General features: G+C 40.0%; 8 protein-coding genes and 3 long non-coding RNA genes across 52 annotated transcripts; 7 read left to right on the plus strand and 4 right to left on the minus strand.

The window, feature by feature from the left end:
- Positions 1–13,479: 13,479 nt before the first annotated feature.
- LOC114011335 (uncharacterized) lies at positions 13,480–16,314 on the minus strand. Of its 6 annotated transcripts, none has more exons than XR_008746869.1 (3): positions 16,179–16,314; positions 14,927–14,995; positions 13,480–14,030 (listed from the first exon to the last, which is right to left on the minus strand). XR_008746869.1 is itself a non-coding variant. In XM_055802316.1 (3 exons), the coding sequence occupies exons 1-3, from the start codon at positions 16,079–16,081 to the stop codon at positions 14,025–14,027; spliced, it is 249 nt and encodes an 82-aa protein (XP_055658291.1). In that variant the 5' UTR covers positions 16,082–16,164; the 3' UTR covers positions 13,480–14,024. The 6 variants fall into 6 exon arrangements, 2 of the variants coding, with proteins under 2 accessions (XP_055658291.1, XP_055658290.1); XR_008746868.1 differs by having other exon boundaries at positions 13,480–14,661; XM_055802316.1 differs by lacking the exon at positions 16,179–16,314 and adding an exon at positions 15,908–16,164.
- Positions 16,254–122,577, plus strand: USP9X (ubiquitin specific peptidase 9 X-linked). 2 transcript variants are annotated; one of them, XM_055802311.1, is made up of 45 exons: positions 16,254–16,763; positions 42,969–43,222; positions 44,726–44,871; positions 45,184–45,263; positions 52,109–52,221; positions 52,995–53,213; positions 54,321–54,436; positions 54,675–54,926; positions 55,004–55,142; positions 56,776–56,928; positions 60,854–60,958; positions 62,471–62,677; positions 63,630–63,766; positions 69,285–69,418; positions 73,838–73,925; positions 75,411–75,753; positions 77,118–77,213; positions 78,993–79,204; positions 80,901–81,141; positions 81,351–81,500; positions 81,594–81,714; positions 82,173–82,303; positions 82,567–82,845; positions 85,401–85,526; positions 87,999–88,124; positions 91,373–91,539; positions 96,569–96,677; positions 97,259–97,405; positions 97,527–97,673; positions 98,495–98,717; positions 101,051–101,271; positions 101,616–101,806; positions 102,250–102,423; positions 104,624–104,765; positions 104,942–105,692; positions 106,220–106,343; positions 107,733–107,958; positions 109,026–109,155; positions 112,352–112,537; positions 114,205–114,425; positions 115,506–115,594; positions 118,178–118,334; positions 118,786–118,998; positions 119,441–119,536; positions 120,978–122,577. In XM_055802311.1, exons 2-45 carry the CDS (start codon positions 43,127–43,129, stop codon positions 121,110–121,112), a joined length of 7,659 nt encoding a protein of 2,552 aa, XP_055658286.1. In that variant the 5' UTR covers positions 16,254–16,763; positions 42,969–43,126; the 3' UTR covers positions 121,113–122,577. The 2 variants fall into 2 exon arrangements, with proteins under 2 accessions (XP_055658286.1, XP_055658287.1); XM_055802312.1 differs by having other exon boundaries at positions 98,495–98,702.
- A 10,182-nt stretch (positions 122,578–132,759) lies between these two features.
- RPL8 (ribosomal protein L8) lies at positions 132,760–137,012 on the minus strand. Its single transcript, XM_055802313.1, has 6 exons — positions 136,907–137,012; positions 136,511–136,654; positions 135,017–135,158; positions 134,369–134,587; positions 133,246–133,361; positions 132,760–132,959 (listed from the first exon to the last, which is right to left on the minus strand). The coding sequence occupies exons 2-6, from the start codon at positions 136,646–136,648 to the stop codon at positions 132,801–132,803; spliced, it is 774 nt and encodes a 257-aa protein (XP_055658288.1). The 5' UTR covers positions 136,649–136,654; positions 136,907–137,012; the 3' UTR covers positions 132,760–132,800.
- Positions 137,013–166,259: 29,247 nt separating this feature from the next.
- DDX3X (DEAD-box helicase 3 X-linked) lies at positions 166,260–185,148 on the plus strand. Of its 2 annotated transcripts, none has more exons than XM_013296872.3 (17): positions 166,260–166,834; positions 169,425–169,482; positions 170,515–170,565; positions 175,555–175,678; positions 176,837–176,977; positions 177,061–177,160; positions 177,692–177,827; positions 178,242–178,327; positions 178,986–179,084; positions 179,164–179,324; positions 179,524–179,668; positions 179,792–179,936; positions 180,226–180,407; positions 180,498–180,615; positions 181,061–181,217; positions 182,163–182,290; positions 182,628–185,148. In XM_013296872.3, the coding sequence occupies exons 1-17, from the start codon at positions 166,790–166,792 to the stop codon at positions 182,708–182,710; spliced, it is 1,959 nt and encodes a 652-aa protein (XP_013152326.1). In that variant the 5' UTR covers positions 166,260–166,789; the 3' UTR covers positions 182,711–185,148. The 2 variants fall into 2 exon arrangements, with proteins under 2 accessions (XP_013152326.1, XP_005234540.1); XM_005234483.4 differs by having other exon boundaries at positions 166,665–166,834; positions 182,166–182,290.
- Positions 185,149–192,667: 7,519 nt separating this feature from the next.
- On the plus strand, positions 192,668–218,526 carry NYX (nyctalopin). Of its 13 annotated transcripts, none has more exons than XM_055801119.1 (4): positions 192,668–195,141; positions 204,621–204,691; positions 212,059–212,382; positions 215,732–218,526. In XM_055801119.1, exons 3-4 carry the CDS (start codon positions 212,286–212,288, stop codon positions 217,129–217,131), a joined length of 1,497 nt encoding a protein of 498 aa, XP_055657094.1. In that variant the 5' UTR covers positions 192,668–195,141; positions 204,621–204,691; positions 212,059–212,285; the 3' UTR covers positions 217,132–218,526. The 13 variants fall into 13 exon arrangements, with proteins under 13 accessions (XP_055657094.1, XP_055657092.1, XP_055657103.1 ...); XM_055801117.1 differs by lacking the exon at positions 192,668–195,141 and adding an exon at positions 200,365–204,345; XM_055801128.1 differs by lacking the exon at positions 192,668–195,141 and adding an exon at positions 200,369–204,345 and having other exon boundaries at positions 212,332–212,382.
- Positions 218,527–231,834: 13,308 nt separating this feature from the next.
- LOC129784374 (uncharacterized) lies at positions 231,835–233,391 on the plus strand. Its single transcript, XR_008747037.1, has 2 exons — positions 231,835–231,891; positions 232,518–233,391. It is a non-coding gene; the product is annotated as an uncharacterized LOC129784374 (long non-coding RNA).
- CASK (calcium/calmodulin dependent serine protein kinase) lies at positions 232,650–458,821 on the minus strand. Of its 23 annotated transcripts, none has more exons than XM_055803008.1 (28): positions 458,513–458,821; positions 402,112–402,224; positions 369,433–369,538; positions 357,545–357,622; positions 356,209–356,281; positions 330,870–330,972; positions 318,214–318,389; positions 315,947–316,069; positions 313,404–313,487; positions 311,723–311,822; positions 306,578–306,595; positions 297,988–298,109; positions 278,883–278,960; positions 277,450–277,530; positions 270,417–270,605; positions 269,816–269,894; positions 264,998–265,083; positions 263,168–263,236; positions 257,694–257,762; positions 256,302–256,337; positions 253,361–253,557; positions 252,020–252,135; positions 246,839–246,904; positions 246,667–246,747; positions 242,531–242,733; positions 240,252–240,335; positions 237,925–237,951; positions 232,650–234,076 (listed from the first exon to the last, which is right to left on the minus strand). In XM_055803008.1, exons 1-28 carry the CDS (start codon positions 458,569–458,571, stop codon positions 233,900–233,902), a joined length of 2,793 nt encoding a protein of 930 aa, XP_055658983.1. In that variant the 5' UTR covers positions 458,572–458,821; the 3' UTR covers positions 232,650–233,899. The 23 variants fall into 23 exon arrangements, with proteins under 23 accessions (XP_055658983.1, XP_055658982.1, XP_055658984.1 ...); XM_055803007.1 differs by having other exon boundaries at positions 246,839–246,919; positions 458,513–458,818; XM_055803009.1 differs by lacking the exon at positions 306,578–306,595 and having other exon boundaries at positions 246,839–246,919; positions 458,513–458,818.
- On the plus strand, positions 332,678–336,195 carry GPR34 (G protein-coupled receptor 34). Its single transcript, XM_005234488.3, has 2 exons — positions 332,678–332,818; positions 334,631–336,195. The coding sequence occupies exon 2, from the start codon at positions 334,653–334,655 to the stop codon at positions 335,793–335,795; it is 1,143 nt and encodes a 380-aa protein (XP_005234545.2). The 5' UTR covers positions 332,678–332,818; positions 334,631–334,652; the 3' UTR covers positions 335,796–336,195.
- On the minus strand, positions 338,351–345,410 carry LOC129784373 (uncharacterized). The gene is made up of 2 exons (XR_008747036.1): positions 344,967–345,410; positions 338,351–343,767 (listed from the first exon to the last, which is right to left on the minus strand). It is a non-coding gene; the product is annotated as an uncharacterized LOC129784373 (long non-coding RNA).
- On the plus strand, positions 345,568–352,832 carry GPR82 (G protein-coupled receptor 82). Its single transcript, XM_027782548.2, has 2 exons — positions 345,568–345,895; positions 347,105–352,832. The coding sequence occupies exon 2, from the start codon at positions 347,138–347,140 to the stop codon at positions 348,170–348,172; it is 1,035 nt and encodes a 344-aa protein (XP_027638349.1). The 5' UTR covers positions 345,568–345,895; positions 347,105–347,137; the 3' UTR covers positions 348,173–352,832.
- Positions 458,822–508,854: 50,033 nt separating the features above from the next.
- On the plus strand, positions 508,855–516,722 carry LOC114011337 (uncharacterized). The gene is made up of 3 exons (XR_008747035.1): positions 508,855–509,122; positions 510,827–510,866; positions 515,722–516,722. It is a non-coding gene; the product is annotated as an uncharacterized LOC114011337 (long non-coding RNA).
- Positions 516,723–576,716: the final 59,994 nt, after the last annotated feature.

Genomic DNA, 576,716 nt, shown 5'->3' on the forward strand with positions numbered 1-576,716 from the left:
TTAAAAAGAAGTCAATTCTAAGAATTGGGATGTAAGAAATATAAGGCTGAAATTTTCCACCCTAATTTATCTGTACTGGAGAAAGTTCACTACCATAATGACAGCCTGTAAAGCAACACAATCGCACTATATTTATCATTCCTTTAAATCGCATTAGATTAACAACAGTTTAGGAATCATTCACCACTTGTCATCTAATAATAAGGGGTGTAGGTTATATGAAAAAGAGGAGAAATATCACCAACATCATCCACATGACATATTCTTTATGTCATCAGCTCTCCATTATCCAGGACAATCTGAGCCTGAGAGACACCATGGACAGGAAAACCTGGTGGCAGTACTGTTGCAGACCCAAGATTCACTCTGGCATCTCTGTACCACATTCCAGCTTCTGCAAATGCTCATTAGTTGAGCTGGCTTTTCACAGATAAGATATGGAAATATGGCTGTACCAGTGACAGTCTACTCATGGCTGAATAATCTTCCCACAGGCTTTGGGGAGTGAATGATCTTAGAAGTTAGACTCTCAGAAACTTAAAAAAAAGATTTTTTAAGTCTTAGTCAATGCTCTTGATACAGTGTCCTCCTTGTTAACAGAGAAAAAAGAAGCGAACCCTTTATTTTCTAATATTTTTATTTATTTTGCTGCTTTTCCCAATGTTACACTTTAAACTAGCTTTTAAGTTAAGGATGAGAAAGAGCTGCATGTATGTAACAGCCATCCTAGAGGCAATTAATGAATCCAGTGTGTGATTTTTACAATTTTAATTATTGTTTGATTCTTATTTTCATGATCTGTTTTTTGTATATTTGTTGAGGATCATTTAAATTATTGTTTGAGCTGGAAGGCACTCCTAACATGGCATAAAAACCTAAACATTTATATTTTCATACCGTAATACAATTCTCCTTTCCAAGCCAGATCCCATCAGTTAAGACAACTTAGATTTTTCTAATATACATCCACTGTCAAACCAGGATAACTGGAGACTGCTAGCCCTACCCCAGCACGAAGAGGCAATCAGCAGTTGTCTTCATGTTTTAGCATGCAATTTGTACAATAACTGGGGGAATTTATGTATTTTGATTTCCTGGGTGTTTGTGGTCTTCATCTTTAGATCCTCTACTTCACTGAGATAACCTCAGGCAGGTAGTCCTTTGGTCTCCTAAAGGGACCCCCAGGGATGCCTGCCTGGTGCCACCTGCCTGCCCTGAAGGACAGTCCTCTCCAGCATGGCCATCTCCCCACCACATAGCACTCAGATAATAAGAGGGTTGCCATGAACACCCAGAGCAATGCTTTTGTAAAATTACATCAAAAGTACACACTGTGCACCCTGAGTAAGGTCTGCTTGGATAGTGTTGGATGGTTACATGGGACTGCAGGGGCTCAGCCTGGTAGGCTCTCACTCCTCCTGCCAGAGTGCACAGCTGCTGAAACAAACTGCCCCCAAGCCCTACAGAGGTTTTCTGCTGCAGGAAGCTAGTTGTTCACCCCAGAAAGAGAGCTCCAGAGTGGACTAAGATACGTGCCACACAGGGCAGCTGTGGGAGCAGAGCCCAGGAGCATCTGTGGAGCTGCACAGCTGGATAATGCAAATGTAGCCCGTGGTCCTCACCATCACACACTCACCTCTCCCCACCACCACCAGCCCACTGCTTCACCCTAAAAAATCTGCCACTCTCCCTGGCTGCTGGCTGAGCAAGAGGAAGCCTGCAGCAGGCCTGGGTGCTAGCCATCATCAGCAACCATCTGGGCCAGGTGTGACAACCTGCTCCCCTCTCCCAGCAGGATGCTGAGCTGGTCACTTCCTTCTACCTAATCATTCATGATATCTGCAGGAACAAGATATCTTCCTGGCCTCTTTGGGCCATGGGTTTCAAACACATCTGAGGGAGCTGAGGACTAACAAAGCAATTGCGTGTACCTGAGTTCCTTAAAAAAGTCAAATAAAATTAAGCCAAAAAAGGAGGAAATCAACTTTGTGACCCTGATGTCCTAAACAAGAAAAATACAGGGCCCCCCAACTGTCTTGAAGTGCCCCTTCTCACAAAATAAAATAACACCTTAATGAAAATCTTAATAACTCATTCTTTTCTTTCTTCTAGCTTTTCCTGTGTTAGTGAGAGTCAAGGAAGTTTTACAACAAATTACTTCTTTTTTGTTTGCTTGTTTGTTATTCAGGTCCTTCCTAGTACCCTACATTTTTGATCTTTCATATTTTAAGTGAGGTAATTTTGTCATCTGCAAGTTCATCACATTAAGGCTTACATTAATAAAAAGGCAAAAGCTGACACATTTCATTTTATGGTTTTGGGGTGAATTCTCCAGGACAAAGAAACCAGCTTCTTGCTGGTTGCATTAGCAATATTTACCCTTTGCATTTGTCATTTATTATAACTTTTTCTCCTGCATTATCTCATTTCTTATTAGAAATGTGTACTTTTTTCATGTTAGATATTGTTTCTCATCACTGTGTTTTATCATGGCAAAAATACAGTGGAAGTGCAGCTGGTGGAATTTAGGGGTTTTTAAGCAAATCCTATGTTTTTCTTTCATCTTTATGTGGAAATAGCTCTTTAAAGTAATAAGCATTATCTTGAAGAGGCACTGAAGCACTGTGTGGGGAGTTCCCTTTGGTGATACACTTCTGACTGTTGCATGCCATTCTCGCCTTGTAATCTATGCAGAAAATCATTAATCCTTACATTCCATACAGGAGAAGATTTTATGTGGGAAGATGGACAGAGCTGTCCATCCTAGCCTCCATACCATTCTCCGTATGGTCTAAAGTATACCAATCATGTCTAGACTGCATCTAATCAAACAATGTAAATCTCAGCAACTCCTGTCCATCACAACTGCAGAGGAAATACCAGCTACAGCAGAATAATCCTGGATCCTATCCCTGAGTGTCCAGGAATGTAATACAGTTCATCCAGTGCATGATAGCAAGGAAAGGAAAGTAAATAACCATTGTGCCCCAGTAAAAATTCACACAAAACACCTATTGAGGAAGAAACATCTACTTGCTAGTGGGTGACTGTTTCTCGCAAAAGGGCCATTTTATCCAAATCCTTCAGTTCTGACCCTCAGGAGAAACCTCCTGAAGAAGAGCCTGGGAACTGTGAGCTCATTTATAACTGTGCACAATCTCAGAAGCCAGAGACTTGACAAAGATAAATGTCTGACTATATAAACTCTCTTCTCCACTGTTAACCTCTCTGTGCTCTACAGGTTATATAGCATGAGTGTCTCTTTTTTTACCCCAGGAGGTAGCAAACCTGAAATTTCTCCATCTCTCATGCATTTTCTCCTCTCCTACAGTATGCCACATACTTCACAGGTACCAGTCACCTTTATTTTTAAGTGATAATCTAGTTGGTGTACGACCAGCTAAACTCTGAGTTATCATTCATATTTATCTTACATACTCATGGAATCATGGAATGGTTTGGGATGGAAGGGACCTTTGAAGATCATCCAGTCAAACCCCCAGATCTTTGAAATCTGATGCTTTTATTTCAGCTTGAAGAATGGGTTTGTATGTCTGAAAGCTCTGAATTCTTCAACTGTAACAGTTGTCATGTTAAAAAAATATTTCCTCTTCCTGCAAGCCCCATAGCTGCAGCAAAATATTCTATCATCCTTATCTGATATTCCATAATCAATATATCTATGCCCTGTTAAGGTGCTAGAAAAGCCACACTGTATAATTATTTCTTAGTTTATAATTAAGCACACACAGTATGTAATCTGTTAACAATACACTACATACACATGTATGACAGGGAAGGACTTAAGACTATGTATTTTCTCTTCACATTTACTCCTGTGTGAACAGATGTGTAGTTGTACCATTGCATTATACATGTTTATATATTTATTTAATACTTCTAATAAAATTGACACTAATAACACATGTTTTGATTGCCATGGGATAGATCTTTAAACTATAATTTGCTTATGTTAAATATGTTAAATACATATATGTATTTAATAAATAATAACATAAATAAAATCATAATAAATACTTATGTTAAATGCATCATGCATTTTTACTGTACAAAATAACAGAATTTATAGATTATTTCATCTTGCAGTGCTAGGGATATCTATGAAGTCAGAGAAAGTTCTCTGTATACCCGGAAGGAATAGCAAGTCAAAGCTAATTAGTATGGTAAGAGTCTGGAAGGAGGATTTGCTTACTGTTTTTTGAAATTTTCCACATCTTGGATGAGCCGATCAAGCTGCAAGGCTGATCATAGACTTTTGTATTTGTTTTAAATGATATTTCCTTGTTGATATGCAGTAGTTTCCTAAGTGAATATGTAGTGCTTACTTAGGCAGAAATAATACTTCTTTTCCCTAGTTTTCAAGACAGTTGGTTCTAAATCTTTACATTCATAGTAACGTGCTCAAGTCTAAGTAACTTTTTGCCTGTTTGCTCTACAGTAGATTTTAGTGGGAGAAACTCCCTTAAGAGATATGTGCCACTACAAAGGAAAATGTGCTGGTGTACTACAGCTTTGTGGTAAACAGATCGATAGGTAATTGTAATGTTTATTAAACTTAAGCTTTTATAAAAACTAAAACTCTTAGCTTGTGTTTTTCTTTAATCAAATAAAGAAATGAGGGATTTAGCAAGAGTAAGAGAGCTTTCTAGCATGTTCAACATTCAGCATGTTGTGTTCTGGTGTACCAAATTGGAATGTGGGATGAGAGAACCCAAGCAACATTAATCGAAAATAGGCAACTTATTCTTCCTTTATATTTTTTGTATCCAGCCAATATGACAGTTAACATTATCAATAAGAAATTAAGGTGGTCTTTCATGAACAGATGAAAGAAAAATTAGAAAGGCAACAGTACATTTCCTGTTGTTTCTTTGCTTCTGTTGCTGTTCATCTGTATAATATGAAGACAGTGTGAAGGCTGTAAATGTGCTCTAAGTTAAATTCAGTAGTGTTACAATAGTAATCTTCAATTTCTGAGCTTTTTGGTCTTTAACTAGGAGATTATAGAGTTAGCAAACAATATTCCTTCCAGAAAATGAAGAAACAGAGTTTGAGAAAACCCTTTTCTAGATGGTTTTGAATTAATCAGGTACTTATCCCAGGTAGTCAGAAGTGCTAATATGACTTAAAATACTTGACACTAAATATTGCCATTGAGGGCATCTCTATGTCTTTCAAGGATGACCTTTGCTCATCATTAAAAGTAAGTGAACAAAAAAGAATCAGCCACATGTAGAAATTGAAAAAACCCCAAATATAATCTTGATGAATTCTTCACATGTACGTGACTGAGCTGGTCTGTCACATATTGGTTCTTGCAAGTACCATTGCATCTAAATTCAGCACCCTTAAGGCAACTTCAAGATGTTACACCTGAAAAATGTGTGCAGCATCATGAGCCCCACATTCCCTGAGCCCAGTTTACAACTTTAAAACAATCCTTTGAAGAACAAATTCATTTGTGACTCTCAAGAACAATTTGGACCCAAAAGTTTCAATCTACACATGAAACATTGGTCATCTTGTAATTTCAGCTCCCTGATACAATGAATTAAGCCTTTCAAGGAGGGAAACAAGGAATAATGTTTGACTGAAGTTAAATAGTGAGTATCTTCATGTGCAGGACACATACTCACTTAGAAGATCAGCCGTTTCCTGAACATCTGACCAAAACTCAAATCATACAGACGTCCACGAACACTAAGCAAAGGGCATAAACATGGTTGAAACAAACAGCTGTTTGCTATTAGAGCAAGTGTTCTGAAGTACTATGTAGGTAATATTTGGACAGTGTACCCCATTGTTCAGGAGAAGTTAAAGAAACTGTTCTCTGGAAAGAATTGTTTCTGCTCAGACTCCCATTATCACATCTCCTTTCTCACCCTATCTTTCTCTCTCATTAGCTGCTGTGGCACCTCATATATGTCTGGTAAAACAGATAAGTGGTTGTCATCAACCCCACTACATGAATTACACATTATATCTGCTCTCTGAACACTTCAGATGCTTTGAGCAGCACATTTCTCTTCCTCTGGCCCAGGCAGTTTGTAATCTACTTGCTGTCTGAGTGCTGACTAAGGGAAACTGTGGTGGGTTGATGCTGGCTGGAGGCCAGGTGCCCACCGAAGCCACTGTATCACTCCCCTCCTCAGCTGGACAGGGGAGAGAAAATATAGCAAAAGGCTCATGGGTCGAGGTAAGGACAGGGAGATCACTCAGCAATTACCATCATGGGCAAAATAGTCTCAGCTTGGGGAAATTAGTTTAATATATTACCAATCAAATCAGAGTAGGGTAATGAGAAAATAAACCCAAATCTTACAAACACCCTCTCCCCACCCCTCCCTTCGTCCCAGGCTCAACTTCACTCCTGATTTCTCTGCCTCCTCCCCCCGGGCAGCGCAGGGCCATGGGGAATGGGGGCTGCGGTCAGTCCATCACACGCTGTCCCTGCTGCTCCTTCCTCCGCAGGGGGAGGACTCCTCTCAGTCTTCCCCTGCTCCACCGTGGGGTCCCTCCTGCGGGAGCCAGGTCTCCATGAAATTCTCCAATGTGAGTCCTTCCCATGGGCTGCAGTTTTACACTAACTGCTGCAGTGTGGGTCCCTCCCGCAGGGTGCAGTCCTTCAGGACAGACTGCTCCAGCCTGGGTCACCCAGGGGGCCACAAGTCCTGCCAGCAAACCTGCTCCAACACGGGCTCCTCTCTCTATGGGGCCCCAGGGCCATAAGTCCTGCCAGGAGCCTGCTCCAGTGCAGGTTTCCCCCAAGGTCACAGCCTCCTTTGGGCATCCGCCTGCTCCAGCATGGGATCCTCCACGGGCTGCAGGTGGGTATCTGCTCCACCGCTAACCTCCACGGGCTGCAGGGGGACAGCCTGCCTCACCATGGGCTTCACCACAGGCTGCAGGGGAATCTCTGCCCTGGCACCTGGAGCACCTCCTGCTTCTCCTTCACTGACCTGGGTGTCTGCAGAGCTGTTGCTCTCACATATTCACTCCTCCCTCTGGTTGCAAATGCTGGTTTCTTTTCCCCCTTCTTAAATATGTTATCCCAGAGGTGCTACCGCTGTCGCTGACGGGCTCAGCCTTGGCCAGCGGGGGGTCTGTCTTGGAGCCAGCTGGCACTGGCTCCACTAGGCTTAGGGGAAGCTTCCAGCAGCTGTAGCCCCCCTGCTACCAAAACCTTGCCATGCAAACCCAATACAAGGTTCTTCCTGGCCCTGACCACAGGTGCTTGCTTGTTAGAGAGCTCCTTAGTCAGCTTGCTTGCAGCTGCAAAACTTGCTTCTGGGCAGACACTCCCGTTGTTGAGAACCCAAATTTCATATCACCTAACATTGGCAGGCTGAAAGTAACGTAGCCATGCACACTTCCTCCACGGCAACGGGAGGAAGGAAAACAGCTCTGAAGGGCAATGGTGGAGTGGGGAGAGCTATGCTCAGGGAGCGCCTGCCCTTCCTCATGGACTGCCCAGGGATGCGAGGCAGCCACATCCAACAAGCTGCCCCATTTGTAGGTGGTTACAACCCGGTGAGATGTACCCAGCTGAAACAACTATTGTTTAACATGCTAGGAGCCTCATTCTGCTTTGAAATAGAGACATACTTATGATGGATTTAGCCCACTAAGCAGGGGCTAGATCTGTGCTAAACTGCAACTGGCCGCAGTCTTTCAGCCATATGTTTTTGATACTTGTAACATTTCTTGAATTAAGGTTAAAGGAAAACTTCAAAGTCTCCTATTACTCAGTGAAATGAATACTACTAATGGCATTAATCCATGGAGTTTGGTTGGACTCTCCATCTGAGAAGAGTAAGGAATTAGTCTTTTGTAATGATGTATAGTCACTAATTAAAACCCTTAAGAACGGCTGGCATTTTGGTTCATCTACTAAAAATCTTATTCAAGGAAAAAACACATGGATGATTTAAGATTTTTTCTGTCATTTCAGAAAATAAATGAGTAACTTCTTTGTCTCTGAGAAGTTAAAATATATAATTTTGTTCATTTTTGTTTCATTTTGCATTTTCTGTTAAAAGATTTTAAGATTTTCTGTTAAAGATTTAAAAATATAGAAGTATGCCTAAACATATATTACTACATGTACATGTAAAAGTACAAACACAAGGAAAGGCAAATAATTAAAGGGACATTATGATCTGAAATTTGACTCTCATTTTAACTTAGGAAATAACTGGTAATAAGTTTAAAAGTAGAACATCTACAGAATTCTAGTAGTCAAAATTTCAAAAAGTAACTTGTTGGTATGAGATTTGTCCATTTGGTCTCAATTCGTAACTGAGAGCAATGAAAATGTGGAAGTAGTAACAGGTCAATTGGACTTTTAAAGTGTGTTTTGCTTAATATTCAAAAAAAGGCAACACACAGAAATAAACTTTTGTTTATGGCATAAACTTCAGCTTTTGTCCCTTGATGTCATTTTCATATATCTAGATCCTAAATTATATTTACCTTTCCAAAATAATGGGATAAAAATAAACAAAAAAGAATGTGTGCTGAGAAAAAGCAGATTGCCTCTGGATGATAAAGGATCTACTTATATATTGTTTCAATAGACCAACTGATATGTCTAGTAAAAACAGAAAAGCTTTGATGCATACAACCATGTTTTCAGATCTAATAAAAGATACTACCTCTCCTTACAAGTTCTGGCTTGCTTATTGCCTTATACTATTCTAGCTACAAAGACCGTGCTATTGCTCAAACATTATTACTACTACTAACCTCCCAGCTAAAATAACAGTACTACTACAAAAGTCCTGGTATGACTGACTTTGTGTTTATCAAACATATTTTTAATGTATGTAATCTCTCAGAAAGGCTATAGTGCTACAATAAAATTCAAAATGGCATGAAGTTATTCTGCATTAAGTTCTGAAGTGACCTGTCACAGTGAGATAGTGGAATAGCAATATAATTACAGTCAAAACTCAGTCCTTACAAGTCAGCAATGCAAACTGACATTTGCTTACTATACTGCCTTGTGAAAAGAGGAATAATGATTTTTTAGAGAAGTTTTTGACAATGGAGTTATTTTTGCAGGTAACGGTAACAAAAATACAGATAGCCAAGAAAAACTTCTGGCAAAAAGAAAAGAATGAAGTGACAAACATGTAACTAAACGTTCCAAAATCCTACTACTCTTCATGCTGTACTGTTAAATCCCTCTTTAGACTGAAAAAAATTTCTTCAATCCCAAGAAGGAAAAAGAAAATTGGCTTTACAAAACAACCACCTTCCTTACTGTACTTATTTTTTAATTTAAGCCTTTCTGACAAGCTCAGATAAAACTACTGACACAAGATCTGAACTGGATCTATGCTTTTGTTCAAATCATGTTAGCATGCTTGTTTCAAATTTTGTGGTTTACTCCTAAATAATATTTCTCTATTGTTTCTTTCTCTCTGATTCACCTCTTTTTTTTTCGATTCCAGAACTGCAGTGGTCGCCTTTCTCCTATCAGACTACACTGTTTTAAAACTTTTCATGGTTTCTTAATGATACTGGTTTCACATGATCCTGTTGTCGAGCTGTCCCTCTGCCTATCAGTTCCCCCTTGAGCCTTTCAGCCAATTTCAATAAACTTTGAACAAGGGATAAGGGCTTCCCAAAGAGACATTAATTCCTACAAATTTTAGGAAGACTGTTAGCAAGAGAAGGAAGAAAAGCCGAAGAAGTGACCACTGTTGGAAAGACAAGTACAATTTAGTTATTACTTCCTGCTTGCTATTAGCTAATTAAGCTTCTGACTAGTCCAGCATATTTAACACAAACCAGGCACTTTAGCACATGAGGGATGTAATTCAGGGTTGGAGGGAGATCAGTGTTGGAAGGGAACAAGATGCTCAGCCACAGGAAAACAAGCTTCTTTAGTTCTACTGTGCACATAGCAACTCTTGTTTAGAAACGCTATATAAGTGAAAATGATCACCACATAGTATGTAATGGATATAATTTTGTGAACAACAGTCTGCTTCAAGTTTATACTGGTGCAATGACAAATGCTCTCTGTGCAGAAATGCATTCAGAACAACTGAGGAAATGGCAGTAGTTCATTAATCTACAGAATTTCTTGCAGTTTTTTGACAACATTCTTGTCTAGCACACTTAGAAATAACATCAACAAGTTTTAAGAACAGTTCCCTTCTTCCCTCACTCTACTCCTAAGGCTGGAAGGAAGTCAGACATTGTAAAGGTTCATGTGGATGAAGAGGACCATATGGTTGTCAAATCAATTTATTGAACTCTGTCCAACTCCTATGAGATGGATGCTTTTCACATGGACACCACATGGTTTATCTGAGGACAGTTTGGCTAGGAACAAACCAGACAGGAAAAATAAAGTATTTAGAATTGCGTTGTCTCCAAAAGATGTACGAGATACACTTTTGGGCCCGTAAACAGACATTTTCACTACCAGCCTCTATGATATCTTCCAAGCATCTGGTCGACATATAGAGAATTTCTGCTTATGCTGTTCATTTAATCCTTACTTGAACAACTAAATAAGTAACAGGAAAATACCACACCATATTTTTCTTATTGTAAGATTTGTTCCTAACCAGACATTGTTCTTTCTTCAACATAAGAGACCACAAAATCCTTTTCTTATCAAATTTCTATGATTTCTGCCCAAGCATGCATTATTTTGTACCTGTAAGTATGGAGCATAAATTTGGTTTAACTGCTTCTGAGTCTTTTGAGAGTGACGTTATGCTCACTCCAACATCACTGTTAACATCTCCTACAACCAGAAATCAAAAGTGGAAAGAGAAGTCTTACACTGATGTGAGGAACGAGTAAAGCAGCTGTCTCATTCTAAACTAAACAAACTAAACTAAAGAAACTAAAGTGAAATGACCATACTCGACCTTCATTTGTAAGCAGCATCACTCCTGAACAGTTTTTGCAACTTCTTGATATTTTATTTCTATGGGAATTTTTTTTCCTGAATTTTGAATGTTATTTCAGTACAGTAAATTCTGTCTGATACCTTAGGGTCACACCTGCCCCTCCTCTCCCTGAGTTTATTAAAATCAGGATAGTATGGAAGGTAAAGATTACACCTGAGTTTTGAAATATATACACAATATCTAAATTTACTGCTTTTGGATTCTGGCTTTATTCCATATAGAAAAGACTAAAGATACAGCGTCTAAATACTACAATTATCTGCTAAACATTTTAAACCTGTAGAGGAATGAAGCTGGGTTAATTAGCATTGATAATACACAACTGTGGGTTGGCTTCAGGTGCGGTGGGTTGGCTTCAGGTGCGGTGGGTTGGTCGATGTAGATAAAGTGCAGCTGTGGCTGGTTCTGTTAAGTGGTTGAGAGCTAATGAAGCAGCCGAGGAAGAAGCAAGGGAAGAGAGAGAGTGGGCCCTGGGTGAGTTGAGACGAGGAGAAGGCAGCAGAGGGACTGGTCTGAAGAGTGTGTTGGTATATGATGGTAAAAGACCTTGTTGCAGCTTAATAGTTTGGAGAGTGCTGTGACATAAACCCATCCTAATTATTTGTTATTAGAATAACTTTATTGTGTTTTGCTTATCAACTTCAGGGATACAGAGGGCAAAGTTCTCACTGAGCTGCTTGGCATTTTCCTGTCAGATATGCTTATCACCTGCCATGTAAGCTAGAAAATACAGATGCATTTTCAGTAACATACACTAACAGCCCCCCTTGGCAGCCTTCCCTTGGGGCCTTCCTGCACCCTTGCCCAGGACCCCATTTCAGCCCAGCCAAGCATGGAGGTACCCACTGCCCAGGACTGGGGCTGCCACGGTGGTCCCGGCCACTCCTGGCTGGGGTGGTGGGGCCAGCCTCGGCTGCTAGGGCCTGCTTGGATGCCCTGGGAAGCCCCCAGTGCTCCCAGACCCCAGGGAAAAGTTGGTCCCTGGGGTGCCCTGACAAAACCCATTTCCTTTGGGGAACATCTATGCATATCTCTGGAATCATCTTTCATTTTTGTTATGCCTTACCCAACCAATAAAATATGTCTGAAAATATCAGACACTTGCACGTTGTATTCAGGACTCATTATTCCCAGTATGAAAATATCATTTAATCATCTGTGTAATGTTCTGTGACCACTACGATATAATTACTTTACATTAGGAATGACCATTGTGAAAAATAGGACTTGTTTTCTGAAAGGGATGACATCCTGCAATTCAATAACGTACAAAATGACGTATAGATGCACATCATTACCGCCAAAATACTATCCAAAATATATGCTGCATAAACTAGACTCGGGCAAGTGCAAAGTACTCTTTTCCTTACTGGCACTCACATGCAGACTTTAAGTCAACAAAAAATTATGTAAACCAAGAGCACTACTCATGTGCTTAAGTGATTCACTGGATTGGGCCCAAAAATAAGGAAAATGTTGCAAGACTGATCCTTGATGTGATCCCTTAGAACAAATCTTAACGTTCAGGCAGTAGGTCCTTCGATTTTCAAGCAGTAATTTATTTTCTTTTTAAAGGAGACTTTCCTTATCTGCTACGCTGCCTATTTTGTTTTCTGAGAGTTGGTAGATACTTTATAACTCAGCGTCTAAGGGACTGAACTGGGAGGGAAAAAAGGATCTTTCATGGGTCTGTGGTAAAATTCTGCTTGCTTTCTTCTTACTGCTCTTTTATGCAACCCAGTTGCAAAGCTCCATATCCTTACTCTGCATCACCAACATTCTAAGTTTCACTCTTGTCTCTGGAGCAGCATGGCATCAATTGAAGAACTGGGGATAAATGCATCTATTAACACAGAGATTTTTCTAAATTCTGAATTATTCCCTCCCCAGAATGTTTCATTTTTCATTTCTTTTGGTTTAGGCAATGAAAAACATAACCACTTAGTTCAGTTTGCAACCGGTTTCACTTTTTGTTTGATAGGCTGACTGCAATGCGTGAGCTGGGAAGCCTGCAGGGAAAGACTTCCATTCCCCACATTTTCACACTGAATTAAAAATGTTGCAAAAGCATTTCTAATCATACCAACAGTTGTGTACTGAGGGCAATTAACCAGAATGACTACTGAGGAATAAATTGTTCTGCCATAGATCTCTCGGTTAACACTTACTTCAGAACAATTAGTGAGTTTTCTAAGTGCCTACTGACTTCTGTCTTCATACCAGGGATACTCCTTTAATCAGTGATCTATCTCACTCATACCCTTTTGTTTCCATAGTTGCTGCACAAAGATAAACTGGTAACATTTATTTGCAGTATTGGAGGGGGGGGGAGGGAAGCATCAATCTATCCTAAAAGCAAAGCAGCGTTACACAAGATGAGCCAGGGCAATACCCCCAGAGAACTCTGGAAGCCTGAGCAAAGAGGGATGGCCATAGATTTTTGCTTGGGGGGGAACAGGAAGAATTCCCCAGTTAGGAGTCTGGCGTGCAGTTTGCTTGTTCAGTAACCACAAAGTGCCATTGCTGTCCCAATATTGTCTTTTATTTGGTGCCATAAATAGCTGTCTACTTCAGCCCATCGTGACCTTTGATTAGCATGGCTATAAGCAAGTGCTGGTCTGTCAAAGCACTTCACAACATACTTTTAAAACAGGAACAAGGTCAAATATAAAAGTAAGAGAATAAACATGAAGTATCTTTTTCTCCCATACAAGTGCAAAATTCCTCTAATATCTCATTATGCTTCTGCAAACTGTACATAAAGTAGAATCCAAAATCAGAAAAATACCACCAAAGGTCCTGGAAAGCTGAAGAGGAATCAGTTCTTAGTTTGTTCCAAACCTAAGGCTTCAATTGAATTAATCAGAGCTTCTACTCTTTCTCTTGGCTGAAGGAATCCTTCTTCACAAGAGGAAATACTTGCTACAAGTTGTACCAGTATTGTTTCCGTAAGTATTGTTCAGTTTTGGTTGTTGGGTTTTTGGGTTTTTTTGACTTTTATGTGAACTGACAGTCAATTTCTCAGTGGACAATTGCCCACATTATAAAAATCCACTGATGTGTCACTGTTCAGCTCTGCCAAAAAAGCCAAAGCAGTTAGAAGGAACACAGTATTTGTCCTGTCATTAAAACAGTGGTCTACTTAATAATAAAAAGAAATGACCATCATTAAACACACAGTTTATTTTTAAGGATAAGAAGCGTCAGAAAACATAAAACTACAACTGAAGTGCTGTTGTGCCTCTCTGAGTCACCATAAACAGTGCAGATCTCAAGGGAGAATACTTAGGCAGGCAAGTAAAGTTCAATGCATTATAGGTGCAGTAATTTTAAATGCTTTGCCAGGAAAACAAACTGGATAAATTGGAAATAGCAGGGAAAGCCCAAAGTAATTCATAAGGGACAAAAGGAAAAAGGAGGCCACAATGACATGCTCAGAGGCATGAAAAATCACTAAAATAAAAGGGCTGCTCTTTCTATGATTGCACATATTTCTAACCTGAGCATGAACAGACTTACATTTACACAGATTTTCACCATGGGTATGGCTTGTTTTTATTGTTGATGAAGAAAATGCATGTAAACCTATTCTTTCAGTAAATAAACTGTTGCATTTGTACAGTGATGAAGCAGCTGCATCCTTTGTTTTGTTCGCTGAGTGGTTAACACAGACATATACTTCAGATTTCCTTCTCACATGATACAACTAGTGATTAGGAAAAAAAAAAAAAAGACTAACCCTTAACTTGGTTAAAATAGAAAATAGCAGCAGACATCAGCACTTGGTTTTGAGCTCTAGCTTTTTACAGAAAAACACCCACCCACAGCTCCTGCAATGAGCAAGCAGTATTTTAGTCTTTGTCACTGCATGGTCCAAAAGATAAACATTTTGCACAGGAGTTAAGGCTGTTAGCCCTAGCCTCTTGAGCAAATTCCAACCCATGCAAGCTAAATTCCTCCTGCGTTTTCACCTGGATACTGTACTTTTCACTTCCTGCTCTGAAGTTCTTGAATGATGATGTTGAAACAAGACTTTGACCCTGGAATACAGACAAACAAAATGAAACATTAAGCTCCATTTCAGGTACTCTCTTGATCAAGTTCCCCATGTCTGCCAAACTTCTGTCCTTCCACAAGATGCGCTTTGCCATTTTTCCAGATTTTAAATCCAGGTTTAATGTCTCCCAGATTGCTACATAGAGTACCTACTCAGACTAGGGCTCTACTATGATTCATAGTCACATATGTACGTAAGGAACAAGAGCAATAAAAGACCCAAGTGGCTTTTTAAGTGCCGGTGTCCCCTAAGCAGTCTCCGTTCTGCCGGAGGCAGCGCTGCGGCGAGGCACGAAGCCCTGTCCCTGTGCCCGTCCATGCCAGCTCCCAGGCCCTGCCCAAAGCCCGCTGTCCGCCGGCGGGCCCGAGGCCTACGGGGGGCCGGGGCCCGGGGAACGGCCCGGCCGCAGCAGCGCCGCCCGGTGCAACCGCCGCACGCGCGGCGGGCAACCCCGCCCCTCCCCCTGCTTGCCCAGGGCCCTGCAGACCCCGGGCCCGTCCCGGGCCGCGAGGGCGCCTCTGCCCTCCTCCCCCCGGCTTTGTCCGCCGGGCCTCCCGCACGGCAACCCGAGGGCGGCGCGGCGCCGCTCGCCACCGCTTAAAGGCCGCCGCCGGGCCCAAGGGGACGCGCCAGCGGAGCGACCCCAGCACGCCGCCCCCACCCCCACGGGGCCCAGCGCGGCGGCGGCGGAGCGGAGGGGAGGGCCGGGCCAGGCCGGACCGGGCCCAGAAGGCAGCAGCCGCGCTGACGTCATTATCCGGGCTCTCCGCGCGGTTCGCCCGGCGGGTCACAATGGAACCCGCTCGAGCCTAACCGACGTGAAACGGCCGCGCGCGCGCACACGCGCCACCATCCCCCTTCCCCCCCCCCCCCCCCCCAACCTTCCTCGCCGCACATATAGGGGTGGGGGCAGGCGGGCCGCGGCCTTGCCGCTGCGGCGTGAGTGACAGCCCGGGGGGACGGGGGCGGGGAGCGCGTCACGCCGTTCGGGTGGCGGAGCCGCCGCCGCTGCGCGAGGTCGGGGCCTGCGGCGCGGGCCGTGCGCGGAAGGCTCTGCCGAGGCCGCCATCTTGCCCAGGGCCCCGCCAGACGGAGGTGCGCCGCCGCCGCCGCGTCTCGCCTCGCTCCCTCCCCCCTCCCCCGCCCTCCCTTCCCCCCACACGCACAGAGCCGTCAGCGCAGAGCGCTCCAGCCTCCCGGGCCGGCCCCGCCGCTGCCACCTTCCTGCCCGCCTGCCCCCGCGCGCAGCGGCCGTTTCTCCCCAGCCGAGCCCCGGGCCCTGGCTAGAGGCGCGGGGTGCCGCTGCGCCCCCTCCCCCGCGTGCGTCCGGTCCCCGGACGGGGCGGAGCGGAGCGCGCAGGCCCCGGCCAAGCCCCAGCCGGAGCTGAAGCCCAGGGCCGCCGGGCAGGAGCTGGTGACGCAGGAAAAACGCCCCGGCGCTGCCGCCGGCGTCGGAGAGAGCGGAGCGGTCGGAGCCGGGATCTGAAGCGCGGGCAGCAGCGGCAGCTTCATCTTCCCTGTTCCCGTCGCGGTACACGGAGCCCGCCCGGGGCGGGGGGGGGGAACCGGGGAAGCGGGGCCGCCCCCTCAGTCAGCCGGCTGCACGCCCGGGATCGCGGGGCCTGGCATGAGACTCTGCCCTGCTGGCTGCCTGGGATGAGGCAGTCCCCGGCCGCGCTCCTTCGGCAGCACCCAGGAGGGCACCGGGCCGTCGCAGCAGCCGCCGCGGGACAAGAGGAAGGCGTGTGGGGGTGAGTGCCGGAGCACCGTGCCCGGGCGGGGCCGGGGGCTGGAGCTGAGGCCGGGGCCGGGACGCGGCGAGGTGAAGCGGCTACGCGGGGGCCACTGTTTGTGCTGCAGGCGGCCGCCGCCGTGCGGAGCGGAGGGCGGCTGTCCCCGGGGATGGGGCTCCCGGGGTCGGGGTGCGGGACGGCGGGGTGCGGCGGGGAGGAGGGGGCGAGCCGGGCCCCGTGAGGCGGGGAGCGGGGGTGGGGGGTTGGGGATAACGAGCGGCGGGTGGCGGCAGCGCCTCCCTCGCAGCCCCCGGCGTGTGGCCCTGCATCGCTGGTGTTTTGGAGGGCAAGGGAAAATGGCTGACGGCTCCTCATCCTCTCCCCGGCTGCCGGCGGGTGGAAGTGCTCCGCGCCCCTCGGGGGGCTCTGCCAGCCGCCGGGCGGCCCCTCCCGCCGTGCCTCTCCGGTGCCGCCGGGCGAGCAGGGCCCGGTGGCTTCCCACAGGGCTGCACCCAGCTTTGCTTCCCCTGGCTCTCGCTTCCCTTCGCACCGAACGCCATTACTGAGGTGGAGTGATTGGAGCCGTGTAGGCCAGGGCGACGCCTGGAAATAAGGCCCTGCCGAGGCGCTTTTCCTACAGTCTCAATGAAAACCACCAGCACCAGCTCGTTCACGCCCGCTGTAAACATTATTAACACGTAGGCCACTCCTCTAGCCTCGGCTTCCAGCAACCCTTTTTCGATGCACAAAAAACGTTTGTGGCTTTTAACATCTTCTCGCTGTAGTTCACCCACTCACTTCTCCTCGAAGTTATGTCTTAGGGCTTGTCTGTTGCGATTTATTTTAGGCAATATGCAGTGTGACAGGGGTAGTTGTGTATGGTTTGGCCACGATTATTCTTTCTTATTGTCCTCAAGAAGACAGAGGATTTCACCAGCTGGATGAGTTGTTGGGTGGTTGGGTTTTTTTGGTCGGTTGGCAACCACTATGTTAACAATTTGTGCACCATTGTTTGTATACAGAGAGACTGGCCTTTGAAAATTACTTAATTTGCTCTCGTAGGAGCATCCAAAAATGTTGAGATGGTTTTTAAGATGCCATATTTCATTTTCAGCTTGCTCCCTCAGAAGTCCGGTTAAGTATCTTGAAGATGTACAATAACACACAACACAACTGTACAGGAAAAAGATTGTTCTAAATAAATGTTCATGTTCAGAGGACTCCTGGTCTCACTGTAGACATACTGCATCTGTCTCGGCTGTCTTCATGTTGCCTGTACAACTTGATTTATATTCATAGTTCTGCAGTTGTATTCATATCACTGGACTTTTGTATCAGGCCAAAGACCCTCTCAAGTCGCAGGCTTAAAGCTAGCACAAGGCCCATTTGCTGACCTAGTTGCAGAACTGGGGCCTGTATTTTTAAAAAGCTGTTGAATCTAGATATATTAATATGCAGTGTTAAGTATACTAGTGGCAACACTTCTTATGATTGAAAGACTAGGTAATCTGTGTTTTTCAGCAGGCTTCTCAAATGCCTAACAAGTGAATATTGCTATGTTTAGGAAGGGACTGTTGATGGGTGTTTGGAGGATTGACCTTTATCAGTTGTGGAATTGAAATGGTGTCTTTAGTAAGAAAGGTTTAGGGATGACTGAAATCTATAGGCAGCTAACTTTATTGTGCATATTTTAAAGTTTAACTTCAAGAAATTGGTAGAACTCCCCACCATAAATGTTCTTGGTCAGGTAACTTGTAATTTCAGCAAAAATTAAGTCATACATGAGGGTTTGGGGGGGGTTGTTGGTTGTTTGCTTGTTTTGTTTATTTTTAATAATGCTTCTGATTCTTTGAGTTGAAGTAATATTTCTTCTTTGTATCAAAAAAGTACGGTTGCTCATACCAAGAATTTTGGGGAAGTATATAAAATACATGTATTGATTATTCTGTTGCCATACCCTGGACAATGGTGATGCTTAATAATGGCCTTGAATGAAAAACACAAACATAATCATAAAGCTGCAGTGGAAGAAACTGAAGTATTAGCATGTTTTGGGTAGGGGGGAATCTAGCAAAAAACAAATTTAAGGTTGTATCATAGTTAACTTTTTCCTCTCTCTCCAATATCTTTTGTACTTTTGTTTTGTGTAGTTTTTCTTACTGGTACTTCTTTTAGGTAGCCTCTGTCTTTCCATACCGCTACTTCACGTTTTGCAAAATCTGCCCTTGTGGTGATGCTTCTGTCCATTGAATTGACAGAAAGACTACATCTGGAGGTGGTAATCGATAAGGGTAGTGGTAGCAAAACTGTTTACTCTTCCTGTATCTGTGGAACACTGTCACCCTTACATAAACATTTTGGTTCCCACATTGTGGTGCATTTGCACTCAGAAATAGACCAGTGTGACTGCATTCTGTTATAAATCCATACTTTATGCATTTTATTAATATTCTGGAATTCTTAAAAGTGAGACTCAGGATAAACAAATATAGTGGATTGCTGTCTATTCAACAAAATTAAGCAGACTTAAGACAGTAAAGGTACTAGTAATATCTTTGTTCCGAACAGTCTTACATTTAAGATTGAAATTGGTTTATCCAGTATCAATAGAGCTTTGGGTAGAAATGGAATAGAAATTTGGTTACTTACTAGTTGAAGCAGATAACTTTTAAATGGCTTTTAAGTTACGTTTCTGTCAGGTGTTATTGAAAATAGAATTTTTTCCCATGGAATTTAATGTGTTTGTCCTGCTCCGGTTTAGAAATAAGTTCTGAACTCGTTTCAGGTATTTGAATGGCAGGCACTTTTGTGTTAGGCAGTACTCTTGAGTGTGCATGTGTATATATTCTACTTTTTTTCTCTCCAGAAATACTGTTTTATATATCCTAAGAGGTCTAAAAACTAGGTATATTTTGAAAACATCCCGAGCAGGATGGCCTTATTTGTGAATTAAATGAACAAAGATGTCCTTTACTGTTTTTCACTTAAAGCATTATTTATTTATTTATTTTTTTTAAAAACAAGCCAAACCCACAAAACCCCAAAAACTATTACACTTACTTTTATTCTTTTCCTCGTACTCACAAACACTGTTTAATCTAACCAGTAGTCTTGCTTATCCAGCACTTGCAGACCAAGACCGGTGTGAAGTGGTTGTCTGAAGATGTAAGAAACTTTGCTGTGTGTTCTATTCACTTGAAAGTGCATGTGAAGGCTTTTGTGTCCTTCAGCAAATGGTTTCCTGGATGTTAGCATTAGTATTAATTTGAACATGTGGACATGGTTTCTCTTGTACAGGTATTGTAAGTTTTTCTTATAACATGAATGTGTCTCCTTTTGAAACTCTGTAGGTTCATCCACTTTTATTATCCATATCACCGCCCTTGTTTAAAGTAGAGTCCAAAATCTAAAGCTCTACTCGAGGGTATGTTTTAGGAACACAGACAGCTTGTTAAGGTGTATCTCTTGTAGTACCTTGCCTTTGGCAAAGCTAGTGTTGCTGTAGACTTGTCTTATCCACGATGTTTGTGCTATATAAATGTACAACTTCTTTTCCCACCCATAACTGAGCTTTGTTATGCATGTTGTCTTCCTGACACAAACCTAATTAAAAAGTGAGCTATAATGCTATACCGGCCTTTTACCATCAATGTAGAACACTTACTACAATCTTCTATTTTGTTGTGTTTTTCTGAAGAGGTTCTTATTGTACAGTATCCAGTAGTGATGAATGTCAGTTGCTTAGCAGTCTTGCCAAGCAGTTAGTTACATTTAGGAAAAGCAGTTTGGTAAACCTTTGTATTGCAGAAATGCAGTTAAAAGGAACAGTCTTTCCAGAGCAGAGGCAAGGGATGGAAAGAAAGTCTTTCATAAGCATATGCTTGCATACAGTGAGACTTGTAGCTTTCTACCTGGGAAGTTTGAGCTACTTTGGATTAATGTGTTAGAAAAATGCAGTGACATTTTTCATATATTAAATGTAGTGGTGTTCTCTGATTAATATAGGAACATCCTGAAGTTCTCACACTGTTACAATGAATTGCAGTTTCGTAATGAATAGAGATCTTTTAAAAACAGTTATGTTGTATTGGCTGTCTCTGTTATACTTCAGGCTGTAGCATGACTTGAGAATATGGTTAACAGAAGTTCCCTTTGCACTTCATGATAGAACCATGTTTTGACTTTGATCTTCTTGTTTAGGATCTTGAATAAATAGACAGTGGCAGAAAGCCATTCTGTCGTGACTTTGCACCCTCAAAATGTCAGCTACTGCATTTCTGAGACATTACAGTGTCCACTTGAGCCCATTGGTGCTTTGAGCACTTTCTGTAGAACTGGTTTGGTAAAATCATTTAAAATACTGAGTGTTGGTAGGGTTAAAGGAGAGCTGTTAATAACTTCCTACAGTAGAGGAGGAAAGAAAGTAAGATCTTAAAGTAGCCAGGTGTGACTTAGCGTAAAATCTTTTTGCCTTTTTTTTCTTTTTTTTTCTTAAGGGAGCTTACAAGCACAGCCAGTTTCTTTTGCATTTTCTGTTTTGAGTTTTCTGATACTTGCTTCATTTTTTAAAGAAGCTGTTAGTTACTCCTTTAACTTCAGAGTTGAATTAAATCTGCTTGATTCAAAGGTTTTTGGTTGCCAGCTGTTGACGTGTTCTCAACTAAAAATTAAAGTGCTGGGAATAAAAACTATTTGGCTACATGTATGTTCACAGGCTTGCTTTCCAAAGGAAACATTACTGATGTATGGTTTTTGAAAGTTAATATTAACTGTGAGAATGATTACTTGCTTTTGGTTAACTTCTCTGTTTTAGTACACCTACAAAAGAGTTCCATGGGATGTAGGTTTAAAATCTAGTCGTGTTTTGAATGCTAGTATTTCAGCTTTTTTAATTTACTTGAAATGAAGACTGCTTATGGAAGTAACGGATAGTGATCAGGAACCTTACCATGGGAAACTTTTATTTGTAGCATCCTTGATTTGCTTACAAAACCAGTATGTAACCTTTTTTGTGATTTAGTTTTCCTTACACATGTAACTGCCCACAGAAAAATGTGATATTTTTTTTTTTCTGGCATATAGGTCTTTGCATGACATCTTGGCAATTCATAATATTTGGTAGTTAGTGTTTAGCCATGAATTCACTCATTGGAGGGGAATTCCACATTGCATCATTCCTTAAAGATGCACATCTGTGAATGGAGAGTTCTCACAGAAGAAAATTTTTTTCTAAATATGTTTTTTTACCCTGAGATTAAAGTGTATGTTGAAGGCAAGACACAAACATGTTACTCTTTAATGTTTGCTCATACTGTCTCCTCTCTGCTCTAAACTGTAGAAGACTTCCGTAGAATTTTCTTTAATGGAAGTGTTGTTCAAATGAGTGCTGCAAAATAATGAAAAGTACATGGAGGAAATTTTGGCACTAACTTTTCATAAAGCTTTCATGCAAAATACCCAAAATTCAAGTAGTAGAAAACTGTCCTTAGAAGAGCATTTGTTTATGACAGGTAACACTTTTGTGTAACAGCTGAATGGCAACACAGAATGACACAAAAACATATGTGATAAATTCCATAGGTGTCAATCCTTAAAAGTCATGTAATTGCTGCTTAACCTTTTCTCTAGATTCAGCAGGACTAGGTGTGGGAAGAGGCAATGGTATAGCTTTGTGTTAGGGTGATCTTACCTATAGTGCTCTGAAATAATGAAAGAAGAAAAAGAAGAGACAGAAATCTCTTCAGTAAAGAAGAAACAGCAGTTGTGTGTGCCAGGTAGGATTGACAGGCTTTTTTGGTTGGAGGGGAGTGTTCTTGATAGTTCTGTGGTGTGGGATAGTGGTGACAGGCCAGTACTGGCTGTGGGTGGAACTTCAGTTTTCTTGTCCGGAAATGAAAATTGACAGTGAGGGGAAGAAAAGTCTCTTATTGTTGTAATACAAGGTGAGAATGAATGATGTTGTCAAAATATACTGGCATCTCAATAAATGAACCTTGCATCTTCTGCCGTTTAATTCTTCTGCTGTCTTAGCAATGAAGTACTTAAGTGTGATTCTGAATGTATCAACAGAACGAGTCCATGATTTTGTAAGTTAAATAAGAAAGGTGGATCTCCCTAGCTTAATTTTTAGGTGAATTTGTTGGTGAAAGATCAAAACTTTGATAAACTGAAAGCTTACATTATTATTTAACCTGTATTTTACATTAGACTTTGTATATTTCTAAATTAGAAACAAAAAGTGAATTGTTTGGTGATTTCTGATGTTTCTTTTTAATGCATTTTCCTCAATCTTTAGCAGTGAGGACTTCCATTATTTCTTTTAAATTGTGACATAAATTCTCTGGAGCTTGAAGGTGAAAATTCCAGTGACTTGTCCTGCAGTTTCAGGCTCCAGTTTTGCACAGCCCTCCGTAATACGCCTTGACCTGTCTTTCAGACAGTGCTTTATTAATCACAATGGGACCTTAAAATCCCGGGTGCTTTTCCTGACTGCTTTTAAGTGTGTGTGTGTGTACGCACACACGCACGCAATAGGACTTACTCTTTTTTTAAGATGATGTACCAGCTTTTCCTAGGCAAGGCAATAATGTCACATTTCTTAAGTGGTTTATAGCTCTCTCACAGTGTCAGAGTTTCTTCATGATAGTTCTGGTAATCAGACAGGAAGATAACCTCCGGATTGCCTGAAAATTCTTACTGTTCTTATTCTTGCAGCACTTTAGACAGGTTGCTGTGGTTGACAGTTTGTAATGTGTCTAGTGAAGATGCAACTTGAAACATGAATTTCTTTATGGCATTCAAGAAGTCATTAATTTCTTTTCCTTTCCTTCCATGTGTTAGGAGGGGGAAACCAGATATTTTTCTTTTCTTTTTCTTTTTTTATATTTTCCATAAAATGAAAAGCTTTTAAGTGAAACGAAAAGCTTCATTTTCATCTGTGGCAACTGTTGTGGTAAGGTTAGCATAGCGGTAGTGGGACCTTGCTGTAAGCTAAAGTGTCTTCAGCCTTGGAATAAAAAAACATCCATGTGATCAGTATCAGCCTCTGGTTAGCAGGTGTGTGTGTCCCTGAAGTTTTTTCACTTACCTGCACTGTCCTAAGATTTTTGATCAGATGAAGGATCTGTGCACCCTGACATGAATTTTCCTTTTTGTTTGTATCACTTTCCTTATAATGGAATGAGTATGTAGAACAACTCTGGATATGGCGCCTGGAGGCAGCTGGATGAGGATAGTGAATGACCAACATGTTAGTTCAGTTTCATTGCTGGCAGGTAGTAGCCAAAATGAGTTTGATTTGGAGATTTGAATGTACTATGTTGATTGATCCTTCGTTGGTACTTCAGGAGATTCTTTTTCTAAAATTGAAATTGTACTTGATACTTGATGTGCTGTTTGTTTATATGTTTTATATTTCCTTAGGTGTGAGGATCACACAGGAAGATTGGGATGTTGTAAAAGTTGTATACGTTATTTAGACCAGCAGCAAGTAACTGACAGTTGAGAGCAGAGTAAAAATCTGTCCTGTGAGAGCTGCTTGATGCTTTTAAGGATGTGCTTATACTATACTACACCTAAAATATGTTTGAGGGGTTTTCAGTGTTGATAAGCCACTGTGGTTCTTCATGGCTCTGAAAAATATGATAAATAATAGTAGTTCACACTTAAAATGAAGACTAACCCATTAATTCTACTTCTGATTATTTGAACAGCAAAATTTTGCTTTAAAAGGAAGTTTATCGTATGTCATATAACTTCTAAACGACAGTTGTCCACTAGAATTCTTTATTCTGTATCTTCAACATAATCAGCTGCTTTAGTGTATTTGACAAACTTAAGTTCTTTTCTCAGAGCTTCTGTGCCAGAAATGATGGGGGGAGGGGGGGAAGCCTTAACAACTGTGTTGATGTTTAAATGTTGAGCTGCAATAGATGTTGCATCTGTAGGAATTAGGAAGACGTTATTTTTGGGGTGTATTTCTGTAGGTGTAAAAAACTTTGCTTCTTTCACCAGCTCTGGAAATCTTTGTTTTCTCTTAAGATACTTTCTCATGATTTTTAAGATGCTTTATCTCAATTAAAAAAACGAGGGTTTTTTGTTTAAATTTTTGTGGTTTGTTCCTACTTGCCTGCTTGGTCTGGTGTTCTTGGTCTGCTTTAAAGAAATTCTATGGTGAGACTTTACTGAACTGGTAAAATTAGTGTCTATGCATTAACCCTTTTCTTTTCCTTCCTGCATATATTCTGCTTAATGCATGCTGTGTTTTCTCATGCCATTTTTCCATGAGAATGTTACCTAAGAATTCAGAGTGCCCGATTGTTTCAGTGGATGTCTTCCTTTGGACGACTTTTTCTTCTTTTTTCCTCTCATACTTCCGGGTAGCTAATGCTTCTGGATAACTAATGTTTTCTTTCACCAAAATTGGTGAGGTTAGGTGTATACTTTGGAGAGACTTTCTTGCTGGGAAGGAGACACTTTTTTTCCCAGCAAGAACTTGTCATAGAATACACATCATCAGTTAGAAATTCAGCAAAGAAAAAAACTAAGTGTGAAGTTGATGTTAGAGGTACCTTGGTTTAGCTCAGATGCTTGATAAATGCAAGTGAAAAATTTGTTTTTCCCCAGGTATAGAACATATTTCATCAAGATTTGGGGTTTGTAGTATTTCAGAGCAGATTCCTCATCAGAACTAAAAGCTTGATTTTTAAAGTACTTCCATTCATTTTTCAGTTGTATTATGAGTTGGCTCAGTGAAGTTACCTAAAAATTGTGTGCGGTGAAAAAGTGATGCAAAGAGCCTTGGAAAAAATGCACAAGTCTTGATCTATGTAAGCATTTTGCCATTTAAGGGGGATGTTTTCACTTGAGCCATAGGTAATTTAAGAAGATACCTCTCAGTTTACATAAAAGTGGAAAATGGGGAAATAGAAGAATGAAACTTGTCATTAAACTAGTGGGTTTTGCCTCCACCTAATTATGAACTCTTTCTCCCATTGGATCCTTGAGTCTGGAAGATGGGTTGAATTGGATTGTCATTCAGCGTTTTATCTATGGAATTTATTCTGCAAATGCATGTGTTACATCACTCTAAATCCCATACTAAGTAGAATTACTACTCTTAATAAACTTGATAAGTGCTTTTCACTTTCAGCCTATATGTTTCCCAAACATTAACGTATTATTTCTCATATCGCTCTGTAAATTAAAAAGCTTGTGTTGTCTTTTGAATTGAGGCAGAGAAGGTGTAAACTTCAGAAGTACTTACTCATAACTTTTCAGCAGGTTTTTATTAGATGTTCAGGTGTTACAGACACAGTTTGTGCTGGCATAAGTTGCTGTTGTGCTCCCTTGCTCTTCCTCAGTTTTCCTTTATCTCAGTATCCAGAAAAATGAGAGGAGGGTGAAGAGGTTAATCTGAAAAAATCTGTGATTTCTGCGAGTTTTACATAGCTGCCTCATAACCCGGAGTTTGCCCTTTGACTTCTGCAGTTCTGTTTCTTTTCTTGTAAAACATCATTTAACTGTTCTGCAATGAATAAGGTATGGACAGTTTGACAGTTTTTCTTCCTGCTGCCTCAGTTGCTTACTGTTTACCCAGGGGACTTAATTTGATAGAAATTAACTTTAGTTTGATGGAAATGAAAGTACAGTGGAAACCAGATTATTCGGGAAAATCCCGAATTATGTAGGAGAAAAATGACAAGTTGAGCTTTTGACAAATTTAGAGAGTATGTTCTGTGTCTCTCACAGACACAAAATGTTATTTCTTCTATATTCTTCTATATTCAAGAAAATGAAAATTTCTTCTGCAAAATAGTAGTAAGATGTTGACTGTCATAGTGGATACACCTGTTGTACTCAGTTACTTATACTCTGAGTTCCCTTTTTTTGACCTGAATTCCCAGATAATATTTGAATTGTGCAGTCTTATTTACAGTTTCATAGCCCTGACTTTTTTTTGTCAGCAGAACTAAAATTTTTGTCAGCTTCTGTGTTTTACATCATCTGCATTACCTGCTGTAGCTTTGTCACCGATTTATGTACTTGTGGTCAGATTATTCAAAGTGTTACTGCTAAATTAATTTTCCTGACTCATTCTGATCTGTTAAGCATTCCACTGGCTTTATCATAATTTCCAGGGCAAAGACAGTTTTTTGCCTTGACCTTGTTAAACTTCTCGCGCTTAGCCTTATTTGCTCTGACTACTTAATATTTCTTTCATGACTGAACTTGTGCTGTTCGTGAACTGACACTCCTTGCATTTATTATATACTAAACAGCTTTCTCTGTGCATTTTCCTGTGATATCCATATGTTTGAGAAAAAATTTGGTTTTTATTATGATACTTCTGTGTTGTCAAGACTCATCTCTGCTCTAATGTATGTGAACCTCGGTTGTTGTTGTAGCTAAATATGTGCTGATATCCTTATACTGTTTCTTTCCTTTTTCTTCCTCTTCCAGGGTGTATTTCATGATAGATTGCACTGATGCTAAAAGAGTTGGTTCTTTCCATGGTTATGTATTCTTACTGTTTCTCCTGCTGTTCTTAGTGTTCGTAGGGCATGTGATGCAGCCAAAAATTGAAAAGTTTTTCATTTCTTTCCCCCAGTTACCTTTCAGCCAGATTGGCAGCTTGATCAGGCTGATTGTGTGGTGATGTGAGGGTTAATACTAGTGGTTAGAAGGTGGTTAGGATGAAAGTGAGCAAGATTGCCCTCCTTGTCTTGTGACAGTGGAGGCTGACCTGGTTTTGAACAGATTGTGAAGCTGTATGTTCAGCCAAGGTTTGTCCACATGTAGAAATACTATTAACTTCGGTTCCAAAATTTATCAGGATATAATACTCCTGCTGGTCAATAAGATTACTGTTTCTCACTGAGATTGCAACAGTGGAAACAGAGAAGATCCCTGTGCACACACTTGTGGTGGCAGAACCATCTTATGAGAGTTCTGGCATTGTCACGTTGTGGTAGTTCAAGCGCTGTCCCTAAAAAGAACAGTTATGACACTCCTGGTCTCTTTTGGCCTGTTGGTGGATTTAGCTGAAAAGTGGTATCTTTATAGTCTGGTTTTGGTGGAAGGAAGGTGTTCTTTAGCAAGGGGATTTATGGGATTTAGCAGTTAACCATTTTCAGTGGAGGGAGATTAGTAGTAATGTGTGCTTTGGCTATTTTGTTTCTTTTGTTTGTTTTTTGTGGTGGGTGTTTTTTTAATGACTCTTTGGTTTTCAGACAGAGTTGCAACTGAGCTTTTAAACCCATCCTCAATCCTCAGGATGTGGTAGTAGTTGATTATTATATCCTGCATTTCTCAGTAAAGAAGGTTATGACATGCTTTTTGATAGATTTTATAGATATAGGAATATTAAGTTTCTGGGACAGTGGAGTAACTTTTCTGGTTTTGTGGGCGAGTGGATATAGTGGAAATAATTCTCCTCTTACCCAGTCCTGCTTTGTTCTTAATATACTTTCTAAGGGCTTCCTTACTTGTTCCTATCCAACTTCCTCTACTATTTACCTTTTTTGCATTTGTATCAAACTACAGCCTTTGTTGTGTTGGCAAAAGGAGCATTAAAACAGGAGACTGTTGGGACTTCTTATTTCCCTGAAGAGAGGCCAGGATTTGTAAGGGGAGTTGTTATACAAGTTCTCTGGAGCAGGTAGATCGAATGCTCAAGAAATCACAAAAAAGTCTGCTTAGGCAGATGGCTTGTATGAATTTAGTTGGAATGGAGCACACTTAAGGCAGTCTTAAAAAAAAATAGCTTTGAGCTTATAACATCTCTAGTGAGCTTGTGCAAGCTTAATTTTTCAGGTTAAGTATCTTCTGACTGAAATGGTTGTAAGGCAACAGGAAATGGCAAAATACTTGCTTGCAGTTAGCTAGCATGGAACTGTAGAAAAATCTCCAGGCAGATTTAGGCAGTTGGTACATTGAAAACTAATTGGAAGTTTGGCCAAGTTTGTTAAGAAGTTATGAAGAAGCTTACAGAAATGTGAATTTTAATGCAAATACAGAATTTCTTCTGTATTTGAGACATTTTAAATTATGTATGATGATGGTTAGTGTTTGAGTTCCTGTGCTTAGTTTGTGCTTTCTGATTGAACATTACATGAAAAGCAGAGTTTTTTTTTTTTATAAAAGGTGAAATTAAAGCTTGTACAGTAGTGGGGGTGCTTAGATTACATGTATTTAAAGCAACCTAGGTATTCCACAAAGTTATTTTTGTCATGATTCAAGAACGTAAAATGCTTCCAACTTAATACTGGGTTAGATGGTGTACCATGCTTTAATTATTTGCAGTTAACCAAGCAATAAGTTGTGTTAATTTTATACTTTGAGGGAAAATGTCTATAATATATTGGTAATGTCACAGGATATTATGAATATAGACTAATAATTATTAGTTAATCAAACAATTATTTTCTTTAATGTAATATTTAACATAGTTTAGAGAAGCCCTTAAATTCTCGATAGAAAACATGAAGGGAGTCAGAAGGGGTTAGCCTGGTTTTTGCGGGCTAACTTTTAAACTTCATTTGTCTTAACAGAAGCTTTATGGTGTAACTGTGGTAGTGGCATTTGGTACTGCACACTATGGTGATACATCAGGTGCTGTGTATGATTTAACAAAGAATAGCACAGAAGTAAAATGTAGAAATAACATAGTAGTAATACCCATAATTCATTGGCTGGATGGTTCTAGGCAGCATTTCAAGTATTTATAGTGCTGAGTTTTGCAAAGCCTGAAGTGCAGTATACTATAAATAATTTGATGTTTTAAAGCCACGAGTGGAATGAACCTGGAAGATGCCATTATGCTTCCCTTCAAATACTTGACAAAGAATGAATGTAGCGAAAGCCATTCAGCACCGGCCAGTAGACTGGTAGAATGTACGAACCTCATCAGAAATAACAGAAGCCGTGATATATTTATGTATCTCGGGGGAAACCAAGACTAGAGATGCCACTGAATGTAAGCAATGATAATGTGGACATTTGTATGGTTTGGTGGGATCTTCCAGGGATGGGATGTTGAAGTGTTGCTTCCTTGTGAGCTGTGTTCCCCAGGAAGAATTTAAGTTATGGATAGTATTACATTGTTCTAGTATAGCAGATCAAAGGGAGCATTTTGATTTAAACTTTTTTTCATTGTATTTAATTTTTTTCTGCATTTAATATTATCTGTAATCCTTAGGCAGTTGGACTAGGTAATTCTACTCTGTTCATTGGAGGAGGAGGTGGATACTTTATAGTTTCAGCTCCGTCAATCCTGCCTACAAAATTGTGCTAAAAACTCGGATTTCTTTGTAAGCATTGCAGCACAAGAAGAGCACAACTTCCAAGGAAGTTTCAAAGGTCAGCTGAGCTAGGGTGTAAAGGTTCTTAACAGCTGTAAGGTTTTGAGCCCAGTTCCTGTCAAGAAGTGAGGTATTTTGTGAATGCATTTTGGAATTTACAAAACTCATGTTCTCTACTTAAGGGACCTGATTTAGAAGTTACAGAATCTAACGCAACCTAAAACAATGCTAATAACTTCCTGTATAAGTTGCGGAACTAAAGTTCTGTATGTGTATCAATGGTCAGATAAAAAATGCAAAGTTTTTATGAAGTTAAGAGTCCAAGGTTTTGATCATGAAAGAAGAAAGGAATATCCATTCCTAAAGACAGAATTGAAAGAGCTTCTGAAGTGGTCAAGAAACGGGAGTTTGCAGTTTGGAGGTAAAATCTGTGTAGGTACATCAACATTTTGTTTGTTTTTTGTCTGTGTGATGTGAATATTGCTGACTTCTTATGGCAAATCTGAATAAAAATGGAAAAACCCCACAGTCTTTGCTGTGAAACAAGGTAATATCGAAACACAAAATCAGGTAGGCTTAAGCTGTTGGGTAGTATTGATGATGCTTGTCTCAAAAAAATGAAACAAAAGAGACTGACAGTTTTTTATGAACAAAATTTTTGGCCTTGTTTTAATTTGCTTTAGTACTTTAAACATGGGTACTGCTCAACACAGAAATATAAATGTAACAGAGCTTATGTTAGCAGAGTTGTGTAAAAAGTTGTGTGTTAACAAAATCAGATTTGATTTGTTGGATTTAACATTACCTTGTAGAAGCTAGTAGACTTTTTGGACTGTGTGAATTGACTTTCTTGCTGAGTTCTTGGTTTCAAGAAAACTAGACTTTGGTAAAAAGTGTTTACTGCGCTTTCTCTGGTGTGATAGAACAACCTTTAAGAGCCTTTTACCTGATAGGCTTTTTTGGCTTTGTTTTTTAATACTGAAGACTTACTGGTACTTTCCTGTGCATAGCTGGTAGTAATTTTTTTACACCCTAGTATTACTGATTCTGTTTCAAACCTATTAATCCTGGACCTTCCTCTCCATTTAGTTCTGTATTTTTCCTGTATATTGTATCTGCTGTCTGCTTTAATTTCCAGTGCAAAACTATAACAGTGTCATGGTACTTAGTTCTGCATATGTTGGAAGGTAAAATTCCTAATGCCTTTCAGTGGGAGAATTGCAGTGGATGGAAGTACTACATTTTTACCTGGTGTTCTGGGAATGCATTCAGCATCCTCCCTTCTCACTTGGTACGAAGAACAGTGTTACTGAATATATTACTCTTTATCATTTATGCTTTAAAAGTTCTGTTTTAAGATAGTTTTTGTGTATGGACATAATTTGTAATTGAAAGTGTAGCTATATATAGTTAATGGTATCAGCTGGTTGTCTTAGCTCTGTGTGCTATTTCAAACAGCCAATAAATGTTTTCTTGCATGGCTAGCCAAAGATTTGCAGAACACACATTTTAGATATATTGGTTCTATTCCTGAAGTCTACAACTTAAAAGCTCTTAGCATGAAATTATATCTTACTGTATTTATAACTTTGCATTTCAGAACTGAAAAGGAAATGCTGTGTAGTGTAGAAAATTGTGTACCTCTTTTCAAAAGTTGTTGGGAAAAGGCAGGTCCTCAGTGCTCTTTCTGATTTTGTTGATGTCCTTAATGGGCAATTATTCCTTTATTTCTTTTTTGAAAAGAAAATGTCACTTAATGTAGTTCATATAGTACTTGCTGGCTGGCTTCTTGGTTCGTTCTTTCCTTTGATAGGCCCAAAAGCTGAAGGAAGTAGAAATAGCAGTCTTAAAAGGACATCTTTATTCCCTTATTGCAAGGGAGTAAGATAAATAATGGTTGGAAACCCCAGAGCAACTACGCTGCCTTGGAAGTGGATGGTCTCTGGTGTTCTGTCCTGTGGCCAGTCTTGTAATGGGTTCAGGCACTTGAGTCAGCGTGTTGCACTTGCATTGTGCTGGGGCATCTAATGGGTGTGGAGGGTATCTTTGTCGCTACTTTTTTTTTCTCCTAGATGTAAAAGGCTGTGCTTTACAAGTTTCTTATCAGTTCTTTCACCAAAATGACATGCTTCTGTTAAAAAGATAACAGTCCTGAGATTTACTCTTGCTATAAGCATGTAGTTGTGGTGTACACATGTAGTTGCTTTTCTAGAATAACCATGCTTCTAGCAGTGTTTCCCAATATCTACAGTTTTCTGTATGTCATTTTTTTCTAGGTGAATGACCTGACACTTGGCTATGTTAGTGTGCGTTTTATTGTGCCAAGCTTGTCAGATGATCCATATTACTCTTAACACGTTCTCACTGTTCATCACCCCATTAGTTTGTGTGCCATGCAAAATTTATTAGTAGTTGTATAGTTTTATCTATGTAGTCGGTAATATTGAATAGTACAGGATTGAGAATTGATACGTGAAGGGCTTGGCTAGGAATGTTGTCCCTGTTAAAATTGTGTTAATAATTCTGGTTTCAGTCAGTGGAGATAATATTGTTAAAAACTGTTTTGTTTACTGTTTAATTAGACGAGCATGTAAAAATGCACTACAGAAATTCAGATAATCTAACATCTTTCACATTTATGATAAAGTATTAAATTTATCTTAGTTATTAGACTGTAGGAAGTTGTATTAGTGGCTGTGAGTTTCACTAAACAGGCTTATGTCCAGAGATGATTTCTTCTCTCCATTCTCCCTACTCCTCCCCTGCTTCCTTTCTGTGCTATTTTCAACTATATCCTGTTTTTCAAGATCTAGTAGATGTTATGTTGTAGATTTCTTGGGATTCTTGTTCATGTTGTAAAGTTACAGTGTAACGGTGGGTTTTAAAGTATATAGTATAGTTTTTCCAATGTAAGTATTGGAAACTTGAGTTTTCTGTGTTGACACTGATGCATCTTTTATGTTTAGCTTCAAAGCAGAAATACTACATAATGTCATGGCAGAAGAGTCTGAGATGTTTAACATTTATTTAATGATTTATGTGGTTGTTGCTGGGATATTTTAAATGTATTAATTATGAATGATAATCATGTGTGTACTAGGAAATGCATATTAGCTAAACAATAAGGATAATCAATTAGAATAAATTTGGAGACCATGTATTAAATGAGTTGCATGAAGAAAAAAAATATTTTGGGATACATCATTCTGTTTTGTTAATATATTGCAATATGTTTATCCAAAACAAAATTTTAAGTGCAAGAAAAATGAGGTGGTGTTTTCTACTTGCATTAGTATACAAACGCATATGTTCTCCTGAAATAGCTTTAGAGTCATTCTGCTACGAAATTGAACCTGTTGCTATCACTGTCCACTTGTTTTCTGATCCACTGATAGATATTGTTATAACCAAAAAGAAAACTTTCAGTGCCAGAACAGCAATATGGTTCATGTCTGTCTGCTCTTAGAAAAAATATTGACAAGAATTGTAGGCTGTGTTGTGTGCATCCTCATGCAAAGAAAACATGGAGATGAGTACTGCTGAGTACAAGCTTAGGTGTCTGATCTGTTGTCTCTTCAGACTTTGTAATACATCCCATTCTGTACATTCCCGAAGCTTTTCATTCCCCTTTTATAGTGTGCTTCAGCAGATAGTGCAAGCCATTGATACTCACTATTTCTTCCCTAGTTTTTTGCTATAAAATCCGTGTCTTGCTGAGAAGAGCCTTCATTACTTAAGTGAAATTAAGCCTGTATTTTTTGCTACCCTTAATACTGAGAATGTGTTTCAGTTTTTCCCATTGACTTTTGGGCATTCAATAATAATGCTCTTTGTAGCAAAAGGGCAGAGCAGTCAAGTTGAATATGAAGTAACATTAAAAGTTACTTAGTGCTTTTTAAAATGACGTAAGATTAAATCTTTTAAAGAAGATTAACTTAAAAAAATAGTGTAACATCTTGCAATCACTAGCATTTGGATTAATGCTTTAAGGAACAAACTTTAAGGGTTCTTAAAGTGTTCTGGACAGTGAACCTTGCTATATAGCTTGGAGAGGTATACTTACTAACATCCATTTTTAGAACTGAGTGAACAGCCTGAAGTGTTTGATATGGCTGTGACCAAACTACAGATTTAATAATCAGAAATAAGGAACTAAGAGTGTTTAATCAGTCTGCGGTGCAAACTTTAGACATTCTGTTTTCTTGAAGTAGTGATGAGTAGACATGATCTAATAGTAGAGTATCAACTGCAAATGTATGTATTCCTTTTAATCTAGAACATTATTTACATGTAAACATTAAACCATGATTTATTCTTCTTATAGTGTTCTACAGCTGCATGTAAAGGACTAAGGTTGCAGTTGACCCTGTAATACCGACTCAGTCCTAATTGGCTGTATTGTCAAGAACGCATTCTTTGGGTTGTAGAAGGGCAGCCTCCTGTATAAACAAACTGTAGTGTAATTGGAAAAAGGTATAGCATTGTGTCGCTTAGCAGCATGAGATTGAATCTAACTGTCTGAAACTAATGTGTACATACTAAAGTTCTAAGATCTGATTTAAAAATTTATTTTAATTTTGAGGTTGTTTCCTGTTGTAGCTTGTTCTTTTAATACAAGTGGAAAGGAAGTCTTGCCTGCTTCTTTGCATGTTCATTGGGAATTCAAGAAAAGGGCTGCATAGTAAGTGGAAGTCATACTTCAGAACATTTAAGGAATTTTTAAAACAGATGTTAACATTTTCCAGATTGTCTTAGGTTGTAGTGGATGCATTTACCAGTGCTTTTTTATTTTATTCACTTGTATTCATTCTGTTCTTGGAAACTCTGGTATGTTTTACTGTCAGGACAAAAATTCTCAACTCCTAGCATAAACCCCCATATTATCTAGCTGCTTACCAGTGCCTTGAATGTAGTTTCTTAATCGCTGAGAAATGTTTAAAGCAAGAATTTAAATAGTAGAATTGCAGAGACTGTAAATCTTTTGTCTCTCCTCCTTCTGTCATTGAGATATATGGAATACCATTGAGGATACAGTTTCATGCCAGTTGGGCCAGTGTTAACTCTCACTCAGAGCTCCTGAAGTGAAGGAATGGTCATACTGGGTGAGAAGCCCCGTCTTGCTGAGTGCTCTGTCCATGGCAGTGGCCTGAAATGTATGCCTACAGAAAAGCATGGCAGCAAGGCCACAGCTTACTGGAGGGGATGTGTTTAATTGTTTTAACATTTGCTGTGGTTTTGTGTAAGGCATTGACTGCGTGCTTTCTTGGTGCCATATCTTGGCATTCTTCACTATTTACTGTCACATGAGCAAAACACTTCTCCTTTAGAGCAGGAACTGAAATTGACTTTTCTGGCTACCAAAAAGAACCAAGTGTATGACCTGAAGACCTGATCTCTTGTTACGTTATCTGGGAAAAAGCATCGTGTACCACTGGTTACTTAAGGTACATTACCTAACCGTGCAATGCTCCAAGAATTATTTGCATGTGAGTGACTTTTAGAGAAAGGCAGTTGTTGCTGCTGTCCAGTTCCCTTTCAGGGCCTGACTTTCGTAGATCATTGCCTTGAAGTAAGATAGGCCTTTGAGTAATATAAAGGTTTTCCTGTTTCTTTTGTGGTTTTTTTTTTTTTTAAGTGTTTTGGAAAGTTATTCCATGTGGAAGCATCTCTGCTATGAAGACAGGCTGAAAGAGTTGGGGTTGTTCAGCCTGGAGAAGAGAGGGCTCCAGGGACACCTCACAGCAGCCTCCCAGTGCCTGAAGGGGCTACAGGAAAGCTGGGGAGGGACTTTGTACAAGGGCATGTAGTGACAGGACAAGGGGAGGTGGCTTTAAACTGGAAGAGGGTAGATTTAGATCTTTAGCCGGAGAAGCTAGAGGAGAGACTTTACTTGTAATCACCTGAAAACAGAATGTGAGAACCATAAGCTTAGGCTGCCTGTTACACCTGAAACAGTCAAATGCAGTCAGATTCTGCTCTTCATTAGTATGTCTCAAGTCCAGTTACATGAGAAACCAGTACCATTGTCCAGTATTCTGTTTGGAATCTCGTTCATATTAAGGCTTCAATCTTTGATTGTTCTCAGGATTTTAATTTTCAACCAGACCTCTGCATAAGCTCCCCAGCGCTCTAAAATATGAGCGGAAGACAATAGGGTTGGGGTGTCATACCTTGTAAGTCTATAATACAGATAACATTCATGTTTGTTGCTCAAGGAAGAGGAAACATCATTGCTTAAAACTGTCATTTTCTGCAACATTCCTCTACGGTCACTTCAGCATAGAATGCTGTATAGGTGGTACTTGAAGCTCTGAATACATTTAGAGACTCCTTTGAGACTATATTTATGGGGTTAAGAGTTGTGGTCTTTCTGCTTTGCCCTTGACCCGCTAATAAGTGGTGATGCTTTCTTTTGGAAGTTCACTTTCTGTGCTTTCACTGCTTGCTTAAATTCACGTGAATGGTAGGTGTGGGTGTATCTTGTACAAAGTGAAGTTGCATACTGTTAAATGGATGTAGCTTAGCTACACTTAGTCTCAACACTTAAGCTTTGAAGTTCAAATTAGAAAAATAAAACCTGAAAGAATGGAAGTATGTTTTAGGACATACATCTCTATTTTGTCATGTGATACTGAGGGCAAATAGAATTAAATGTTTGCATGGATGTTCCCAATGTTCCAGAAACTTACACTGCCAACTATCTTAATTTCAGATGTATGATGTGGGAGGATGAGAGAAAAAGGTTACTTGAATTAATCTGTTTTTTAGTGAGAATAGTTTTAGTTCATAACCTTTATAGTTACTCAAAATCTGTCTTTTGCTGTATCACTTAAAAATTTATTGCTTTGAAATAATGTGTTGGAGCCTGATGCAGTTGACTAAGTCCCATGTTACACTCACTTCTTTATGAGGAGAAGGAATCTAAACTAATTGTCTTTGTAATAGAAACTATTTGAAATAACCTTTTCTCTGTTCCTTATCGGGTATTTTTTAAACATTGACAGACACTTCTTGCTCTACTGAATAGTAGCTTAGTGACAAGTATTTCATTAATCATTGAATACATTTCGATTTTAGTGCATATTATTGTTAATGAGAAAATTGCTGGGACCACCAGTTTTCTATTCTGGTTATTTATGTAATTTCCTTCTTCCTGAAAGACATCTTCCTGCAGCATAGCACAGAGAAGAAAGAAAATGAGAGATATGTGTGGGTGTGTATAGATTGTAGCTACTGAATTAGGTTAGTGTTACGGTTTGGGGGAGGTGTTTCTAGATGAGAAGGTGTTGTGATTGAAATAAAGGAATAGGTTAGAAGATTAGATTCCTAAGTCTAGAATTTTTAGACTAGAATCACAACCTTTCTGGTGAGTCAGTATTTGTTAGGACTTTAAGGCGGCAGTTCTCAGAATCCTATATGAAACAAATTTGTGATATCTTTCAACCTACAATTTGTATTGCTGTGGTTAAGCTTTTTTGCAGTAGAGCACTTATGATGAAAAACTACATCTTCTGTGAGGTCCCATTAAGATAGGAACATCATTCAATGTAGAAAAAATACTTTATTTTTTCTTAGTATAGTTGTATGGTTTTTAGAATGCTCTGTTGTTACATGTTGAGTAGACTAGTATCCTGACATACATTGTTGCCATACCAGAAGGTAGATTTTTGTGGCATATAGCCTCACTTGTAGATAACCAGAAAACTTAAATAAAGGAAAAATAGGTCTGTGTTGCTAGATAGGGTTTAGATAATGCATATGAATAATGAATTGTCTTTTGAGGTCTGCTACTGTCATCTGGCACTTCTAATTTGCTTTTTTCCTGAGACTCTAAGTAGCTAATTTAGGAGAAAAGGCTGTATATATTGGGGTATTTTAGTTACTTTTGAGATGACCGAGAAACTCAGATGAAAGCTGTTCTAGAGTTCAACTCTATTAAAAATTATATATGTTCCTGGATGCAGGCCGTTTAAATTGTTGCTGTTGCGCTGCCTTTTTATACTCAAAACCAAGGTGTCACAGCATCAGTTCACATTTGTTTATAAATGAATTAATTATAAATAGGTGTAAAGGCTGTTCTTGAGCTACGCCAAAACTGTGTCTTGGTGAGTTTTAACTCTAAAAAAATTAGAAATTGAATAGTCTGAATTAAAGAAGTGATGATGAATTTGAAAATTCATGGTTAGTCAGTTATACAGAGATTAAAGCAGTAGTGTGTTCTTTATGGGCATGCAGTTTGTTTTCTCTGAAACAAATGGTTACAGCAGTGGCTGAAAACAGGACTGGTAAACTACTCCCTTCTAGTACCGTGTAAAATGCATCAATTGGATGATGATTTGTGCTTACAAAAACATGCTTGTATACTCTGTAATTAAAAGGAAAACACCTGAACAAGGGTATTCTTGCTATTTAGAATATGCAGATACTACAAGAAGCAATCAAACTGTTTGAGATGGACTGTTTTTAGTTAGCTGCAACGTAACTGTAAATTACTACTTTTTTTTGTATCTCTGAGGATGTCACACAAATTAGTGGAGAAGTGCTGAACTCACTCTAGAAGTTGGCCTTGTCTTGTTCATCCAGCTTGGCCATGTGCATGTCTCTGGAGTCCCTGAAATAGACTTTTCTGGGAATGTAATTTAAGTAATGTACATTGAGTATCGTGATTAGGTTCTTAAGTGAGCAGCCATAAAATAAGAGGAAGAAAAAGATATGTTAAGTCTTTTATGGAAGTGTTCTGAATTTGCTAGTGTCTACTAAGTTCTGTAGATTTTTGTTACACAGATTTTGTTCTACTCTGTGAGTTTACAAGTTTTTGAATGTTGATTATTTCAGTAGCAGTTTTCTTGTATCTCCTAGTTAAATTATGTCACTTGCCTTAAGAAGAAACCGATTTACAAAAATGCTTTGCCCAGACCCTTGAACTAAGCACAGAGGCAAAATTTGAGTGTAAATCTGCACTAGTGTAAGTCAGTCTCACAGGAGAGCTGCAGTTTTGTCTTGGCCTCCCTGGTTGGCGTTAGGACGAGTGTTCTCTGGCCTTGCAGTATACCAGGTAGTTTTAAGAACTGAAAAATAATCAGTCTTTGTAAGTTTGGGTGTGTTTTTGTTGTTGTTTCTTTTAGTACTCTGAACTGGCTCATTTCATGATAGTTCAGCCAAAAGCATTACAATAAGAAAAGTATGAGATTAGAATCATAGAATCATTTAGGTTGGAAAAGTCCTTTGAAATCATCAAGTCCAGCTGTTAACCCAAAACTGCCAAGTCCACCACTAAACCACATCTACGTGGTTTTCTTAAACACTTCCAGGGATTGTGATTCCACCACATCCCTGGGCAGCCTGTTCTACTGCTTGACCACCCTTTCAGTGAAGAAATTTTTCCTAATATCCAATCTAAACCTCCCCTGGCGAAACTTGAGGCAGTTTCCTCTTGTCCTATTGCTTGTTATCTGGGAGAAGAGACTGACACCCACCTGTCTAAAACCTCCTTTCAGGTAGTTGTAGAGAGTGAGAAGGTCGTCCCCCCCCAGGTTTTCTCTCCAGGCAAAACCACCCCAGTTCCCACAGCCGCTCTTCATAAGACTTGTGCTTTAGACCTTTCACCAGCTTTGTTGCCCTTCAGTTTGCTTCAGCACCTCAATGTCTGTCTTGCAGTGGAGGAGTCCAAAACTAAAGGCAGTATTTGAGGTGTAGCCTCATCGGTGCTGAGTGCAGGGGGACCATCACTCCCCTAGTCCTGCTGGCCACACTGTTTCTGATACAAGCCAGGATGCTATTGACCATCTTGGCCACCGGGGCACACTGCCAGCTCATACTGAGGTGGCTGTTGACCAACACCCTAAGTCCTTATCCACCAGGCAGTTTTCCAGCCACTCTTCCCCGGGCTTGTAGCATTGTGTGGGGTTGTTGCGACCCAAGTGCAGACCTGGCACTTCTCCTTGTTGAACCACATAAATTTGCCTCAGCACATTGGTCCATCCTGTCCACATCCCTCTGCAGAGCCTTCCTACCCTAATGCAGATCAGCATGCTCCCCCAGCTTGGTGTCATCTGCAAACTTACTGAGGGTGCACTCAATCCCCTTGTCCAGACCATTGAAAAGACATTAAACAGGATTGGCCTCAGTACTGAGCCCTAGGGAGCACCACTTGTTACTGGCTGCCAGCTGGATGTAACTCCATTTACTATCACTCTTTGGGTTTGGCCATTGAGGCTGCTTTTTATCCAATATAGAGTACACCTGTCCAAGCCATGAGTAGCCAGTTTCTCCAGGAGAATGCTTTGGGAGACTGTCAAAGGCTTTACTAAGGTCCAGGATGACAACAGCTACAGCCTTTCCCATGTCCACTCAGCAGGTCAGCTTGTAGAAGGAGATCAGATTAGTCAGGCCAAGTTATGTGTCATAAACCTGTGTTCTCTGGGCCTGATCCCCTGATTGTTCTGTATGTGCTGTGTGATGGCACTCAGGATGACCTGCTCCATAACCTTCCACAGCATCAAGGTCAGGCTGACAGGCCTGTAGTTTCCTGGGTGGTCCTTCCTGCCCTTCTTGTAGATGGGTGTCACACTGGCTAACCTCCAATCAACTGGGACCTCCCCAGTTAGCCAGGACTGCTGATAAATGATGGAGAGTGGTTTGGCAAGCTTTTCCGTGGGCTCCCTCAGTACCCTTGAGTGGATCCCATCCGGCCCCATAGACTTGTATGTGTCTAAGTGGAGCAACAGGTCACTAAACCATTTCCTCCTGGACTATGGGGATTTCATTCTGCTTCTAGTCCCAGTCTTCCGGTTTAGAGGGCTGATTACCCTGAGGGTATCTGGTCTTGCTATTAAAGACTGAAGCAAAGAAGGCATTAAGTACCTAAGCCTTTTTCTCATCCTTTGTGGCAGTGTCCCCCCCGTGCCCTGCCCACGTCCAATACAGGATGGTATTATCCTTGGCTTTGTTTTGTTTCTAATGTGTTTGTTGCAGTTTGTGTTTGATGATTGAAGCAGCTTGTGTTTGATGTAAGCTATTGTAGAACCACAGCTGCCAGTGGTCACTTCTTTCTGCAGGTTAAGCTAACCTAGATGAGGATTGCTGCTGAAAGGAGCTGTTTCACCCTTTTCCTGCTTCTTTGCTCTCTCAGTCCTTCTAGCACAAGTTTTTGTGTGTGGCCATATTGTGAATCAGACCTGTTAAGGAAGAATGAGAGTGGTTAGGGAAGGTTCATTGTGGTGGTAGTTAGTTTAGGGCTGTTGAAAAGTACAGTGTTAGTTGGCAGAATCTTGATTTATTTAGTTTATGCAAGTACCTAGACCTCTCAGTCAGGTAGTGCAGGGGAACTGACTGCATTGAACTGCAGTAGACTGCAGTGTGTGTATGTATGTGTGTAGATACGTGTGTGTGTGTGTGTGTGTGTATATATGTGTATGGCAAGAGACTTAGTCTTGCTAATACTTTCTGCCTGGTGATCTTTCTAAACATCAATAGAAAACAACTAAATACTCAGGAGGGCATTTAAAAAAGAGCACCAATCAAAATGAGTTAATTTAAAAAAACTGATTTAAAAAATCAGTTTTTTCGTAAAGAAAATTTGGGTTGGTAATGACTTTGTTCTAAACTTAGCAGGCTTACTAAACCCTATGAATATGAATTTGAAGGGTGGGCATGGATGACATTTGGCTGTATTCAAAGAATACAGTTTTGTTCAAAAGTGAACGTTATTTTATTGACAATATTAAGAGATCTCTACCTGTGGTGGTGGTGTTAATATTGGAGACGGGGCAGGAGAGGAATAGTGTATGCAGTCCAGATTTTTATTGTATGTGTAATGGCTTGCAAATTTGCACAATTTAGGAAAGGATTTTGAAGTGCCTTGGAGAAAGATAGCAGCACTGAAAATTAATTTAAGACGAGATGTCATAATAAAACACAAATATGCATAGTGTTACAGCAGAAATTTCACACTAACTTGACGCTTTTGCTGATTGCAGTGCTAAGCTCCTGATTCAAATGAATCTTGCTGAAAGCTCATACAATTCTTTTTACCACCCTAATTGGCTTTTGAAATTTGAGTACTGTTGTTGGTTTATGTGACACTTGGAAGTCTGAGTTGCTCTGGAAAATTACCTTTCATCTTCCCATGGTTATATGTTACCCTGTGGTATAGAGTGGAATTGCTGTTAGAACTTAATGCAACTTTTTATTTAACACAGTGAAGCTAAAACACATAGGGATTATTGAATTGTTGGTATATCATGATTACATGATCAACAAATCTGATGTCAAAATGTTCTTCATAGAATCCTCTAAAATACTTGGTGAGGATGTGGTGGGCTTTGTAGTAGGCTCGAAAGGCCAGTGAACCTAGGCTTTCATAGGCACCTGCTGGAAGAGGGGAATATAGGTCAAATGCCGTGGGTAAAACCTGATGTACTTATAGAAGAGGTTTGCCTGCAGGGTTGCTGTTAGTCTTAGCTGAGGTAGAATTGGTCTTTTAACTCCCTCTGAGGCGTCTGTAGTTAGACAGTATCAGGAGAAGAGTATTGGAAAAGATGACAGATTTGGCTGTTTATGCCCATAACCAAGGTCCATGTAGAAATGACCTGATCAGCACCCTGGATTTAGATTGAAAGTCTACTGTAGCAATTCAGGCACCGCAAAGTCGCAGTAAACAGCTGCATTTTGGATGTGTGTCAGTTTCTTAGTGGTATAGAGGTAATTATCAGTGTTTTTGCATAGAATATTAAAATCGTGTTAAATATTTCAGATATAACCTGCTTCTGATGTCAGTTGTACTCAAGAAATCTAAGTTTAAAATAAAAGATTCTTTATAGCAGTGTATTTTTTTGTAGTGTTCTTTTCCAGATATGGGTTCTTTTGATGTGCGTGTGTCAGTGTAGCATATTGTCTTTTGTCTTTTTTCTCCCCCCCCCAGGTTATGCAATGGTCTCTGCAAGATGGCATGTTCTTGAGTTGGAGCTTTTTAAGGGAAGCATATGCTGGTACTTCAACTTTACTAAGTGGACTATAATTTCTTCTCTCACAACAACTACATAAGCAGACAAAATTGCAAAGATCTGCCCTGTGTCGAGTATGACAGCCACGACTCGTGGCTCTCCAGTAGGAGGGAATGATAGCCAGGGCCAGGCTCCTGATGGACAGTCCCAGCCTCCCCTCCAGCAGAATCAGGTATGATATTAACACTCAAGTTGCTTAAAAATAAAGGGGTTAGTTCTTTAGAAATAGTGCTTCTGAATTGAGTTTGTATATTCCTAGAGATGTCTACTTGGCTTTTGTGTGTGTGTCTGCAAGTACAAAAAGATTTTGAGGGATGAAGGCAGTGATGTTGACAAAGAAGGTAACATTAGGGAGCATTGCATTGCAAGAGAGGATCCCTTTTTAGGCAGTGTCAAGCATACGTATTTTGGATAAGAAGCCTTCTTGGAGTAATACCTGAAGCTTCCTTACAACCGCATTGTAGAGTTACCTGCCACAGATTGGTGAAACTACTCTCTGTGGGTTTGGTTTATGCTCAGTTCTGCAAAAGCACTTTTTGGATAAAGTTACGTGCCAGTATCAGTTCTTAAAGGCCAGCTTCATCTAGGTCTCGGTTCATTGTACTAGACTTCCAGAACAACTTAGCATGTTTCTCTTGAACAGGTTATCCTGCTTTCAAAAGACAAGCAAAAACATCATAATGTGATGATTATTTGTTGGGGGGGGGGGGGGGGGGGACCAGAAAAGATGCTTTTAAACAGTGCAGCCAAACCCATTTAAAAGAAAAGCCACAATTTGCCATTGAATTCAGTATGAGGCTGTTGTTTGTTTAATACCGTAAGGTTTAATGGTTTTACTTCCTGAGAATGAATTATTCTTTGGAACATATGTGGTGGGTTAACCCTGGATGCTAGGTAGGTCTCCACCCCCTTGCTCGCTAGTATTCAGCCACAAAGCACTGATGTATTACCAATACCTGTTTGGCCACAAATCCAAAACTCAGCAACATACGTGGTGCTGTGAAGAAAATTAACTCCATGCCAACCAGACGTGGTACAACATGTGAGTAATGTTCTTGAAGTTTTGGTCCTCCCTTGTCCTCCTAAACCTTGCTGTTCTGATTTGAGTCTTCATTACTGTCAGTTCATACTATTTCTATATACAAATAAATGTGCATCTACAAAACACATTGTATTTTGCATGATCCACCAAAATGGGCTCAACTAAGAATGTTCTTGGAGATTCGTTAGTAGCCAGCTGTAGTACTGTTACTCATTTTTAGCAAACGTTTTCAGAAAATGTTTTTTGTGATCATTTTTTGTCCGTGCTGTTGCTGAAGTTTTCTCCTTCTAAAATAATCATCTTTTGTGCAGAAGATTTGTAAAAACTGAATATTTTTATGGTCTTTATTTTCATATTCTAGATACGTGGTCTGCTGAAAATAAAAGTATGTTACAAAGAAAACCACTTCCCTCACTGGGAAAGTAGCTTAATTTTTAAACTGTTGAGATAGAAAGTGTATAGCACATTTTTGCTCAATTTTCTTATTAAAAAATCTGAAATCAAATCATTTTGTTATATTTTATGATGACGGGTACTTAAAGTGATTTTTGAAACTTACTATGAGGGAGAATGCCAAAATAAGTGGCATGCAAGTACAGGCAATATTTAAAGTACTTTCCATACCAATTTTAGACTTCTTCACCTGATTCTTCCAATGAGAACTCCCCAGCTACCCCGCCTGATGAGCAGGGCCAAGGAGATGCTCCACCCCAGCTTGAAGATGAGGAGCCTGCGTTTCCACATACAGACCTGGCAAAGTTGGATGACATGATCAACAGGTATTTTCAGTTTTTTCAGAGGGTATAGATTTATTTGTGCAAATATCTTGATAGTGGAATCGGGATTCTTGCATCTTTGTTTCACTGTTTTCTGTAATACTTTCTGGGTTAGAGTTGCAAAGAGAAAGAGGTTCAGATTAGAGGGTTGTGGGGTTTTGCGTGGGTTTTTTGTTTTGTTTTTAAATGGAATGCTCATCAGGGCCTTTAAAAATGCATATTCCTACCCTTTATGAAGGGGCAATTATTCTTGATTCTTTTTAAGAAGCACAACTGAAATACAGGTGGGGGGGGATGTTTTGTTTTTGCATATAGGCCTCGATGGGTTGTTCCTGTATTGCCGAAGGGGGAATTAGAAGTTCTTCTAGAAGCTGCTATCGACCTAAGTAAAAAAGGTAAGCTGAAAAGGTAATTAATGATTATTGGGCCAGTGTGTAAAATCTTTTCCTGTTTTTTTGAACCCCTTGTGGAGGCTGAAAAGTTCTTAATCATTTTTGTTTAAATGTTGGTCCTGAAGACTGTGTCAGAGCAGTATGCAGAACCTTCATAGATCAGAATTTTAGAAAGCCATCAGTGTAGTTGGAGATTAGGTGCCTTAGCATGAGTAGGGAAGTTCAGTAAGCTCACAGCAATAAAAATCTTGTCACTCCTGTCTTGCATGTTTTCTGTATCACTTTGGTATCAGACCTACTGGGCTTGGTCTTTGTAACAGATACTAAAATTCAGTTCTATGTTTTTAAAAATAAGTTACTAATCTAGCTTTCCAAATGTCTTGCCATAATTTTTTGTTCAAATTTAGCACATGCACACTTGTTGAGAATATTGGAGAAAAGTTAGAATTTTGAAGAGACTTAGACTTACAATTCTGACATATTGCTTGCTGTGTCTGTCTTGCTTGGAAGTAGCAGGGTTCTGTATCAGGACTGTGTTGTATGCCTTTGCTAAATTGTACTAGTCAGATTGACAAGTTTGTTGTGTTCTGGGAAGTTCTGTTCTCCTGGAAAGTCGCTTTGGTTTCCTGTTCTGGTCAGTATTTGTTGCCCCAGTGTTTGAGTAGTACCAGAAGTTTAGATCAAAATTTTTTTCTGGAATTTCTATGCTTACCAGCTAGTTGTGTTTTAAATACAGTGACCTGTTCCTTGATTTTGCATAGCTGGACCAGGGCAACTTAAATTCCCTGTTAATAAAGGCCATTCTTAGGCAGTTGTAAGAATAAAAAGCTAGTTGTGGTCGTGATATTCTGGGTTATCTTGATAGTTTTCTGTAAGTCTTTTTTGCTTGGAGCACTCTCTGGAGAAACACAAGTTAAGGTGCACCCTTGTGATCCAGAATAGGGTAATGATGTGTTGTTACCAACACTGACCTATCAGCCATAGTTGCAATTCGAATTGGCTGCTTTGCATGTAGCTAGGTCTGGCAGGAATCCTAAGGTGAGTAGGATTTTCAAGTGATTGCATCTGTTCAGGAGCAAAACACATGCCAACTTACAGAAAGAAAATGCAGCCATCTGTCTGTCTGGGCTATTGGAATAGTGCAGTAAAAAAGAAATTCTCTGCTTGTGATTTGTGAGACAGGACATGTATGTACTGCCAGCTGTTAAGTAATTTTTTGGAGAAAAAAAACCCCAAACCCCAAACAACCCAAAAAGCTGTCACCTCAATGAAGTAATAAGAGCAGAACGAGATTTTTTTTGGCTGCTCTTAACATCAGTGTACTTCTCCAAAGCTTCAGACTTAGTTGAAAGTTCCCAGACACAGTCTTCTCTTTTTTTTCCTCTTGAAATTGTGAAAACCAGTGGAAATGTATTTGTATGCTTTATGCACTTCAATTTTTATTAAGTTCTTAAAGGCCATTTTCAGAATTGAACGTCGTGTTGCTATTTAATTACTCTTCCCCTTGCCCTCTAGATGAATTCCTAGGTGTGCATATGCAAGGATTATTGGCTAAGGAGAAAACAAGGAAAGCTGATAAAGTAGTTGTTTAACTACTTTTAATGTTATCTTTACCATTAATCCTAGATGATTTTCTTTCCTTGCTACTTGTAGTTAGACGATTACTAAGATGGTTCTTTTTTAAATAACTTTCAGTGCTCAAAGAATACGATAGGGTGCTCACTTGGTGTAACTGACACTGGTTTGGTAGCTCAAGACTTGGCAGACACTGTTGAAGAGTTGTGTATATATAGAGAAGTAATATAAATGGTTCTGTTGTGTATCTTTCTTTAACAGGTTAAAAATGTGTTCCATTATCTCAGTAACAGCTAAGGCTGGACGATTTTCAACCTGTCTATGGGCATTTTTCTTAATCTTAGGAGTTGGTTCAAAAGAGAACAACTGAAAGGAGAAATAGAAAAATAACCAGCTGTTGAATTACATAAAATTTATATTGCACTGTATAAATAATTTAGATTGTGAAGCAACCTAAAAAGAACCCACTAAATTTTTTTTTACCAAGCACCATTTTCTAGTGGTTGGGATTCTTAAGTAGCTTTAATTCCTTGCATTGACAGTGGTCATTGGCATTCTGGAGTGAATCTGTACTAACTGCTGTTTGTGCTGTTTGTGTCTATAAAATCAGAGTGGTTTACATCCTCTTTAAATCTTTTCAGGAATTGAAATTGAATGGGACATAATTGAACAGAATTGAAAGTACTCATAAGAATTAAATGTCATCATTACCACCTTCAAGTGCAAGGAGCAAATTTGACAGAGTAGTATGAATCCTGTCTAGACTGTGATTTGCATTAGTCCTGGCAGATGCATTTATTTATGGGAGATAATCTTTTTATGTGTAGGCATCAATGTATTAGTCTTCATTAAGCAAGCCGTGAGACTATCATTTGATAGTCTGGAGTTACTTGCTAATGAAAGAAAACCTATTTGGAAAGTAGTGTTTAATAGCAAGACTGATGTTCATCTTCACAATAATTATGGAATATTTATAAAGTGTTTTGAGTAATGAGATTTGCTCCAGAAATAAATGTCAGTGAGTTGGATGCTATAAATTTAAAAGTAAAAAAAATTGTTTATTTTAAGGTTTTGGTTTTTTATAGGCCAGAATATTCTCCACTCATTCTCTCAAAATCCTCTCAACAACTCTGCACTGTTCTGTCTTTATTGTGGATTTTATTGCTTCTAATGTTTATGTTCCATTTTTAACATGCTGCCAAAGCTTCCCAATGTGACACATGTAAGGAAGGCAACTTTTACAATTTTTTGCTTATTTAAAGTGAAATGAGATTTCACTGAACAACTTAAACTTTCAACCTTGATCTCAAATCTTTAGTTTTGATGAATTACAAAGGCTTACACAATGGGAAAGAGAGGCAGGCCCTAGAGCCTCGAAAAAAAACCCACAAAAATTTGTGTGTGCAAGCACATGTGCATCCAAAAGCTAGGCAGCCCAATAATGGAAGTTGTTTCCAACATCTTCTTAAGACCATCTCTCTCTGGATGATCCATCTGCATTTCTGTGGGACCACTCTTGAGTTCCTTTCTGAAGCTGTATCTTATGCAGTTCCTTGAAATGGTTATTTTTGCCATCTGTCTAAAGCGAAAACAGCAGATTCGTGTCCTCATGTTCCAAACTTTCTTAGCCAGATATTTGGACTAGAACCAATTCAGTGAAGTGAACTACAGCAGGATCAGTGTAGTGTCTTGGTATAGAACAGGGGTCCTCAGACTTTTTAAAGAGGGGGCCGGTGTGCGGATGCAGTGGCAGGCAGTCATCTGCGGCTGCTTGGTTCCCTGCCCCAACCCCCGGCTGGGGGGGGGGGGGCGGGGGGTGTCTGTAAATACCGGGGGCCGGATTGAGGACTCTGGGGGGCTGTATCCAGCCCCTGGGCCATAGTTTGAGGACCCCGGGTATAGAAGGACTACTGATGATTAAGAGTTACTGAAAGTCTGCCAGAGTCTGAGTGCCATGTGTAACCATTGTGCCCATGGGCGAGTGTGGGTTTCCCCACAGCTTATTACCTGCAGATCACTCTCTGTTCTGCAGGGTTTGAGCCAGCCCTTGCCAAGACGCTGAAAGTTTTCTGTGCTGCAGTTCTTGAGCCTCCAGGTCTGGGGTGGCTTCACTGGCAGAGACCTACACTATGCCAGTGTGTGGAGGCAGCTCAGCTCTGTGCTCGCAGCTTCCAAGTTGTGCAATCCAAAGTCCTGCAGAAGAGGAGCTAGGCGATTTTTTTTTGCTTGGAGCCGTGGTGTTCCAGTCCTATGCTGTTGAATACCCCTTAGACGTATCAGAGTTTGTTCATATACAGTTGCATCTGGACTGACAAGTTCTGTGGACCCAGAGTGTTTCTGCTCTTGTAGCAGGATAAGCCATGCAGAGTGCATTAATCTGGCATGTTGAGTGCTTTGAAGCACAGGTGCAGAAATCAAATGGCCCTCTGTTCTTTCTCCAGTCCCTGATTTGCAACTGCCATATACTGTATGTTGCACATCACCTTTTCCTCTCATATTCACTTTTTTCTCACTGCATAATCAGTTTCTCCAACTTTTCTCTATAAATACTTAGCTCAGGGCCGCATGCACATCTCTTGTGTTCTTCCTTATTCTTCTCTGCCCTCAGAATTTGGACAACAGGGAGAAAGATGTCTGCTTGGGGTCTCAGCTGACAGTTCATGATACTGAATCTGATGCAGGCAGTAGATGTCAGATGTCTAGTAATTGCTGTTCTTCTTACTGTCTTTGGATTACTCTTGCTTCCTCTCCCAACTTGCTGTCTTCTAGGACTTCTGTACCTTGCTTCTATGATACTCTGGGCCTTGTAGTCATCTAGCCTTGGTTCCTTCCATAGGTACCATCTGTTGTTCTAGCAGTATACAACACTGTGGGAGAAGGTAGAAAGTGATTGTATATCCAGGAGTCACACAGTTATCTTCTAAGGTTCTGTCTTCCCTCTCTGTACTTCACTGAACTTGGAAAGAAAGGACAACAATGTATTTTGAAACATACTCTGTTTTGGTATTCCTGAACTTGGTTTGAAATGTCTTGCTGACTGGAGCTGGCCAACTAACTGTTGTGGGTAAGATGGTTCAATAAGTACTTGGACGTTTGAGAGATATTTCAATGCAATATACTGATACTCCAAGGAATGTTTAAATCACTTGAGCACCTGCTTTGAGTTTGTATTGAAGAAATAAATTTACTGTTAAATTTGGCTTCAGAAAGGAACTTTTGCCCTAGGTCAAGTTTTCCACGTTGGATGCCTTCCCTGTTGCCTGTTTTTTGTAGGGTGAAGTTGTCAGCTTTACCTCCTTGAGGAGTTAATGTCCTTCGTTTATTGCAAATGCCTAAGTTTTAGGCAGTATCCACCATCTCTCATATCTTGTCATGTTGTCATTGCTGTAGCTTCTGGCCTTTTGTTACCGGTCTTAGCATTTACTGTATAGTGTAGGGATGTCTGTTATCCAGATGGCAAACTACATAGGGAGATAATGTGGACTTATACTTGGTCACATAGTGTATATCATGTGCCTCGTAGTGATAAAAAGAGGGAACACTGGACTAGTTCAGAAGGAGTTGCTTGAGAGCTGTACCCACTATAAGAGTATAGGCTAGCAAGCCCTGTTACAGTAGCTCAGAAAACCTTTGTGGTATGTGCTAATGTAGGGCAGGTGTTCTGTGACCATTTTGAAAGGAACCTCTGTTGCACAGGTGTTTATGACTATGAGGAACTTTAATTTGATAGTCCAAATAAGTCCTTCCCAAACCAGTGGAAGTTCTTGTCAGGATGTCTCATTAAGGAGTTTGCAGGGGGGTGGGGGTAATAATTTTTGTGAATCTGGATGCTGTAGAATTGTTGAATGCTAAGATTCCCTGACTGAAAATTAAAGTTGTTCTGTAAAGAAATGGTGCAAGCGGGTCATGCTTTTCGTTGTATGTGCCCAATGGCTTACATTGTTTCCAGTGTGTACTGATACATATTCAATACATTTTTCTGTTGACTTTTAGCCCTGTTTAGATTTTTTTAGCTGAACTTTTGAAGGGGAGATACAGATTTCTTGAAATACTGGGTCACTCCAGCGCTTTAAAATAGCTAAAAGAAAAATATGGAGCACTGTTCTTTAAAATTAAACTTGATGTATGGTGGCTGCTAAGTTTTACAGTAGTGTTGGGTCCTGGCAGCAGGATTACAAGAAACTGTACTTCAAATGAAGGTGAGAGACAGAAGGATTTGTGTTTATTTTTGCAGGTTAATTGTGTCTGGGAAGCTGAGCAGCTCTCACAGTTTTTCCTCTTCACTCACTGAGTTTTACTGCTAGAAACTAAATACAAGTTTATATAAATGCGTATATACCAGAAGAATGGAAAATAAAGATTGTACTTGGTGGTTGTTTTTGCTGCTATATCTTCCAAGTGTTACAGGCGTGGGAAAAAAAACCAACCCACCCTATCACATGTTTTTAAAATAAATTATCTAAATATGCATTTTTCGAGGTGGCTTTAGTAGAACATTAATCCGTCAGGTTTTTGTCCATTGAAGGTTATGTAGGTTTGTCTTCATCCAAGGCTTCTTTTTAAAATAATTCTGAGACTTTAAACACCAAATCTTTGTCCACGTCAGGGTTAACCACAGCTGGCAGATAAGCACCAAGCAGCCACTCACTCACTCCTCTCCCCAGTGGAGTGGGGGAGAGAATCAGAATGGTAGAAGTGAGAAACTTGTGGGTGGAGGTGAAGACAGTTTAATAGGTAAAGCAGAAGTCACTCATGCAAGCAAAGCAAACAAGGAATTCATTCACCAGTTCCCTTTGGCAGCCAGGTGTTCAGCCATCCCCGGGAAAGCAGGGCTCCATTGCGCTCCATAACAGTTACTTGGGAAGACAAATGCTGTAACTCTGAATATCCCTGCCTTCCTCCTCCTTCCCACAGCTTTATATACTGAGCATAATGTCACATGGTATGGGATATCCCTTTGGTCAGCTGTCCGGTTGTGTCCCTCCTGGTGCTTTGTGCATGCAGAGTACTTGCCGGTGGGGTGGAAAAGCAGAGAAGGCCTTGACAGTGTGCACATGCTGCTCAGCATTAGCTAAAACATCCTTGTGTTATCAATACTGTTTTCAGCACAAATGCAAAACATAGCCCCATAGTGGGTACTGTGAAGAAAATTAATTCTACACTGGCCAAAACCAGCCCACCAAATCACTGCTTTCAACATTTAAAAGTCCATGTAACAACTAATGAAATTGCATGTCTAATAGTTTATTTTTTTCTTTTCTGTTTTAAAATAGGCCTTGATGTCAAAAGCGAAGCATGCCAGCGATTTTTTCGAGATGGGTTAACAATATCTTTCACAAAAATCCTTACAGATGAGGCAGTGAGTGGCTGGAAGTTTGAGATTCATGTGAGTTTTTAAAGTTGTGTTTCTGAAAAAAAGTAATTCAAATGAGGAAGGAGACTGCCTTTGTGACTGAGGAGACTGCAGAGACTGAATCTCACTTTTGAAATTCATCTCAATAGAGAACTGGGGGAACTCTTGTATGCATGGCTAGGGGGTGGAGGGCAATTGTCCTTCTATGATTGTTGTATCTTACTGCTTCTGGTGTTTTTGGAAGGAGATAAAACATGAAAGATGGTATGGGGGGGGGAACGGAACTTTGTATGTTCAGAAGTGTAGCTCTTGTTAGGCAGGCTGTCTTTGGCCAGATGCCTAGAGACCCGCTTATTTTTATGTGCATGCTAGGACATGAAAACTTGCTTTTTTTAGTAAAAGCTTTTAGCAGCTTGCTGATTTCTGAATGTTTGCAGCAACTGCTTGGATTTAAAAACTACCTGTTGGGCAGCTAGTCACAGGCCAAATGAGAAACTGTAAAGATCTTAAGCAAATTACAATCTGTGAGATAAATGGGAGAAAGAAGGAAAAGTTAATGGTTCAGTAGTGATTCATCAGTGTCTCAACCAAAAATATTTGTGTTATTTTCGTAAATTTAATTTTTAGCTGAAAACAGGTAGTTTAAAGTTTGTTTTAAACCCTTTCTTGGAGGAAGTACAACTTAAAATACAATATTGTAAAACTCTTACGCAACTCTGCATGCTAGGTACAATTGGTTCAGAGTTTATAGTTCATATTTATTGTTAAGTCACCTGCCATATTCTTGGCTGTTGTTTTCTTAATAGAGATGTATTATTAACAACACTCATCGACTAGTGGAACTCTGTGTGGCTAAGCTGTCCCAAGATTGGTTTCCCCTTCTTGAACTTCTTGCCATGGCCTTAAATCCTCACTGCAAATTCCATTTATACAATGGTACTCGTCCCTCAGAAACAGTTCCTGCAGGAGTCCAGCTCGCTGAAGATGAACTTCATGCCCGTCCTCCTGACCCACGATCACCAAAGGTACAAGAGTTTTCAGACCTGTATTCCTGATTTCATGCAGTGTTACCTAATAACACAGTAGCCATAAATAAGTGTTTTTAGAAGGGGGAAAAAAACCCCAACCCTTCATTCTCTGTACCACTAAGATGTTCTGCTGCTTTTGACTCTTAACTGGTAATGATGTAATGTACATTTCCCCTTCTCACTCTTTCAGTCTTTGGTTCACGGTCAAACTGTGTCATGTTCTATGGTAAGGTGGCACAACTATTGAAATGTCATTCCTACTGTGTTAATTGGCTTGCTTGTATTTGCCAGCTGAGGGATTTACCTTCTCACTCAAAATGATTTTGTAGGCAACATATTCTGAGGCGATGAGTATGTGCTAAAGTAGGAATTTTCTCTCCTTTTTTCTTATAGTTCCCAGTGATGGGAGAAATCTTTTTAATCGGATGTGGGATACTAGTGTCAGTATGGTTTTAGGTTTTGGGTATTTTGTTTGGTTTTTTTGTTTTATGTGTTCCGGTTCTTGGATCTGAATTTTTCGCGATTGTACTCCAAATGGCATTGGTACAATGTCAGGAGCTAACTAAACTATTTTTTTGTTGCTTTCTTCCTTTTTTTCTTTTTATAGGAACTGTTAGCTATTGATGTGTAAGAACCAAAGATAAAGAACTCAATGTCCTTGGCTTTCCTTGTGTTCATTGCTAACAGTGTTTAGAAGAATATTATTTTGCATTCTTACTGCTTTTATATGCAGCACTATCACATCCAGGACCAGAAAAAAAACCACCAAATTGTCATGCTGCTTGTAGTAACTAGGCAGCCAAAGTTGAACCTGAAGCATAGTCCTTTTTATTACTATGTACTTGATCAATTTCTTTGAATAGCTAATATATAGCATCTGTTCTTTGATGTGATAATTGGAATGATCTTGTTGCCTATTTTAAGCACTTCCTTAAAACTGAGTATTTTAACTATATAGGCAGGTTCACTGTCCATTCTGCTACCTTCTAACAGTTTATTTTGTAAGGACTTTTTGTAAGCAAATTTTGTTACTGACGGGTATGTGGAAGTATTTCTAGATGATAATTTGTAAATGTCAGAAAGTAACTATTTATTATATTGCAGGGTTGGTTAGTAGATCTTATCAACAAGTTTGGCACATTAAATGGATTTCAGATCTTGCATGATCGCTTCATGAGTGGATCAGCATTGAATGTTCAGATAATTGCAGCTCTCATCAAGTGAGTTTTTTTAGAAATAATAATCTACATATTTGGAAAAGTTGGACTAAGAGCGCGAAACTTAGTCTTTTCTTGAAACACTTGCTCTCAATCATGTCTCTTAACTAGTTGTGTTTACCTTCAACATTCCATGTGCTTGTAAATAGACTTGAATTGCCTTGCATGAATTGCTCCTGCTATCCTAATATTGCACAGCTACATATTATGGCATTTTGATCACTTTTTCCTTTATTTTTAGGCCATTTGGACAATGTTACGAATTTCTCACATTACATACAGTGAAGAAATATTTCCTTCCAATTATAGAAATGGTTCCACAATTTTTAGAAAATTTAACAGATGATGAACTGAAAAAAGAAGCAAAGAATGAAGCCAAAAATGATGCTCTGTCAATGATAATCAAATCTCTAAAGAACTTAGCTTCCAGAGTTCCAGGACAAGAAGAAACTGTAAAAAACTTAGAAATATTTAGGTTAAAAATGATACTTAGGTAAGATGCTACTCCTAATATGATATGCTACTGCAGACATTTTTTTTCACACATCTTACATTTATTTTCTCTTACAGGTTGTTACAAATTTCTTCTTTCAATGGTAAAATGAATGCACTAAATGAAGTTAACAAAGTAATATCCAGTGTGTCATATTATACTCATCGGCATGGTAATCCTGAAGAGGAAGAGTGGCTTACAGCTGAAAGGATGGCAGTAAGTTCTTCACTGCACCGAAATTCTTTGAATAAGTTGCTTCCTCCTTACTACTTTAACGGTAGGAGTAGCTGTATATTGTGGATCCTGCACATGCCACTAATTTTCATATCTGGTGTTGTAAACATTAGGTATCACATCATGGTAGTAAGTCATTTTAATAGTAGTCTTTCTGTGAAAAAATGCTGTATTTGTTTCAAAGCTGCTGTTGAGAATTATTTTCAGTGCTGCCAAAAATGTGCTTTAAAAAGGGATCCTTGAATAGTATGGGTTTTATATAATGTTTAAAAAACCCCAACAAGATGAAATAAAACAACGTAAACCCTAGATAAAACAGGTGTGATTCATTTGAAACTTCAGTGCCACTGTACCTAAAAATTGAATGTTCATTTAAATAAGGATATGGTCTGGGTTCTATGCTTCAGGTAGTTTTTTTCTCATCAGAGTTCTAAGTGAATACTCTGCTTTCCACTTTTCAGAAGCTGGATTCTTTGGTACAGAAAGTTCTGCATACCACTTTCTTATTTATATAATATTTACATATTTTTGAATACTGTTTCATGCTTGAGTGCATGTGTAGGGAACTGTTAAAATGAGCATTTATAAAGTTAAAATAAGGACAATTTTCTCTTCACTTTTGTGAAATTTAATTGTGTTAAGTGATTTTTGCACTGTTCTGCCTCATCTTTGTGACTGGCTACCTGTTGTGAGGTTTATAATCTGCAAAAGGACTGCTGACAAAAAAAGAACGGCTGCAGTTTGACTTTTTAAAGCAGTAGGAGGAAATAGGTCTGTCTTTTTACATACTCCCTATAGTTTGGCATCTCAGATCAGACCTCTGTTTTTAAATGAAAACTTCTAGATTTAAGTATTTCACGAGACTAGCTTGAATATTCTAAGTCTAATCAAGGACACTCTTGGAAGGTATGATGCTGTGTTATGTTTGTTTTCTTCTTCCGTGCTGAGAGCACACAGTGCTTTGTTTCAGTTGAAAAAAAAATTACATGATGCTAATCTGACTGTCAGTAACACCACTGTAAAATGCATCTTCCTAAATATGACTTGAATATTTGCCTCTAATTTGATTAGAAGTATGAAAAAAAAAAAACCCCGATAAGTAGCAATACCTCAGTAATCTAGCCTGCTTATTTTTCAGTCCTTGCTTATGCCCTTTTTATGTGATAGGCTGTAGGTCTACCGGTAAAACTTAGAAGTGTCTTAAAACAGTTTGGTTCTGATATTTAATGATTGTGAATTGGAAGAAAAAAATTTTCTTCCTTGAATAGAAGAGTTAACTGTTCTTCCCGTTGGCTTTTTATGTTTGAGTTGTTTGAACATTTTTATGCTTTGAGTTCATGACTTTAATATGCTTGAAAAAATACTTCCTCTTAAGATATCCCAGTGACTAGTATATTGGATTATTTAAAATGCTGGGTGTTTTTTTTTAAAGAATAAATTAAATTTAGAGATAAATGTCTTCCTCTTGTGCGGCATCTTTCTCACTTCACTCAATTAAAACATTATATATAAAGTTATTAGTCTGTAACAGAGTTGAAATTTTTCTTTTTGGCTTTAATATCAGTGACAGCACTTCCAGTAATTTGAGATGGCACTACTTTCTTTTTATATTAAGGAGTGGATCCAGCAGAATAATATTTTATCAATTGTATTGAGAGATAGTCTTCATCAACCTCAGTATGTAGAGAAGTTAGAGAAGATTCTCCGTTTTGTCATCAAAGAGAAAGCCCTCACTTTGCAGGATCTCGACAACATTTGGGCTGCACAGGTAAAGAATTCAACTGCTTGTCTGCTGCTGCACAGGAGGGATCTTGTTGTATGTTATGTATTGAGAAGACAACTTGTGGTTCTTTTGCTTGGTGTTAGACAAAACTAAAGAAAAATTTGAAATCAAATGGCGTTCTTTTTTGGGGTCCTGGATTTCAGAATTGCCTTCTCAGATGTCTTCAGCAGAAGTGGTCTGCTACACATGTATGCAGAGTCTAAAGGGACAACTTGGAACATGGTGTAAAGATTATCCTTTCTAAGTAGTAATGAACCCTCAACATTGAGCAAAGTCTAGATTATGAAGGCATACGATACATGATGACTTAATATTTTAAAATGCACTAAGAATTTGTATTGCTAGTCCCAGTTCACCAGGGTTGTATAAATTTTTCCTGGGCAGAGCACTGTTATTAATAGCGGTTATAATAGTTGTTGTTCTAGAAGTTGTTTAACAGCAGATTCTTCCCTTTGTAATGATTGTTTTTGAAAAATTACAAGTTTTGTGATACTGGCTTGTTTACTTAAATGATCAGTGAAGCTGGGCTTCCTAGCTCTGGGTTGCTGAAGAGACAAAATAATTGTTAATTATTGAATAGACAGAAAAGAAGAGGTTGTTTTAGGATAGAACCAAGCAGGAGTACATATATCCTTGTTCATAAGGAACAGGTAGTGAAACTCGTAATTGTGCAAGTAAGCCCTCAGGGCAGTCTTTCAAGTGTGGGAATGCTAAATGTTATTTCCAAGATAGAGGGCTGTACTGGTTTTGGCAGGGATAGAGTTAAATTTCTTCATAGTAAGTTCTGTGGGGCTATGTAAGTAGCACAGAAGATTTACCTGTTAAACTCTTTATCTTAACCTGTGAGTTTTCGCACTCCTACCCTTCTGATTCTCTCCTCCATTCCACTGTGGGGTGGAGAGAGAGAGCGAGCGAGCGCAAGCAGCTGTGTGGTGCTGAGTTGCTAGCTGGGGATGTATACTACAACAAGGGCAAATACAGGAATTGGGTAGTATTATATCTCTAGTTTATGTTTATGTTCTTATGAAACTCTTAACAGTTTGGCTTAAGTGGACTTATACAGGTGTCCCTATTTTTGGCCATGGTATTTTCAGGTTACATTTGAGACACTTGAGACTGCAGGTGATGTAGTGGATGGTTGACTTGAGATCTCTGGTGTTTCAACTAACTTCATAATCCCTGCACTTCAATTTCAGAATGATAGTAACTGCAGGCTGAAACTCAAGAAAGTCTTAATTTTCTCATGATCCTTAAGTCCTGTTTAGAAAATTAAACTATGTATCAGAGCAGTACACAGACTACTTGAATTAAGGTCTGTGATCGTACTGTTAGGTCTACAGACCACAAGCTGAAAACTTTCCAGACTGTAAGAAGTCTGTGGGGCAAAAAAGACTTTGAGAAGTTAGCTTGCTGGTGGTAGGCCTCTATTAGCTATATTAGAGCCTCACTTTTTATAAAAAAAAAATAAATAAAAAAAATAATCTGAAATTTGGAGAAAAGTCTTCCAAGCAATTATATGACTTGCCTGGAAATGGGACATACAGATCAGCTAGTTTAAGCCAAACTTTTTTTGGTCTTCTAGAAAAGTGTGAGCAAGTGGTGCAACCCTTAAAAGATAGGGATAGTCCACCCCAACAGCTGAAATAAAAAATTGAAAATTTTTTTTGGGAATAAATCTCCCATGCCCTCAAATACCCAGGTTACTCTGCTCGCTTCTTACACTTTCAATTAGGTAGCTGCGGTGTGAACTTGGTGTAGTTTTGCCCTGTTTGGTGAGGGGTGGGGTGGGGTGTGTGTGAGTGAAAGTTGAATTCAGTAAGTCTTATTCAGGTGCATGGTTTCACTGTGGCTTTGGCCATGGAAGTAAAATGGACTAAAAGGTAGGAATACCAAAATCTGCTAATACAGAATAATTTTTACCAACTTCACTGCTTCCTGTGTTCAGTAGCTTTTAGAAGTTCTTATTACATGACTACTTCTAAGAGCAGCTGGAGCATGAAATTCAGTAGCAAGGAGTTGATTTACTGTGTGGCTTTATATAACAGGCAGGCTATTTTAGCTCTGGCTCAGTGCAGCAACAGTGTGGTTTTGCTTTCAGGTTAGTGCCGTTGTTGCCTGGGTTTACAGGGTGAGCATGCACAAATTTACAGTTGACAGTGTAGAAGTCCCCTGAGAATCTCAGTATACAAATAGAATAAAATTAAGATTATGAAAAGTAGTATAGACAGCTGCTTTTGCCTTTAGAAGGCAACATAAGTTTTATTGATGTGTTTTTATGTCTTATAAAGCCAGCACTTACAATATCAAAGTATATTTGATTCAGGGAATAATGTTGCAAGTCTCTAAATGGAAGCATTAAGTTGCAGCTTGTTGAGTTCCAGGGAAAGATGCAGCTGGACAAGAAATCAAGTTGCAGAGGCTAGTGTTGGAGTCTCATTACTTATGTTCTGGAGCATTTAACTAGAATTTTACAGGCTCTTCCCTGTTTCTGCAGAGCGAGCTGACAGGTCACACACCAGGTTTCTTACCTCCTCCTACTGTCTTGTACAGCTTCCTCATGTCTCTTAAAAACCTCCAACAACAGGATAGTTATGTGCCTTATTCTTACTGTTCTTGCCCTGCTCCCCCAACCCCCACGCAGCTGTGCATACTGCTTTTATTTGTTGTATGCTAGATGCTCTTTTTGCCTTTGATGCTGCCAGGTTTTTTTCTGTCCAGAAAATGGTCTGGTAAGAGAAAAAAGTTAGTTGATGAGAATCAAGTGGAATAAGTGGTTTAGTAATTCTGTGTCATAATCTGACCCGTAACATGAAAATGAATGTTACTACTTAAATTCACTTTTTTTAAAAGAAAAATTTATGGCATGCTATAAAGAATTTACAGCACAGCATGTAACAGAGCTGTTAATCTCTTTTTTTGTTTTTAAGTGAACTACCAATGCAAGCTTTTAGAAGGAAATGAATTTCAAAAACTGCTCATGTATGCATTTTAATACTGTACAAGATTAATTACATCAGAGTTTGTTTTCTAGGTATTTGTTTAGCATTTTTTATTTTACAATTACAGGAAATTTTTCTACAGTAAATCGGCTATTGATTCACATAGTCCAGAATTGGTTTTGAATGCAGATTTAAAATATAGTATGCATTTTCCAGCCAGGGCATGTAGGAAGGAAACTTTCTTTTCATCCAGAGTTAAAATTGAGAGAGCTGTTTTTTCCTTAGTCGTCTTCCTTAAGTGTCAAAATTGTGATATAGACCAAACTCTCACTTAAAATCATGCCTAGTATATAAATCAACATCTTGCCATTAGTTGTTTGATTGTTAGACTTCATAAATTCATAAGCTGCTGGACTTTAAACTGTTGTCTGTCAACAAGTTGTTTTAATAGAAAGCTTTCATTGTCCATGGATCTACTAGCACGAAGGAAGTACTTCAGCCTGAGAAACTATGTGGAAATACTAAAAACTGTTTTACAGCTTAAAACACCTCAATGAATTTCATCGAAGAAGTGGATTTCAAGCCCTTTCTTTAAAAAAACCAAAAACCTACATTAACTTAAAATACTGATTTGTAAGTTAAAATACCCTTTTAGACTTTATCTGCTGTCCCAGCATGATTTGTTAAAAAAATAAATACTGTGACACTGCAGAGTTTATATGTTCTAAATAAATTCTTGTGTGCACACACACAGAGAGCACGCTTAAATACTTAGATGTAGTAGAAGGGAGATCTAAATACTGTGACTTCCCAGTGAAGTAAGTATTCAGTTTGCCATGTTGCTCCCTCAGCATCAGCTTTTCTTGCTGGCCACCTCAAACTGTCTTATAAAAATGATGTAGGATGTCTTGCTGCTTGACTTAATATGGATTACTACGAAAGTTGGTGGATTCTTTCTCTCTCCTTGACAGGCAGGAAAACATGAAGCCATTGTAAAAAATGTACATGATCTCCTTGCAAAATTAGCTTGGGATTTCTCTCCTGAACAGCTGGATCACCTGTTTGATTGTTTTAAGGTAACTATGCATGTTTTGACTATTCAGGAAATAGATTATGAAGTTGGGAAACAGACTTGTGACTCTTTCAGCATCTACTCTCCTTATTTTAGATACAGTTTACCTGTGTTAAGACTTCTTCCTGTGTAGCAGCAGTCTGTAATACTTAATATTAGAAATGCTAGAATGTGCTATTGTTTAAAGCATTCATTGTGAGATATTTTATTTACTTCCTGTCTAAAGCAAAGGCTAGTTACGTTGGTTTAATTGACAGTTCTGTTTTCTGATTTAAATGCTTCTCAGTAATCAGTGTCTGTTGAGGTCTGTAGTACTAAAGGGACATTTGGCAATCCTACAAATTCTGAATTTTTCTAATAAAATAAGTCATTTATCTTAAATACCTCTTTGCATTTGTTCCAATGTACCAACTGTTTGTGATTTAGCAAATAATGTTTTTTTTCCTAGCATTAGAAAAGTTTTCATCAAGTTTACTGGCCATTGCTACTTTTGATCTTTAAGTAGAGGACATCAAGGATCAAGGACTACTGTTCCCTGCTCCCCCAGCCTTCTCTTCATCATGTTGTAATTTCACTCTGGTTAACATAGATACAGAATGAAACAGTCTCAGGAAGATAAAGTTGAATGTTTATAAACATATCATGATATAACTGAAATCACAAACCAAATTTGTTTCTGAAAGTTTGTTATTCACTGGCTTTGAAGTGCGCTAACATTAACATTTGTAGCTTCCAGTAGTGGTGCTGTCTGACTTGTTTTACTGTTTCACTTTTAGGAGATGATCTGCTGTACTAGAAAATGCAAGCCAGCTTCGTAGACTCTGTTTTCTGTTTCTAGATAAATGTGTTATAGTCACATATTGTGTTACATGCAATTTGTGCTCTGATTAATGGTTGTCCTCTGGTTTGAATATGGGTCTAATGTTCTGTAATCCAGATAACTGAACTAAATGCTGAAAAATTCTGTGTGAACTGTCTCAAGCTGTGTCTGACTTTGAGAGGTGGATATGAAGTAATGTTATATTAGAAGTGTACTCAGAAAAAGGTTAACTTAATGCAGAGGACATTTGTTTCAGTTAGATTCAGAAGCACAAGTGATATTAAAATTTTATTCATTGAGTGATTATAAGCTATTTAAGAAGCCTTTTAAGTATAAGCACAGGAGTTTTAAGGAAGCATTTGCAAGAAACAGCTGAGTCCACTATTTTGACTGTTGGTGATCTTCCCAATGGTAATGTTAACTTTTGCAAGCACATCTGTGATCTTTATTTAAATAAAGATCCTTTTTTTTCCTTTAAGTCTCAAGTTGAATACACCTTAGTTGTGAACTCTAGAAGAGTTATTCAATTGTCTACCTTCTGTAATGATCAAATGTGCTGTCTATTTTTAATGAAAGAAATTAATGTGAAAGGTCTTTATATAGATGCATTCCTTTATTGTTCCATCATTCATTAATGGCGCAGGTTATGTGTGGAATTAAGAAAAATGGTTTTCATATCAAACAAAATTTTTTTAGGCAAGTTGGACAAATGCAAGCAAGAAACAGCGTGAGAAACTACTTGAGTTGATTCGTCGTCTTGCAGAGGATGACAAGGACGGTGTGATGGCACACAAAGTGCTGAACCTTTTGTGGAATTTGGCTCATAGTGATGATGTACCAGTTGATATCATGGACCAGGCTCTTAGTGCCCATATTAAAATCTTAGATTATAGCTGTTCACAGGTGAGTAATCTGGTATGTTCCATTGTGAAGTCAGTCTCTTGAGAGTTTCCTTCCATCCCCTGTGAAAAATTGAAGGGATTTGGTAATTTTAACAAAGGTGTTCCTTACCATAGATTTTTATTACTTTTGTCAACATCCAGGTACTTTAAAAATGTATGGGACATAGTTAAAATAACACAGTTCATGCTTTAATTAGAGTGAAATACATCAGTTTGCTTGTCTTGTTGCAGTTGGTGACATACTGTAATGATCACATTGGAGGAATTGGAAAAGAACCCTACCAAAGTGAATAGGGAGAAAGGAGAAGCAGCCCCTCTCCTCACTTCGCTTTTTTGTGAACTTGATTATGCTAATTTGTTTGTGTGGGGTTTTGTTGTTTGGGTGTTTTTTTCCCTAGTAAGTCCTCATAAGTCTTGTATAATATTAGAAAGGACCTAGCAAAGGACAGAGAAAACTATTACATGTTCTCCTTCCCCAACCAAATTTCTTTGGAAGTCTGCCAGAATAATAATTCATTATGGTTAGAAATGAATCCGTTTTCTGTCTTGACAGCCACCAGCAGGTTTTGTTTGTTAGTTGTTAAGAAACAGTTTCTCATTGTTTCTTGATATTTTATGGCAGTTTACTCTTGAGTACAAGTGAGCAGAAATAGATGAAAGAAGGGAAAGAGCAAATTATTTACACTGATTCTGTCTAGCTAGAGGTTTTCTTAAGTACCTTCTGAATTGCTTGAGTGCTTGAAGGCAGAGAAATTGTAACATACCGATAGCTTCTGCCAACACATAGTGCTGCTCAGATACTTTTACTATGCTTGTATGCTTCAGAACTCAATTGATCTAGTATTTATGTGGCTTTGTGTGTTCTGTTCTGTCTTGGAAGCAGGTAAAGTTAAGGGAATAATAATAGTTTCAGCAATACACTTGATCTTGATTATAAACACTTGTTCTTTAAGGATCGAGATACACAAAAGATCCAGTGGATAGATCGTTTTATAGAAGAGCTTCGCACAAATGACAAATGGGTAATTCCTGCACTGAAACAAATTAGAGAAATTTGCAGTTTGTTTGGTGAAGCACCACAAAACTTGAGGTAAGAATGGAATAAAAAAAAAAAAAAAGCTGGATGGGTTAGAATGAGGCAAATTTAATTTTTTTTTTTTTACAAAAGACAGGGAAAGCTTAGGTAAAATCATAACCTGTGTTTGAAGATGTTCTTGAGTTTGTTCTAATGTGTATAAATCACCTTTAAAAATTCAGACACCTGGATCAGTAAGAGAGCATTGACTCTTTCCTCAAGTTTTTATTAATTTTTGTAGTAGTACTCTGATCTGTGGAAAGTTTGGGTTTGTTTTTCTATTATCTGTGGACTTAGCTTACAAAGTATAAATATTTTACGTGCATATATATAGATGTATGCACACACATACAGACACATAAACATACCCACCCATCCCTATTCTTTGATGTTAAATTTATACAGGTTGTCTAGTTTATATACTTAAAATCAAAGGTGACTTTTTTGTCTGGGAAAAATACTGATTCTGTCTTCCGAATGGAAGAGATTAAAAATGTCTTGGGTTTGTTTTGTTTTTTAAAGGAAGAAGAGAAGAAAAGCAATTGTCTGTTTGGCGTTGTTAAAATATACGTACTTGGCTTTATTATTTTAAATGTCTTTTCACTACAGAAATATCTGAGGTTCTGTGCCCCTAACAGTTTTTGTATCCACATCAGAATTTTTACAAACTCCAGAACAGTGTTGTTTCCATATTGGTGTCGCATACATTTTATTTCTGTTTTAATTCTTGTAAGCAGGCGAAGTATGCAAATCAATGTTGTTATTACAGTCTGCTTACAAGAAGGATGAAGGCTGGGAATGCTGAAGAAAACAAGCCTTCAGTTTTACACAATGCTGTCTCCTTATTGTGACACCGTTTTAAGGAGCTGTGATAATATTGCATTCCTGGCTTTTGGAGGTTTCTTTTATTCATTCAATTTGCAACATCTTTCTCAATTTTCATGTCATGTTAATCCTTTACAGTTTCATGTAAATAATTGAGGTTTTTCCAACAGTGTCAAAGTTACCTGTTTATTAGCAGTCAAGTCTGGTTTCTGTGTCTTGGAGTCCTTAACCTTTTTATATGCTGTAAGATCTAGGTGACCGTAGCTACCTGGTTTTCATGGTATTTGTTCAGATTGAATGCTTTTTAGTCCAATGCCTTAACAAAGAGGCTTTGCTTAAAGTAATTTTTGAAGCAGAGCTCATTGAAGGCACTGGTTAGGTTTCTGCTCTGAATTAATCTTGGGAGGAACCTAAATTCTTTTGACTGTGGAAATTGAGGTTCCCTGTATGGTATACATACAGTTAGGTGGCTTGAATATCTCTCCTTTTCTTTTTTTCTTTTTTTGTCAGACAGTCTCTTCCATTCCTCAGATTTCAAGGAAGTCTATATTGCAGTATGTAGTAATATCTTGGTTTCATGCAGAATTTGAAAACACAGGTGGCAGGAAAGTAGAATTTGAATTAACGGTTTTAATCAAGAGGCTTACAAAGACCTCTTCTGGTGGAGATGCCTTTGTTTGCAAAATAGTCTTGAGTGTGCTTTTTTAGTCAGGTAGTATTACTGCCAAGGTGACTGGGAAACGTAGTTAGTGAAAAGATTAAGTTTGAAGTAATAGGTGACTTCCCAGTCCTCTGGTTTTCTGATAACTCTTGACATTAATACAGTTTGGAAATCGTAATGCATGTGTCTAATACCTGTTCTATCAGTTTACCGTATCTGATGTAAAACTTGAATGTGTAATATCCTTCTAGAATGTGGATCAAAACTGGATCAAAACCAGATCAAAACAGATGTTTGTGACAGTGGCCTCAAAAACATTTCACAGAGCTTTCTATGTGCAACATTAATCCCATAATCTACATACTGCTATTTTTGAGGTGGTCCAGTTGATTTGCAGTGGCAATCAGAAGTTGGGTGCAGAACAACTAAGGCTGCTGATTCTTGGCAAAACAAGTATAAATTCTCTTACGCAACTGGCACTGTGGAGATCTTTCTGAGGAGAAGGTTTTAATTGTTGCTAGTTTTTCCTGCAGTTGAGCAAAGTTGTGAATTGTTTGTACAGTTTCTTTGGCAAAATTCTACTTTCTGACCACAAAGTGATGTTAAAAGCTTTGGGAAGTTTAGCTTAATCAGAATTGTAACAGAATAAGAGAATAATTCTTATTTAGGTGCACGGAATCTTACAGGTACAAGGATACTTACAATATTAAGGAACAGTCAATTTTTATTACTCAACGTTCAGTGTACAGGTAATTAATAATCTTATTTTTCCTCTGTGTTCGCTGATGGAGGTAGAGCCTCCTGTAGACCAGTTTCAAGCACTTCAGTTTGACTTGTATCAAGCAGTAGCAGATTGGTCTCCTAAATTACTTGCCCAGAACTGAGAAGACCTGTAAGTGTTTAGGGTGTTGTTAGTGCTTTAAGGCAGCAACGATGCTAGCTTCAAGTAACTTTTTAGCCTAAATAGTAGAATTTCATAAAATCATAGAATGGTTTGAGTTTGAAGGGACCTTAATGATCATCTAGTTCCACCCCCCTGCCATGGGCAGGGACACCTTCCACCAGACCAGGTTGCTGACAGCCCCATCCAGCCTGGCCTTGAGCACTGCCAGGGATGGGGCACCCACAGCTTCTCCAAGGCACCTGTTTCAATGCCTCACCACCTTCACAGTAAAGAATTTTTTCCTAATATTTAATCTAAACCTACCCTCTTTTAATTTAAAACCCCTTGTCCTGTCACTACATGCCCTTGTACAAAGTCCCTCCCCAGCTTTCCTGTAGCCCCTTCAGGCACTGGGAGGCTGCTGTGAGGTGTCCCCGGAGCCCTCTCTTCTCCAGGCTGAACAACCCCACCTCTCTCAGCCTGCTGAATTTGCTGAATTTTTGTCACTGCTACTTGGACCTTTAATGTCTGTAGTAACGTATGTAGCATTTGTTTCTCTAGTACAACTCTTAACTTCAAAAGCTGTTATATGTGCAGTATTACATTGGGTAAGTTATATGTGCAGATAAATAATCTTTTAAAATGCATTTAAATTAAGCTGTTTAGGCATTTGCCTTTGTCACTTTGCCCTAGCAAATCAGCATACATTCTAACTATGAAATGTCCTTTGTAGTATTTTGAGAGTACTTCAGCATCCATCTCAAAATGCTAATTTTTCTTTTTATACATTGGCTTTCGATACCCATTTAGTAGAAACACAATGAAAAGATGAATTTTGCTGTTAGCTTCAAATTTTCACACTTCTCAGTTATTACTGAAGGAATATGTCCCAATGGCATCATCATCATATACCCTAACCTCAGACACTTAAGGAATAATTCTGTAGCTGCATGTGGAGTTTGCTTTAATTCCAGAAAGGATGCTGGAAAGTCTTGTCAGATAAGCTTTTTTGTGTGCTCAAAGACAGTCCTCCTTGCCTTTGACTCCATGGTAGCAGATGATGAAAATAACATCTTAAATGTTGCTCACAAATACTGTGTAACAGCTCACAACTCAGGGCTCCTAACTTGAGTTATTACAATGACTGAACTTGTAGAAGTAGTTGCTAACCAATACGAACCCATGTGTCCAAAAATACTGTTTGTGCATGTGGTTGAGAAAGGAGAAAAATAAAAAAATGTCTAATGCAGAAGATTTCAGTCTTCTGCCAATAAATCTTTTTTTGCTATACTTTGTGAGATTGATGCAAATACATATTACAAATATTTAACTATACACTCCAATAGCTTGATTCTGCAAAATACCCTGTCTTGCTTCAGCTTGTTCCTTTTAGTTGTTCTGTCGTATGTATTTCCCAAATAGTCAGATGTTCTTATTTACTGTTATCCATTGTAAATGCATCTGCCAGTCTAGAGGTAACATCTTGGATAGCCACTGAAATAGAAACATCCAGTCTTTTGCTGGTTTTGCTGCTGGTTTATGTTGAACAAGGAGGGTTGGCGGAGATGGAAGGAAGTGTAATTGGAAAATTTCTCAAAACGTAAACAGAGGATGTTCTTTCAGGGTATATGAAGCCCTATGTTTTCTTCCTTCATGCTTCCATTCATCTTGTTTTCTCTCTGACAAATGTCTGGGTCTTTTTTAAACGTAATTTGTGTTTGAAGTGCCTCTTTCAAGCTGTTTTGGAAAGCTCTGCATATTATGAAACTCATTCTCCTGAAGACTTAGGTACTTAGCAGGCTGAAATCTGTTGGTTGCAGCTAATGATATTATTGGAAGGGTGTTGATGACTTCTGTCTTTCAAACCCAGATTGGCAGTCATCTTTGGCCCAGTAAATCAAGTTACCTGTTGTTGTTACATCTACAGTGAAATGTGGTTATCACCTGCAAGATCCTTATCAGCTGTTGCTGGAACTGGGATTTCTTGCTTTTCCTACTGTTCTTAAAAAAATGTGGCAATGTTTGGAGTGTTTAGGTCATGTAGTATGGAGACCATGATTCCTAGGAAGGATTAGAATGTCTACCTGCAATCTGTTCAGCTAAATCTGTGGTCTACTTTCTGAAGTGTTGAAGGAAAGAACAGTTCTGAAATGGCAGTTAAGTTTCTTCAGGGCAGCAGGCTATAGTGGCAATACAACGAGGAACACCTCTGGACGCATGCGCACCTGCACCCACAGGTGCACCCACATGGAGGAGCAGTGCAAGTTTGCATTGTTTATGCAGCAGAGATCAGTGCTCTGATCTACAGAAGTTGATGAGTTTTGAGACTATTTTGGGGACTAATAATCTCTGCAGATTCTATAATTTGATAGTGCTCATGTGGGTTTTGGACCCAAAATCTGTGGTTTGTTTTGCAGTTTACCTTTGTAATCTAAGTTTGTCTAGTATTGTTTAAGAGTAGCATTTTTGGTCAGATCTTGAGAATAGACTTAAATTATAATTAATTATGTATTTGAGGTATTTCTTCTGTGAAATTTTCTGGTTTTTCTTAGACCATCTGCTTGGCGTAACTATAATTTTTCATGTTTGTACCATTTTTTCGGATAGATAGTGTTAGAAAAAACAGACAATGCAGACTTACGCAGGTTTAAGTATTAAAAAAATTGTCATGATTACTGGCTGGTGTTCTTTCACTTGTTTTAATACCATGGGCTTCTGTTTTGAAAATTGACCTAGTTTTATGTAGTATTTTCATATTAAATTTAGAAAAGAATATCAGATGAATGTGGAATAAACTGTTATGTGTATTATAGTTATACTACAGTTGAGGGTCTCTGCCTTCACTATGTGATTTGTGGGCAGATATTTCTGTTGTTGTCTTGCTGCAGACACTCTCTCTGCAGCATACTGGGCTGCTCAGATTGCTTTGATATTTTTCATACGTACTGTAACCAAATAATACTAATAAATTAACTGGTAAGAACTGTCAATGTGTCAGAAGAAAAAAGAAAAAATACTGTCAGAGACTTAATATGCTTTCTGTTAGAGATCTTTTAAGAGAATTTGGAATTTGCATCAAAGTAGAGTGAGTTTCTTAAATTGATTTCTGAACTGTTCAGTGCAAGATTTCTGTTTTTCTTCTAATACTTGTATTTTAATTCCAGTCAAACTCAACGAAGTCCCCATGTGTTTTACCGACATGACTTAATCAATCAACTTCAGCACAATCATGCCCTAGTTACATTGGTTGCAGAAAATCTCTCTGCCTATATGGAAAGTATGAGGCAGTATGCTAAAGGTAAGTTTTGAAATAAAAATTGCCTCCTAAATAGAGTGTATAAAAACTCCAGTTGAAAAGAGAGTTTAAAGCAAATTCTCATTATGAAATGACTGCTGAATCTATTTGTTTAATTGTTGAGCATCTGTGGAGTTGATAGTCTTTGTGACGTCTGTCTGGGCAAGAAAAGCTGTAAACATTTTGTTTCATAATTGAAAATGACTTGTTTTACAGCAGAATATGGGGAGGTGGTGGCTTTTGTTTCTGTGGATTGATAAAAATCATCTTGCCCTACTTAGGCTAGGGTGGTTATTTTTGTGGAAAGTCCTAATAATAATCTTGGATTTTTGACCCACTTCTAGTTTTGAGTTTTGTTAGATTCCTTTGAGAAGTTTTAAAATCTTACCTATTTGAAGCCAGTGTTTGGAATTTCTCTGTGAGAAAGACTTTAAACCACAGGGATAGTTTCTTTTTACCATGCAACTCCCATTGCTGTTCAGTTGCTTGCTTTCTGCATTTACCAGCAACATTTTGGCAGCCCATCATGTTAGTATTTATGTATTTCAAGCTAAACTCAACTTTTGTTGATGAGTTTACACTTATTCTGGATTAGCTTTCTATCTACTGAGGTAGAAGTAGGGCAGTGAAGGAGAATGATCACCAGGAAACTCCTTGTTACACTGGACCACAGCACTTTATGTATTGAATTAAGCCAACAGAAGTGAGAGGAGGAGATTTACACCCCCACCACTCCATCTGCTTCACTGACTGGCACTAGGGGTGGTTCTACCCAGCATCATAACATCCTACTAACCTTTCAGTTACCTCTCAAAAATGTTATCTTTTGTAAGAGTTCAGTGTAGATTGTTCAGAGAGGGCAGAATTTGCACATTGTAAAGTGTGTGTGTGTGTGTCTTCTAATACTTGGGTGAGTTGCCTAGAGAGTTTTAATTTTGGAGTATTTTATAAGATACCCAAAACATGTCCTTGAAGACTTGCTTGAATAGTGATACCATGTGAAGATGATAGCTTCAGCCAGGTACGGCTCAATGAGAATGACATTTAAGCTATGTCTGCATACTGCAGGTGTACTTTTCTATTCAGGAATATGTGAGAGGGGGTTACCCTGATTTAAGTTCCCTAATGTTAGCATTGCACTAATTAATGTTAAAACAATACTAAATGTTTTGTTCTGTTCTCAAGCCATACTGTCTTCAGCTTAGTCTTCTTCAGGAAGGTAGAATAGAAAACTATTTTTTCATGTAACTTGGTAAGTTGTTGGAATGGTCTTTAACTTTGCTGAAGTGATGCAAAAATACAATTGAATTTATAACAAACTTTGCATCTTAACTATATGGATAGCTTAGAATCTATGGTTCTGTGATTCTCTGTTTCAGTTGGACTTTGGCCAGCTATGAAATCGGGGGTTTGGCCTCAGGGTTAGGAAGGAGATATAATCAACAGCTATATTCTAATGCAGTGTTGTCTTTGTCCAAAAGTAGCCTACAAATACTACTAATATAAATGATCATTCATTAATTTCAATTATTTTTGAACTTTGAAGCCAAAAGGTCAGTTTTTGACAATATTGTTTATGTATTAAATTGTTGATGACTTTGGCAGAAAAATTAGGCTGATGTCTTGCATGATTAATTCTTTTCTTGTGTCAGAAAATAGATCCTGTTGCCCTGCCCCTCTCCAATTATGACAACTCAGTAAAGCTGTAATATAAACATCTTCAGTGCAGTAGGAATTACAAGTGTGCAAAGAGTTTAAATTGAAACTAATTACGAAGCAATTAAATTGTGCTGTCTTGAGAGGAAGCTGCTGTAGAACTTCTTTTCAACAGAGCACAAAACCACATGAACAATAGTGTGGATTTTTTTTTTTGGATGCTCTATTAAATGATTAAGGGCAACCAGAAAATATCTCCTAATATTCCAGATACTGTAATACACAGTTCCTGTGCAGCTTCTCTTTCAGTTTCAGTTTTGTATACTCAGTAGATCAAAACATAGAAAAAGCATTGTGAAGTTTGCCTTGCATACCTTCCTGGAGGAGGAGAGGAGATGTCAGGGGCAAGGAAGGGAATAAGTGAAAGAAGGAAGATTATGATGATAGGAACAGAAAGAAAAAACTGGACAGCTGTAGAATTAAGCCTAGCTGGAGAAGGTAAATGAGACAGAGGGAGAAAATTCAAGGCAAACATCCAGACAGCTCAGGTCAAGCAAATGCCGTGGCAAAAAAAAAAAAAGTTACCCACAGATCTTATTGGCAGTTCATGCCGCAATTACTGTGTAATTTGTGATTATTTTTTTGAAATAAAATGTTGAATCTGCCATATCTTTATTTTCCTTGAAGGCCTCCATAGTTGTGTTCTGTGATGGAGAACAGTGTCCGTATTCTCCTGTTATTTACTAATGCATATTCTTTTCTGTCATACTCCCTTCTGTATGTTTGCCTTTTTAAGGTTAAAAAAGCGCCTAATTTGTTTCAGATTTTTTTCTGTAATCTATGACTTTTTTTTTTCTACTGAACTCACCCTTTCCTCCTAACTCTTGGTAGCCAGTTCTCCTTTATCCACTGAAGTAATAAAAAAGAAGTACATAGTGTCGATGAAATTAATTATTTGTAGAAATTGTGCCAAATGATCTGCTATCTTCTATGTGTGTTTATTACTAAGTTTTCAGCCAGCCATTTTTTGATCTATAATTTCTCTGTTCATTCTTCTCTTGTATGTAGAATTTTTAAGGAGATCACACTTGGACTTACTGTGGGATGCACAGTATAGAAAATAAATCGGGTAAATGTAGAAGGAAGCTGAGGTGGAGAATATTTAGGGAGACTGAATTTTTTTGTATATACATATTTTCTTTAATACTTTAATTGTTCTATCATTGCAACTGTTGACATTTGTGTCGGTGAATTAATCTCTATTCCCAGATAGTCCCCATAGTGAAAATAAAGAACACCCCCACCCCCAAAACCAAACAAAAAAAACAACCCAACCCATTCACTCAACAGCTAAAATAATCAGTTTTATCATTTCTTCTGCTAAACCCACAGCATATTTTTCACGTTTTCTACTTATATTACTTAGATAATATTTTTTCTGCTACTTTTTTTCTTCAGAATTTTTTTCACATTCCTTGTTTTGGTAATTGCTCATTTATGCTAATTTCATTAAGCTTAAATTTTTGAAATATATCTGATGAATATAATGTAATATAATGAGGTCTCCTGTTCTGTAGACCTCATTAACTACTAGTCTTCTGTTTTCTGTTTTTTATAAGCTAATGTACCATTTGCACTTGTATGCAGAGAGCAGTATTTATGACAATTATTTTTTCTCTTAATTTTGAAACACTGATGGTGCACTTCAGCTGTTAGACAGTTGTTTTGGTGTGGGGTTTTTCCCCTCTGATATAATAGGAGATACAGATTTTCAGTTCTGAAGGTAAATTTCACTAAGAGTCTGGATTTTGTCATGATAGTCTCCGACAACTGGGTCATCTTAGTTAAATGCAATCTGTTTACCTTTTCAAATAAGAAATACAGCATTAATTAGTTTATGCTGGAGCTGTCATAATGAACATGTGTCATGATGAAATATTACTAGTACAGTTCAAGGTAGTGTTAGTACAGATCTAGATTGTATCTCTTCAATACAAAAAGCAAAGCAAACACCAAACCAACCCACACCAAGTTCCTGTGACGCAAACAGCTGCTTGTTAAGCAAAATATGCTGAAACTTGATAAAATGCAGGTAAAAGTAAAAAGAAAGACTTCTTGACTGACTTTCACATTACCTTACTACTATTTCCAGCTTGTCAGTATTACGGGCATTTGTTTTTTGTACTTGGAAACTTGCAGTAAATAAAGTTGTCTTATGCTTTCCTCATCTAAGTGATGTCACGTATGCATCTACTTAGAAAAGTGTTACAGAACTAGAGTCGTGATTTCCTCTGGAGAGGAAAAAAGGGAAACTGAAATTCTGGAAAAGATACTCTGTAACAAAACTAAAGCATCCTCAGAAAAAACACTGGATAATCTGATTCATATGCTTGACATACTTTTATCCCAACTAACTTAAAACTGACAACTTTAAGGAAAAACTGATTCAAATAAGTAGGATGTTGGTTCTTAATTGTTCTGTAATGCTTTCATTGTACTGAATGATGAGCACATATATCTGCACGTGATTGTTGATTTGATGATACACCTCCAGTAGTCTTTGCCTATACCTGTTTTAATGTAGGATGAAATATTACCTGGTAGCAGGCTGCTGATAATTACTTTCATATACCTTACTGAAAATTTATTGGTCTTTGAATAGTTTTAATGATATTCAGGCTACCAAGTCTTCAAACATGTCCTGTCCTTTGGATTCAGAATGTCTTTTCTGACTCTGTTGGCTAACAAAACTTTTTATAATTACAGAGCATGGTGAATATGATCCTCAAACTGTAAGACCAGGAAGCAGATACAGCCATGTGCAGGAAGTACAGGAGAGACTTAACTTCTTACGGTTAGTTTTAACTTGGTCATTTGTTTGAATTCTGTGAGAATACTTTAAATACTCCAAACAAACAAACAAGTCCCCGGTCTCTTTGTTACCTACATAGCTTTAAGTTGCTGTGTGAACTTTTCAAAGCTCAGATGCAAAATACACTGAGTGTTTTCATCTGTTTTATCATCTGCAACCCCACCCCCACCCCCCAGGGTCTTCTATGCTAGTGTTTGAAAATTCAAATAAATTTTTCAGGATCTTTGCAATCCAAGGCTCTGATTCTACACTGATTTGTATGGGCTTTTTCTGTCTGCGTGCCAAACGCTATTAACTTGAATGCAATACGCATGTGGATAGTTATATACATATTGGGGTAACGTAGCTGAAAACTTAAAATATTCCACGTAGGGACATGTTCATGTGTTCTTATTTGTTGTATCACACCAGATTTAAATCCATGATCATACACTGATACTTCTGTCAGGCACTGATTAGGTTGTCAGCAGCTGAGCCTTAAAAATGAGGTTAGAGTAAAAAAAAGTTTTTGTATTACTTTTTGATCAGCAGCTATTTGAGTAAAATAAAAAAACAAAGGATCTCTGCTCATCACAGAGCTGCAGTATGTTGATGCTTTTTAGACTATGTCTCTCAACTTTTTCTTAAGTGTTTTTAACCTTTTTTAGACAAGTAAAAATACATGAAGTGTCAAGTTCTGAATTATTTTTTTACTCATTTTCTAAGGGAGATTTTTTTACTTTTTAAAATTTTACCACAATTTTTAATGAATTAAATTGGAAGTGTTAAACAACTATTTAATGAAATTATACGGTAGCATATGGACAGCAGACTTAATTTATCACTCCTGCATGTTCAAAATTGTAACTTCCCTAAATTTAAGTTCACTTGTATTCTGAAGGACTTTGATTACCATTTGTTCTTCCTGGAACATTCTTAGTGTTAGCTCTCAGAATTGAGATTCTTGCTAAGTCTTTAATAATAATTTAACACAAATGAAAAACTTATTTCAATAAAAGGAAAAAATCCCAGTTCACGGACTTCTGCTTCTGACTGTTACATAGAATTGATAGGTATTTTGTGATTTTGCTAATGTGAGTGCTAAAACATAGTGACTTATTGCAGAAGTAATTTAATGTCTTATGTTGTGACCTGACTTTTAAACCAAATAGTTTACGTTAGATGTGCATTTGCTTGCTTGTGTAATATGTAAAGAATGCTTGGTGGTGTTGTGTAAAAGATTCTTTTGGCAAGTTTTATTCCTTATTTTATTTGGACTGTGAGGTTTTTATCCAGTCAAACTTACTAAGAAATCATGGGGCTAATTGAGTGGACTGATGATGTAAATAAAGTTTTCAAAGTCATCCTTATAATGTATACTTGTATAATATGCATTTTCACTTTTTTGCCTGTACTTTTTACTGAACTGTAACTCTAGGTGTCTATTACCTGTAAAGTGCTGTTAATTGTCTCTTTGTTTTGCTCAAGATTTTTATTGAAGGATGGTCAGCTGTGGCTCTGTGCCCCTCAGGCGAAGCAAATATGGAAGTGTTTAGCTGAAAATGCGGTTTATCTTTGTGATCGTGAAGCCTGTTTTAAATGGTATTCCAAACTAATGGGGGATGAACCAGACTTAGACCCTGACATTAATAAGGACTTCTTTGAAAATAACGTGCTTCAGCTGGATCCTTCCCTATTAACAGAAAATGGAATGAAATGTTTTGAACGTTTCTTCAAAGCTGTGAACTGTCGAGAAGGAAAGCTAGTAGCAAAGAGAAGAGCCTATATGATGGATGATCTGGAATTAATAGGATTAGACTACCTTTGGAGGGTGAGTTTATTGGAGGAAACATCTGAAAGATTAACTGCTAAGTCTTTCTCAGTCTCATATTTTTAGGAATGTGTAATTCATTGGTTACAGACTGAAATTACAAAATACTGCTTTTTCAATTGGAATGTATGGATGTTGGACTCCACTGTCTTCCCCACAAGTATGCAAGTTGGTAACTTTGCAGACTAATGTTTAATGGAAGGTTATTTGAATTATCAAGTATATTTGTGTATGCACATGAGATTAAAAATTTGCCTGTACTGTTGAAGAAAAAATTCAGCTGGAATAATCCTTATCTGTAGGTTTCACACACACATTAGAATTAAACTTTGTTTTGTGCACTTTATAAGTTTGTTCTTACCTTTCATTCTAGCAGGGTGATTCTAGTGGAGTGATTTGAGATTAGACCAAGCGATCGCTTGTCTAATTCTTCATCTTAATTTCACAAATGTTTGTCTATATGGTTATAGTTTTTTCAATAGGTAGACTGTAGCTTTCTGAAGCTTGCCAAACCTGTTTGTGACAAACATCAGTATCTTAGTTGAATCTTAATTTTTTTCAGAGTATTTCTAGTTTTAAAGAGCTGCATTAGAACCCACAGTAGTGCACTGTGGCATGATTGTCATGTATAAAGTGGCAATCTTCAGTAATTTTGGCTGTGGCTTGTTGAAGGGTTAGGTTGTTTCAATTATGGTGATAATAGTTAAAACCAAAGTAGGTCACAGGTTTTATACAAATAAGTTTTCATAGTGTTTCTCTACAAAGTGCCCATGTAATGCTAGCATGTTTTAGTTGTGGGAATCAACTTACTTGGATCTGCCCTGCTGTTTGGCAGCATGACAGAACTCGTGAAGCTTCAGCTCAGTGTCCTGCAGGGATTGTCTGTAAGGGCTGTTTTCAGACCTGGTGGCTAGTAATTAAAATTTAAGTTGTTATATTAGAAACAGAACTCATTTGCCTGTTACCCTTCCACCCACTCACAGCCATTTAAATACTTTAAAATTCTGGGTTTAAGTCTTTGGTGTTCAAGCATCTGAAAAAATAGCCTTATTCTCTGAAACTAGTGTAAATGGAAATGTAATGTGAAGATGAATATATAAACACTACTTTTATTCTGTTTATAAAACATGGGCTTTTTTTGCTAATTCTGAAGTTTAAACTAGTTAATTCTTAATTTTGAGTCATAATGAACTTTAGTGTAAGTTGTGTTGGTTGTGTTTTGTAACTAAGCATTTCAGTCACTTTCACCGCATAAAATAATTAGACATACTATTACATAAAGATACTTATGTAGTTGTTTGGGGTTTTTAATTTTATACCAGAAAGTTTTAAGATGTTCTAATGCTTTTTTTTTTAAATGACAGGTTGTGATTCAGGGAAATGATGACATCGCAAACAGAGCAATAGATCTTCTTAAAGAAATCTATACCAATCTTGGCCCAAGATTACAAGTTAATCAGGTAAAAAAAAAAAAAGGCAACAAGATAACTGGAATACAGTATGATAGAAGAACAGTGACAAAATTCAATTTGGTTATATGTTTATATTAGAAAGCTTTGAAAACATGTTTTCATGTTTTGTGCTTTGGGAGAGTATACTCCTGAGTCCAGCCATCAGGTTCTGATCACATGCAGAATCAAGAATGTTTTCTGGTGTTTGCAGACTGAACTCTGATATATTTTTCCTATTAAATTGATCTGTTGTTTGCTCTTTCTACTTAAAAACCAGGTCATATGTACTTAGGTAGCTTTTTGCAGAACTTCCAATTGTGATAATTAGTTGTATTAGCATGTTCACTGGGTGGGTCTGTTGAGTGTTGTCACAAGCTAAGCTAAACTCTGGTGCTTATAACTAATTTAATTAGGACAATCAAGCCTGGAATTTGCTTTGCTTAAGTGAATGAAAATTTTGCTGTTGACTTAAAAGGAGCAAGATAAAATTTTAATTGAGAAACACTGTGTCTTGCTCATTATAAGAAACTGTGATGCTGAAAGTCATCTTTTTTTATGTCATGTCCCTTACAAAGGGTCACAGAGTTTCCATGTAACGGTCAAACTGAGCTCTGGCAAATCAGATATTACCTCCCTACGTTAATATTTGTTGGGAGCAGCATTTTGGTGGACATAGAGAAGAGGGAGTTTCTGAAAGGTCAGAGGAAGTGAACTGTTGGGATTTCACAAATTGGGGGTGGGTTGGGGTGGGAACAAACATTGTCCTCCAGACAATCTCCAATTGGTAGCTTGCCAGTCGTATTTCTTAAAATTCCCGTTTTCTTACTTGTCCTCAAAAACATTTTTCATAGTCTTTAGGACTGCGAGATGCAGCGCAGCAGCTCTGGTGGTGCATTTACCACCATTGAAGCTATATCTTACTGTACTGTTAGATGGGCTGTATGCTTCTTTCTTGCTATAGGTCTGGTCTTACTAAGCATGCATAGATCTGTCCATCTGCATATGGTTAGATCTGACACTTCCAGGAAGCGCTGGATTTACTTAACAGTCACACACAAAGTACTTTGTTTTATTGTGCTGGTAACTCCTCTGATCTTGAGCTACCTCTAAGAAAAGTGGCTGCTGAATTGCAGTTTACTGCCATAGCTATGACTGTTAATGTTTCTATTGCAGACTGCTCCCTGGAGACACTGCAGACTTTTTGCAGTGACACTATAGGTTATGTCTCAGTCTAGGTCAGGAGCAAGGAGATGTTAGATTTTGGGCAGAAGAAAGAAATTTGTTGCAGCTGCCACTATATACTGAATCTAGCTCAAGATCTATCTCTGAGTTTATGCAGGAAAAGGGTGTATCTGGAGTCGGGTTATTGGGGGGGGGGGGGGGGGGGAAGAATAGTTGTTCTGGTGGTCTGTAAATGTTCTGGTTTCACTCTTAAGTGTAAGTTAAGCTAACCTGTACTAGATTGTTAAAGAATCTCTAGCTGACGTAGCCTGAGGAGAGAAGACCAAGTCCAATTTAGTATTCTCGGTGCAGACTTTCACTTTTCCTATTTAAGTGCAAGTTTGCACTGTACAGTTAGAGCTACTGATGACGTGCAAGATTTTTGAAGCGCATACTAAATTAGAGCTATTTATTGATGGCAGTTTATTGTAAAGTGGAATAAAACAGCTTCATAGAGTAGCTTAGCTGGTTTAGTTTTGTTTTTTTACTTCTACCATTGGATTATCCTGCTGAAAAGATGTGTTTTAATATTTCTTCTAATTGCACTGGGTTTTTTAATGTAATTAGGTAGTGATTCATGAAGACTTCATTCAGTCCTGTTTTGATCGTCTAAAAGCCTCGTATGATACATTATGTGTGTTGGATGGAGATAAAGACAGCATCAATTGTGCAAGACAAGAAGCAATACGAATGGTGAGAGTGTTGACTGTTTTAAGAGAGTATATAAATGAATGTGACAGTGATTACCATGAAGAGAGAACTATTCTACCTATGTCAAGGTATGTGTGAAGATGCAATACTGTGATTTTTATTTCTGTTAGCTAAAATACTATCTTTATGATTTTTACATTCTAAAGGTTTTCTATTCAGGGAATGTATTTATAGTTACAAAATTCCATTTTCTGTGCTAATATGTGAAAATCTGATCTGTAGTAAAAAAAAAAGAATCATTTGAAACATCAGGCAGATACAGGCATATATGGAAAGAACAACAGACCTGTGAATAAATTAGTTTCTGGTGTTTTGTTCTATAACTAGCACAATTTACCTTGTGGCGAGATTGTTCTGGACATGTTTGGGGTTTTTAAGATAATTATTTACAAGCAATACCATTCTTTAAGTTAGCATGGGCAAAGTTTTTTTGTTTTTATAGTCTTGTCATACAGAAAACATGTTCATGTATAACTTCGTCTTTCAGAGTTGTTTACAGAGATGCTAATCTTACTTTGCAAGTTTAAATTTAGGTTTATCTCTAAGTGAAATATTCTGTGTAAATTCCTTATAAAAAGAGGAAGAAAAGAACAGCATTTTGCAGTATATTTATTTTCTTGTATACCTTTGCTCTTGTCCTTGAGTAAAAACTTAGCTTAAACTAAGTTTAAGCTGCTGCTTCCTTTTTCTGTGTACCAAAGAGAGTTAAAGAAGGGCTTAAATCCAGTGTTGGGTAGATGTTTTCACAAACAAAATACTTTATTTCCTGAGAGAGGAAAGCAGAACAGAAAACTGTTTAAATGTTCCAGTGTTAGTAGCTGGTTTCTGTGGGAAGGAAGTCTCAAAAATGCCCAAGAAATAGACTAAAATAGCTGCATCATAAATCCATAGCAAACATAATTTTAGATATGGTGGGGGTTTGTTGTCCCCTTATATTAAATGTCCTTTTTGTGAAGAAAATCGAAGAGACTGCTATTTCTTTATGATACATCAGTAATTTGCAGTGCTCCTGTAGCATTTCTATTGCATATATTGATTGATTAGTTACAAGTAAGTTCTCTTGTTGATTGCAAATGCATCTTTTTTGATACAGGCTCCTTATTTGATTAGACTAACTTTTTTCACAGGTCTTGTTAGCAAGGAGCTATTTTTGCCGCCTTTTGTTGCATGGGATTACTTAGGCTTATCTGGGCATGTCTCCTAATGTGTTTCTGTCATTGCGTGAAATATGGTAACTGCTAGTGTGAAAACGTTTCTTCTTTCTTTGGCCTTTTTAAATTTTTGAAAAGCATTCTGATTTTCTAATATAAAACTTTTAACAGCTTTTGAGAGAAGGCATTAAGACTTGGTGACCTGATGCTTTCTCTGATCTTGGTGTATTTGAAACAGAGTTGTTTGGCTAAGAGAGCAAAACAGAGTTGCCAGTCTGATCTCTATTTGCACATTTTCATCAGAAAATTTACAAGCCAGAGAAAAGATCTAAAACTTCATAAGATACTTATTAAAATTCTGTCAATGTCCCTAACCTGACTGTAAAATGGACCATATGTTTAATGCACTTGTGCAGAGTGTGGCGGCTTAGAAGTTTCTTTATGAAAAAGTGTTCTCTATTGTATTTGCATAATTGCTGGGGCTTTCACAAAATCTGATGTTATCACCATATGTAAAGACTTGATGTTGAAATACCTGCAATATAAAATACAGCAGGAAAAACAATTTATTTCATGAGGACAAAATAACTTTACCTGGTTTATTTACTTTCAGAGCTTTCCGTGGTAAACATATCACACTGGTAGTTCGTTTTCCAAACCAAGGCCGACAGGTGGAAGACTTGGATATTTGGTCTCATACAAATGACACAATTGGCCAAGTACGGCGTTGTATTCTCAATCGTATTAAAGCAAATAGTGCACACACAAAAGTAGAACTTTTCATTGGTGGTGAGCTGGTGGACCCTGCAGATGATAGAAAATTAATTGGGCAGTTGAATCTCAAAGATAAAACGGTAAGTGTTGCAGGTTGATTATTATTGTCAATTCAGATGTTGCTTCCCTTTTATAAATGCTTGAAAAATACCATGCATGGGATAACTTATTCTTGTGAAATAGTTCCAGTCCTCCTCCTTGTATTATGTCTTTAACATTAAATCAGAAGATTATTTAGTAAAGAATCTTAATTTTTGCATAATAGTAGAACTGTGGTTGTGTTTTTCAGCTAATTACGGCTAAGCTTACACAGATAAATTCTAATATGCCCTCAAGTCCAGATAGTTCTTCTGACTCCTCAACTGGTTCTCCGGGCAACCATGGCAATCACTACAGTGATGGTCCAAATCCAGAAGTTGAAAGCTGTTTGCCTGGAGTGGTAAGCATATTCTGAAATGAACAGTTTAAAAGCATTTTTTCCCTACACTTGGTTTTTAACTAATGGGATTTTTTTTAATTTGCTTATTTTAAGATAATGTCACTGCATCCTCGATACATCTCTTTTCTTTGGCAAGTTGCAGACTTGGGCAGTAGCCTAAATATGCCACCTCTTAGAGATGGAGCGCGTGTTCTTATGAAGCTCATGCCACCAGGTAAAACTTACTTTTATCTGGTTTATCTTGTAATATCCTGTATAATAAGTTACCACCTGTTACATAAGAATGAAGATATGGGAATATTTTCTACTTTCTGTTAATTTATTGATAGTAATTGTAATTGTAAATGTATTTCCCAATGTATTTCCCAAGTAGTTAGTTCTTCTCTGTCAACAAAGTTGTGTAGATTGCAGTTGGTGCTGGAGTTTGGTGCCACAGTGCAGTGAAAATGGAGAGGATGGTATTGTGAAGTAGTTTTGTAGCATTGCTTTAATAGGATGACTTCAGTACTGACAGAAGTAGCCATTGCAAAACACTTGATAGTCTGATCTTGTCTGTCAGTTAACACTTTCTGCAACCTTTCTGATACACTTAATTTTTCAGATTTATAATTGTAAATGCTACTGACTTGTTCTGGAGTAGTTTTGTTACAAAATGTTGTGTTTTCATTGCAGATAACACTACGGTTGAGAAACTAAGAGCTATTTGTTTAGATCACGCAAAGCTTGGGGAAAGCAGCCTTAGTCCATCCCTTGATTCTCTGTTCTTTGGTCCTTCTGCCTCACAAGTGCTGTATCTAACAGAGGTTTGTGATGCTTTGCCTCTTCTTTAAAAATCTTCAATTCTTTCTTCAGAATCCTTTCTGTAACATTATGGAAGCCTAAGATTAAATTCTTAGGTTAAATTGAAATTAAATTGTTAAGTATTTTCAGTTGTTACTGGTAAACTGGTGTATGGCCAGTGCTGTCAAAGCATTGCTTAAGTAGTATTCCAGCATAGTCTCATGTTAAGTCATCTGTAGTCAAGCTAGTGCATTCCTGTTAGTTAACTCTGTGTTCTGTTCTACAGGTAGTTTATGCCTTGTTAATGCCTGCCAGCGCACCTCTGGGAGAAGATGCCAGTGACTTCCAATACAACTTCTTAAAAAGTGGTGGTTTGCCTCTTGTGTTGAGCATGCTGACTAGAAATAACTTCCTGCCAAATGCAGACATGGAAACTCGAAGGGGTGCCTACCTTAACGCTCTAAAAATAGCCAAATTATTGCTAACAGCAATTGGATATGGCCATGTTCGAGCTGTGGCAGAAGCTTGTCAGCCAGTTGTGGAAGGCACAAGTACAATTTCACCGGTAATACAAATCATCTTTGCTGCAAAATAGCATTATACTGGGTTTTATATTGTCCACAGCAACATCTTGCTACCCTCCATTGACAGTCTCTTTGAGTGACTTGCATGTCAAGAACTCATGGTACTTTCAGATAATGTTGTCTGATTCTGAAAAAATATCAACTCACTAAACAAATCCTGTTTCTTTCTGGCTGTAGAAGAGTTGGTGTGAGATCTACTTGCTCCTATATATGATTTTTAATGGTTTGCATGATTGTCAGTATTTTCCGTTTTCTTTTAACTTTTCCGTTTTCAAGTACATCTATCCCAGAAGGATGTGAATTCTGGTTGTTCTGAGCTGTTGAGTCTATGGAAGGATGTGCTTTGAATTTTATATATCTCCTATTTATGATTAGAGCATAAAACAACAGAACTGATGTTGAGTCATGCCAGCCCTTTTTCTACACAAAAATAAGTCCTTGGCTTGCTAGATACCTAATTCTGTCCGTTGCTTGTATGACATTCTTGCAGAGAAATTAAGTGTTGATAGTTGAAAGGTGTCCTACGCTAAGATTTCTCAGAGTTGAGAAGGGAAGGTGTAACACAGGTGTTCTGAACTGTGATCTCATATGACTATAGTTGTAGGTTTCATGTATGTTGTGAGTAAAGATTTTATTCCTGCCCTCTTACAGTAGGCATATAGCATAGAGCCCTGAAACGGAAATTTACTGCTGTCCTTCTTGGACATTTACTTCCAGGTATTCCCATGTTTTTTGTTTTTTCCTTCGTGAGGTTCCATCTCAAATAGGGCTTGAGCTATCAACCTATACTCAAGAATAGAGGGCCCCGTTTCAGAGCACTTTCTTCCAGAATGGTTACTCAGATTCATCTCTGAAGCAGAGAACTACATTCCTCTTATGTCTGAAAAATAAATACCTGTTCTGGTTAGCTACATCTGTTGGCAGATACCAGATTCATTCTTTTTCAAGTAAATCAAAACTCTTGATGAAGAGGTGAAGATTCCTTTTCATGTCTCGTGTTAGAATATAATAGAAACATCTTAAAGCAAGCATGTTTTCCACCCTATCCATCTGTTTAAAATTAGTAAATTTTACTGCCCTGTTTTCTTCTGATGATTATTCAAAAGGCAATTTGGAAACAGATAACGTAACAGTCTTGAAGTACCGTTTGAAACAGATTTGTGCTGACCACTTAGGATGCATTAATGTTTGTCCATGCCTGCTGATATACCCTGTTTAATGTTGCAAACATATAACTTTATTTTAACCAATTTGTTGGAAAAAAACAGTTATACTTGCTGTCGTCCTCATCCTATTTGAAGGACTTCGGTCTTGATGATTTTGTTGCTGCAGCACCAATAAGTTTACACCTTGGGATGGATGTGTGACTTGTAAATACCTTTCTATCTAAAGAATAAGTACGACAGCATAATTTTCTGTCTTGGCTTTCTATCAGTACGTAAGAGAATGAGGTAACCAAGGTGATGTGACTGCAGTCTTCCAGTTACCAGTCTGCTGCTGTCACTAGGACCTTTCAAATTTTTATTTTCTTCCTTGCTTTCATAGAAAGTTGAATCAGTAATGTTGTTAAATATAGTGTTCTGGTACATAAATGCTGACTTGCCCCCATACATACTGTGCTTGATCATTTACAGTCTGCTTCCGATAGCTAATTGACTGTGTAAGCTCTATTAGTCTTCAATGGGAGTTCTGTAATTTTGCTCCCCAAATCAAGTCTGTTAGTGAGGCTGACAAAGCAAAGGGATGTGACCAGTGCCAGGTTTTACAGAACAACTTCACAGTGTGTCTTTTGAGTAGTGTTTGAGACAGGTTTTTTGAATGAAATGATACTAGAAAATGAAGAAACTTCACATTTAAGAAGTTTTAATTTGTAACTGCAGCACAAAATCTTTTCAAGCAAGTTGGAGTATGAGAAGGAAACAAGCTTTTTAGATTTCAGCTGTCGAATCTAGGAAGCTCTGTGAGTCCAAGAAGGAACTCGATGCTCAAACCAATACAGAAAAGATAAAAACTAGTCTTCCTGCTGTTTCTGTTGTGAAAGCATGAGAAAGAACAGGAGGAATTAATTCAGAACAGAATTCTTCAAGAGTGCTCCAAATCAAATGTTTAAAGTGGACTTTACTATAATGAATACTGCAGCCATGTTCTGTCTGGACACTGTTAGCTATCCAGAGGGAGACCCATTATTTTGGCAAACCCTTTCTTTCCTGCCTCAATAGACAGGGTAATTCTAAACATTCTGTTAACCTGAAATAATTGATCGAAAAACAAACCCCCAAACCTAAGTAGTCTTAAGCAAGTGCCTCTGCTCTTAACTACTTGTGCTCTGTGATTGTACACTGTAGTATACAGTGTCTTCAGATGCAGTGGTGTCTATTTGAAAATGAGGGGTCTTTCTTATTTTTCTTGGTGTTTGCAGTTTCCTTCCAGGATCTTGACTACTTCTACCAAACCTTTCCAAGTAACTTTAGATTTTCGTATCTTCTTGCTTTCCTTTTTCCATGTAAAAATAAGTATAAGAAATACTTTCTTCCAGATAAACCAGGCTACGCATGACCAGGCAGTGGTGCTACAAAATGCCCTACAAAACATTCCTAATCCAACTTCAGAATGCATGCTAAGAAATGTAGCAATACGTCTTGCACAGCAAATATCTGATGAGGTTAGTGAACTCGTCTCTGTATGACCTTTATTCCTGTAGTATCTTTTTTTTTCTTTTTAAATCCTTTGTAAGACATGAATTTTCTTTCTAAAATGTCATGAAACATTTTAGGTAATGTTCATATGGTTCGTAGGCTGTTATCTAATTAGAAGTATTCAATTAATTGTTTCCATATGCAATTATGAAATTCAGTGTCTAATAGCATAAAGGGACTTAAGTGAATTAGGCAGGTTCTGTATACAAGCTCTTTAATGGGTTGTGAATATTGCTACATATACTTAAATCAGAACTTTAGAAATCTGATGTTTCTATAGAATTAATAGATTTAAAGAAATTAATGGGTATTTTGAAAACATTTTTGTGATGCTTCTTTTTTTGCTCTTTTATGTTTTGGTTTCTGAGTAGCATTCTCTTCCTGAAGAGGAACACAGAAAAGGAGAGGGAGTTCTTAAATTTTGGCTGTGATTTTTAAGTGCTGAAAGATAAAACTCAGATCATTGCCAGTGTATCTTTATATATTGAAAATGCATTAATGGTACAAGTGAAAAATTGGATTGTGGAGCTCAGTAGGGTTAAACAGCGTGCATTGCAAATATGATAGTCTTATCTGTATGGTATGAGCAAACCCCATTTGGATTTGTCAGTCATGTTAGTGAATACATCGGTGAATTCAGCAGAAGCTAAAATCTGGACTACTGCAACTTCATCTTCTATAGTGAATTGGGATCCCTTAGTTTCCAGTGCGGAAGCAGTGAATACTATCTTTCTACGCTCTGCAAAGCTATCTCCAAAACGTTTCTGAGCTATTTAAATAAAAGTAGTCTTGTATTATCATCTTAAACATTGAAAAGTAAACTATTTCTTCTGATGATAGATCAGTGTCCAAAGAAGGCACAATGTATGAGACTGCAAGACTTGACCCATCTGCCTTCCATTAGTGGTGGCATTGCATCCATAGGTGATTGTATGTGTAAAATCAGCAAGTTGAACTCTTGATTCAGTTAAATTCCTTACACAGAAGAAATGTCTTTTGAGGTGAGGTATGAAGAAAGGGTTTTAATTGTGCCTTTGTCCTTTTTGGAGGACTTCTAATAAAATAAATTCTTTCACCAGGCACATCAAAGCAAACAAAATCTGAATTTCTTCAAAAGTATTGCTATTGAAACTATTGTCTGTAATCTTCTGAAGTAGTGAAAACTGCTGTGTATCTAAATTTCACATGAATTGTAGTTTGCCTTTGAAAGATATTTTTTTCTTTTGATGGGGAAAGGCTCTTTTCAACTGACCTCACAATTTTAAAGACAATAAATCTCACACAGTTTTCCATAGGCCAGACAGAAGACTACACCACAGAAAGAAATTTCTCACCTTTTTTAAAAAAGCTTAGTACTTCAGGGTTTGAAAAAAAGGTTATTTTTCTGTGTGACTGATTTTCCTTGTGGTGCTGTTACTGTATGTAAAGTTGCTTTGCTTGTGACAAAGGTGAAATACCTATTTTTCTTGTAACTACTGTTAATATACATATCAGTAGCAAGAATGCGTATCATTCAGCTTTCCTGATACAGCTAGCTTGTAAGTTAAGCTTCTTAGAGTCTCTTTTTTTATTGTCTAAGCATTAGCAAAATGAAGTGTGAAATTTTTGGGAACTGTTTACCATCTGTTTTAAGATTGCCTGTTTTCTGGACAGTTCTACTTTGAATATGGATTCCAGATAGGTTTGGGGTTTTTTTGAAATTGATATATTAACTATAAGTAATGACAGTTGTAGTATGTTTTGAAATGTATGTGTATCAGGAGAAACTACTGTGTGTTAATTGAGACCATGCCCAAAACACTGAAATGAGTCTGCATTCATAAGATACGTGATCTGTGCTACTAATTCTAAACCCTATATAACCGGAGTATAGAACAATCCCTTTATGTATTAATTGCCTACTTGATAAGTGTCAGTTTGTCTAACAAGCTGTCAGCTAGCACAATAAATATCAGGGTGGGGACAAACCCTAAAATAACTTCAACTTTCTGCATTCCTTAAGAGGCTGTCTGCCTTCCAGATGCATGCTTGGTGGTTTATTGTTTTTTCCCTAAAAATCAAGAATGTTTTAGCACTGAAGTTGGTAGATTCTGCTAAATACTACTCAGAATCAAAGAGTTGCTGGTTATTTATCAAAAATGCTCACTTCAATGTAATTCCTGGTTCTTGTAGCATTAAGATTTAAGGTTCTGTGATATATCTAACATATATGCTACTTTCTATTAAAAAATGAGATGTTATGTAAGTGAAGTACAAATGCTTTTTCAAGATAACAAATTTTTTTTCTGTTTAATGAAAAATTAATTGTAAATTTAATTGTAAATCTTAAACTTTCCATGAAAATAGATTTCTAGGAGTTTAGAATCCATTGTATTGTAATTTGCAACTGCATTTTAATGTTGCTTTGGTTATTTATTTTTTCTTCCTTTTTTTTTCAGGCTTCAAAATACATCCCCGATATCTGTGTTATTAGGGCAGTACAAAAAATTGTTTGGGCATCAGGTTGTGGGTCAGTTCAGTTGGTTTTCAGCTCGAATGAAGAAATCAGTAAAATCTATGAAAAGGTAAGGATTCCTAAGCAACTTCTGTTCTGTATAAACTGTTCCATTGTTTACAAAAGGTACATTGTCAGCCAGGTCAGGCTTAAAGTGCTATGAGCTTTTTCAGTAGGTGTCTTGGTGATGGTGTATTTGGAAGTCTAGTACCTGTAAATTGTCGTACCACAGTTTAATTTTCTATTCCAAATTCCTTTTCTCAGTAACTATTTGTAACTTGAATCTGGTGTCAGTTCAAAAATGCACCAGTTCTTTAAGCTGCTGTAGTATGTTTTCAGCCCATTTAGATTCTGTATCTAAATAAGGAAGAAGCATTTCTTGCAGTGCCAATTTTTCTTACCTTTAAACTTAAAAGGTCTATTATACACAAGTTTATTTAAAGCTTATGTGCAGTCTAGAATGAGAAACAAGAGCTAATTGGTCTGAAATTAGCACTGAAGCACTGGTAAAAGAAAATAATAGCTAATCCTGTATAGTTTATTTCCTTTTATTATGTAGATATGTAAAACATCCTCATGGTTTCACATATAGTTTACGCAAGTAGTTTGAAGTCGGGATTATATATTACTATGTTACTACACACTTTGTGTTTAACAAATGTTGCTTACAGTTACACGAAATAGCATGTATTTTGGCAGTGATTTAGAAAAATACTTTTTTTGTTCTCTAAGCATCTTCTCTTGTTCATCTTACAAAATCAAGTTTAGTACTCCATCAATACTTGCCTGAGAGTGAAAGGGAAAGGATTATATAGGGAGGCTTTGTTCTTGTGTATTAGCTATTGTGCTTAAATGATCCATGAGAGGAAGAATATTTACTTTGGCAAAATGCAACACCTTTCAATTTAGTTTACATAGTGACATCTGCTTCTGTTGCTGTGAGAGTGACTTCTTAGTGGAATAAGTTGGGGGTTGGTTGGTTGGGGTTTTTTGAGGTGATAAATTGCATATAATAGGTGGTTTAGGTAGCATGTCAGTCCAAGCCCGTGAAGATACGCTCATATATACATTAGATGTTTTAAGAGCAGCGGTGCACTAGAGAAAATACACCTAAAGGAAGATATACCTAAATGATGTTCTCTGACTTCTTTTCTGGGTGAAAATCATATAGTTAAGTTCTGTAAAAATACTTTCAAACTGCTGAAGTTTTAAAACAGGTGAAATTTAAGCTGTGCATTATCAGTCATGCTTCAAAGGGGTTTTTTGGGTGTTTTTTTAATACTGACACTTAGACATTTGTAATAAGTGGCAGCTGCATTTTGCTTATGGTATGCAAAAGAGAAATAAATTGAAGTGGAAAAATAGAAATAAGAAAGAGGAAGAAATTGTGGAAGTACTAAGACATGGGAATAAAAGTACACTTACTTTCCTCTCCTTTAACGTTATTTCAAGAATCACAGAAATAGAGGAATATGATGCAAGAAAACACATGCACTGAAACTAGGAGAATTGTGTTTGATTATAGATGAGAGGAAGAAATTCTTACGGCAGTTAGGAGGATGAGTGTACCAGTGTCCGGCAAACACTTGGCTTAGAGGACAAAGGATTTTGAGAAAAATGTTTTCAATTTTCTAAGTTGACCACTAAACCTTAGACTTTTAACTCATAGGTCATAGGAGCGTTCTGGTAAGTCTGTAGGGTAGAGATTTATCATTAAATGTTACCTTAAGAACAAAAGCACACTGATTCTTGTGGAATGAGGAATGACATGTCAGGGCTCCTAAAAACATCAAAGGCAGCTATGGTAAATGATCTTAAGAGGCATTTCAGAGTAGTCCCATCAAGTATGACTTCTGAAAGAATGTTGTGGGCACTTTTAAGAAGCTTCTGGTAAATTCAATCAAACTTTAAAGTCAAGATAAGTTATTTTGAGAGCATAACTTTCATGGAGTCTCTTCTGCCTCCTGCCTCAAAACGTTCTGGTATTGAAGTCCTGTCAGTGGTTGAAAACATGGCAACTTTCAGTGGTGTCAAACAGCCATTTCCTTATTAGCTCAGAGAAGGCCCATACCCACCTAGAAAACTGCAAGTATGCTGCTTGTACAGACCCCATCAGCTCTTGGTGCCCGAGCATAGGGAAATACTTCACAAAGTATAAAATGCACTTTGCGTTTCTGTTAGATCCCTGCACCCATGCAGGAATAACTTTCTTTTCTAAAAAGGGCTTCAGTGCAGAGCAGGTGCAGTCCTGAACTTCTTGAAATTATTCTGCTTTTACTTTCGTATCTTAGATGTGTCAGAATTGCCACATCCTCCTGTTGCAGTGGTAGTGACTGTCTCTGATTTTTAGCTGTTGTGCAAGACAATACTGCGTCAGTTACAAGATTGAGATACACTTCGTCCTTTTCTGCTGCTGTTCACAATTAGTTATCTCTTCTGCATAGTAATCCCTTCTTTCTGCCTACTTAACCTTGATATCTCTTCATATATAAAACAAATACTTGCTTTATGCCTCTAGTTAATGTTATTAGCCTGCAGCCATGATTACCGATGAATTAAAATTGAAACCTGCTCACCTTCAGTTTCTTCAGAACTTCAAGCTAATTAATTTTACTTGGATGGAGGAGGGGGCTTGCTTTTTATTGTCAAAGTATTTATTTTGGAAAAAATGTACCAAAATCAACTCACTTGATTCGAGTGTTTAATTGAAAGAGTAACCTATATACCAATTAAATATTCTTTCCTATTTCAAAAATCACCATGGTAACTATGTTTGAAATCTGGTTTAGCTGTTACATGTTTCTGAAAAAGTGTAGTGCTGAATAAATTCTAGCATTATTAAGAAGCTTTTGGTAACAAAGATTTGTAAAACTGGATTTCTTGATGAATTATACAGCACTGTGGCTTTTCTCTGTTTAAGTAGTAACTGTTTCCAAAGCTTTAAACTCCAGGTTCTGAGTAGTAAAGGAAAATACCTTATTTAAAAAGCAAAAATGAAATCCAACAAAAAAAAAACCCAACAGCAGTACTAACTGATAAAACTTTTGCCTACAAGCTTCCTATTTAACTTCTGGATCCTTAAGTTCATGCTTGGAATCCTCCTTTGAGAAACAGTACTGGAAGTTCAGGCCATCCCACATAGTGCTTTGAATCACATCTGAGTGGAGTACATAAAATGCTTGGCACTGATGGTATATACACATTTGGTATATAAATCTGTGGTTTGTGTTTGTATTTGGTGTGTATACCTTGGAGCCAGTTGGGTTTCTCAGGTTTTTTTTCTATACCCACTTTATGCTCTTTTGTTTATTTTCACAGACAAATGCAGGAAATGAACCAGACATAGAAGATGAACAAGTTTGCTGTGAAGCATTGGAGGTGATGACCTTGTGTTTTGCTTTGATTCCAACGGCACTGGATGCACTCAGTAAAGAAAAGGCATGGCAGATGTTTATCATTGATTTGCTATTGCACTGTCACAGCAAGTAAGTTTTGGTGGTGGATTTTTGGGATTTTTTATCACGTTATTTTACAATTCAAAATAAATATGAAGTCTAAACAGCGCAGTAACTTGGTATTTAAATGATCTTTCTCTGCACTTGTCTTAATTTATTGTTTAGCAATATAAATCTGTAATTTGGGTACCTATCCTGAAGTGATAGCTCTGTTAGTCCCATCTTCTTTGTACTCGTAAGGGGGATATTATCAAGCCAGATGGATGCCTGATAATGTGCTACTTATATAGAATGAAATAATAGGTACTTCATGTTTTTTCAGAAATTATGTGAATACTCACTACATTAGAATATTTAAAGTGATGTAGGTGTAGAACAACTTTCTTATACTTTTTCTGATGACTAAAGACAAGATACAGTACGAGAAATTTGAGGAGAGGGGGCAGTCAAGATTTATTCCTTTGGTTTTCTTGAATTGGCATCGTATGCTTGTGAGTCCTCATGTGACTCGTGTTTCACATAGCGCCGTCACCTAGTTCAGTAGTAGCATCTTGGAGGAACCATTAGCAGTGGGGACAGACAGACAGGGAAAGCCAGTGGGAGCTGCCAAGAGCGATGCAGTTCAGGCTGCCCTGCAGTCCTGCCATAGAGTACAGGGATCTCTTTGTTATCTCCAAGCTATTCCTGCAGATCTCCTTAGACAGCATCTGCACAATACAGCATTTGTATGACACTGTCCTGTGACTTTTAGCCCATCTGAAACTGGAATGTGAAGTATTGGGCTGGGGGGGGGGGTGGGGTGTTTTTAGACCACTGTTTTCTACCGCTATCCAGGTGGAAAGTTTTTGTATGTTATTATTAAACCTAGTTAACAGTACTTTGAACTGTTACTAAAGATTTGTTTTGTAAGATCTGTCTGCGTTAGTTCCATGAATATTTGAAGTTTGCAAAATGGCAGAGATCAGAAATTAGTGACGTTGTCTAAGCCTTTCAGTACATCTTAATGGAGTCAGATTGTGGCACTCTCAGGTGAATGGGGTCAGAATTTCAGCACCATGTTTTGGGGTTTTTTACTTTTCTGGGTAAAACAGGTTGAAAAGTCTTATGTTCAGGAATATGCACCATAACAAAAGGATCAATAGCATCATCAGAGTATCACTTCACAATCAACTATCTGCACACATTGGTGAAACTGTGGTGTGGTATTATTGGAATCCCACAAACATTATTAGTTTGCAACTTGTGGTATAGGATGTTAAATTTTCAGCTTCACTGAAGCTTGTTATCACTTAGAGAAGTATAACAAAACATGCTGACAAATGTATGTTGTAGTTTTACAAACAAGCTGTCTTTCACTAGTTTCAGTAACTTTCAAGGCTGATGACTAAGAAATCACTAAATTTTATTTTTAAAACTGTCAGCAGTTGATATAGAGTTCCTTTTTTGACAGTAAGTGTATGTTGGTTATACGTCAGATTTGGAGTACCAGCACAGCTGAATAGCATGGGCAAGTGTCAGTGCTGCCCCATCCTTTGATATTTTTTTTAATGTGTGTCCAAAGATATTAGATTTGTTTTTTACATGTGAGGTTTTTTACTATGATATAAGTAACGGGTGATAATTTTTTAATATTAAATTTCACTCCAGCTATCAGACTTTCGGGCATTGTATTTGGAATTTAATTGACAATTCAAGTGTCAACCAGCATTTCTGTGTATTTCAGTTAGTGTTTGGTATCAACACTTGTTACACTCTTTCAGTCTGAAAACTGCAGATGCTCTTTGTGAGGATTTCTCTGTTCTGGTCATATTTCCTTAAGGAAGTGAACTGTTGGTTCAAATGGGGAACTTCTAAATCTGTAAATCTTAAACAGTTTAGACTCTGAATTTCATTGTGCAAGTTCTGCCAGCGCAGTTTGTGGTGGAGGTAGAATGTCTTTTTAGCAAAACCTACAGTCTTGATTTACAGGTGGGAATATTTGTCATGGTTTTGCCAGTCTCTTCTTTTCTTGCCGATTTCAGCTTTGTTGTCTGAACATTTGGATCCCAATGATATCATATTATTATGCCTAGTCAATAGTTAACGGTTGTACTTTTCTTCATAAAATATTAGAAGAAACAAGATATGTCCCCAGGCTGGGGCTTTTCTTTCCAAATTTTGTTGGCATGTCAGTCCAAGTCGGAACAGCAGTGTATTGATTCCGCATGTATGTTAGGTTTTTGCCCTTTAAAATAAAGAATAGCATTAATGGATAGGGTGTTTATGTGGGTTTTTTTGTCAGAGGGGATAAAATTTTTAAGGGCTTCTCTTACCCAAGGGAACTGCTGCTCAGCTCCTTATCTCTGCTTTATTACTCCACCAGAATGGGAAATGAGCTGAATTTATTGTATGGGAAAACAGTTCATACTGTCAGTACAGGAGCTCTCTCTCATGCTTATAAAACTTCTGATATATAGGATAATCTCACTTAGAATGCAACTGTTCATTATTACATGATGAACATGTTCTCATTCTAATATGATGAGCATGTTAGAATAGCATAAATATGAGTAGAAAAGGAAGACCATTTTGAAAATTAAGGCAGTGAAGTTGAAGTAAGCTAAAAAGAAAGTTCTTCTTCTGAATGAGTGTGGAAACAGATTAGTGTTTGCAGTGCAGAGAGTTTAGCAAATACCAGCCAAAATTCTGAATATCCTCAATTTTCAGCTATTGTTTTCTAATCGCCTATCCTCAATCAGAGAACAATGTGAGCAAAAATATGCAAGTGAGAAAATGTTTTTGGTGCACCATAAAAGTCAATGATGATCAAGATCTGATCTTATAAATATGATCTTTCTGGAAGAGATCAGATGTTTTTTGGGGTTTTTTTGTTTCTTTCAGTGGTTGAGATTGTATGGGACTTCTGCTGTTTTCTCATAGCAGAACTATGCTACGTATAACGTATAAATGGAAAAACAGAATGCAAAATGCTTAATACTAAATACTAGAGCAGTTCTTACTCTCCAAGCTAATTGATTTTATAGTGGTGACTCCTGAATACAGGACTGGTTAGTCAATAGTAGATAGCTGAACAGTTAATCCAAAATGATCCTGGAACCCAGAAGTATTCTGCTGATGGCTGCAAAGTGTTTGGTAATCACACGTATGTGGCCCAAATAAATAAAAGTTCTTACTGCCTGCGTAAAGCAGTGGCACTTAGGCCCATTGAAGAGTCTGACTTCTGTTAACTAAACAGAAATCTGTATCCCGGAGCTATCAGTAGGATGGGATTCAGGTTGCCTTGCCTTAGTTGGAGGCCAGATGCCTCCGTTTCACCAGACGAGTGGGAGTTCATCGTGCCATTTGTATCCTATCTGACCGCTTTATGCTATTGTCATGGTGTCTAACATGGCACCTAAATGCCTGCATTTAGGCAGCTGCATCCCTGCCATGGTTCCTCAAGAGCTCTTAGATTGTTACAGCCTCATGAAAATATAGTACTTGTGTTCAAATACTGCATACTCCTTAGAGACATAACAGTATGAAGTATGTGGTTCTTCGGTCATTTCTCACTTTCGGAAAACACCATCTTTATTTCATTCTGCCTTTAACTGCATGGACCTGAGGAGTGTGTATGTGATGTTGAAGGGTTGCATCTTAAAAGAAATTTCTATGAGAAGTTTTAGGAAACATCAGCTCAGCAATTGGGTCCCATAAAATGTCAAGTGTTACTAAGAACAAAACAGACCCTCTCCACCCTATGGTCTTCTGTAACTCAAAGCAACTTGCAAAGATCAGAGAAGGGTGATGAGGGAGATCAGAGCTCTGAAATGACTTCCATCTGAGGAACAGCTGAATAGCTTGGGGCACTTCATATTGGAGAAGAGATAGATGGTGGGAGGAGAATACCACAGAGACCTTTAAAATCAGTAGCGAAGGGAGAACAACTAGAGAATAGTGTTCCTTTGTATAAGAATTTCTTGAGCATAACATTTAAGCAGTGTAAACGTTCAGTTTCAAAATAGTTTGAGGGGTTCTTTCATGAATTTGTCCAGTGAGGGCTATGAAATACTGATTTTGGTAGTCTTTCTGAACCACAAATTCATAGAAGCTGAGAGAATATTCTGGAGCAGTGTTACTGCATGCTTCCAGTCTTGTGCAGTTTTCAAGGTGTATCCCAGAGACAGGGTGCTCAGCTAGGTGTGTCTTGGCTCTGACCTCATGGTCATTCTTGCAAGTGTTTGAAGCACAGTTAACTGCACATGAAAGAACTCTGAAGGAAATAGGGTTCTTTCATGAGCTTTCCACAGTGACTTCTTGGGCAGAAAATGATGACAGCTGCACCAAAAATATACTGTAAATCTCAGGGTTTTATATGTTGAGATGCTTTCATAAAGTTCAATATTGATTTGTACTCTCTCCCCACCCAAGTGGAATTGTTTGTAACAGTTTTTTACAAGATACAAAGCTCAGACCATTTTACAAATTGAATTAATAAGGTTTGCCTTAAGTATTTTTTTCCTCTTCAGCTTATCCATTCCCACATTATTCCAGTGGTTAGATTAAGTTCTTAGATGAAAAATTTCCTTTAATTCTAGCCACTTGAATTGTCAGAGGGTCATCTTTTCTCATTTCTAGTTACTAGTGATAAATTTTGATCACAGATGCTTACAAAACTGCTGTAGCGATACATAAGAGCAGTTTTACTAGGGTGGCTCTATTTTGTCTTTCAGACACAGCTAGTGCTTGATTAGAAAAAATGTAGGGTTGCACACTGCTTGTGTTATGCAATATTTGCTGGCAGTTGCAAAGGTTTAGTGGCTGTGTGCTGATAAGTTTCTTTTGCCTTTAAATATTTGATGTGTGGAATGGGTTTTGTAATAGTGGCTCGTGTCTTAAAATTTCACTGCAAGGAGAAACAATATGATAAGTAGCGAATAATTAAAAGTATTCTCATTCCTTATATTATGTCCAGTTTCAGAAGATGGCATTGAGCAGATAAGCACAAATTTAATTGTTTTTTTAATGCCCTGTTTGGATAAGGAGATTGAATTTAATGTTTCTATTAAATGATTTCCAGAACTGTTCGTCAGATGGCACAGGAGCAATTCTTTTTAATGGCTACCAGGTGTTGCATGGGACAGAGACCTCTCCTTTTCTTCATTACCCTGCTGTTTACTGTTCTAGGGGTAAGTTTTTAGAGGTAAAGGCTTCAGCACAAAATGAATTTCTGTAAAAAGTATTAAGACAAAATACTGCAAGAAAAGATGAATCGCTGTTAACAAGTCATTAAAGTATAGGCTCCTTTTTGAACCTACAGGCAAGCAGCACAGTCAGTTTCCATTTGAGTTAGGTGAGGGGGAAAGGGACTTCTGCATTTTCTGATAAGAACATGAACAATAAGCTTTCGTTTATGCAATTGATCTCCAGTGAATTCTAACCTTCAAGTAAAAATCATTAGCAGATTAGATAGATGCTTAGTGCCACCTATTACTGGGCCTGCCAGGGCTTTTCAATTCTGTGTGCTTGTGTTTCTTGAACATTTGATTACTTCTCTGTTCGTTTCCCATTCATGTATAGAAATTTCTACTAAAATAGTTCAGAAGTCATTCATTAACAGTTAGATATGACTGTAAACTTACAAAAAGTTAAAAATTGCCTTACACTTCTTTTCTTTTGTATTTACATCCAGCTTTAGGGAAAATGTTAGTATTGCATTATAAGTAGAATCGTGTATGAATTCTATATCATTTGTTTTTGGTTTACATAGAGTACTGCAAGAGAGAGAGCTAAGCATTCTGGAGACTACTTCACTCTCTTACGACACCTTCTTAATTATGCTTACAACAGCAATATTAACGTACCCAATGCTGAAGTTCTTCTCAATAATGAAATTGACTGGCTTAAGAGAATTAGGGTAAGTTTTAGGATCAATTTATTTCTTACAATCAGCTTTTTGCTGCTTTGTTTTTAAGTCCAGTTCTAAGCTTGGTAAATATATATTATTTCAAGTATCCTAATTTTCTTCTAAATGGCAGGATGAAGTAAAAAGAACAGGGGAAACAGGTGTCGAAGAAACTATTTTAGAGGGTCATCTTGGAGTAACAAAAGAGTTGTTAGCATTCCAGACACCTGAGAAGAAATACCATATTGGTTGTGAAAAAGGAGGTGCTAATCTCATTAAAGTAAGTTCCAGTTTTTGACATGTGCAGTTTTTTAAACTTTAAAATATTTTACTATACATAGTTAAAAGAAGCTTTGCATCTTGTGGATTGTGGACACTGTAAAAGGTCCCAATTTAACTGTTTGACATGGGCTTCTAATTGAAGTTTAATGTTTCCTTTAAAATAATTTTTTAAGAAACCACATACTTCATTTGTAAGAGTGTTGAACTTGTTCTTCGGAACCACTGCATATGGAGTTACTGTGACCTCGTGAGCTGTTATTCCAAGACTCAGCAAACATCACACAAGGATAGTAAGCTAGATACAGGATAGTCCTGTACAGGACTGTTTTCTTACGTTACCTGTGTGTAGTGGTTTTTCCATGTGTTCTTAATTAGTGCTATTAATGTTTATGGCAGGTTTGAACAAATGTATGAACATCTGAGTGTCTCTTTAATCAGATGTGTTTTCTTTGTACTTCTGATGTTATACAGCAGGAATGTTGGGGTTTTTCAGCACAAACTGATAAAAGAACTTTGTAGATGGTAGTGGTTTGGTAAAAGAAAACTTTACCTATCAATGATAATACAGAATTATTTTTAACTTGCAGCGAGGGAGGGGGTAGGCTTGCAGGGAACCACTATAAAGTGGAGTTACTCCATTTTAAATTTAAAAGCTCTTTATGGTACTGGTCTCAGTTTTTACTTTTTTCTTTTTTTAAGTAATCCTCTGGTTCTGGGACATTCATTTGTGTAATAACTCTTATTCTGTTATAAAATAGTGTGTGTGTTTCAATGGTAACAGGTGATTTATTTTCTTCTTTCTTGTTTTCCACCCCCCAGGAGTTGATAGATGATTTCATCTTTCCAGCATCCAATGTTTATCTACAATACATGAGAAATGGAGAATTGCCTGCTGAGCAGGCCATACCAGTCTGTAGTTCACCAGCTACTATTAATGCTGGCTTTGAGCTACTGGTTGCACTAGCAGTTGGATGTGTGCGAAATCTCAAACAGATAGTAGACACGTTGACTGAAATGTATTACATAGGTACAGCAATCACTAGTATGTAATATTTTTAATTATCTATTTTCTACTTTTTAATGTATATAATATGTATAGGTTTTGTTTATATTATCAACTGAACTAGATGCTGAGTTTCTTGGTTTGTGGCTGCTTTTAATGCTGCAAAATCAGGCTGTCAAAATCTAGGAAAGTTTGGCAGTGTAGCCTTTATTTGTTCCTCTTTATGCAGTAAATCTTGCATTATATTGTTACATCCAAGTTCCAGCCCCAGTCACTTACATGGTTTTGACCCTTCCTCTCTGCTTTCTGGCTACTCCCCTTTGTCCATACCAGCTCCCAGGAACCTCATTCTGTCTGTATCTTCTATTTTTGTCTCATTGTTTCAGGCTCTGCCTAACCAATCCCAGAACCTCATCAGGTATCTTCGACTTAGTTCTAGTGCCAGTCTCTTGGTTGCTCACCTAATTTTTCATTGTTGTCCACACACAGACACAGGTCCACTGTCCTGTTTCTCTTTTTAGTTCTGTACTCATTCTGTGCTTGTCATAGTCCTTTCTCAAATGGTTGTTCTCTCCGTTTTGGCCTTGTCTCAGCACAAATCTGCACTTAAATAACTTTTTCCTTCACACTGGAGAAAGATCATAGCAATTGCAGTGTGAAAAAACAAAAAAACAAAACCAACAAATAAAAAAAACCCAAACCAGCCACCTTGCAAATGTTAATATTTCAAAAGTTGGTGAAACTTGGGCTAACTTTCACAAGAATGGCAAAAGGCTCATATTTAATATAAATGTTGTTATCAATAAAAAACTTGTTAAGACTTTCTTAAAAATGAACAAACAGGACCATATTTTCTGCAGCCCTAAATGGGATAGCTAAACCATTTTGGCTGTAACATTAACAGGGAAAGGAGGGTGGGGGAGAAAAAACAACCACCAAACCGAGTAAACCCAATCTTGTATGGGAAGAAAGGCTGGGAAGTTGTTCAGCCTGGTGGTGTCTGGGAAGGGCCTTATTTGTGGCCTTTCATGCTTAAAGGGGGCTTACAGGAAAGATGGGGAGGGACTTTTTATCAGGGCCCGTAGTGACAGGACAAGGGGCAATAACTTTAAACTGAAAGAGGGTAGATTTACATTCAACACAAGGAAGAAATTCTTCACTCTGAGGGTGGTGAGACAGGGGCACAGGTTGCCCAGAGCAGCTGTGGGTGCCCCATCCCTGGCAGTGCTCAAGGCCAGGCTGGATGGGGCTGTCAGCAACCTGGTCTGGTGGAAAGTGTCCCTGCCCATGGCAGGGGGGTGGACTAGATGGTCTTTAAAGGTCCTTTTTTAGCCCAAACCATTCTGTGATTTAACAGAACGTTTAAACTTGTAGACTTCCGCAAAACTGTAAGCAACTAGAAATAGTATCCTGTAGTAGGAATTGTCCACTGTCTTGGAATGGCAGTGCTACTTGCCCAGTGGTGGTATCAGTGAGTCATTTGACATTTTTCAATCTCTTCCTGTTTGGTTCCATCTCAGTAGAACAAATGAAAAGGGCAGCTTTATGGTTCCCCTCCTGCACCATCCTTTTTTCTTCACCCTTTTCTATTGGGAAGTAGTGTGTTTCTTACCACCTCACAATAAGAAGGATTTCATGACATTTCCTTCCACTCAAGTATTTGATAAGCACAATAGAACACTGGATCTCCATGGTGTTTCAGATAGAAGAGAGAACACGTGTATGAACTGTGCATGCTGTGTGTTTCATATACCAAGTAAAACTTGCTTGTAAACATGCATGCTTTCTTACTTCCTTTTACATCAGAATTTTTTGCGTTAAAGCCACAGAACAGCAGGTTAGTGTAGGAAGCCTGTGATTGTAAATGTACTCTGAAGAGATGAAAGATCTGAGGGAGAAGACTTGGGAGAAGAAAAAAATCTGTCACAAGTCATATAGATATCATTATCTAAAACTGTTTCCCATCATGCTAAGGAAAAGTGAGGCACAAGTGAAATCCTGTAGTTTTAAAAGGACTGGAAATGCGTGAAAGGCTTGTAAATTGGCTATATGTTCTAGGTTCATTCAGCTGATTTCTTAAATTAAGAAACTTGCTGGTATTGAGGGAAGACTTTTGTTTGATACATAGACTGAATTTTCAGGCCACCTCTTTAGCTATGCAGTAGAAGAAAATGGTGCAATGTTAAAATATCATTCATAGAAGTTGTGTTCATTTTAGCAGTTAGGTTTTCTGGTGGAACATTTGTTTTACTAAACTGCAGTGTGATACAGACTAATACTAATTCTATGCAACTGCCCTTCATGCTGCACTGATGGTGTAATTCTTTTATAACAAAATAATTTCCTAATCACATTCTGCTATTTTCTTTTAGCTTGTGAAGCGCTTACAGAATGGGAATATCTGCCACCTGTTGGGCCTCGGCCGCCAAAGGGATTTGTAGGACTAAAAAATGCTGGTGCCACTTGTTACATGAATTCTGTCATTCAGCAGCTGTACATGATTCCAGCCATCAGGAATGGGATTCTTGCAATTGAAGGCACAGGCAGTGATGTAGATGATGACATGTCTGGGGATGAAAAGCAGGACAATGAGGTAAACTTAATTGTGTAGAACTTCTTTAATAAAAAAGGCTTGTACTTTAAAGATAAAAGGCTTATAACAATTTTAGGTTGCCAATCACGTCACTTTCTACTGTGAACAGTGGGGACAATAACGTAATGTTTCTTAATTGACTGTTTTGTTAACTTCCCTCTACGTGGTTTTGTGCTTGAAAGCACTGTATACCACTTCTGCCACCAGAACTGCGTTAATGCACACAAAGACATTTCCTACTTCAGATGAGAATATGAAACGCCTTAGATTGTTAAACATGGGATACAGCTAGCTATGAGGCTGCACGATATCCAAGTTAATTGCACAAATTTTCTTTTTTTCAGAGCAATGTTGACCCACGAGATGATGTGTTTGGCTATCCACACCAGTATGAAGACAAACCAGCACTGAGTAAAACAGAAGATAGAAAAGAATACAATATTGGTGTTCTGAGGCATCTCCAAGTAATTTTTGGTCATTTAGCAGCTTCCAGGCTACAGTACTATGTACCAAGAGGGTTTTGGAAACAATTTAGGTAAATAGGAAATTTAGTATTGATGTCTGTTCACTGGGCCATTGTGATAGGCAACAAAACTAATCATAGTAGAAGAAATTATACTGAAGTTAAGTGTAAATTAGCAGAAGTTCTGTAGCATTGTATCCATTATCTTACCTTTTCACCATTCTGTAGAAATCTGCTAATAAACCAAAGTTTACAGCATAATGGTTATTTTGAATTCTAGCAGTTCTTGACCTTGATATTGAGACTTTGAATTAAGTATGAATTTATACACAAAATTTGTTTTTACTCACCAGTAAGTGTCAGGGAAAGAGTAACAGGTGGTATATTATATCACAAAGCAACGAATAGTTTTGGTCAGTAAGAAAGGGATTAATAGCTTGAATAATATTTTTTTAGAGAAGAAATCATTAGAGAACAAACCAAAACATTTGACAAGAATGTGCTTTTGTTTTCAGACTTTGGGGTGAACCTGTAAATCTACGTGAGCAACATGATGCTTTAGAATTTTTTAATTCCTTGGTGGACAGTTTAGATGAAGCTTTAAAAGCTTTGGGCCATCCAGCAATGTTAAGTAAAGTTCTAGGAGGGTCCTTTGCTGATCAGAAGATTTGTCAAGGATGCCCACATCGGTGAGTGTTTTAAGGTTCTTCTTTCTTCCAGAAAACCCACCTGTGTTTGTATCTTTATAAAAGTAACTAAAGATTCAGAGTGGGGTTTTGTGTGGTTTTGGTGAGGGGCAGTTTAAAGCTAATGGAATTTGCTACCTTATCTTTTCTACAGTCTACTCTTAATATTAATTCATCTTCAGGTGCCTTGAAATGCTTGAGTATTATTATTTCTGCTTAGCAGATTGTATGTGAAGCATCATGTATTGATCAGGGGAGGAAAAGATACAGCTTTTTCATGTTAAAATAAGAACAACTTGGGGACCAAATGCAATGTATAAAATCTTAATACATGGCCAACATGTGTTGCTGTCTTCTGTCTTTCATGGTGTGTGGACACAGCTGACAGAAGTATGAATCTTTTAATTCCCACGAGCAAAACTCCATTCATACTCACTATGTAAGCTGTAATAAAGGGGAATGGTGTAGAAAGTTTATATTTTTCTTAAGATTTCTGCATATTTAATTAACTTAAAATGTGAATATTGAAGTTCAGCTTCATATAGGGTATGTAAAAAAATCCCCACCCACACCAAATCAGACTGAAAGTCTGTAACCCACTGGTCTTGATGGTGGTGTTCAATGACAAATGCTTAGTGAAGGAATAGAACTAGACATTATACAGTTGTACTTCTCTAGACTTTTTCTTTTATATCTCTTTTGAGGTGGATGATTAAAATTGTGTGCAAGATTCAAGATGACCTAATGATGGACTTTGTTCTTCTTCAACAATTGGCATTTTTATTATCATGTTAAATTTTATATGACTAACAGTTGGCCTTCTTACTGTTCACTACATCTTTCAGATCATGTGCAATTCTTAAACAATATAGATTTTTCTGCACATTAAAATTGCAAATTATCTTTATTGTGAAAGTTGACCATTTACTGTTACCCTTCTGTTAGCAATTAAAATACAGGGAAAAACACTGATACAAACTTGATTGTGGTAATCTTTCAACTTCAGTTGAGCTCATGTGTGAATTAGAAGAACTTGTAAGTGGAACATCATAAGTTTCATGGGTTAAAATGTATGACCAGAAGTAAGTTGAAATAGTGCAAGATAAAAGGAAAGCACTGGTTTTATTTGATATGCAATGGGTAATTAAATGGATGATACAGATGTGAAGCAATGTGAGTTAACTTTCATTCCTGATATTATGTACTATCCTGAAGTATCACCTGTCTCTTTGGAACTCTACTGGATTTGCATAATGTACTTAATAAAAATGTTACTCTGATTATAGTTTAGAGAGGAGAAAACTGATGATAAACTATTGGATTGGGGTGTGACAGATTAACAGCCTTTCTAAATTTGTAAGTTACATAATAGATGAATGAATATTACTGTCTTGGTTGAAGTGTTTCTAAATATTAATTTATTCACTTTTATAAAACCCTTTGTATGCTTGATTGCATATCAGAGAAACAAACCCTGCAGGGTTATGTGGGAATAGATGCAACTTTTTAAATTTATTCATTACTTTATCTTTTAAAAAAAAAAAAAAAATTGTTTCCAAGATGTCTTAACTGGTTGTTTCTTCAGCATTGCTGGTTCATTGCTAGGAATTTGTTTGAAGGTTATACCAGAACACAGTAAGTCAGTCAGTCATAAATATGCAAAGTGATTTTATGAAGACAGCTATTCAGATTTTTTTAGACAGAAAAATAAAAAGGCTTTTGTGGTTTTTTTTTTTTAGTTGGAATGTTTTGAACTGTTGTCTTTAGGTATGATACAATATTTGTGTTTCAGTCTAATACCTGACAATAAAGGAAAAAGTACACTCACTACTCTGCTATCTGTGCTTCTCTACCAGCTTGAGTTAGCCAAGTCTGTTAGCTGCTTTAAAAACAAGATGTGCTAAAAGATTCAACTTCCACGATCTTTTCAGTGAACTTGAGACATACAAGTCGTTTCTATGATCTTCATAAAATAACTATAGTTAGTGCAGATCAAAAAATACAGTATGCTGACACTGTAACGTAATTGTAGGAAGACTGCAATATAAAAGAGTTCAGTTCTTTTTTTTACTGCTTAAGCCCTTTTGCCAGAAGTTGACATGAAATGCTGAGTAAAACTTTTGCCGTAGGGTGCTATGTAGCACCTGTGAAAAAAGTTAAATATGTTCCTACCTTTCTTTTACATCTGTCTGTTCATTGGTAGGTACGAATGCGAGGAATCCTTCACAACTCTGAATGTAGATATAAGAAATCACCAAAACCTCCTTGATTCTTTGGAACAGTATGTCAAAGGAGACTTATTGGAAGGTGCAAATGCATATCATTGTGAAAAATGCAACAAAAAGGTAATGATTCCTTATATATTAAATTTGTGTACAACTGTGATGTTATAGCCGTATTAAGTTCAGTCTTAGTTCATGTTCAGGGAGGGAAGTTACTCTTTTAATTACTGAATATGCTTTTTGGTAGGAGTGCATGAATGGAAACTGAATAGCTGATGACTGTTCATGTCTTCTTTCAGGTTGATACAGTGAAACGCTTGTTGATAAAGAAGTTGCCTCCAGTTCTTGCAATCCAGTTGAAACGATTTGACTATGACTGGGAAAGGGAATGTGCAATCAAGTTCAATGATTATTTTGAATTTCCACGAGAGCTGGACATGGAACCATACACGGTGGCAGGTGTAGCTAAATTGGAAGGAGATGATGTAAATCCGGAAAATCAGATAATACAAAATGAACAGTCTGAAAACGAACACTCTGGGAGCACAAAATACAGGCTTGTTGGTGTACTTGTACACAGTGGCCAGGCCAGTGGTGGACACTATTACTCTTATATTATCCAGAGGAATGGTGGAGATGGTGAGAAGAATCGATGGTACAAATTTGATGATGGGGATGTGACAGAGTGTAAAATGGATGATGATGAAGAAATGAAAAATCAGTGTTTTGGTGGAGAATACATGGGAGAAGTATTTGATCACATGATGAAGCGTATGTCCTACAGGCGCCAGAAGAGGTGGTGGAATGCCTATATTCTTTTTTATGAACGTATGGACACAATAGACAAAGATAATGAACTAATAAAATATATTTCAGAACTTGCTATCACCACTAAACCCCATCAGATTAAAATGCCATCAGCCATTGAACGAAGCGTACGGAAGCAGAACGTGCAGTTCATGCATAATCGTATGCAGTACAGCCTAGAATATTTCCAGTTCATAAAGAAGTTGCTTACTTGTAATAGTGTCTACTTAAATCCTCCTCCAGGTTAGTATGTTACTAAAATAATTACGGATTAGTTTCTTGCAAGAAGAGCTCTGATTTGTCTTGTCAAGTATTTGTCTAGCCAGTGAAAATTATGTGTACTCTGCTTTGAATACTCTTGTCTTTCTGGAATTCTGCGGTTAAACATCTCTTGTTGAGTTGTTCAGCAGTGATAACATGCCAGAATATTTGGCAAAAAATACTTTGATAATCAAATTATCAACGGTTATTCAACATATGTACTAAGTCATATTAAAATACTGAAGTTTGTGGGTTGTTCTGCTGAAGACAGTTCACAAAGGTAAGATGCTATATTTCTAAAAATCAAACATACGTTAGTCTCAGTGTACCTGTCTTAAAGCTTATATTTTTGAATGACACGTTGTAGAAGCTAGAGGCTGTTTTGATCAAGTTTCTTGTTAAAATTGGAACACAATGTCAAGACAAAACAGTAATCTGGAATAAGTTAAATTTTTGAAAGTAAATTGCTTTTACTTTGTCTACATATGAGTATTTTGATTTTTCTTTAGGACAAGATCATCTGTTGCCTGAAGCAGAAGAAATAACTATGATTAGTATTCAGCTTGCTGCTAGATTTCTCTTCACCACAGGATTTCATACAAAGAAAATAGTCCGTGGCCCTGCTAGTGATTGGTATCTTGTCTTTTATCAACAGTTACAGTTTTGGAAGTTTGTCTGTCAAAAGATCCCAGTTATATACATATGACAGTAAAAGGTGGTAGTGGTCTGTCCTTTTTTTCCTCCTTCCTCCAAATACGTGGTCAAGGCGCACATGAAAGCGGGGGGAAATTTGAACAGAAAATACTGGGAAGAAACTGAGCCTTAAAATAAGCTAGTGAGCTGAACAGCTTCAAAGTTCATTTTCAAACAGACCTTAAATCTACCTTTTGTCTGTCTTTTAAAAAGAACAAAGGAGTAGAATCTATTGCTAGTGCAAAACTAATATGTTATGTATTACAAGTAATTCAGAATGGTTTGTTCGTGGTTTGAGTAGTTTTAAACAAAGGTTCTTTCAACCTGTTTTTGCAGCTTATATTTGTATTCTGTTTCTGAAATACATATATATAGTCTTCTAGACTCTTAGCAGAGCTTTATGTACATTGCTGTGAGGCCTGTAATTCAAATCTGTAGTATAACAACAATACAATCTTACTCATAGCACCACAGCATTTTAGTCTTTAAGCTAGGTTATTCTGTTTTGGGGAGGGGAGTGTGGGTACCTGCTGGTAGAACTAGAGAGAAAATACAGCATTCATGATGACCAGTAGTTTACCAGCTACTTGTGAGTAGTTGTGTAATACATGGCAGGTACGTACAAGTTTTTCTCCAACAGCAGCTTTCAGAGTAGCCAAGTTACTCCTGTTATTTTAAGAGATCAAGAGGAGTTCAAATATTGCTGTGGGAAGGAGGACAGAGTCACATAGGACCCTCTCTGGAACAGATATTTTACTGTTTGGATGGTTGGTTTGTGGATTATTTTTTTTAGATCTGTAAGTGGGAATGTAAATTCCTGATAGGTTACATACTTAGTTACTTGTCTTAGACACAGCTCGTGAAATCCACCTCACTGCTCCACTCCCCCCAAGTCCCAGTACAAAGGGAATGATAGCTGCCACTTTAGGACCTGCTTTGGGTAGTAAGTTTGAGAATTAGGGGATGTAATCCTGTCTTAGTTCTTACAGGTGATAGAAGTAAAAAGCTACAGTTAAATGTTAAATTTTAAATCAAAGTATCTTTTTTATATGTGATTGCTAGTAACAGAGAGTATTGCTCTAGAAACTGCCCACGGTAGAGGGGTTGGAACTTGATGATCTTTAAGGCCCCTTCAAATGCTAACCACTCTGTGATTCTACTGTGTAACTACACTTTATCTGATTTGTAAGCATTTTATGAGCAAAAATGTTTGGGGGGATCACCTTTAACATGTATTTTCTTCAAATTCTGTAAAAGAATGTGTCTGCCAGAATTCATTAATGTCTGCATTTGGTCATAATTTCTCAGCTGTATCATTTTCTGTTTCAGGTATGATGCATTATGCATCCTTCTTCGTCACAGCAAGAATGTACGCTTTTGGTTTGCACACAATGTCCTTTTTAACGTTTCAAACCGTTTCTCTGAATATCTTTTGGAATGCCCTAGTGCAGAAGTGAGGGGTGCATTTGCAAAACTTATAGTATTTATTGCACATTTTTCATTGCAAGATGGACCATGTCCTTCACCTTTTGCCTCTCCTGGACCTTCCAGTCAGGTATTTAATTTTCTAACAAAATCCTTTTGAAACTTATTCTTACTTATTCATTGTAAGTATTTAATGTAAAGTAAATTCTGGAGTAGGTGCATCAGTGTTGACAGGAAAGCTGTACAGTTCATTTTGCGCTACATAACATGATGTAACTCAACCAGTTTTTGTGAGGAGTTAGTGGTTCGGTTTCCCCTCGCTTCTAAGTCTTTGTGAAGACTGAGTTGAGCTGTGAGTGAGATCTGCAAAATAAAAGCAGTGGCTTATTATAAAGTAACTGTGTAGGGGAATGGGACCCTTGGTTTTCCATTTGGAATTTAAAAAATAGACAAAAAGCCATACAAAAAGCATGAAAGCATGCAAGAGTTACCCGTGGTTTCTTCCCCTATATCCTGCAACATTGATGTTGTCAAAAATGTAACTTTTGCACAGAAGTACACAATGAATTGCCTAGTTTTATACACCTAGAACTGACAAACAAAAAAGGCAAAATCTTAATGTCATATTTATCATAACAAACGTGGGTTTGGACTGTATTAAAATTTAAAAGATCAACTTTTTTGAACCTTTGCTTTGTCATGTTTTTAATGTCTGCAGTAAGATACTTTTAGTTTGTATGGTTTCACTTCTCAGAATCTTTTCACTACTGTATCCAGTCAAAGAACTTGTATTTAGTTAGTTACATATGTTTTGACAGTGTATTTTTCATGAGGTGTTTGAGATACACCTGTAGAGGTGATTTGGTTGTCTGTCTTAGTCTATGAAGCTCACAGCAGAACTGCATGTGCTTTTCTGAGCATTTAAGCCTAGCCGCTGTTGGAGAAAAAATAGAGTTAAAAACTTCTAGATTTGCATAATTTCTTGTACTTGCGTGGTATTTAGTGATGGGAGGCTTACTCCCTGCATGTCTGTCTGTGTCTTTCTGTGAGATACAGAAGACTAACCAGCTGCTGGTATTTTGAAGCTTGTATGAATCCTATACCTTTTAACTAGTTCTGTTTTCTGCCATAGTAGAAAGTATAAACTAAATAAAGATTTGATAGTTCAACCACTAATATTAGAACTTTTTTTTATAGGCTTATGATAACTTAAGTTTAAGTGATCACTTGCTGAGAGCGGTACTAAATCTTCTAAGAAGGGAAGTATCTGAACATGGACGCCATTTGCAGCAGTATTTCAATCTGTTTGTGATGTATGCTAATCTAGGTAAGAAAATTACACTTTTACTGGTGACACTAATGAACTGGGTTTTAACAGCTGTCCAGTTACACAGGTAACCGTAGGAGAATCCCGGTTTTTAGCCTTAGACAGATTATTATCATTAAATATATAAATGCTCTATAGAGCATCTGTATTCCTTCAGTTCGGAGTCTGAGGCTTTAGTCTTCCATCCTTGGAAGATCAACACAAGGAGCTTGAAGCAGTAAGACTGTGTCCTTCTGGGAGGCTGTGGGGGTGGAAAAATGGCAAGAGAGATGATGCTTTGTTCAGGGCTCATTTGCAGGGAGGTCATGAGACCAAAGAAGCATGTGGGGTTGTTAACTGGTTTGAGCCTGAAAAAGTTGATGAAGATAAAAGTTCAAAAATGAGAGAGGTGCATGATTTTCCTTTATGGAAATGTTGATATAGTTGTGCTTTGTCTGTATAGTCTGACTATGCGCTTTCAGTATTAATTTCTCTTTAGTTCACTTTTGAAGTTCATAGCTATGAATGCAAAACACTGGTTCTGTATCTGTCTTCCCTTGAAAGACTCTGCGAGGCTGAGGAAATAGCTCAGTCTGTATGTATTCTGAGACATCACTGCTTGCCAGAGTGCTTTCACCATAGACATCATATGAGGTAAAAAGAATGCAAGAATTTGGAAATTAGACTATAAATTTAATCAGATGTTGTAGTTCCTCCAAGATAAACAGGCAAAAAAGCCAGTGTTTTTGCAGTATAGGAAGGCTTAAGTAAAGTTATCCCAGGTTTGAGACGGCGATTCTTGTCATAAAGATCGGTCCCCTAAATTTTCTGATGAAAGATTAAATTAGAGATTGTGATCACAAATGAATGTTTATTTTTAGCATCCTACTAGTCTTGCATTCAACATCTACGTGTATTTGCAGGTGTTATGCTTAAGACACATTATACGTATGCTATAATGTAAGATTGAGGTGGTGGTGGACATGAAATACTGGCTGTGGCACTTCCAGCATCACCACTTTCTCTTCAGCATCTTATTTGTATTCAGCATTTTGAAAATAGAAATAAGTATAGATTTATAAAAATCTATATAATCTATATAAAAACTTGTATTAAATTCTGGATTATGTATCTCTCCATAGAAGGTCACTAGCCTGTATACTAAGAATAGAATAAAACAGTGCTAATAGTATCTGAAGCAAGTATTCCAAACAAAAATCGTTTTTGCAATTAATGGGAACAGGACTGATCTCAGGTTCAAATGAACAGCTGTAATCATGCTTTCTCTTAATATTACCAGCATGTTGAAAATCAATTGATGATTGATTGAATAAACTGTTTCTCAGGTAGGTTAATCCATTGCTGCTTTATATATTTGCCCTGGGGAAGAGCAATTAAGAGTAATAAAATGCAAGACAAGTGAATAAAGGTTTATTTTTACACTCTCAGATTGATGAGGGTAGTCACAGGTCTGTATCTAGTTTGTATCTACATTTTTACAGTTATTAGGGTCATCTTCTTCTGTTGGGGGACCATTTCTATTTCACATGTGGTAGCCTACGTGACAAAGCATCTATCTCTACAGCAAGTTCTAAACCAGATACAATATTCTTCCGTAGTGGTAGTCTATTACACTCTCCCTTTTACTGTAATACAAGATATTTTCATCCTTTTATGTAAAGTAGTGTTAAGTTAGGAGATCCAGTTCCCTTGGAATTTTTACAAAATGCCCATAATACCGAGCAGCTCAGTGATAGCTGGTTATCAGCTCATGCAGGCAAGTTATAAATGTGAGCTTCTGTTAAGGTCTTTGTGGCTAAAATGTTAAGCAAACGTATCAGTCCAAATGGAGTTATTTCACTATTTCCACATAGAACACACACACAGAGTTCTGGAAGCTTTCATGTGGGTAGGCAGTTTTAAAGGAATGTAATGTCCTATCTGTAAAACTAATTTAGGCAGTTGTGTTAATTTAATTTCACCTGTAACGTATGTTGCTTTCATGTACTTTGTCTATGAAATCATTATCTGTCAGGCAGGGTTCTGTCATGACCCCCAGAGTGGACTTAATTTCATTATAGAGAGATGCAATTCTCCTGCTCTAACTTACCTCTTCTTCTTTACTACCTTTTTGTAGTCAGTCAGTGCAGTTGAAGCCTCTGACTAGGAAAGCACTCAGAAGTCAGATGGGAAAGCGTAACTAAAGTTTATTTGTGGGTCTGACCATTACCAGTCTACCCTGCAAAGATAAACATGGAAATATTAAGCAGTTGTGCTTGTCGTTGCTGTTACCTGAAGGCTTCTGCATGCATGTAGTCATTCAGCAAAAGCCACAGTACGTCATTCCTGCAGCACCCCAAGTTCTGTGAGAAAGATTAAACTGTCTGATATTTTGAGAAATCATATTGTTCGCATCAAAGCAAGTGAGAAATCAGTTCTACAAAGGATGTAACTACAAAACTATCTGATATAATGAGAAAGATACTATAAAGAGCTCTAATAAGGTGCTATCTGGATTCCACCTTATCAGGACGATGGTAGGTAAGGTCCAGTTTGTATTTCCAAATCAGAAAAAACTTAGAAATAAATGAAAAATCATGACTTTTAACCAAACTGAGAAGAAGAGTAGAAGATCAAAAGGGGCATACCAAATTTTTACTGGTAAGTACTTGTACAGTATTTGCAAGGTATTCTTGCAGTGAAACTAGCTGTGTGTTTGGATTTTTTGTTTGGGTTTGGAGACTTTCTCATTTTGCTTGTTGGGGTTTTTTTTAATTGATTTTATCACTCTTACTAAGCTTATTTCATAGTATGGCACCGTTGGAAATGTCTTAAATTTGTAATTTGTATATCTAGGATGTAGTGGAAAAAAAATGAAATACACTGTGGGGGTGTTCATCCTGTCCTGGGCATGACAATGAAAAGATTAATTCTTTGTCCAAAAGACTTCTCTGAGGCTTTGCTGTTAACACAGATGTTAGTTACTTAAGTGCTAATGAGCGCTGTTAAGAAATTGTAGTCATTTATAACTCCGCTTCAATGTGATTTTTCAACTGAACATAATTTTCTTCTGCATCGTTACTGATTTGATTATTCTTTTTCCTCAGAAAGTATAAATGAGGGTTTTAATAAAACCCAGCAACTGAAAAGTTATCAATCATGTAAACAGTAGTTATTTTTCTTTTTTTTTTTCCTTCCTGCCCTGCCACCCATGAAGGTGTAGCAGAGAAGACACAACTTCTGAAACTAAATGTTCCTGCAACCTTCATGCTTGTGGCTCTGGATGAGGGTCCAGGTCCTCCAATTAAATACCAGTATGCTGAACTGGGGAAGCTATACACTGTTGTGTCGCAACTGATCCGTTGTTGCAATGTGTCATCGCGGATGCAGTCTTCTATCAATGGTATCGTGAATTTTAAGTTTTCCTTTGGTTGGTTGAATATACCAGTAAATGTCTCTTGTGCATATTTAGCTTTATGTGTGAAATGGATTAGCTGGAAAAATGTTTCTTTTATGTTTAGCAGCTCCTTTTGTTTAAAAGACGGAAATCTTGGTCATAAGCAAAGTTGGTTTGCTATACTGAAAAGCACCAGACAGAAATCTGTTCTGTATTTTATGTGTCTTGGCTTATTCCTTAAAACAACTGAGTAGTAAAGTAGTAGTTTGTTGATCACAGAATAGTAATGATTTTGGAAAGTCTAAAGCTCATTGTAAAGAGTTGCATAAAGATCTTTTGATTCAGAGTAGGCAATAAAAGATTACTTTCATGTTACAAGTACAGAAGTAATCTGTACAGGAAACAATAGCAGGCTTTGAAATAGCTAATACTGCTTATCAGTAAAGAGGTCTTGCATTGTTGTGGATAGCTCTTGAAAATGATTTGGTGCTTGTTCACAGTCAGGATGACAAACAGAAGCCAGCACTTTATAAAAGAACCAGTTAGAAATCGGTGAACCACAGAGTAAATAATTAATATCTCCAGTAGTTCAATACAGTGCAGTTATTTTTGAGAAATAGTGTCAGAATATTGGGCTACATGGACTTCGTAGCCTGTATATGTACGCGTTCTGTTAAGCGTATTTTAGCACACCTAATCGGGAATCTGTAGAGAAGCTATTTAATGGCAGACTCACTACAGCTTGATGATATAGCCAGGCTATAAAGTCAATAGGCTAAATGTGCTATAGTAAGATTAATGAACTGAAAATTTTACTGTGCTGTAATAAGCTTCAGAACCATTTGGCCATTTTGATTTTGTTTTGTTTCCAGCGCATTATTACATGCTTAGACTGACAATTTTTTCTGCCTATGAAAAATAATTGTATATTCACTGCATTCATAATGTACTAAAAAAAAATTACTGTGTACAAACATTACTCTTGACTACTAATTATGATTACTGTTTGCAGAGTAAAGTTGTTTCTTGCTTTAGCATATTAAACTAGGAAGGTTGTCCCTTGGACTTCTGGGCATCTTCAGACAACTCAAAACACTGCTAAATTTAGAAACATCAGGAGAAAATCAACAATCTTTCCATATACAAAATGAAGCTTAATAAATAAGAGACATTAGTTTTTATTCTTTCAAGAGTTACTTCTGTCTGCACTCTAGAGGTTCAGACATGATTGTTCTGACATAGTTATTCCTCTGAACCCTTTCCAGTTGCCTGGTGAAGTAAATAGACCTTGTGTCCCAAAACATTATATAGATTTGGGCTGTGTTATGCAAGCAGTGAAGCAGACAGATTCAGGAGATGAAGAGGATTTCACTGAATAAACTCTCAGTAATTTCTTTTCTTGCATATGAATGTGTCTCCAGCTGTTCAGCGTTGATTGTCACTGCATCATCTGAGAGGGAGAAGTAGCTCTCTCAGGCAACCAACCGTCAGGCTTCATACAACTTCAGAAAGCTTAGTTATTTCATACCATAGTGTTTTTCAAAGAAAATCAGCTCTTGGGGTTGGGTTTTTCTCCATCTAGTGTTTCTTGATGTTACACCAATTTATGTTTTGTTCTGTCTGCACTGAAAGTACTTCAGTACCTTTTCATCTGTAATAACTGTTTGTTCTAGGTAATCCCCCGCTTGCCAACCCTTATGGTGATCCTAATCTATCTCAGCCTATAATGGCACTTCAGCAGAACGTAGCAGACATTTTGTTTGTGAGAACTAGTTATGTGAAGAAAATTATTGAAGATTGCAGCAACTCTGAAGAGACCATCAAGTTGCTTCGTTTCTGCTGCTGGGAGAATCCTCAGTTTTCTTCCACTGTCCTCAGTGAACTTCTTTGGCAGGTAAAAATAAAAAGTGAGGAGAAAGATGGGAATATAAATGTGTATGATGTAAGATTATATATGTATATATAGGAATGTTGTATTAAATACTGAACAGGTGTCTGATAGACTTTCCTTAAGATGGCATTCTCTGTCAGTATTTATGTTCACAGGTCTATACATCGTGTTGAGTACTATGAGAAGTCCTTTTATGAGTTTAGGAAAGCAGTCAACCTTTTATGAGTTAGAAACAGTATGTTAAGGATGGAAAATAAGACTGAGGTGGTCTTTATGTATTGCAGGAGCATTCCTAAAGCTTTTCTGTCATTATCCATAAAAGAGCTGCTTGTGTTGCATGGAAGGCTAGAATCATTTCCCAGGATCTCCCCTGTATTTCTTTTGAATATGTTCATAAGGTTCTTTTTTACAAGTCTGCAGAACGTACTTGGCTTCAGGCTCAGGAAAGAATCTTTGGGACTGTCTTGTTTTTCCTTTCTAATTTCTGTAAGGTTAGTCTAATTTCTGTAAGGTTTTTCCAGTCCAAATAATTTTTTTTACTTCCATTATCTCATCTTTATATTCACCCTTTTGGGTATTTTTCCATGTAAACATAACATATTTCTGTGTCCTTTTGTTTGGCGCTTGAAAGAGAATCATAATAAAAATCACTTTAGCCGTGTATTTTACACTTAAGGATAACCTTTGAAAATAAACTTTGAACATATTGCCTAAAAGTAGCAATATCAGTGAAAAATATCATTTTGTAGTTTTGCTTTTCTAAACACATTTTTTAAGGTAGCTTCTTTAGCATCTCATGCTTATGGCTTCAGATGAGTTGTGTTAGAAAATCATGAGGAGACACTTTGCCCTTTACAAAATCTACTATATTTAAAAATAAAACAAAAACCCAAAAAACCCACACACACCCCAAAAACCCTGAGACAATCAGCTTGTTTGTTTTAAAGTATGCATTTTATCTTGAAATATCCTAGAAATTACAGTAAACTTCGCTTCAGATGAATTGTGTTCTTGCACTGCACCATCTAATCTGCATGCTTCAAGGAATGCTTTCTTACATTCTCTGCTTTTTTACTTTTTAAGGTTGCTTATTCATACACGTATGAGCTTCGACCTTATTTGGATCTGCTTCTGCAGATCCTGTTAATTGAGGACTCTTGGCAAACTCACAGGTTAGTATTTACCTGTCTTTTTATAATTCAAGATTATTGTGCTTTGTACAGCTTGTTTCTGCAGTGGATCTGTTGCTAATCCTTTCAAGAGGTTTGTTTTAAATATATATTAAATCAAAATACAGAAATAAAGCCCTTCCCCCCCCCCCCCCCCCTTATCTCAATTTTTGTGATAAATTAAAATTTCTTCACCTTGAATTTCCTTTTTATGGAGAAATTTGTTACTTAGTCCTAAACCCCAAAGGTATTTCACATAGAAGAGAATGTGCCATTTAGCTAAACTCATTGATACTTGTTGTGAGATGCATTCATTCTTGGAAACATCTCATTCAAGAGGGTCCAGCAATAGTCTGGTCTTACTAAAAGCATGTCAGTCATAGTGATGCCAAGACATGCATGAAGTGTAAACTTGGGAGAAAAACATACTTCATACATAAATACTCTCTACATCTTCACATTTGAAGATAATTTTAACTTTAATATATTAAAACATTAAGTTTCAAACCTAATTTTGGTATGTCTAAAGAATAAGGCTTTTGAAGCAGAGATTAAAAAAATGTAATTATTGCAATTACTGTTTGCAAGAATAGTCAATCTTTCAGAAGTTTTGTATAGAAGTAGTAGTAGGTGAGGTAACAGAAAGGTTGTCAGCGTGCTACCTGTCAGTATTTCAAAATCTCAGTTTCATAAGTGAATATAGGTAGTATCAGATTTACTAAAAAATTTGTGACCATGTGTCATACAACATTGAAAATACTTTCAGTAAGAGCACAGTTGCCATGTGCAGCAAAGGTATTGGAGTGAACTCGTGTACTTAACCTGTAGAAGTAGACTGCGCTCTTAGGATTTTATCAGTTGGCTAGCCTTACTTTAGAAGATGACTCTTAAAAGAAGATGGTGGTTTGGCTTAACTGTGCTGCAAAACACGAAGACTGAGTTGGAGGGATTTCTTCATTTTCTTTACAGAAATTACAGCTTAGGTAAGGGACGAGAATACCCTTTATACATAGGCTTTTCGGTTTTGCATATATATGTATATGTAACGCACATGTAATGCAGTTTGTTTGTATTTTCTTCCTGATAAACAAATACTTCCAGAAGATGTCTTTAAGTCCACAGAACACTGGAGGATGGGCATACATTACTAGATGTAAAGTAATAAGTTTTAGGGTGGAAGCGCAGGTGAGACATAATAGAAGTGGTTGTTTGCGATGGTGCTATGTTGGGAAAAATGGGTGTGAAGGAGGCTGAATGTTGTAGTATGGCTTTCACTGTAACTGGAGACGTACATCACTGCATATTCAAGATTGCAGTCTCAGGAATAGCAGTGTTTGTTGGAGTTGTGTTGGGCTTCAACAGAAGGGTATTAAGTAGCAGCTGTCATCCGCTGATTTCTTGCTGCCAGTTCCGGCAGTAGCTTGAAGTACTGGTCTCTGTCCTGTTCTTGTTTGCTGTGATAAACATAAGAGGTTTAGTGATCTTTGTTGTCTCGTTCAAAAAAACCCACCGAAAAAACCAAACCAAACAAAAAAAGAAAACAACAAATAACGTAACTGTCCATAGTAAATGATATTATCTTCTAACTCTTAGAAAACAAACACCTGGTCTTAGGCAGCATGCATCCTTCAGTGCTCCTTGTATTCTTGTACTGTGAGATGGCTGCTGCTGTTCCTTGACATCAGACCTGCTCTCAGAAACGTCTCTTGATTTGACAAGTTCCAATGCCAAGTTTGGGATAATAGTGTACAAGTACTATTAAGTTAAATCAGCTGAAGTAAAAGCTCATCATCACTTTACAGATGGAGTCTAGGTTGCTGGTGGCCTGGAGTCTATTCACTGACCGTTGCCAGGGCTATGAGGAAAGAGGGCAGCTGCTTTTCTTACAGCGAGTGTAGCTCTTCAAGTGTAGGTTCTGGGCTGCCCTCTGACTTTTTTTCAAAGCCAAAAGTATGTCAGTTCTCAATCCTTGCACAGTTTCAGGGTGACAGTTAATTCCTCTACTCCTTGTTCAAGAGCAGAAGGCACAGAAAGTAGGCTTAGTTCCAGGGAGTGCCCAAGTCCCTTAGGCCCATGCACAAATACGTACTATTTGTGCCTCTTCAGAGGAACTGCATCTAAAAGACCCTATCTTTGAGAAGCATAACTGTAACGTAAGTAACCCTTCTGCTGAGGATTTAACTGTTATGGTTCTGTAAGGACCTGTTGGGCTAACAGGTCTGTTTTGTAAATGCAGCTGATTTTTAAAAATCAGTAACAAAAATTGACCAGTTGAAGTTGATTGCTGTGATTAGAATAATCATACTTGTATGTTATGTATCTTATTCAGAGTTTAAATATTACCAATGTTTAAATATTTTAACGTTAATACTTAAATACTTACAATATTTAAATGTTATATATGTGATGTGTAAAGTTAGCTTTGTGATTTTAAAAAACCCTCTTTACTAAAACCAGAAGTCAGAATATGAGCTATCCCTTTTATAATTACATTGTAAGTGAAGCCCTAATTCAAATACTAAAACTTGTAACACAGAGTTTTGGGTTGTGTGTTTTTTGGGGTTTGTTTGTTTGTTTGTTTTTTAGGATTCACAATGCACTTAAGGGAATCCCGGATGACAGGGATGGACTTTTTGACACCATTCAGCGCTCTAAGAATCATTATCAGAAGAGAGCTTACCAGTGTATAAAGTGCATGGTAGCTCTCTTCAGCAACTGTCCTGTAGCCTACCAGATCCTTCAGGTGATAATGTTAATTCTGTTTCTTGTTGCTTTTTTACCCAGTTCTGTGTTGCAAAACCAAAACAAAACCACAACACAAAAAACCAAAACACACAAAAAAACCCACAACACAAAAGACCCCACACCTTTATTCAGTTTTCGTCATCTAGATGAAATTACAGCTTCCACATACAACTCATTTGAACCTTCCTTTATCAGAAGGTCAGTGTATGGGACTGAGAGAGCAATTTGGTTAAACTTGTACTCATGATTCTGTGATACAGCTGCAAATCCACAGACTTAATTTCAAATCTGAAGTTTTATTTCTGCAAAAAAGGATATGTTGTAGAGTCTTTTAAGCATCAGCATGTGTTATTGTTTGTTCACTGATAGCTGATGCATAGGAAGGGTAAAGTATTTCTATTTTGAAGAATAAAGAAAATAATTTTGAATTGTTAATTTTCCATCTGCAGAGCAATGGAGATTTGAAAAGAAAATGGACCTGGGCAGTAGAATGGCTTGGAGATGAGCTTGAGCGTAGACCATACACTGGCAATCCCCAGTACACCTATAATAATTGGTCTCCACCAATACAAAGCAATGAAACATCAAATGGCTACTTCCTAGAGAGATCACACAGTGCTAGAATGACTCTTGCAAAAGCTTGTGAACTCTGCCCAGAGGAGGTACAGTATTAATACGTATGGTAAAAAAATGGAGTAAAGTGCTTCTGTAATTAACCTTAGCAATAGTCTCTGGTCATTATAGAGGTAACACATTTTGTAAGTATTTTATAAATACAGATTTCTATTTTTGTTGGCTTCAGTTACATACTCCTGTGCATTTTTCCACTTTATTACTGTTTCTGTAGACATCTCTCACTGAAAGAATTAGCAGTATAGAATTGAAACTGACCATTTAAAGTAGATTATGAATGGGTCTGCTTTTCCAGTAATACGTTGATAGTGGGAATTTTTATGTAGTACAGTACAAGCTGTGGGTGACATGATGGGGTGGGATTTTTCTCCAAGCATGTCTGAAACAATCACTTGCATGTGGGATTGGTTCTAGATAGAATCATCATAATATGTTTTACCTAAGTAAATTAAATGTTTTTTCAAACTTCAGGAACCAGATGATCCTGATGCCCCAGATGAGCACGAGTCTTCTCCACCTGAAGATGCTCCACTATATCCCCATTCGCCTGGTTCCCAGTACCAACAGGTAAAAGCTTAGAGATGAACCGATTATTCAGGTTAGCTTTTGGGCTTTTTAGCATTTATGGTAACTTAAATTATAGGCATTTAGCCAGAAGCATGTTACTATCAAATATCATACTTGGAGGAATAAAGGTAAACCTGCATTTTGCCAGGAACAGTTTCACCATCCGTTTCAGGTGAGAATTTTAATGTTTCCAGATCAGGAATTAATCATCCACAGAAAGAGTAGGGGACAGATGTCATCAGTCTAGTGCATACTGAATTTGATTCTGTCATATTTGTTGACATTGATAATATTTTTTTGGATTTCTAGTTTTTAAATAGAGAATCAAGCCTCGAGGCCTGGATTTTAGTCTGAGTAACTGGAAGGTTTTCAGAAAAACACAGATAGCTTTGTTACATCTGATTTGTGCTATGAACACTTACCTTTAAAGCTGAAGTATATGTAAAATCTAAATCTGTTTTTATGTTATGTGGCCGCTTTGGAAATATTTTTCAGTGGAAAAGCCATTTCTGAAAGAAATCATAACCAGTTTTTTTATTGAATTGAGTAAATTAGTAGATCCCCCACTTAGTTGCCATTTTTTGTTCCAATTAATTTTATATATTCCAAATCGGCTAATTTAATTTCCTTTCCTGCCCAAACCCATTTTCCCCTCCATTTTGCTTTCCTTACTTGCCGTTCTCAGCAGAGCAGTTGGTAAGTCATGCAGATTTTCCCACTCCTTTCTGAGCTCCTGAGTTCAGACACATACTGTAACCTCACCGTTATCCGTGTGATGTGTTCACTTTCTTGCAAGAGATGGCATTTCTCACTAATACACACAATCGTCATATTCCTAGTTTCTCCACAGTTGGTTAAGCTCTGCAAAACTACAGCTAAATGAGATGTTTTCATTTGCCAGGTGACTTTTTAAATAGGGGCAGAGCACCTGCAGAAAACTACTGGTCTAGATTTCATTCAGTTCTGTAATATTAAAGTTTTCTCTCTTAAAAATTGAAGTATGCTTCATTAATACAGATATGCTTTTTACATCATCTTGGGGAAAAAAAATTCATGCTAGTTGAATCTTGACAGTAACGTGCACAGTTTAATGTCCGCAGCACACAGGCAGCCTCTTTTGTCTCCTTTTTTTCTTTCTTGCTGCTTTTGCTTTGCATGTAACTGTTTTTCTAAAGCTGAGATTACGATTTCGTCTAATCCTTTTATCCTTACAACTTGAAAGTTTATTTACCTTCTGTTTAAATTAAAAAGGTAAGTGCAAGATTTGATTCGGAGGAATGAAGAAACTGTGATGTGTGTTCATATGGATGTTACTACACGAGAGGTTCACTGTACTTGAGGATGCTTTTTTCGATAGTCTGAATGTAAAGGAGGGGGAAAACAAGTCAGGAAACAGCCCCCAGGTTTAACGTCCCTGTAAAATGTTTATGCTTTATTACAGAATAACCACGTGCATGGACAGCCATATACAGGCCCAGCAGCACATCATATGAACAACCCTCAGCGAACTGGCCAACGAGCACAAGAAAATTATGAAGGCAGTGAAGAAGTTTCCCCGCCTCAGACAAAAGATTAGTGAAATGCACATAATCAATTAACTTGCTCCATCAAGACTGTGCACCCAGGCCTTACAGTCCAACCTTTCTCTGTGTCTGGCTAATATTTAAAACTAGAAAAACTATTCCTAATCAACATGGAGTGGAGAGTCTATTCACTGTCTTATCTGCAGAAAATTGCTGTCAATATATAACCCGCCTGCAGTGGAAAGTGTATAGTGTTTTGTAATAAATGGCCTGATGCTAATGTGTAAATGGCAAAGGTGTATATAGTATATTAATGTTTGACTGTTAATTCTTGAGCAAGAAACATTTTTTTTGTCTTGATGAGACTCACAGATCTACAAAAACAAAAAAATAATTTCTTGATATATCTGCTGCGCTCTGCAACCAGTGTTGCCTGCCTCATGGCAGTCGGATCAACTCCTTGATGAAAAAGCCTGTCCATGTCAACCACAAAAATAGTTTCATGTTAATTCTTTGCCACTGGAGTCGATTTTACTATGAGCAACGTAATGGCTGGTAACCTTTTAATTATTTGGTTGATGTGGAAAATTGGTGATGTAACATTGTTTCTAGATCTTTTTTCATTGCCTTTTTCATTCTGGTATTAGGTTAATCACTTTGAAGCTATAGTTATGCTGTAACATTTAGCATGGCTTCACACCAAGTTAGTGTAGCCAATGAGGGGGAAAAAAAAACCACCAACAACCAAGGTAACAGCAGTTGTCCCAATGTGACAACTGTCTTGCTCAGAACTTTTTCTTCTTACACCTAGACTATAAAATGGGGAGGGAAAATGTGACAAACAAGTGGGTTTCAGTTTCACATATGTTCCTCACTTCTGATGTTTGACAGTTCTGTCTCTGGGTGGGGTAAAGAACACTTAGTTTTCAGTAATAGGAATTAAAAAGATTTAAAACAAATATGCAAAAATTTGCTATGCCAGGATGCCTGGAGCATAATAGACTGTATTTGGTGTGCTTGTTTTGTTTCTTTGGTAGAGCTTATTAGATAAACTTCTAACACTTTCCTTCTACTGCATCCCAGTGAAGTGGAAGTCAACAAAATCACAGAGTACTTGTGAGTGCCACTGCACCAAGTTAACTTGCTGGTTTTCTGCTCGTTCACAGTTCTACTTGAAAGCGAGAATTGTCTTAGCTCTTTATCCATTATACAGGAAATCTTAACATTAGAAGCAGGGTTTAATTATAAAAGAAACTACTGGTTAGTCAAATACAATTCTGAGGTATCTCTATTCCAGAATAAACATTTGTTTAAAGACTTAAAGAAACGCATCAGTAAATACTGTATTTAAATGAAAATTGGTAACTTGAATGTGTGTAATTTTTTTGGAACCTGTTTAAAAACCAAATACCCCTGCAAAACAGATACAGCCCACCCTATACTATTTAAATATTTTGCTGTTTTATTTTATAGAAATTATTTTGCTGAATTCACAAATAGAATTTGATTTAAGAAGAATGTTTTGTCCTGTGGTGTGTGTTGTTTTTTGGTTTTTTTTGTTTTTGTTTTTTGGTGGTTTTTTTTTTTTAACGGACTGCACAGAAAGGTGAATGCTGTGCAGTGGCACTATGCTGAATTCTGGAACAACAGTCACATTGAGATTCTGTGCACAAAAAAATTTGGCCCTTAAGAATAAAATAATCAGGACAATTACACTGTAAAAGTTTCTTAATGTGATTTATCTTGTACTTTTTGTATGTTTTTATATATATATATTTAATGAGCACAAGCTTGATGGTGTTTTTTACAAATGAGTTGATAGAAACAAAGCTGCTTATCAAAGGTCTGTAATTTTGAAATTAACAAAGGAAAATTTGGTCATAAATGCATTCTTACTCATTTCGTGTATTAAGGAAGGGACGCAGAAGATTTTTGAATATGCTGTGTAGTAGTGATCAACTTCTATGCTTCCACATTTTCCCTAGTGCTCAAGTTCAATTCAGACTTTTTCATATTTTTTTAGTAATACCATTTTACCTGGACTTAGTAATTTTGGATAAAGTGTTCCCATTTACGTTTGGGAATGCCTGTTGGCGGTTTTAACTCAAAAGGTCTATCCTGAGTAGTGAAGTTGAAATACTTCTTATTTGGACCAGTAATTGATAAACAAGCTATCTCAGAGGCGATTATTACATATTTTTTACTCTATAGGTAAAATATACGATGTGCTAGTTCAGCCTTGCCAAATGTGTTTGCTTTTCATTGTGCAATGATTGTAGAGACATGTCAAACCTGTGACACTTAGGGCTGTGACCCTTCAGTCATGCACACCCGTATCCCTGAGCTGAGAATGGCTGCAGTGGCGGCGGTTTTTCAGGTGGCAGGTTGAGAATATTGTGCATCTTTGTGACTTTGGAGAAGGGCAGCCTCTATTGTGTGTTGCAGCTGCTGCTTTTAAACGAATAGCTACCATAAAAGGTGCAATGCTTTCTTCACTCTGGGCAAAACATTTTTGAATTGTACTTAAATATGGTACAAGCAAGAAGTTTAATACGCATGTTGCAGTCACAGCATTTTGGCAGTGGTCGTTTTCAGGCGATACACAGTACCTCATTGTTGATGGCACACTTTAAAATAGTAGTTCTCAAAGTGCCTAAAGATTTATTTCCCCCATCACTAACTTCAGTCCTGTTTTCTGTTCAGAAGTTACTAGGGAATCTCTGGTCTTCCGTAAAATGAGCTAATAAATAGTAAAGCAATTACTCGTGTTCCTGAGAACATCAGGATCTAATGTCAAATAGAAACTGGAAATTCACAGGTGATGTTACAGGGTGGTTAATGTGCAGTTTGACCTAGGGGGAAATCCATAACCTTGCTACACAATTTCCCCCATTGTACATTTGGATTGTGGTTGTTTAGTGACTAAAATAAGTTTTTTAACACTTGCTACTGTTAGTGTTAAAAAAATCAGTACAGCCATATATAAAAGGAATTCAGTTACTACTTGTACCGGTAAATGTACTAAGTTGCAGTCACAGAGTTGTCAGAGTTGGTCGCCATTGACAACAATGGGATTGCACAGGGTTCAGTCCGAGCTTGCTTGCCATGCAGCACCTGATTTTGTGGGGATGCACAAGCAGAAAAGGACTCTGCTTGATTGGAATTTTTCACATTATTTTTCTGCTGCTAACTACCAGATGTAAAAATTGAAGTTTCCTATTTTTAAAGCTAGTCTATCTTGCTGAAATTGAGCCAGAAAGAAATGAAATTCCACAATGACATTTCACTTTTTTTTTTCTTTGAGAGTGAAACTTTATTTTAGACATCATGAGAAAATTGTGTTATGGTAATTGCTATTATGCCTTCTCAGCCACTTTGTTGTGCCTAGCTTGTGTGTTGTAGCGTACGTATAATGAAGAACTTACGTATAGGAAGTTTTGGAACTGTTTCCCAAGTTCCAGAAGAGAATGAGATTAGCCATTCCGCCAAAGCTAAAATGGGCAAAAGATGGCTGCAGTAGCAATTTACTTCATTTTTGGTTTCACTGCATTTTGTCTACCTCTGAGTCTTTTGCCAGAAACGAATAGGCTGATAAACTATGTCAAGGAAAAGCGGCTCAGTGTTTTTGTTGGCCCGTGTTCCAGTTACTAGGCATTGGGGTGAGGCTTTCAGTGCAATTAATTGAGCTTCAAATGAAAGTTAAAGACTAACTATATAAATTTGAGGAAGAAGTGGCATGTTAGGAAATCTGTGGAGTAACCAATTAAATGCTTAAATATCTTAGTTAAACCTTGTTAATCCACACTTGCAAATTCAGACTGAAAGCAAATTCACCCCTGTGATGGAAGACACGCATCTTAATTTTTGGGAGGGTTTGATGCTGATGCTGACCTCACATTTCTTAAGACAGGTATGGGAGTTTCCCCGTTTGTGGCCCTGCTCCAGCACAGTGTAATCAAGACAACAGTAATTTTGGCTCCCTGTCATCACGTCCCGTATCGTGTTCGTGACACCACTTTCCTCACAGCCCATGAGGTTATGGGGGTAAAGTCTAAACCTGCCTTCTCTCTAGAGCAAGACAGAAGAGGCTCTCTGGGGGAGAAGTAGGGACAGTCTGGTAAATCATGCTGCACAGTGGTACTAAATAAACATAAAGCAAGGGGAAAGAAACCCAGCTACATCCTTCTGCATGATTTCTCTTACTCTTGCAAGTGGCCTCATGAGCAAGACGACAGCAAACAGCTCTGTAAAGCTCAGTACGTTTTCTTCTTCGGCGTTGAAGTTGGTGATGTGTTGCAGGGATGAAACCCAATGAGTCAGTGAGTGGCACGAAAGGCAGCGATCATACTTGCTTCATTTACACTTCTTTGCTGACAATGAAATCAAAACAAGCACAGGGGAAACAGTTTCCGAAGGAGAAAAACACTCTCCTAAGTAAGGGCTATTTTTAATCAGATTTTAAATACCCAACTCTGTTTTTTAGCTTTAGAATTCCTTAAAACCACTTTTTGATGATAAAACTGACCTACAAGCTCTTTCCTTGGAAGTATCTTAATTTCGCCTTAATTACATCAGCACAATTCTGAAATGACATCATTCTGCAATGGTCAAAATAATGTGCAAATGTCTTACAGGTTTTTAATGATGAGATAACCTTGAATAATGAAAATAGGAGAAAAAAGGAAAACGGGTTCTATGAATTCATTCAAAATATAACCACAGAAAAGCTTCCAGTGCAGAAAAATAAGATCATTCCCTTCTCTTCTGCCTCTATGCTATTTAAAATGTCTGATAAATTTTTAATTTACGACTGCTATTCTGGTAACTTGGTTTATATTGCCCTAAGCCGTGTCAGCTGCATAGTATGCAGCTTCCTGATGCATTTGCAGTTATGTCCCCTTTAGTCCTTACCAGAGCAAAACCTTTAAATGTTTGTTTTCCCGTATGAGCCAGCTCCCTAATCCACATTTCCACTTTCAGCGTTGTGGTGTGCTGTTCCTGTTTTCATACAATGACCAGGACTGGACGAGTGCTTTTCAAGTGTGGTTTCACCTGAGCCATTAAGTGAGCAGTTACATTCCTTTTCTGTAATGATACTTCTGGGCATGCATCTTTTAAAGGTATTGGCCGATTTTGTAGCTTTATTTATGGAAATGCTGCTCAGTTCCTGCCCATCATTCCTGAATTCCCATCTGTCATTTCCTAGGATTTCTTTCTTACCAAGTTTCTCACTCTAGATTGCCAGTATCATTTTCTATTTAATATTTTTGTGGTTTCTGCACTTGCCATGATGTTTTTTACCTCCTTGTCTGCCTACACCTGCTGTTTTGCTGTTAGCTGCTACACGTAGTAGCAGCAACCACAGCCTTGACCAGGTGGGCTTTGTCATCTCCAAAATCTTGTCAGAATTTATGTGGGATATGAAAGCTTCATACTACTGATGGCAGTCTTTAATTCAGATGGCTTATTGGGTGGTGTTTGGTTTTGGGGGGGGGTGTTCCTTCGGTTCGTATTTTTTTCTTTGTTTCCTATCTCAAACAGTTAGTTTACAGATGAATAAAAATGGTAGGTTCACTGGAATCTACTTTGGAAGAGAATGCTGATGGAAAACTTGGACACTCTTTAATATTCTTAATAGTATTTAAGTATCGGGCAGGTGCTTCAGAGTCCTTAGTCTTCTGGAAGCAAATTCAAAAGCTTAGAACCATGAAGACTAGGTCATCAAGATCTAATGATGCTCACAGATCCTACCTGCCTGTCCTGCTGCATGATTGAGGACAGGTGAATTAGTAGAAATGGAAACCCTTCACTGAAGGGAGAGAGGTCACGCCATGTGAAATCCCTCGGGAACTGGAATCGCTGAGCGCGCTTTGTCTGGGCTCACGCACTCGGCTGGGACCAGCGGGTGTGAACTCCCCTAAACCACAAGCTTCCCCGAGCACTGAAGAATTGCTTTCTAGCAGAAAGTTAAGTAGCACACAAAGCATTTTCTATTACTTTTCTTAGCTCTAAGATCTGTACAGGGTTGAAACCTCTGAGCAAATAATGAAGGGAGCGAGCTGAGCGAGAGGCTTTGCAAGGTGGTTCTGTTAATACTTTCTACCTCTTGACACGCGTGGCCGAGCCGCTGCGGGCTGCTGTGTGGGTAAGTGGCTTGAGCAGCACGAGTTCCCTCTGGGTCAGGCCAGCGTGGGCACAGAGATGCCCGGGCAGGGGCAGGCAGAGGGCAGCCCCTGTCCCTTGGGGGTGTACAAAGTCATTCGCAATGTGACTCCCAGCAGTCGTAGGTATGTTTGCATCAAAATGAAGGAACGGGCATTTTTCAAGTGGCACCACTTGGACTCACAAACGCTTCTACTCAGTCTCTCATGCTGCCTCTACTCAGTCTCTCATGCTGCCTCTACCCATGTGAAGTAGCATAAAACCCTTTTGCAACTAACACTGTTCAAATAACACAATCGCGGGAAGGTGTGTGGGTTGCCAGCTATGTCGGCGCGGTGGGGGTTTAGAAAGGGAGAGATGCCGGAATGTGAAAAGCCAGAATTCTGTAGATCAACCCAGGTGTTCATCTAGAAAGAAATGTTTCCGATTGCTACCGTGGTTGTGTGTGAGACCGAAATGCTGAAAGAGAACTGTGCAACCCTCCCACTGCGAGCCTGAGAGAGACCTGGCACTGGCTTTCTGAACGCTTCTGCAAACCGAACCAAAAAACTGCTGCGGGAATGCAGACTTACCATGTAGCTGTGGAAGAAAACTTCAATCGTGTCACTTCTCTCTGTCTTCAGAGCAGTCAACGTGATTTTGATGTAGGTTTTAGATCATGTGTATATAAGTCTGATTGAAGTACCAACAGCAAACCGTAAATAAAATGTGGACTTAACTGAAGAATGGGCTAGTGGAGGACTTTTGTGTTGGGTTTATTAAAATGCCATATAATGAAGCTGTTGATGGAAGACTTGCTGTGATGAAGACAGGGCAATAAAGCTGGGGTTCCCTCAACTCGGGGGAAGTAGCCAGGTTCGCTCTTGCCTTTGAATCTATTATAGCACGTAAGGACTGACTCGATTGCGCTGTAGTCACTGGAGAAGAACTGGCTGCATAGGAACGTTCCTGGGGACCACTCCAAAGGCTTCTGTGAACTGCGCTTGCCTCTCCTTGGTGCCGAGTGGTTATTCCAGGGACAGGCGTCCTTTCACACCCCAGGCTGTCAAAAGCCAGCGCAGGCTGCTGGATAGCTGCCCTTACCCGTGTTTCCCTGATGTGCCAATTACCCAGCTGCTTTGCTCAACCAGAGCGAGGGCCATCATGTAAAAGGAATTTGGAGTGGGTGTAACGGAGAGCTAATGGAAACCACTGGTTTACTGTGTTTGCTCTTGGCACTGGCTTTGAAGACATGTAAATGACAATACGAAACAATGGCAAATTACTGGAAATTTGTAGTACTAACATTAAATAAAAAAAACCAATTTAAACAAGACATCTGTGAAAGCAGGTAACACCTGACCGAGTTTATCATAGATCTGTTCACTTGATGCAACCTATCTGAGTGGTTGTGCACGTGAGTTCTCCGGACATTGATGTGTTAGCAAAAATAAGAATTCTTAAGGTAAATTTTGGATGTATCCCAGTAGATCATTACCAGTTTGGGGGGTTGGGTGTGTGTGTGTGCACGTGCACTGTAAACTGGGGGAAGAAAGCTTTTGATGAAAACGGCAAAAATGAAGTGACTCCCACGAATGTGTTCTGTTCTCACGTTTCTCTGAGAATTTGTTAATGCCACAGGACAAAAAAAGTCAATTTTTAATTTAACTTACAGAGACTGTGAAATACACAATGATTTATCAATCGCCTGATTCCACCTGACTCCCTGAAACCTTTTAGAGTTTGGGCTCCTGGGGGTTTTTACATTAGCTGAAAATGTGGCCCAGTCTGTCTCTTGGTTTTGATATGCATTTACCCAGTAACTTCAACATAACAGTCAGCATTATAATTGTGTTGCTGAAACTTGTTTCCCGCTCTTCTTTTTGCAAAAATTCTCTGGGTGGATCTGCTCTGACCTTTTTCTACCTTACATGGGTTACTTGCATCTCCCTTTGTATTTCCTCCCTCCCCGCACTGGTGTGTAGCAGGCTCTGGATCCTCCAGGAATGCCACCTCTCTTCTGACTTGGCGATGGCAGGCTGGTGGTTTGTGGGCATCCTGGCAGGACAGGGAGGTGGTGCTGTGGAAAGCCCTGGAGAGGTGAGCCTTGCCCATCTCTAGGTGAAGTCTTGCTTTTGCTGTGCTTCAGCACAAATCCTGTGCAACAGCCATCAGGCTGCTGAGATACTGGTGGGACAGTAGATTGGAAGGGGATAATAACGTTGATGAGGGTGTCCTATTAAGATGAAAGAATTTGTGATGCATGTCAGTGCTTAGGTAGGACTTGGTGTTTCTCAATACACCCTCAAGAAAGTATAAAGCAAGTGCTGTTCGGTCTTTCGGTGAGTGGAAATTTGAAGCCCATCTAAAGGAAGACTTTCGTGTTTCACTGGTATGGTCTTGGGTTTTGTTTTCTTTTAGCAAACAAAACCTTATACTGCAAAAGTAACCACTGAAATTCCTGCATGAACACTTAACATCTTTCTTTAAAAGAATGTTGGCTTCATTTCAAGATTTCTGGTGTCCTTGTAACCGTGCAAATCTTTACAGGAGGTGATTTCTTTTATTATTATTTTAATAATAAATATGGCTGTTGTTTCTGAAGTTTGACTATCTGTATAATAGCTCGTGTCCTCTGTGCAGTATTAGGGCTGGGAACTGAGACTCTCACCTATTTTGCTAACTTGCATTCAAAGTGGTTTTGTATTAAAGCTTCTTCGGGTAAATCTAGGAGCTCAGAAGTCCGTCCACTTCACCATCACCAGGTTGGTAGTTCTCTTTCCTGCTGTCTGTGGTCAGCAACTTCTCAACAGAAAGGAGGGTTTCAAACCGAGGGACCACCCTGCTGGCTGCTGGGGGGGTGGGGTGGCAGTGCTATCTCTTGCAGAGGCAGAAGGGCGACACTTGAGCGTTTAATTCCTTCTATTGGCATTTACGATTTTAGCAGTACCCGAGCTGTAACACCAAGGTGCAGCAGACATCCATGTACGGCGCGATGGAGGTGATGCCAAATGAGGTGGGTAATAAGGGGGGCTATTTCCAATCAGTTGACTTCCCTGTGTGGCAAATCTCACCCATGAATGCCAGGACCAGCTATAGATCACGGTTAAGTGCACCAGATCCTGGTGACAAAATGCTCTTGATTGCCTGAATACTGTCCCACACGATACTGCCGTGTTTGCATCGCGTTGTTCAAAAGTAGTAAGCCTACACCGAGGATCTTGCCAGCCAAGGTGGTAAAGGAAGGTGCCTTGCTTCTTTGCAGTGTCCCCATCTCGTTTAATTTTGGATTTCTACAGCATAAACTCAGGAGCCACTACCCTGTTGCTGAACTTCCTGCCTGCCACAGCTGGCTGACGCTCCATTCAGCCCACGCAGAGGCCGGTGGCTGACGTTAACATCAGTCACTTTTTTATTTGCCATTCAGTGCTTTCACAGATCCTCCCAAGCAAGTAAGCTTGTCAGTAACTCAATGGTATATTTTTATATGGTTTTTTTTATTCTTTCCTTGTCACATTGCTCCTAATATCCTGTTGTGTAATCTGCTGGAATTCACCCTGCATTCTATAGCTTAATTTAGTCCTTCAGTTTGGAAAACATATTTTGAGTTTTTTGCCATTTTTCATTTTAGGTTGGATTCTTTAGAGCCTCTGACATCTTAGTCTTGACTTTATTTCCCTCTTCCCTCCCATTTCTTTTCACAAAGTTTTTGTACCCACGGTACTAGGGCAGAGGGGAGCATTTTGCCCCTGGATAGCATTTGGTGGAGTGGTCGCTTGCTAACATCACTGTGGCTTTTTTAATTTGTTACGTTACTGGACTTAAGCCTCTTGAGTAATTTCCCCTCTGGGAGAATTAAGGTCTGATACTGCTCTCCTTTATTTTGTCCTGTCAAATCGTTGGGCAGCCTGGCTGTATGTACCCACCGCTTCACTAAGCAGCTGCTACTTTCACACCTCCTCGCTGTGCACCACGGGGCTTGGCTCACTGCGTGTACTTGTGGTGTGGTGGTTCCACCAGTGCCAGAGGTTCCTGCAGCCTGATGGTCACCATCATGAATTCAGTTCTGCACCTACATGCACACATGGGCTCCCAACAATTTTATTCAAGCACCAACTTCCATAAAATTTCATCTCTGGCTTCACCTGCTCCTCTAGTTCAGTTTGTCCAAGTCATCCTGTCCTACTGCTGTGAAATGTGCACAGCCCCAGGGACTGCTCCGTTACCTACTCACGCACTTAAAAGCTTTCCTGTGTGGCCAGATGGACATCCTTTGCTGCCACCAACTCCCCGTTTAGCACGGTTGCAGGGCAATGTTTGGAACATACTCTAGCATTTTTCACAACCCTGGCCTTCTTTTCCAGGTAGATCTTTCTGAAAGGGCAGTTAGAACGTGTTGTGTGCATTCAGGCCTACAGGATGTAAACAATGATAAGCCTCCCATTCATAGCCAAGTCCGTAAAAGGAGACTGTACTTTAATTAACAGTTACTTTTTGCAACACAAGCAATTGTTCTTGTCTGGTGAATGGACTCAAATCTTCAAAAGCCACATACTACTGTTTGTTTTTACAGATTTTTTTTTTACAGATACTTTTAGCATTGCATCCTGTACATTTGCATTAAATGTATTGTAGCTGCCTTCAGCCCTGTATGATATTTATTTCTGCAATTATTCTGTACCTCTAGATTTCTCACCGTAACTCCACCTGATAGTCTGCAGGCTACTGTCAGAGCCTGGGACCAGCAATGGAGGTGGCAAGTGTCCGTTAAGAATCTCCTTCCCTAGAAAAGACATGGAGTCAACAATTCCAAGTGTAATTGGAAACCCCTGGTTCCTGCGAGTCCTTCACGCACATTTAATGCAACTTGTTCTGGAAGTTCTTTGTACCAACAGCCTGAGACTACAGCTCTCACACGAAGAAACTTCTACTGTATTTGACATACTGGACAACTTTCTTTATCTGGGCTCTTGTCAAGGTAGTAATTTGAACATTAAATACTTCAGCTGTTCTTCTGATACTGCTTGGGAGGAGTGTTAAATTTAGATCCAAGTCAGAATATGGGCACATAAGCAAGAGCGTCTGATCTCATAGCAAAAACATGAGAACATGAACGGTACTGGGGGTATATAAACAGAAACAAAACTTGCCCTTGCTTTTTTAGATTTTTCCCAAATGAGATCTAGTGCCTTTCTTCAAGGTGTGTGGCTGATTGGGTTTTTTAAATGACCTTTCCCTCTCTATCTATGTGTGGCCAGCTATGGTGTTATTTTTGAGGGTGGATACAGAAAATAAGATTTTCTTCCTGCTCAGCATTCCACTGGAATCCCATCAGTGTAAGGGCATGTGCGTTCGTGGTGGTCTGGTACAGGCATTTCAGGATCACTGGCATTATTTTAACTGCTCTATGTGAGCCACCCCTGCACCTTAAGGGAAACTTTTCCTCTCAAGAGCAAGGGGGCAGGAAAACACCTCATCTCCACTCACAGCTTCCTCTGTTGAGTATCATCCCTACCTTAGCCACGCTTCAGCAACAGATAACTTGAACTTCACACAAGCTCCGTTTTAAAAATTTATTCTGTAAACTCCATACTGGGTCTTTAGTTCTCCTTTTCCTGCACAGTCTTTGTGCCCCGCAGTCTACCTGTACGACGGGCAGCAATGAGACCGACTTTGCGACCAGCAGGCGCATCTCTCCTGATGGTTGAAGGCTTGCCAATGTGCTGGTGGTTACCACCTCCAAAGGGATGTTCTACAGGCTGTGGAAAAGGAAAGCAAGTCCTCAATATAATTAACAACAGAGATGAGTAATAACATTTAACAACAACAAACAGATTTAAGGGAACAAGAAAATTTAACTGCTTCATTTTTCATACAGTGCAGTAATTAAAGTACTGCTACCTACCCTAATTAAATATGCAACAACAGGGTAATCTGTGAAGCTTTCTTTCCAGATACATGCCAGACTCCTCCCCATACCAAACAAAACCTTTCTAAACCATAAAAAAAAAAAAGAGTGAAAACTCTAATTGAAAATAAACTCACATTCATGGCCACACCACGGACACGTGGCCAGCAGTTTCTCTTTGCCTTGTATTTGTGATAGGCACGGCCAGCCTTCAGGATGGGCTTGTCAATACGACCTCCACCAGCAACAATTCCTGAAACAATTGCAGGAATGGTTAACCACAAATACAACAAACAAGAGTGCAAAAGGTGTTCAAGAACAAGGCTAATTTTCATTAATATTCAGGTTCTAAGAATAAGCTTCAGACCCATCTCAATCAATCCCAGCTGTGTATTCAACTAGTATTTTCCAGCCAACCCCAACAGTGACATTCGACTCAAGCTACTAGCCACACCTAAGTGGTCTGCAAGGGGACCCATACTTTAATTAGTTTCTCCATCATACATACATACAGGATTGAGCTTAACACTTTCTAAAGCATTACCAGTTTTATTGCTAAAATTTCTAGGGTAACATTAACAAGTTTTCAGCTAAAGAAAGTATGAATTGAAAGAGCTCAGGGATTTTCGACAACTTTAACACCTAGTTATTTCGTTATTTGTTTAGTCAATCTTACTAGAGGGACAGACCAGACATTACTCCCTCTGGTGTCTTTCTTTTCAGAGGTAGGCAAGTGTCACTGGCTGACTGAGTACAACACCCTTCTCAGCTGCCAGTCAAGTGTACAACAAACCTGGTAAACCCTCTGCTTTTTGACAATGCTATTTCCATTCTGTGTCAGATCTTCTGGAATACTTCACCCAGCTGACACCACCTCCAGCAACACCGCTTCAGACTCAAATGTATCAGAAGCAGGAAACCATCAATGCGTTTTCTGCCTAAGCTCTTCCCCAAGGACTGCAGATTTTATAGGCTGAGCAATTCCATTACAGCTTGAGGACAAAGAACAACTACTTTTCTGTCCTCTCACTAGGTCAAACCACCTCCAAATTTAAGTTACCATTAACAAAAAGTAATACAGGCATAACATGTATGTATGTACTGAAAAAACTGTAGAGTGTCTTGTACCTGTGCACAATCCTTGGTCCAGTCTGTAAATGGTGCTATTTTCAAGACAGCATTAGAAACTAGGGCCTTGTTAGAAAGCTTGCTTTAGCAGCATGTAAACTCACTGACAAGGTCATGGTTGTCACTCCTTACCAACAACAGCTCTGTTTGCAGAAGAAATCACTTTCTTGGAGCCAGAAGGCAGCTTCACTCTGGTTTTCTTTGTTTCAGGGTTATGAGAGATAACAGTGGCGTAGTTTCCAGAAGCACGGGCCAGCTTTCCACGGTCACCAGGTTTCTCCTCAAGGCAGCAGACAATGGTGCCTTCCGGCATGGTGCCAACAGGCAGAACATTGCCGATGTTCAGCTGAGCTGCAAAGAACAATCAGAGCATCAGCAGCCTCATTCCAGCTCTTGCAGTACAACTCTATCTAACATGGGCCTCTGTGCACGGAAGGGCCCTGCATAAGGGCTTCAGCAGCAACGCGCACAGGCACTTTTTATTGTTTGACTTGAAACTTGAGTTTCACATTCATTGTAACAGAAAGGTGGGCAAAACAAGGCTCTGAGATAGAACAATCCAAACACTTGACAAAAATCCCAGTTAGGCTTGTTAATCAAAACAGGCTGCATAAGAAGACTGCAGTCTCCAAGAAGGAAACCCAGGTTTGCTTAAAGCTAGTGGAAGCTGCTGCTTTGTGATGGCTCGCAACTGTACTTAAGCATCCCCAACTTCAGGTATTACGACATCTGCTTTAGCATTCTGAAACTGCTCAGGCAACACACTTTGTCTTGACTTACCTTTCTTGCCACAGTAAACAAACTGACCGGTATGAATACCCTCAGCAGCAATGAACAGCTCAGTTCTTTTCTTAAACCTGTATGGGTCACGGAAGGCAATCTTGGCAAGGGGAGCACCTCGGCCAGGATCATGGATGATATCCTGTTGGGACACAGATGTGCTTTAGAGCAGGATACGGCACTTGTCATGGGTTCTGCAGAAATCAAAGAACTAGAAAAATTATTACTACTACATAATCCTCAGGAGGATACTCCCTTCTAGAGGGATTTTGATTTCTCCTACATGAATGAGTTGAAAATTCACATCTCTAAGAATACAACCTCAAGTATCTGTATCAGAAAACAGTTAACTACTCCGGTTAAGCGTGCTGCTTAAAACTACCCATGTCTGAACTGTTTTATTCCCGACACTGTGTGGATGTCAGATGTCTCCATGCTAAGAAATTCACTTTCACTAGCTGCCCAATCACCCTGGGGCAGAGACAAAGTTGGACATAAGCAATGATTTCTCTACGTGTTTTTTTAGAATGGAAGCGTTTCTAATCTTTTGGTATTTACTACATTTAAGTTATATAAGCCCCTAAATGAGGAAGCACAGATTTTTCCTCTTGGAAAAATGTGTCAACTCTGCCTGAGATTCCAATACAAAACCACATACTCAGACTACAGCCAAGTAATTATAGCACTTTAGGATGTGTCCATTTTCCAGGAAAGCTCAGATGTTGTTGGTGTCCAGTATTAATGGTTTTTCTGCTGTTTCCAACCCTGTCAGGCAAATCCCCCATGTGTAAATTTAGTCAAAATTACCTACCTCGGTTTTATAATCAATTATGCCAAGTGTGAAGAAAGTTCCCTCTATGGCCTGAAAATGAGCTTGCTCTAAAAAACTGAAGAGACAGCTAAGGCGTGCAGAATATCTAGCCAGGTAGCCAGTGGCACTGTTTGCAGTCTAAGTCACCGACACCCAAAAACTACCTACAGGACGCCTGAAACACCGTATCATCCCCCAAACAAAAGTACTGCCTTACCCCCTGCCCCCACCACTCAGGGCTGACATGACAAGATACTACTTAACAGTTTAGAAAAATCGATTTTTATTTTTAAAGATGCAATCAATTATGCAGACAATTCCCCCCAGCCCCGTTTCATGAGGTACAGGGCATCCTTAGGCAATATCAAAGCACGCCGATATTCCTACATTCGTAAAGCTCTGACAGAAAATCGCACGTGCTGCCAGCTTCTTTATCTGAGCGCTGTCACAAACCCAACGCCGTTTGGCTTTCCAGGGAACACGGCTGGCTCAGCAGGGCATGAGAAGCCTGAACGAGGCACAGCCCGAACGCCTTTCGGCGCAGCTGCCGGAACTGCAGATCCCGGACACCCGCGGGATGCAGGGGGCCAGGTACCGCAGGGCCCAGGCGCTCGATGCCGAGGCCGCCGAGGGCCCCTCCAGCCGCCCCCCGCCCCCCCCGGGCAGGCCCCGGCAGCCCCTACCTTGACGATGCCCTTGATGTACCCGTGCCGCTCGGCGAAGTCGACGGCGCGGAGCTTGGCCGGGCCCTTCCTGTGCTTCACGTGGGCGCGGAACACGGACCCCGCGCCCTTCCTCTGGCCCCGGATCACGCGGCCCATGGCGCCCTGCGGGAGGAGGGCAGCGCGCGACGCCCGCCGTTAGCGGCGGCGCGAGCCAGCGCTACACACACCCCTTCCCCCACCCCGCCACCGTTAACGCCCGGCCCGGCCGCAGCAGGCCGTGGCCCGCGCACCCCCAAGCCGCGCGCTGGCCCGCCCGGGGCCCACGGGGCAGCGCCGGGGCGAGCGCCAGCGCGGCCACGCCGCGACCGAGGGGCGGATGGCGGCGGATGGGGGACGCGGCAGCCGCGCTCCTACCTGTGCTCCGGCCGGGCTGCGAAAGAAGGAAGCAGCGACGTCACCACGGCGACAAGCCCCTTCCGGCGCGGGGAAGGCGGGCGGCAGTCGCGCTGCCGTGACGTCACGCCGCGCCGCTGCCAGGCAACAGAGCTCTCGCGGGCCCTGCGGGGGGGCGGGGCAGCGCGTGGGGCCCCGCCCCGCCCCGCCCCGCCCGTGACGTCGCGCCGCTGACCGCGGCGGGGGCGTTCCCGCGGGCTGCCCCTCCCCCCCGCCGCCCCCGGGCGGGCAGGTCCCCTAGTCCCGGCTGCTGTCGCCGGGCAGGCGCCGGGCCGTGCTCGGTTCCCCCCGGGGCCAGCCTGGGTTGACTTGGCGGCGCCGGGCGTGAGGCGCCTCAGCCCAGGGCGGCCGCGGTAACGGGGCGCCGGGCGGGTGTGCCAGAGCCGGCCCGTCCGGGGAGCCCTGCCCGGGCACTGCCGCGCCGGAGTGGCCCCGGGGGGACGGGGCTTGCGCCTCCCGCTCCCGCCCGCCCTGCAGGCCGCGGTGCAGGCGGGAGCAGCTGCCGGGCCCGGGGCTGGCCGGCCGGCCGGGGAGGCACCGCCGCCGCGGCCCGGTCACCCTGTGCGGCTCCGGCCTTCGGGGTTTGCCTGGGGCGGTGACTGTTCAGAAATGCGGGGGGCTGGTGACGGCCATCGCCTGCGGACCCGGCCTGCAGCCGCATTCCGCGGGCCCAGAGCCACCCCGAAGCCAGCCGGCACAGCAAGCCCTTTCTTCATTAGCTGCATCAAAGGTGCTGTCTGCAGGAAGAGGCTCCTCGATGGATCTTATTTTTTTAATATTTCTGTATTCTGAGAGCTGCAGATTCCAGGCTGGGAAGTGACTGAAGATAAAAAACCCTGCAGCTGTTTTAAGCTGTCTTTGCCAGATTTTTATCCATATTAACTTAGAGCATAACTGAGAGACACTGCGAAGCAGAGGCGATGATCTTAGCGTTCGTAATCAACTTGTGCTACGCCCTGGAAGGGGAAATGAAAAGTGCCTCAACTTCCCTTTAGCAGTGCACTAGGTTTTCAGCATTAGAGGCCCTTCTTCCCAAAGAGGTCACTGCTGATGACCCAGTTCACTGGAGGTGGACTATTTGACTTTAGATTGACTCACTGGAAATTAGGAAAAGCTCATCAGTGTAGGCCCATACATGCCGTTGCTCACCTTGCCTTGAGTGGAGATGAACCTAAGCATCCACCATTTCTTGATAGATAGCTTCCCCACATCAGTCTTCCCAGCACAAATGGAAGTCACAAGCCTTGTTATGGGAAAAAAAAATCCTAATACTAAGGGCCCTGAGTCCCGATCCTTGTCAGATACAGCCACCGCAGGTAGAGAGATGAGCACAGCCGGTTGTCCGCTCTGCCCATCTGCTGGAGGTTACTGTGCCTCCAACTAACAGCCAGTGTGTCAGCTTCTCAGCCTGAGCCCCGTTTGACATCCTACAGCTTGACAAACTGCCACTTACTTTGGTTTTACGTTGATACACTGAGTGTGAATATCTAGAGACTTTATCACTCCTGCTGACTTCAGCTGTGGGAGCAGGAGTGTTGTTAGTTTTTGCAACTAAATCTGACAAGAATCAGAGCCTTAAGAAGCTATCTGAATTTCCAAATAATGTCCGTATAACCAGCAAATTACATCAGTCACTCCTCTTTCATGTTCTTAGTACAGACTTAGTAATCAATTATGTAAGAAGTAGTTGTGTAATGATTTAGTACACTCATTCATTTTATTATCCTGTATCAACTATACTTTTTATTAATTTTATTATTTAATTCATGGTGCAATCTTGCATACTGCTGTCACCATCTGTGAAGCTGTAACCTTTCAGTTATACTGTAAGCTTGGCCAGCCGCTTGCTGTAACCCAGTGCTATAGAAAAGCACCCAGCTTGCCAGCTGATCGTATGTTAAAATGCACAGCTGGGTTGCCCTAGCTGTGTTGGGCATGGATGATGGCAGAAGTCTGTGGTGGGATTTACCAGGAAAGTTCAACTTCCCCTGTGCCAGTCCCAGTTACAAACACAGACAGACAACGATTAAAATACAAAACTAACATTTATTAAAACAGCAAGCAAGGTTATGAACATTGAGACAGCAAAGATTAAAAAGTAGCAAATAAAACAACTAGCAGCAACGCAAAAATACAAGGCTCCATACTTGCAATCCTTACGGAAAGTGAGGAGGGTCACTGGGACAGACAGTAAGGTAGAAGGTCCTGCAGTAGCTTCTGCCTAAGTGTCTGATAATTTTAGGGATTTCACACTGAATATTTATACTGTAAGGGAAAAGATCTGATAATCATTACAAACCTACTGGGTACCAAGCTGCAACTCGATATTATGTACTTTTGCATTGTGGTATGCAAATCGTGTAGCATCGACTGCCTTGCGATACTTTCTGTAGGAATGACATCACAGCACACTACAATAGTACACTTTACCATTGTATCTTTGTCCTCTAGAGAGTAAGACAGCACTAGCTCCCTAGTTCTGCACAACTCTCCAGCTGTGCCTTTATAAAGGCAACAGGTCACAGTCACAGACAAGTTTTCGTGGCAGTAATGTCGAGGTCTGAGGCCTCATGCAGGCCAGAGCTCAAAAGTGTGATCTGTATCATCACCACATCACTGCCAAGGTACTGCTGCAACATGGAAGGTGAGGCTGACACCAGAATAATCCCTTGCTCCTCCTGACCAGCCTGTTGGGATGTTCTGAATATTGTTAAGAAATGTCTGTACTGTAACTGTATGAAGAATTCTGAGTTCACCATCACAACAGATGCCGTTTCAGCCTTCCCTCCCAGTAATGCTGAATGGTCATTACCTATTTGTATCACTTCAGGCTGTGCTTATGCATCTCTCTGGAACAGAGCATGCTGTGTGCCCAGGCTTCCAGTGCTGATACCGTCCAAGCTGGCTCTTAAGTATTTTTCCATTAAAAAAACCCAGGAGGAGGCTGGGAGTATCCCTCTAGGTCTCATCTCTGTATGCACTCATGATTTTCTTCTGGTGCATACATGGGAGGTTTTCAGGGTTTTGCACCCAAGTTTTCTAGCCTTGACGGAGTTTGGGAATCAGAGAAGACATATAAATAGATGACAGAACTGCATCAATGATGATGTAACATTGATTTCTCCTGCTATGAGAGACAATGTTAGCTAAACGCTTTCATCATCATGGAATAACAGCATTGTATTACCCGATCCAGCCAAGCACGGACTGAATTCACAGGAAGGTTAGATATTTTGTTTAGCTGTGCCTTCAAAATTTCATGGTTCCAAAGAAATGTAAGGAAGTAGTTTACGTATGATTGCAATTAAAAAATACTGTCCAGGGTTTGTCAGAACAGCGTTGCTATGGGTCGTGCCCTTTAAATCTTGATGCTGAATATGAATGTTGGGCACTACCAATGACCGCTAGTCTGTTGAACTTTTAGGAGGCGGAGGTGGTGCTGTGGTTTGAAACAAGGCTGTTTCCCTCCTCACTAAGCCCCCATTGCCGGGGCTGACGTCATCTTCCCAGAACCTGTCCGTGGGGGATTTTGCTGCATGAGGAGGAGGTGGCAGTGGCAGAGGTACAGCAGGACAAGCCCATGCTAGTTAACACAGCAGAAGACATGGAGCTACTGAGAGCACAACAAAAGCATCGCCCACCAATACAGGTATTGCCTGGCATTGCCTACCAGCAATGCTGCTCTGCAGCAGCTGTTCTCTGGTGCAGCTTCATGTCCTGAGATTTTGGTGTTCAGGACATCATCTCTGGTGACTGCAGCTGCTTTGACGTAAGACCTTACTGCTTTGCTGGCTGCCCTGCCTCTCATCCAGGACTTTCAGCATGTGGCATGGCCAGTATGCTGGATTTCCCTAGCCAAGGCCTCTTTTCCCACCACAATTCAGGCTGTGCTGAAGCTGGGGGAACAGGTTCATCTGCCTGAGGGTTCTCTGAGGCCTGGCAGCAAGCAGGGACCTCTAGGTCACCTGGGCACATCCTGTGCAGATTGACTCCGCTGTACAAGGGCCAGAGGTCTAAAGCTCTTGGGAAGCCTTGGCGTGCATGCGTTATGCACACAGACAGGTGCATAGAAGTCTGGATGGAAGTCTAGCAGTGCTAGGCAAAATAGGGTATGTTTCCAAAGCACAGCTGCTGCACATCACAGCCTGATATTTTGGCAGCAACTTTGTTCTTTGGCTGCTTAAACTACAACACTCAGCATGCCTCTGGCTGAGGCATGGCCCCACATCCTTGCTACCAGGGCAGTTAGGTTCAGCAGCGGGGAAGCACCCACGCTGCTGCGGAAGGCCAGGTCTTCTGCCACTGCAGCTACTTCCACAGGACTCTGCCGGTTGGAGCCCTTCCTCACGCATCTCCCTGTGAACAGCAAATTTGCTGAGGTGATGGAGAAAGGATAAAAACTACCCCCCTCCCTGATTCTGTAAGGGTTTTGGCAGAGTCATGGGTATGCTGCTGCAAATGCAGGCTACTGCTTGCATGGTGGGAACAAGTCAAGGGTGTATGGCCTTAATTAATCCTTTCATGACAGTCACAGGCTAATTTGCTAAAGGTTAATTGCACTGCAAATAGCAGAAGGGGCGGTGTTCTGCTTGCAACAGATGGCAGCCACTGAGAAATTTTGATGAGGTTGCTGTTTGGAGAAGGGGAAGCAGCAGCAGCAGCAAGGTTTCTCTAGGACCCCCAACTCTGTACATCTTTTGAAAGGGAAGGAAATAAAAGATGGGTGTAAGATTCACGGGAGTGTTTCCTCTCTGGGAGTAGTATGCTACGATGAAAATAATCCTGACCTCCTTCAGGTGGGCACGTACCTCTGTTTATGGTCTTGCTGACCTCTCCGGGGCTTTGTATGGGATTAGGAGCTGACACGAGGACTCCAGCCAGGCTGCAGCATCACAGTTCCAGTCTGCAAAAATAACATACCTGCTAATCCTCAGCAAACACACTCAGGGCGATCCTATTACTGCAGGCTGCTGCTCCCAGAGCAGGGCACAAGGGGTGCAAGTCACCTGCTGCCACACAGACACAGGAAGGGCCATGGAAAGGAGCACAGACTGCTGAAGCGGCAAAACCTTGCCTCCTGCTGTGCATCCAGAAAAACTCCCTGGACTCTGAGGAAGCATCCTGGGCTTGCAGTATCCTGTAGCAAAGGAGCCTTTTGTGAGGATCCCCTCCAGCAGCCCCCCCAACCACCCTCAGCATCCCAGTGAGACACAGTCCACTTGTCTGTATTCAACTCTTCTGGCTTTTCACAGAGGAGACAAAAATCCCTCTGCTGAGACGCCACAGGTCTCCATTCCAGTGACTGCTCCCAAAATAAATACCTTTGCTCCCTTCAGAGGAACTTCTCCTGAAAGAACCAGCTTCTCTTCACTGTCTGGGAATAAATATTCTCCCTCAGCTGTAACCCTGCTCCCTCCTCCCCAGCCTGTCTCATTCCTAAACCCTGGAGAGAGAGCTCCAGGAAAATTACTTGAGCTTTCCCTTCTGCTCTTGCATGAAGCAGATGAGGTCTCTGGCCTCATGACAGCCGCTTAATCATAATTAAGTTGTAGCTCTTCTCTAAACCTTTCCTGTAGATATAGCACTAGGTGACCTGGAAGGAAACCTTATTCTTTACAGGATTTCCTGTGTTTGTAGATGATAATTTGCAAGGCAAAAATGTACGTAGAAAAATCCTTGCCAATTATCTAATGTGCACACTCAGCCCGTGCTCCCTTTTGAGTTACTGCTTTCATGCGTCAGCATAGGAGGAAGAACTGGCATCCCTCTCGCTTTGTCAATGCTCGTGGTGTTCACTGGGCTTAAAAAGGTGTGGCAAAGGCATTGCCCGTGGGGCACAAGAGACTCTAGCTGTGCCAGGGCAGGTTTTATCACTTTTATCACAGAAGCACAGAGATAAGATTGGAACTGTTTGCAGAGGAAAAGACAGCAGCTGGGTGACTCTGCCTTCTTACCCAAAGGAGCTGGCTTCTGTACAGCCAGGCCTCTCCAGGAGGGTATGGGTTTGCGAGCATGTTATGTTATTCGCCATCTAATGACAGTCTGGATTCCTTGCGAGAGGGGAGACCCCGAGCTGCAGAGGTGGAAAGTCCCAATCAAACCAAAGCAATTTACACTTCACAGATGGGTTTAGCGGTGCTTGTTAATTAGGTTCTGGTGACCTCTAGAGGCCTTTAGCCCAAAGCACCTGATTTCTAAGACTTCTCTGTTCCGGAACAAGCGTGACAACAGTTCTGCTTTATTTTAGTTTCAAACCAAGATGAATTTTAGCTTTAACGGGGAATGTATTGGGGAATAGTAATTGGTGGTTATTCTCTTCCTCCCACTAAACATGGTAATTATAATTCCCTGTGTGCAGCAACCTCAAAGTCTGCACGGTAGCTGTTGTAGGTATCCTGGAGACTGTCATTTTGGCAGGAATTTGCTTTGTGCATTGTCAAGTAAGAGAGGAGCTACTTCTCTTCCTTCATTATCTCTAACGATATATTCAACTAATCGCTGATCCTGGAAAAACTGCCCGCTTACTTGGTGAGATAATCTGGTTGCTTACATGCATGTAAGTTACTGCAGAACATAGCCTTTGTGGACTAGTCTTTGCAAGGGTGTGCTCAAATGCTATGCTAGCCCTCTCGGATTGGAATGTGACCATGCTTTTTGAAAAATTATTTTCAGCTACAAACAGGGAAAAATTGACAACTTACCAGATTCAAGGCCAAGCAACACCGTATGTGAGAAAATTACCTTCTACCTATATTGTAAAACAACAATAAAATTACCTGTAGAGACAAGTGATGCAAGAAAATGTCTAAGAAAAATGGTGTTTTAGATATACATGTGGATCAGCATTTCTTATTAATGAGATAAATAACAGGGGCAGCTGATGGGAAAGGGGAGAAATCCACTGAGCTAATTTTCTTTTCTCTTGAGCAACTGAGATATGGGATTGAAACCCTACCGAGGAACTAAGAGAATTGGAGGAAGAGACAGAAGACCAGTGAGACGCTGCTCAGAGAGACATTGGGGAGTTAACCAAGAGAGATTACAGCTATAGAGGAGCTTAGCAAAAAACAGATAGAAAAGCTGGAGGAGGTGAAGCGTATCTGCAGCAATGTACAGCTCAAAAAAACCTCTACAGCAAACTTGCAAGCTTACAGGGATGTGTGGGAGACCTCCTAAAGTTTTCTAATTTAAGAGCACCCAGCTGTACTTCCAGATTTAAATATTGGTTGCTTTTTCTACCCACCCCACCCCCCAAAAAAAAATTTGTGTTTTCTCTTTGCATTTCCTAATGGACCTCCTACCAACACTTTGATGTCAACATTTGTTTGGTGACAACATCCCTGGGAGGCTACAGCCGGGATAGTTTGTGCATCCAGTTTAGAAACCAAATACAATAGCACAGGATTTTCTCTTGCTTGATAGATGTGACCCATAAGAGAGGAAAATGGTGTATGTTTTGGTATTTTTTATTTTCTTATGGCATAATGATGGATGATGATCTTTTTTTAAAGGAAAATTTCATTATTTTCTTTTTGGTTTTATTTCCCCCCCCCATAATCTCTTGCTTTGTTCTTGCTTTTTTTGCCATGTAGGCAATGGAACTGAAGGGATTTCATGCCTCAAAACAGAAAGGAATCCTGAGCTACTGAGGGGAATTAAAATGGAGTGAGGGGGTGGAGATTTAAAAAAGGATTCAAAAAGATTTTTTATTTAGACTGTATAAAAACTCTTCTGAGATTGTTTGAATCAAAACTCCTGAGAAACACATGGGAGAAAAGCTCAGTTTGTTAAAGATCTGCATTCTCCTGTATCGTCTAAGTGCAACCTGCAAAACTAATTTGATTTTGTTGATCCTCCAAGAAGTCCTCTAGCAAAAGAAGGGTGGGGGTGGGGGGAACCTCTCTTGTTTGATATTTGTGGGATAAAAAGAAAACGAAGCTCTAAGGCCACTTGCATAAGCTTTGTAAAGCATTATGAATTTAAAAAAAAAAAAAGCCATTTCTTTTGTACTTACCAAGAAATGCTGGTTCCATGTAGTGCACAAGCATTTTTAATTTACACAGGTTTGCTGGCTGGATACTTTTGATCAATAGCGCAACAGTGCTAATGAGAAAATGACAGGTACTTTCCATGTGGACTTTTCCTGGGTAAAACCTTTTGAACTTTTCTAATTTCTTAACAAAAAATGAGAAAAAAATATTGTTCCTGTCTTTTCTCCAGATACTGTTTTTCCTTGCCTTTTCAGAGATAAAATAGGAGAAAGAGTAAAAGGAAAGATAGGACAAAGAAAACAAACATAAAATGGGAAAATAGAGAAGTGAAACTCCTCCTCCCTCCAAGTAACTGTTGGGTTTTTTTCATTAAATATGCCATTACAGTCAAGATTTCCATTTCCAAATGGAAAAAATGTGAGTGGCTTCAAATATAAGAACAATGCTTGAGGGCAGGCCTAAAGAAAGCAATAAATCAGAGCAGAAAATATTTTGCTTGGGGAACACATCATGATTAGAACATAAATAATGCTCTTTTCTTCTATATGCAACATAAAATAAACACAGCTGTGTGCACAGGCGCACGCACATACACATGCTCGTATGTATACACATCTTGGCCCCATCTCCCCAGGGCAGTTCTCTGACCGCATGAGAGGTGAAGGGTTATGACAGAGGGTTGGTGACTTGGTGTCTGCTGAAAATCTCAATAGAACAGAGTAGTGAAGCCAAGCATGCAGAGAGCACTCAGGGGTGTCACCAGGAGAAAGCAACCCCTTGGCTGCTGGCCAACAGGAAACTGTGCACCAGCCCCTGCAATACAATATTACTAATTAGTAATCATGGCAGTCCCAAAATACTTCCTTCTCTGTGGCAAGATCACATAACAGAGGGTGGCCTTAAATTGGGGCTGTGCTGAGGCAGGCTTGCCAGTGTATGGATCTACTCCTAGCTCTACTCCAGAGCTCGTGGTCGCTGCCCAAATCGTGCATAGTTGCCTGTGTAGGTTAGATGCTCATGTGGGGCTGATTTCAAGCACAATACCTGGGGCTCCAGAGCCTTCTACCTGACCTAGGCTTTCAGGATCCTGTTGCTAGTACACAGCAAATTTGAGGCGCCTGCTGCTGAGCCTGGCCTCGCTGCACAGGCTACACACAGACCCATCTCATGGCCGATGGGAGAGAGGTTCTCTCTCAGCTGGGCAAATCCAAAGCACTGCAGGCACTGCAGATGTGCTCATGCACATGCACAGCACCTGTGCCTTTCTGGTTCTCAACCAAGTCTCAAGTAGAAGATTTGCTTTCTCCATTTTGGGCCCTGTCGCTGGCCTTCCAGACTTTGCTCTCCTGACAGGCATGGTATTATTCTTCATTATTATTATTATTATTATTATTATTATTATTATTATTATTATTATTATTATTATTCTGCCTGAACATTTCCATAGTTATTTTTAGCACCAGAAATGAAAAGAGAGTTTTTCTTCATTAAAGACCCCTGAAGAAAGGTAGCCTCAGTGTCTTCAGGGACACTTCCAAAATCCAGCACAGGTAGACCTGGGGTGAGCCACGCAAGTAGGAACAATGCTGGGGCAACTGCTCTCCTTAACAGTCCTGAGGAATTTCCAAGATGAAAACAATTAAATTCAAAGTGAGTCTGAGGCATTTAGAGGGATCCTGGGTAGACCAAAGCTCTTTTGCAGGGAGAACCCCAAATTTGTATACCTTGCAGCAGAACTTGCTGGGATCTGTGTGGCAATTTCCTCCCTCTTAGACCTTCCAGTGAATTTTTCCATGACAGGGATAATCCAACCTAATCACTTCCATTTGACCCAGTTTAATCACCACCTTCCTGAAATGGAATTAATAGGTGCTTAACGCTAACCAGCAAGCAAGGAAGATGTTTCATAAAAGATCTTGGAAAATCACTCTACAGTTCCTATCACACTTCTTTTTTTTTTTTTTTTTTAAATTCATTACCCGGAGTTGGTAACTTCTGAGGCATAAAACACAATACATCTTGAGCTCACTAAGCTAAAAATACTGTCTTACTGATGACAGAATACTAATGAATCCTCTGCAGGAAAACTAATCCATCATTTCCCTTCCCACAGGAACACACAGATTTGGTTAAACATCTAAATATTTTGTACAGCCCCTCTGCCTGTGGCATTGTACACTGAGATCTTGATTCAGGTACTGTAGGCATATATTTTCCGTCTTTCAAGATTTGTTTTTGCCTTATTATTCCACATCTGTTATCCTGCAATAGCACTGATTTTAATTTTGTTTTGCAAGTATGACAGCATTCATAAACAGATTCTCTGCTTTTGAGATGGTCTGGGTTTTATTCTTTTAGATATATGCCAGGAAGGAGCAGGACTGGCATGCTCCACACAGCAGGACGGGCTGGGAGTCCCGGGTAGCCCTGAGGCAGGCAGTGCCCTCAGCGCCATGGCACAGATCCAGGCATAGCGCTACCAGGGCAGCAGGTGCTGGGATGGTGGTCCCAGGTTGGGCTCCTCAGCATGGTTCAGGACTATTAGCGCACTCAGGGCCCAGATGACCCCACATCAGGACAGCAGTACTGTCCTAATTAGAGCTGAAGACTGCTCCTCGGTTGAGGCTATTCTACATTCTCTTAAATTCACATCTCTCATGTTGTCTTGAAATCTCCTGCAAGCCAGGGAATAGAGAGTAATGTTGATAGTCCAAATAGCTCATTTGAGCTGAGGTTGTCAAGTTACAACTACCTCCTCCTCCCTCCAAAAAGGTCATTTTACCAGTATTGCCTTGTTTTCCTTTAAGTGACAACATTTGTAACCATTGCACTGTGTTGATGCGTGCACTCCAGGTGTGTGAGCATGGCTAACGGTATGTATATGGTACCCCACACTTGGTGCTAAGAGCGTGAGCGGGAATGTGCACTAAGCTCATTGCAGTTCACCTCCACTACTTGGCTTGAGATGGAATTTCTTGCTGCAGCATAACAGCTGCTTCTTAGCAACTTTATGCATTTGTCACCTAATTAGACCAAAAGTTGTTTTTCTCCCTTCCCTACCACCTTTTGGCACCCCTTATTTGGCTCATAGATTTTCTTTTCCATTTCATTATGCCTTGTTTTTTATTTAATTGTTTGTTTCTTTGTTTAGGCTTTAAACATGAATCTTTAGTAAAGACCCTTAATGCCTTCACTGCCTGGAAAAATTTCACATCCCAGTGTTGGGGCCCTAGTGCACTTAAGCTGCAACAATCTCAGTTGCCTGTTGTCTTCTCATCTCTCACTGATGATACCATCACCCTCTCTGCCTTCAACACCAAGGTGACCTGCTGTTCTTCTACGGAGAAAAGGACCTTGGCATCATCTGTGGATAAAGTGCATTTACTCTGTTCAACCTTGTCATCAGTATCAGCAGTGGGTGGGATTCAGTGTTCACACAGCTATCTTATCAGTGGGACTTCTCTCATGCCCCAGACAGAGGTGGGTATCACAGAAGAGCTGGCAGTCTTCCTACAGAGTAATTCCTGGCTTCTTGCTACTGGAAACTTAATAATTCATGGCAATGTGGTAGTTTAAGGCAGAAGCTCAAACAGCAGATGCTTATCTTACTACCCTCAGACCTCTTGTGTAATATTCCTGTCTTCCCCAAAAACAGTGAAATTGAAGATGAGGAAGGATTCAGGGACAGCTTGAGGACTTGTGCCAGCTGTACATTGTCACCGGGGGAACTGTTGCCAAGGAATGGGAGGCCGTGGAGTTGCACAGCCGGGCTCTGATAGATGTTGATCCTGAAAAATGACTATTTAATAAACAAACAAACAAACCAGACATTACATCCCCATAAGCATTGTTAGTAGGGAAGTGGGTTGCTTGCCATCCAGCATGTGAAGGTGGTCTATACGTAATCCTTTGAAACTTTCCAAATAAGAATTCTTTTAACATGAAATGAGACCTCTGACCACCATAAAATACATGGTAAGGTTACATGTCCCTGCTTCCTCCTTCTTGCTGCCATATGGCCTTCATACTTCTGTGTTTGAATCATCAGGTTTCCAATGCTAACACCGAGTCTCCAGCAGTGTTACTACACAGGAGGGAAACAGAACACGTGTCGGACAAAAACTGACAAAGCAACACTTGGATCTAGGTCAGGCGTAGCAAACAGGAGTTACTTGTATGCTATACCTGGCTCCCGTTCAAACATGGAACCTGATGAATTCACACTAGCCCAGACATGCAGAACGGTATCTCCCTCTTTCTTTTCCACAGAGATTTCTTTCCAGACAGTACCTTCAGCCCCTTGTTTCTGTGCCTCTATAACTACCATTCACATAGACTGCCTGCCTGCTGGCCACCTCCATGGCAAGCAGACACACTTGTGTTGCTCCTATTATTAACACAAACTGCAGAATTCACTGCTGACATGGGGTGTGTTTGAACAAACCATCAGGATACACATGTACCTCTCTTCCTACTGCAACTGCGGCTCTGCCAGCATGCTGCTACTCACTCATCTATTTACCATTCAATACTACTACAGCTACTGTCATAAAGCAAGCAGGAGACAGTGCTGAAACTCCAACTTGCACATCCTAAACCATCCAGGTTGCCTAGCTTGGCCTCCTGCATAACTCTGACCAAGAAACCCACTGCTGGACCTAATATCTTGTCATGGACTATCAAGACTCACAGGGCATGCATACAGCCTTCATTTGATGACATGATAGCAAATTCATCTTTCATTCTGATGGTCTTTTAGTTTATGTCTCTCACCCCACCGTTTCTTGATCCCTTCCCGTTTTTCCCTGGCTGCTATTGCTTCCCTGTGGTAGAAGCAGACTTTAGTTTTTATTCCAGAGTTGGCAGAGGCTTTTAACTCTGCATTTTAGTCTGGTTTTGCAGAGGCTTCGGTTTGTAATACCTTAATTCCTCATTTGCTGGTTGTTGGAGTTGAATTTTGTCCTTTCTTGTCTTCTGGACTAGCTCAAGGCTCCTTAGTGCAGCTTACTCTGCAGTAGTGAAGCTATGGAAAAATGTTATAAATGTTTTGCTTAATGTAAGTATTATTATTCCGTAATAAATGCATGATGACTTTATGCATTTATAGGGATTATCTTTAGTTATATTTTATATTCAAAATAGAAAAGTTCAAACATCTCAAACACATAAAATAGACTGAATTTAGCCATAAAGTATTTCTCAGCTTTGCCAGTTCCTGGTGGAAAAGAGGTTAAATCAGACTGAGAATATAGAAACCTCACCTGCAAATTTAAGACTGATTTGGTGATAGGAGATTACATAAATACCAGTGGGTTTTATGGGATCACTTTCGATTAGGTAGCATCCTGAGTATTTTGTCAGGTTGTACCAGAAACCAATTTAGCATAGCTCTATTTGTTCTTCAGCTTATACTGGAAGTTTAACATGTATACGCCTCAATCTTGAAATGATTTTCAATGTTTCTATTGAAAACATATGTGAGCTAGGCACAGTCAACCACAGTATGACTTCTCAGAGATGTATCTTAAGTGCTGGGATTCCTGAGAAGCTGTTCTGAAGGAAAACCGACAGCTCCTCTCTACAGCACCTGCATGTGGGTCTGGAAGGCCAAGTTCATGGAATGCAATAACTCGTCTTCCCAATTTCTCTCTGCTCAGTGCTTTAAAACAGTTAACTAGCATGGGGTTTCTTCATATCGCTAATTCTATGCTGGCTCTCATATGCTTGGGCATCCCCTCTGCAGCAGCCAGAGTAACTTCCCAGCCCTGGTATTTTCAGCACATAGCTAGAAGTCTGGAATGGGGCAGTGAATTTGGACCCTAATGTATCATAGAATCATTTAGGCTGGAAAAGGCCTTTGAGATCACCAAGTCCAGCCTTAATGGTTCCTACATGCTGTAATTGATTTGGACATACTTGCTTCTTTCCTTTTCTACCTTAATTGTGTATTTGTATAAAAATCAAGAATCCTGGCAGGTATTTTTAGTGCAGGTTCCAGGGACTTTGGCTTTTTCTGAAGGTTTAGCTGAGGGACTCCGAGTTCTTTGTTAGCCGGTGCGTTGTCTGTACTTAAAGGACTGCCATACGTTAAAAGGAGCTTGAATAAAATTGGCACAATATCTAGTTTCACCCAAATGAGGTTGTCAAGCAGGATCCAGAAGATCTGTATCCACAGAGGGCAAACACAGTATTTAAACAAAAACAAAGCCTGTGATTTATTTCATTATTTACTAACTGCTGTCATGGTGCTCAGTACTACATAAACATTCTCTGCCCCAGGTTATTAATACTACCAGGTTCAAGACTCAAAACACCTTACATGAAATATTCCCAGAACAAAAGGCTTAAGGACAAGTTAAAAGGACAAGTTATCCATAGAGAAATTATGTTAATGAAACTTCAGAATCCAAAAATAGCTACGTGTTCCAATAAGAAGAAATCCGCATTTGAGGAACTAACTCTCTACCTAACCCCATGTAACTGCCCCTCACTGACTATTGCTGTAATAGGGTCCTGCCCTGTTGAGTGTGTGAGTGATGCCAGTCTAGTCTTTTTGTTGTATGGTAAGGAACATCCACCCCTCCAAAAATATGGAGAACTAGTAGGAGATCAGATTTGGGGGGTTACATTACATAATGATCTCATATTTCAGAAGATCAAGAAGGTTCAGGTCTGTAGAATTTAGACTCCCTAGATAGATGTCCCTATATAGAACTTCCTAGAATGCAAGGGAGGCACTGCAGGGTCCCCAGCCTATGTCTTGAGTGGATGGATTGGAAGATGGAAAATGTCATGCTGAAGGAAAGACAGTACGAAAGGACTGTTAAAGGGCATGTCTTTAACTCTCACAGAAGGACTAAAAGAAACAAGCTCTTTGGAGGCATACTAACAGCAGAAAAAGGAGTGTTTTGTTTAAAGATCACTTAAACACTTAAACTTAAAATCTTGAGAAAGGCTGGGAAAACTGTACTTTTACCTAAGCATATCAGGTTGAAGTAACTCTAAAGGTATACAATACCTTGATGAAAACATCAGTGAGCGTAAAAAAATGTGTCTGCATGCTTAGGTCAGTGAAGATTATATCTTATGTAAAGCCATTTAAAAGACAGCTCTCATAAGAATCATAACTTATTCTGGGCACATGAAAATCATCCTGGTTTTAATTACAGCATTAAATACAAATCCACAAAGTTCTAAGTTCTGCTAGTATGGCAAGCAATCATTTTAAATCTTGACAAGAGATCACACAGAAATTGTAAATAATGACTGTGAGAGATTTCAGTACTAGCTATTTTTGTCCTTAGAAATGTTTTTCACTTCAAAATGGTCATTAGCACTTCTGCTCAGCCAAAACTTGCTCATAAGACTAACCAAGATTTCTTAACATAAACTGTTCTTAAAAGGATACTCTCCACTCCCAACTAGTCAGTTTTTCAGAAGAATTTTAAAGATGTTTCAGTACATGAATCTCTGGGACAATGCCTGTCCTTTTGTCACAGCACTTTACCTTTTTTTTCAGTGCTTTACCTTGCTCTGTTGCAGCATCAAAGGCTCCAGGCTTAGGGAACCAGAAAATAGGGAGGAAGCAGTGAAACTGAAAGCCTGGGAAGCACTGTCAGAAGCTGAAAATCAGCCAGGGGAGCTAAACAAAGAACTGAAAGCGTATATCTTCTTTTCTTATCCAGGAATTGGTGGGAAAAGAAATAAAAAGTTAAGGTAATGATGTCCCTGTAAGTTAACATTTAATTACAGCAAATATATACTGCAATAAAAAAGAGGAAAGATGGACAAAATTAAAATTCCCTTCTGATATTAAGATGATTTTTAAAAGAGAAAAATACTTTTGAAATGACAAAAATTCAGCCAAAGCAAGAGTGCAGCATTCCTCTGTCTTGGCATTTTAAAACAAGAGTTTGTTGTGAATATTGTGATCCAATGCCAGAATGAATTGCTGTTGATATTTTGCATCACTGATATGAGATGATAGTTACACTGACTTCAGTGAGCCAAACTGGGAGAGCAGTCCCTCAGATCATCAGATAAGAGTTATACAAGTCTGTAATGCATTTTATTATATTACATTTGTTTCAGCAACCCTATCCTGCCAGTGGGATTTGTGTAGCTGGGCCTTTCTTCTTGCAGGGACCCTAAATGACAGCAACAAAAGTCTTTCAGTAAGGATGACGTTACAAGGTTGTGGCCTGAGATGGTGGAACAAGGTAGCAGTTGAAGGGGATGGAAAGTCCTTTAAAGCTAAAGCTGCTAGAGTTTAAACTACACTGCTTCTGCCAGGTTTATCTCAGTACTAGTCATCTAATTAGTAGCACACCAGAAAAAAACCTCTGGCTTTCTGATTCCAGCTATATTGTCACTTTGCCTGGAGCGTGACAAGGATAACTGTGTGTTTATCCAACTTCTGGTGATGACTTCCGGGAAAGTTATTTGTGAAGATGGAAAAACCCTAACTCTTCCTGTTTATTGGAACAGAGTCTAGATGCCTGAAAAATTTGTGACTGACTAGACAGAAATTGTACAGCTAGGCCTGTGTAAATAAGGAGCATTAAATATTACCATGTCCTGATAAGTGGGAATTCACACCATTAAAATACTACCCAAGAATCAGTTCCTATGTGAGTGGAAGGCAGAGGTGGGTGAAGAGGTAGAACTGCTGACAGTGGGGTGGATACACCTGCTGTGTAATCTGTTCCCTCCTCCTAGCCCCTTCTTAGCAACTTCCTTGTCAGAATTCAAACACTGCTGCCCCACTTCTGGTGCTAGATTTGCATGAACATGAACCTTTGTCTGGCCTTTTTTTACTTTCTGCATTTACTTGAGAAGGGCTGCAAGGAGAGACCTAAAAAACAGCCACTGCAAACCCCTGCCCAGTCCAACACCAGCTTTACTCCACATGAAGAGGTTTGGATCTGGTAATCTACATCATCCATGCAAGATGAATTTCATGCATAAATGAGCATGCATATGAGCCTATCATTATAGGCTCATACCACATAACTTTAGCTGTCTAACATTAGACAACAAGTAGGCAGAAGTACCCTTTGGAGGTGCTTGTGTCTCCTGTTGACTCAGTAGGATGACTAACTTCCTTACTGGCGCCTACAGTCAGGCTGGGCATGTTCCCCCTCCTACCGTGCCAGACCCTCGCTAGGCAGTTTTTCATATACAGCAGGCAACTCACACATTACACATACATCGCTCATGGTGTCTGCTGATATCTTAAGCAGATTTATAAAATTATATTTTTATATAATTTTACAATTATAAAATAGTTAATTGGAAATGGCAGAGTTTTGTAAAAAGACAGACTAAGTTAAAGCTTGGGATACAGCTCTTCTCCTCCGCTTTCTTCTTTCCATTTGTCTTCCCAGCTGGTCTCATTGTTGTCTAGCATTTGGCACTGCTCTAAGAGTCGTTGTGCCAAAGTGTTTCAAAAAATAAGATGACCTTCTGCTGTGTTTTATACTGTGTCCATTCACAAAGACCAGAATTTTCTATCCTGCAATGGCAAAGGGTTAATATCCCTGAAATACTCCACAATTCTACAGCTGTAAAAAAGAAGCCAAATCAAACCTAAAAGAATTTAGTATGGAAAACATATTCCAGCTTTAACGACACGCTTGGATTTTGTTTAGGTTTCTTTATTACGATGAGTCATAGTATGTAAACTTCACATGCAGTTACTGAAGTCGTGCCTGCCTTATTTTAGCTTTGGAAACAGCAGCAAAGCAAACACCCTTTGCTGCCTTTGAGGGAGGACTTTAGAAGTCCTGAAAGACAACACTGAATTGGTACCCTAATAAGCAATGTGTTGCTTTTCCCCCCTCTGGCTAGAAAATAAAGGGGTAGATTCTCTAGATGAGCCCTCTCCACATTAGAGTCTTCCTATAAACACCTAGGCATTGCTAATGCTAACTCAACTCTGCTGGTGTCAGCAACAGTGGGATTCCTGTTTGGGACGGTCTGGCAAAAGGATGTCTCGTTCTGTATTTGTCTGGACTGGAACAGAGCCACGCACAGGTGAAATCAGCAGAGCTCTGTTAGCACTGGTAGCTCCACTGCTACTTTTATTACTGGAACTGTACTGATCAGAAACCCCTTCAGAAGGCTTAGGGTGAACGGAGTCCAAAACCAGCTCCCCACACCCTTCTCCTTACCTTTCAGCTTGGGGGGGTGGGGGGGGAAGGGAGTGGGATTTAAACTAAGCAGAGACATTTCCAGAGTTCTCATTCATCAGGTGGTCTTCCTGCAGTACACCTCTGCAGCCCGACAAACTCACAGAGGGAGAGAGGAGGAAAGGCAGACAGATGACTTCCTTGCTTCACTAAGTGCAGTGCCCATTCTTGCAGGTATAAAAAGGCAACATGCAGTCATCTATATAAAGAATGTTCTTCAGATGGGTTATGTATAACTCCCTGATGTCAAGGGTATCAAATGAAGGTCGAACATCAGAGACCTTTAGGCTATTACGAAATATGACTCATGGATTAGTTAACTGCCTGTCAGATTTTCCATTATGAAACTTTAACCACAGCCCATATCTGCACAACACCAACACCTGTAGAAGTACAAACAAACAAGTGGTTATGCATGCATTTGCACTGAAGTGGGTCAGGAGATGTGCTATGGTATCAAGAGAACCTTTTACCTTAATTACAAACAATTAACTAAGGGACAAAAAGGGGGGGGGTGGGAACGACACAAAATTCTACGGTAGTAAGAAAGATTGTTTTGAAGTACATATTTTCCAAAGACTCTGCAAGATAAATCTTCACAGCTCAACTGTATCAGATGAATCAACCTAAGAATCCACTGTGCAGAATATCATTATTTTAGCCATGAAGAACATCAGTGCTTCCTAATCCAAATATTTTTTTCCAGCTCCGCATGGTGGCACAAGCAGAAGTGAAAGAGCAACTATTCCTGTTCTGAAAAATGATCATTTAAATACTAAAGCAAAAAAGAAGGAACTATTTTTTTATTATTATTTTGAAAATCAGGGAAAAGATTCAGCCATTTGGTGGAAGACCCTCATACGTCTCTCATCAGACATTACATCTGGCTGTTTTGAGGTGGCTGTAAATTCAAAGGGAGAAGGTGTCCTCTGAAAATTCACCACAGGAAGTGGGGATTTTGACCTGTGCGTCACTAAGTTTGATGGACTCCACAGGTGAGATTCAGCTACCTAATTTTAGGTGTCTACAGTGTCTATCTCTACATCTGAGCCAGTTGCCCCATAGGCACTTTAAAGGTATATCTTATCTGATCTATTTTAAATATCTACCTTAGGATGAGATGATTCATGACCTCAGAGTGTCTTTTTTTCTCCTCTGTGGCTGTAATAGGGGCCTGACGTGGCTAGCTTGGCTGGAGAGCCTTCCACGTAGCCATCTACAGCTGATTAGATGAACCCTACCTGAATGCTCTGCCTCCACAAGGCTGGTAATTTATGTGAAATGAGTTGGTTAACACTGAACGTTGCTATTGCAATGTTTTGTCTGTATCACAAAAACACTACCACATCTGGCACAAATGAATCCCAGCAGGCTGAAACAGCCTAGAGGCTACTGATTAAAGAGGAAATCTGAACCACTTAGATAAATTTCATCACTATATTATCTTCTTGCCTCCAGAGATATTCCAGATCTCAAGTTAGGTATGTAGTTCTCACTCCTCCTACCACTGTGGCATATAATCTGTGAAGACAGAAGTCTCCATTTCCATGCCTGTTAGTCCAGCTCATTTCATAAACACTGTATTCATTTAAATGTTAAACTGCTGCTCTACTGGAAGTTAAAAAGATACAAACTGTAAGGCACACTGAAAAACAACTTAGTCTCAAGAAGCGAAGTCTGAGGAGAGGCAAAATAGCAGTACACAAATATATAAAAAGTAAGCCCAAAGAGGAAGGAAGTAAACTACTCTTCCTGTTTACTATGAATGGGCTAGAAAGTGATGTGCTGATAGTACAAGGAGACTCAAGTTATTCCAAAGTGAGGTGGCATGCAACAACATGCTGTGCAGCCACTTGGAGCTGAACAGCATCATCATGCCATCTTCAGACAAAGGGGAAGTCAACAGGAGCTGCTGTCTCTCCCTGGGAGACAGCAGCAGCTTCCTCTTCCCTGCAGGCACTGAGCCGGCTGCGCTGAAGGAGGTGGGAGGCTTACAGCTGCACCATGCCCGTGGGTGTCTGAAAGGAGGCAGGAGCCCCTGGCTCGCTAAGCAGCTTTTCGGTCTCAGCACAAAGTAGAGGTTCCTGCCTTGCAGCTGAGAAGTGATGGCTGTGGTGACATGATGGCAGCCTGGTGCCCTGCCTCTTAGGAGAAGCCAGTTAGTACCAGGGTTGGGAGCCCTCCCCCAGTGTGGGGATGCAGTTGGTGTTCTGGAGATCCAGTCTGATGAGCATCCATCCAGAGTGGATGGATATATCTAGTCTCAAGGCAGTGTGATGGACTAGATGTCTCAAAACCCTTTTACCTTATATGATCTGTTAAGTGGAAAGGTTGCTATGTGCAAACTGAGGCCTGAGCTAATCCTCTTACAATGGAGTGGGCTGGAGCTCCAGCTGTGTGACCTGCCCTGCTGACCAAAGCCAGCAAAAGGGACAGGGTGGTCTTTGAAGAACCCAGCTAGAAAAAAGATTATTTTCTCCTGACATTAAATGTTTTATGGTTCTTTCTCTGCTGACATCACAAGACATATGACTGAAAGATTATGCAGCTGGGCGCCCCTATTTACTACTCCTTGTTCCTCTGTAGGAAATACTGTTCCAATGTTATAACATCAATGTAGAAAACATTGGGGCAGAGGGGAGAAAGTGATTTAATTTAAAATAAAAGCTGAAACAAAGCAGGCTTCACTCAGCCACATTCACAGTCTCACACTCACAAGTGCAGCCAACCAGGCACCAGGTCAGCATGTTCAAGCCCTCCATCCAAAATCCAGGCAACATGAATATTGTGTCCAGCTAATACATCCAGTATCTGCTGTAATTCCATGGACAAAAAGGGATGCCAGCAATCAAGTTGTCGTCGTCTCCTCGGTTATTCTTGGGTTGGTGACAATGCACAGGGTTTGGTTATCTTTTTGTATCTTTTTGGAACTAGCAGTGTCTCCATCCTGTCCCAACTCTGGCAGTCATCAGGACTAATCACTTTGTCTCCACATTTGAGTGTCTTTTGAAACAGCATGTAGATGCCCTGAGGTCTTGATGACCTGCTAATCTGGGTGTCATTAACAGAGGCCATTCAGAAAGCCTTTATCCTGCTGATGCCTCCAGGTCCAGGCCTTCCCCCTCCTGGCTGACTTCACATCTATGTGAACTTTTATATGACAAGTCTCTATATGCTTTTCATTCCCTTGCAGTTGCTGGAGATCTTTCACTGACCAAGGGGCAGACCTAATCAATAGTCAACAGCAACAGTGAGGGAACTAGGAAGGTGGGCCTTCTTCCCCCTTTCTCTTGAAGACCAGTATTGGGTTTGGTTCATTTGTCCCTCAAGCTTCATGATTTAGGTCTTTTAGTTCCTGGTAGGGCATAGCAAGGGCAGACGCTCTCTTGGGGCTGGAGCTGTGGGGGCTCCCCAGGGCATCAGAGCAAGGCTTGGCAGCCCAGGCATGTCCCACTCCCCAGCCAGGGGCACCTGGGGGTACCAAGGCAGCCTCAGCCTCAGGCACTGGGCACCTCCCCAGCTGGGGGACAGCCAAGGCCAGGCCAGGTCATGGGTCTGTGGGTGGGCCTGGCTCAGTGGGGCCCATGGCCGGGCACGGAGGGCTGTGGGGAGCTGCAGACCGGCCCAGCTGTGGCATCTCTGGGGCAGGGGGTGACAGCCCCAGGGGGTTCATATGGGGTCTTGGGCTGAGGGCTGGTGGGGGGCTGCCAAGGGGCATTCAGGGCTGGTGGTGCCTGCAGGACCATGACAATCCCATATCCATTTTTGAGCTGTCATCACCCCAGTACTTGGCCAGTGACCCTCAAAAGGTTTTTCAAAGAAGACTCTAACTTGACACAGAAGTTACGTTTACATACATTACATCATAGAAATGGTAATTAGAAGAGAAAAGCTTTACAGAAACCAAAGTGAAAAGCATTAGTGCCTTCTTCAAAGTATAATATTAATGCTGCTTAATATGGGAGCCATCTTGATTAGGTGCCTATTTGGATTTAGGCAATTACTAGCTTACCAGTTCAAACCAGTTTGCAATGAGAATGCACAGCATCCAAGATTTACTGAATGGGCTTCTTAAATTTCTTCTTGCTGCTGTAAATCTCTCTTCTTTTGTTTTCACCTTTTGTTACTTTGAGCTTGCCTACAAGAGAAAGGCACACTCATAAAATTACAATCCGCTCATAAAATTACGATCTGATATCTGTAAATCAATACAGTTAACTCCAGGCATTCATGCAGTGTTCAAAGAGGGGCAGTAGACGGATACACACGGCTTTTTCCTATTGAGCAAGATCATACTATAATTTTTTGGCAAAGGACTACATTTTTAATACCTGTAGGAATGTAGTGGAAGCCAATACTTGCACAGAGGCTGCAGTCCCTACTCCTGCTTTCTAAATGTGGCGGACCAGGCTGCCTTGGGTAGGAAAAAGGCAGCTGCTGCAGTGTGAAACAGCCTTCTCCACAGTATGTGCCAGAACTTAATGGCAGCAGAGGATGCTGCTTTGGTGGGACTAGCTGACTGGTGGCTCCTGCTGAGGTCAAGACCATGTCCCCAACCTTTCTTCTCGTTTGGAGGACACAATCTGCACAAGAAGCTGCTGGACTCTCTTTGTTCTGGTATAGGAAACTTTATTGCTTTGCAAGTTCTTCCTGTTCCTAATTGACCCGATCTAACCTGAAATAAGCCATTTGTATTCCTGCAAAGAAATACCAGGGTATCCACATGGCCTTTTGCCCAGGTTTACCATAATTTCTTTAAAGCAAACTGCAAATTAATAGTAGTGCAACTTTCCTGTGCAGGCAAGCCCTCAATCTAATTGTATCATGGAAAACAGCATTCGAGAAGACAAAGCAGCGTGCAAACTTGGGGAATGAGAGAGGGAGGTAATGTAATTTTGAGTCCAGTGGGAATGATGGAGAGATCTGAACGCAGAGAGATAAAAGTGATTAAGGTTTTAAAAATACAAGCTAGCAAGGAATCTAGGGATATGAAAAAATACAGCCCAACTCAGAACTCAGTGTTTATAGAACTGCCATCTTCTTTCAGTTTCTTCTTCCACTCAGGACAACAACCCTTGCCGGTTTAGTCAAAAACCACTCTTCTTTCCATCCCATACAGTTCTGAGCCGCAGGAAAAGCCCAACATGGTTCTGACAGTGCACAAGCTGGATCATTCACTTACTGCTGCCTCTCGGTAACAATATTGAATACTTCAGAATATCTCTCTCACTTAATAAGGAGTACTAGCAACCCTGGGAATTCCTCAGATAGCTGAGGCCACTGCTGCTTAACCCAAACACACCTGGCAGCTGCACCATGTTGCACAACCACCATCTGCAAAGGTCAAAGCTTTCCAGGTGTTCACACCTGGCAGGAGAAGTCAAACCCATTCACACAAGAGGGGAGTGCCCTGGCAAGACCCTTCCTTGAAAATGCAGGACATATCTGCCCATTCCTTACATGCAACGTGGCCAGGGAAAGTCCTCCACAGCCAAGAGTGCTGCACAGCAGAGTGAGGGGCTCACTAGCATAGCAGGGATATTTATCTGGGACATGGGCTGGAGGCTGGGAGCGAGGGGCTGGTTATTTCATCAGGTTCTGGTCTGAGCATTAGGAATAGCTGCAATCCCTGCTAGGCTGGGCTGAGCGCAGCTCTGTTCAGGCCACGGGGCAGTGAATTCAGCAGCCTGTCAGCTGTGCAGCCAGGGGCTTGTGGGGAGAGAGGGCGAGTGAGGCAAGCCTCTCCTGCTGCATTACTACACTCACTCTGGACCCAGGCAAGCAAGGCAGCCCTGTAAGACAGCAGGCCTCCTGCCTCGGGTCAGGCATGGAACATTGTAGGCTCACAGCTAGTCTGTTTACTCTTGCCTTGAAAGGAGATTTACTCCAAGACCCAAGCAAGAGGCACACAGGAAGGGAGTGCTGCTAGGAACTATTCACCTACAGCAGAGAGCTAAATGCCTGCTATCCTTTTGCCCATGTTCTTGTTCCCCACTGCTGCTGTTTCAGTGGCAGGCAGCCTTGGGCAGCGTTCAGGTGGCCAGCGCCTGGGCCCTGACTCCAACTCAGTACCTCCTGTGTGGAATTCATGGACTCATTCTTCACTCTGTCTGATCCTAGTGTTACAGAAGAAATAAGGACAAAACTATGCTTGTACTTCCACAGTTCCTGCAGAAGCCTGTGACTACATGATCTTGTAACCAAACCATTACAAAAAAAAAGAGGACTTAAAGAAAAAAAAAGAAGCCTTGAGTGCTGCCTCAGATAAGGACTAGCATATGTTTGAAATGGCCAAATCCCTCTCCGTGGATGCCTATTCTAGAGTCATAGCTTACAAAACTTTCTGATTCTGCCTCTCCTTTCTGTAAAGAGCCTCTGCTTTCTGTTAACAGTCTTTTGTGGCTTTTCTTTGAAGTTTTCAAACACGCTCCAGGCACCTTTTCAGAGAATCATCATGAATCTGCTCTTCATCAAGGCCTTCCCAATCAATTATGTGTGTTCTATCAGCCTCTACCAGCATGGAGAGACAAAAGAAGGGGAGCCAGGCTGGAGTGGTAACACACTAGCCAAAGAAAGGAGGAACTCTTAATCAGATTGCTTTTTAATTCTTCATGTAAGTTAAAGACATAATGTGCTCTGTAAGACTTAGGATAGAGGTGTACTCAGCATAGGCAATGATAGAACAAAGTGTTGCAGCATAGTGGAAAATTCTGTAAATATTCCGTCGAATGCTCTCCAGGCACAGTTTAATAATAATATTTTTATTATTACCAACTTCCTTTATTCCTTAGCGTAAGATTTTATATCAAAAGACAGACAAAAGGTCCCAAACCAGGAAACCCAACTCTGCACATTTTGGCTAAAGTACATAATGCAGTTCTACAGGCAACAGAAAACTCTGCCCAGATTTTCCTGAGATTCCCTGCAGAGTCCCATGGTTTGTGTAATGAGCACCCCACTGCATTCCTTCCCTGAGAAAATGTGGGCGCGCATCCTGTGCTCTCCTGTTCTGCCCATGCCTACCCAGAGAAGGAGGCACTGGCTCCATGCAGGCTTCTTCAGCAGCAGTGCTGGCTGCAGGAGCTCCAGGCCTCTGTCTTCTCCACCTGGGGCTAGTTACCCTGCTCTTGTTGGACTGGCATAGATGTTTGTTGACGACCAAACTCAAGGACTGATATGGGTGAAAAGTAACACCCTCTTCCCACTGGTTTATTTGAGAGGCTGAAATGAGCTGGGGGTGAGGAGTGAGGCAGGGACTACATAAGCTGGCAATGCCAGTGAAAGAAATGCTTGGCTGAAGTGTAGCAGCTTTGCCCTGCACACTGAGTTAAGGCATGTATGGCAGGAAATATTCACTACATTGAAGAAACCCACTGACTACAAACCAATCTCCCACAGGCAATTCTCTGGGCAGAGAGTTGACTTAGGCAGGGTTGTTTTTTTTTTCTACCTCTACAAAACAGAGCTATTTTAAACCCAGATCAGCTCCTTCTTTCACTGCACGGACTGGCATCACTAACAGCTATACTGGGACAGCCGAGGGGACACCTTGAGGACAGGAACAAATGGCAAGTGCTGGGAACTGCCTACACCAGTACTGCTGCCGAGAGAAACGTCTGAAGAACGGCAGCCTGCCGAATGTGAGGAACCTGGGACGGCCATTCAGTGCAACAGGCCTGGTTTTGTTTTGAAGTCAGAGGAAGGTGCCATAGCTTTAAAAAGGTTTTGTCTTTTTATTCTGCCACACAAATTGCTTTTACGCACAATTTATCCATTGGTCCAAAGAGTTTTGTAGCCACTGCTGTAGCGAAATGCAGACTTTGTAGTGAAGCCTTCACAAACAGTGTATCAATGGCTGCATGTGGTTCTTCTTTTCATGTTATTCCTCCAAATCAGTAAGACTCTCCCTTTTGATGCCTAAAATGCCTCCAGAAATTTGAGAACTGATCAGATGCAGCATTTAAAAATTATGATGTTAAAGACAGATCTCTGATGTTACAGAGATATATACACCATTGACTAAAGACTCTTTCTCAGTCCCTTTGCTGATTTGCGGCTGAACAACGTAAACTTTTTATTTTTTATTGCCCTGCCAGCTTGCAATATGAAAGACAAAAATATGGCATGTGGTCTTAGTCTCATACCTAGCTCTGTAAAACAAGTTTTCAGAACTGCAGCCTGAGAATTACATCCACTGTAGGATTTATATTTTATCACACTCTGGATTTCAAGGCCTAAGTCTGAGTTGCCTTATCATTACTAAAATACCTCCTTCCCTTAGAAGTAAGCTCATAGTTCAGTAAGATGGGAAATCTTGTTAAGACGGCTAATACCATATGACCTGTTGATAGCTTCAAAATGGATAAGGAAACCCGCGTACACAAGGCCAGCGTCTATCCGCTTTGGGTAAAAATATTCCAAAAGGCTGCTCCAACTTCATAAACAGTGTTGACTTTACAACCCATGCTGCTTGGTGGCAACTGGGGATACTGCTTTCCTAATGCACAGCAACGATCTCCTCAATACTTAGAAAGCTGTCTCTCTAGCCCAGGGGCCCTCAAACTTTTTAAACAGGGGGCCGGCGTGCGGATGCAGTGGCAGGCAGTCATCTGCAGCTGCTTGGCTCCCTGCCCCAACCCCCGGCAGGGGTGTGTGTGTGGGTTCTGTAAATACCAGGGGCCGGACTGAGGACCCTGGGGGGCCGTATCCTGCCTGTGGGCCGTGGTTTGAGGACCCCTGCTCTAGCTACTCTGAGGCCAAGTGTAGCCTTTCAGAACACCTACCAGATAAGGCTCTGCAGGTGAGGGAATAGCAAATCTGGGAATCCTGCTACGATTTAAGAACCGAGTGCCCAAGCACCCAGCAGCGTCAGGTTTTAAGCAGTTTTGTTTGAATCCATCAGGAAAAACTTACTGAGTTTAACAGACAGCAAGCAGGATTTGTGAGGACTCTAGTATTCACTTACTGCTTGACACAAGTAAGTACTCATTAGCTGCTCAAGTTCCTCCAGCAAATTGTCTGTGAGTCAGCTGCAGAAGAATAAAAAGTGAAACTGAGAATATATAGTCCTACCTAATGCAGATGGTAACTTAATAACAAAGGGAAAACTGACTTCCCTAAGCAATGGGAGCACTTGCGTGCCTGCAGCTAAGACTCCAACTTTGCAATTTGCTCGGCCTTGGATAGACTACCTTGAAGTAGCTGGTAGTGTGACACAGTATGACACACATGGGTCCCTGTCATGGAGGCAAGTGGGCCCACCTGCTTTCCTGACTGTAGGAACAGGAATTAAATTGCTGTGATAGTTCTAAAACCTGTACAGTGAAGAAGGCTTAATTAATGTTGATTTCAAGTGCATATGAATTACATCAAACAATACTCTTGTTTACAAAAGCATTGCAGACATTGCAGGGATGTAAACATTGCAGAATTGTTTACAATTTAGAATTGTTTGCAAAGTTGTAAGAAGAAAGAGAATTAAAAGATTTATTTGAAATTTGCTTTCAAAAACCAAGATTTGGGCCTAAGTCTAGTAGCAGGTTTGGTTTTTTTTAATATAGAATCTTTTTGGTTTTTTTCTTTTAACTGTCAGACAGCCTTGGTGAGCACACCTGCAAGCTTTTAAATGAAGTAGGTGCACCTGGGGAAGAAATCAAAGTATAAACCTTTACCTCTGGAGCTGTAGCTGGCTAAAGAAGCATTGGGGAAGACCAAAGCAGAAGAATGGTGTTGGTTTTTTTTTAAGGGCTAGATCCTGTCCAGAATTGGCTGGTTTGTCTGTGAGAAGGAGTATATGTTGATCATTTAAAGATTTGTTTGTGTTTAAATCTTGTAGGGCTTAATCTGTAGAATGGAAGGACATTGGCTTTAGAGAGCCAGCTTTAAGGGCAGCTTTGTGAAAGAACACTGTGCTCAGGAAAAACACTAGGTAAAGAGCTAGGTGTTTTATGTGTGAGTACTGGGGAAAAGTTTTGTCTTGTTTTTAAACCCCACAGTGAATCTAGCCATCCTTCTGGAATATGAATCTTCCCTACACCTTCTTGTTGGAAGAGGCAGGAGCCCAAGGAGTAGGGAAAATGGAGGAGTAATTGCTATGTAGGACTCAAGGACATCCAGACCCCGTGTCCTTTTTCTTGTGACTTAATAGCCCCAGAGGTATCCTGATCCTGTAAGCATGTTTGCCAGTACTTTTACTGACCCAAATTTAAGGAAATGGCTCTAGTACTTTCTGTGTCAGCGGGCTGTGATGTAATGGAAGGGTATGTAACAGTTTTCCTTTTTTGAAAAGTGACAGGTAGCTTAATGCTGGTTATGTGACTGGCATTTTACAGGCTAACGCGAAACATGAGCCCTAGTGAGCCCAAGTGGGCATTTTGTGGATATAATGGGATAGGTGGGTAAAACTGCTACAGGGAAGATAGGGGTGACCCTTGACACCTCTGTAAATTTAACGGTTAAAGAGGTTTTGGGAAAAAGTTGAATGTCTGTAATAACCACTACTGACCACCGACATGAATCTGTTGGGGTGAGTGGCTCACAGCGATGTGCAACTGGACAGTGGGTACAGTAGATCATTTTGTAGCCCGGTGGGCAGAACTACAGCCACAAGGTGATGCGTCTGCATCCATGTTGAAAGCAGCCGAGCTGTGATGCTCAGTGGGTGACATGGGCTGCCTGGAAAAGGGTGGGGTGACAGCACCTCTGAAAAAGCATTCAGAAACTAATACCAGGATGCAGAGGGGCCTGTAAAGGGCAGCAGCCCGAGTTCCTGTCCTGCAAAGCCAATGTCCTGGGACCTGGGGGGGATGGGGAGCAGGAGGCTGGTGTATTTGTGGGTGAAGCAGCCCCTACCCCGCTGACCATAGTCCCAGCTCCCGCTCTCGTGGGGCTCGTCAGGCTTGGTTGTCACCAACTAGCGCCCTCCTCCTTCCCTCGCCGCTGGCCCGCTGCGCCTCCATTATTACCTGCGCCACTGTGCAGGGGTAAGCGCACAAGATGGCGGCGGGCGCCGGCCGGGCCGCCCACGTGACCTAAACCCCCACTCCTTCTAGAGACATCTCAGCGGCGCGCGCGGCGACGGCCAGCGCAGCGCTCTCGCGAGCGCGTCGAACAAAAGAAGTGTGTGACGGGGTGTGTGTCGCGATCTCGCGAGACCTCGTGGCCATGTCCCTCACCCCCCCCGCCCCCCCTCGCGGGGATCCGGGCCGTGGAGGAGAGCCGGCCGCCGCGGGGAAACCTCGCGGTATCGTCAGCAAAGCCCGGGAGGCCCAGCGGGTGCCCGCGCGGGCCCGGCGCCCCAAGTCTCGCGACACCACCGGAGCGGCCCTCAGCGAGGGCTGAGCGGCAGGGGCTGGCTCAGGTCTCGCGATATCTCGCCCACGCTCCCCCGCCGGCGCAGAGCGGACGGCTTCTCGCGCGATAGCTCTGGGCGGGAGCGGGGGGAAGGGAGCGCCCGGGCAGGGGCGGTAACGTGCGGGCTGAAGTCAGCGCGTGCCGCCGGGCAGGCGGGGGGCGGGGACTATATAAACGCCGGGGCCGAGGTGGGGGGGGCCTCAGTCAGGAAAGCGATTCGCAGTGGACGAGCAGCAGCAGCGGCGAGTTCCCAGCCCGGCGAATCTGAATTTCTCGAGGCGGAGCGGGACACCCCGAGACGATCTCTCGTTATGAGTCATGTGGCGGTGGAAAATGCCCTCAGTCTAGACCAGCAGGTGAGGGATGGGCCCCGGAATGCGGGCGAGGGGGGAGGAGTGGGGAGCGGCAGGCCGCTCCGTTAACTCGAGTGCGGTGGCGGACGGGGCAGGAGGAGAGGCTCGGAGGAGGCTCTGAGTGCGGGGGGAAGGGGTGGCGGGAGGGACGGGTGAGATTGCTGGCGTGGGACTTTAATTGCTTCTCGATCCCCGATGGTTGCGTCGTGATTTCTTCTCGCCCCTCCTCCCCCCTCCGGCTCTTTTTGAGCGGTAATCCCCCCCCCCCGCGCCCCCCCCTCCCCCCCCCCATAACGCGGCCTGTTTGTGGCGTATTTGGTTGTTGCGCAGTTTCCGTTGTGTGGCGGCTCCGCTCCGGGTTTCCTCCCGCGGGGGCGGACAGGGGGCTGGGGTTGGGGAGAGGGAGGGAGGCGGGCAACGGGAAAGACGGGACCACCGCTGCGGCCGAGCAGCCGAGCCGGAATCTGCGCCTGCCCCCGCGGCCTTCTCGCCACGCTCCAGGCCCGGCTTTTGTGTGGCGGCGAGCGACGATGGTAACGTTGGCGGCCGGGACCCCTGGCGGCGGCGGCGGGGAACGGCCGCGCGCTTGAGGGGGGGGGTGGCGGGGAGGGGGCAGCCCGGGGAGAGGGGGGCAGGGAGAAAGACACGATAAATGGCGGCCATTGTGCCTCTGACGGGGCGAGGCGGGGGGTAGGGGAGGACGACGCTTTGTGTTGGCGCCCCCATCCCCGGGGAGGGGGCTGGGGGAGGCGGCGCAGGCGGCAGCCTTTGTTCGAGCTGCGTCAGCAGGGCCCGGCAGCAGCCTTTCCCGCTCTTTCCTCCGGTGCCGGTGGGGCCCGGTGACGCAGTTGGGCCTAGACCAGGAGCGCCTCAGCCGGCGTGTGTTCGGGCGGCTCTTGGGCCCGCGATGTTCTTCCTTCCCTCTTCTCTTGGTGGTGGTGTGTGTGGTTGGTTTTTTTTTGTTGGTTTTTTTTTTTTTCCCCTCCTTTCCTCCTGATCCCTACGTCTTCCACTGCTCCCCCCCCTCGCCTCGCTGGGCGGAGTCAGGCACAGGCCCGTGCCCAGTGTGGAGGGGATAGGTGGTTATCTAATCTCTGGAGAAGGCGGGGGCGGGAAGGGGCCCCTATGGCTGTAGCGGGACCCAGGGCGGGCAGCTGGCCTGGCAGGGCAGTGCTCGACCTCGGCGGCTTGTAGGCTTCGGGCGGCCTCTGCTCTAGAGTCTTAGGCGAAGTAGGTCAGGGAGCCGGTTCTTCCCCCCCTTCCCCCCCCCTCCCCCCCGCGGTGGCACGTGACGGGTGCCGGCTGCCGGATTAGCTGGGCGGCTGCGGCTGCTCCCTGCTGCGCCGAAAATCCCAACCCGCAGTGCCGGCTGCACCGCCGCACTGAGATGGCGGCCGCGCCGGCCTTCGTCGTTGCGCCATCTCCGAGATCAGCTTTTGGCAAGTGTTGCCCCCACGGTGGAGACTGTGGAGGTCCAACGTGAGAAGATATGTGTATCGCTTCTGTTCACAGTCCCCTGAGAGCCACTTTTACCTAGTAGAGAATCTTTGGGTTTGCTTACTGTTCAAATCGGAATTACTCTTCAGCCTGATGTTGATGCTTGGATTAACTAAAGAGATCGGGTTTTAAGTAGTAGCTTTAAAAGAAGATATGAGGCCTGGCATTGGAGGATTTTTTGAGAATCTGAATGTCCTAAATGGCAACACACACAGCTGAACATCTACAAGGGCAGTGTATGGGGATTGGGATCTTTGCTTTAGATTGATTCAGGTCATAGTGGAAGACGCTTTCGTGCAATTGGTCTCACATAAAATTTAATTGTATTTAAACATGTCTGTCTTTTCCCAAATAAGTTTCTAATCTTACCATGCAGGCAAACAACTAATGAGCTGTCGCTTAAGCTTTGCAAGTTGCTCAATGTCTTCTGCCAAAATAAGTCCATATTGTGTTTAACTTAAAATATTTATGCTAGTAGTGCTTGAACTGAAAAACCTTTTGGTAGACTTTGGTGTGAGACCAAAGGCTGCAGATGAAGTTTTAGAAAAGCAAACCAAAAATTCTACTTGCTGAAGAAGTCACCTGATGTTATAATCTGCATGTTTGAGGCAGCTACTGTTCACAAAACATCTCAGTAGTGTTAGTGCAGTTTAAAGAGGTAACTTGAGTCTCTCTGCAAGTGAAGTGTCCAACTGAATTGGTATTTGGCCTGTAGTCTCTGTAGACCTTAATAATAAAAATTGCTATTGATCTCAAATCAAAATGCATTAGAGTGGACTGAAAGGCTATTTTAATGGGAGTTTAGTCTGCATGTAGTGTGTATCAGAAGTCTGTGGTATGCAGTTTAGTGGGTGCAGGGTACTCTTCTGGCTTTGCTGCCTGTGTGGTTCATGTTTATTGGAATATGAAGATGCTTGAAGGTGGTATGGCCTTGAGTACTAACTATGGTTTTCGGTTCCTCTCTACAGGAGGTGTAACTGACACTATAGACAAATTTCTTTGCAGCAATAACTTGTCGGAACACTCCTTGCTCTTGATAAGTAAAAGTTTTTTATATCTTAGTATAAAGTCATGATCCTTATTTTATTTCTTCCAGTTTTCTGGTCTAGACTTGAACTCCTCAGACTCTCAGAGTGAAGGAAGCTCTTCAAGCAGTAAGTACATGAAAGTTTTCAAGCTTACAAACGGTTTTAGAAATAGGGGTTTTGTAGCTGTGAAAAGTAATTTCTGAAGACAAGGTTTAGAGGCAGATGGGGAAATTGAGGTTGCTAGTTATGCCTGCTTTGAAAATGCTGTATGCTTTAGATGGGAGCACGCACTTTAGCAGTGGTGCAGCATGTAAATTTCCCAAGTGTGTAACTAACGTGAGGGAACTTGCTGTTCCAATTTTGTACCAGACCTTCTGTTGCCTCTAGTCAAACAATGGAGGCTGCTGGTTGTAGCAGTAATATGATGACCAGTTTTCTCAAAACATCCAGCTAGATTTGGAGTGTTTGAAGGTTAGACTTTTAATATTTGACTGGGCTAATTTTAATTCATTAAGTAGAAACTGCATTCTATGATATGCAGGGCTTATGTATGTTAAGAAGGGGGGGGAATCTTCCAGGAATTCATATTGAGCTTGTGCCTGGTACTTTCTGATTCAGGTTGCATAGCACACAGACGCTTCTGGATTGTAAATGAAGAGTGCTATTCAGAGGCAGTTACGTGTGGCTTCTGGTTTGAGCTGAGCTGATGGTTGAATTTAAGGGGAAGGAAAAATACTGGTAGTAATAATAGTGTGAGTGCCACTACTTGAATGACACAGTGAAAGTCTTAAGCTGCTCAGATATCTGGCACCAGGTTAAGCCTTAATGAGTTCTAGGAAGACAGGCTTTCATCATAAATACTGTAACATCTACGAAGGGCCTGTATGACTTGGTCAAAGAAATAGCAAGACATCTATACCTTAAACAAAGAAATTACCTAAATGAGTATGCAAGAGCTTAATCTTCAGTGTGTTGGCCCTCAGAGAGGGATATTATTGAGTGCTGTAATAAAGGACTCTTGTTTAAAGATACTGTAAGAGGCCTTGAAGCTTCTGAGGCAGACAGTGTTTTTGGTAAGCAAAAGTTGTTGGGAAGACTAGTATCTCAAAAGGTGCTAATGCCGTAGTTTTGTAATGCTACCTTTTTTTTGTCCTTTAGAAGGCAGATACATTCCTCCTCACCTGCGGAACAGGGAAGCTTCAAAACAGGGTATGTATCAGAAATATAGTGGCAACACTTTTTCCTTGTTCTTGGCCTCTTTCTGAATCTTTAGTCAAAGGCCTTAGCAGGCTGTTACAGTACTTAAAGGTGATTATGCAGACTGCTTAACTACTCTGTGCAAAACACTGCAACTTAATCTGCTTTTAGTGTGCTATTCTTCATTCTTTCACCAGTTTATATTCTAAGCTCTGGCAGCACGGTTTTGCTTCATAACTGATTTCATAGTATGGGAGGACTTGGATCTCATCTGTTTCTAAAAGCACAGTGGACTTGTGCAGATTCTGTTAAGTACTGCAAGAGGACCCCTTCTGTTAGAAGTGAGTGGGAGGAGAATATTGAAATAAAAGGTGATACATCTTAGTAGTTCTGGAGCTGTGTAATTTTATGAAAAGGCCCATTCCAGTTTTTCATGCATTTGAAGAAACGGATCAGTCCTTGTCTTGCCTCTGCCTGTGTCCAAGCCTAGTGGGTTTTTTGTTGTTTGGATTTTGTTGTGTTGCTGCTTTTTTTTTTTTTTTTTTTTTTACTTAAAAGAAGCATGGTCTAAATCGCCAAATGATGATCAGCATGTTACCAGAGCTAAAACTTCTGGGGAAAGTAGAGAGACTGGTTGGCAGCTCAATGCTCTTGAAGTTTCTGATCGCATTAGCTTAATGTATGCAGTTTTTCAAGAAATTAGCTAGCTAAACCTGAGCAGAACACACAGGTTTCTCAAAAGCAGGAAACAAAAGTTGGCTTGCAGACATTTGCTGTTTGTAGAATTCGTTTCCTTACATAGTAATTTGTACCAAACTCTAGCATAATTTTGGGGGATACCTAATAATGGAGGGTTATTTTAATCTTAACCTTGAGTACATATCTGTGACCAACCACAGGACTGTCATCTTTTCAGTGCAAGATGGAAGTTCAAATATTGAAATGTACATGTGATCACATGTGGCCTTTCTTGGGGCTTCAAGCTTCGCCTGGAAAAAAAGTAAAAAGGTCATGAAACTTAACATAGGCTGCCAACTGCCTGTGAAACTTCACATTTAAACCTGGTTGAGTATTATATCACTAGACTCCTCATGGCTCCTGTGACCTGTGGTGGCTAAATAGAAAAGCTGCAATTCTAGTTCAGACCCTCTACTGGGAAGCAAAACCTATGTGATCAGTTCAGTGATGTGAAGCTGAGCTATTTCATAGGATGATTTGAAGTCTGTTTCAGTTACAACTTCATAGAAGCAAATGTTACTTTTGTTTCAAGTAAATCAATGATTGCTGCTTTGGCTGTGTTGAAGCTATTCTGTGTATTGGCTGCTCCTTGGAATCTTTAGCAACAGATCTTTTTCAAGGTGTAAACATTAGGAAGCAACAGGCAAAAGAGGCCTTGGATAGTAGTGGTATTTGAGCATGTAACAGAACTCCTGATGTAGCCTCACAAGTGTAGTAGCCTGATAAAATTTTTATTGATGCAAAAATAAGTTGAACTAAGTGATATTCTACTGGATTGCTGGAATACAGTTCTGTCTTGCTCATGTACCGTGGACTTCAGTGAAAGTGTTAATTAACTATTACGGCATTGAAAAACTTGAAACTTGTTTCCTCTATGTGGTGTTCCCTTAGACATGCTCTAGAAACAAGTAGTGTACAGTTCCTAGCTTGGGGTTCTCACTTTCCTCTAACGGATGATGGTATGTTAGTTCATAGACACTTAAAAGTTGCACAATAGGCTTACGTGCAGCTAAGTAAGAAATTGCTTAAGGCAGTGGACTTCATACTTTAAAAATAGCTGTTCTTTGTCTTCATGAAGGGCTGATCATCTTCATGATTTCAGGTAGGTGTTGATGGGAAGGCATGCTAAGGGATCTAGAGTATTTCTGTTTAAAACTCCTACAGTGCTTTCTTCAGCTTACTCTTACCATGCACCTGTGCCTATTGTAATACTAATCCATTAGCTTTGTATATGGGAACAAGACAGTACAGAACTGCAGGAAATAAGAACATGAATAAAAATAGGTCTTTAGGTTATTTAATGGCAGTTGTTTTTCAGCTGCTGAAGCTACAGTATATGGAGCTCAGTATATAGGGCTACCTGGTCTAGTGTCTTGTTTATTGAGCTTGACTTGATAACACTAAAGCTTGTTCTAATGTAATTTTCTTAAATTTTCTGGAAGCTGCTTTTGGCTATTAAAAGTCTAATTTGATCCATGTAACTCTTTTCCCATCCTCAAAAAACCTCTGAGGATTGCTGCTGCATGTGGCAGCTTTTCAAATAAGCTGACTATGATTGGTGTTAAGGTATTGCAAAATGAATTAAAAATGTTGATTGGGGAGAAACATGTACAATTCCAGCACTCTTCAAAGGTGCAAGAGCTACAAAATTGCTCTGGAAATGCATTAACATGCTGAACTCCAAACAGCCCTCTGAGAACTATGTGCTGGGTAGAACACAGATTTTTACTTTAAAATATAAAGTGCCTTGATATGTTAAGGAATTTCCTGATAATTCTTGCAGTCCCGTGATCATAGTTTTTGCTTTAGGGAAGTCAGTCTATGGTCTGTTCCAGGTTGTCTCAGTGCATTTGCTTTTTATTTGCGATGTGTTCTAAATCACAATGGTGTCTTTTGTTAGGTGGTTACATAGAATGGTTGTATGGCTTGGATCTCTGTTGTTCTGTGCTGATCCACAAGTAAAATCAAACCAGGAATACCAAAATGAAAGTGAAATAAACGGCCCTAATTTTCAAACAGGGTGTGTGTGCGTGCGTATATATATGCATTTGTTCAGACTTGGCCTAGAAGTTTGCTGTGCTATATTATGGAAAAAGTATGGCAAGGTACCAGTTTCAGAAACCAGTGCAATAACAGGCTAGAAGAGTAAGGTATTTGGAGTATAAAACTTTGACTCTTACCAAGTGTGAGAGGTTCCAAAAAGAAGATCTTAATGTGGTGTACAGTCAGCTCGTTTTTTTCACTAATGAGAAACTATATCTATCTATTTGAAGATTGCTTTGTCAGCACCGCTGCTACTTAGTCTCTTGGTAGGATGGCATACCCCAGTATTTTTGGTGTAGTTTCAAAGTTACTCAGAAGAAAACTTGGGTTTAGATGTCTTCTGAACAAGTTACAAATAACTTTCTCATGTGTTAAGGGGTTTATGATATTCCTAATCTTGTGACAGCAGTGTCTCTGTGTGAACTTATTCTTAAGGAATAAAGTTAGTTCTTAAAGCACTTTGGAGGTCTTGAAGCATTTCATGATCTTGTGTGCTAATAAAATTAATGCATGAGTTATTTTTGCATTCTGCTTTGGTTAGCCAGACCAAATGACTTACAATTACCTTACTAGTTTTTTAAAGTTCTCTTGTGACTAGTGCATGCTTGGATTCTGAGGAGTAGGATTCCTTTCTTGAAATAGAAGTGAGGGGGAAAGGGAGTGACACTCTCCAGAGGACATCTAACAAAGTAGGGTCAGGGTCATTGTTGTAGCAAAACTTCCTCAGAGAGAGGGCCTAGAACACAACTACTTCCTTCAGAATTAATTTGTGGTTGGTTTTTTGTTGTGGATTAACCCCATCTGGCAAATAAGTACCATGCTGCCAATCACTCACTCACTACTCCTCAGGATGGGGAGGAGAGTTGGAGAAAGGTAAGATGGGTTCAGATAAGAACAGTTTAATAACTGAAATAAAATACAATACTTGTAATGAAAAGGAAAGAGGAAAGAACCCAAGTGGTGCACAGGGCAGTTGCTCACTGCCAAATGACTGATGCCCAGCCAGTCCCTGAGCAGCGCTGGGCAGGCCATGGCCAACCCCCCTACTTTATATATTGAGCATGGTGTTTTGTGGCATGGAATATTCCTTTGTGGGTCAGCTGTCCTGGCTCTGTTCCCTCCCAGCTTTTTGTGTACCTGCTCACTGGCAGAGAGCATGGGAAGCGTGAAAAGTCCTTGACTTGGGGTAAGCACTGCTTAGTGACAACTGAAACATCAATGTGTTGCCGACATTACTCTCATACTAAATCCAAAGCAGCATAGTACCAGCTACTGAGAACAAAATTAACTCTTATCTCAGCTGAAACCCGGACACTAATTGTCTGGTGCATAGGTCTTGACTGGTTTTGTGCTGTGGAGCTGGCAAAAGCATGCCTACTAATAAGAGTGACATTATTTGTCTCATTACTTTACCTACTCTCTACCAGAATCCAATGGCTGAGGCTCCGATTGGGTCATTTTCAAACCAAGTGTAGCACAATTTAATGCTCTACATTTTTGCCTATGTTCCAGTCCCTGGTAGCTCAATAGAAACAAAGCCTTTTTTTACTTCATGGTGTTGGCAAGTTGATGTACTTTATATTCTGCTTGGTCCAGTTTCTTTGAGTTAATGTACTGTAGGTGTAAAAGTTCTGTGGAAAAACTCAATACGGTAATTCATTGTGAATAACTCCATATTCCTTATTTCTGCATGGTGCTGTTAATTTGTCTTAGTCCATAGGTCAGATTGCTCTGTGTACTTGCAGCATGACAAAACATTCTAACTTCTGTATGGATTTGTAATGCAAGGGCTAACACTGTTAATTGATCTTTACCAGAGACCTTGTTCACATTACAAAAATTAAATGCATCATCGAAGATTTGTGTTGGAGAGATAATGTAGATGAGTCTTGGGAAGAATTAATGTCTTACTGTTTCTTCTGATACCTAACCATGTTTCCAGACTAGACAGCCAAGTATTAGCTTTAAGGCAAGTGCAGTGTTACAAAAAATAACATGCTTGTACATGAGTTGAGTGGTTTTAGCAAATTCTGATAGGTAATGAAAAATGCTTAGTCCCTATTGTAGTAAGGCTCCATTACTTGTACATCATCTGTTCTTGAAGGACTACCTGCCTTTCAGTCCTGTAGCATTTCTAGTAAGGCTTCCTGGACAGAACTTGGCTTTATCTTGTAAAAGCCTAGATCATGTAATGCATGGCAACACTTCTTTCTGTTCTAGGTTTTGATAGTGGTGGCTGGAGTTCTAGCAGAGACAAGGATGCATACAGCAGCTTTGGTGCACGGTCTGACCGTGGAGCAAAATCAAGCTTCTTTGACCGTGGAAATGGATCAAGAGGAGGGAGGCAAGTACTTGCTGTCTGGGTGGTGCTTATGAAGTCTCTGTCAGTTCTAGTAGTGCACCTGTAACCTTGACATTAAAATTTTAAGAGTTCTAGGTATGAACAGCAGGATAAAGTAGGAGGAGCCTGGAAGGGGAGGAGAGAGTCAGAGATCTTGCTTTTACAGCTACATGAGCTCAAGGATGAGAAACATGCCTGAAAAACGTGCCCTGTAGTCCACCATCAGCCACTCACTGCAGCTGTAACGACTTGCAGACTTAAGCATTTCACCAAAAATGTTCTAGATGGGTTGCTACTGCTAGAAAAATCATGAAGAGCTGTTGGGAGCAGATAAAATACATAAATGGATTTAATTTTTTTATTTCCTTTTTTTTCTTGTTTAAAAAGTGTAGTTAATAAAACTGGGTGAGACTCTTGCAGGTTCTCTACCTTACTTGATCAGTTTTACACACATCATGCGTTGTATGCACAAGTGTGGTGAGAGTGACCTTTATCAACTAGTAAAGCTGACGCTAGTCCTGTATCCAGACTTTTATCAAACATGATTTACCAGACCAAAAACTTAAGCAGTTGAGGTAAGGACTTCTTCCACCTTCTTTCTGAGTCACTAATACAGGTGAGCTCCCTTTTTATAAAAATAATAATGTGACATGTAATTGAGGTATTTAGTTTGGTCACGTGTGGTGGGGGAATAAAGGAACAAACTACAACACTAAAGGGCTTTGTCTGGATGTGGGAGACATGTAAGAAAGGGAGGAGTACCAAATGTCCCAAGTGTTCTAAGCAGAGTCCCTGACAAAAAATGTCAAAGATTCAGCAACTTGAATTGCAGGTCTACTGGAAGATGACCTATTCTTTTACACTTCTTACGCTTAACCAACTAAAAAACCTTGATTTGAGGTTCAGTGCTAAAGTGAGCTGTGAAATCATGCCAGACTCTTCTGTCTGACAAGAGAATAATGTGAGTGATGGCTGGGACTAACTCACTTCAGTTCATAGCTCAAGAAGCAAGTACAGATGTTCTGATGATTTTGATGGTTCTGTAGTTTCATATGTAATACAGAGCATGCATTATGAGATTACTATAGCTTTAATTTTGCATGTAAAAAAAAAAAATCCTGTTGCCCAGGAGCGGTGGTCTGATACTCTTCCTGTATTTAGATATGAAGAGCGTGGAAGAGGCAGTGACTATGATAGGAGTGGCTTTGGTAGATTTGACCGTGGTGGGAATAGCCGCTGGTCTGACAAATCAGATGAAGATGACTGGTCAAAGCCTCTTCCCCCAAGTGAACGCCTGGAACAGTAAGTAACGGAATAATGTAAATTAACCTGACAGGGTCAGTTGATATGGTTAGCAAGTAAAATACCTTCTCTTCTGTTTTTAGAGAGCTTTTTTCAGGAAGCAATACTGGCATTAACTTTGAGAAATATGATGACATTCCTGTGGAAGCAACAGGCAGCAACTGTCCTCCACATATTGAAAGTGTAAGTGTTCTTAAAATCTAGTTTACTGATATATCTTAACAGTGGCTGTTTTGCATGTGAAGCTTTATGTCATGCTGTCATAAGTTTAGGGGAGGAAAAGGAAACACTTGCTTTCCTGCAGCTAAGCTGTTTTGCAGAGGAGGGTTGCATGAACTAAGACATGAGGGAAGTTGTGTAAGCTTGTTCAGTTACACTTGTAGCTTGCTTTAAACTATGTGACTTGTCTTTAAACAGTAAACATGTAGAGAAGTTGGAGTTGCTGATTTGGAGTAACTGCTTAAGCATAGTATGCTAGCGTAGTCTGGACTTAGGCTTGGCTGGCTTTCTAAGAATTGCTTATGTGACTGGACTAAGTAGCTACCAGGCTCTCGGTAACTAGCTCCTGAGTATCTGTAAATGTTCTATAAGAAAAGCTGAAACAAAATACACTTGATAAATGTGTGTGTTTTGTTTTTTTTTTTAAGTAAATGACGTGTTCCATGGTGGCTGGAGAGAAGGATCCTTATTTTAATTGTTTTAAATATCTTACAGTTCAGTGATGTTGACATGGGAGAAATTATTATGGGAAACATTGAGCTCACACGCTACACCCGTCCTACTCCAGTCCAAAAACATGCAATACCTATTATTAAAGAAAAGAGAGACTTGATGGCCTGTGCTCAGACGGGTAAGTTAGTAACTCTGTACTACTTGGTTTCTCTGTAGGAGTAAGGTCTTGTATTCCTCAAGCTGCAGATCAGAGGTCTGTAAGGTAGTAGAACTTCCTGTTCAGAGTATACTGAAATACCTGCAGTGTTACAAGTTGCAACTGCTTTAAATGTGGCTTGACTGGATTTACTGTTTGTCCTGAGAGATGCGTTTATGGCTTATATCTCATTCAGTTCGGGGGTTTGAGGTGCTGAGTGATAGGTCTTTTTTTAAATAACCTCTACTGGCAAAGGAGTGCACTCCAGTAGCATAGGTAGTATCAACATAATAGTGCAGATGTTCCTAGGAAACGCTAGTGGTACAGGATTAGTATGGTAGTTGACAATGCAGTAGCTTTCAGAAGAACTAATAACACTGAATTGTGTCCTAATAGGATCTGGGAAAACAGCTGCATTTCTTCTACCAATATTGAGCCAGATCTATGCAGATGGTCCTGGTGATGCCTTGAGAGCTATGAAGGCAAGTATTTAAATACCCTGTTCTGGAAAAGCTGTGACCAATGTGTATTTTTGCCCTGTATGCTGATGTCTGCTACTGAACATAATAGATGGGCTTTTAATTTCATCATTATTTTGGGTATGATAGGAAAGGTTCTCAACTTCTAGAATACTTCAGCTGTTGCCCTTAAAATACAGGCTGTGGAACATGCTCTTCCCGCCCCCCCCCCCCCCCCCCCAAGAGTAAATAATGTATAACTCTCTAGAGAAAAGATTGTTTACAAGTGGTGGTGGTTGTGTGAGCTTTAAAGACTCTTCCTGTGTCTCAAAAAAGGTACTTGGTCACACGTGGTTATGTTGACTTCAGGATAGGAAGTAACAGGCTTTATGGCAATCATTTCTGTGCTGCTGAAGTTACTGGTCACAGTGTATGTTGTAGAAACCAAGACTGTGTAGCTCTGTCGCTGTTAATATATTGACAGCTGAATCTTGGGTCCTGTAATAAGGATATCTTCAGATGGGCTGCTTAAAACAAGTTTGCTCTTAGCTGTGCTTTTTCTTTCTTTCTTTGGACAAATTTGGTGACCAGTCTTCAGTATAGCCTCTAGTAGCTGTTTTAATTCCCCTCATATTTGGGGTACTCATTCAAAGGTTTTTTGTTCGTTTTTTTTTTTCTTCAGGAGAACGGAAGATATGGGCGCCGTAAGCAATATCCAATCTCACTGGTCTTGGCTCCCACTAGGGAACTGGCTGTGCAGATCTATGAGGAAGCCAGAAAGGTATATCTAAGAGTATTTAATTATAAAATAGCTTTAGCTTAATTAGTTTTCCTTAGAGCTAATTTACTTTGCTTTGTAGTTTGCATACCGTTCCAGAGTTCGTCCTTGTGTTGTATATGGTGGTGCAGACATTGGTCAGCAGATACGTGACTTGGAACGTGGATGTCACTTGCTTGTAGCAACTCCAGGACGACTGGTTGATATGATGGAGAGGGGAAAAATTGGACTGGATTTCTGCAAGTAAGTGTTCTGTCTGTATGCGAATGACTTGACAACTAGGAACCACATTTTAAAGTGAGATCTAGATTTAATGACACTGAAGTTCTAGCTTTTGGACTGTGTAAACATCCATTTGAGAAGTTGTGGTCCACTGTCTTGTGTTGGGTTACAGCTTAAAGAAAAACTGCTCTGAAGAGTAACCTCTTTAATTACTGTTTAGATATCTAGTGCTTGATGAAGCTGACAGAATGCTTGATATGGGGTTTGAACCTCAAATACGTCGAATTGTTGAGCAAGATACTATGCCACCAAAGGGCGTTCGTCATACCATGATGTTCAGTGCTACTTTCCCCAAGGAAATCCAGGTACTTCACAAATAGCTCACTCATAAGAACAATTTCATCAGTGTAAGGGGGGGAAAAAAGATACTGGTTTTTATATATATATATTTTTTTTTTTTAACACCTCCCCCCTTTTTTGTATTTTAGATGCTTGCTCGTGACTTCCTTGATGAATACATCTTTCTGGCAGTTGGCAGAGTAGGTTCTACATCTGAGAATATCACACAGAAAGTAGTGTGGGTGGAAGAGTCAGACAAACGATCATTTCTGCTTGACCTGCTAAATGCCACAGGTAAAGACCAGATTCAGATAAGCATACAGGCAAAATTCAGGTGAGGTGAGTCTGATGACTCTGTAGTAGGAACTGCTATTGAGCAGGTGAATGAAAGGGTATTTCCTCAACATGCAATGAATGCCTTGCACTGGCTAAATGTCAGTTTTAAGTTGATGTAGGCTTTTCTGGTAATATAAATGGGGTGGGGGGTGGGGGGTCAGTATCTTCATTTCAGAATAGACAGGGTGGTGGAGCCAAGTAATTGTGCAGCTTTTCTTCTGCTAACCTGTGCTTTAATTATTTTTAGGCAAGGATTCTTTGACTCTAGTGTTTGTGGAAACTAAAAAGGGTGCAGATGCTCTTGAAGACTTCTTATACCATGAAGGATATGCCTGTACAAGCATACATGGAGATCGCTCTCAAAGGGACAGAGAGGAAGCACTGCACCAGTTCCGTTCGGGCAAGAGCCCAATTCTTGTTGCCACAGCAGTAAGTAAAATCTGTGAAGTTTGAGCCAGTAAGCCTGTTCCATGGCCTGCAGAACTTTGCTAAGTTTTGATTTAATCCTTTAACCACTAGGTAGCAGCAAGAGGACTGGATATCTCAAATGTAAAGCACGTCATAAACTTTGACTTGCCAAGTGACATTGAAGAGTATGTGCATCGTATTGGTCGTACGGGCCGTGTAGGAAACCTTGGTAAGTATGATGTAGAACTTTAATAGACCGCACATCATACCCAGGTTTATAGGTGTAATAGTATTGGCTAAGTAGCAAATTCCAACTAAGTACACAGAGAAGCCCATGTGCTACTTTCTGTGACCAGAAGCTGGTCACTGCTGTCTAGCCAGTTTGAAAGTAACCGGTTCCTTTAGCTAGTGCTTTTGTTGCTATTTAAGAGCTCTGATAGCATGTGTAAGCTTGGTATCTTCTGTGTCTGTCAGTAGATAGCCAGGTTTTTTTGTGACTAGCTGTGGTGGAATAACGGTCTTAAACAGCTTTCTCTTCAGGTAATTCTAGTGTTCTCAGGCTTGGCTATAAGGAGTCTGATACTTGCCACAGCTGCACATGGGAGCATGGAATGGGTTTAAAGTGCTGTAGTGTACTTGCATTGTGTGGGGCTAAAACTGATTGTTTACTTTAGGTCTTGCCACCTCATTTTTCAATGAGAGGAACATAAATATCACCAAGGACTTGCTTGATCTTCTTGTTGAGGCTAAGCAAGAAGTACCATCTTGGCTGGAGAACATGGCTTATGAACAGCATCACAAAGGAGGTGGCAGCCGCGGGAGATCTAAGAGGTAATAGCCACAACTTTGGTTAAAGATATACATAATCTGTTGTGAGAGGCAGTTCTGGGACTTCTTTTCAGTTTAAAAACTAAGTTAGAGGCAGTGCAGTACAAATTGTGCATTAGGTGCATCAGGAGGTGACAGCTTGATGTCTGGTTTTGTTCTGCCTTATGGTAAGGCAATTATTAAGCAATTAGACTTCCTCTTGCTTAAGCAGACAGCTAGATATGGCTGAGGTAGTGACGTATAGCAAAAATTATGTTAGAACCCCATGAAAGCACTTAAACACACTTAACTAGAAATGCATACGTGCATGTACCAGGGAAGTAAACTTAAGCAGCTCTTTTGATGTTTAGGGGAAGGTAATGTCTGCCTCCTGCCAGGAAGGAGGTGTGAGAGACTGTGGGCGCGAGGCCACTTGTAAAATAGTTTTGCTGGGGAAACTTAAAATGTTTTATAAGCTGGTAATACAAAGCTATGTTTAATGGCTTAAAAGGAGAAGCAACCCCATTCCTCTGATTGTAGTTGAGATGACCACATGAATTCTAGTTGTTTGGGGTTTGTTTTTTCTTCAGAAGTACACTTGTAAAATGGCTGTCCCTTTCTACAGTACGAAAGGTGGTTATAAGTGCACCACTGAAACAGTAAGATTTGGAAATTCTGTGGAGCAGAGGTTGTGTTGGGTCAACTCTCACGAGGACGTGAGAAAGTAATCCTTAGTGTAACATTGCAAGTTTATGACCCTGTTTGAATAGTAAAAACCTCCTTTGTTACCTTGAAGTATCTTTGCAGATGATGCTTGGATGCTTATAAAGCATGCTGAACACACTTGTACTCGTTCTTGCCCAGCTGTAGTTGGTAACCAGAGCTGAAGAAATTCAGTACTTGAACGTCAACATCCTGCAGTGCTTAAAATACCGTTCCCTTATGTGTTTGTTTTCTTCCTTTATACAGCAGTAGGTTCAGTGGAGGCTTTGGTGCCAGAGACTATCGAACAAGTAGCGGTTCTGGCAGCAGTAGCTTTAGTAGCAGTCGATCAACCAGCAGCCGCAGTGGAGGAAGTGGCAGCAGAGGATTTGGAGGTAAGAAAAACTGGGCAAGCAGTGCTAGCAAATAGAAAACAAGATGTAAATGCTTGCTGTAAGAAAAGTTGTGTAGGTAAGGCTTAAATGTGTCAGGTGGTGCTTGTTACGTAGAGTCTGGCCATCCTTCTGGGATCTAGGCTGGATTGCTGTTGCCTGTCTGATTAGTTTGATGCTACCTGTCTTACTACCGTTTTGGTTTGTGTGTGTTTTGACAGTACTTCTGGGTGGGTTTCCATTCATAGGCAACAGACATCTTGTCTGTGCCCTTGGTGGTTTTCTTGTTGTGAAGTCTTCGGTGGGTTAATTAAGCATCGCTTTTTCTTGCCTTTCATAGGTGGTGGTTATGGAGGCTTCTACAACAGTGATGGATATGGAGGAAACTATAACTCCCAGGGGGTTGACTGGTGGGGCAACTGAATCTGCTTGCAGCAGATATCCTACCAAACAAGCTAATATGGAAACCACATGTAACTTAGCCAGACTATACCTTGTGTAGCTTCAAGAACTCGCAGTACATTACCAGCTGTGATTCTCCACTGAAATTTTTTTTAAGGGAGCTCAAGGTCACAAGATGGAAATAAAGGAACAAGTAGCCCTATCTTGAAGGTGGTTTTGAAGACTCTATTGCTGTAGTCAGGATTAACTCCCCTCCCACCCATCCCCACCCAGAAACTGCATTTTTGATTTTGTGACTGAGGATCATTTGTTTGTTAATGTACTGTGCCTTTAACTTTAGACAACTTTTATTTTGATGTCCTGTTGGCTCAGTAATGCTCAAGATACAATTGTTTTGACAAAATAAAAATTACTGAACTTGGGCTAAAATCAAACCTTGGCACACAGGTGTGATACAACTTAAACAGGAATCACTGATTCATCCATAATAATACAAAGAAAAACTTATGCGGTAGCCTGCATTAGGGCTTTTGGTATCTGCAGATTTGAAAAATAAAACATCTTGAAGCATATCAATGCAATTAGTTTCTAATGTGGCAAAACTGTACTAAGTTAAAGTTCTGATTTGCTCACTCTATCCTGGATAGGTACTTAGAACCTGATAGCCTTTAATAAGCCATTCCAGTCATGATGAGATGATGTATGGATACATGCATACATTAAAAGCACTGTTTTTGAAGTTAATGCAAGTAAATACAGCAATTCCTTTTTCAATATTTAGGCAGATCATTAATGTGAGCTAGCCAAATGTGGGCAGAACATTACAGGGAATGTTTAAAGGTCTGATAACTTGAAATAGTTTTTAGGAGAATTCATCTATTTAGACTTTTTAAAAATGCCTGCCATATGAAATTGAAATGGTAGAATGGCTGACCACGGCAGTGATAGGTCCTCCTTAAGGGCCTGACTGAATTTTTGGTCTAATAACGCATGCTAGTGTTGATGTTTTTTGGTCAAGAGGGTATGAACAGGAAGAATTATGCAGCAGGCTTTATTTTAATGCAGATTCACATTACTCTGTTCAAGCTGCGTGGAGATGTTAAACTGGCTTACTGTAGACTTTGTAAAATGGCTCCAGAAGAGTAACAAACAAACCTGAGATCACAGAGGTTGGAAATGTACATAAACTGCACAAGGTTTCAATTCTGCTATTAAAGTGCAGTTTTAGTCAGTTTTAGTTGCATAGGTTTCCATTGTATTTATAGTCTGTTTATGCTAAATCTGGCCAAAGATAAGTATTGTCCACCAGAAAAATGCCTTTGCCACCTGGAATTTCTGTGCTAACTTTGTGGCCAGAGCAGTTAACAACTAATCTACAGTGGCAAAGGAAAATGGCAAAAATCTCCTAAAGTGCAATAGATTTTTTCAAGTGTATTGTGCCTTGTTCTAAAACTTTTATTAAGTAGGTGCACTTGACAGTATTGAGGTCATTTGTTATGGTGCTATTTCAAGTCTAGGTTTAGGCCCTTGTACATTTTGCCCATAACTTTTTACAAAATACTTCTTTTATTGCACATTCAGAGAATTTTATATATGTCTTGTGTGCGTGTCCTTAACTTCCAATCTTATTTTGTCTCTTGGAGATTGAACGCAGCTTGTTTAAGGAGAAGGAAATAGATTCTAAAACTTATTTGGGACCATGGGAATGATAGCTGGGAAGAAAACTATTTGCACACGACAGATTTCTAGATACTTTTTGCTGCTAGTTTTGTGTAATATTTATTGAACATTTTTGACAAATATTTATTTTTGTAAGCCTAAAAGTGATTCTTTGAAAGTTTAAAGAAACTTGACCAAAAGACAGTACAAAAACACTGGCACTTGAATGTTGAATGTCACCGTATGCGTGAAATTATATATTTCGGGGTAGTGTGAGCTTTTAATGTTTAAGTCATATTAAACTCTTAAGTCAAATTAAGCAGACCCGGCATTGGCAGTGTAGCCATAACTTTCTGATAGTAAAACAAAAATTGGCAACTTAAAATTAAACATGCCAAGGTTTTGATACACTTGTCTTAAGATATTAATGCAACACTTCTAAACACTGATGTGAAGTGTCCGGATTCTCAGATGTTTGTTGCGTGAGTTTTGTTTAGTTGTGTGTTTTTTTTTTCAGTGAATGTCTGGCACATTGCAATCCTCAAACATGTGGTTATCTTTGTTGTATTGGCATAATCAGTGACTTGTGCATTTTAGCAAGTTTTATCAGCCAGCAATATTTTCAGTTCAGATACAAGGATTCAAAACAATATGCAAGAATGGATTTAAACTTGCTGAATGTGAAAATTGAACTTCAAGTCACTGTAGGTTTAGAATTGCTTATTGTATTAGTTTAGATGCTAGCACTGCATGTGCTGTGCATATTCTTGATTTTATTGAAATAAAAAAGTTGAACTGCACAGTCTACTTATTTGTGAAGCGTCACTCTTCTGGTTTACAAGATCTGTAGCCCAAGTGATCTCATTCACGTGCAACTCAAAGCAGGTGAATCTAGCGTGGTACACATCAGTGTGATGGTAAGTGGCAGCCAGGCTTAGGGTTATAGCTGTAGCAACCTTCAAATTACCTGTGCCTGTGCGGTGTTGGGCACTAGTACAGGTTTTCTAGAGAAGCTGACAAGGCAGATGTGGAACAGGTGAGGAGGTAACATTCAGTTTTTTCCTTTAGTGGGTACAAGGTTTGGCTGTAACAATGTAACTAAAACTTGAACTTCACACTCAGATGTGATTACTCGGCAATTTTGCGTTAAGGACTTCATCTCTTTTGCGCCTTAGAGCTTAGCAAAGCAGCTTTAATTTTGATGCCTGTTAATTGTTGCTGTGCAGCCTCATTGAAAACAAGCAGGTGCAGTTCTGTGGGGGAAAAAGTTGAGTATGTTCCCTCTTCAAAGAAGTGTGCCCCCTCTCCCCCCCCAGTTAGCAAGTGCATACCTGCACTCCAGTTTTTGCATTAGTTTTCTGAAACTAAGCAATGAGCTTGAGCTTTAATTGGGCTGGAATGAGGTTAAGTACTGGACTATCCAGGGGGATGCAGTGGAAGGAATAGGTTCAGATGTTTCTAGTCTTTGAAGCTAGACAAAATAATCTGGGTTTAAATTAAGTTCTGTGCTAAATAATGGTAGAAACTGGTGAACAAGGGAGGGGACAAAGTAATGCCTGGGGACTTTGCTGCACAAGTGTGGTGCAGGTGCATGGTACGGGTTGAAGACTGGTAGAGGTGTTACGTGGGCTTGCAGTCCTGGATCTATCTAGTACACATCTGTAAAGGGAATCTTCCCTACTTGATACGCCATTGATCAGTAATCTATACGGGCTTTTGAAGAACCATGAAAAGGGAGGAGATGAGCACACTTGCCAGGGTAGCTTGCTGGAGGGTCTGGGTTGAGCATGCTGACTGTGGACCACACTAAATTTACCTGCTTTAGACTTGCACTAATGATCAACCTCATCATGCAGGGCTTTGTGTTGTCATGCTGTGTCCCTGGTTGTGCAACACACACTTTCGAGTATCTTCCAGAAGCTACAACCTGGCAGTTGTCCTGTTCTGCCCCCTCCCAGCCCCTGTGTATTGTGGAAATACAGAATCATAGTTAGGAGATACATTTTGCACTGTGGAGGTGGCCTGTGGGACCTGGAAGTCAGGCTTTGAGTGTAAAGGTTTGCACTTGATGCTTGGGTGTGAGGTTTGTTCCTGTGATGGCTCTTGCAGAATGCACAGGTGTGGTGGGTGTCGTTAGGCAGCTGGAACAGGAGCACAGTGCAGCAGTTCTAGGCTAGACCTGTGCGCAGTGCTGTCTGGACCAGGGATCATAAAGACAGCAGAATGGTTAATGTAGAGCAAGGGGAGCTCAGAGTGCAGGGTGAAAACTGCAGGAGTAAGTCTGGTCCCAATGTGTGGCAGAAATTCTGAGGAAGATTTTCTTAGATGGATACTGGAGGAAGCAGTTTGTCTCTGGTGGTATGAGGTTGAAACTGGGCTACTGGGGCAGGTACGAGGAGCGTTGGGATGCTTGAGGTAGTGTGTTAAGTAAGAGAAGCACCGGGCGTGTTCCCGCAGAGGTGAGATTTGTACTTCAGTACCTCTTGGCATACTGGGCAGCATAGTTTCTCCCACAATAAATGGGGAAAGACTTGGGAGTGGGCAGAGAAAACTGATGCTAAATTGTCCTAAATTGTAAGGTAAATGGCTGTGAAATTAAATGGTGAAAACAACTGCGGATTTGTCTTGGACTGTGAAGCTGTCTTGTATCAGGCCTTCAGAGCCTGCAGTAAAGTCAGCCCTTACTCAATAAACAGCTGCATCTGCCAATAGTAGCAGACGTTACAGCAAAAGGCTGTAGTAAACCCCACCCTTGTTTCTGCCAGTGAGGTTACTGTGAGCTGTGCAGATAAGCAGTGGTTTTGAAACAACATCTGTTTGTCTCCCTTGACAAGGGGTGGGAGATGCTTAGATCTATGTCCTTTTGGGGATTTTCACAAAAGTTGAGGGCAGTGGGGTTACTGGAGGGATTTGGTTACTGTTTTTGTTAGGTGCACGCATGAGATCTAGGCAGTGCTTGAGTACAGGAAAGATTGCGCAATCAGGATACTGCTGAGGTTTTCACCATGGCAGTCAAACAAAAGTTGCACTGTATACCTCGTTAAAACTGTCTGTGTAGCTGCCTGAGTTTGTGAATCCTCATCAAGTGCAGTGTTCACTGTTGCTCATACTGATCAATGTGTTTGTGAAAACAACCTGCAGTTAGGTGCTACAGTCTTCACTGAATTACAGATCTTTCTACTGTTAGCTCTCATTCGTCGGGAGGAGGGGAGCAAAGGAGAGGGGTGTAGTTTTGCTGCTACTTTGAGTCCTTCCACTTCAGTGAAGCTGGCACGTGAGCTAACCTCACAGGACAGTCGTAACGATTATTTTTGAGGGGAAGAAGCCAAGGCTATAGAGATGACGTAAAATACTACATGAAACTGCCTTGGTTACACTGTGTTCAGAAAACATGCTGGTAGAGATTCTGTCTGTGGTTCTGCCAGCCTTCTAGCTGGTTGGTTGCTTCATGGAACGATTTGCCTTGTCTATAGCATTGCTCGTATGTCGTGCTTGCTTAGGTAGTTCCTGGAAAGTGATGGTTATCCCCTGTTCATGGAAATAACTACTTTCCAAGTGGAAGTAACTTGCTGATAGTTGACAGAGCGGACCTGGACCAGAGCCAACACCAGGAAAAGCGTAAGTGGTGGTAGGGCCTTTCTCCGCTCATTGATCTACCATGATGTGATCCTCTACTGCTACCCTTAGTTCTTTCTTGGCATTATTTTAGGGAAGGTCTGGAAAGGCTGTCAATGCCATGGATCTCCTTAGGTCTTGGTCGTTGATATAGGATCAGGGTGGAAGGAAATTCTGTTGTATGTTTAGTCATTATGGGCACTGCATGTCTGCAGAGTGTTTTTGGAAGCAACTGAAATCCTGCTTTGAACTGTTTGTATTTTATCAAGGATAGGTTCACTCTTCGTCCTGCCCCTTCAGGGGAAATTTACCATACATATAATGATTTGTTAGCAAAAGGTATGACTGCTAAAGGAATTACATTGTTCAAATAGATGTTTACACAGTGCTAAGTGATTAAGGATCTGTATAGGTTTCAGTAAGGTGGCAATGCCAAATTACTCACATGGTGTGATAAAAACTTTGTTCGCACTGATGTTTTATAAAAAAACTAGATTTCTCAGGTGAAGTGTTTATCATCAAGGGGCATGTTCTGATAGGCTAGGACTGTAGGCTTTGCAGGGAACACTGAAGTGCAATCCTGAGTAAATTAATAGAAATCTTCTGGCATTACGTGCTTAGATACTCAGTTCAGAAAAAGCAGTAGTGGAGGTTCAAGGAGGGACCTGAGCACCAGAGTTTTTTCAGTGGCTGAGGGGTTTATCCTTCAGTTGATGACTCAGTGGGAAAGAAGTAATAGTGATAAATTTGAAGAGAAACCGAATAAAGGGTTGGGCGAAGATACAACGTGTGTTTTCCCAGCTGTGCTGCTGATCTGGGTTACCTGGGGCCAGTCACATCATCATGCTGTTCTTGTCTCTTGGTCATCCTGTCAGTGTAAGATGTCAACTTTTTCAAGCAAGGACTACAGTGCTCTGTCCTCTCTTATCTGTCATCTTATCTGGGACTTCTAGTTTCTACTTAAAAACAATAATGTACAGGTAGCTTCAGCTTAAAAAAAAATCACTGCTGAATAAGAGCATGGGACACCTTATTATTCTACTATAACAAGACAGATAAATGAGATTTCTGATAACATTTCTCAAGTAATTATTGCTGCTGTTGTTTCTAATCCAACTTCCCTTGTTTACTTTGTTTTCTGTCTTTTTTTTGGTAAATACTTTTTTCTTCTTGCAGTTGAAACAAACGTTGCTTCTGATGGTGGCTGAAATCTCAGAGGTTCACGCGATGAACGCATTTCTTGGGAAGCAAGGGAAACAGACGCTTGGGGATATTTACAAAAAAGGAACAGCCAGAAATTAAGTGGACCAGGAGTCATAATTGAAGCTGTTTGTTAAATACCACTTGTGTGCTGAGCTTAGTCAGAGATTAGATTCAGGTTGTGGGAAGTGTTCTCTGGAGGAATGTAAAAACACTTGAAAGCTGAGGATTGACTTATGGAAATGGAGTACGTCATTGTTGGTCTTTTCCAGCTCTCTCCTCTTCATCTGTGTATGGAGAAGATAGGCTAGGGACTCTGGGTGAGAAGACTTTCTACGTGCTTAATTATGCTATTTTAGTTGTGTGGGTCTAAGAATATAATGGGATCGTGTAGTTGAAAGCTTGCCTGAGCTTTCTGACTATATTAGGTGGTCCAAAGAAGGATACATCCTGTTATCACTGCTCCTTGAACAGCTGAGGAATCTGATAATTAGACTGCTGTCAAATCACAATGTATTTTATGCTTAAAATGGATTAATTCCCACAGGGACTAAAAGACTTGCCTATTTTATGTGGATAAATTAAAACGATAGGCCCACTACAACTGCTAGTGCTTTTTTTATACTTCTCATGGGTAAGTCTCAGCATGCTTTAAGGAGGTCAGCCTTGCCAGGAAACTGAGACACACAACAGTCAAGCAAGAGGCCAGTGACCAAATTAGAATCCAGCAGCCCAGCTCTCCTCTAAGGGAGTGACCCCGTGTTGCTCTTGCAGTGCAAACACCAGCTTCCTTTCATGATATCCTGGGGAGCCGGGAGCAGTGTGAGGCACTCCGTCTTAGCATGGGAACTAACACTCAGACTGCAGCCATTGCACTTGCCTTGGAAGTCATTACTTTTTTAATAGTAGCTCCCTGGGAATCAAAGTTCCCCATGCAAGGTAAGTCTTCTGGTGGTCATCGGGAGTTTTAGGAGGTGTTTTCTGCTACTGCCGGTCTGGTCTTTAGCACCAGAGGTGATGCACCCTTGCTTCCCTTACTGTAAAACTGAGGTATTCTTAAAAGGAGTTAATCATGACTTTGAAATACAGTTGACAGGAGACACTCACAAAGTGGAGGCAGGTTTCAGTGTATACTGCACAGTACAAGAGAGCATCCCCATAACTAGTAGCAAGTAAGAAGTTGAACCCTGCAGCGTGCTGCTGACTTTTCTGGCATGGGCTGCGCTCTAGGGTGATGAATGTCTTAATGAGATGGAAGCACCAGGGCATCTCTGGCTCCTTAATGACTGCTTGAGCAAGTGTGCTCAAAGAATGTCTACTCGATACCTGTATGAATGGTCACTTTTCTAGGGCTTTTGCTAACTCAGTGGAGACTTCCCCTACGATGCAGTAGAGGTCAAATAGCTTCATGCTTTTTAGTTCCAATACCAGAATCTCACTCCCATGTAAGCAAAGGATGCAAAGGATCGTACTGCTTTGACCAGTTCTTTTAATACTAAGGGTGCAGCTTTGGCTTAGAAATCTGATCATTTTTTTTAATTTCAGTCCCCAGGCTGTAGACGCCACATACGGGTTCACCCCTACCTCAGTTTCAGTTCCTCAACTGAAGGCATCAGATTGGAGCTGGAACTTGCAGCAATGGAAACCTTTAAGAGCAGGTTAGATGAATATCATAGCTCATGCTTAGTGACAAGGAATGAGCTGCCACATGGGTAGTTCAATTGGAAATGCAAATTTTTTTTTGTGGTGCATAGTTTCCTAGTTACTCTGGCTCTTCAGTAGTTTTCCTTCCACAATCGCCAGATGCATTATGATGAGAGATTACTTCTCTGCTAGATTTTGCGTCTGTCAGTGTTTAGGTGGTGTGTTAGATGGCCAGCCAGGAAGCTGGGGACCAGCAGCCATTTATTGCCATGTGATTGTGCCGTTTGTCCCACTGGCTTAAAACCATTTTGTTTTCCTTCTGTCCTCCCTGACTCTTTATTAAGCTCAGAAACCTATACCTTCTTATGAGTCCCAAAGATCTGCCCTCACCTTTCTGAACTGGGTAACCCTTCCTTCTTCCCCAAGCTCTTCATCCACCATCCACAACCTCTACCTTGGTTTGGATGCTTTTCAGAGATCCACCTGCTTTCTCAGAAGTCGGAAACTTCCTGCTGTTGTTTCCCTTGATGTTCCTGCTCCCAGAGGCCTATTTCTGCTGTATCACGTTTTGCCTCAAGTAGACCCTCCACAGTGTGAAGGTCTCCTGTTAGGGGCGGGTGTGACTGCAGCTGTAGTGCTGTTCAGGATGGCGAATCCATGCCTCCAGATGAAGAGTTTGCAGGGCTGCTCAGGCGGGACCTCGTAAGTAAAGTAATAGGTTGTCTGAGTCGCAGGAAGATTTTTCTCGGCAGCATTATTACTGTAGGTTATGTAAGCATAGCTCCTCCAGGTCACTGAATTCTTTTAATCCAGAGCAGTAGCTGGCAGAACTGTAAATGGATATAGCTGTGAAATTTGCATGTCGTCCTCAAAAGCTGATTTTGAACTATTTGGTATCTAAATTCTCATCACTTCAGGCAAGGATACCAGCTGTAGGTTGAGAAGGTTGGTGTTTTTTACTATTATTTTGTCAGTAGTATAAAAATACCAGAATGCAGTGATGATTAACCTCCAAAATGAGGAAGAATCTAGTTTATATTTGCATGCTTTGTTTAATTTTGTTTACTAGAACATGCTGCATTATTAAGATCAGACCTCGATGAGGTGATTTTTCCTTTTCAATGGAATCTTTCAACTTGAAAATTAATTTTTTTTCCTCCCTACCAGTACAAAGCATAGGATTAAAATAGCAGAATCTTTGATGTAACTGCTCACTTTATTAAAAATTACATTAAAATGGCTTTAGTTTCTAAATACAGTTTTTAAAATATACTTTTCTTAAAGAATGGCCAAGATTGACATTTTGACGATTCTGAATGACTTTTCATAATGGCCCCACCCTACAAATATTTTTTTAAGTATCAGCATTTTCTAACAGACACAAAACAGGTTTGTTGAAGGGTTCCTGTCTGACTCTATTGTCCTTTCATATCAGTGTGTGACACCATTTTCTCTGTTGCAGCATGACTCAAAATGTGTACCACGTGTCACCAGTTCAGCCTTGGGTGCTGTAGGGTTGGGGCTCGTGCGTGGGTGCCATCTGACAATAAAAACCTGGGGTGAGCTGCTTCACTCCTGCGAGGGGCAGGGGCACCTGGGCTGCCAGCAGTTTTGCCTCATTATTCACTGTATTATTTTGTATGTTCATTTTACAAAGTTAACACCAATTTACAAAAGTATAGCCTCAGCACCCTACATGTTCAGTATATGGATTGTGGAGTCTATCTGATTTACAGCCCCATGCTGCTTTCAGGAATGTTGTAGAGAAAATGTCTATTGGATTTGTGAGAACAAAAGTGGATCTTTAAACTCCAGGTTCATTTGTCTTCTTTTTGTGTACTCTACAGGGCTGATTCTGCTGAGGCCTCATTAATGGTCTTGCAAAGCACTTTTCCAAGCTCGGAGGAGACAGCTGAGGCAGTATTTCCAAAGCATCCTGGCTCTTGGTGTACCTTCACTGCAGTTTGCTTGAAAGGAAAGTTTCCTGCTGATGCTAAGTGGGAAGAAAGTTAGTTCAGGAGTTCTCACCTCTTCTGATTCGGTGTTCACTTTGGGCGGTTGAGGATAGTGCTTTGTCTGCTGCTTTGTGGGGCTTAGGTGAAGGATGGGTCTTTTAAGTCTTGAAGGCTCGGTGGCTAGTAGTAGTTCTGTTACTTGCTGCTGTAAATGAGGCTTTTAGTGGGTCTAACACCAGTCAGAGGGAACTATATTTTATTGAATGAAAAACAGAACAACTCAGCCTTGCTGCGGTAAGCTGTGGCGTAAGCTTTGCGCTGTGATGTCAATAGCAAAGTGGGAATGGGGTTAAAGCTTTGGATCTTCCTGCTTTAAAGATGTGGGAAGAGCGTAACAGATCACAGTCTGCATCCTGATCTGTGAGGCTGTGTGCTGTGGGGGTTAGGAACGGCGGAGACGCTAGCTTGTGGGGGAGGTAGGAGAGAGCAGCTGTGCATGTTGGCACTGGTGCAAGCTGGCCGCTGACGTGCGCAGGCTGGCAGGGAGATATGCTGGATCAGCTTTGTGGGTAGAGAAAATGTCCTGGATTAGTTAGTGCTGGCAAGAGCCGAAGTGAGAAAAACACTGTGAAACTGAAGCGGTGGATGTGAGTCTTTCCTGGGCTTTCCATGCAGTGCTTCCCAGAGTCCCCCCTGCTTACAAGCTACTTACCATGTTTTTACTTTGAAATTCTTTATATATCACTGAATTGATCCTCTCTTGCTACAGAAATATCTTACTTTCCTTCCCAATATGGAGGTTATTTAGCCATTTAACTTGTGGGTGACTGGTGTTACCCTTCATTCCTGTTGTCCTTCCTGAAAGTCAGATTCACGTTCCCTCGTGCTGGGAGGTGAGGGAAGGCCTGTGGCTGTCGGGTGACACCTTCCCCTCAGCTTGATTTAACTTGTGGTGCTGCCCTCAGAAGTAGGTCTGGAGCAGGTTGTGCTTTTCCCTTTCTCCCAGCGGAAAATTCCCACTATGTCACTGTTCCACTGAGGGGTCCTTGGAGTGCTGACCTCAAATAGTGCTGGGCATGGGAGAGCAAGCAAAGCAGCAGCTAAAATGAAGGTGTTGATGGGTTTGATTTCTGTTCTTGTATTTTGTGTCACCAGTGACTTTCAGAGCACATTTTCAAGCATGTTGGGCAGCTTGCCTGTAGGATAATATTACAGTATTAATAAAGGAGCAGGCAGGAATCAAAAATGTCCAGGTTTTTCCAGCTCAAACTGGAAAAGAAGCAGATAGAGAGTAAGGAAATAGTGATTTCAGTGCAGTAGAGAAGGCTGTCGGGCTTAAAGGGTGATTGATGGTTGGCAAGAGCCATTATAAGCGGATACAGTGTCAGAACATTTCCATCCCTTGAAGTTGCTTCAAGTCTCCACAGCCCAGCTGGTACCAGATGCATGTTTGCATTGTGAAGTGCCAGTAAACCAGGCTAGAGAAGAGCGAGGCTTGTCCTAGCTGACTTAAATAATGTAAAATTACTATCCTTTAGTGGGAAGCACTAAAAATCCCAGAGATAGTACTCAAGCCCCTTTCATGTGATGAGAAATTCAATTTCTAACCCAGTATAACCAATAGTGAGATTAATTTATGCTTTGAGTTCTAACATTAATCTTTAATTTAGCTCAGTGCCTCTTCATCTAGCTGAGAGATCTCCTGACTGTGCTGTTTTGATCAAGGATGTTGTTCTTCAAGAGCTGTAAACCCCCTCACCGCCTCACAATACAAGGTCTGTCGTCCTAGACAGAGACCTGTATTTACTTGCATGAACAGGCCTGCTAGTAAAGATACTTGCTGTAAGTAGATCTTCCTTTTAAAGGCAGGGCATGTGTGTGGTAGGATTGGGAAGCATTTTCCTACCCTCCCTTTTAGGCAGTTGTCTCCCACGTGCACTCTGGTGCCTTGGGCAGCAGCTGCTGCTGGTCACATGAAAGCTCCTCTGCAGAGCCCCACGCCATGGCCAGGGCCGCAGGCAACCCTCTGGTGTTTCTGTTTAGCCCACTGCTCAGAGAACTGAGCCTGTTTGATCGTGATGACTTGCAGATGGCAGAGTGCATGTGCCATTAGTTTTGGAACTGGTAGAAGGCTTTCCTTTTTAACTGGTGATAATTCAGTTTGCCTGGGACAAGGATTTTGGAGCTTCAAATACAACCTTTCTTCTGTTCCGTTCCAGCTTTCGTGTTTTGGTGTATAGTCATGTGTCACGTGCATTACGGCTGCTCATGTGTTCCTGTGTATTTTGATGACTGAGGCAAGCTCAGAGGAAATCCGAGGCCCCTGAGCACACAGGGGTGCAAGGCAGAGGACTGCACAGGCCCTTACCTTGTTCCCAGGTACTTTGATTTTAACACTGCAGGACTCTTGCCTAAACTCTTTCTGGATCGTCTTTTTATACCTTATTGCACCTTGTCAGCTGTGGGATATGTCTCTATTACTTCCTTTACCCAAATGGGATCGTCCCTCTGGAGGGTTTCATGGTGTGGCAGTGCACATGCCAGTCACCTCTAGCAATGGACTCGTGGGATAACGCAAAACCTGTGTGGGAGCACAGATCCCACCTGTGATATCCTGTAGCCTTTTGCCCCATGTTTGTATAACATCTAGCAGAGTAGCCTCTTAGCTGAATTGCTGTGCAAATACTTAAGATTACTCATGAGAGTAGGGAAGACTAACTCCATACAGACTGATGTTAACGAGAACTTCTTGGGGAAGATGCTTCCTAGCGGTCTGCTAGGTCTGCTTTTCTTCTGATCTCTTCAAAGGATCACCTGTGGGCTTTGAGAGTGTGGTTGGGAAACTGTAGTCAGATGTTACAGACCTCATTTGATCAAATTCCTGTCGGGGGGAATAAACAAGCAGTGTTGTATGTTTTGCTTTAGGAAGTTCAGAGATTAGCTAAGTCTGTGTTTTAAACCTCCTTCATAAACAGACTCCAGCTGTGACAGTCCTGGGATCTGTAACCTCTTGCTCCAAGCTGCAGTGCCAAAATAGAAACAGGCTTTTTCCTGGACATGCTTTGTCCTGAGATGATCCCTCAGTTTGTGAATGTGTTCTGACTTGGCAAAAACCAGTCATTTAAAATATTCAGCGTGACAGCTGTGAAACTGTACACACCATGGTCTGGTGACTGACCGGAGGAGTAATAAATGCCCTCTGCAGAATGACACAGAATGACACAGTCAACACTGGCGTCAGTTCTGGCAGCTCCAGCCTTGCTGGTTTGTGAACACATCACCCCTCGTCTTTTCTAGCTGAGCGATGGAGATGCAGCTTTTCCCATGAATTAGAGAAGCAGGAGATGCAAGACAAAAAGCAAAGGCCGTGTAAAATCTATCAGCAGCCTGGGAAGGCGTTGGTGTTTGCATTGCAGCGTTCTATGTGCAAAGTTAAAATAGGATACGTCTACTATGTGTAGCTTTACAGGGACAAGAGTGCTCCAGTGACCTTCCTAAGCTGTAAACTTCAGATTTGATTATGGTGTCCGTTTACAGGTAAAGAGCCAAATATTTGGGCTGCAAGGGTGCTTTTTTTTTTTTTTTTTTTTTTTTTTTTCTGTTCATTCCATTTGCATAAATCTCTATATGCGGCATTCCTCTTGATGGAAAAGAAAGGCCAGCACTTACAACAAACCCTGTGATAGTGCGTTTATGACACTACTAGTTAGACAGGTGAATAACAGTATTTGGAGGAAATTTCTGTAAGCTTCTTGTTAGTTACCGTAGATAGTTCTGTGCTGTAGAATTACATGTGTCATTTGTCAAAGTGGAAATTGCTGCTGTGCCCCCAGTTTAAGCTCATATACAGCACTGCAGATATTATGCCAGGCAGGATGGCTGGGTTCTAATGATGCCCCTTTGCTCCTTCTCTTCATTAGAGATGCTTACCTGCAACTTTCACTTATCCTTTCATGTGGAGTAAGTCCCAGGTGGAAACATTGAGTTTTCCAGGCTTATCAGTGGATTAAAGTGGGCAAGAAAGTAAAAAACCCAGTCCTTTCTTTTTAGTTAACTTATTTTATATGAAGGAACTCTGAAGTGTTTCTTTTCCTCCCCAAATGGGGAATGTCAGATAGACTGTTTCGTGCCTTTCCTCTCTTTAAGAATACAGCATGGGAGGTCTCCGAAGTATAAAATTGCTTTTCCTTAATCAAAAAGACAGGTCTTGAAGCTTTAATAGAGATGTGTTTTCTTCTCAATAGTTCTCAAACATTTGCGCTACATTGGATTTAATGATGCAGGAGTTTTAAAGGGGCTGAATAAATGACTGCTTTTGCTTTTCATCAGCTGACATGTTGGTGATATAGCCTCTGTTAGAGACCTTTCAGGAAAAAACAGCATTAAAACCAGACCGAATTTACTGTGTTTAAAAAACAGCAGTGGAAAAACATGCCTCAAATACATAAATGTTACTGTTACAACACAAAAATGTCAAATGTGCATGAGGTCTCTTGTGTTCTTGGAGACCTTGGTTATATTCAGTAAATATATTCAGTTACTAGTGGTAACTTGGAAGACACTTAAGTGTGGGGAAGAGAAGGAGGGATAGCTAAACAGAAGGCTGACAAGGGGTGCAGCTGTGCAAGCATGCGTTGCGTTAGCTGGCTGAAGCTGCGGCGCAGCAGCTGAGGGATGAACTAGAGCTCTGGTATGTCACTGCACAGTTTGTTCTTTCTGATTTATGAATCCCACGCTTTGAGTACCTTTGCTTTGCGGTGTTAATGGCTTCAGTACGGATCTTAATCAGGCACTGGTATATCATCTCTGTCAATCATCAGGCAGCAACAATATGCAAATGTTATCCCAAATCTGGGTTCTTCACCTGGTGTGCAAGAGGTGGCCCATGCACAAGAGTTGAGATACTTGTTTATTGCATGTCTGTGCAGAGGTGGGTGCTAAATCCGTAAAGCTAGCAGCCCTCTTAACACATAGTAAAACTTTTTATACGGTTGGAACAATTATTTATAAATACATTTTGCCGCACGTGATTCTCGTTGGTTCTTAGGAGCCTTGTCTTCATTTAGAGGTAGAGTGTTCTTTCTTTTTGCCTCACCTGTCCTCTGTGGAGGGGGCTTTGTCAGTACGGGGCTTTCTTTGCTCGAGGATGGGTCTTTTAGTGTGCTGATGAGGATAGTTCATACATAGTTCAAGTAATTTTTTGTTTGGTCTCATTAACCACTTGGTTCTCCTTGAGCTTATCTTGTTAATTCTTAGCCTGACCTATTTATGATGTCTATTCCTTCTCCCAAGGCCATGTCTTGTTAAATATTTGTAAGGGTTGATTAACATCCTCTGTTTTCCAAACTCTTTCTTGTTTTTCGTTACAGATATTTACATATTTCTTTTTTAAAGTGAATAATTCTTATATCACAAACACACTGCCACACTCTCACTCGCTTGCAGAGATTTTTGCTTTGCAAAATGTAAAGCCAGTGCCTTGTCACTTCGTCTTCCAAACTGGACCCTAAGGAGAGTTGTTAATAACTAGTAAGGACACAGATAGCTCATACTTGCTTTACAGTTAGATCAAGCTTATGGTGCATTACCATGCGAATGTTACAACCTGTATTTCCAGCACAGTCACTCAGCTGTCATGCACAGGTGCTGGAGAAGGAAAATCATGCCGAAAATAAATAAAACAATATGCTTACGTTAACTGCAAATACATCACATCTTGTTTATTACATACAACTCTTCTTAGGCAGCTCTTCCCACCCCATTAATAAAATGTCCATGAGGTTTCAAAGTATAAAGCTCAGCAGTTGCTGATGCAAAATGACAACAGCAGAAAGATGATGGTTTACACCACTCATAGATCAAGTCTGAAGGCTTTATTTACATGCTGCAAGACTGCACAAGGCTTTCTCTAGTTTGGTACATGGGAAATCTGGCAGTGAAATCAGTTGTTATGAAATTAAAAAGCATTCTAAAGACTTAAGGCATTAAGTGCTCTTCGCGTGCTGCTGTATTACATTCATAAAATACCCAAGCCTCGCCCTAATGGGCTGTAACGAACTCTTGCTGAAAAATATATCAAAATAAAACTACTGATGGTCTGGGAGAATGCCTTTCAGGTTCCTCGTAAAGACTTCATACCAATTAGCAAAGCTAGTCCCAGAGAGCACCTAACAGGCTTTATGCTAGACCTTACAGATGCTGGAACAGGACTTTGTTTTTTACAATACCAGTATTTACACTGACTTATGGGCTCGAGTGATAGGGAACGCGAGATTTGCAGTGAAAGCAAGGCAAATGATATCGTTTAGAAGGGCAGTAACAAAATTATTACTACCAAGAAAGTGGGAAGTCAGAGCTGTGTGGGCTGAGTTCTGTCCTTATTTGGCTTTGGGGAATTATGTGATTTTATTCTATGACTCAGAGTTGTTTTTACAGCATTTGCGTCACCCTGAGAAGTTGAATCTGCCTAAGACCCAGCATGTTCCAGGAGAGAATATTTTGTTCTGTAATGTGAACTCACTAACAGATACTGACAGCCTTCATGTTTTGCTTTTTTTATTATTATTGTCATTCAGGCATAAACTGCAAAATGTCGCAGAGCTATCAGGTTGTGTTACCACAACAACTACATGCAGTATCAGGAAAATCTTAACACTTGGAAAATGATTTTACAAATTGGCAACAGTGAATTCCATTTCTTGTTTGTCTCCTTCGGCCTCTGTTCACATGTGGAAAAAACACAGCCTGTGCATGAAGTAGATAATGTAGCCCCCCTCGGCTGCACCTGGATCTGACCATATTATTTCACTTGCAGAACCTCACTCATTATAGGTACCGCAAATTAGTCACCGCCCTGAAGTGTAAATGCTTGTGTTTTTCCATCCAGGAGGGTTGTTGGAGGATTTGGCACATAATGCTGTAAGGAGATGGCAGAACTGAAAGTAGGTAAGCTCAGTCAGTGTTTGAAGATGCAGCAAATCCAAGCAAATCCAAATTTAAGTCTTTGAAGGCTGGATCACAAATGCTGCAGCCCTGTGATGCAAAGTGCTGATCCAAGATTGGCTCACTCTGCTTGTTCAGATGTGTTCAAGTATTTCTGAGAAGTTATTTTTGTGCTGGCAGGCTTTATGAGAGATCAGGTGGTGTCTGCCCATGTGGCTCTGCATTTCTACAAGGCTGGAGATCATTTCTCTTCCTGCAGCTGGCACAGAGCTGTTCTAAAAGCATGATGCTGACATAAACACTGCTCTGGCTAATTGGATAGAAAAGAGGTTGCATGCCCGCACCCAGTATGGACCATGTTGATGGCACTGTGCAGACTGGCTTTTATTAACGGCCGTGGAAGAGCCTCAACCTCCCATCCATTGTTCAGGATCGAGTAACAGCTCGGACATAACAGAGATCCCAAGAAAAATGAGTCTTTTCTTGTTCCAAGTGCCTTGCATATGTGCGAGGTAGGGACGCTCACCTTTTAGTTCCCGTCTTTGCTGGAGAGCGCTGGCACTGGACTTTGACTCTGGTTCACTGCGTTGCTTGTTTGGCACGGAGCTCAGGCAGGAGGGTGCGTCATGAACCTGTGAGCCATTCTGTAAAGGAAACTTCCTTCTCTCTCACCTACTAATATTTTTTAATTTTTTTTTTTTTTTACAATTGCATTTTTCCAGTGGTCTGCTTTTGGCTTTTGCTTTACATTTGCTTAGGTTTTGTCAAGAAAAAATGCTGAAGCTGAGTAAGGTTCAGTCATCTCAGACTGCAGCCTGGGAATGAGAGGCACTGTACTAATCTGCTCTCTGTCTCTCCTCTTATGTCCAGAGGAGAAGAAAATGAAGCCAACACGATTATCAGATAGCTTATTAACTGAATCCCATCAGAACTGGTCACTCTGCAAATTCTTGGTGATTTAATTCTCCCATTTAATTAATTTCTCCCCTAGAAATGATTAGTTCACATTAGAGGTGAATTACCTGTTGATTTTCCATTTGATAATTAGTGCTCTTCTAGGCCCTGGTTAAGCTTTCTTGCCCTATGTCAGATTTGTTCAAAAGCAGACACTTAAAGTCTTTTGATTTGGGCTTCTGTTAATCTTGCCATTTCCCATTATACGTATGGGAAGACATGCTGCCTTGTAGTCAAGGCAGGGGTCTAATAATGCCAAAGGGGCCTCCTGGAGAGGTGCTTCCCTCCCCGTCTCTGCTGTGGACTTCCCATGTACCTGGGAGAGACGAAAGACAAGAAAACCCACCCCAAAATTAATTACAGTGCAAACCTTCGACCTTTGCAGCTTCTGCTCTGCTGGTGCCCAAAGTCTCTGAGCCTTGACTTTTTATCTGCATGTTTGTCAGGCGTGGGGCCAGGGTTTGCAGCAGCAAGGGCTGCCTGCAAGGGCTTTCATGGTAGATGGGGGAATTTTGGGGGGGTCTGGTCTCTCCTCCTGAGGCAGCTTCTGTGTTTTATCTACAAATCGGTTCAATGCAAAATGCAGAAGCTGTCCAGGAAACAGAAGGCAATGCTTCCCCCTACACTGCTCCCCTTCCCCCCTCCCCCAGATATATTTGCAATTCTCAGTCTCCTCTTTCAGTATGTCTCTGCCAGACAGAAGCCTGCTGGCATTATTTATTAATTTTGCTGTACAGTGTCATGGTTTCAACAGGAGGGGGGGATAGTCCCCTTTTGATCCGTGCTGGCCCATAGCTTCTGTTGGCAGAGCACTTCTTTAGGAAAGAGGGTAGTGTGGGTTTGGCTCTCCCCATGTGATGGAAAGCAGAGAACCTGCGGCTGCTATTTGTCAGGCAAATGCTCAAAAATTTGCTGGTTGTACAAATCTGGGTGATGTTGCTCGTGTTAACGATTGCTGCGTGCCGCAGAGCACAGATTGTCCCTGCACACTCCCAGGGGAGTGGTGACAAATGCTCTCTTCAGCCTCTCCAGGGACAGAGGTGGCAGTGCTTGCCGGAAAGGCTGCCCTCGCCTCCAGTGGCTGCAGGGCTGGGCTCTGTACGTGAAATAAGGTGGAGTGCAAGGTCAGTGAGCAATGCCCCGGTGACACCCGATAGGGTGTGTTTGGCTGGCTGGTCATGCACAGGCATGATGGAGGAAAGGCTAATGCCTGGCAGAATTTTTTATAGAAATAGGCATGTTTAATGCTTGAATAAATACAATGTTTAGATCTCCCTCAGCTGCTGCCTAAGCCTCAAGTCTCCCAAAACACTTCTGTTCCTTGGTGGATTAGAGACAGAGGCTCAGAGCCTCAAGGGTATTTCAGCATCTGTGCTGCTGACATCCCCTGGCTAACCCTTAATCCTTTTTAGGTCTCTCAAGTGTGAAAGGAGTCACCTAAACACAGGTGCTATTGCCTGGCACAGCCCCAGAGCTGCAGGGGGGTGCCTTGGACAAGTTGTGTTCCAATCTCGGCTTTGCTGGCACAAGCCAACCTCACCGTACCGTGTTACTGCCCTGGATGCCCATCCTGTTCCCCTGTGAACGTCACTACCGTTTGAGTCGGGAGGGACCTGTGTGTGCTGCTGTTTTCCACACCCTGTGACGGGGCTCAGTCCTGTAGCCCATCAGTTGGAGACCTTCAGGCAACATGCAGCCAACTGGTGGCACTGGTAGGGTCTCTCAGACCCGATGGAATGCTCTGTCAAAGGCACCTACTGAGCATCTACCCAAAATAGTAGGCTGAGGGTGTTGCAGCGTAGTGCTTTCATTCATCGGTTCCACGGTCTGCTCTTTGCAATTTTGAAGTTGCACCACTAAATATCATAGTGGCAGCCCCAAGCAGCGGTTTTCCCTATCCCATTTACGGGGAAGGCAAGCTTTTCTGTTACACTGGTGAGCCCACTGCTCTGGTAGGAGAGAGAGATTGTGGATGGGCTGTCACTTGAGTGCACCAGAGTGGCTGCTGCAAATGCTCAGTGAGTGCCAAGGAGAGAGAGGATGTGTCCTGAATGCCCTGGAGGTGCTGCTGGGCGCTGGGGTAACGGGAGGCGCAGCCCTGCACGGCCAGGCACGCTGCCTCTTCCCTGTCCCATGCCCTCATGTGCCAGATGTGTAGCCCCAGCACAACCCGGTAAGTCTTAGAGGAAAATTGTGAAAGTGCTGTCTAAATCAAAGGGAAGTAATAACCATAGTGAGAAATTCTTGGCAGAAGACAGTTTTGTTGAGGGCTGCGGTGTCTTGCAGCGCCCTGGTGTGATTTATTTTTAATGCTGAACGTCTAGCCCTTCGTTGCATTTCCCACAGCTCAGCCTGATCAATGTACTGCAGCCTCTCCTTCCCGCTGCCTCGTACACATGGTGTTTACCACCTCGTTTATTTTCTGTTTACCATATACAAGGAAAGCAGATACTCTCTACTCTCTGTTATAACTCACATCAGGCATGGTAGCTCAAACAACTTGTAACACACTTGTTGCTAAAGCACAGCTGTTGTAGCACAGCTTTTCTGACAAGTGCAAAGAGGGTTTTCCCCGCCTGTTTGCAGCCTCCCGCAAACCCGATGCAACCTGCACAGCATCCCTCGATGCAACCTAGAAATCGTTACGGGATTTGCAGGCACCTATCAAGCCAGCAGTAGAGCTTTCTCTTCATGTTGCCAGTTGCTAGGCTTGGGATTCAGCACCGATCCTGTCTGAGAGGGTAGTGTCCACCCTGCTGCAGAGGAGCTATTTCCTCTGTCGCTGTCGATTTGGTGTCTCAGAAAATGCTGTCGCATCCTGTCTCCCTCAGGTACCCGTGTAGCTGGTAGGAAACAAAGCCTTTCGCATGAGCAGAAGTGCTGTACTTCTGCAACGCATAAATACACCGTCAGTGTGGGGGATTTGCTGTGTTTGCCCGTGACGTGGCCACAGGGGCTTTTTTGGTGATGCCCAGGATTGACATGCAGGAAGAGGTGTCAGCAGCCCCTAAAATCACAGGCAGGGAATGAGTGAGAAGCAGAATATGCAGGCTTAAATGTGTGCTTATCTACAGCAGTGGCTGTTCCCCTCCCACCCCCAAGCTCTGCTAGCTTCAATCATCTTAGACCTGTGCAAAAACTATACATACATCAGGTGGTGGATGTTTGAGTAGCTGCATTACTGGAGCTGGAGAATCTGAACACCTTGCAAATGGACTTGGCGGAGGCCTGGAGAAAGCAGTGTGGCAGATGGCTGCTGTGGGCTGCACTGGCTGCTCACAGCGACTGCTCTGTCTCCCCTCTGGTGTGCCCCAGAGTGATGCTGGGTTTCTCACCAGAGTTTCTCATGCTCCAGGTTTGGGCTCCCTGAGTTTCTTTGTCCTTTACCCGTGACACATCCTTTCTTAGTAGTCCAACACATGCTGTTCAAGTGTGCTGTACGATGTGGGGAAGCTTTTACTCACACAGCTGTGGGGAGGAGCCCTGGCGACTTTCTTGTACCCCTTTGCTAGGAGGGGGGCATGGGAAGGAGGTCTTGACCATAATGAACAGTTTTTAGTAAGTTCTGTCACTGTGTTTTCAGTCCAGTCCTTGAACTGATCTGGGACTGATTATTTGCTGAATGCACTGCCATTATGTGCTCAGGAGGGCATGATAAGTTCATTTAACACATCTTCCAGATCATCTGTAAGTGTATGCTGCTTTAACCTCCTGTTTAGTGTGCTGGTTTTTATGTTGTTGAAGTTTATTCCTGATCTGCTGATTGGCTGCTTTCCTATCTGTCAGCATCTTTGACAGAAAACAGAATTATCCTTTTAGATCTATTACCAGGTAATTATAGTGGCTTGGCGTGAGGGAGTGCTCCTTGTTACTTGGCATTCAGAAGTGTTAGGCAGGCAGGGGAAAGTACCATGGCAAATAGAGCAAAAATCACATTTCAGCCCAGTTATACCTCCCCCCAGATTCTCCCCGAGTATCTGACCTGGCTACAGAGAAGGCTCCTGACAGAAATGCCCGAGTTAAGTGGAAACAGGTAAGTGATGAACTGCCCCGAATGTTGACGCTATACAGTGGGGAGAAGGTGGCACTGATCCTGTCGTGGAGGTGGGAGAGATAAATCACCAGGAGGTAAACAAACTGTCTGGTGAGGCCTGGGAGGGCTGTTGGCTTGGATAATGTGTTGCTTGTTGTGTGTTTAGTGCAGAAAGGCTGCTTCAAAAGGTGTTTACGGTGCCGCGTTTAAGTTTATTGTGCATTGCCCATACATGGTTGTGGAGGCAGCTTTAAGATTAATTGGCTCACTAGCCACCGAGGGGGAATTAAGCGGAGCTCACTGCAATGTATCCTTGCCTTCGTGTGTGTACTGTGCAGCCTTCCCATTAGATTACAAAGAACTGCAGGTAGTCACTGCCTTGGGCAGCAGTCTGCAGAGAGCACGGCATGAGGACTTTAAGGAGGAGACAAGCCGCTGTCTTTTTATTACACAGGATAGAAAAGATCCTGCAGATGCCGAAGGGCTGGGGCAGAGCAGCTCCCCAGCTGCTAGCAGCCCGAACCCTCGCGGGGCTCCCCTGCTCTGCATGCCCACACCACTGGTACCCATGCACTGGCTTCAGCAGGGAGGGCAGGCTGGCTGGCGTGGGTGCTGCCAGCCTTGACTTTCCCGGTCTGCCAGTGTGACATGCAAGCAGCAGCTGCCCGCTCGGCCACACACTGGGCACGAGCCGTGATGCAGTGCGGCACACAGCCAAGCACTGCTTGAAGGCAGAAGTGAGGGCAGAGCTTTCCGTACCCTGCAAAGACAGAGGCTTCACCAGCAGCGGTTTGTCCCTGAAATGAGACGCTCGTACATGGCCAGCCAGTTTTTCATTGAGGCCAAGAGTCACAGTGCAGATGGGGGGGATGTAGATTCAAGTTCCACTTCAGCTTTAGTTAATACAGTCTGAGCCCAGCTTCCCTCTCCCTCCCCAAGGCTCCTCTGGGCATTGTGGGGAGTCACCCAGTAACCCCAGTGATGTTGTTTTTCAGCATTGCACCCATACGCATGTGTTGCAATGGGAAGCAGGAGCTCGATGCCATGGCAGGTGCCTGGCCCTTCGCTGCAGAGCAGCCCATGCTGCTCCTTTCTCACTGAAGTGTCACTGTGTGATTAGCATGTGTGAGACATGAAACCACATCCACAGAATGGGTCAGGAGAGATCTCATGTAAAAGCCAGTGGCCTGGACAGTCTTGGAGAGGCTCTCTGACCTGCCCTTGTCAGGCAGGGGGAGGATTTGACCTTGACAGAGCTACATTCCGTTCCCTGGGCTTCTTGTTCCTTTGCATGGGGTCTACGTGATATCTAACTGGGCCATTGTCAGAGGTTTGGGCTGACAGACAAAAACACTGGCCTGTGGTTTGCTGTGCACGGCATCTGCTTCAGTCTCCCTACCCTAGAGTGTGCTGTTCCCTTTCAGAAGATGCTCCTGCTTGCAGCTGCAGGCTCCTGGGCCTCCGCCCCTGCTGCACAGCTTGGCCATCGTGCAGCAGCTGGGCTGGGGCTTCACATCTGGTGCCCAGCTTGACCCTCTTCTCTTTCTGCCGCTTCACTGGCTTCACTTCCTTACCCTCCCCGTGGGTAAGCGGCGTTTTGGTGGCTATTTCTTGCCGTGTGCTGCCGCTGGCTGCCTTGTCTCATCTCTGCTTCCTCCTGCCATGGACCAGGTGGTGAAGGGTCCCCCAGAGTGACTCCTGCAGGTAGCCTGCAGCCAGCCCAGCCCTGCCGTGAGGAAGCCTTTGGGCTGGGTTTGGCCATCATGACGTGTCCAGCACTGTCTGTGCTCTCAGTCCGTAGGCAGGTGTTTGTCAGGAAACTGTCCCCACTCGGACCCACTGTATGATGGCAGCCTGCTGCTGGGCAGCGTGTGCCCGCGCCGCCGTGGGGACACAGCTTGTGGGGGGGGGAGCGGGGCAGCTGCCGGTGTGAAGCAGCTGCAGGGCTGCAGTGTTCCACACACAAACCCAGGCCGGCAGGGTGAACATAAAACCAGGCAATGGGCTGTTCTTTGGTCACGTCTTGCCAGGGAAGCTGGTCAAGGCTTGGACAGTTTTACAGACACTGAGCAAACCTGGACCCTTGGCAGAGGCTGCTGATGGGATTGAGGGGACAAAATTGGTCTCTGGGGTGAGGTGGGTTTATTTCTGAAGGGCAGGAGGCATTTTGACAGCCTGAAGGCACTGTCGCTGGTGTCAGTCCTCCTTGCTGAGGGTACACTGGGAGCAGGACACCATGGGGAGCACCACAGCGACTCTGCCTTCCAAGGGGGTTCTCGAGGTGGCGTGGATCTTCTCCAGCTGGAATGGGATCAGCAGAATGCAGCCTGATGAGGGCACAGCACACCAGCCTGAGGAGGCTGGGCAGGCTGAGATGGGGCTACAACACGGGGCAGAGGGCTATCAACAACAGGCAAGCTGCATTGCCCAGGCTGGGCAGAGACCCACAGCCCTGGGCTGGGCTAAAATGGAACCTCCGGGCCCTAGGGCTGGGGTGGGGGAAGGCCCCAGCGGAGACCCCTCATATAACACCTACAGGTACCCCCAGGACCCTGGAGCTTAATGCCTGAGCAAAGTCCAGGGGTCTCAGCCCAGACAAAAATGAAACCCTTGCCTGCAGAAGAAAGGCTGTCCTCTCTTCTGATCAATGGAAAGGTGCTTAGGTCCTTGCTCTTGAAGTCCTGATGGGCTCCACAGCTGCTTCTAAGTCTCCTGAAAGCAGCAACATCATGCATGTACCAAGCACTGTTTCTGGCGATTACTCAGGCTGTGCCAAGTTGCAAATCCCAGCACAGCCATGCTGGTCCACCCAGTCTGCTCGCAGCACAGCAGTCTCCACCGCAGAGGACACCTCCTCCCTGCCCCAAACCCACGCCATCCGGAGCTGTGCACGCATGGCATGGCTGGCTGGGTGACCACCCTACATGCAACCCCGGTCCCATGGAGCAGAGCCGACAGCAGGAGCCCCATCAAGAAATGCTGAGGCAGCTACTTCAAAGGTCACCCCAGTGGTGATGTGCACAGGAAAGGGTCAGAAGTGCGGCACAGCTGCTGCTGTGAGAAGAGGGGAAGTATGCACTGAGCTGCGGCTGCTATTACAGAAGTTCAGGAAACCAAAGCCTGGGGTGGGCGGAGGGGCTTGGGTGCTCTGCGGCTCAGGGCCCTCCCCCCCCTGCACTAGTCCCATGAATGCAAGCAGCAGTTGGAGATAAATAACAGGAATGAAGCTGCTCAGCCACTGGAATCAGGCAAGCAGCTCTGCCTCCACTGCTCTGGGGAGGGCAGTGTTTGGATGGACACATCTGGATGTGCAATGCCTGGGATCCAGCTAACCCAGCACTGGTTCTAACAGTGTGGGGGTGTCCCCAGAGCTGCATGCCCTCAGCTCTCTTGTCATCCTCTGTCAATGACAATGGGCCCTGCTGAGGCCCATGATGGCACCCACAGGTAGGTGGCCAAAGTGGGTATGATGAGACCTCTCTCACCTTCAGTTAGGTGAGATGGGTCCCACCATCTGTTTTTAGCCAACCTTTGAAAATAAAGGGAATATTTTAAGCTGTAGCTGAACCACTGCAAGAAGTGAGCCCCAGTGGTCAATTTAAATCACATCAATATGTATCAGAGAGAGGAGCTACTTTCAGATCCTTAACGCACCATCACAGGAAATGCCCCTGGCCATGAAGAAGTGGGTTTTTAGAAGCAATCTTAAACTAAATCTGCACAGGCTTGCCCTGTGAGGTGGGCTTGCCCTCGCTGCCAGCTTGTGAAGCTGTGCCAAGGCTTATGTCCCCAGCACATACCCCTGGAGCAGATCAGGCTCCTCCAGTCAGGGCTGAATTCTCCAAATTCTTTTGGTGAAAGATGAGATATAAGATTTTTTTTTTCCAGTGGTAGCGTAGCTCTGCTGCTTTCTGGGTTTGGCTCCACTGCTAGGTTGACCTCAGGCTTCTCTGAGTTCCCAGAGATTAAAAAGAGCAGGACAGGTCATGAGGAAGAGCCCTTAGTGGCAAAAACATTAACAGCGTAGAGCTTCAGTAGCAAGGTCTGTAGCTTCCGAGTCTACTTTCAGCCCAGCAGCCACGAAGCTTCCCAGCACTCAGCCTTAACCAGCTGTGAGTCATGCTCTGAAAAATGTTGAGGTGTGGTTTAAAGCCCAAGTTTGTTTCTTTTAAAGATAAATGCTGGTCTCCTTTATATACCCTCTGGTGTTTTAGTTTTTTCTACCCGAGATGACTAGAAACTTCTCCTTACCAGGCCTCTTTCTCACCTTGGCACGGCCGTTCAAAATCAAAGGTTATCAGGAAATGAATGAGGCTTCGCAAGAGCTGGCAAATGTTCATGGGTGGCACTGTGTGGCCAGCTCGGTGCTCCTGCAGTGCTCTGCTGAAGCTGCTTGCAGGGCGATGCTCCTCGACCCCCCGGCTGCCTGCAGAGGGAGACTTTCCTAGAAATTGTGACCTCAGCGTGTCTCCCACCACCGGTCCCCACAGCCTCCCCCCTTGCAGGGGCTGAGATGCTCATATGTTCTCTGTGCTGTGGTCTGGAGGTGCACGAGGCTCCTGCCCATAAATGATGCACAGAAATATACCGCCTTGGAGCTCCTGCTGCTGCTGCTGGCCAGGCAGCTGCTCCAGCTGTGCCAGCACAGGTTGGCTGGTAAGGCTGTAGGTGGGAGGGCTTGTGATGGGGCAGGACAAGGGCTATTATCAGGGGTCCTCAAACCACAGCCCACGGGCAGGATACGGCCCCCCAGGGTCCTCAGTCCGGCCCCTGGTATTTACAGAACCCACACACACACCCCTACCGGGGGTTGGGGGGGAAACCAAGCAGCCGCAGATGACTGCCTGCCACTGCATCCGCGCACCGGCCCCCTGGTTAAAAAGTTTGAGGACCCCTGAGCTATTTCAACCTTTCCTACCTCCAGCCACAGTAAGAAAGGCCAGACTGGGGCTGAGCTTCATCACCAGGCCAGCTGTGGCCAGCAAGCTGTACACGTAGGACACGGATGGCAGAGATGCTCTCAGAAGCTCCTGCAGGAGCTAACAATACCTGCATTTCTCCACGGCGAGGTGGCACATTGCAGTAGCTCTCCAAGAGGTGTTCCCTGCCAGCCTTCCTCCAGCTTCTGCCAGAGCCTGCTTTGCAACATTGCTAACGATGTCATGGCTGCTGATTTTGCAATAGGCACCAGCTACCACTGTCCCCCCACCCCTGAAAACAACTGCTGAGGTGCATACAGCTCTCAGTTTAATAAGCCCCCCCCCATCCCACCCACCTGTTTTACATAGCAGAGGTTCCTTGTGCCATTCTCAGGGGATGTGTTTTGCCAGATCCCACAGTCTGCCCCTCTGGAGGAGGTGGCTCTGCAGATCGTCCCACCCCCACCAGTCCCTTACTGTGCACATGGAAGAAGAGCAACGAGGCACAGGAGAGCCCCAGAGGCTCAGCAGCAGTCTGGTTGGTGCCTTGGTGCGGATCAGCCCCTCCTCATTTCCAATGAGCAGATTTAATATTGCTGTGCAAACCAAGCAGCAGGTCTAGTCCCTGGGGAGCTGCCGACTGATCACACACCAAATTGTCCCTGAGTCCCATGCACCCACCTTGCTCACTGCCTCTGCCCCTTGTCTACAGCATGTGTACACCTGGGGAGAGACAAGATTTCTGCTACCACTGTTAGGGCTCTGGTAAATGTTGGGGAAAAAGGAGCTGGCAATAGCGCTTTCCCATCCTCCCCCCTATTCTTCTTCATGGCCAAAAGGCCAGTGTTCTGGTTTCTGTGATCAGACAGGTTGTGGCTTCCTGGTATTCCCATGGGAACCAGGACCTTCAGGGGAAAAGTCAGCTACCCCGGTGCTGGTGCACACCTGGCCAGTGCCACTTCTGTCCCCACAAGATCTCTATCAGCTTTAGCTCTGGTGGAGGCTGCAACATGCCTGTGTGTGCCTTTGCCAATCTCTTTCCTCCTCTGTGCAAAGCAGTGTGGTGCAAAGCACAGATGTGCAAATCTGGGGGGTCGGTACCACAAGGTGGTGGGGAAAGGTATTCTTCAGGTAAAATCAGTGCTATGTGGGTCACCCCCTTCCTTCCAGCCTGCCTCCCAGCACCAGGCTGCTTACACGCTGTTTAGACAAATACAAATTCCCTGCGGTGCCAGCCAGATGCCTTAAAACTGGGGGAAAGCCAAAACAAAATAAACCTGATGTAGCTGGGTACTTTAATTTGCATGAAGAGCTGAGCATCAGCAGGCTGTTTCCCAGCTGAATCTTTCCTGCTGTAACAAGCATAAATTCATCAGGTATTCCATTTCCTGAAAAAAATAAACAGCAGAATAATTCACTTAGAAATAAAAAGTAGAGCTATTTTTCCCTCTGACATGGTGAATGCAATTACCTAAGGCATGGGAGGCTGAGATAACTCACTTATTCAGCCCCCACTCTCCAAAGAAACCATCATCATTCTGTCAGAAAAGGCTTTAAAACCCGATTCACATCCTGAATGCTAAAACATCACCACATACAGAACCTGTCCTTATGATTTCCACACAACAGCTGCAGCACCACAGGCAAACCGCTCTCCTAGACAGGGCAGAGTTCAATATAACCAGGGCAATACAGACCATGCAAGCTCCCTCTGCCTGTGGACCCTTCTTCTGGTGCTGTTGGCATCTCCTTGTCTTTCAGGAGCAATCCTCAGCAAAGCAAAGCAAACCACACCGGCGTCCTGTTAGCAGCGTGTGAACCACACTGGGGCTGGGAAAGCATGCATGAAAGAAAAGAGGCCCAAGCTGCGTCTGTTCAGAGAGCTCAGCGAAGGGAAACTGTAAGCCCGTGCTTGCCCCACACTATAATCCTATTTAGGTTGCACCCTGCACTCCCACCTCCTCTGCCATTATATAATGGGGAGTGGAATAATGACTTTCAGCAATGCTGTTCAAATGGCAGCGGTCCAACTCTGGACTGTATTTTTTTTAATGGAGTGGGGGGAGAGTAGGTTGGCAGAGGGGAGAAAGCATCAGTTTGGTTTGTCTGCAATCCCTGTTTTGCTCTGGGAGCTTTAGAGGACAGACACATTCTTCCATCTCCGCTAATCCTCCTCTGATACAGAGGATTTTCCTGCCATTAAATGATAGCTTGTGAGAAAAAAATGCCAACTTTTCAGAGACTGACTCGTATGGCTAATGGCAGCCCCATGAGCAGGAGGGAAGACACAGCCACTGCCTGGCTAGGTAAGCAATATGTTTAGATGATTTCTGATGGGAATTTTAGTTTTGACTGTTTGATGCTAGGCTGGTTATGCTCCCCTTACCAGTACCTATTTCCTGGGGAGATAGGCAGTCTCTTACTACTGGTGATCTGCTTCCACCTCAGGTGATAGGAGCCTGCTCTTGGCACAGCTGGTGGGAAGGATGCGGGTGAGCTCCTGAAAAGAGTAACACAGAGCTGCAGGATTCCCTGAGAAGGTCAGTGGTAGAAGAAAGATGCTCACCAGGAAGGTGCTGGGGACTTCTTCAGTTTGAAAGTGTGTGGGAGAGGAGCTTTTTCGCTCATCTTCATTTCTAAACATAGAACTTACTGTGGGAAAATGATTCAGGGAAATGACAGAGGATGAAACCTGTCTCTGTTCTTCCTGTGTGCTCTTAGATCTCTCAAATTTGCTTGCCAGACCTGAAATGCCACTAGCGAATAATCAAGGTAATGTTTGCCATCATTTTAAATGGTGAGTATACTCTTATTCTGCATTACCCAGCAATGGATTAGACAGTTTGGAGAGGTGTAGGTTAAATACTCAATTATTGCAGTCATTGTCTCTCTACCCTCCTAAAAACTCAGCAAATATTTTTTCCAGTCTCTCACTTTTCCTTTTAAATACTGAATTACTGTAGTACTTAAAAGAACAAAAGAGATCCTCCCTGGGTGGAATTTTGTTTATTCCTTATTCTCACAAATATTGTTGACTTTACTGGTATATTTCACCCTTTTTCTTGAACACATACCTCATTTGAGCACCCTCTGTGTGAATGAGTTGGAAGCATCTTCCAGCTGCTGCCCTGTCTGCTGCTACAGTGTTAAAAGCAAAGAACATCCTTCTGGGGGAAGGGGAAGTGAGGAAGGGGAGGTGGGGATGTTTCAGACTATGTTGGTCAGAGGAGATATGGCCAACCAAGGAGATCTGAACAGCAGCTCTCCCGAGGGTTTGGTGGGGTTCACATGGAGGATTTTTTTCTGACTTCCTTTGCAAGAGAAGGAGGGAGAATTGCCACAAAGACTTCGGTGCTGAGGGGCTCCTCTGGGCTCCTGTTGCCAGGGGAATGTTTTCTCATTGGATGGTCCTCAAGTCCTTGCTTTCCATGTACTGCATGATGCGAAGAGATACACTTATAAACAAAGATCTCAGAGGTATGCTGTGAAATGCCACTAGCAGAAGACCCAGATTTGGTAACTGAAAAACCCTTGTGTATAAGGAAAACAGTCTGGATATGGCTTGGGTACAGACGTTTCCTTTATCCAGTGATAAGAGAACAGGCAGGGAGGGGGAGGAGGCGATTTGGTTATCAGTGTTCTCATTCCTCCACTGCACACAGTGTCTGCAGCTGCTGGGGGCAGTCTGCTCTGAAGGCCAGAGATGTGACTGACCTTTGAGTAGCTGTAGCTAAACACTGAACTTGCTTGGGACAGTCTTACATACAGGACAGCCTATGCACATATGCCCCCCTGGATGCCACCCTGAGCCCATGCAAAGCTCTCATTCCAGAAGGAACACTTGCATCCATCATTTTCCAGCCAGCCACCTGTGGTCAGACATTTGGGAACAGGCAAATCCTTAATCTGTCTGGCCCTCAGTTTATGTAACTGCCTAACAAAAACAACATATGCCCCCGTATGCAAGCAACAGTGTGGAGTGGTGCAAATGGTAGCAAACGAGGCAGCTCCCAGGCAGCCTACGCGAAGAAAGAGCAACCTGAGGCAGGCGTGTTGTCCCCGTCTTGTCCTTAGGCTCCTCACCTGTTGTCTACCCAGGGCCCTGGCTGAAGGGGAGTTTTCTTTAGCTGTGGCTGTTAGATGAAGGCTCAGGAAAAAAAAAGAACATACAATCAAACAAACAAAATGACAACCTGTCTGAAATACTTTCCACCAGAGTCCTTCACTGTCATTTTTCCTTGAAGGGATGCTGTTTTGCTAATTCTCTGGTCACGATAGTGTGGCCATGCTTGATGGGACCTGCATTTCGATATTGAGGCTACAGCTGAAGTCCTTCTGGGATGCTCTCTGCACATATCTAAATCCCTCTTCTACAAGTGATGATGGGGTTGGTTCAGACAGAACCAGGCTAGGCAGCTCTGGGTTGATGTTCTGTTAATCGGGACCTGTCCAGCAAACCTGAAAGTTTTGCAAGTCTTCTGCTTGAACAAGCCGCAGGCAGCTTAAATTCATAAATACAGTACTGTGCATATTGAGTTTAAAAAGGATGGAGAAAGGGCAGAGCAATTGCAGTGCAAACTGTAGTTTGGTCTGTACACTGAAGCCTTAGGGGCTGAAAAAAATCAAAGCTTGACACTGGCTGAAGATGATGCTTCCTGGCATATCACCTCACAAATCTGTCTTAATAAAAATGTCCATTGGGAATATAGCTGTAGTTAGCAGTTGCTGTACTGCTAACCAGCAGGGAGAGGCAGCCCAGTTGCTGGGATCTCCGCTCTCCAGTCAGTCTGCAGGAGTGTGGGGGAAAGTCTGTTCCTTGGCCTTTGGGGCCAGACATACACACGCAGCAGCAATGTGATCCCAGCAGTTCTGTAATAAAGGTGGCTGTTCGTGTGTCTGTTGGTATCTCACATCTTTTTGAAAAGAAATTAGAAGGATTATGCCTGTGTGGGAGCCAATAAACTGCAGCAGAAAACCCAGTCAGTAACAATACCACATTTTCCCGCTAGTGACTGTATGGAGAGTTTGCTGGTGCAGCTGCTCATTTTGTTGAGTGGCAGGTAGGATGTGCCTTTGAGAGCAATTACAAAATGAGCTCTGCCTTCAGTTCTTCCTCTCTAATGAGTTTATTTTGCAGATGTCTGGCTGACTGAATGTTTTTTCCCTGCAAAAATGCCTGTCCATGGAGGCTGATGTCTCCCGTTCCTTTTGTTCTTCTCTGATTTCTCCCCAAGAGCTTTCTCCTTGTCTTCCTTGTTGTACATCCACCTGCATGGGACTACATTGAAAAGAAACCACAATAGCCACATACCTTCCATGTCAGGCTGATAAAAGGACAAAGTGGCTGCTCTCATCAAGCATAAGGCACTATGATGACTGTCTTGAGAACTGGCAAAACAGTAAAAAGTCATGAAGAAAGTAGTTGAACAATATCCCTTAATTTGTTTTTTCCTCATGCATAGTGGGAATATGTTTTTAAACACTGTACTGTACCCTTAGGAGCTGATAATTCCCCTTGTAGTGTTGCACCAGCTCATGGCTCTGGTGGACAAATATTAGGTTGAATGAACAACAAAAAGGAAGAAGCAAAAAGCATGACTTTGACGTGCTCCAGGCAACTAACTAATCTCCCCTGCTGGCTGTTGGACTAGAACATACTGCCCTCCCCTCTTCCCCACCCAGAAATACTGCAATCCACCCAAGCTGGCCTTCAAAACATCTCTGCCTACTCCCTGGTCAAACCGTGTCCCCATCAGCTTGCAGAGAGACCAGTCACAGAGACACTGAGAAATACGTAAGTCTAGGTGAGTTCCCCTCTTGGGGAAAGAAATTAATCAGAGATGACGTTCTAGATGACATTATATATCTATATATCTGTATCTATATCTACACACACGCCTTCTCAGAGGGTTTAAAAACTCCAGCAGATTTTTAGGAATCTTGCATGAGAGCTCCTTGGTCAAAACTGGCATACAAATAGCAGGTAGTAATTAGCTTGGCTAGAAGCGAGGCAAAGGCAGCATAATTTCTTTTTCCTGTTGTGGCTAATATATTTGCTAACGATGCATCCCAATTCTCTCCTTGCGTGCCTCCATGGGGATGGCACGTTCCTCTCCGACAGTGATCCTTTGGGTCCCCCACGTCCAGGCGGTGTGGGCCTGCGTGCGGTCCTGCCCTGCCAACTGCGTGTGCACCCAGGAACGGAGCTGCTCCGTCCTCTGCGATCGTGTTGGCCTGGGGCAGATCCCTAGCGAGTTCCCTTGTGAAGCCTCCTCTATCAACCTGGACAAGAACAGCATCAAGTTCCTCTCTGAGAGGGCCTTTGGGACTTTGCCTTCCCTCAAATCCCTGTCGCTCAACCACAACAATATCTCCTTCATCACCCCGGGGGCTTTCAAGGGGCTGCCCAGCTTGACCGAGCTGAAGATGGCCCACAACGAGTACATTCGCTATCTCCACACGCGGACTTTCACTGCCCTGAGACGGCTGGTGAAGCTGGACCTGGCAGACTGCAACCTTTTCAACATCCCAGACAGGATCTTCATCGAGCTGCCTGCTCTGCAGGAGCTCTTCTGCTTCCAGAACAACTTCCGGAGGATCCCAGGGGCCATCAGGGGCATGGAGAACCTGACCCACGTTTACCTGGAGAGAAACAGGATTGAAGCCGTAGCCTACAACTCCCTGCAGGGACTGACAAAGCTGAAATACCTGAATCTGCAGGACAACAGGATAAATGTCGTTCATGAGCGAGCTTTTCAGGGCTGCCAGAAGATGGAGTACCTGTACCTGAATGACAACTTGATTAGTGAGCTTCCAGAAAACTCCTTCGATGGCTTGAGGTGCCTGAAGATGCTCAACCTGGGGGGGAATTTTCTCAGGAACGTTTCCAACACGTGGTTCGGGGACCTGGGGGAGCTGGAGGTCCTCTACCTGGACCGCAACAGGATCAACTACATCGAGGAGGGGGCTTTTGAAAACCTCACCAGCCTTGTCGCATTGCACTTGAACAGCAACAACCTGACGACCTTGCCCTTTTCTGTCTTCCAGCCGGTGTACTTCCTCGGGCAGTTGTACCTCTTCCGCAACCCCTGGGAGTGCGACTGCCGCATCGAGTGGCTGAAGGAGTGGATGGAGAATTACAGGCTTGTCAGGGATATCCCCTGTGCCTCCCCCTCCTCTGTAGCTGGGATTGACCTCATGGATGTGCTCTATGAGAGATCGCCAGAAGGTTACTGTCTTGACCCAGTGGAGGTTAACATCACGTCTGAAGGCCCGACCCCAAGTGGAGAGCCTTGGTCTACCACCGAGAGCAAGTTCAACAGCCTTATCTCCAAACTCTTGCTCCAGATGGGCCTTCCCGAAGAGGTGGCAAACACCACTGAAGGCTACAGTAACACCACACAGCTGGACGGACTAACTGATGGGGTTTCTTCTGGGGTGGGGGAAGACAGTATCGAGGCCATCTCCTTCTCTTTTTACTTCCCAGCACTTTTTACAGTGATTGTTTTGAAATGCAAATAGTCCAAGGGCTGCAAGGAGCATGGGTCCTACTTAAGCATTTAGTCCCTGTACCTACTTAGTCATTAGGGAGAAGTTCGTATCATGGGTCTCCAATACATAACTGGCTCCAGAACCCCCTGCTTGGGTTGGTTGGATCTGGCTCTAGGGAGATGGTGGGATCAGGTTCAAGGCTGCATCCCACTCTGGGTAAGAAACCTGCCCTGCAGGGTCTCAGAGCCTCCTGGACACTCAGAGCTGTGTGGAAGGTGAGCAATGAAGGAATAGCAGTAAAGGCTGAATTTCTCAGAGACGTGTGATGTCCCCTGCTGGGAACAGTGGGAAGAGGGATCTGTACGGATGGCGGTGTGGTGCTGTTTATTCCATTGGGCCAACTCCAGCTGAGTCAACCACCCACTTTATGAAAGCAAGACGTGGCAGCAAAACTGGACCCCTTCCTCATATCCTGACAGACACCCGCATCCACGGCAAGTGCTGCTGAACACTGGTGAACTACTTCTCGTTTCCACCAGCGTGTGCTGGGAGAGCGGGGCTGTCCTGGGCAGCATCCAGGGATGCAACACTAGTCCTCATGAACAAGAGAACAGCATCTGGGCCAGCACCTGCCCCAGGCGGGTCTGGGACGGGCACAGTGTTTTGGCCATGACTACAGGCAGGATTTTGATCCTTTCTCTGGCACAGGTACAGAAGAACCAGATGGACCCATGTTTGTCAAAACATTCTCCTCTGAGGCAAAGATATTTAAACTTCACAGCTTACTTATTAACATTGTTTCAATGTATTTTTTTTAATTAATATATTGTTTCAAGGAATATATTGTTTTTATTTGTAGATTATTTCATGGCATGGCAGCAGGGGCAGAACATGGTAATGACAAACGCAACCAGGCCCTACTAAATATTTTGTATTTCCACCACTAATGTGTATCACATAGCCTCTCATATTATGCATACCAACTTTGCTGTCATTTTCTTTTATATGGCATCTTACATGTTTTATCTTTGAAATCTTCATTGAATGCTGCTAATATGTCCAGACAGAATTACAGAATTATCATGTTTTATGATTCAGAGCATGTTAATAAAATAATTTGATATTTTTCTCACAAAAATAAACTAACTGATGAAAACCAGGTGTTTGGTTTTTTTTTTTTGAGATTCTTGAATTACTCTGGTAAGGTTTTTTGTAGGCTACTCAAATGGGCGCACATGAATGTCCTTTTTACGGTGTAGAGCAAATGGCAAGCTATTTCAGCATAAAGAATAGACACTAACTTAGAATATGATTGTGCTTACATTTGTATTAAGTAGCAATGATTTTAAAAAAATAAGTGACTACATAGAAATACGCTTCTGTGATATTTTAACTATATTAAATAATTACACATGGCTTATCATACTATGATGTACATGTTCATATGAAATGATACAACATATACAATCCTTTATTACTGCTAAAATGTAATTATGTAGGAATAAAAAGGGAAATTAATTAAAAGAAAACTATCAAACATTTTCCTAACCCCTTTAGTTTTCCTCACCCCTGCCTTTTCATGACCATTTCAACATGAATGTGAGCTTCACCCCTGTCGCAGCTCAGTCCCCGCGGGTGCTGGAGTAGCAGCAGCAGAGTGGGAGCCGCTCCAGCTCACGCTTTGCTAAGGTTGTAGTTCAGTATGTACAACATGTTGGCTAAAACCAAGTGAGAGCAGCTGTCCTTGCCTCTGCCCCTTCCTCCAGTCACACCTCGGCGAGCACCCAGAAACACAGGCAAAGGACAGGCCAGCTAAAGATGGACTTTGGGCACAGAACAGCTGAAAAATGGTGGGTAAACAAATTCATGCATGAAGACCTTTTCTTAGCAGCTCCTATGCCCTCTTACATCTGTGATTGTCTGGGAGAACCAGGGAAAGAAAGAAAGTTTTTCAAAGAGGGCTCAATGCTTCAGCAAAGGTGCCTTCGGTCGGGTCTGTTCACACCTGGTGGGGCCGGGCCAGCCATGAGCGAGGGTTGATGCCCTCAGCGTCAAGCCGCGCTGGCACCCCAGCGTGTCTGTGAACAACCCTGCCGATGGTCCCAAGCCTGCAGGGTAAACAGCTTCGGTCAAAGGCAGCATCAGCTCACGTGCAAAACAACTGTGCACTCCTGAACTGCTGGGGCAGCTGCTGCACGGAACAGGGAAGCTGCTTGTTTGCCTGCATATTTTGCCAGCAAAAAGGTGGCATCTCGAGCACCTTCAAGACACATGCCTTGGGGCAGTCTGCTTTGGTCTGCAACACGCTGTCCAAAAAGATTCACTGTGGTCTAATCAACAGCAGCAATTTCTAGAGGAAAGCTGAGTATGGGGAAAACAAAACCCTCCCTGTTGCAATAGCTCCACAGCTATCTGTAGCTCGACCACAGTTTCCCCCCAGGGAAGAAAGATGCCAGATGGTTTGATAAATGCCTATTTGACCTGTTCCGTGTACTAAATTCAATGAGTTTGGATTTCCAGGCTATTTATGAATCCATTAATCTTCTTAAGTGCTAAATTCATCTGTGTATTATAAAAGGCTGTTTTTCAAACCTAGTCCAGCCCAATGCTGTAGAGGCGTATTATGTTAAGGATGCCTTTACAGGAGCAGTATTTCATCCTGTCAGGGAAGGTTTATCAATAGGCTTGGCACAGATGGTAGGACATTGGGCACAAATGGTTGTATTTCACTCCCTATAAGTACGGATGCCAGTGAGTTAATTGCTTTTATAACCCACATTTTCATTTTCTACACTGAAATACATTAAAGCCGAAGATTGTCTTACTGTGCAATTGTTGAGTATGGCTTTCAAATTAATTAGTGCTTCAAAGATGCTTCTGCTTTATCTGCGAGAATGGTAGATCTGAATGTGAAGCGTCTTAAACCACAGATTTTAGCAGAGATTGTGCTGCCAGGTGACATTCAGGGGGACTGTATATCATATTTGACTGTGTGACAAGGGGTGTCTGTCGAGCTTTGATTTAAATGTCTCTTGTAGTCAAATACCCTCACTGCTTGCCCCAGAAAACTTTCCCTGTGCTGCTTTAATACAGCTGTGGCTACCTAGAAAGCGTGTGGCTGGCATCGTGCTTCACATAATGGGTTTCCAGCTTCCCTGCAGTAGCAGGGACAGACTTCATGCTCTCCTGTGCCAAAATCCTTCTCTTTCCTCTGAGTCGAGATCAACAATGTGCGTTTCCAGTGGTACAGACCATCTGGCACGTGAACACTCTGAGTCGATTAGGAAAAGTCTGTGAGCCTGTGCATTGCTCTTGCTTTGCTCTTCTCTCCTCTGTGTCACTTCTTCCTTGTAACTCTCTCTGCTCAGCTTGGGCATCATCTTTAGCGTGTGCTTACCTGGAAGAGCAGCAGCCTTCTGGGAAGGACAGCAAAGTATGACTGCTCAGGAGTCCTGACAGGACTTCAAGTGCAGTGAAAGCTTGTATTAGACTAGAAGTGCCCAGCTCATTCATTCATGCTCCTTGTTTCTAAGCTCTTAGCAAAGGGTTTGTTTCACTGTTTACGTGAGTAGGTGCCAACTTATAACTGCATTTTTTTTTGTTTTGAGTCTTTTGATTAGAAAGCAAGTTAAATTAGGGATCTACCTTTTGCATGTTTTTTTATTTTATTTTCTTAGACTAGACTCCTGCTGCAAAATTGTGCTTCAGCCGATAAACCTGAACCAGCTATTGGTTACAAGTCCATGGCTCAGAGTCCCTTCACAGATCAACGCTGTTTTCAAAATCTGCCTCTGGATTGAGACACCTCTGAAGATGTCACAGAACTGCAGGTCAAGCCCAGCTGAGAAAACAGTCTCAATTTAGACTGACTTCATGATGTCCATGTCACTGTGCCACGGGCTGAGGCTCTCATAAAGCAGGTTCTGCTCTAGGAGGGTGCAGTACTGCAGGACCTGAGGCTCTCCTGGGGCAAGAGAGCAGCAGAGGGGAGAAGTCAGGAGTGCAAGGAGTGCTTCATCACTGCTCAGGGCCACATCACCTGCCATGCTTCCTGATGCTGCTCCCACAGGAGCACACGGACATAAAAGCACCATGGCACAGTTGCACTCACATCCTCCAGTGCCTGGCTCTCCACGAGCTGGTGAGGGCAGACCCCTGATTGTAGAGGAATGAAGCTGGGTTAATTAACAATATACAGCTGTGGGCTGGCTTCAGGGGAGGTGGGTTGGCTGATGTGGATAAGGTACAGGTGTGGCTGGTTCCCGCTAAGTAGTTAAATAGCTCTAAGGGGCAGGGAAGAGGAGCAGTTAATGAAGAGAGGCCTGGAGGAAGCAGAAGGAGGAAAGAGAGGGCCCTGGAGGTAGGTGAGATAAGGAGAAAGATGCAGCAGAAGCAAGAAGCGGGGTAGACTGGCCTGAAGAAAGCATGAACAGTAGATGAATTATTGAAACCTTGTGGGGGTTTGGTGACTGTGCTGGGGCAGGGCACGGGAACTACTTATTGAAGTTAATCTAGTATGGGGTGGTAAAAGCCTTATTGCAGCTGGCTAGTTTTGAGAATGCTGTGACCTGATGGCCTGACAGTGATGGGGAGAGCATTAAATTAGTATTCATGTAGGTGTCTTTCAGCTGAAGCACTGTGATTCTGTGCATGGGGGAGGATGTTGTTCTAGCCCTCCCCCGTGATATCCTTGCAGTGGGGACCTAGGTTACAAAAACATTGCCCTGCACAGACTCCGCATCCCTGTCCTAGGTCAGACAGATGCTGGGGTAAGAAGCTGGTAAGAAACCTTCAAAGATATTTTTTTGGTAGATCAGTTGGTTTTGATTGCATTGACTGCCTGTAATCTGGAAGGCAGAGGAAATGGTTAAAAACTTATGCCAAACTGGTGTCTGTATGGAGTAACTACAAATGTTTCCAGCAAAGCCCCATCTGGGAGGGTGATGCAGGTGCTCTTCAGCCCTGCCCTCAGCATGAGGTGCCAGGAATTTACTCAAAGCAGTGGGGAGGGATGGTCGTGAGTTGCCTAGTGCCAGGACATACCTCCTGACTGAAGTTTATTCAGAGAGCTGGTGTACCCAGACCAAAGCATCTGAGATCCTGGGGAAGGCAATTTGTTTAATGTATGGTACTTGTTCATACAGCGCTCTTCACTGGTGCAACTGGGTTTTATGCTTTATCACAGTTGCTATGAATTTAAAAGGGAGAAGTGGTCAAAGTAAATAGAAAAAAGAAATTATTTGATTTTATATATCATCTCTTGGCCTCAGAATTCTGTCCCTGTGTTGCATTCCTCAGGGTTGTACTTGGTGTTTAACATGAATGCTGTTATGCTGCTTTTTTCTACCTTAAATTTACAGCTACTGCAGTAACCTCCTGTGAAGTGTAGCTATTGGCTATCTTGCTTATCTTGTGGTGTCTTACATTGTTTTTCTGCTTTGGAAAAGGATGTAAAGTCCAGGGCAAGAGGAAACACTCTAAATAAAGATAACCTTATTTAGAAAGGCAGCAGATGCTGGCCATCTGAGGCTTGAAAGCTTCATTGCTAATTTTAAAGTGGCTTGTTATGTATTTTAGCTAACTCTTGTCTTTACAACATCTTGCTGTGAGCTCTTAAAAAGATTATATCTTGATTTGTTGAGTTTTCCCCCGATAACTTTTTTGTGGTCACAAATGCAAGAGGAACAAAATCAACTGAGTTGAAGTTTCTTATTCCAGAAAATTGCTGTTCTTCCTTTGGAGTATGCAAAGCCTTGCAAGAAAATAGCTTGTAATTATCACTGCTGCCCCAGTGTGAGCTTCAGAAGACAAGGCTAGGTTGGGTAAGGGTTAAAAAAAAATGTTAGTACATGAAGCTTTTGTAGAGTCGAAGTATTGGTTTGTTGCACAAACACTAATAATATTGGCCCTTCCTTTCCCCTCACCCAAATCTGTTTGGACTCCACAGGTCTCTACAATCAATCAGCTGCAGTGACCTTTAAAACAGTTTTAAAAGAGCTTTATGGAAAATGTTAACCATGGAATAAAGACCATGAAAAATAATAATACAAAAAGCATCACAAGTATTACTTTAAAGAAAAACACATAGATAATTTTTAAGCATAACAAAATAATATTGAAAATGCATAAGGTCTAAGAAGCAACTGTGTCAGATGCTACCAAGCTGTTGGACATGCTTTAGATTTTACATGATGAGGAAGCATCTACAGGTAAAAACCTAAATATGCACAAGATCAGCACCAAAAGATCTCTTTGTCTTGGGGCAAAGCTGGTCTTTTAAACTCTAATATAAAGATGAATACAAATATGGCAAATAGATATTGCTGGACAGAGGAGATCTCGCCCAAAGCCTGATTTTGTTGACTGTGGTTAGTTGAACCAGTCTGATCTTGTGCTCTGTGGTTAGTTTTAGCCTTGAATGTGAAAAGTTCATTATTTCTGCAGTTTTTCTCACCTTTGACCTTCACCACATCCCTTGATTTTTTTTTAATTGTGCTTCCCTCTTCATATATCTTTCTTCTAAGGACTGATTTAGAATTAACCCTTAACTTGTACAGCATAATTCTTATATTCTCTATGAAGAATCCCAAGGCACTTTACAAAGACCTGAAACTTCTGTTATCTTTACTGTACTCACCCATCCTACAGTTTACTTTACGTGCATATCCTATTTATTTGCTTTTTGGACTAACAGCTAATTACACTTGTGCTTGTTCAGTATCTAAGATGGGGGGGGTTTTGATCTGTGACAGGAACTTCTTGATGTAGCTGTAGGTTTACAATGAGACAGGCTTAAGGTGTCCTTCTGCCCCTGTCTTGTTTCCCCCACCCTCCTTTCCTCAATTACAACTTGTTCCTCTTCTGAGCCAAAACTGGCCCGTGCCCTCACTGCACTGCTGCAGCTGGGCTGGCCATGCTTGAAACTGCACCACCGAGATGTCCCAGTTAAAAACAACAGCTGCCCCCTCCCTCTTCTTTTGATGGTTAGGAGCTCAACTATTTCCCCTAAGTTGTTGTGACCCAGGTTGGGCATAAGTGGGTTAAACTGGGGATAATAAGAAGGAAATTGCTATATCTGAAAGGGGGACAAGCGAAGTTGGAAAGTTGATGCTCAATTGCTGGCTTGCACCATATGATTTGCTCATGCTGGCATGGATCTGGTGCAAAGGTACAGGGAGAAGTGTTTATTTTTTCAGGACCCAAATTAACATTTAAGAGTTTAAGAATCACTTCAGCTGAATAGACCCTATGCTATAGTTTAAGACACACCATAAAAATGTTCTCAATCTAGGACTTCTGTCATCAGCTGTACTTGGTGCAAACAGCTTTTTTTGAAGTTGACATCATTGCAGCTTGTTTGCCTCCTTCCAAATGCCCCCTGAAACAATATCTGAACAGCCTCTAAGTTGGTTACTTCTGTGCTTTAATTAAAATGATGAGCAACAAGTAAACATCTAACAACTGATACAGTAGTATAGCATTTCAGCAGCCACATGGACACAAACCTCACAAGTCTGAGAACCTTGCCTCTGAGCGTTGTGGAGAGGGCTGTGCCAGTGGGCTGTTAACCCCTGGAGATGGGTGAGCAGTTGTGGAGGAAGCAAAGTGGGGGGCTGGGAGCAGCCACGGCTCCCTCCACACTGTGGGCTGGCTCCTGCACCCTGTCTGGGGAGCTGCCTTTCCTCCCCCGTAATCCCTGCTCCTCACAGCCCTCCTGGAGCAGGGGGTGGGGGGCAGGCAGCGAAATACAGGCAGCAAAGTCTGGGTCCAGCAGGTGTTTGCTCTCACTCTGGATGGGTGAGATGGGATTATGCAGGGAACTGTGTAGGACATGCCTGTAGCCGAGAGGACATGGACTGTGGGCATTAATTTTTGAATAATGGTTTTATTTTTCCAGTTTCTATTTTGCTTAGACTGAGGGCTAACTCCCGGGTACAGGGACACAGTAGGGAGGATAGGTCTACGGAGGCTTGGGTGTTGTGAGAGCAGACAAGGGACCGAGCAAGGTTCCCTCGCTGCAAGCAAGGAGGCACTGAGCACATGGTGGGGTGAGGATCTGCCAGACTCACAGCAAACTGTGTCATGCAGGCAAGTGTAAAAATACATGTAGCTTAGTGGGGTTTTACTTCTGGGTTTTTGATGAAAACAAAGCTGAGTGTACAGTACCAGGAGTAGGCAAATGTGATAAATCAGTAAGAAAGGACAACTAGCTGTGCATATAAATTGAGATGGAGCTGGCAGTAGCAATTCCTCACCATGCTGAATGATTATGTCTCAATGTGCTGTGACAATAAGATATATATCAGACACTATGTGGACAGGCGCATTTTTGAAGTATGAGACTGACAAAGAGTCAGAAGACAAAGTATAGAAATAAATTATAAACTTGCAATCAGACGAAGCTTGTTGTAAATATCTGTGCTGAAAACAGGTGACTGATTATTTTAACAGGCAAAAAGTAGCACTGAAATTTGTGGATGCAGAATTTTTTTAGGCCAGTAAAGCTTAAAGTAGGTTTTGATGAATTCAAATTTACTTGAAAGTCAAGTGATTTGGAGGAATGTGATAGATAAACAGATGTTGACATATGTAAGGTAATACATATCTGAAGGCACAACCTGGACTGCTCACAGGCATGGCTGGGCTCTTGGGGGAAGAAAGACCTGAGAATTGCTGGGAAGGGCTGGTAGATCAACTGACATAAACTAAACAAAATGCTGTAACAGACTGGGACAGGAGGAATAGCAAATATGCAATAGACTATTATGCCTTTTAGTAGGACATTCTGATCTGGAATATGTGCAGCTTATGTTTTGACACCTCAGAAAAAACACAGCAGAAATAAAGCTTGGTGACAGAAGTAAATGAGACAAGTCATGGAACTAAGATTTCTCATTAGCCAGGACTGAAAAGATTGGCTTTGTTTAGAAGGAGAAACCTAGAAAGTCTTGTGGGAGCTATGAAACTCCCTTCGTCTCCCTTGAAAGCATCTGAGCAAGCTCGTTAACCAGTGCTGCACAGACAAACTAATGATCACAAATTCTAGGGACGAGTGAGACATCTCTGCTCTGTGCCACAGGGTGCAACAACCTTCACCAGAGGATCCCTAGGGTGTGGAGGTTCACTTTGATTCATGGGGCTTTTCTACTTTCTTCTTCCTAGCTGTCCCTTCTAGGAGTGGAACTGGGTTTCCCTGTTCTTGGCTCGGACCTTGTCTGTGGTGGGTCCTGTAGCAACTTCTGACAACCATTATAACCCAGTTTCAACTGCGGATGCTGTGACACCTGAGGTCCAGCTTAGGACACATCTGGCCCAAGGTTAGAAATGCACAGAAGGTGATCCCACTCCCAAGGCCCTGTGTCAACTGTTTGTCCATCAGGACTGTAAAATTTGCTAATCTAGTCATATTGATGCATCTGAATCTAATTTAATCATTAATTAATATTGTTCAATCCTCACTGAGAAAGTAAACAAGCATAACAGACAACCAACTGGTTTTAGTTAAGTAATGACATATGAAATGTCTGCTGTTACTACACTAGCATAAACAAGTTTGCTTACCCCTCAGTGCGACGGCTGAAACAGTGTTAGGAATACAGGTTTCAAATAGAATTAACTTTGTAGCTCCATTCAAAGACACTGGACCTTTGTAAGAGTGCTGTTTGGGTGAGAAAGGAGGTGACAGAAGAGCAGGGACAACATCCTAGTTAGCTACATGCTGCTCTCACAATGGGTTAAAAATCCCATCTCAGGAGGGATTCAGAAGACACGCAGCAACCAGAAGCTCTGGCTGAAATTTTGTTTCCAGAGTTCCCCACTGGCCCCCAAGTTCCCTCTTGTAAGGATGGTTGGCCTTAACCCAGGCTCTCCCCACTCCTTCTGAAGCTTTGTACGCAATGCTTGGTGCACCTGCCTTGAGCTGGCTGCTGGCACAGGAATGAATTTCTCTTTACACAACCAGTTCACAGGACAATGATCTGAGTATGTGTGTGGTTTTTTTTTTTTAAAAATGAAACGTACTTTAGTGGATTTCCAGTCACTGTTTTCATTCTAATCTTCTCTCACTTTATTTAGTGTAGGTAGGTGTTTTGATCATTTACTTTGCCCTCAATTCCCCCAGACACCTCGTCTTCTCTTTCTAAAAGACATATTCCTTTCCCTTAGTTGTCTTCTACTTACTAGGTCCTGACTAAACACAGGAATACAAGATACAAGCCCCTGTGATATTCCAATATAATGGTATAATTCTAATAGACTTTTATTACAAAATTAAACATAAGACAAATTATTTTAATACCATAGATTAAATATAAAATGTATTTTTATGATAAAAACTATAATAGAAAATTGTTATGTTATATTATGTTAGTGGTGATGCTACAGGTTGAGCAAGTTGAAAGTGATGCTTAGAGAAGGGGATCTGGACTTCCTAGACCGCCCTTTATAAAAAAAAAAAAAGCTACTGGAATGGGCTAGTAGCCACCAACACAGCAAATACTCTGGGCTAGATACAATGTTTCCAAAATCTCCTTAGGTATCTAAATTGTTGAATTTAGTGAAAAACGACTGAGCTTTTAAAATACTTCATTTCTGTGTCAGCCTGGGATGGATTCTTCAGCATTCAGTACTATGTGCTATAACACTGTTGTAAGCTGTAACATTTACCACTGATGAAGATAAAATATTCTATGAAACTATTAATTGATCTCTTCCCTCCTCCACAGCTCCCTATGTTTAATACAGAGATGAATCTTCAAAGACCTTTTGTAAAAAGGATACCAAGTAATACAGAGGGGTAAGACAGGTTTGCCAGCTGCTAGAAAAACACACCTTAAAACCAAGTTTCTGAGTGTGATGCCACTCACTCCTCTTCCCCCCCATCACACAAAGATGGACCCAAGTATAAGAATTCTACTACTTTGCATCTATTTAAGTTTCTTTTCATACATTCAATGAATTAGTCCCATAGCAGATCTGGGCATGGGTTGATGCTATGGAGTTTTCCCTACTGTTGTGTGTCTCTTTTAAAAGCCTGGTCACACTTTTGATATATTCCCTGATTTAACTGTGACATTTAGCACAATCCATATGTTATCCCTGGTATTTTCAGGACTTGCCCCACCACCATGACCATCTTGCAAAAAACAGTGAAGGTGAAGACTCCATCTGGATGGTCCACCATACAGAAAAAGACCCATGTTTCAGTATCAAGATGAGTTACATTTAAAACCAAGCAAATTCCTCCCTTCCCCTTGGGTATTTCCTTTACGCAGATAGAAAAATTAGCTGTTGTGTGGGATATGAAGGCATGGACCCCAAGTGAGATCCCCCATTGCATACATGAGTGCTAGTTAGACACAATTGCTTATCCACCCAAGTTCTGCTCTGGAACATACCTACATGCAGCAAAGCACCTTTGCAACCAGTTCACACTCCACCAAGCTGTTCCTCCATGCTCATCTGAGGAGACATCTTCTTCCCTGATACTTAAGTTGTGGAAGGCTTTGGGCATGCCCCTCATTGCAGAGAGGTGTGCACATAATTAATTTGCAGGTGAGCTCAGAGCCAGATTTAGTGCTAGTTGCTCCTTTGCTACATTTTAAAGGCATAACCACTCTGCAACAGAGCACCCAGGAAATGAACATAAGCCTTTTCTCAGAAAGGGCCCTTACACTATTGCTACTGATAAGGGAAAATTTGCAATTGCTTTGCTAATATGCAACATGAACTCTTTTAAGGATACAGTGTGGATTGTTTAGTTATCTTCCACAACACAAAACCAGGCTCAAATTGCATATTAATTATATGAACATATGGTAGATATGTAGCTAAATTTTAATTTGCTTGTTACTGATCTTCCCATGGAAGTTGTTAAGAAGAAATACAGCAGAATGCACGGACATATATATATATATACACCCTTCCTTTATTTTTTTCTTAGAAAGGTTAAGACTACATGAAAAATGATAAAATCTTCTGTCTAAAATCTTAACTGAGATTACAGCTGCAGGAAACTTATTTCCAAGGTAAGAATTAATTATTTATGTAAGGTACAGGTCTAGGGAAGAGCCTTTAAAAGCCTTTTAACCCTGAGGCTAAATCGTAAGAGGTCAAAACACTTCTGTACTTGCTTCAGTCCAGCTTTCACAGGATTGAGCAGAAGACTGCTAAAAGACACTTAAGAGGAAAGAAGTAAAAATTACTGTAGGTGCACTGTGTGTATCAGCAAATGAAAAAAACCCCGCATGGTAACCATTCAAAGGGGAACTGGCTTTGTATTTTTTGTGTAGCATTACCAAAAAGAGACACTCTTCTAACTTAAGCTTGTGTACTCATCCTTCATCATATGCACACCATGCACAATCATTCAGAAGTTACTTCTGCCCTGCTTGCCTACGATATATTTCCTGTTGTGCAGATATTTTAATTTCTATGTGACAACTTGGCATAATGTGTATCAGTCTCCTTGCTAAGAGTTACGGGTATCTTTTAGCTCATTAAAAGTGGTGAAAAAACTAGTCTGAGACACAGGGTTATTAAGAAAATGAATATGCTTTACATAATGAAACCAGACTTTTGTGGTGTCTGCTTCAGCTCATGTTCTGTCCATTTATCTTCTAAAAACATGACTCTTACTCAAGTCAGTTGAGAAATGTACTTTTCCTGTAGTTTTCACAAATCCTCTTCTACAAAGTATTTTAAAGCCTGAAACTGAGTTCTAACTGCCTTCATTAAAGATGTTGAGAACTAATTGCAGTGGAACAGAATGGGACCACAACTGTTCGCACCAAATATTTCAATCTAGATTTGCAAAAAACAATGTGAGCTGTGGTAGCATTTCCAAGATTTTGTTTAAATAATGCCACTCTGAATAATTTCCTTAGGTAAAAGAATAAAAAATTAAGAAATAATGAAGTTGGTCTACACATTCCTAATGGCTCTAGTATCCAGTTCTTGAAGTACACATACCAGTTCAATGCTGCTCAAGCTGTAACATCTCATCTTCTGCGTTGCCCTTTCAAAATCAACTGAGTAAACTTGCTCATCAAGTTTCTGAAGCAGGTAGCGATATTTTCATTTAGAGCCTAGTGGCACAACATCTTTTTTGAACCAAATAAAATAAAACCAAAACAAATGCTGAAACACATGGAAAAATTCAGTTTTGTTGATGAGATTAAAAATGTCTGTCTGATTTGCAATAGTGGCATACTGTGGGTTGCATGACAGCGGCTGGGATTGTCTAAACTAGGTTACCATTTCCATGCAATAATCTTACCACTCTGAGACATTGAATAACCTAGTGTACTTTTATTAAGTCAATGGAAGCAGATGTTAATGAACATTTATTGGACCAACTTAACACCTTGAAATCACAGGCATCAGTCAGACTGAGAGGCAGCATACTGGTAAGATCAAGTTTTCTTTACAAATCTATGAGCCCCTGTACAAAAATAAAGTATAAAAGGGGCAAACAGAAATATTTGTTTCTTCCCAATCCCAGGGCTATTTCTGAGGTCACATTCAGCATAAATTTAGAGAAGTCCAAGAGGTACTCTAAATTATGCAGTGATATTTACAGTACTAGGATGACCCTTCTCCAGTTGGAGATTGAAAGAAAAAAAATCATTAATATTAGCTCTGCACCTGCATGAGTCTTCCCTATGCAAGTGAAGCTTCCAGCTGAATTTACGGCAGCCTTTTGCCCTCTATGTACCACACAAATACCAGATGCACCAGAAGGGTTTGGGCAGGGCAGGAGGTGTGGATCGGGCAGACCGAGGAGTCCTGGGCTTGCTCTGTGTTTCCTGGGACTGTGCTGAAACCGCTTCATGGAGCTCACTGGGCTGTGTGGTTCAGCTGTACTTAAAGCCTAGGGGGGTTTCCAAGTTAATCTTTTGCTACTGAAGGCTCCTACAAGGAAAACAGTCTGTGGTAAAGAGGAGGCAGGACAGTATGCTGACTGATGGGCTTTACAGTTTTTGTCTCTCGATAAAAGGCTATACAGTGAGAATAAAAGAAACAAAACTCTCCAAGTTAGTCTTTCTACTGTGTAGTATTAACTGAATGGTAGGACCATTTAAGAAAAGCCTATTAGTTACATTAAATCACTACTTACTGTCATCTACATAAGGCAGAAGTACCCTCATGGGCCTTGAGTTTTCTTTCCTTACAGGCTGGATACACAGAAACTCCAAGAAATTCACATTGAGTCAAAAGTGTGTAGTCAAAACATTTATGGTGGACTAGACCCAAATTATCAAAATTACTTTACCTGTTTAATGTCATAAACATTTGAGATGAAGAATGTGTCACTGAAGTCAGACACCAATGCTTATCAGAGAAGTAGTTTGTACTTCTAACATCAGAAACACTCCACTGCTTGAGTTTTGGTAGGTCTTCCCATCTTTGTGCTTTACTGGGAAAAGAGGTAGTTCTGAGGGAGAATGAACTTGCCCCTCTGATGCGCTCAGCTGGTGTGTAATACTGCTGCTGCAACAGCTGATCTACACAACACCTGCTAGGGTTCATCTAGAACTAAAATAACACGGCACGGCTACTTGAAAAATCACCTCTTACTCAATAGTTCACACCTATCCCCCTGTTCAGGGACTAAATTCAAAACAAGACGAGCAGCTACTATTACTCTGATAGGTTCCCTCTACTTGCTGGCTTGCTTTCGCGAGGCCCACACAGATAGTTTCTCATCAGTTTGTTTCCAGCACTCCACAAACTACAAACTCAAGGGACTGGGTTGCAGTCACACAACTGTGATTCCAGCTGTAAGTGTAAGTGGGTTCCACAGGTGGATCACTCTCCCTCCTGCACTGCTGGGTGCAGGCTGCTCTGCTGTGACTGCTGCACGAAATAAACTCCTTGCCTGACCTGGCTAGCTGGGCCTAGATTTCACCTAAGGATTTTAGAAGAATAGAGATTTGACTGTCTGACTTGCAGTAGGAGTAGGCAGGAGAGAACCAGCAACCTATGTACTTCATCATAGTTACCCCTATGGTAAAGGTTTGCATGTGAGAACCTTTTCTGATTACATGTGCAGTGGTCCCAAACAACTGGAACAGCCCATGGATCAGTCACAGCTGACGGTTCAACTCTGAGGATAAATCCTTTGAGAATACTGTATCATTTTAATCTAAACACTAAACTTCATACTATACAACAGCACAGCCAACCAAGCTTTGAAAATAAAGGGCTTGAAGGAACACTGTATTTCTGACAACTAAAAAGAGGTGGCAATGCTTGCTTCTGTTAACTGTTTTCAGAATGAAACGCAAACCACCTGGGCCAGCGAGACCATGAAGAAGGAAAACAAAACAGCAGATCAGCATGTGGTTAGATTTTCTTACTTGGCTCTGCTCTAATTCTAAATTAGTTGAACGTGTGCTGGTACAGGCGGAGCAGAGCCCTGGAACTGATGACAGGCTGTGCCCCCACAAGGGCCTTCCCTTAACTGGCTTTAAGAAACCTTTTCTCACTGCATGAGTCACTGATTTGTTCTTGAAACTCCCTGCAATGAAATGAAGGACCCAAAAGCATTTAATTGTTGAACACATAAAAGGAAGTATATTTAAAATAAAAAAAATTGGTCAGACTGTAGAGTCAATTACCATTTTTAAAGGAATTTACAGGGCTGTTGTAGATGAGTCTTTTGGAATAGTCAGTTTATCGCAGTGCCTAAACTGGTTTCTTCATTGCACAGTATTTTCTTTTAAAATGTGTGCATTTTTAAACAATTACATACATATTAAAAATCAGCATTTCTTTGCTTAAACTTAATTAAAACGTTAATACTCTCAGACAACACAGATCTGAAATGGTGAAACCAGTAATTGCCCCCTCCCACCTTACAACAAATTAAATTGAGACAAAATTACAAACACATTTCACTACATGATTATTATTAATAAAAATCAGTTTGGTTTTTTTTTTTTTTTTTATAAAGTTGCCCAAAATGCAAGGGATGTGCATAGGTTTACAACTCAGTCAGAATAATATTTTACTTTATTCCCTTGGGTACGTGTTCCCATGAACGGAATGTACTTTGCTGTAGATTACAGGTTTTATCAACACAGATACACCAACGGCATGAACGCTTGCGACTGTCCACATGCATTAAGAGTCAAGACCCAATTTCAAATTTCTAAAAGTTTTACATAGTTCTTCAAAGAGACAGTATCACATTATCTGGATGTTACACAAAAGTACTTAAAAACACTATCCTAGGAAAAAAAAAGCAAAAAAAGGCCTTTAAAATTAATGAATTTGTTTCGTAACCACTAGACTAATTACTTCAAATAAATAAAGGAAAGCAAAGTATTCCAATCCATAAAATCAGACTCTAAAAAGAATGTAGTGTTCCACCCCCAAGGTAAGGTAACAGAATCATATTATTATTACTATTAAAATAGATTATAGAAAGCAGCATCTATTTTGTGCAGTTTTTAGGGGCCCTTGAAATAAAAAGCTATGATTTCCAAAAATATAACATTCCAAAGGACTGAATAATACATATATTTAAAGATACATTTTATTAAAGTTGAGGAGAAATGATTAAAAAAAGATACTGTCTCTTTAAATTAGCATTTAATTTTTTTCCCCCTCCTCCTATCTATTCGGACATGACAATAATTATATTTTAGGTCACACTACATCTAGGTAGTCTCTAGGGGCCAAGACCTGTTGATACAAGGTCAATAACGAAGAGGTTTTCCATGTATGAGGTGGTTCCCAGTAATGACAGATTTTTAATTTTTAATTTTTTTTCCTCAATTCTCTCGTGATCGGTCTAGTAGACCCAGGAGACCGGGACCCACTGTGAGGCTGTACACACAAGCTCGATGGCTTCCTCCAGGTGCCTGATAGTTTCATCAATTTCATTGTTGATAATTGTTAGGTCAAAGTAGTGTGCATATGTTCTCTGTAAGATTTCAGACTCCTTCTGCAGGCGCTGAAGAGATTCATCCTGTTCAGCAGTCAGAAAAGAAAATGGGAGAGAGAGAGAAGTTGGATCCTTTTGTACTCTTCTACAACGGATTTCTAACCATTGCTTATAGAGAAGGAAAAGGGCAAAAAACAGGCCTTGGGGAGGCCCAGGCAGTTTAGATCCCCCACCTAAATCTATGGAAACCACAGAGGAGAACTGGCACAATTTCTCTCTTGAAGCTGACACTCAAACAGCGCTCAGTTATTGACATTACTTGAGACAAAACACAAGCCTAGCAATAAAAGGCAAGGCAGAGGATGGAAGCTTAGAAAAGCAGTACAGACATGAGCAACAGAGACCATATACGAATAAAACGTACGAAGTGCACAAATACGAGCTATTGGGCCTACGGCCAGGTAAGAACATGAGAAACAGGAGAGGGCATATTGTCAGGGATCAGCTGTTGCTGGATTTGGTAATGATTTCAGTCTTCTGGGTCTACTTCCTTTGGTTCAGTCCTCTGGGTCTACCCATTTACTGACAAGGAAGTTCTCATTCCGCGTTACCCTGTAGTTCCCGTTTCAGAGCATTTCCAGCATCTCCGAGTGCGAGCTCCTGAAGATGAGCCATGCAGCCCGCCCTCCAGAAGGGCCAGCCACAGCAGGCTGATGCTCTCCATGGCTTTGTGCCAATGTCCTTACAGAACCAAGTGCATCCCACTTTGCGGGTGTGCTGCGGGACTCTGCACAGCCAGCAACGCCACAGCGACAGGCTTGGTTAGCGAGGTCTGCCCTTCTGAGAGAGCAGGATTGCAAAAGGCTCTTCTTTCTAGGGCTCTGCAGCAATTACAAGTTTGGATACCCTTCCTGCAAATTCCCGTAGAAATTAAAGAATAGTAACTGGCTGCTTTCAGGAACCTTGAAATAGCCACAGGAAAGTAATCAAGTCCTTCCTGTCCCACAGATTTGGGGTGGAGATGGGGCAAAATTACACATGAACACTATAGACTCCTACTGCTCTGTAGTATCTATCTATAGGGTCACCCTAATTATCAGTCAACTGGGATACACTTTATCATGACAAGAGTTTTAGGCTGCAGGAAATACAGGCACAGTACCGATAGCTGTTTTCACAGGAAATTATTCTGGGAACAGAATTTTATCCAGCTAGTAAGAGACTCCTTTCCTCCCCTTTACCCAGCTAGTAAGAGACTCCTTTCCTCCCCTTTTTTTCTGTTTAAACTTCCCAAGTATTTGTAATGATGGTGACAAGTTGCTGTAGAACAGTGGCTTTCAGGTCCTCTGTAGGGAAGAATCTGTGCTGAGACAGTTCTCCTTCCCTGTAGCAACAAAACCAGCCACTTCTGGAGAAGTTCTGTACCAAAGTTACAGTTCTACTTCTCCCCTGAAGCTGCAGCCTCAAATGAAGGGGGGATGTCGCCTTCACTTGATAATCACTACAAATTTCATTCAAAGTTAGACAAATATTCCTCACGTGCTTCTGCACAAGGGATGCTCCTTGTATGAACCATTATGCATCTAGAACTTCCACAGAAAATACCAGTGCATGCAAATTTAATTTATGCTATTAACAAATTGGGCAATATGGATCAATACTAATATTAAATATTTTTGTGGAGCATTTCAAATGGCCCAGTGTCTTTAAGCCAAAATCTTTGTTAGGTAAACTGTCAACTTCTCATAGATTCCAAAAGAGACATCAATTCATATCAGCAGAGGATATAAACTTTTCTGCTTAAATTAACCTACAAACGAAAAGAATTCATACTTGCCAAGCAGAATATTTTCAGTGATTTAAACATCTCTAGCTAAAGGTTAATTTTATATTTACAGCCAGTCTTACCAAAATCATATCGCACCTTTAAAAGTTTTAATCTCATGTCACAAAGCTAATAGTACCTGAAAAACCCCCGTGAGGCCTTAGAACTGTTAAGTCATATTTAGCTTTTTAAATGCTATTCAGATTTCCCAAGTGTCATCTTTACCTACAAGTATAAGAATAAATTTTTCTCAGTAAAGCATCTATCTTACTGTGACTGACAATAAAAATCTGAAAACCTTAGATCTATCTCATCTTAAAACAAACAATGGTAGGCAGAGAAGTATGAATACTAATATTTACCTTGTACACATAGATGTCACAAAACTAAGTGTTTCAAAAATTCATTAAATTTTAATGTTTTCCTGACTTAGCTTCTCCTAAAGCCAACTTTACTGGGATCAAAGTGGGTTGTATTTTGGAATATCTAATTTCATAGCCTGTTGGAAATGTAAAACATTATTTCTATCATATAATTTTAGGGGCAGTAATAAGTCTGGGACAGGCCACTGGAGCAGTTTTCAAATACATTCAAACCTTCTCAAGCTCTGCAAAAAGAAAAAAGCTTACAGTTCTTGACTGACCAGATTTCACCTGTTTTTCTGATAAGAGTATCTATTTGTACATTCAAAACCATGCCAGACTTGGCCAAGTGTTTCTTCTGTGTCTATAAGTCTTAAATACCAAAATTCCCACTTCCTCAAAATTTTTGCTGTAGGAAGTTCCTCTCCATTTCTCTAAGATTTCTTAATTAAAGTTTGAATAGTGAACATCCCAGCTCATTCTCGAAGATCTCTCTAGCAGTTGGGCTCTCAATAGGGTCAAGAAAAAGGATATTTATCAAAATGTTCAGGTACCCGCAGCCAGACAAATGAATGGGCACAACTTCAGTCATTTCACATTTAGGAGCAGAACATCTGTCTTTCCTTCTTCCCTCAGCTCTCTGCAATATGCATTTTACACAGGTCTAGTTGCAGCGCGTTCACTACGGGAACAGACTTTTTCTTTCCCATCACTAGAATTCAGTTCACTTTCCTAATCTTCTCTCCTTCTCCACCATAGCTGGGACAGGAAGGAGTGAAACATGACTTTTACTCATGAAATCTCTCCCATGTGCATAACAGCTGCCAGTGATACTTTTGGTCTCTGAAGGCTGGGTTTTTTGGCTTTAAAGTAGATAAAGACAATAGCTGCCACTTGTGACAGTCAAAGCACAGCCTAAAAAATTACTAATACTCCCTCCTAAGGCTGTGAACAATGTATACACACCATCCAGGCCTTTGACAATTTTGCTCTGACAGAAATTCTCCTCAGTTTAAACAGCTGTCAGACTGCAAACTTCTGAAGAAAAATTCCTTTTATTGTTTGGCTGTAGGAAGGGAGGAAGCATAGCTAAAATCCAGAAGAATTTGGCTCAGTGACTATTTACACATCTCAATAAAGATCTAGATCAAAAAAGTGGAGCCTGTCAACTCCTCTGCTGCTGTCTGGGCATTGGGAGGTGGAAAACAGCTGGAGGAAAGAGGAACTACTCCCACGTTTCCTGATATGCTCTCTCCTCTCTCTGTTTTAGCACAGCAATAATCTGATTTAAGTTTCCCTTGTGATTAGACAGGTGGGTATGCTCTGGGAGATTTCCTATATGATGTAAATTGGTTTTGCATTTTGTGGAATTGCTCATAGTGCACTGCTATACTCAGTTGGAACGTGTAATATTTTGTCTCCTAACTCTTGCTGTGTGGTCCTCGATTATTGAGATAGTTTGTGTGGTCCACAATAGGCTAAAGTGTCTCAAGAGAGACACTTTTAAGATCAGGCCTCTGCACTGATTTTATCACGAAGTTCAGATGTTCAGCTGTAAGAGTAGAAATTTTGCGCTCTAGTTTCTTTTTACTAGCAGATAATTTTGGTGCAGATATCTGAAGTCATTATTACATTGAATTTTTATTCCAATGGTGAAAGTAATGTTGAACGGGAACGAGCATATCTACATTCTAGAACTACTGAAATAACCAGGACTACCTTGTCAGCCCCTAGCTGGTACTTACAGGCAATTTTCTGCACCATTTTGGCAGCTATGTACAATTAGTACGAATGCAGGAAAATGAAAAGAAAAGCAAAGATGAAATTTAAGAAAACATAAGGGAGGAAAAAAGGAGAGTCATTTACAGAAGTGTCTCAAAAAGCGTTAAGTAAAATAAAAAAAGCAGGATACGAGGATAAACAGAAAGGGATATTCATTACGCAAATGAACTTTTTCAAAAGGAAGAATGAATGGGAAATATGAAACACACACTCCACCCTTTGCTGCCTCGCAGGTTGCTAACACACAGACGATTTGTGTATCTCCCTTCATGCAGCCCAATAAACCTTTGAAAATAGGATCCTGTATTCGAGTAAGGTCTGTTGCTGTTACTATTTCCTGCCCCTCCCTTTCCTTAAGTTTAATTGATTCAGAAATTAGCACACTTTAAAAGTGAAGTTCAGTGATCAAGTGCCTGAGTGAAACCCTCCATGCACAGAGACTTCAGTCACAAGAGCATAAAATAAAGACATAGTCTTACAGCACAAATGCAAGTATTTACAATATGGTACTTCTACTAATATTTCTTTGGCATGAACAAATACTTCCCCACTGCTGCTATAAAAACTACATTTCTGTCCTCATCCCAGCGTACCACGGGAAAACATTTTCTCCCTCATATGAACTGTCCCAGATGTCTCTGCATTATAGCCTACAGCTGGAAGATTAAAAGTTAAATACCACTGGCAGATGAGTGAGGCCAAGGAAGACTATTTGGGAGCTGAGACACAGGTATGGAGGCAACAAACCCAGGCAATTACATAATTACACAGGGTACTTGGCTGCCTGAGTGCTGCTGCAAGCACAATGCTTGCTTGCCACATCCTAAGAATGATTCTAATTATTTTTAAGTGATGCCATCCCATTTGCCTGCACAAAGGCAAATTCAGTATAGAATACAAAACACTAGCATTTTCCTCAAGATCGTACTGATTTACAGCGTATGCCAACACCAGCAGTTAGACAAACTGTCACTTCACTAACACTGTAAATTGTGATGCTCTGAGAGATCTTCGTCTGTACGCTTGTGACGTTTACCAGTTAGGGTATGGGTCCATAAGACACAGTGAAATGACATCACTTACTGCTGTGAAACTTAAAAGATCTAAAAGATACTTCCTCTCCATCCCATCTCTCTTCCTGGCTATATGGTTTCACTACTTGTTCTGGTTGGCATTGGTGCTTGTCAGAGCCTATGTGAGCTGCTTGAAAACTGACAAAAATCCAATTTAGAGCTAAAGTAGCTTATTAAAAGATCTGGTAAGTGCCATAGTGAGTGCAGACTGGCAGTACATGTCCCAGAAGCAAGTTAATCGCTCCCTTCAGCAACAGCGAACTAGTAGAATGCCTCTGCTGCCAGTATAACTGCAGCTCAAGGCCAGTAAGTTTCAGTCTTCACTTGCTATTTCCATAATCATTCAGGGTATTTGCATTTACATATGTTTGTCTTGTTCCTTATTTTCCTGCAAGCCTCTGCAGTAATATCATAGTTTCATACTTTTGATACTGTAATTACATTTCTATAGAAACAGGCTGTAGAGACAGGGCTTCTGACTATTTTTGCGTGACCAAGGAGGCATCTAGGAGATTTGGAACAGATTCATGGTCAAATCCAATTGATTAAATACCTTAATATGGTTTCAAAAAGGCTGAGCAGATAAAGTGTATAAATACTGTCTGCCCTGTTGTGAGCTAAATCCAGAATTGCTTGATACCATCTTTGAAATCAGTAGCAATCTGCAGAGCAGATACTCTATAAAAACTAAGTAGGAAATTCAGAATGTAGACCTGCATGAACACTTAACATTATTCCACAAGCAATTACCCACTTAGCCAAAGCTCCAAATTCTTAGAGAACAGTCTTTGAAATTAATGGGTCTATTTCTGATATAATTTGCTGTATAGAAAAAATACTAAAGATAAAGGTGGAATGACCGCACAGTCACACACACCCATTTCTTCAGTTCAGGCTAGCTGTAACCTAGTGCTAGCATTGCAACTTGTAATTGAGTAATTGTGCTAATGATCTGCTGAGGGTTTGGAAATAGGGAACGAAACAAAAGATGTATTTTTAGAATATATCATATGGATCCTCCAACTTGTAGTTCATAGTTTCAATTAGAAAAAATCAGTTAATAACCAATTAATACATCTCGATCAACTTAATGCTACCATACAACTGTCTTTCTGCCTCTCCATTTACAAAGAAACAATTAAAGAGTCTTATCTGCATATCTGAATCTCATCCTTAATGCTGTGTCTGATAAGACATTAGATTGCAACACGTCATACCTCATTAATGCCTGGGGTAATAGTAGGTGCAGCAATAAAAACAACAAAAGGAGCAAACTCTGCAGTTCTCAGGACCTTCAATGCCTAGGTGAAAAAAAATCAGATACTTTAGAAGAATCTCCCAACAATCAACGTGAAATAAGGTAAGTCACACAAGCAAAAGATACAAAATCAAGATTTGCCACCACTGGTATTTGTTTTTAACTGATCTGGAGTCAAGACCTTAGTAATACAGACACTTCACTTTTTGCATTATTTTACATTTTTGGTGGTCAAACTGTATATCTATCCTTAATTAAAGTGAGTTTTCATGACAATGAAAGCTTTAGCATCTTCAGAGAGGCTCTTCCCATACATTCTCAGAGTGCAGAATTCTGTCTGCATTTAAACTGAATGATTAACACCAGGTAAAAAAATCAGTCATGCCATAAACAGGGGAAGGAGCCAACTGTATTTTAGAATAAATGTTGATTAGAGTATCATTTTTGTCTGACTTTTTCTACCTACTAACGTTTTTTTATTACTATTTTCTGAAACAAATGAAAATGTGATGTGAGGGGTTCAAAGTTTTTAAAAAGTAAGCACAGTGAAGTGTTCGTAAAGTGAGCGTAACACTAATTCAGTACATGCAGCACCAATCCCCTGAACCAAGTCTATGCAAAAGAAAAGAGTTTTCATTAAAAAGTTGACTTAGTCATAATTTACTGAGTAACACACAGAACTGCCATACGTGAAACTTTGGTACAGATTCCAGCTCGACTGAATTGCAGAACATCAAGTAAACACACCTCAGCTGAACTCAAATGGATAGACAAGATAAAGCAAGACTATTAAAGGTCAGTCTTTTTTTGCTCCTTCCGCTTCCTGTCTTCTCCGAAGTTTTTTATTAAGAAAAAAACCCCAGAAACACCAACCCACAATCCACTCTTATTCCAAGCTAAAGAGGTTTTAATCTCCCCTGCTTCAAACGCACCTATATATATAATCTTTGCCAACCTCCTCCAAATAAGAGATATACCCGATACGTGAAAGTCAAGAAAACTCACATAACTAAGAGTACCCAAGGGAAAACTGGCAAGTGGTATAAGATAACTAGGAATAAGTCCACAAACAGGCTGTCCTTATTGAGCTGAGATGGATGCATAAGGGTACTGGTTAAGAAAGAGGTTCGCTAGACACGTGCTGGAGGAACTGTAGCAAAGGTGGCTGTTACGAAATGTAAATATATTCCAGTAAAGATTAAAATGGCTTCTGAGAATTGTAATGCTTCTGAATAATGCAAGTTGAAAAGGTTTATCAAGCGAGTTTGCTTTCAACAGCTGTTCCATTTCCATTTGAACTAACTATAAATACTGCTCTCCCTGAAACCTTTAAGTGTGTTTTTTTATTTTTCAGAACAGCATCACACTGGCATACTATGTGAACTGTCCTAAATAATTTAGTCAGGTATCTTTTTTCTGTTATGAAATTCTGAAAGAATTTGAACTTCTTGAATCCATTCACAAAGAAGAAAGATGGCAGCAAATTTAAACAGATAACACTGTTTCCTCCCATTTCCTTAAATCCGCTAGAATAATATAAACATCATGTTTGCCCATATTCATGTTGTTCCACTTACCAAAACACATCCCTGTGAACTGGAAGTCATGACTACATGGATGTTTCAAAGGAAATGTATTGAGTTTTCCACTGAAGATTTAATATAATGGATGAACAAACTATAATTTTTTCCTTCCTGCCCTCCTCTGTAAAGTGTGACACCGCAACACAGAAAGGAGTTTATAAAGTAACAACACTGATCTGGTCATTGTGCAAATAGGATCAATATCGGTGATTGACCCCAAAAGCTTCTGACCATGCTCAATAGTGTTATGGAGCCAAGAGTCTGTTAGGAGCAAGATTACACTCTAATATAGCAGCAAAGAAAAATTTTTGAAAATAGCGAAACATTACTCCTGGCAGGCAATGAAAATAACTTGTTTTGATACATTTCACTGGACATGAAGCTAATACAGTAAAACGTTTCATGGAAAGTAGATTTTTCAAGCTACAGTGGTTGCATACCAAACTAAATGATGAATTTGTTTTTGCTCTATTTCTTCTAACAAGATGATTATTAGAATTCCACTTTACAGACTGATACCTTGGTGTTCCAGGGAGTTTTGTTCCACATTACTGTATGCATTACTTATCTAGTGTGCAATCAATAAAAATAAATATATCTCAATAAAATAAGGTTGAACAATTTGTGATGAGTTCCTCTACGTCTAATTAGTTACCTGAGGCTCTACATCAAGTATTGCAATTAGTCCCTGCTCATGGATCTTTCGTATTGTTTCCAGTTTTGTCCCATACATTGCATCCTCATGGCTGCCATATTCCAAATATTCATTGTTTGATATATCCTGCATCATTTGGTCATGAGATACAAAGTAGTAATTTTTCCCATTTTCTTCATCTTTCTTTGGAGGTCGGGTTGTGTCTAAAAATACAAAATACAAAACACTTTTAGTACAAAAGCAATATTAAACTTATATGTGGCTTTTTGTTTGGTTTATCAATACTTATTGACTGAATGACGACCTGTCAAATAACATACAGAACAATGAAGCACAAGCTTGAGGCAGGCAGAATGACAGGGGCTGGGAAAAGCAGGAATCTGGGGGATGCATGTTGGGAAAAGTGGAGATGAAGGGATGTGGAAAAGGTAAAAATCAAAACATAACAGAGGAAGAACTGAAGGTCATAAATAACCTTTACCTGGTCAAGACTATGAGACTCTATCAGCTGCTTTCAACAGCAAAGGCCAGATCTTACAGTTTTTAGAGTTTCTAAACAATTCAGTTAACATCTCCATTCTACCCCAGGGGCCAGTAATGGGCCGAATCCTGTTCAACATCTTCCTTAGTGATCTGGGTGATGGGGCAGAGTGTACACTGAGCAAGGATGCCAATGATACACAACTGGGAGGAGTGGCCAATACACCCGAGGGTCATGCTGCCACGTCCGGACGGACCTTGACAGGCTGGAGAAACAGGTTGACAGGAACCTCATGAAATTCAGCAAGGGGAAGTGCCAAGTACTACGCCTGGGGAGGAACAACCCCATGCACAAGTACATGCTGGGGGCTGACCAGTTGGGAAGCAAGTCTCCAGAAAAGGTCTTGTGGAGGGCCCTGGTTAACACTCAGTTGAACACGAGCCAGCAATGTGCCCTTGTGGTTAAAGAAGGCCTAAAGTATCCTGGGCTGCATTAGACAAAAGTATTGGCAGCAGGTGGAATGAAGTGATTTTTCCCTCTATTCAGCACTGGTGAGGCCACACCTGGAGTGCTGTGCCCAGTTCTGGGCTCCTCGGTACAAGAGAGACATGGATATACTGGATAGAGTCCAGTGAAGGGGCACTAAGGAACTGAAGCATCTCTCCTATGAGGAAAGGCGGGAAGATCTGACACTGTTTAGCCTGGAGAAGACAAGACTCGGGGGGATCTCATCAATGAGTAAAAATATCTACAGTGAAGGTGTAAAGAAGGAACCAGTCTCTTATCGGTGATACTCAATGACAGGACAAGAGGTAACGGGCACACACTGAAACATGGGAGCTTCCGTCTGAATGCAAGGAAACTTGTTCACTGTGAGGATAACTAAGCACTGGAATAGACTGCTCAGACAGGTGGTGGGGTCTCCATCCTTGGAGATACTCAAAAGCCACATGGACATGGTCCTGGGCAAACTGGCTGTGGGTGGCCCTGCTTGAGCAGGAGGGTTGGACGAGATGATCTCCAGAGGTAGGGATCTCAACCATTCTGTGATTCTGTATGCCATCTGTTCCTCTTTTCCCCACAGGCATGCTGATATCCACTTGCTTCTCTCTCTTCTAATATCCCCTCACAAATTGATTTACTCTCATATTTTTCCACTATCATATTTATGTTGGTGACATATCTGAAACACATCTCTTCCCAATCTGATTCCGTATCTTCCAACAACCCTATCATAACTTCAAAGAAAGTATCAAAAAATTGAACTCATCTTCTATTTTTAATTATACCTATTACTGTTCTGAGGATTAATTAGCAATCTTCTGAGGATTAATTAGCATATTTCAAAGATGAAAAGTTCTATATAAATATTATAGATCATAGTTATTATTTTAAGGAATTCAAGAACAATGGATTATATAAACCATATAATATCACTATGCTACTCACTGATGCCCTAGGCCTACTGAACTTACATACTTTTAGAGTTCCCCAAAATTCTCTTCTTTTGTAAAAAATTTCTGTATTTTCCTATTTTTACTTAAATTCCTATGAGGTTTTCTGCTTCTAAGTTTAAAAAGTGGGTGAGGACCTGATTACTTGTGGTCAAGATTGATGAAAACTAATTAGCAATAACATATTTTTCAAATACATTGCTTCTGCAGTGGTAAAAGATGCATGGCCTACTAATCCTTTTAATTAACCACCACTGTGTGTGACAGGAACTTTATGATCAGGTTTTCAGCAGGAAGATAATTTCTTCATAAAGCATTCCCCAAAAGTCCACATCCAACACAAGGCCTATCTCAAAAGCTACCTACTCCTACCACGGTTTTGTGAAAGAATGCAGAAACAAACATCCCTGAGAGTTGGAGAGAATAGATTTAATTACCTAGAGTCAGCTGAAAGACAGATCAGGTTCCCATAATACTTGAAGTGTATGTGATAGATTTTATATGATCTGTTTATAACACTAACATAAGAAAGTAATGGGGGTCTCTAAACACCAGTATAAAGTGCTAATTTAAATGCCCTAAATGCCTTCAATCTGAAGCATCCATATAGAACTACTGGATATAACACAGGATTTAAAGAGACCATTGCTATTCTGGAGTGGGGCTGGAGGTCAGGTGATGTCTAAAAGAGGCATCTGGACATCGTACTGATGCTTAAGCACCTGAATTTCATCCTGATTTGCAGTCTAGACTTTTTAGCCTTATATTATCAGTGAAGCAATTTCAGTGCTTCCACAGAGCAGGGATCTACAGGAAGCAATGTAAGGTGTGGTTGGCATGGTATAGGTGAGTCCATTTTAATCAGTATTTGAAGACAAAACAACTAGTTCAGCTTCTACCTCCTCACAGCAATCAATATAGTTAGCACTTGAAAGAGGCTTAGTGAAAAGCACCCTGCAAAACATTTATTACTCTTTGTTTCAGTTCTTTGTAATGGAGAATGTATTTGCTGGGTTACTACTCCCCCTGATATAATCATGTCTGAATTGAGTAACGTAGGTACAATGTATATCACACACTACTGACACTGCACTTTTAAAATGTCTAATCCAGGATTTTAGTCTATAGATATAAACAGCAGTGTGGCAAACAGTGCAGCTTCACATTGCTGCTGGGGTGATGATTTAGTGGCCCATGCTTTCAAAAGGGCCAGGTCTTTCTGTTTTCCTTCTGCTGGTACTGGCCTTTGTCTAACTCCTTAGTCAGCAAGCCTGGGAAACAAAGCAGCAGCCAACTAACCCTTTTCCCCTTCCAAACAGATTTACAGGTAAGTCCTTAAAAATAATACTTTTTAGCAACAACTCCTTATAGATAGAAAACCACCTAAGTCTAATTTTAAAGTAAAGCACTAACAATGTATAAAGAGATTTAAATTAATACATAATGGTCATCAGTGTAACTTCTGACCCCCATATTGTGTTTCTGGGTCAGCCTGAAATATGAGTAGACACAGTTAGCTGATGGATGCTCTTGTTTCAGAATGCCTAGCTTGAGGAAAGAGGGTGCATCTCCAATAGATCATGTAGTAGGATATGCAATTCCTGCCATGGTAGTGATGGAGATTATCATGAAGGGAAAACAGCCCTGTGCTCTTCATAACAACCCACTTGCAAGCAGTGAAGTTAACTGCGTTCTCTTTTTCTTATTGTCATCTCTGGAAACTTGAAGTTATTTTAGTACACCAGTCCTCAAGGCTAGGCTGTGAAAAGTAATTTAAAACGTTCAGATCAGGTACACATTAAAGGTTTCCTCTAAATCCAGTTTATATTTTTTCTCATGGGAATTATACAGTTTTAAATGTCAAGGCTGTTCCAATCATACCTGAACTGTAAATGTAAAATTAGCACAGAAAAAAGAAAAATGTTTTAGCCTTCATTCTAAAGTAACAAACATTTAGGGTAGAAAGAAGTATGCTTAACAAGAAGTTTTGTGACTACTAAGAAACTTTCAATGTAAAAATGGTGCTACTTACTACCCTTCTGCCTGAAAAAAAAAAAGAATAAATATACCCAGTTCTATCACAATCCCCACCTTTAAGATAGGATTCAACTCGGCAGAACTGCACACATGTAGCAGTACAATGGGTGTGTTGTCAAGGATGACACCAACAATTTTGCAGCACATTGAATGTTGCTACTTACGAGGAATGGGGTAAGCAAATCTGTCCGGGTGTTTTGTGATGAGTGTGTTTTTTATGTGTCTTCTTCCAACACCGTGGGCACCTAATCCACAACACAAAAATGAATTATAAATTTTCCACTAAAAGAGATTCAAAACTATGCTGTAATGTTCAGAATAATAACTCAAAATTACCTAGTAAGACTAGTGTTTTCCTTTTGAATGCTGGCAGTTTTACTACTTCTTCATATGTGACGAGATCTAATTGATCAAACACTAAAACACAAAAGAAACCCCAACGGGGATAAGAAAAAAGGCACATTAAGGGTGATAATTAATTGTGCTACAAATTACAATTCTAGCAAGTTTTAGATTTATAATACAAAGTAATATGCTATGGAAAATAAAACTAATTTCATTATGCAACTTTAACAAAAGTGTTCATTTAAAAAATGTTAAAAAAAGCAATAATAAAGCTACTTAGGAAAGTTTGCATGTCCTTTCATGCACTGTTCAGCAGACCACAAAAATTAGCTAAAATGGCATGCCATTCATGTTTGCATTCCTAAAAAATAGCAATATTAAAGAAAAATCTGTAGACAGTGACCAACATGAACACAATATGAGAACATCTATTTACACTAAAGATAGGGCTGCTTTCATAATCATGTTTTAACAAGATCTAAGAGCAATGTACAGAAAAGTGTTAATAGCTTGTGGTATTTATTCTTCAAAGCTACCACCATATTAATTGTAATTAGAGTTCTCTTTAAACACACGTGCTAGTTAAATTGACATGCTTTTAAATCTTGTGACAGAATGAAGAATTCTAATGAAAAGTGATGGCATTACATAAAAGAACCTCCACCATATTTAGCGAAAAAATGTAAAAGTATTATTTCAGAAATAATTTCAACTGCAATTGAAACTGGATGAATTCCTTCATGCCTATCAATCTATTGTCAATTGCCAAGGTATACAATGATTGACAAATCAAGTTTTGTTCATTAAAAACAGCTTATTCCTCCTGTGCCCAATAACACAACACCTCTGGTAATTCTTGCAGAATTTTAATAAAAAAAGAAGCCAGGAGGCAGTTAATTATATTTATAAAGATTACAGCAATCAGCAATTGTGAGCAGCACAACTAGCAAGAGTTTTCAGTCCTGTATTTATGCATGCTATAAAAAGAAGGGAGGAGAGACTGCATTTAAAGTATGAGATCTTTGAGTGTTCCCAAGTCCTATGCTGGTGTATTCACCTCAACTATATCCCATCCATCTTTTAAGATGAGTCCAAATATATCCCTCTCCCCCTATCCAAAACCTCTTCTGAAAGTAGGCAGTGGTGGGAGCTTTAGTTTGTTTGCTCCACAAGTCCCCAACCACCAAGATCAGCATTAAGACTGTGAAGCCTACCAAAAAGCAAATGCTCTTTGTAATTAAGTCCCAGTTAAAGCAGCAGAAGATTTAACTTAATGTGTTTTTTTTAATAGGGCAAATTTTTCAATTCAGCAGTCTTTTTACCCTAAAGAAAAAGTACAGCTACTTCAATTTGGTCACACTACAAATGTCTCAATTGCCATACTCAACTCTTTAAAAGATACAAAAGTGAAAACTTCTTAGTCCATTTAAAGCATTTTGAATTTTATCCTAAAGAATCTCTTTCAGCCTTTCCCCAAATACTACAAGCAAGAATTCTGTCATATTTTTCTCCCATTCCACAGACACGGAATTCTTACTACTGTCCTTTTTGCACCTTCACACTATTTAAACTAATTAATAATTCACTTCATATTAGAAAGGGTTAAAGATCTACAATATGTTAAACAGTTTCACCATTCTAACTATCTAGGCCTGCATTTTCCCATTAAAAAATCATAATAATAAAAAAATCAATCCCTTATTTTTTTCTTGAACAAAACCACATTATGTTAGATACAAACAACAGGAACAAACAACATAAATGATACATATTAATGCCTTCATCACAAACTAGCAGCATGGAGAAGATGTGTCTCAGTCTACATGGATTTAACTAATGATTGTAGGGTTTTCAAATGTGAAAGAAAAATGATTAATTTTTTTAATATACACAAGATATGAGGAATACAGGGCACATTTAAAGACTAAACTTCAATGCTTCTGTGTTACTAGCTAATAAAGAAAAGGAGGTCTTGAAAGGAAACAGTAAGAAGCAAATAAAGAGGCATTGTCACTTGACAGGTTACTTACATGCACAGAGGCCATTGGGAGTAAGACAGCATGAAAAATGTACAGGGGTCATTGAGATATGGCTTGTAATATATTAGTAAAATAAAAAGTATATGCACAAAATAAACTTTACCATGCAATAGTCTAAACACAAGGCAAATAAATCACATTAAGAAATGATAAACGTATTTTATAAAAGCTTGGCAATTTTCTACATTATGCATAATATGAAGCATAGGTCTAGTATGTTCTAAAGAGTGTTCTTTTATGAAGTCCTGCAATAACATTCCAGTAAAATAAATAATATATCTAGATATCAGTATATCTCTATAGCATTTATAAAAATGCCAGTGAACCTAATAATGAAAAACATCTAATTTTTTCCGTGGGCTTTGGTTTAAAACTGACTTTACAATGATAAGATGTATATATGATTGTGAAATTGTCTCTTGAAGGACGCAGTACTCTAATATCAAGTATGGAGGAAAGAAAAATGGGATTATATTTCTCTTGTAAAGGAGAATATATTTGTTTTTAAATATAAAAAGTACCTGAAATATTCTCCTCTTTACTTCACAAACTATGTCTGATTTGCAGAATAATTTCTTTTCTAGTTCCAGTAATATCCCAATAGAGCACACCAAAATCTTAGCTCTCAAATCACCAGCTAGCCACATAAATCTTAGCTGACCATGAAGTATTTTACTAGGTCATTTCTCAGCACCCCAGTTCAGACTCATCCCTAAGACAAAAATAACAGGGAAGTCCAAATAGATTACATACTGCTAAATGATTTATTGAATTTTATGCTAAGATATGAGAGAAATAAACTCCACTTTCTTTGCAAGAGCAACATTTTGACATCTGGATTAGACTTCTCAGTTCCAAATTAATTATGTTTATTTTGGATCCACCAGAAGAAAACATCTGGTTTTTATTCTGAGACAGGTAGACACTGAAAGTTTGCAAAAGCCAGTCCTGCCATATTTGACTAACAATACCAGACATGACAGAGTAGTGCAGAGAAAATAAATTCAGTACCACCTTAGTTAAACTTAAATTCATGTGAGTACCACAGCATTTCAGTGAACCTCTTTATATATTACATTTGGCAGAATTCCCTGGAATATTACTGGCATCACCTTTAATACTGCAAGGATGCCAAGATCAAAAAACATCAATAAACTAAGAGAAACCTTGATTCCAATCTGCGCTTTCATAAACTTTTTGACTTCTTAAGGGAAAGGGGAAGTGTCAGATGGTATTCTGAAAATAACAGTTTCTTTTATGGTCATTATGATAACGTTTAATGCTCATGTTTCTAATTTTTGGCAAACACTGTGCGCCAATGTAAAGTGACTAACAGCACTGACAGTGGCAAGCACTAAGGTGGGCAAACTGTGATTCAAAGTGTCACAGTTTGCCTTCTCCAAAATGTCCCCACTCTATCAAGACAGAAAAGTCTAGATTACCTTCCTTTCAGGGATGTAATTGATACAAAAAATCTTTGAGCTAGTTTTGCTCCTCAAGTATCACCTGCTCCTTCTCCTTCCCTAGCCATCCTTTTTTCCTTCACCTGTTCTTAGTAGCATGCTGTGCTTAGTCACACTGACATTATTAACTATGCAGTTGCACTGTGGGCTGCATTAAAAAAATTATCTGCCCTAAAGAAAAAGAATCTATGCTTTTTGTTGGGTTGCTCTTCAGTTAATACCATTAACAGTGTGGCCACGCAAAGTTATGCTGCCACAAGTGAAGGGAGTAGCGATGCATTGGGAATGTATGCTATGTGCAACTGGTAATACTTTAAACCCAGTATCATCAAAGACTTTGTGTCATACAATCCAGTTTATTCTCATAAGGTCATAATTAGTAATAGTCATAAAATCCAGTTTATTCTCATTAAGTTCATAATTAGTAAAACATGGTTTAGTGCTACTGCAACGAAGTGGAAACATTAAAACCCCCAGAATGTTAAACCAGCAAAAGGAAGGAAACAAAGCTTTCAGTCTCTACTTATAAGGGTTTTCAGGGTAACGAGTAATTATATATTTAACTGTGAACATCTTAAATGCGATGCGGAATTAAGGAGTACAAATGACAGTTACTGTTCTTTGACTTTCCTGGAACTTATTTTCAAATGACTTCAAAGGAAACATAAATTCTGAAGTACTGATATATTATGAGCTCTGATACCGCACACAGATTGCACAGGTAAAGAGAAATGTGAAAATACAGATTTATATTGTTTCATTGGTGCATTCAAGAATGCAACTGAAAAAACCCCAGAAATTAATGCAATATATAAAATATTTTCATTACACTGTTTGGACAAATATATCTTTTAATTCTAATAAAAATCTCTGCAAGCCTCTCAAGAGACCACAACATATTTATCATCATGGTATGTGATATCAACACAAAAGCAATAGAAACAGTTTCAACACATTAAGTATTTTATATTAAAAGGAGAAATGAACTAAATTCCGTTCATGAATGAATGCGTCTTCCTTCTTTACTACTAAAACTAATGAATTTTGCTCAGCAAGGATGTTTTACTTCACACTTCTACCTAAAACGATTTAATTTTTCAGCAGTCTAAATAGAAACCCAAAACTTAGGATTCAAGCAGAGATCACCTCAAGGAGGAAAAACTTCCACAGTTTGTTCTATTTTGGGTAACTGTAAGTAACACACTGACTATGTCATGGCTCTTATTCCACTTCCAGCTGATTAGCACTTCAAGAAAAATGCCCTTTCCTGATGTTTTTACATATATAAGCTATAACTATAAACACGTATTAACAAGGATGCTACTGAGAAGTCTTCTGTAGAGCACAGTACAGTTATATAGATTGCAAAATTCATATCCTGATTCTAGTATCTAGTGGTCCTTTAAATATAAACCCCAAAACAATGTAAGCCTATATTAGGATATATCACAATGCTTTTACTTTGTTGCAGCTTGCCTTTCACTGAATAAGCTATATGTTTAAATAGCAAAGAACAAGCAGAGTAATGTTGGCATAATCAGAATTTTGGTTATATTTTCCTAAGTAACTCATTAGGTTTATATAACAGTGCCAGCTGAACAATTAATGGCAAGGTTTAGATTGTAAGAAATTTAACCTGTTAAAGATACTTGCATATTTTTTTTTCATACCTGCATTGTGCTTTGCCAAATATTTGTCTTTGTACTGCTTTTTTTTCTTTCCAAACCAAGTACAGCTGGCCTGTTGCTCCTGTTTGGTCTTCTCCATGGCAATACAAGCAACTCGCCTGGCATATGGAGGAGAAAAATTTTTTTTTTGTTGTGATCAATGATTTTTAAAAAGCCACACAGAATGAATTAGGAAAATAAGACTTTTTAATAGTACAAAAGTACAGATAAAACTTTGCAAACCCCTTTTTTTTTTTTTTTTTTTACATTGTCTTAAAAAAGCACTTACATACAGAGGTATTTTGATAATAAAGAATATCTTCTTAGTGGTAGATCACTAAAGCTCCAGATCAAGTGAACGTGGGAGGAAGGGTGGCTACTAAAACGGCTGTAGGCTGCTTTGCACCAGATTAGACTGGAAGACCACTATAGTCTAAATTACTTCAGAGCAAGTTGTGTTGTGTTGAGGAACTGTTTTGAGGTCGATCTTTAGGATGAAGTATTGCAAGTGTTCCTGTTGCAATGTATACCAGTGTCTCCCTTACATCAGGGCTTGCAAGAGAGCTCTTGAGATGGAATGAAATGTCTTGTCTACCTCTGCCTTCTAGCAAAATCTCTTTTAGCTAGTCCAGGTGGCACAGGTGCTGTTAAACCCTTTCCAACACTCTAATTCTTTTACATAACAAATCTTGTATGAAGTATTTTGGGCTAGATTATGTATACTGATAAACCTTCTTCCATTATGGCCATAACTGTAATGGCCCAGGACCTGCTTGCCAGAGCTTGTGCTGATACATTTGAAATATTTACTAAACAGCTTCTGCAAGAGGTTGTTTAAAGGTTCTGCATTGCTTTTGTGGTACTCATTGCCACTGCTGCTCATTGAATCTGTCATTCGGGAATCTTTGCACTGTGATTTCTTTCTACTTTTTGGCTTTCATTCAAAACCTATCAATGATCTTTGTGCTTTGTGTCTTGGCATATAAGCGGTACTGATGATAACACTGTTTAGAACCTAAAAGACAAATTAATTTGACCCCCTTACATAAACAATTTGTACGTAACCTTCAGTCATAGTTTCCTGTAGTATATCAGAAAGCACGATGTTTACTAACACAGGTGTTTATTTTTCTAATGTAACCACACATACAATATTGCATGCAACCCTTACTACTACGCATATATGAAAAAAAAATCAGTGCCACAAACTGAGGCAATCTATAGACTTTTTTTTTTTGTAAAAAGAAAAAATTATATAAAAACTAGCTATACAACAAAGAAAAGCATGAAAGACGGAAATAAAAGCAAAGCTAAATTAATTTTTATAGAAAATTCAAGTCATACCATTCTTGAAGTTCAGGAGAAGGAATAAGACCTGCAGTACCGTTTTTGGAGTTCTCAAGTTTACCCTGCCACCAGTTGTGATCATCTTTGCTAATGATTTGGATAATATCACCAACTCGGAATCTGATGCCAGCTTCTTTGCAAGGAATGAGGTCATCCTTCGCTGGATCATATTCAAATTGTGCTCTTACATATATCTATAAAAAAGTTTATAAAAGACACTGTGATGTTATTACTGGTACAGTATTAAGAGTACCACGTGAAAATTTGATCTGTGCATGTAGCTACACATACTATTTGCAACAAACAAAGGACGAAACAGAATGGCAAAAGCATGATAGTTGAAAATGAAACAGAACTCCCCACCCCAGCAAACAGTGAAGCTGTATGATGTTATTTTGAAAGCTCATGTCTTCTACCTACTTTAAAACCTGAACAGCAAAAATGAACACATAATAAACTGATAAGAGTCCCACAAATCAATATTAAATATCATGAATCATTACAGACTATAAACCAGTACGTTACAGCTTGAACTGTACTGTATTTTCCAACTGAAGTCCTATGAATTGTTTTAAAAATTTGTATGGCAGGAAATGTTATTGGACAGTATGAAGGACTTAGGTTACATTAATGATCTTTAGTATTTAGACTGAAATTTTGTACCTTGTTTTAGGACTAAATAGGAAGTCCTGTGTTGCACCTATTACATAGAGTTACTTGAGAGGAATCTGGCAATTCTCTGCATAGTTTTTTCAGTAAAAATCTACTCCCATATAAATTAAAACTAATGACTTGAGTAAGTTATCCTCTAAGAAACATTAGCAGAAAGAAGGTCTCAACCCTAAAAAATAAAAATAAAAGTGATCTCCAATTTTGGTTACTAATTAGAGCCCTGATGCACCCAAGGATCTTAAAATCGGAATTAAGTATGTCCAAGATGGGTAATTTCTACAGTTGATGAACTTCAAACATTACCCTATAGCATTTCAAAAAGCCATGTATACTCTACTCTGATTTTCTTACTAAAAATCAACTAGATTTAAAAAAAATAATTTACATTGCAAAGGAATATCTTTCACTTAAACTGCAACAGTTTTCAACTTTGCTCAAATTCTGCTCCAAAAATAGCTGTAACTATGCAGTGTTAGGACTATTAACAGCACTTTAAAAAGTTCATTTCTATAGCAATCCAATCTGCAACCCCACATATGAATAAATTAACTTAAAATGGCTAATTGCTACTATCTTGTACCTGCATTTTTATTGGTTTAAAGTGAGAGGATCAGATGATAATACCAACACCGAACTCAACTTTCAATATACTAAATCTGACCCTTGTTCTGCTGTGCACTGAGTGGGTGAGTTTAGACAAGCAACCAAACCTATTTTAATCACCTGAAAAATAGGATATTTTGAAATTGATTTAATTTATTTAGTAATTGGCTTTCTATGAAGTAATCAGCATTGAACCAATGCCTTATTTCCCCTCACCCTTATCTAATATAGGTCTAGAAATGTAGGTCATATTTTTACCATCTAGAAACTTCCTTGCTTTTCAAGTCCCTGCTCCAGTTTGAGCCATCATCCACCAAATATTGGCAGTTCATGGAAGGTTACAGACTTCCTTACAGATAGCGATGTATCTGTTATCAAAGCCCTCACTGTCCTCGAAGATGACAAGCTACAAGAAAAATATGCTGGTTCAATGGGAAAAGACTCTTGGAAAAAACCAGGTAACTGGGTTTTTAAATGGTGCGAGTATGAGAAACACCATTATTCCAATATTGCCTTAAACAAAGGGTCTCTTCTGGGAAAAATACCTTGTGAGAGGTAAATGTAAACCTAAACACAACAGCTTGGAAGGTCTTTCATGGAGCCTTTCCAGGATTATGTTCAGGCAGCTGGGAACTTCAGAAGACAATAGAAAGTTGAAAGAATCATACATATATAAGCTTTAAAAATGGGAAACAAAGTGAGAGCAATCCATTCTTGTAACAGATGTTCCAACTAACTTAACCAGATAGCAGTATAAAAAGATTTTCAAAGACAACAGATCATGGAGTTAATTGACTCTTTTGAATGGAATTGCAAGAGTTGTTATTAAAACTCTTGGGAGAGAATGAGGTTGAGTCCACTGCTAAAGAATCAGAGGCACATTCTGAAGGGGTTACATATAAATGGAGCAGTTACTGAAGATGAGACACAAATCACTTGATGGTATGTGTTGATTTGGAGGCTGCAGTAAAAAAGAAATCTTAAAATTGCAAGGAGAGTCATAGGGAGTCCTCTGTGGAGCCCTTAGAGACTTTCTTGGGATTCTCTGGAGAGGGAAGACCTTTCTTTGGTTGATGATGACATGTACTACCATCAGGTCAAGGTAACAAAGTTAAGGGAGGTTACTGAGTCTGGGCCTTAGGACTGAAAATTTAAGAGGCTATCTTCAGATTTCTCAACCCTTAATAGAAACTGTCATTGATGTTTTTTCTTTGAAGAGCTTTGTTAATGTTAATAATTAGTTATAGACCAACTCAAGCTTTAGAATCTTTGTCAGTATAACATTTTAGAGTAGAATATTAGACACTTGCCCTACTAGCCTCCACTTCAGCTAAAATACATGTCTGAGCTTTCCTCTAAGATGAAAATCTGCAGAGGTCACTGCACAACAGTAATTCTATTAATGCGTTCTGAACTAAAACAACAACTAGTTAAATTGACAATGACTTTGTAACTCTCACACATATGGACACATGAAAAAAAATGCTATTTTGAATTAGCCACAAACAAATGAGTTAAAAAGAAAAATGAAAAAAATGGAACAAATTTTCCAAGCTTAAATGTTTTAGTCCAGCACATACAGAATATGAGGGGGAAAAAGATAAGCAGGGATGTTCACTAGCAGCTAAGTTTACAAAAACTCCCATGGAGGATATCTATTCACCTGTCGTCCTTTTGGTTGTGTTGTCGATGGCAAGTCCTGCAGAATAAAGTCAACCCAGGAGAAGAAATTTTCATTTTACTTTTTAAGGGTACACAACACCATCTGTTAGTGATTCATATTACATTACAGTAAAATGGTAAGTCAGACAAAAGTATAAAGCGTTGACCCATGTTTAGAAATATTTTTTTCTTAAGAAAAATCAAACCCAGGCTGTTTAGCAGCAAGCTGAAGAAAGCAGGTAAAAAGTTTAAGCAGATAGAGAATGTGCTTTTTAATAAAAACTTCAGCATCTTCAACACAAAAGCACTGTCAAGTGAAAGAGGCTCTTTATGTGATGCCTTTTCCACTTAATATTTAGTCCTGTTTTTAAGAGAAGAATGGCTATTATGACTATTAAAAAAAAATTAATGATGTATAATATGATTAATTGTGCCAAGGATTAAGATTATAACTACTCATCATATTACAAATTCGATTTAATTCACAAAAGTTTTAATTTTTTCATTTACACAATTATTTTTCATTATATTAATTAATAAGCACTTTACCTTGTGGCAAATGATTTCTAAGTTGTAATTTTTTTAATAGTTAAAGAAGTAGTTACTCGGTTTTTTTGTTGTGTGCATTTTTTTTTTTTAGCTAGTCCCATGAACTCATGATACTGCAGCACTCTTACTGAAGGAACTTGCATGTGTAGTTACTACATTGGTCCAAACGATGACAAATGATAAACAACACAAATTGCAACATTAATATACTTTAGAAAAACAGGAGATCACCACCGCCTTTCTACCTGAATATATCTGAAACTGAAGTACTTTGTGTTAAAGATGTGATGATAATAGCTTGGTTTGTAGTGCAGTTTAAAGCCACTTCCTTTCGCTTTTCATGTCCAGGCAAGGCTCATATTCCACAAAGTATGTGCACGTACCACAACAGCAGAGGGCACACCAATTCGTTAACTCAGATAGCGGAAACCAGTACACGTTCCAGTGGTCTCTCAAAACACAAAACTTAAAAAGAGTCTAAAATGTCTTGAAATACCAACTGCACAGTTATTCTTTCTTCAAACACTGCTTCCAAAGTTCAGGATGGAAATAAAACTTTCACTTTAAACCTTTGCGTAGTTTTGAGGAAACTGCTAACAATGAGTTATGAATGACTGAAGTGTCACATTACAGTTATTAACATTTAATTCACTATATGGCTTTTAATAAGGATATGTTGGAAAAAAATCTTAAAAAAAAGAAAACGGGGAGTTACATATGTAATAACCTTGGTTCTATCAGCAGGACAGAATTTTCCACTGACCACACAATAAGTAGAACAGTAATGGCAGATGAGCACCAACAAAACTTTCACGCTTTCTCTGTGTGGAACTGGAAATCTTACCGAAACAGAATTGTTAGTGCTGCTATGACCATTAGCTGGGGACTGTCTGGATGTAGAGGGGGAATCTCTCTGAAATAAGACACAAGGTTCATTAACAACACAACACTATCACAGGAACACAGATATTTAAAAGAACAGTTACATCCACAGCCTTATAACCATTTGCTTAGCTGCTTCATCTGTGAAAGTTTCCACACTACAAACTCTGTAAATCTGAGAAGTTTTTCCATAGTTAAAGATGCAGGTTTGACATTTTGATGTATGCTAGGTAATAACTATTTTTATAGTGCCTTAGCAATCAATCAGCTTTTTAATTACTGAGTATCTGCGACCTCTTATATCTCGGGTGGCTGACAATGTTAAAAGCTATTAGTCATACTGGCATCTTTGTTCAAGGTAATTATGTGAAAGTTATATACTGAATAGTCTTTGAATAGAATGAGGCACATATTCCATTTTAAAGATGCTTCTAAATCTTTTTTCAGCTATATGGTGGAAGTCAGTGTTCATCAGTTTCTATTCTATAAGATGCCTCAAAGGCACCAAAGCTAACACCTGAGAAGGAAGCTGGATACTTTCTTCTCCCTCCTCATCCACTTGAAAGCACATTGAGGGTTTTTTCCTTCAACATTCTTATGAGTATAGAAGTATTAAACTCTGCCAAAATATATCACTTTTAAAAAGCCTCCTCTCTAGATCCCGACTACCAGCATGGTCCTACACTTCAGTGGGGAGACAGCAGTTGCAGGGGGCATATGAGGAAATTCTACAGAAAGGATAACAGGAATTTCTCACTGGGTTTTGCAAAGGCAATGAGTCACTTGTAGAGCAATTTTCTTCACATGCCATTTTGATTGTATGGTATTTAATTCCATAAGATCAGATAATTGAGCCAACTCTTCAGGACATAAAATAATTCACTCAAACATCGTGAAAAAAAAATCCCCTTTACCCCCAAAAGAATTTTGGAATATAATAGTCCACATTGAAGGTCAATTTAGGAATGTCTGGTAATTTTGCATATCAAAGATAGCAGAAAAAAAGGGCTAAAACAGTTTTCAAAGAAAACAAAGTTATCCCTGTCACATTTTATCAATACAAGTGCCCTTTGTGAACAAATGAAAAACCAGAATTGGAACTAAACTTTTCATGCAATATTAATCAGGTAAAGGTCCTCTACTAATATTCTCAAACTTAGACTAATTATGTGATAATAGATATATAATAGTTAATTAGATAGCACTCATAGCTATTTTAAAGCATCAAGAAGAGTTAAAATGACAGGCAATACTTTGTCCCTTTGCTGCCTGTACCTTGATGTGCAGGCATGTAGAACTCATGTAGAACTTCTGCACTTTTTTGCAGACTCATTAGATATGATTTCACAGAAAGTTCCATATGAAGCTATCTAGATGCTTGCTTTGATTTTAACACAGTTGAGGACAATATTATGCCTGTAAAATCATTGTGGTTCAAGGTCTGTAGGTCTGTATAGTTCTGCTACATGCATGAGAACAAAACACTCATTTGTCTCCCAAAACTACTGGCAACATCTAACAGACCAGGGGAAAGCAGTTCTAATTCTTTTTACAAAATCACTCCAGCATAACAAGTTTCAAATGTTCAAATGAAACCAAATAAGCCATTCATTATTGAAAAAAAAAGAAAAAAGAAAAGCCTCAATGAACCATTATTCCTTTTTTTGTGTATGGGATTATCAGCATCATCTTTACCAAATAGCAACTAGGAGATACTTTTTTTGAAAAAAAGCAGTGACTTCCTTCTTTTATGAAGAGATTTTCTGCTTCTTCTGCAATTCTGTCTCTGCCATTGTCTCACTTTCAAGAAGAAGTAAAAAATTAATTATACTTTTTTTTTTTTTAAACCTAGTTTGTTGTGATTTGCTAGTCTGTGATGGTTTAGCATGGGAAAGCCTTGGAAAGTGATGCAAAGTAATTTGGAGAAAAACAAGTTTACAGTAACTTGGAGAATGCCGCTATTTCTGGACTCTCCTGAAAGCTTTTCCCTTTGAAGGAAATTTTCTTGGTTTGAGAATGTTTTGATTTGTATTCCTCCAACAATTCTCAACAGAAAACAGCATACTACTCAAAGCAAATGTTCATCATAACATACTGAGGAAAATACACATTTTCAGTGCTATTGGTGATTTCAGTACTAACTGTAAGAAACTGATCTATTAAGCTCATCAAGAGGCGTATCTACAGTTTTTAAATAATTAGGCAGTTCAGCCATATTTTCAAAGGCATTTAGATTCTTGATTTCCTAGGGACCTGCCTTTCTTTCCAAAAATAGCAGACTTATGTGTGGATTATGAAGGATAAATAAATGCATTTGACACGCAGCCCTATAGCAGAAGTCAATTATGTCTACTAAATGTGGCCTGATCAAATTCAATAGTGACAAAACCAGCCAGATTAATGACAGTCTTGCCAGATCCACAAAAATAAGCCCCATAACAACAAAACCCATGAAAACCCTAGAGACTTTCCAAAAACCTCAAAATACATTTCAATTTCAGTCTTGCTCAACTGCCTTTCTGGCAGTATTTTTAATAGAAATGTAAAAAAGATTTAAGACTATAAAAAGTCACATAGTTTGAGCAGTAATGGAAACACTGCAAGACTAAAGGAATAAATCCATGGCGATTAGCACCAGATTTCAAAAATCTCCTATATAAAGGCTCTTCTTAATGAAACAACTTAAGTGTTTCATGAAGACAATCTGAAACATAAAGGGTGTTTATAAAGAAAGTTTTCCAGTTAAAAAAAAAAAAAGAAAATGTACTTCCCTTACCATTCTCACGTATCCGACACTATAAAAGATTACTTGGGGTGTTTTGTCAGTACAAAGAACGCAAATGTAGCTAGAGCAAAATGCTTACTCAGTTGGATAAAACTGAAATGTATGAACAGCATATGCAGTCATCAGCCTTAAGGAGAATGTATTGCAAAAATTACTTAAGTTCATATTTATGTAAGTCTGTAATTTCCTGGGTATCTGAAGCAGAAAACAACATCTTGGCCACTGTGTCATCTAGATACCTGAGTAACGCAGGCCATTTGCCACACCAACGGCCGAACAAGTCATAAGAAAAGTCTGCTCCATGAAATAGAAGGCCTGGGTGCAGGAAAAGCCACAAATCCCCAAGAAACTTGCAACTATCCAGTTGAGATTTTGGAAACTGCCTAGTGACACTCAAGTACCATCACATACTACAGGGACAAGAACTCCCTAAATATACAGAAGTGGTTTAATATATAGAAAACACCACTATAACGTTTCTCTTAAATGGAGAAAAATATGGCAAGTGAAATGCAAATCTCAAGTTATTTAAAAAAAATAACATCCCGTGCCCCTTCATTTATTTATATAAGGCATACAGATGGATTCTATATGGAAGACAGATCACCTCTGATTCTACTAACATTTAGTTTTTCTTATTCAAGATTAACAAGATGTTTTGCAGTCCAATGATGTGATTGTGGTAGAAACCTCAAGAAACCCCCCAGTTATTGATTCTGTTTTATATTCCTCTTCTGGTAAAACTATACTATGTGAGATGTGAGCACCGCTCCATGACTGAAGAGAGGGGGGGAAACCAAACATAAATTTGTATTGAAATATTGGCAAAAAATACCTTAACTAGTAACATTATACTAGCGAAGACCCAATATCTCTGAATTTAACCTGCTAGAGGACATGAGAAGCAAGCTCTCTGTGTCTTAGCAACGTTGATTCAACATTCATTTTTAGTCTTTATCAATGGCTAAGTATTTGAGTTATCATCTGAATCACAATCCTGAAAAATTACCTGAAAAAAATTCTCTCTGTACCAAAGGACTAGTGATGCTTTAATAGGATGATTTAAAAATGTTGGTTTTTTGTGTACACTTGGTAAGAGCTGAAAATCTAGCCAAAGTCATAGTGTGGCTGAGTAGCTGGAACACTCAGCACCCTCTGATTAAATGAATGCTAAATGCCATGAAGTGTGATAAGTAGACATGCTTATTTATTTTGCTTTGTCTTTGACCACATATTTCTAGTTTTGCTGTTTTTTGCAAAGGAAGGCAAAAGTCCATTTTCCCCTCTTCTGTGAAACAGTCATGAAGAACCTAAGGACACAAAGCTAAGGAAAAGAGATGGCCTGCTACAACTAAAATGACACCTAATGGTATTAATCTAAAGCTGTATGCCAAATTATTTTTTCCAAATAATCATCTCCCCACCAGCTCTGTAGTTTCACCAGTTTCTGTATTTTAATATTGGGAAGTGAGATATCATTTATTATTACTGCTATTACAGCACAGTAGTTAATACATAAATTTGTCAGCACGCTCTAAATTTTCTATTTGAAGTTTTTTTTAAAGCCTTTGCATTTCATGAAAAACTTTTGCTTTCGTACTTATACCTTTTAAGAAAGTCAGCCTCATAGGTGAAAATCTGTCAAACCTTCTACCTCTAAACCCTTTTATTTCTTGTTGACTTCTATTAGAAGTACAAAAGGCAACCCAAAAACTGTATTTTTTTTTCCTGCATACAGATTGTTCTGACAATCACAGCAGCAGTTTCTGTGTGTTCTAGCATCTGCTGAGACACAAGAACAATTAGGGTGAAATCACAGCTCTAATTAAGATAAGGTGCTTGACTTCAACGGGGACTGTGATTTCACTCTCAGAATTCTAATTTGGGAACTGTTTGTGCAGTTAAGCATGTGGCACAGAAAGACTGGCATCCTCTACACAGTGCATATGCCATCTGTATGCTTAAATTGGAACAGTATGTCTCAAGTAGCCATTTTCTAGAATTTAATTCCCTTCGCTTGCAGTCTGGAATATAACTTTGTGAGCAGAAGGGAATTAAACGTTACTGTGCACAAACCACACCACCAAGTTTCTAGTTCAACAAGAACTAACTCCAAATCTGTTTTTCTTCTGTAATGACAAATACCATTTTTTCTCATGGAAACATACTATTAAGCCACATGTAACTGTTACAGACAACCATCACAAATTTACCTCAACAGGGTTATACAGAAACAGATTATTCAATTAACCCTTAACAGCCCAAAGCAGTAAATAATGTTTGATGCCTAAAAAAAGGAGGATTGTTCCTCAGTTTGGGAACTTTAATAGACTTCCTGGAGAATGAGTTTAAATTGTAATTTTTAAAAGGGGTTCCTAAATGCATGAGTTGAGGATCCCCTTTCCTGTGGTTTTTTTTTTTTTGATAGGCTGTAAAGAGTTAGTTAAGGTGCTGATGAGATGAATATGAAGGCAGGGCTGAGTAGGTAGGTGGGACCTACTCATGTTCCGTTATCTTTGTTGTAAAATTGGTGTGCGTGATCTAACAGGACAGGCAGAAACAATTTCCCAGAAAGCAGTAACATTCAGCCATCAGCAGGCAGTTAGTTACAGGACTGAGGAAGAAATGGGATGGTTCATTAAATTCATTACCTCACAGGATGAAGACTGTGTGCGATAACTTGGCACAATCTTAAAGGTAATACTTCCACGCATTTCCCTCTGCAAAAAGAGAAGCACTTCTTTAAAGACTAAGATATTGAAGATAAAATGTCCGTAATCATTAATGCTTGAAAGGAAAGCATCATAGTTTGAGAGCAGCAGTATGTTTTCCTAAAGTAAATACTCAGAAAAGCTAAAATGCCATGACTAATTTGTCATTTCACTTATAAACAAACATTTAAGTTGTCTCTCATTAATCTAAAAGATAAACATACATTATTAGTTTGTTCGCCTGACCAGATTTTGAATGCCTAGAACCTAAAACTGTCTTTTAAGGTGAGAGACGAAGAGATGTGTAGGTTTCTTCCATGTCAATCTTTTCTTTGTAGCTATATTCTTGTGATCCACGGAGTCTTATGCAAGAAATAGTCTTCTAGCAAAACAGAACATGGGGTCTGCCAGTTTGCATTTACTACAGTGTATGAATATTCATAACAAGTAGTAACTGCAGGATAGCAGCAGACTGTGGCAACATATTTGCTCAACCATATCTTCTTAAATCACAGTTTGAATATAAGGGACACCACATGGCTGACAACCGCAGGACTTCATCTGGGCAGAAAGGTAAGCAGATCACTCCAAATGATCTCTGAGCTTTCCCCCTTTCACTCTTTGGCTGGCTTATCATGATAAAAAAATTATATTTGCCTGGACTCACTTAAGCTTGTCTATACGGTCCTGGATGCAACAGAAGGATTAGTGATATCATCCAAGATCCCAAGGTTAGGGCTGCATGCAGAAAAATCTGCAAGTGTTATGGAATATCAAACTGACTCTAGTAGCAAGGCCCAAGATGAAATTTTCCTGCAAAAAGACACTGTCTGAGCTCAAAATATCTTTTTTCTTTGTAACATCAATAACCATGAACCACAACAGTTATAAATTGAAAGAACGGGTGTTCCAGCTACATATAAGAAATACATTTTTCCCTATGATGACAATTATTGGAACAGGTTGCCAAAAGAGACACCTGTCCTGCCAAATCTCTGTCCTTGGCTATTTTCAAGGCTTAACAAGACAAAGCCCTGAGCAACCTGGGCTGCATTCAATGCTGACCCTGCCTTGTGCAGCAGATTGGACTGGAGATCTCCTGAGGTTAATTCCAACCTGAATGGTTCTACGATTTATTATATTTGTATTTGTGTAGCAATTACTCCAATAGTCAACAGAAGTTTCTTTTCTCTCATAGTATACTCAGTGACTACACTTGGTGTAGACTGAAGATTTAAAATAAGAATGTGATTTTTATAGACTAGGGATCAGTAACAGGAGGAAAGCAGTATTTTTCTGTTATGCCCACTAGAGACAAGAGAAGAAACTCCTGCATTTCAACAAAGGAAACTCAGACATTAGAAAAAAAATTCTAAAATGTAGAAGAGTTATATACTAAAGTCAGCTACCTGGAGAGTTTAGGGAACCTTCATTACTCAATATCTTTTAAGTGTTGGTCAGACATGCACCTGTCAAGAATGGTTGGGTGTCAATAATCCTGACTATGGGAGTAAACAGAACAAATAAAATGACACCTGGAGGTGCCTTCTACCATTCCTGGGTATAAGGTGCAAAATAGTGACTACTAAAGAACAGGGGAAAGCCTGTAGAACGCTTTTAACAGTTGAACATGGAACTCTGTGTTACATGCACATGTAGGCTATCAAGAATAGAAGCAAAAGGAGAAGTCACAATGCAATTACATAAAAGTTTTGTCAAAACAGGACAGGTGCTTTTATAAAGAACAGGAGAAAGATTTCAGGCACTTACAAGCATTTTTTGTAGTTGTTCTACAGTTTGATTTGCCACACTGATTCCGTTTATTTCTCGGATTTCATCCCCTACATGTAGTGTACCTGTGGAGTTAACAAAACACACACACAATCACCTCAAACACGTTTTTACAATTTGAGATAATTGTAAGACAGTACTAATATTCATACCAGGCATAAATATGAAACAAAATTAAAATAAGTTTTTTGGCTAGATTCAGAAAAGGACTTTGGTAGCTATGTATTAGTTACCAAAGATTATGAATCCATCTTTCAGACTGCAGTCAATGCACCAGCATGAGGTGCCCAGGCTGCCCTTAAGGTACACGGGGCAAACATCAGTCCCTTACAAGAACACTGCAAAAACCCACACATTGAAGAGAAAGTCATCTACAACTAGTCAGCTGAAAACATTCAACAGGAGATATTCAAGCAGCATTTTATCAGATGACTACTTAATGCATTTGGCTTCTAGACATAGTCTTGATTTTATCTGTCAAGCCACTGTATTTTTTAATTTCTCTGATTTTGATTTGCCATAGTTAGAACACGCATTTTCTGTATGTACATGTGGGTTCAGCTTGAATCTAAATGATCGGTGTGACCACCTACAATGTCAGATGATGAAACAAATGTCTGCTTAGCTTAGACAAGTCATAAACTGACCTGCCGAAGCTGGGATGGGAATGGCATGCTGCAGCATGCCTCTTAACGTTACTACAAAAGCTCAACAGGGAGGAGGCAGTGAAGGAATTATCTTCCAGATCAGAAGCAACCTAGAAGGCTCTTTTTTGGATGATAATTTCTGACTTGAGTAGCTCAAGACTACCTAATTCTCTAGCAGCTCTCAAAAAAGACTTCCATGGTTTATTATTAGTCAGCTGTTTCTCATATATAATGAAATATGACAAGACCATTTACTTCACATATATTTCTTTTTGCTGTATGATTTACATAATTTGTGCAAGCATCCTTTCCTAAATACTGTCCCTAATAAAATTACTGTACCTAATATAATTAATCTTACTTGGAAAACTAGTAACCAGCAAACATTTCCTAAATTAAACCATACATTTGAAAAATTACCTGAAAAAAAATCAATCAACTAGATCCCTGAAAAATCCTTAAAATTCTTGTCCTGATCCAAAATAGTCAAGTTTTTCCAAAGAACACCACGCAAGCAAAACTTTCAGCTGGACAAACGTATGAAAATCTAACTGTGTGCCTGCTAAACACAAGCACAGCCTGAACCAAGGAGAAGAATCCCCAAAAGTTCTGTTGCTATGATTCCCGTTGGGCTCTCTTCTGTGAAACAGAAGCTCATTTGGCAGTGCTACAGAAGAGAGCCCAATACAATAACTTGCAGTACTCTCAAGAGTAAGTCCTTCAGCCACATTAAATGCTCTGAACAATTCTACAGCTGATCTGCTGATAATGAAATTATAAAAAAGGATTCATCACAATTTTTCTTCTACTTTTCAGTAGAAAATTTATCATAATTTATAGTTTACTGAATGTGAATGCAACAGTCCTACATCTGAGTTTCAAATTAATCTAGTTCACATCTAGAATATTAATGACCAAATCTCTAGTGAAACACGTTGAAAGTTCAGTTTTGGCAGACTTTCGCAGAATGGCATTCAATACCCAGTTCTTAAAAAAATAATCTAATATAAAAAAAAAAAAAAAAGGCTCTGTGTTGACCGTATCATGCTAAAATTAAATTCTGTTTGAAGTGAGTGTAATTGTTATTAAACAATAATACTGAATCAGAAAAAGCATGTGTCCTGGAATAGTATAAAGATTCTTTGGCATTATTAAAATAAAATTCTGATGGAAATAAATATTAGAAAGAGAATCAGACTCAGTAATATCCCTGTATCAAATCAGTTCAATAGTGCACTTAAATAAAAGCCCCTCTTCTGGAGCACTTCCCATTTCTGTTACTCTGACAGAAGTGACTGTTGTTCTGCTCATGTCTGGAATAGAGCAGTATACATAAAAGTTGGAAATAAAGCATGGACATTTAGCAGTAGATGGTCATTCTGTGAGGGAAGAGGGTTTTATTATTTGCAGAAACTTCTTACTCTTTATAAATATTCTTGTTGGAAGAGTATTCGTGACATCTTTGAGTAACAAATCTTCCATACCATTTGTAGTTCCCATGATACCTAGGCTTAATCATCTAATTTTGGTTGCTTTTGGTTCCTTCTCTATCGACACTGCAGAGTTTATTTAGAACCTAAGCTATTCATGACTTACTGACGTATAACACCTCTGTAATAACAAATAATGGATGTATTTCTGGAGTAAATGACTTCATTCTTTATCTTTGCAAGAGACAGTGAAGACAGTTTTAGGAAGTGTGTGCTCTTGCTCTGCACAGAAGTATGAGAAATCCTACCCTATTAGGAAGAAGACAAATTATTGGAGTCCCTATTTGGAAACATGTCTTGTAGCCAAAGGAAAGTGAAAGCTTATGAATGTATAATCTTATTTTCACCAAGTCATCACATACATTTTGTTAGAATTGAATAAAACTTATCAGGGGTATCAATGTCTTAAAAATCGGTGTGAGTTTTACATTAAGTCACTTTGAGAATGTAGCATAGAAAATGTGCAACTGCTGTTCTTCTGGTGACGTTAAATGGGCAGAGCCAGTAAGTCCTCCCTCTTCTTTGGAAATCTTCTTAAATGTCATACTGGGAACATGCTCTTAAACGCATCTTAAGAATGAATTCACATTAAGCATGTATGCCCCAAAACCAGTCAGCACCAAAAGCCCCATGGGTTAACGTACTGAGAGTTGCTGAGAACTCAGGCTATATGGAGATCTGCTGAAAATGATATTTACAGTACGAGTAGTCTAAACAGAATCCACAGGTAAAAAGTAAACAGACAACTGAGCTAAGTTAAGGCATAGACATAAAGGTGAAAGCTAAGACATAATTAAAAGCCTGAGATCTAAGATACAATTTATTTACTTATCCTAAAAAAGCAGACAAGTCAACAAAAAGACAATTTTTAATGACTGAAACTGGTGTTTAATTTTCATTGAGGTGAATTCTGTGGAAGGTGCATCTTTACAGGCCTATCTTCCCACTTCAGCTCCCCCACCTTTTGAGTAAGGACAACTATAATGAGCAGGATGAGATGTAGCTGGCAGAGTCGGGAGGCAGACTTCGCAGCACTACGGTTTTGTGACCAGGAACTGTGTAGCTTGTACTTAATAGCGCTAGACCTGAAATTACACAGTTCCTGTAACCCTCTCAGTAGAGCTACTATCTAGTCATTGCTGTTATTGCCTGGCAGTTCTCCACATAGCAAGAGGAGACAGCAAAAACAACAACGTAACCCCCTGCCCTGAAACATAAAAGCCACAGATCCTGTCAATAGGGTTCAAAGACATGTTGTGCTTGAGATCATTGCCGACTTACATTTGTGTTGTTCTATTCAGTAAAAAAACTCTAAATCTAGATATGTTGAATGAAGCAGTGAAACTGAGGCACCTAGAGCACTAATAAAACCAGACACATTAAAAAAAAAGATTATAATACTACAGAAACACTTTTCGAACTAAACCTATGTGCAGAAGAGCTACCTTAGTTAGATGAAGCACATATAGGTTAAATTTCCCAAATCTTTAGAAGTAAAAGACACTGTATAATTAAAAAGAACAGAGTTTTATAATGGGCATAGCTGGATTTTTTTACCCAGCTTTAACAGGTTTAAAAAGTTTTAGTACCTCCATTATGGAACACAGTCATGTGAAACAACACTCTGCAGAGGATCAGCACTACCTAATTACAGTTGGAAGAAAACCCTCTTCCCAAGAAGTTTAGAGCAATCTCCTTTTAAAATCACTTTTAGAAGCCAAATAAATTTCAATCCAGCGGGTCCTCTAAAGGAATATGAAGGTCTATATGAACTGCATCTTTGCTTGCATGAAAAGTTTTATCTTACCTGCTTCTTGACAGGTTTGACCATATCAAGGAGATAAAATGAATATATCATGGAAAGAATGATGTTCCCTTTCCCTGTTTTATGTTTTGTCTTCCTAAAAGGAACTTTGGTCTGACAAATGATGAAAATTTTTGTGTTCATCAAAAGAAAAAGATGACAAACTGGAAAAATTAAAATAACCCTTTCTAAGGCTGCAATCCAAACTTGCAGCTAAAAACCTACCAGGGAAGTTCATGCTTAAAAGTAGGACAAAGCCCAGCTACTTTTTGACATCTGACCTGGACACACAAAATGGAAAAAAGGAGTAGACTGAAGATGAGAAAAGATGCATGTTTGCAGGGCTTGCCACAGTAGTGAAAACTGAAAATAAAGAGTCAAGTTCTAGGCACAAGAAATATTTTTATTTCAAAACCCATTTTTATAAGCCTCAGCATCAGAAGTACACAAAGATCCTTAAGAATTGTGTGAAAATACATGGAGAAATTTAAATATTTTGTGGCACAAAGCTCTTTCATCTTTGCTGTAACTGGTCTAAGGATTTATTTTTTTTTAAACAGAAGATTAAGTAAGTATAGCTCCAGAACTATTGGTACTTCATTCTCTTACTGAGCTATGCTCCTGTTATCCTAATTAAGGCCTAAATGAAACATAGCAGGTCCTCATCTCAAAATGCTGGCAGACATCTGCTCCTGGAAGTTAACAAAGGCAGTTAACAGGACTCCGTCCAGATAGAGAAGTACATTACTATGGAATAGTAGCAATCGAAATGAGGACTACGTGCCATTACACAGTTTGTACAAAATTATCTAAATAATTGTGTTTGAAGACAAAACTATTTGTGACACATAATTACCTTGCCGGTGAATCATTCCTCCGTGCATAATTCTTGCCACAATGCAGTGGTTCAGCTCATTCATTTTTAAAGTGATTCCCTAAAAAAAAAAAGTTTGTACTTTTAAAATAGAACATTAAGCAGTGTGATTCTTTAGTGGTTAAGAACAGTCACTTTTCCTAAAAGCTTGAAGGCAGGGTGTAAATTTTAAGGTTAAAAGAAACACTTTGCCACTCACTTAAATATGAGTAATGAAAACAGATACTATTTATATGTGAAGATGCAATACTTTAATATATAAGCATATAAGATTCTGGTTTGTTGAAAATGCAATTTCGTATTGAAATGCAAAGTGTTCAGTTTGGTTTAAAGCCTAATCTGCTATAACTACTACAAGGCTGTTTTTAAACAAAAACACCTCCAGTGGTACAGCACTAGTATGAATGCACACATGGCATTTTAAGTTAAGCGTATACACAGGAGGATAAGTATTTACAATGGCTGCTGAACTATTCTATTTATACTGGCAACCCTCCTTCCAAGTGCAGAAGCTGTCATTAAAATCATAATACCAGTCTTTACTAGTACAGAGACAAGAAATATACTGAGGTTGCCTCCATACCATTGGTTCATCTGTGTTCTTCTGGAACTGCACCAGTCGAACTCGTGTTACATTCTCCATATCCATGTCGCCGTTGGCGCTTTCGGGAGAATCTCCGTTTAAGTATGGAGAGGTGGGAGGAGGTGTAACTCTCAGCGCTTCATCACTGTAAACTTCATGTGCCACTACATCATGAGTTTGAAGTAAGGCCTAGAGGAGATTACAGCAACAAAATATCAGACTTCCATCATCTCTGATGCTCTCCACTCATTCCTTATAATGATTTTTTAATCTTTTTGGAAATTAAAGGAAGTCCTATAGGAACTTTACCCTTAAAGAAGTCTAAAACTCCAGCAGACTGCAAATGCATACACACATATCTAGCCTTTTAAATCTGCATAAGTTAACCTGATTTTCTACTGTAGATACCTCAGTGAGAATGATGCTGCTTCCCTCTCCCCTATCTTCTCAACACGTGCAACATGTCAGAATGAAACCATCTTCATTTATGTGCCTAGACACAGAATTAGGAAGCTACTTGTCTGAGCTAACTATTTGAAAATAATTACACTAGTAAAATTGAAAGGTATTCAGATCCCATGGTATTTTATTCTAATAAAGACAAACTGGATCGGTATTGAGTAAAAGAATGAAATCTTGCTTTTTGTTGTTTACAAGCATAATCACTTCCATATTCTCCCATCCCCCTAGAGCACAGACCCAGCACAGCAACACTGAGTTCAAAATGCCTGATGAAAATTACAATCTAAACAAACAAACTGATTAAATACTACTTCATTAGTTTTACTGTGTTTCTTGATGCAAAGAGTGGTACAACACCTAATTTATTAAATGTATTTAAATAACTTTATCGTAGAATCATTTAGGTTGGAAAAGACCTTTAAGATCATCAAGTCCAACGTTAAGCTAACACTGCCAAGCCCATCACTAAACCATGTCCCTAAGCACCGCATCTACATGACTTTTAAATACCTCCAGGGGTGATGACTCAACCACTTCCCTGGGCAGCCTGTCTGAGCGCTTGACAACCCTTTCAGTGAAGAAGCTTTTCCTAATATCCAATCTAAACCTCCTCTGGTGCAGCTTAGCTTGAGGCCATTTCCTCTTCTCCCGTGCTTGTTACCTAGAGAAGAGACTGACACACACCTTGCTCAAGCCTCCTTACAGGTAGTTGTAGAGAGTGACAAGGTCTCCCCTGAGCCTCCTTGTCTCCAGGCCAAACAACCCCAGTTCCCTCAGCTGCTCCTCTTTACACTTGTGCTCCAGACCCTTCACCAGCTTTGCTGCCCTTCTCTGGACACGCTCCAGCACCTCCGTGTCCCTCTCGCAGTGAGGGGCCCAAACTGAACACAGGGTTCGAGGTGTGGCCTCGCCAGTGCCCAGTACAAGGGGACAATCCCTTCCCCAGCCCTGCTGCACTGTTTCTGATACAAGCCAGGATGTTCTTGGCTTTCTTGGCCACCTGGGCACACTGCTGGCTCGTGTTCAGGCACCTGTCGACCAACACCCCCAGGCCCTTTCCCACCAGGCAGCTTTCCAGACACTCGTCCCCAAGCCCGTAGCGCTGTGTGGGGTTGTTGTGACCCAAGTGCAGGACCCAGCACTGAGCCTTGTTGAACCTTGTACAGTTGGCCTTGGCCCATGTGGTAAGTCATGCAACTGACTGTGTAAGAACTCTAAGCTAGGGCAAAGACAAGAAGCCTGTACAACCATAAAAAGAGTAGCATAGTATTACAAGATAAAAGTCTACGAAGTGTAAACATTTGCAAAGCAGTATTCAATAGTACCGGGCTTTTTAATGGTATGAATTCTGCTGTTGTCCTGGGTATCTTTAAAAGCATCATATCACATCCATTCTGCATTTGCATTCAACTCTTAATAATGAGTATATTATAGCTTGCTTGCTTTCTTCCGAAAACTAAATATTATTTGTATGTGAACATGCTAGTTCTAGTATACTAACTCATCAAGGATCAGAGACAGATCCTGTCTCCATATCCAAATGGCTAGGTTTCTCAGATAAGGATTGATAAATCAAGTCTGGTTCTTAACAATATCTCTACAATAGTAGAGATATCAGCCACCACCACAGCTAGGTCAATCTATTAAAGTTAACATCATGTTAGTTTTTGTTTAAATGCTCATAACTTTTAACTTGCAAAACCCATCAGCCTTGCCAGGCTTGAGGTTGACCATCTAGGTTTTGTTTCGGCAGAGAAATTTAACTCTGCAATGTCTTAGTATTCAAATCAAATGTTTAAGCAGAACCTAAACTGAAAAAAAGTTATAAAAAGACATCCCTACAAGATGTAATTCTCAAGTGGAAACCAAGGCAGAAATGGGATTTTCATGGTCTCTACAAAATCCTAACTTTGTTCCCAAAGTAGGACTTCTAAAGTTATATACCATGTTATAAAAGATAATTTCATAAATACTTTAAGTTCCATTTCCTCAAATCAATTTCAAACTACAGGTGGGAATTCAGCATTGTAACAATACAATGGAATTTCCTGAACTAGCAATGCTCTGTTCACATTTCCTCCTGTTTTTCCAGTGTTTCAAGTCCACCTACACATATGTTTTTTAGTTAAATACTAACTTATATCTGCATTTTTTGGTTTTCATCTTATTTTGTCAACCACTAAGCTCAAACTTGCCACAATTCCTCTGCATTAGTCTGTACTATGGAAGCAACATTTTATATTAAGAGATATGGACCACATATGCAAGTTAAAACACTTTAATTAAATAAATTCTTATTTTGGTTTATTTAATTGGGTGTAAATTTATGTATGAATACTCCTACATAAGTCTAGGCATTTAGCTTAATTCTTGTTCTAGTATCTGAAAACTGTTTGCACTTGTCCCAAGACAAGAGCAGCCATGGGCAATCATGCCTTAGTTCTGGCTGCTACAAAAAGCATCTATTCTAGGAGTGAGTGTGGTCTTGGCTCTGCATGCAAGCACTCTTTAATAAAAGAGCAGGATGGTCTTTGTGCTTCCTTCAGCTCCATCTGCTCAAAGGTCTCACTGAGCTTCATGCACCTGCCTGTACCTGTTACACTCTCCACGCTTCAATACTACATTTCTCATGTAATTCAGGGCCTTACATTTGTTTCACATCAAATACTTGCCTTGCTTTATGTATGTATTTTAGCAATAAAATATGGTCTGTTTAAACCATTTCAAAAGTTCACAATTATATGAGATGATGTCTGGATGTGTTAACAAAAATACAGAATCACCAGATATTAAAGTACAGCAAGCTCAATTTAAATATTGTAAACATTTAATATAAAGACTGCTACTGGACTTAAAGGTACTTGTTTTCATGCATTTCTGTCATTTTTGATAATTTAGATTTTTTTTCCTGTCTCTTCTTTGCAGACCATGATAATCCTGCTGAAAGTAAGTTTAGTGAGAACAACTGCTTTCTACTATACTGCAGGATCATTGTCTGCAAAGAACAGTGCAGGAAGGCACTTGATGATGGATAAAACCTTTGTATGTAATTTCCTAGTTTCCTAGAACAGCAAACATTTCAATTGCTGCCATATACTAAACATATACAATGGAAACTTTTACAGATAAAACTGGCACATTTGAAAAACAACTCAAATTTACATAATGGAGTAAAAGCTCCTTGAAATTTGTACACAACAGATGAGGTACCTAATAATCTTTTAAAGAATTCTTAAATTAATTATCTGCTGAAAGACCTTTATGTAAAATTCACATATATTTCTTTAAATTAAAACGTTATGCACGTACAGACCAAATTCGTAATTTATTCCTGTACCCATAAGGTACATGAGTAAAACAAAACTAAATCAACAAAAATCTTTGAACTCTAAGATCTCAGTGCCAATAAGAGTACTTACAAACACATACTTTATTGGCTTTGGTTCTGTAAAGGCCTATACATAGTCTAAACCACTAACACTGTGTCTAAGTAAATGAGACAGACTATACTCCATTGTCTTCTGATTAAGTATATACATTAGAAGATAATATAAATAATAGTAAAATACTCTATTATCACACAGGTGTTAACACACATGATCCTACTTATTACACCTTAGTGCTGTAGTCTCTGTGTATCAGAGCTCAGCAACCTACTAACCAGAGTACTGCTCTGTACAGTGCTGGGTAAACACATTGAGCATAGGCTGACAATATTATTTTATACAATTATTTCCTTTCCTAATAGTATCTATTTTAAAGGTTTTGGCTCTGAAGGGAATTTTGGCAGAATGCCACGATTAGAATAATTTTGTAAGGTCTGCAATCTGGGAGCAGGAGCGGGAGTAATGGGAGAAGATGGAGTTGCTTCTTTGACATCTGGAGACTCTTTGGTACCTGCACCCTAAAGGTATGGTTCCACAGCAATGTATGTTGATTTAAGTGGTACTTCACATGTTTGTGCTATTCCTCCCTAACCCAGACTGTGTGTTTCTGTCTTCTTGCTCATTCTGATGCTAGTAATATTCCAGTTGTTCCCAATTCTTTTTGCTAAATGAATCACTGTTTCGTTGGAGCAGTCTTCTACTACTTCAGCACAGTGGAATACCAAAATGCAGTGTCAAGTGAATGGCAGAACAACTGCAAGGGAGAGGATGAAACTTGGGTAGAAAGGATTGGACTCCATCAACTAGCAATTTAGCTCTGGATGCCATAGAGTGACTTACTGAAATCACTCCTCATCATTGTTATGGAATTGCAGATTATTCCTTATTAAAAAATACTTTTTATAGAATTGCAGCAGAATAATTCTCACAGATGGCTTTAAATTTATGAGGATATCAGGTGGAAATAAAGGTACCTATATAAGATGATTTCCAACTCAACCTTTCCTGTCGCTTGATTGGATACATGAAATTTTTGTATGCCACAATCATTTTTATTGATGCCTACTCTGAAAGGAATTTATACTTAAAAAAAGCTCTTTCTCCACAGTGCCTAATTTTTTTGCAATATTGTGTAGTAATTACGCAAAAAAAGGTAAACCAAATGAACCTGTCAGATTCCAAAAAAAGTTCAATATCAGAAAGTATTTTTTGTTTGTTCCTCCCCCCTCCCCCCAGTCTTTCTTACAGTTTGGCTGAGTGCCATTTCACCTTATTTTTTGTTCTATTTTAAGCAAGTATTCCTGTTAAACATTGAATCAGATTTGTTACAGACTTCAAGATAGGTGTCATCTCCAGGCGGTGACATACCAGCGTGTTGCTGAGTACAATGTCAAAAGCCAATGTCTGCATTAGCATTTGTGCAATGAAATGGGAATGAATCAACACGGAAACCAATTGGATTAGTGAGGACCTGATGTACATGCTGAATGTGTTGTTGGAGTTTTTACTTCTGACCAGCTTCCCACCTTGCCATGTGGACCGAATGCCCATCAGCTGCTGGATTACACACTGGCTTGTGGTGTGCATTTTCAAGTTTATCTAAAAGGAGTCTAGTTTGCATGCTCTGCGACCCTTACATGATACAAGCAAAAGCATTGTAAGGGGACAATCAAGAGATTCACTTCAAACATACTCCTGATCTGATTTAAAGTACTAAAATAAATGCACCCAAAGCTACAGTGGCCATCAAAAGAACACACTGAGACATGCAGCTATCCAGATTTCATCTTATACCTGAATATGAGGCTGGTTTCAGCTCATGCTTTCCTGGAAATCAGGTTTAAAGGAATTCAGCTTTCAGGTGAGCAACTTCCACAAAGCCCCCTGCATATAATCCTTGTGTCAGGGAAATTCAAATTCATGATTTTAAACTGACAATAGTGTATAGCCGATTTAGGCAAACATTTTTATTTCTGAACTTACGAACTTCATCCACGGCATAAACAATAGAAATCCTTTAAGTAGTTTCAAAGGACTGGACTTCAGTAACTTGAACCAAGTTGTTACACGTTCCCAGCCCTGAACTTAGGACAATTACTGCCCCCAAATCAAGTTTGTGAAACAGACACAGTAGGATGTGTAACACAAGCTCACTAGACTGTACAAGTGTCCTGGTTTCAGCTGGGACAGGGTTAATTTTCTTCTTAGTGGCTGGTGTGGTGCTGTTTTGGATTTGGCATGAGAACAATGTTGATAGCACAGGGATGTTTTTAGTTGTTGCTGGGTGATGTTTTATACTAAATCAAGGACTTTTCGGTTTCTTGGGCCCTGCCAGCCAGAGGGCTGGAGAGGCGCAGGGAACCGGGAGGGGACACAGCCAGGACAGGTGACCCAAACTAGCCAAAGGCATGTTCCATACCATGGGACATCACGCTGAGTATATAAACTGGGGGAAGAAGAAGGAAGGGAGGGACAGCTGGCTTTACTGCATTTGTCTTCCCAAGTAACTGTTACACATGATGGAGCCCGGCTTCCCTGGGCATGGCTGAACACCTGCCTGCCCATGGGCAGTGGTGAATGGATTCTTTCCTTTGCTTTGCTAGCATGTGCGGCTTTTTCTTTACCTACTAAACTGTTCTTATCTCAACCCTTGAGTTTTACATTCCTTTCCAATTCTCCTCCCCATCCCTCTGGGTGAGGCGGGGTGAGTGAGTGGCTACGTGGGGCTTGGCTGCTGGCCAGGGTTAAACCACGACAACAAGCTATTGATTTATTGTAAATTAATGTTAAATAAACACTTATTTTGCAATAAATTCACACACCTTATCCTAACAAGATATCCTTGGGAAAAAGAAAAAGGAGGATCCTAGCTCCACCAATGGAGATTTAAAAGGATTCATTCTTCTTTCTATGTGCAACACAGCTCCCCAAAAAGATAGTGAAACTGCTCCATAATTAGATTGCGCCAAACTACTGACAGTTTTCATGACAGTAATGGGGACCAACAGTAGTAGTTATCGTACCTATTTTGTCAGACCAGCTGATTAGAAATATTTATTAATAGGTATATTGTATTGCATACACTTTTATCCCTTGCAGATTTTAGGGAGAACTTCCTGAAATTAAGTTTTCTAATACAAAGAATAGTAAAACAACCCCAAAACTCAAAAGTACCATTTGCTTACCATGAAATGAGGTTGTGTTAAAATACGCTTTAGCTCCTTTGCATCATTGTTCTCTGGGTAACATGAAATTTCTTCCAATACCTGCAAAACAAATAGGAGAAATATCCATAGTAACTTTCTTTTACATAAAGCTATTAATCAAACAAATGAAAACACTCACTGGTCAGTCAGAATATCTCCTAATGACTACACAAAAGAATATTCTTGACAGTAAAGGACTTAGGAGAATGTGTCCGTCCCCCCCCCCCCGAATATCTAATTTCAATTTTCTTTGAGACTGAGAGAGATTAAAGCAGAAATTTGAAGGAAAGAGTTGCTCTTTTTTCAGTTGACAGTATTCCTCCAACAGCTAAATATATGGTGACAGAAATTAAGTGCTAATAGGTGACACTCATCACCACCACCAATTGCTACATTCACGCATGGTCTCAATTTATTAAAACAATCACTTTGAAAACAGTATTAAAAATACTCATAAAATCTTCTCTCCACAAATTAAACTGACATCAAGTGTAGGTGGTCCATCTGCTACCGCACCTCCAAGCTCCAGATTTTATAAAATCTGAGCCATAGTTCAGCTTATTGTTGGGGGAAGGAGTAAATTGGCTTTAATTCATTTGCTTGCAGCCTGACACATGTTTATTTTCACATGCAACTACTTGGACAATGAAAGCAGAGTATTTTGCTTGTGGAAGCACCTCCCAGGATTAACTACCAGAAAATTCTGCAGAATAAGACTTCAGGGGGTCTATCAGGGTCACTTCAGTTATTACAGTGTTTTAAAGTCTTCCTTTTAATTCTGTTTTAATGGCATGATAAAAAGTGTTTTCCTATGACATTACTCCCAACAACTGTACTTATTTTTACTGATAATATGTGATAGAACTCTTTATTTTTTTTTACCACTTGCAAAAAATAAGCAAATAAAATAGTATTTGTCATGTATAAGAATTAAGAACATCGCGCTATTTATCTTTGGTCTTTACAGGCCACCTTCATTGCACTTCTAGGTCTGTTCCTCTTAGAACTATCTATGATAAACTTGGTTTTTCTATTTAAAAAGCTGATACCTAGAAATAAATCCTTTTTTGTGACTAAGTCATATAAACATCAAACTTCTGCTGCACATAAATAAAATGAACTTGAAAGATACTGCATTTACCCAACATCAGTATTCCTTTTAATACTGCTATTGTTGCAGCAAAGGTTAAATGATGCAACTGAGTAATATATATAATCCTTACAGACATAATAGAATTCTGCAAGTTTATGCAACTTGTTATGTAAGTTAAGTAAGCAATGGTAGAATTCCAGAAAAAATCAGATTATGAACCAGAATACATATCAGCACTTTATGAAGAAAAAAATTGTTGCACTTCAAATACAATCCGTTTCAAAGTAAAAAAATAAAAAATAAAATTTAAAGCCATTACCTCTTTGGCTCTCTGTACAGCATCACTTGGAGGATTCCTGATTTGTGGTGAAGATTTTGTGTTTATTTTGTCATAAAGCTGAAATAACAAGAGAACAAACTACTGAAATCATATTCTACTTTATATAAAGTAATGACGAGGACTAACAATAGTCTGCTTATGTTACCACGATTAAGATGACTGTTAAATTGCAAGACCCACAGATGTTTTGTATACAAAATCTAGCAGCTTAGCGTTTTGGCTTTTCATATTTAAACATTTCCTGATTTGAAGAGTGCCATAGATTCAGAGTTCACAGGATGACATGGGAAAGTTCAAGAGGTTAAGGGATTCTGCAAACCTCCCATGCTTTTTCCACAGATTTACAGAAACTATATTCTTCTGCTAGAAGGGATTCGATGAATCTTGAATAAAAGCAGTAAAAAATACATTACGCTATAAAATCAAATTTACCTGCATATCCCACTTTTCTCAATAAATCAAATCATCAAACATTTTAAACAGTAATTTAAATAAACCTCAGAATATGGGAAAGTGCACTTGAAGACAGAGCGCTACAAAAGCCAAAATCTTTGGAGAAAAGAAAAACAAACCTTGCCAACAAAGAGTGCTCACAGAAGACAGTAACCTTATTTTACTAGGATTTTCTGTTGAACAGAATGCCAGTGTGTCTAAATAGGAAATGGTAAACCTTTCACGTTATTTTTTTTTTTTCAGAAAATTTTAAACCCTTTCAACTATGCAAAACACAATAGGAGGAAAATCTATCTTCACCTTCACATTAGAGATAGGTATTACAGACTCTTGTATCAATTAATAGATTGTACTTGTATTAAAAGGAGTAAATGTATACTTAAGAATAAACAGGCACTGCAGTAAGTACTATTTTCAAATTACAGACTTTAGGCTTACATTTCAAACAACATAAAGATGGTCACGCCCATAACTATTCCTTATTTATGTTATACTACTACTTTGAAATACAAGGCAGAAAAGAGATACAAATAACTACGTTTAGGACATTAGAGAGGTTTTTGTCACAGTGAGGGTGGTGAAACAAGCTGCCCAGAGTAGTTGTGGACTCTCTCAACTTTGGAAATACTCAAAATTAAACGGAAATTCAAAATAGCATATGTAACAAACATTCAAAATACACAAGGGATTCTTAACACCTCCAGCAAATCCTGATGCTGTAAAAGATGAGTTGGTAAGAACCCCCCATTTCAGCTGCTCAGCAAGGAGTTCTCAGGTGCTTCCTCTGAGCAGCTTACAGCTCCACTGGTGGCTGAGGATGGCCTCGGGTGTTTGAAAAAGCAAATCCTGTCAAGCTACAGAAGTACACTCTTCTCTTTCTCACATGAAATACCATTCAGTTTTGTAAGAGATGTAAATCACAATAAATACAATCCAATATCATCATTATTTTCCTTGTTCTCCTTAGCGATCCAATGCACATGTTGAATGTTTCAGGTCCATATGCAAATTAATACAAAAAGAAGAAACAATGTCACTGCCTGCATGACAGTTATACCACTATTTTGGGGAAAAAAAAGTAGAAAAGTCAAGCTAAATCAGTTTCTCCCACACCCAACAACTTCACCTTGTGCTGCCAAAACACTGCTATACTCAATAGCTTAAGCCGCCTTGACCACTGTTGAAGTTTTTAAAATAAAAGCTTTCTGCTAGCTTGCAGTTCAGGAGATACTTTAGTTGTACATACAATTATTTGTTTTTACTTCTTCTTAAGGAAACAAAACTACCTGAACTCCAGCAACTCCACATTATTAAGTATCACATATATTCACCTGTTAAGAAACTGCATCAAGCACTGCATACTGAGGAAGGTGCAGTAGGAGATGGTGAAAATGCATGATACCCAACATGAATATTATTGAATATCTTTTTCTAAGAGAGTCACACACACATCCTGTTTAAGATTAATGAAATTACAGAAAAGGTAGCATGAAAATATTTTTATGAGGTATTTCTAGCAAATGTTTAAAAGCTGCATCGCTGAAGTTGCTGACTTCACTCAAGCTGCTGTGTTACTGTGACCCAAAACAACCAGCAGCTTACAGAAACAACTTTTTGTCACTGTCACAGGACAGTTACCTTTCAAGACTAGCAAGGAGGCAAAAAGGAAAGTAGGAAGCAAAGTGCCTCTAAGGATGTTTAGAAAAAATCAAGGCAAAGTTCAGAATAAACAAGGGCACATTTATTTTTCTGGAGAGCCTTCATGCTGAGGCATGGCACTTAAAATTTCACCTCCCAGGACTGCTACTTACTGAGATTGGCTTCCAAGGCACCAAAGCAGTAGGAGGGGCTCTGACAGTAATTAAACAAAAGAATCTTCACATGTGCGTTAAGGCTTTAAGCCTATGTATTACCCAAGCATGGGATGCATTCACTGTTTCCGGAGGTAGAAGAAGGTCTCAACTAGAGAAAGGATATATTTTCGGTAGCTTCACTAGCACAAGCAGATCTGTTCTAGAGAATCTTCCTGGATACTCTGCACCCAAAGCTCGTTACAGTGGAAGGCACTCATTCCAGAGTCTCATGGAAACACTATGCAAACAGCCTACTCTGCATTACATTTGCACCATGAAATATATGAATACATTGTGCTTTTCTCTAAAGTTCTGTCCAATCTTAACTCTAAAAACCAAGAAGCAAACGTAACCCACAATAAATCTGAAAAGAAATTTGAGCCTCTACAACTTGAAAAGCATTTTTAAAAGGCAAATTACAAATTAAAACCAGGGACATATCATGGAGGTATACTGATCAAAGTAAAAAAGGAATACATATTCTCATTTGTTTAACTGGGTTACCAGTACTTTAAGCTCTGCATGCAAGGAAAAAGAAAAGCGTATTTTCTGCCCAAATAAAAGACCATACATTTAAGAACAAAGAATACAAACGATACTTAGAAGAGGGGGTACTATCTTGGCAGGGGGAAGGAGGAATCTCAGGCAGTCAGAAAGCATGAAGTTACCAATGTATGAGTTTCCCCAAGGGAAGACTACAGCCAAATGCCATACCCTAACGAGAATATCAGCTAAGAAATAAGACTGTTACATGTGTTGGTGGCATGCCCACAATAGATAACTGTTCAGTTCCACATTCAAAATATAGGAAAGATGTGAAGAGGCAGAGAAGGCTCAGGAAAACCTTTCAAAAAAAATCCAAAATCTCTCCCCATAGCATATTACAAAATAGTTAAAGACGACAGAGGTTTGATAATAAGGGAAGTCAGTTTAAATGACAAAACTATTACATGATCCAAGTAAAAGGAAGTAGTCAGAAGAACTTCAGAGTAGAATTAAAGCACAAATGTCAATATTCCAGGTAATTAAGTGTGTAATGGATATACTTTCCTGAAAATTTTTAAAATATCAGAAACAAACATTTTTGAAATGGCATACTCTAATTCAATTAGTTCACGGAGTTTTTAGCTTACAAGGGGACCAGGCTACATAATTAAAATTGCTTCTCATAGCCACCTATTCCCTAAGAAATAGATTAAGCTTTAAAATTTCAGTGTAAATAATTTATTTTGTAATTTATTGAAAAATTATATCTATACCAATAAAACTGGTGTTTTATGAATTATCCTAAAGGGAGTCAACAGCAGTAGTGGAAGGTTTATTTTTGTATGTGAAGTTATTAATGGTCAAAGAAGATTTCCACATGAAAAAATTCAAATGACATAAAGAAAACCATAGTTTGTCAATTCCTGCACAATTTTTTAAAGCACACTGTAGATGTTCAGGTAGTTGTTACTATCACTGTGCTCCTAATTACTTTTAAAACAGGAGCTGACCATGGCTTTGATGACATCAAGGTTATTTTGTCTTTTCATAGATGGCCCACAAATTCTTAAGTTTTAGTTGTAGTTACTGAAATGATGGTGAACACTGTCTTGACCAAAAGCTGTTTTAAATTGCTTTTTAACAACAGAACAGCTGTACTTATCACTGACATTTGATGTTAGCAACAGGAAATTTCCTAGTGGAGACAATCAGTATTGTCACCAAACTGTCTCAGTGTCTATTTTCATATCTCATCTGGAAATAACCTTTTGTTCAGGCTATGCAATTTCTCTCTGTATAATGCATTACAATACTCAATTATTTTGGAGAGTAGTGGCACAAATTACAATACACAAGACAAATGCAATTATTACACATTGAAGACAGTAAAATGACAAAACTGTTTTCAAATCTATAAATACATGTACAGCAATACCCCATGAACCATTTATCTTGCCCAGGTTCACATGTCATTATGTATTTCTAATGGATCCTTAGGAGAAATTAAAATAATATTATGTACAAGATTGTATCAGAAGTACTGTTTCTACATTAACTGTTTATGTAGTCAAAGCAGAAATAGGAACATACAACCAAGATCCATACCTTTAAAAACATATGAAGTGATAAAAAGTAAACCCAGAAACAAAGGAAGTATTAGTACCTTTTAGTAGTTGCTTTATATTTTAATTTCATCAATATACCATTTCAATAATGCTTTCACAGAATTTTTCTGGATATTAAAAACAAAGGCCTGGTTCTAAACTGTCTCTTGTTTGGTATGCACTCATATAAACACAAGGACAAATCCAGAAGATACTTTGTATTTCTTATTTCCAATTTTAGTAATTGTGTGTTCAGTCCGAACAGAATTTTTTAGCATTATGTTATTAAGCCTATTTAAAAAAACCCACATAACTCCAACAATAATTAGTCTTTACTGAAGATGATTAGAAGCTTTCCAGCAGAACATAGCAGAAGCTGGTAAGAGAAGCAGGAATTTATACAATGCATTAATGTACCAGAACTGGTGAAGCAGTCCTACCTTCTTTGCTGTCTTTGAAAAAAGACTGTTTTGCAATACTTTTCAAATACTTTTGCACTTGAATAGCTATAGCAGAAGCAATTTAGAAGAAGGAATTTACAGCTCTATAGTTCATTTCTGAAAGCATCTGAATTCAGAGGTTTCACTTAGACACACTAAGAACGTTTGTTCCCTTGGACATATGAATCTAACACACATTTACATGAAAATTTTTACAAAATGTTTACGAAAATTCTGAATAAAACATGCTTGCACACATCATAGATTAAAGTAAACATTAATGACAATTACAGCCAGGCTTTATGTACTCCTGCAGTACAGAACACATTACTATGTGCAGTTAGCTACACATTTTTAATCACAGCACACCAGCCTGTTTACAGTGCTGTTGTCTTTAGGCAGCCTTGCAACTCTACCTCCTTCAGGGACCATACCAACGGTGGTTTCTTCTGGAACAGAATGAACTGGTTCATTCTTCACTGTCCTCAACAGAATACTTTTGTATGTAATGCCAACAGACTTTCAGCAGGGCAAAATCTGTATGTGCCCTAATGATGGGGTTTCTTTTTGCTGGGATGCTCTATTTTCCAGCAAATAACTGTGCCCTCACTCCAGCAGCCCAACCTCCAACAATTTAACTCAGCAATAAGCACAAACATAATTAAAATTTTCTAATAATTAAAAAAAAATGTTGTAAAATGCCACAGCAATTGTAACCTTTGGAATTTTCAGACTTTGGAATACTTTGCATCTCAGTCTCACTTCTCAGTACCAGTTCTTCTACATTTGCTGCACAGAAGACCAAAATTAAGAGCTTTCTTTAGAAAAACTTAGCAATCATAATTGATATATTAACCAAACTTGATATAGCAAACATAAATTGACATTATAGCTAATTAACAGAATAGTACTGCTTCTTGAAAAGACGAGTTTTGCTTTAAATTTTGCATGCTAGAACATAAGTACTATGAAAAGAATACCCACAAGTCAAGTAGCAGTATCAGTCCACAAGCTTTCCTAGGAGTCAAGACTTTTTGTCTTCTGCCTGTACAAAGGGAACTCCTTTCTTCTGATATTTAAAGCAGACAGCCCAAAGCCTAATCCACAATCAGGCAGGCAGACAAAACAACAAACTCTTCTCTTCTGACTAGTTTTTCAGATGCGCAGAAATTCCTTTTTAACCATTTCCTGTAAGAGGAGTCAGAATACTGTCCAAACACATCCCCCATTCAACGTCAACACTTAAAAGTTTAGATATATCCCGACCGGCAGACATTTAGCCTCACTCTCTAACTAACCTTGAATGTAATCAAAATTAGGTCACACAATGTAATCAGTAAGTTATTTTATCTACCCAAACTCTGGAAGTTTCTGTGATGCAAATGAGAAACTTTTGTTAAAACAAGAGCTACTGACCTGCTAGAGCACAAACCCCCATGATCTTTCAACACAAATACACGTTTTGTGAGGATTCAGTTACTATTTGGGAAGGCAGATACTGGGTTTCCAGCCTCAAATATTAAATCCCTGAATTGAAACATCTAAAAATAATCAATGAAACATGTCCTTCTATATTTGACTTTTGCTTTCTGAAGGACTGTCATGGTTTAACTCCAGCTGGCAACTAAGGAAGAAAATTAACTCTATCCCAGCTGAAAGCAGGATAACAACACAACCACATGCGACACAGTGATATTAGAGGACTGTTTTTCATTGCTTTTTAGGTTTTTGTACCATGTAAAAAGTCTCGGGTGGAGGTGCTGCCCCTTGCACAGCAACAGTTAGTAACAAATAGGCTTGTGGCTCTGTTACCTTTCCCAGCTCCCTGCCGTGGTACTCCATTTACCCCAGAGGTTTCATGTGCTGCAGGTCTGAGGGAAATCCATGACCTACTGAATGAAATATTCACAAGCAGTAATATCAAAGAAGCTTTAAAATGAAAGAGCCAATTAGATAATTGATAGACCAATTAATTCTTTCTTCTGCCAGTTCTGCTTCACATCTCCTTTTCTATGCAAAATGTTACAGCCTTTCCATGGGTGCCTCTTTCCCTGGGATTCTACGCCCTCAAGGAAACACACCCCCGAGGGTAACAATTCCTACTGGAAAACACACTGAATAACAAGGTCAGTCAGCAGGGGCTTTATCTCAGTTTTAAAACAGTTTGTTCTTTTAAACCTTCTGTTTTTCACTGTTAAGGGCTGTGCCTGAAGCTCACTTATTATTTTAGCACCAGTGACCTAAAATTAATTTCCCAGCATAATTTTACAGCACATGTTACAGTCCTCTCCTGTATGAAAGTCCGAAGCATACTTGAGACTACTTTGTGACTTCTAGAGCATTACAGATTACAGCCCTCCACAGCTTCAAGCTTTGTTCTGCGTGATACACTTATTGTAGAACAGGAGTACGATCAACCTCTGCATTCAAGTTCCTTACACACTGAAATGCTGTGCAATTAAAGAGTGAACAAAACTACCTCAAAAGAAGGTTTCAGGAAGTAGTTTATCAACTAAAACAAAGATTCCGTGCCACAGTATCCACTGAATAAGACAGTCTGAATCAGTACATAAATTCTATTTGAACAGACAAGTGTGTGTTTCTGTCATGCCACAGAACAGTCATCACTGCAGCTTGTTACTTCAGGCACTCAGACTTTCAGTACACCTGACAGAGGTTATGCTAATTTGAAATACTCAGTTTCCTTCCACATATTCACATTCATGCAACACATGAATTATCTTTTATGTAAAAAAATCCGTAAAGTAGCAAAAAAACCCCTGAATTTCACTTTAATTTTGATTATTTATGTGATAGAACTGAAATACACATATTCTTCTTTTAATTTTTAGAGGAACTTTTATTTGCAAAACAGGCCAACTGCAACTTGGTTTTAAGTCATCTGTATTTTTACACACTCATAATGAGCTACTTGCAGAACTGAGTTACACTTACTGCTGTCTGTGTCAGAAATGAACATAAACACAGATTTTCTTACACCTTTACCTACAACAACAGGTAAGACAAAATGTCAGGTAAACTCAATCAACCCTATGGAATTTAAAATTGTACTCCAAGCTGCTTCCTTTTTCTGGGATCATTCTACATTTGGGTTTCTTCACTTGTTTTATTTTAAATCAAGAACTTAACTTTCTGAGGGAAGAAGAGAGGAGAGGACACCTAACCAAACTGGGAAAAACGTTCTTCTCTGTGCATTAGTTCAATTTCCAATGCACTTGATTAGCAAACAGTTGTCTTCTAGAGAGTAAGAATGACAAATTTCATTGTATTGCATACACAAAACCTGAAATTCTGACCATGCAAAACTGACGCACCAATGAAGCTAAATGCCAAATGGAAAATGTCTAATACATGTTAACAGGTTATTAACGACCACATTTCTGATGCATGCAGAGGATACTATGTGTTTCTTAGTGGTCAGTGTCTTTACTGCTGGAGAAGGAGGAAATACATTAACTGATCTACTTCAAAAACTGCTAGAATAAAATTCCTTGACCCTTCAGTGTGTTATACACAACAAACACTGCCTGTCAGATGTGGTCCTACTGAGTTGCCAGAACAGCATCTTAGTAAAGCACAAATGATGAAGGTTAATTCTACTGAGGATGAATATAAATTACAGGAGAGAAGGTGACAGATAATGGTATCTGTTTTACTAAGGTGGAACCCTGAAATGACCATAGGCTTCCTTTCAGATGGAAAATACATCCCCCCAACCCCTAAGAAATGCACAGCCACTACTGCCTTCATAGTAATCCAACAGGCATCCAGAAAGAAAAAGGCATCCTCGCCGCCTTCACAGCGCCTGTCTATTGGTAGCAATTTGGTTACATGGCAGTTGGAAGGAACACGTACAGCCTTTTACCAGTGTTGGCCATAGGCAAAGATGCCAAGTGGCATTACATACATTACCGCTCAATACTTTATCATCTAAATCTTGCATTGACATATTTTGTATGCTTGGCAATGCCAGGGGAACTTGAAGGTTAAGGTATCGAGCACTGAAAAGCTTTTCCATTCTGTTATGTAGCTAAGTGTTGGGATATCTGTTGTATCTATTTTTTGATCAAAATTTCTAAAAGTGAAAATGTATCCAAGCTTAGATTCTCTACATAGGTTACAATCCTGTAGTGAAACTACAGGCAGCTATGAACTGTGGGGAGGTTACACAAAGTGCAAATCTGAAACTAAGACTATACAGATCTGTGCAGATCCATACACTGTGCTTATGCATGTGGGTGTAATAATTTTTTAATTGCAGTTCTTACACTGCTAGATTGGACAGGCAGCAATTTTAGCATTTAAAATGATAAAAGAAATATTTCTACTTACGTGTATTACACAGCATATTGCTTTTTACAGTCTTCATAGAACATCAAATATTTTCACAGTTCTAAATCAACCTTTGATCTAATTTTATTTTTTAAACTGCTACAGTTAAAAGCAGATTCAAAGACATGCTTATGTTTATACTGGTTCAGACCACATGGTCAAATGCCAAGCTGTTCAGTAATATCTGACTTGTATGTTCTATTTGTTTTTACTTTCAGCATACATGAGCTTTGAACAAATTTTAGCTGTATTGTAGAATGTATTCCTTTTTAGTAGAAATTACCATGTGCTATGCACTTAATCTAAATTCAAAGCCTTCACACTCCAGAGGTGAAAGAGCTAAGGAAAGCACTGTATTCTTACAAAATAAACTGCAGCGTGTGCGTTCTTCCCCCCAACCATTCATTTAAATTGTGCCCCTTGATTTGCTTCATATTTACCAATAAGTTTTTAATTGTGTCACAGAAGTACCGATAATGAACAGGTATGCTACTCCTCAAAATCACACAAGACATTATTTTTTTCTATTTAACTTCATGTGCCCCTAAATGCCTCGTTCATGTATAATGAATCCAGACTCCAGTATCTGACAGCATTACATTTCACCATAAATTAGGACTCCAACCTAGTAATTTGTCTCATATTTTGAAAAAAACTCACATTAATACTCCTCATAAATTTTCTTGACTGTAGAAGCTGCACTTCTCAACAAGTGCTAGCTGATGTTAAGATACACCAGACAGTTACACGTACGTATCCTGCCAAAGAGGAAGAGGTTGCAATTAAGGGAAATTCAAGATCATATGTGATACATGTAGGCAAACACATGTTCTCTCAGATTGGAAAGTGGGATGGAATAACTTTAAATAAACACATTCTACACTTTAAAATCATAGTGACAAAACAAAAATGATTTAGATTTCAGTAGACTGACTAAGATGTTTTCCTGCCTACTCAAATGAGCACTCAAATTGCTGCTGCCATAAGCTGACTGCAGATATCCAGGGTACCCTTCAGTCCTCCACTACAAGACATCTTCAGTATGCCATTTAATCCTTTTTTACTTCAGGAATTCTGCCACAAGTCCCTCCAGCCAACTTTTTTTGAGTCTTAACTCCATTCTTGTATCATAAACCAGATTTTTTTCTGTTCACATTGCAAACATTTTAACTTATTTTGGAAAGATGAAAGAAATAAAATCAGGATGAGATAAAGGTACTGCTTTGCACACAGCAGTGCCAAGAAAACTAGCACATCAGTCAGAAAATCAACACAATGAAATTCTAAAAAAACCCCACTCTCACTCTGGAATGTACCAGTAGTACTGTTGTGAAAGGCATGGGCTCAGATCATTACTTTACAAGGTACTTTAACATATTTGTAATTTCAAGGACACAAAAATCCCGTTATTTAATAATATAGTCACTTTTTTTTCTGCATCAGATATCTAATTGAAACCGATCTTAATAAAAACAAGGCAAACCACCTTTTAAGATGACACCACACAGCTAATCAGAAAAAAGGAAACATAAAAGACATGGAGGTGCTGAAGTGAGTCCAGGGAAGGGTGATGAAGCTGGTGAAGGGTCTAGAGAACAAGCCTTATGAGGACCAGCTAAGGGAACTGGGGTTGTTTAGCCTGGAGAAAAAGTGGCTCAGGGGAGACCTTCTCACTCGCTACAGGTAGTCCTGAAAAGAGGCTGTAGACAGGTGGGTGTTGGTCTTCTCTCCCAAGTAACAAGTGATACAACAGGAGGAAACAGCCTCAAGTTGTGCCAGGGGAGGTTATGATTGGATACTGGGAAAAATTTCTTCACTGAAAGGGCTGTCAAGCATTGGAAGAAGCTGCCCAGAGACATGGTCGATTCACCATCCCTGGAGGTATTTAAAGACTTGTAGATGTGGTGCTTAGGGACATGGTTTAGTGGTGGACTTGGCAATGTTAGGTTAATGGTTGGACTTGATCTTAAAGGTCTTTTCCAACCTAAATCATCCTATAATTCTATAAGAACCAGGGAAAACTAATCCCTCAACACAGGGCTACAAAATGGGTAATGTTACATGGACAACACCTTGATACACCCCACAGAATAATATTTGCTTCTGTCTTGTGCCCCCCTTCCAATATGGACTAATGACCTATACCACAAACTATAGTCTCAGGTGAAGCCTAAACAGGCATCATTCCCAATTCTGTCAGTTGAATTAATTCTTCAGAGTTAGATCTCCATCTTGAAGAAAAGATGCTAATGACCATGAACCTCATCCCAGCGGGCTATAGAATCCATATAAAACTATAAAAATCCACAATGATTACAGAGGGTTGGCAATGAACACAGCTTCTCACCTGCTTTGTGTTATTGAGCATATCTTGCAATGTAATGATATACTGAGAATAAAAATGTACTGCAATGAGCTCATTAGTACAAATAATAGTTCAACATGTACCAGCCAGCTACTTGAATCACTGAAGTAGGAGACAGTGAGGCCTGACTGTCTTCAAAGATAGAAGCATGACTTACTGGGCAGTTAGTATATTGCCTTTGGTTATTTTAATGTAAACTAAGTGTGAAATATTATTCTGAAGAAAGCTCCCAGTATCAACAAAGCAGAAGTGTTATTCAAGATTTGTGGACTGTATCCCACGCACTGTAGCATTTCTTTATTTTTGTAATTTCTCACAGTAAGTCCCAAGCTCCTGGAGAAGTAATAAATCTGAGAATCTTAAGTTTTATATGAAAAAAAACCCACCACCCAGAGAGGTAGCCTTTATGGTTAAAAATGAATTGCAACTAACTTGAACTATATTCAACATAAAAAGAAGTGAAGAAAATACAGAAAGTCGAATATGAAAACGATGCTCTTAAAACAGTATCAGTGAAGTTAATTAAATGTTCTACAAGTGCCAGGAATATAATTCAAGTGTTCTTTGACAGATCAGGGCCCAATAAGATAAAAATACACTGCAATCAAGGGAATTTCTAATTCCACATACTAAAAATAAGTCTATGGGTTTATACTCTTGGCGTAAGATATGTTGGTGCACACAGACACACACACACTTGCACAGACACAATGACACACCACTGACACAGGAAGGATAACATTAGGTCAAGAGGAATAGGCTAAATAGTGTAATTCTCATTTGAAGTACATACTTTACTAAGCTGCATTTCACTTGATGATTCACCACAGCAGTAGTATCCTTATAAATACTCAGAAATGATGGAACGTTAGTTAGAAAGAAAACAGTTTAAGTGTAACAAAGCAACTATCACAGTGTTACGTAATGTGACCCAGAATTTTGCATTGTTGGAAAGTGGTGGATAAACTTCTCAAAAATGAACCTTAAGCAATAAAAAAGTTACTGTTAATTCTTATTTGTATTAGTCTTGTGTTTAAGAGATGCAGTCATATATCAGTATTATATAATATATTATCATGAAACAAAAATGGTTTCTGCTTGGAAGACTAAATTAAATTAAGACTGATTCTCTCTATAAATTTATAAGACAGAGAAACAGGAAGAACAAGAAAACAATGAGATGATGCTGACTAGCACAGTGAACTACATATCCAAAGAACAGAGAAAATGAAATGCAAAGGTATAGAGCAAGTTGAAAATGGAAGGTATTTTAGAAAATGATTATGAAATAATACAGAAGAAATTCTAGAATAGCCTCTGCTTTTAGTGTTCTTTCAGATATGGCCTTGAGGAGAAGTTACCTTTTAGACAAAAAGCATACTGCACTGGCGATGACGATCCAGCCCACCTGCTGAAGGAATTCTTCAGTTCTCCCTAAGGCTTGGTCATTGCTCCTTCTACACTACTGGGGAAAGGAGCTTCCATTGCAGTGAGACAGTCCCTCCCACTCCCTGGGGCTGAGCACGCTGCCTCTGCTGGACTGGGATAAAAGCCAGATTTGATTCCCCAAATAGCAAGGTGCCTTCCTGCCAACATAGTTTCTTCTTTTTTTTTTTTTATTTTTTTTTTTTAAGAAATATTTTCCATTTGCTTTTGTCTTACAAAGATATCAATTAAAGAATAATTAAAAATAGGAAAACAAGGCATTTTAAAAAATGGGAAAAGATTATTTCCCATAAGCATAACATGTTCTGAGGGAGTTTAGCAAGACATCTAGCATACATACACTTTCTGATCTGTTTCTGCAAAAGAAATGTATTCATGTTTCACTAAAACATGTCCCACTTACTAGTTTTAACATAATCAGTATTCAAGACAGTAAGGACCAATCTTGATCCAAAAAACATGAACCACATTATGTGATGCACATAGAAAGCCATTCTTATTCAAATCAAAACTTAGAAAAAATAGATGATTCAGGAAAATATTTGAGCTTTTTATACACAGCTGCTTTTATTTTCTGTATCATATGATATATATTCCACCAGCCTACTTGTGATTTAAAAGAAAAGAAAGGAAGAAGGAAATTAAAACGTCCTGGAAAATAGAAATCAAAATGTCTCTTGCCTTGTTTTTCTCCAAAGTATGTAACAGAACTGTGAAATTAATACACTGCTCAGAAAAAAGCAAATCAGGGATAAATGTATGAAGAGTTTAAAACATTTTCGCATAGAGAACTACCGTATCAGCCATGGCTGGACACTGCTGAGTAACTGTTACTTTTACAAAAATTGTTTGCAATTACTGTGCCAACATCCAACACTTGAGAGAGTAAACAGAACAATCCAAAACAACTCCAGCAGAAAGCTTTAGCCAGCCATCTGAGAGGCTAAGCTGAGGTCCCAACAACATTCATTCTAGCAAGAGAGAAAATAAGTTTCCTTAAAAGTCTGGACTTACTTCAGGACCAAATCTGTTTGGATGACTGAGTACAAAAGAAATACTAAGGGAACTCTGAAGTGTGCACGGATGTGTGCTCCTTTGAAACATTACTATTGGCAGCAGAGGACAGGAGACATAAAAGGAAGATTCTCTTAAATGCACTGTGAATATAATTTAAACTCTAAAGGGAAGAAGTGGCTACACATATAGGTATGATACATATAGCTACTCCAAAATGTATTTAACTCCATTTAGTTAAAATCATATGTGTGTAATATGCTATGCCAGCAAAAGGTAAAATAAACTTCTTTAAAAGTTCATAATGCTTCTATCACAGATAAGACTCACAGAAATAACAAGACTTACCTTAACGATTCCATCTATGAAAATAATGTAATGAACTTCTCAAGCTAACATCCAAAAGATATCAGGCTAGAGAACTATCTGACTCAGGACAGACAGACTCAGACAAAGCCAGTAGCATAGAGAGGCCCCAGACACACAAAAGCTGATATTGTTCTCCTGCTGAGCAAAAATCTCACTTGTAAATCAAACGACATCTGCATTCAGAATCACCCACAGAAAGTGTCCCTGGAGAGGTGACCAAACTACTTGACTCAACAGGAAAATGATTTCTCTTGTCTCCTTCAATGTCAGCAGCTGCAGAAAACAGCAGCTTCTGGTTTTACTTTTTAGCAAACCTTGCTTCCTTTGATGTACCGATAGAGATGAAATACAATATGTGAAGATCTTCCCCATTAGGCACAACCTTGAAGCCCAGTATACTTTTCAAAACAAATAATCATTAAGTAAAAGCTTTTGACATGATACAGAAAATAGCCAAACACCAATGCCTCCAAAATTAGTAACCCCTTCATATTTATTTCCAACTACTTTATCAGAACTGCTGACATAAGACAGCAATGCCTCCTAGGATCTCTTCCATGAAAATCAATAAAAAAAAATATCTTAATTCATGTATTTGATAAGTGTTCTAAAAATCTGTCAGTGGTAATAAAAAGCTGTTTCACTACTTAAATTTAACTCTGTTTTTCCATAAAGTTATTTATATCCTTTATTTAACTTTATTACATTCTTCACGATCTAAATTGGATACCAGAATGAAACGCTCTGTAAAGCTTTATATAGGCATAAACCCAGACAGTTCTAAGTCACACAGAGGAATGCCCTACAGCATTCACTAAAATTTTGATCATCACATTTCTAACAGAAGCAAGAAAAAAAAATAATCTGTCCAACCCAAAGTTACTCTTTTACTTTACAAGGAAGATCAATTATTAATCAGTAAATTTTTTTTAGGTAGTGGATATTTTTAAATGGTTGCTTCTAGAAGGCCCTTTTCTTTACTCTTTGTAAAGGGAAAATCCACTCAACACAATAGAGGGATTCTTTAAATTGATGAAAAAAATCAGACAATGAAACTATTCAATATGCCCACATGAGGATATGCTGGTGTATTGCAGGATTTGGCCCAGAGTGAATATAAATTACTTTGTAAGTAGCTGGCACCTTTCCCCCACTTTGTTTGAACAGCTTTGGCACCCAAGTAAAGTGGAAGACGGTCTTAAGATAGCTATCTAAACCGACATACATAAATGAATCAATTAAAAACAACTGATGGAATAATAGGAATCCTGCTTTCTATGGCCTTCAGAGGTGCCTGTCCTCACAGCACCTAAGTTAATGAATTACTGAGAAAGAAGACTTCTATTTTGTGATCTATATTACCTGGAAAAACCAACATGTGGGAAACTTGCACTCTTAACACAAAGATTGTCTGTCTTTTTTTTGCTTTCAGAAAGTTAGTTTAGAAGCAAAAGAAGGTATTTCAGCAGCAGCAGTGATTTATCATCATGTGCCTAATCTAAAAATAAGGATGACTCTTGAGAAAGAGTAGGAACATGAAAACAAATTTAACTGTGGAAAAAGGCCAAGGAAGAGGAACAGTAGTTTTAATACAAAGCGACAGCCACAACTTTACAACAAATTAGAAAATTCCTACTTAGTGGAATATAATGCTTTACAGGTGACTTGTTCTAGTGGCCTCATTAATCCCAGATACTCTGAGAGGAATAAACAGTTTCCCTGACAGAACTTCATCCAAGTACAACTGATGATTTTTCAGAGTTCTGAAAGAAACTGGAATAGTATCAATGCATAAACAGAAACCAGTCTCCGACATTCAAGTTACTCAAATGAAAAAGCTATCCTTTCAAATAATACTGTTTGCAACTTGTTTCAGTCTTTCAAGTATGTATTTCACGGCACTGCAATCTTTTAGAATTGTATTTGGTATTATTCAAATCAAAGTATCTTTGGGAAGATTCTATCATCCCCCTTCCACATAGCATAATAAAACAAAAATGCTTTTTGATAGTGTTTTGTTCTCACAAATATTTTATTATAGTGTGCATTTAAAAGTACCCCTTCTGTCTAAATGTAAGACCATGACTTTAAAGTAAAAGAATGGCAAATGGTATGAATTAATTGCATTTTTTTCTTGTTTAAAAGGCTATAAAAGACCATTACAGAAATAATAGGTCATTAGTGAAGTACTATGAACCAGACAGGTACTGTAAAGAACAGAAAGAAGTAGAAGCATTGCAGAAGCATGAGTTAACATCTGGTAGACCTGTCATACAGCAAAATACACTAAGGCCATCTGGTTTACCAAAGCCCAAGAAGTTATTTCACAACATAATAATGGTTAATATATATCGAAAACCTTTCTGCATGAATGACACAAGTGTTTTGGCTCTTTATTATTACACTCATGTTATTCTCTTCCTGTACAGGTTTTTATTTCTTGTTCACACTATCTGATTAACTTTCTATACTGCAGTATGCAACATAAAAAGACAGAGCGATTTAAGCATCTGGAACATGACTGTTTAATGTAAAATATATAAACAATTATCAAGAACAAAGATTAGAACTGCAGTCTTGTGCCAGAGCAATGCCCTCATCACTTAACAGCTAACTATCTCTGGTTCCTCAAGTCCTGCAGGCAGCTACGTTGTGGAGCAGCTTTGCCCAAACAGGCAAGTTCAGAACCCTGCAGCTGGGTCCTCTTCTGGAAGGACATACGTGCTCACTCAAATTATTTAAAGTTGAAGGATGCACAGAATCCAGGTGGCCCACTAATCACTAAATAAATGGTAAGAAGTGTACGTTTTAAAGAGTTTGGACATCAAAGGAACTATATGGCACCGTTTACATTCAGATCAAAACCCTGCAAAGCTGCATTTAGGAACTAAGGCATTCAACAATTTTTCAGAAACTCTTTAGTTTCTGCAACCATAATCATCTACCTGCAGATCAGATAGCAGAAATGACTCCTACTCCTGCATGTCTTTCACTGGGTAAAAAGCATAGACATCTTTTTGGATTTGTGATATTCACTAGAGGTATCCAAGCTGTTAAATTTAAGACATAGTAGTAAAATGTTCATCATCTATATGGCCACATGAGCATTTTAGTTTAATTCAGGAGTGCATTTTTGAAATTCATCTTCTGATTAGGCCCACGTACCTTTCTTTAGTTTTCATTGCGCAGTGTTGCCAGAGCATATTTACACTCAAATGACACTAAAACAGAAGATGCTGTTCACCTACCAGTGGTTTTTCAGTCCACTGGACTGCAGTATAGCTAGTATAAAGTAAAAAGCCCTCAAAATACACAGAACTGTCAACACTGGGTCCTCAGTCACCTGCTTTGCTCTACAAACCTGCTATTGTTATGTTGTAGTACTTGCTAGTGTGGACATAGCCTATGCCTCTGTGGATTTGGTTCCATTGTGAGTTTCTTCTCAGTGGAACATGTAGATTGCTTTAGAAAAAGTTTGTCTTGGCTGAAAGCAAGTCCTCTGTCTTCAACATGAAGTATCCATATATTCCAGAAAAAAATCAGGGAAAGTTTTTTCTGCTTCTTTTTGACTTTTATTTTAGATCCCAATGCTGTGTAGACAGAGAAACCAATGACAGCATGATATACTTCTGAATTTGACCTTCAATGAGGGTCATGGCACTCAGTGCAAGGGATGGAGTGTAAGACTGCAGTGATGCTGAAGGTCCCTGTTTTTGCAGAGAGTTGAAGTTCAGCAAATACTTCTACCTCAAAACTAAATGTATGTTTTCCCAAACACACAATTTTGGAGAAAACACAATGTATTTGCCTGTTAGGCCTCCTCGGTTAAAGAACTACTGGGAAATATAAACAGGATTTTTTGCATGTGATAACAAGAAACTTTGAAAACAGGAAGTTCTCAAGGCACAGAAAGATAAGTAGCATGCAAGCATTTTTCTCTCAAACTCCAGACTACTTGTTTTTCAAAATTATTTTTGCAAAATAGAGCACTTCAGTTTTCTGGAAGAAAAAAAAAATAAAATATCTATGAACCATGTGATATCACAGTTGATCTGTACGTGTAGCCAGACAGTGAAGAAACAGGAACCAGATCCTTATTATGCCTACTAGGAGGCACCAACCTTTATCTTCTAGCTTTGTAATTTTTGCACGCTTCCTTGTGGAATCCCCATTGCTGCCTTATGGAGTAATAGCTCTCATGAACCACAGAAGATTTAAATGACTGAGCCTATTACATACTGTGTTCAAGCATAGGACAGAAATAAGCATACCTAGGTATTTCACACAAAAAATGTCATACTTGTAAGAATACCCATAGAACGGATCTAAGATTATTACACTACTTAAAAATAATAAAAAAGGAATGAATCTGTTACAGTTCAAAAGTTACAATTCACATTTAAATTAAAAAATTCAGCCCTTATCAAAAGAAAAAAGCCTATTCTGAGAAATTATTTTATAGCAGTTAGTAATTCAAACTAATCCATTAATCCCTTATATATTCTAAAATATTCTAAAATTCTAAAATATCGTCCTAAACCGTATTTTTGTGTAAAGTGCTAGCTGATTATTACATTCCACACCTAAATAAAACCATTTTGATATGAAACAAAAGGGAATATATTCAGGATAAAGCAAAATATTATCCAATGAACAACACATACAGAAACGGTTTCAAATTGTTTATTACAGAAAACTTACATCTAGTAGTGTGTGAAGATGCTGATCCTGGAAAACACTGTGAAGAAAATCTAAATCTTTTTCACTGCAGTCTGTAAGTGCATGAATTTCTTCCAGGCTGTCCAGCACCTGTGAGACTGCTCCTATGGGGCAATAAACAGGAAAAACAACAAAAAAAAAAATCAATAAAGTAAAGACTCAGGGTAAACTGAACTTTGGAAAAGGAAACTTTCACTTCATCTGGTACAACTGGAACAGGAACTTCAAAGAGCTGGAGTTTTTACAGGAAAACTCACTGAATAAACTTTACACATATCAACAGTGATCATATATAGTGTAATTATATGTAAGAAATGGTTTAACTGAAGACAGGTTAAAACCTGTTTTTATGAAGCTTAGCTTTGTTCTATTTTAGCCTGGTTTCCAACGATGTCTTACAAAATTACTTGGATTATCTGCCTGTCCTCACCATTCTCACCCCAACCTTTTTTTTTTTTTTTCCCTCCACTTTTTGAACTGCTGGCCAATTTCAAATACATACTCCACATCAGTAAAAATTGGAAAGAACCAATGCTCCCATAAATTCTTTTTGAATCAGCATCTGAATAGAGCAGGGAAGAGAGAGAAAGACCTGACTGCTGTGTCCTCTGGAGGAGCCAAAAAGGCTGTAACACGAGCTCTGGTTTTTGTTCTGTTTGTTCTGCTTGCCTGGTTATCTCTGACCCAGTTATAGCATTTGCTGCCTTTTGACCAGATGCGGATGACTTTTATATGGTGTAAGGGTGAAAAGTGAAGCGAGGGTTATGGGAGTGATAAGGAGAAACAGGAGGCACTATGGAAGGTGGAAGTCCATGAGGAGATTTGAACTCACAGCAGGGAGGATACAGAAACACAACATAAATCCACAGTAAACAAGCCCATATTGGTTCCTTGTGGAACATCTTGTTTTAAAAATCAGGCATCAGTAGTGGCTGCCTACGTCTTCAGTTTTTCCACAGTGGCATAAGCATCTGGAAATGCAGAAATATGGCACCATATCCAGCGTTAGTCTGCAAAAATGCTGGTGTCTGACAGTGACTGCTGAATGCCTTTTCATAAATAAATTTTTGATTCCGGATACAGAATCGTACACATTTTCTGTTTCACTGATTTCTCCTTATTATGTTTATTCTGTTTACTTATTCATTTGCCAGTGTCCTTTTGTCAAGATAGATAATATTTTACAAGTTGCTGTATTTCTTGAAATTCTATATTCCACTGTATGAACAATAATTCTTATGAGCCTTCCTTAACGAACCCTTTTGTAATCCACTGCATTTTCACAATGTAATAAACCCCCCAAAACCCAACCCCCTCTTAACCACACAAGGACACAGATTTAAATTCATGTATTTATCTGAAAACCTTGAAAAATCAGAATAAACAAGATACACAAATACTACAAGACTTATGACCTCATGGCTTAGAAGGACAAGTCTAGAAACTCTTGCACCACATTTAGGACAGATCTCAACCCAGGATTCTCCTCACAGTTCCTTGTACATCAAGGCTAAGAACCACAATATTCCCCTCATTTACAACTCATGGCTCAGGAGCATTAAGACTTCTTAGTCCTCTTCCATCAAATGTGTCTGACTACTTTTTTCCAACTGATGCATTAATTTAAGTTCTTTTAAAAAGTGGTGGCTGGTCAACAAATAAAACTAATGGTTTGCATTATTGTAGTTGCTGTGCATGGGTTCAGGTGCACTGAAGAAGAGAAAAAACAGCTCCATCTTTCATCATGAGTAAGTATGATCAGCTGAAAGAAATCGACCACATTCCTCAGCCAGAGCCACAGCTTCCACACTGGGAGACACAGCAGGAAAACTGAGAAAGTACAGGGACTGGGAATCTGCTGGTAAGAACACGGAGAGATCATAGCTAAGCCTCAAAGGCAAGGAAGAAAAACATTACCTAGGGACCCAAAAGGGACTGTGCTGAGTTTCTTTTAACATTTTCAGTATACTATTTAGAAGTTGATGAACTTGGAGATCTTGAAGCCTGAAGGAAAGTGCTCAACTTCCCAGGATGAAGCTGGCAGAAGGGAATTTGTTAGAACTCTCTCCTGTTTCTATTCTTGTCATGCTCAAGAGTTTAAATTAATTATTTTCTTTTCTAGCAAAACTTTGCTTTCTGGGTTCAAAGCCCTTTCTGTGGATTTGGACTGTTTAAGGAAAACTCAAGGGAAGATTCACTTCACAGGCTTGTGTATCTTGAGTCCCTAACGCTGCTCAGTGTTGCCCATAACCACTAGGACTTGAGCCCAAACCAGAACCAGTAAGAAGTATGTTCTAAGTTGTCTGCAGTGCTGTATTATTGTGAAACACTGAATACTCCAGACCACCACATTATTTATTTCACAGTATTACATACTTTGGGAATTTTATTTTGTGGAACACTTTGAGGTCTTTCAAATAGAAATAAAAGTTATTATTTTTTAGTATTTGCATCTCAACAACCCTTTGAATATCTGGGAATTTCAAAACATTAATCTTTGCTCATTAGGTCTTTTTTCTCCGGTCCATTGGTTGCATTGAATAGATGGCTGTAAAAGACAGTTTCCAAGAATACCCTTAACAAATTTGATGAGAAGTTCTAACAGTGACTCTGCTAATCCCTCAAAATCACAGTTCTACTTTACTTTTTTTTTTAACCTGCAATCCTATGCCATATCAACTGCCATGTCTTTCACGCTTTTACAAATAACATGCACCTTCATGAAAAAATGTATATATTGACAGGATGTTATTGCATAAAGAAGTGCTAGAATAATTCTACAGGCATTTTTGTGAACACATAAACTCACTCTGTTACAGACATTTGGTTAAAAGCCCAAGAGTACGTTTCAGAAGAGTTTTAAATTCAGTTAAAAATATTACATGAAATAAAATTAACTAAGCTTTACAGCACACCTGTCCCTCAAAAGATTCATATTCTATCATATTTAAGCTAAATTTCTAACCTTTGGGGAAAGTGTAAAAGCACTCAATACTTATAATTAAAGCTTGTATTCTCTAGGAACAGGATTTAATCTCTTTTCATCATTGCAAATACACCCATTTTAGCCTCAGCATAGATGATAAAGGAAGGGCTTGAGTGAGTTATTATAGTCATACAATCTAAAAGTTCTGATTTCTCATGATCTGTAGCAGTTACAGACAGAATCTATAAATGAAAAAATTAGAATGATGCATAAATATTAGGAAGCCAGGAAAAAAAAAGGAAGTTGACTGACTTGACTGGCTTGCTTGCTTTTTTTTTTTTTAAGACTCCCTAAAGTAAGCTTTGCTGGAAAATGCTGCTTACTGCCATAGAACTTTCAAGTAGCCCCAATCACTTAGGTGAGATGAGTCTCACCCTGCACCTTAAGTTACTATAAAAATATACACACATACAATTGCACAGGAAAGGTTGTAATTCCAGTGATGGAAGCAGAAGACTTCTCCACAGTAATAGTAAAAAAATCTGCACCAAACATGGTTCTGTGAGAAGAATGTGTTAACTGTGGATGCTACTGTAATTGCAGATGCAAATGAGCAGTGATATTCGGGGTCATGCACACGACCTTGTCTTTCTTGTATTCCCATAAAACCATCTCAGCAAGCATGGCTGCAACTATTCACAGTTCCCTCAGGGCTGAAAACTTAACTTATAGTGCTCTCACTATATGGGCTGGAGGGAAGGGAAAGAAGGTCAGAATGCTTATAACAGTCTTCTGCAGTCAGTGCTAGTACCTGAAATGTTTTTATAGTTAGTGGAATGACTTCTTAAGGATGACACCAAATTGCTTCTAAGAAGATGGAGATGAACTGAGTAGCTTTCTGCCTACTGAGGCAGATCTATCACTTCTCAGTTAGACATATCTGCCTTATAAGGCAGTGGCTTGGGATTATTTCTTCACCCAGAGTGTAGTCAGAGTTATCACAGGTATTTCCTGAAGGTTCTGTTACCTCATTTATGGTGATGGCCATTCAAAAATAGTTTTCTCTTACAGCAAACTCTATCTCTAGAGTCTTTGAGGTTCCTATACAGTGCCCTCAATTCTACTTGAAGTTGGCATGGACAATGGTTTATCAAGCTGCAAGTAGACAAAGCTTTGGTAAAAGAGAGCGCTGTTACCACATTCTGGCATCTAGCTATTGTAATCTGCAACACGTGCTTTGGCTAGAGAAACTGAACTTTAAAGGTAGTCAGGAGTTGCTTCTCCCCAGAAGAGGAGAGAAAGCAATAAAAGATAATAAAAGAAAAATCTTTAAAGAACCATTCCAAGAATTGCCTACATATTCTCCAACAGTACTGTGTCTCCACCACAAAACACCCCAAAAGTTTGCTTTTCCAAGGCTCAGCAAACCAGACAGGTTCAACTGACTTTCTCTCTCATGCAGCAGGCGGTACAGAGAATTACAAGTTTCTTTTCATGCAGCAGTGATCTGCAACTGTGTATGACTAAAAGTGTTTAGGTAAAAAAGATCTTGCTGCAAAACACAAGCGCTACATTCTGACTACAAACACATTCTGAGAGAGGCTAAGAGAATTCTTAGTTTTATTGTTTTAATATTGAAGATTACAAATGCCCATTTAAATTTTGGTCAGTCATAAACCCTCTTCTGAGCAATGAAAAGTTGTTAGAGGAAGCCTGACCTTGGTTAAACACAGAAATATAAAACCATGACCTTTTTACAACTCTCTTGCAATTAGTATTCCAGGAAATGACTCTGCAGAAGACCTTATAACAACTATTGTAATAATAGCATATTATTATTAAAGAGACACAGACAAAATCTAAACCCCTTAGATTTGTAGAACTGTATAAAATTAAGGTCCTGACACCAACCACTCATTTTAATCCTGTCCATTCTTATGAACTACCTTAATCTGGATTGGTTTTTCAACTATTCTTTATGTTGTAAAAATAGGTAAGTAACTATACCTTGAAGATTTTACAGTGTTTTTAAAAATAACTAACTAAAGCTTAGCTGCTATTTGCAATTTGTCTGTGTATCACAGCTCAGTTGTTATGCCAGTCAATCCACAATCAACATAAGCTGGTTTCTCCCAGCTTCATCTCTTGGCTGCCTTCTTGTGTGCAGCCACTGGAAATGAAATTACAAAACAACCCTGACTCTCAAAGCACAGGCATTTCAGAAGGTAAGATTTACATTTCACTTTGTTTGTGAAGAGGTCTGAGGCTAGCATGTACAGCAAGGATAGCAGAAAAACCCATCAGAAACTGTTAGATTTTAGAGAGATCAAATACTACAATCACTAAATGAAGTCCCTGGATACAATCTCATAAAAAACCAAGCATGGGCATTACTACAAAGTGCAGTTATTTTCAGGAAAAAAAGGTTTTATAAATATTGTAAGATTCTGACAGAGCACATCTGGTGAAGTGACAATGAGATAATTTCTACCAACTCTATAATGTGAGATTCAGGTTTCATGGATTTTATTTTTATTTTTCATGTATGAAAAATAAAACAAAGGTTCTTTGCTTCTGGTTTAAGACTCCAGCAACACTTACACCTTTAAATGGTAGTTTTGCTTTGCTGGCATCTAATTGTGATACCCCAAAACCACAAGGCATAAATGTTTAACACATTAAGCACTATTTCAAAATGCTGTGGAAATGTTGGGGGTTTCAAATCATGATCACATACACATTTAAAACTGTTCACTTTACTGAAACATGACAATCTAGGCTCAATATCAGCAAAACTATAAAATACTATGTCCACGTTATATACTAGGCCAGGTTTGCCTTAGTAGCACTGGACAGGAATTAAAAAAAGTATAAGAAACAACCCTCTATTTCCTGTTGGTCCTGTAAAAAAACATACTAAACATATGCTGCTTCCATTAAAGGCGGGAAAAGAATATTGGGGTGATGGCTTTAAATTGAAAGAGGGTAGATTTAGATTAGGTATAAAAAAGAGATTCTTCACTGTGAGGGTGGTGAGACAGGGGCACAGGCTGCCCAGAGCAGCTGTGGGTGCCCCATCCCTGGCAGTGCTCAAGGCCAGGCTGGATGGGGCTGTCAGCAACCTGGTGTAGTGGAAGGTGTCCCTCATCATGGTAGGTGGGTTGGAACTAGATGGTTTGGAAGGTCCCTTCGAACCCAAACCATTCTATGATTCTAACCTTTTACAGAGATGGGACCTTTCCACTACTTGTGCTGATTTAACTACCCAGATTAAGAGAAAGCCAAATGAGTACCAGATGCTCTTCACCACTTCAGACCACATCTGCAAGAATCACTGGAGTTCTGATGCCTCTAACCTCACACAGTAACTTGTTGCTCTTTGCTGTCCACTATATTACAAAGCAACTATCTCTGTAAGGACAGAAGACAGCCAAAGCATGTGTATATATATGTCTATAATAGTTTAAGATATGGTGGGAGACACATTTCACATATACACACAACAGTGTAATTCAAATGAAAGGCAAGTAAGGACTCTATCCTCCACAAATTCCAGCTATATAGTGTTTAATGACTTCTTCCTTTTTAGACAGAAACCAAACGGCCAAGTTTAGACACACTCTAAATTTACAAATAAGTGTGCCTACACACACACAGTTCTGCGAATGCTACTGGGAAGCAATTTAAGACAGTAAAAATATATACATAAACACTATATATATATTTTCTTATATATGTATATATAACAATCAGGAAAAGTCTAGGGAGAGAACTAGAAAGATGGAGATTTATGCAGACTACAGTGAAACTGCAGAAAGAAGGCACTTTGTGTGATGGAAGGGTATTGGGATTTACAACCAAATTAAAGAAGGTAAGAATACCTATGGAATACGAGAAGAGAAAAGCAGGCACGTAAAAAACAGAGCAGAAAACCAAAGGAAATAGGTGCAGAAGAGAAAAACAGGGAGAAAGAAAAAGACTGAACAAAGAAAAAAGAAAACGGGGGCAAAAGAAAAAGAGAAAACAAGAGATGAAAGTGTTCCTAAACAGAAGCAGGAACGCAGAGGAGAGTACTATATATGGAAATACAAAAAAAGAGGGGGACAAACAAGGAGGGGGGAGGGGGAAGGTGGGGGGAAAGGGGGCAGGGAGAAAACTGATGCTTGACTTTGAAGATAGCCTTTGTTTCATTCCGCATGCACAGGGGTGCTGTGTGTATGCATGCCCCCAGCCTTCTCCTATCTCCGTACTTGGGGCCTTTACACAAAGTTTGCCAATTCCTTTTCCCAGTTACCTCCCACTGTAAAACTAGCCACAAACATGACAGAAAGCAGTCTTGTGTGGTGGTAAAGAAATATGTAGTGAGAGGGTGTTGTTTTTCAGACCAGACCTGCAACTTACAGGTAGCACACTCACATGCAACTGAAAAAATAAATATTTTCACAAAGGAATGTCCTTGACTATTACTTCTTCCGATACTTTCTTCCTCATTGCAAAAATATATGGAAACTCTTCTGGCAAGTACAAGGGGAGCACACTCTGTCAATCCGTAAGTTCACTGAAGAAACTCTCTATGCACAAACAAAAACCAAAAATCACTGGCAGAAGCTCTGTATGAAGTTTCTTTTTTCTCTACAGCTGTATAAAAATACTACTGTTTCAAAACTTTTATAGAAAAATCCACTGAATTCTCACTTTTGTATTGTGAGACAGAGAAATAGGACAAGGAACAACATCCCCCCAACCTACAAGATCAAAAGAATGAAGCAAACAACAAAAAAATGTGCAACTTTGATCAGAAACAGAGACATGGAGATATGCCTTGCTGCCCTGACTTAGGATGGAAGAAGAATTGGTAGCCTGCAAATCTTAAAATGCTTCAGGAAAGAAACCACTTTTTATTGCTTGTATTTTGAGATGCTGAATTTGTTGGTTTTGAAATGGTTGCAGTTTCTATCAAAGGGCCTAGAATTTCACACCTTCTCCTCTGTCTAGTACAGTCTGCAGGTTTCAGAAGTGCTTGCACTTTCAATTTCTCACGAAGTGTGCAGCTAATTGCAGCAGAAACTCCTACCTACATGCCAATATTAGTCCTCTTCATTAAGGAGACACATACTAGATTGTTATTTAAATCAAGTGTATGCATATACAAAACGCATATGCATATATCATGTATCACATTAACACAGAATGATCAAGAAAGTTCATGCAAGGGTATAGCAAGAAAATAATATATGACTAATGTTACAGTATATGTTTAGTGTTAGGAAAAAAAAGCCCAGTAGTCCATGAAAACATTGATTTTGGAACTAAAATGCAAAATCAAACCATTTTATCCTTCATTCATTTAAAGAAAATTAACTTTTATTTCAGTTGTCTTGCAAATATTGAAAAGAAAAAAATCAGGTAATTTTAATACTGCCTCTAAACTTCAATCTTCAGAATTCCCTGGAAATCATATTACTTCTGGTTCATTATACTTTCAAAGTTATATACAGATTTAGTCAAAAACATATAGACTATTTTTCTTGAGCAGGCAGTATTAAAACTGAAAATAGCAAAGAGAAGAAAGCTGATTTTTAAACATGCAAAGACATACACCATAGCTGAATGATAGGCCTTAAAGGAAAACAAAGGGATACCTACTTTCTGCTGCTAGAAGTCCTAGTAGGAAGGCAGCATTTGGACAAACAACAAACAGTATGAAGATTTCAGAACAAGCGATTTATCAAGCTGCAACCTAGCACACTAGTTTAGCCACAAAATAGTATGAACAAAGTGACAAGGAACCCCCCGTCATTCTTTTAATACGGCTTCTATGTGTGAAGCAAACGGGACTTGCGAACTGGGATGGGAGGAAAACAAACACCCGGCATTGGGAAGGAAGGCAGTGCATGTATGCAGTGTTAGGTATCTGTAATACCAGACTTTCTTCAGTGTTGGTTAAACTATTGCAAAAAACTCATGGACAAAAAATGATTTCAAGTAAGACTATCGTAAGAGGTCAAATGACAAACTATTTCAACATACTGAAACAAAGTGTAATATCATATTCATTAATACAGCTACTAACTAGAATTTAGGAATATTATACTGAAATAAATTTTTTTACACAAGTTTCAGTGAGAACCACTATGAGAACAATTTAGAAATACAACCACTTTATTGATTTTAATTAACAGTGACTTTATATACTTAGAAGTTTTTGTGTCTAAACATACCAGAACAAAGATTAAACCATAAAGATGAAAAATCATAAAGATAATCACGGAGTACAGAAACACTCAAACTCATGATCTCAAAACTGATAGTCAGTTATACCTGTAATCCTAGATAAGGAATTTATAAGAGTAAATTGTAAGATGAATGTAATTTTCTTCCAAGCACTCATACTTTAAAATGTTACACAAGACTCTCTGCAAGTATTTACAAAATCAGGGGTAATCTTTGTATAACAACAGTATTTCTTTTTCTTCCTCATGTTGATGAGACTGATTGTTATTAAGATATGGGCTTAGCACCTGCTGGTTGATCTCACCCTGAAAGACTATCGTATTTAGCTTTTTTCCTCATTCCTATTACTTTCAAATTTGAAAATCAGGATCTTGTACTGTTAAGAATTTCTCATTTGACAATATAGAGCCTAACAAGATAAAAAAGAACAAAAGTCTCAATTTACATACAGCAATCCTGAAACAAAGTATCAAAATGGATTTGTAAAAATGCCATATGAAATTTGTGCCTTGCAATTTGAGAAAACAAACTAGGAACACTATTGTAGACATAAGATGCCTGCTTTCTGTGCAATGCAAAAGCAATCCTTCTGCATTCATCACCCTACACTGTTACCACGGAGCTCAGAAAGCATGTAAATGTTCAGGAAGTACTGCAACAGTGCTACTTGTTAGCCTAGGCTAAATGAGTACATTTGGCCAGTCAGGCTGTTATAAAATATGATGCTGTACTTTCTCTGTGGTTAAGCTGAAGCACAACATTATAAAATATCTCAAGGGGATCTAGAACCGTTTGCAGCAGAAAGCTACTCTGAAACTTGTTAGCTACTTTTCAGAATATGAGCACTGTAAACCGAGTAATTCAAGCAGGCATTACCAAGGAAAGTCCTTTAACCCAAAAGGTAAGGTTCGCTTTAATCTAAAAACCAGTTTTCCTGATTTTTAATGTTTTTTTTTTTTTAAAAAATCAGTTTCACAGAGACTATGGAATATCCACTGGCCTAACTCCAACACTGACTCAGTAGTTTCGAAAATGTGGCTACAAAAAGGTTTTGTAAATACAAGGTTACAAAAAGCCTCTTCAATTTATGGGCTTTCCTAACTGTTGGCCTAAAACTTTCAATGCCCTGAATCTACTTAAAACTCCAAAATAAACTAAACAGTCTTCCTGAATTCAGCTTCCCAAGTCAAAATGTCAAACAATTCCACAGCCTTTCCTTGGGCTACTGCAGAATGGGGGAGCTGAAGAACAAAATGAGGAAAAATGAAAAGCTTTACACTGGTGATGCTCATTCTTCACCCAGAGGCATTATTATGAAAACACTTGAAAATTACACCTCCATGCTCTCCGTTGGGGGACAAATGGTCAACATATGAGAAAATCCTGTCTTGATCTAATGTGCAGTCAGGTGATAGGAGGGCCAGGGAGGGCAGGGGAGAGGGGAGGGAGTTGGATGGGGAAGGGCAGCAGCGAGCAAACTGATTGTGAACTATTCTGGCACCTAATTAATTTCAGGGTCCACTTCAAATACCCTCTAGTGAGCCAATTTTTTTCATGCACCAGATTTAGCCTTTAGGGCTGCTAATTGGTAACTCCTGATTTATGTTTGTTTCAGCATACTAAAACCACCCAAAACATTCACTGCCTTGGGAAATGGACATTTTATAATTTCTTGATGACAGGCAACCTGAAAGTCAGATGTTTTACATTCTAGCAAAAAACATTTGCAAGATGCTTGTCATTTGAGCTGTTCTGTAGCTTTAATAAAGAAGTTATTGAACACAGCCTATCTGCAGTAAAGTAATGTTTTAGTTTAAAAATATTTACCTAATTTTTCAAAATGTTATAAAAGCCTTTGTCATACTCTCTCAAAATTCAGCAAGGCTGACTTCTGTCATGTTACCAAAAGAATGATAGTCAGGTTAAGTTAAGTCCTGCAGAGGATAGTTGCTTGATAAAGGAGGAAACAGATCACCCAGGAAAAGCTGTGGGAACCAAGAATTATTAACACACTCTGTACGATTCGAAGGAAGATGTGTACAGAAAAATACCTGGTTGACTTCAAACAAAATTTATCTGTGCTCATTCCTGTCTAATTTTGCTGAACTTCACTGAAAAGCTCTCTAACAAGAATATCCTTTGTGATTCTGCATCTAAGAAAGTCATCTGACTTGCTACTTATAGTGCCTTCATATCCCAGGCTATTACTCTGGTAGTATAGGAAGATGCTCAAAGGCTCCAGCAATCCCAGGTTCACTGAACTCTGAGGAAGAACACCTCTAGATTAATCTGGGAAAAAGACATAAATGAAATTTTCTGTTTCTGTGTTTAGAAAGACTTGAAGAGGACAGGATATGCAATTTGCATAACGTAATAAGCATTTATATTTCTGCATCTTTATCTCAGTAGGAGTTCTGCATTTGCCCATTTCTGACAAATCATTTACTTTCAATGATAAGCTTCATGAAATTTTATGGGAGGATTAAATAGGCAGCAACATTTAAAATATTAAATGCTCTTCATTAGAGTTTATGATCTGGAATAACATTATGAGATGTTAGGCAGGAAACTTAAATAACCTTAAGAGAGTCAAGTTTCTACTGCAATTCAAGAGTTTTATGTCTAATTTCTATAAATTAGTTCAGTTTAGAATCATCACAAGAGCCTGTCTTTACAAGCTAGTAATATCTGAAAATGTTATTAGTGTACTTCTGAAGAGGAAACAATGTATCTAGCAATTTCAGAAGTAGAAAGTTGCAGTATCTTTTCCTGCAAGCCTCAGTGTTTATCCTGTGATATTAAATATTTTATCAACTAATGTATTTGGTCAGGGAAACAGCATGAAAACTACCCACTCAGTATGGTTTCCTGATCGCTGTGATCTCCCATCAGTGAGATCAACAATGTCACTTTAGAGAATAATTATGCTTTCCTGAGAAATCCAGGTTGTTGTTTCAGTTCTTTCAGAGAGAACACAAGATAACAATGGATCCAGCACAGATATACTGTAGCATTTACATGTGTACTGGATTCATCTGTTCTGCAAATGGAAAAAAATAGAACTTGTACCTTTGCTGTACACTGAGATCTGCAATTACATCACTCTATCAGGAAGACACATGTCCTGTTGATGTGAGACTGAAACTGGAAAGAGGAACTGCAGTTTTTAGATTAGGAAAGTTGCCACTGCCAATCATGTTGGTGGCCTATTCATTTTTTTAAATGGGGGAAGTATCTGGAAACAAACATTAAAGCACTGCCAGTAATTCTGGGTGAAGTAAACCCAACTTACTCTTTCTTTAAGAGTATATATGCTTACATGTACATCAGCTGGCTACCTGAAGTTTAGCCATGATGCTGTGATTACCCATTTGCAATAAATGATCTGAGATTCCCATTCACTTCTATGGAAATTATGAACAGTGTGCATCTCTAAGGACAAAGCAATCTTTTAAGTACTCAAACTTGAATTCCAAGAAGTTAAATTTAAGAATTCAACAAAAAAAGCTGCCCCCAATTCCTATATTAATGGCATTAAAATTATAAAAAATTCTTGTTCATATGAAAAAGCAGAAAAGGAACACTTAACATATGCATTCAGTAATTTTCTCACCTGTAAAGATATTGAGAAAGCGAATAATCACACAGCAGTTCAACATACGTAATGAAATTCTTGAAAAGCGTTCTAGTAAAGTAGTGTAAAGCTAAAATATTCTGCCAGTACTATTTAGTTGTTTAGAAAAATGAAGAGAGGGTCCTACTGGCCTTAGATTTTTCTTAAAAGTTCATTTAACTTGCTCCTAAACTGTCATTTTACATCAGACAGACAAACACAGACTTTTGCACTGCAAATGTTCTGAGGAATGCTATATCAAAATTAAGATGCATAACTATGACAGGGCTGTGTTTGTATAGGGACTGACAGGTTATTTAAATTCCTGAATATGGGCTGAGACAAAAGGACTGCTTGGATTAAGATCACCGTCCTGCCCAAGGCCTAGCTATGTATCATCTTCCCCTCTGAAGTACATTGGGAGGTCCCTGAAATGTACTGTCCTGCTTTGAAGATTTGAGGGTCTGGATTATAGTATCAGAAATACTGTCCAGCTTACTTTAAAAAGGAAACATCTTAACCATACTGTTCTCTAAAACAGGTGGTCAAGAAACTGGTACACAATGGTTTCTTTTAACCAGTAACTATTAGTAAGGTATTAGAACCTTGCACCTGCCCAAGAATTCACTACAAAATTTCAATAAGCTTTTACATTCAAATAATATAAAGAAAAATATGAGGTTACAGCACTATTTGTAATTAAATGTATATACAACAAATAAAATGAATCAGAATTTCTGTAGAAACTTACAACTCTGCAGAGATCTCATTTTCTCCAGTCAATAGCATCATTATCACTGAAAATTATTTATGCTTTCATATTTAAATGTTAACTTAATATGCAACTTTATGAAACCACAAAAAAATTAGTAAATGCTTGGTACTCTAGTCAGAACAGAATTAAGACAGGTTGACTGCAGTAAATACACTTTCTATTAAACTACCTGAGGAGGTGGGGTCTTCAGAGAAGTCTGGCAGCTCTTCAGGGGGGTCACCATAGAAGGAGTTGAATTTGTGGCTTGACACAGCTGCTAGTACTGCTCCCTGAATAAAAACACCCACAAAGTTACACAAAGAAGGATAATGAAACAATTCCAGACACCCTGGATCATTCAAACTCCTGAGGTCTCTTGTGTGTTGACATTCTCAGTGAAGACTAAATAGATTTTCTATTTTTAGCTCTGCTTCACTGTTACCAGTGACCATATCCAACAGAAGAGCTGGTCATACATCACTATAATAAACATAAAGTATATTCTTTGTGAGAGGATCCATGAGAACAATTTTACACGGGTAAGCATTTTAAAACTGTAAGTGTTAGGCATAAATTCCCATAGTACAATGCAAACAAAATAACTCACTTGTTTCTCTTTCCTCCCTAGAGTGGGTAGCTTAGCAAATATAAAAATTCACTCCTTAAAGCAAATCAATATGTTGTTACTTGAGAAATTGTCAGAATCTGACACTGACAGCACTAGGATATTTGACACCCATAATGTATCTATATGAAAATGTAATAATCTCAGAATCCCAGAACGAGTGTTACATGCGAAGTTACAAAGGCAGAAAAATGGTTGTCTGCTTCAACATACATTTACTTGTTCAAGTAAATTAGTTTAACCACTCAGGTTTTAATGCCTTACAGCCGTGGCTGTAGTCAAAACAGAACACAAATAATTTCACGAAACATTCTGCAAGGCTGTGCTTTGGATAAAATGGTAGAAAACAAATAGCACAGATACAAAAGCTCTCAGGAGACTAAATACAGTGGCCTCCCCAGGAAGAAGTCTGGGAACTATGCCTAGAGCAGGAAAACAGGTCATATTCTAAAATGTACTTGCTAACATTTTAATGAAAGGATTACCTGGACATACCTGAAACCACCCAAGAGAAAGCGCTGTTTATCATGACCTATGGCAACTGTTGCACCCTAATCATCACCTGTTTTGCCAGCTACATTAAGCTTGCAAAGCAGCAACTCAACGTGTATACCCAATTCTGTATTTTATGACAAATTATAAAAATACCTTATGAATTGTAACACTGCATGATTCTGTTAAAATTTTCTCAACCTTTCAGTGAATTAAAAAATGTTTCCATTAAACTTTTCAAGATAGGAACTGAAGGGAAACCATGTTGTTTTGGGCTAAAATGTCAACATTCTTTTCAATGCATCTGAGAAATACTTTTGTGTATAGTTCAACATAAAGGGGATAAACTGAAGAATACGTCTTTGCTCTTCTTGAAAAAAAACCCCACCCTAAAATATTATTACATTCCTTTTATTATAAATATAACACAATAACAGAAGACCATTTTACTATTCTCTCCTCTCCAATAACTCATGTTATACAGAATTAATGAATTAATTTGAAGACCTCATACACACCTGGGTTCATACCAGACAATTTGCACTGAAAATTAGTTTGAAAACTACACACTAAGAAAGGATGAACACTCTTAACGAGACGTCATTGCAACAAACAACTGTGAAGGCCCATTTCAACTCTTTATTTTATTGTCAACTTCAGAGCACAGATTTCTTTTAGCATTTTTAAAATGAATAAAGTATCACACACAATTCAAGTTATGTAATTATATTTTTTAACACTACATTCATTTTACCTTTAGTTTTCGTCTTGCATTGAATTTTCTCAATTGTTCTACTGTTTCTGGAAGATGAATCTTGTATGCATAGCGATCTCTCTCCTTAAAAACACCCACAAAAAACAAAACAAAGAAACATTAAACACAAGCTCTTAATATTATCTCAACATTAAGAAACTAGACAAGAAATATACCAGCTAACAAGTATCCTAAGGAGAATGAGGATTTGTTGCAACTTAAGAAAAACCTTAGGAAAATGAGAGGGATTAAAATATGTTGAAAACATTCTTGAGCTAGGGATATTTTCTTTTTGTAATTTTGTTTCTCACTTTGTAGTAAGACCCTAGCTTTTTGTTTTACCGTTGCACTGTTAGTCAGTCTGTGCCTAGCATTAAACTTTGAAGCTGGCAAGCACAAAGTAGTTCCGCTTCTTGGGATTCACCAACTCCAGTGAAGTAAGGACTTCAAGTACCCTTTTAAGGGGTGGTTGGTATCAGGTGAGCTTGAGAGATGGGGTACGTGTCCAACAGAGTAGGAAGTGCCAGCTTGATGGCTGGTGACACCAGGCGCTGGCTTACAGAAGGAATTCTCCATTGTACATGCAAAAGAAACATTCACCAATGAACAGTGGACAGTGGGGACAGAACCTGCAGCAGCTGACTACTTTCTTCCCCTGCCCCAAATCATCACAGAAGCTACATACACTTATTAATTTAATGTACATATTTATCACATGCATCTCCTGAATCAGAGTGAAATCGCTGGCAGAAGTAATTCTGTCTCTCTACGGCACTAAAGATGTCCCTGCCTCATGCTGTGTTTGGCGGCTATCTATAAATGGTTTAGAAGAAAATTCTGAGTCAGCAGGGCAGGCAGTTTATCACAGGCAAAAATAAGAGGACTGACTCACAGAATGCTGGCCTAAACTTGGAAACAAAGTTATCTCAAACTAAATCTTCTCTCTCCTGGCTTGTCTTTGAACAAGTAACAGCAATATCAGAAAGAGACCACAGACATCAAAAGTGCTATTCATGCTATATAGGCAGAACTTGCACATTTGCATTACAGAATTACCTTTTTAAAAAGCCTAACCAACTTAGTTGCTGAAACACAAAAACGGCAAAGCTTTCTGCCAAAATAACCCTCAACAAACCCCTTGCTTTAGCATCTAAATGTGGGTAAGCTCATGAAGTGAGAAAAAAGTCAAATTACATGCAGGTTAAACCAGATCACCTGTGTTTACCACAGGTGCAATCACTGGAGTATCATCATTCAGGCTTTCCCAACATGGTGTCCATTCCTATGCTCTTTGAAATATTTTGTGCACTATGTATGCCCCAGATGAACAGACAGAACTTTGGCTCCTTTTGAGTGGAAATGTTTGAACCTGCAGTTTCCCAATATTCAGAAGAGTGCCTTAACCACTTTTATTCCCAAGAGGCGCATACTCCTGTCCTCCTTTTCTAAACTATATCATTCTGCAGCTTGGAATACACGAGTCAGAGCCAGAAAAAGAGCAGAGAAGTGGAGGAATGACTCCATTCACTACTAATTACACCATTTACTTGGAGGAAGAAGAAGAACATATAAGCCTGTGCTTCCCAGGTTCTTTTTTTTTTTTTTGTGTGTGTGTGTGTGTGTCAATATTTGTCTAATGCAGAACATACAAACAGTCCAGTAGCAGACATTAGAAGAGCACCCTTTCCAAGTAAGTGCCCTGTTTTAAGTTAATGATATTATGACTCACTCTACCCTGCATCCACACTATAGGAAAGAAATAGAGGATAACAAAGTAAAATAGTTAATTCATCAGCTTCTGCCAAAGAAGATACAAAGCTCTGAACCAGTACTTGCCAACTTTCAAATCTGCAACACACCTATCATTTTCCAACTCCAATGTCTAGCACAGCCTATTAATAGGACTGCTGAGAAACTAGGTGTATATTCTCCTGCTCCTGTTCCTGATGTTCAGTGTCCAGCAACTACTCTTCACTGGCTCAAAATGTGTTGTAAATTCTGCCACCACTGAAAAATAATTTGATTACCAGATGCCATATAATTTTATGTAGTTAGAGGCCTTTAAGTGACACACCAGTACATACTTCCCTCACTCTGGTGGGGTATTTCAGGAATCTAATGCAAGAAAGCAGCACGGTTAAGTAGCACGATGTACTGCAATAAACTGCGTGGCTACATGCATAAGAGGAAAGAGGTCTAGATAGGACTGAGCAAATACGAGAAAAGAAATTATTCCTCTAGAGTATGAGAGCCACAGAAAGACACATGAATACCTTCATCAAGCTTTATTCTGTGCAGCCCTACTCCCTGTACTCTGGTGCTGCTGAAGGTACCTAAGTGAGCTGGCTCTTGCTGCTAAGCAAGAGTTCAAGCCTGGCAGTTACCAAAATCTCAGGCTCTAATCTTAGAAAGCATTTAAAGCATATCATATCACAGATTTTGTACAATGTCACGGCTACTTTGCAAAGTTCAAAGAAACAAAATAAATAAATCTTTATCTCCCTTGAAGAGGAAACTGGTATGTAAACAGCTGCTTTTACTACCTTTAACCATGGATGATTCAGTGCTTCATATACTGTTATCCTTTCTGCTGGATCCAGCATAAGCATGCGGCGTACCAGATCTTTGGCACTTTCGGAAATATGGCTCCATTGCCTAGGATTCATCTGATTACAAGCAAGAAAAAAAAAATTAAATTAGTAATAAGAATATAGAGAAGAACCTACTTATTATGTAAAGTAATTGCAGAGATTTAACACTGTTCGGTACTTGCAAACATTCCGTTACTTCCTTTTAAGTTTTTTAATAACTTACACATTTGTACATTATTTGCTATTGAAATGGCATAAAAATTGAAACCAGTGAGCACTGTATCACATAAAAGCTGAGATATCCTTGGTATTATGTAATAAACACTGTTTAATTTTCTACCTATGCTACATTTTGTTCAGGTAAAAGTGACCCTTCACTAGAAAAAGAAAAAGTAATTAGGCTTTGTCTGATAGTTAATTATGCCCGTGATAAATGTAGAAATAAATGCTATTCCTGATACCAATATAAGGAATCGCATGACAGTCTGTCTATATGAACCCACAATTTCATGCCAGTGATGCTGTGTAAGAAGGGAGTAAGTAAGCTAATGCCTGTTGTGAACTACTCTGGTGCTGTCCTGCAGGTATCATGGACAATGGCCCTTCCCAATGAATTCCTTTCAATTTGTAACAGTTAAGCATCTTCAGCTGCTCAGGTAGGAAAGCACACTAACAAACAATTGCAACACTTTTTTGAGCAGAACAGTATCTTTAGGAGACAACAATGTGAAGGATGATTTAGAATATATTTTCATCTTGTGCATATGCAGGTTTATGTTCAACTAGTCAAGATGATGGGCAACTGATAAAACCACAGTAATGTAAGAAAATTCTTTTTGTGGTAAAGGATTCTATCCTTAAGCCATTTCTAGTATTTCTTTAATTGATGAAAAACTTAAGTTTTATTTAGATGGTACACTGATAATTTTACAGGTGCTAAATGAAAATCTAAAATTATAACCAGACTCTTTTCAATGTTACATTCTTTTCATTTAAAGATGTCAATTTTATTTAAAACCAGTCTTTATGAAAAATAGTTGCTTTAAATTGGAGCACTCAGGAATGTTATCTGGCTATGAAATGCACATTTATAGTTGTGATTTGTCATTTCTTTTTCCGCCCTAATGAAACGAAGGTAACTGCAAATTTGCAGCAAGGCTGTTTTATAATATTTTCCTGGAATAAACATATTATTGTGGAAACAGGAACAGAAAAGGAACTGAGAAGACACAATGTGCTGGCCATGACTTTTTTTTTTAAACAAAGAAAAGTTAACTTCTATGCTTCCAGAACGTTTTAGCTGCTTAAGAGATTCTATAAAGAAATCTTCCATAAAACAAACCAGGAACATCTACCAGTCTATGCAACTCAAAACTAGTGTCATTAAGAAATCCTGTTTCTTGGAATGCAAAATTTGAAGACAAAAATTGTGCTCCTAATCAAATGCAGCACAACTGCTGTCATTTACATTTTAGCATACTACCATCAAGTTAATATAATAAAACACTTCCTAAACCCTACTACACACTATCAGACAGTTTTAGGAGTTTCCACTCTTAATTTGTTAATACACAGCTCACATATGACCTTGGTTGCAAAGTAAAGCAAAACCGATCTTAGACAAAACCGCAGAAATAGTGAAGTTGAAGCTTTAAATTTGTTTCCATAATGGTCCTAGGATGCTTATGTTGTGAAACAAGTTTATCTTGCACGCACACTGATTGCTTTCAGTTGCAAGTGGCTCCTTTTGAACCATCAGCTGCACCTTACTGCACACTGTACTAAAAAGAAAGTGCATAACTACATTTTTACAGTAAGATTTTTTTTTACATCAAGGAAATATGATAACCAGCCTTTATGATAGCTCTTTTATTTGACTAACAAATTTAAATGATCCACAAACATAAAGTAGCATACAGTATGTTGTATTTCACAGCTAAACCTCATGTAATCTCACCAAGCTCAATGTACAGTTAAGGGCTAGCTGTTGCACCCATTTATTATTTCATCTGAGTAAATATTTCTGTATTCTAATTCCTGATACAAAACACAGTAGTAACAAGACAGACTGAAGAGAGAAAATCACCTCTCTTCCTGCGTAACACAGATATCTGTAAGTTTCAAATTTAAATCAGGCTAAATAAAAAAAACCTTCCAGAAATTTTACCAGCAGAGCTCCTCATCTCACTGGAAAAAGATTCAGATATACTGTCATTTACCTTGTATTTTCCTTTAATAATGCCTTCAAATAATCTTTCCTTGGTTCCATAAAAAGGCAAACAACCGCTTAGCAGGATAAAAAGGATCACGCCACAACCCCAAACATCTACAGGCTTCCCGTAAGGTTCCCTTTTTACCACTTCTGGGGCCATAAAATGAGGTGTTCCTACACGTCCTAAATGGAAATAAAAACAAAACTGAGTCAAAGTGACGTATGTCAAACATAGAAATGAAGAACATCACTGCATTAAACAAACAGTTGTAAGTTTTTTTCATGGGTTAAGCTTTTAACACAATTCTTTCTTTTTTCCTTAAGTTTAGTACTTATTAAATACATGCAGCGAGACAAATGAGTAGTTTAGCTTCTTCTTGATTTATACTTCTATAAATTACAGAATATTCTATCCTACCCCGCAGACTGTGAAACAAGACTTATGTAAGAGCACTACGATTTTTCAGTGAAACATGCCATATAGAAGTAAAGATATCAATTTGGACCACCTTTGAAAGAGGAATTATTTATCCAGAGAGCATGTGCAAAGATACTGTAGAGTTCTAATCTACACTGCTTGCTTGAAAAAGCTGCCTCTAATTGGCAAGAGCATAGTTTGGTCTGATGCTCTGCCCAGATCTTAGCCAGTGTACTGAAACTGCCAACAAGAACGCAAAACACCAGCAAATGTGTTGTTCATTTGAAGTAGATAAAAAAGATAATGCAGATAAAAAGATAATGCTAATTTGTTTCACAGAGTGCTTTCAATGAGTGCCACACAGTAATGGTTCTGGGTCAGTACTGATTTTGGTAATGTAGGTACACCCACACAAACAAAACATTTAGTACCAGCTAATCCTTGGAGTGCATAAACTGATTAGAATGACTTAATTCAATCCCTGTGTAGCACATTAAGCCACATAAAAGCAACAAACATTTTACCTCTCCCTATAAATGTTTCCCATTATAAAGGTTTGTTTCCACTGCAAAGGATTTGCAAGAATGAAGCTTTAGACCCTCAGGGCATCAGTGACACTTACAAACACTGTAGTCTTTGAACTATGCTGGTTCCACTCAAGTACCAACAGAAGAAAAAAAACCCCGCAACTAGCAAACTGCTACCACTTGTACCACCACCTCCACAAACTATTCTTGCTCACTGATACTACAGTGGACTTCAGAGGCTCCATTCAGGGCTTGCAGCATCTTTTTGCTGGCTAGCAGAGTTTACAATGCAGCCTAGAGAATCTGAGGTGTTCGCATGGCACATATTTAATTCAGTCTTGTCTTGTAAAGAGACTCTTGCTGGACTAGCCTATCCTGCACAGCATTTGAATATGAGTTAGCTAAGTTGCAGCACGGGTAACAAACACTTTGGAGACTATCTGGCAATAGCTTACACAGTGAAGACCATCCTTCATTCATACCACCTAACGCAGGAATACAATCTGACCATGCTTTGTTAACTAGTCCCTACTCACTCTTCTTTGTATCTACAAGGATTAAAGAATTGACAGAAAGATGGTAGCTTTTTCCACCATACTATTCTTAAGAACAAACACCACCATTGCCAAGCTTCTTCACCTGGCTTTGTGTTAAACCTTTTCATTCCCAGTTTATGAGGGAATTCCTCTATCAAACAGATGTCAGGAGCCTGCCTGTGGCAAAGAAACATCACCTCACCACCAAGCTAGGCTGGCATCTTAAAAAGTCCATGCAGTCTAGGCTGACATGATGGCAAAGGGGCAGCTCCTTCCCAGGCTAAAAAAAGAATAAAACAGCAAGATGCTGCAAGTCCAGCTCATCCCTTGTATCACTGAGGGAAGAGGAAAGACATTTACTTTGGACAGAGAAAGACAGAGATCAACATCGGGAAAGATTACTAATTTTTCTTGTTGGTTACACACAATTTACAGGGTAACTGATCACCCTAACTGATAAACCTTAAAGCCAAACCTTCAAGATCACAAATATGAGGTAAAGAATTATCTCCTTAGATGACCCAAAGAACCTCTTTTAAATGCCTGGTGATGGGGAAGGGAAAGAAAACTGCAACTATGTATCTCCAGTACACACAAGTTGCTGAGAACTCTGGGGGTTTTTCCTTTTTTTTTTTTTCCTTCCATCCCCTCCGTGTGCCTACAAATCTATATCTAGAAGGATGTCCTAACTTTTTTCCCCCTAAGATTCCCTAATTTGTTACAGCAAATGTATCCACATTTCCAGCTCTGTATCATGCTACGCATGTACATAGGCAGCAACACCTGTCTGTTCAAACGGTACTTGTATACCACTTAGACTGCTCATGTGACATTAGTGGTACGCGTACCACAGTCTGGAAATCTTTAGAACAGAAGTCATCATGCGAAACCGCAGAGCAGCCTGGCTTACCCATGTCTTGTTTATCTCAGTGGTAAACTTCCTGGCATTTGGGTGCAGAGGTACCCGTTTGCAGTTTTGGAGGAGGTGTACCCTCTCTTACACATAGGAAAAAACACATTTGTGGTTATAAAGGTAATTTGAATCTTTTTTATCAATACAAATGGAAAATCATATATACTCTGAAGATTTTGCCTTCCTACCAGGCTTTCTAATTGCTGTTACAAAATCTGGGAAGTCTAGAGAAAATAGAAATTATTCAAAATTAGAAAAGAGAAAATATTCAAAAGACAAACAGCAGAATTCACTAGAAGACTAGATAGCATAAGGACAAAGCAAGCTGTTTAAAAGAGGTATTAAACTTCAGGGACGTATACAGTTGTCTGGATCAAGTAGCTATTAAAACTAAGAATCCTATGTATCAAATGATATCTAAGTTGATATAATGCGTATTTCCAATAATTTTATGCCATTCCTCTCAGCTCAGGACCTTTGTGTTTGAAGTAAACAATTGCAGAGACAAATGTAGCAAAACATGACTATGTGCTGTGAGACATAGAAGTAAAGCCGTGGGTTTTGGTTTGTTTTTTTTTTTTTGCCAGCGCATTTAAGTCTGTTGGGCATCTGCTGTACAGTGAAGGCCAACCTACAGAACACCTTGTTCTGAGGATGTGTCCTTGCAAATAATCGCCCATGCTACATTTTCTCCTATGGTGTAAAACAGTGTATTTAGCAGCAACACGCTACATAAGCAATACTATAGTGTTACCAGGTGTAGGCGTTTAGGTGTCAAGGTGCTGGCAGTAGGGGTGCTGCGGGGGTGGTCTCTGTGAGGAGGGGCTGGGGCTGCCCCATGCCAGACACCCCTGGTTCCAATGGACCCACTGCAGAGCACAGGTGAGTCAAGCAGGCAAGATGGTGGTGCCTCAGAGAAACAGTGTAAGAACAGGAAAAACCCTGCCCAGCAGTGCGAAGTACGGGAAGAAGTGAGAAACAGCCCATGAGCACCAGGGTGAGAGGAGGAGGAAGTGGGAAAGGTGCTCCAGGTGCCCCAGCAGACTCCCCAGCGCACCTGGAAAGGCCACGGTGGAGCAGGTACACACAACTTCAGCCCTGTTGATGACCCCCCACCAGAGCAGGTATCCACCCTCCAGCCCATGGAGGACCTCATGCTGGAACGTGTGGATATTCACTGAAGGAACTGCAGCCTGTGGAGGACCCCCCCAGGAGCAGGAGAACAGTGTGAGGAGGACAGCGTGGCAGAGGGGGGCTGTTACGGACTGACCACAGCCCCCCACTTTCCACCCCCCTGCACCACTCGGTGCTGAGCGGTAAGGGAGGCAGGAGCGAGGGAGCGCAGTTGCTCCTGGGAAGGGGAGGAGAGGAGGTGGTGGTTTCATTTTTGTCTTAGTTTCCCACTACCCAAATCTATATGAATTCACAAGAAATTAAACTGTTTTTCCCCAAGTTAAGTCTGTTTTACCTGTGAGGTTAACTGGTAAGCAGTTTGCATGTATTTACCACAACCCATGAGCTTTTTCGTCCTATTTTCTCCTCCTGCTCTGTTGAGAAGAGGGAGTGAGTGAGCAGCTGGTGGACTCTGGCCCTTAGCTAAGGTCAACACATCGCTATGCTGGTATTAACATACAGAATACTGACTAAATAGGGAAAAATAAGATGAATCTGTAGAAGAATGGCTGCAGAAGCGTGGCCTTAGAATCTCTGAAGATCTGCACAATCCAGGCCTGGTATTAGAATAGGCCTGTAATCAGAATTGTACTGAAGTTGCTGTGCTGAAGATAAGGAGAAAGGTAGCCTTCAGCTATTCTTGAATCCTGAGACCAAGTAATTATGTTGTGCCAACAGGCCGTGCCTGTAACGAGATACAGCTGCCGGGAAAGCAGGTGCAGGGCCAAGAAACATAGGGACCGGTATGGGAAAACAGGGAGTAACAAACTACAAGGCTGAAGCACAGCAACACAATTAGCTACATGGATAGAGTGCTTATTTTAGTCATGATAATTAGGGGTGTGAGAACCACGCGCGTTTAGAGACTACTAACCAATTATATTTCTGCTTTACGAATATGCATGTGTATCGGTTCTATATAAGTAGTGTTAGAAACTTAATAAAGTTGAGCAAGATGCATAACTCATATTGAGCGTCTTCTTGACTCCGGTGAACCCTTCTTCCAACATGAGTCTCCCTCTAAAGATAGTTTGTTTCTTTCATTTTTAGTTTTCAAATATCACCGTAAATGTTTTAATCTGTATAAAATAATATAAACTGTATAAAATAAGTAATCTGACAGTGTCAAGAGAGTATCAAAAGTGCATATTTTTTTGCTTCCTTCTCCCTTTCAGCAAATAATGTTTCAAATTAAAACTACTTTGCAGGAATTGATAAGCAAGAAAAATCCTTCAGTACTTATATGCACTCATAAATATATGCAGAACAGAATAGCTTCTTGAAACTAAGCATTAACCATCTTCACTAAATTTTGCAGAGCTGAGTCTTGATGATGGATAAGAGCATCAGATTTCCTTTCCCCTTCCTCTTCCTGACCACAGGGCAAGGAAACACAAAAATACAGAACTACTGCATATCAACAGATAGCAAACATAACTTGCAACAGTGCACTTAAAAATTGCAGACAAAAGATGCAAGCACTTCTTATGCCGTAGCCACCCACTGCCAGCACTCTGTTCATTATCAGTGACCTTCTTCTTATCACAATTTTTTCCCATACACACATTCTTTTCTAACAGAACAAGCTTCTTGAGGTTTATTCCCTACTTTCTACGTGACAATAGGCAAATTATAGCCTCTTGATATTTCAGGGTTCCTATTTTACTTTACCTGGTGACCTCACATCAAAATGTGAGGCTTAATATTTACTTAGTACTCAAGTGCTCTTACAAACTGGCAGACGTTATGGTTAACAAACACCGTTCTCTGATCATCCCAAACTTTCTTTCTCCTTCCTTGGAAGTTAAAGAACTTACACCACAAGCGGAAGAACTGGATCTTTGTTGCCCTGGTTCAAAACCAGTATACAACAAAAATCCACTTGAGTGAACTGCTTGATATTGAGCAGAAGGAACAGTCCAGTTCAGTAATAGGCAACATTCTACACAGCTGTTTAAGACACCAGCAGACTGCTGCTATAAACTAGGTGAAAAATGGATGCTACTTAATAGAATGCTGAAAAGCCAGTACTACTAAACCTTATTACTCACTTTTAAATTTCAAATGCATAAATACAAATGAAATGTGAAAGAAGGCTAGGTTCACAATAAAATCCTGCCATTTACCACTACTAGATTATAATTTGTGAAAATAATTACAGAATTATTTGGTTTTGTAACCTTTTCAGTGCAGATTACAAGATCAGATCCTGATATTTTAGATGGGGGGTGAGGGTGGTGGAAATCACAGTTTCATCATGAAAAATTAAATCCAGAACAAACAGAAACTTAATAGGTTGAGACTGAACTTTCCAGCTAAACAGGACCCCCCCAAAAAAGCATATATATGTGTATGTATAAGTTAGCACCTTAAAAAGGCTAAAGTAGTTTCTGGGGCAGCTGTCATCCTCATGACAACTAACTACTTCACTGGGTTCATCAAAGAAGCAAATGATGATTCCAAGGTTATTCTAAAAACTGACCTGAGGAAGGACTGCTGAGCTGCACTTCACTCAGCAAAATGAATGGAGTGTACACATGAACTTAGATAGAGATTCTTCCCATGCCGCAACTACAAGAACTGTAAGCTGAATATCAGTAACAGGATAAACAAAATCTATAGACAACAAAGTTTTCTAAACTCACGGATACTCACTGCACTTAAGTCCAAGTATCACTTCTGCTAAAAATTATCAGGTAGAAAATTTGCTTTCTAAACATGTCTGGTGTAAAATTTCAAAATTGTTCTCGACAGTTTAATTTTTTAAAAATATTTTAGAAATTTTTCAATTTCCTTTGGTATTTTGGGAGAGGCTTTGCATCTTTTTGGAGACAGTGTGAGAATGAACAGTAAGCAAAGGCATTTTTCTTTCTGTAATAGATAACTTCTGCCTTCCACAGGTCTTTCATTCTTCAGGATAAGAACACTCATAGATATGTTTGAATGACTGCGCAAGAAAACATTATTGCATTTAAATAAATATTGCATGCATGCATACACACATGATTTTTAGTTGTATCTGTATATGAGAAGAAATCATATGGAAGACTGGAATCAATTTCTGTCTATGTGCTTCTAGGTTCTTCTGATCTGTTCTAGAGCAGCATTAACTGAGTATCATCACTATATGAAGATTCAGCAGCGGTATGTATTCAATGTGATACTTGCCTCCATCCAATTCATTGTAAATAAATGACTACATCAAAGTGTCTGCTGACTTAGGAAGCACTCAATGCCTGAATAGGTACACACATTAGACATCTTATTTCTACAGGTAAGTGTTCTTATCAGCCAGTTTTGAGGCATGTTGGTAGTCTGGAAATTTATAAAACTGCTAATTTTGCTGATTATTCCTGTGGATAAACAGAGAGCTTCAGTCTTCAGGTGTTGTCAATCTGATATCATTTACAAGCACTAAAGATAAATTTTGACTTACCTTTGATAATTTAGTTTCTATGACTCTTTCCATATTATTCCAGACAATAGGGCTATGCTTTCCACAAGAAGAAGAGTATATACAGAGACCCAATCAGATTTTGTCATCCCTAAGGCAGGGGATTGATGACCAAGATATCAGAAGGAGAGTCTTTCAACAGCAGTGGTATCTGAACGATGTATAAGGAAACAACTGGAACAAATAATTTTTAGGAAAAAAATGTGAGGTACTAATAAACATCACCATCTGACCTCTCACAATAGTGTAATAAGAAATATGTTCATAAATTAAGGAGTTTCTAAAAGAGTTGGATGTCCAGAATAATGTGGAAGGAATCAAAGAATCACACACCACAGATCAGATAGGTCCATACTTTACTACTATTAATTCCTTTCCACATTACTCCAGACAATAGAGATGTTTAAAGCAGGTGTACAGAGAAGATGAATGGATTTAAAAAAAAAAAAACCAACAAAGAAAAAAAGAAAAAAAAAAGGTAACTCAGCTTCAGCACAGAAGATTGTCTGAAGAAAATGTATTTTAAAAGATGCATCAGCAGACAACTGGACAACTGGATATTAGTGTCCAGAAAACGAACAAAGCAAAGATCACATGTTAACCAGACAAATTATAATAACTGACTCAATGGCCTTTTCAGCCATAAAACTATGATGGAGGAAGTAAACCTAAATTGACTTTCAAACACATTAGCCTCCTGTAAGCACTTTCAAATCAACCCAGATGTGAAGTGAAATTTCTGAGAGACAGTAAACCACAGTTTTATCTTTTAAATAAAACAAAGTCTATCAGAGGTAAAGCTTTGAAGAAGCTCACATATTTTTTCTCAAGGTGCGTGTGTGGGGGGAGCGAAACAGTGCTTTTGCTTTGCAGAGGAAAGAAACACTACCATTTAAGAGAAAAAAGAATACTAGTGTAGGACCTCAGCTTACAAATGTGTAACTCTCCTTGGAAAACAAAGGAAAGATTTGCTGTACCATTCAGACACTAATGATGAAAAGAAGAAAAGTCTATGCAGTGCAAAACCCCAACATTTCAAAACCATGTTTTTTAAACTGGGTTTTATAAAACCACCAAGAAGATCCAGTTTGGTGAAACACACGAGCAGGTTGCCAAGGGAGGTCATAGATACCCCATCACTGGAAATATTCAACGTCAGGTTGGATGGGGCTCTGATAACATGATCTAGTTGAAGATGTCCCTGCTCACTGTAGTGGGGTTGGACTAGATGACCTTTAAATGTCTCTTCCAACCTAAACCATTCTATGATCATTTTTACATTGATAGGAACAACAACAAAAAAAGGAACTTAAAAGATTCCCCCCCTCTGCCCTACCCCCTAATTGCATGGTGTCATTTGCAGGGCAATTTATGATAATGTCTTCCTTCACTATTTTTGTACTAAGTGTAATAGAAGCTAGCTGTGAAGAACCAAGAACACTTGATATTTATTTGGTGTATTTCTATTAAGAACATATAAGATCTTTTCCAGTAAGATGATGGTTTTATTAGGATATCTGAAGGTACTATACGATTCTGAAACAACTTAGGGGAGCTAACTGTTAATACATAAAAATCAATACTGGAATGGATTAGCACCATGGTACCTCTGACATTTTGCTGCTAAAGGTAAAAAGTGAAAATCAGTTAACGATCCATAGATAAGACTTGACAGTTAGTATAGAACCTCATACCATTTAGGTCTATACAGTTATCTTATTTTGCACTAGTTCAAACCAGGAGAAAATAAGTAGATTAAAAGTGGACGAAACAGCACTTGTAGACTCAATGGTTTCTGTTCCTTCAAACTTTTATACCATATACTAGCTGAAACTCCCCAAGATTAAGCATCCAGGATATTTAGTATCTGATAAATCTGATGTCACATTTATTTAAGAAAATATTGTGACAATGCATAACACATTCAGAAAGAAAATTTGTCCAAGGAAGAAGACAGAGATCATAATGTGCGATCGCTCTATTTAAATCACTGACTTCCCAGAGGTTCCACTACTCCAGCTGCATCATAATCTTGCAGACACGGATTGTTTCCTATCTACATCCTTTTCCATAGGAGCTGACTTATAAATTATGATGATCTGTAACTATGTTGCACTCTGCTAGAATTCCACCTTAAAGTACCTACTTCAATGCTTCAAATGAATACACTTAGCAAAAATTTTCCACTTATCATAAGAACTGCAAGAAGAGACCTTCAGAGAGTGGTAGCTCATGAAAATGATTTCCTATCAGAAGATGACACATGCTTCTTATTCGTTACCTTGCAGCTTATGGGCACAGTGGAACAAAAAGTATTTCTTTACATTTTCCTTTCTGGTCTTATGAAAAATGAGTTATGGCTATATATATATTTACTTAATAATAATTTAACTCTATTAAAAATAAACTCAACTGGGTTGTTAGCTGATAAAATAGTCATGTTCCTAAAATCTATTCCACAGACATTTTCATTAATCACATCTAGTATGATGTCGTAGATTGTTATTGTGATTTCCCTTACACTTCTGTTAAATAACCTTCTATCTGCTTGAAAGAACACTGTAGTTATCCTTCTAAACAACACAAGTCTATCTCTGGACTCACATAGCAAGACTGGGACTGGTCTACTTTCAATACCTGGTACCTAGTTTAACTTTATTACAAAAATCCTCTTCCCCTCCCCAAACAATTTAAGCACACTGGAAAAAAGATGTCTTTTGTTAAGTTAAAAAAGTTCTGTAGTCCCAAACAGAGTGAAAGCTATAAACTAGAAGGCAGGTTTAGAAGACGTTAAGGAATAAAATTCCCTTTTATCTGTGTTCTCCTGGGGCTACACAGAATCTGGGCTTGAAAGGCACAGCTGGTCGACGTAAAAGTAAGAAAAGTGGCACAAAATGCAAAGGCATGGAAGCAGGAAAAGAATTTTAGAACATTGATAAGCCCTGAATATTTTATATATAGCCACTTATATTTTAAGAGGAAAAATACTACTACAAAAGAGAGTTATCTTCATAGATATTGAAGAGCTTTCACATAATGGCTGGGTTTTAATGCAAGATTAAGGGAAGAGTACTATCAACTGAACTTTACTACAGTTACACTACTTCCAATGTTGACATGTTTTTTCTAAAGGAAAGCTGTCCCTTTCTAGTTTAAAAGATAAAACTACTCCAAGCAACGTAAAATAAAGAAAGATACAAGATTTCTGTTCTTGAACACCAGGGTCATCTACATAGGGATTTACACTAATAATCAGTATATTCTGCTAGGGTATTGTGGCAATACACATTACCTAGATACAGAAAGATTAGTAAGTATTGCACTTTCTGTAAGGATAAGGCAGTGTGTTTTCAGTATTGTAAAAATTTTGATGTGTACTGCACACTGAAATGGGTTTGAAGCACAGCAGGGTTTAGGTCAGTAAAGAGTATGTTAATATCATAATAGGTTTTATTTAATAGAGAATTTCTTTTTTGATGTCTTAACTACCAAATATAGGAATTGCCATGCTGAAAGGGAAATAATTGACTATGTTAAGCTGAATCAATGCTTTTCACTAAAAACTAGAAAAAGAATGTGAAAGTGAACAGGTTGGTTATTATACTCCTCAAACGTCTCTATATGGAGAGCTTCTATTCATTTAGGAGTCAATTAAGAAATTAGTATTACCTGTACTTATCCATAAGGCATACAGATAACTTATGGAAACAATTACATAGGTAAACAATTTTTACAAGAAATTTATAGCCCAGTTCAAACAGACAGTATTGTTAACTTCCACATAACAAATATGGAGTGATATTGTAAAGTTGAAGAAATAAAATTTTGCAAGTGCTGTGTAGGGGACTGTCTAGTAATATACCTTCAGGTAAGTATCTGGAAGGGAAAAGAATTGCCAGATAACAGATGTAGTTTGTGGTATAAAGACTGGAATGGACGATGACAAGAAAGAGATAAGGAGTCTGTTAAGGAGAAAGCCTGAAACAAGCAGTAGAACTGAGACCTTCCATGGTATATAAATGAAGTGGAATTACTCTGGGTATCCCTGAAAGCAAGAGGAATTTGAGTCTGAAAGAAAGAAGTGCTAAGAAAAAGGCTACAAATTGGAAATGACAGTTGAGAGAGAGAAAAAAAATACAAAGGCAGACTGGTGTGGCAGAAGCTGAGATGGATGAGGCAAAAGATACAGATATAGAGGAATATTGCACTGATGAAACTTAAAAAAGAAGCTTCTGTAAGTAATGCAAACAGAACCAGAAAGGAATGAAAATATTTTTACATAGAAAAGGGAAGACCAGGCCAGCACTGAAAACTGCATGGAGGCTGAGCACATGAACGATGAGTGGGATCGCAGAACAGTGAATGATAACAGGAAAGACATGACAAATTTGGGGAAAAATTCAGGATTTTTTCCCCAAGTTGAACTTGAGGTTTCTGGTGAGACAGCTAGTAGTCTGAAAGAAAGTAAACTGTATCTGACTACCTCCAGAAGAATAGCTGAAACAGAAGAAATTAATTTGCTCAGTCAGAATACAAAGAAGAAAAATGAGAGAATCATAAACAAAAGTGTAGGAACTATCACTAAAAAAAGCAGTGGATGATATACAGAAAATTTGAGAAACACAGAAAAAGTACAGGAAGGAGTGACCTTTTTATTAAGGAAACAATAGTAGCTTAACTGAATGAGTATTTTCTTTGAAAAGATGTATCTAGGTCTCTAGATAATAAGAACTTGGATAATTCCAGGGTATTACTGATATCTGGAAGGGAATGGAAGCTGTCGTTGAGTTTATATTGGATTTGCTTTTTATTTTAAAAAGCAAATAAAAGCCAAATTAATGCAGACCTCTAAGTAATTAATCTGAGTTTTTGAAGAAGCATGGTACTGCGAGCAAGTTACTTGTTTTGGAAAAAAAAAAAATTAAAACTAACAATTTTTTTTTAACGTGGTCTCCTACTCTGGCAATGAAAGCATCAGAAAATTGATTGGGTCTTCATCTGTGCAGGCTGATTAAAGCATAAGCCTATTGTCTGGAACAATATGGAAGGCAGCTAGAGGAAATAAAATCCACAGAAAACAGAACACAGTCAAAAATATACATACGTATCAAGATACTGATGTCTTCTGCAGTAATTACAATGAAATATTAAAACACAGAAGAGAGTCACACGTGAAAACTAGTAAGATTTTGCTATTAAACAGCATAGCATTCTGACGGAAATTGCCTAAGAAACAGGGGAGCATTGACGAAGCTGTAGTAAGTCCTTACTCACTTGCTTTGACATACATTTCAATCCTGATAGCATTTTTATTTGATTTGTGTAGTCAAGCATGAAAGAATTATGCCAAAGATTGTATTAAAGTGGGAAACTCTTAGCTTTTTTCAATTTTATTTTGATCAAACTAGCATAATTTCCTGTTGAATATTATTTAGAGGGATTTAATATTCAATATATGTACACAAAACAATGTTACATTCCAGTAAATGTTTAGCTTAACTGTGTGCAATTATAATGTTAAGAAAGCCTTTAGTGAAAGATTATTTTTGAGCTTTTGTTTTGCAGGCCAGGCTGTGTCAGAAGAACAAACTCTGCAGTACAATGTACATAATATTACATAACTTCAAAGGAAAATTTCTTACCTCCAGCAACTAGTCCAGACTCTCCCAACTGAATTGCTACCCCAAAGCCACCAAGCTTTACTGGGGCTGAATTCTCTTTTGAGGCAAGCAGTACACAGTGTGGCTGAAAAGACAAAAATCCAGACAAATTACTATATTATTTGAGAAATACAATTCGCATTTTAGATCTTATTTTCCTAAATTTGCAAACAGATGCTAGAATTTTGGCTTTTTAAAAAAGAATTTCCTAATTTAAAAATATTTTTTTATTTCTGGCATGGACTCCTTGTCTTTCAATTGTCTCAAGCACAGCAAAGTCCTTTCAGGACTTATCAGAACTCACAAGGAACAAGGAAATCATAGTAACATGGAGATAAAAAGTAATGCCTACAATTTCTTACCTGGTATTACTTTTTCTTTTTTGCCTTTAACCCTTAAGCCTTACATTGTTTCAATTCTCCAGCAGAAATATCCTGCCTATAATATACTTTGTGGGATCTTATCCTTTACAAGAGAACAGAAAACACTATTTTGAGCCTTAATCATAGAATTCACTGATCACTTTCCAACTGCAGGAAAGAAAAGGAACATCCGTGTGATGTTTCTAATAAATATTTCAGTGAGAGGGGAAATTGTTTTGGTTTCTAAACTGGATTCCAGACACAGTCATCCATACCTTTGATTTTCCACAGTCTTTCCACTAACAAGAGTGAGGTGTAATGTAGAAAAATGGAATATTATACAACAATTTGGATTGATATGGATTGGTGTAGCAGGAAGTAACATACACACAAAATCTATCGGAACACAATCTAGTATTTAATACACATAGCAAAACTACTGCATTTAATATAGAATGACTTCCTGCATTTACTCAAAGCTACACTTTACAGTCAACCATATTATTTAAAAGGAAGAATGTGAAATTTGTATACTGCTTCTTGTGCTTAAATTAAAAAAACTAGGAATTCCAAATAGCGCGAAGGAGCTACAACAACCTGTAGCCACCCAAGTTTCCTTTCAACAAGTTTCAGTTGCGTAAGAACAAGTAAGTAAGAATGCATAGCCTGTTTACAATTCTAACTGAAATCTGCAGGAAAAAAAAAGCTTGATTCCTAAAACAGATGCTATATTAAGAACGTTAACATTGAAATCCTCATTTCAAATGCTAAGGAAAATAGTAAGCCAAGACAATGTTCTTTAAATTTAGGCTATATTATATCAAGACTTCTAGAATATTTTTAAATTAGAAATTTAGAAATGTAATTTTCAATCCCTTACATCCTACCCAAAATAGTATTACCAGGTGGTATTATCTCTGCGTATTGTATTTCACTTCTGCTTTATTGAAAATGTGAAGCTGCATGCTTTGGGCACTTTCACATTCTTTCATCGCTGTCATTTTGAGTAAAAAAGACCAACCTCAAATATCTAGCCTGAGGGAAGGAGGAAAGCAGATGGGAGAACTACACCAACATAAGCAAAATGTACCATTTCACTGTGGTGTTGATCTACCTTTACCCTAACATTTGAAAAAGTTATACTATTTCCACAACAGTATTAAAAAGAAGACAGGCTGTACCAACACAATTGTGATTCACAAGTGAAGCCACCGACACTGCTCACCAGAAGCACAAGTTTCTGACAAACCCCCCCCCCAAATCTCCAATTCAGAGTGAAATTCTGAGAAAATGTCATTAGAGAACCTCTCCCAGCAAAGCCCAAATTAACAGCAATTAATTGATCTTTTCAATAAACTGAGTCTTCCTAGTTAAAAATATCTTTTTAAAAAACCCATTGCAACACTAGTTAAACTTCCTCTTGTTGATATTGTACTGCGTCAGCTGATTCTCATCCCTCTCATAGAGAAGCTGGTGCTTTAGCTTTCTAATAAGAGCACTTGCATGTTACTCCTCCCTGTCTTTTACCAGTAGTTTTGGAAATCAGCAGAAGTTCTTAATATATAAATGGTAAGTGGCTTCTTTTATACTTAAGCTACAGTAAAACAATTTTCTATTACAACTTCTCTTAACTGCGAAAGTAATGCTGACCTTCAAACCTTTTCTTAAGTATACCAAGGTTCAAGCATGCCTGCTTGCTTATAGATGATAAAACTTACGGCAGTGAAAAGTTTTCTAATGTATCTGCAGTGTAATGGATTTGTCTGTCTCTCATTGATATAAAACTTGTCGCTACTTATGCAAGTCATGAGCTCAAGCATTTTTATAGAAAAGTAACACAAACAGGAAATTACAGTGGTATATAGGTTACAAGACGTATTTTTTAATCAAACTTTTACATTTACTTCTTGACCTGACAATATGAAATGGCAAATATGAAAACAGACATATTTTTGAAACTGCTAACATACTGAACAAATGTAATGTAACTGTAAGATCAGCCAACATCGGACGTTAAAATATTTTAGACTGTCTTCTCAATAACTCAGATTCTGTAGGTACATTAGGTCTTACTAAGAAATTTCCCTGAAGTGCTGCCATTTTCAGTGCTCTAGCTGTATCACAGTATTAAATGTAAAGTCACATTTTTAAGACCTAGCATGCAAATGAAAAACTATTTTAAAGTTATGTATATGGCAGTGTTTTGTCATTTTTTTTCTTGTTACTGTTGTTGGACAACTAAGTTCAGAGTATCAAAACCAATTCTGAAGTTTTTGGAAGGTTAGGGGAAAAAGCCTTGCCCCTGTAAAAAAAAAACCCAAACCAAACCTCTAAATAAACTAATTTCTGGAATATTTTATCGTTATGACGTACAAATTGAGGACAGAAGTATCATTACTAATCAGTTTTATCCATGTCTCTATAAACAGCTCATTTTGATTTTGCTTTTCTAACCGCACACTTTTTTTGGTTTTCTTTCTTTGGTCAAAGCTGACTTTTATCTTCCAGATTGTAACTTCCTGGTCAAAAACAAGTTTAGTGAATTTACAAACTTTGAAATGACAACAAGGAAAACAAATAAAACAAGACGTGTTTAAAACAGCATTAATGCGGTTTCCAGCTGATAATAGCTTCTTTGCATAATATTGATTTGTGAACAGTAAAGGAAAAAATACTTAAATTTACATGAAGATATAAATTATTAAAAACAAGCTACTGCAATAGTACTGACTCAGCGTTACATATAACGGATTACATGGCCAAATAAACACTAATTGAAAATTGCTTTTCTAATTGAAATCTAGTGACTTGTATGTGAGAGATCCTGGGCACTTATTTAACTTTAATACTGATGAGTTTGAAATTGTTTTGATATATTTCTATATATTTTGTATCAACACTGAGAATAATTCACCTAGCTCTGCTTACCCATTCTTGCATCTTAATTAAAAAGTTTTCTGTGTTAGAAAGACTAATCCTAACTACCTGAACTTAAAAAAAATATGTTTGTACTTATAAATAAAAAAATCCAAATTCCTAAAGTTTGCAGCAAAACATAATAGCTGATTTTTAAAACAACACAAGACAGTAATAAAAATGTAATTACAAAAATATTTATCTGAGTACTCTGTATCACCTGTTCTTGCCTACTTCATCTGAGGAAAAACATGGAACTGATTATTCCAGGCTTATATTGTATCATGATATCTGGCTGAAAATCCTTCTTCTACTCAGCTACAGCAATACTTCGGTGTATTTACTTTTTTGAGTTATTGCCTTTTATGTTTATATCACATAGACTGTATGCAATAAAGCAAGCAAATATGTGAAGATGATCCAATGGCGATTTAATTCTTAAAATTTCTCTTTGCATCCCTACAGAACAGCTAAAAAATCCTCACAAATGATGGCTGCAGCTTCAGCTGATTTACTGACTATTATTCCACACAAGGAAGTTTTCTGGAGTAACCAAACTAACCTACCCATAAATGCCTCGGAAAGTCAAAACAATGCCAGCTGTCCCTTAGATGACAACTCACTGTCACTTGCTTTGATAGTTTTTTACTCTATTATTTTTGTTATAGGATTGGTTGGAAATATTATAGCCCTGTTTGCTTTCCTATGCATTCATCAGAAAAGGAATTCTATCCAAGTGTACTTGCTAAATGTAGCTGTTGCAGACCTTCTGCTCATTTTCTGTCTTCCCTTCCGAATACTCTATCATGTTACCAAAAACACCTGGATGTTTGGACTGATTTTATGCAAGACTGTTGGAACTCTCTTTTATATGAACATGTATATTAGCATAGTACTGTTGGGACTAATTAGTCGAGATCGTTATGTAAAAATAAATAGGTCTGTGAAGCGTCCTAAAATGTTCACTGCTACACGAAGTGTACATATTTGTTGCATAGTGTGGGCAGTTGCACTTACAGGATTTGTAGTAGTAGTTGCACCATCTTTCTTTAAGAGTGAAGACAGCAATTCTACTATGTGCTTTCATTACCGAAATAAACAGAATGCAAAGACAGAAGCAATTTTAAATTATATTATTGTAATGATTTTTTGGATAATTTTTTTCCTTTTGATACTTTCCTATGTTAAAATTGCCAAGAACCTTCTGAAAATTTCAAGGAAAAGAGCAAATTTTCCAAACGCAGGAAAATACACCCAGACAGCAAGGAATTCCTTCATCGTACTCATTATTTTCACCATCTGTTTTGTTCCTTACCACATGTTCCGGTTTGTCTACATTACGTCACAGTTACAAAACCCATCTTGTTATTGGAAGGAAATAATTCACAAATGCAATGAAGTGATGCTCATATTTTCATCTTTTAACAGCTGCTTAGACCCAGTTATGTATTTCCTAATGTCCAGAAGTGTCCGTAAGACTGTATTCCAACTTATTTGCAGAAGGCTTCACAGAGATTCAGGGCTAAACCTGGAAAGCACTTCAGAAATAAAACTTGGACCATGTACACAGGAGCAGTTATCTACTACCACACCCCACTCCAGTTCTTTAAAGAAGAAATCTCTAATTTGATTGTTTACACAAATGGATACCGCTTTCTGTCACTCCAGGACATCAATTTAAGATTACCAAATGCTATACAGTACAGCTACTAATCCCGCCTCTTTCTGCCTGTTAAAAAATGAGAAGTCTTACTTCTATTTGTGAAAATGGGAAGTCACTTTTCAGAAGTATTTCATTCTTGTTTATCCAAGAAAACAAAATAGGAAGTTCTCAGACATGTTCTGTTGGACTAAACTAGAACACTAACTCTTTAAGGAAATTTCCATGAAGTGGTTTGAACCTGTATAAAGAATCTTGTATATAGACATTCATATGACCACCTTGTATATGTAAAGAATAGATTAAACTTGCAAAAAGTAAATTGTGTCCTATTCAAAAGAGCTATATAAACCAGTAGAGATTCTCTGCACTTATCTGTTTAATAGGTTTCAAAGAAATCAGCATTTTAACTACATTTATGGAAGCATTTTTTTCAAGAAAATATTTGAGAATTTAGCAACATACATGGCATAAAAATGAGGTGAAGAAATTAACTGCCATTAATTCAGTTATAATTACAGAAGACACAGTTTCATTAAAGAGCAAAATTAAAATATTCAAGCCTCCTAAGCCCTTCATTATATTTTCAACATTTTAATGAATGTCAAGGTCAAACACCTGAGGAAAAGTGTGCAATGCTTTTGGAAAATCAGAAATAATGAAGGAGAGATGACATATGTGTATTTTCAGTTACCTAAGACTTCCTTCAAACGCTGACAAATCTGGTGACTGCAGCTACACAAAGTAGTTCAACAAGGAAAATAAACTCACAGAATTGAGCGTAAAGAGCAGAACAGAAAAATTAGCTCTCATGAACCCCTGACACATCAGCTCTGATCTTTGCTCAGGCTCAGTCACTCGTCTGCTTAACAGACTCCCAAAGCCGTGCGTTGCAGCTGCAACGCTTCCTCCCTGGTACTCGCCTTCCCTTTTCACATGATTAAAATAATCTTGATAATTGCTGATGCTACGTAATAGCAATATTCAGAGCAATGTCCCATAGATACAACTATTTTCTCAGACTGAAACCAATGAGGTTTATGTATTTAGGCACAAATAAAAACTTCATAGGGCAACATTTTTTAAAAAAATGGGGGGCTGAAGGTGGGAGTTGTTTGATCCAAAGACGAGTAAAGAGGCAGTTATACCAAGATGTATACCATGTCAGGCCAGAAAGCTGAACAAGTTAAGATGCTAGATGTTAAGCTCCATAAAATAAGGATTTATTACCCTCAACACATACAAGTAATATTGCTCAAGTAAGCTGGTGTAAAGAAGTTGGTTTTAATATGACTACCAGCCTCTTCTCTGATGGATCATGTAACTTTTTATACCAAATCTGTGTGAAAACTTGTGTATTTTTCCTAATTCTGAACAATATTCTGGTTTTACAGAAGCTATTTATAAAAGAAAGTAAACAAGCATCATAAACCAAAGTAAACATAACATTTCACCACTGCTAGACATAAACTTGGTTTAATTTTTATGTGTTTTTACTTCATTCAGTTTTGGGGAAACTGGGCATAATCATGTTAAAACAAATTGGCAGTGACTAGTCAGTGTATATTTGTTTTAAATGAAAAAGGGTGAGGTTTCTTAATCTTCAACAAAGAGATTCCCACAAATGTAATTTTCATAAAAGTATGATGATACATTTTTTGTTAAACATTTCAGCATACAATTAAGGTATTTGTACAGCAATTTCTGATTGATTCTCACTACAACTGCGTTATATTTTTTCAGGATATTTTATTTGTCATCCTGTCATTCTAGTGCATTATGCTGAAGCAAGAAATGTCTTGGTTCTGTATTTGTACAGCACAGGGAATAGCAGTTCCTTGTCCTCTGCAATTCTCCTATGCAGTACAGTAGCTCTACATAGTAACATCAATTCTAGTGAATCTAGTGAAGTTTATAAATTATCATTTCACAAGATGTATATATTATCTCATCATTCTTTCTTTGTCTATTTCTTCTACCATCAGTGACTGATTGATGACACTGATCACCAGGCCAGGGGTTGTGGGGTTGGGCACACAGAACAGGACGGACATGAACGACACGGTGCGGCTTGAACAAAATTTGAATTCTATAATTCTTTTAAAGAAAGTGTTCTGTTTAAACCAGAATTTTCATTTACAAGGACTGCAATTCAGGGACACTGCATGACTGCAAAAATAGACTTCAGATGTCTTCAGAAAATCACGTCATAGCACAGCTTCAATGCTAAAAATGAAGGTGACTTTCAAAGCCAAAGGCAAATAGAAATGTGTTCCACAGGACAAAAGACCACCTTAGTATTGTGGGCATACTTTTGTAAATCATGTAACATTTACTTGGTTATTATAATGTTATGTTGTAAGCAACTAAATACATGAAAGGACAACAGAAAAATAGTCATGCAGTACAAGTTCAAGATTCTGGTCCATCATGGGAATAGCATTATGTGGGCTTTTTTGTTTTTAGTAATTTGAACAGTGAAATCTACTCAGTATTTTCTTTAAGAGGAAAGCCTTAAACACCTATTTGCATTGATCCAGATGTGTTCTATGTGACAGCCGTTCTTTACATATCATAGGGAAGGAGCACCAAGGAAGCCATGCACAGCATCAGCAGACAAGGTTTCAGAGAAAAAAATTTAGAAGAAATATCGACAAGTAAAGCTTTCCCAGGACTACATGTTACACATTAAACATTTCAATATAGGATAATCTTTCGCTTAAACCAATCTCTGTACACAAGCAACAAATATGACCCAAATCTTTTAAAGAGATTTCAGGAGCTAGAGTCTAATGTTCCTATTAGGCAAAACCATCAAACCTATAAAAACAAATAAAACTAGGCAAGCTTCGGCATATAAGGTACCCTAGGGAAAAGAGAATAGATTTGTTTGAGGGAAGCCAATCTACCAGAAAATCAGTATCAGAGGAGCTCTCAGGAAGAGCTGAGAAGCATCAGGATAAAGGTGATATGGTATACTTGGACTTCAGCAAGGTCACTTACTAAAGGCTCTAAGAAACCCTCAGATGTCAGGTGTTAATTCTTGTTTTGCAATTGGTTAAAAACTGGAAAGAAAGCTTAAAAATAAAGTGTCTTCTTTCTTCATGATATTCCTCAAGAATCTGCAAATAGGTAAGTTTACAAACATGTTTAACACTGCAATCTGGAATGAGTGAGAATGAGGAGATGACAAAGTTTTCAGAAAACACACAATTTTTTGGGGTAGTTAAACCTAAACAAAGTTCAAGATACAACTCTCTCCTCAACAGCAACAGAAGTGCAAGTAGACTGTTAGTAGGAAGAAAACTGAGAAGTCATCATTGTGCTGTTGTATAATTTATATGATACAGATTATATTCAGACTACATTAAATAAATAACTCTTCAGCTCAGAAATGAAAATCTGAAAGGGAGCAAGCCTAGAATAGCAGATACGGCACAGAAGAGGGGAGCAGGTATGTCTATATGATCCTTGTCAAGAGTGTGACATTAAGGGAGTAGCAGTTAGAAGAAAGAAACAACCCCAAAAAGCAACCAGACAAGTGAAAATACTTATGGATTTTCACAACTATGTAAATCAGTGCTTCAAGATGTTAAAGGTCGGATGTATCAACTGGGTCAGAAAGGGATCTGAAACTAGACAGCACTGTCATGTAGGAAACAATTACTACTGACCAAAACCCAAAAGCAGGTAGCATGTTTTAAAATTATTTAATCCTTACACAATTTTTTCTGCAATCAATTTTCCCACATTTGAAGGTAAGATGCCAGGCTCTGCAGAACAATATTGCTGAAGAGCAAACAGTCCTGAAGCATCTTGGGAGGTCTGCTGAAAGTTACACTGTGACATGTCAAATGACCGTATAATTAGTCTCTTTACAGTGTCTCTTACTTTTTCTCTTAGCAGTGCTTCCTATCAGGGCCAATTGCAGCAATTAGTTGAGTCTTCAGCTGAATTTCAACATGAAAATCATGCTATTTATTCTTCTTTCTGTAAGCAGAGCTTAAGTCAACACACATCTTCACATAACCTGCATGAACCTCATTTTCCTTCTTTATTCAAATCCACAGTGGACCCTCAAATTCCAGTTGGTGTACCAAAATATCACTTTACTATGTAAAAAGGAGTGCATATTTCTCATTAGAATACAGACTAGTTATGAAGTGCATATACAATACACGTGCTGGCTAGTCACTTCTATGCCTTTTAGACTTGACAAATACATTGACAGCTACATTGTCATGCATATATTCCTTAAAATGAATGGGAAACATAAGCCAAGAAACAAAACTGTTTGCCAGATAAAAGTTCACAACTTTAATCATAAACATAACAAAGTGTACCTGGTTTGAGTAAAGAGCTGTACTGGTTTTGGCTGGGATAGAGTTAAATTTCTTCACAGTAGCTTGTATGGGGCTATGTTTAGGTTTTTTGATGAAAACAGCATTGACAACACAGAGATGTTTCAGCTATTGCTGAGCAGCTCCTGCAGAGCCAAGGGCTTTTCTGCTTCTCACCCCACCGGGAGCAGGCTGGGGGGGCACAAGCAGCTGGGAGGCGACACAGCTGGAACAGCTGGCCCCAACTGACCACACCACATGACCTCATGCTTATCAATAAAAGCTGAGGAGGAACTTTGCCAGGGCTGACATTTCTCAGAAACTGGCTGGGCATCAGTCAGCTGGGGGTGAGCAGTTAGGTTTTTTTGCATCACTTGTTTTTCCTGGTCTTGTTTTTCTTTTTTTTTAACTCCCCCCCTTTTCTTTAAACTTATTAAACTCTCTTTATCTCAAACCATGAGTTTTCTCACTTTTACCCTACTAGTTATCCCCCTCAACTCACTGGAAGGGGAGTAAGCGAGCAGCTGCATGAGACTTAGCTGCCTACTGGGATTTAACAACAACCCTTTTTGATGCCCATTATGGGGCTCAAAGCGTTCAAGACAATGAAAGGTTTGACCAGAGCGTGTTACAGGGAGCAGGAAGGAGCCTCAGAAGCAGCAGCCTGTTCTGCAGCACAGCAGCCACAAGCACAGGAGGGGGAAGAGACAGAAAGCGTAAACAAGTTCTCACACTTTTACCCTTCTGATTCTCTTCCCTGGCCCACTGAGGGGGAGTGAGCGAGCGGCTGTGTGGGGCTTACCTGCCTACCAGGGTTAAACCACACCAACTTTCATCTTCACACTGAAATTAACTGTAGTTATGGCTTTAACCTGCAAACTGGTATTTTTCCTGAGGACAGACAAGTATCAATTGTTTTGGTAACGCAACATGGAGAAATTTGATTGAACAACTTCCCCAACATCAGTCAATGAAACCACAGAAGAGGAGTGCAACTTACATCACTGAGAAACAACTGAGAGGCATATTATTCCTGGAACTGGAAAGTTCACAAACGAGTGCTTTAGTACAATGCTCTCTCCAAAAGCACATTCAGAATCAGAGCAGAGAGGAGGGAGTTGTGTTGCACAGTACAAACAAAGTGTACAGACAAAAAGAACCCATTGATCATGTTCCACCAATCCAAAATATATCTTCAACATATTCTCTGTGGCACTGGAAACCTTCTGCCAGCCTTCTTCCCATCCCTTAAACAAAATCCCAACTCCTGAGGGCTCTGTAGAATCCAAGAGAATGGAGAAGGTGCTACAAAGCTATCACCATTTACTGTAGTAGAGTGAAAAAAAAATCCTTGCACAGAAGTTGTTCACGACATTGTGAGATGAGAGTAACTGGGGGGAAGGGATGAAGCTGGAAAAAGCCTTAACATTCAAACTGCACAGTTAGAGAGCTAAGTGTAGAAATAAGAACATGAATGGCAGGGAAATGGCTAATTGTGTGTCGTAGTACTGCAAAGTAAGAAACAAAATGAGGATAAAAAAAGCAAAGAGTTTACTTATAAGCCCATGTCTTAACAAGCTGAATCAATTATTTAAAATATACCACAATAATACATCCTGGTACCTTCAGAAGTTATCTTGTTTTTGTCTGTAAATGGTGAGTCCTGGTTCCTGTAAGTGTGCATACAGAGAGGGGCAGTACACCTTTGCACTTATTACAAAGCTTCTTCATAGAACTCTCAAACCACAGATACAAATGACTGTGCTTTAAAAACAAAAATATGCCTGCAGTTCCTTCCACAAAAACTCTCACTTGGTGAAGATGTTACCATAAGCATGGTTAACAACAAATTAAAAGTCTGATGAAAACGCAGGATCATTTTTGTCAGGGGGTATAGAAATGTTCTTTACCAGCAAGGAATTAATTTTGCAGCCAGAACTTCCCAGCTTGCAGCCAACAGAATCCACCTTTTAAGTATCAGTTTTGCTTTTACTGCCATGTTTTAGGTTTTTATTTTTGCTTTATTACTTTTGTGTTTTCACAGAAGCTTAACAAGAACTTGGAAAAGCCAAAAAGCTGTTACACATAAACATACTTAACTTGAAAAAAGACAAATTACAGTACAGTGCAGAAAAATACAGAGAAAGCTTCCTATTTGGCTATGATAATCAATAGTTTTCAAATCAAAACCAATTTCTAAAGTTAAAAGTAAACTACACAGCCACTGCTTTTTTAGAAGCAAATGCAGTTAAAGAGTGCTCTGGGAGCTGCACAAGGAATGTGTGACTTACTATGGAATTCCTTACTATGGAAAAATACAAAGTATTTAGCAACGAAGACCTGAAGCATAAAAATGTTGGAAGATTAATTTTGTTAGCACTGTCAACTTCAAGCTAAGTTGTCCTACCTAAAAGACATTGTCTGGCCTGTGTTTTCATTATGTAAAACAACCCTCTGGAGTCTGTGAAACTATTAACTTTGCATATTTTATGACAACCAAAGAATTGAAGCAAGAAGTGCAATATATCCCCATTTCTATATCCCTAAGGATGCCGCAGAGTTACACTGCATGCACTTGTAATTCATCGAACAATGTAAGAACTTTCATTCTGGGTCTATTTTGCTGAACCGTACAGGCAGGTCTAAAACTGTCAAAAATAAATCATTAGTGAACAGCAAACATAGACTCAGCTCAAACCTGCCAAATATTTTATCTTCACTGATTCAGCACAGTGCTTGACTAACCTACAGTAGATTTAAACATGAGCTTAGATGATTTTGCTTTGATAAGCACTTTTTACAATATTGAATACATACACTGACTACAGCTAAAACCTTCATTAGATCAAGTCAGGAGAAGAGCTGCGCACACACTGGGGCACCCTGCATGGAAAGCTGATAAGCAGGCAGAAAGGAACCATGGCGCTCTGCAACAACTCTCCCGATACAGATGTCCAACTGAAAATGGTTATCGTGTAGTGCATCTGTCTTAAGAGTTTATACAGTCAAAAAAACTTTCAATTTTAATGTTTAAGGAAAAAACACGTCCAACAAAAACTAAGCACCAAAAGTCAAAGCTCTAGACAAGCTACTTGGTAAATGTTTTGGGTTTTTTGGAAAGAAAGTATTGATTGCACTTGTGTAGTAGCCAGTGCATCTTAGAGACTTATCTTGGTATTAAACACCATACCGTAGATTAAATTCAAAGTACTTAAATTAAATCCAAGTTAAAGGCTGCTGCACGCTATGCATCTGATTCATCCTCAGCACCCACAGCAGCCATAGCCAGGGTCACATATTTTCTGTGCCATATCCTCAGCACTTGCCTTCCATCCTTCAAGGTGCAGAGACTGAGTGCATCTCTTGGGCCTTCCCCAGCACAAAGAGAGCCAGGACTGCTACAGAAGCTAGAGGTAACTGAGCTGCTGCCTTCTCCCATCCTACAGAGAGCAACTGCTGTCAACACGTTATGTACCCTGTTGTACAGCAGGAACAGTCCAGTTGTCCATTTGGTCTGTGACAGGCACGAGGAGATACGAGGCTGACTGGGCTGTCTTCTGTCATCTCGAGTAGGCGGAGGGAAGAGGAAATGGCCAAGCAGCCTCTAAGTGGATCACTCTGTCATATATGATTATACTACATAAATGCTAGGTATGGGTTATAAATGGCTAACTGAAATACCTTTCACCACTGGGAATTTTCCTGGTTTTGTGCTTTTGGGCCACAAAATAAGTTGCCTGCCTATAATGGCAAAATTCAACATATGCTGCCTACTGGCATATAAGATCTAGTAACACATATAAATTAGAAAGTGATCATGGTTGAAGAGTACAGGAGATATAAATAATTAAGGTGAAGAATGTACATAAAGGTCATCATGAAGAACTTAAGAATGACTTCTGTAAAAGATGCACTTGTACTATCTGAATATTATCAAATACATTTTAGATAAAATATGCCATTTATACGTTAGGAGAATGGAAAGAGTTCACTAAAAGAATAAGGAAGGTGCTTACTACAGCTTAGAACCAACTGCAACTGTACTTCTGGGGTTGGTTTTTTTTTTTTTTTTAATCATATTGTCTGATTCCTTTGTTATTCACCTCACTAATCAGTTCAAAAATAAAGTCTGAGACTGTAATTCAGTATAATAATTATTCTCATATAACAATTCAGAAAAAAATGTAGCGTTACCTCTTCCTACAGCAAGTTATGGTCATTGAATTAGAAATACTACAGTCTAAGTTAATAGCAAACTAAATAATAAAAATAAAAAAACCCCTGCTAACTGGAACTGCTCACACCATTTTTTGGCATGCTTCCTCTTAGCAAATTTTCAGGATACGCATTCTTGTGTCTAAACCTGGATGGAACACCACAGTAACAAGGACTTGTAAAACTACCTAAGAGACTATTAAATATTTAATTAATAAACTATTCTTTCTGTTAGGACAAATTTTAATGTATCTATACATTTAAAAGTGGAAAAAATGAAAACAAGGTATAACTACATCTAGCAGAAACAAGAACTAAAGTACATGCAAACTAATCACAGCATTACAAACTAATCAGTAATACTCCACAGGAAGTTTCCCTCACTTAAATTTACTCTTAAACGAGATCAACTATGTAGTATAAATAGGAGCCCAGTATATACATCCATAATTTTAGTAATAATAATAATATTACAAAAAAGAAGCTGAACAATAAAACTGATTGTAGATCACCGAAGTGGATTTTTAAACATAAAGTTTACAGTGTACATTTAAACAAAGCAAAACTAACAAAACCAGAACCTTACCAAAATTGCAGAAGTTTTTATATGGTATCTCCTCTGTTTTCATGAAGTAACTTATTTATAGCTCTTGAAAAGCTGTATCTGACAACCACAGATGTATCAGACAGAAGGAAATTCAAAGGTCTCAAGCTCTGCAGAGCTGAACAAAGGTTGACTAATCTGTGATCAAACCTTTCCTGTGGAGCAAGGAAATTATCCTGTGCCCACTTTTGGATTATTGGTATAAACCACTATATTTCTTGGACACAAAGTCACTTTTCCCCAGCTGATGCCTAGAATGCATCAGCTGTAAATTGCCTCCACATAATCCATCATCTGACGAGACCAGACATGTTCATGTGGTCACTCATACGAGGGACAGCCATCGATACAGTATTATTGTATGTGGGCTTCAGGAATAGGCAGTCAGCTTTGTGATAGCTCTTTGAGCTGAAGAACAGTTAAACGTCATTGAAAATACAAGTTTTCATGCATAAAATAGCATTTTTTTTTTTTCACTCTGGAACGTGGGCAGTCCTAAAGAGAACGACAGTAACAATCACTCCACCCCCAAAAAGAGGAAAGTGCTATACGAAGGACTGTAAGGTGTTTCTGTGCCATACTTACATGACCAAAGGACTGTTACAATCACTTTTCCACACTATCTTATTCTTTTTACTTACTTCTCTAACGGAGCTGCATCCTGACCTAATTTCAAAGTCTTGTTTGCACAGACATCATCACCTTGTCTGAACTTTAAATGCCTAGTCTTTTTTTGACACTGTAAAAGAAAAGCGAACATTCTGAAAACCTACTTGTGTCAGAGAGATATTGTTCTTAACTGTACTTTCCAGATTCAAGTATCATCCTTTTCATTGCAGCAGTGGAGATAAAAAGGACCTCAGACAGAAAAACTTGCTCTCTGCAAGGGAAGGCACCTACAGCTTGTATAGGTAAGCTTAAAACTACTACTTTTTTGTTTCACCTGACAGAATTTGGGCACTGACACAAAAAAAGATCATTAGAATTCTAAATGACTAAATTCAACAACTACTTCATGAATTTAACTCACTGTAATAAAATAATTTAATACATTTTGGTTCAACAACCATATGGAACTTAGTGTACACTAAAATGCAACAGCTGTAAAAGTTAGTTTAATTTGCAAGTTGTCAAATATGGCCTACAGCATAATTTTTAAATACGACTTTTACAACTTTTTACTATCTAATCAGCTTGGTGTCTGTGCTTTTTATCATAGCTACACAGAAACCTTTTTGGTATCTGAGTTCATTTGCTTACAGCTGTTTAAAAAAAACTATTATCTGCCTGTAAGTTTCAAATCTGTTAATTTTTTCCACATGATTTTATATGGAACAAAAGTTAACTAGGATACACTTCACCAAACCAGTAAAATCTCTCCTCACTACAGGTTAGTGAGCTGGGATGCCAGGTTTTTATATGCAGCCATTTATAGAGCCTTGATTTCTTATTTTCAGTGTGAAAACTGAGAAAAGATTGAAAACTGAACTTGGAAAAAATAAATATATTGCTGTTTTCAACAACAATTTCATATGTTTAAAACTACAGACTGAATTGTTTGTGCAAAATGTACATCTAAGATTGGAGCTCTGAACAAATCAATATTAGATACAGACATCAGCACAAAATAAATGCATCTAGCCATATGCCTGCATCATGCAGTTTAACTGGTACTTAAAGGGAGGTACAGAATATCCCTCTGCATTTCTGCAATTAAAGTAATACTTTGCACTTATTTTGCTTATTTAACTTAAAGTAGTCTAGAAGTGGTTTCCAAAGTAGGTTACAGATGTTCCAGAAGATTAAGAAACAAACCAAGACCACGTAAGTTATTGTCAGACCTTAGCTTGAACCTTTTGTTTCCTAATTTATTTTATTAGATTCTATGCATGTAAAATCTTTGGGGTTTAACATCAGCCAACTTTTCCTCACTAAGTGTCAGTGGAAGAGAACACCCAAACAGTAACTTCATGCAAACTCAAGATGATAACCCCAGAGGACAAAAGCCGTTAGTAACACTGAAAAGCAGGGGAGAAATGCAACAGTTAAGATAAGTGCAAAGAATAAAAGAGACATTAAATGCACATTACAGAAGAATACTTCTTTTAATTGTGTTTCAGCTCTGACCATTCATTCAAGAAATACCGGGATAAATGAGAAATTCAACGTGTCTTCTTCAGCCATCCTTAGCTACTACTGTAGCTCTACCAGTCATCTACTCTTTCCTATTTCCTGCTGGAAGTTTTGGAAATATTCTCGCTGCCTGGATATTTTCAAGGCAAGCATCCACAAAAAGAACACAATACATTTACCTGGCAAACCTTCTTGCTGCAAATTTACTCATATGTAGCACAATGCCTTTTCTGGCTGCCTATTTTGCAAAAGGGTACCAATGGACTTATGACTCTGTAGCATGTAGAATAGCATATCGCCTTGGGACTCTCATAATGCATGTCAGTATATATGTTACAATTATAATTTTATGTTCAACTGCTCTAAGTCAGTACGCAACACTGAAGAAAAACAGTGACACACAATACTCTCCAGCAGTTAATGAAAACTTTTACAGATGTGTACTTGAAAAGTTTCGTCAGCCAAAATTTGCTAAATATTTGTGCATCATTATATGGCTTACGGTGCTCTGCATAACGGTAACAGCTATAACATATGATGTCCAGGCACGGGCTGCGGAAGAATTTCACAGATGCTACAATGTCAGGGTAGAAGCTGGTGGATTTACTGTAATGATTGCAGCTTCTCTTGCCACTGCGTGTTTTTTTGTATCTTTTTTGACAGTTTTGTTGTCATACTATTCTCTTACCAGACATCTGAGTAATATACAAAAAAATACCTGCATTGGAGAAAAACATCTAATTTACAGTACAGTGAAAAGAAATATTCTTGTAATCCAGATAACATTAACCGTCTGCTTTCTTCCATATCATATTTTTAGGCCAATTTTTAATGTACTGCTTACAAATAATGACTGCCCAAGGTTAAACTATCTAGTGGAGATTAAAAATTTTCTTACTTGTCTTGCTGCTGCTAAGAGTAGTTTAGATCCAGTTATAATCCTTCTGCTAGATAAAACATTTAAGAAAAGTCTGTATGGCCTGTTTACAAAATCCACACCAGAACACCATAACCGTAAAGCTGGTAAATTCACTGAAAAGGCTCCCAAAATGTGAAGGAGTACAGAAAGATTTCAGTAGAACATAAGTAACAATAAAATCTTTTTAACTACCTATAACCAGCTGTTGATGTGAAATGGGAAATATTTAAAAAAATGATAACATATTATTTGTATCTTTTTTCAAATTATCTTGCTTGCTACATCTACATTAGCCATAATAAATCCAATGTGTGTATCTAAATAAATCAAAGTAATTTATGCAGTGAACAGTGTAATACCCCTTTATCTACACAATGCAAAAGATGCTTTATGTTTGACCTATGGAAAGTTTTTTCTACCTAAATAATGAAGGAAGAAGGCAGAAACTAGGCTGAAGCTGAGGACCCAGTTCTCTTTCTAGCATCAATAAAACAGTCCCAGGTTTTGCACATGGGTTTCCTTTATGAAAAAGGCTGAACAAAGCACAGACATTTTCTCTGGAATGGGTGAACCATGTATGAAAGGCTTAAAGAAGCAGGCACAAAGAGCTACAAAACACATTCAGGATTACCATATATTTTTTGTTCATGAGTATTTGGGTAGAAGGTTGGTTCCTTTTTTTTTTTTTTTTTTTTTTTTTTTAAATGGGGAATGCATCGTGAGATGCTAAAACTCTTTAGTGCATAAAAAAAAGTTCTTGATGACATCTTATTCTGAAGTCGCTGAAAAATGCCATTATTTACTTTAGCTATGTCCATCATATTAGGGTTTTGCTACAGTAGCTGGTTTTTTAGGAGTAAAAAAATGTATTAAGAAATTATGCACTTTTTCTATTCTAGCCTTCACAGAAAACGCCTATCACAAAGAAAAAGCTTCGTATTAAAATAGCAGAAATCTCAGATTTAAGATTTAATTAATTTATCACCCTGCTCTGACATTTTCTACCATGGCCACAGTGTTACTGAAATTACATCTGCAACAGAGTGACTCTGAAGAGAAAGTTTTCATGGTGACAGATAACCTGCTGGGGTGAAGTACCCACAGATGCAGAGAAACTCTGGTGGCCTAGGATTTTACTCAGTGTTTGAGGAGAATGGGTTTTATACATGCTCTGCAGCTTCATCAGGAATAATTTTTCTTGCAGTCTTATCCATGACAGTCATGTTCAACAGCTGAGGCACTGGCTTCCTTATCGGTACGCAGTTTTGGTGTACTCAGGATACCATATTCACCCAAAAGTGCTACACACTTATTTCACTTCAAAGTTGGATTAACATACGCTGCTTCAGAAGGCACCTCCTTCTCAATACTTAAATCCAGACCATTTATGGAAGAATACACAAAGCACAAAAGATCAATAAAACTGTAACATATCTGAATGTACAATAATATTCTGTGAAGAAAAAAAGGATGAAATGCATACATGCAGTTATTTCTGACCTCTTGTACTACTTATGAATAAAAAAAACCCCAGCAAAACAAATCACTGCAATTTCCATACTCCTAGTCTAATCTTGTGAGGTAAATTCTATGGTTTAATTAGGAAGGCATAAATGCTTATTATTTGCTGGTATACAAAATACATTCAATTAGAAACATTTCAAGATCATTAACAGTATGAAAGCAGTGTGAAACAGGAGATTTTGTGGTTGGGTTTTTTGGGTTTTGTTCTTTATTTTACTGTAGAAGTTAGAATATTACGATGAGTTAAGTAGAGATTTCGATTATTTTGAATTACTTCTGTAGAAGACACTTAAGATTACACAATGGTCTTTTCCTTGTACAATCTTCTATGCATCTGAGACCAAGAACAGTTTACTGAGTGTAAAAAGTGCTATGAAATACTAGGCTCTGATAAATCCTAGCACTCACCCAAAAGTTCACAATAAAATGTAGTGAGCAATTCTAACTTCCCAACCTTAATACTGAGTTCCATGACAGGTGCACTGAACTGACGCAAGTGCCAGTGGACACCCTAAGACTTCATATCATCTGACAGCTGCTTTGTGTTCTGCAGAAATTATATAAAGATGCAAATGAAAAAGACCTAAATTCATAGGAACGCAGTATTTTACTTAATACAGTGCTACCCCTGATAGCAGAATTTAGTGACTGTTTCTTTCATAGAATTCCCATGTGATGTTTAGGATATGACTTATGGGAAAACCTGAATTGGGCAGCTTCAGGGTCTAATTCTACAAAGCATTGTATGAAAGCTGCTCTGCGAACACAGTCCTTGAGCGTGGGGAGCCAGTTTGTGGGTGTTCAACTTCACAACACAACCAATGTCCAAGTACCTACAGCAGGACTGAATTGAGCAGTTGAAGCCCTCCAGATGGCACAGTGCTGCTTAAATAATTGGTTTTAGATCAGCAGCTGTATGTCTGACTGAGTGAAGCCGTTTACCACCAATGTGTTCTCATAATTTGCACAGGCCCAATCAAGAACCCAACTGCTTCTGTCCTTCCTTAAATACACTTTATAGGGAATGCATTTGCAATTGTTAGGGTATCTCAGCAGGGTGCCTGCCTGTGGATGTTCTTCTTAATACAGAGTTTTTGATGGTAGCGCAGGCTTAAGTCATTCTTTCTTCACTTTTCTAATCACAACCACTTGTTCGCCAGTGCTGCATTTATCAAAAAGTGAAGAAAATGGAAGAAACTTTGGGAACTAATCAAATATAACTTTGTGATAGACTCTTAGCAAGATCCCATTACGCCATTTCTATGAGGTACCAAAAAATATAATATATCCTTTACTTTTTTCCTATGTGGTCTGTTCAAGATCATGTCTCCTTTACATTTTTGAACTGCAGCAAAGTTTTTCTTGTTTTAAGTAGTGGAAAAGCTTTTGTGCAGTACAGGCAATTTGAGAAACTAAAAATTGAGTAATACATTGGTCTAGCATTTGACAGAATGGTTCACGCGGGAAAAATCCCCCAAAACAGAAAGGCATGAGAGAGAGACAGAGAAATACTTCAGCAAAACACAGCTTGTGCATTAAACTTCTTGCACTGCTTAGACATCCTGGTGCCAAATCAGAAGTTAGCATGTGATTTGTGAATTGTATAATAAAAAATAAAATCATTCATTTCCATAGTCGGGAACACAAAATCCTAAGGCAAATATGCACAACACATGGTTTATAAAGCAGTTTAAAAGGCTGCAATTGTCTGTTTACTTTTTGGTTAACCCGTTCAAATGTGCTGCACAGGTGGCCAGCTCATCGATCAGAAGCTACGTTTTCTGACTGGCTGGGCAAATGACTGGAATATACAAATTCCCTGATCAGAAAGCATGTAGAGGTTGAGCTCTAAGTAGGCCAAGCAGCATAAATATACTCAGCAAAACTGCTCCTGAACAACCAGCAGGCAGCTAAGAGTATACTAGGACAAAATACTAGGGCAGGACAAAACAATAATGGGGACTCTGAGATAGGAAGCATGTATGTACAGAAATGGACATAAACGGGAGGAAAAAGTACCACCTGAAGAAACATTGAGGAAAAAATACTGAAAGCTTTATTCTTGGAGCCTCTTCTGCGCTAAATGCGGAAGTGCTCCACAGAAAAACACGGCCAGATAGGACACCTTAATTATACCTCTGCTATTGATTTTGCAGCCTTAATAACCTTTTAACGATTTAATATGTAACAAAATCCTCAACAAAGTAGTTGCTACTGGATCTCAAGGAGCTAATAACTTCTGGAAAATACAGAAAAAGCACCAGTTATTACTGACTATGCCCTGAAAGCATAAAACAGGTTCCATGCCTAAGTGAAAAGAGCAGAAGGAAACTAACATGCAACAGATTCCTTGCTTTGGATATTCAAAGATTGGAAAGTGAAGAAGGTCTTAAAGAACAGCTTCTATTCCAGTTATTCTTAACATAGTTGGATAAACACACAGACGTACATACAAGCCTTATTAATTTTCCAGATACCTAAAAGCAGAAGTGTAAGAGTCTTGAACTCTACTGGCAAAACCTGAAGTGCTTAACTACAAGTACTTCAGGCAATGAAAGACAGAAGTGGTAATTGAGTGCGATCGCAGGGCTCATATGGTTAATTAAGCTCTGTATAGGGCATAAATCAACATACAAATCTATCCGTACATCAAGCCTCAAGTTACCTGGATCAACTGAGATTTGCATATGACATACAACACAGTGCATAACGCTTAGTCCTATTCTCTGGAAAAGTTTTTTTAACTTCCAAAAATACTGAACTGAATCTTAACAGCAGAAAAGGCAGAATCCATGCATTTTTGCCTTAGCAGTTATACTGTTCAGACGATCACATGTTGGAAACAAGCATACATACCTACTGAAGTAAACCTATAATAAAAATTTGGGATGTCTGCATTTAGCCAACAAGCTTGCCCTGACTCCATCTGCACACCAATCATTTTACTTATCACAGAAACATATACAAGCACTCAAACTATATGAAAATCACAGAGCAAATCTGGGAGTATTTGGAGTGAACTGAGATAAAACCCCAGCAACTAAAGCTCTTGATGTGATTAAATTACTCTTATATCAGTTACATTAAAAGGTATTTTTGTAACAAAAATTCTGCAACTATATATAATGCTACATAAGCATCACAATGCAGGTTAACTGAAGACTGTAAAACCTCTTGAGGTTTTCTGGATAAAAAAACATTCCATTGAAGTTACTGCATAAATGAACAAGTGACAAGATCTGCAATAAAGTGAAGAAATGCTCTTCTTATTGGACACTGTCCTGCTTGATAATTTATACAAAGCTTAAACAATGTATTTCTCGAGCTGAATCACATTCTCCTTTCAGTAACCAGCACAAAGGTCTTCTACCAAGATCCATGTTAATCTATCCTTTTACTAATAGGTAACTCGGTGAAACTGTCAAGAAAAGACAACGCAACTTTTCCCACACACTGAGAATGTAACAACTCAAAATACTGAATGCTGACCAAATGTGACTGTGCTAAATGCACAATGCTGCTTTAGACACTCTACACCACATTAACTGCCATAGGGATTGGAAATATTTAAGTTAACCTGCTTGTAACAAAAATATCACTTTCAGCTTTTAAAATAATAATTATTAAAATAATTCTATAGCACAGAACTTAAGGAAGTTGAATGATCAGCTGTAACCTTTGCAGCTAGAGTTGCAGAGGCATACTGTTCATTTTTCTTCTTGAAGAAAGACTATAGCTATAGAGCACATTTTGGTTACTCATTTTTAGTTCCATTAAATCTCAAAGTACGCATTATTGTCTGTAATAAATGTGTTATCATATACAAGGGAACTATCTTCAGTTATATTTATGTTAAGAGAAAAACTATTTTAATGCAGAGTTAACCCAGTTTGTTACTTTCTTATTTCTGAAGGTGAAGTAAGAGAAAACACTATTTTTCAGGACAGAATACAGTGAAGTGGAGATTTGGAAGAAAGAGATAAGTCATCTTTCTCCTATTTCTCTGTCCTGTTTTAAAGGTCCTCTCCCACTCATCATTTTCATTACTATATTAAAAAAATACTTTCATTATTGTCAAATACTGACAGCTAAAGAGAAAGTGGCTGACTTCAGTGACAAATGGTACTCAAACTCCAGCAAGGGTTTTATGGAAAAAGACAAGCATCTAGTTTCAGACCCACATTACACCCATTTCCCTTTTTTTGTTCTCTTACATAAAGATAAATCTGTATACAAACTACTGTGTAATAACATTCTATATTGAAAAAGACCCCATTTCATTGTTGCTGCTTTGATAGCCATTTTTTGGGTATTTCTGACACAGCAAGGTTCTGAAAGAATAAAAGGAACGGCTGAGCCCTGTATCACTACGTTGACAGAATAGGAATAAATGCTGTGGTAAGTGGAAAAGTTCTTGACATTCACATTTCTGATATGCAGAATCATATGTCTTGAGTTTCCCACTTCCCCTCATTAGCATTTTTTACTTTCCTTATCACATGATCCAACTTCCAGGCAGTGAAAGAATGCACGATTACATTAACCAAGGACGAAGCAGGTGTAATTGTCACTGATTACGAAGCAATGTTTAAGCAGTGTTGAAGGGGGTCAAATGGTGTACAGAGGCTCAAGAAACATCTGGTCTCACAGAACAGCGAAGGAAATTAAGACAAATACAGGCCACCTTGTGAAAGCTTTGATGTTTTGGTTCTGTCATTGGAGGTGAATCTGGGGCATACGGGAGTTTATCATAGTCTGCTGTCATTGTGCTCAGAAGCTTTGGTAGATCTTGTCACTTACAGAAGTCAAGTAAAGTTTCTGGTACCACATGACAGCAAACTGAAGTATTCCTGTCTAACCTTTCCTAATTAGTCCAGAGCTAAGAGAGCACAGAAGTGGCTAAAAGGCACCTAATTCTTACAAAGAGTATAAGGAGCAAATTTTCCTGTGCATCAGATAATCAAACATTTTGCAGTTCAAAATAACATCCACAGAAAGCTTAGGCGGGGAAAAAAATGTAGTATGACTATATCGACCTTACAGATTTTTATTAATTCACTTTTATCCATTCCTGTAATTTGGGAATCGGTCATTTAGCCTACTTCCTTTCAAAACAGTGTCTGCAGTGACCTCTAGAGCCGGGATACTGCAGTTCGCTCAGTGCGTCCTACACCCACACCCGACAGTTCTGCACCGCTTTTGCCAAAATGAAACACTGTACATTGGTTTACACTTATTTAGACTGATACATCACAAACTCTTACTCTAATGTAACTGGACAGGTTTATTTGTAAGGATAGTATTTAATGAAAACAGTGATTTTAAAGTTTTCAGAGTCTGGATAAGCTGCAAAACCAACCCCCATTTTATAGTCAGTAAAATGGGCCTCCCTCAGGGGCCGTTGAAGTTGAAATTTGTTTTCATTCAGGAACACGGCCCAACAAAAACAGGTGCAGCTTTCAGGAAGACACAACAGCATAAAGATGATGTTAATTCTGCAATTCTCATGTGCAATGAACAATTAAAAGGATCTACAACCATCAAGACAGAACAGCAATTAAGAGGTCGTCTTGAATCACTGTAAGAAATTACTTTTAAAATACAAAATAACAAAAAAGCCTATTACATAGAATAATTTTCTTGATTTTAGAAGGGAAGGAAAAAAGAGATTGGGAAAGGTCTTCAATGCCTGTGTATGCAAGACCAAATGACTCCTCAAATGAAAATTATCAGTTCAGTGTCACACTCTCTTCCCTTGCAGATCACCTGTAGGAGTTTGAAGCACAGTTTACCCTCTCTCAATTGTCTCTACTCACTAAAACTCAAGGTTCACTTCTCAAACTGCACCATCAGAGCTAGTTAGAATTTTCATTAATTCCTATAGTACTTGCCTTGCTTTGGATAAAAGCAAACTCTTAGAGAAGTCAAGTGGGAGTAACTATCTTAGACAATGATATTAATGAAGAACATGTATATCAAAGTTGAAGAGAGTCAAACCCACTTAGGTTAAAACTCTCAATTACTTAAATTATGGTACTTTGGGATAAACTAGTTCCATAAATATTCACAGAGATAGTACAACATTCACCAGACCAAAAAGACTATGTACATACACTGTTCTTAAACAGTGTACTTCTCCCTTGTTTGTATTAGAGAAGTTTTCATAATAATAAATGTTTAAGACTGCTTGCAAAAAGTACATAATACTACCAATATTGTAGCATTTAAGCATATGCACTTTCTGAAATCTTAGTTTGGATGAAGACTGTCATTATGCTGTCAAAATGATGCCGTTAATCTACAAATTCCAGTTTAATTAATGCAATTCATTTATATACATGCTTTCCTAACAAGGAAAAAATGCAAGCAGATTTCATATGAATATTCAAAAACTAGAAATTAAACTGACTTTCTAACTAAGTTGCAATCAAATGCATATGTAATTTGTGAATAAAGTCCCCTTAAATGTGCTATATTGATGGAATTAGAGATGGGCTTTAATCTTACATGACACGGTAAGAATAAAGAGACTTAACAAATATAGTTTCTTTTTCTACAGCTTCCTCTTTCCTCTAAATTGCAGAAGTTAAAATTCAGTAGTCTGCATTATTGTGGCAAAGAAAAAAACCAAGAATTAAACCACCTTACCTTCACATCCCTATGAATTATATTATTATCATGACAGTAGCGTAGAGCTTCCAATATCTGTCTCATGTAATGACTGAAAAAACAAAGACATTATACATGACAAACCCGCAGGAAAAATTACTCTAGACATATAAACCCCTAAGTTTTAAGAGTCTAACTATATAAAACTGACCAACCAACTTAACCTTAAATAAGCAGAGTTCAGCAGAATGGGGTTTGTGTTTAAAATAATGAATAATAAAATCCAAAGTTTGAGGATTATTCTGATTGAAGCCAAAGAAAATTAGACAAGAAAAATCTGCATATTCCATTTTGCAAAGGTTTCAAATTGTTCAATAATTCTGCTTCATATGATAACGAAGTCAGACCCATCAGGTTTTTTTATAGCAAAACACAGGAAGGAAACACGTGAGTATCAGTGCCTGATTTATCTAGAAAGGGATAGAACCAAGATCTTGGCTTGCTTAATGCAGATTAAAGACTAAATTCTTTCTGCCTTGTGTCCAAAGAATCCCCTAACAGATTACTGACCATACTAGAAAGCCAAGAAAGCCGACAGCATCCTGTGCTGAGCATTACTAGTGGGCTAAGGGAGGCAATCCTTATCCTCTGGAGGTTCCAGCTGGTTATAGGGAAACATAATTAGGCAGTGGATCAAGTTGCCCAGGTAGGCTGTAGAATCTCTGTTTTTGGAGGTTTTCTAGACCCCTCTGGACGATGCCTTCAGCGGCACGATCCAAATGCAATGCTGACCCTGCCTTCAGCAGGAGGTTAAAAGAGAGACAGACCTCTTGATTTCTCTTCCAGTCTGGCTTCTATGATGCTAAAAAATCTACAGTGTCGAGAAAAGCAAGCAGAATCTCGTGGGCTTTGAGCTCAATTATCGTGCCACTAGGATACTGGGCTTTGTTGTTGTTGTGCAATTATACAGACTCTTTAATTTCAGTTTACCTCACAAGTGAAAATTTGAAGTAACTATAAATACAGTGATCTATAAAAAAGAAAAAAAAAATGACTCCACCTACTAAGACCAATAAGACTCACACCTGTCAGGTAAGTCACCTGATGTCATCGTATGAGAGATCCATAAAAGGCAAAGACAATTAAGTATTGGATGTGAAATACTATTTTATTCAATAACCCCATCCAAATATACAACTAGTAAAAACCAAAATGCTTCAAAATTATACTGTTCTAATGCTAATTAATGTAATAAACATCCAGACTGTGGTAACAGGATTACTTATAGTATTCTAAGTTTTAGCTACCACATTGTACAACAGTATAATTCTATCTTTTCATATGTGCTGTGGGATTATTTAAATGTAATACTTACCTGGCTACAGCCTCGCTGTACACAAATCCAGCATCTGCTCTCTTCACAATTTCAAAACACAGATCTGCTCCATCCATACTGCAGAGAAAAAGAGGGAAAAATATTAAGACAAATAATTACTATCAACTACAGGAAAATGCTCCAAAACATATATATTTACTCCATCTATATAAATCTTACATAAAATACTCTGGACACATGTACAATGCATTACTAAATAAACCAGCATTTAATAGGTAATCTAATAGAATATGGCTTGCCACTGGTTAACCGTTTTATGCCCCTCAGGTCACATAACAGTTCTCTCAAAACATTACTAAAACCAAACATTTCTTCTATTGCTTAAACTGCTCATTGAACAAGGTGTGCAAGACAGCAGAAAATCAATGCTCTGTACAAGAAGGCTCTGAAAGTTAACAATTAATGCATGCTATTATGTTAACTGAGTTTAGAAGCATTACAAGTGCAACTCTATAATAAAGACTGTAGTTATACAAAAATTTTACTAAAATCAAATTTTAAATGAAGATTTTAAAAAGAAGTATGTAGAAATGTAGTAATGTAGTCTTGTCTTTCCAGTTAGCATTCTCATAATTAAGGAGCCAAGCAGATACCTTACACCTCATAGCCTCTCACTGAAGGCACCTGAAAACAGTGAGAGGACTCACGCTGTATCACTAGCTCTGATACTTGATACTTTGTTCCTTTCCTCCCTGCCTGTTGTCTTTCTGATAACCTTACTTCCCACAATGAGTAGCACCACACTTTTAGATGCATGTATATTAATAGTCTTTAGGCCAAAATTAGCCTACCATTTCTCTAAAACAAAAGCAGCTCGGTGTGGTTTAACTGTTCTCCTCTTCTTTTTCCTGTAAGTAACCTAAGGCAGATTTGTATCTACAAACGTTCATTGCTTGATGGGTCAAGAAGAGAGTAACAAAGTTAACAGGAACAATAAAAATCACATATTATAATTAATGCTTAGCAAGGGACTTGCAAAAATATCAATTGTAATATGTCATTTTTAGCTTTCACACCTTTCTTTTTTCCTTTCCACCAAAGACTCATTGGGGGCGGGAAGGCAAATTTGCAAGGTATCCAGAAAGCCAACTTTATCAGGGCCATTTTGGTAAGCTATCCAGAATGTCAGCATACAATCACTTTTGCTTTGTTACGCACCTGCAATGCAAAGCTTCTGCTTAGGGAGTCACAAGCAATGTGCAGAAGTGTAAATTCCCAAATAAACCCAAAAGGTGTCCCCATGCAAAATACACTATCATGTGGATAGAGCACTGACAAATATAAGGCAGTCTGGTGACCAAAAGAAATGCACATTCATTTAAGTGCAAGGTGGAAAAAAATTTCCTGGTGAGTTATTTTAGCACCTGGTACCAACTTGGGATTTAACAAGCCCCCATAATTGGAAACCCATACTGCCAAACCATGACTGCTCATCGCTACATCAATGTATTCTTCTGTAGGTTTTTTCCCAGTAGTTTTTCCGGTCTTGCTCAATTTTGTGCATCTGTATATATACATAGCTAAATCTCACTCAGACAGAGAATAAGCTGTGCTGCACTATACTCATTACTGTATAGCAGCAACAAGGTCATGTTCAGTGAGAACAGCATAAATCTGGATTTTATGGAAAAAACCCCTCGTGTCAATCTGTTGTTTCAAGCATTTCAAAGCTTCCTCCCAACAATTTATTTCAGCTAGATGGGAAACAAAACTCAAACCTGAGCAACAGCAAGCACTGCAGAACATACAAAATGCATGATTAACTACCAAAAATTAGGAGATGTCATTCTCATGAAGCAGTAGAACCCTTTAGAAGACTAATTTTGCTCTGACTTGTTACAAACTGCAGATGAATAAAGATCAGAGGCACTCAGGATTTTTAGCAGTATCAAGAGCTGCTGAGACTCTGAGCCAAAGCGCCATTCCTTTATACAAACTTTTCTATTAAACAAGGTGTTTATAACCAGAATGGTCTTTAATATGTTTTTCTACCTCCCCACTTACACATACCAGCATTTTAAATTCAAATTTGATAACAGTAAGTGGCAGCTTAATTTTTTTTGCCAATATTCTTCAAGTAGTTTAAATTGCTAGACTGCAAGCAGTAATGTTTGAAAGTCTTATTCCATTCAGATGAACTCTTATTACTCTCACAAGCATAAATATGTGGCAGATGTATTTTAACCTCTGACTAGAACTGACTATTTTTTCAAGACAAAATCTTACTTTAAGGGTACATTTTTCTTCATGTATAAACAGGGCTTTCTATCACTCAAATGATGTTGAATTTTATCTGAAAATCTTATGAGACTTTCATCTACCTGAGGCTGCAAAAGCAAGAGTCGGCCTCAGTTATAAGAAATCCCAGAAAATTCAGTGCACTAACAGACTAAAAACTCAGCAACATCAAAACCACTTAAAAGATGACTTTTCAGGAACTGAAAGGCTTATGTGACATAAAAGCCTTGAAGTTTTGAGATACAGGTGAAATGAAAGTTCAGGAAGTCTCAAGGTTTTGTAAGGAGTATCAGCATTAGGCATGTGAAAACCATGAAAATGAGAAAAATAAGGTAAGTTAAAATCCACTGAAGTAAACACACAGAGAGACGCTGAAGACGTACGTTGGAAGATGCAAAAAACAGTTGGTAAAATCACAGAAAACGCGTAAGCTGAGAGAGAATCATGAGCTGCCAGTAGAGGGCACCCACGGCAGCGACACAAACCGCCTGGGACAGTTCATGGGAGTCACACCAAGGTGCCAGCTAAAGCAAGGCGAACAGGGAGTTAACAGACATCACCACCACCACAGCTGAATTGCTTTGGGTGTAACTATGAACTATGTCCACCCTTTTCCCATACTCTACTATTGATTCTTCTGTATTTTTAGCAGAACTGTGCCTGGATCTCAGCCCTTGGAATACATTTTCTTTCCATAGCTCTGATCAGTGAGTGCTACCGTGCACCTTGAAAATGTTTCTACTATTCTGCAAAAAGCAGATAAGTTGCAACCTGCCCACAAAGTTTATTCCTGGGCCATATTCAAGGCAGAAATCTGTTCCGAGGCTATCAGTCACTCTGTAGAATACACAGCGTACTCCAGAAGAGATCTACATTTTAATACTGGGGCATGATAACTGAATTTGCAGATCACCTAGTAAGGTGTGGTCTACAACTTTATTTATTGATGAAGAATAAGAAAGTTTCAGAAGCACTGCGTTAGGGAATTGAATTATTATGTTAAAAAAATGAAGACTTGGCATATTGCTTGTAAATGTTTACTGAGTTTTGTACATTTGTATGTTAAAGGTTTGCGTACAATAGCATTTTTTCCTGTAGTTGGACAGTTTTTATATACTTTCCATCTTCACTTACTACAAACTGCCAAAAATTAACTTAAAAAAAAATACAGTATTTAACTTTTCTTGAAGCCCTATGTGATAATCTCTGAAAATTAAGACTAAAAAGTACAGAAATTCTTATTTCCTCTATATTGCCCATGCATCCAGGGTTTAGCTCATTCCAGACCATTAAATGATGCTCCTGTGTTTACCTTCTCAGCATGTTTAGAGGCTTTTCAGTACTTTAGCTTGAGACATTTTTACAGCTTTGCTGGCAGCCAAGAGATGAATTTCAGTGCTTTTCATAAATGAACTCAATCCATTTACATCCATCCAATCAATCCATACATCAATCCATCACACACAACAGACAAACTTCACTAAGTAATACTTAATTCGTAAATCTCGGTGTCGAAGATTATCTTAGGAGGAGTAAGTAATTCTAAATAGGTATGCTTGGAAACAATTTTCTACCAGTGTTTTCACAGCAATGGTCTCTAACCTGATTATTAAACAGCATGTAAGAAAGAACACATGCATCCTTAAAAAGCACTAGTTTTGGTGGTAATATAAAAGTAGTACTGTGCCTAACATGAAATCTTTAATCCATACTCTTGTTTGATGTTAAAACCTCCATACGTCAGCAAGTATCATGAGGCCATACAAAAATACTCACTTCAGAGCAATACTGTGCGAATTAGTTCATGTTTATCAAACTCTTGACAATACAAGTATATGCATTAACATTTTATTGACTTCTACCAGTTAATATTTCTTAAAAGTAGGACTTCCAAAGCTTTGCTAAAATAATGCAACTTAATAGCCTATGACAATTAAAGTTAAATACATAATGAATGCTGAAATTGCAATCCATCAATGTCTCAGTGCTCTGAATCCTCAGTTGCTCTCTCACATTTTGCTACTTATAATAAAAAAAGCCAAAATTTCATCTAAGATAAAAATCCTGATCTTGAAGTCAGGCTTTGAAACAGGAAACCCCCCAAAATTGCTCTTTAAGCATTAAAACTAACCAAGTCTCATTTCCTATTAATTTGTGTCCATCACATGAATGAAATCAACAAATATTAAGGAAACGTAATACGGAAACCTGATTATCTCTTTCCCCAAATATATCTTAGCTTTAAATTCTCTATCACTTCCTTTGACTGTAATCAGTCAATAGTTCACAGGCTACCAGGGTCAAATGAGAAACAGCATGCCCGGATCAGCTAATTACCTAAACTTTGTGTCCAGAAGTAACGAGGCTACAATGTAGGAGTAGTGCAACACATTAAAAAAGACCAAAAAAATCCCCAATACAAATACGATGTAAACATGAGTTTTAACAAGTCAAAAACATTTGTCTTTATGGCAAAATGTTTGATATCAGAATATTTAATACTTGGTAGAATTTGGTTGCCCTAAGGATGTAGCTGAATTTGGCAATGGATGCAAAGAATAATAAGGGCTTCTACAGGTATGTCAGCCAGAAAAGGAAGGTGATAGACAGTATATTCCCCTGCTGGTGAGCAGGACTGGCAACCCCGTAACAACAGAAGGCTGAGGTAGTCAACAATTTTTTTGCCTCAGTCTTCACTGGGAACCTCTCTTCCCACATCTCTTGAGTGGACGGACTGCAAGGCAGGGACTGGGGGAGGCAAAGTCCCTCCCCACTGTAAGAGAAGATCAGGTTTGTGGCCACCTGATGAACCTGAATATACCTAAGTCTATGGGACCTGATGAGACACATCCCAGAGTCCTGAGAAAATTAGCTAATGTAGTTGCCAAGCAACTCTCCACAATATTTGAAAAGTCATGGCAGTCAGGTCAAGTTCCTGGTGAATGGGAAGAGGAAAACGTTGCACCCATTTAAAAAAAAAGAGTAGAAAGGAGGGCCCTGGGAACTACTGACTTGCCAGCCTCACATCTGTGCCTGGGAAGATCATGGAACACATCCTCCTAGAAGCTGAGCTAAGGCACATGGAGGACAGGGAGGTGATTTGAGACAGCCAGCATGGCTTCACCAAGGGCAAATCCTTCCTGACCAGCCTAGTGGCCTTCTATAATGGAGTGACTATGTCAGAGGATGAGGGAAGAGCTACAGATCTGGACTTGTGTAAGGCCTTTGACATGCTCCCCTCAACATCCTTCTTTCTAAATTGGAGAGCTATGGATTTGATGATGACTGTTCAGGTGGGATCTCACGAGAGTGGAGCAGAAGGGGAGAATCCCCTCCCTCGACCTGCTGGCCACGCTTCTATTGATGCAGCCCAGGAATCCTAACATGATTAAGTAAAATTAGTAGAAAAAAGTTTTCACTCCATAAACTAAGAAGCTGTGCTATTTTACAGTACTGAAGCAAAGCAGAATAAATAGATAGCATCCATATTTTCCCCTTCTTTTTTTCTTAACACAACAAAGCCACATGACTGAATGTACAAACTGTCATTTAAATGCTCACCAGCTTATGCTTAAGTAAACCTAAGTAACTGCCATCACTTTAAGCTACTGCTTTTATGAATTTGAGATTTTTAAAACTAAGGGACTTTTACATGTTAGCTTGGTTAAACAGCAAAGTTATATGTATATAACTACATATATATAGCCTAACTGGTCATTCTAAATAAGGTCAGTTCTTCTAATGTCTCTTCTCTATGAAATAAACCTCTCTTTGAATGCACTAAGAAAAGCAAATCTGCCTATGTATAGAGGTGAGACAATATTCCACAAAAGACCAGATATTAAGGTATCTGCAATTCACTCATCACTCAGGTGTTTGAGCTCTCCAGCATGAATCTCTCAGTACACATGCTTTGATTATACTGAGGATAAACTGCATATAATGTACTCTAAGTTTGAAGTTATCTATAAACAACATTTTACATGGAGTATTTGCTTTGTTTTAGAAATATTGCAAGTAGCTGACCCTTCTCAAAGTATTCTCATAAAGACCAATGGTCATTAGAAAAAAAAGTGCAATAAGCAATAGAATATAAAAGTGTGATAGTTATATACTAAATGGAAAACAGCATTCTATGTGAAACCAGTTTCCCCCACCATGCATAAACTACCAAGCAAACATCATGTGACAGGGACAGCACTGTATAGCATAGAACATTACTGGACAAATACAAAAGAAACCAGACAGCACCCCATTTCATAAATGGGAATTTTTAAACAGCAGGAGAGTTTTCCATATTATTGTGTTCTTTGCAAGGCACATACATAAGAACATATTGCTTTCATCTGTTCTGACACTGTACAATCTATCTGTTTGATGTACTTCTATTGACTACATGCTTGTGTTATGTAAAGGTCACAGTTAACTCCAGACTAATGATGGATCACTTGTGTCTGGAAGGTAACATCCTGACACAGCTGGTGAGCGAGTCAGCTAGGGAAGGTGTCCCGCCGGACCTGTTGTTCAGGAACAGAGAAGGACTTGTGGGTTACATGATAGCTGGAGGCTGTCTTGGACACAGCGATCACAAAATGATAGTTTTCAATTATTGGAGAAGGAGCGGGATCAGCAGAACTGCTACCTTGGACTTCTGGAGGGCAGATTTTGGCCTAAATGCCTGGTTGACAGGGTCCTTTGGGAGGTACTCCTGAAGGGCAAAGGAGTCCAGGAAGGCTGGATGTTCTACAAGGAAATCTTAAAGGTGCAGGAGCAGGCCATCCCTATGTGCTGAAAGATGAGCCAGTGGGGAAGATGACCAGCCTGGCTGAACAGAGAGCTCTGGCTGGAACTCAGAAAAAAAATGGAGAGTTTAAGACCTTTGGAAGAAGAGGCGAGCAACTCGGGAGGACTACAAGAATGTCATGAGATTATGCAGGGAAAAAATTAAAACCAGCAAAGCTTAACTACAACTTAACCTGGCTACTGATAACAAAAGACAATAAATCCCATTTCTATAAATACAAGAGGAACAAAAGGAGGGCTATGGAGAATCTCCACCCTTTAATAGATGCAGGGGGAAACATAAGTGACAAAGGTTGAAGTACTTAATGCCTTCTTTGCTTCAGTCATTAACAGTAAGACCAGTTACCCTCAGGGTACCCAGCCCCCTGAGCTGGAAGACTGGGACTAGAAGCAGAATGAAGTCCCCACAGTCCAGGAGGAAATGGTTAGTGATCTGTTGCTCTACTTTGACACACAGCAAGTCTATGGGGCTGGATGGGATCCACAAAAGGGTACTAAAGGAGCTGACAGAAGTGTTCACTGAGCCACTCAAAATCATTTATCAGCAGTCCCGGCTAACCAAGGGAGATCCCAGCTGACTGGAATTTAGTAAATATGACACCCATCTACAAGAAGGGCTGGAAGAAGGATCCAGGGGACTATAGGTCTGTCAGCCTGACCTTGGTGCCATGGAAGGTTATGAAGCAGGTCATCTTAAATACCACTACGCGGCATATACAAGACAACCAAGTGATCAGGCCAAGCCAGCATGGGTTTATGAAAGGCAGGTCCTCCTTGACTAACCTGATCTCCTTCTATGACAAAGTGGCCCACTTAGTAGATGACGGAAAGACTATGGATGTTGTCTAGCTAGACTTCAAGTAAAGCCTTTGATACCATTTCCCACAATACTCTCCTGGAGGAACTGCCTGCTTATGGCTTGGATGTCATTATGTTCACTTGGTTAAAAACTGTCTGGATGGTTGGCCCCAAAGAGTGATGGTGAACAGAGTTAAATCCAGTTGGTGGCCAGTCACCAAGTGGCAAGTGGTGTTCCCCAGGGCTTGGTATTGGGACCAGTTCTGTTTAATATCTTTATCAATGATCTGGACGAGGGTATCAAGTGCACACAGTAAGTTTGCAGATGACACCAAGTTGTGGGGGTGAGCGTTGATCTGCCTGAAGGCAGGAAGGCTCTTCAGAGGGATCTGGACAGAATGGATTGATAGGCCAAGGCTGAGTGTGTGAGGTTCAAGAAGGCTCAGTGCTGGGTCCTGCATTTGGGTCACAACAACCCCACACAGTGCTACAGGCTTGGGAAGAGTGGCTGGAAAGCTGCCTGGTGGGAAAGGGCCTGGGGGTGGTGGTCACAGCCAGCTGAACATGAGCCAGCAGTGTGCCCAGTTGGCGAAGAAGCCCAACAGTATCCTGGCTTGTATCAGAAACAGTGTGGCCAGCAGGACGAGGGGAGTGATTGTCCCCCCTGTACCCGCACCTTCAATACTGTGTTCAGTTTTGGGCCCCTCACTACAAGAAAGACATTGAGGTGCTGGATGGAGCGTGTCCAGAGAAGGGCAGTGAAGCTGGTGAAGGGTCTGGAGCACAAGTCTTACGAGGAGCAGCTGAGGGAACTGGGGTTGTTCAGCCTGGAGAAAAGAAGGTCAGGCAGGGGACACCTCTCTACAACTACCTGAAAGGAGGTTGTAGTGAGGTGGGTTGTCAGTCTACCAAGTGACAGGACAAGAGGAAATGCCCTCAAGTTGTACCAGGGGAGGTTTAGATTGGATAACAGGAAGAATTTCTTCACCAAAATGGTTGTCAGGCACTGGAAGAGGCTGCCCAGGGAAGGGCTTGAGTCATCTGGAGGTATTTAGAAGAGGTGTAGGTGCCATGCTTAGGAACATGGTTTAGTGGTGGACACGACAGTGCTAGGTTAATTGTTGGACTCAACGATCTTAAAGATTTTTTCCAAAATAGTTGATTCTATGATTCTACATACAGCTGCCAGCAAATACCACCACAAAATGGGAAAGAACATTCATTGTGACTGTATGATAAAGACTACAGCTGGCCCTATCTCAGATGCATGGTCTCCCTATAACCTCCAAGGGATCTCTTCTTTTCACTGATGGAAGAGTCCATTAGCCTTCTGGGGAGCAGCTGGGGGGTGTGTGTTTGGGAAATCATTTGGCAGAGGCACATACTCTCTCATTTATGATGTAATAACATCTAAATACTTAAAAAATAATAGTTTTACTTTAAGAGTAAGATTTTTCAGGAACAGGGTCTGCTTCTCACTCTACACATGCACTTAATCTATTACAACCAGCTGCTTTATGCAGTTTATTACAGCAGTACCATACAGCTAATGGCAACCCACTGGCTCCGTTCTAAAGAGTGCTTGAATATGTGTATAAATAGTGATTAAAAACATAGCTATTTTTTTGGTGTTAAACTTCATTACTACTGTTCATGTTCATCAGCGCTTCTATGAATTGTGATTTGATTATTTAAATGTTTACTTCAGCAAAAGTTTTCAAAATTGGGCACAGATTGTACTGTTTCCTGAGTGGTACAACCTCTTGTTATCCCATATATGCCACATTTGCTTATTTAACTTGTACTTTTTCATAAAAATTAATTTGGCAAGATATTCAGGATTATTTTAGCAGCTGCTCCACATAGCTCACAGCTCATGAAACAGTAGTAAACCTATGTATCACTTATGTGCAACTGATGGGAAAAAGTTTTAGGTTTGGGTATTCTGTGTATTCCTTGTGCTGGACCTGAATTAATTTTCATGCAAAGCATCTGTCGATCCACAAATAGCCCATCACTAGCTGGGCTTATATGTCCTTTGCAGATCTATGTTGTCTTCCACATTTCTGTGATTTCAGAATAACTAGACCCTAAAAAAAATATATTTTATTACTGTAGACAGAACTTTGTTGCAAAGCATAATGAACAAAAAGCAGTACAAGGGAAAATAAGTTACCTACAAATACATAGATGCTTCTCTACTAACTACAAATTTTTTAGTATGGTCACAATTATATAGTATGCCACTAAGCCAATCAAACTTAGACAATTCAGTCCTTCTCCACAGCAAACATCAGTCTTCTGTTGAATCACTTTACCAAAGCATCCCCTCCAGCATAACACATTGCACCCACAACTCTTCCATTTGCTGCTACATTTTGAGTACAGGTATTCCTACTGTCTCATTTTCTGTCACCGTTTGTTGAAAAAGAGTGATGTCTTCTAGTATACAAGGGAGACGAGGACACATGAGATAGTAAAGAATTATTATCCTTCAAATAATTTAGCCTCATATCTCCTTCTTTTATGTGGCCTGAAGTCAGGTACAGTACTTGTGTAGTAATCCTAATGGCTCAAACTTGCTTTTGATGTATACTAACATAAATTATAATAGGCTTGCCATTAAAAAATAATTACTGCTTTTGTCTCATATTTCTGAGCTAACAGCACAGCAAAAATAGAAGCAAAATCTTTTTTCCATTTCAAAATCTTGTTAATTATCACAGTATGTCTCCCCAAGGTGTACGTAATTATTTCATAATAGGATAATTGAAGTCCCTTGGTCCGTGCTTTGGGATTTACAAAATAAAAACACAAAGTCAGTACTGAATCAAAAAAATCTTTTCCAAACTAAATGAGAAAGAAAATCATAAAACAATTATTTCACACAACCACAAGCTTATTAACTCCCCCTTCCGCCCCAAACAACAAAAAAACCCAACCAACCAAAAAAAAAAAAAAACCAACGACCCAAACCCAAAAGACTTTCAAGGAACAATTTTCAGCTTTACATAATGTTTTTTGCTGTTACCACCTAACTTCTTCTCTACCTCAATGGTAAAACATACATGTGAGAATTATTTTTTAAGTCATGTCTCAAGTGAAATACTTGGCTTTAGTGGACATGCCAATTTGACCTAACACACTGGCATGGTACCACTTGCTCTAACATAAGTAGGCCAAATGCATCAGAAAACATAATACAGAAAGATCAGAGAAATTAAAGAGGTATAAATACATATGCCCAGACACACTATAAATGCATATATGAGGAACATAAAAAGAACTGGTAGATGCAGAGAAGGAAAATCAAATATAGAAGATGCACAAATTAGCATTCTGTATGTCTGGTTTTGTGCCTCCCAGTTAACTAAAACACCTAACTCAAGAAGGACTAATAATTTTCCCTCAAAGAAGAAACCTGTCAACTTAGAGACTGTCCCCCGCTTTCGTTTCTTGCTATTATAAATACCTGTCTACTGCTGAAATGCCAATGGTAACTAAACTCTTCAAGCTTCCAAAACACATCTTTTAGACAAGTACCTCTTTCCATATGATGTAAGCAGGTATACCAATTTACAATACTACTTAAATACTCCAATAAGTTTTACTTTCTTATCTAATAAAAGAAAAGCAGTGCTAAAGAAACAAGAGTCTGGAAAAAAAAAACCAAACAAAACTTCACAACTGGAATAGAATGTCATCAGTTACCCAAAGATGATGACTACCAGCAAATTTTTAACTCATTCTCACATATCCTGTTAGGGATACAGCAGCCATCAATGAACAGCATGTCTGCCCTTAGAAAGCATGCTATGAAGAATCAGCCTGATGTTAGCCACTTAACCACTGTGACAACCTTTTATTATTATTTATTTATTTGGGACAACCTCTACTTGCCAGAAATAAATATTTTCATAGCACTGGACTTCGGAGCTACAAAACAAGCAGGTGAAAGCGGACATACAATTAGGTTTTTATTTAGCAAATGACAACAAAGAAAGGTAAAATCAAGAAGAGAAACTTACAACTCAAAGACCATATAAAGCATTCCATCTGAGCTGTACGTCTCCAATAGTTCAACAATATGAGGATGCTTCAGCATGTGACAAATACTGGCTTCTCTCTTCAGATCTGTGGAAGATATTAAGGTAGTACGTAAGCTATATATTAAAGCTGTTGAACAACAACAACAAAAAGTAACACCAAAAAACCAAAACACCCTCAAACCTGAAAAGAATAAGAACACAATGTTTGGAAAAATGTACTTCTGAAATTTCCAATAATCTTTATAAAGAACATTGAGATAAGATTATTTAATTATTATCCTTCAGAACTTAAGTGTGAATTTAAGGGAAAAAACTCACATAGATCTCAAAATATAATTGACACAACATTTAACAGGCTTTCTTGATATGACCCATTAATAAAAAATTCTCCTTGGTCATAATCTGCAGATTATTACTGAAGAACTGTACAGTAGTAAGTTCCTTTAATGCACATATGCAGGCTACACACTATTTTCATCCTAAATATCCAACATCACTGTGAAATTACCTCCAAATAATCCAAGAAGACAGGCTCTTCACCACACTACAGAAGTATTAAAACCTGAATGTCTCTTAAGTCTGAGCCCTCTGCTCAAAGCAAGGTCAACTAAAGCAGGTTGCCCAGGATGACATCCAGTTGGGTTTTGAATGTCTCCAAGAATGGAGACTCTACTACAACCTGTCTAGGAAACCTATACTGGTATCTGACTACCCTCAACACGATATTTTTTTCTTACGTTTAAATTTCTTGCAGTTTACTTCTTTAATAATGACTTTTTTTTTTTTTTTTAAAAATAAAATAAATCACAACGTAAGAAACAACACTGGCATAAGTTTTAACCAGCATATATTAGCTTGCATCTCTGTTGTAGAGAAGAGGGAGAAAAGCAAAAACAGTTGTGAATAAAGAAAGAGCAGAAACCACTGTGACATCTCTCAAAGCTTGAGAAATTTTGTTGTTAACCAAACCACATACTTTTTCTGATCACAAATCAATCCTTTTGCTAGTATAGAAACACAAAAAACCAAACCATACTGAACTAATTTGCTCCTTTGTTCAAATTATTTGGCATTTTTGTTATTTAATCATCCTTAAACTTGTTTTTTCCCCTTTAACTTACCACTAGTATTCTAGAAAAATGGCAAAATCCTGAATGAATAGCCTTGATGATAATTTGAGAAAAGAGGAAAATACCAGTCTGTATTCTGAAGCAGACATTTTACTTTTCTATTCCCTTTCTATATAATTGTTCATACTAAAGAATGACCTACATAAGTATTTATGGGAAAATATGAATACGATCTCCTGGTTTGAGAATGCTTACCATATTGCTGTGCTACACTAGAAAGAAATTAAAAATGCACTGTTTTCCTATATGCCCTATTACACTTCTAACATGAATCAGTAACGTTCAGAAATACAGGGAGCAAGATGAACATTCTTTCATGTGAAGCAATTAACAGGTTACTCAGATTCATGCTAGACTTTTGATCTTTTACTCATCTATAAATTCAGAAGAAATGCTCAAAATTTGGAAATGACTGAATTTTAATCCAAGGAAAAAAACTGAGAATCACAAAGTGCAAATTTTTTTGCTGGAACTTCCATATTACAATTGTGCTTCCTCCCTCACATCCTTGCAAATGCAATTTAAAAGTAAAATGATCTGAGCAACCCCTTAGAAACCACTATGTAATGTCATCTTAGGAAGTAGAAACAGAGCAGCAAAAAGAAGCAAATAACTGTCTTTCACTGATGCAGATGAAATTTAGATAAAGACTCATGTAAAATCTGTTCTTTATACAGAGATGAAATTCTATCAAGTAAGAAAACAGCAGTATGTCTTTCACTACTGAGAATACTCACATACCAGGTTTTACACCACCTTCATGCAGAGTAACTACTAAAACCAAATTGTAATGTTCCCTTCTATCACGCTTAGGCATTGATTTGACACTAAATGATTATCGTCACTTTTCTAAGCAGTCAGGTTCCCTTTGTTTTTCACTGAAGTACACATCCAGCCTTTCCTAAGTAGGACCACAAGTAAGCATACTGATGAATAGCATAAGAGAACAGAAAATTGTGTGATGCTCTGAATGATTAAGATCTCCAGAAAACACTGCACTTTTATCTCTTACTGTATTAAAACTTTAATGCTACCACATTTCACCATGGTATCAGACACTATTTTAAATGGAAAGCAAAGTGAAAATCCAATAGAAAACTAGAGAAAAGTTCTGCTTTATTTAAAGGTAAAAACTGTGTTCAAAATAGTTTATATTAGTTGCTTACTTTATTAACTTCTTGTGGGCTTTATTTGTATATTTAAGGGAAGTAAAAACATGAGGAAGAAAATATATGCTGCCATTTACCTTGTTCCTTTGTGTAATACTCCATATGTGAAACAATTGCTCACAGACTGAGCAACAGAAGCAGAGGAAGGAGAAACAAAGTGGAAAATAAAATCTCCAAACAGGAAAACAAATGCACAGAAGTCACAGAACAAGGTTTTTTATGACTCAGGGGTCTTGGGGCTAAGAGTAGAATAAACTCCTATTTTAAAAAAACAAGAGACTTGCTTAACAGTAGACCTATTAAGGAAGAATAAAACTAGGTATAAAGAGACAGATGAGTACATACCCCATTGATCCAACAAAGCCAAAGGGCAGAAAAGACATGACAGATTCTGATGTCCATTGGGACTGTGACCCAAATGTCAAAGTATGTCATGTTTAAGACCAGTAAAAAAGAAAGGGAAACGAGTAGAAAAGGCAGAGATGGCACATATTTTTCATTGTTTTCACTTTAAAAACTGACATCATAATCTACTCAATCCTTTACCTAATGCTTTTACCAGACTGAATTAAATTTCACCTCCACATGTTCCTCAAGAGGTAAAAAACCCCTCAAGTGCCTACAGATACTGTTCCAGTTCTGAATACAACATAAAACCAAGCAAATTTTGGCTGGAAGCAGGTGACTGAAGGTTTCCTAAGAAAAATCCCATTATTATCTTATGAGCCACCATATTACTTGGAACTTAACAGACTAAATATAACATTGTATGAATTACTGGCTACTTCTGTTAAGTTTTCTAAACCTCTGCTGAGTATTTTACCCATGTCGTGTAGTAATAAGGGTCCCGCACATTGCATATCAAAATAAGCCTTTCACATTCCAAACACCTAAAAGAGCTTCAGGTCAGGACAACTCTAGAACCTGCCAATAGAGTAAGTTGGCTTTAAGCAGCAAGAGGTGACATGGACCATTTATTAATGGTTATGTATCTCACATTTAGAATCGTCTCCTTCACAAGTGAACAAAACTTCACTAAAAGAACACACCCTAATGCAAGACAAGTTCTTAGAATCTAAAACAAACTGTTATCTTTTAATTGCTGGACTATTTTACTTTATATTTGAATCCTTTTTGAACACCTCATCTATTCATTTTTCTCTTTTTGATATGGCTGAAGAAGTGACTTTCTGGTCCATTTCTTAAGCTTTCTCTGTCAAATTAATTCTTTCAAAATTAAACATTAATGACAACAACAATAATAAATAGAACAGCAAGGTTTAAAACAAGCTTTAAAAGTTTCTCTGTCAACTACATGAAAGGTATTCTTATACAACCAGAAACAGGGACAATGATGTGGTGTTTCATTTAAATTGCTTAGCACACAGTCTGATTCTTTACATCATAATTGAAGAGCATTTAAAAGCTGCCATTTTACATTACTGTTACCAATAAACATTCCTGAATTTCAGTCAAATCAAAAAAACCCAAAACTTTGAGGTGTTTTTTTAGCAACTGCAGACATGTTCAAGTTTCCATTTTATACAGGGCTAATTATTTAGAGAGAGAGTCACTGAAGTTTTTAAAATGGCATGAAAGTTCAAATTTCTGTAACAAATACAAAAGTTCTAAGATGGAAAGAGAATTCCCAGTGATAATCACCACACAGAGAAAACACAACCTTGTGTTTGGATAGCAACACTGAAAATGAATTGCTGGAAGCACTGAAAAGATAACTGCTCTAAATAATCATAAAGAAGGATATGTCAGTCTTTGATAGAAAATATAAAACATGAGCATCACTTAAAATTTCCATGGGAGTTAACTACCTAATATCCTACACATCTTTTGACAATTCTGGCAAACACCTAATTTCCTTTCAGAATCTGATATTGAAGTTTTTAAAACATCTCAAGCATACTGAATGTATTTTGAAAGTATGCTTATTGTATCCTACAGCATGGAAGAATTAGATGCTCTCTAGCAGCCTGGATTATAGCACCATTTTAACATCTGAAAAGCAACATGCACAGACTGCAGCAGCCACACCTTTTTTAGGGAAGGACAGCATCGAAGTTTCTTAGCAAGATGGAAAACATATGTCATTTTTAAATATACAGCATTCTGATTTTCCAGGCTCATTCCTTTAAAGGATTAGTTCTCCAGCCACAGCTTGGGTATGACAGTATTTTGAAAGGAAGCATCTACATCAGTAGTAAACTTCTTGCTTAACATGCTTCTGCATATTTTGTATAGTGAGAATATGATCACATACAATTTAAATAGATGTGGTGGTACCAAGTTTTAAAAGGAAATCAGTATGGTTTTTTCATTTGGTTATGTCATTCTCACCCACCATCCTTTGGCGTGCATCATGGAGAAGCTGTTGACCACTCCAACTGGAATTCTTCCAGATACAACTAAACTGAATGGTGTGCTTAGGAAATGTGCCTGATGCACTCCAGTCTCGAACAGGCCACAATGCCAGACTAGTCCTAGTTCAAAGTAACCCCTGAAGCAGGTATAAGGCAGACACTGAGACCTCAGCACCCACTATTTCACTGCAAACACATTGGTTTTTGTCTTGTGGATTAATTAGCCTTGGCTAGCTGCTAAACTCCCACCCAGGCTCTTACCCACTCTCTGCTATCAGCAAGGTGAGGGCTAGAAATACGAAGAACAGGAACAAAAAAAGCTCATGGGTTGAGATAAAGACAGGGAGATTGCTTACCAGTCACTATTGTGGGCAAAATAGCCTTACTTGACAAAGTTAATTTATTGCCTATTAAAATAAATACTTACTACTTATTGATTTGGGTAAAGGGAACCAAAAGGATAAACCAACAAATTTCCTCCCCCCCTGCCTTTTCCAGGCTCAATTTCACTCTTTAATTCCAGAGTCCTCTACCCCCCAACTCTGAGTGGTGCAAAGGGTGGGGGTTATGCTCAGTACATGGTGGTTTCTTTCTGCTGCTCCAACCTTCTCACACCTTTCTGCTGCTCCAGCATGGGTCCTCCACAGGCTGCAAGGGATATCTGCTCTGCCATGGTGCACCTTCTCCTTCCCCGATCTTGGTATTCCCTCATTTTGTTCCACACTCCCTATGCCTCACTTCAGCATTTCCTACCTTTCCTTAAATAAATTTTCACAGAAGTAACATACACACGGCTGAAGGGTTCAGCTTCGGTCCATTGGAGCCATCTGGAACAGGCTGTGTCCAGCACAGGGCAACCCCGAGTCTCTTCCCATAGAAGCCACACCTGCAGCCTCCCATTACCAAAAACTTGCCAATTACATTTAATACAGATTTGCTCCATTTTCTAGTAGCCAACGCCACACTAGACACCACGCTTCAAGGGGCTCCAAAGGAGCTGGTTTCCTTCAAGCTTAGCACACTGCTATACACCTCTGCCTCAAGACAGCATGTAGCAAGCACACAACACATCCTGCACAACAGCAAACTCCAGTTTGACAAATCATATGGCACCTAAGGTCACACTTCCAAGCCCAGGTGAACTTTCAGGGCAATACTAGCTTTCCTATACTAGTTTCCCTATTTCCTAATACTAGTTTCCCTATACCCTCTCTGTTTGTTCATTCTGGCTCTTCTGTGAAAAATTACTTTTAGGCCTTATTATTCTAATAATACAGCCGGAAAGCCATAAAAGCTCTCAGTACAGCCAGCATACTGCAACAAGGACGAGCAGCTGGAGGTGGGAACATCCTAAATTGACACTAGTAATGAAACAGAACCACAGTGATGTTTCTGCCCCAATGATTTCTTTATTTTTTTCTTCCACAACAGAGCATTGTTCTTTCTCTTCATTTCATTAAAACTGCACTGCCTGCCTTGCTGGGATATGTGACCAACTCCTCATCACACAGATACACTCGGCCAGTTAATGACTCCTTGCCTCAACAAGTAGTAAAAGCTTTCCTGCCTCCCCTCCCACACACTCTGGGGTGGCTAACGCTCTGCCCTAGCCAAGCTGATTTAACTGCTGGCTGTTTCTCCCTTCATCCCACACACATTCCTGCCCCCTGGTTCACTGTGCAGCAGCCTGGAGCATGTCACACCACACACCAAACCATTTCAGTGTTAAGGCGGTAAAAAAAACAACATGCATTTTTTTTCCCTGCTGGCTCGGTGTCATGCAACCTTCACATGTGCAATGTCTCAGTGAGCAACCCCAAGTATAGAAGATAGATTAAAAGAAAGGAATATGGAAGGAGAAAGTAAACAAGACTATGAAAGCCAGCACTTGGAGCTGCTCAGGATGTTGCAAGACGCAAGTACAAACACAAGTAACACACCTTTCTCTGCAAAGCGTCTCCATCATCACCAAATCTTTTATCATATAATCAATATGTACCTTAACAAACATGATTAAAACACATACCAAAAAGAAACAAATGCATATAGCCTGAGTGGCCCTTGATAAAAACACCATGGTAATCAACAATTACAATGACAATGTGAGATAATCCATCTCCAGTCAGTATCTTTTGTTTTAATGCTATTGTAGCATTTGGAAAGGAAACGATGACGCAAAGAAAACAAAATGCTGTTCCAGCTAATACTCAACCACCAGCATCCATTTCTGAGCCCCCCATGCAGAAACCTATGCAAGTCTCCATTTCATGGAATCAGACTTTATAGATGTTTGCTAAATTCTGAATAACTTCTATTGTCTATTCTTTCTCAGTGTTTGGACATGAATATAAACATGTTAATAGCTTTTTTAGCTGGAGCTGGGCGTCTTGGGAGGCATAAAAGGCAATTTTCCTTCCTCAGTTCACACTCCATCAGCTATGAAGAACACTGAAATTGGGTGTGAAAAACCACTTTCATTTTCTCTCATGACTTCTGATACATCCACCAGACTTGTCCAGAATCACATATCTGACAGACGTTGTAAGTTGGCTTGCACAGTTGTGTCCATAAAAGCAAACTCTCCCTCCTTTATTCATTTTCTCATTTTTATTGGCATACAAATAAGCAATGCTTTGTAAATAAGGTGGTGTGAGTGAATTCATGGTAATGAATCAACTTGAACTAATAAAAATGTTTAAGAATGTCTGAAAGAATATTAACAGCTGCCTATTGAAGATAATGAAAACCAAATAATTTCATTTAAATAAATGATAATTCTTAGCAACTTTTTACAAACCGCCCACCACAATGAAAAAAAAAATACCCCTTTCAAGTAGGAACAAAGATTGGATATCTCTCCTCTAAGATTTTCTGCATTCTACGTCCTCTCACTTTATACTCAATAGCAGGTTCAGTGAAGTAGGGGAACAGAGGAAGAACAGGGGGAACACAGAAAAGTGAAAACAACACTTCCTGGATTATTTTATTTCAGATTTACAGTCTGCATTTTTTCAAAAGAGTAGTTCTCTCTAGCAGTTTCAGAAGTGTTTCATAAACTCAAGTAGGCACACAATAATCAGAAGTAGTGTTATAAACTCCATTAAATTAATTTCAAAAGGAATAAGGAGAATTCTCTGTGTCACAAGTTTGGACTTCCAAACAGAAATTGAGTTGCTGCTGAAGACATTTTGGAACCTCTGCTGTAAAATCTGAAACACTTTTCTTTTCTGCTAAGATTGCTCTGTTTTCAATAATTAATGAAAGGAAACTGAAAACAGTCACTGACTCTCAAGCTGTGATCAATCAAATTATGCAAGTGGGTTCACTACTGATAACCTTATTATATTAAATCCGATGTTTCCACCTGTTATGCAGCCCTGCATAACAGTCTGAAGCCTATACCTTCCCAATCACCACAGACCACACGCTCTTACATTGCAAACCATGATTTCAAACACTTTGTGATACAATGAATTCTTTAACAGATGGAAGTGCAAGGGTATGTACAGCTATCTATCAGAATATGCTGTGAAATTTCTTAAAAAAAATAATAAAAGAAACACACTCCCCCCCCCCACACACACAATTAGACACAAAGCGTGCATTTGGTAAAAGAACACTACATGCTGGCTGGAGCACTGAACTGGCAAAACACTAATCTGTAAGGTCACAGTGGTCTTTACTGAGATGACTGGAAGGTCATCATTTCATAAAGTTACACAATTGTTTTTTCTTGTAGTAAAAGCTAACTGATGAACACTTAAAACCAGCAGCCCCATTAAAAGCAGCAATTGTTCCCTTTTCAGCCAATTCATTCTCCCTTCCTGCACCATCTCTCTCCTTCATGCTAGTCCAACTGTACAATAAACAGAATCAAGGAATTGATCCTTCTGCAAACAATCTTTTTTCCTCTCCTCTTAGAGCTACTTTTCAACCAGACTAGTTCTGACTAGTTCTGGGTATCTGCACAAGCAATTATGAGCACAGTAGCACAGCAATAGAAATAAATGGCCAGATCACAGCAGCATTGCTCATCTCAACAGCAGCGCTGGCTTGAAGTGTTTGACAACATGTCAAATCACAACTGCCTGTAACATTGCTGTCCTCCTCCCAAAAAGTAAAGAAGTCAGAAAGGTAAGAACATTAGCCTTCACAGGATTCTCAGGAAACGCTTAACATGCAGTAGCTTTACACTGATCTATTTAACTGAAATTCAAATGAAAATTGAAAAATGAACTTATCAGTGAGGTCCTATTTCTCTTCTCTCTCTGTAATTTCCTATGTTTATGCAACTCCAAGTCAACATGCTTACCTACAGGCTTCTCACTAGATGGCAACAGAGCTCCTACTTTGATCTGGTAGTAATCAGCAACCGACTACAAAAGGTGGCTGCATTTATTCAGCTGCAGAAAGCTGCGCTTTACGTTTAGCCAGTTTTATACCATTGATCTGATTAATGATTATTACAGTTCAGGCCTAAGAAAAAAAGAGAGAAAAAAAGCATGACACCCTAAAATAATTACGGTACATCCAGGGCTAAGGGCCCTTTTATCCAGATTCTGTGGATGACCATTCTCTTCCCTACACCTAACGAGCCATTCTGAGCTGATGACTACACCAATGGTCTACTACACAGCACGCATCGATAATTGTATTGTAAAACTACAGTACATTTAAACACAGTTTTCTCATTAAACCAGAGGTTCTTTAATCCACAAAACTGTAACGGAGCACTGTGTTTATTGTTTTGAAGTCCAGCAAAAAGCTTTAGAAAAAGCTAGGACCTGCAAGTAGTTCAGTTTAAATCACTGGATTTTCTCCTTCTTGAAGGTTAATCCCATAGGGTGGGGTTTTTTGTTTTGGTGTTGGTTTATTTGTTTGTTTCTCAGCATTATTTTTTTTGCTGCAGTGCTCTGTGTGTGCATGTATGTGTTTATGTTTTCTCTGCAGCCTTTGGCCAGGACAATACCTGCAACGTGTATCTCAGAACGTGCCAAGAGCATTATTATCAATGTTAATAAATTCAGAAAATTTTTACACCAAACTTTAACATCTCTTTAAAATTTTGACCAAAATTCACTTAGGCAGAACAGGTTTACTAAAGGTTAGACTTCACAGTCCTTTACATTTTAGTACGGGGATACTAAAAACTCATTTAATGACATTACACCAAATAATGGACCTCAAAGGCAATTGAATGTGATCAAGAGAAGAATGTTACTTGATCCTGAAAAATTAAAAGTTACTTCTGTTGCTGATCATTCTAATAATTGCAATTTTCTTTTTGTTTGAAATGTCTTTTCTTCTGTGGCTTAGCCTTTACTTGAACATAATGACAGGGAAATTTACTTTCTGGTATCAACAAAGAACCTCAATTTTACAGGAGAAAGTCTGGAATTTGAAAGACACAATGGAAATCCATTCGTAACAGATTCAGCTGGTCTAGACAAACAGTCCCTAGCTTCTCTCCTAGGAAGGGTTAAATAATCCCATTACACTGCTGCTGTGGCACACTAACAGGCAGAAACAGAGTGCCCAAAGGCACTCAGAAGAGGAAACTGCTCAAGATGCTTCTCATAGAGACAAAATGTAGTTAGTTGTTTGTTTGCTTTGGTCTTGAACTGCTGGGCTTTGCATAGCCGATATGAAACCAGTTGCTCACTAATGCTAGAAAGGAAAGTCTACTTTGCCCATATCAAGTCTAGACAACCTAGGCAAAACCAGCATCTAAAATACCAATCTACTCTGATGAAATTTATTCTACAATGTCACATAGCTCAGTGAGTGACAGCGTTTTAGTTGCAGTAGCTGTGGCATGCAGCACAGGTTACTTAATTTTTTTCATGTAAAATAGCACAAGCTACATTATATGCTGCTGTACTGAGATGACATGAGTACTGAAAGCTCCCTCCACAGCACACCAAACTCTAGGACAAAAGGTATCTAGAGTGTGCAGTGGAGACGCTCCCTGAGTAACAGAAAACTATCTAGCAATTTTTAAGGGTACCAGTTCAGTCCAACTAGGAAATCCTGCAGCAGTAATGTCAGAATGCTGGAGAACAATGACCTTAACAAAGCTTGTTTTCTGGTTCAGTGAGAACAATGTTGGTTGGCTCCACTTCTGCACATGCGTCTCTTTGCAATTAGTACCAGAAGTCATGGAGCATTTTCTTTTTTTCTGACACATTATAAAGCAAGTTTTGTAAAACAGGTGTGCATGTCCTAGCTCAGGAACGAAACAACCCCGCTACAGAACGTGTTCTTTAACAGCCCTTTCAGGATTTCATGCTAAGAACCAACAAAGTTTTAAACTAAACTTGTTATTTCCACATATTCACAAAATACGTCTGTTAAGGTTGTAATGCTTTAAAAAGCACATTTTCCCTTTTCTGCTTGCGCAGTTGCAATACTCCTGAGCCTGTGAAACTAGTGCCCTTAAAATATATCCCCCCCCCCTTTCATTCCACAAAACTCAGACATTAGCGATAAAACCAGTGCAACTGAGCTCAAACTTGTTTCTAGCAACATTGAAGTCACTGCTCTAGGAATAAGGTTTTAACTTGTCTAACTTGTCTCAGATTGTACAATAGGCTGAAAATACTGCAAAATTTTACAAACAGTAACTTACGCCTTTCTCTGTAAAACACCCCAAACTGACAAAGGTAACATATCCCCGTAAAGAACCTATGCAAAGACAGTTTTGCCTACGAAGCAATTTGAATCCTATCACAATGAAAGGTTATCCGAGAAATTTTCTTTCACAATATTCACACACTTGTCATTATATTTAAATGACAATTCCTCTTCACCAAGACAGGTATTTATATATGTTTACTACTTTAACCTCCTCACCCAACTGTTTAGAAAACAGTATTACATTTCCGCTCTTTATTATCTGGTGATGAACAAGGAACAAAAAACACCTAAAATTCATACTTGCCAAAAACTGCATAAGAAATTTGGTCACCTAATCCAGTCTGTGAATTTTGAAATTTTATCAGAAAGCAGGAGATACAGACTCGGAAACAGTACACCTGCATGACTTTCAAATGAAGTTCTGAGGGAGTTTCCCACTCCGAATTTTCTCTGAAAATTCCAGGTGATGCCAACTGCAAGAACCACATAGTAATATACAATTTCCTTTACTGTCGCAGTGTATTTTGAGGGACTGACACCAATCTATAAAGCCTTGCAGTAACCAGCTGGTGGATAATGGATTGCTCCTGCTGCTTGACAGAGCAAAGATTGTTTAAGTACTTACACTCATAGTTACTTGCATGTAAAGCACTCGGATGAACCTTTTCAGGTGTTAAAAGGCTTGACCTCAAATTTGTTCCAACAACTACCCTGTACTATCTCACTCCTGCACACTTAGCATGAGATCTGTTTTCTTTCTTTGGTAACTAACTGTGAAATGATGATCCGCTGGAGTAAGAACAGAACCTTACTGAATTCTGCCCATTTTTCTTGCTCTAAGGTGCAAGAGCAACAATAAGCTTGCATATATATATTAAACAGGTCCACTCCACAGAAGTAGAGGAACTGATAACAATTCGTATCCTCCCTGTAAAACACAGCTTTATAAAAGCACTGGAAGAAACAGTTAAAAGAATGAACTATATTTCCTTTCCTCACAAGTTAAAAAAAAAGATTAAATATCTGTCTACATCAAATACTACTAGGATAAAAAATTTCATTGATGTGACAGGGTACTTGGAAATGTAAAACATAATGCTCACACGGGTCAGCTGAATTAGCAGCGCCCTGACCCATTCTGCGGATTCTTTAGAACACCCCTCCTGTCTGCACAACAAAATCAAAACCATGTTTTAACATGACAACACATGACTCTCAGGCTGAATGCACCACTGTCCAGACCCTGAAAATAATCTGAAGCACAGTTAGTTGCACAAGATGTACTACTTGCCACACCTTCCTTGAAGGGGGAAGCAAACATTAGCTCTGAGCCTGACCTCCCTTTGCTCACAGATCTCTTCTGGTCAAACAACCTGTTCAGTGTGTCTCGTGCTGCACAACCATATTCTCATTTTTCCAGAGTACTGCAGTAGGCACAGAAAGACAAGAAACTGAGGCTGGGAGGGGCGTGGACACCACTACAGGAAGGGGATGAGTTATGCATCTGTGACTTTGAGATAACAAGTCAAACTTGCAAATCTGTGGGCTGTTTATGCAGGTTGCATATGCATCTTCAACAATATTGAGTCAGTTCAGGCCTAGCAGAATTTATTAGCTTAAATGCAGTACAGGCAAAACAGCTATGCTGCTTCAGGGTACGATGATACAGTATAGTCTCTCCCAGTCAATACCTGAATTAATAAACCATGATGGACGTGAGCTAGCTCCATGTAAGGTCGCTTGAAAGTCACAGTGACCCTGAGTCTTGAGGATTTATTAGCTCAGTTAAACACAAGCTGTGCATATGCTAATACACACTCCCAGAAACAGAGTGTCAAGAAAACGGGGCTGATACTCTCCAGAGGGTCAGTTCTGGACTCATGCTAAGCTAGAGCTCACAAATCTCGACAGGTACAAGTACACTGTACATGTTTTGCACATCCACATGCTTTCTAAGACATCCCACTGTACCTGTATTTTTGTACTTTTTTCTTATTAGCTACAGTACCTTAGTATCCATTTACCATAGAGAAGTAAGATTTAGCTGCTTAAATCACTCTGTTGCATAAATCTTCATTCATAAACAACTAATTAGAGAAATAACATGGTCTCATAGCACAGAGAAATTCATAGTTTTTATATATCCTATGTTTTGTACCTATTACAGTCAGTTTGGAAAGCCTATTTGTTATTTCCCAGTAAGCAGGTTTTTAAAACAGAATAAACTGCATCATAATATTAAGCTGAAAAAAATTAATAATTAAAGCTCTCAACAGGTTTTTTAAACCTTTGAACCTTTAGCATTGAACTTGAGCCTAAAGCTTTGAACTTTACAGCATTCTTGAGATGTACTTTATTAAATCATCTTTCAAATGCCATAAAAAATCATTATGCTGGAATCCATTTAATTCTTCTGTTACCACAAACAATATTATTCAGGTAATGCTTGTGCTTACTCGAGCACAATCATTGACATGAAAGTGCCATGTGTTGCCAGCAATGAATACTGGAATCAAAGAATGGTGAAAGCAGACAATGACCTATCTGTCATAACGCATTTTTAAGAGTTTTTGCAAAAAATACATATACCAAAAGTCTGAGAAGTTCTATGCCAAATTAAATTTTGAGGATAGTTACAATGGCCCATGGATTTTACTGAAAACATTGATGGAACTTTAACTTATTGTAAGTATACAGTATATGTTAAAGTATAAACGTAAATACTGCACAAACATAACAGCCATTTAATCTGCAGACTATTTTCTTTGTTTTGCTGTCTTTTAACTGCAAATTTATCTTCAAGGTCCTGAAATACTGATGAACTTTACATGATAAAAATGATATAAAACCATTTGCCTGCTAATACCAATGAAATCTGATTTTTGGTCTCCAGTTTGGAAAATGATTTTAATATAAAAATTTATTATTTACACATAATAAAATTAGTAAGCACAAAAAACTTATAAGAAAATTTACTAAAGCTTCCATTCTATTTTCTGCTTCTAAAAGTTCAAAAATTTCATTCCACTTCTTGTATACACATATCCCTCATTACTATAACATGTTCTCAGTATCACCCAATACTCTAAGTTACAAGACCTTTGCCAATAACTGATCTTTGAGTTGGACTTTGACCACTCTGAGTGGTTAAAATCTGTGGAAGAATGGACTTGGACACTGAAATATAGCATCAGCATAGTATCAGATGGAAAGGAAAAAAAAAAATATATTTGCTTACCTGCCCAGACAACAGGCTTAAGAAAGAAAAGCCTAGAACTTGCTTGTTTTCACAAGCAATTTCTTTTAAGTCCTGGACATGAAACATGCCATCCTTTTCAGGAACAGTTCATATGGATAGAATAAATTCCATTACTGTAACAACCCAAGCAAACCACCTGACCTCAGAACACTCTTCCGGGTTAGCCTTTGTGCAAAAGCCTCCAGATCAAATGAAAAACAATCTACATCTCAATAATGGAGGAACAATTTAACACGCTACCTTACACAAACAGAATTGTTCCTTTCTACTCCCAATACCACTTCAGAGAACTGACAGCTACCAAGATCACCATTTACACAAACAAGTAATAACATAACACATCGCCAAAAAATTTAAGTGTTACCCCACTGTAGTCCTTAAAACCTCTGAACTCTGTTGGGAACTGGGCCCTTCTTCAAGAGGTTCAACTTTTCCTATACACAAAGGTCTAAGTGAACATCAATTAACTCCCTATTAACACATGAAAAGACAGATTCCATCCAACTATGAAAGGAACAAAATACCTTAAGCTGTCAAAGCCCCAGACAACTGCAGAGGGAAATTCAATCTGTAGGAATCCTAAACCAGAATCTAGTCCACTTGGCACAGTAAGGACCTCTTACCTTCCCTGTAAGAATGATCCTCATTAATAACAGGAAGGGCAAACCAAAACTATACACAACTGCCACTCAGCATCTACAAAGTGTATGTGTGGCTAATGTGGGGTGGTGCACAACTCAGGAATTCCATACTAATTGATACAGAAGGACAAATCTTCTAAGACAGATGAAGCAAATCCTGAAATCGGCATTATCTCAGTAAAGCCAGTACCCTCAAGTTTAGCAGTTTCTACTCGCTACAAGTAACCTCAGAACTAGACCGATTGTATTAATTTATTTTTTTGGCCAGTGGATCAAGAATACAGCCAACAAACTGTGAAAACAAAGCACATACAGGAACTGCAGGTCCAGGCTTGTTACTAGGAAGAGTACTCACAATTTCAGAAGGGAAAAAAAAAAAAAAAAAAAAAAAAAAAAAAAAAAAAAGGGGTAGCAGAATCCTCTTCATCTGACATGAGACTCTTCAGAGGAGCTACTTCTCTTGGGCAAATACAGCACTCAGGTTGCAAGAGGCAAAGGTGATAGTGAAGAACAGTGCTGAGACCAAGGGGAAATCAAGTTGCTGCAATGTCACATGAGGATTACAGATTTGATTCAGGATATGAACCTGCCTTCCTAGCAGCAAAAAAACTGTTACCACAGCATGACCAGCTCTAAAGCTCTACAACATAACATTTCTAAATACTAGCCTAGAAGATACCCAATTTCATAAAAAGACTGCCTCTCCCCATCAGTTTTTATATCACTGAAGAAACCAATTTTTTACAGTAGTTGGTACTATATGGAAGACCTAAAAAGAAAAAGGTTTCCAAATATAAATTATTTTTATAAAACAAAACCAGTACAGATATTAATTTTTTTTTTTCTCCAAAGATTGTTGCGTATCTTGGCACATGTGCCCTCAGTCCTCAGGCCAGCATTTGTAACTCAAGATTACCATGCCCTGAAGCTGTGAATAGCTTCAACTCTTGGCAAATACAGCCCATAATTCCTCAAAAGTTGTTACAAACTATACTCTATAGGGGAACTTATTAAATACAACAGAACGAGGGTAGAAGTTTCTTTTATGTTGTAACACACAAAGGGATAAGCAAGGAACAAAACAGTACGCTGCGCTGAACTCCAGCTGTATTTCGTCTGTAATCAATTTACCCCAACATTACCGACAACAGCAAACGGCCAAGTCTTCAAACAGGATAGTGAAAAAGACAGACTGGCAAAGGCCAAAACAAGAAAAAGAGCAAATTCACAAAAGAGTGGTGGGGGTTGTGTGTGTGCACGTGTGGCACCTCTGAACCAGAGGACTTCACAAAACCTCTGTGAATAACAGGGCAGTAAACACCAAAAAAACCCTACAAGAGACAATAAAAGGAACGATGAGTGGGAGGAGTGAGAAGCCAGGAGAAACAAAGAGCGGGCTGAAGCACGAGGAGAGAGCAGGGGTGGGAGCAGAGCAGCAGCCCAGGCTGGGCTGAGGTAGGGCTCCAGAGGGGCTGCGGCCAGGCAGGGACCAGCATGAGCTGACCCCATCCCCCGCCTGCCACTGCTGCGGTGTTCTGCCTAAGCTCCTGTGTGTTTCTCTCAATACCACAGCCAGTAATTAAAAGCTTGTTAACTGACAGTTAATTAAATTGATTGAAATTCCTCCAAATTAGTAAACCCTTCTTCTGTGATGGGGGGAGGAGGGGGATGATGACACAAAACCAGCAAATCCCAAGTGAATGAACACCTTCAGTAAACCAGGCAGTGCCCTTAAGAAAATCTAATCACAGGGACAGCTCCATACCCACAAACAAAACAGGATGTGACCGAAAATAAGAAACTGGGGTGGGGGCGTGGGGGGAAGCCTGGTAGTCCAGAAAATTTATAGAATGGAACACACACCTTCAAATCCTGAACTAGTATTTAGTTGCTGACCAGTCCTACCACATGGACAGGAACACAGATAAGGATAGCAGCTTTGATAAGATTTGAAGTTTTCCCCCCTCACTCTGTTGTTAATGTTACCTCGTGCATACACCTTCTCCAAGTAGCTTGCTTGCTTTTTTTTTTAAACCAAACAATACCTATGAGCTATTTAGGAAGGAACCCAGGTAGCAACCACAGCTATTTACATGATGTGCTCCTACAGTTCCTACTCCAGCCCTAGCTTGCATTCATGTGTCAAACAGTCACTGGTAGCCCTCAGAAGAGCCAAACCTCCCCTCCATTTTCTAAGCATCCCACACCAGTTTATTGTTTCAGATTCTAAACTAACACACAACATACATAAATATTTTCCTCTAAAGACAGTATCAAAATTCCCAGCTGAATAAATTCAACCTATGCTTGCTTACACTTTCCCCTTAACAAGGTAATTCTTCTTTAACCCTAACAGGTTTCTAAATGAGGTCCATTTAAAAAGGAAGCAGGCCAGGTGAGAAGAAAGTAAAGACTAGGAGACTTAGGGTGCAAGTCCTCGGTTCACTTTTTTCCCCAGCTTGGATTAAAATGTATCACTCCAAAGTTCAAAAAAGTACCAAAGCCAATGCAATAAGTGACAGGACTGCACGGTGAGGAACCTGGGTTGAAGAAACTGGGCCTTTGCTCCCCCTTCAGCAGCCAGGATCTGTTAAATCAGTTCAGCCAGTCTTACTGAGGGGGAAAGGGCAGGAGATGCAAAGCAGCGAGACTCCCCACACACTGCACAGATGGTTAAGTGCCATCTAATAATCCTAAATGTTAGCATCCTACATTTCCAGGGCATACTAGTTTCTTTCCTGGTTTTCCCCTCAAACAGGTAAGCTTTAAAGAGACTGTATCTTTTTTAAAGATCACTATATCACTGGCAATGTTAAAAGTGACAGATCTTAAGAAACCTTCAACAACTAGTTCTGTCACAGTAGATAAAACAATATATTTTCTAACCTAACTTTAGTCAGACTTCTGGGTAATCAAGAAGCTTGGGTATTGTATTTCTGACTCTGCTAGTAACTTTCTGTGGAACCTGGAATATATCTTTAAAGTAATTTCTCAGTTCTGTGAAGTATTAAAAATAAATCCTCATTTAAGTGCCTTAACAAATGCTAAGACATTCTGAAAGAATAAAACATTACTTTTTAGCACCAGTCGCATTTGGATGCAGGCTTTTTCTTCTACAGCAACTTCAAAAAAGAAAGAATTTGACCACTGAATATTTTAGGTAAAATAAATACGTAGAACAATCTTCATAAAAAAAAAAAAAAAGAAACACACCATAAATCTTACTCATATATGAAGTGTTCTTAAGAAACAACCTCCAAGAAAAATCTCTGTCACAGATTTTAGGTAAACCAACTATATAGATCACTGTATTTTTATTTACATTGCCAATTTACTTACTGTCACAGCATATATTTCTTGGTTGGATTCATATTAGGAAATCAAATACATACAATACATTCAGTGTGAGTAGTCTATCCAGGTGTCCCTGGTAAGTGTCTTCATTAAAATAAACGACTTGTAGCTGGAAAATGCCATGCCAATAAATGCTGTTTCAGAGTGCTCAGACTGCAGTAACACACAAGAGCTGTTAAAAACAGATTTATCTCCTAAAGCCTTTGGCACTTGAAAAAACCCCAAAATTGCTAGTCTATAACCCTAAGAAAATGCAAGTATCTTCCAGTGCTTAGTTAGATACAATATTCTCATCCTTCTGCCTTCTAGGTAGTTAAGTGATCAAAGGGTTTTAAACCCATACATCTTCTATCCCATTATTCTGCAGCAGGAAGAATGACAGCTGTCTCAGTCAAATTCTTAAAGTTACTGGTCATACGTGTAGTAGTTTTAAAACGTACAATTAGGAGGAGCTTCAACACAGTATTAAAGATAAAATTGAATTCATACAATGTATGTTCATTCAAGTTTTTTTTAAAAGTGGATTTTTATCTTAAATCTAACTGTATAGACAATCACGTATTGTTTGCACCTAACTTCATTCTATTAAAATAATTAATATACTGGAATACAACTGACACAATATTTGACATGGCAGAATTAGAACAGCAGATAAAATGTAGAAAGTCTTTAAGAAATAGAATTAAGTTCATAGGTCTCCTCAGGACTCCAGACCCTTGATTTATTTAAATCAAGATGCCTCTCTTCACTAAAGAAGCTAAAAATCTACATTTTTCTACTCTGTATGTTCCAAGATCTTGTCTTTAAACTGTTCTAGAAGACAGCTTTCAAGCAACCAAACAACAAATATTGCCATCTGCCTTCATATTAGGTAGACTTGTTTCTCTTAATATTTTTTCCCTTTTTTCTGCAAAGATTTTCTTTAATCAGAGATTACCAGATATATATTTTTTTTTCTACTGAAGCAACTCTTATCCTAGAAAACACAGCCACTGTTTGGCAGTGTTCACAACTGGACTAAACCCACTGACTTGCTCTCAAGAAAGGCAGATACCTTTGCATCTGTACAAGTTAATATGCGCTAACACAACCTAAAGATTTTAATACTCACAAGCAACTGACATACTGACAACTTCCTGAACCCCATACTTTCTTCTCCTCAAACAATTTCCATTCTCCCACGTAATGACATATGGAGATCTTTCAGCTTCTACATACTTCGTTTATTAGTCATAAATATTTGCTGATGCAGATGTTAGAATGAAAATTTCCATGAAGATCAGTGTTCAGTTTCTACAATTGCAGCACTGACTGTGATAGTTTGTCACTGATCTTTAACATTTTCTTCCACTTAATTTTTCAGTGTGAAGTCCAGTTAAGGCAGTAGGAGGATTATGCTATGTGTTTTGATATTAGTAAACTGTTCTTATAATCACCAGTGCATATGCAGCAGACTGAAAAAGATAAGAGTTTCTACGTACAAAGATTAATACAACTTACAGCAGTTGCTATCCAACATTAGGTAGCAATTCTGTATTTTCTTAAGCAACTGATGATGAAGCAGTCAAGATCAAAGAACGTTTTGATTTAAGGTATGCATTTTGTTTATCCCCTGTCTTTTTACTGATTTATGAACAAGTACTTTAAGTTTTGAACTATGAAAGACAGTATCTGATAGAGAGGTTTTTACTCCTTACATATATGGATATTATTATGAATATACAGACACTCATATATATATTACATATTTAACATATGTCTCCTTCTAAAAAGCTATCTCTCATCCCATTTTTTAGAGGGTCCACCATGGTTTGCTAATGTGTCTTTACTCTTGCAAATTTCCATTGCCTATAGCTCCAAACTGTGTTCATCTATAAGCCAGTAAAAATATCAGTACATGCAGAAAAGCTTCAAGGTTTGTAGCTGACTTGCAGGAAGACTACCTGAAATCATGATCTCACATCTAACGTGGCAGAAAACTTAGGAGAGCAAAACAGTATATCAATCTATGGATCACAAACCATGAAATCTTTCTTTTGGAAAAAGAAAGACTTTAGACAAGATTTTCACAGGATGTAAACTATCCCAAGCAAAAATCATACAACCCAAAGACTGAATTTTTACCAATGTCTTACTGCTATGGCAGAATACAGGTTTGGCATTCTAACATGAAAAGCAAGTATCGCTCAATGACTGATATTGCCCAAGGATCATTATTTACCATACCACAGTGACATATATTTATAGATTCACAAAACAACAAAACCCAGCATTTAGGAGTCAAAGAAGGTTCTCTCTGGATCAATGAATTAACAGAAATTGCAGCTCAGCTGCAATTAATCTTGAGTTTTGTTGATTGCACAAACCAGAACAGAATACATGCTCGCATCTAAACAGAAAATATTTGAAAATACAGCTGATGCTTATTATCTTCCCTATGTTTGTAACCAGCCTGAATTATGGCAAGCACAGCGAGAAGCCTATTTCTGGACTATTGGCAAGAATTATGATTCATTAGATGAGTACAGACTGTGTAAAAAGAAGTGTTTTGGAAGCGGTTTCATTTTTCAGAACAGAAGTTGGACATACCTCATGCACTTTGCAGAGATTAAAGCCAATGTTTAAGAATGAAGACTTGAGAGCATTCTCAAAATAAATATTTTAAAAAGCATATTTCCAGATTTCTTTGCATAAATTTAATTATGAATTTGCCTTGCAAAAAGGCTGAAGAAACACACCTTGTCATTTGGCTTATTGTACTGGTAAAAGCTCCAGGCATTGCTAACTACTTAAGGAACACCAAAGCAGGAATATCCTTGCTTCCTCCTCCAACCTAGATTTATTTTTAAAACAAACTTGCCTTTCTCAAACTCCTCAGTTTGCTTTCTTCAGCAAGAAGGCAGCTATAATTAACCTAGGGTTTCAGAAAAGAAAAATGTTACGTGATAAAACCTCATCTGCACACCCACAAAGCACAGAGAGACAACAGCATGTGGGGCAGGGGGGAGCCCAAATAATACCTTGCTCAGCTGCTCCCAGGCCCATCACGGGAGAGCCACCCACCCATCAAAGCAGTCACGAAGCTGTCTTTGTAGAATCAAGAATGGTTGAAGTTGGAAGGGTCCTTAGGAAAAATTTTCTTCACCAAAAGCATTGTCAAGCACTGGAACAGGCTGCTCAGGGAAGCAGTCAAGTCACCATCCCTGGAGATATTTAAAATATGTGTAGATGTGGCGCTTAGGAACATGGTATAGTGGTGGACTTGAGAGTGTTGGGTTAACAGGTGGACTTGATGATCTTAAGGGTCTTTTCCAACCTAAATAATACTATGATTCTATAATCTCTGCAGGTCTTCTGGTCCAACCCCCTCAAGCAGGGCCACCTAGAGCCAGTTGCCCAGGATCACATCCAGACAGCTTTTGATTACCTTCAATGATGGTGATGGAGACCCCACAACCTCTCTGGGCAACCTGTGCCAGGGCTTGGTCACCCTCACGGCAGGGGGCGGGGGGGGGGAAGTGTTTCCTCATGTTCAGATGGAGCCTCCTGTGTTTTGGTTTGTAGCCACTGCTGCTGGTGCTTTCACTGGCCACCACTGGAAAGAGACTGGCTCCACCCTCTTCCCACCCTTCCTTCAGGTATTTGTACACATCCATGAGATTCCTCCTGAGTCTTCCCTTCACTGGGCTAAACAGTCCCAGCCCTCCTGATGCTCCAGTCCCTTCATCATCTTAGTGGCAGCCCTTTGCTGGACCCTCTCCACTACATCCATGTCTCTATTGTACCAGGGAGCCCAGAACTGGACCCAGCACTTCAAGTGTGGCCTCACCAGGGCTGAGTAGAGTGGAAGGATCACCTCCCTCAACCTTCTGGTAACGCTGCTCCTAAGGCAGCCCAGGATACCGTTTAGCCTTTCTTTGTGGCAAGGGCACATTGCTGCCTCGTGTTCAACTTGGTGTCCCACCAGGACCACCACAGGGCCTTTTCTGCAAACATGCTGTCCACCCACATGGCCCCCACCAGGTACCGGTACAAGGGGTTGCTCCTCACCACCCGCAGGACTTTGCACGCTTCCCCTTGTTGAACTGCATGAGGTTCCGGTCAGCCCATGGCCCCAGCCTGATGAGGTCCCTGTGGATGGCAGCACGACCCTCTGGCGCATCAGCTGCTCTTCCCAGGTCGGTGTCATCTGCAAATTTGCTGAGGGTACACGCTGCCCCATGGCCCAGACCATTAATGAAGATGCTGAAGAGGACCGGACCCAGTACTGACCCCTGCGGTACACCAAGAGCTTCTGGCCTCCAACTCGACTCTGTGCCACTGATGAAAGCACCCTCCGGGCCCAGCTGTTCAACTAGTTTTCAATCCACATCATTTTGTACTCGTCCATCCCATACTCCTTCATCTTCTCTTTAAGAATCTTATGAGATACAGCATCAAAGCCCTTCCTAAGTCTAGACAGACAGTATCCCTTGCCCTTCCATCTACCAGGCCAGTTGTTTCATCCTGGAAGTTTCTCAAGTTGGTCAACCATGACTTCCCCTTGGTGAATCCATGCTCACTACTCCTGATGACTTTGCTGTCCTTTATGTACCTGGAAATGGTTTCCAGGATTAGTTGCTCCACCTCCTTCCTCGGTATGAAGGTGAAGCTGACTGACCTGCAGTTCCCTGGGTCCTCCTTCTTGCCCTTCTTGAAGATCAGAGTGACATTGGCTCTCCTTCATCCCTTATGTATCTCCCCCAATCACCACGATCACTCGAAGATTATCCAGCTGGCCTCCTAACGGTATCTCAGCTCCATCAGCACTTTTGGGCCCTGATGGAATGGACTCACATCTGTGTAAATACACTTAGAGGCAATGAACACTTTAACAGTACATTATCCTCTTAGGGTGCTTCAGGCCTCTGATTGAGACAAAGCAGAGAGTTCTTAAGACACCTCCTTTACTGAATACTTCACATATTTAACTACCAAACACAAGTACAGAAGTCATCATACTGTTAAAACTACCATATGCATGCAACTAAATTCTTAGTACAGGGACAGACAAGATTGAAATAGTATGAGATTTTAAAGCCTGTTTTTGAATAATAGTGAATTGTGTCTGTGATATTTTATTTCCTTTGTTTCTCTGGGCTGAGAGAGGATTAGAATAGAAGGCTTTTTATAACCCTGCTCAACTAAAGTCTCTCTTGTTAAAGTTTGGGAGATGTGGTTTGGAAAGCAGTATCAGGTTCAGAGCAACTGACTGAGAATGCAACTGTAGATGACTGGGATGGACATTTCAATGACAGGCTTACCATCAGAAAGACGACCTCACACACACACCACCACCCTACTCACCCCCCCCCGAAAAATCCCACCACCAAAACCCACAAAACAAATCTAGAACAGTTATTTCCAAGTCTTTTGTAAGGTATTCAGCATACCACAGAATACCCCAATTACCTGGCAGGCACCATTTTTCTACTCTGCTTGGAATAAATAGTATCAACTGCAGCTCACTTCCCTGGTTCTGTGATTTATGTTGAACCACAAGTACCATCTGAAAATGTTTTTCCTAAATTAAAAAAAAAATTATGAAGAATTTAAAATATTTTCAAGTTTAATTTTCAGTGAAACTTATTAGAAGAAAATTCTAAATAGTTGTGAGCTCCCACGTACAGATGGCATTCAAACAACAGATTTAAAGGACCAACCACTTTGTGTCCAGATTAAGCAGAAGTGATGTATAAGTACAAGTCTGCACAGAAGTTTATATCAATTAGTAAATATACTTTATGACTTGAGATGACTAAGATGTACATAAATTATGCAATTTCTTCAGAAAAATGGTTTGATATTATGTATTATTGAACAAGATTCACCTATTTAGTGATACTAGTTATTTCAGTAAGAATTTTAACAAAATGTTCACTAAGCCCAATTTTATATGTACAAAGAGGAATTAACTTGTGAGAAACACATTCACTGACTTAAATGACAGGAAGTTTAAGAACGTTTTGATAACAAGATTCATTTGCATAGGTCTCATTTTCTTTCACGTATGTGAACATATTTTCTTCTTCCACATACATGGAAGTGGGATGTAAAGTGAGATAAAAGATTAGAGCAGTGTTACTTCGGAAGCACTTTTCAATCAATTACAATTTTTTAAAAATCCAGGTCAATTGCCTAGTCAGTTATATAACAAAATTAACAGTTAAATTGTATATTATCTGCTGTATAAATAGTGGTTAGTTCTAATTATATAATTATATTATTTGATGTGTTCTAAGACTTTCAAGATACAGAGGTTTTAAATTAATACTCTAATATGTTATTCTTAGAATGAATAATTATCAAAATGACAGTCAAATACACTTCATATTGTTGCACTCTGAAACTTATAAAGGGTACCATTTATACTTATAAAATTGGGAAATGTGTTGACTACTCTTGTTGCTTAGCTGCATGATACCATTCTCAAAATCAGTTTCACAATAACGTTAGGTAAAGACCTACCTAATCTGGCAACGTGCAACTAGTCCGCGGTGGCTTCAGCCACTAAATGTAACAGTCATTTTTACGATATTTGCTCTACAATAAAACTAAGTACAGATGAACAAATGTGTAGCCGAGTGTAAAGATTAAAAAAAGAGGGAAGAGGTGCGCTCCTGCTAAGCTATTGTACGTTCAGCACTACAGTAAATCTAATAAAAACAGATACATATTAAAGGCAAGGGAATGAAGTCACACAGCAAACAAAGCTCTCCTTGTTTGGCAGACTGATTAGGAGGAATAAAGAGCCAATTGCTTGCAATGCATAAAAACGTAACTATTTTCCTTTTGTTTAAGCAACAGTTCATAAAAGAATTGGTAAATATTCTTACATGCTTTAATGTGGGTGTAATAAATTCACAAGCTATGCTTTCCTTTCTGAAGATGGAAAGGGAAAGCATTACATCAACACTGCTGTGACTATGCTTGCATCAAATTTCAAGAAATTCCATGTTCTTGAAATAAAATGATTCCATATAGCTGCTCTTTATTACTCTTGACTTATGATCTGGATGAAAGGCCGTATTTCTTTATAGAACTTCATATTTGCTTCCCTGGACCAATCAAATTCTCATGTAGGACTCCAGAAGGGGTCAAAACAATAATTTGACCAGTGAGACTTAGTATCCCACTCCTGAAGTCTGTCTCTGGGCTCATGCTAGAAACATCACCAAAAAGGTCCCCTAATATACAACATTGTATTTTACACTTTAAAAAACCAATTGTATTATGTCAAGTGTTGTCCAAGCCTGAATTCTGTATTTCCAACCAAAATACACATGCACCATTTCTGCAGTAAACTCATGTCCAGTAGCAAGAAAAAAAAAGTCCTAAAAATAAATCCTTGTTATGTTTTCATACATTTCTGTGATTCACTGTATCTATTGTGTTGTTAACATGCTTATAACACTTACAGATATCTCTTCTGTTGTCTTTTTACACAAAAGTATTTCATTCTAATGACACCTTGTTTATGAAAGTTATAGCAGAACTATAAAAGTTACACATTTATGAAATTTATAGGTACAAATCAGTCGAACTGAATTTGTAAACAAACCAGCCTATGGCTTCTCCAGAAAATGAAAAGAAGAGAACTCAAATCCTTCATTAAGTTAAAACAAGCTAACCCCTCAAAAAGGCTAAGGTAATATTTTCTGTACCAAAACAGGCACAGTTCTACCCAGTGTGAAAAAAGTACAACTAAGTTAGGAAATACACATTCCACAGTCAGAGAGACTCTTGAAACAGCAAACTTCAAAAGTTGTTTAAAGCATCAGTCTTCAAGCCCTGTTGATAGGCAGAAACTCTAGCAGAGGTCCCTTTCATCATCATGACCTTGACACACACACACTTTTTTTTTAAACGTAATTTTCCTAGAAAGCATTTTTTTTATACTTGATTTTGTATTACCATAGCTACATGGCAATTTTACACTGACCTGCTTTATCATTTGTACAGCATACACAGAAACTACAGTGTCATTTAGAAGACCAGGAACATAAACTCCATGACAGGCAGCTACCAACGTTTTAAATACCTTTGCTTCAAAATTCCACATTTGCGCATTTTCTTTTTAACAGAGATGTTATTAATACCATGTGACTTTTGCAGGCTATAAACAGACGCCTCAAACTCTTCAGTGCTGAGATGTACACACTCAACGAATTTTCAAGAGAGCTCCGGTGTAACAGAGCTCTATCTGCAACACTACTATCACTAAATACTTTAAGATTTCTCTTAAGGCTAAAATAATAATAAAAGAAAAAGCAAAGTCAAGCTGATGCAGCTTTTCATTCTCTGAAATGTCCTTGTATTTTCTACCTTCAATGAAAGAAAATCTATAATGATGCCTTCCTCATATTTTCAGTAACACACAGAAATGCTGGTGGGAAATAACCTCTGATGGTTATCCGATCTGACCCCAAGTCAAAGTGAAGTAACTGCTAACATTGATCAGGACAGCTGTGCCTTCATCCAGGGACAGAGGTCCTATAACCTCTCTGGGCTACCTATACCTGCTGTACTATCCTCCCAGGAGAAAATTTTTTCCTCATGGTCAACCTGAACCTTCTAAGCAACCATTTCTTGCCATTACTCTTTGTTATAATAGCTGTCACTGTTAAAGACAGCTTGGCTCTGCTGGTTTTGTAACCCTTCAAGTAGTTGTAGACTACTGTTACATCACTGTCTTAGCCTCCTCTGCATCAGGCTAAACAAACCCAGCTCCCTCAACCTCTGTTAGCCCATCATGTGCTGTAGGGTCCTGACTGTCTTGATAATCCTTTGCTGGGACCTTTCCAGTTCTTTAGCATACCTTTAATTGTGAAGCTCCAAACTGGACACAATAGCTCAGGTGTGGGCCCAATAATGTCACACAAGGAAGTAAATTTCCTTGATCTGTGAAATATGGGACAGAACTGACAACTACTAGAAATTCCAGGTAAGTTGGTACTTCCAAATCAAAGGCAAAGAATCAGTCGCTCTTTCTTCAAATCCAGTCTGCATATGGTACAGTTATCATAAAATTTGATAAAATACAGGTTTGTAATACCTTTTACTCAACGACTTGAGCTCAACACTGACACTGCATTTTTTGCTTAAACCCTTGAAAAAAACCAGGGAGGGAGGTACAGAATCTTACTCACAGACACTTTTGCAAAAAATAATTTTTTCACCACAGCCTTCCAATACCAAAAGCTGAAGGTACTCTGCCATATATCTTTACTCAGAATTAAAGCCTTTCAAACGAACTGCACTCACAAAGTGATTTTAAAAATGCAAGTCTAAACAAAAAACAAACAAACCCCAACCCCACAAATAAGAACAAGAGCAAGGAATCATTCACAACATGAAAATATGTCAGGGAAAAGACCGGTGGGCCCTTTGTAGAAACAAAACCAAAATGATGCCAACTTTCCAATTTTTTTCCCCCTCAATGAAATAATATGGGAATTCTCTAGCTAAAATGGATGATCCATAGCAGTGACCATTCTGATTCAACTATCTTGCCCCTCTCAGTGCTAGAAGTAATCCAAGAACTATATTCAAAACACTTCTTTCTTGGCTGTAAGTTCGCTCTTTGCCACAGCCAAAACTTTTTGCAGACTGCCTTCACAGCTTGCTTGCAGTGGAACCAGTTTGGGTTCTAAAGGAAACGTGAGAATCTTTATCAGTTCATCTATTCAGCTTCAGAGTGGCTTGCATGCATACAAACCTGTACAGACGCATATACCAACCTAATAAGGTCTAGCCCGTTAAAAGGTTGTGGGAGTAATGATAATCACTTTCTTTGTGAGGACATTTCTATCAGAATGAATTCAGATAACTGAATCTAATATATAATGAATTAAATCTTGAAAAACAGCTTCAAAGAGACATGCACTGTAAGCACAGGGCACTGTCCTTTAAATTGCTTTGAAAAACACTCGGCATGTTATAAGAAAGCAATCTGATGCTAACAAAAGGTAGACAAATAAGGTATATTGGCTTTTACTAAGTAGTAAAGAACAGATCACCATTCTCTTCCTAAGAAATAGTGTTTGCATTTAAAGATATTTGGTGTTAGAACTGCTAAGTAAAAGCAAGATATGTAAGCCACAAAGAGAAAAATAACGACAAAGACAATGCATGGGATGTGAAGAGAGCTGCAGAAGAAATGGACAGTAAAAGGTAACTATGGTGTGAGCTGTAACAAATTCAGAAATAAGGAACATGCTTTTTATACTTTTCCATCCCAAAAGTTCTAAGTATAGCAACTAAGAGCTGTATTTTGAAATAAAAGTATCAGTGTAAATAAATTTATTAGACTTCAATGAGTAAAGTAGCTTCTGTGAGCATCAAGTACTCTGAACTGAACTGTACAAAACAGTCTCTTTTGTATCTACAAATATTCAAGCTCTGCATTTTCTTATGTATATTTTTAATTTTTGGTATCCCAGCAGCATGAAAGCATAGTGAACTGTAGTAGAATCTGTCATCATGTAAAATAGCCAGCATTAATCCAGTAGATCACGTGGCCACTTGAACAGTGACAAGGTGTCAATATACTTCATTAATATGGTTGAATTACAACACCACAGAGATTGATGACACAGTATGCAAGACTGTGAATGCTAATACTTAAATCCAATAGAACCTAGCCTAAATTAGATTTGTTAGCTGTCAGGCATTGTAACATAGCATTATTCTTTTTTTTCCTATTATCAAACCACTGCAGAGATGCACACATACATAAAAATCACTTGAGAAGTCCACATCTATACACGGTACATGTACTGAGCAGCCTTGTGGAATGAACACTATACTAGATAAAAGTTTGCCTTGCAAGCTAGTGACTTCTCTACCATCAACCACAAATGCTCACTACAGTACCAATTAATAAACATGCATTAGCCTAGAGAAGTATCAATTTTTCAAGTTTGATTGCTTTTGTTACTGTGGTAAGGCTGATACCATTACTGTAAGAAATCAGTTTATTTTTTAAATGAATTCTGTAGACTAGTAAACAGTCTTTTTATAACATATTTCATGTCTCACCTTTCATAAGTTAAAAAAATTGCAACACTGTATTAGAACCAGGTTTAAATTAAAACACTGTATCAAAACCAGTTTTACATTAACTTTTTAAAATTGAAACATTGTATCAAACCTAGTTTTAATTTAACTCTTTTTTTATCACAGTACTGTTAAACACAAATTTTCTCCCTAAATGGTATTAAAACTATATAGCCCCACTGATTACATGTAGACTGTTGCTAACAATACCACAGAATCACAGAATCACGTAGGTTGGGAAGAACTTTTGGAGGCCATCTAGTCCGAACTCTTCCCCAAAGCAGGTCGAAGCAGATCAGGAAGCCCAGGGCCTCGTGCAGCCCAGTTCTGAGCATCTCCAAGGGTGCTCTCCACAGTCTCTGCACAACCTCTACCAGAGTTTCACCATTCACAGGATGAATTTTACTTTCTTGTCTCTAATTGGAATTTTCCACGTTGCAACTTGCTTGCATGGCTGCTTGCCTTTTCACCATGCGCCTATACGAAGAGTTTGGCTCCATCTGCTCTATACCCTTCTATTAGGTAGTTAAGACAGCACTAAATCTCACCTTAGCTTCTCTTTCTAAGGCTAGGCAAATCCAGTCCTCTCCATCACTGCTGGACTCATGCCAGTATATCGTTGTTTTTCTTGTACTGGGGAAACCAAGACTGCACAAAGTGCTCCAGATGTGGTCTCACAAGGGATGAACAGAGAAAATAATCACTTCCTTTGATTTGCTGGCCACACTCCTGCAGCAGTCTGCTATGCAGTTGGCTGCCTTTGCCACAAGAGTACACTGCTGACAAATATATAAAGATGAAGTTCTTACCCATAAACACCTGTCATGCCACATGGGTACATATGCAAAAGCACTCAAAATCCGAGACTTTTTAGATTTAATCATAAGTGTGGAGGCATACTGGGCCCTTTACTTTTCAGCACTTTACATGTATGTGAAATTAATGAAAGGAATTGTCATCAGCTCCCTCACAAGCAGAACATCCTGTTCTCCCACTCCTGTGCCTCAAAGAAAGACTGGAGGTGGAAAGTTGTACAAAGATAGGGCAAAACTTTGAGATAAAGAACATTCCTAAGGATTAACCTCCCCATTCCAACTCCAGTTTACACTTTAACACAATTTACAAATACAGCTACCTCCCAGGTAAAACACCTATTTATTTCCTGCAAGTACCACCATCACGGCCCCCCACCAATGTGTTTAAGGAATTCTGTATCAGAAATGAGCCAAACAAATGTTAAAAAATTTAAGAAAAATAAAATCTTTTAACAAAATAAACCTATAACCTGGATAGAGAAGAGGTACACACACACACAAAGCACTGAGAAAAACAAAATAAAGAGTACACAAGATGGAAAGAGTTTGTGAAAAACAGGTTCAGATTCTTATGTAGAGTTAAGGACTTGCTCCACATTCACTTACACATTTATGTGTCTTAATATTACAAATCTAATGCATAACAATTCAAAATCTTAAAAAAACCCAAACCAAACAAAAATATCCCAACAACAATCCACAACCAAAAAAACCCAAAACAAAATAAACAAACCACTAAACCATAAAGTGTTTATGGTCTGTTAACTCAATGACCTGCTGGCTTGAATTGTAACTATATCAATATAATACAAGTGGGATCAAAACCCAAAAATTTCTTAGTCTAGTCCCAAGCGTTTTCTTTAGACCCAAGCAGAAAATACAAACTATCAACAGCTATCCTTCATTTTTCCAGTGAATCTATTACACTGTTGGCTCCCCCTTTCCTCCTGATGAGTCCCTACCCTTTTGCCTGCTATTTCTCCCTTTCAGTAAATCCTTCATGGACCCAAAAGATTGAATTTTATTGTCATGAAGCGAGGAAAGCAATACTCCACTAAAGGTAGGAATGTCTCCTACCATCAGCAGTTAAGATGAGCTTAACCAGAAAAGACTAGAATACAGACAGAACCTCCTGTAAAAGATACCAAATAATTTTAGTGAAAATACACTAGCTCAAAATGCAATGGTTTTTAATAAATATTTTAATAAATAACCTGCAAAAACCACAATGCAGCTGTATACAAGCTGTGTATTTTGGAAAACACAGCTTATATTTTGCTGGAGGGCTAGAAAAAAGAAACTAGCAATGGAAATGTAAATGGAAATCCTTGGTAAAGTCCAAAGCAAGATGTGTGATTTACCTTGTAAATCAAACTAGCCATCATTAAGGCTTAAAATTCTGTTTGTTATAATTACTACAAAAAGTCACTAACCCGTTTTTGCTGCTGAACTTGGGTTTATAAGGACTTAGATGGTACAAGCAGAGTCCCCAAAAAAACATTACTTTACAAAAGAATATGATGTCCAGTAAAAATATACTGGACATGAAATACACAGTGATTATCATTCAGTTACCATGCTCTTTTTCATATAGTGTAAAAGGAGCATTTTATGCACACAAGTTGCATACTCAACTTGGAGAAGATGTATTGTTTTACCCTAAAATAGGAAATGTTAAGAAATACAGCATTTTGTTTACACTGTAACAATTCTGCAGCATTGTTTTAAAATCCTGACTACATTAAAAATGTACAGTATTGTATATAATTTCACAAATCTGTATCACAACTTTTCACCTATTTTATAGCAAATTACTTGCTAAATCTAGACTACTAAACCCAAAACTGATGTGTTCTTACTTTAATTCCTTTGTATGCTTTTGGATTCAGAATTAGTTTTTTTAAGAAATTCATTCTTTTTTAAAAAAAATCCTAACAGAAATAGCAATGGTTAACAGTTTGTATAGACCTGCTATTCCTTCTAATATTTATTATCACAGTGGAAGAGCCATAGTAATTACTAAAGATTAGAAATGTACGCAGTAAGTTAAATTTGAGATATAAGACCTTTAAAACTTCCACAAAATGTAAACCAGAAAGGATCTTACAAAGCAAGCAAACAGAAAAGGTTGAGAAACCAAAACCCGTGTTCATTCAGAATTTGCTTAATTTTTGATTCTTACCTTCTGTGCTTAATCCAGGACTTGAAGTGAATTTTGCTACATCGACAATCTTTACAGCAAACTGTTGCCCTGTTTCCCTGTTGATACATCGCCGCACGACACTGAACGGACCCCTGAAACACACACACGCACAGAAAACAGCAATAAATAATCCATTCCCTTTTATGTGCTGAGCTACAATTCCATTACTTATTAACAAAGTTTAGATTCCACGATTCAAGTGCAGTATTTACACAGAAGCTTATACCTCTCATGCTTGCTGCCCATTAAATGTTAAGATTAGTAATTTTAACTAAAAACTAGTATAAAGAACACCAAATGAGTTTCATGTTTTCCTATATTAAAGACATACTCTCTTACCCTGCCACTTTAGAAAGGCAATATTCTTTGAAACCTTATGTAATATACCGACATTATTATTAAATATTAACTGGACTTTATTTTCATGCATAATCCAAATGGGGAGGGAAAAAAAAAAAAAAAAAAAGAGGCGAGAAACGCATTCTTGCTTTCAGTCCTAAGCCAGAGTTCAGAACTTACTATTTGAAACAACTAAAAGGATATTCCTTCAAAACAATGATAACCGTAACAGAATAGTTGAGTCATGTTTAGTTTTATTTGTTTATTTGTTTTACACAAGCTAGCCTTATTTTGAGCTTATTTGACATTACTACTTATGAACAACCTCCGTTACAATGATCTGAAATTCCAAAGACTTCCAATTTTCACAATTTTTCTGTGACATTTAAAGAACCCCCGCAAAAGTTACAGATAAAAAATACTTAGTAAAAGTAGTTCCGATAGATGTTAGCATTGCACTCAACCAATAAAAAGTTACTTAATTTTTGATATTTTTGAATATCAATAATTTTTGAAATTACATTTGTCAAAATACGAGTTAGAACAATGGCAACCTTTTAAAAACCTTCACCACCAATATGCATTTTTGGAAGCTTCTTTTAGTAGACGATTTAAGTTCTTGGTGCCTTGGCTTAAAATATGGAATTTTCCATCCAATATTAACAACAAACAATACAATCAGATATTTATGGTAGGTCAAGCTTTCAAACATAAAAAATCAATAGGTTATGAAAACATAATAGGATTTTTTCATGAGTGCAACAGTTGTGGCAAATCAATCCTTTTTTTATTGCTACTTATTTAACAACTGACATGATAGTTGGAACTAGATCATCTTTAAGGTCCCTTCCAATCCAAACCATTTCATGATTCTGTGATAGCTCTAAAGAAATCCATTCTAAAGTCTTGTCAAAAAGACATAAGGGAAAATTTGAGAACAGAAAGAGCCTTTGTTCAGAAGTTCGTCTACTGAGTGAACATTCACCTGCTGAGTGAAAAAAAATGCTTAGAGCTTAAAAGACAAATTTTTCCATTCAAGCAGCGAACTGGAAGTTAGTTTACAGATTTCTGAGCGATGAGATTGCAAAGCAACACAATTCTCAAAAGATTCCCTGAAAAAGGAGAAATGTCCCTGTAAGGGCACTTACAAAGCTTTCTAACTGGCTTTTGGTATTCTACATACCAGATGATTCAAAGTATGTATTTCATCACACTACCAAACCTGTACAGCCATAACTAAACTGGAATTTTTGTTCTGACACATACATACTTAAAGATTTCTTGAAATAGGATAATTTCTGGCACAGAACATGAATACCAAAACCAGTCAATAAATCACAATCTAAACATTTACAAGCAAGAAAAGTATTTATTGACACAGCTATATACCTGTGTATTATGCTCATGTGCTCAAACAGAACTAACTATACAAGAAAATGCATGGGCTTTTTTCCTCTTTCTCCTAACATACAATTAAACCCCTCATACTGATGGTTATTTTCTCCTCTGAATCCACACCCCCTATTATTCAGTATCTGGTCTTTTATCAAGTTACCACAGGTATTTTTAAAAAGGTGATCAATTAACACTCTAATACATAGAAATGCACTTAAATCTATAAATGCAAAAGGCTCAACTGACTTCATTTGCCATCAGAAGGACGGCAGCTGACTTGGAATCCTCCCCCCACGTTTCAGAAAGTAATCTTTTTAATAAAAAGTCCCATTTTATATAGATCAGCTTCACCTTCTTATCCCAAGTCTCTGCTTACTCTTCTAGCATCAGTCAAAGTAAAATTGCTTCAAAATGGTATAAACACATTTAAATTATGGTAATTCAAAAGCATTTCAAAACCTAACCCACAGCTTTGTAATAACGTTAGCAATACTCATTTTCATTCACAACTGCCACAGATTCTATACTAGAAACTGCATGTGTTTCATTAAAATGATCCTTTTTCTTTTCATTATCATTGTTTTTTCCCCACACAAAGCCTTTCTGGAGACATTAAATAATGCTTTTGACATAATCTGAAACCAAATGGTAGATCACTAGAGCACAGAGATGCCTGACACGACCATATCCTTACTTATAGGTAGATGCCCAATTTCTGCTCGTTCACATAAACTCTATGAATATAAATATTTCTCACTGTTGACTAAGCTACTTCTAGACTTGGTTTCCTCAAGTCTGGGCTGGAGAGCTTCCCAGCCACCTGAATATGGGTATGTACTTGAAGCGAACAAGGAGAGATAGCTGGAGGAATCATAAATCAAAAAGGAGCATACAAACTGCAGCTTCAAGAGGGATCAGAATTGTGGTCACCCCTACCTTTCTCTCTTGTAACCCTGACATTTTTTCTTTTCATTACATATTAAATTTTTAGAACCCTGACTTGAGCAATTTGCTTCCTGCATATATAAGTCTGGCAAAAAAAAATTAAGCATCTTATTCCGTTCTCTAACAGAGGGTAAAAGGGACATCCATACAGTCTAAACCTTTATGGCCATACTGAAACTTAGCTATGCTTTTAACAGAGCCTTCTCTACTTAAAATAAGGAATGCCAAAGACTCCCAAGTAAATCAAAGGTGCTGTAAAGCACAGGAGAAAAGAATTCTGTGATGTACACAGTTAACTCATTCTATTAAAAAAATACACCAATTTAGATTTTCATATAGAAATAAAAAATTTTAAGCATAACCTGAAGATTCAACTATTTACAAGCCTCAGATTTCCAACTTTTTCAAAACTAGCTCGTTCATGTTCAAGCCACAGGCAACCTCAAAACAGTATATCCTACGACAATACATTGGATGAATGTTTTCCATGACAAGAGCCACAAAATAAAGGCTTCAATTTTCCAATTTTAAATAATTGTGAAACACTCATGAGAGGTGTACTTATCAATTACAATCACTTCCACATGTGAAGTCACAGAAAGGAACTTTTAAATAAATTAGAGTTGCAGTTATCTTTTTTTGACACAGCTGCAATGACACACAGCAATTTTACAAATAAAGTGATAACAGCCCACAGTGATACAATTTGAATCAGAAAACAAAAAACCGTGTTTCCTAACACAGTAGTTTCAAACCTTATTTGGAAGTTCAGTAACAAATATCTTTCAGGACACCCTCAGTCTCAGCACTAAAATCACACTCTTCTCAGTCAGGAAAAGGACTACAGTATTTCATCTCTGAAATGAGACAAGGAGCTATTCAACAGTTGCGTCTGCCACTGGGGAAACATATATCACATCCTCATGAAATGACAATTTCTATAGCTCATTTTACTAACCCTGCAGCTCAAATTATACAGATCTAAATTGCAGAGGTGATGCAGACAGGGGAAGGAACAACTGTAATGCCAGACAGAAATCATCAAAACTGCTACAGATAGATCAGACTACTTGTTTTTAAACTTGTTTTAAAACAGAAGAACTGAGTTAAAAGATGAAGTCTAATGCAACTTAAGTCACACAAACTAAAATTATAATGTCAAGTTTTTTATATTTCATTCTCTCTAGGCTACCTTTAACACACACACACCTGCCGAGATACGCAAATCTTTGGTTTCAGACCCATCCTCCTGCTTCCCTGGAAGCACACAAAATCTTTCACTGCAGTTAGCTTGCACACAGTAGACTACACTAGCTCGAAGTATGAGAATCATTAAACCACACAAGCCATCAGGACAGATGATTTCTTCACTGATATTTTGTCAACATTGGCAGCAGCACATTCCAACACCTGCAATACTTTGAGTCCCACCTGCAATATATACCAAAAAGCAGAATGTGTTTTCTTAAACTGGCTTTGGGGTGCATGCTGATTTTTGCCGTCTACTGCAGATGGAAATCAAAGTATTACAATACATTATTAAGGAGGTTATTGATTACATGTAGCCCATACAAAACCAGATATGAATACTGAAAAGGTGCCTCACAGCCGGTTCTTTCCATGATTCCAAAATTCCAAGAAAGCACAGCAGGTCCCGATGTAACCTTAACCCCAGTGAAACTGTTTTCTGGTAATTAGCTCTATTGTCTAGCACAGAACAGTTAATTTTATACCAGCTAGACACAAACTTGAAGAAAATCAATTATTAATTACACTCTCCTTCAGGAGTACAACACTGGAATTAGACTAAGATCCTAAAAATTTGAGGCCATCAAAGCCTTTTTTATCATCTCCTTCAATTTAAATCATTTTACGTAGTGTATGTCATTAGGACTTCAAGGATAAAGAACATAAGCTAGTATTCCAGAAACTTTATTTTTTTTATACTAGAATCTTGTTGGTTTATCTATCTGTTCTGCTTCCTTTCTCCTCTGCTCCAATTCATGTTGGTGTGCAAGAATGAGAACTGATAGTGATTAAAATATATCCTGTTGATTCCTAACAAGCACAAATCCTTGCGACCAGTAACCACAGCCTGTTCCCTTCCTACATCCTAAATGAATTCAGCTGCCCTGTGGGAAAGGAGTTCCTACCAACAGATGCTACAAAGACACTTTCTGAACCACTGCTATGCTTCAGAACCCCAAAACTTGAGATTTTAAGTTATTTACGTATTGGATCACCATGAATTTGCTCAACATCTCTCCCAAGTGAGTCACAAGTTTCTGAGAAACTTAATATAAAACAATGCACTTTGGCTCTCAAAATCACTTTCATCAGTTACAAAAAATCCCCCCAAAACCCACAGGTTGAATATTTTGTCAGTAAATCCAACAACAGTGAACAATATCTCTTCCAATGACCAGAGTACTCCTTTTAAATATGAGCTTCCATTTAGAAATAAAAGGTCTTAAGTTCCTTTTCCTTACTTAACAGGGCTTAACCATTAAGAACTTGAAACATGTAATACAGGTCTTAAAGTTACCTTTATTCAACATTTAAAATGGAAGGTCTATGTTTCCTAAAAAGGGTTATGTCAGTTTGTTGCACTAAGATACTATAAATATATATATACAATATATATATAATATATACAGATGAAGTCACATAAAAGACATATAAACCCAGATTGTTTCTTTTTTCACTTAAAGGCTATGTATTTGCTTACCTAAGCAGCAGACAACACTATTTTGTACTAATGTGTTTAATACTTCCAAAAAACCTGTATCTGAATTGATGAAAATTGTTGGAAAGAAAGCAAATTGCAACCACATTTTAAAGAGATAGATTTCTTTTTCCTCTTCACTTATCCATGTCATTTATAATATATACTTGTTCTTTAATTATCCCTTTGATTGAAGTGAACCTCTTTCAAAAATTAAGTATTTCCAAGATTAATTAAACCTGAAACCAGTCACTATACCAGCTCATTTGCACATGAAGCTGGAGCTTAAAACAGTGACTGAATGTCTCTGTGACCTACCACATTTGATTAGAGGGCATCCATACTTTAAAAGCCACCACTGGCAACGTTGCGTAGCCACTTTTTGGTTTATTCTCGAAGAAAAATTTAAAATACTGCATTATTATGACTGTGGCACAGAAGAACATTTGAGTTGAAGATCTGGTACTTCTTTAGAAAATTAGCTATCCCAGTACAAGTCACAGAACTGAGATTTTCAAGCAGCAAGATTTCTATCACAAGTATGCTTCAACAGTTCGAATCTTTGAAATCAAGTCTGTGTTTTAACTCAGCTTTAAGATAAAACATACGAAGAACAAAGCACAAGATAGCAGTTCACTGGATATCAGCCCCATATAAATACATACTTTCTAATATTAACCAACAAAAAAAGTAATATACAGAGTACCAAAGCTGTGGTTGTAAGGCAGGAAAAAACCCCAACAACTCGTAAGTCTTCCTTTGTCTTCACAACTCATTTTTATGAGACATGATCACTTAAACACCTTTGAAAAGACTGGAACATAGTGCTTACATAGTATTTGAGAACAGTATCTTTTTTTTTTCCTAATTAAGTTGTAAATAATGAAATAAATGGAGAAAGGCTACTGAATAAAGTGGTAGGATTTGAAACAGGTAATTTAAAAACAGTGAAACTATGATCAAAGATTTGGAAATGGCAGATATTTTTTAAATAACAGCATTTAAAGAATTTAAAAAATATTAGCTAAGGGATGAAACATGATTTATAAGGAATTGTTACCTCTATGTCAATTGCTTAAGCAAGCTTTTATACATAGAACAAAAACTTCAGGGAAAGCACTTATCAAAAAACCTAGAGTAACTTAAACTCTGGTTATTCAACATAGAAATACCTGATGGGGGGTGACAGTGGGGAGACATGGTGGAAAAAGCACAGTCATATCAATGCAGTGCACTATGGGGACTAATTAGACATCCAGAGTGACCTTATCACTCAAGCTTTCCACTGTAGAGATCAGTGCAACGCCAGTCAGAAGCAGTGGTGGCTACTGTGGACCAGAAACCCAGCCATGGTCCTTCTTCCAACCAACTGCCCTCCAAGCACTGCAGTGGACTCCTCATTGCAGTGTTATTAGAACCTGTTTTTTCAGTCATCCTCAAAGCCTTATCAGAAACAGAAAGGAAAGAAATGAAAACTAAAACTGAAAAAAACACCACACAATTATGTTCAATGATCTGCCAAAAAGTTGGCAGATCTACCCTTGAGAAAAAGAGAGAGCAGACAGGAGGAGATTCCAGCCTTTTTCCCCCTTTTTTTTTTTTCCTTAACCATTTCTTTCCTTCCACAGGAAACCACAGAAAAAGTAGCCACTCCAGTGCTTGTGAAAGGGAAACACTCCCAAGAAAACCTTAGGGTACGCTTAGATGTTACACAACATACTGAAAAAATATTTACTTCCAATTTCAGATTTTCTCATATAATTCAGAAACTTGTTTACATGGTTTTGTAATTGAAAAAGCAAAATACTGGCAGAAAAGAGTTCTCTCTTGTTATCCTATCTTTCCTATCTCCAGCCTGCGAGGGGGATAAGCTATCCTTAACTGATCTGTAAGCTCTATCAATGGAAATGGTAAGTTTGTGGCCTGATTTTTCTTCTTATCAAGCAAAAAAGCAAGAATGAATTTATCAGTCATTTTACACTTTAATGTGTGAGATATCTTATCTACTGATTCTCATAGGCATACACATGCTATAAACAGATGCTGATATGTAAAAATATCTTTAATATATCTGTAGTTTGTAAACAACTCTTATTTTACATTGACTGGCTGGGACATTGAGGGGATGGGAAATGAAGAACATCGAGATAAGATGCTCACTAGATCCTCTATTCCGTTTACCATGAAACAAGAATTTCAGCACCAGTCACAAACAACATTCTTCCCATACAAGCTATTCAGAGAATATTTTTATGTTCACGTATACTACAGCACCCTTCATATTCAGAATTCCATAACTATGCGTTAACACCAACCTTACCCTTTTAAATTCTCCCATTTTATTCATAGACTCATAGAAGAACTTAGGCTGGAGGGTACCTCTGAAGGGACACACTTAATAAATTTTGTCAGAACATCTACTTGTTGCCATCAAAAATGATACTATTACTTTTTTTTTTAAAAAAAAAAAAGAAAACAGCAGAAACTATCTCACGCTGAAAACAACCACTTAAAAATAATTATTCACCTCAGCATATAGACAAGCAAATTCTGCTTTCAGTAATTATTGCAGCACTTGGTTTTATGGTCTTAAAAGGGTTGGTCTGAAAGCTGTAGCTGTAACAGGTATAGTAATAGTAAGCGTACTTTGTTAAGACCTTGCTGGAACAAGATCAGACACCACTGTTGGGTGGCTTTCCGAGGGGCATGCTTCCACAAGAAGGGCCACATGATACTATAGAAGATTACACTGCATCATTTCAAGTTCATGTTTGGATGATACTGAAGTATGATGACTACTTTAAACAGAAGCAATAGCTTATGACATACAACAGCTCTTTCAAGAGACTGTCCTCAAATCTTCCTTGAAGTCCTATTGTTCAACTTATAAAAGGTCATTTGCAAGAGAAGGGTCACGACCTCAAGTTCAAGTGACTCCTAAATAGCCTTCTCAAAGAGTTCAGGCTCTTGGCTCTATGGATTCCATTTTTAGCTCATTACTTTCTTAATAATCTGTTTCCTGTGATTCACCACTAATATGCTTTTGCTGCAAGACTGGACACTGGACACCGTTTTCACTTTCCTACATCAGTACATAGGTCCAGAATGCTATGCTAGCAGCCTCAGTCTTCAAGAAAGTGACTGATTATGTGTCCCACTTCCAGACAGATAAAAGAAGGAATAAAAAAATATTTCTCAGGTATGTATGTACTAACCATACACAGGTAAATTATGAGACAATCTCTTAAGTGAGATATAATTAATAATAGGGCTCTCAGAAAATAGTGATTTTTAATTGTTGGTGAGAAAGAAGAATGAAAATCAGTTTGTTAAGCAGAGATGAAACATCCTGTCCCCTCATCACTAAAGAACTCAAGAAACTGATGACTCTTCTCTCTGGTTCACATTAAGGTAGGTGAGAATCTACATCTCATGCAAGAAGTGATTTCGGGCAGGTGGAGACTGGTAATCAAAGCACAAAACCTACTTCTTCAACAGGAGAAGAGGGAAAGAAGGAGTGCTTTGTTTGCTGATAAATTCCCAATGGCAATACTGCAACAAAAGCATGCAATCAAAATCCACAAATGTTTATCTTCATACTCTAAGATTCTGTAGCACTTCATAGAAAAGTACAACATACCAGTAGCTGAATCAAGAGCATCAGTTCAAAAGTGTTCAGAAAAACAGATGCTGTTCTCCTAACAGACTCCTTTAATATCTGACCAAAACTTTTGTCCCTTTCTCTTCTTTGTGAAGACAGACCTAGTGTGCAAGATCAGGAGGCAGTGAAGAAAATCTGGGAAAAAACTGTAAAACTACATTAGGTATGAAATGATTCAACAGTGAGAAGAAAAGCAGTAAGAATGAATAAATGTGTTAAAAAGAGCACTTCAATCACAGGAACAAAAAGGAGCACATTAAAAATAATAGCTTTACCTCCAAAAGAATTCAGGTTGTATAGTATCTTTAGTTTCATCAGCTAGAGACAATGATCATTACTGTTCTCTTTTCCAATTCAGAGCATCTTTTTATCCTATTTAGGTATTAACACAGCCTTGCTCCACATCAGGCTGTGGCTTAACCAATATTTCTTCAGCAGCAGTACTGGCCAAACCAGCAACCCTTCCAGCTATCGTGTCCTCCTGAAACAGGCTGGGCATGGTTGCACAGAACCAAATCAAAGAAGAAACAAAACCCACCCAAATATCCCACACAAACCACTTCTTTTTTTGTGTTACCTTCCATCTGGAGCAGTTGCTTAATCTGACTTAAAGCATGGCTATGCAAAGAACTGTGTCAAGATAGTCAAAACAAGGAACTAATGGCTAGGACACAGCGGGGGCTTAAGCAGCGCTGCTGCTAAAAGTGAATCTAGTCTCAGACCACAATGATTTTTCATATGATCCTACAGGTAGCTGTAGGACCTGCCCTAATATAGCATATCTGCACTCATGCAATGAAGCAAAGGAACTCATCCAACTGAGGAAGTCTTAGTTAAATCCACATATAGCTGGCTCCACTGTGCATAGTTTGTCTTGCAACTACAAGTGCTTTCAGTAACACAAAGTGTACAGGGCAAGATGAGAAAGAAGAATGGGAATATGTCAGCTATCGCTGTTGCCAAAAATTCCTTCATGAGATCACACCCTCAGGTGAACTTACATGCATTAACCGCTCCCTACATCATCTCTGCCTCCTGCACTGTGGTTCTATTTTAAATTTCCACGTTAACATTATTAAGGTCCACTTCGTATCTATTAGTCCTGCTAATAAAAATGAGCTCACATACTACTTCCTCTTCTCTCCCTCGCTCACAGATTTTGCCAAGCCTAACAAAACGCACTTTTTTGTGATGGGGTCTCTGCTCTCTCATTTCAGAATCTCTTCCCTGCATCTGTTCCAGTTCTAATTTTTTTAACAAAAGCAACCAGAACTGTAAGTAGTACTCCAGATCAGGTCTTAGCAAAAGTTTGCACAATGTTAACAATGCTTTCTTCTCTGCTGGAAATACGGTGTCTGGTACAATCCTGCACCTGCTTTTTCAACACAGACATCACATAGCCACCTAATACAGCTGCATTCTTCTCCTCAGCTGTTTCCAACCAACCAGCCTTAGCTTACCCCAAAGCCTGTTACTAGTCTTTCCATTCTTAAGTCATAGGTCCTGCATTTAGAAGCTCATTTGTCCACTACTAAAGTCCTTGTTTTTTTTCCTTTCTGGATGATGTTCAGATCCTCCTCTGCACAAATTATCCTCAAATGTTGCATTAAGAAAAATATGGTTTAACCAGTACAGTTCAATTCACTGCTTTTTCTTCTAATATACCCAACAGACAACTAATCCAAGACCAACTAGTGACAAGTCTTCACTTTTTTTGCTGTTTCCTCTTTGAATGCCATATTTTAATGTCTTCTTTAGCCCAATGTACAATACTTCACATTTATCATGTTGTAACGCTTTTCTTTGTTTTAAAGAAACCAGCAATTCAAACTACACACGGGGGAAGTGAGAGAGAAGCACTAGCAGATATGGCTGATAAAAAGGGTTTTCTTGTTGGTTGGAATACACTGCCACAAATCCAGCTGCCTCAACACTACCACACTGCAAAAATCAGAAGTTTCTTACATGCTCATGACAATGGAGAAAGGTACGCTTAACTTGCATAGACCACTACAGAAGTAGAGAAGAAACTTAGTATTTTTTATGGGAATAACTTCATTTAAATATTGTTATTATGTCTGTGATAACATACGTCAGTTCCTCAAAATGGAAAATGTATCACCTTTATATTGTATGTGAAAGGTTCAGAAATTCTTTGAGGGCCTCTCTCTTCCCCATGTTTAACTAACAACAAAACTCCCATTTAATTTACTACCACTACACAATAGCTAAGTTTCAAACTTGAAAGATAGCAATAGTCAAACAAAACAGTGCTATAAAACGCACTCATATACTAGAAATTGGTATCTCCCACAAAACCATACGTGAATCTAAACAGAGTTTATTCTGGTAATCAGTTCAATCAAAATTGCTCCCCATATAGCTCAATACTTAAATTTTGTTTCAAAAAGAAACCAAAACAAAAATCTCCGTTCAGTCTGGCTGTCACTTAAAATCATAGCCTCAAGGATATTTCTGTGTACATACCAATTCACAAGACCCTTTTGAACCAATAAACAGGAGTTACCGAAGTCAGCAAAAGTTTTTAAGTGGGACAGCTCTCTGGTGCAGCGCTGATCAGTAAAGCTAAATTATCTGAAGAATCTTGATCCAGACAGACAGCTTCCTGTACTTCCTACAGGAGTCTGGCCTCTGAACTGCCACACACCTTGACGTGTTAGGAAAATGAAAGCATCCTGAAAAGAAAGTCTGTCTTGTGTGTCTCAAAAGTATGCAATTAGTATTAAATTTCCTAAGTTGTCATCAAGATCACGTATGAAGTGAAGGAAAACATAAATACTTGAGGTTTTCTTTTAAAGATGCTGGAAGACTTCCAGTATATCAGAAATCTAAGTTATGACTCAAATCATCAGCCTTTAGGGTGATTTGTAACATTTTAAAGTATGGAAGGATTATGGGGTTTATTAAGAACATTCAGCTGAATATTGGGAAAAAACTTTCTGGTTATGATATTTCTAGAAGGTTGTTGAATTCTCTCTCCAGGGGAGAAATAAATGAATTCTGACCTCTTGAAATCCGAAGCTTTCAACAATATACTGGAATGAAAAATCTGACAGAGAGAAAGTAAGAATATTTAGTTTTTTCCATCTTAATCTGTTGGGTTTCTCATCAGTAGTTCCTTGTATTTTTACATATTTAAAGCATATGAGCAACTGTTCAAAGTCAGGGTGTGTTTTTGGTTTGGAGGGGGGTGTATTTTTTTTTTTTTTAAAGTACAGACTGCATTTCAACAGGCTAGATATGGCCATGAAAAAAACATTAGTCTATACCACTTGTACTAGTTCAGCCTTTTTCTAAACCTTAAACAAGTTACTTTTTAGTAGTTTATTTTAAAAACGTAATCTCTTTTGCTAACTTCAAAAATTAAAGATGTCTTGGAAGAAGCTAATGCAGTTACTAGAAAAACCTTTAAAACTAAGCAGGGCTATTAACCTTCCTAAGTATTTGGAAGGTATATTATTATGTAAGTATATTATGAAAATTAACCATTACTGTTTGTAAAAGTAACAAATACCCTAAGTATTTAAGCATGAGATACCAGCTTCCCCTAAAACAATTGTTCATGAATTTTAATTTCAACTCTTCTCTTCATGTGCTGATTTAAAGTTAAAAGTCTCTCCTTAGCATGATCTCAGAAAGACTCCGCCATACAAAATATATCATATTAACTATAGGACGATTATTCCTACATGAACTATAATCACCTACAAGAGAATTCCTAATACATATACAGCATAATGTATTGTATGATCATTTCACAATGATTATTTCACAATTTCTTTATTGAAAAAAGCCGCATTATTTTTCTAATTGCTAAACATTTAATAGGACTGTTTAACAACCTGAAACTAGATGTGAAGTCTTTACTTAAAAGCCACATTTTATATTTTTCCTTTTTTTTTTTTTTTTCCCCAGTCAGCTCTGACAGACAGTTGTACTAAAGTTTATGCCAGTACCAATGTGAAGACAGCACAGGGGTGTTAGCAACCTGCCAGGAGAGAACAAGGTTTTTAGTACTGCTTTTTTAGAAAGACCAACTAAATATTCCTAGAACTATGAAATCAGCAGGAATCTGAGCATTGGCTCCATCTCTGCATGACCACTTAAGGTACACACACTGAAAGGTCCCACACACCTGCAAGTGATTATTTGGCCTCTGGGACATTGGACCATGAATTCAACTTCATATTTTTGTCAATCAGGAACAGCATCTGACATTTCACCAGTTTCCAGCTTTATTTATTTATTTATTTTATTCAAGCACTGAACAGTGAAATGAGGAAGACAAGCAACACTTCAGATCCAAAAGTAAATCTCAGTTTGTTTCCTTACATAGTCTCACAGCAATAAGCAAAAAGTCAAAGTGTTTTTGTAGTTGCATCACTCTAAATTCAAACTGAAAGTGATTTCAACTGCAGTGATAAATGCTGTGGTCCCTGATTTGGGCCACAGACTCAAAGTCATTCCCTAAATTACTGTCTCAAAGCACCAAACCACCTCTGCACTGATGTTCTTAAAGAAAAGAAAAAATAAAAATCCAGTAGCAGCAGTATAAGTCCTAAACAAGAATTAAGAGACTGTTCAGTAAGAAACTTGCTGCTGCCTAATTGAGGCATTCCCAAGCTTACCTTGCTTGGCTGCCACAAGTAGCTGGTGGCAGCTGCCACTGCTGTCACCAGAAAGGAGCCCAGCAGTAGAAATGCAGCTTTCAGCTTTGTTCTAGGCTACATACACATGAAGGAGTAAGCACATATCCACCAACTTCCCTGTCTTTTTTTAAAGAAAAAGGCAAACCCAGAGAATTTAGCCACTATATTTTGAATGATGGCGTATTTATGGAGCTATGAAGAATCCCAAGTATTCAAACAGTGAAGTTACAAATTCGAACAAAACTAGGATTTAAAACTGCCAATTGCTTTTGGACTAAACGTATGAACAAGTGCTATGGACCCCTACCATAGCACCCTCCTACTTTACACTAGAAATTTCATTGTAAATTTAAGTCTAACCATACTTTCAGATGAATTAAGGTTATGCAAAACAGAACCAGAAGTTAACTGCTAAGGCAGGCAACATTTAGGAAAAAATGAATGAGGAGAAAAGTGCTGGCAGTTGAGGATGGGGGAGAGAGAAATGTGAAGAAGAAAAAAAATAGTATGATAATTTGATTTCATAATGCTTCTCTAGTCAAAATAAAGAAAGAAAAAAGAGAAACAGAAGTGCTACAGATTGCAGAGAATATATTGAGTATTGCTTAACCACAGAAAGCAACTTTCTGTTGGCAGGGTTTTCAAATAACCATACAACTACTTGCAAGGATGTAAAAATATAAATACCTGACACTAAGTATGGTAAGTGAAACATACAACTGAAAACCAAAACCCAACCAAAACCAACCCCCAAAACTTTAATGAAAGCTTATGAAGGTATTTATTCTCTTCAAACACCCACCCAGCAGTTTTTAAGTCACACTGAGCAGCTGAATTTGGCAACAAGGATTTATTCGGCTTTTAGGAGCATGGGATCCTCTCTGAGGATCAAGGACTGTTAGGAAGTGACAGCTTCTGGCCAAGGAGGTCAAAAAACATTTTGCCCTTTACCTCCTGGTAAAGAAGAGCTTTACACTAGGAATGCCAGGGGAGGGAAATGAGGACTAAAGGAGCAGGGTGATATGGGCAGAAGAGACATTGTAATGACAGATTTCATTAATAAATAAGGAAGCACCTAGAGGCCTACACTGGGACAAGCTCTCATACCCCTTCTGGGAAATCACCACAACTGGATGCTTTTCTGAAGTGCCTGTACAATAACTCATGCCATGTGGGAAATTAAAATGAAGTCAGAAGTCTGTGTGCAGGTGCAGGGCTGCGGTCTCATTTGGTTCACAAAAACAGGGTAGGCTGGCTCACGCAACTGGAGTTCTGCACTGGGTGGGTACATGGCTTTAGACAGGACAGGCTGGCACAGTGAGGAGGGGGAGATGCTTTTTTACATAAGAAAGCAGCGTTATGTATGGCTCTGCCTTGGGACTGATGAGGAGACAGGTGAGACGTTAGGGGTCAGGATTAGCATACAACCAATACGGGAGACATTGTGGTAGGTGTTTGCTACAGACTGCCTAGTCAGGAAAATGCAGAATCATAGAACAGTTTGGGTTAGAAGGGACCTTTAAATGACTATATAACTCCCCCTCCCTGCCAAGGGCAGGGACATCTTCCACTAGACCAGGTTGCTCAGAGCTCCATCCAACATGGCCTTGAAAACCTCTAGGGATGGGGTATCCACTTTTCTGGGCATCCTGTTCCAGCGTCTCACCACCTTCATTACAAAGAATTTCTTCCTTTTATCTAATCTGAACATACTCTTCAGTTTAAAACCATTGCCTCTTCTCTTGTCACTACAAGCCTTGGTAAAATGTCTCTCTCCGGCTTTCTAATAAGCCCCCTTTATAACTGAAAGGCTGCAGTAAAGTCTCCCCGGAGCTCTCTCTTCTCCAGGCTGAACAACCCCACCTCTCTCAGCCTGTCTTCATAGGAGAGGTGCTGCAGCCCTCTGATCACCTTCCTGGCCCTCCTCTGGACTTGCTCGAACAAGTCCACGTGTTTCTTGTACCAGGGACCCCAGAACTGGATGCAGTACTCCAGGTGGGGTCTCACGAGAGCAGAGCAGAGAGGGAGAAGCCCCTCCCTGGACCTGCTGGCCATGCTTCTTTTGATGGAGCCCAGGATATGGTTGGATTTCTGGGCTGCAAACACACATTGCCGGGTCATGTTGAGCTTCTCATCAAGCAACACCCCAGTCTTTCTCCTCAGGGCTGCTCTCAAACCCTTCCCCACCCAGCCTGTATTTGTGCCTGAAATTGGCCCAACCCACGTGCAGGACCTTGCACTTGGGCCTTGTTGAACTTCATGAGATTTGCACAGGCCTACACCTCAAGCCTGTCAAGGTCTTTCTGGATGGCATCCTGTCCTTCTAGCAAATCAGCTGTACCACTCAGCTTGGTGTTGTCCGCAAACTTGCCAAGGGTACATTCAATCCCACCATCTATGTCACTGATGAAGATATTAACTACTACTGGTCCCAGTATGGACCACTGAGGGACACCACCTGTTACTGGTTTCCACTTAGACATTGAGCCATCAGCTATAACTCTCTGGACACAGCCATCCAGCCAATTCCTCATCCACCTAACAGTCCGTCAGTCAAAACCATCCCTCTCCGATTTAGAGGCAAGAATGTTGTGGGGGACTGCATCAAAGGCCTTACATAAGTCTAGGCAGATGCCAACTGTAGCTCTTTCCTTGGAGTGACTGCATCAGTGGACATCACAGAAGGCCACTAGATTAGTCAGGCAGAACCTGGCCTTGGTAAAGCCATGTTGGCTGTCTCTAATCACCTCCTTGCCTTCCATACATTTTGCCATTTTGCCATGTCCTCTAGGAAGTTCTATTCCATGACGTACATGAGGTCTTTTTCAGAGAACTGGAAGAAGCCTCATGTTTACAGGCCCTGGCCCTCATGGTGGACTTCAAACACACCAACATCTGCTGGAAGGACAAAGCAACAAGGTGCATGCAACCCAGGATGCTTCTGGAGTACATCGATGATAACTTCCTGACACACATGTTTGAGGAACCAAAGAGGGAACATGGCCTGTTGAAACCTCACACTTACAAACAAGGAAGAACCCAAAGATCGGGAGCAGCTTTTGCTGCAGGACCATGAGATGGTGGAACTGAGGATCCTAAAAGGAAGGAGCAAGGCAAAAAGTGGTATCACAATCCTACTTTAGCACAGAAATGGGAGCAGGTGAGACACTTTTTGCAGCTTACTAACACACCTAGCTAGGCATAAAAATCAAAGAATAATGGCAAATACAGAGTAACAAAAGAAAAACCCGATGTCAGAAAGTAGCTTTGACATCTTGCAATGTCAGAATTAAAAGGGAATTTTAGTCAGACTGGTTTGTATTCAGTCATTATAGATACAAAATCTGCTTGTTCAAATGACTGTCAGAATAAGAGATTTGCTTGTAAATCAGCTGTAGTTTCCAACTGACTTTAGGGTCTTTCATCCACAGATAAACTCTTAAATTATGGCTTCATTAGAACCTCAGCAATACTCCTGTGGACGGCAATTTTATTGGTTGATACAGTACTAAACTAAGTTTCACATTAAAATGAACGTGTGGCAACATATTCAGAGCAGTGATTTCTGCATACCATGAGGAATTCCTTCACCCGATTCCCTGGTAAAACTACTATAATATTCAAAAATAATTTGAAATAACAGCAATTTCAAGGAAATTTCCAAGCTGGATCGAGTCTTTCCCTGGAATTTCAGCTGAGCTAGGTGAATGAGTATATTATTAATAATATAAATTGGCATAGATACACATGATGCATACACACACACACACACACAAACCTCCCCCCATATATGTACTCATACACAGAGTTAAAATGCAGTATGCCAAAGCAATTCTAATGTATGTTCAAGTCAAATCTTTTGCAAACACTTTTGAAATCTAGTTTTCTTCTCTGAAAATTAAATGCATCTGAGATTGCATCATTAAAGAGCTCAGAAAATTCTTTTATAATTAATTCTACTGCAGTTCTTATTATGCAAAGCCCATGTATGCAAGCTAACTCATGGTAGTAGCAGAAAGTTACCAGATAAAGTTATTTCATTCTGGAAAAAAGCCTAATAAAAGCATCAATACAAGTTTTAAGTTCTCAGTTCCACACCTCTTGCATAAAATGCCGATGTCTGAGGTATAAATTTTCAGTACCTTTAAGTTACGTACTTTAATCATTGTAGCACATGAGCACAAAACCAACTTCTGTAACAGGTCAACGAGGCAAACCCCCAATAATTTAAGAGCCAATATTAGATTTAATAGTGTTTAGAAGCATTTATCAACAATGTAGTTGCTGATCAGACAAAAATTCAATCCATCCTGTAAAAGTTATAGCTGAGCCACATTCATCAGTCACAGATCTTAGTTTAATGAAAGACAGAAAAGTGCTTATATCTATGAAGCACCTCAAGATTTAGCTTCACAGAACAGCAAAAAATAATTCAGCAGGATTGACTTTGATACCCCGTCAGCTTTTCAACTGATAAAACCTCTTTCATTAGCTGTCCTATGTTCTTTACACTTTTCACCCATTAGCTAAAATCAGCGCACTAGTACAAATAGTAAAACAAGGACAGAAATTTTCTTGTTTCTTCAGGAAAGTTAGAAAAAATTAAATCCCAAGAAAACTGTAAACTCAGTGCATTACTGAAATCTACCATTCCTCCTGGAAATTACTGCTGTGTAAATCTCAAGAATCACTGCCTTTAGTACATGCAAAACTCCACTTCTACAAATTGAAAGCTAAACAGCAAGACCAGGAGCCAATTCCAGTTTTGTGAAGTCTATATTCATGATTTATTACAAAGACTTTTTTTGCTGTATTTTAGGCAAGCACAGATTCGGATTTTGGTTAGAATGCAATTATGTTGCACCTCCTCTGTTTCCTTATCCATCTTTCCCATCTATTGAAAAAGGTTTAGCTTCAGATCATAATCTTACACAAGACAATTCTACACAAATATTTTAATCAATATTTTTATGTTGTGCATCAGATCTTTATCTAGGAACATCAGGCACTGAATTTAAAAATTTCACCTCTCAAGCCTGTCAAGGTCTTGCTGCATGGCATCCCTTCCCTCAAGCGTGTCGACCGCACCATCCAGCTTGGGGTCATTGGCAAACCTCCTGAGGGTGTACTCAATCCCACTGTCCATGTTACTGACAAAGATGTTAAATAGCGCCAGTCCCAAATACTGACCCCCGAGGAATGCCCTGCGGCACTGGTCTCCACTTGGACATCGAGCCATTGACTGCAGTTCTTTGAGGTGTTTATAATGAAATGCTGGCCATATTGAATTTCTGTCTATACAGCAGGTTTGACTGTGGTGACCACAGTCCCAACCCATACATATTGCAACAGGACAAGGACACCTCCTCAAGGCAGGAACAAGTTGAGGGATTCAAACTGGCTGTGAAAGTCAGATTCTCTAGCACGGAACTATTCTCCTTCTCGACAAACTGTCTCTTCTATACTTGTAGTCACAGCTCTGCCAGGCAACGAGGGTTAAAAAAAACCAAAAACTCCTTGAGTTGCAAATCTTCACAGTTCAAACAATGGTCAACAAGTTCAATCAAGATTAACATCTTCAGGATAACCAGCTCCACTCTGGAGGATGTCAATGAGCCCTGTGTTACTTCTGGTGCTTTAAGACACAAGTACAGAACTAGAATACCTGTACAAAATTTCTTTTCACACATAAGAGATTTTTTTTAAAAGAGTTTTTGAAATGTAAGTTCCAGGTTCTGCATGTATCTGCAGCTTTTATCACTACCTTGGCTCTGTAACCATCTCTCTTCTGCTGCTGACAAGTGGCTTTTACAAACACTGTTCAGAATTTTAGCAAAAATAGCTCAAATAGTAATGAAACAATTAAAAAAAGCCAAAGCATATTTAGCCAATTAGCTATCCAGAAATTACAGCAAAAAGGTTATTCCTGGATATATAATTAGCAAAGCTGAAAATGTAATGTTTGTGCATGCATGACTCGGTACTATGGTATTTATCAGTACTAAAAAATACACTCTACAATCTATTATTTAACAATGTGTTGAGTTCAGACTGCTTCTTTGCACCTAAAAGACAGGTAAGTGCTTTCATTTCATTTGAAAGCATATTTCCTGGCCTCAATGCATCAAATAACAAACAGAACAGAAACTTACTAAACAAAACATATAAACAATTTAAATACATGCCTCACTGTAATTTAAATGTAACTTAGGTACCATATTGGGTCCAAAACAAATAGCACCAAGTAAAAAACACTATTATTTGACATGAATTTGCACCACAAGCAGACAGCTTTCCACGCTAGACAAGTGTGCACCTCATTTATACACTAGCAGATTATTTTGGCCAGACTTCAATGACTCTTTCCTGCGCTCTACTGTACCTCTGGAACTTTTTGAAGAGCAGAAAAGTTGGGGAGACACCAAAAGTGACTCCAACTGCCATCTGGACTAGGTCTTGATGATTGCTTTGAGACGAACCATTATACAGGTAGTCGCCAATGAGAAAATTGTCCTTCCAGGCATGCACTTCTGCCAGGTTCTTTGTATTAGCATTGGCAGTTCTGTGTCCCCAGGAGTCAGACAGGTAAAAAATTTACCTAGTGAAAAACAACCCAAAGAACTGGACTTAGATGAATCCCTTTTCAGTTCTCTTCTGCTCACTGGAAGGATCACCTCTTTCAGAAACATGTTACCTCAATCAGTTTGAAACAAATAAATGAAAGCATAACTCAAGTGCTTGTCAATGTTAAAGGACAAAAGATTGTTAGCAGAACCACACAGGTCTTAAAAACATTTGAAGAATCTTATTTACAAAACAGGTTTGGCTTCTCTTCTATACTGATACTCTTCTGTTTTACACAAATTAAAATTACAGCCTCTGCTACCACCAAGATTACTCCAGCCAGAAACTTAATTATGAAACTAAAGTAAGATCTCACTCTATAAAAGCAAAATTGACATTCCATGACTTCTTTTCTGTCAAAAGCTAGATGACTTTTGCTTGAAGTTTAGACACAAAGAGTTAACTTATCATTCAAAACTATTTTTAAAATAGTTGAGAACCCCACAACACAAAACCCTGAAACAAAACCTTTTTGCTGTTCGTACAAATAGCTATTAAATAGTAAGGAACTCTTAATATGCTTTAGTATTCAGATGATCATAAAAAAAGCTCTCCAAAACATGTATTTCATTCTCAGTAAGATCACCCACACTGCACTTAAAAAGCTTCTTTTAAAGCAGAAGAAACTATTTAAAACAAACCAGCGTTATTTTCCACAAATTTCAGACCACCTGCATTTTCTGCATTTGTTTCCACATTTGCTTTTTAACTGTAAAATATTTCTCACAGGTCGGAAGGGACATCTGGAGGTCATCCAGTCCAAGTGCCTCAAGCAGGGCCACCTAGAGTCAGTTGCCCAGGATCACATCCAGACAGCTTTTGATTACCTTCAATGATGGAGACTCCACAGCCTCTCTGGGCAACCTGTGCCAGGGCTTGGGGGTGGTAAAAAGTGTTTCCTCATGTTCAGATGGAGCCTCCTGTGTTTTGGTTTGTAGCCACTGCTGCTGGTGCTTTCACTGGCCACCACTGGAAAGAGACTGGCTCCACCCTCTTCCCACCCTTCCTTCAGGTATTTGTACACATCCATGAGATTCCTCCTGAGTCTTCCCTTCACTGGGCTAAACAGTCCCAGCCCTCCTGATGCTCCAGTCCCTTCATCATCTTAGTGGCAGCCCTTTGCTGGACCCTCTCCACTACATCCATGTCTCTATTGTACCGGGGAGCCCAGAACTGGACCCAGCACTTCAAGTGTGGCCTCACCAGGGCTGAGTAGAGTGGAAGGATCACCTCCCTCAACCTTCTGGTAACGCTGCTCCTAAGGCAGCCCAGGATACCGTTTAGCCCTTCTTTGTGGCAAGGGCACATTGCTGCCTCGTGTTCAACTTGGTGTCCCACCAGGACCACCACAGGGCCTTTTCTGCAAACATGCTGTCCACCCACATGGCCCCCACCAGGTACCGGTACAAGGGGTTGCTCCTCACCACCCGCAGGACTTTGCACGCTTCCCCTTGTTGAACTGCATGAGGTTCCGGTCAGCCCATGGCCCCAGCCTGATGAGGTCCCTGTGGATGGCAGCACGACCCTCTGGCGCATCAGCTGCTCTTCCCAGGTCGGTGTCATCTGCAAACTTGCTGAGGGTACACGCTGCCCCATGGCCCAGACCATTAATGAAGATGCTGAAGAGGACCGGACCCAGTACTGACCCCTGCGGTACACCAAGAGCTTCTGGCCTCCAACTCGACTCTGTGCCACTGATGAAAGCACCCTCCGGGCCCAGCTGTTCAACTAGTTTTCAATCCACATCATTTTGTACTCGTCCATCCCATACTCCTTCATCTTCTCTGTAAGAATCTTATGAGATACAGCATCAAAGCCCTTCCTAAGTCTAGACAGACAGTATCCCTTGCCCTTCCATCTACCAGGCCAGTTGTTTCATCCTGGAAGTTTCTCAGGTTGGTCAACCATGACTTCCCCTTGGTGAATCCACAATGACTACTCATGTAGCATCCTTATTTAATTCAGATCAACTTCCAATCATTGACGTAATCCATCACATTATCTTCTCAAAACATGAATGCAAACTGACAAAAGAGAGTAACACTACAATATTTATACTATTCAATGCACTGTACGTTAAAAACTACAGTGTTTTATTTTGCTATTACAGGACAACCCAACTACACACTAACTCGTCTCTTCACATCTCTGTTGATGTCACTCATAATCAGACTTGTGTGCAGTCTTGACACACATCACACCCAACATCTGGAATATCACATATAAAAACCTGTTTGGCAAAAGCCATCTTTCAGCTTGGCACAATTCAGTTGCATGCACACAAAAAAGTGCACAAAACAGTGTCCCTGGAGAAATCAGAGTAAGCTACCATTTCCATCCATTCTTCTGTTTGTTAACTGCCCCCCCCCCCTCACCCCACACACCCCCAGTAAAAGTTACCACACGTCTGTCAAGATAAAATTTCAAGGTAAGCTAAACAAAATTCTGTAGTCTCATTTCAACACCTAGCCTGGCTAGCATAGAAAGGTACGCTGAGCTATGTGAAATCCATAAGCCCAGGAAAAGGAGAGTCAGTTTGAAAACATTTCCTTAAAACTATAAAAGTAAACAAGAGTAGTTTCAAAGGTTTTTACGTAAGAGGTGACAAATTTATGCATTCTCAGACAGCACTTTAATCCCCAGTTGGGTGTGATAAATGCATCTCAGGCGGTTCCTGATAAACCAAAAGCACAAAACACTGCAGCTGAGCCAATGGCTACCACTAGACCCATCCCTAATCCACCAGCAATATCCCTGACTTTGTGACAAACTGTCCTTTGTCAGTATTTCCCAGGCCAAATAAATCTTTCTTAACTGTCAGATGTGGCCTTCAGCACACCAGTTGGCTATCCTGGTTTACTGTGGCTTAAAAGGTGTCAGTTTGCTGCCCCACATTTCTCCACGCTACATTTCAGGAGTTAGAAAAAGCTAATCCACAGAGCAGCACAGGCTTTCAGCCTGCCCACTGCCACTCAGAGGACCCGGAGCACAGCTGCACTGCCCTTTAGCAAGCCTGTTCTATGCTGAGTGCCACCCGCAAGGCAAACACCTCACACACACAACCCCCACACCCACCAGTTTCACTTCAATAAGAAATCACACTCCAGTAATGCAAGACAGTACACAGGTTTGTCTTTAAGCGAAGGGCAAAGTCTATATGAATAGAACATTAATAATGAAACCTTCACCTTTCTTTATATGATTTCAGATATGACCAAAATGTGATGAGATCAGTCCAAGCTAACCAAGTCAAACTCACATGCTTTCCTTCCTTGCAAAGCAGAGCTACAGCAAAGGTAATACTGGAAGAAGTTGGTCATCTCTGCCCCCTCCCACTCCCTTCAGAGTAGCAAAATCTCCCTATCTTTCAATGGTAAATACCTAAAGCAATTCAACCACTATCCAAACCAACACCCCTCATACTTTATTACTATGGCAATCACCTGCTCCAAAATGTTTCAGCAAATCCATTTGTATCAAAACTTTGGTACCGTATACATCCAAAAAGAAAGACAACCTAGGAGATAGAACCACTGGTCAAATTCACCAGGATGGCTAAAGATTAACATAGAATCATTTAGGTTGGAAAAGACCTTTAAGATCATCAAGTCCAATGATTAACCCAGCACTGCCAAGTCCACCACTAAACCATATCCCTAAGCACCACATCTACACCTCTTTTAAATCCTTCCAGAGATGGTGACTCAATCCCTTCCCTGGGCAGCCTCTTCCAGGGCTTGACAACCCTTTCAGTGAAAGAAATTTTACCTAATATCCCAGCTAAACCTCCCCTGGCACAACTTGAGGCCATTTCCTCTTGTCCTATTGCTTGTTACCTGGAGAAGAGATCGACATGCATCTTCTACAACCTCCTTTCAGGCAGCTGTAGAGAGAGAGGTGTCCTGTGAGCCTCCTTTTTTCCAGGCTAAACAACCCCAGTTCCTGCAGCTGCTCTTCACAAGACTAGACCCTTCACCAGCTTCGTTGCCCTCCTCTGGACACGCTCCAGCACCTCAATGTCTTTCTCGTAGTGAGGGGCCCAAAACTGCACACAGTATTCAAGGTGCAGCCTCACCAGTGCCCAGTACAGGGGGACAATCACTCCCTTAGTCCTGCTGGACACACTGTTTCCGGTACAAGCCAGGATGCTGTTGGTCTTCTTGGCCACCTGGGCACACTGCTGGCTCATGTTCAGCTGGCTGTTGACCAACACCCCCAGGCCCTTTCCCACCAGGCAGCTTTCCAGCCACTCTTCCCCAGCCTGTAGCGCTGTGTGGGGTTGTTGTGACCCAAGTGCAGGACCCAGCACTGAGCCTTGTTGAACCTCACAGAACTGGCCTTGGCCCATTGGTCCAGCCTGTCCAGATCCCTCTTGTAAAGCCTTCCTGCCCTCAGGCAGATCAACACTCCTTCCCAACTTGGTGTCATCTGCAACCATTCTGCAACACCTCTTACAACACCTCTCCTGTCAAAGAAAATTTCAAATTATGTACCAGAGCACAGGTCTACATTAACAAGAGGTGCAGTGCAACAGGAATACATTGCTAGAGTGAAAGAGTATTGTGAATACAAACATTCACACTGAAAGTGTTTTCCGAGGTTTTGCTCTGAACGAGCTCTGGTCTCATCCCATGGATTGAACACCCATTAGTAGTTGGAGATATGTTCACCTTCAGAGCACATTATTCAGTTCAGTTCAATTCAAAAAGAATTCAGTTCACACACTCTGAGATCACTCTACCATATGAAATGCAGTAAAGCATATTAAGGTTGGATGACCAAGAGACTTAATTCAAAAGAGCATTCATGACCTGAAATAAAATGCCAATGGAGACACACCCATATGCCAGGTCCACTGATCTAAAAAATACTTTTCTGTTACAAAGAAATCTAAAACTCACATTGGAAATATGGAAAAATATTTGACATATTTTAAACAAAACCTACACTGCAAACGGAAAGGGATTTACAGTGTTGTATCTTTCTTGCATGTTTGTACTTGGGGAAATTGTATGCCAATTTTCACATACTAGATTTGTAAATTCTGAAGAGTTTAAAAATGTTTTGGCAAAGTCCAGATAAGTAATACGGCTTACACAGTTCTGATAAAGCTCCATGTTAAAAGTTACCCTTTTCTCTCAAACACCATTAAGAGTTAAACTATGATATATTTTGATGTGACTTGGAAACAAAGATATATTGTGAGGCAGACATCTGGACACACACACCCTCCCCCCCCCCCCCAAAAAAAAAATCAAATGTAAATTTTTAACAAATAATAAACATCTAATTGTTTCCCTTTGAAGAATTAATATAAGAAGGGACTAGAGAGTGCTCTATCTCAATTTGTTTACCTTGCCTAATTAATCTCTTGATTTTCCCTTTTTTCCCCCCGAATTCACAAGAGGAACACTAAATTAACATTTAAGCGCTTTTGCGGCAATCTTCTAAAGGTACTCTATCAAGAGATGCATCAAGTAATCTATGGACAGAAATGCCAGTACACTATTTTTCACATCTCCACTGTTATTAGACTGCAAGAGAACATACCTGGTTTTCTGTGCTTCAACTTTTGTACATGTACCTAATTTTTGCTATTTTATGCTTTTAAAAAAAAAAAATTCCAATTAGCTCTCCACCTCCTCCCCCTGCCCATACTGTACTTGCTATAGATAATCTGCTATACAGTCTGAAACCCTACATTTGTAATTACAAGCAATAATTAGCTGAAATAAACTTTAATAATTTTGTACATTCAAATATAAGACGTTTGAAGTTGGCCTTTGAACTCCTGAACAGCCAAATAAGAGACAACCAAAGACCCATTCCTGGACTCTATCTCAGGCAACACCACCTGGCTCACACCTGCATTGTTCACAGCTAGCCAGCTCTACAGAAGTTTTTTTCTGGAGAGAGGCAGTAGGAGCAATCAAAAACTAATCCATGGAGAAAGTTAACAACTATACAATTTAAACATCTGGATTTCCTATTTGAACTTATTTCCTGGCTATTTTTTAAGGATCACAGGTATATGCCCTAAAGCATAATAGATACAGTTGGACCATCCAGAGGGCATGATGCATGCAAGTTGTATGAAATCTATGTACATTCACTGTGTTAGTGTTAAAAACCCAGATAAATCAGTATCTTTTTTTTTTTTTTTTACTGGCTCACATTCTCACTGTTAGTTATTAATGGTACTATGTTGGTAACTGTCATGATTTAACCTGGCAGGTAACTAAACACCACACATCTGCTTGCTCACTCCCACCACCACCACCAGTGGGATAGGGGAGAGAACTGGGAAATGAAAGTAAAATTTGTGGGTTGAGTTAAAGACAGTTTAATAGGACAGAAATGTAAAGGTGGGTGGTGTGTGAATAGAATTAGAATATACAAAAGAAGTGATGCACAATGCCAATTGCTCACCACCTGCTGATTGATGCCTAGCCAGTTCCTGAGCAGCAGGCCCCTGACAGCTTTCCCCCTACTTTATATATTCAGCATGACATTATATGGTACGGCATATCCCTTTGGCTAGTTTGGGTCAGCTGTCTTAGCTGTGTCTCCTCTCAGCTTCCTATGCCCCACAGCCTACTCACTGGTGGGTGGGGTCGGGTGAGAAGCTGAAAAATCTTTTGACTTAGTGTAAACACTGCCTAGCAACAACTAAAATGTCAGTGTGTTATCAACATTATTCCCATCCTAAATCTAAAGCACAGCACAATACCAGCTACTATGGAGAAAATTAACTCTATCCCAGCCAAAACCAGCACAGTAACCAACACAGAAAAGTTTCCAAAATACGACACTTCAAAAATATAGTGGCATTTGTTCAGCTGTACACTACAGAAGTTTGTAAAGTTTTGATCTCAGACATTACTGCTCAAGTTTCCAAGGCCACAGCAGGATCTGCAAGAATCTTCCATCAGCAGAGGACATGCCTCAGATACGATGTAATTTAAATACATCATGCAAAACCAATGAAATCAGCACACAACTCATTCTGTGCCTCAGTTTGAAAGGTCAGACTTGAAAGCAAACAGCAAGCTTACTGTAACCAGAGCTCAGAACAAAACCAAGGTATTGTACTGAATGCTTGATCAGCTTTGAACTGCATAGGTATGTACAGATACTACTAGTAATACAGCAGTGTTAGAATGTTGGAAAGTTAAAACACAGTTCTGTTTTGTTAATAAAAATGACTAAACCAAGTTTTCTAGATACAATGTTTCTTAACTTATTTGTAAGCACAAGTACCAGCAGGGCCCACTTTTGAGTAAAAACAAGGCAACTAATGGGAAGAATTTTTGATAGTGAAAATATCAGCCCTAAGTTATCTGCAAATAATCTTGAGATACATTATATTTAGTTCTATGTATTTAGAAAAGACAATACAGAATTCTATTTGAACAAGGGGAAAGTCAATTTACCCGAAGTATTTTAACTGCAGGAGTAAAGTAAACCATGATCCAGAAATGGTGACATCTACTAAATGCCTGTATATCTGAATTATAGTTTTACTATTTATCTGAATGATAGCCTTACAGTTTACCAATATTAAAGAAATTAAGCAAATACTTCTAGCAATAGTGTAAAATGCTTAGACCATAACAGTTATAAAAGAACAGTGTTTGTAGAAAGAAGTTATGCAAGCTCTACTCATGCAAGTTTAAGAAAGCATTCAGACAATTCTTCCTCTAATGAGTTTGGACAGTAGAGTTTAATGTAACTGTAATCCTGTAACAACAGGCATTTTACTGGTTGAGTTTGAATTTTCATAGAATATTTTAGCATGAACAAGCAGTTATTCTAACAATGTTAAATTCCCAAAACACACACAAAGTGTTAAGGCCAAAACACTTGTTCCAGGTTAGTGAAAATTCTAGGCAACCAATAGTTTTGTCTCAGAAACAGACTTAAGTAGCTCTCATTAACTCCCAAAATTTCACAGACAGGAGTGATTACATCAGATGACACAAAGTGGGGCACTCTCTCCTCTGGTCCAGTTTTGACCATCTGTCAGTGACATGGACATGCTAGAAAAGCTACAGGAGTTTAGATAACCGTAGCCTGCATATCTAACACAGAAAATAAGATGCTACTCTTAACAGCCATGACAAAATAAAGCCCCTTGCAGAGCAAAGTAGTTTAATTTGAGACACGTTTAAAACTAAATATATAGAACTAAGTCCTTATGGTCACCATATTAATTTAATGTTATTTCATTACTTGAACGACTGCAGAACTTCTGTCACACTGAACGTGGCTCTTCAGCACAAAATGCGCATTAGTTTGGCAGGGACTGTATGTTGTGTGTGTTTGTGGAGTTTTGTTTTGTTGTGGGGTTTGGTTGGTTGGTTGGTTGGGTTGTTTTTAAACATTTAGGTCAGTTTGTGCACAGGAGTACTATAAAAAGCACTACTAACCATGCTTTTAAATAAGCATTTCAGTATTACTTTAAGCTTTTTTTAGCTGTTGGAGAAGATGTATGAAGATCAGTTCATAATAACATACAGTGGTAGTACAGCAATTTTTACAGCATGCAATAGTTATCTGGAAAATGCACAGGAATTCCACAGGCATTTTAATGATTGTTAGTTGTTTGATACATTTTCACATCTACTTTTATGTAGTATCTCAAATTATTCTTTGGTTTTGAACAGAAAGACTAACAGATCCATAAGGAATATAAGTAAAGCAGTTACAAGTAGAACTATAAAGAAGAAAAAGTCACAGTTAAGAAAGTTGGCATTGTGTCTAACTTACAGCATTGTGCTTGCAATCAAGAACAGCAGCACTGTTGTTTTGTATTAAAGAATCACTGCCCACTGGTAGCTGAATTGGAAACTACTTCATTTCTGTTTTCACTTAATTGAAAACGATCTGGTCATTCATAAGTAGCATCTGCTCAGGCCACAACCTTGGGTTTAGAGAACCTTAAACAAAAGAAATGAAACCACTAAAATTACTGTTCAAGCTCTGTGCTATAAAGCATTATTGGATGCAGGATAAAGTCACTTAAACAGTGCCCATAAAAATAAGTTACACCACTTCTAAAACAATAGAACCTGATTGATTTTAATACTGGTTTGCCTCTGCTAGTGATACTCCTGTCATTAATATCTCCTGCATGTATATTTCGTACACAGATCACTTCAGTGAAACACTGTATACGGTAAAATACATCAGTTTGGGGAAACATATACAGCAAACACCACAATCCTATGTTGCTTGGAAAAGTCAAAGCCTCACAAAATAGTATGGTTCAACTTCAAGTACACAGAGTTCCCAAGCTAATGCAAGAAAGCAATGACAAACATTTTTTCTCCATAATATTCTAAGATGAAACTTCTGACAGATGTGTTCCACATTTTTCAGAAAGATAATTTTAGATACCCTATAAATTACATGTACATGCATACAGAGTGCATACTACAGAACACAACTTTAGAATACTGTGCATGGTGATACCAATGTAGAGTCAAACCTGAGAAATTTGTATCTTTTTTATTTCTCACTTATCTTACACTAAAAGAAAATTAAAGTTCTAAGTAAAGTGCCCAAATAATACTTTCTCCAATTATTAGTGAAGCTAATTTATTTATTTCAGTCTGTATTTTGCAAAAGCAGTACTTTCCAGGATTGGGAGGGGGAACATGCTCATGAAATTAATTGTCTTTATGTACCAATATTAAAAGTATTTGCCACAATTACATTATGAAACAGCTTTGTTATAGAATAATAGTTTTCTATATCACAGCTGGCATTAAGGCAACAGCCATCTCCTAAAACCTAAACAAATTAAGTTCAGAGGAAATGCATGTATGCATTAGTAAGACTCTGCACAAAGGAACACCGATTAAAAAAAAACCACAACTTTTCTCAAATTGTTACTTGCTGCCATACTGTTTTTCAGTTCACAAATATAAGGAGATACTATTAGTTTACCAGTTGTTAGTTTCAGTAATTTTGTTTTAAAATTAAAGTTCTGTGTGACTGGGTTGGAAATCAGAAACATACTTAATGTCCTAAGTGGTCAATACTTCTAAACAAGTGGCTACCACTACAAATAATTCCAGTATTAGGTACAAAAGCAAAAACATTTTAGCATATAACTGACAGGTTTCAGTACTACTGGCAGTTAAACAGAAGTCTTGGCACTGTTAATGAAGCAGCTGCTTTGTCTCTCATGAAATTCCTGCTTCCATTTGTCACTGTACTGTGCAGAAAAGAAGACATACTGCTTTGCGTGAAACAGTTACGGTGTATGGTATTTCATCTCAAATATGTAACTTGAGTTGTTGTTTTGTTTGGGTTTATGTTTTTTATACATATATATAATGTATACAGAGAACAATTTTGATGCACTTCAGCCACTTCTACATATGTATTTTTAGGAGATTCAGAAATGAATCTAAGCATACATTGTTTAAAGACCCTGTTATTCATCAAATCCCACAAGATCATTTAAATGAGAGAAACAGCATCATGCTCTCCTGAAAAAGATTTTTAAATTCTATCTCTCTGTAAGAAAATGGTTTCAATCTGATCCTCCATTACCTTAACATTTCTCTAAAAATGTACATTATACATCTAAAACAGTACATGTGATCTCTGGGCTCTCATTCTAGTGTAGAAAATTTTAAGGACATTCTTTCCAGCCACCTTATTTGTGACCTAAACTGGGACACATGCTCAAGTATAATTTAACTATGGGAAAGTTATTTTATGTTTACTCTTCCTGAGTAGCAAGTTGTGGAGCACGTGATCCTTTATGCAGGTGATCCTTTATGCTCTGTTACATATAAAATTTTTACTTATGTCTTTTTTCAACCACTGAGGAAATTATAAATTGCATCAGTTGTTATGTGTTAAGTGGGGTATACTCAGAGAAAAACAGAACACTCCTTGGATATTTGACAATCAATTTATTCATCTAATTACTGAGGTAGCACAGGCATGTGTTAACTCCTGAAAAGCTAAAATCACTAGATGGATCCAGCACACACACCCTCCCCTGCCTCTTTTCCCATGAGTATAAATTTTACTTCTTATTTACTTTCACCATTGAAAAAAAGGTTCATTTAAAAAGTGAGCTTACTCACCAGGTGGGTCTGCCAGACATACACAGCTCTAGCTGTAAAGCCACACAGAAGCCTGTTAAGCGGCCTGTTGCCAAGGACTGGCTTTAGATCTATTTATAGCATAAACACAGTGAAGGCCAGCTAAGTCTTATTAGCCTATTTAACAGTTATGTGAAGATTTGTTTATTTAAGATGCAATAACTTAAAAATAACTGCATAAGCCTCAGTCTCTTCAAAACATTTTAAAGCTTAAGCAACACCTTATTACGTTAGTTACCAACATCACTCTTGAAGGCCCTTCACACCTTTAATAACTACAGAGTATGTTACATGAAAGGATGTCATGAATTCAAATAAACTGAACAATCACAGCAAACAATGCATTCACCTTCAAGTAAAAGCCTGTATATGCATACTAAACCAGCACAACAAATTCAAGAACTAATATCTCTTTGTAACTGAATTTAAATAAGCTAGTTTTGGTCTTTGGCACTGGTTCTCTGTAATAGGAGAGAGGCTTAAAATCACAGACCCATGAGGCTAAAACAGGGAAGAAAAAACATTACTGCTGCACAGGTGTCACTGCAGGCAGATCCAACTCAGAAAAAGATGAATGCGATGAAAAGATTTTAGAAAAGAAATAAAAAGAATCTGAACTTAGTGTATGCAATGGCATGAAAAGGAAGATACTTGAAGAACATGCCAAAAAAAAGCGCAAATCCCTACTAGAATCACTCATGGCCCCATTAGTGTAAATCTAAGTCTTAAGAAACAACTTATGTTCAGGAAACACAAATTCTTGATCATAATTAAGAAAGAAAAGAGAAAAAAAAGAACAAGCAGAACTGACAACTGCAGGCAGCTGGGCACATTTTCTTACAGGAAATAAAACAATAAAAGATGACCTGAGTTTACTACACTACACTTTCAATGGGAGGCGTATCTCACTGCAACATCCCACTGGTTTAACATTTCTGCTTAATTTCTACTGTAATCTGAAGGGGAGAGAAGGAGAAATCAATGTCATAATGTAACAGAATTAAATAATGGTTGTAAGTTAAGTTCATTTTTTCCCCACTCCTATGCAGAAGGATATCAACTTTTGGTTTAGTAAAGTTGGTCCAATGACCTAGTCAAATGTCTACATTAATTTAGTGGACAGTGAAGTGAAAAAAGAACTGCCTTGCACCCTGGTGTTTCACCTACTGTTATTATCTCCCTTCTCTATAGAAGTCCACGTGGAAAACTTATGAGGAACATGCATGTTACTGCACATTCATGTTTCTGTGACAGATGCAGTGGAATAATATCTCTGGAAAACATTCCACTTCTTGCTTTTGTTTGCAATATAAAATGAGAGGAGGCTGTGAAGCCACCAGAACTTGAACAATAATTAGGTTTACATAACCCCATGCGAACCTTGTCCATGTTTACAGTTTCTATGTTAACTAGAATGCGGTGTTCAGAAGGGGGAAAATATTGGAAACCTTCTTAGCTGTAGCTCTGTTGTCTTAAACCCTTTTAAAGAATGATTTATTTCAGTCCTGTTACTAGCTTTACAGAGCTAAACACAATAGCACCACACCGTGGGAGAAAGCATTGTCATACATACATAGTGAATCTGAGGCAGCAACTGGGAATTCAGGCATCATAAGAAGTGTTTCCAAACGTGTTGGAAGTTATGTGTGATCCCCAGGTTTAGAAGAATATGAGGTCTGGTATTCTGTCTGATAACTTTCAGTACTAAATGAAAGATTCAACTTTAGATGATAAACAAAGTTATATTATAGCCAGATTTTCAATGTATTTCTGATCACAGCAAACCTGAGCATGTAGAACATCCCATTCCCGCTATTTTTATAACTGCAAGACACTGAATACAGTATCAGAGGCCACTCCACTCTCTGAAACATTAAAAGCAGCTGCCACATGCAAACCTGGGTTGGATCCAATTAAAAACTCAAGCCTGCAGCCTACTGCTGAGGAAACTTGCCACAGAACTTCTGAAAAATATGAGGCGCACCACCTACTTCTCTGAATCACGTACACTGAATCAGAGAATGGTTGAGGTTAGAAGGAACCTCCGGAGGTCATCTGGTCCACCTCCTTTGCTCAAGCAAGGCTACCTAAAGCGAGTTGCAGAGGACCATCAGTTTTTAACTGTTTCCAGGGATGGAGGCTCCACAACCTCCCTGAGTAATCTGTGCCAGTGCTCGGTCATCCTTACAGTAAAATCCCCTGTTTAGATGGAGCCTCCTGTGTTTCAGTTTGTGCCCACTGCCTCTCTCACCTCCTTCAGCCTTCTGGTAACGCTGCTCCTAAGGCAGCCCAGGATACCGTTTAGCCCTTCTTTGTGGCAAGGGCACATTGCTGCCTCGTGTTCAACTTGGTGTCCCACCAGGACCACCACAGGGCCTTTTCTGCAAACATGCTGTCCACCCACATGGCCCCCACCAGGTACCGGTACAAGGGGTTGCTCCTCACCACCCCAGGACTTTGCACGCTTACCCTTGTTGAACTGCATGAGGTTCCGGTCAGCCCATGGCCCCAGCCTGATGAGGTCCCTGTGGATGGCAGCACGACCCTCTGGCGCATCAGCTGCTCTTCCCAGGTCGGTGTCATCTGCAAACTTGCTGAGGGTACACTCTGCCCCATGGCCCAGACCATTAATGAAGATGCTGAAGAGGACCGGACCCAGTACTGACCCCTGCGGTACACCAAGAGCTTCTGGCCTCCAACTCGACTCTGTGCCACTGATGAGTGCCCTCTTCAGTCCACCTCACTGTCTGCTCAACAAGCTCATGCTCCTTCAGCTTCTCTATGAGGATCTTATGGGAGACAGTGTCAAAGGCCTTCCAGAAGTCTAGACAGAGAACATCCCTTGCTGTCCCTTCATCTACCATGACTTTTGTCCATAGGGGGAAAACAAAAAAAAAAAGGATGGAGAGGTGCCAACTGCAAGTAGGAAGCAAAGGTCCTTGGAAAAAACTGACAAATCCAGCATCCAATTAAATTTCAAGCATTTGGCCTATGAGGGTAAGCTGAGGAAAATGAGTTTATATAGCCTAGAGAAGAGACAACATAACAGGGTAGCTATCAGTAGTTTTTCAGCACCTAAGAGGTCAACAAGAAGATGGAGCCGATCTCTTTGCTGAGGTATACAGTGGAAAAATACGCCACAACAGTCAGAAAGAGAAATAGTGAAGATTCCGTCTGGATATAAGAAAAACATTTTTCCCTAGGAAAATAATTAAACACTGGAACAGACTGCCCAGGGAAATCAAGGCACTCTACCCTTTTCTAGACTGAACTTGACAAAGCCATGAGCAATCCGCTTTTAGCAGATCGGACTGAAGACCTCTCAAGGGCCCTTTAATCTGAGAGATTCTACGAAATCAATTTTACTTTATGTTTGGTGGTCTAACAGTACACGCATACTGAGCATACACAGCATAACTCATTCATTCCTGAAACCTCATTCACTTATGAGTTTTCCAGGGTTTTTTTGTTTGTTTTGCCAAAGGAACAACGCAACACAGATCTTATTTTTCCATCCTGCTGCCTTTGGATTGATGGGTCACCATACAGGAAAGAAAACTGCCACAGCAACAAAGGCTTAAAGGGATATTCTTCATTTTCTCACCACCAAGAGAGTTTGTACTGCATTCATACTATGTAATACATTAAGCATCTCTGGTCTCATTAGTCTGAGGCGGAGTATTGACAGCCACCTGCTTCTTTCCAGCAGCATAAAAGACAGAAAAAATCTGTGGGGAGGAGGGACAGAGAGCCATTTCCTATTGTTGGCTGAATATAAACAACCGCCTGATTGACACAAACCCCCATCCTCTAACCACATCCATACACTGCAATGTTCTTTTTCAGTGACAGATAAGACCATTGCACAATTCTACAGCGATGTGGGAAGCTGAATGGCATCATAGTATCTTGCATATTTTTAGAGAAGGAAAAGTAAAAATCCTAATACTTGACTTCTCCTAAGCCAATATACAAAAATAGTATATGAGAAATGGCTAAATTTTTTAGCCACCTATACGAAAGGTTCTTTTACAGAAAAGAGGCACTTAAGTGGGAGGTAATTTCCAGGTTTATATTTGTAAAATGGGTATCTCTATATGGCAACATCCTTCTAAGAATGTTTAATCAAGCACTCTTTCTTTGTAACGTGCCATCAACAACAGCAGTGCTACAAGATGAATTTTATCTGTTGGTAACCTTAGACAATCCTACCCTTGCTCAAGGATATGATATAGGAAATCATTGACAGTTTCACAACCATATGCTTACTTCTATGCAACTCATTCAAGTGTAGACAGTAAATTTAAAAAGCCAGTCCAGTTATACTGTTCACACTGCAAATCACAGGAAAGGTGGGAAGAGTCACACTTGCTAATTTTAAGAGTCACACTTACTAATCAGTCCTGGCTAATTTTAAGTTTGCAATACTAACAGGATTATTTAATTATTTTTTTTCTTAAACCAATGAATTACATGCATTATGCAGAAATGCTAACTAAGAGCAAAATACAATGAACCTCAAGAAGCAGAGAAACCTAATTCTCAGAAGACAGGCAACAGAAGAACCAGTACTAGCTAAAAGAAATTTACAGGACTAAGAATCATAATGTTAACATGGGATACACTGAGCACTCAGCTTTAGAAGACTAAAAAAGAACCCCACGAAAACCCACTAAAAACAAAACATCAAAAACTCAAAACCAACCAAAAATATCTAAAATGTCTGCTGTGACCTCAACGTTTAAAAAAGTCTATCAAAAAGTAAAGTCTTCTACCTTCCGTGCTGTCTGAAAATAATAGGTCTGTCAACTGGGAGCAAGTCACCAAATTTTGTCCAGAAAACATCTTCAAGCTAGGTCGTACCAACAGATAAATATAATAATATTTTTAATATACTAAAAATCTGCATAACCTTAGCATAATGTTACGGAGTTTCTATTTAAAAAAAAAACAACACAACAACCTTTTGCTAAATTGTGAATTTATATGTATTCACAAAACAGCTGCAGTAAGATGCATGCATACAGGATGAGAGAATCCAAAGTGTCAGAGAGCTGTCAAAACCTAGCTATAACCAACTGTTGTTTCCTCTGTCAGGGTGGAAGCATGCTTTCATCCCTCACCTTGGCTGTTTGTGCAATTGTTCCCTAACCTGCTTTAGTCTCAATGAGCTAGGTTAGCAGGGCATAATAATATTTGAAACATTTAAATTAACCCAGCTCATATAAAATGAAAGGCTCTGTGCCATAAGAACTTGGGACAATGGGGAAGAAAGAGCAAGAATGAAGATTCAGGAGGAGTAATTTAATCATTTAAAATATAGGATTAAAACCCAGGGAAATTATAAATAGAGATCGCTGAAAGAGTCTACTGTTACCACCCACGATTATCGCCTGTGATTCAGCTCAATGCAGTTTCTGAGGTCAACATTTTTGTTCATAGCTTACTTTAACATACTAATAACCTCTACTCTGTTTGCTCCTGTGGCTAAATGGCACAGAAATAAAGAAATAAATCACTGCAATTAAAAAAACATTCCCCTTAAAAGCTATTGAATATTGGAGGAAGAATAAATGTCAATAACCTTGTCAAACATTGCATCCCTACTCCCAAATCAATCTTTACATTCTTCTGCCTACTCCACTTTGCTTAAATAGTCTCTCTCATGTCCGATTATTACCTCCGTAATCCTAATCTTGCCTTTCATGATTCTCATCTCACTTCCATTTCTCTTCACCCAGACCTTCTCAGGCACCAGCTGCTTCTCTTCCATAACATTTAGCTCAGCTGTGATGTTCTTCCTCTCACCTTTACAAATATTCTGTTATTAACCTATGGATTAATTTCTACTTGCTGCTCCTTTTCCCTCCCTCAACCCATTTTCTTTGTCCTTGGAAGGCTGGCAATCACAAATCATTCTCCTCTGGCTGATTATTCAATTTCATTTTTCAAACACAGTTCCTTATTCCTTTCTTCTTATTAACGTACTCTGCTCACCCTTTTCCCTCCCTCTTCCTCCCACATTTACCCGTGGTAGGAATCTTTCCCTCAGCAGCTTCCAATTCCAACTTCTGTGCCCCACTTTCCCATCCTGCAGCAACTGCCAACACACTCCTGAGCAGAACTGGGCTGGAACATACTCCACTTAAAAACCAAGCTTCCAAAATGTAAATGATGTAAATTGTAACAATTTAAATGATTCCTGCTCCCTCGCCTTCAGGACCAAAAAAGGTATAATGCTGAGAAATTATACACTGATTTTAAACTAGGACCGTTTTTAAACACAACACATACATCTTAACAGATTGTTACACGACCTAAAATTTGAAGTCCTTCACTTACCAAACACATCAATAATGCATCAGTTGTACATTTAAAAGTTTCTATGTGAACTCTTAGAATTGTTTTTCTGATGTATCAATGTTATACGTACCAATGACTGTTTTTTCATACTTCTCCCATAAAATGTTATAACACTATAATTCTTAATGAGAAAATGAGGGTATTTTTACACTTTAAATCACCTTGTATTCTCTAGAACATATTTGCTTGCTCTTTTCTACAGTCTTAATTTCTTTGTATTTATCCACCTTACAGAAGTTTTGTATGTTGAATCTGGAACGAAACTATAACCAACTCCAAGAGTGTAAGAAGTTCCTTTTATTTAAATATTGACATCTATTCTATATCTTCCTTTTCTTAAGGTTTCTTCTGAAGTTGTTAAAGCTGTCTTTAAGACCATTAATGAAATTCTTAAATTTTTACCTTGACTGCATTTATTATGTCTTTTTATGAGCTAAAACAGTTTTTTCTATTACTGCATGTAAGATGATTCACCTGAAAAACTGATTAAACCAATCTGAGTCTCCAAAGGGGAAAAAAACCACAAACCAGAACACGGAACCAAAACCCAGTATTCATGAGCTGAACTGTACACAAACAGCCAGAAGGAGCAGATCATACTTCGATAAACACACTGAAATCCTAGATGGCTGTAACAGCTCTCCCACTGCAAAGATGTAAGCACTCCTCGTTACAGCAGCATTGAACAAGATGCATAACCAACTTTAGAAGCTCCAACCTGTACAGTGCAGTTCCCTTCACAGGCAAGAACACAATCTAAATTCTCCACTACCTGTATCCCTGTAATAGTGTGTTCCTGGGTACAGAGTCACCCAGTTAGAACAACAGGATTGTAGAGATCCACATCCAAGTCTCACTTCTAACATAGTACTCAGGGCACTCAGTCAAACTCAGGTCTCCAGCACCCAGGGCTGGTGTACTAACAATGCACTGGACAAAAAGAAACTGCTTCCTACTGTCCTTCCAGTTTTGATCAAAAGTAACCATACTTGATGAGCTCTGCCCCAAGTTCAAGATATTCTAAAATGGCCAGACTTGACCTGAGAAAGCTTATGTCAAAACATCCAAGGGCTGAGGAGAAGTCTTGCACTGTTGCCTTCACTGCTGCAATGTAACAGAGCTCAATCCAACCCCAAGCAACTACCTCAGCAGATGAGACTTGAGCATGAATTTGTAGACCTTGCTAAAGCACACTGCTAATTTATTGCTCCAAAATGCAAGTATCAATTGTTTTCAACACTATGTGAAATTAAGGCACATATTAAGCTTTAGATGAATAAATAACAACATAATAATAAAAATAATAAAAAAAAATAATAAAAAAACCCGCAGCCTACACCTGAGGCTCTGCTAGGCTTCTGAAAGTAGAATTTGGGCAAAATCCTTGGTCGAAATGTAGCCCTGACTCAAGTCTGTTTAACACATAGATGTAGCTTTTTCCTGGACAGTTCTATCCAAGCAGTGACTGGAACTGACCAATAATTTTAGAAAGTACATCACAGGACTAAAGCTAATTCTGTGGGAAAAACTAAATGACATTTCAGAAATATTAAGCAGTATTTTTTTTTTTTTTAGTGTAGAACTTCATCCCTAGAAACTGCACATTTACTCTTACTAGGACAAAAAGCCCAATGATGAACTCCATGTCATTAAACCAAAGATAATAATCACTTCAGTTTGTCACAATATAAAAGCTCAAACTTTTAATTTGCTTTTATACATTATAACCCATAAGAGATGTGAATATATTTCAGAAACATCTGCACTGGGAATATTTGGAAAAACATAATAGTTTTGTTCATCCTAAAGCAGCAACAGCAAAATACTAATTACGATAAAACACAGTAGCTCGCTGTAAGTGATAGGTACAGAAAAAGCAAACTACATCTTTTGACTGGACAGAACAGCTTGAAAATTTTTCAGCAAGTAGTTTTCTCTGACTATAGATTATTTTTTCTGATGTAAGATATCTGACAGCCTTCACTTTTTGTTGAGACCTTCAGACAAGCTGGGGTGGGAGAAGTCCCAGAAATGGACTTAAGACAAATTCCCACAAAACTTCACATCCAGTTAACGTTCTGAATTAAAAAAAAAAGGGTTTGCAGATACTACAGCAAGTGCATCTATCTGTCTCAAGTTTGAGTGCAGACAAGGCTCAGTCTTGGCAATGAGTAAGTGGCAAAAGAGGTGACTGGTGACACCATCCTGACTAGTGGCGAAAGCCTTCTTTAGACATGGTAGCAGATGATAAATCTGACATAGCCTTCTTCAGAGATGCAACTTCAGTACAGCTACAAGTAGAAAAAAATTCCAAGGCTGTACTGTATGAACCTTCACAGCTGGAGTAAGGTTGAATGCTGAAAGGAAGGATTTACTGTCAAGCAGTTTGTACAAAACTCCCTTCCCCCCTCCCCCCTCTACTTAAAAGTATGCTATGCATATGCTTTAAAAATAAACAAATGAACAAACCCTTTTTACCCCCACAGACGGTTACCAGCTTACTATAAAACTCTCTTGTGTAAGCTTAGGCCATGTACTAACTAAAATAAGGACTTGCAGCAGCTAAGTAAAGTTTTCTTTAATCAGTTTGTCCAAGTATTCATTTCAAAGCTATTCTGCCTTGCAAAACACAAGTCTCATTTATTTCTACCTGAAGACCCAGTGATATGTTAGTAGGAACTAGGCAGCACAATGGTCACTGCTATCACCTGCCTTTTCTCCCCACATTCAACTAAGAAGCAGCTGAAGGTTTAGGACTGCCACTTAACTAGTCCCTACTAATGGAGATCCCATTCCTGAGTCTCAATGGAAACACACTACAAAGTGAACCAAAGCCCCCTTCCTCGCTTTTAGGTTAAAGGGCAACTGAAAGAACTAAAGCAACCCCCTGCACACTTCTTGAGATTCAAATCTTACTTCTTTTCTCCCCTGTGGATGCAGATTTGGAATGCAGAATAAACAAGGTCTCCTCTATACCTAGGGTATTTTCCCTCTGAACACAAAGAAAGTGATCCCCCCATTTGTTACAGAAAACTTACACAACAGCAACTGCTACAGCCAAAGGCAGATCCCACTATGACCAAAACCAGAATATATAATCCATTAAAAGAGTGCTCTAGTTCATGGATGTTACTGTTCAACTGTTTATTTAGGGTAGCAGCGTTTTTTTTTTAAATGGTTGAGGCAAACTTTAAAAATTAATTATGTTTCCAGTGATTGCTCATTTCCCATCTTCAGGAGAAAAGACTCCCTTCATAAGGCTAGTAAAATCCATCTTTATAGTTTTGCCCTTTCTACAAGAATATGCCCCGAACAAAGCTTTAAAACCATTACTTTACTACTGAGAGTCTAGTCTGAATGTGGCTTCAAATACAAGCTGGAGGAAGATTATGCAAAACTAAAAAAAGTTTTTTAAAAAACCGTAGATTCAAAATCGTTAATGAACTACTGGTCCTCCTCTTCCTGGGCTTTTTTTTGAATATTCAAGGAAGGTGCTGGCCTGGTTTCTCAACAAAATAATTATTACACATGGGATACTCAAAGAATAGATAGATCTGTTTACTGTATGACACACCTATGTGACAAATTAGATCCCAAATATCACATATTCCATGCATCTCTAAGGTACCATCACTGAAAAGGAGCCAACATGGAAAGCCCCTTCCCCTCAGTGTTTTCCAGCATGTGACAGCCACAAGTAAACCACTGAGAAACAGAAAATATTTGCCTGAGAGGCAGAAAAAAATAGGTATCATCTGTGCTTTCCTTCTAAAAGCAAAGACATGTAATCTTTCTGATAAACTGGTGTCCTTGCTTAACTTATTTCATGAAGACACATGGCTGGCCACACAGCAATTTGCCTTCTGGTGTTCCCTGATTCCTATCCAGGAAAACATGAAGGTTTTAAGAGTAACTGCTCTGTAGTTGGAAAACTGGAGAAAATCCCTGAAGAGAATGACTCAGTGGGAAATTTGTGAACGGGGTGGGGGGAAGAGAGAGACACTCTTTTTAATGCTGACTCCACTCCCCACCCCCCATCTACTTCAGGCCCCAAAAGAGTAAGAATATGAACAAAAATGACAAAAGAGTAAGAATATGAACAAAAATGACAAAAGAGTAAGAATATGAACAAAAATGACGAGGGGAGTAATGCATCTGAAGGAACACCGTTTGACAGATACATTATTTTTGTAGAACTTCATTATATACATTTTATTATGACATGTAAAATCTTTTAAAGTATGTATTTGCACAGAAACTCTTCTATGAACAAGATGAAGATGAATTTGATCTGCAATATTAATATTGTGAAAATTTTCTGTTTGCTGTCAGCTTCCTCACAAGTAAGTAATTACCATTTTACAGAATTATCTATGTAACTCTGTAAGACTTACATGAGCATTACAAACTGTTTACATAGACCAACATGGGCTATAATTTAAATTTACTGGTTTTATGACAACTGTCTGACTACAGTTAGAATCCTGTACTACTAGACAGCTTTTCTCAATAACGTAAGTTGAGAAACCATTCTAACTCATGAAAGAGCATATACTAATCAATTTTAATTAGCAGGTCACATCCAACATAATAATGTGAAGGCTGAACATGATTTTTTCAGTCCAGTCTGAATGGCACCAAAGATTCATAAATACACTGACACTTTTGGACACTGGATCATTTGAACCATGTCAGCATATTTACATAGCCTGCTAATACCAAGCAAGAGCCCTTCCCAACCTACCTGTTAGAAAAGAGGAGGTAACAGATTAAACATGCTTTACTGAGAAACAGGACTAGGGAGGATATAGAAAACAACTGAAACGACTCAGGGGGGTGGGGAAAGCCCACCAAAGCATGAAGGATACTTTCACATTAGATCAATACTGTCCACTTTCTCATTCCTACTGTATACATGAAACATTCCAGGATCCAAAATTTGCTCTTAAGCAAGATACTGACCATAGCAACTCAGCTCATATCCATTAAAGCAGACAAGAATACAGACTTTTTGCATGTTCTGCAGGGTCTTAACTCTAAACCTGAAAAATGCTTAATTAGCACTTGGTCAAATGTGAATTTGGTCTTAGCGTACCTCTGTGCATTTGGGCCACTCCAAAGAACACTGATCAAAAGATTTTTGCATGTCATAGAATAACAGCATACTTGCTGAAGGTTTATAAAAAACACATTTTCAAATAGCATTTAAGCTGACAGAAGATCATATGTTTACTAGAAATGAAGGAGAATGGAGGGGGAAAAAATGAAGACTTACCACCAGCCCATTTACATGTGGGTAGTTAAAAAAACAAAAGGCAACAACAAAACAAGTACAATGTTGATATCTACTTTCATTTACTAAAAGGGCAAGATCACATCCCTTCAAGCCAGCTTACTGGCATAACATTTTCCACAGAACACATATACTCCTGTAGAAGACATGTTACAGTTTCAGACTTGTGAGATACAACTTTCTCCTTTTCCTTGGAGGCATATTATTCTGAAAGTAACAGGGCCTTGAACATGGGCAGCAGGCATGCAAGTTTCCATTTCCTGAATTTCACAAGTTATCCTGTAAAACAGCAGCAGCTTAACAAAAGTAGCAGGGAGAAAAAAAAGCAGCATTTTTTTAATCATTTTTTGAGGACCATCCCGCCCCCCAAATCACAGAGATTAGATAAAGCGGAAAATGTGAAAATTCAAAAAAATAATATTTTCTGCTAGTTACAGTATACAGGAAAGATCAGAATATATTTGCACTTATTAAGTATAAAACATACTTGTGTGCTTAAAAAAAACCCTTATTTTCCCCCAAACCGATTGGGTAGGGAAGCGTGGTTGCTCAAACAAGAAGGCCAAGACCTTATTCCCCTCTGGTGAGAAAAGACTCTGTAAGCTTCCTTCTTCCACACTTGCTCACAGGGACACAACGGGAGTGTGGAGAGCTACCTCTCTGTCCCTTGCATTCTAGGCAGCAGCAGTGAAACCACAAAACTTTACTTTTTTTCCATGCTACAGAGGCAAAGTCAACCTGCTAAAAAAAAAAAAAAGCTCTTTCCCCTACAGTTTTTACAAATATGGGAATATGGATGGGGGTGGGGTGGGGGTTGTGAAGAGAGAAGCATCACATATTAAGTACCTGAACTGTCATCAGGACTTTCCAGAGACAGTAACAGCACAGGTTACCGTGTACCACTCCCTCTAAAGAAAACAATCCAGGCTGCAACCTACAGTCTGCAGCTGGTTGCAGATTCAAAGATTAAGACTGTAATAATGACACTTTTTCAAAGGTTCCTGTAATTATGAGGGCTAGAGAAATTTTTTGTTAATTTAGATTTCAGAAACTGAAACTGTTGTTTGATTCTGCAGCAAACCAGTTCCCATGGGAGCAAAATTCCGATTGACAGACATGCTAGCCTGCTGGGAGGCCAGCGAGTTTGAAGCAAACTACACAGGATCTCAGTGTAGACCAGCACATACAGTGTGAAACAACATAAAAGTACTGATAAGAAAAAGAAACAGAAAGCAAAATGGGGGAAAAAAGCCAGAAAGAAAGAGGGCTACTGAGAAGCTTTATATTATAACAGAAATGCTGGAAGAATGAAAACTGGCAGAGAAATGCTAAAAAAGTATTAAAGATATATACAGTGACACTCAAACTGGAATTAAAATGTTGGTACTGAAGAGACTAGTAAAAACCAAAAACTGTTCTATATTCACTAACCAACCAAGAAGGCAGTCAGATCCAGTATAAACTATTTTTCAAAATACTCTGAAAGCACTCATAGGTGTAGGAAGGAAGAAGATGAACAAAACTACTTACAAACGATATAAATATGCATAAAAGTGGTATAAAACAGCATATTCATCTCTAAAACCAAACTATAATCCTTCTGAAACATCTTTTAAAATTACAGAAACAAAGATTAAGAACGTAAGGTACTGCATCACAGTAAGAACAATAACAGGAGTGTGACTTGCAAATTTTTAACAAAGTGAGAGCAAAAAGTGCCGAAAGTTTGCTTATTAACTACAGCTGCATCTGAAGATGAGGCAAGGAAGAAGACATGATACTTCTCTTTAGAGAAACTCCTAACGTTTTCTAAAGGAAGTAAACACAGGACATAGCTATCTTCTTCACTGATACACTCTTCACAAAACAAACTCTTCTAACAGCAGTGGGTCATAAAATCCAGCCAAAATTTGTCTTTATGAGTACAGATGAAAATGTAGGACCAAACAGCAGCTCAAGATAAATTTCATCAAGAAACTAGAGATGGCAGCAAAGTCTCAAGTTGAGAGTAAGAGAAAAAGTTAAATGAAAAGGAAAGTTCTGAATAATTCTTACAGCTTTGTTCAAACAGTAAACAGTTCAAGTTTTTCTTTTTTTCTTTTTTCTTTTTCCTTTTTTGAACAGTGACAAAAAAATGGAAACCCATTAGAAAGAACAGGTATAAACTACAGCAAATATTTATTCTTAAATACAATGACTTCACAGATCAATTTTAGCACGTATAAAAATAAGCATTTTAAAACAGCTTTTAACAAAATATGCATGTTTAAATCTACCATGCATCAATATTCTCAGAGGTCACCACTGATTTCTGGATGTTCCAGCCACGTATCTGAAACTGTGTCTCAGGAAGGTATTACTCTCATGCTTTTCCTCAGCTTTGCCATTGTAACAAATACTGAAAAGTTCGGTATAGGCTCAGCTTCAGAAAGATAATTTCCAACTCTTAGTTTTTTGCAACACTTTGAATTTTTTTAAAATATACAAATTAGCAATATAGGAAACTAAGCCCTATTCTGAAAAACAACAAACATTCAGGGAAAGCACCACAGAAGTTTCACAGAGTGATCGATCTCACCTTTCTGCCAAACTGCATCCCTGAGACTACTCCAAAATTCTACACTTCTGAGTTTGCTGTTTAATTCTAAAACAAAAGGATCCCAGCATACTGAAAGGCACCATCTCAACAGCAACAAATAGCTCAGTATCTCACACCTGAGGAGAATACCCCAAACCAACAGTTCTGCTGCATATTTTGCCTACCTACTAGCTGAGACACAGAACCAACCTGCTGGCCCAGGCCCAGTGCAGTGGCAGCTGCTACTCACTCATCAGTGCTCGGAACACTCACTCTGGAAGTTGAGAGGCACATATTCAAGTCCTTCCCTAACACCCAGCACGTGGAAAAGCACTCACCAGCCTAGAAGATATGGGAAACTAAACTATTCTCAACACTCCCATATGATGCTTTATGAATTGTTTAATATTCACCAGATCGCTAAGAAAGGAAAAGAAACATCTGTGATGGTCATACTCACTAAACAAAAAGAAGAAATCCAATTCCCAGTCCCTGTTCTAAGAGAATTTTAAGTATTTCATACACACAAAACAAGGAAACCAACTCCACAGCCAGCCACCTATTTGAAAACATCCCTAACCAGCAGATCAAACAGACAATTCAGACTTTTGAAAACTTCAAACAACTAAAAAACTAATAATCCAAGAACGAAGGTGGATCTGCAAGAGTTGAGAAAGTATCCTGTCTCAATGGCTGCTATGAAGTATTGAATACTTTCCATTTGGAAGTGCCTGCAGCTGATAAAAAAACCTGACACACTTGAGATCTAAGATTAGAGAAAGAGCTCCTGATATTTTAAGTACCCTGTTTGTTTTATGCTTTTAAAGATAACTAAACATAAAGGGCTGAACATCCAAGAAACCCAGCCAGCAGGTAACCATTTTTTCCACAGAAGAAAAAGTAAGAAAAACCAAAATCTTAATCTAGTAGGTGTAACTGAGCAAAACAGTTCTGTCAGACCTTCACTTTTGAAAGCCCCTTTTGTTGCTTTCATCTCTGTAGTGCTGAAGTTCTGGAATTAAGACACTTGCAGGAACACACTAATGAAGAGATTACCTCTAGTTTGGGGGCTGTAGAAAGGAAAACTTTTTTTCTGTAAGCAGAAGTTGATACTTTTCAATCTAAACTTGATCTAGATATACTAACACAGAACTTTTCCCAAAGAAAAAGCAGCAGCAAATATTTTAATTGAAACAAGTTCTTGATCAATGGAATAAATTTTAAATTTAGGTTTAGAGCAAAACAAAATCTGAAAAAAAGGTAGCTCGGGAAAATTTTAGTTTTGAATTCCTTGAATTTTCCTAAATATGGTATCAGTACTTTTGCATATAATCACATCAGAACCAGAAGTCTTTGATTTGGTTTCCATAAAAGTTAGCAGCACTCACAAACATTAAGCATGCTTGCAGTTCAGAGTATATCCAACTACTAATACTTAAAGTCCTGAAGGACCCAACAAAATACACGTACACTTGAAGAACACCACCTCATAAGCCAATATGCTTCAAAAAGTTAATCCAAATATTCAAAAAATAAAAATCCCAGATTTACAGTTGTGTTCCTAACTAAAATTTTATTCTATCGTGTATCAAATGAAAATCCTGAATAAGGTGAGGTGCTGTTGGTGTTTGGTTTTGATTACGGGGAACGTCTATATGCATAGAAAGCAAGCAGCAGCAAATTAAGAACATAAAAGCAACTAAGTGTGATTTTGTGTGTGTGTAACAATTTGTTAATTTGCAACTTTTTTTTCCTTTTAAAAAAATAATCTCTCCCTTTTTTCCTCCCCTTTTCTTACCATTTTCTGGATTATTGCAGAGCCTACCATCCTGCTTATTATGCAGAAAAGCCAAGCACTCTTTAAAAAACAACAAACCATTTTATGACATGGCCTTAGCAGTTCATTGTTGTCAAAGGCGAGGAGAGGGGTCCTGCACACCTTATCTATCTCCATCCCTAAGTCTTCTACCTTAAGCTAGCTCTGGCTGCATTGTAGGTCTAGTCAAGCCAGTGAAAATAGCAGAAGAATAACACATTCAACAAATGAGTATTCTTTGTAGCACACCCAGCTTATATAGATCAGATGAATGCTAAAGCTGGCACAGAGGAAGGGCGGACCACGCAGGGCATGGAAGCACATAAAGAGAGCAAGACCTCCCTCTTCCAGCACCAGCAGATTTAATTCAGTTCACATCACAAAATTGCACTCAGACTCCCACAGTGCCTCACGCAGAGGCAAAAAGCGGAGAAAGGCTACTACTACCTTGTTTACAGAATCTACAGACTAGCTACAACTCTCCTTCAGGAATCAAGATATACTTAAAAGAGGCTGCAGGACTATGGAGATGCAGAATCTCACCTCAATTTCTACCCTGCTTGGCTGCCCTGCAGCTAGACCTGTGCTGACCAGACAGGCATTTTCTCTAAACCCACCAGAACCCAACCTATCTGTTCCTGCTGGATTCAGGTTCAACCCTGGCAAACCCAGAGCTCCACAGAGATCTGCTGTTCCACGAAAAGTTACTAGGTCAGATACTATTGATGCAGGAAAGTTCCTATCAGTGAAATATACGATTCCCTAAATTTTTGTAACCTTGCCAAGCTACCCTCACCCCCACCCTCTGTACCATCTTCTCCTAACCAGTAAGAGGGGTGTGGAGCATGTGATTCGTAGAAGGCAGGTAAGACTACCTCACTAGCTTCTTCACTGTCCCTTCCATTTACATGTGTATAGGTCCCTCTAATCGAGCATAAATTAGTGCTTTCCCACTGTTCAGAACTCTTCCCCTCGGTTGAGTATCAGGAACAACATCTGGAGTCAACAAAAAGCAGAAAAGTGGGCAGCTGACAACTCTTTTGCAGCAACAGCTGCAGGATTTTCCCGGAGCAGGGTGGAAGTAAAGTAGTAGGAGACTCCTTTTGGCTGGCTTCTCTGAGCTAGAACATCGGGAATGCAGCCAAAAGTTTTACTCATAGACCCTCTCCCCTCAAAAAAACTGGGAGAATAAAGAAGATAGAGGAACATGCCTGAAGATCTTGTCAGAACAAGTTAAACAGCCCTTTAGGAGAAATACTAAGAACTTTTTTATTTTGGTTTGTGGGTGTTGTTGTTGCCATCGTCATCGTCGTCCTCCTCCTCCCCCGGAAAAAGCAATACAGTACTCCATCAAAAAGGCAGAACACATGAGAAGTTTCAGGGTGCAAAACGATGAACCACGGACCACCTTTGTAAATGCTCTTGTTTGTTAAGACAACGGCACTAATACTAGGAAAGACCATAATGAAACCTGAAGGCACAAAAGAAAAATGGATACTTTATGTACCCACATAAGACAACATCTGAAGACAGATTTCATAAAGTTCTGGATATCTTAAAGGTCACTGTACCTGAAAAACCTCAACCTCACTAAAGCCAAGAATTTTTTTCCTTACCTCTAGAGCTCTTTGGATCAAAAATTTCCAAACATGAACTACCTTCCACACCCTGGTAACAGCGAATTTATATGACGTCACAAGTTACCTAAGAATCATGTGTTCCCTAGAAAAGGCATGCTTTAAAATTGTAAGAGTTTCTCAATCTCAACTACAGCAAAACTGACACTTTGATGAGATAAAACCAGTTTTTCAACTTAGCGGAAAGTGCTTCCTAAATAAACAAAGTGAAACAGAACACATTTTATACCAGTTTAAATGCCCATATAGGACTTATATCCCAGCTTTTACTTCTAAAAATTTTGTTCAGAAGCAAATTCTTTACAGGTTGCTTAATTTATACATCCTAGGAAATTTACTCAATATTAAACACTAGGAGTGACTACTTATGTCCACACTATCCAGAGAAGAAAATGGGGATGTTAGTCAAAAATGAGATCAAACCACATTTAACCAAATGCTGTTTAGAAACATCTGGTGGAAGGAAAATATACAGAACTTCAGGGTAGGCGTGCAACAACTATGCATCAATTATAAGTGTCTTCACATGGTGAAGACGTGTTTCAGCTACTGGTTTCTGAAAAATCTAAGTCGATATAGAACTTGAAAAGTTATTGAGAATACAAGAATCAGGACAAATCCTATGCCTGGAAGGAAAGCAGAGCCCCACTATAACTTGAATATTGCAATAAAAGACAGAAGGCATGTAGCAACTTTCTGGCTACCCCTTCTTACCTCATTCTAGCAAAAAGATATGAAAGTAAAAGAGCAACACACTTGTTAACCAAGGGAGGTTCACTTCTGTTATTTAAGAATACATTAGGAAATAGTTCTTGGTCCTTTTAGTCCTAAATTTATGCTTTAACAGTTCACCAGTTATTTCTCTGAGAAGACACCTTTACTTCTCATATAAACAAAAAGTCTTTTATGGTCAAGCTCCAAAAATTATTCCAAACCTTATTTAGCTGTTTTCATTTCAGAAAAAGGTATCGGTAACAGTAGGGCTTACACACTAATAACACTATTGTAACTGAAATACCAAAGCTTGATGTGCGCTTGTGTTTCCAGCATGGGATACATTCCTTTTACCAACAGACATCTCCCAAGAAACACTGTAACTCACTCTGAATACAGCAGAAGTTTATTAAAAGAAGTTACTAAACTGACACTCTAAAATGCAGTTCAATTTACAGCTAGCTACACTGAAGTGAAGCCTCTCTCTTCCCATGCTTTGGATGCCTTACCTAAGTATCATCTTACATGCCTATCTGATTATATGCAAAGAAAAAGAAAAGGGTTTCTTGGGGTTCTTTTGTTGAACATACTAGCTGATCAGTACACTATCTTAAGAGATCAGTCTAACTTTTCAGACAACTTAGGGATGATAACTCTGGCTATGCATGTATCCTGTATACACATTTTCACACCGTACGTTAAAAAAAAAAGTACTCGCTCCTGGAAAAAAGGAGAATTCATAAGAGCTATTATTATTAACTCCATAAAATATGTACTTTTAACAACAACCACTTTCAATTCTGAAGTCCCTGTTTCTTAGATGGCACATTTAATATGACTACGGGTTTCTGAAAAGTCATCTTTGGAAACATATTAGGGTTAATACTGCTTGATTACCTTTCGTTGTAATGACATCTGTATAAGAGATTATAAAAAGGCCACTGTATCCAATAGAGGGCTAAGTAGGTGAGTGGCTGTTGCGAAAAAATGGGGTCTTTTCCTTTCCTAATATTTCTTTATCCTGAAGCATTTTATCTCAGGCATTGTGTTTGAACTGAAATGATTATCAGGGATTACTTGGGTCCTAAAGCTTAGCCCCCACTCTTGGAGGCAACAAAGTTTCATACTATTTTAATAAAAAGATGAAACTCTCTTAATTTAGCAAATTCTTCAAGACAAGGTAGCTTTTTTTGTCCCACAATTTCTCACAGACTGCTGCTCCAGAATCTCAGTAGTAAATTGGTCTAAAATCTTCTAATTTTCAGCCTCAAAATACTTGGGACTAGTCTGCACACATTTGCTCATCTGCTCTTATCTTCAACGGTTTCCTTCTCTTGGGTGTTTAAACACAACAAAGTATTTGCAAAGCCCCTGTACAAACTTTCTCCGTTTGCGTTTTCCTAGATCCAAGCTCATTCAAACTCTCCTCTTAGGCACGCCTCTACTTCCCAACCATTACAGCCACCTTATTCACATCATAAAGGATGTATACAAGAACCCAGCTGCTTACCAAAACAACACTAGAAAAAGCCACACAGATGGAAAAGACAGTACTGATTAAAACACCATACTCTGTGTCTAGGTATATGAATCCTACTCTGTGTTCAGCTACAGCTGAACCTCTTAAGTAGAAACAGGTCACTATTACAGTTCAAATCCATAACAGAATACCTTAGCAACAGGATATTCTAGCAACTATACACTTCAAGTAACCTACTGTTGTTTTCTTGAAGCATATTATGACCTTATGCTTAAATCAAATATTCATTATATTCTGTTACTCAAACACTGTGACACAGAAAACGGCTGAGAATGAAATACTAGTGTACAATAAAACAAACTACTAAAAACCTCAAAAGCTAAACTAGACAAATCACTTTCTATATCCCAGAGAAGTTCCCTTCCCTTTCGCCCTTTTCCAAACAGCGAGTACATCATATGGTTGTTTCACATTTTCATTTGGTTCAAAATTATACCCATCAGTTATTTTCATCCATTTCACAGGAAATGCAAAATTTCCGTGGTGTACTAGAGAAAAGGTGTATCTGAGAGTCAATAGTATTCTTATTCCTGTGCAGAGAAAATGGAGGCAATAATGAAAAACAGTATCACTCAAACATCAAAATACTTCTAAGTAGTTTTGTTATCACAATACTTAAAATGATTAGAACATTTCTTGGACAAAGAACCCACGAGATCTCAAGGTAATAGCTTAGGATAGAACTGCAACCACCATCCTCTTGTCTGAGTTCAATGGGATACAAGCCTTCACACTTTAATGCAAAAAAATATGCCCTGTCCCACTTGCTGCCCCAAGACCTTGCATCCTCCCCTCACTTCTCCTGTGGTGTTCCAGCAGTGAGGGCAGGCTGCAGGAGAGGAACACCTGCAGGCTCTACGCACTTTAATTCCTCTTTGCTAGACGGAAGAGCCCAAGCAGAGAAAATCATCCCATGACAGGGGAAGGAGGGATGAAAACAAACTAAAATCCTCAATATGCAGTGCAGAAAAGGACTAGACTGAATCCAGTCACATTGCAAAGAACATCCTGAAAGCCACAATACTACTAGCACTGATCATCACATTATACATTGGTACTGAAAATACCAACAACTGCACTACTATGCACAATAACTGTACTGATGATGTACAAATGGAAGACAAAGTTACAAAAAGTTTAAGTGACTATTAATATGAAAAATAATGATTCCAATAATGACCAAGACCCTTTTCCAATAATGACCAAGACCCTTTTGAACAGAAATAAACTTTTAGCAACTTCATCACATGGTATTTACAACTTAAAAGTTTGGAGACATTTTTAAGCAACCTGCAACTCTACTGTTAAAAAGATTAGACAACCTATGTGGTACTTTAATGCTAACATAAACCGACATGAATCTGAAGAGGTACAGAAACTCAAAACCAGATAATGTAAAATTAAGTCCCTGCAGAACAAGGACTCTTTATGAAGCCATGCTTCAGTCTTCTAGATTCAATACGAACTAAAGACAGGCGTTCTATTCTCTCTTAGGCATAAAGAAAACTACTTCTATGTGTACGTGGAGCTCTTATGATAAACTCAGAACAGTTTTCACCTCAGGTGAATACCCAAGATGTTTCAACTCTAACACCTACTACATCTTCTAAACTAGTCAATGCATTCTGACTGAAAAATTTAATAAAAAAAATAAAGAAGCACACTTAGCACTATTATCTATGAACTGTCAATCAAATGCATGGCCTGATCAACATAACCAAAGGCTTAACTATTTCGGATTGCATACTGCTCAACCAATATACAGAGAGAATCTCTTCAAAGTTACTTGGAAGCAAGTCTGCAAAAAAAAAAAAAAAAAAAAAAGCTACACCTGTGTTTTTCATCGCTGCCAATTATGCTGAGATACATTAACAGATTTTTGAAGACTAATATTGAAATTCCCAATTCACTTCTTGCTTGCAGTGTGTTTATGTCAGCCAAGAAGTCAAAACAGTAACAGAGAACATAACACATCTGGTAAAGTAAAACTACATGACTAATGTTAGTACCATAAATGTTGCTTTATGTTGCTTTAAAAATTTCAACAAGAAACTGGGATTATTATTCCAGTTTTTATCTCCATATAGCTTTCAGCGATGGAAAGGCATCCTGGAAATACACGCAAATTAAGATTTCCCCCCCCTTTTTTTTTTCCTAAAGGAAACATCAACTAGGATTTCTCTCTCTCCTGGCCCTTCTTTTCTCCTGCACAATGCATGCTTGCAGAACTTAAAACACATTAAATGTCACATAATTAATAGTTTATCACTGTCGTTCCAATCAACTCATTCATGTACTATTGCACTGTAATTGTTCCACTTCCCAGCACACCAAAAGCTATCATCACTGCGTTTACACAAAGCCAGTCTTATCAGTTTATCGTATTTAGAAGCGTTTAAAGTTTATCCTAAGATGAGAATATGCCTCAACAAAGCTGCATACTGTCAGCTAAGAAACTATCTCCTTATTTATTTCTCTGGTAAATTGTATGGAAACTTTTGACTAAATATTCAGACATTTTACCGGCAAAGATCTCTTTCCCACACCCTTTGTGAAAATACCTTTTACGACCTTAAATGACAGTAAAATAGGTAACTACCTATTTAGGAAAGATAAATTACACATTTTAATATTTCATGTCCAAAACGCAAATCAGGGCCAGATGTGCTATTTGCGAGAGCTAAATTACTGTATCAATCAATAATAAATCACATGAATGTGCAGACATTTACTGGATGTTTGACTGAAAGATGTTTAGCAAGACGTGCATGTAGCAATTCAAAGCAGATTTACAGCAGCTTTCCTCAAGTTGCTTAAAGATGGGCAAAGTGGTAGCCAAAATCCGGAAGCTAAATAAAGATGCTGCACCCCTGGTTCCCTGGAATTCACTGCACAGTATTGCAAAGGAACAGAATACTATTTACACAACTGTACGTGAAATTGTGTATTTATTTTACATGGTTTTCTAGAGGACTGACATCTGTGGGGAACAGCCTCAGTAATCACAACGAGCTATGAACCCTTCACACCATCACTGTTGCTATTTTCAGTGATCCACCCTGTTTTTGCTACAGTAATCTTGGCATCATTATGCTATTGTGATGCAATATTTATCTGTTAGATCTAGTTACATCCAGACTACCTATCTACCACTATCTATACTACCTAAATCTCATGTGGAACTTCTGTAGCCAACACCTAACCCACCATTTTTGAGCTCTCTTTTGAAAATTCTCCAATCGCAAAACAAAAAGTCATTTGAGATGCGCAAACATCTGGACCCCTGTGAATCATCTGTTCTCTAAAAGGGTGTGTGGCCACGCATAATCACTGCACCTTCTTTCTAACGGTAATCAGGTATGAATAAAAGTGTGCGAACTGCAGTGGTTAGCACAAAAAACACTGATGAAAGCAGTACGCCAAAAATCACCTTCAAAACATGTTTATTAACAGAGTTTTGTTTCTCAGCTAGAGAAGATCCTCACCAACCGCCAGCATTAAGCTACAGCAACTGCTTACTGTTTATGACAGCAAACAAGGCCCTTTAAGCCTAATATTTTTAAAAGTTGTTTGAATTAAGTTAAAGGTACTAATAATACCTTGTGTAATGACAGAACTGAGTACTGAAACTTCTGCTGACAAGTCACCTGCTAAGTCCAAGACTAGCATTTTGGTATAATCCCGAGGAAAGATTAATTCTAGAATATTTTTAGCCCTAGGTTGAAAGTAGACAGCGCTGGCTATAAACTGAAAAGCTGGTGGAGAGTGGGTAAGAGAATACATGCAGAAAAAATTCTTCCTTATAATCAAAACGTGGTGATCAATTATTCTTATCAAATTCACGGTCGGGAAGAAAAAACTCCAGACGCACTGAACAGTGTCACTACTACAGCTTCCACAGCAACCTCAGCTTCGGAATCGGAGGCATACAGAAAATCAGGAAGTCACAATATTGCTACATCTTTCATGCTCGTTTTGCAACACAGACACCACTACGGCAAATATGCGAAAGATGACGAATAAATAAAAAATGGGTTCCGAAACTGGGCAGTCACAAAAATACGGGAGGGGGAAACGGAGTTCAGCTTTAATTCTTGCTCACCATTTAATCTGGGGGACTCTCTGCATTTTCTTGGTGCGATTACACCGACTGAGACTTGAACTGTCATTTTCGTCCACCCTACAACAGCGGTAACCAGAAAGGGGCAGCTGGGGAACGCCAGCAACTACCACCTCAACTCCTCGGCTGGATACAAGCCTCGAACATGGGTTTAATAGCAGTTGCATAATAGGACTCCAAAGGCCAAGCACTCCTGCTGCCCCTCATGCATCTCTATTTCCACAGGAACGAGAGCGGAGGGAAAGATCTGGACAAAAAGCGAGCGCTGCCCCAGCGTCACTGTTCCTGCCACTAACAGGCTGGTTATTATGCAGCAAAGAGGAAGAAAAACCCGACACCTGGCGCGCAAATATGCAGACACCCGGCGAATAGGTGGATCCACAAAGAGATCTCTCGCCTTTCCCGTTCCCTTCCCCGATAGGCAATCCTGGATGGGTGTGCCAGGAATGGGATATAGGGGGGAGGAGAAGAAAAGGGGTGGGAAGTGGTTGCCGCTTGCTGCAGCCAGCCCGAGCGATGGTTAGGTGGTTAATCATGGTGGCTGAGGAAACGTCGGGTCACTTCTCCCCCTTCCGCCTCCCGTGTTAATAGCGAAGGTGGGCAGCGCGGCGCGGCCGTGCCACCGCCACCCGCCGAGGGGGGACCCGGACCCCGCACGGCTCGCGCGGACCCGGCGGCGGCGGCGACTCAGGTGGGTCCCGCGCAGAGCATCCCGCGCCCCCGCGCGCCGCGGGAGGGGCCGGGCGCGGGGCACCGCCGCCCCCTCCCCCGCTCTGCCCGGTGGCGCACACGCCCGCCCTGCACTGCCCGCCGCCCGCTCCCCGCGGGACTCACTTGCCGATCACCTCGCAGAGCTCGTACACGTCCTCGAACAGCACGTCGTCGTCGGCCATGGTCCGGGCGGGGGGGATCTGCCCGAGAGGCGGCGGCCCCGGGGAGGGGGGGCGGGAGGGAGGGCGGAAGGGGGGGCCGCGGGCACGGTCCCCGCCGCGCGGCGCGCTCCCCTGCCGGTCAGCGCCGACCGCCACCACCTCGGTGAATCCCAGCCGCTACGGCAGCTGCCGCCGCCGCCGCTGCCGCCGCCGCCACCTTCCTGGGGCGCCGCCGCCGCCCGCCCGCCCGCCCGGGGGCTCCCGCGGCCGCGCCGGGACTCCCCGCTCCTCCTCCCGCGGGCCGCAGCCGCCGCTCCCCGCGCGTGTCACACACTCCGCGACCCCACCTTCCTCCGCCCCCCACCCCCCTCCCGCCCCCTCCCAGCCGGCTACTCCCCGGCGGCACCGGGCGGGCGGGCAGCTCCGGCTAGCGGGGCGGCGCGAGGTCCATGGGGGACCGGCGCGGCGCGGCGGGGAGAGGGGCCGGCGGCAGGCGGCAGCGCCGTCTCGCTCCCTCGCCGAGCGGCGGCCGCGCGCTCCCGGGCGGGCGGGCGGGGGGAGCGCGCGCGCGCCGGGAGGGAGGATAATAGTGGGAGGGGGAGGGGCGGGGAGTCGCAGGCGCGGCCGCCGATTACGCTCCCAGGCGCGAGGAGGAGGCGGCGGCGCGGCGGCCGCGATAGGCGCTCGCTGTACGGGAGGGGCGGGCGGGCGCGCGCCCCCAGCCGCCGTCACGCGAAGCCGTCACGGCGCGCGCGCGCGCGCGGAGGCAGGCGCCGGGGCCCGCGCGCGCCGGCAGGCCGAGCAGGCGCGGCACGCACGCACGCACGCGGGGGGCTGCGTTCGCTTCCGCTCCCTTTCTCCCCACCTCCTCCCCCCGCCCCGCCAGAATCGCGCGCGGGGCCACGCCCACCGTCCGTTCGGGGGTCGGGGCCTGGGGGGTGGTCGGGCCGGTGTGCGCAGGCGCGGGCTGGGATGACGTCATGGCGCAGGGAGGGGGCTCGGCGGGGCGGCAGTCGGTGCCGGTGGCCGTGGTGCGTGAGGGCCCGTGAGGGGAGCGGCGGCGGCGAGCGGGGCCGGGCGGGGCTCGGGTGCCGGCCCGCGCTCTCCTCCCCGCCGCCGGCCCGCTGAGCGCCAGCGGCCCGCCCGGGGCCGGCGGCAGAAGGAGCGGCGGGCGGCCCGGCCGCGGGGGAGCGCGGTGCTGGAGCGGGGGCCGGGCGGCGCCGGCAGGTGCGGGCCGGGGCGCGGCGCTGCCCGGGGCAGGAGTGCGGCGCTTCGGCGGCGCGCACGGGTGGTCTGCAGCGACGGGCGGCCCCGCTCCGTCCCGCGGACCCGCCTGTAGTAATAAAGATCCGCCGTGCAAAACTGGCCTTGCAGAGCTTCGTCGGGGGCGGTCAAAGTGCTTGCTTTTATTTCGTTTCCTAGAAGCTGTCGGGTTTTTCTGGAGCGCGATTCGAACCCTCTCTTGCCAGGAAAACAGTCATCTTACTAGCCCTGGAACTAGCGGCTTAAAGAACCTTTTGGGAGTACCCTCACGTACACTCCTCCAATTGGCAAGTAACTGGTGGCTGTCGTTTTTCTTAATAGCTACCTAAAACCAGTGATGTCAGGTGAATTTTGTAACACTGAGTATTTACCTGATATGATGTGTTCCATGACTTTTAAGGCGCTGCACAGAAAATTACGTACAAAAGGTACATGTAAGCTGCACGTGCATGCTTCCAAGTTTTGAATTAGATGGTTTGTAGGAGAAAGCAAGCAAAGCTCTTCTGAAGGATTTAGGAACTGTTGCAGTTTTTGCAAAGCATTTATTTTTGCCAAAGTACTTTAGCACACATGCAGCTTCTTAAAACTCACTAACAAAGGTAATTGTACGGTTGTTCCCCACACAGACAAAAAAACTGTTGAAGCAGAATTATCTGATTAAATTGTTTAGAGGTTAGCTTTAAAATGCAGAGCTGGTAACAGTTTACCAAGAGCATCTTGTTCCTGTCCCCAGAAGAATTCAAAAGAAAACAATAAATTGAGAAAAGCAGCAAAAGTAATTACATCTATCTCATGCACAATGGTAGTCTATAAGGTGAGCGACGTTCTGGTGAGACTGTGCTCTATGCCATACAAACCTTTAAAAATTATTAAGACACCATGTGCTATTTTCAGATTGCAAACAAAAACCCCAGTATATTTAGGTTGTTCACTATATTTCACACAACTAAACATGTGCGCAACCATTTTTTCCTTTTGCGGGGCCAGCAGGCTGAGTACCGCACAGCCCTTACAGTAGTAAGTTTTAGAATATGGGTGAATGTTTGTTTATGTTTTGAGCTGGAATTGCCATCTTGACTATATGCGCAGCCATCATTAGACTTAACAAAACAATACCAAAATGCACAAGGAAGAAGAATACTCATGAAGGATCCTTACTTGAGCTGAGGCAAATGCTTTTGCCGTTCTAGCAGCATTACTTGACCAAGGTCTCGCCTTCCTCTGGTTGCCAAGGGCTCAAAGTCACACCAGCCTACGTCACCTGGATGTGACAGATCAAACTGAAAACAAGGAATACCAAGCATAATACCTGGGGCGCTTTGGGCCAAAATATTGTAATAGAACAAACCCTTTAAGAACTTTGGAGGGCAGTTAGGTCCATTTTGGGATGACACAGCACATAAATGTGGTTTTCTGCTAATGGATGGGGTCTCGGAAGCACAGGTTGAAGAGCTGGAGTTGTTGTGGCAAGGTAGATTCTTGGAAATCACTGAACAAAAATGGACTTTTACTAGAAGAGGTAGTTTGTTCCCTAGCATCGAAGGAGGGTAGTGGCTACTTTTTTGTCTGGTGGGCTGAGCTTCTAGGTTTATTTTTTTTTTCTCCCCCCCCCCCCCCCCCCCCTATTCTGGAGCAAAGACGACACACTCTTTAGAGCAGCTGTAGCATTCATTGCTTAGGCTGCCAAGAAGCAAGGCAAATCTATCAAAGCCTACAAACATGGCAGTTGTCCACATGGAGTGCAGGAGGGGAGTGAAAACTGGTGCTACCTACGGTTGAGTTGCATGAGAAGAATCTGTCTGAACTAGGATTTGTGTGCAGATCTGTATCGTAAAAAGTTCTGTACTGAACCAGCAAAACCAGTGAGGATACCACTACATCAGCAATTACTAGAACAAATGAGAACTATGCTGTAACTCTTTCAGATTGAATGGGCTGGAGAAAATACGAGCATTAATTTGCCAACATCCAATACCCAAATAGTATGACCATCCAAGCAATGCATAAACAAACATCCAATACCCAAATAGTATGACCATCCAAGCAGTGCATAAACAATTATGTTTGTGATCATGACTTTCAGCCCCTAGTTTGAAAGCAGTCATTCCCTTTCACAGGCAGGCATTCTTGATTTTCACCCTTGTATCCAATGCATCTCCTTATAGATTCTGGGTTTAATTTAAAAGTGTAAGGTTAAATTCTGAAATAGGCACATCCAACAGCTCATTAAAAAGTATGTAACAATAATGTTTGACATACAAGCAGAAGAAACCTTACCCTTGAGACTTGGAATGATTTACTGGCAAAAGTAATGGTCTGAAAACAGTTCAGGGCATCAGTCGTTTCAGGGCTGGGAGGAGGACTTCTTTGTAGGGAAACAGCAAGAAAAGGACACGGATTGTTCACAGGAAGGAAATACTTTACAATCCCTAGTAACCTTCCCCAAACCACTGCACACGTTTGAGCTGCCTGTCTGTGAGATTCTGAATTGCCAGGCCAAGGTGGTCTATTTTTAGGCAAACCACTATTGTTGTTTGATTCAAAAGTTTGTTTTAGAGTCCTAAAAAATAGCTGAGAGTGGGCTTGGGCACTAGAAGAAGCATTTCTTAAAATTTTACAGGGTTATTTGGCAGGGTGTGCATCTACAATCTGCACACTGTTGGTGAGCCACAGGGCATGTCAGCTGTTCAAAGGTTGTTTATAGAACCATAGTTATCAGTTACATCCAAACAGCCTCTGTAGCGTTTTAATTTAAAAGCGAGCTATAAAAGATACATGATGATGAACAAGAAATTCTAACAGCTTGACAGGGTTCTGTAATCCAAAAGATGTAGGAAGCGCCAAATTCTGTGCCTCAGATTCTGAGTATAACAGGGACCCCTGGGTATTAATTCACTCCCTCTTACAAAGTTTGAGGATGATACTGAGACTGAATATGAGGATGATACTGTTAGTACTTCATAGGAGAGAATATGGGAGGCCTACCAGATTTCTGACAAACTGCCATATTTTTAGGTGTGCAAATTCTATGAATTGAAAATAGTTCGCATTTTGGGCAACAGAAGTGTATTTTGGTTGCAATGAAAAGAGACAATGTTTTGATTACGACAGACAGAGACATTGTCAATCCTTGTAAAAAAATGTCGATCAAAAGAACTCCAAAAAGCTATCAGCCAACCCTGAATAAGGCTGTAAAATTACACCAGCTTGGAAATCTGCTGTGTGGCAGGACAGTCTGCAGCTGCAGAGCTCAGGTCTGCACACTGCACAAGTCACGCCACACCATAATTAAGAGGGCAGGTTTTCCATGAATGTGAATGCGTGTCTTAACAGGTGAATGATGTTTCTCTAGGAAGATAAATCCCCAGCTTCATTTTTCCCCTTATTGGAGGTTTTTTTTTAAGTTCCTCTGTGGTGTCTGTTCTCTATTATTCAGTGAGAAGTGGACTTTCACTGCCACCCTTCCTCACTGAAGACACTATCAGGGCTCTTTTCTGCAGACCCCTATCTTCAAAGGACAGTTGGAGTTTATCTCTGGGATCCGTACCTTGCTCCCATCTAATTCTGTTGAAATTGGCCCCCAGGTTCAAAAGTTGCTGGGAAAGATACAGGCTTTTATGTATATGTGAACATGGCAAAGCATAAATATTATTTCCTCAGGCAACCAAGAGCTGCCTCTTTTGAATGAGGAATTCTTTTTTACTGCCCTTCAGACATGGTGACCACATGCCCTTTGCCAGACACTCAGCCCATACTGACCCAGCCACCCAGCTGGAGAAGTGCCAGGTCAAGGAATCAGCCAGGTCTTGGTCAAGGAATGGTAACTGAAAGAGTCATGTTCCTCATCTGTAATTAGACCATAGTCATATTTAAACACAGATTACAGTACCACTACTGAAGATAGGTAGCTTGTCTGATACTGCCAAAGAAGCTCACGGTCGCCTTTCAAAATCGTTTTCCAAAGGTGAAGCAGTCCCAGGTAGGAATAGCTGGCAACATCAATAGAAAGGGCAAAACTTAAAAAAGTACACAAACCCGTACTGAATGGAATTGCTTTTTTAGCTATTCCTTGCCATTCTGGTTATTTTTCCTTTCCTTGTGTACTGTGTATTTGTGAACAATCTTGATTGGATTACTGGAGATGCTTATTTCTGTTCTCCCCAGTTGCAGCTTTTCTGTGTTGATGGGTATGGATTAAATAATAGGAACTGTGGAGGAAATCTCTCCATGATGCTTTTATTGAAATTTTTTAAATTAAAAAGATCTTACAAGACGTACAGGGGATAAAACCAGGTAATAAAAACAACTCAAACTTCTGGTTATCTTTCCACCATTATCCTAAACAGAAATTTGCAACCATATGCCACAGTCATGCGCCTCTATACAAAAAAAATAATTAAAAATCACAGCATAAGGACAACATAAAAATGTTATGTACTAGCACTGAAACAACAAGAAACGCTCAAAAACCATTTATATTTTCCTTTCATATTTCTTCTTTATTTGGGCATTTCTCACCGTCTTGCTATCTCTTGTAGGAATGTATTAAGTTCTTTTGAGTAGGTAGGTGCCACCCTAATAGGAACTCCAGAAGGGCCCCACAAAGAGGAGTAAGTGCCCAGAGGAGATTTGGTGTAGATGAACGGCAAGGAATACTGCATCTAGAGGAAATCCTCATAGACACCATCCTTGCATGACGCTGAACTTGGAACTCGCAGTTGCGGTTCTGGAAAGAACCTTCAGACTCACCCTGGCAGTTCTTTGAAGCTGTTGCTGCAGGGCGCAGTGACGGTCAAAAGGAGCCAATAAAATGTTGGGCATATCAGGACAGGCATGAAAACAAGATGTCATTTTGCCTCCACATAAAGCTCTGGTGCACACACAGGTGGAGAGCTGGGATGTTTCAGGCCTCCCTGTCTCCAGAATGACACAAAGGAGTTTGCAAAGCAACAGAGACAAGGGCAACAAAAAGAAACCAAGGATGAGCCATCTGCCTTGCCGGGAGAGGGCAAAAGACTGGGACTCATCAATTTGCAGAGGAGACACCTGAGGCAGGATATGGTCAAGGTTTACAAATTCTTGAAGGTGGTTGATAAGGTGAAGGCAGAACCTGCTGTTCACTAAATCCTGCAATGCTAAAACTAAGGGATCCTCAGTAAAACAAGTTGGAAGGTAGTTTGGGACAGGTACATGAAAGTACTTTTTCCAAAAAATTTACACACACACTGGATAGTGAACTTTGAGAACTTGCTGTCACAGGAGGTGGTGGACACCAATAGTATCAGTGGGTTCAAAAAGGAATTAGACCATTTCGGGGATGACACATCATTATAAACCAATACTGGAAGGGGTAGACAGGGGTGTGCCATGGAGCATTCCTAGTACAACTGTAGATGCTGGGGAAGTGGAAGGAGAACTGACTGCAGATAGTGGCTAGGCTTTCATGCACTTTTTATCTCCTGGCACTGCTCTGTTTTCATTTTTGAAGGTGTAAATTCAGTCTTTCACTACAAATTATGCAGTCAGCTTCTCCACACTCAGAGGAATCACAAGAGTCAGCATACCTGGAATGCAAAGAATATCCTTACCCAGGAGGGCCATGTTACTGATCGCAGCCTGTCCTCTGTTAGGTAAGTAGGGCTAGGTGGACTCATTAGGGCATTTGTTATATTCCCAGCCTTTTAGTTTCATCCTGCGTTTCATTTTTCATTCCAACTTTGTCCTTTATTTTGTCCTCATTCTGCCACCAATTTATTTTCCAAACCCTATTTATGAGGTTTGAGATGCCTATTTTTTCTTACTGCATTTCCCAGATCACTATTTCTGTTAATGTGCAGTAACACAATACTCACAAGGTTTACAGCTGAAAACTTCGAAGACACAGCTATGGGTTTACACTTATACTGTAGCCTCAGGGTAAGCCAAGCTTACCACATTTTATAACTTCAGAAGAGAACACTAATTCTGTAAATAATTATTTGCCAAGTATTCAGTCTTCCTCCTTGTCATCCAGCTTTTTTTTCTTTCCTCGTGGTTTTCTCAGCCTACTTTCTTTTCAGATGGGGTATAGCTTCACAGAAGAGAGCAAACACACTCTGCCTGGCTACTTAGTTACTTCCCACTTCCTTCTCCCTCTTTCTTATGCTTTCCCTTTCTGAAGTATTATGCTGACATTGTATGATTATTCATACCCAACTTTGAGGCTCTTTTATCCTTCAAGAGCAAAACCACCTGCAATAGAAGGAGGTGGTATTGACTTCCTGATTTGACCTGGCCAAGTTACCATCGAGAAAGCTTCTTGTAAATCTTTTGCTTGCAGAAATCCAATTCTTAGATTGTTTGCAACAGATCATTGAAATTGAGCAGGCAAAAAGTCCTAGAGGGCAAAGATGTATGCTTTTCTGTGTCCCGTGAAATTCTATTCAGTTCTGACAGAGGGAGAAACTGGGAGAAAAATATCCTTTCTTCCTGTGGCTTATGTTGGCAGCAGCACTCTGGCAGCCACCCAAGGGGACCGGCCGTGGGCATTCTTGTCCCAGGAAGCGTCCACTGCAGGCAGCATTGTGCTCCAATCCTGACACTCTGGCTAAGGCTAAAAAGCTGTCGTGAAAGTGAAGTTTGGAGACAGCAGAGAAAGAAAAAGCAAAACTATGTTCTGTAATAGCTCTCTCTAAACCCAGCATGTAGCGTATCTTTGATCTCTTCCTTTATGGGCTCAAGAGCACCCTTATTTTTAAGAAATTTGAGCCACACTCCCCTGATGATCACCTCTTCGCTGCACATCGTCCAAATCTCAGCAGAGATTTTTATGAGTAGCTTGGGGCCTTTTCATTTAGGAGGAAAAAAATACCCCCACAAAGGCAAAATCTTTTTTTCTTTGGGAAAAGGCATTTGTGCGCTATGTGTGAAACTATTTAGGACTGCTGCCCTATTTTGCTCTCACTATTGGAATGTCAATAGAGAATATAACAGATGGTGAGAAGAAGTGGAAGGAGGATCTTGATGCTAGGACAGGAGATTGACACACAGGTGAACAAATTGTTAGTTATCTTCTAGTAAAGTGTGATCCCTGGTGATGCTTTGCTCACTGTTAATACATGAGGCCAATATGTTCAGCTTCAGGTTTTTTTGGCCATCAGTGCTTATCTGGATACAAGACTTCGCCCTCAGTTTTCTCACAGCTCCAGGTGTACAGCAACATCAAATGCATCACTCTGCTCCTTCAGCAATGTAAAATCCATGTATTATCATAGAAGCAGAGGAAAACCAAGGATCATGGAAATATATAAACATTTTTTAAAGAACTGTGAATACCTGTTCTAACTTAGTATGTATTTTATGGATGATCACTCCTAGTCAGAAGCTCTGTCTGATGCTGGTGATGTCCTTAGCACAAGTAACACAAAAGCATCTAGCAGAACTAAATTTTGAAGATTATATTTTTACTGTAAATTAAGGAGGATGAAGCTTTAGGAGTAATTATGTCTTCTGTGAGGAAAAGAGACAGACATAACACTTCTTGATGAATTCCAAGTTCTGCTTTAGTTGCTGTAGAGCTGAGCTCTGGATGGATGTATTGGCTTCTTTAGAATGAAGGTAAGAAAATTAGGGCTCTGATGATGATGAGATGGGGATCTACTTTAACATCTCTTGTCTTCCCCAGCCTATGAAACAGATAGCTGTGTTGCCTGTCACTCATACTCTGTAGTACCCAGTGCAGTGGGTTTAGGCTAATTAAAGCCATCCCTTCTGGGATTCTGGGGCAGTTTCTGACTGTCTACTCAAACCTCTGTGCTGTAACAGGCACAGGAACAGAGAAGCATCTCTGAGGACAGCCCAAAGCAGGAATGCACACTGGTGTCCTCAGCATGCTGTCACTACGTGTCATTCAAATCCCTCAGTCTCCCTTGCTGTTGGGGTTCTCTTTGAGGAAGATTGTTACAAATACCATAGTGTCCATGAGATGCTCCACACCCACAGGCTTTGGGTGTGCCTTTGCTCAGTCATTACAGTTTTGGATAAAGGACAGCTCTTAGACTGGAGGCTCAAGTTCAGTCAAAGTAACAGATTCTTTCAAATAAGAGCAAAAAGGGATCAAGCATTTTCTTGTTTCAGAAAAAAGGAGATGCTATCTAAAAAGCTTCTAACATAGCATAGATATCTAACAATTAACTGCTAAGTACTTACTTATAGTCATTGTCAGAACGACAGGTAGATCATACCATGAGTGGAAAAGCTGTGACTCACTACCAGCGCTGACGCCTGATGGGGGTTGTGTTGTCTCTCCTTTGGTGCCTTGCGTTGGAAGGATGAAGATAACCACAAAGCAGATGTGGCCTGTACCTGTACCTGTCCAGAAGCATGTCAACTCAAGAATGTGGAGGGCATGCACACCAGGAATGGAATATATAGAGGGAAACACACTACTACTGCCTCTGCTGCACCGCAGCTACAGCCACTGCCCGGCTAGTCAGGTAAACCAAGATTTTGACAAGTGATCATTATTCTGTTTTCTCATCTTGTGAGTTTCTAATATGAATCATCTCACGTAACTTTAGGTAACAGTGGTACAGGTAACTGCATCTGAGCTAGTTGTCTGGCCTTCGTTTACAGCCAGTCAACAGACAGAGGCATTTCTGGGGCAAAATCACTCTGGATATGCTGGGGAGGCAGTGAGTAGCTCCAGCACAGTTCCTAGGTTTCCCTTATAAAAAGTAGGAGGATTTTTCCTTTGATCTTTCAGAGGGGATGCTTTAAATTATTCCATTAATATAGTAATGGGTGCCCTAAAAGAAAAGGAAAAAATTGCTAGCTTTTAAAAAAGGAGTGAGAAATATGTTATTTTTTCCTGGTCTGGCTTTCATCTTCCACAGAAGTTAAAAAGATGTCTCCGCTGTATGTCTGGGTTGTCCTGCGACCAGCTGGCACCATGGAGTTTGATAGGGATCTGCCTTACTCAGACCGTGAGCTCTTAACAAGAGCAATGCACTTTGGAGCTTGTATTTAACAACTGATTCAAGCCAGAACCTCTTAAAGACATGGTTCTCAGCAACTTCCCTCTGCATCCTGAAATTAAACATTAACATAATAAGGAAATTCAGATACTAACTTAATCTAACTTAATGAACAAGCACACGTTCAATTAGTCTCTGAGGTACTGTGCACTGATTCATGGAATTGGAAAAATCTCCCAGAGTATCAATACTCTTGCTGTCAGATGGCAGCAAGTCTGTTAGTTCCAGTTGCGCTGGGTCCTGAAACTAATTCATCTCAACCTGCTGCAGCTGTTGGCTGTCAGAATTTCTCAGGTAAAATGGCTGTGTTGGTACTTGTCCTCTGGAGAAAGTGTCACTTATTTCTCTGCATATGTCCACCTGGTATGTCAAGTTTGTCTCTGACCACAGGATATTTCTTGTGATATTATTGCTGTTTGCAGTCATTGCTTCTCATTATAGATATTCTCACACTTTTTTACAAAAATGGTGACAGCTCCCAGTACCTCAGATGATGTTTCCCTTTTACCTTCCCCCTACCCTGTCTTTTTTCCCAGATATCTGCTGGTTGCCCTGGCTTTGACGTGAGTTCCTACTAGGTGCTCAAGAGCAGGCACTCTTGTTTTCAGTCTTCTGTTGAATAAAATGTCAGCAGTAACAAGTCACATTACGTTGGTACCACTCTGTTATTTAACAGTACCAAGTGCGAATCAGAACCGGCATCCGTTCCTGTATATTCTTTAACATATTTTCTGCTAACCTTCCAAGGCTGCAGATAATGGAGGGTATGGTTAAATGACTAAACATATATTTCGTAGCAGAATGGCTAAACATGAACCTGATAAATGTCAGACATTACTATAACAGGTATACCAGGCCTAGCATATCGAATCAAATCTGGGATATCATATTTCCAAGCTGTTATGTTTTCTAGCAACACTATCTGAGGAAAATGAGAATACTCTAAATACATATCTAGGAGTAAGGGATTGCTGACTCTGTATTTTCCTTTCCAGCCAGGACATGCAAGTTTGTTTCTCCTTTGCATTGGGAACAAGTACTTGCTGTGCCATGTGACAAGTCTTACCACTTCCTTAATGGGATCGTTTGTTTAGGATCAGGACAAATCTCTCGTCCTCTTAAGAGTTTTCAATCTCTAAATGAGATTCCTCTATCCATTTTACCATTTTTCAGTAACATCTTAAAAATGACCACACCAGTGTCTTTTAAGTATCCATCTGTCCCTAAGAGCTTCCCCCAACTCTAGTGTGACAAAGATTATCAGTAGACACAGTGTGATGTGCTGGGCATGGTATATAAATAATTTTGATTGCATTTTGTAAGAAACTTGTTTGTAAGAGCAGTTTTGGCAATCAAAGTCTGTATTCTGGTTTTACAGTTGCTTTTTATCTGCCTGATTCATGTAAAATCTGCCTCTGGACTTTGAGCCATGGCCCTACTGTTAAACAGGAGAGCGTGCCACCAACCACCAAAGCTTTCCTAGGTTTACATTCGACTTGCAAATCCTGTATCTGTAGCTGAATATCCCTCTTTAAAGTACTATTTCCCAGGTCATTTTCAGCTAAACCTGAACTCTGGGGAATGAGAACACGAACCTTTGTAGCATTGCTTCCCTCCCCTTCTGAGCGCACTGGCATTTTGTTGACACTTGGGACACGCATGCCACTGCCACGCAGCTCAAAGAGGACTCATGCCACTGCCATTCTCAGACCAGGTGGGAGAAAACTTGGTATTGTCATTACTTTTACAAGATTCTCTAATGCCTTCGGTTTCTCAGAAGCTTTGTCACTAGTGGTGGCGCTCATTTCTCAAGTGCTTAGCCATGTCCTCTGTTTTGTAGAGCGGCAGGCTTGGAGAGCTGGTTCTGGCAGCTCCATCAGGCACAAATTTGCCTACAACATTTTCCTCTCCAAGGAATCTTTAAACCCTTTCTTGTCTGTCAGGCTAGGTATACTAATGATAACATCAACCTCCCTGGTGTGATCATTTCCTAAACCATTCTAGAAAATGAGCTGGATTAATGAAGACTTACTATTTAAATTGCTGAAGCTACCCAGCTCATTTTGACTGAACACATGAACTTCTGCCATGACTGCTACAACTTGAATGGGTGTCTATTGGTCCCTAAGCATCCAGCATGTCCCAGCTGCAAGATTATATGCCTTCATTTAAACCTTATAAGCTAAAGCAGCTATGACTAAATTTCTGAGAGTGTGCTCATATGCTAAACTAGTTGCATAGTTTAGCACACTAGACAGCACAAAGCTCTGCACAGGTTAATTTGCTCTTCTGAAAGCTCACTAATTTAGATTTGGCTCAGATATCTGTGCTGTCCGTTGCAGTCTTCAGTGAAGTTATACCCTAAGTTCGTTTTATTTTTGGTCCCAGGCTTTGTTCTGTAAGCATACAGAGCCAAGGCATTTGAGTGAGGTCTGGTTCATTCCCTGTCTGATATTTCACTGCCCGCCATGGCTTAGCCTGGCTCTCTGCACTAGCTCCTGGCTTTTCCCAGAGCTCTGGAAAGCTGCGGTTCCCCGCACTGGCCAGCCTTGTAGCTGATACTGTCAGCTAACAGCTACTGTGGTGCAGAAAACGTTCTCAGGTCTTGTACTTTGGAGTCTATGGATGGTACTTGTAACTATCACTCATCTCTGAAACATGCTCCCCAATGCCGAAAATGTTTACAGAAATAATTTGCTGTGAGTAGGCAAAAAATGCTGGCCGTTTAATTGTAATTAAAAATTACTACAGAGATTCCATTTTTGATGTGAAAATGTCACAGGTCTCAGCAGTCCTGTTACCCTCGGCAGACCTGTACCCTTGTTTTACTAGAATTACACTTGAAATCAAAAGTTAAGATTTTCAAAAGAACTTCTGCTTTTTGTTTTCTTTTAGGTTTAAACTCTCACTTCAAATAAGAGGCTGGTAACATCATTTGCTCTGTTTCTTGGATACTACATTATGCATTTGCCTGACTTTTCATTTTACCTTTTCCTCCTTATGCTTTGATTTTTCATGTCATACAAATGACACAGTAGCCCTAAATATAGCAGATGATTGCTCATGAGACTCTATTAAATTAATCTTATGAAAAGAATTGATTAAACTTAGTTCTTGACTAAAAATTAAATCTTCTTTTTTCTCTTTGTTTGACTCAAGGTCAATTTTAAGCACCTTTGTCATTCTTCAATAGGTAGGCAAAATGTTTTGGAAAACATTTTTAGAAGGAGAAACAGTATAGAAAAAGCCTTGTTCCCACACATCCCTGAGGTTCAATCCTGCAGCACACTGAAAGATCACGTGTATAATCTGTCCCTTAAACTTGAGATCTCTCATATGTAAGGTTAAGTGCATGTTTAAGTATCTGAAAACTTTGTTTTGTCTGTTTAACTGAATCGGCCTTCTTTATGGTGATACCAAACTTAAGTACTCTCTGAAAGCATGCCTGGCTCTTTTTCAGCCACTGCAGTAAAAAGACCTCCCTCCAAGGGGGAGATAATGCAGGAGAAATAGTAACTGAGGAATCCCCCACTAAATTCAGCACATAGCGTGCCCTGGACAGTTATTTCTTTGCTGCTGCTTCTTGTGGCGGAACACACAGACTTTAGAGTTGATCTTCAGGTCATGTGGGCTGGACATACAACATGAAGAAAAACATTACTCCCAAATGCAATTCTAGGAATTTTAACTCACGTCATCTTAGTATGCTTATGGGAGAGATGCTAAGTGAAAAGTGACCCAAGCGGGATCTTCTCTGCAGTATGACAGGTTGTTGCCAGGAATTCAGCATGAACTATCAAACAATTTTACTCCTGTCTTTAACACAGCATCCTGAGATAGGAAAAAATCATGTCCTAAACAAATATGGTGCAAAATCAGAATAATATTTTCTGATTCAAGTACCAGCATGTGGAAAAGAAAAGAAAAACTTTACTCTGAAGTCAGCCATATAGGTGTTGCTTTGGCAGAGAGATAGTCAGGAGTTCTGCTGAAATAAGGAAAGAAATATGTGGAACATGGAGATCAAAGCCAGCCTACACTGTAGGAGGACCAACTGGCATTAACTGCTGTCTCTGTGATGTGTTTATTTAAATACACATTTAAATACATATGTATTCAAGTAGTCATAGTTCTACGTTTCTAAAGCTCTCTGTCTTCCATTTGCATATTGGTCTTGCATCATTTTGAATGGGACTAAATTGCTTCACTAATTTTGATGTCAGCTACTAATATTTTACATGAAGCTGCCAAAAAGTTACAACCATAATTTACCCAATAGAATTACTGCTATGAACTTTGCTACAAGCTACTGACTGAGTAAATAAATTCAAAATTCGAGTGGTGTAATTTATCTCAGACTTTCTGCAGTTAGTGTCCTATGCAATACTTCATGAAGATGAAAGCAAATACAGTGTTAAAATGAAAGCACTGGAACAAATTATTCAGATTCTCTAATTATGTTATGTATGTTAAGACCTTGAAACTAATATCTGCAGCACACCAGTGCATTAATACTAAGACTGTATAGACTGGCTTTGAGAAAGAAGATACACATTTGACAAAAAATGTTTATATCCATGTTTACAGTGACCATTTAAAGGACAGGTTAGGGCAGGAAACACTGGCGACCGTTGAGACAGAGGCAAGAAGAATGACCAGTGTAAAATATTTGTTCAGCAAGAATATTTGGGTTGTCATGAAAATTGCCCCCAGCCCAGCATTAGAACAGTTAAACTTGAACCGAAATGTTTGGCAACTGTGCCCTGCTTGGAAATATTTATAAGGCGGCTAATACTTAGCAGGTGGTAAAATTTTCCTACCAAGGATCTCCAAGCATTTTACAAAACATTAATGATCAAGCTTCATAAAAAATTCATGTGTAGCTTTTCCAGATGTGTCTGCTCCCGCAGGCGGGTGGTCCGAGGTCCTGCTGTCTGGCCCTGCGGAGCCAGCTGCCGCTCGGTGCCCACAGTATTCCCTGTCCCATCCAGAAGGGAGGTCCTTGTGGAGCATTCGGAGATGTACAGAGAAGCAGGGCACCCTGCTTGCTCTGTGCTCATGTACCCTGAATTCTAATACTCTGATGGAGTATTAGAATAACAAGCCCCCAGAAATCAGCACTAAGACAAACACAGAGACCTGTCAAATCTAGTCCTGTGATTTTTTAAGCACCATGTGCATTGGAGAAAGGAAGGAGATGCAGAAAGTTCAGAAAACTTACTTAAGGTTACACTGCCAGTAGCTGGCAGAGCCGGAGCAAGAATCCAGTGTTGACTCCGAGCCTTCTGCCTGCATCACCGGGCTGGCTTTTATTCCAGGAAGGTACAGCACAAATGGGAAATGAAACACTGCAAAGGTATTAGACAGCTGAACAGATTGTAAGTGCTCTGGACAATCTTGTGATTACAGCCCTTGTGAGTTTTGCTTAACTGCTGGGTAAATTGGATTAAACAATTATGAATAGGTACAAGACACCTAAGTGGATGTAACGTGGTAGGAAGAAACATTTTTCTGTCAAAGAAAATGCAAGATTGTCTACAGAAATGAATAAAAAGTATTTTATGTCTGAAAAATTCTTTGTAGGAAGCTGTGAAAAAAGCTAATTGTTGTGGGGAAAGAGAAAGTTGTTACAGAAACATGGTGAGGCAGATAGAGAAATGTCAATAGAGGTGGTGGAATGGCCTGAGGCCGAGTACCAGTACTCAGTGATTAATATAATTCATAGTATGTAAAAGAGTGATCAGTGAGGTGGCAACGTTTGCAATATGACAAAATTGTTTGGGATAATTAAAACAAGAGAAGACCAAAGAGCACTACGGAGGTAGCTAAGCTAGGTCACCGAGCATCAGATGAAAATTAATGTGGGTATTGCATTTTGGAAGAATTGCCTGAGCTGCTTATACAGATGTCAGAGCTCGGAGTTAATGGCAACCTGTAAAAAAGAAAGTTTTGAGTGAAACATTCAGTACAAAACTCGGAGCAGCATGGAAGAAGGTATGGATTTATATGCTAAATAAATCTGTGGCATGTTTATTTGGAACATTTCGGTTCTGGTTATCACGTAAAGAATGAGCAGCAGAAAGGAAGAATATTGGAAGCAGCTGGAAAGAATGACACAGAAAAATTGTATATAAACTTGAAATCAGGATTATCTAGATAAGTGAATGGGTAACTGTAGAAGTGCACATGAAAAGTAGTTAATGGAAGATATTTCATGGTTTTGTGTTTTTAATTATAATACATGAGCAAGGAGATGTTCAATCAATCCAAATGTCAAATACAAAAGATAAAACTTACCATATTTAAATAAAGACAGAATGGATAATGGATAGCAATGGATGCAATACCAGACTATAATCCTGAGGCCAGGAGCAGAACTAGATGAAGGAAGTTAAAAAATTTTTATGTCCTCAATTAGAACATACTACAGTATGCATAGAACTGAAGCGGAAGGATAGTAAAAATGGTCATAAGTCAGGGACTTAAAAACAAACATTAAAATAAGGGAACAGACTGGCTATTTCATCTTTGCATAAAGAGGAGCATTTTGTCTTCTTCATCTGAAGCATCTGGAACTATCAACAGCTGCTGACTTGATCCTAGATTAGGTGGTGTCATTTAGTCTACCCATTTGGAAGTCAAAGGTGCTAATTAGAGGAATCAATATGAACAACAGAAAAAAACCAGCAGATTGTGTCACTTTCATGTTTTGGACAATCAGATGCTTTGTTTTTTTTAATTAGGAAATTTATTTTCATAGGGGGTATATAAAATTGAACATAATAATTACTTCAGGCAGTATGTTTATCCTTACATTTAGATATTTCAGTTTATAATGAGAGCTTTTATAGTTAGTCTTAGCAGGAGACAGACAATGTATAGGCATGGAGGAGTTCCTTTGTCAGTGTTGAAGAGCACATGATCTATATATCCCTGCCACCTGCCCATCTTTTACACCAAAGTAAATCTGCCTCAGTAAAGTACTTCATAAAAGAAAGGAAATACAGCTTTGACCAATTTACTAATAACCAGAAATCCTCTGCCATATAAACATCAGAACAAAGTGGTTCTGCTGTTGCACCACAGCCATGGCTGTAGCTATCTGAACAAACCAGAGGTCAGAAATATTTCCATTTAAAATAAACAATAATTTGCAGAATGACAGGTTATCCCACAGAACCACAGAGACTCCTGTCTCCATCTTTGTTTTGTTCACATCCGCTTTAATAGCTGTGTCTTCCATCCTGGAGAAGAAAAAAGAAAATGCCTAAGATGTGTCCAAGCTCATAGTCTTGTCGTCTTACACTGCTGAGTTAATGTCTTTTCCATTTCCCCGATAGTGTGGATGTCCACCGAGTAAGAAGTCTCCCGTGCTGTGTCTTGTCAATTGACAAATTAACAAAAATTGATGGGCTCAATGCAATGTGATATAAAGGCCATAAATCTCCAGCTTTCACTTTTTGATCTAATTGGAGTGGAGGCAAAAATTAAGAAGTCGAGACCATGGGAGGACATCAATTACATAGTTTGGTTTGAAAACCTTTCTTAGCATGTGTTCCCTTCAGAAAGAGATTCACATCATGGGTGCTGGGCAGGCAGAATGCATAACTAAGGGGAACTGTGTGGTGACGTGTGGAGTCCTCTTGGTCATGTGCAGCAGCACCTGCGGTTACACCATCACGCAGAAGTGGCTGCTCCGGCTACAAGCTGGGAACCACCATTTGCCTGGGCTGCCTCTAGCTTGGTGTAACTGGGTATAAATCACCACGGGTTTCCTAATCTGGGTGTTGTAGAAACCTTCCTCCCATACCCAACCGTATTATTTAAACACTGTGTTAAAAGTACTGACCTTGCCCCTGTGAAAGGGTTCGGTTTCAGCACAACAGGGTCACACATGGACCACGGAGAGCAAAGCTTGTTAGAGACCTTGCTCTGCGCTGGAGTCTGTTTTTCTCATACTGAGGAATAGTATTGAGTTTTGTGTTTAAAACAGATCACCTAGCATTTGAAGAGTTGGTTTGAGTAGCTTGCTGTAGCTCTTCAGTCCACATTTATATCCATTCTTTTTTCTTCACTGAAAAACAGCTACTGGTTCCTATCTTCTGCTACATTATCCAGTAGGAAGGGGCTTTTGCTGAGGTTGTCCCAGTGTTACAGCTTCCCAGACAGGAGTGCTCAGGTGTAGCAAACAGCTGCACCTCAGCAGCTGAATTGGGATCCCGCTGCTCTCCTGCCAGAGCTGATCATGTTCCACCTCTGCGCTCCAAAGACCAAAAGAGTTTGCTCACACTCCATCAGGGTGAGGAAAGTGAGAGAAGCTGGGCAAAGGAGAAGACATGGGCATGTTTCTGCTCAGCCATTTGCTGCTCTATAGTATGAAGCTGCATTGGGATAGGTGCGCTCTACCGCTGCCAAAAGCCCAGTTAGCTATTTCCACAGCATCTCTAGAGGCATAAAAGTGTCATTCTGAACCTCCTCAGGCATTACAGCTTATTTAGAAACATCTTCATCTTCTATCACAGGTTAATAGTGCTTGCTCTAGATACCTGATGTTGGTTGGGCTTAAGTTGGTGAGAGTCCTTATAGTAGGATGTTCACAGCCTAGCTCCTTAAATATGAAGGGATTCTAATCCAAGAGCTTAGTCTTCTGTTATGGAAACAAGGCTTACATTTATATTGAGTCTTTTTTTAGTTCTGTATTTTAAAACCAATACTTACAGCCTTTCAGAGTTTAATTTCAGGTTTTTAGTACTCCTAGGCTTTCTTTGTCCTCTCTTTGGTCCAAAAACGTATAGCTTTATTCTGTACTTGAACCTATAAATAAAAATGCTTTTCTCTTAATCTCAGGGTCTATGGCTTTCTGTGCGTATCAGTCCTGATCAAAGGTACACCTTTAAACTTTAAAATCTTTTCTATAGAATATTCACATATTATTCTGCATGGCTGATTCTGATCTTTAACTCATTTCTTACATTCTTCTCATGCCTGCTTCTGATCCCCCCTCTCTCTGTTCAGTTTATCTCGCAGTCTGCATGAACCTCACTCTGCCTGCCTGTCTGTCTCACCACACCTGACTTCCACTGCTGGGACCTTCTCTTTAATGGACAGTTTGGCTTTCCAGACTTTCCCAGTTTCCCTTTGAGCAGTCCTTTCTGAGAAATATCACCCCTTTTAACTCAGCCATTACCACCTACCAATAGTAGGGCTTTGGGAGTTTTTTATTTTTTTTTAAGCTGTACCTTTGTTGCATTTAAAGTCTGTAGATTTTAACAGCAGAGTCATTAAAAAGTCACAGAGTGAAAGCTGTAAGAGTAATATACATAATTTTAACTTGGCTATTGGAAGGAGAGTGGTTTCTAAACATAAGAAATATTGTCAGTGAGACACTGCCTGGGGCCCTGGAAACACTCCAGCTTACAGTATATGGGTTTTTTTAGGGTGGCAGCAGGCTGTGTGCAATTACCTCTCTACCTACGGTTTAGCTTAGATGATTGTTGTGGTTCAGTTCAGCTAGCTAGCAGTGCCAGAGACAAATGCCATGAGCAGGAGGTCACAGACCACAATGATTAGACAGTCACTTGGATGTGAGGATGCAGTGAGGACCTTCCAGCCTCTTCAGGGCTGTGGTGCATGTGCCTTACTTCTCCCTTTACCTGTCCTCTCCTCTCACAGAAGAGCTTCTGAAATGGTGCCACAAAGTGTTTTTTATGACAGAGTGATTAGAAGTTGAGTCTCACCTGCTCTGATTAAGTCAGGTTCAGCAAGTTTAAAGGAGCCACTTTAACCCTTCTCTGGTAGACTGGGGGAGGATGTCCTGTTTGTCTGGCTGGGCTGACTTCAGGTGTTCTCCTCCTAGAGATCCAGCTGGTTTGGTAAGGATTCTGGAGGTTCAGGTTCCCAAGTCCACTGTTTCTGGGGGGTTAGCAATCAGTTCCTGGTTCTTGTGGTCTGAACTGGTGGATGCTACCACTTTCCTGTGCATTCAAGAAACTGCTGGCCAAACATTAGGATGCTGCAGCTCTGGACTGAAACAACTGTAAAGTTGGTGACTAGAGGGCTCCAGATGGACTGCCTCTGTCATTCCTATGTCAGATGTATTAGCTTTGTCAGATACCAGCTTAGCAAATGTATCCTGCAAATTAAGATTGTGTTCCTCTATGGCTCATGAATGACCAGCGGCAGGATTTCTGAATTTGAGATGTAGTTAATGGGTTTCATTGCAATTCTTGAAGTGTAATGATTCATAAAGACACCCCAGTTTAGGCTCCCAGAGGTGTATGCAGTACTTGCAAAAGGAAAAAGTAGTAAAGACTAACATTTGTCTATAAAGAGTTGTTGACTCAATCTATAAAGGGAACAGACAAATTCAGATGAGAATTGCCATTTCTAAAATAATTTCCTTCCATAACTGTGTTACAGGTTACTTTATTGGGAGATGCTGTTTACACAGAGATAAAAGCATGTAATTTCAAATTTCATATTAGGCTATTTAATTTCATAATGAGCACAGACTAAATTTGAAATATACATAGAATAAGTTGTTTGTATCAGTGTGCAATGGCAAAATACTGAAACCAATAAAGTCCCCTAAATAAACCCCCATGGGTCAAACCCTGTGCTTAAAAAGCCAGTTGCTTTTTGATGAGCCTGAGAAAAATGTTGGGGTTTTTCCTCCAGCCCAAATACTGTCAAAAAGATATTCATATATGTATGCTCTCTGGCTGTTTGGTAGGAAGATTGCTACAAGCCTCGCTTATCTGGGTATTTGTGATGTATGCATTATGACATCATCTAAAAATGTATTGCTGGCAGTAATGGAAGTTTGTAGAAAGTATGGAAGTTTATGTTTAAATTCTTCTGATTTATCCACAAAACTTGGGAATTCTTTTGTCTAGTGTCCTTGATGATGTTTTATGTGTATGCTGTCACCGAAGATACAACGATGGCTGTAGCTAATGGGCAGAGTGAGCAAAGTGCCGGTAGCATTTACAATGTCTTTACAGTATTGGATGACTTGCAGGTTATCTATTCACTATTAACCTACCTAATATTCAAGAGTTAAATCAGAAGAGGGCAGTAAAGGAAAATTACACAGGAGCTAGAACAATGGGGAAAATATCATTCCCTAAGGAAAAATAGCATAGTGAGGAAAAAAAACCCAGAACACATATGCTTGACTTCATCCAGTCTAGGAGCATTTACTCTTCTAAAGGCTTGAAATAAAAGAGAATGCTTAAACCTCACAAATTCTCATCCCAGGAATAAAAAGCAGGTTGTCAACAAATAGAAGGTGATAGCCACACACGGAGAGGTGCGGAGGGAGACAAATGCAGTGAGTATAACAGCTTGTTAATTCAGAGGTGGGTGGAAGTGGGTCTCCTGGAGCTAAGGGTGGTAGAAATTAAGACAGGGCAATGCAATGTAAACCTATGGACATCAAGCCACTGTGTAAGTGCGCTTTCCCAAGTAGCTTGTACCTTTCAGGGAAATGAATTAACAATTATTTGCTTCATGGCATCAGTTTGGGATGACATTGTTAACTTGGTTGGATACCTTCTGGTACAGTGATTTGATCACTTGGTTTCATATGGATGGGGATGCAAGGAGCCATACCCATCACCTACCAGTGCAGCCCAAGGAGACAAAATAGGCATTGCTTCCCTAGGATATATACCCATATGAAATTAAATCCTGTGTAAAATGATGTACTTAAAGTGCTGCGAATATTTCAATAGCGACTGATTCAAATTCTAAAATGGTTGGTAATTTCTTTTGAAAGATTAAATTGCAGTCTAGACAAGAGACTTATTTACTGAGTTACAAGTCATATTAAGATATACATTTTTTGAAAAGTAAAACAATAATCATGGTTATTATTATTAAATTGGCATCACTGCATCATAAGCCCTCATAAATGCAGTGCTGTTTGATTTAGAAAAACCTGCATGTAGTTCCCTGTATTCCAACTAATAAGCATTGGAAACAGAAAGAGGAAGATTTTAATGAGAGTACTTCTGTTGTTATCAAAGTTCCACTTTGTACCTCTGGAGTGGTATTACAAATGCCAGGTTGGGTTGGGGTTTTTTTGGCTTTCATTACTGTACTCCTTTCAGCAGACTAATGTTGTTCTAACCTTTGTGCACCTGGGGTTGTCCGGATGTCATTCTTGCTAGATCACAGGGGAGGTTTGTCAGCCCATCAGAAAGGGGAAATTTCTTCTCTATGGAGTCTCAGGCAGGACCTGAGCTTGGGGACTCAGATTTATGGATCCCAGGTTTCTCCTGAAAGGAAAAATGCCTAACAAAGGAGAGCCTAAAACCTTTTGTAAAGATTTTTGTTGAAAGAAGTAGAGGCTTTATTCAGGTAACATCTCATTCACATCATGACTGCCCTGGCTATGTGGCTCCTGAACTTAATTTCTCATCCTTACCACCAGGAGAACAAATTTACTCCTGCATATGAATTAGTAGACCCACACTGGCCTGTTCCATGTTTATGTCTTATCTCTGAGAAGAAACTGAAGGACCAAACCTTCTTTTCCAGCACTGCTTCCCTCCCCATGGCACATCAATCCCTCTGGAAGGGCAGCAGCTACTGCAGTGTTCATAGTTACGACTTGTGTACATTTGGAAATTGCAGCCTGCTCTACAAAGGTTGCTATCATCATGCAAGTGTTATAAAATGGAGTTAAATATTTCAGACCAATTACTGACTTCACTTAACAAGTGCATAGGGTTAGGGAAAGAGCAAGGTTTAGCCAGACCCCTGCACGCTCTCATTGCCATGTAAGCAAGGACGCCAACACCACCATATTTTGGTACCTTTCAAAGATGTGACTCTTGCTATCCCTGAATTTGCTATCTGCTGAACATCGCTAGTGTCACTAGAAGCATCCTGGCAGTTACTACTTTTAGGTACCCTAATTGCCTTTAGGAGTTATGGATTAACTCGCTGCCTTGTTCTTATGCCTCATTATTGGATTGCACACCCCAGTGCGAGGCTACAGTGCATCTCTCTATGTTGAAAAAAGTAATAGAGCAGTTTAAAGTCTAAGGAGAAAACAGTTCACTATTTTTTGCTGCCTAAGCAATTATTTATACCATATAAAGTGGCAATTATATGCTGTTCCTGAGCATAGTTACTCATATTCACTTGTTGGTGCTGCGAGGGCAGTCAGTGATGAACCTGACTATAAAAGACCCATCAAAACCATATTCATTAACACGAGATTACCCCAGACTTCTGACGTAAATTTCACTTTTCTTTTCTGGAAAAAATTTCTTCCATATATTGTTAAATTGAATGCGCTTGAGCTTCTGTTGTGTGGTACTGAATGCTTAAGCTAAACATTGAGTGTAATGCAAATTTGTTTTGGAAGTTGCAGTTTGCTATTTGAAGATGAGGTTGCTGCAGCTCATATGAATAATGGTTTTGTTCTTAAGTGAGCTAACAGCAGTGCTGTCCCAAAGCACCAAATTAAGAAGCAGGAGAGCATGTAGGAGTTTAATTTGTAAGTTTATGAGGGGGCACAAAACCATCTCATCTGTTAGGAACACATAGATGAAACACAAAGCTGATGGATCTAATAATTATGTTCAAGAGTAAAATGTTTGGAGACTGCGATAGTTGGAAAATTAGAGGAATCTCTCTAGGCTTCCATGAAACTGAAGCTGCTTCAGAGAAGGAAAATTTCCATTTGTAGCGTATAGTCTGCAAAAGAGAAAGGATATCACAGTTATGATTAACAGGTAAACTTCTAGAGGGAACAAGCTAGTAAAAGGTTAATTTTCATTTTTCAGATAGTAATGATTATTTCTAGACTCACTAGCTCAGTAGAAACTAGTTACAAAAAATGTCAAAACCCCACATTCCTATGCCTAAGGCAAATAAAGATAATGTATATAACTAAGATCAATTTGGCAAAAAGTACTAACCATGCTAAATGTACTAAATTTTGATTAGCTTCACTTAGGATGTTATAGTGGAAATTCCTCTTTTTCTTTAATTTTTCTATCCCTTATGTAGGAGCATGGCTCTTGTGTATGGCTTCAGCCTTCTGGTCATCTGTTACTGAAGCTGCACGTTTGGTTGCAGTCTGGTTTAATGGTAATACCCTTTGGGGTTATCATGGCCTCCACATGTGTCCCAGCCATCGTCTTGAAAAAAACAAACAAACAACTTTGAAATATTGTGCTGTGTTTTTTTGTTTCTTGGAATGAGGCTGTATTAATTTTTTTCATTATTACATTGTGTGAACAAATCCTTCAGGAGGTAATAGGTGTCCCGTATGTCCTAAGCCTTTCCTCCAGCAGTCCTGGTCTGGAGGTCACCACTGGTCACAGACTGTCCCTCCAGCAGCATGTACAGGGGCATGAGGGAGTTCCTCATCCACCTGTTGGTAGAGGAGCAGGTGACCTGCATGAGCCCATGCTGCCATCTCCTGCATCCTCTCCCTTTCTTTTCTGTGTTTCTGGCCGCAGGCCTGTAATGCTGGTAAGCCCTAGTTTCTGTCTCCTACTGATTCCTACTCAGGTTAGCTGAGACAAGAGGTGCTCAGCCTGTCAGAAGAACATGCACTTTCTGTCAGTTCTACCACCTGTCATGAACTTTCTGTTTCTCCTTGTTAGAATGATGTGGAATGCTGCTTTTGAAAGGTTTGGTGCAGGTTATCCCCATGTTATTTTGTGGCTAAGTATAACATGTTCTTATATGTTACGAATTTTCCAGATGAGATGAAGAGTTTTTATGTTGTGATGAAGTAGTCAAACATCTCTGAAGTTTGGGAAGCATCAGACCCCCATCTGCCTCCAACCTCCGGCTGGCAGAGTCTCATTGCAATACAAGCACTCCTCTTAAATATAGAGGTAGCTAATTGCTTCCTGTATTTTCAAAGAAACTTTAACACTGGGGAATTCACTTGTGTTGCTTTACAGCCTCTGTCCAGCTGGCAGCACCTTCACTTGAACCCCAGCGACAGCAGGTAATTGTAACAGAACAGTCCTTGTCAAAACAAGGAAGATATACTGTGCTGGTAGATAATGAAATGGAACAATTCATGCAAGCAATAAAGAAAAAGCACTGCTGGAAAGATGGAAAGTCATATTCAGACCTTTAAAGACTATAAAAACAATATAATAAAAGAGTGAGCTGCTGAATGTATCATTGCTCAACATCTCAGGACAAAAGGAGAGCTGTGTTCACAAAGCAGCATCTGTAGGCTCACTTCGTGTCTGGGGAATGCTTGCTGAGCAACTGTGATGATGATACCCAGCATCATTAGCACCTCCCATATCAAATCGTGTACTGGGAACTCCTCTGTTCCAGAACTCTGGCAGTTTCTTAGAGCAGCCCACACCAAACAATTTAGAAAATGGTGTAAGAAACAGCTATGAAATATATTGTCTGTAGTCTTCCTAAATCCTAATAGTTAAAAGAGAGTTTTTGCTGTTTGCTTTAGCGTTAGTGTTTTTCAGTGTTTATGTGTGATTTGTCTCTTTTACTCTCTTCTCACAATTTATACAAATCTCTACCCTTTTTTGGAATTCTTCTGACTTGTTGGGTGTAGTAATGTGTGCTAGAGAGAAACTCCATCAGCTAATTATGCCTCATGTGCAAAAGTCTATTTTACTGACACTGTCCTAGTGCTGTTTTATGTGAAAGAGTAAATAAGGAACAGCCATCTATCCACTGTAGACTTATTATTCTATGCGTAATACTTTTATACTTTTGTAATACTGCCTAAACAGTACACCGAAGTCAGTGCTATTGCAGCACTGTGCTGGAAGGATGCTCAAGCCGGTCTTTAATTAACTCTCACAGCTGCTGCCTGCAGCTCGGTGGTAGCAGCTCGGAGCACAGCTCAGGCTGCCAAACCCACCCGAGAAGCAGTTAGCACAAAGCCAGATCTGCTCTGCTGCACTTACAGTAGCAATTGCAGCTCTGTCACAGACGGCAGTGTGGGTACACCTTGATCTTTCCAGTCCTCCCCCCTACGGCGGGGTTGTCACCTAATTCAGAGCTCATTTATCAGCAGCTATCTTTCTTTCCGGGAACATGTTTGCCATATATTTGTGCACACCTCTTTTTTCAAGGAACATGCAAAGACTAAGTTCTTGGGTGTTCTAGAAATACTGCAGATAAAGTATAAGAATATATATATATATATGGGTAGAAAGGGCTACCCTTTCACCTAATGACTCTCAGTAACTTTTCCCTCTGGTAAACTGCAGTGTTTTGTTTTTCTTTTAAACCGTGCTATCCCAAGGACCTTCCAGTGGCAGTAGACACATCCTTAGGATAACAACAGGAGCAGGTGACTGTGACATTGCAAGAGGGAAGAGGTGAAGGCAGCCCAGTTTCTTACCTTCCGAGCTGTCCTGTCCCTGCTCCCTCTGGAGTTTCTATTTTTATTTCTGCCCCTGGGACTGAGAAGCAAACCCAAAGGTGGCGTCTACCTTTTTGCAGTTCCACAATAACATTTCCAACAGGGTCCTCTTGCGGACTGAATTCTTATCTAAGATTTGGTGTCAGGGGTATTATGTATTGTATTATTTGTTCTGTAATGACAGTAATTTTTAATATTAATTGTTTTTTCTACTTCCTGGCATTCAGGAGTCAGAAAGTACCAGAAGAAGCAAGAAAAAGGATAAAAAAACTCTTATTTTTCTGTGGGCAACAAGCTAACTTTTAAATAAAAGTTCATGCTATATATATATTCTCATGTGTTTAGCTCAGGCAGCCTACATTTATTACGGAGACAGTGTCACCACTAAAATCTTTACAGTTTTGCCTTTGAGAGAAGGTAAGATTACCATACCGTTCCTTAGGTGTTCTCTTTTCTTAACTGAGGGAATGCTTTCCATATATTAATTACCTGCAAAAGCATTGACAGTGACTTTAAATGTTGACAACTATAATGTTTATAAAATTTGCATATGATTAATTGCACTTTGGCGGTGTGTATATAATGGGATGTGAATTATAGTCAATAATATTTCACTATTTGAAGCATGTTTCACAACAATAATTGCCTTCCATATTTATGTGTTGATCTAAGTGAACAATCTCAAAGCATAGGGCAAAGTCAAACAAAGCATCGTCCGCTGTGTCTGGAAGACACCATTGGAGAATAAAATTTGTATTGCTCCATTCTGGTTGGGTAAGAGTAGATATGGAGTCTGTCCTTTGGTCTCTTCATTTTGTAGCCCTGCTCCCTTTCTTCATGCTGTCTCTTGATGCTCCTCTCTTGCTACCATCAGTGTTACGCAACTCTGTTAGGTGCAGTAAGGAAGATGGTATATATATTTACGTAGATACATACAAGTTATAAATTGGACAAAGGGTGCTTTTACATGCCATCACTTGGAAACTTTAGCCTGCTCCTGGTAGCTGTTTTCAGATGAGACAAGAAGATGGTTTAAAGGCATAATTTTTCCTCTTTTTTTTCATATAATTCAATAAAGCTAAGAGTTTATTTTATTTAGTGTCAAAAAGTGCTGTATTTTAAAATGAATCTAACTTAGACTTTGGGAAGTCTTCAATGGCAACTCCCTGGTGTGGAAGCAGATGATGGAGAATGTTTGCAGAACGTTCGGCCGGTAGCTGTGTGCCCTCAGCACTCACAGATTAAATGTCTACATGGCCTTTTGGTTGCTGTTGCATTATTGATGTGGAACGTGAGGAAAAAAACCTGCCAGAAACGTGCAGAGCAAAGGCTGCTAGAGAAACACCGCTTTCTTGTCATGCGACTTGTATATTTACTTAAAGGTGCTTTTGCAAGTATCTTTTAATGAGAAGAAAGTACAACTATTACATGAACCAGTCACCTGTCAGGCTGGCAGTATGGACAGTTGAAAATTAATATAATTTAGATATGGTCTATAAATGCCTGGCAACAGTGAGTTTAGATTGACAGCATGCATTAATTTGCCTGCAGTCTATTCTGTACAAATTCCTTCTATATCATATCTGAGATTGACACCATGTAACGTTTCTCACAGTTACAACAGTCGATATTCTCCTGTTAAAATCAAGAACTCCTAAATAAAGGAGAAAAGGAAGCCTTGGAGTGCACAGGAGCTTCTACCTGTCAAAAAGACTGCATACAAAGCATTTCATACACAGGAAAATAATTTCACAAATCGGTCCCGTCTTCTGCGCTGTTTAAACAGCCAACTCATGGCTGAGCTGTGGCAATGAGGGGAAGAAAGAGAGGACAGCCGCTGTGCACAGGCTGCAGCAGCACTTCCATGTGGGGCTTTGTTTTTCTTGCCTACTTTCATGCACCTCGAGTGAAGAAGTGAAGTTTAGGCCCTTCCAGGGTCTGCAGCCTGGTACATCTTTCTCACGAGTGCAAAAGTGTCTGGCACTACAGGCGCTCTTTCCTGTCACAAGTCACAAACCATGGCGTGTTTGCCCTGCCTTCCACAAGGCACCAGGAACTGAATTTCTGGAACGGGTCTAAATGCAAGAATGCACTTTTCCAGTTGAACTGCTAAACAACTGCTAAACTCCAGCTGATGCACCCTCCAGGTTCACACGGAAAACATGACTAATTATTTCAGACAGGAAAAATAATAATAAAAAAGAGAACGACATCTAAAAATTAAAAAGAAAACTAAGAGATAAATGGGACTAAATGGGTGTCAGGGGAAGTTCAGATTGGACATTAGGAGAAGGTTGTTCACTGTGAGAGTGGTCACTCACTGAAACGGACTCCCCAGGGAAGTGGTCATGACGCCAAGCCTGTCAGAGCTCAAGGCCCATCTGGGCAACACTCTTAGTCATATGGTTTAGTTTTAGGTAGTTCTGCAAGGAGCAGGGAGTTGGACTCAATGATCCTTATGGGTCCCATCCAACTTGAGATGTTCTGTGATTCTACGAAATCTTAAGCTGTATTACAGAGTCACTGATCCAGCACAGACCAGTATCTTTTCTGAAAACAGAATCACCATTTCCTCTCTAGTTTCACCCATATGATGTAGGAATAGGAATCTTCTCTTTTCAGATTAGCCACTGAAGGTGGAGAAATCCAGCTGTTTGTTTAAATAACCAAAGCAATAATACATGTGAGATATGGATTAGTATACTGGCAGAGGCACGTACGAGTTACACTCTTATTCCCCTGCATGTGGTAATATTTACATTGTCATCCATTTGTACTTTATTACTTCCAATGCTGGAATAGCCGCTTAAGTCCCCTGCCGTTTATTTTGTTCTGTAAATAGATGACTATCTTGTTGTTGTTTATAGAAGTGCCAGCGCCTTCACATGAACTTGCAAACATATTGGTTGTCTTTGTGGTGAAAAAACCCTTTATATGAATATTTACAAGGACCAAAGGTACTGTGAATATCAAAGCAAATTCCTGATTTTCAATTCAGACTTACACTTGGAAGTGCACTTTGGCATTGTTCACCTAAGTCAAGCTAATATTTCTATTAAAATATCTTTGCTAAAGATATGAAAAAGATACATTTGTGAATCACTGGATTGCTAGGCAAGATACAAAGGTGAAGGGAAATAAAGAACTGTTTGATGGAGGGAAATTAAAAAAGAAACAATGAAAGTGGCCAGTTTGTAGCTTCTAGTCGTGTCACAAACAAAGCTGGATTGATGTGGTTGGCTGCTGTTTTAAAAAAGGCAGAGGGCAAAACTGTTTTCAGTTCCACCAGCAACCCCAATCAGCCTGGGCTTGTCTGGGTCAAGTCACAAGAGGGAAAAGGCACTCATTTCAAGGATTTCCCAAGTACTGAGCACCTCTGAGCAGTTAACAGAGACTGTACAGGGGAATCATGTGGTGGATGCTATATTCTATTCAGCTCTTTCTAAAATGAAATGCAAAGCATTTTTTTCTCTGTATTGCATTGATACTTTGCAAATTGTCCCCATTAGTGACATGCCGTCGAGAGAAGTTCACTGCTGACAGCCATTGCCTGGAAGCTGATCAGATGATATGAACAAACAAGAAATTTTGCAATTCTTATAATCTGAAGACACAGAAAGGAGGGCAGATAGCTGTGTGTTTGGTGAGATTTAAAAACCCTAGTTTGCTGAAGACAGAAGCTCTATCAGCAATTAATTTAATTCATTTAATCTCAAGTATTCCGTTTTCCCCGTTTGTGTGTCTGCTGTAACATATCAGTATTCCCTATGAAGATGCTTGACTGGGCTGTCTTCTGCTCCACTGCTGTCACAGACCATTTCCAGAGAGGAAAGGCATGGGCTTTTTCCCCCGTGCTAATCCGAGGTGGGTGTTGGGTTGACACTGGATTCAACTGGGCAGTGCCAAGCAGATTTGGGTGCTCAATGAGACTGAGATGTCCCAGGAGTGGCGTCTAGGAATCTCTGTTAATACCAGAGAAACTGGATGCTGAGAACTCCAGAACCAGGTGACAGTTTTTTCCTGTCTATAAGCAGGACGTATGTTGAAGACAGGGGAACTGAAGGGTTCTCCTGCGTGCTTATAAAGCAAAATCCTAGCTTGGGTAGTTAACTTAGATGCAAAGTTTATAAAGCACTTTGGGTATTTACTATATGGTGAAAAGAAGGGCAAAGAATAAAATGATGAGGAGTTATACACACTCAGATGTAAGAAATGCTTTCCCGAAGAGTGCAGCTAAGCCATTAACACTCCTACACGCTGTTATAAAACGTGCGTGCATTTTTGAATTTGAAGCAGGGCTCATTACAACGCAGATGTTGAGCTCAGAATTGGCAGTACTAACAATTAGCACCTTAAAATACTGTAAATTCCTCCTGATAGAAAACAGACATTGATCCCCTACCCTGTGGGTGTAAGGGATTTGTTGCCTTGTAGGTCCATCTCTCTAATCTGGGCACTGCTCTTGTTCTGACTCAGATAAAGAAATCATGGCATATACCTTCTTCACATTTAAAGTAAATAGTTTAAATGAAGTTGATAAATTAAATAGTAAATAATAAGTAGCAATAGTGCTCTGATGCTAGTTTTAACTATACTTTAGAAATAATAGTCATTATTGCACACAATTTGTGTTGCAATAGCCCACAGAGACCTTTGCCCGGACTAGTCGTGGTTGGGCTTTGTGCAGTATGAACACATGGTGACCGATTGCTCCCGCTCAAGAGAAGGTACCGTCCTGGAAGAAAGAAACCTGGAGGCATGTCTCACTGTGTCCTTGTGTCACTGGTTGGTCATCCTGGAGGTTCACACTTGATTTTCTGAGGCTCTGGCTTCACAGGGATTGCTGGCATGTCAGTATCATAGGTTCTTGGATTGCCTGTGGAAAAATACCCTCCTCTCCCTCCTCCTGGTGAGGTTCAGTATGTGACTTCTCTTGGTTTCTTGCATTTCTTGCTACAGAACAGCCATTGTCCCAAGCAGTGTTGCAAATCCTTTTCACAGCACCTACTTCATGCCGTTTAATAACCTGTCCCCTAATCTGTCTGGTGTTCATTCCTTCAGCTCAGAAAGGGAGATCCTTGCTCCTGAAGTGCAAGACTCGCAGGGACCACACCACTTGTGATCTCTGAGGGGCAGAGAACATCGTTCCAGATTCCTGCCAGGGTTTTGCTGTATTTTCATTAAGACTTATTTCAAACCCTACATCAACTTGAAGATGCTTCTAAGGAGCACAAATTATTGAATAATAATTTAAATAAGGAAAACCTGATTATGTTCTATAAATACTAATCCCAGAGTATAATTGCTCTACTACTCTATTATATTACAACAAGCCTGCTGGTGTTGCAGCTTTTTAAATAAGTGCTAGATGATTTAGTTTATTCTCATGTTCTTTGTAGCAACAATCTTCAGTTTGAAACAAGATTGCCATTTGCTGATTAAAGAAGTATCACCTAATCAAGTGAGATTGAAGGTTCTTTGTGGGGTTTTTTACACTTTTATTTTTTTATTTGCTCTTACTAAATGTTTCAGGTTTGGAACATCTTATGCCTTTTCTATTCTTGCTGTTTAATTTGCATTCATAAAATGTTCCTAACCCTGTTCACCCTAACCCCATTGTGCATCCAAGGCATGTGATAAAGGTTTGGTTTGGAAGTGCTAGCTCTGAGAATCTACCCAGAGTGGCAGTAGTCTCTCAGGATGTAATCTGTTAACACGAGTTCTGATGTAGTAATGTTTTGTATTTGTTTTACTGGCTGCATATGTGACTAGTTGGGAGGCTTTGGGGAGGGGAGCTGAGACAAGTGGATTATTTTTAGAGCTAATTCTGCATCAAAATGGTCTGGAACAGCATATTGGAACTTTTCTTTGCTAAAAATACTGTGCTATCACTCGACTGACAGGGGGCATCTGGCTCTTCTCCCCATTCATGGAGGAGGAACTGTATGTGAGACTTGAAGAGAAGGCAGATTCAATAGGATGAATAAGGCCACAGCAGTTTTTGCTGGAGTAAAATAATTGAGTTAAAGCTGGTATTTGCTTTCCTGAGTCCAAATGGAGCAGTGGTGGAATCCATGCCAAGGGATGTGTTTCCCATCACATCTCATCCAGTTTAGCATCTTGTTAATTGCAGTGAAATATTTTTGTAACTCACGCCTGTGCTCTTAATGATCTTTTCTTCACACTCAGCTGAAGTGAGAAATGTACCTACACATACAATGAAAGTGAGTTTTCACTTTTAAGTAGATGCTCTTATAAACATTCATCCACCATTCTTTGCCCTGTGGCCCGTGCTATTTTTCAGTCCCCACAGCCAAACCCTTCTTGAAAGTTAAAGACATATTATTTGGAAAAGATAAGTGAAACTGGACCTGTGGAACTGACTCATAATGAGTTGGCTTCTTGGCCTGGTGGAGCACCTGATGCTTTTAATCCATCTTTTTGGTGGGCCTTCTCATTATCTTTCCTTTCCCGTTTCTCTCTCTTCATATTCACCACACGATATATGCCTTTTTAAATCATCAAATTGAAATGGCTCTAAGTACTGCAGAGCACTTGCCTCATGAGAGATCATATAGCTTTCACAGGTCTTTAACAAATGATGACTACATGTCCACATGCATGTGGACAACCTCACTGGAGGCCCTTACCTTCAAGGTGGAGTTTGACACAAATGGTGGGTGCAAGTGCAGTCTAAGTAAGCAACAGGTAAATACCATAAAGCCATGTGCATAAAACTTAAAATTGTTACCACTGTGGTTGTTTTTAAATTTCTTAGTTTCAAATTTCTTGGGATAAAATGTCTTTACAGGTCTTTGCAAAACACCTGGTCTGACGGAGCCTTGTTTATGATAGCAGCTTACTATGTGGCACACACCAGTGAAGAAGGATCAGCACAAACATTTGGGCAAGCAAAATGAGAGTCACGCAGATACTCACAGGATGTGAAAATGCTGTGGATGGGCTTAGGAATATGTGACAAAGATCATAGTCAGTCTATTTTCTTTCCTTCTTTAAGGGCTTGCTAACCTCTGAGTACCAAAATCTATTTTTTTTCTTATGGAATAGTTTGAATATCTCTTTATTAATCATTGAAACACTAGATTCTTACTTGGTCTGCATTGAAAACATGGGTATGAATGGAGAGGAGAACAGCAGTACACAGCCTGACTGTCGATTAATAATATGTAGTGGTGTGGCTGTAGCAGTGCCAAACCCAGTCCAATGTAATTGTCTCTGGTGATATGTGCCTTTTAATTTTAACGGACAACCTTTTATCAGCTGAATCATTGTAACTGCAAAAACTTTAAATACGGAAATCGAAAGTATCTTAACTGTTACTTACCACTGGCTTTCCAGCACATCGCTGTGAAAACTAGGTAATTTTAGCTCTGTGATGGCAACCTGGTGGTGACACAGGAAGACAAGATTGCTTTCTTAGGGTCAGTTATGCTTTAAAAAATATTTATAGTTGATGTAACAAGTGGGTGCAACTGCAGTATCACACATATTTATATTACAAAACACCTAGTAAATTAATGTATTTGAAAGCGGTTCTTTTGATCTTTTGCTCAGGGAGACCTAAGTGTCAACTAGCAGATAAATATCCATTTTCTTTTAAGAGCAGTTGTCATTTTCTCTTGGAATGAAAGATTTTCCCAAATTCAAGCACATTTCCTTGCCACAGTTAAAAGCCAAGTCAACAAAACTGCATTTTTCAACTAATACATCCTCTAAAAAGGAAATCTCATTAGTGTAATGAATACATTGAATGGTTGTTTGTTGTAGACAATTAACCTCCATTAATTGGTGGTGTGCTCACAGAAGAGGAATTGTTTATTTGACAGAATGATTTTTTTGTGAGAAGAAGAAGACGTTTCAGATAACTTGCCAAAATAACTTCATCTCTGGCTGATGGCACTAAGTTACTGTGGGCAGCGCAAATGAAAGCTGCCTGGAGAGCTGCAGAAGGATTTTGTGACACTGAATGACCACATAATGAAACAGCAGGTGAAATTCAGTGCTGATGGGTGGAAGGCAGTGTAAATGCTCCAAGCTTTACATGCACAACAATGGGGTCTGACCTAAGTATTAGTGCTCGGGAAAGAGCTTGATCTGTAACAGGCAGTTCCATGAAGACAGCAGTGTTCAGCAGCAGGCAAGAAGTAAAAAGAAGAGTTTTCCTGCAATTGCTGGCAGAGGCAGAAAGAGCAAGATAGAGTTCACCATTAATGCTACAGTGTAAAGCCTCAGCTCGGCTACCTGTTGAATGCCAGCCATCGCCGTGCTCTCCCCAGCTCGGGAAGCGCCTCTGCGCCCTGGCTGCTCGGTGGGACTTGGTGGCACCCAGCCTGCGGGCTGCTGCAGGGCACGTGCCAGGGTGGGCAGGAGTGACGTCGGACACATGTGTGGGCTCTGCTCAGCTGACGGGATTGTGGACGGGTCCAGGTCCAGGTCCAGGTGGACCTGCAGGCTGTGAGATCACTGACGGATACCTTCCTTACTGATTTTATTTTGTGCTTGCAGTCCTGATTACTTGCATGTAAACCAGCATGCCCAGGTGATGCAAATCAGACACAAACCAGCATAAATACCCCTGTGTGAGCCTGAGGCTTGAGTAGTGCAGCAGTTCCAGAGCTGGGGACTGGCTGCTGCTCCCCTCCATGAGACACACTGACCTTGAAGGGGCTGAGCGGGGTACAAAGCCTCCCTCCTGCCTTCCCCAGCCCACTCCCGTCAGTGTACAGGGTCACTGCCAGTTCCATTTCACCCACTGGGGAAGTGTTTTTCAGAGTTTGGGATATTAATATATGGGGATAAGGGGGAAGCAGCGTGTTACTGTTCCATTGAGAACTGTACCAGGGAGATGTCTAATCTTACAGTGTCCTTGGGGAAAAAAATGTTACTGTCTCTGTCTCCCCCTATTTAATTTAGTGGCCTTCAGGGATAATTGCTCAGTCATAGGAAGATAGGTTTCAGAGACTGGAGCTCTGATACCACAAGCTTTCCTGCTTTTGCAGGTACTGGAATCTGATATATATGCAGTGGAATGGAGAAAGTACTAATTAATATATTTTTGCTATTTATTTTGCATTTTCCTCTGCTGCTGGAACATTTTACTATCAGCTTTATGATTTTATTAGTAGATCTGCATAGTTTCTTTCTCCCATGTTAATTTCCCCTTGTTTGGGAGATGGAATCGATGCTGCTATTAGGGATCTCTGTTTGTTATTTTTTGATTATCTTTTTAAAACTTGCATTATCATTTACTGCTGCAGTTAATTCTTAGGCATTCTGTATCAGTGTCGCTGCCTATTCTTGTGAAGCCAATAAAATGCTAATGAAAAATGGGCCAGTTCTGAAGTGCTGTGATCAATATGCAATACTTCTTACATGTTAACCTTTACCATATGGATTTAATATCACATCTGATTTACACCTAATAAAACAAGAATCTGCCTCTAGAATCATCCTCTCTTATTTTTTTTTTTTTTTTAGGACTGAGAATTTTCTGCTTTGGGTGTTACTGTACATCACACTTTGCTCAAGAAGCCATCCTATGGCCTCACCCAGCTCCCCTTACCCAAATAACGTGACTTCAGCAAAAAACTTCCTGACTTCAGTTTGCCAGCCATGGGCAAACCTGGATCTGTTGTTCCAAACTCTGCTTGCTGCCTCAATGGTTTAAACCTGGGGAAAAATGACCTGCCTAAACAGAAGTGTTCTGAGCTTACTGGAGTAACCAGTGTGAACATTTACCACATCATCTTTAGACTCCTCTGTAACATTTTAACCAAAGTCTTGCACATTTCTGGCTGCGATCATCAGATTTAGTTTGCAGCTTCAACAGCTGGTAGTGGGCGTCCCGCTCTCCTGATTTGTAAGCCTGTTCAACCCTACTGCTTTCAGTGGGATCACACAAGAGGTGATTCCAGGGCAGGTCTGCCCAGCTGGCCTCACTGCTAGCCTGCACGCCTCCGTGCTGCAGAAATGTTTCCCTGGATTTTACTACGTAAAGAACATATCTCATGGCTGCTTCCTTGGAGAGAGCGGTGCACCTAGGTGATGGAATATGTTTACAACCAGCACATCCTATTTCAGACCCTGGGTCTTTTTTAACAGATATTCTGTGGTTTTCCTCTTTGGTGTTTTGATTTGTCCTTTTAGGTTACAATACTTTAAATACTTGACTGCATTAAAAAGATATGTATTGATTTTCTTCTATTCAATTAACAAACAAGCCACCTGTGCTGTGGTAGCAGGTACTCCGAAATGGTGATGACAGGTGTATCACAAGATATATTTCTCCCTGATATGCCAGGGCCCTGTTGCCCAGGTGGAAGATACTCCTGGGCCCTAGCAAAGCACATACCACAAGTCCAGGATACTTGTATTTTTTTAGAACAGTTTTCCCACCTACAAATCCCTGTCTGTAAATGTGGCACCCACAAAGAAGCAGGTCCCTGTCTTCTCCAGATGCTGATCTCAAACACTGTGCACATGATTTGTAGGCAGAAAATCTAGAAGCAAATAAGAAGGTTGCTTTGCAGCCTGCTGTTACCACGTTCGTGTGTCAAACCACAGTACTTAGAGACACAGTGTGTGGGCATGGGGGACTGCAGCAGGAGGAGAGCCTGGCTGGGGTACTCCTGCAGAACCGGAGCAGGCCAAAGGCATTACATGCAGCATGCACATACTCTGAGGGGTCAGTCCCCACCATCTCCAGTGTCTCATTTGTACTCAAATTTCCCTGTCTTGAGAACTGATTCACTCCACAGCAAAGACTAGATGCAAAGTATAACATGCACAAGCATGTATGTGCTGTGGGCAACTGGGATTTCAGGACCATGGTTGAAAAATGGGGAGTGCTTTGCCTGGACAGCATAGATGTCCCAGTGACTCATATCTCGGCACCTCATGAGGAATGCTTCTGTCTGAGATCAGGCAGCACCCAGCGAGGTAGCTGGAACAAGATTTGTCTCACACATGCCACAGTTGTGGACTTGCTTGCTGGTCTGCTTGAGACAGGAATCTCCAGGGATTTTACCTATCGTTTTGAGGGCGATGTAATGCTGCTTCAGGAGCTTTTTGTGGGGTTTGACTTACATTTTTTTCATTCATTCACCTTCTTCGCTTGTGTTCTTAGTGGTACCATCTATGATTTTCTCCTCTAGGCCTTACACCCTTCTACAGAGGCAGACAACAAGCGCTAGCTTAATTCCTAGCGTACTCACCTATTCTCTTTTCTTTCAGCTTCCTCTGAGCTCTGTATCACACCTGACCACTCACCCTGCTAGGAGTCAAAAAAATTGTGAAGACTTAGGAAGTACTAAGGCCCAATTATTTCAGTTGTGTTACTGAATAATGGACTGAAAAGCAAGATGCCTGGAGTGCATCAAAGGCCTAGTGAAGGTCTATAGAGACGCCTGTGTTATTTTAGGAAGAAATACGTGCAGCCTAAGTAATGTATAACTACTGCAGTTAAAGATCTATGGCATGAAGAGAACACAGGGTGCTTTTACTGACAGGAGCTTGAGAGCATCCTTGGCAGAGGAATAAAGTGACTAACTACAAAGTATATATTTCCATGATGGAAGATGATAGTCAGTTGGAGAAGCACTATAAAATGGATAACGGGCAGGATAAATGTAGATGGAGAGGAGCTGTGGGACTGAGGTGCTGGGCAGCGAGGTACCTCTGTGAGTTGTGCCAGAGCCTGTACCCCATGCCGTGCCTGGGCTCTGCCCTCGGCAGGGAAACCTGGGGGAAGGTCTTGTGTCAAGCTGGGCAGCTGTGCGAGGTGAAGTGCGCGTTGTCCCTGCAAGAGGGGTTAGAAACAAGCTTGGAGCTACTCACATCAGTGGGCAGCTGCCCCAGGCGTGCCAACAGTCTCAGTGGTGCCCTGGGTGGCAGGGGGAAGAGGGGTCTGTGGGGGAGGCAGCTCCGGGGAGTTGGCTGCTGCTTCAGCTGTGGCTCTGCTGGGTGGCCGGAGGTGGTGGCAGCAGCTCTCCAGAACGTGCGGTACCAGTGCCTGTTGAGCCCGCGCAGTGCGCAAGTGGGTGCTGCTGTGTTTAAGGAGTTCTAAATTCCTCCCTGAAAAAGCAGTATATGGAAAGGCTTCTGCAGGTTTGAATCAGTTCTTGCTTGACAGCCACGGGTGCTCATGGCGTTCTCCAAGACTGATAAATCCTCTCGCAGACCTGAAGCATGTGGGATATTGCCGTGACCCTGGGGTCTCTGCTATCAAGTGTAGGCTCATAGCGTGAGAGCAGAAATAGGTTTGTGGTGGCCCCTTGTGCCTCTTGTTCCCCCAAAAACTTCTCCGACAGGCGGTGAGGACCAAACTGCACTCGGAGACCAGAGAGGTCAGCGTTACATCAGGCAGTCATATTATTTAAGCGGGCATGAGCAGAGCTCGAGATCCTGACTGTACAATCTCAGTGACAAATTAATTCTTTTTGGCCAGAGATGAACACGAGAGAAGAACACAGGAGGCCAGGCAAGCCCCACACAGCTTTTGTGGTGGGAGGTAGGAGTCATTTCAAAGTGACAAACAGCTGAACGCTGTGCTGGCATTAATGCAGCCGCTGAGAGAGTTTCTCCTATGTTAATCTATGAATTTCATAGCCCAACACTCCATTACTTATTTATAGATTTACAGCTCTCCCCCCTCCCTCCCTCCACAAGCATCTGGCTGCTGTATATGAAACACACAGTTGCAATTACAAAATGTCTTCTGAAAAACTGTCACCACCCCTGTTGTCTGCTGCTGTACTTTGGGGTAGCAAGCGATTACAGATTTTGCATGGTCCTTGTTGGCTTGGCACCTGAAGGCTCAGGAGCACCTGCTGACCACCCAGGGCCAGAGCAGTGCCATCCAGAGCTCACCCCTTCCTCTGGCTCAGCTTGTGCCAGAGCTGGCACCAGTGGTGTGCCAGGGTGCAGGATGGGACCCATGGCCAGGAGCGCTTTCCTCTGGCAGCAGTGACAGAGGTCTCTGTTGCACCTCAGAGGGTCACAGGTGTTTTTGGTCCTCCCTACTGTTCCTGGCAGAAATAGAAATAGATCAGTTAATATATTTTGGGTCTGCTGCGTCACTTTTTCTTGTGTGCAGTTTTCTTGTTATGCACTGGAGCAAATAATCTTACATGTGGCAATCTACAGGGACTGTGCTTTGGGCTGTCTCTGGGCTGGGGCGATATCGCTGCATGTGTTATGTAGGCGTGTCTTTGAAATTTTTTTTGCATGTATTTTTATAGTTTTTAATTTTTGCTGGGAGTTATATCTGAGCTGTATGTTTCATTGACTGCAGGAGCTGGGATCTTTGGAGCCCTGCAAGGGGAAAGGCAGCTCCTGGACCATGACCCATGCGTGGAGGATATCTGGCTAACCGGCATCCCCAGAGGTAGTCCTAGGACTTCTCAGAAACAGGGAAGCAAAGCATCGCAACTGCTGTGAGAAATTCTATGAGAAAAGTGATATTTTGAAGATAAATGTGTTACATATGCAGTATGAGTTTACGAGCGTAACTGGTACCTCTAATAACAGCCAGAAGCAAACAGATAGCTATGAGCGAGTACAGCACATGCTTATGTGTACCATGGTAGGTCATGCACATTATGTTTTCTGCCAGACAGAATTTCTCTTTATGTTTCAAAGATACCCCCAAGAAAAGTGTTTCAGCAGTCAAGATGTGAAGCTAAAAATGCAAAGAATAAAAACTGCACAGTCACTGGCAGAAGTCGACATTCACTACCTGTTATCACATTGTGCTTTCTAACGTGTCTATTATTTTCACATGTGCCCTGTGCTGAAGTGCAGAGATCTTGGTTATGGCAGTTACTTTCCGTGCAGTGTTGATGGAGGGTTCAAGGGCCTGACATCCAGCTGATACCTGTTTCCTCAGTGTGAGTGCAGAGGCTTTAGGGGCAGCTGCCTCATATTACTCTATTTTACCTTGCAAGTGCTTCAGTTGGGATGTATTATCCTGCAAAGCTCTTTTTCATTTTAGCACTTCTACCTCATCTGCTTTTGTGTTCTCAGTGAATATATTTGTGGTGTCTACGTGTTACTGCTGGCATCTTTGTGTTTTTCTGAAGCTGAAGTATATCACTTAGGTCTGTAGAGATACACTTTTTTTGTTTTCCCCAAAATATTTTTAATGGTTAGTTTTAAAACATATCACACTTGTCCTAAAGGTTATTGCAGAACTGCTCTGCTACTGTTGACAAAATTGCGATGTAATATTCTTCTTTGGCTGTGTCAGTACTTCATAATATTTTATAAATATTCTGTTCTACTTTAGTGACTTTGATTTTCTGTAGCCCATTAACATCCATTAACATAGTATTTTCATATAATTGTTTTACTTACAGAATAATCAAAATATTATTAAATACATTTAAAAAAACATCTGTTTCTTGTCCAGGCAGGTTTGCAAGTGTTAGTAGAAAGTTCAACAAGAGCTGAAATCAAATCTAAAATCCTTGATTAGCAGCTTTAATCCTGCTCTAAAAGGAACTACACAGATAGGTAGCTCTCTGCACCTGCCAAAACCTCTATCATAGTCATAATTTTATTTATTATACTACATTATTCAAGTCCATTACATTCAAGTCTTCTGCACAGGAGAGCTGTGTCTCATCATACCATGGACTGAGTAGGTGAGATAAGCCCATTTTCCTCTAAGGAGGTGTTTCAGTAGCAGAAATAAGCTGTGCAGGAAGAGAATAATTTCCTAAGTTTCGATGCTTTTGTACATGACTGTCATCTTTCAAATTCAAGAGTTCCATCTAGAGGAATCCTATTTTATGAGCTTGATTTTGCTGGCCTTTTAATGTGTGTCACATTTGCTGGCTGAAAATAAATCCTTCTTTTTTCTCAGTTTGTTGAAAACCTAGGAATTCCATTGTTTCTCCCTGTCTCTTTTTAAAACAACGCTTTAACATCAGTACTCCCTGCTTACATTTAAGATATTGTTTCCATGTTTCTGTTTATCGAGTGTGCTGAAATTCTGTTCATGTCTGACTGTCACTTGTGAATTTGTAGCCCGGAAAGTTACAAGGCTCAGATTTTCCCATCAACAGCAATAAAATACATCCTTAAGCAAAAAATAATAATAATAAAAAAAAAAATTAGAGTAGCTGAACAGACTCTAGGAACAGTGAAACCATGTAATAATATAGAAAATATTGAATGCAGACATACCCACTGAGAACTAATATTTCTGCAAATAGACATCAGTCTTTGTTCAGTTTGTTTTAGGAGTCACTGTTTCCAAGTCTTTTTTTCTTAACCTGTAGGGTAATCTGGAAAAAAATCCACCTGAAATGCCAATACAAGCAATTTGCTATCATCTTTTGGGGTTTGGAATTAATTTTCTGTTGATTTTTTATCTAATGAACTGTTCAGGCCCTTCTGCGGCTCAGATACTCCAGCTTATCTTTCGTAATATTCTTTGTTTTTCAGACAGACATAAAATACCTTGGTAATGTTTAATAATGAAGTGTCATATGAAAACTATACTAGGATGATCTTTGTATTCAGATGTGTGGAATTTGCCTGAGACAGAAGACAGCTTTCTAGGTGTCAGAGAGAAAAGTTTTAGCTCTCAAAACCATGCTAGCAAAAGGGCAGCATGGTGCAATGGGTGGAAATGAGCTGAAGAAATCCTACCGTTTATGCTTCGGTTTTGCTGTTGTAGCTTAACTTGATTAAAAGAAAGCAAAGCAAACCAAACAAACCACTCTCAGCTTTCCTGTGGCTACACTTTCCCAAGCAAAATTAACCATACCTTCGCTATTCATACCCATGCTAAGAGTGTAACAGCATTCCCATGCTGTATGGTCCTTACTGGTGTGGCTGTATTAGCAAAGCCTTCACACTTAGCTTCTGACACTTTTTAAAGAAAACCCTTTGACGTTTCCTTAAAAAGTAACTATAGCAGAACTGTAGTTTCTGTGGGTGCTATACTGGAACACTGAGGGCAGGGCAGCAAGTCTGGGATTGTAACAGCAAGTGATACAGGTGATGCCTGTATCAATAAAATAAAACTAAGGGAGAATTGCAGCTGAGTTATGTGGAACAGCCTGAATTTATAATGCGTAGAGGTAGTCCCTGGGTAGCAGGTTTGTGTTGGAAATAGCCGGTTGAAACAGTCCAAAACAGAGCTTGCAAGGCAATGACCTGAGTTAACTGGTATGAATGATCAGGCGGCCAGTGATTGCACTGGATCATTGGTTATCTTTTACTTAGAAGTAAAGATTTCCCTTTAATGGTTCCCTTTTACGGTTCATGCAAAAAACAGGTAGCTTTGAACATAGAAGCAATGTGAATTCAGCTGAGCACAGCAGGTAAAGTGCATTTCTCCACTTCGTTACTTTTTTTTTTTCTTTCAAGCTCAAGGTAACGTGAATCAATTTTTACCTAATTACCTAATTTTACCCAATTAATTAGAAACCAGATCATGTTTCTGATTTTCAACCTAAGGCTTATTTCAATTTTGATTAACTTGTACAAAAAATAGAACTTCTTTACAGGCTTGTCTTTAGTTTCTTTTTCTGCCAACATTTTCTAGAATGCTTGGATGTCATTATGAAAAATTAAGGTAAACTTCATAACTTCAGGCTTAAATTTGTTTGTATTTTTGATGGACCCACATTGTGGTATGCAATCACACAATCTGCCACCTCCCACCTTGTTTCTTGACTTAGAGTTTATTGCTGTCCTCAAATTTCTCTTCATTTTGTAAATAGCTTTGCAATTAGGTAATTTTAGGAATTCAGCAGAGGTAAAATGTAAGTTTTCATGATTTTTACTACCTGTTATACTGTGCTTATGAGATGATAACCATGTGGATGCTTCTGAACGATTGGACACAATTAACCATGGTGAGAAGTTTGCTTAGGAGATGTTTCATGTTCTGCTTAAAAAAAGCTTTACAAAGATGCCTAAGGACTGCTGAAGTCTTTTGCCTCTCAGTGTCTAGAACTGGCTAATTATGGAGCAAAGCCAGGACCAAATGCTTAGGTTTAGCCACTGAGGTTGGCTAAGAGTGGACAAAGTCTTCCTCAGTCTTTTTTCATTTACAGACACTTTAGACTTCCCAGTGTAAGGTGGAACCCTTCTATGGTGAATTTCATCCCACAGACGATGGGACTGTTTTTCTCAGTTACCTTTCAGAACCCTGTCAAGAACTATTTCATAGCTGCCTCTGGGTCTGCAGGTCACAGGTGAAAAACACACCTCTGCGACCAGTGAGGAGAGCTGGCGACTACAATGAGTTTTGAATGACAGATGATATATCTTGGGTGATGAGATTTCTAAAGTAGACATCTCAATAAGCTATCTCAGGGCAGGTGGAATGGGTACAGGATAAAATACAGAGTTAGAAAGTTGAAGGAAATGTTCTTTTGAGCCAACACTGGTGGAAATAGTATCTCCTTAATATTCCACTTGAGACAGGAGAGACAAACTGTGATAAAAGTAATCATAAAGAAAATCCCAGCATTGACAATCACCGATTTCAAAGAGCAAGACTTGCAGTCTTTGCCATGACCATGATCTGATGCTGTGGCCTTGTAGTTGACTGCTACTCTGTGCAATCTGCACTAAAAGCCAGGGACTATGTTTTTGTTTGCTCTTTATTGTGTTATTGAGGTGGTGAAATTATGGTTCAGTGCCAGAAGAAGGTGAAATTAATGGATATGTCCAAATGTATTCAGAAATAAGTTGCTTAGTGAAGGTCGTCTATTTATTTGCACATATATTTGGTTTACTCGCTAAGCATAATTTCACCTCACAAGTATTAATATTTGCACAGTGTAATTTCAAAAAGACTGTGATCCATAAAGAACTTCCCAAACAAGATGACTGTAAAGCAGATTTAATTGCAAGAATTTATTGTTCTTCAAAACAATGAGTCTGTTTAATAAAGATGAAACAAGTACTAAAAGTCCGGGAAGCTGGCAGTGCAAAGTCTACAACATCCTTAGTTTTACTCCCATGTCTGTACCTGCTCATCATCCATCAGCTGAGGTTCCTTACTAGCTGTCACATGAAATGTCACTCCAGAGGATTTGCATTTTACATGGTGATATTTGCACTGAAACTTAACTGTCCATTGAAAGTTAAATTGTGGTCTGAAATGATAAGAACTTCAACCCAGAGAAACATTTAAATAAACTTTAATAATTAAGTATAATTTAAGTGCCCTTAGTTGGGACCCAGGAACGGATCTTTGAATCTCTCATGTCTGTGACTCACTGTATAGCAGCCCAGGTTTTCTAAGGCAGTAGACAGCTGATCGGTGCAAAGTGCAAACTGCCCTTGCCCGAACTGCAGAGAAACCTCAGGAAGGTGGACTGATGCTTCCATAAATAAGGAGCACAAAATGGATTTTTTTCCCAGTGGAAAGTACGTAATTTAATCAAGGTGGAAACATTGCATGGGAATGTGCTGTTTTCAACATAATATTTCTTTAGAAAATAAAACCAACAATTCAAGTATTTTCACTGCTGAGTCTTGGAGTCTCAGTGCTTAAAGGGAAAGTTTTTTTACATGAACACACATACAGGATCAGGCTATACCTGGTGTTTGAAGGAGAATGAATTAATTAGTAGAGGCTACCAAATAGCACTTATAACAAATTCCCTTCCCGAGAAAGCAGCAGAATTTAAATGACTGCTTGAGTGTATTCATTGCCAACATCTGCCAAGAATATTCATAAAAAGAGATAGGCTAGAGGTCGATTTCAGGATGATTTTTGGAGGCTGAGGACTTCACTTTCCATTAGATAGCTACAAGGGCAGAGGTAGGGGAGTTTTATGTAAATTTGATCAATGTGACTCCCCAGATATATGTAATATATCTCCAGCCATCAAAGTATGATGGAATTAGAAATAGGACAGGTGATGTACTTGTGCCCTTTCCCTAAACTTCTCATGTTGTTATACCAAGTGCAGAGATCACTGCAATAACAAATCTTCCCCAGGGTTCTTGGCAAAAAAAATTTCCATGTCTTCATTGTCAGCATGGCCAGTAAGAAAACTTCTGCTGTATTTTGTCTATTATGAACTATGAATGGGCCAAACTTTCAGTATGATTGTTGATTTCATCTTCTGAAAAAGCAGCTCCTCTTAAAACCTGCAGCTTCCAAATATTTGGCTTTTGATTGGGAACTAACCATGGAGTAGTGCAGAGAAAAATGTGCTGAAGCATTCTAATGAAGTGGACTTGAAAATAAAAATTGTTCTGGAACCTTAAATAATGGCTCACTACTGTTACTGTATTACTATTTACTTACAGATCAGACGACTGCTTATTTTTGCCTTAGGGTAGTATGGCTTTCCTTAGCTACAAAAGCGAAATATTGATGAGTCAGGTAGTTAAAACAAGATGCAGGATGCTTCAAATAATGCCAAACATTTTATGTAAGATCTATCTAATTAAAAATTAGTTCCCTACCTAGCAGCAAACAACAGATGTCTCCAGAAGTAAAGTACCTTTTCTCTCATCAGTTTTATCGACATAGGCTGGATCTGGATCCTGACCATGTAAATTTATTTTCTGTAGTACTAGGTATATTTATATGTGTTGTATAATTATGTATCGTAGATACATGGGTGAATTTCCCTTCTTTTAATTGAACTAATTTTGAACTCCTAGTTATTTTCTTGTCTTTTGGCACTTCAAAATGAAAAATATAATAACAATAGTAATAACAGCAACAATAAGGAGCTTTACCTTAGAGGTCCAGACATGGACAGAAGACAACCATTTTCACTTTTTCTGCATTTGGCTTTTTTTCAGCTTCAGAAATTAGGTGATAGGATTACAGATGAACGTATACCAGCCAGAAAGTTTCATACCACCAACTAAAAACTCACCTGAAGTAACCCTGATGTTGTACAGCAGTGTCTTTCAGAGGGAAAGACTGCCAGAGCAGGAGGACAACGTAGACGAGCTGGAAACTGTGAAACTACTGAGTGAATACCCTCACCTCCAGATCTGAAACCCATGACTGATGCCCATGTTTGCCTGACCTCTGCTAGTGGAGGGATCCTGCATTTACTCTGACACGTTCAATAGCATAGGCAGCTGCAATGGTCTTTTTTTTTTTTCCCCTCCCGACAGGTCGCTAACCCTTTAACGCTATTGGAAGAGGTTTTGTGCTCAAAGGCAGACGTAGCTACATTCATGAAAATGCCTTCACAGGCCTGAGAAGCTCTTCAGTGTTTATTCTGTTTTGACATTAGGTACTTTACCTCATCTGTTTTGCCAGCTGCATTGGAGAGATGTGTTTCTGTAACTGCTTATCTTGTAAGTTAAACAGTAAGACTTAAAGCAGATTGTTTGTGGTATGAGCTGCTTTGCATCGATACATGTCAGAAGGTCATTAAAATCCAAATGGCACTAGGTGAAAAGCTCACTGGACCAACACATACTGTGTTTTGACATCATTGATTACTCATCAGGAATTTTCAAAGGTGGGCTTTTCAAAGTAGAACCGCCCTTTGAAAAATTAACCAAGCCAGCGGATCTTGGAACACATTGTCACAGTTTTTAGGTTCTTGCCATTGTGTTTGGACAAGTGTGTCAACTTCTCCTAGCGCCACACAAGTCATTCACTGCAGCTGAAATAGCAGAAGCTGATCCCTCTCCTGCTCTTTGAAAATTTGCATGCTCAATGCAAATATTAAAAGTGTAACATGCAGCTTTATTCCTCTCCCAAAACATGTGGGAAAAACATTCTTTTTTCTGGTAGTCTTTTCTACTTTTCTTGTCATCTTCCCTGAGGTATTTAAAAAAGTAATCCCAAGGATATTCAAAGCTAACAACAGTGATAAAAAGCAGAATGCCTCTAAGAACTTAGAAGTTCCTTGCCAGGTCCTTGTGGCATTAACTAATGAATCCCCAGAGCACTTCCAGAACTGCAGCTTGCACTGAACATTTTGTTATCTGAACCCCATCATTTACCATAGAAATCAACACATAGATGTTCAAAGTAACTGAACAGTTTATGCTATGTACAGGACTTGCCATCTGGTGACTGGACACCGGGATGAAAATGTAAGCGCCAGGCATCCAACTCCAGGTCTGCGTGAGAGCTGTTACGGCTTTTCTGTTTCCTATTGCTTGAAGTGCTTCTGAGTATGGATACATGTCAGAGCAAAACATGTACGTGCACCAACCCCTCATGCATTTCTGTCATTTTTATAAAAGCCTAGGCCTGTCAGGCTGAGCACAATCATGGTGCGCTGTAGACAAGCAAAGAATGAGGACCACAGGACTCGTACCCTGGTCTATATCAGTAGCACCCAGCTAGTAAGTCTTTACACAGCTAATTACTGGAGGGCAAGTCCTTTTTCCTGTTTTTCTTCCCCTTTTTAATCACCTTGTGTTTTTTTATTGTAATCTCTGGAGGACAGGAAGAACAGATGTTGGTTAACAGCGTGGACAAAAGTTTAACATGACTTTAGCTGTTGCAAAGCCTAGAGTGGCTTGGTAGAACCAAGGTAGAACTTCCCAAGAAACAATTGCTACAACCTTAAGGCAGGACAGCACTATTCTGTATCCTCTACAAATCTTACCCTGCCACAAGCCTTAGATATTTTAAATATATCTTAGAGATGCTCAAACAGTGTATTAGCACTGTGCTTTGTTATATACATCAATGTGTAAGGCGATCAAGCAGGTTCCTGAGTTACCATGGAGCTGAACTGCACAAATCTTGGGAGACAGTGAAAACTAATAAAACAGAATGAGAGAATAAGTCCCTTGGAGCCTGATTTCCAAAGTGCAAATAGCTGAACGCTGCAACAAATATACTTTTGCCCCTTTCTTAAAAGATAGCAGATGTGGATGAACTTTGCTGGTCAGATTCCATTGTTGGGCACATCCACGATGTACAGCTGGGCTATTTTTTGCAGACAAAATACAGCCTGGCATTTCCTCTGAGGTGAATTTCTGGAGTCTCTGTGTCTTTGTTGGATGCTGCTAGAACCTCTCAACTTGAACATACGCAGCTTCTTCCTGCTCTTATCCTGGCAATCACTGCTCCCAGTGCTCATCATCAGGGGGACTGCTCTTGCAAAACAAAGTTTGAGCACTCATCCTCCTCTTGGGCAGCTGTGGTGCAAGAGAAAGGAAAGTGTTCCCTCCTGAGCAACTCAGGAAATGCAAGCAGCCTTTAGAAAGGGTGGGAGTCATTTTGCTAAATGTGGATACTTTCATGTGAGCAAGAGGTCCAAGCCACTGGAGAAGAACATCTGCTTTTAAGACTTCTGTTGTTGCCTGAGATGAACAGCATAGATCCCCCAATCATTATATTGATTAGACTTTCATGTGTCTGCTCTGATGGAAACATTGGTGCTGTGGGGGAACCTCACGCAGGGTGCTCTTCTCCCGCAGCCTCTGGGCAACCTGTCTGGTTGCGCTGAGTATTTTGTCCTGGATGTTCATGTGGCCAGGGACTTGGTCCTTGATTGACAGTATCCCCCCTTGCCATTATCACCTCTTCTCATAAAACCAGTTAATTTTGCCCCTCAGAATCTGAAGCTGGGAAGGGAAGATAAAACTCAAAGGATGAGAGTGGGGACTGGAAGATCTCCTGAGACAAGAATGTTTCATTCTGTCTTCACAGAAGCAAAATGAAGAAAAGCTTTTATTTTTTCTGTTTCTTGTGGGCATTTTATAAATGACTGGGTGGATTAATTTGTTTTCCAATCCAAGCAGCTTTGTTAGCCAATTTAACATAGATTCCTGTGTGTATTAGGAGAAATCATGGGAGTATTCCCATGGATTTTCTCAAAATGTCTCAAAAAACCTACAAGTAAATTCCACAGAAATGTGTCCAAGTTTTTGTGAGGGTAGAAATTACTTAGTAATCTTAAGTAGATACTAGGAATGCTTGTCCCTGTGGGTCAGGTCTTGCCGAATTAACTAGCTGATCAACATTTAACCATTTTTTTCCTATGAACAATAGAAAAAGTCTGAAATACTGAAACCTTCCTGTCCCAGAATAGCTCACATCAAGCTTCTGGTTAAAATACTGTCTGTGTTGGACTCTTTGGTCATATGCAAGAGGGACACCAGAAACAGCTGAAACTCTGCAAGAAAGGTGTTGGTTTAACCAATGCTTGTTTTCTTCAGGCAAAGGGATTGTCACTTGAAGAGGGGAATAGGATGCTGCTGCTGTTCAGTTGTGACCTTCTCCCTTCCTTTCAGGAGTTTTTCTGCTGGGGGACTGTAGATAGGGATGGGGAAGCTGCTTTTTGTGGCTACTTCTCCTCAACTTCTCCAGAAACAGTAACTGCTACTTGCATTGCATGGGGCAAGATTGGGGCATTCCCGTGTTGGAAAATATATTTATCGAGCATTTGGGCAGTTACTGCCCCACCTCCATGACTCATGAGCCACTTCACTGGGACATGTGCCACAGGAGGGAATGACTGGCCAAGGAGTCCATGAAAACAAAGATCCATGAAAGTAGGACTGGCCTGCATATGCATACTGCATAACAGTACCAGAGTCCTCTTACTGTTCAAACAGTAAGGGATGGCAACAGTGTGCCAGGCCACCGGGATGCATGGTTATGCCATACATGTGAGCTTGTGGGCTATCACTTCTCCACTGTATGAAAAACCCTGCAAATAAAGTGATCTTACCTTGGTATGTTTTGTTGCCCTGGCAATCACAGAGCACATTTGAAAATAGAACAGAAAAGAATTTTAATTTCTTTGTAATAAAGGGAGAAGATGAAGCTATTTGGAAAAAAAACCACAAACAAACAAGAGAAACATCTGCACCTCAAGAATTTTTTTCTCTGGGATCTGCATGAGAAACTTGCTCCCAGGAAGGTGGATGTCTCAGACCACCAGGCCTTTTTGTGAGAAAAAGGGAAAATACCAAGGTAAAGGCTGTGGCACTTGGTAACTTTTCATGTACTGGCTCATCTTGAAAACCCATGCAGGCTGTCTAGCTATCTTGGGAAACATCTAACCCCTCATTACTCTGAAAAGTAATCCTTCATGACTCACTTAAACCAGTGAACTGGAGGATTATGTTCAATGTAGTGGGGAAGTTCTGCTTGCGGCAGATTGATCTTCTGATAGCCATCAGGACCCTGCGACAATGAGGTTGAGGAGGGAGGAACACAGTGCTATTTTTGAACTTCATTTAAGCTTCCCCATAATCCATCATGAAAATTGGTAGATCATGAGGGATATCAGTTAATTTAGCTGGAGTTCAGCTGAGTTTGTTTTTCTTACAGAAGAATTTTTGCTGTGTCCATTAGGGATTTTTTAATTATTTTCAGCAATGGAGATCATAGAGGTTCCCATCCCTTTCTCGAGAGCTGGTACTGTGCAAACAAACAGCGAAATTCACTTTGCCTCAAACAATTTGCAAACTATAAACAAGTACAAAAATTAGCAAACAGCTTCAGCAAACAGGCTGGGGAAGCATAAAATAACAGCCCGACAGTTATGACCAGCATGAGATTATTATGATCAACAATCTAAATTATTATTGTACATCCCTAAGTAGCCTATTCTGGCAGCCCCATAATGTATGTAACACGCTGTACCTTCTGCTGCTCCATATCTTTATAATTGGTTGCCAGTAATTTCTATCTTCATCACAGTATTAGACGTTCAGTGCATTCTTGATTGTTTCTTTTGCTGAATGTAGTCAACAGATAAAATTTATATTCACAGCACTTGCAGTTGCCTGGTTTATGCAGAATTTTTAAGTTCCAGTAGTTGGAAAACAGTCTTAAGTTTAACATAAATAAGATACAATTAAAATAATTTAATTGACCATCAAAAAGCTTAACTTCAAAAGAATTAAGACCCTCTCTAAGATATGTTGTCACCTTGTAGTCCATTTGTTATAATTCAAACACTTTTATCAGTGCAAAATCTTACCAAAGGCTTCATGAACACGAGAGATGATTAAAAATAAAAGATCAAAGCATGCAAACAAATCCTGTTAACAAACTCTAGCAAAAGAGGATTGTATTATAATTAAATATGAAGCCAACTCAAACAAGTATTTGGGAACACTGAAGTGGGATCCCTCCGTGGCTTTTGGCAGGGTGTGCTACACATATTGTGAAGATGTCATTGTCCGGTTGCCACTGGTCTGACCAGAAGTCATGTGTGATGAGTGTCGTTGCACCTCTCTTCTCTCCCACCAGCATTTTAATTTTTCAGTGCCGTGCTTCCAGATACCCTCACAAATCAGCAACTAATTCAACAGAGTAAAGAAGCAGGGAGCTTGATAATACTGCATCAAACCCCTCAGCTCAGCATCGATACATGGAGGTGCCTGCTGGGAAGAGGGAGAACTTGATCAACTCCATCTCCCATGATGAAGCACAAGTCATCTGGGGGCTTTAGTAAAGTTTCTCGTGCCTTCTGGAGAAGGTTCAAGAAGCAGAATTTGCAATATGGGTTTTTGTAAATCCTTTTGCCACTAATGGTACTACTGCTAAACAAATCTTTTGAGGTAGCATGTGAAGGCTGTGACTAATTTGCCTTTGCCCATGGTTAAGCAATACGAACTGCTTCCTGGGACTCAGGATAACAGACTGAAATATTTCTATTTCCTGCAGATGAGTGAAAATAAACAGATCTGATCTCAGCTGAAAGAATGTAAGTAGAACAAGACTTCATTTGTAGGGGAAAATAAACTCTGCTGATCCCTTAGATCTGGGAGTATAAACAGCATCTTTTTTCTCCCAGGGCAGTGTATAATGTGAGTGCACGGTTTGAACATCATCAAAATAAACAGCTAATCACCCTTTCTGGCTTAATTAGGTTATGTTCTGGTCCTTGGCTCTAGGCCTCATGCAAACTATTTTCTCCAAAGCAGTACTGAGGGAAGCCCTGCTCCCCTCCCAAGAAAGAGAGCATGTCCAACTCTCTGTTTGTTAGTTAACATTTGCTCCCCGAGGAAATCCAGCTTGGGGATTTTCCTTGCAAGCTTGGCAGATCCGAGGCAAAAATACTCCCATCGCTTCCGGCCGGGAACAAATGTAGCCCTTTCTTCCTCTGTCTGCTCATCGCAACAGATGCAATGGGAGATGAGCAAAATCAGGGGGTTTTATTCTCTTTTTTGTGTGTGTGTCTGGAATTGGGCTGCCTGCCTGTTCATTGTGTATCAGCAAACTGTAACTTGCTAGGTTTTCTGTATGGGAGTTTATTCACTCTTCCCAAAAAGGTGATTTGTCAGCAGTACAACTGTCAGTGGCCACTGCAAATGCAAATGGTAACTAATTAATCCATAAGGATTGTATAGGGCCACTGTTATTACTGTGGTATTGCAGAGAGATGACTGAAGTGCATGTGTGCTGCAAGACTTGCTCAAGCTGACGCTTTTCAAGGAAAGACCTGGGAACACAGAAGCTGCTGACTGAAGCTCACGGGCCAGACCCTGCACTGCTGGGTCCTTGATGGGGCTGCTGCGAGTGCTGGGGCGCTTCAGCTGCTACACTGGGTATTAGCAAACAGATTTAATACAGGGAGAAAACAGTGGCAAAGGCCACGTGGACTTTTAAGCTCTGGTTTATCAAGGCTTTCTGGACTGCAGCACAGGGTCTGTAAGAGGAGAGATAGCTGACCAGATTCAGAGCATTTCCAGATTTGCACTTTTCTAGATTTCTATTAAAGTATGTGTAGGTCTCTGAATATGTTCCCATTTTTCATTGCTTTTTTTAAATAGCTGTTCCTCTATATCAAAATCAACCGTCCTAACTTTAATCCCCCTTTCAAAGTTTCTTTTCATCCTAAGAACAGCTAAAGGTGCTCTGAGGACTGTTTAACTGTAATTCCCAGAGGTGCTAATTTTCTCTCTTCTCCATTCTGATCAAGGCTTGCAGTGGGGCTGGGGCAGAGCTGCTGAGGACCCCAGAGGGGCCCATCTTTCCCAAGAAGTTGTCTGTAGGTGGGTACCAGCCTGGTCATGGCAAGTTCAGTTTCTTTGTGGCCTCACTTCTACATCCGTTGGCTGTAGGAAGCAGTTACTGCATCCAGTGCTGGGTCTAAAGGCACAGACCCATTTTTAATGCCCTTTCTCCAGACTGAGGCGTTTGGCCATCCTGTTGACACAAACCCTGGAGCTGAGCCTCAGCTTTTTTGAGCCTCTCAGATATACATCCCCTCAACAGCTTTTCTTGCCTGTGACTGCGTTTTAGTAACTAGAAGACAAGGAAGACAACAAAAGCTGAGCAAAGATATTTCTGAGCCCCAGGCATTTAATTATGTAGGATGTCCTTAGAAGCAAATATTTATATACGCTGCCTGGTTTGGTCACACTTCTTGGTAGTGCCTGGGGGCCAAGGTGAGACACTGCTGCTGTCCCGGCTGCTGCCTCCAAGCACCCAAACCATCCCTGCCCCCTCCCAAAATATAACTCCTTGCTCTCATCCAGGAGCTGCGGCTCCATCTGCAGCTCAAGCCCGCTGCAGAAAATTGTATAGGTCTGGGTCAGCGATGGAAGGGGAGATGGAGCTGTGATAACCCTGTGGAGAGGGCTCCCCCGGGGGAGAGGGTGCGTGTGCTCAGCACAGGATGGGAGGTGTAATGAGACAAGGAGGCAACAGCTCGAAGAGTGTTCACAGTTTAATAGACATGTTTCACACTGTCACAGCATCTTCGCGAGAGCTCGGTTCCCGGTTTAGGTATCTGAACAAGTGACAGACTGCACGGAAGGGCTGTGACAAGGGAGGCGTCTCCCCTCGAGCCGCACTCTCACAAATCTTGATGATGGATGCAAATCATTTAGAGACAAATTAAGAAAAGTATATTTAGGCACCTAGAGAAGTATAGAGGCACTTAATAGGATTTTCAGAAGTGCATAAGCAGATTAGGCATCCAGCTTCCTATTGAAATCAATGCTGACGGAGCATTTAAAAAAAAATAATCTTGAGGTATCTCAGTGTTGTTGCAGTCTGGGTGCGTTTGCAGAGGGTGAGTGGGCTTAAAGCCACGCTTTGTTCAAATAAGTCTCACAAGTAACACAACTCCCTGGTTGTACCAAGTCTCCAAAACCACAGGAGCAAGTTCTTAAGCTCCCACAAAGGCTAAATTATGCTGGCCTGTGAGAATAAAAGAGCAAGCCCTGAAAGGAGAGGTAATGAGCTCTGTGTGCCTGCCTGTGTGGGAGGAGCAGGACTTCTGAAGAGACAGAGGCAGAAAGTAACGCAAAACTGAGGAGACAGAGCAATCACAGGAGCTTCACTCAAGAAGAGGCCTTGTGACAGCTTTTTTTTGGTTACAGAGCTGGCTGCGAGGGGCTAGGCAAAGAAACTGGTGGTTTGATTTTGACAGCACTTTTGCAGTCCTTGTAAATAAACGGGTTTGACCCAAAGAAACATCTTCTGCCACCAGGTTCTCCCTGTGTGTAGAAAGTACTTGTCAGGACCTGGATTTTGCCTCACTCTGTGATTTGTATTTGTAGTATAATGCTGTAAAGTCAGTTCCCTGCTTTCTCTGAAATGCAGCTCCCAGTCTGTCGAACTGAAATCAGTCCTTATTTGCTTTACTGAGCAGTAGTGAGGATACATACATTAAAGACTGAGGCACTATGGTAACTGGGGCCAATTAGCTGCTACCTGAGGGCAGCGGCTCCCAAATGTGGGATATCAGACAACTGTGAACCTACAGAATTGCTAACAGATCACTCATTATTCTCCTCTTGAGACTTCTAATTGGGGAATTAACACACGATATTTTTAGTGAGTGTCCTCAGATCATTTATCTTCCATGGCATGTCAGTCCCTCAGGGAGCACTATTTGGGAAGCAGCTGCTGCTTGAGGTGACAGAGAGGAGTTATCTCCTCTGAAATCCCGGTTGACATGAGTGGCTGATGCAGACAGTAGGCAAAAGATATGCATGTCATAACTGTGCTCCCTAACATATGAATAATGTGGAATGAATTAAGCAACCTCAGGTATCTTTTGGGCTGGTAACTCCAGCCTTGTACTGGTGGTTTCTAAACTGAACGTCTCTATAAGCCTCTGCTACAAAGAAGAACAAATGAAACGACATGCTGGAGAATTCAGAATGGTTATTACTGTGAAGGGTGCTAGAAGAGTCAGGCAACAGAGGGAGCTGATTTATGGGCCAGCAGACAACATTCAGCTAGGAATGTCCTAACGAGACAAGAAACCTGGAAGTAAGGAAGAAGGCTTCTCTGTGTTACATCTTACTGATCAACGCTATTGAAACCCAGTAGGGACAAGCTTCTAGATGCTGCTAGGAGGAAGGAATTTCTCAGGGCTTATGATCTTTTTGCTTCGTAACACTTTTCCTGTAAAATTAGACCCTTCTGACCTGATTGTGGTGGTGAAATATCTGATGCATTGCGGTTCTCTGCCTACCTAGAAGCAAAGCAAGAAGGAACCTTGACAGCCAATGCATGCCTGTATTTAATTATAATATTTTCTCTGGGTTGTAAGAGCTGAATTATTAGTGTTATGCTAATAAAATCCATTTGAGCTCATGGAACGGTCTCTCTTTAAATGAGAGGTGAATTTGGCAATTTGCCAGCTGGGTAACAGGATATTAATCAGACAATACCTAGGGACCAACACCACTATATTGCTTTTAATCTTTTGACCAGTAAGGAAAACAGGAAGAAATCCATTTCCCTCCTTTCTTCGCTCAATGTGATAACCAGCTGGTACAGACTAGCTGCAGCTCAGCTCAGTTTGGGAGGAAACATTTGGGTTTTATCTGGGTAAATGAGAAAGCAGCAGTACCCTCTTCCCAGCTGCCATGCAGCTGGGTGCAATTCATGCATGCAGTGGGGCTCCTGAAGGTCTTTGGCTCCCAGTCATGTATTAATAGCAGGATGTCACCTTGCATTGGAAGAATGTATAGCTTTTCTCAGATGTGCCTAGAAAGGAAAAAATTGTTTGACTCTTCCAGGCAGTCATTTCAGGTGAAGACCGCAGACAGTGTTCAGGACCAGATCTGCAGCCTGCATATGGTCTGTGGTAAGTGCAGCCCCAGGGAAGAGAGGAGGGGGCTTCCAGAGCAGTGGGATACCCACCGAGCAGACACCACCCTGTGACTGGGAGCTTGGTAGTGCAACATGAGGGGTCTGGTTTGTTTTTCTCCAAATATGAATGCATGAAGAAGAGCTAGAAATGTGTTATATTTCTATGTCCTTGCTGGACTACCCTTTAAGGACGGTGGACATGTCTTCCCTGAGCCTGAAGGCATTCCTGCAGTGACTGCAAAGGGTGGGAAAAATGCTGTCTGACCTCATCTCTGTCATCAGCTAGGGAGTCCAAGTCTACCCAGGGAGGCAGACCATGGCTGCCCAGATTTTGTTGTGATTTGCTCCCCTTCTCTGAAGTGTGGGTGTCCTGTAGAAACCTCTGGGGACCTTTTGGTGGGGTTTAGGTCTGGGCTGGTCTTGCCTTGTTTCTGTGAGCTTAGATGAGGAACAAGAATGAATTAACCAGACCTTTAAGGCAGATTATATGTTTTTTTTCACAGACCCTTCTGACCAGCAGTGAAAGAATGAAGAGTAAAAGCACTTTAATATCCTGGGGCACCTACATGGAGACAAGTGGCTTGGTTCTCCTGCCTCATCACCCTTCTCTGAGACTCCCAATGGGGAAAATACATCCCACAGATGCTCCTGAAAGGACCATTTCTTTCCCACATGGGCATAGCCCATCAAATCAGCACTGTCAGATTGCTGTAGAAAATGGGCCAAGGGCCCAGAGCAAACTACTTCTGCAGTAGCCCTGAAAAAGAGCAAGCTATCTGAAAAGAAAACATGTCATTATATTTCCTTTCCACATGGTGAATGAAGAAGCTTTTACCTGGGGAAGAAAGGAAAAGTGTTCTTTTTGTTAGCTTTGTCCAGAGAGAAATAAAATCTTTGAGGTATTTTCTGGCACATAGCTCCTGTTAGGCTTCAGCCAGCTGATCTGTATTCAAAAGCACTAGAATGTAATTTCAGCGATAATCGGTCAAGAGAAATGGAGGTGGTGAAGGTTTTCTGTTGTAGGGAAGTCTTGCATGAAAACCCACACATCATGGCTAAGAAAACATATTTAACAAATTAATGTGAATCTTGGGAACTGAACCCCTGGAATCTGGGGCTCTGCCCTGAACGATGGAAATCTGGAGCCACTGTTGGATAGGGGATGGTGCTTTTCAACTCTGATTTCAGACAATTGGCACAAACTCATCTGATGAACCTTTTGCCCTGCTGATGAAAAACTTTAATTTCCCACCAGTTTTTTAATTTATTATTCAGAATGCGTAAGTACTAAATTAGAGATACAGCTTTTGGTGTAAGCCAACATAATCCTTTTACCACTGAAATGTTCTGTTATATAGCATTTTGACCACTCTGTGTATGTGTGAAATTGCTGTCTAAAATGTAGTGCTTAAAATTTATATTTGCCTCTTTCAGGAAAAATCTGTTAAAAAATTCTAATAGGAAATTGTGCAAAATAAAGCATCTTACTCTTTATTGTCCTGGATGGAAAATGGTTGAGTTCTGCATAGTTTCAAAGCACTTTTGAAGGGACTGAAATGGTTCAGTATCATACTACAGTGGTGTGATGTTTATAGGATAGTTACATTACTTTCATGAGACAAAGAAATCCCTTACACTGACAGTCCTATATTTGCAAAGGAATGAGTAGTGTGCTTGCATTGTACTGAGATCAGGGAAGCACACTGCTCTGGGTGAGCTGAGTTTGGTCCAGGCCAATACACAAGAACAACTGATGTTTTGATAACACTTCAACAGCATCTCTACTGTGGCAATGGGTAGTAGTTGAAGATCTCAGCAGTGAAGCCAAAAAAAAGCAGCATTTTTGGAAGTGTTCTGCTTTTCCCAAACTTTCACTGGGATTGGTAGAGGGGATTTAAACTAAGGGCAAAGGCTGTTAAGTGTTATGGAGCTGGAGGTGCCTACTCTGTTCAAAGTCTGCTCCCAAGTCTGCTGGGAATATTCCCATTGTCTTTCAGTCTTTGGACCAGTCCATATATGAAAGAATTACTTTTTTCCTACTTCTACTATGTAGTCCACTGAGATGTCTGTGTGAGGGAACTTGGAGCCATTCTGTTGGTACTCGTGGGTGTATTTTTCTGGAAAGAGAAGATCCTGTTCTGTTGTCTCCTAAGAACAGAAACCTAAAAAGATCTGGGCCTCCACGCAACATAATTTGCTTATACAATAATTTTCTTCTTCTGAATGAAGCCAGGAAAGAGTTTCCTGTTATATTTCAGGGAAGTCAGGCAATGTGCAGAGTGAATTTGTCAAATACTGCAGTTCTAGTGTGTAGCAACGAAGTCAATCAACACTAATAAAAGTTTGCTGTCTTTCTAAAACAGACTTGTGCACTAGAGTGTCAAATGCTCTAGGACTTATAATGCAGGAAGACAGGTTGTTTCCAAGGCAATGGGATGAGGCTAATTAAAATGTCAGATAACACAAGTTTAGATTGTTTGAAACAGATCTTTATGTAAAATCGTAAGATCTTCATTAGAGGCCATAAACCTAACTTTTTAATGAAAAATAATTCTAACAATTTTTTACGTCAAATCTGACCTCTGCTGCCTACAAATTTGGATTGATATATCAAAATACACATTGCCTTTAATGTTCCTGTCAAACCTGACTGTGATGCATGGAGTTATTCCCTACTTGGAGGGATGCTTCCGTAAAGCTTATCTAATAAAAACGTGGCACAGCTGGTGACTGATGTCTGTTCTTTCAGGGTGTGTTAGTGTGGGACAAACACTGCATGTGCATCCTCTTCTTGACACTGAAAAATGAGATGCATCTAGTAAAACCCACAATATTATGCTCTAATGGTCTTGCAGCCTTTCTCCCTCCTCACACAGCTTTTTCACCTCTTGACTCTCTCCTTTCCTTCCCTCACAGGCTCTGAGCCTACAATTCATCTTGCAAGGAGGTCCCTGCTGCCTCTGAAGGTCCTACACTTGCGCACAGGCCCCTGGCAGGGTCTGGGCTTCCTCTGTGGGAGATCTCAGGCTGCTTTTTTGCCAGCTTGGACCATGAGAGGACAAAGAAAAGAGCTTGTCCTGGTAAAATAAAGATATCCTTTAAAAATCAAAACAAAACTCAGCAACGAATCCAAATCCAGATTCCAGCAACCTGGTAATTTGTCAGTGCCAGGCGTCAGCCCACTATTAGTCTTTTTCTGGATAGAGATGACAGAGCTCTGTTGACAAGCTGTAGGACTTATTTCAGGCGCTGGCACCTGGCTCCTTGGCACGTCCTCCTGACGGCTGTCACGCTCCTTGGAGCTGCCTTTGGCTCTGCAGAGGTTACAGCCAGAGCCAGCTGCCCGGCCTCCCCAGCCCGCTCGCCTGGGGACCTTGCCATTTATCTCTATTTATCTCCATGATGACATGCCCGTGCATCACTGCCCCCAGGCCTGTCTGAGCTGTGCAGAGCCTGCCCCACTGGCAGAATGCGTGTCCCGGCTGAAGGGGAGGCTTCTCACCCATCCCCAGAGAGGCTGGAAGGTGCTTTTGCCTCTGTCTTAGCCTCCCTCTCCACCCATGCCCCTCTGCCCCTTTTCCCCTGGGCTGTTAGCTCTCATCCTTGCTCAGTGTCACAGTCAGTGGCACAGGACCGCTGGGTGCCTCCCTGGGGCATGAATCTGCTCCATCCCTGGAAAGGCCACAGCATCTGTTCCGGAGCTTTCCTGCTCCCGCTGCAAGAAAATATTTAGCATTTTAATATCTTTTCACATTTTTAGAAATAATTTATGTATGAACATACACAGTGCTTAGTAATCATTTCTCAGATGAATGTGGAATTTTTCTAAAATTAAACTATCATTCTTTTCTCTTCACACTTGGCTGTCATATCTTTCTTAATGCAAATCAGTCATTGACTAAAGACACCTACTGTAAGAAGCTATTTTAGCTGTCTGATCGGTTATAAATTGATTTTAAAAGTGAAGACCGTTTTAGGGAGATAAGCCTGGATTGGTAGGGAATGGAAAAAGTAATTCAAAAGGGAAGCTTTGTATTTGAATATAAGTGACTATTTACTCGATCTCAGAGCAAAGACTGTAATCCAGGGGTCCTATCTCTGTTTCCTCCTGCTTTAACTCTTAGACTACAAATCCCCCACCCACACCAGCCCTATACAATCAGAGCCCCTGAGGACAAGAGGTGAGTATCACAGAACAGAGCCCAGGGAAAAAATATTTCCCCGTTCAGCCTAGGTGTGATACCAGGCAAAAGGAAAAGGGGAGGTTATCACTGAAGGAGCCTGGCTACTCTTCTGCTCTGAAGCAAGTCCCTTAATGCAGGAATGAAAATGAATCCATTATGGTTATTTTCAGAGAAACCTCGCTCCACTGCAGTATGTCCTCACCACCCACCCCACCACCTCCCCCCCACCCCTGCCCCTGGCCCCCCACTATGCTTCAAGTGCTCTTCAGAGGGAATGTTCACATTTTCCAGGCAAAGAAAATGGCTTTGCTAACACAGTAGTGGTCTGTACAAAGCAAAAGCAAAGCAGAGAAAATTCACAGGATGCGACTTGGGAGGATGGAGAAACAAGAATTGTTTGATTTTTTTCTGCTTTTTATTCTTCAAGGGCCAGCTCTGATATTGTCTGGTGAGGCTTGAACAAGGAGCTTAATTTTTAAGACATGTCTGACTCCTCTCTTTGCATTTTTTTTTCTGTTGCTTGCACTGCCAGTTCTTAGTATGTAAGTAAAAGTATGCAAACAGTGGCTGAGTTTTTAAGTTAATTCAGTTTGCGTGAACATGCTTATAAACTTCAATCTTTGCAGTCTGTGCCTGTATGAACAATAGTTATCATGGCACAAATAGTGGATGAGAGTCAACTTCAAAGCCAAACAGATAAATAAGTACAGAAATCAACTTCTACCTACAGGTACTTTTGTGCTTTGCTGGTGTGTTAAAGCCTTTCTTTTTCCTTAACAAATTACAGCTAAGCAACACTATTCAGATTTTGATTATTTATGATCAATTCACCTTGTCAAAAATTCTGACTACTGTTAATCAAAAGCATTTGAATAAGGAAACGATGTAACAGTTGTAGCATGTTTGTAGATATTCAGAAAGCAGAAAAAGAACCTAATAAATCAATTACAAATTGCATGTTCCTTGCACAGATCTATTGTCCCCTGAACACTTTAGTTGGGAGTTCAAAGGCGAACATCCTTTGTTACTTTCATAAAGTTTAGAGAGGCATGCTTTTTAATGCCTAGACTTGCTGTTTCTCAGATGTGCGCAGGATTTTCTAACATGCTCCATTTAATACAAAATTCAGGGCTGTTATAATCCTCCTCTACGCTTGAGTTAGAAACAGAGCCTTGCGATCAGATTGCAGTTTTGAAGTGAGGCCAGTTGCTAAAGAAAGTGATTCTCCTCGCGTCCCCCTCCTTTCACTTATTAAAAGATACCTCTTGCTTGGCTTCCAACGAAGCTCCCTGGGAACCCAGTGTTGAAGCCTGCATCAGCAGAAAGCTGCGATGCCTTTGGCAAGGCTGTGTGGCATAGCCCAGAGCAACCTTGTCCCACCACACTGTAAAGGGAAAGCACTTCCCAGTTCCTCATGACAGCTCTTCACATAAGCTGTGCTTGAAGCCTTATGCCATCTGTTTGCATCTTTGCTGTAACCTATGAAAGTCTGTTGTATTAAGAATTCGGCACCAGTGCCTGGGCTACAAGTGAATGCAAGTACATGATTTTGGCATGATTGCACAGGAGCAGCTGCAGGGGGGCAGCCTAAGGGCCTATCTTCCCACTGTCCGTTTTGCAGCCACAACCAGTGGGGTGAGAGTGGCTGGCCCTGCTTGTTCCCCTGAATCAGGAGACAGATGTGACAGCTGCAGCTGGAAAGGGAAGGACAGCTCCAGGTCCATAGCTGTGCACTACCCTGTGAGGCAGGGGCCATACCACCACTACACCCCACACCCTCGGGACACAGTATTGTCCACCTGGAAGTCAGTCATGCCACTTCCAGACTTCCAGACCCTGTGTGCACAGGGTGCCTTGAGGCAGTGTAGTACTGCAAAGTGCTTGAGCTCCTACGTGTGTCTTCCACATCGGAGCTGCCCTTGTGTGGCCAGCTGTGCTTCGGGTTCTTGCTCTTTTTCCTTTCTTGGGAGAACAAGACTCGCATAGGCTGAGAACGTGTTCCTTGTGACCTGGGACCTCCAAAAGCTCATGCATGGAGGTCTGCCGAGTCACCTGCCTGCAGCATCCTCTGCCTGGCTCAGCTGGCTGAGGTGCTCCACCCTGATGGCTGGGAACAGATGGATGTGAGGGCTTCTCAGGTCACGCATTGCACTGTCCCATGCTCTGCCCAGCCTCTGCATCTCTGCCATTGATTTTGTCTTGGCTGCTAACTTGGAGATCAGGATGTTCATGTGGTTGCAATGATGCTCTGCTACTCCAGCTCAGTCGCTAGCAGTCAGACACACATGCCTGTGCACACACACACACATACGTACATGTCTCCAGTTGCTGGCACCCAGACGCACAGGCCCTCTGACCCATGGCGTGACTCCATCTGCTGCACACAGACACACACACACACACGTACGCAGAGTCCCTCACCCAGGAAAGCAGTTAGAAATGCAGTTTAACTAGAAGACTGCGGTGATCAGGCATGGGGCATGACCAGACATGCATACTGACCAGTAGCCTGTTTCCATGCAACTGGCTCCTTTTATCCACTTACCTCTGTATTTTTCCACATTTGTTCCTTCACAAGCAACCTTCACCCTCCTGTTCTTGCTTTTGGTCTTTATCCTTAATATTTCATGTCTCACACATTACCACTGATCCCTTTAAAACACCCTGCAGTAAGTTCTGCGCCATTCCCCAGATGCTCATCCCATAATGAGTCCCATACACCTGCAGGCAGTAACCCTGCTCAGTCTGCAAGGTTGTTGGTGAGCGCATCTCCTGCAGACTCCTCTGACACACAGGCTGTGGCCAGGCTGTCCTCTGCTGAGATTCCTGGGAGTTGCCAAGTCCAGGTGCCATTTGGCTTCCTCTGCCTGCTGCTGTCCCCTGCTCATCTCCAGGCCTTTGTGTTTATGGTGATTAGCCCTTCATCACATGAACTAACAGATCCCACCACTGTAAACTTGAGTGGCTCTCAAAAGAGCAAACCCTGAGTTTATAGCATTAAGTGCCAGCAAACCCACAACTGGATCTTCAGAAGTTGCGTGACTTCTGTGTCTTTCGTGTCCCTTTGACAGACTTCTTCAGTCAACAGTTTTTTACAGTCACATGTGGAACAAATAATCTCCTAAAGCACATTTGCTGCTGTTCTTTAGGAAGTCACGTTATGAGGCTAACAAGGAATGTGAACAGCATCTTAATACTAAGCAGGCTGGGACATCATGTGTCTCATTCAGTAACTTGGGAGAGGAGGACAACCCATTAGTCTTGGTAGACAACCTACCATCAACTTCTCAGTAAGATGTTGTGCTGCTACTAGATATTTTTCCTTCTCTGCACAGGATGCTGCGTGTGAGCAATGCTGATAGACTTCAGGAAGTGATAGTGGAGGATACCTGCTACTGCATAAATGGAGTTGTTCTGTTTCGATTTGTAATAATATATCCAGAAAACCTAGAATTTATTGCTGTGAGATGTAAGCAGTGAACACTCAACATAGGTGACACCCTGCAGGGTTAGCGATGGGATAGGTCCTCTCAGGTTATGGACCAGCAGAGCTCACCAGGGATGTAGTGCATGCAGGAGAGCACCTAGTAAAGACATTAATTTGTTGTCATATAAAAAAAATCCAGCACTGCAAGGTTCAATACTTCCATCTGGAAAGATGTTTTGGGAAGCCACCGTTGTGCAGACCACCTGCCCTCTGTCATCTCCCCTACAATAGGCAGGGACATTAAGTACCAATGACTCTGGAAATATTAGAGCTGCCAATGTAAATATTTTTGCTTAAACTCTGTGCGAAGCCCATGTGCATAAATGCATAGGGTGCATGGAAACTTCCCTAGGATGGTAACCTCAAAAACCATTTGCAGTCTTCCGTTTACTATTGGCAAACGTTTCCAGGAGACATGTTTTCGAGGAATATGTGTAGAATTTGGCACCATAGCTTGAGGCTCTGCACAGCAACTGCTGAAGGGATGGCATGATACCTGTGTTGTCAGGCTTGACACAGTTAGAGATGAAGCACTTTAGATTAGTATGGAATTAATTCCCTTTTTGGCTACAGAATAGTCATATGTGATGTTGCCCACTTGGAAGAGGTGCTTAAATGGATCAGCGATGTTTCTGATAATATGTGCCAAGAGCATTTTAACTCAATGCTTTACAATTACTCGTTTTTATAAATCATGCATGAAAGTATAATGCAGACACTGAAAAGGTGTTAAAAATGAAAACCTAATAGCGTTTTGTGTTTCTTACACTCATGTCACAGGGTTCATGTTGGAATGAATAAAGTTGTCCAGAGAAGCAGACCAGAGGTGATATATTTAAATTCCTTCAGTACGATGGACTTTTTTTGTATAATAAACTACTTCACAAGACAGATCAACTTGTTAGCCAGCTAGTTGCCAGAGCCACCTTAAAAATGACTGGTACTTACCAGAAGCACGGAACCTGGTGAGGAATGCCATGGTGCATCCAATAGGAGCATACAGTCTGTGCTTGTAGATACTGGTTGCAAGACGCAGCAGCAGAGAAAAATTGAATGGATTGTTCCTCCTCCAATTCTTGGTCAAAGACTGGGAAAAATGTGGTATGAAGATAAATTATATGACATCATTCTCTAGAGCACAAACACATGTTTCTACTTCAAGCTAACCATTGACCACTGTGAGGAACTCAACTTCTCAAACTTTGCAGTGAGGAGGAAGACGAAAAAATTATTTTGCTTGTCTGTCTTCTAGGCCTCAAATGGTGGATAAACCCAGTCATGACCACTACTGAAAAAAGTGATCTTTTTTTAGTTCAGCAAATTTATTTCTTGCCAGTGCACTGGAAAACTAGCTGTGAAAGATTCACTTAGAATAATAAGGTACACGTTGTCTTGGTACTTGCATACATACAAGCCACTGATTGCCTCCATGCCTTTTAGAGGGGCAATAACGATGTTTTTGAGGACAGAGTAATTCTGGGAATGTACAACCTGTGCAAAGGGAAAGCACTTAACAGAATTTTGCTCAGCTTGGGCAAACATGGGAGCTGTCATCACAGTTTTCAAAAACTGTAAGAATTCAAATCATCTGTGTACCCCTGAAATTGCAACAGCTGACAACAACTGCTGTTAGCAACTCTGTTGTGACAAATGGGGTGAAATAGGTTCTGCTTGGTTGTCTTCTGCCATATGAAGACTATCTACTCCAGCTTGCACTGAGAATACCAAGCACAAGATTGGAAATAAACCTTGCAGCAGGTGTGGTACTGTCGCCTGCCTTAAGATTGAATGGATGGATAACTGGTGCCAAACAGAATGCAGCTGGGGAGTGCCTGCACTACAGCATCCTACCATGACTCAGGGAACACAGCTGCACCCTTTGCTGCCAAAGCAAGGACTCTAGGTTCCTTAATTATGAACCTAAGTAAAAAAAAATACAGAAGCTGCAAACCTGAGGATGCAATTGGAAGACAAATTATGAAGAGCAAGGTGGAGCTCAGAATAATTTTACTGAAGATGGAGAGAGAAAAAATAAGGAGTGGGAATCAAGGCAAATATGTGGGCCTGTTTTTGTATATGTAAGCAATGAAGTCTTTGTGGTACTCATATCTGTTAAGAATTTCTTTTGAGCTATACCTTTGAAAACTTTAAAAAAAAATAATTGCCAAATGAAAGGATGCTGCCATTAGGTATATTATCACCATTAGTAGGCCATCACTTATGTAGATGAAATCGATAGAGAAATTTGCCATCAAAACACATCATTATTATTTGACATGTCAGTGACAATGGCTGAAGTTTCTCATCTTAGTTCACAACTAAATAGTCTATCCTTTCTGTCATCAAAGCAGTTGAGTTTGCTGGCCTTTGAGGGAGGCCTGAACAGATGCTCTTTAGTTATTACTTTTTTTGTGGTGGGTCTATTTGAAGGTTTTCATGTGTATTTTGGTTGTTGCAGCTGTGCTATTTGCCTTATGCTGCTACGCTGGTACATGCTGTTTCTACTACAGTTTTAATATAGTTGCAAATATGCCCATGTTATATATAATTAGTATATATGAAGTAGATGTAGGGTTACTAATGGTAAGAGAAATGTAAATAGCAATAGTATAAAAAGACAGCTACCACTGATTTACACTTCTGAAGAGTAACTGCATTTTCAAAAAAATCAGCCAAATAAAATTATGGTTGTATCTAGAAATATTTTTTGAATACAAACGTTATCTGTAGACCTTCATCTGCCCCTGTTTCCAACTGAAATGGTGCAGCATAGAAGTTGATTAAAATTCTCTAACAGTGAACCTACAGGCTGAATCCTGTTGTTACATTCTTTTTTATTGAACAGTAAAATGATGAACAGTGCATGTAATACGTGATAGAGCAATATTCCTTTATTTAATTTTGCAATTTAAAGTTAAGAACATTTTGTTTAATGGAAGGTGAAGATAGTATTAAGGGGGTTATTATTTATCAGTGATTTATACAGCAATGGGATTGTATTGTAAAGCACTGAGTTAGAAAAATTGACATGTTAAATCTCCTTAACTCTCAGGCATTGGAAAATTGCCCTTGATTCTTTGTGAATAATACACATTGGCTGATATATACAAAGTAAAAACTGTGTATATATTCATTTAGAACTCCCAAGTGGGACAGTTTGAGTATGTTTTCAATAAAGAGACTATTATCCCTTGGTAACGGAGAACATTACATATGAAAAATATGGCATCTGAAATGAGCCATCTTAAATCCAGACGGAGCTGGCTGACCATGCCAAATTCACCTTTCTGAGGTAATCATGGCCTTTAATTACCAGATATTTTTTTAATGGTAGCCATTTCTCAGGTGCTTTAGTTAGATGTTTGCCTAGTAGTGATGGTAATTTAGGAAGTTCCTATTAGAGATGTGGTGATGTTTTATTGCCAAAAAGTAAGAATTAGAAAAAAAAAACCCCTTGTTGGTTGCATTATTTCACCATTTGTAAGGTAACTCATCTAGCAGATTGTAAATTCCCCAGGGCAAAGACTTTTATGTTTATATTTGTAATCTGCCATTCAGACCGATGGGACAATGTATTCCATAAACAACAGTAACCGAACAGCAGTTAATTTCAGATTATAGGCTGAATGAGAAATTCAGTCTGCAGATTTGCTTTCTAGGCACGATTGTGTAAGATTTTATGTGGTGATTAACATTGTAGCAGTAAAAATTTTAATGTGAACCCATGCCAGGAAAATATCCACAATCCGTGTAAACTAAATGCCTCTGAGGACTTTCTAGACCTTTTGTTTGTTAATGTAAGTGCTGTTGTTTTATTCTGACAAACCTAGTCAATGTATTAATCCAATAGCTTAAAAATTATTCTTTTTTCTAAAATCTGATATGAAAGAATAAGTGCTTACTAGACTGCATCGAGCAACACATATTATCTAGCATGGAGGCAGTGCTGTTTTATCAGAAAAAGAAGGCTTATTTCTGTGATAGTAATTATATCTATTTCTAAAACACATAAATATAAAGGATTGTGGAAGTCTGAATATGAAGATAATGAGAGTTGCTGAAGCTCAGAACGCCAGAACTTCAGTGCTGAAAGAAGCAACAGCCTTTTGCTCTTCCAGTGTGCTGCATGAGGCTGACTACCAGACTGAAACCACTGAAAAGTCATATTTTCAGTATTTTATTCTAATTTTTATTATTGCTTCGAATGCTGCTCTCTTTAATTATGGCAACAGATGTTGGCAGTACTGTACAATATGTGTGTGCACAATATGTGTTCTCTCACATTTTGTTCTTGCAGAGAGTGAGACTTGGATTTATTTTTGTTTAAAATTTAAAAAAATAAATTTATAGGATGCTCAATAACTGGAATTCTTAAAGCCTCCTTACAAGGTATGGGGAAAGTTCACAGTTCAAATGCGCTGTGTAATGTCAAGGGAAGTGCAGATTCTTCCTTCCCCTCTTTCTCTCTCCTTGATGATGTAGGGATATTATTTGAATAAAGAATAAGTGAGAAACACATGTATTTTGTAGCTTGCTCAAAAAATAGTCAAACATCTGCCATACAGTAATACTATGATACGAACTGCTGTAAACTGAGGGTTGTCCCTATCACTAAAATTGATAGATTTATTGAGGAGACCCACAGAATATGCAAGCTTTATTCTGGCCTAGTTTTTTCTTCATCTCTCACTTTGTGCGCGAACGTACATACATACCACGTCCCCCCAGCCAAAAGCTGAAATGAAATTAGAATAATGTTGGGATATGGGGATATGGACTCTGGGCAACATTAAAAAAATCCTGTGTGTCTGTGAAATCCAGATTCCCTTTTCTGAGATCAAGGGAATGCCAAGTGACTTAAAGACAGCACTTAGGCTTTGCTGGCCTGCGTGCCCCCCCCCGCCCTTCCCCAAGTGTGATGCCATTGACACAGTCTGCACCCTTCTGCTCCCCGCTGACCCCCTTATCCCTTCCCTCCCCTTCACTCTGTCTTGTCGCCAACAAAAATGTCTGATGGTCTGACAAATAATCTGAACTAGTTTTTTCCATCTGGATCTGTTCTCTGATGTGTCTCGCAATGTGACCACACACAGCTGTGCCACCGGGGGGGTTGGGTAGGAGTGGGAATAACTGTAGCAGGGTGAAGTAGATTTGCCACTGCGTGTGAGACCATGGCCTCAGTCATTCCTACCCTTTTTCACCATCATCTCACCCCAACGACTAACTCATCAGCTACTGACGCCATGTCTGCTGTCATTCTTGAGCATGTTTTGACATCCTCAGAGTCTGAACCTCTCTTCGGAGTCAGGACAGCGCTGCCTGATGAGCTCTCCCAGCAGCAGGCCGTCCCTTTCGGCCACAGAAGGGCTGCCACGTCAAGCAGCAGAGTGTCTCTCACGTTGTAAGTCACCAGTGCTGTTGAAGACTGTGAAGGATGTTTGCCGGTCAGGGCACAGGCAGAGACAGTTGTGCAGGACAGTGAATGTCAGCACTGTGCTCTTCCACATTGAAGGCAGCAACATTTTGCTCCTAATGATCTCCTGGGCTGGTGGCTGCCTGCCCCTGGTTATGGGCTGTGATAGCCTGAGCTGCCTCAGCTCTGCCTGAGTGTGTTTTGCCCTATATGCAGTTTAAAGTTTTTATGGGCCCTATCAACATGTCTGACACCATTTCATGGTCTTATACCTTTAGGCAGTTCCTTCTTCTCTCTATGCGATGTGATGACATGGAGGAGCCCTGGTGTGAAGGTGGAGAGCCACACAGTGAGCATAATGACAGATGAGCCAGGTCTCTTCCAGTCAAAATGGATATACAAAGTGATCTAGAAGATATCTGTGTGTCACACGATGTGATCTTCCAGCTAGCTCTGACCCAAGCTGGTAAAGTGTTGTGTCTATGTTTCACCTTGGCTATGCAGTCCTTCCTCTTCTTCTGCTGTGCAAGACACCCAGTTGTGGACAATCTCCTGAATATAAGTTTCTCATGTGGGACATCTCCAAACCTGGCAAGTTAACATCCCCCTTACCCTGCCATACCTCTCCTGTTCTCCTCTGTCCTGCACATACCCTATGCTGGTGGCTGTTGGTCCGTACCATGGGCAGCAGTGGGGCTGTGACCCTCCTGGGGTGGCAGAAAGCTGGTGTTTGTCATTGTCTGAGCTTGGCTGCTGCGCTGGAGCTGGCTGGTGGGACCAGCCTGCATTTCAGCTCCCAGAAACACCAACCGCAGCAGAAGCCCTGACTGATTTGTCAGTCTTGAGTCATGGCTAAGTGCTGAGGTGACCCAAGAAAACTTCAGCATCCATTTGGGGACTAGCTGACAGCTGAATGGCAGCCTTGAACATGCCATTAGCATATAAATGATAGTCTTAGGTGAGTAAAATGATCAATTGATGTTGAAGAGGCTTTAAGGATATGTTCTCACTTCTTCCTGGTGAAAGCCAAGACTCAAAGGTGAAACTTCTGTCATGGAAGAAAAGACAGGGCCAGAGACTGCCCACAGGGGAAAGCTGTTGGCTCACAGAGGGATGTAAAATATATTTTTCCTACTTGTTCAGTTTCCTCTGAGTCAATGAAATTAAGAATCTGAAATCTTTTGTTCTGATAACCTTTGAAAAGGAGTCAGGCTTACCAAAAACCTCTGCTAATACAGCAAAGGAAAAGGAAGCAAGTCATAAAGCATGTTTTGGATCAAACAGTAACATTCTGTTGCACACATCTAAAATGCAGTGGAGGGAACACAGTGCTGCTTTGGAGTATGACTAGGGACATGAATCACGATATCAGCTCAATATTTTCCCAAAGAATATACACCACTACAATTCAGGCAGCTAAACTTTGTAAGAGCTGCACAAGGAAATGTGTTACCTGCAGCCTTGTTTGTGTTAACTGTCCAATTCCTAGGCTTTCCTTATACTCCAAGTAATTTTTTGTGTTCTTTTCCTTCTTTTTGAACAAGGAAATTGTATAAATAACTCTTCCAATAACGAAAGAAACAATCCACCTCAGAGAGAGCAAAACATTGGCAGCAGAACCAAATTTGACATTTTCATAGATTTGGGTTGCCAACATTGACAATAGTAAGTAACAGATCTTTTAAATGTAAATCTAGCACTAGACATCAAAAATAAGATGATTGGTGCCTGGTAAAGCAGCCTCAAGAAGAGCTTGGTCAGCGTAGTGAAGATCACGTGGAGCTATGCGAGTCAGTTGACTGACCCTGAAAAGTAGAGTGTGGGCTGCGCTTGGCAAGGGGTTGGTTTTGAGGTGCTGGGAGAAGATGGTGAGGGGTTTATTTTGCCTATCTGATTGCCCTCTGATAATGTGACACTCTGGGATGCTTCAAACGAAATCTGAGAAGTGGCAGTGTGTCCAGCAGTCCTAATTTATCAGGTTTTGAAAAAAAACTGGCAGCTGGGAAAAGGCCAGAGGTTTTCTTTATTACTTATCTGGACAACTTAGTTTTCTGTGTTGGTTTTGGCATCACCCAGCTGGCCAGGTGGCACGCACCTTCTGGCAAACCAGTTCTCCAATGTGTATTTCCAACCTAGTCCCAGTACCTGTTGTCTCCTGCCCCAGTGACAAGACAGAAAAGGGCAGCAAGGGAATGAAGGAGAAAATAGTGGAGTCACCAGAAAGCCTGAAAGATGTGAAGGCAACTGGAGATACTGCAAGGCAAAATGTTACAGGGACATGGAGGATACTATGGAAAGACTTGGGGAACAGTTAGTGAACTTATGGTACTGGAAGCAGAGAGGGGTTATTTGGGTTGGGGAGGGAATGCTGTGGGACATTGAACTGCAGGAAATCAAGGTTCAGTAGTTCTGCTCCTCAGGGAACAACTTGTCTTCAGAGCTTGACAATATTGCATTGTGGTTATATGTCTCTGGAGGGATTGGTTTATTGCTATCATGATATATGGATCTCTTACAGATACTTATCTCAGAGGTTGTGAAGGGGTTCAGTTAGCAATGGCAGGCTATAAATGGGGAGGAGAAGGATGTCAAGCTTAACAGTAGGGAGGAAGGAAAACTAAAATAATAAATATTGATTTGGAGTATGTCTTTTATTATCTCTGAGTGAACAGGAAAATATTATAATAATGTGATCTTTATGTGAACCATAAATTATCCACATGAAGCTTTTCTGCATTGGTGTTGACTAATCAACGAACCATTCTGGGGAACGATTGGCTATGCTGTTCATTCAACAGCTTGAGTTTGTTATCATATTTCATTGTATTCCTGTAGACTGTACATTTTTATTAGTTTACAGCGATTTGTGGGATGCATGCCCTCGTTTGAAGGAAATCCTTTTTACCAGATGGTTCGAATCAGTAAGAGTCTTGTCCTGAGTTCAGTGATCCTTTGATCTGTTCCCTATTGCACCACATTGTATAGCTGAAGAGAGCTAAGTAAATCCTGAAAATAGCAGAGGTTTTACTAAGTTAGAAATTTTTTTTGTGGATTCTGGCCATATAATGAAAGTGAGTTGTAAAGCTAAACCAAGCATTGGATATGCAAATTTAATGTTGCATTAATCTATCAGTGAGAGGTATTTTTGGAATAACGAATATAATTCTGGCATCTGAAATGGACTTCATCCCTCTCTGACATCACTTTTGTGGGTGCCCAGGGGATTTGTGTTTGGACAAGCCTAATGAATTTGCTGTTACCACGGGTACATGTGAAACACTTCCAAGAGGGACGTCAGCCTGAAAGAGGGGTGGTGTTCATGACCTTTAGCTTCTTCCCAAGAAACCTGAAACAGCATTGGAACCAAAATGAAAGCATGGTCTACACCAGGAGCTCTAGAAGACACAGGTCCTTGGCCACATGGTGGGTGGTGGTGGTGGGGTGGGAAGTGTGGGAGGCACTTTGTTTTCCTGTGGATCACACCCCTGTGCCATATGGATTGCCAGCTCAACACCACCTCCTTCCTGGGATGTGTGAGGCCCTTCCCAGTTGGCCTCATCTCCTCATGAATCCCTGTGAGAAGTGGCCCATTGGTGACTAGGATGAGGAGGAGAGAGGGCCGGGGTTGGTCCAGCGCTATGTTAGGTGGGCCAGCACCTCTGCAGCCTTCCCAAGGAGACCTGGGGTTGTGAGGGACCCCAAAAGATCCCCTGCTGTGCAGCACTTACCCCATGGTCTGCCCTGAGCCCATCTCTGCTAGCTGTGGTCAGCACAACCAGCAGTCTTGCTTGAGGGACCTACACCAGTCTATTGCATACAAAAGCCTTTTCATTTTATTTTAATCCTTCCCCCCCTTATGAATTAAGTTAAGAAATTGACACCCCCCACTCAAAACCTCCTATAATAGATGCAAAATGAGTCCTGACCCAATCTGTCCTTTCCCTCCAGCAAAGGCTCAGTCTGGCAGCTTCCCTTTAACAGGGGGTCTCCACTCTCCTGGACATGCAGCCTGGGGCTGCATTTCTCTGTGTTCAAATTGAGGTGCTAAGGTTTCAAGACCAAGGGATTACATGTGTAGACACCTCATTGCTTCAAATTCATTGACAAAACCACACTATTTTTGTTTAAAAAGTGTTTTTCATATGGAAGAGCATGAAAAGGAAAGTAAGATTTATTGTCCTAAAAACTTTCTCCAAGGAAAAAAATGAGTAATGTGGCAACTGGTAATTCCTTAATACACAGGTCAGATGAAGGAAATGTAAGGGTTGGTATGAATATCAAGTTTTTCCCATTGCAGAGCCAAGAAGGAAAAGTCGTTCGAAGAGCCAGTGCAGATGTTCACCATGCGACCATACGTCTTTTTTTGTGGTCTGGTGAACAAACCATATATCTATTATCAATACTTTGAGACTTCATCAGATGCCAGTGCCTTAGTTGCATACACTGAAGTGAATATACTCAAGTTATTTTTGTCTCTTAGAGCCGTTATTTCATGCAGAAAGGTATAGTGGGTTTACGGTACCTCTGTGCCAGTAGTTACTTATGCGTAAGCCACCCAGTTACATTTTTGTCCTGTTTCCATTTTTTTGGAAAAGCTTTGCTCAAATTCGGCAACTCTAGTGCTGTTCTGAGGTGGTCTAGGTTTAGCAAGGTCTTTTTAAGTCTGGGCTTTTTTCTGATTTCTGTTGGTACCTTTTCTGTCCTACAGGTTTTGGGCAACAGGCTAACTGAAGTGATACACCTTCACCTGCTCACAAGCATTTACATGTGACCTGGAGGAGGATTTTCTTTTACATTTTCCACTTCAGAATTCCACTGTTTTGCTTATTCAGCACAGGCTGTGAGGCTCAGGCTGTCTCTTGACTCTCTGTGGGAAGTTCTCTGTATATGGAAGGTGAGAAAGTGCATTTGCTTCTACCTGAGTTATCTGAATCATGTAAGCAAAGTCCTTCTTGGGCAGGGACTATATGTGACCAGAGGTGAAAGAGAGCAGAGAAGGGATGGACTACGCCAATGCAGTAGAGCAAGCTGGCCGCACAGCGCTTGCAAAGAATCTGGGAACGGATCCATGACCTGGCACCAGCCCAAGCCTGAGAAGCCGTGAATCCCTTCCGTTCGCAGTGGAAAACACTGCTACCACAGCAGAAATCAGCTATTGTATTTGCGTGCACAAGAGGGTAACACAGACAAAGATCAAAGCCGATTTACTGGTGCAAAGTCAAATCACATCATTAGCAATTAAAAAAAGAATGTTTTGTTTTGCTATAGACCACTCTTTTGTACCTATGACTTTCCATTTGTACTATTCTCTCAACTTTGTGAATTCTTGTATTTTTCTCTGTTTATTGGTCTGTGAAATCTGTGTGCATGTGTGACTATCTTATGGTGTAGTCTGCATATGCTATGTTGCATGTGTCAAGAAATATGCTGGTGGAAGACTTTGAACTTGAAACACATTTGAAAGGCCTGAGATTGCACAATGTGTGAAAAACAAGTCCCCATAAGGTCCCAGACGTTAGATACCTAAAGGTGATGGCATGAAGAATCAGCGACCACTTTAAAAGATGTATTTCTCCTTACCGATCTCCTCCATTAACAGGAGACACTTTAAGAGGCAAATTATGGGGTTTGTGTAAGTTATTTTTCTTTAATATTAGAGCATTGCTGCTTCAAGTATTTAGGAAGTGTTGTTTCTACTGATGCTCATTACTGTTGGGTTGTCAATGCAAATAACCAGCGTCTGCCATGGTCAGGATTCTTTCTGAGTGTTGTCCTGTCTGACACTACATAGTTTTTCAAAAGGGATTTTTGTAAACTTTTAAAACACTGAAGTCTGATTGCTTTGAAATTTTAACAGTATCAAATATTTCTTTGCAACTGGGGACAATAAAATGAAAGCTGAACAGGCACCTCTGCCCACACAAGCAAATTTTTTTGCATTTTCAAGTGTTTCTGCTGCAGGTTGCTATTGAAACTTTGAAAAACCTTTCTAGTGCTTGAAGAGTGACACAGAGGAGGGACTGTTCCATTTTTCTTTTTGAAGGTAAGGTAATTTCAAAATTACTGAGGGCAATATAAAGGAAAATGAAAAGCAAAACCAGAACAATTTTTTTATTATTGGTTTTGTAGTGCCAGTGTGAAAAGGAAAGAGGGAAAATATAAGAAAGTCTCTCAGTGTGTATGTATCTTGATTTTGGCAGGTCTCACAATTAAATATTTTTTGTGGAAGATTCTGTCTTGCAATAATAACAAAATTTTTTTAAAGGCCAAATCTTAATTTTGAGATAGTTCTGGGAATAAATCTGGCTTGGTTTTTTTGGAAAAAAGAATCTATTCTAGATATTAAGTGAAATCTCTTTTGCTATCTAAAGAATTATAGATTTGGACAGTTAAATTAGAAATAGCTAATAATATGATAATTGATTATGTGTCTTTTGATTCCAACAATCCCCTCTCCCTGGATTATGAGACAAAATTAACTAAACTTGCTTGTTAGTAATAACTTCCTTGTGCCTATTCCTGTAAGCCAAGTTCTGTCATTTGCAGACATGAATAAAAACTATTAAGGTTATACTTACTGAATTTCAAGGAAATTTCTTGCAATGTGTAAAAGTAATCATGTGCAAATATGTTTGCAGATTGGGACTGTATTCTCACCCAAATATGTAATGCACTTTCCAGGTGGTAGCTATCTGATATTATGTCTATTTTTGTTTTAACACAATGAATACTCAGGAGTAGAGTAACACTACTCACTGCCTTTTCCTTCTAATATTGTTCATGGCAGAAATCCAATTTATACAGTGCAAATAATCATTATTTCCAATGGGCCGAGGATCTTTCCTGGCAAGAGCATAACCAATGTTTTCTCCTACTTGTGTCATTCATGTTATTTCAGTGATGTGAGTTAGCACATAAAATCCATTACCTATAGAAGCGGGGGGGGGGAGGGAAGAAAAGAAGACTGGGAACATGCCTAATGCTGCAAGGCACAAAGAATTAAAAGCAAATAGCAAAGCAGGTGGAAAAATCTGACAAGGAAGCTGAATACACAGAAGTACTGAGAGCTTGTGGCCCAGGGGAAGCACTGCAGTTGGTGTCTTGATGGCATCATTCAGTCCCCACACAGCATTGCTGGGGAGTTAACTACTGTTAAACAGCACTTTCATGAGGGGCTTGCCACAGTCCCCAAGCCCTTTCCTGGATCACTTCTGGTGTATAAAGAAAGGATTTTAGTGGCTATCTCTTTCTCACCTGGAAGGCTGTAGCAACTCAGTGCCAAGTGCAGCTCTTCAATTGTCTTTTGTAAAAAGACACCAGCAGGATGCTAAAGCAAGAGTGTGTTTTCATCACCGACTTTGCAAACAGGAGTGACTCATGTGCCATCTGTTTTGTCCCTCCACCAGATCATATGCGCTCGCTGTTTGTGCTGGTTAATATATTTGCCATCTATTAAAGGGAGAGGAAACTTTGGAGCAGTCAAAACAAACATGCCCGAGAAAGGCTGAAGTTTTGAAAGGGGCTGGTTGGAAAGCCGCTGCCACTATCACTTTCCATTGAAAGATGCGATTCTGGGACAAGGACATGCCAAGTGACAAACCTGCTGAAATTTAACAATGGGTCAGGGATTTCTGAGTGTCTGAGGCACGTCTGTGTTATGTAAAACAGTGACTGCATTAGCTCCAGAGTGTACTAAATGCACCACATCATGCCTGGGCTGGCAAACCCTGCTCCTCTGTGCCTGTTACAGCTCTGTAGCTGGCTTGCTTCAGAGCCTGAGGGGTTCTCATCAGCCTGGAAGGGAGAGGACGGAGTGGGAGTTATGACACAGCGTGGATTTGTGAGTGGTGCAGAAAAGGTGAGCAGAGACTGCTCAAATTTGCCCAGAAGAGACCCTTCCCCCAGTGCAAAAAACTTGGGGTGGGGGTGGGTGGGGGGTGGCACGCAAATGAAAAGCAGCAGTTGGCAGGTTCAGAAAACTCCAGGAGCTAAAAAGTCCCAGGAGCTCTACCCAACACCCAGCTGAATGGTAGAGCTTGCTGCAGGATGCTGAAATCTTATCTGGGGCTTAAAAGGTGCTTGAATAGATGAATGGAAAAAAATTTCCACCAAGAGCACTGAAATACAATGACAGCACTTCTGGCTGCAGCGTAAACTCCGTGTGATGTTGGCATTAAAACTTGGACTCTGAAATCGCTAAGCCTTATAACAGACTCAAAAGACCAATGCCAGAATAAACTGGAAATCTGGATTACTGGTACCTTGGCCATTTATAGGCTGTCATTTTACCAGATTTTTTGCCTCTGAGGTCTTAGTGATCAGTTAAAGGGTCCACCAACAAGATGGTAATAACTCTATCAGTGGAGAAAAGCTATGTGGGGGGTTGTTGCTAGAGCATGGCACGCTCCACCCGTTTCCTAGACATTGTCTAAAACCACCACGATATGATGGTGACAGTGCTTATTAACAGGACATTAATAGATGGTATAACTGGAGGAAAATCAGGAACAACTTGGGCTGTTTCTAAGCATTACATTATTACAGTAGGCAAAAAGCATAAACGTGGCCAAGGAATGGGTTACTAGAGCACAACATGCCCAAGGGACAGCCTTTCCTCAACAAACTCTGCCTTTGCCTTGGTGCCTTGATGTCATGTGCTTGTAAATGACCCTTCCCAGGTTTTAAGATTTCTATATACAAGTATAATGTGACAGAAATGCAAGACATGCTGTATAAATGTGTGAAAAACACATCTTGACTTGCCTGTAGTTTCAGGTCTTCCTTAGTGGGCAGCCTGACCCCGTCACACACGCCAGAAAGAGCTCATGGATCTGGTGACATAGTTTCAGGCTCCCAGCTCAAGCCTAGACATGAGCCAAGATGTGTCACAGTCTTGCTCTAACTGGTTTATGTTTCTCCTTAAACAGTGAAAATGCTACCTAGCTAAATGCAAGAGGGGAACAAACTGTACCTATCACCAGAAAATCTCCCTCGGAAACAGTTTCCAAACATAAGCATTAGGTAATGAGCCTGTTTCCCTGAGTATGTGTCACCACACTCAGTGCTATTCTGGTTGTATTTCACAAGCTGGCACTGCTTTTTAATACGCTCGTTCCTGCTCTGCTCTGAATCAGTTGTTCTGCATATTCTCAGGCTGCTTTTGTGAGAAATCGCAGTTATGCCGGGCAGCTTCTCTCAGACCCACACCATGCTTCTTGATGGACCATAATTTTCAGTTTGCTTTAGTTCTTCATTTTCACCTTTCCTATCTCTAGCTATGTCTTTTTGCAGTGCAATGTGAAACGCTTTGTAATGGGAAAAGGTGCAGAAGCCATCCCAGCGGCCCTCCCTGCAATTCCTTGCCAGTGACAACAGCCACAAATGCACAACAGTGTAATTCAGTACAAGGATGAATGCATTCCAAAAATATGTGCAAGGTGTTGTTCCGAAAGCTCAGCCTTTTGCATATGAAACCTCCAAGAGCTTCTTGCGCATTACATCAGCTTTCTCAACAGTTTACAAGTCTTTCCCCTGCCCTGAAACATTTGTTACAGTGGATTATTTTATTTAGTGCTGCCATATGTAAAATGTAGAATGTTAATACTTTATTTGGCTAAACATGCATAATCTGGGAAGACAGGTGAAGTGATGGATTAATCATCAGGCTTTTAACTTTAAGTCTTGTTACCTGCAGTTTTAAATATTATTTATTTGAAATTACAGTGTGGATATGATATCTAAGCGGAAGCTTTTTACATATGTAAGTTAAAGGTGCTTTTGCTATTGGTAATAAGCTACAGGTCTGCTTTAAAATCTGTCATTTTCTTTCATACCTGGGTGTTCAGCTGGATTTATCACAAATAACCCAAGGTACAGCTACCGCAGTGGCAATAACATTTTCCTTCTGCTTTCTATGAATGTCTCTATGCCTTAACTTTCAGGACCTCTCCTGCTTCTTGTGGGAAGGTAATTACAACTGGATTCACATCTCACCTTTGACATCTATTAAAATGTCTAACTCTGGCAGTGTTTGGGATAGTGGATTTGTTCCATGGCTTTCTGTCAGCCGCGAGTTCAAGCAAGGGTCTCATCATCCTGAAAGCACCCTGGCAGAAGCGATGCCTGGCCACTGTCAGCCCAGGAACAGCCTCAGGGGAAGCTCCTATCACCCTCTTGCCATTTTCTTGAGACTTCCAGCCCACCTGACATTCAGATATTTGACACATGAAACTGCACTTTTGGCTCGGGTGAGCGGAACTACATTCCTGGCTTTGTCCTCCTCTGTCACCTTTGGAAGCCCGATCTGCAGACCAACACCCTCAGATTGGGCTGCACAAGAGTTCCCCAAGAAAAAGTCCTTCTTCCCTGCTGAGGGAGGTTTGATAGTTCCTCTTCTGGAAAATTACAGACATCTGGGTACATGGCTATGAGTCTTTGGCATAGAAATAAATTGAATCCAATTCTGCTGCTCTCATTGAGTAGGGAAATCACCTACTTGGTGTCCCAAGTCACCTTCCTCAGTATCTATTTATAGATTTCATGCTCAAGACATCTCAGCTTCAAAAGACATTCTTCTTAGGAAAAAACGCAGCATTGTCTGGGAAGATAGGAGTACTCTGGCTTTGAATTTGTGCTATGGAAGAGGGAGAGGTGAATATTAGTTTTGTCAGAATGGCAATTGAATCGAAAGAATGGAAAAATATTCGCCTGATGCTGAGCCCAAAAGGGTATTTTTAAAAATTCTTTTGTGAAACTCAGATGCTTTATTTAAACTAAATGGAGATTTTTCGACTTCATTTGGGTACTGTTTAATCCTTTTAACCTTTTTCTGCTTTACGTTTTGTTTAGATAAATAGTGTCATTTCAGAGGAATTGTTTATTTCGATGTCAGACAGAACATGTAGGTATTTCTGAAATGAAAAATTTATTAAGCAGCATCAGAACAAAGTGTTTTGATGTAATATTCCCAGTACTTTTCAAGCTCTATTTCACAACAAATTTTTTAGTTCCCAGGGATGTTTTGCCCAATTGAGGCAGGGTCTGGTCTGGGTCAGGTAAAGTCAATAAGCAGAAAATCCTTCCTAAAAGACTTTGAGACAACAGAATGTTTTGAGAAGTAAATCCTCCTTCCTTTGACCAGTGCTGGAGGGAAGCAGTTGATTAAATGGTTTTTAGTGATGCTGGATGATGCTCTTCTGTATTCTACTCTTGGGAACTTGTATTTCTTATCTTTCAGATCTGAAGAGAGATACAAAAAAACCCGTGTTGCTAATTCCTAAAGCAGATTGTCACATAGTTATCATTGCCAGCAATATGCGCTTTTCATTTAAGGGTTCTAACGTTTCAATTTCATTTGTGAGTGCCCTGTTTAAAGGCAAAAGCCGTGATGTCTGTGTTCAAGCCTAACCTGCTCACAACACTGAAGATGCACCTCGCCTGCCAGTGTATAACCATCCTTGGGAAATAGAAGTACCCTGAACAAGAAAAGAAAGTGTGAGGAGATTGTGCTCAGCCTCACTGTGGCTTGGGCTATGGCGCTGCAGCAGCTTTGTCATACCTAGCAGTGTACAGCTTGTCTTTGTGCATCCACCATAGCTCATGTCCACCTCAGTGTGCCTTCGACAGGAGAAACTCTGGAAACAAACATTTTCAGCAGTAAAACACGAGGAGATGAAGACTTGCCAGCATTTGTCATCTGACAGTAAGTAAGTAAACAGTTTGGCAACATCCAAGATCATCTGCTTTCTGCTTGGGACCGTGTTATATTTCAGTTAAGCTTATGACAGAAGAGAAAAGCTTGCATTTATTTTTTTATCTTCAGCTTTCACATTGTTAGCTGTCTGTGATTCGAGACATTGTGGTGCTTTTTAGCTGGACCAGCCCAGTGTTGGGGTCCAGCAAAGGACTTCTGGGGAGTCAGAGCTATTGAGGCCACACACAGGCCATGCTGCAGTATAAGAGCAACACCTCCAAGGCAGCTCAAATGCTCTTTTTTCCAGAGCATGAGGTCTGATACTGCCATCGATTGCCTTCCTTGGAAGAATTTCTTCTAAACTGCCTTTTGTCTGCTTCTCTCTTCCTAAATCACTGTTGTAATAGCTCATAGTTGTCTGTGTTTAGTTTGTATTTATACAGCTTTTCTGCACTAAATAACCACTGTTTTATATTAATTATTGGAACACAATAAGGAAAAGAATTGGGGAGAAAAGGAATCAGCTGTGAAGTTATCTATCCATAGCATCAGTTTCCGCTATTTACCAAGAAGTTTTTCACTTGACTAGATAAAGGTATTTTATCCTACTTATTCTTGTTTGTTTTCCTGTATCAGAATTCTGTTTTCCTTCCTTCCTTCAACTTTTCTGTTTATGTAATATTACTTTTGTAATTTACTGCATTGGAAGAGGAACTGTTCAAGCTCAGTTTTGCCCTAGCCTGAGCCTCTGTACTTTTTGGAAGAAAGGATTTATTGGGTAAGTGGATTAGTGTTTCTCTTTTTGCTGTCCAGGTCTGCATCAAATTGCTACTAAAATCATAAGAGATAAAATCTTTGGCAGTTAAAACTAAATAATTTTTGGGCTGCTGCCTTTTGCATAACACATATTTGGGACCTCTAGGTGTTATCTGGAGCTTGAGAATTTTATTGGATTTATTTTCAGATTTTTAATAAAGGGATGGATTCCATTTAAGAAGCAAGTTTATTGTCACCTAGCAATGGCCTGTTTGTCACTGTGCACAAGAGGATTTTAAATCTGCACTTTAGGAGATAAGAATGAATAGAAATTCTGATGATTGTTGTCCCTTTGGCTCCAGGATTGTGTCCAGACATCTGAGCTGTAGAAACAGGGAGATAGCAGAAGATTGACCACTTTCTTTTATCAGCCACTTCAATGTGCAACATTTGGAGTAAAACCCTAGCTTCCTGCACCGTTACTCCTGTTCCACATCTGCTTCCCAGCCTCACTTGCATGCTGCTCTTAGCTTTGCTACAGGAAATATGTAGCAGCAGTGTTGATCACAAACACTACTACAGACCCTTTTATTTAGCCAAGAGCGATTGCAAAATGGGACTGTGTCTGCCAGGCACAGTCTGCCACATGGTCCAGGTCAGAAATAGGTTAATTAAAAGGAGATAAGCAAGGCAGGAAGTCCTGAAATAGATAATATTAGTTGGCATGATCTTGACTTTGAAACTTACTTAATAGTTTTCCTTTTCAGACGGTTTATTTCTTTTCTAAACCTTATTCTTTTGGGCAAGGAGGAGAGGAAATGTGATTAAATGAGATTAAGCGGCTTTTAATTCACATTTTCTCTCTTTCCAACTGTATGCCTGCTGCTCTTTGTGTTGAAGTCAGTGCTCTTGAATTCTGGGGGGACAGAACCAGAGCCTGAATAAATAATTGAATGCAATCCAGGGAAAACTGCTCCACGTGAAATTTTGGAATTGTGATGACACTGGATGTAGCAAACTCACCTTTAAAATGGGTAAATGGCTGTGTGAGTTAAAGCACAAGCCTGTACATTCACTTAATTAAAGTTCCTAGAGTCAAGACAATGGGGGGAGAGGAGAGAGGGACAGAAACCTGTGGTAGCTTGATACGTTTTGCCTGAGAAGGACAGGAAGCAGCATCAAATCTCTCCCAGGTCCTGCCGCACTTTTTTGATGGGCAGGATCTATGCTTGCAAATTCATAGCCAAACAGTTGCCTCTCGGTTTATGCAGGTACCTACGTACAAGTGTCCACGTTACCTTATGCACACTTAAACTCACTCATTACAGTGGTAACAACTCCTCTTTACTGCTCTCATTGCACAGGGAGAACATTTTTCTTCTTCTACAAGTGGCATATACCCTTATTTTGGTGACACAGCTAACTGCCTGGAGGTGTGGATGGCCTATACAGGTGATTAAAAAAAAATGACAGAAAGCTATTAATGAAAATAACCTCCAAATTGTGTTTTCAAGGGGGTGCAGCATGTGAGCAGCAGCCACCTGTGGTACCAGGGTGGGGATGCAAACAGCAAAGCATGTGGTGCACCCTGCATCAGGGTGTCAGGACACTGAAGAACAACAACTCTCAGTCTTAGCAGACCTGACATAATCTTGTCAGGATAGAGCTATCCTGACTGGTAAGTCAATGCTTTCTGAATTGTATAGGCTTAGTTAGTCCCACTGGGACAATGAAGAGATGCTGACGGCCTGATTGCCAAATCCAGCCTTCCTTGCATCATAGATATTTCAGACTTGAAGTTTAGATGGGAAAGCTACAACTCCCTCAGCCACATACAAATAAGAAAAGGATTTATTTTCTCTAGAAATCAGATCCACTATGAGATGAACTTCCCAGGACTTTTTGGCAGTAAGAGGTATGTTTTTCACCAGGTTGTATTCTTCACATATTGACTATGCTTCCCATGAAATTACAAATACATTTAACATGAAATTGTCCAGATTTCGCTATCTGTTTTCTCATTTTCACCTTGGAGAAGGATCTCACAATGCTTAGTGATTGGGCAATAGAATGACAAAAGAAATTCAATGTCAATAGATGCAAAGTGATGCATATGGGAAAAAAGCACCCTAGCTACATACAGAATGACAGTTTCTAAATTAGCTTCTAATGTTCAGGAAAGAGATTTGGGAGTCATTACTGATAAGTCCCTGTGAAAATCAGTTCATTGCTCAGCGGTGGTCCAAAAGATTATTAGGAATTATTAGGGAAAGAATAGAGAGCAAATAGCAAAAAAATAGTTATGCTACCACATAAATTCATGATGCATCTGCATTCTGAATATTATGCAGTGAACTCATCACCACAGCTCAGATTGGAGAGCTGAAAGTGGCCCAGAAAAAGGAAGAAGCAGGCTCGGTGAATGGAGTGACTTTTGTGTGAGGAAAGGCAAAGTATACTGGGTATTTTCAGCTTGGGGAAGAGATGAAGCCTGATAACATCATGAATGGTAATGGGTAGTTGAGGAAAGAGATTAATTATAATTCCTGACAATATAAGAATAAGGGCTGATGAAATAATCAGCTGGGCGTTTAAAAAGGGAGCACTTCATCACCCAGCATGTGGTGAAGTTGTGCAACTCATGGCTACGAGTTATTGTGGAGACTGAAATAATAAATGGCTTCAAAAGCTGATGGGGCAAATTTGCAGAGGATAGGGCCAACAATTTTTGTTCAAAATGGTGTTCAGGATGAAACCCCCAGCTCAGCAATCACTATGTCACTGATGACCAGAAGCTGGGAGGGTCACTCGATGTCTGCATTACTTCTCATGTTTCCTTCTGACCACACTCAGGGTATAGAGCCAGAAGAATCTTTGCTTTTCCATATGATGACAGTATGGCTGTCCTGTTATGCTTTTCTGTAGTTAAAATTTATGATTAAAGTATTTATTTATTTTTATTTATTTCCACATCTTCCATCACCATATCATGTGGGCGACCTAAATGTATCAGTGGATTTGTTCCTAGCAGTTCTTCAAAATGGCAGAGACACAGCCCAGTCCCCGTTTACAAGAGGATCCTCACCCTGGGAAGAGTTTTCTGGGCTGGGAAGGGCCCTGAGGGACAGACAGCCGCCTTCCTCCTCCTCACACTCTGTGTAGTGCCCTGGAGAAACGCCCATGCAGCACCTTGCGGTGCCAGCCCTCCCAGAACTGGCAGCCTCTGGGCTGCATCCAGTCCTCATGACTAAGGCACAGCGAGGGAGGAAAATAAAACCCCTCAGAATGGCAAAGCCCTCAAGTCCTTAGTCAACACTGAAGTGCAGCCTGCATGGTTTGGTCAAAGTCCAGCAGCACATCTATGGAAGAGGTGGGAGCTGTATCCAGCCCTTTTCTTGTTTAGATGGTAGCCTGTAATTACAGTTGTCAGTGTAAGACACCTAATATATCTTTCTTTGATATTATTTTTTCTCTTGGTGTAACTTTTTCTTGTATTCAGTGTGCTTTAATTCTGGGTTTTTCCCTTTGAAACAGTTAGTTTCGTAGCATAGTCCCTGACCACAAATACTTTCAAATGGAACATCTAGTTCTACTGCGCTCTCTAAAAATGTTACTTTCTGCAGTATTCCAGTTTTCTCCTGAACAATATTTTTCCTCTCATGATTGCCCAGAACAGCTTGTAAGCTGATGAATATGAGAAGCAACAAAGGATCCATTTGAGCAGGACTTCAAAAGCCACATAAGTGATTTCCCAGAACATGGGGTGGTTGCAGGAGAGGTAGTTTGCAGCCCTGCCATCTGCATGGGAACAGTGTGGGGCTGCCTTCTTCCTCTTCTCCATGCTGGCTTGTCCCAGTGCTCCTACCTGTCACCATAACTGCAGAGCCAACCTCAAATTGTTCCCTTGCTGCTGATCCAACCTAGCTATCTTCTCGTTCTTACAGTTCTCCTCCACTTCTAGCCAAACCCATTCAAATGTTCAGAGGAGGAAATATTGCCACCTGGTTCTTTCTGTTGTTCTATTACAGCTGCTTTTTCAGAATTAGTAGTCTAGCAGCCATCCTGTGTTGTGTGAGTAAACAAACCTTCACCTGCTTACAGGGGGAGTACTGCTCTGCGTAAGAGGCTGTGTAGTCAGTGAAGTGGAGATACAGGATGAAGCAGGAAGGTTTAATATACTTTCATCCATGGGAAACATGAAAAGCCAGCTGAACTCCAGAGAAAACTGTAGTGTGCTTCTGCTATGTTTGCAATACAGATTATGTAAATAATATATGGCTCCTGGAAGGATTGCAGGAATATATAAGGTTTTATGTAGGGGAGCGCTGCACACATGTGGGAGATTCAGATGCATCTACAAATCATGGGCTGGATGCCAAACAGTGCAATGGTGCCCACTGTAAATGGGCCTTAGGGACTGCATTACTTAAGTAATTAAAGTCGATTGTGACTCACATGTTGAAAGGGTAAATTGTGCATTGCCACAATCCACCAAGTTATTTAACTTTGGAAAAACAAAGCTCCTCAGTGATGGGGGAGGAGGATTTATTATTCCATTATTTTATCTTTACAAGCCAAACCATAGGCAAATACGATCATGGTTTTTAAATGTTTGCCTGAGCAGGATTGTCTTGCTGTCCAACCATTTCACCATTGCCATAAAGCATGGAGAAATATCGCATGATTCAAACACGTGAAAGAATTTAACTTAACCACCTAAAATCCTTTAGGGCTCTTGCTGTTGAGAGGTGAATAAAGCTATGCATGCTCTGAGGAGCCTGCTGTCCAGCGTGTCTGCGCTGGCAGCTGTGCTGCAGCTGTGCAAGGTGGAGCTTTCTCTGGTGAGGTGCTCCCACACATCTCGGGGTGGGCATGGGAGGAGTGCTGGATGGAGCCTCAAGGAGCTGAGGCTGAAACCTGACTCAGCGCCTGAGAGCCTGCCTCATAAATTTCTGTGTCCTGAAAACCCACTGGTTTACTTTCTGGAGCTGGAGACTTGCTTTTCCAACTCTGCTCTTTGAGGCACACCTGAGCTGCCCTCCCTTTGCACAGCCACTCTCCCAAATCCCTTTTCTTCTTCATTAAAAATCAGAATGTAGAAGAGAAGGTCCCAGCTCAGCCCTTACCTCCCACTCCACATTCAACCTTTTCATAGTTTTCCTCCCTCCTCTCGACCTAGAGAATATGCCAAATACCTTTTTCAGAGTTAGGATCTGCAGCTATTCTTTTTTTGTCTGCTCATCCATCCATTTAATGCTTAGCATGACCATGAATGTTTGCCATATGGGCCTGTCTCTTGATATTTTAATTTGGCCTGAGTTTGGGGTCAGTAATGAGCAATAAGAACAATTATAAAAAAGTCTGTCGCAGTTGAAATAAAACAATTTATTTTTTTTTATTCCTCCGTGGTCATATTCCTAATATAGCTTCTTGGACACATGAGAAAATGCTTACACTGAGATTTTTTTCTGATTGTGTTGAAGTGCACCAATGGGACAGAGAATCCTTCTGTAATCGTTCGCATGCTTTTGATGCTGTTTAGCACATGGTAAATATGATGAAATAGAGAAGAATGATTTGTGTCTGGAGGTCAATAGAAATTTCAGTAATTTTACAAAACATATCTGGAGAAGTAGCTGTCTGGGGTAGTTGCACAGGAGGGACCTTGGTCACCTTGCATAGCAGCTAACAGACTCTTTGAAACCTCCCCAGAAGTATGTCTTAGCTTGAATCTGGGGTTTGGTGGCTGCTGCACAGGTGCTGCATACAGCTTCTGGAGCAAAACTGCTGCTGTGCTGAGCCATTACCCTCCCCCAGCAGCTCTAGGAGCACAGTGCCTGTGGGGAATAGCTTTCCTTGTGATGAAGAAAACCAGAAGAATTGGCTGAGAGAGTTCTGAAGGAGCAGCGATGCCACATTTTGGTCTTTTCTGAGGCTGCATGACCTTCTCTTCACTATAAAGAACCCAGCAGACAGGTATGAAGCAGTCACTGATTTCATCTGCTGCTTTCTCAGGCACAGGGATCACAACCCTCTATCACCCACTTAGTGCAGCTGTGTGGTGCTACTGGGATCTGGCCCTGGGGTCCAGGCACAGCAGGGAAACCCTGCGAGGAGCAGGCTGCTGCCAACACCTGACCAGGAAAGGCTTTTCAGAAGTCAAAGGGATCAGGTTAGGAAATGAAGCAATTTAATCACTGTCTTTTGTAAGAAATGCTGCGACAGATAATTTTGTCCTCATTTATTAAAGCTATTCTTTGATCTGAAAAGAAAAGTCTCATTTCATAGGAATAGTGTTTTCTGGAAAAGGTATTTTGAACTCATTTAGACATAGCTGGCAAATTTTAATTATAGATTAACACTTACTTTAGCACTTTTTAGTCATATTTTACTCCTCTGAAAGCGTGGCGAGTCTGAGTCAGCAGGATGCACAGCTGACTCCAGCCCGGGGAGGAGGCTGGGCAGAGCAGACTCTGCAGCCTCCAGATGTTGTGCACTATTTTCTTTTCAGTGGCCTTTTGTAACCTACTTGGAGGCTGGGTGATATACAGATTAAGGGGATTTTTATTTTTTTTTTTTAAAGGTAAAACGTAAATAACAGAAATGACTGGGAACAGTATGATTTCTGCTGGTCTGACTCAACAGCATCTGCTTCATTTAAAACACTGAGAGATTATTGAAATAAGGCAGGTGTCCAGGTTTCATTGAGGAAAATATTTTAAGCTGTTTTCATAAGGAGGAAGGCTGTAAGAACAACGTTGGCTTATTTTGAGGGAAACGGCACAAATCAAAACAAACAAAATGTGAAAGAAGAGGGAGTGTGATTTTGAGATGAGCTTTGAACTGTTGTTTTCTGAGCAGATTAGAAGGTTGGTGTTTTGGACATTTACCTAAAAGACTGACATTTTGGAAGGAAAATAAGTGAAAGACAAGGAAACCTGCACCTGGGTACAGAAACAGGGTTTTGCCGTGCTGCAAGGGAGGATGGCAATGCATTGGAGGGGTGGAAGTGAATTTGTCTCCCTCCAGACTCTCTCCAAAACATAATGTGTACATACTATATCAACATACTCTTAAAACACTAGAGGTGCATATATTTTTGACAAAAGTTTTGTTATTTTACCTGTCATTCTGATTTATGCTTCTTAGAAAAGAGAGCTGCAGTTGGAAGAGAAAAGCCATATGGTAGACTATTGCCAAACAAACAAACATGTACAATATAGATGCCAAACAGCTTTTGCACAAATGAAAGGAGCAGAAAAACATCCTCATCCCCCTTTGATGCCTCTACATGCTTTCATGAAAGGGTACGTACCTGGCTTTTAACCTCCCTTTAATCCTTCTGAAGAGACTTGCTCTATTAGAACGTGTGCTTGAGGTATTTCTTAACACATTCAGGTTTCAGTAAGATCACAATTTACAGAGATAAACATGCCTAACCCTGTGAATAACCCTGGAGCTGGCATTCATTTTGAGTGTTATCATCATATTTTACATAGCTGAAATATTGTGAGATGGAAAGCAGGGCAGGGGCTGCCATACCTCAGGAATGGCCCTTATAAAAGACCCCCGTCAATCAGGACTAAAAACTCGTGTCTTGCTCATGCAGTGCCTGCTGTTCCCTCAGCCTCATGACGGCAGCCTCCAGGGCAACCCTCACTCCGGCAAGCAGGACCTTGCTTATTTTGGGTCTGCCTGGTGGTGCGTGTGGGGATGCTGTGTTACTTATTTAAGGACATAACTGTCATATAATTTAAAAGCCCTAGAGAAACACCTGTGTACCTTTCTGTAAGAGTAAATGAGAAAAGAATTAAAATCCTCTCTCTAGTTTTAGTTAAAGAGGGAAAACATGTTTTGTCTATTGTAGAGGCATTTAATCTGATGCAGGCCGGTGACCTGCACACCAGATACAACTGCATGCAGTTGGTGCACACACACACACATACACGCTGCTGGGCACTACCAGCAGCATCGAAGCAGCATGCTGAAATGGGACTGGGAGCTCCACAGGGAAGCAGTGGCTGGATGAGGAGACCAGGACAGCTGGGATTGGTCAAAAAGGAACAAAAGTGGCACTGAGAGCAGGGGCAGTAGCAAACCCGAGATTTGGAAGAAGAGTCTAGGAGGAAGGATGAGGCAATTGCACAAGGCACTGGAGAAGTGCAAGGAGCTGGGGACAGACAGCAGCCAGGAAAGTGCCTGGGGCTGCCTCTCATCATTCCTAAATTTTTCTGCTTCCAAGTTCATCTGCTTCCAGAGAAGGTCAGTGAATGCCTTAGCAAACAAAGTGTTTGTTTTTGTCCCCTCTGAAACTGATAAATATTGAAGAAAACAACTTACTGTCCCTGCCGTCCACCCTCAGTTCCCAGAGGCAGAGACCTGGACCAAGGACTGTGCCATGGCTCTGGGTGCTCCACACTCAACTCCCCATGCTGCAGCTTATGTATATTTTAGGTAGGAGATTATATGTTTCTTGCTCCCCATTCCCCTTTTCCACCCCCATGGATTTGCACAAACATGCTTAAGCAGGATGCTCAGCCTGCACAGAGAGACCTCTCCAGGCCTGGCAATGTGAGTACCTGAACTCAGCCGCTGGCCCTGTCACAGGACACATCAGCCCCCTCACCCGCAGCGCCCCAGCCTTGGCCATGCCGGCCAGGAAGGCACCAGCCTGGCTACACCCGTTTTTACTCCTGCCTGTGTTGCAGACATCGACTACAAAAATCAGCTGTGGTGGGTTATCTGTATGTGCATCCATGATAAAATGAGTAACTTAATGAGAATTAAGTTTACCATGGATGTGGTAGGTCTTATTCCACACAGGAGAACTTGCGTTAATTGATTGTGTTAATCACATCCTCCCCTATTCATCTTAATCCCTACATTTAATTTTATTTGGGTTGCGCAGTTCCCTTGGGGAACTGTGCTTGATCTGAGCACAGTCAGACTCAGTTAAGTTTCTTGACATGCCAAGGGGAGTGGAAGAATGCACTGAGGATACGGCTCCATCAGAAGCAGAAAGGACAGAAGGGAGCAAAAGGAAAAGAAATCTAGATGCAAAACCTAAAGCAATGTCCTGGGGCTTATTGTTATAAAAGTACTAAATAGCTATGCCTGTTTCAGAAGTAAAACAGACAGGAGCAAGCTCTTTCTGACTGAGGGATGTGAGGTAGCACTACCTCTCCCATACTGCTGCTTTTTTTTTCTCCCAGGGAGCAGATGTCTTTGCCTGCACAGCCGAACAAGGGCAGCCATAGCTCCGTTTCTGGACCATGCACGGACGTTGCATGGTAGAGTGCTGATGGGCATAAACCTAGACCATACCAGGGAGTGTGCTAACATGTAAACACTGTGGACATTCACAGGTGGTGTCTGAGCCCAGGCCGTAGTCCTGTTTTGTTTGCTAGTACTGACATAGGTTATGGGTCTCCAATCTGTAGGCAGTACACTTCCATTTTCTAAGGTCTCTGTGCTAAGAGGATGCACTAGGGAGAAGCTGCTAGATGGGAATATCAGATCCATCTTTGAAATTTGTCACTTTTGCAACTTCAATTCAAATTCTATTATGCTAATAGAGCTTTTTGTGATATAATTTGCTTTAGCCTCAATTTAGAGTTGAGGAACATTAGCCCAGTAAAATCCTGGAGGAACAAAAAACCCCACCTAGTCTTTTTCTTCATAATTTTTTGTAAATGAGGTAATTAGCAGGGATTCAGAGTAGATAATTTTACCCTTGACAATAAATCGGCAATCATTTGTGATGAGGCAAATAGACATTCAAGCTGGGCAGAGAACAGCTGAAGTAGAACCTCAAGAGATTATAAAAGAAACCTGCTGATGTGCAGGTTCTGACTTTCTGGTGTCAGCATTAAGTGACACTGTTCAGGTTAAACAAACCTTTTTCTGTGTGGAGTAAAGTTTTGCTTCCAAATGCCTTTTTGTACCCAGTGAGCAAGACACAAGAATTTGTGTGGACAGATATAAAGCCATGTGGCTAATCAGCATGCTTGAATATTAACCACCCTGCAACCCCTTAACTTTAGTTGGTTGCAGTGATCAATCGATTTATAGTACAGTTATAAAAGCACAAAGCATAGGGTATATAGAGAAGGTACACATTGCTGTTGCATATAGAAAGGGGATAAACAAGGGGACAGCCTAATGAAGCACTGATGACAGCTATTCCCTGGGGACCTGGAATCTAAACATGGGTGGTCACAGGTGCTAATGGTGTGTGCTTTGTGGCATGGTCACAAGTGGCGAAGCAGCATCTTTGGGGGCTGCCTTTGTTCTCAGACAGAGAGCAGGGAAGACTTTAAATAATACAATGTAGATAATTTCTTCAGCCATAGAGATCTTGATATCCACACAACTCTGGTGGAAATCCCCTTGAAGGACCTTCACTGAGCAGTCCTGTCTGATTTCTTGCCAGCAAACCCCAGGGACATCCCAGAGATAACCAGACTCTGACACTGCACACCACCTTGGCCTCTCCATTTTCCTTGTTAGGCACAGGCTACCTCCTGGCTACCCATGGAGAGGGGATGCTCCAGCCCAGCTGCCCATGGGCTCAACAGCAGAACATGTTTCCTGCAGATGCTCCGTGCTCTCATCCCATGGCAGAATTTCACTTTGGAAGTGCTCTCATCCCATGGCAGAATTTCACTTTGGAAGTCACCGTAGAGTTACACTTTCTCTATTCAGAGGTATGTGATGCTGAGAGCCAATACTTTGCAACAGATTTTAGAAACTCAACAATTTTTAACTTTAGCAAGGTTGTCTTTTTTGCTCAACCTAAATGATTCTATGGTTCTATGATGCATTTACTCTTGTTCTCTCCAGGCAAGTCTATTAACAGTCTGATAATGCTTAATCCTTGACCTGTTCATAGACAGATAAGCAGGCTAGTACCAGGTCTAGTCTCCCTAGCACAGTAGCATAAATTATACAATACAAGAAATTCCCGAGGATCTGACCAGTTCGTATGAATCCAGTGGAATTAATAAATATGTCTCAAGATGTTCCTTGTGTTGTAGCAGATTAATTTATTTTTATTAATGTATCACATCTTTGAATGTTGTAATCATGTCTTAGCTCCAGGAAAACGCTGTGATCCATGCTCCAAAGCTCTTAAAATGTTATGTTAGTTACAAGTCCATTACTGAGATTAAAGAAGTAAGAGAGTGAGGGAGAAAACATGAGTCTGGTGAAGAGGAAGGTTACAGCTACAAGACTGTCTTTTTTACCAGGGGAATCATAGTTTCATCACGAGATTAAAGATTTTTTTTTTCTCCTGCTAACATTAGATTAGAAGACACATGTTGGCATGCAATGTGTGAACTTCAAAGGGAAAGTGTTTTGGGTAAGGAAAGAGTGATGCGAGTTTTCCAAGAGAAGTGCCCGTGAGCACCCTAGGCACTTTTTTTGAAGTAGATGTCTACATGTTCCAGCTATTTCAGGCAGCACTGGAGGACTTGCCAGCTTCTCTAGGCTATGAATTGGCATGAGAGACAGACAGCAGCATTCCTCAACTTGGTACCTTATGCTCCTCTGCTCCTGCAGGTGCCCTGGGATGGCAAGCCTTGATGCCTTCCCACCCCCAGGCCACACTCACAATCAGCTCTTGCACTGGTGGAAAGCAGGTGACAGGGTCTTTCACCCAAACCTGTTCGGGGCATCTGTGGTGGTGGTGCAGCTTCTTGCACTGGGTCACACCTCTCTCCACTGCACAGTCTTTCTACACAAGACTGTAGATGAGGAACTATACACCATTTTAAATGCTTCATTTACAGGTTTCCTCAGCGTCTCACTTTTGGGCTACAAATTCTGGTTACTGCTCCGTGCTGACATCAGTTCATGGCTAGGTTGTGAAGAGAGCTAGGGATGTTTAGGGCTCTTCATTCATGACCTTTATAAAAATTCAGATGACTGCTTTGCCAAAATGGCTTTGGAAATGGTGGAGTTGGTTTGGGAAGGGTGGGAAAGGGAGGCTATTACTAAAAGTCTATTTAGCAAACTAAACCCAGGGTATTTTGGGAAAGTCAGGAGAAAATAGTTATTGAAACAGATACATTTTTCTGGATCTCCCTATTGAGTTTTTGGTTTATGAAAAGCAGTCTGTTAATGACGTGAAAGAAATGAAAGAAGAGAAAGAAGTTCTGACTAATCCTAGAGCTGAATGTGGATATGTCACTCTTCTGTAATAAAAAAACTTGTCTCCTTCCATCCCTGCCTCCTTTCTTCCCTCACCTCTCCTTCTTTCCCTCCATGCTGAGTACTGATACTACCATAGTTCTTGTAACTGCAAATTCTTGTCCAGCCACATTTTCAAACTAGACCTAACCAGACAATGACACAATAATATTAAACAGTGGCCTTTGAATTTTGGCTGAGCTGATAGAAAGAAAATAATTTAAAAAGTACTTTCAAAGTATTAGTGGCTTCAGCCTAGTCAACAACACAATGAGTAACATTTTTTTTTACTTAGTTCTTCTCTTTTTTTAATGACTTTTGCATCAAAATGTTTGCTAATTTAAAGGAGGAAAATCACCAGCTATGTCAGTGTAATTTGCATCAATTAGTCACCCAGAAGTTGGTGCAATTCTATTTTGATTATGTAAAGAAGCAGTAGCCTAAGGGTATCTCTAAAGAGGGACTAACACGCGGCCATAATACATTGCTAGAAATACCTCATAGGTGAGCATATCTGCATAGGCCATAAATAACTGTTCCCTGGGGAGAAAGATAAAGAAGATATCTTAATGAGTAAATCTGTGGGGTTTTTTGAAAGTGTTTCATTGGTTCTTTTAGTGGCAACCTAAGAGGCATTTAAATATGAAGATATTCTTGTCTAAATTTTAAAAGGGAGAAGGATAAGAAGAAGATACATTGTAATCAAGTATAAGCAAACATTACACTTACCAGCTTTTTGTGCCTAACATTTCTACAGTTACAGCTGAAGACAGTATTCTGATAAAGACACAATGATTTCTATTCAAAGCAGATTTCAGGACTGTGAGAGGTAACAGAGCTGGCGCCAGCTTTTTGCCACCCTGGCCACCTTGTTTGTAGACATTGGCTGACCAAGTGCCATGGAAGGGTCAGTCCTTGCCCATTTGGCTCAAGGGAGGACTGACAATTTAGGCTGTTTCTACACATTGCTTTTAAAAAAACCCGTGACAGCCAGTGAGCCAGCAATGACGTATCTGAGGGTAGATGGGGTTCATTCCCTGATACTTGGGCTCTTTACGTCTTTCTCACAAATACCATACAGTCAAGTTTACTCATTTTTTACTTACAGCCCTACAATGGGTGAAAGTCTGCTTACCTTTCCAGTTTGTTGACTTCTGAACATATGAATTCACAGTTATAGATTGGTACTTGCAAAAGCGTGGTGAAGAACAGAGATGCCATTCTGGGAATGTGACCGGTTACTGGCTGTTACCAAGATTTAGCAGGATATTACGTGGCAGTATTAAATCACAATCATGTCATTTCAAACTCTTGCCTTGTCCATGTGGATGCAGATGTGGTGATTGTGGAGTGTGAGTGTCACTATTCCCTGTGGCAAAACCATCAGGCCCTGGAAGGGTCAGGGTATGGTACTTCTTTAAGTTCAGAAATGTTCATCTTCTTGCAAGATGGGGACATGCTTGTAGCTCTTGAGAGGAAAGAGAGTGCTTCTCCTCATTCTTTGGGAATGTTTAGCCCTTGTTTTTGTTATTTACCTTGTAGAGAACTAGCAATTTTTTGGTACAGATATAATTGTAATTTCGGGTTTGATTTGTACTACCTGGAAATCAAACCAGAGCCTCCAAAGGGCAGGGGGCCTATGTGGCAGCTCTCTGGAGTCTCGGTGGCTACAATGTGCCTGTCTATATGGAAAATATTTTTTAAAACATGCTTGCTATGAGGACTAAATGGCAACATGGGCTGTCTGCCAATAACCTCAAATCTGTAGTGGGAAGTAATTCAGTCTGCTTGCAAGCTGAGCTCTAGCCTTCCTTCTTCTGTATAGACTGTCAATTTCTCTGTGATTTACTAAGAGGAGGTACAAAGCATATTTCATTAAGGCAACATCTTCCACTCCAATCATGGTTCTTAAAGTAAAATGCTGACATTTTACTGCCTGGCTCCCCAGCACCTTTCAGGACTACTTTTAAACTTAATATACTGTGGTGAGTACAGGTCTTCATCACCGGTGGTAGCTTTCAGCGTAAGTCATTGCTAGATTTAGCTGTTGCTCTCCATATATCATCAAGTAGCTTGAACTGAATTCATTACCAGAAGGCTGGTCTGTGTCCTTGCTGCATTTTTCCAGCTTATCTAAATCGTTGAAATAGTCAAGCAACAAGCACTTAGAAGTGGAAGGCCAAAAGCATCAAGCTGAGTTTCAGCTGGCTGGTAAGTGAAGATGCAAGTGACACTTACCCCTTGCTTCTTATCAAATCTGGTAACAGGGATGACAGAACATCTTGAGAAAGCCCTTGCTGGTCTCACCAAAAACAAACATGAAACTACTGAAGTCAGGCACGGGAGGCATTTCACGACCTATTGTAACAACTGCCATGTGTGAGTTTACAAACCTGTAGTCTGAAATACGTTTGAGTGTTGTTCCTAACTGCATTTGGAGCAGACTTTTGGCAGCTGCAGTCCTACTGCAGGTTTCAGACGAGATGCTGTGGAGTGGTGACGTGACATCGTGTTGTGATGGAAAGAAGATGAGCCTCAAAGGAGCTGTAGAATTGCTCAATTCAACATTTACTATGGAAAATGAATATGTCTAACCTGTGTGCGTGCTGAAGATTTGAAAGCCTTTACTGCTGGCATGCCACATCTCTGTGGACTCAGCAACAAAGCTGTTAAAGCCTGGCACCAGTATTTTGTCAGTCAAGTTAGGAACTTTCCCCCCACCCTACCAGTGTCTCTAGTCAAATCCTTTGTTTGTACAGTGCATGACAGTAGCTTTATGTGTTTGCATAAAAAGTAGCTTTCATGTTGTACGGATGGAGCATGAAGCAGGTGGTTAAGCTGATCTAACTGTGGGCTGAAATGAGTGGCCCCACTCCCCTTCCTCCTCTTCAAAAAGCAAGACCACTCACACTGGCTGCTTTGTTTGCACCAGCACTGCTGTGTGTTTAACTCCGTGATGTGCTGGTTCAGGGAGTTCAGCAAGCAAAACATATGGTTGAAGAGTTGTTCGGCCTGAGCTGGCTGCTCCTATGTTTCTGTCAACATCGGCTGTAGGGAAGGGGGTGGGGAAGTGTTGCTGGGGAGAGGGAGGGTAGACATACCCCTTTTGGCAGCAGAGATGTTTCATCACCAGGGATTTAGGATTAAATGTCACTCTGCTGAAGTGCAGGCAGCACCTCATCCACAGTGAGTACATAGGCTGCTCACAGGGAAAATGAGCAACCTGGTTGTTATTCTCTCTGTCCATGTTCAGGGAAGCCTGGAGTTCACTGGCCACATGAATGGTGATACCAGGCTGTGTCTGGCTTATGCCCAGGGGAGATCCACATTCCTAAAGACAGGTTATAAGAGATAACAGTCCCACAGGTTGCATGATAAAAACGAATCTTTTGATTAAAAATTGAGCTTACCAGCTGCAGGTAACACTCCATGTGATGTCTGTGCCTGAACAACCTGCAAAGAGAGAAGGGGTCTATAGGAACGAGAGCATCCCCAGGGCAGCATCCTGTTTAGTGCTTTGCCTAAGGAGCTGGAAAGCAATGAAGGTGTTTGAGTTCAACATTAATGCTCAGGCTTTCCAGGCTCTGACTGTGGCTCCTGGAGCTGAGACAGACTCTGACAGCACTTCAGCTGGATGAAATAAAGAGAGCAACTGGAGCCAAGCCAGGATGCAGTTAGCTGAGAACGAGTGCTTCCTTTCCATTTTTATAATTTTGTTTCAAGGCTGTTTTATTAAGCTTATTCTTTCTTTGCAGAATGCTGGTCTAGTTTTCAGAAGGGTTTCAGGCTGTCTGGCAAGCCACTCCACCACTGAGGAAATGTTGATCCCAAATACCTGCCTGGTCCTGTGGAGCAGGCATAAGGCTGGGGTGCTAAGGAGATGGGTGGGGATCTCCCCTTTGAGGTGCACAGGGACTAGCTATTCTCCTGGAGACAAGCTCTAGTCATCATACCTTGTGATGCAGTGGGGTACTGAGTGGGCTTTACACAGGGTTACACAATATTTGAGAAATATTGAACAGCCAGGAACCGGGAAGGATGTGTAGTGAAAGGCAGACAGTCTTAGAGCTAGGATACTATAACTCTGCAGCATCATTGTGGTTGAGTTCCCTGAAAGGAACTAAAAAAATAAAGGGAGGCTTCCTAGAAACCCTGTTGTGAAACTGTTTTTTTTCTTGTGCTCTTATGGCTGGTACGAACCGCAGAAACACCTCCCTGGCAGGTGAGGGGCACACCTGAATGTGAGGAGTCCTCAGGAAGTTTGGGGCCATCCATCAGTAGAGACAGGCAGAAACTGGGGAGCTGGAGCACACCCGCAGCCTCCCAACAGCCAGACCAAGGGAGAAAGGAATATCCTGGTGGAATAGCAGCAGCTGTTCCTGAAGTGTGCTGTACAGAAAGTAAAGTTTATGTGTTGATAAAATTAGAGACCAGAGTGAGGATGCTAAATAATGCTGATCTCAAACAGCTAGAGACAAAAAAGGGTTTGAACAAAAATGTCAAAGATCAAGCGGAGGGATATTTGAAGTAGGAGTAACAAGACATTCCTGCATGCTGAAACTCAGTGTGCAAGTGAAGCCTTGGTTGTTGGCATAGAGCAAAGGAAAAGTATAACTGTAGGGAAGGAGGTGTTTCATTTTCATTTTCATTGAAAATATGAACTAGCCAAGTGGCTAGTTCTCCTGGCTCCTCTGAGGCCAGGAGAAGCACTGGGCAGCATGGGACTGTGGTGCTGTTGACAGGAGCATGTCTCTCAGTATCCATCATAAACAGGGCTTTGGAGACTGATCCTGCAAGCTGCTTAGTACTCCCACTTAAAACAGACACCACAACCATGGAGCAGAAAGAAATGCACACTAGGATCAGGCCCAATCAAAGCAGAGATAAGGATTTATGGGGGACTCACTAAGGGGCAGAGCATATATATCTTGGTTAACAGGAGGGTACTTAAATCTGCATTGAGATCATGGGCAAAGTACCAGGGCTTAGGATGTGGAGCATGGTAAGAGCAAGGGGACTTAAGTAAATTGCATTGATGCAACTTGAAGCAATTTGTATTTGATTTGGTCAACAAGCCCCAAAGCCTGTATATATATTTGTATTTCAGAAGGATAATGGATTGTTTCAGGTTAGGTCAAACAAGAAAGGAATTGACTCCAGCTGAGATCAGACAGGTGGTCATGTTTGGACCGGGCTTGTTTGTGAAGCTGCTGCCCCTTTGTGCTTAAAGGACTAAGTGTGGGCAGCGGAGTTAATTCCTGCATCTCAGCTGATGGACTGTAATCTCTAGCTGAGGACAAACCTTGTGAACAGGTGTGCAAGCTGTTTGCCTCTTAAGCTAAATCAGTGTGAACGACCCTTAAATCAATCTAAACATTTTCTTGGAAAGAGTTTAAAAAAACAGTTTGAAGTTGCTTGATTGCATGAGCTCAAAATTCACCTTTCAATCAAACCGGTGGAAATTCACCTGCAGTCTACTCTTTAAGCGATATGCTTCTCAAAAACTAATCTGGCCTCAGATTGAAGATGAATGAACAGGAGAGGATAAAGCTTTATCCTAGATGGTAATCTTGAGGGTGACTCTGATCTTCTCCGAGTGTAACCTAATACAGTGCACCTGATATCAAAGCAGATATTCTTCCTTTACATAGAAATAAATTTGATCAGTGGTTAGGCTGTTAATTTGGTGTTATTAAACTAGATGTAAGGGTTTTATAACATTACCAGTTTATTAACAGCTGAAAAATGAAACTTTACATTGGTGTCAGGGATGTGGGGGAGAAGCAGAATAAAGAATGTCAAAAAGTGATAATATTTGCCCAGGGCAGACGATTAAAGAGCAATCTACTTTAACAGTGTTACCTATATGTAATTTCTCCTGTCTACCATTGCAACAGTTTTCCACACCTCAGGGGCAGAGCTGGCATTCTTAGCAGAATGGTTTCTTGTTTCTGTGAGGTGTTCTTCTTAATATATTTTTTTATTTTTATTTTTTCTTTTTTGGGAAAGCAACAAGTAAAAGCATCCCCAGACTCTGCAGATCAACACAATGGAGTCAGTCGTGTTGCTGTCAGCAGGGAGTTGAATAGTGTTGCACAGCTTCTGCCTTTCTGCTCTTAGGCAGCAGAGTGGATGCCTGGCTTTGGCAAGATGACAATTCTTACTTTGGTTTTTCATACATGTTAATCTATTACATGGCTTGTCTTAAAGATACCACCAGTTTCTCCTTCCTACTTATTTATTCAGCAGTTTCCAGGAATCTGTATTCTTTAAGTTAAAGTCTGTTAAAACGTTCTCTTTTGTTTAAAAAGCCTAAGGTCCTCACAGTAGTTTGTACAAACACTTCCTATAAAGATGTGTCTGAAATGGTATATACTCTTGGGATAACCTGTTTGCAACTTCTTTTGTCTCTCAGTGTTAGCCACTGGTTTCTGAAACTCAAACATGGTTGTACTATCCTGCCAGCCTGCTAAACTTTGTAGCGTGACGAGATCCCCCCACATCATTGCTGTCGTGCTACCACATCAGTGACATTGAATGTATATTTGATGGAGGCTGTTTCTCATGCAATCGGTCAAGACACCTGTTTTGTTTGGCTTGTGTCTTCTGTTCCAGCATTCTTACCAAGGATGCTGGTTCTTGGTGGGGTTTGCTCTTCTTGGAGGCTGATGGCAGAGTTCCCATTGACCTCCATGAGAAGGTAAAGTGTATTTGCAAGAAGCCTCCAGTTAAGAGCAGTTATTCAGAGGAGGTAGAAAACCCTTTGGTGCGGTAGTACAACACAGGAATAAGTATGGAAGCATGGGATTTACCTAAGGACAGAGTTTGAAGAAGGTCATTAGTCTATCAAGTCTGCATGTTTTTCAAGTTTTCTGGTTTGATTTGGCCTTTATTTCTGCTATCACATAAATTACATAATCTGTTATGGAAAATATTTGAAATAGTAATCCTTATAACTGGGAATAAAAATTTAGAAGCAACAATTTACTTAAGGATGGAGTGTCTCTGAGGGTGTGCTTACTTTGTGTCCTTAGTATTTTACGGCCCCAGCCTGTGGCAGATGCCTGTCTTTCAAAGACACTGTGGATCTATGGCTGGATATAGGAAAGAGTTTCAAATATGCTGTACCCATGAAAAAGCATCACCAATGTCTCACTTAAAACACAGAGGGAATAACTTCATGAGCATTTTTAAGAAATGTGGCCTTAATACTGCTGGATTTCATCCTGAACCTTTGTTTTACATTTTGTAACCAGTGAACAGTAACAAGCTTTTCCCTCCTGCTGTCAGTTGTGAATAGGACAAATGATCTCCCAAAGATGCATGTTCACAGATTTCTGTTTTCAGCTTCTGTTTCTTCTGTTTGTCTGCCTGCTTGGAAATTTTACAAAAGTGCCCACTGCCTTGGTATCCAAAAACTTTATTCTTTTAACTGTCCTCTTTTGCCTCTGCTATTAGCGTTTGAGTTACCTCTGTGGATAAATACAAAGCTAGCTCACACAAGGACTACATACCCATCCATGCCTCCTTTTTCTGAGGCTTAGACAGTGGTGTCAGCTATATGGGATGAACCCATCTGGCAATTCTTTATGCTGATTTGACTATTTCTTGCTTTTTTATTGCACAAAACGTAATTATGTAGCATTTATTTGTTCTATAAGAAACTACTTTTAAGAATATCTTTAATACTACTCCTATATCTACTTTATGAAACTTAGACCTGAACTGTAAGGTTAAACATTTATAATGTAAGCTCTATATAAGAAATTCTGAGTTAATAACAACAACACTTTTCATTTTACTTCATTGTTACAAGTATTTTCTTCACTGGCATGACACTACAGATCAGGCTAAATGTTCAAAAGTGAAAATGCGAAGCTACAGTGCTGTTATTTGCCTACCTTTTAGTGCCAATATATTTTCAAACAAGCCTTATGGCTTTGGTAATGGAAAACAGTCTTTCTGTTCTCAAGTCTACCTTAAGGCCTTAAATTCAGCCCAGGCTGATGTGACCAGAAGTCATCGCCTGTTCAACTGCTCTGTGATCAGCTACAAAATTTAGAGCTGTGGAGGTCAACTGTTTGGCTGTCTGTCATAATTGGCATCTGTGCTGAAAGTCTTAACAACAGCTTCAAAGAAGGAGCTACAGGTACTAAATACAAAAGCTCTCTCAACCCAAGGGTCATCACTTATATAGCTGTCTGTTGGTCTCCATAACATATATCAGAATTTTTTACACTGATTGTATGACATCTGTCTGCCTAACCTGGGATTAGGCAGAAGCATTATTCGCTTCTAACACCTGAGGAGACACAGGTTGGGGAGCGGAGGGTTTGAGAGGGGCTCCTGTGGAGGACACATCTCCCAAGAGGTTGCAGCTGGAGGTAAAGCAGAGCCCATGTCTGCAGGGACACACAAATAAGCAGCACATGATAAAGAGCCTGGGAGGGAGAAACTTCTTGTGGGTCACCTGAAATAGTAAAACAAATGGCCAAAATTTTATAGCAAGACTTTGAATATGATTTCTTAGGAGGTCTTGGGGGAAAACCTAGTCAGTCTCATTTTACTGTTTTTTGTTTGGTTGTTTTGTTTTTTGTTTTTTTTTTTAAATGTAGTATGGGATAAAGCCAAATATTTCGATGTCTTCCATTGCACTAGAAAAGAGAAGGGCCTCTGAGGACATATTCTCTCTTTCTCTGTTTCCGGTATTATTGGTCATAAGCAAATGTTGAAATAAAGTGTGTTGACAGAATGGTCAGGAGCAGATTTTGAACCTGACTATTGGGAATTTTTTCCTTGAATGTTTCTCTTACAGAAAAAATAAAATTATCAAGTGGCATAACAGTTTTCAAAATCTGATGGATCTGCAAGTTAGTAGATGAACTGTATAAAGATCTTTTCATGCTTTGTAGATCAGGGATTTCTCTTTGACAAAGGAATAAATAATGTGTTTATTTTATATTTTCTTCAAGTTGTTCAGTATGAGACTGCAAAAAATATTCATAGAAAAACTAGAATATTAGAAAAGTGATACTTGAGGTATTTAATTAGCTTTTATCCTGGAGTGCTCTTTTTTTATGCATGGGAGATCTGAACTGATTTTCTTGTATTAAAATACTCCTGGTATCAAAAAAATGCAGCCTGCTGAGTAAAAAGACCCTTTTGACAGGTACGGAAGTTCTGAAGATCTTTTTGCATGTAGTTTGGGCATATTTAGACCTTTTCTCTGAAGATATTGAACAAATAGGTAATTTTGTCAATGGTGGGAGGAAGGTGATAATACTTTAAATGAATCGCATGGAGCTACCACAGCTACTTCTTAGCCAGGTGTGTGGGCAGTTGTCTTTCTGAAGCCAGTGTTCACCAAGGGAGAGAAAAGTAGCAAGGCTTATAACATTTGATGGCATCACTTAAAAAACGAGACTTGCTTCATTGCTTTTGAATCCCTTCCTACCCTCTCTGTCAATTATCACAGCTCACATTTTCCTTGTGGAAAAAAAAAAGAAAATCTGTCGAAGGAGGAAGGTGGTCTTTCACTCAAAATATTTCAGGTCATTCGCTGGGCAAGTACCAGATTCTTTTACTGGGTTGATGGGCTGGGATGTAACAGCTGCTAGTTGGAAACAACTGGCTTACTTTTCAGATATCCAAACATAATCAACTGCAAAATACAACCTGTTGCGGTTTCTTTGATGGGATGTCCATGTAGGCTGTCTAGAAGAGCTGGCACCCAAAGCCACATGGCAGGACAGTGTTGTCTCTGTTTTCCTAGGTAGGATATCACAATTCAGTAACAAAATAATGGCTAATTAAAAAAAAACTAATCAGTTCAGCAAAAAATCCTCAGCTCTGAGTTTCTAAGCAAAATCAGTATCCAAGGCGCTGCAGGAGCAAGTCCTTGCCCTGCCTCTGTTTTTTTTTCCCCTGTACCCTCTGGCACTGGTTCCTGGCTTGTGTTAACCTCTGGGTAGCGGAGTTGTTGACAGCTCCTGTTTTCCTAAGACAGATCAGAGACTCTGCAACTTTCTGCTGTCTCAGTTTGGTGTTTTAAGGGCAGGATTGGGCTAACCTCTGCTTCTGTATGAGGTCAGGCTGTGGAAGATTCTAGTATTTCCTCTCATTTTCCCTGGAGTAGATAAAACCCTTGTTCTGCTAGGGACAAAAAAAGGTCTAGCAATTTCACTGCCTGCCTTCTGCTTGCTTGCCTACAGGGAATGCCTTTAATGGTTCATCCAGCAGCCTTCTTCACAGTCTGCACAGCACATGCCCCCACCCAGAAAGAAAATGCTGCTCAGCCCTGTGCACATGCATCAAGTCCTTGAAAGAAACAAGGTTTTGCTTCCTTCAGCTTGCTGAGGGTTTGCCAGCAAGCAAAACCTGGTGAAATCTCTGCCGATTCAAGTATGAAGTCTGATTTCTCTTAGCTGAAATGGTTGAAACAACATAGCTGTTTTTAACAGGGAAGAGGGGGAGGGAGCAAGATTTTTTTGTTTCTAGAATTGGAGTTTTGATTTTTCCTAATGGAGTCATAAACACATAACTTCTCTTCTGGTGACTGAGATATTCTCCACGCCAAACTCGTAAAACAAAGTACATTTGTGACTAGGACAGGGCAGCAAGTAGTGTTGGCTCTGCTTCTGAGAGCATACCCCATGTAGGTTCTACCCCCTCTTCAAAATGTATATATACCACAGGGGAGAGAGGTCCGTGGGCTGCAGCTGAAGCTCACACTGCTTTCTTATTGTTGCTGTGATGAAGTTAAGAAAAGGCTCAGCTGGTAGTTTGCTAAGCTCAGGAGCAGAAGCAATGGACTAAGTGCTTCTGCATTTAATAAAGAACAGAAGTCAATTATAACACCACTCAGGAGCAGGGGTAATTGGGGCAGGAGGTTCAGTGGCAGGTCTTTGCTAATTCTCCTCTTTGTTCAGCACAGTTATCCATTCAGTTGAATATTATACTTATTCAGTATCCTAAATGTAGGCTGTGCTGTAGAATGAGCTTGATGTTTAAAAGCAAACTCACATTTGAATAACTCAAATACAAAAGAGCTCCTAGTCTTTATTGGAGATGCATTTTTGTTTCTTTCCATGGCTGTACAGCACACACAAATGTGAGGGAGCTCTTTGTTGTCTCTACTGAGGGTGCTGTACATCTGCGCAATGCAGAACTACCTTGGCTCATTGTACTGACACTAAGAAAACCAAGCTTTGTCTGCAGACTGAGTCTGAGGAGTGCCGTCTGCCAAGAACGAGAGTTAGGTCATGAAGACAGAAAAGTAAAGTTTTAAAGTGGGCTTTTAGTTTGCCTGACTGAATTACTTTTAACTGGGAGAGAAACCACAGTAGCACAGTAGATATCCCAGGCTTATAATGATCAATACTGCAAAGTGATAAAGCAAGTCCAGATGCTGGCAGCTAGAAGCACTCAGGTCTTCGAGCTCTGCTCCTTGCAGGTGACTGGTGTCTTCACTTTGTTAAAATCTGCTATGTCACTATGTATCTCCTTTGGAAATAATGTGCATCCTTAGTATTATCACTATTACCGTGTCAGGTGCTGCAGAAACCTGGAAGAAAAAGATGTCCACTTTCCCAGGGCATGTTTAGTATCAGAATGAGAGGCAGATATCAGAGATAGCCAGGAGATAAGGCAACGCAAAGGAAGAATGAAAACTATTAATCAGCAGAAGAAATGGTGGTCTCAGCATACCAGGAATTTTTGAACCATTGACTTTCATTGCGGGTGATGAAAAAGATGATTTTCTACTGCTAAGTTACAAAATCCCATTGACTTCAAAAGGAGGTAACTTGTGCTTTTAAGCACCAATGCACAGAGATGAGCTGGTGCAATACTACTACGGAGGGTTCCCTAAAGCCTACTTAGGTTGCAACTTGCTTTGGTTCCTGCTTATTTATGTGATGACAACCGGCAGTTTTAGAAATCTTAGACACAGTCACACATCACTGTCATTGGTGTGAAAACTTCTTATTGGTATTAGGCTAATAAAGAAAATTAGTTGAGAGTGTGTATGCACTTCCTGGCTGCTGCTGGAACTGCTGAACATTGTGTCAAGCCTAAAGATGGTTGATCTTTCTAATGTGACTCCAAGGCTCTACTAACCTGTGCTCCCACTAGGGTTTTGCAGAAGTCAACATTGTGTACTCCAGACAGGAGCCCAGAGTGTGACTTATTGGTGCAGTAATGCCACATTGTCCATTTGTAGCCAAGCTACTATATACACCTGTGAGAGCTACCCAGGGCAGCTGCAAGGTGCCAGGCATGTACATGACAGCACATTGTCTGAGCAGACATTTGGGTGCCAGCCAAGAGCCTTTATTTTGGATGTTGTGTTAAGTTTCACATCACTTAACTGTGTCATACTGTAGGTGTTGACCCCAACTGCAGTCACCCCTGGGCTCACTGTATGGTAACCTGGAGAAACAGGCAGTTCTTGGGCACGATATCTCTCAGCTGTTTTAGAATTCACTTTTTTTAGATTTTCTTTTTTTTTTTTTTTTTTTTTTTTTTTAGAATTCAGAAAGAACTCTGAACAAGACAAAGCAGTTGTTTATCTCGGTGGACTATGAAGGAACCTCAACAGCAAGCTCCATTGTGGATATCAGCAGCGTAGATATACATATTTGGTTTGATGATTTCCACATTCGATCTTGCCTGCATGCTCAAAGAGCCTTGGTGAGCAGCCTGAATGGGGATGGCCGGCCAAGGCTGGCCACACGAAGGTGCTGGACTCTATCACAGAGGATACTTGGCCTCGTGACAGGGACATTAACTATTCAGCTTGCTAGGATGGTGGAGGACAGGAAGGAAGAGCCATCTGAGTCTCCTGTGATGACTTCTAGCATGGACAGCATGTATTTCTGTGTCCTGTTTAGTTTTTCTGTTCTAAACATGCACTGCAATTGACAGAGCTTGAAAAGACACTGGACTTTCTGGGGAATACTTAGTTCTACAAATGGACGAAATTTTGTCACATCCAAAGGTCGTAATTCAGGTGTCTCCCCTGGATCCCAGCCAGGACAGTTTTCCCCTTCAGGCACTGCATGAAGGGTCATCACCTGAGGAAGGTGAGGAACTATCTCCTCCAGCCTCCAGGCAGGCTGGGGCCATTTTGCTTTATCCTGCTTCAGCTGGTGAGCAGAGGTTTGCAGAGGAGGTGATCCATGCCCATGTCTCTGCTGGTGGCAACACAACACGAGAAGCAGAAGGGAGAAGTGAACGCTCTTGGGCAGCTCTCTGCTCTCCCTGAAACACGGTGTCCATGAACATGCAGCAGACCTGCTCAGCCCCTGCCCTGAGGAGGATGCCTGCACCCTCCAAGGGCAGGGAATTGCCCTTTAACAAGGTGGTGTGCAAGTATATAGCACTAGAGGGAAAGTAGTAACTTAAGTACTTCCTTAATGGGACCTCCAGTGAGCCCAGGATGGAAGGAAATGGCAGGCTTGCCCTTTCCCCTTCTTGTGGTGGTTTTATGCCACAAAATAACCCAAATGTGCCCTCCACATAATGAGGCCTCACAGGCCTCCACATAACTAGGCCCCCCCACCAGCAGAAGTCTTGCTTGCCAATGAGGCCCTATGCAAAGGTGCAGCAACAACTGGCTGCTTCTTTGCTGGGCACATAGAGATGCTTAGGAGTGATGGAAAAAAAGAAACCAGAGCAGATATAAATAAATCATAGAATCATGGAATGGTTTGGGTTGGAAGGGACCTTAAAGATTACCTAGTTCCAACCCCGCTGCCAGGGGCAGGGACACCTTCCACCAGACCAGGTTGCTGACAGCCCCATCCAGCCTGGCCTTGAGCACTGCCAGGGATGGGGCACCCACAGCTGCTCTGGGCAGCCTGTGCCAGTGTCATGCCACCCTCATAATGAAGATTTTTTTCCTTACATCTAATCTAAATCTACTCTTTTTCAGTTTCCAGACAGTCCTTAGCAAAAACAATGAAGAGGGGAGCAGGGAGCCTCTGCACATCACCTGTGCCCTGCATCCCTGCCGCCCTGTCTCCTTGAAGCTGCAGGAGGCTTGGCTGGTTTGTGTGCTGCTCTACTGCTCTTTGCTGAAGGGTGGCCTCCTCCTCCAACTGTTATCCCAATGAGCAATCAGTCAACGGTAAATGATAAGGGAAGGCCGCTGAGGCTTCACTAACTGCATTCATTACAAATGTTGTAATTGTAAAGATTTGCTATAATTCAGTTAGCTGCCCTAAAACCCTTGGCAAGCCACATTATTGAAATGATTATTGTTACAAGATTGTTGTAAATTGAAGTCAATCATCCAGACGTGAAATTGTCTTTTTTATATCTGTGTGGTAGGCAACGGTCTTCCTCCTTTTATTTCTTTAAATTAAAATCTCCTGGTTATTGCACCTGGAGTACCGTATTGGACAATGTGATCCTTCCCCCCAAAAAAAGCAATTAAAACTTCTCATCTCCTCAACAGAGGAGCACTGAGTCATTCTAATCTGAAAGCTCACAGTTACTCCTAGCAGGTTTTTTTTATGCTGTAGAAAATCAGCTGTCAGGGGTTGCATAGGTACAGCTGACTCCATTTTGCAGTCTATCTGGATTAGACCAAAGCTTCTCCACCTGTGTCCCATGGGAATGGCTACAAAGCCAGCAAACTGGCCAAGGGAAAACATAAGTAGACATTTCCGCACACATGCCAAATGAACACATGACAAAAAAGTAATTCATACATGTTTAGTTTCAGCTGATCTTTAGTGGTTATAAATTGATGAGCTGCTGTGACAGCCCTGTGTGAAATGGCCTGCTAATTATTTTCAGAAGAGGATCCCTGGATATGAAGTGATGGAGAGGCACTGGACAGACCCCTCTCTTGAGGCTCTGCAAGTCTTGACTCCTTCCTGGTGTTCAGGCCTGGTGTTTATTGCAGTCTGAAGAAATATGTGATCCTTGCTGCTGCTGGTCCCATTGTGTCCCTCTGATGCTTGAATTGCCTAACTGTCATGCAGGGGAATCTTGTGCATATTTAGGACGTGCCATGTCTCATGGGCATAGGCAGGTGGACAGCAGGAGATTATTCTGGCCATTACAAATGCCAGTTCAAAGGTGGGAGCTGCTGTGCCTCCTAAAGGGATGACGTTTTGTGCGCTACATAAAATGGCTAATAGATACCCCAGTCAGAATTTCTTCTGAGGAGTAGATCACTATGGGAGGAGATCCTGTTACTTGTGTGTTAGGTGTATGTCAGGTAAAATATAGTCCAGGATAGTGTTTGGCATAGCTCTTTTGGTGTTTATATGCCTTCCCTGAGGTGGGCTGCCAGCTCAGTCAAAAAGAGAAGCTGCCTCTGTGCTCTGGCTGAGCTATGCACTCCATAGGAGCAGGAGAGGGAAGTAAACATAACTTTATGTCAGTGGGTACCTCTTTAGACTGCATGGCCGTTTTCCTGTCTAAACAAGGATAGGTGTGTTTAATCATGGGTTTGAACCTTCAGAGCAAAAAGTATTGGTCCTTATCCCTCTTGCTGCTCCTTTGGCAAGTGTTGGCACCTGGTGCTGCTGTGTAAACTGTGGAAACAGGTACTTCAGATGTTCCTTGCAAAATTTTAAAAATTATCCCTCTGATAAGCAAAGGTTCATGTTGTTTTGGAGCTGAAAGCATAGCTAAGATCCCAGCAGCTGTGAAGAAGACAATGGGACAAGGGGCAGAACATGGCTGCCTTCTGCTGCCAGAAGCATAAGATGTTCTTGCTGCTTCTGGTCCCCTGTGGGAGCAAAACTCCCCCAGAGTCTCCTTTTTTTCTCTGCCTGATGTAGAGAAACCATGCAGAATAGGAAAATCTGGAATGGGAGATGGAGAAAACCCCAGTGCTTCTGGTCTGGGTAGGGGTGCGTGCTCTGCCATCCTCTCCTGGTAGCACAGCAAGGTGCCCCACCAGGGATTGCCCCACTGCTCTTTCCAAGTAGAAGACTTTCCCCCTCTAGGTGGAGCGGCACTGAGGAAATATGCTTTTCCTATTTCTCTCTCCTGTGGAGCAAAGGGATCTTATTATGGAGGACACCCCTCCACCTCTTCTATTTCTGGCTGGCAGAAAGCACAGATTGCCCCTACAACCTGTATCCACACACCACCAGCTAGAGCATGGGTGACTGTGACAGACACCCCAGCAACTCTTTGTGGAAATTTTTCCTTTTTTTTTTCTTTTTTCTTCCCTTTATTGTCCCGGGATGCACACTGTCACCATGTAGCGTGCTGTGCTGCATTAGAAAACTTTGTTTGGCTTTGACTCTTCCCTGCCCTCGGGGGTCACTCGGAAAAGTTTGTTATATGTGACTCTCAAGGGTCTTTCAAACCACTATGGCTTTCATGAGCATCACTCAAGTACTGCCTACCACACCTCCCTTATCTCACACAGAAAAAGCATGTGGCTTGACTGTGGGGACAATGGAAGATATTGAGAAGAAATTAACTAGAAAATAAATTGTTACCTTTCTAAACAAATAAGGTGTCATAACTTCAGGGAAGAAGTACCAGATCAGATCTACGGATACTACTCCTACCTAAAGCCCAGGAGCCAGTTGTGGAATTTTAATCATAGGAACCCATGCAATAGTAAGTGTGTTTTCTTTTTACTTAAAATCTCTGTATTCAGCTGAAACTGATGCTAGTTGTTTCAATTAGATCAGATATCTTAATTCCAACCCATTACCTCCCCTGGGGAGAAAGAAATATTAAATGTCTTGCAGATGAATTTGGGGTAAAGCTAAAAATGAAAAGTTGCTAATTTCAAAGTGGGCAGTGAGAGTGCTGGTCAGATCAAGAGCCTGATGCATTACTGAGCTGAATGTAAAGTTCTTCTTTTGTTTGTTTTTGTGTTTTCCCTTGGAATCAAAAGGTTTTAAAGGCATTTAAATAAAACCGAAGTGATATAATTAGTACAAGCCCATAAGAAGTGATTGAATTAGTAAGTACAGCCAGTGCTACGGCTACATAATGGAAGCCTTCAGTTTTTATTAATTCCATGTTTGAAAATTTGGATTAAACAACTGAACTAATAAGTCAAAACACCAATGTAAGATCCAAAGGACAATGGCGTTGTCACTCTGTATAGCAGGGCACCAATTCAGTGTTTAATTGATACAAGAGCTGTGATAACATGGAGCGTGTTTAATGAATAAGACTGGTCATGACACTTTTAAGAGGTCTTGGTACTGTGAAATTGTTATAGTTTACCCCCAGTGCACTGCAAAGCCTCAGATCTCTGCAGGCCACGTGTGATGTTGGGTTAGTAACCACACGCAAGCAAAGCCTTCACCGCGTCGCTGTGCAGTGAGGGGCCAGGCTGGCTTCTGTCCCCTGGGGCGGTGAGCCTTCACAGCTTGCAGACAAAGGGCTGGAGCCCAATGAACCTGGTTCATGGAGAGAGACTCACATGCCATGGGGACTCCTTATGTGAGACAGAGAAACCAGGTTGTCCCAAAAAAGAGGCTAAGAAATACTGTGTTAAAACTAAGGTGTGAGCAACCTCTTCTAACACCTATTAGGAAACAGTTCTGAATTTTGGCTGGTGGTTCATGTCTCCTTTAATGTGAGTGTTGCCCTGGGTCCGAGGGATGCTGCATGATGTGTAGTGAAGCACGGGGCTTTCCTCTCCCAGGCATTCCACTCTGAAGGGAAAGGTTACTGGCTGGAGGGGAACTTCACTGGATACAGGTAGCACATGTTTATCAGCATAACACAAAAGCAAAACTCGTTTTGAGGAAGTTCTACCATCCATCTAGTTAAAAAGACTGGAATTCATCTTGGGTTTTCCTTTCCCCTAAGCAGAGTAGGGCAAAATGTGGAAAACCCAGGCAGTCAAGGTGAAATGGCTGAAACAGTTGGTGATGTGGCCTTTTGGTCGTTAGCTCCCACTCTTCCTCTTTATTGCTCACTCCAACAAGCACTCACAGACTGATTGTCTTGAGAAGGGGCTCTTTTGGCATTTTATAGACTTTCCAAGCAGAAGCTTTCTATATTAAAGGAACAGTGTTCACTGTAATGTTTTAGCCATATGCCAGAATTTATCATCCTTCCCATTTAAAGCAGTTAATCTAAATTTGATCCCAGTCTTGTGCAATAAAAAATATAATTAAAGGTGAATGTAAAAATTGTTGAACAAATATAATAAAAAGGCAATTAAAATGATCAGAGTGAGAGGTTATAAAAATGCAAGAAACTAATGCTAACAATAGCCTTTTAAACTATTCCTGCAGCAAAGCATTTTATTCATGCAGACACATTCCTTTTTTACCTCTTGCACAGACCCACATGAAATACTGTTAACTCAGGGATACATTCTGCCTATTTTTTCTCTAATACCTATTAAGAGTCATAGGAAGGATAACTGGCTATTAGCATAGGCTTCTCTTAATTTTCTTAAAATTGGCATACTCAGAGTAGCACTCGATGAAGAAAACATCATGTTTGACATTTCTTCATGGATCCCCTCCCCCCAGTTATATCTGTACTTTTTTTTAAAGCTCGGGTAAGTTTTAGGCACCCTCAATGTCCCATAAAAAAGGACTCCAAAGCTTAATTCTGTGAACTACCAGCTCTTGTTTTCTGTATGAACCTGCTACCTGCAAGTTTCACTTGGTGCCCTCTCTGGTGTTAGAGGAGACAGTGGCAATCATTCTCTTTTCCCTTTCTTGTTCGTGTCTATTCACAAAAAACATTTACAGCAGAGCAGTCAAGTCAAATTGAGTACTCTGTGTGAGGTCATCCTTCATACTAAGATGAATGGGAAAAATGTTCTAGGGAAAATGCCTGGCCATCTGTAAGGCTAGCACCAGAGACATGCTGTAGCCAGAGACTCTAACATGGTGACCAGGGGATTTCAGAGAAGGTGGAGTTGGACAGCTGGTTCTTGTAAGACACCTAGCTTCAAACTGCAAAGACACTGACAGGAGATGTGAAGAGAAAGCCTCCATAACCATGTTAATAAATTTGAAACCATACTGATCAGAAAGTAGTTTAACCACCAAATGACAAATAAAAATTTTTGTTTTCAATACCTTGTGAATCTGAAAATACCAGATCCAGTATGCTGTGTAGCTTGAGAGCAGCATTTAATCTAAGGTACATTTTTCTTTACACCAGACTGTTAATCTGAAATGTAATGCCATTAGCAGGTGTGTTTTAGTGAATTTTCTGAGTCTTGTGGCTGTGATCAAAGGTGGAGCAGGCTGTGAATGGTGATTAATGAAGATACCAACTCTATTTTTTCAGCAAGCTAAAGCTGAGAATTTATTTTTAATCCTTTATGAAAACAAAATCAAGCAGAAGCTAAGCCAGGCAACAAATAAGCAGACACTTCTTTGTGTGTATGAGATACAGCAAATAGGATAAAAGCTATTTGTGGATTTAGTGGTGTCTGTTGTTTAACACCTACATGTTCTCTAATGCAGTTGCTGCTGCTCAGTTAATGCACTTGACTAGTTTGGTTCTCTGGCTCGTGGCTTTGCTTTGTGGAAACATTCAAAAGCTCAGTCATGGAAGGAGTGCATCGGAGTGAAGCTGAAGATGGGCTGGAGGTTTTGAAGATAACCCGGAATCTCCTAGTTGTATGAGGGTGGCTAAAGTCTCTGATTTTCTGGACTGCTTTCTGGCTTGCTGTATGAGTGCTTAGTAATTAAAAGCCCTTGGAGTGGTTTGTGCCATTCAGTGGCTGTGTCCAACACAATAACTTTGATTGTGAGGCAAGGGTCTGTGCCTTCATGGTAGGGGCCATCAAGACTGCCGTGGTTAGGTGCAGTGGCTCCTGGGACATATAGATATTCCCTCCTGCTGTGACCCCCCAGAACCACAGCCATGGGGCCAGGGCTGCCCTGTGAGGAGTGGGGCAAGGAGGGTGTGTGACATCGGTAGGCAGCTGCGAGGGTCAGGGAGGACTGCAATGCTGTGTTTGTCCCAGGCTCTGAAATAGCTCTTGGTGGCCCCACCACAGACCGGCACTGCTAACTCTGCTTTTCTGAGCTGTGTTTCAGTCAGCACTGGGGTCAGGGGCCTCCCTTGATAACAACCTTGGATAAATAGGAATTCCTCTCCTGTCATAGCTGTGTCTTGGCATAGAAATTGTTTGCTTGAGAAGGGACCACTTCTGAGGGAACAGCATCCTCCTCCTTTTGATCCTTCTCAGTAATGTCCATGTTAAAGATGTGAAACAAATGCTGGTTTGGGGGGAAAGCTCTGACTAAAATCCTGCCCCCACTGAAGTCAATGGCAGCATTCCCATGGACTTCAAAGGGTCCAGAGTCTTGTCCTTTATTTTTCTGTTCCCAGCCTCTTCATCCTGGAGAGGGTATTTGCTCAAAACAACAAATGTGAGATATGTATGATCATAATGGGGAAAAAAAGCAATGTCAAGAAGGATTGCAGTGGCTTGGACATGCCTGGAGATGTCAGGGATGGGGGCTTCAGCAGCAGGGCCAGCTGGCTTCCAGACACAAGCTATGGGGGAGGATCAGCTAATAGTGGGATGATAAATGCAGAGAAATAGCAAAGATAAATGTTCCAGAGCTTGGGGGGTATCAGAAAATGCAATAATAAACTCAACTTGTGTCTGCCAGAAATCAAACTGACACGATTTAGAAGGAAATATGCGGACGTTCACCCTCCCCCCCCTTCCCTTTTTTATCTTCTTTGATTTTCCAGCTGGCTCATCTAGCTGAAATTTGAACTGAGTCTGACTTCAAGATCCTTTCAGGATTTTGTGGAACATTTTACACAGTAATCTGTCTGTCTGACATCACTGCAAGATTGTGAAATCTCTAAACCACAGCCTGTCCTTACTGCTACAATGAAAACATAAATAACAGTGCCTCATTACCCATTACTTGTGGTCTCCATCATTTGGGAGAGAATTATATGCGCTGGCTGATTTTTTTAACAGATATAATAGCAGACCAACTTTGTGAATTTAGGTGGTGGGGACTATAACATGAAAACAAACACGACTAACAGCTAAAAATTGCAGTGTCCTAGCAAACATTAATAAGTCCTTACTAGAGATGGACTTGAGTCAAAACTTTGACTCACCAAACCATGAAGTATAGTGGGAGTTGGGTCTCCAAGCCCATATCAGCCGTCATTGTCAACCCCTCTCTCCGTAAAGGGTTGAACCAAACCCACAAACTCAAGATCTGGCAGTTAAGAGGCCCATCAGACATGGAAACCAAAATAGTGCAGCCTGCATGAAAAAAAAGACTCCTTTGTTTTGAAGCATGTGAAGACAAAGACAGTCAAGGAAATGTATTGCAGAGGTGTTTTATTGCCTTTTCAGATAATTTCTGTGGGGTGTATTTTATGAGCTTTGGCCACATTACTGGTGAATAAAACTTACTGTTCAAAGGGAGTCATCTGGTGACTCATGAATTTCTTCAAATGCTGCTCAGAAAAATCCTCATGTGATATCAAGAATGCTACTATATATAGCTATAGACCTACAGAAAAACAAGCCACTTCTGAGCTTGATCAGTTACCGGACTGGGGAGCCTCAGACAATTCAAGATGGATAGACACAGGGAAGAAGCCAGAGTATAGCATCATCTCTGCTCATCATGGTAAATAAATCTCCTTGATTTTGTGTCACAAATGCTGATTCTGTATTTCCAACTCAGGACTTCACTCTGGAACTATGAGTTGAATTTAAAGTGAGTCTAAGTTATTTTTTAATGGATGTCTGCTTTCTCCCTCCTTGAGTGAATGCAAGTGCAGACATGCTTTGCACAGAGCTAACTGATAACAGGGAAGTAAAATGGATGCTTACTTGGGCTAACAACTGCTTTACATGATTTACCTAATTTTCTATGTCAATATAGATGAAACGAGTCTTTCAAATCAATCTTCTCTAGCAGCTTCACAGTTGTGTGCCAGGAGGCTCCCGGGTGCGCTGTCTGCCCACAGCCCAAGCAGCATGCTGCTTTTGAGGGAAAGTGCCCTTCCCAGCAGGGTGACGGACTATAGCCCAGAGCTGCAGCTGAGGTTATTTTCAAAAAGTTGATCCTAGAGCAGAAGCACACAAAAACACTTCATAAACCATCTGTGGCTTAATTTCTATTCTTTAAACATTTCCATTGTATTGTTAAACCTATGTATTAGCAAAACATTTGAAAAACTCAGTCTCAACCCTCTTGAGGAGTGTTTGGTCATCTTGTAGATCAGCTTTTGCTGTATCTAACCAAAACTGCCTAGTGCACACGTGGCAGAATTACCTGGATGTCAGCTTTTGGATCTCTGTTTCATCCTCTAACTTGCTGTTTCATCATCTGCTATGTTGTGGGCATTTTAGAAATACAGGACATTATCCTCTGGTAAAAAACTGTTGAAGTAAGTAGGGCATAGATCCATGTCAATGTCTACTAAAATGGTAAAGATAGTTTCATAAAATGTTAACTCTTGAGGAATACCCTTACACTCAGTATCGACAGCTGGGAAATGCACTCTGCCTGTGGAAGTAAAGAATGGACCACTCTGTGGAAATTTGAACCCATGTTTATAAATGAGGGTTTGGAGCTGGGATATTACACCCATGATAACACAGGGGGGACAAAACGCATTGGCTACCGTGACAGACTGTGCGAAGGGAGATGGCCTTTTACTGTGTTTCCCACTACTACACACCTGTGGAGCATCCAGTTGTCCAGGTGCTGTCTTGTTGACTGTAAGTTTGAACCAGGGCTCTTGGGATCTGAGAGGTGTGTGAGAACTGAGGCCAGCGCTCTTCTGTACCTGCTGGGAGACACTCTTCCATTTTGCATAACAGGGCAGAGGAGACCGTGTAAGAGGTACTCACAGCTTGGTTGCGTGCTTTGGCCTGAAATGAAGTCTGGACAGAGCAGGTCCCACAAGGCCATGTCAGGGAACTTGAGAGCTGCATCCCCCTTGCAAGGAGCTTTGCTATTACCACACATCCCACAAAATTCCTTCTCTGGGATTTTGTGCCTTGCTGTATTTCCTATTTGCATTCTACAGGTTTTGCTACTGTAGGGCTGCATTCAGGCAGATGGGTACTGTGCACCTGGAAGCACAAGTGAGGAACTGGAGAGGCAAGCTTATCCCACACCAGAGAAAAAAATGCATCTTCTCTGGCATCAGGGCCTTCAGGAAAACTTGGCGTTGAAGATCTTTTCCCTTTTCTGTGAAACACTGAAATATTAGGAGGAAAGAGGGAGGGCAGGCAATCTCATTGTAATCCCTTCTTGCCTCAGAAATAGGGAGTCAGGAGACATTTGTATGTGGTTCCTCTAGGAGCTGTATAAGTTGGTGTGTGCACTGACCGTAAATCCCTGAATAGCTGATTAAAACGTAGCTACAGACATTCAGGGTGACCAGATTTTCAGAGCTGCTGAGAATTCATAAATGCCTTTGAAGCCAATAGGATTTGTGAGACCAAGGTACCTTTGGAAGCTGAGCATTATAAAACTGAGCCATGCCTTAATCAGTTTCAAATACCTGTTAAAATGCCCACCTCATAACCTCAAGTACTGAGCCAGTTTAAATGCAAGATACTAAGGAAAGATAAAAATAAAAACAATGCACAATAACTTCACTTACAATATTTAGTGAAAATATTGATATTTCTGTCCTGCACGCTGCATCTCTAGTAAGGACACAAAACTATGACCAATTTACAGCCATATCAACGCATTGACTAGACAGTGAATCTCCAAATTACCCAACAACTCAACGTTAGTTTATTTCTCCATGTAACCTTTCATATTATTAGCATCAGAGTCCTAGTTACTCATGCA

The sequence above is a fragment of the Falco peregrinus genome, chromosome 4, assembly GCF_023634155.1.
Source record: "Falco peregrinus isolate bFalPer1 chromosome 4, bFalPer1.pri, whole genome shotgun sequence".
In the NCBI taxonomy this organism is placed as follows: domain Eukaryota; kingdom Metazoa; phylum Chordata; class Aves; order Falconiformes; family Falconidae; genus Falco; species Falco peregrinus.

Coding starts and splice junctions, on each gene's coding strand:
- NYX (XM_055801119.1), top strand. CDS start 212,286: ATGACAGAGGATGAAACCTGTCTCTGTTCTTCCTGTGTGCTCTTAGAT. Junction 212,383..215,731: donor GCCACTAGCGAATAATCAAG/GTAATGTTTGCC, acceptor CCTCTCCGACAG/TGATCCTTTGGGTCCCCCAC.
- USP9X (XM_055802311.1), top strand. CDS start 43,127: ATGACAGCCACGACTCGTGGCTCTCCAGTAGGAGGGAATGATAGCCAG. Junction 55,143..56,775: donor TTACAGCTGAAAGGATGGCA/GTAAGTTCTTCA, acceptor TTTTATATTAAG/GAGTGGATCCAGCAGAATAA. Junction 114,426..115,505: donor TCAGTGAACTTCTTTGGCAG/GTAAAAATAAAA, acceptor TTACTTTTTAAG/GTTGCTTATTCATACACGTA.
- CASK (XM_055803007.1), bottom strand. CDS start 458,571: ATGGCCGACGACGACGTGCTGTTCGAGGACGTGTACGAGCTCTGCGAG. Junction 402,225..458,512: donor CTCTGCGAGGTGATCGGCAA/GTGAGTCCCGCG, acceptor TGTGTGTTTCAG/GGGTCCGTTCAGTGTCGTGC. Junction 311,823..313,403: donor ATGCAAGACGAAAACTAAAG/GTAAAATGAATG, acceptor GTTTTTATTCAG/GGAGCAGTACTAGCAGCTGT.
- GPR34 (XM_005234488.3), top strand. CDS start 334,653: ATGATGGCTGCAGCTTCAGCTGATTTACTGACTATTATTCCACACAAG.
- RPL8 (XM_055802313.1), bottom strand. CDS start 136,648: ATGGGCCGCGTGATCCGGGGCCAGAGGAAGGGCGCGGGGTCCGTGTTC. Junction 134,588..135,016: donor TGTTTACTGTGGCAAGAAAG/GTAAGTCAAGAC, acceptor TGTTCTTTGCAG/CTCAGCTGAACATCGGCAAT. Junction 132,960..133,245: donor TCCGTGGTGTGGCCATGAAT/GTGAGTTTATTT, acceptor CCTTTTCCACAG/CCTGTAGAACATCCCTTTGG.
- DDX3X (XM_013296872.3), top strand. CDS start 166,790: ATGAGTCATGTGGCGGTGGAAAATGCCCTCAGTCTAGACCAGCAG. Junction 177,828..178,241: donor GATGGCCTGTGCTCAGACGG/GTAAGTTAGTAA, acceptor GTGTCCTAATAG/GATCTGGGAAAACAGCTGCA. Junction 181,218..182,162: donor AGCCGCGGGAGATCTAAGAG/GTAATAGCCACA, acceptor TCCTTTATACAG/CAGTAGGTTCAGTGGAGGCT.
- GPR82 (XM_027782548.2), top strand. CDS start 347,138: ATGAGAAATTCAACGTGTCTTCTTCAGCCATCCTTAGCTACTACTGTA.
- LOC114011335 (XM_055802315.1), bottom strand. CDS start 16,081: ATGGCGGCCTCGGCAGAGCCTTCCGCGCACGGCCCGCGCCGCAGGCCC. Junction 14,996..15,907: donor GCCTGCCCCCACCCCTATAT/GTGCGGCGAGGA, acceptor TCTGTATTCCAG/GGTCAAAGTCTTGTTTCAAC. Junction 14,662..14,926: donor GTGAAAAGTACAGTATCCAG/GTGAAAACGCAG, acceptor CCTAATCACTAG/TTGTATCATGTGAGAAGGAA.